The 487,587-nt window shown below is 36.2% G+C and overlaps 16 protein-coding genes and 1 long non-coding RNA gene across 51 annotated transcripts; 9 read left to right on the plus strand and 8 right to left on the minus strand.

Annotated features, from left to right (window-relative positions):
• The first annotated feature begins 94,817 nt into the window (after positions 1 to 94,817).
• LOC137251860 (uncharacterized) lies at positions 94,818 to 160,639 on the plus strand. 2 transcript variants are annotated; one of them, XM_067786758.1, is made up of 6 exons: positions 94,818 to 94,943; positions 154,711 to 156,127; positions 157,847 to 158,061; positions 158,187 to 158,374; positions 158,473 to 158,776; positions 160,439 to 160,639. In XM_067786758.1, the coding sequence occupies exons 1-6, from the start codon at positions 94,901 to 94,903 to the stop codon at positions 160,636 to 160,638; spliced, it is 2,367 nt and encodes a 788-aa protein (XP_067642859.1). In that variant the 5' UTR covers positions 94,818 to 94,900; the 3' UTR covers position 160,639. The 2 variants fall into 2 exon arrangements, with proteins under 2 accessions (XP_067642859.1, XP_067642860.1); XM_067786759.1 differs by lacking the exon at positions 94,818 to 94,943 and adding an exon at positions 127,851 to 128,197.
• Positions 160,640 to 222,258: 61,619 nt separating this feature from the next.
• Positions 222,259 to 232,872, minus strand: INPP5E (Inositol-3-phosphate synthase). Of its 3 annotated transcripts, none has more exons than XM_067790682.1 (6): positions 232,424 to 232,872; positions 230,801 to 231,932; positions 225,551 to 225,679; positions 224,837 to 225,494; positions 224,510 to 224,763; positions 222,259 to 222,367 (listed from the first exon to the last, which is right to left on the minus strand). In XM_067790682.1, exons 2-6 carry the CDS (start codon positions 231,727 to 231,729, stop codon positions 222,259 to 222,261), a joined length of 2,079 nt encoding a protein of 692 aa, XP_067646783.1. In that variant the 5' UTR covers positions 231,730 to 231,932; positions 232,424 to 232,872. The 3 variants fall into 3 exon arrangements, with proteins under 3 accessions (XP_067646783.1, XP_067646781.1, XP_067646782.1); XM_067790680.1 differs by having other exon boundaries at positions 230,801 to 232,238; XM_067790681.1 differs by having other exon boundaries at positions 230,801 to 231,363; positions 231,466 to 232,872.
• Positions 232,873 to 236,186: 3,314 nt separating this feature from the next.
• hay (ATP-dependent DNA helicase hay) lies at positions 236,187 to 238,994 on the plus strand. The gene is made up of 4 exons (XM_067790683.1): positions 236,187 to 236,342; positions 236,395 to 236,902; positions 236,968 to 238,294; positions 238,395 to 238,994. The coding sequence occupies exons 1-4, from the start codon at positions 236,291 to 236,293 to the stop codon at positions 238,935 to 238,937; spliced, it is 2,430 nt and encodes an 809-aa protein (XP_067646784.1). The 5' UTR covers positions 236,187 to 236,290; the 3' UTR covers positions 238,938 to 238,994.
• A 2,318-nt stretch (positions 238,995 to 241,312) lies between these two features.
• LOC137251861 (uncharacterized) lies at positions 241,313 to 242,109 on the minus strand. Of its 2 annotated transcripts, none has more exons than XR_010953376.1 (2): positions 241,815 to 242,109; positions 241,313 to 241,760 (listed from the first exon to the last, which is right to left on the minus strand). It is a non-coding gene; the product is annotated as an uncharacterized lncRNA (long non-coding RNA). The 2 variants fall into 2 exon arrangements; XR_010953377.1 differs by having other exon boundaries at positions 241,313 to 241,771.
• A 978-nt stretch (positions 242,110 to 243,087) lies between these two features.
• Positions 243,088 to 245,101, minus strand: Rcd5 (microspherule protein Rcd5). The gene is made up of 4 exons (XM_067790684.1): positions 244,832 to 245,101; positions 244,051 to 244,768; positions 243,349 to 243,984; positions 243,088 to 243,290 (listed from the first exon to the last, which is right to left on the minus strand). Exons 1-4 carry the CDS (start codon positions 244,990 to 244,992, stop codon positions 243,198 to 243,200), a joined length of 1,608 nt encoding a protein of 535 aa, XP_067646785.1. The 5' UTR covers positions 244,993 to 245,101; the 3' UTR covers positions 243,088 to 243,197.
• A 9,201-nt stretch (positions 245,102 to 254,302) lies between these two features.
• Positions 254,303 to 256,962, minus strand: LOC137253547 (uncharacterized). The gene is made up of 2 exons (XM_067790685.1): positions 255,630 to 256,962; positions 254,303 to 255,323 (listed from the first exon to the last, which is right to left on the minus strand). The coding sequence occupies exons 1-2, from the start codon at positions 255,655 to 255,657 to the stop codon at positions 254,830 to 254,832; spliced, it is 522 nt and encodes a 173-aa protein (XP_067646786.1). The 5' UTR covers positions 255,658 to 256,962; the 3' UTR covers positions 254,303 to 254,829.
• Positions 256,963 to 258,077: 1,115 nt separating this feature from the next.
• On the plus strand, positions 258,078 to 262,667 carry LOC137253549 (protein prune homolog 2). Of its 2 annotated transcripts, none has more exons than XM_067790689.1 (4): positions 258,078 to 258,272; positions 258,401 to 259,715; positions 259,781 to 259,891; positions 259,952 to 262,667. In XM_067790689.1, the coding sequence occupies exons 2-4, from the start codon at positions 258,424 to 258,426 to the stop codon at positions 260,070 to 260,072; spliced, it is 1,524 nt and encodes a 507-aa protein (XP_067646790.1). In that variant the 5' UTR covers positions 258,078 to 258,272; positions 258,401 to 258,423; the 3' UTR covers positions 260,073 to 262,667. The 2 variants fall into 2 exon arrangements, with proteins under 2 accessions (XP_067646790.1, XP_067646788.1); XM_067790687.1 differs by having other exon boundaries at positions 258,079 to 258,272; positions 258,417 to 259,715; positions 259,952 to 262,666.
• ZC3H3 (Zinc finger CCCH domain-containing protein 3) lies at positions 262,009 to 265,059 on the minus strand. The gene is made up of 3 exons (XM_067790686.1): positions 264,203 to 265,059; positions 263,526 to 264,113; positions 262,009 to 263,459 (listed from the first exon to the last, which is right to left on the minus strand). The coding sequence occupies exons 1-3, from the start codon at positions 264,949 to 264,951 to the stop codon at positions 262,889 to 262,891; spliced, it is 1,908 nt and encodes a 635-aa protein (XP_067646787.1). The 5' UTR covers positions 264,952 to 265,059; the 3' UTR covers positions 262,009 to 262,888.
• Positions 265,060 to 277,709: 12,650 nt separating this feature from the next.
• On the plus strand, positions 277,710 to 279,121 carry RpL14 (ribosomal protein L14). The gene is made up of 4 exons (XM_067790724.1): positions 277,710 to 277,736; positions 278,027 to 278,128; positions 278,467 to 278,661; positions 278,847 to 279,121. Exons 1-4 carry the CDS (start codon positions 277,734 to 277,736, stop codon positions 279,045 to 279,047), a joined length of 501 nt encoding a protein of 166 aa, XP_067646825.1. The 5' UTR covers positions 277,710 to 277,733; the 3' UTR covers positions 279,048 to 279,121.
• Positions 279,122 to 279,248: 127 nt separating this feature from the next.
• Positions 279,249 to 360,300, plus strand: LOC137253550 (cytosol aminopeptidase-like). Of its 29 annotated transcripts, none has more exons than XM_067790704.1 (9): positions 279,249 to 279,362; positions 279,650 to 280,116; positions 280,188 to 280,316; positions 311,561 to 311,992; positions 333,462 to 333,623; positions 356,977 to 357,054; positions 358,022 to 359,056; positions 359,141 to 359,605; positions 359,662 to 360,293. In XM_067790704.1, exons 4-9 carry the CDS (start codon positions 311,801 to 311,803, stop codon positions 359,806 to 359,808), a joined length of 2,079 nt encoding a protein of 692 aa, XP_067646805.1. In that variant the 5' UTR covers positions 279,249 to 279,362; positions 279,650 to 280,116; positions 280,188 to 280,316; positions 311,561 to 311,800; the 3' UTR covers positions 359,809 to 360,293. The 29 variants fall into 29 exon arrangements, with proteins under 29 accessions (XP_067646805.1, XP_067646802.1, XP_067646803.1 ...); XM_067790701.1 differs by having other exon boundaries at positions 279,270 to 279,866; positions 279,929 to 280,116; XM_067790697.1 differs by lacking the exons at positions 279,249 to 279,362; positions 279,650 to 280,116; positions 280,188 to 280,316 and adding exons at positions 288,619 to 288,763; positions 288,932 to 288,993; positions 289,113 to 289,140.
• On the minus strand, positions 280,268 to 282,005 carry LOC137253551 (LETM1 domain-containing protein 1). The gene is made up of 4 exons (XM_067790723.1): positions 281,717 to 282,005; positions 281,120 to 281,623; positions 280,738 to 281,026; positions 280,268 to 280,672 (listed from the first exon to the last, which is right to left on the minus strand). The coding sequence occupies exons 1-4, from the start codon at positions 281,830 to 281,832 to the stop codon at positions 280,340 to 280,342; spliced, it is 1,242 nt and encodes a 413-aa protein (XP_067646824.1). The 5' UTR covers positions 281,833 to 282,005; the 3' UTR covers positions 280,268 to 280,339.
• Positions 360,301 to 363,442: 3,142 nt separating the features above from the next.
• S-Lap2 (Sperm-Leucylaminopeptidase 2) lies at positions 363,443 to 365,423 on the plus strand. Its single transcript, XM_067786760.1, has 3 exons — positions 363,443 to 364,524; positions 364,580 to 365,044; positions 365,101 to 365,423. Exons 1-3 carry the CDS (start codon positions 363,457 to 363,459, stop codon positions 365,248 to 365,250), a joined length of 1,683 nt encoding a protein of 560 aa, XP_067642861.1. The 5' UTR covers positions 363,443 to 363,456; the 3' UTR covers positions 365,251 to 365,423.
• A 4,204-nt stretch (positions 365,424 to 369,627) lies between these two features.
• LOC137251865 (TBC1 domain family member 13) lies at positions 369,628 to 371,757 on the minus strand. The gene is made up of 7 exons (XM_067786761.1): positions 371,621 to 371,757; positions 371,467 to 371,540; positions 370,973 to 371,412; positions 370,546 to 370,744; positions 370,284 to 370,485; positions 370,084 to 370,206; positions 369,628 to 370,029 (listed from the first exon to the last, which is right to left on the minus strand). Exons 1-7 carry the CDS (start codon positions 371,638 to 371,640, stop codon positions 369,918 to 369,920), a joined length of 1,170 nt encoding a protein of 389 aa, XP_067642862.1. The 5' UTR covers positions 371,641 to 371,757; the 3' UTR covers positions 369,628 to 369,917.
• Positions 371,758 to 376,944: 5,187 nt separating this feature from the next.
• Positions 376,945 to 380,529, plus strand: Clbn (Nuclear export mediator factor NEMF homolog Clbn). The gene is made up of 5 exons (XM_067790726.1): positions 376,945 to 377,107; positions 377,159 to 377,894; positions 377,961 to 378,871; positions 378,946 to 380,166; positions 380,227 to 380,529. The coding sequence occupies exons 1-5, from the start codon at positions 377,052 to 377,054 to the stop codon at positions 380,423 to 380,425; spliced, it is 3,123 nt and encodes a 1,040-aa protein (XP_067646827.1). The 5' UTR covers positions 376,945 to 377,051; the 3' UTR covers positions 380,426 to 380,529.
• Positions 380,530 to 381,178: 649 nt separating this feature from the next.
• On the plus strand, positions 381,179 to 457,106 carry Zasp66 (PDZ_signaling and DUF4749 domain-containing protein Zasp66). The gene is given in 10 exon segments (XM_067790730.1): positions 381,179 to 381,323; positions 381,326 to 381,408; positions 416,328 to 416,587; positions 416,655 to 416,859; positions 447,323 to 447,523; positions 448,485 to 448,564; positions 449,826 to 449,894; positions 453,719 to 453,872; positions 454,811 to 454,849; positions 456,611 to 457,106. Coding segments are annotated over 10 exon segments (1,308 nt in total). The 5' UTR covers positions 381,179 to 381,193; the 3' UTR covers positions 456,698 to 457,106.
• On the minus strand, positions 443,330 to 445,827 carry Cdc6 (Cell division cycle 6). 2 transcript variants are annotated; one of them, XM_067790728.1, is made up of 3 exons: positions 445,729 to 445,827; positions 443,950 to 445,343; positions 443,330 to 443,895 (listed from the first exon to the last, which is right to left on the minus strand). In XM_067790728.1, the coding sequence occupies exons 2-3, from the start codon at positions 445,148 to 445,150 to the stop codon at positions 443,477 to 443,479; spliced, it is 1,620 nt and encodes a 539-aa protein (XP_067646829.1). In that variant the 5' UTR covers positions 445,151 to 445,343; positions 445,729 to 445,827; the 3' UTR covers positions 443,330 to 443,476. The 2 variants fall into 2 exon arrangements, with proteins under 2 accessions (XP_067646829.1, XP_067646828.1); XM_067790727.1 differs by lacking the exon at positions 445,729 to 445,827 and having other exon boundaries at positions 443,950 to 445,497.
• A 6,388-nt stretch (positions 457,107 to 463,494) lies between the features above and the next one.
• Positions 463,495 to 483,376, plus strand: Cpr66D (Cuticular protein 66D). Its single transcript, XM_067790731.1, has 3 exons — positions 463,495 to 465,191; positions 466,099 to 466,230; positions 482,702 to 483,376. The coding sequence occupies exons 1-3, from the start codon at positions 464,868 to 464,870 to the stop codon at positions 483,038 to 483,040; spliced, it is 795 nt and encodes a 264-aa protein (XP_067646832.1). The 5' UTR covers positions 463,495 to 464,867; the 3' UTR covers positions 483,041 to 483,376.
• Positions 483,377 to 487,587: the final 4,211 nt, after the last annotated feature.

Consider the following 487,587-nt stretch of genomic DNA (forward strand, 5'->3'; position numbering starts at 1 on the left):
ACAAGGCAAATTCAAGCATTCAACTGTTTTTCCCTTTTCCAACACTCAAACAAAAACTGCTGTCAATGGCGATAAGAATATACATATGCCACAAAAGAAAAACTCTTTAAGCTTAATTGGGAATGATGTTTGAATTTTAGACGTCTGTCATGTAAGTAGCTATACTACGTTAAGGGGGTTGCGGTTCTACATATTATTGCCGATACTATATAATACAAGAAAATCAAAATTAAAAACGACTCACAAAGATAAATTAACTGTCTGCCTGTTTTCGGGTTGACATTTTATGTGCATCTTCACGGAAGAAAAATGTAACGAATTCCCCACTGGGTTGCTTTAGCTCATGGGTCTCCAAAAATTTTAAGGATTGCCCTTTCGCACACACAATCAGAGTACAATTGTGCTTTGGAATGCATACTCCTGCTTTTGATGTATAGTACCTCTATACACGAAGGGATCGCTTTTATAAATAATGCGGTAGATAGGATGCTATGCGCCGCTGTAACTAGTCAGGCTGCTATCAAAGCGCTAAGCTCTACTACCAGGGGCTGTGAGGGATTGATTGACCTCACATGCGGTGGCATCTAACTACTTTTTAATAAAATTTATCTGGATAAGGATATCCCTAGAAACTGTGATATATACTGGAAACATTTTCTGTCATCCCTTGTCTGATTTGGTTTGGAGACAAACCAGTTTCAGCGTAACGCCATCATCAGTGTAATTTTTCGTTCTCTGAGAGCGCCAATATACATCAATTATCCACACTGTCGGAAAATCAATAAAATTATTAAGGTATAAATATCTTGGTCGGAACAAGTTCGGCTCTCTGGAGTGAATTTTATACAGAAGATAAAACCGATACCTGACTCCATGGCGTCGAAATATATATTGCGCTACTTGACTAAGTCGAAGTTACAGTGAAAATATCTCGCCTAACAAATAAAAAGCTGCCGGGAAAGAAGGACGATCAGCCAGCATGTTCAAACACAGAGACGAAGTGTTGACAAAGTACCAACTGCCAAGCAATATATTTTCGGATGAGGGCGTGGATGTGGATTAGAATTTAAATATGATTTTCCAAATTCACAAGAAAGGCGATCACACGAAACGTACTAATTATTGTAGGGCATTAGTTTAATATCGCGTATAAAGTTTATACGTAGCGTCCAGTGCAGATTCAGACATAATATTTGTACCACCGACCAGATCTTCATGATACACAGAACCATCAGGCTCTCCGAGTTCTTTGAAACCAAACGAGGCTTCAGACAAAGCGTCACTCCATCATGCGATTTCTATCTAATATTAGAACGTGCCATACTGGCGGATGGTGACGATATTGATATCACTGCCCTTCCCTAGCCGTTAAATATGGATCTTGCTGTGTCAGCATAAGGAATAGAACGGAGGAACACACCTCTCACTCACCGGAGTGATCCTTTGAACTGAATCGGCAACTGAAAAGAAAATATCTCCCTGGGGGGAACAAAAATTACACTCTATATGTCTCTAATGAATCTCGGCTTGGAAGCATATACGGTCTCAAGAGAAGATGGACTGGTCCTTGTAAATTTCGAACGAAAATTTTTTCACTGAAATAATTGTGATGGCAGTGGCGTGTATTGAAGGAGGCTTAATGATGAGCTCTTTGGCTTCGCGTAGATAGGAATTGCGTAAATGATTTAAGCTGTGAAAATTTTCTTTTCTTTTGTTTCATTAGCCATTCAGAGCGTTTGTAATTTTCAACTGGTTCCGAAAAGTATTCTTATCGACACCCGAATTCGGCAGGAAGTGGAGCCTCTATTTTTTAGGGTAAAACATATGCAGAACCAATTGATCCACCTTGGTATTTCGAAACCACATGGTTATTTAAAGCTTCTTGTTAAAAATTAGACCATTATTCCAAATCTGAATGATGTTTCCATGACAGGGCACTTTTAATCTAAGTGCAATTTTAAAGATATGCTCTTCTCATCAACGATGCATTATAAAATCATTGGTGATTTACTTGAAACGTTCTAATAACCCCATGCCGCTATAGATAAAATACGGACTAAGCTGGTCAAGAAACTGCTTATTTAGGCCAAAACGCAGCTAAAAAACAAATAACTAATGGCATTTTCTTTTCTGGACGAAATGTTACACTCAAGTTACACTCTTAAATTGTAACTTTTGAATTAAGTCACCTCGCGCTCTGCAAAGAGGCGTAATTTGTAGATATTGGTAACCCAGAAAAGCAGAGCTATTAGTAGTACTCAAAGGAGCTTAAATTAACTGAAACATGATTGTTGGCGTCATATCCAGGAAAAAATTGCGACCAAAAATATGTCTAGTTCAGCTACGTACTTATATTACGTGATGGTTCGTGGATAAAAAACCGATAACTTTTCGATTACAAATCGATAACTTAGCGATAAGGAAGGAACTCGTCGATAACATTTGTTGTCGGTGGTAAAATACGATATAAACTTCGATCTGCCTCTTCCTCCATATATCTCTAGGTGTAAGCTAATTAATCTTCACACATTAGAAAGTAGAAGAGTAATTACATCTATAATGTTTATTTATGATATTTCCAATGGCAATATTGATTGCCCGATACTGTTAGAGTCTTTGAACTTTTATGTTCCATCACGGACTTTGCGCCAATATACTATGTTTGTAATTCACCAGTTTAGATCTAATTACGCACTTAATAGCCCGATCACTCGCGCTCTAATTGCTATTAACTCAATCAATAATAATTATTGTATTGATTTTTCGATATCTCGTCGTAGTTTTAAAAATATGTTATTTTCCATTTTAAATTAACTTCACTGTAAATAAACCTTATATTTAATAATGTTTAATATAGTCTGTAAGATTCTTGTAAATCATAGACTGAATAAAGAAATATGAAATATGAAATTATAGTACCGTTTTTACACAGAAACTTAATCGAATCAGAATTCTGTTTAATGAAATAATTAAGTTTCCCTTTTCATACAGGGCCTTTTGCTTCATTAAGCGAACATCTGTCAGCAGTCCCAAAACAAATATTTCATTTTTACAAAAAAAAGTTAAAATGGAAAGTAACCGCTTTCTTCAAATACAATCAAAATAAAATGCATGCGAAACTACCCATAGATGCTGCACCTAACCAAATATGTGCCCATTTTCGAAAAAGCCACATTATCTTTTGCAGCAAACGCAGCGAAAATTAAATTTTGAATTTTTTCTTGTTTTTCTATTTTTCGTAAATTATTAAAAATAATTTATATTTGATTGTCATTTGTTACATTGACAATAAAATTCGAAGCAAGAAATCATGGCGGAACGATACAAGGTGGCGGCATGGCACAGCTGATTATAAACTTTTTTTATTTGATTTGATACATCAACTTCCGGCGCAGTACGAGTTTGACATTTGTCCATCGAATTTACAAAAACAAAGTACATGGAAATTTTATTTATATTTACAGGTATGTCACAATGCTGCCACCTTGTATTGTTCCGCCATGCAAGAAACAAAACCGACTGGATTTTTCCGTCGATTAGACATTCAATAAAGCAATAATGAGATAATTTACAATTTGTATTTTGTATGGAATATTGAGTTCAATTAGGGCTTTAATGTAGAAAACTTGACTAATTACTTCATTAAGCCTCTGTGTGAAATTGACATAACAGTTCCCCAACTCTTCCATAAAACACCGATAACAAAAGGTTACAAAGCCGATAAGTCATTAAAAAGAAATGGATAACTCGCCTATAACCCGTTTATAATAAGCCAATGCTTGATTGATAAGGCTTGCTATTGATAGCAACCTTTAACCCATCGATAACACGCCAATAAATTATCGATATAAATTGATGTCTTTGATAACGCTTCTTGTAGATAGCAAATTTGCAACGCTTCGATAACTCGCCGAAAACACGCCAACAACAAAACCGTTAACAAATGAATAATATACCGATAACTCGTCTAAAAGATATAATTAACTCGCTCATAACCCGTCGATAACAACTTCTATTTCTCGTAAGGATTAACGAAGGTTTTGAGGAGTTTTATTAATGTTAATGGCCTTTTGCCGTTTATAGATACGGCACTTTCCGGTAGCCAGCACCATTAATGTACTATCCCAACCATCCCGGGAATAACTTAGTATGACCACATTGCACGTTCTAGGCGCTATCCATAACAACCATTAAGATATCGATCACATATCATCCGGTTTTTCGTATTTCCTTTACTCTACCCTCATTTTCGTTTTTTTCCTTTCTACACATACATTCCTTACTCCCCCATTAACAAAATTTTTAAATATCGAATGTTATGCGAGCTTTTTTTAATTCTGCACACACCGCTTTGGGCACAGCCTTGTATTTTTTTGGTTCCCGTTTCGTCTTTTTTGGACTAGTTTGATCGCAGTCAGAATATTCATAGCATGGTTTATGCACTTTCACTTTTCTGTGAATGCATTTGTGTATTTGTAAAATAATTGACTTAGCCAAATGAGCAAACAGATGGTAAGCAATTTCTCATTTACGTAACTCACTCAATCTCGCTGGTCTTTTGTTGCTTGTCGAGTGTTGAAATATCAAAATCATGATATGTTGACATAAGACTCGCCAGAATTCCTTCGATTTTGATTCCTCCCAAAACCAAATAGCGGGAAATATTTGAAGAGTTAAGAGTTAAGTGTTTGTTGCCCACACAAACATACATATGTACCTATGTACGTACAAACAATAGCAACAGACGGACACACACAACAACATATAGTTTTTGTCTAATTTGTTGGCAATTCACTATATTTACAACAAGAACAACACACAAACAAAATGACATGCCACGAACATTTTAAACATCTGCGAAATTATTATTATACATTGCATGAGTAAATCTTTCAACAGGGCACATTCCAATTGTTTGTTGCCCCTTTTTGTGTAATATGTACCTATCTATCTACATATCTACGCTGAGCAGCAGCGACCGGGTGGGTACTCGGACTGTCGGGGTTCGATAAATTAGTCTACTCCACATTGTTCGCCTGCTGTGTGTGTATGCGCAGAGAAAATATGAAGTAATCATTCCGACGGCTTATTTAAACACTTGAAAGTTAGCAAAATATGCAACCACAACAACTGGAGCCCAATACACAAACCAAGAGAACAAAGGCTGGCGCTGGGAATCTCTTCTTCAACTCCTTTGACGTTTGCTTATCCCTTTGTCTTTTGTTGGATTTTGCTTTGCTGTAGAAAGGGATGATAGTCATTACTTCACTGTAGCCGATTAAATGATTTCGAAGACCTATTTAAGAACACTTAAAACTCAAAATTTCTTTTCTGCATTGTTTACGCACAAAAGTCCAATGTTGACAGATTTGTTTGCACGAAATGTTAAAAACACGAAGGTCCTAAAACCTCCCTCTAAAACTATTGAGGTATGTATATTCTACATTCAAAACAACAACATACACACATACATACAGAAAAAAATTTAATAAATGTGTGAAGAAAGGATCTCCCGCTGTTGTTGTTTAGCCACTTAAAAAAATTTGCAACCTCTGTCATGCCATACATTCGGGTTACATCGATTGTATGCCGGGCATCGAACGAGATATTGAATGAAAATACACAAAAAACAAAATGTAGTAAAAGAGTCGGCCTTTAGTCCTTCATGCGCGCAAGGTGGTCCTGGATGGGTATGCGGACAACCAAATCGAATAAAGAAAACGTGAAAATTAATTTTCTATTATCCAAACTCCATTCAGCCGTGCATGGTTTTGCGGTTGTGGATCTCATTTATTTATTATGTTTTGTTTACATTTTTATATGAATGCCTGTTTGTGGTATATACTCCAACAAATATGAGTTGTATTTTGTCATCATGCTTAACTGAAGTTTGGTGATCTGAACCATAAACAATCTTTTTCATTGGCTTCGTGATCAAAATATGCGTCGCTACTGCAGTATTTTGCATTGTTGTTTTTTTTTTCTTTTATTAAAAACACAAATATGTACTACATTTTACTGCCAGCATTTTCTATCGCTCAAGTCCCTAATTCGATACGACATATGTATCTGAAGAAATTATCGCCTGATATATCGCCTATTTTTTTAACTCTTATCAGCCTTCGGGAAGAACTGTGTCCTCAAAGCGGACATTTACACTGAAAGAAAAATACTGGTAAAATCAACCGAAATACGGGTCAATTCAACCGAAATTTCTGTCAATTTTTATCCATCGCAACAAGATGTTGAATCAACTGCGCACAAATCGTTGATTCGTAATTGACCGTTTTAGTAGTCAAATGAACAAAAAAAGTTGTTGCGAAAGCTTTGTATTAGAGATATACGCCGCCGATAAACGCTGCCGCTGCCGCCGAATGTCAAAAATATCTGCGCGGCGGCGGCGGCGGCGGCGTCCGGAGCGTTACTATATTTTCTACTCGTTTAAGACTGTTTAGGCCATTTATTGTTCATGTCGAAAATTGGTCGGATATGGTCGAAAGTGGTGTCAATGGATGCGCATCACTGCCAGTTATAAGAAACTAATTGCGAAATTTAACTCTTTCTAACTGTTCAAAAGTTATTTAAAAAAAAACAGCCGCTTTCGATGTCAGCTTAACACGGACTTTGCATCACCCAATTCACCAAGTTATTAAAACAAAATACTAATAGAAGAGTTATATATCTAATACATTTATATGCTCACTTTGCATATTTTTTTCAAAAAATTAATAATGAACAATGAATTCAGATAAAAATACCCAAGGCGAACATGTTTTCAAATTGTCCTCAAGTTGTTAAAATAAGCAAATTAACCAAAAAAGGTGCCGATTTAAAAAAAAGTTATATTGCGATATTCTGAAAGAATAAGCGAAATCAGTGACGCAAAGTCCTTTAGTAGGTTTTAGGGGCATACACACTACTTTGAAATGATTCTTACCTCATACTTAAGTTGAGGATATATGTACGTATGAGAGGGGTTTGAAAAATCACTTGGGCTTACATTCAAACATCTGCCGTTTATTTGCGAAATTATACAATAGGGTCTGAAATGTTAATTTTGATTTTCACACTTAATCCTTCAACACCCAAGTCTCCCGGTTTGAGATTTCCTAAAGTTGGCGGCCCTATCCAAAACTTGTCCCTTGGAGTGAATCACATTGATTATAGCCTATCAACCAAGTTTAAACACACGCCAAGTTTACACGTTACGGCTCCTTTTACAAATGTAAATATAGAGGCACATATATTTACCAGGTGAGGCTTTGTCCTTCGCAAGAACACTCAAAGTGGTGAAGGAAACGCTTTCCCAAGACAGTCGAACTAAGGACCGTGTGTTCTACTACCCTAACGTAGTGGACAGTCGAACTAGTCTGAAAACTGAAGCTACGCGGTCATCCATAATGAGCTCTTATATCATAAGGCCGGAAAACAGAAGTTAACATCTTTCAACTTAAAAACGGTCGACTTTCATTCTAAAACATTCTTTTGATTTAACGAAGACTATTGAAATCAATGTTGTGAACACAAACGTCTGCAAACTTTAGTCTACATTTTAAAAATTTTATCCAGGGTCCTTGTAAAATTTTAATTATGTAGATGCGCCGAAGATTATACGATTTTCACCCATTACGCAATGACATCCACTTAGACTGCTTATGATTTCGAGGGCGGCATCTTTGGCCGAATAGTTACTTCCTAACGTTTCAAGGTGTTTCTCTGGTGTAGCTCGGCAGCATAACGCGGCAAAAGCATCCGTTGGAAAATCTTTGGAGCTACACCTAGACCTTCTAGGAAAGTGACGTCAACGAAGGTATGAGTTCGAAGTCGCAGTCCTATAGCGTCTGTGCTGGTATATGGTGTGAGGGTCAGGAGGCGTGGTAGAGACTGGTGGTCGGGATTGCTACTGTTCGCACATCGGGAATAGCTCTTAAAAACAGCTGAAACAACGGGAGGCGCCCTGTACCACGAGAGTCATGAGTATTAAAAGACTATTAATAGCAACCGAAGTCGCCTTTTTGCGTGGCCGCCAAGGAGCCACAACTGATTTAAAGCAATTGTGTTCGCGACGATTATTAGGAGTTAACCCTAGGTGAAACTGCGCTTTGCACGAGATATACAGACAAAAGTGTGACTATTTTATGTATATCTATTTCTTTTCAGCAGACGCAGCAGTACCAATTCCAAAGACCGGGGTTAGGTTCGAAGCCTCTCTGGAGTAAGCGAACGAGGGACAATCCCTCAACAAGGAGCTACTCCTGAAAATTTTTGAACGGTCTGCGAGATCTTGAGGCAAAAACCCCGGATCTTTCCGAAATGGCCAGCACGTTGATTTCCTTAAATGCATACAAACAAAACCTTTCCTAAATATTATTTTTTGTAATTGATATTAGAGAAACATTGTAAGTTTACAAACGGCGATGAACGGCATGGACGAGAAGTTGCAAAATTGTACCCGATAGATAGGTGTCCCGGTATCTCTTATTTTTTTGCACAGTAAATTCAAAAAAGGGTTTTTTCGTTTTTTATTGATAACTGAAACCCTGGTTTTTTGTTGTTTTCCCATTTTTTGTGTTTTTTTGATTTGGTGGTTTTCTTATTTTGGTGTTTTTTTTAACAAGTGGCACCATCGTCATAAGTACAAAGTAGAGAGCGCAGTAAGCGTAAAATTCCCTTTGAAATTTGCTCATGTATTGACAGTTGATCGCCGTTGAAATGACCTGTAAGATGAGTTGTGTTAACAGAAAAATCAGTTAGATTGACTAGGAATCTCTCAATTTTACAAAATTTTGTTAACTTAAGAGCGACAATTTCTCTTCTGTTGAAATGACTAAACTAATTTCTTCGCTTGACAAAGAACTCGGTCGAACTAACCATAATTCGATCAATTTCACCGAATCTCCGTTAAGTCAAGAACAACAGAACCGATTTGTTGATTTAACTAGAACCATTTCTTTCAGTGATAGATACGAAATCGACACAGCATTTAGAAACTATTTCGAAAGGAATGAAAGTTACTAAAGCGATAAGGCAAAAAGTGTCGTGGAAGGTAGATTTTTTGCATTGCAAAATTATCTATTTCGATACAATATTTTTGGAAGTTCAAATTGGCGAAGAAGATTCTAACTGATGTGAGCAAATCTTTCGGCAGAAGTGGATATAACCCTAGGAAGCCTTTTATGAGACAAAGAGAGATACCTTCGCCATGACTTGTCAAAGCTGGGTTAACAGGAAGCGCTTCTGAAAGTGAGGTAATCCAAAAATGCGAATGAATAGATTAGAGAGGTTTTGGGTTTTCAATACTTGCAATAAGTGCAGGAATTGAAAAGCATTTAACTGAAAACAGATTTCTCAAAAATGATTGAAATAAAGGAAAATTCAAAACGTTAAAGTTAATCATCGCCTTAATATTTCCTTGGAGGAAAAAATTCCATTAAATAATTTTTTTTTGTGAGGTTAGGTTAGATTAGGTTAGGCTATAGGCGATAAGTCTATCAGAAAATTTGCTGGCAGGGATTTGTATCTTTATATATATATTTCTTTTGTGACTGAACTCCTTGTGTGTGCACGTTCGAGTGTATTTGAGGATGTTGTAGATTCACAATTTGTTCCATATTTATCTTTCCGGGAAGTGGACCAAGGACCGACTTATTCCAAAATTCTAATTTATGTTGCGATATGTTTAGGATTTGGTACGGGGTACCTCTTTGCCTAGCTTAATATCTGATAGCTTTTTCTTTTCGGGAAGTGGACAAGGGTACATATGTATATGGAATCTCTTTATAACCGATTATTGCATTCGGGGTAATATATTTGATTTGTATTTTGTTGTTTGGGTTGTTTGGTGGGTCGCAACTGTCATTTCCTAAAACATATAAAAAGTAGTCAGTTTATAAATTTTGAGACAGCCATAGACATCCTTGCACATAAGAACTGGAAGAATTACCAAGTTAAAATTATTGAGCTGAACACACATTGGCTAGAGTTATGCTCGAAATGGCACAAATTGGGTGGAGAAAGAAAGCTAAAGTGAATAAATGTTATAGTTTTTGTAAGCCATAATTCTAAAGCGCTTTTAGATATCATTTCAGATTTCACAGTGTTAACTACCCTCTTAAAGGTCATAGGTTAGGTTAGGTTAACAGGGCGTGCGTGAGTGTTACCCACACTTCCACTCGGAGACATTTTTGTCCACTGTGAGTGCCCTCAGTAAGTACAGGGTGGCGGCAAATTCGTTTAGCCCCATTACCTCCTAGTGGTCCTCAATGAACCACTTGCTTTCCCTTATGAACCCAAGAAGGAGCGAGACGTCCACCTTTCCAACCTCTGCCAGGCTGTCGAAGAAGCGTGAGCCTTCTTCTTTGAAGCGCCGGACATTGGCAGAGAAAGTGGTAGATCGACTCCTCTTCCTCCTCATGCTGACAGCTTCTGCAGAGGGAGCTTGTTGGTATTCGCCACCGTCGGAGCATTGGTGCCATAGCACAATGGCCTGTGATGACACCCGTAAGTACCCTCAACGCAGATTTGTTCAGTTTGAGAAGGAAGCTGGTGCCTTTCCTATCCAAGCATGGCCATAAGAACCTTGAGACTTCGCAGTCAACCCTATTGGTCCATAGCAAGTCCGTTGCCCTGTTCTCATAGTCGTATATTCTCCCTAGGAGATAACTCAGCGGCGGTCGGACGGAGCTGTCCACCTCACTTATGTCTAAGTCGGAACCTTTCCTAGCCATCTCATCCGCGAGTTCATTCCCTTCAATGCCGCTGTGCCCAGTGACCCAGCAAAGGGAGACATGGAGATGACTTATAGAAGCCAGAGAGGCTCTACACCTCCACACGATGTCCGATTTTATCATGTTGGACCCTAATGCCCTTAAGCCGCCTCAACAAAGATTGTTAAGTCGGTGTTGGAGACCGCACTATCTTGGAACAGCTTTGCCGCTATGGCTATAGCATAGACCTCGGCTTGGAATACACTGCATGCGTCAGGAAGTCGGAATGATTGGCTTAACTGTGGATGTGTTGAGTACATCCCAGCTCCAGTTCCCTTTTCCATTTTCGAGCCGTCGGTATATATTGTGATGCCCCTGCCGTGATCTAGGCCTACTTCCCATTCCTCCCTTGAAGGATATCGTATGTTCTGAACCTGGAAGTCCAAAACCCCTGTGATGTGGTCTGTTTTGGATGTTAGGTCGGTTATTATTCCGTTTATTTTCCCCTTCGTCGTATCGTCCAGAATCGTCGCGTGTCCGTGCTTAGCTGTTTTCCACTTTTCCTTTAGCGGTTATTCCCTGCACGAAGACTTGTAGAGACGTCAAATGAAAGATAACATTTAGCGCTTCCTGAGGTGCGCTGCTCACGGCGCCTAAAATTACCAGGCATGCCAGCCTTTGTATCTTCCTGATCCTCTGTTGATTACTCTAGCGTCTTCCACCAGACCAAAGCCTCCATATGTTAGTATCGGTCGAATGACTGTGATGTACATGCCGTGAATGATATGTGGTGCCAGTCCCCAGGTCCGCCCAAAAGCCCTTTTGCAGGCGTAGTATGCTGGTAGAGCTTTCTTTGGTCTCATTTCAACATTCCTTTTCCAGCTTAATTTGGAATCGAGTATAATTCCAAGATATTTGGCTTCCAAAGATAGGTTTAACGTTGTGCCGTTTAGCCTCGGTAAGTTAAAGGAGGGTATCTTTGTCTTTGTCGTGAACAGGACAAGTTCGGTTTTATTGTGTTTACCCCCAGCCCATTTTGCACTGCCCATCGCGAAATTTCGCAAAGTGCCATTTCCGTGAGTTCGTTGATAGTTGGCAAGGATTTTCCTGTGATCAAAACCACTTAGTCATTGGCGTACGCAACTACCTTTCTTCCTTTTCTCCTACAGATTTCAAGAATTTCGTTGACCCCCAGTATCCAGAGAAGAGGCGATAGCACCCCGCCTTGGGAGGTCCTTTGGTGGTTCTGAATGGTCATAGTAAAGCTACTTTCCCTCATAAATATTTCTAATTTGCTGATGAGACCAAGCTAGCGAAGCTTTGTACTTTTATTCGTTTCTCTATGTCCATATGTCCCTGTCTGGCCGCCGCGGGATGGTAGTTGCGTGCTTTGCCTACCACACCTAATATCCTGGGTTCAAGCCCCAAGCACAGTAACATCAAGAATTTAGAACAAAGTTTTTTCAATAAGAAAAAATTGTCCCTTAGCGGGGTCGCCCCTCGGCAGTGGTTTGACACACTGGCGCATATGCCTTCCTGCCGTATGAAGCCGGCGTAAAACATGTAGGTCCCATCCCGCCAATTTGTAGGAAAAGTAAAAACGAGCACGATGCAAATTGGAAGTGAAGCTAGGCTTGAATCTGCTAGGAGATAAATCCCGCCAAGTATTTATTTATTAGTATGTCCATATCAACACTCAAAGTTCATAAAGCTTACCACTAAATTTCCTCGAACACGTCGGTAGAAGACTCTTCTTTACAGCTGCCTACTCAGCCCAAAGTCTCACTTGTTGAGTTCTAGACTTATAAACATTGCTTTCGCTGTTACTGCTGTTTTCAGTTTGCCGAATCCCTTACAGGTTCAAATTCATATCTGTCAATCGGATGGCAGCGAGACCTTCGTCTTACCCTTGTTCATCACAAATCCAACTTTTTTCGTTATAGGAGGTCTAATGAGCAATGAGGTTTAGATCTGCTTCTAAAATTATTTCCTTCGCTCCGCCAACCGGCGCCAGTTGGTCACACCAAGGGAAATTAAAGTCTTGCAGACAAAATAGAATATTGGAAACTCGTTTTCGAGCAATTAGAAATCAACGGTAGAGATGTGCCGTATCGTTTGTCTTCGTATTTTCACAGCTTTGTCTGCAGTCAATCATCGGTTCTCCTTTCGTCATAATCGGGAAGCGGAACATATATTCGGTCGTCAGGAATTGGGGTACAGGGTTCGCCGTCTTCTATCTTGCAAAGAGGAGCAGTGTTCTCTCCATAAATTAAGGTTGCTCCGCAAATAAGTTGCCAGATCTCCATTATCGTTCCAAAAGACTTTGGCTGTTCAACCATCCACACCTTTCTTTTAGCTGGCGTCTCTTTTTCCTCTTCGTATATCGCCCACTTAAGACATACTTTTCGCGTGATTTCTTTGTCACGCAGAGAAGTTTGTGTGTCTTGTATGGCACAAGTAATTGTACGAGGCGATATTTGAACCTCGTATAGTTACGTCTGCTGTCTATAGAGACGTGATCGGTTTGCTGTTTTTTCATGCCTACTGTTTTATACGTTGCAAGACCCTATTGGAGTTGTGCATTAAATTGGGATGATGTCAGCCTTTGCCTTCACAAGACCTTCAACCAAGATTGCAAGATTCTGGATATTTCAGGTACATGTCATCAAACCGTAGTCTTTAAAACGTTGCCGTGGTCCGCTGGGGTTTCCAAGTGGCGGGTTACAATGTCCAGTGCACATCCCAGGTAGGGAATTTGGAATTTAGCTGCGTCTTACGATAAGCATGTCTCGGTTTGTTCTAAATCCCCTAAACCGCTGGGCAGTATACATAAACCCTTAATAGTAAAACTGTTTGATAGACTTATTTTGAAAACTCGGAATCCTGCCTAACAGAAGTATTGAACAACGATTTTATTTTCAAAAATTCTACGTGGTAGAATTTAAAAGATTTCGATTAAAAACTTCTATGGTTATATTAGCATTCGTATTTGAGATGCGAAGCACTAAGCCGCTGCATATTCTAAAACGTCCCCAGAACATAAGTGTGTGGCTTACGTAAGATATTGGTTCTACCCTCATCCCATTCATAAATTTTCCTGGGTAACTGTGAACAAATTTAACTTAAATTTTAAGGCCTAAGCCTAACTAACTCAAACCAACTTTGCTCATATGTGATTTCTAATATTTAAATAACTTATTTTTAGATAGCTTTTTGGCAAAAAATATCTCCCTAACCACGAACTCTAAATGCGAAATGCAATAGTTGACTCCAGTTCGCGCTTTTTCATTTCCATTGCACTCGTAAATATTCTGGCACCGACATCCGGCAGTGAGCGCCAGCTTAAACTTTGCCGAACAAGCAACTATTTTTTAACAGAAATTGAATTTGTTGTTGTTCAAAAGAACATCCACTATATATTTTCAAACATTTTTCAATTTCGTTTGTTTCTCTTTGCCTGAGTTTTAGTAAATTTTTTCGTTTTTGCATTTTTAATTTTTTGTGTGTTATGCACACAAAGTTGAATTCCTCGCTATATCCGCCACTGCCGCCATTTTGCGCATTCATCATCCGTTTTCTGCTCGGCTATTTTTCATTTGACGCTTTTGGCTGTCGACACTTTTCACATTGAATCCGCAGCTGGGGCATCGTGGTCATAAAACTACACTTACACGATCAATATCTCCGCGTAAAATGATTACTATTCTTATATGCATGTACATATGTATGTATGTATATTAGCATGGTTCTTATTAATCAAACAAATGATTTTTACTAGTCTCAGTCGTTCAGATTAGTACTTTTTTATACTCATTATTAAGAATTCATGAGCTTAACACCGGCTTATAATAATTGAATATTCAATTATTATGTTTTTCCAAGAGAAACTGGAAAGAAAGAAAGAAACATTTACTGGCATATTGCGATGGTACCATTTCGAAAACCGCCACGAATTCATCATCAGGCAATTTCGTAATGTTATCAAAGGTTTCACCGAGATTCGAACCGCGCATAGTTTATGTCATTTTAACACAAACGAACTTTTAGGTCTGGAAAAGACTATTTTCACTAATAAATTGACACACTTTTCTAGGATTTGTTTATTAGGCTATTTTGATCATTTGGCGTTTGATTCAAATAAAACAACTTATTTCATCTTTCAACCCGACGTTTCGCTAGTCTCTCTAGTTTTTTCAAGGGTAATCTGTGTATTTAATAATAACAACAAAAAACAATACGTTAATATGAGAAACATAACATTCAAACATTATTGATCACAATGTTACATACAAACAAATATCACAAAGAAGAGGCAAAAAACCCGGAATAATTGTATTTTACACACACTTTTCATTAACACGGTCAAATTGCACAATAGTCAATGCAATAAAATAACTGTAAAATTGTATAGACTCATTGGTCAAACCTCAAAGCAGAAAATTGTGCAACATCGCTTAACTATTTCTAATCAAGGCAAAAATTATGTGATAACGCTAACCATAGGATTATAGATTGTTGGTATAAGACATTCAGAAAAATCAATTTTAATATGTTTGTATGTTTGATTTGAATACGTTGTATTACATGTACAGCAGCGAATACGAAAATAGCATTGGCAATTCTTGACAAATTTCGTTTATTAAATTCTACTTTTTATTTTTCATAATTTTAGAAAAAACTTTCCTGAAGCTTAAAAATTCGAGAGCATTTAATAAAAGTTCATAACTTTATGTTTTAGTCTAACAAAAAAAAAGTTATAAGTCTCTCAAAATTGGCATTGTATTTTGTCAGACTAAGCCCCGTTTTCTTATGTGAACTTTAGAATGTATCTTCCCTATATAAAAAATGTTTTTATCTGACAGATAAACATTTAAAGTTACTTTCGAATATTTTCCAAAACTTGGATTTTAGTGCTGAAAGTATTGAAAATAACAAAGAAGAATTTTATTGACGAAATTTGATAACAGTTGCCATTGCTATTTTCGAGGCCGTTCCTGTATATTAACTTTAGGATAAGTTATAAAAGTCTTTTCTCTTTTGGTATAGTGCATGTCCAGTATATCCAAAAAAGATACCTTGTATAAATGTCAGTTTTTAATGTTAAGAGGTGCGTCATCGCAACTTTGGTTTTCCCATACAAATAATTGCGGAATATTCTAGTTAAAAAAAAGAAGTATACCCTCAGTGCCCAAATTACTAACTATACATGTTCTTATAGAAAATTGAACCACCAACAAAAACGGTCCACAAAGAATTCTAAGTTGGCTCGTTTAGTATTTACTCAAGGTTAAAGTTCAACTTAAAATTTTATTACGATTAACATAGACTGCATGTGTCTATAGTGTTACCAGAATTTAAAGAAAAAAAATTTTTGGGCTCACCTTAATCTACATGCAGATTAATCTACATAAAGAGAAGCTTCACACAGCGCAATATGACTGAGGGCAACTAAACACTGTATAGGTATTTCGTCTACAAAGTTTCTAATATTCATTCGTTCGAAAATGTTCAATGGTCGTTCATCTAGCTCATTGCATTCAATCGTTTGAACAATCTGAATTCATGTGTAAAAATTCTGCCCAAATGATTTTTGCGGTTAATAATTTTTAACTGATGGGCCAGCAGTCTGTGGGTTGCTAACTAAAATGATTGAATGAGCACAAGAGTCAAAGAAAAAAAAAAAACAAAAAACAAGGGGTACAACTTAATCCATTTATGTTTTGCAAACCAATCTAATCTGTATTTGTGGCATGAAAAGTTTCTCCGCGAAAATTCATCTATAAAACTTTGGAACCTGGTACATGTTTTATGCCCCGAATTTGTAGAAAAAATTGAAAAGGAGCACACATTGATTGAGAAGTATTTATTCATTTGTTTCATATTGAGTTTTTCTTTTAAAAAATATATCGCTTTTATGAATAGATGTGCCCCATAACTCGATCTAAAATAGGATGTGTTGAAAGTTCGAAATTTAGAAGTTTTGTATAATACAGCGTTTCACTTCACCCACCTGTACCTAAATCTATTTAAAACTAACTACACTAATCACAAAGAAAAATTAAAAAAAGGTTAAAATTTAATTTTTTAAGTTGATCGCTCATTATATCAAGGTTTTGAGTATTTCAAAGGGCTGTTTTTAATCCCTGTGACATATATTATGTACAAAGATGTCGCAGCCTAAATCAAAAAGATTTTTACAACTCAAAAAAATTTTATATCGATTTTTTAGCAAAAGTCGATCCATAAAAACATCGCTATATAAATCACACGTTTTGTTTTTTTTTTGTTCATCATCTCCAACTAAAAGACTGTCGTCGATCCTATTTTTGTGATAATTTAGTTATTTTTGAATTATACAGAAGCATTCAAAGCTTGTCTGATTTTGAGTTGTGACTCTTTTTGATTAAGGGTGCGATGTGTCCAAAATTTTAGTTTTTTTGCGAATAATTTTATAAAAAAAAACTTTTATTTGAACTTTTCAATATGAATGAAAGAAACTAGTCCTTTTGTGAGGAAGTCAGGGGCTACGCATTTTTTCCTATATTTACTATTAATTTTTTTAATTGCTTATACAAAGCAATTTTAGACTATTGATTTCCAGCAAGAATCATGAATATTCAATTTGAGTATGTCTCCTTGCATTTGAACATTCATTGGTCCTAAAACGTTTTTGGTTTATTAAACAACACATATCCCATTCATTTGTTCACTTGTATGAGCGTTTGGATATTCATATTAAATTGAAAGCAATACAATTCACATGAACTGAAACGTGATAGAAAATAAGCGCTCGAAAATAAAGGTCAATCATGCCTATTCTGTAATGATTTCCTCTGCTTTGGGCTATCTTCTATGTTATATTAAACAAAATATACAGTTTGTACAATATTTGCATATTCCTATACAAACTGCGAATACTACATACATATTTAAACAAAATTAAAACATTTTATTAATGTGGAAGTCCACACCAAAACGTGATATTTTAAAAATTTAATAACTTAACAGCAATGAAGCGTTCATTACGCCGACTTGAATCTACAATCTAGTACAATTGCTAACTAGTTTCAGGGTTCCACTCAAAAGTTACTACTTTTCATATAATTGTAAACTCCCAGCCGGAAAGACGGCTTTCTTCGAGCTAACTACAAGTAGGTTTCCAATAAACCAACGTGCACTATTTGGGGGTTATTTTCTTTGTAAACAGTTAACTAATTTAGTATGACATTGGCTGCAAAATAGTCAGAGGTATTTATGTCTGCATTGCTTGTCAACTAATTTTTGTTCAAATATAAATAAGGGTATTGACAATTGTTATACTAAAATGTTCCCTATCATTAAAACCCTGCTAAAGCCAACAACCGATGGCTTTTCCTCTGGATGAATAAAATCAGATCTGAACAAAGGATACCAAATATTTATTTATTTATTTTTTTTTTTTTTAGCAATTTTTAACAATATTGTAACGAATTTAGAGCAAATCCTCTTATTCGCAACCTTCTACTAACGTTTGAATCACTAAACTGTTGAATAAATTATTCCACTATTCAATGATGCAAAATGGCCTTTATTAAAGTACTTCACAATAACACTTCAACTGCTCAACAGATAGCGTGCTTAAATCAAACTGAAACATCGTGCCTCAGCTGCTGCTGCTTTTATACTTTTTGGTTTCCTCGTTGACATATTTCTAGACGTTTCTATTCCTAGAATTTGCTACCAGCTATAAAATTACCAGCTATAACATAACTACAGATGCACGTTATAGCTTCTCATATGAGTGTACTTCCACAGATAATTGCCTACTCATCTCAGATAAGATATATGCATGTGTTTGTGCGTCTCTCTCCGCTGCGTATGCGTACATATGTGTAGACATAATGATTGATTAGTTTATGTAGATACAAGTGACTGCCTGATTTATTGTTGTTGTGGCTTCATTTACTTAGCATCAGACTAGATCACTTAGTGTCACTAATATTCGTCACAATTTTGTTTAGCCCAAATTCGGGTTATAGTCAACAAAGTTACGAAGGCTCCAAAAGTACGAAAACCCGGTTTTCCCGTAACTCACGAGTTAGGAGGTGTCCGTGGAAAATCGTGTATGCATTCATTCTTAGAGATCTTTGAAATCTACTAGAAAAATGGTATGAATTCCCAGTTTTTTTTTTTTTTTTGTGGTTTTTTAGTTTATATATAACATTTCGATCTTACTTTTTCAATACCTCACTTACAGTAGTTGCCATGGCAACGCTGCATAACTTTACAACCAATTAATGGCTGACTTTTTGTGGTCATTTTCCGGAATCGCTTAAAATATAATTTTCAAAACTTAGCTTTTTTTCAGCAGGGAAGGAACCTACCTTTTCTTTTAATGGGTACTGAGGAAAACTAACCCCATACATATAATAATAATTTTCAAATGGAATCAATGGATTGTCAATTTACTCGAATTTAATCCAATCATCTAGCCAATTAGCTAAACAAAATTCTTCTAAGTTAGGGCATTTTCAGGTTAAATGAAACATTTTTCAAATAAATTGAAACTTTTTTATCAATTCAGTTGAAACTATTTTTTGGCATATGAGTAAATCCACATCAACTGAGTCAATTAGTTTTCGTAAATATGCTGCAAACTGAAGGTCATTGTGAACATCTGTAGACAATGATGTACCAAATATGTACTTTGAATAGTTCTTCAAAATTCTTCTTTTTTTGTTTGTATATTGAAAACACTGTAGTTTCTGAAAGAAAAATTTATAACTCCCGACTCGTTTGCTCAAATTCGATGAACATTTTTATGAGTGTTCATGTTTTCAGGCCAACGTTGCTCTTCTTTAAATTTTCGAAAACAAATTGCGGAAAAAAAAGTTAATAAACATTACCTTTGTATTTACTTTTGAATGCCACATAGAAAAAAGTGGTCTTTAACCCGAACGGGACAACAAAAAAAATGCGAAATCGTTTTGAGAAAGTTGTTCCTACCAAAAATACTCGCCAATATCACCGATTGAAGGTGTCAATACAAAAACGGTCAAGTGTGGACTTTTTTCGGAAATATATATGCGACACAAAGTATGGTGCCCCGGGCGATAAGCTTTTAACGCCACTGTACGTGACTTATATTTTCTATGATGTTATCAAATTCCAATATCCAATGCACAAAACTGTATTTGAAAAAATATGTTTCATTATGGTTCAGATGTTATTAAATACAACGTTGTGTTTAAACTAAACAGTTAGGTTAACGGCAACAGCGTCAATTGTCCTAAGGACCACTTCAAATGCCGGGGCTGTAAAGTATTGCAACCACATTTGATTGTAATCACATTTGATTGTAATCATATTAGCTTTTAATTATGTGTGATATTTTTGGTGATTGTTAAAATTTAAACCTACAATCACTTCTGAGTATTTGAATGCTACTATGTTTTGCTTACAATCGTTGCTTGTGCAATAATTGATTGTATAAAAATGGCAATCTACAATCATTTGTATTATTATGATTGCAAACAAGATTATGCTACAATCATTGATTGTGCAAAAATTTTTATTGCAACCAAGCACAAAAAATAACAATTTTGGTTTTTTTTTATTTATGTTAATAAATAAGGCACCATAATCGCACACCTTCTTTCAACCAGACATCGGTTTTCAGCATTAACACTTCCTCAAATTTTCTATTGGAAGAATTCAGCAAACTAGGAAATTAAAACAGACGCTCGACGGCAGCAAAAGACGGCAATGGGCGAGGCTTTCCAACAGAAGAATAGCCACTCATTACACTGAAAGAAAAAGACTAGTAAAATCAACCGAAATACGGGTCAATTCAACCGAAATTTCTGTCAATTTTTATCCATCGCAACAAGATGTTGAATCAACTGCGCACAAATCGTTGATTCGTAATTGAGCGTTTTAGTAGTCAAATAAACAAAAAAGTTTTTGCGACAGCTTTGTACGAAAAGAGATTTTAGGCCGAGCTTCTCTTCCAATTTGCGTCGTGCTCCTTTTTAATCTTTCCTACAAATTGGCGGTAAGTCCTCTACATGTTTTATGCCGACTCCGAACGGCACCTGCGAGGCAGATGAGTTTTCACTGAGAGCTTTTCATGGCAGAAATACACTCGGAGTGCTTGCCAAACAGTGCCGAGGGGCGACTTTGCTTAGAAAAACTGTCTTCTAATTGAAAAACCTTATTTCTAAAATTTGGATGTTGCTTTGCCCGGGGTGTGAACCCAGGGCATTCGGTGTGATAGGCGGAGCACACTACCATCACACCACGGTGGCACTTACTAACCGAACTTCAATTGGGCGCACATCAAATATGCTGGCACACATTAAACATTATACACTTTATTATTTTGTTTTATTAAACACACTTTCACCAAATTTTATATTTTATAATTTATATAATTTATAGTTTTGAACTTCGCTTTGCAAATAGAAATGAAAATAGTAGTCACAAAACTGTTTCTCAAATCTTTCAGTTGCAGCTCAGCTCATTCTCAATTTCTTCTCTCGCATGTAGTTACCACACTGGATTGTTTCGAACAAAACTTTTAGTATAAATGTTTGACATTACATTTTAAATAGAGAACTTGTAAGTTATAGAAAAGTAAAGAATCAAATCGCAGGAAGGTAATTCACCACTGGATAACTTTACATGTAATTCGGCAAGTTTAATTTTCGTAAAACTTTAAGTTGAAACGATTCCAAAACAAGTCAAACTTTTATGTTGTCGGAAACATCAACATTAAAAAAGGATTTTATTATCTTATTAGATACGTTCGCGTGAGTGAAAATTCGTAAAAACTGTAACAAAATGTTACTAACTTTAGAAAAATCCTGTTCGTTCAAACAAAACTTTTGCAACAAGAGGGCGCAATTTTGCATTTCGTTTGGAGGAGAAGTTGCAAAATTGTACCCGATAAATAGGTGTCCCGGTATCTCATAATTTTTTGCAAAGTAAATTCAAAAAAGGGTTTTTCGTTTTGTATTGATAACTGAAAAACGAGTTTTTTGTTGTTTTCCCATTTTGTGTGTTTTTTCTATTTGGTGGTTTTCTTATTTTGGTGATTTTTTTTTTAACAAGTGGCACCATCGTCATAAGTACAAAGTAAAAAGCGCAGTAAGCGTAAAATTCTCTTTGAAATTGGCTCATGTATTGACAGTTGATCGCCGTTGAAATGACCAGTGAGATCAGTTGTGTTAACAAAAAAATCAGTTAGATTGACTAGGAATCTGTCAATTTTACAAAATTTTGTTAACTTAAGAGCGACAATTTCTCTTCTGTTGAAATGACTAAACTAATTTCTTCGCTTGACAAAGAACTCGGTCGAACTAACCATAATTCGATCAATTTCACCGAATCTCCGTTAAGTCAAGGACAACAGAACATATTTGTTGATTTTACTAGCACCATTTCTTTCAGTGTAATAAATCGTAAATATCACCATTTAAATAATGTATGGTATTATTGCTTTGAAATATCAACAAGTAAAAGCTAAATTGCATTAAGGTAGCTCAGAATTTTGTGTGATTGATGTTGGAAACGTTGGAAGAGCAAATGAAAGCTACCGATCGTGAATAAAGTTTTTAATTTTAAATTTTTTCTTTAAATATTTTGTTTTGTTTTGACAGTTGCTGATTTGCTATTCCAAATTGCAAATATAAACTACGGCTTTGATTGTTGCGTATTTGTCATGACGTAGCAAATACATGGCCGAGTATTTTGCTAGTGCATTATAAAAAATATACTACATAAGTTTGCAATGGAATGATGCTAAAACATTTGCACAAAATCCTGGGCTCTAATTAGGTACGTATTCCGTGATCGAAACGGTAATCGTATGAACAAAAGTTACGTGACTAATCGTACGCTTAGAAAATTTGACAATTATGCCACTCCACCATTTCTTAGCCTAAAAATTAGAAGGGAGCCTGATTGGTTTTTAAAGACGCTACCCTTTTTATACTCAGTTGAGCAGAGCTCACAGAGTATATTAACTTTGATTGGATAACGGTTGGTTGTACAGGTATAAAGGAATCGAGATAGATATAGACTTCCATATATCAAAATCATCAGAATTTGATTGAGCCATGTCCGTCCGTCCGCCCGTTAACACGATAACTTGAGTAAATTTTGAGGTATCTTGATGAAATTTGGTATGTAGACTCCTGAGCACTCATCTCAGACCGCTAATTAAAATGAACAATATCGGACTATAACCACGCCCACTTTTTCGATATCGAAAATTTCGAAAAACCGAAAAAGTGCGATAATTCATTACCAAAGACGAATAAAGCGATGGAACTTGGTAGGTTAGTTGATCTTATGACGCAAAATAGAAAATTAGTAAAATTTTGGACAATGGGCGTGGCACCGCCCACTTTTAAAAGAAGGTAATTTAAAAGTTTTGGAAGCTGTAATTTGGCAGTCGTTGAAGATATCATGATGAAATTTGGCAGGAACGTTACTCCTATTACTATATGTATGCTTAATAAAAATTAGCAAAAAAAACGACCACGCCCACTTTTAAAAAAAATTTTTTTTTAAGTCAAATTTTAACAAAAATTTTAATATCTTTACAGTATATAAGTAAATTATGCCAACATTCAACTCCAGCAATGATATGGTGCAACAAAATGCAAAAATAAAAGAAAATTTCAAAATGGGCGTGGCTCCGCCCTTTTCATTTAATTTGTTTAGGATACTTTTAATGCCATAAATCGAACAAAAATTTACCAATCCTTGTGAAATTTGGTAGGGGCTTAGATTCTGGGACGATAACTTATTTCTGTGAAAAAGGGCGAAATCGGTTGAAGCCTCGCCCAGTTTTTATACACAGTCGATATTCTGTCCTTCCGCTCGGCCTTTAACACGATAACTTGAGCAAAAATCGATATATCTTTACTAAGCTCAGTTCACGTACTTATCGGAACTCACTTTGTATTGGTGCCGAAATCCGACTATGACCACGTCCACTTTTTCGATATCGAAAATTACGAAAAATGAAAAAACTGCCGTAATTCTATACCAAATACGAAAAAAGGGATGAAACATGGTATTTGGATTAGTTCATTGACGCAAAATATAACTTTAGAAAAAAACTTTGTAAAATGGGTGTGACAACTACCATATTAAGTAGAATGAAATGAAAAAAGTTCTGCAGGGCGAAATAAAAAACCATTGAAAAATTGGCAGGAATACTGTTCGTGGTATTATATATATAAATAAATTAGCGGTATCCAACAGATGATGTTCTGGGTCACCCTGGTCCACATTTTGGTCGATATCTGGAAAACGCCTTCACATATACAACTACCACCACTCCCTTTTAAAACCCTCATTAATACCTTTAATTTGATACCCATATCGTACAAACGCTTTCTAGAGTCACCCCTGGTCCACCTTTATGGCGATATCTCGAAAAGGCGTTCACCTATAGAACTAAGGCCCACTCCCTTTTAAAATGCTCATTAACCCCTTTCATTTGATACCCATATCGTACAAACAAATTCTAGGGTCAACCCTGATCCACCTTTATGGCGATATCCCTAAATGGCGTCCATCTATAGAACTATGGCCCACTCACTCTTAAAATACTCTTTAATACCTTTCATTTGATACACATGTCATACAAACAAATTCCAGGGTTACCCTCGGTTCATTTTCCTACATGGTTATTTTCCCTTATGTTGCCACCATAGCTCTCAACTGAGTATGTAATGTTCGGTTACACCCGAACTTAACCTTTCTTACTTGTTTACTATATTTTGCTATAAAACCCAAATCAAAGAATTGAGACTCAATGGATAAGGAAGAAATGTAACAAGCTTGTGGGTGTACTTGCGATCATTTATTTATGTATTTGTAAAGGCTTTTGCGTTTAGTCCATAAGCGAGGGCTGTGTTTAGACAACATTCACAAACGAATGAATGAACATGAAACAATTTGATATACATATCCTGCTTGTGTTTATACACGTTTGCGCTTATTTATGTGTGTCTGAGAATACATTTATCCATATCTGACAATTTTACTCACAAATGTATTGACTCACATATGTATGTATGTTTGAAAACATGAATGTATGCATATGTCTGTATGTCCACACCCTTGGCTTTCGTATCCGCTTAACTGTTGTTTTTATGTGCTGCAGACAAATATTTGCTTTCCTACAATAGTCATAAATACCAAAAGCTACATACCTAGTCCGCATATTTAGACCAGTTGCCCGTTCAGCTTTAACTTTGCACAGCTAAGCACTGTTGAACTGAATTTCGCAAATACAGGGCTGAAATCAAGGATGCCCCCAAACTACTCCTCCAAACGATTTGCCACATAGCACTGAATTGAACCGAAAAAAAAATAAGACGAAGACAAAAACAAAGAAACAAAATGGATGATAGTGAACATTCTGCGGAATATGAGCCATAATATTAAAAAAATTCGACGAGTGGACAAAAGTGTACCATTAGCGTCGAATAACATGAAGCAGCACAAAATGGGAGAAAGACAGACCCCAAATTGAAAGAAAAAATAACAAATATGAAAAAGTACTGCGCCATGGCAAACATAAATGGAAGTCACAAGGAGACGCCCAATGTAACCAACCAACGGTACATGATGGGCAAACTTACAACAAGGACGCATGAAAATACTTATGTTTGTATGGGTACATGTATGTATGTATGTATATCCACGTATGTGTCAGCCAAATAGAATGCGACAACCAATGGAGCAACTAGCGGTTAATAACGCGCGGTAAGGGCTAATATTTCTGGGTAGCGGGTTTTTGGTGGCTTTACGGATTACTCAACTGCAGTTACATATAAGGAACTTGTGAAATTCAATATTTTGAGTACATTTTCATATTTATAGTGAAATGCAAAAGCTTTGATATACATACATACATACATACATATCTGTCGCGGAGCTAAAGCAAAACATTATGCGATTTAAAATATTTATTTGCATTTTTATGACTGCGGCAGACAACGAAATATATAAACAAGAAAACGGTGCAGTGATTCCAAACCTAAATCGCAAATATTTACGTATGTAAAGCCGAAAGTTCAAAACGTTCTTTGGACGCCTGGTTGGTAGATTGATTCCTACGGCGAGTCTCCTCTAACTCCAATTAAACTCGCGATTCAAGCAACGAAAAATGATCGTATAAACAAAAATTGATGAATATTTCAAAGTAAGGTGGTTTTAAACCCCTACATCCATACCGATGAGTTTTACTATTTGAAAAGCTGTACAGGCTAAATATCCTTAAGTTGTTATGAGCCGTCTAAAGAGGATATACTAGAAACTTTGCTGGACTGGAATAACCGGACTATCCTAATATGGTTTCGCTAATACCGGCACTATCAGTTGACGTTAATGTCATGTATGTCTCCTGGATACCAAAGATCTTTGATTGACACCTATTTGAAACCGGGAGCAGCATTTATTTTAGAATGAATAATGAAAATAATAACTTGGCGTTATATACCCCCAGGAGTTTCATGCAGAGCTGCTCTTCAAATTTGCATCGTACTATTTTTAAATTTTTCCTAAAAATTGGTATATGCCGCATCCGAATGGCATCTACATGGCAGATGACTTTTTTTACTGAAGAGCTTTACATGGCAGAAATATACTCTGAGTGTTTGCCAAATCACTACCGCTGGGAATAACCTTTTCTAAAGTATTTTGATGTTACTTTTCCCGCGGTTGAACCCAGGATCTTCATACCGCAGCCGAGCACGCTATCTCCACACGAGGGCGGCCGCCAAACAAAAAGTTTTAAATATATATGCCATTAGTTTCATCTTGGAAAGTTCTATATTACTTTCTAATGTTCGTTTGAGCTCCGGAGTTGTTTTCACATAGTTTTGTTTACTAAACAGGTTTCTTCCTCACCCTTCGATCCTTTTTTAAAGGGGGATAAAATGATCTTCTTTTCCCTAGGCATTTTCAGTAAAGATGTTTTTGAGAAAGTTTTTTTACATCGTAGGCCAATAATTCCAATCGGCAAACAAACCAAAATTTTTGCATGTTTCATTTAACCGTGTCTGTGGAGTTTGCCTTTTGTTGTGTTTTGTTTTTGAGTAAGAAAATCCGTGGTGGAAGACTTCAGCAAAGAACTGGTTCTTTTACACGGGTTGATGACTGGCAGTAGTTATACTGGCATCCAACGTCTGAAATTTAACAATTCAAGCCACTAGCGATGTTTTAATTTCCCTTTCTTAAGCCTAGAAAAATATATACATACATAAGTATGACAAGCTATGGATAGACATAATCTTGAAATGCCTTTTTACAGAACAAAGAAAGATCGTGAATGTTTTGCAATTTGATGATTACACTGTGTAACAACAAGTTTGGGGAGTAAGAACACCAACTCTGAAAGAAAGACCCAGTCACTTATAAAAAAAATCTCCAAATTAATTTGTTTGTTTCGCTGCAAAATTTTGTCTATGGCCAATTTTAAAATAAATAAAATAAATTCTAGGATCGCAATATGTAGTTTGCAAAATTTAATGTCGTACAATTTTGTAAAATACTTAAATCCTCTATCACTCGCGAAAAGCTTTTTGGGGTTCTTTTTTAGAAAGTTCGCAAAAAATATTATTTTTGAGGTGTAAAAGTTCTAGAAAATTAAATTTCATAAAATTTTACTAGGTGTGTTTTTTTACAAATATTTTGCATAATCGAAGGCCAATATTTCCTTTTTACTCTCCCTTTCGAGAACCCATATGTGAAATTATCCGGCGAAGATTTTCTAGAACCTTCTTACCATGTGGTGACCTGCGAAACACAATTTTATTGTTACTTTCCAAATTAATGGAAGGGTCGGGCCTGCCGTTTACTGCCTCGATACAGAAGCAAGTAGATCCTACAGGCTTCCAGATTACCGTAACGGCTTTCAGGCGGAAATTATAGCCATAAAGAAAGCAGCAGAAATTCTGGCGGAAGCATGCATATGCTGGAGTCGCGTCAATATATACGTACATATATTGATGAATCAGGCGACGATAACGGCAATAATCTCAGCAATGGAAAAACTTCGCTTAGGCCGGCCATACAGCTATACTAGAAGGTAACGAAAAGGCCGATGAGCTGGCAAAGGAGGATGCAACACTCGCTGAAACTACAATAGACGCCCAATCCGTTTGGGAGAAATTAAACGAAGACAAAAGCTGCTTGTGATCCATCAAGCAGAAAAAGCGTAGACAAAAGCGTGGAGCTGCAAAATTTCTATGATCATGTGCAACGCCCACGATATTAGACTGACAAAGTGGCTGATATCTCTGAATAGCGAAGACTTAAGGCTCACGATGGGCATACTAACTGGACACTGCCTTCTGGCGTCACATTTTTATAAGTTAGGTCTCGTCAGTAGCAACAGGTGTAGGAAGTGCGCGCTGCAGGAGGAAACGGTTGAGCACGTTCTGTGTTCGTGTCCTGCTGTTCCGAGGTCCAGGCTCCAGCTACTAGGCGCGCCAGATCAGAGAGAGCTAAATGTTGACAATGTAAACATTCCTGGTGAAATTGAACTATAAGAACCTTAACTACGTATTCCACACAAAAGTTTATTTTAGCCTTGATTTTAAAATCATCTAAAGCAAAATATTGGTAATTTAAATGACCTGAAGAGAGACATTACAGAACGATTGTGAAATTTAACTATGCAGGTCTGAGGTCTTTTGTCTAGAGTAGGACAATTACCCTGAAACTGCTGCACAGTAAACAAAATAACAAAAATGAGTTAAAAGCGAAATATGTAACAACAATTATAAATTTCAAGTTGGATACACAACAGCGATTTTCCTTATTACACCTTCATGTAAATGAACCTAAATAAATAAAAGAAAAAAGTGAAATCACGATCTCTGAGTTGGTACATCACTTCAAAACCGTGTTCACGTGTCGATGTTGGATTAGCACGTTGCACAATAAAAATACCAGCCATATCAACAAACAATGACAGACGCTGTTATACACTCGCACACACACACACACACACACATACACATGCAAATAAAGGCATGATTTTTCAAAGAGCACTTCGATGCAGGAAGCGTACACTTGAAGTTGAAAAGTTGAGTAGTTGAGATCCATCAAAAATTATGCACAACGAGCATTTGTGTGTAGGGCGGGCGATGGCCGTTTCGTTGGTTACATGCCACACGCCTCATACCACTCACCAATCAATGCTTCACTTGTCGATCACATAACGACGACAACAACAAGGACGCCGTACGCCTTATTCACTTGAAAGCACACAACCGTATCGCTTTAGGCCAATTTTCCGCTTTTATGCATGCGAATCTCGCTTTTGCCGACCTTTTTTTTTGTTTTTTGCGATGCTAATCTACACAAAATGCTACAAAACATTTAACAATTAAGTTGCGCCACGCGTCGACATGTTGCCTTACGATAAATACGCAAATACGCCTTCACGGAAAGGAAAGACTGCTGGTCTCTGCTGGTGCTGCTGCTGCGGTGCAATGTGACAAACAATTTGAAGTATTTATCGGCTACTTTTGATCACATGTCATCATTTGTTTGTTTGCACTTAAGCGTGGACAACAACAACAAGAGTTAAACATCAAAAAAAAAAAAAATGAAAGAGATTGAAGAGATGATTTGATGATGATGATATTGATGCTTTTTCTCATAAAGCTTAACTTAGTCGTACAAGGGTTAATACGAATGAATGAATGCCTTTTCAATAGATGAATGGATGAATTTTGTTCTCACCTAAGTCAAAGAGCAAAGTGAGATCCTAATTGAATCACTTCTAAACAAAAGTAAAACGTGTCAGCGATTTGAATATTGATAGTGTCTGTGTATGTATGTATGTCCTCCCTTTGATTGGGAGCTTCGATATTGACTTTTTCGTTATTCTCTCTTATACATAGAAAATTAAAATTTAAATAACATTTTAATAAAATGTTACTGGTAAAATGATTTCAAAGTATAAAAGCTGTGTTATTCAAACTTTTATATGAAGAAAAGAATAAAAAAGCAGTAAATTAAATTTTCATTTTTGCTTTTGGATTTACAAGACATGAACGCAGTTCGAGTCTAATTTCGGGCTCTGAAAAGAGTTATGTACCACAATTACATGATAATGCATCCACGCCTACCACACTGAAGGTCTTGGGCTCAACTCCCGGGCAAAGTAACATCAAAGATCAATTTGTAGGAAAAACTAAAGGAGCGCGACTCAAATTGGAAGAGAAGGTTGGCCTAAATTCTCTTCGGAGTTATATCGCGCGTATTTTATGTCATAATTTTGATCGTGAGAAAGTCTATATTTCCTTCTAATGTCGAAGTAGATCTCTTAAGTCGCTTTTACTACAGCTAGCCAAACGGGTTACAGCTCCTTAAAGTATGCTTCTCCTTTCAGCAAGCTATGAAATCGACTTCGTGGGTCAAGTAGGCATTACAAGGAATTCAAATAAATAATTTCGACTGTATTTACAAGATTTAAAAAAAAGACGAAGAACAATTTTCTGAGACCCCCTTAACTAAGGTTTAAATTTAGGAACAGTATTTTCAGTTTTTTATGTTTTTACTGTGAATCCATCTAGTCAAAAGTACAAAAATGTGAATTAAGGCCAATATAAATGCTTCGTGGCGTGAAATTTAATGATTTTTTTCTCTATATTGTTCCATGTTCTTTGTATAAAAAATTCCTCCCCAAAGCTACAAATAGTTTGCCATTTTAATCGGCATCGATTGTTTTTACGATTTTCCTATGAAATTACCTATTTTTGTTGTGGTATCATAATACCAAATGAAAATGTCGCATTACAAATCGTTGGGGTTTTTATGCCAAACTGTCGCTGATCTTAATTCGCCTTTGTCAACGACGTTAATTTTCCCATTAATTCTCTTTCTGGTTGCGATTTAATGTCACTGACTTTTCAATTAATATTAATTGACATTAATTCCATTGATATTATTGCACGTCACACCTTCGCATAAGAGTTGGACGTAAGAATACAGGGAATTTACAAGTTTTACTTTAGAAGTCGGAGTTTTTTATGCTCATTCGGAATCATTCCGATGCCAGAAAATCGATTGCATATCCCTAATGTACAATTTTTTTTCTATTCCTTAAAACATGAAGACTGAAAAAAGTTTAAAGAATCAAGTGGCGCATGGAAAGCCTAAGTAAAACACAGCACAAGCATGTAAATATAAGACAATTTATTACTGACAGGCTGTAGCAGGAAAAGGAAGTGTTAAGTAAACTGGAGTGTAAGCCACAGCGGCGCACACAAGCACCCACGCAAGTATGTATGTGTGTGTACATATGAACAACAGAGGTGGCCAAACTAAAGCAGATATTTAATAAATATTCAACCTTAACGCGAAGTACACGCGGAAAAGTTTTCGCCTTCACTTTTTTTCAAGGCGAATCTATACCAGGTGGTGGCAAAGCGAATTTAACCAATTTGCCGTGCAGAAGAATGTCAGTGAAAAGAAAATGTTCATTGATTTCGATTAACTGACATATGGTTGTACAAGGCGTTGTATGGAAAATAATCAAGAAGAAGCAATCAGCTGTTGGGAAAACAACACCTGGTAATGAATTCGCCTTGAATTTTTTTGTTCGTGTAACTTTTTTCGCCTATCGGCAATTTCGGGCGAACAAAAGTTCCTTCGAAACAGCTGATGCTTTATTGTGAATTACAGTGAACAAATAATTTACTTGCAATTGTGTAAATTTTGTAAACAAGTATATATTTCCCTACAAAATAGCAAAAATAGAGATAAAAAATTTATAAATGTTTAGTATTGCACTTAGGTTGGTATTGATTGAGAGAGAGGAGAATATAAATGTGAAAGCGATAGTTCTAACCTTTCGGAGCTAAGTTATTCACTGTAAGTTAAAAATTACTATTTTCAGCACGTCTGAATAACAAGTCAAGTTTTTTTCAATTAGTTTTCGGCAATATTACAAACACGCCGGTTTTCAAATATTTGCTAGATATTTTTACCAACTCCTTGCCACCATTGATGCGAAAATTTGGAGTTCCACCAATTCTAAGGTTGAGCGCATGTCTTCGTTTTTTCGCAGAGGGAGGACATCAAAAAGGCGTTGGAAAGGACCACGAGGTGTGTTTTAGCCAATCTTGTTTCAGTGCGGTGCTGAACATTTTGGAACCGTTGCTTTGTCCATAATGGATAACTTGTGTGACTTTAGATGATCAACGTCAAACTGCACACGATTTTTATGGAAAGTTCGGGATACCAGTAGTTTTAGGATGTGTTGATGGAATACACGTTAACATAGCAACCCCTTAAAAGAACATTCACCACCTCCCCTTCGCATAAAGTGCATCTGTCATAAAAAATAGAATTTACATACTTAGCAATAAAGGAATTTTACTTTTTATCACTCAGCTTCACTCTCAGGTAGACCAAGGCTATTTAAATATAAAGTAAGCGGCTTCCAGAAGTCCGCCACTCTTTTTCCCGAATCTCTTGTAATGTCGGGATTTTGCATCATCTTGTCAAGCAGCATTTCTGATTGTGCATTATTTATTGATTTACTCATAATAATAATCTTAATATATAAAAATCACGTGTCACCTTGTTTGGCGCGAACATGCAATAAGGGATGCAGAAGAATGAGAAGAAATTGAGAGAAGAGAAAAGAGAGAAAGAGAAGAAGATTGGGAAAGAGATAGAATGAGGCGAAGATGGTGATATATGAAGTGAAAAAGACGGAGGGAGGAGTGAATAAAAGGATTAGGAAAAAGTGAGGAGGGGGGAGGGCAGAGTCAGACGGAAAAGCAGATAGGCAAAATTTAGGGCAGGACAACGTCTGCCGGGTTTTCTAGTAGTACATATAATTATAAAAATATCAATATTCAAATTAAAATTAAAATTACTTACATTTTGTTTTTCTTTCGTTCGCCTGTAAAATATAAGTGAATAAAAAAAATAAATAAATGTAAGGCGCGATAACCTCAGAAGAGATTTAAGGTCGAGCTTCTCTTCCAATTTGCGTCAGTGGCAGGGTGAACAAAAACTGTGAATATTTTCGGGTGAATATAAAACTCGCGATAAGGGTGATTAGTGTTGGCGCATCGATGTTGCTGCTCGGTTCTCTACCGCTCATTATCCTCACAGATTTACAGGCTTTGAAATTAGTGAACCAATGATTTGAGATTTTTGATGGGTAAACACCTGAACGGGACAGGGGTATCTAGAATGTAAACGTAAGGTAAGTGTAAGTGTAGTATTGTGAGTGAAATGTTAAATAGGAGAATACACCATGTAAGCGTAATTGTATTCACTACACTGTAACAGCATAATGTGGGACCAATGTAAGTGGAAGAGTTATTGCAGGCAAGGAAAGCAAACTCAAATGAATCAAAGGAAACGAAAAAAGATAAGCAAAAAAGGAAAGAAAGGGCAAGGAAAGAAATGGAAAAGAAAAACTTTTTATAGATGTTTTATCGGCGAATTTTAACGAGGAATATTTATTATCGGTGTTTAATCGATTTTTTAACGATTTTTATACGAAAAATTATCAATTTTTTAATGAAGAGTTTTCTACTGGTTATTAAAAACTCATAAATTTTTTATTGAACAGTTGTCGATTTGTTGTTAACAGGTAATCGATTTTTTATAGAAAGGATGCCGACTTATCATCGAAAACGTGTGTATCATTATCGAAAAGTTATCGATGTGTAATCATTTTTATATAGAAAAGTCCAGAGGACGTCACATAGACTGAATGAGTCCGCAACGTTACCAGAAGTTTATTTAACGACCAAACTGAAAACCCCTATCAAAAACCAGGACCCAATATATAAAATAACTTCTTCTTCTTGGCAAATACTTGAATCTTTCTAGGACCTATGCCATTTGCTGCTTCTAGATGTGACAGCTGTATCACTCCTAATAGCTTAAGTCTTAGCCTGGCAAGCGAAAGGCACGAGCACAACTCGTGCTCGATCGTTTCCTCCTCCAACCTGCACTTCCTTCTTCTGGTATCACTGACCAAGCCTAATTTAAAGGAATGTGACGCCAAAAGGCAGTATCCAGCCAGAATACCCGTCATGAGTCTACAGTCCTCCCTTTTTAATGATAGAAGCAACTTTGTTAGTCAAAGGCTGTAAGACCTACACATAATCTTCGACGCTTTACAGCCCAGCGCTTGGGCCTACGCCTTTCCCGCTTGATCGATCATGTGCACCTCTCACCTTGCCTTAATCTCACCCATTCTAAGATGATGTGCTATGCGAGATTATTGCCTTAATTTCTGCTTGGGTGTCAATATATAGGAGTTAACACGGCTGCAGTTCAAGATTTTATACGCTAGTATTTCTACAGCTTTGGTTTCGGCTAATATTTCCGCTTGGAAAAGGCTACAGTGATCTGGCAGCCTGTAGGATCTGTTTATTTCCGGATCAGCACAGTATACCGCAGACCCTACTCCTTCCACTACTTTGGAGCGATCTGTGTACACATATATCGCCACGTCCGCCATTTGAGCACCCTTGCGCCAAGCATCCACCTCTATTGATGAGATAAGAGCCCCCTCGAAGCGCAGATAGGGAATCAGGTTGTCTGTTCGTCCTGTAATTGATGACGCTATACTACTTTGGCCGTATGTGTGTGCGCTCAAGCTGCCCTGAGGCACTAAGCCTCGTTGTAGTTGTTTATATTGGTCTGATATTTATTAGCGAATTTTGATAGCACAATATGGCCACCACAGTTGTGTTTATTTGTATTAACCGCTATTTTTTTTTTAACTTCTGCATTCCCATTTGAATGTGCTGGCATACCAAGGTTCTTGCTTACATCTGAGTGCTTTGTCACATACTCAAACCCATTTTGTTGGATTATTTTTCTTGGCAAAGTTTTGCATAAAGAGAAACTTTTCAAAAAGGATGTTTGTCAAATGAGTCTTAAAAGTGATGCATGTTTACGCTAAACCACATCGTTTCCGTACTCAGAACAAAACGTAAGTTAAATTTGAATTGTAAACGTAAATATGTAGGTGCATATACTTACATACATAAATCTACTACGTGTACGAAGTACATATGCACATGTATGTTTATGTTCAACTGAAGTTATGTGGATGGTAAAAAAATATTCTCACGTCGAGCTAGCGAAATTACGATTTATCTTATTATTAACTAACCTTATTAACATGTTTTCTAATATAAATCTTAAATGTATTTGGGGCTTACCGATTCACTGAGCATATTGTCCATGATAGATTTTGCAGCAACTACGGCCTTTTGAAAAGGTGCTAACTTGAATCTGATACGGTATGTGACGACTTAAGAAATTGTAGCTCAACACTTCAAAACTGACCTTTGACTCGGATGCATTGCAACAACTTATTTGGGCTACAAAAGCAAAATTTTGTTTCCCGAAGTGTTTTTCCATATACTGAGAAAACCAAATATCAGTGGCTTACAAACTCAAATCTCGCAAAGTTCTGCGTTCAAAATTTATCTTCTCCAAAAGTTTAACTAACGGAGCTAAACAAAAAATGTGTGCATATCGACTGCCATTTCGAAAACGCCTTATTTCAGAAAACTTTTTAATAACACCCTATTTCACAACTTGTTTCATAAATGCCCCAACTGGACTGTTCAGTGTAATTAGCCGCCATGGCGAGGCCAAGGTAAACCAAAGCTTTCAGAGCTTAAACCTCTTTTTATGGGTTATAGAGAGCCATTAGGGACATTGTGTGCAACCTTTCTTTATATTTTGGCGACTGAAGGTAAATACTAAAACTTTGTTAGAATTTGCGCTCCTAGGTGACGAGGAGTCTTGTCCTTATTAGCAAATGAACACAGAACGTGTGTGTTGAGTGTTGCATTCTCCTTTGCCAACTCTGTTCTCTAAATATCGGGAACACAGTCTTGACGAAAGCTCCACCGTAAACGAATTATCTTTAATGTTCATTCCCAGTGCAATAAACTTCGAGATGTAGTTCTATGTGAGATTATTGCATAAATGGCGGTCTGGCTATCAATATACGAGTACCGCCTTCACTCAAGCTGCCCGAGGACCAATTCTTGTTGCTGTTGTTAACGGTATATTCTTGGCGACTAGGCAGGCCCTGCTATGGCTATCATTGAAAATTTGCATAACCCGCCTAGTTGTTTAGCATAAATAATTTTTGGAGTGGAATCCTTACTTATGTCAAAATTATCAACATCCGAAAGTGGGCTCACTTCATGAAGCAAAATAGAAATTTGGTAAAATTTTGTGAAATGGGCATAGCACCGCCCACATTTAAAAGAAGAAAATTTGGAAGCATAGCAAACCCAAATCGAAATTTAAGATATCACGTCGAAGTTTGCCACGGGGACTATCCTTCCACGCTAAATTTTCAAAATATTCACTTTCATATTTACCTCAGCAGTGATATGGTGTTCCGGATTTTCGGCATTTGAAATTTCAATCCGGGCAGAAATTTGGGATGTATAGGTTTGGTTATGGTTTTTGTCAAAAATCGTAAAACATTGACGAATTTGCCAAACTCAGTAGAAGATTTCTAGTTATGTAAGTAAGTAATAATCTTAAAAAAAATATTCTAGTAACGGCATTAACTAGTTAAAAGGTGTTTTTGCACTTTTAATTTCGAATATCACAAATACTTGAAGTGCCCCGGCTGCTTATACTCAGATTCAGGGTCATCACGTTGAAACCTTCCAGAAACACAACAACAGTTACAAAATTTATTTCGATTTTTGTCGGCTTGTGATAAATCAAAAAAAGGGGGTTTTCGCTATTTTAGAGACGAATATCTCAAAAATCTGAACCAATTTGGAAAATCTGACTTTTATTAAAGTCTCTGTTAAATAAAACCCTTAGAAAGCAATAACACAAATATTGCAACCGATTTTTTATATTTGTGGAAAAATTTTTAAATTATTTAAAAGGATTTTAAAATGCTATTTTAGACAATCCCGGGATTAAAGTTATCCCTAGGTGTAGAAAAGTATGGCTATTAAGAGAAACTTGATAATGGGCGTAACCCCGCCCCTTTATTATGTAATCTCTAAAACTCGTTTACGACCACACCCACTTTTTTTACAAAGTTTCCCAAAGTTTAAGTCATCACAAATTGTGCAATATATGTATTTATGGCACTTAAGTGTAAGAGATATACAAAATCAAGTGAGAAAATAAAAAAAAACAAGTAAGGAAGGCTAAGTTTGGGTGTAACCGAACATTACATACTCAGCTGAGAGCTTTGGAGACAAAATAAGGGAAAATCACCATTTAGCAAAATTAACCTAGGGTTACCCTGGAATGTGTTTGTATGACATGGGTTTCAAATGGAAGGTATTAAAGAGTATTTTAAAAGGGAGTGCTATAGGTGGACGCCATTTCGGGATATCGCCATAGAGGTGGACCAGGGCTGACTCTAGAATGTGTTTGTACGATATGGGTATCAAACTAAAGGTATTAATGATGGTTATAAAGGGAGTGACCCTTAGCTGTATATGTGAAGGCGTTTTCGAGATATCGACCAAAATGTAGATCAGGGTGACCCAGAACATCATCTGTCGGGTACTGCTAATTTATTTATATATGTCATACCGCGAACAGTATTCCTGCCAAGATTCCAAAGGCTTTTGATTTCGTCCGGCAGAACTTTTTCATTTTCTTCTACTTAATATGGTAGGTGTCACACCCATTTTACAAAATTTTTTCTAAAGTTATATTTTGCGTCAATAATCCAATCCAATTACCATCCCTTTTTTCGTATTTTCGTATTTGGTATAGAATTATGGCATTTTTTCATTTTTAGTAATTTTCGATATCGAAAAAGTGGGCGTGGTCAGTCGTATTTCGGATATTTTTTATATCATGATAAAGCGAGTTCAGATAAGTACGTGAACTGAGTTTAGTAAAGATATATCGATTTTTGCTCAAGTTATCGTGGGCCGAGCGGAAGGACAGACGGTCGACTGTATATAAAAACTGGGCGTGGCTTCAACCGATTTCGCCCATTTTCACAGAAAACAGTTATCGTTATAGAATCTTTGCACCTACCAAATTTCACAAGGATTGGTAAATTTGTGTTCGATTTATGGCCTTAAAAGTATTCTAGACGAATCAAATGAAAAAGGGCGGAGCCACGCCCATTTTGAAATTTTCTTTTATTTTTGCATTTTGTTGCGCCATATAATTAGTGGAGTTGAATGTTGACATAATTTACTTATATAGTGTAAGGATATTAAATTTTTTGTTAAAATTTGACTTAAAAAAAAATTTTTTTAAAGTGGGCGTGTTCGTCATCCGATTTTGCTAATTTTTATTTAGCACACATATAGCAATAGGAGTAACGTGCCTGCCAAATTTCATCACGATATCTTCAACCACTGCGAAATTACAGCTTGCAAAACTATTAAAATACCTTCTTTTAAAAGTGGGCGGTGCCCCGCCCATTGTTCAAAATTTTACTAGTTTTCTATTATGCGTCGTAAGGTCAACCCACTTACCAAGTTTCATCGCTTTATCCGTCTTTGGTAATGAATTATCGCACTTTATCGGTTTTTCGAAATTTTCGATATAGAAAAAGTGGGCGTTGTTGCAGTCCGATTTCGTTCATTTTAAATATGGATCTGAGATAGCGCCCAGGAACCTACGTACCACATTTCATCAAGATACCTCAAAATTTACTCAAGTTATCGTGTTTACGGATGGACGGACAGACGGACGGACGGACGGTCATGGGTAAATGAATTTCTTCTTTCGCCCAGATCATTTTGATATATAGAAGTCTATATCTATCTCGATTAGTATATGCCGTTGCTGATTACCGTTATGCGAACAAAGTTAATATACTCTGTGAGCTCTGCTCAGCTGAGTATAAATATTTAGTGGTTCTGGTGCGCTCCTTTTAGTTAAGCTATTAACAAAACTTCAAGTAAAACAAATGTAAGGCGCGATAACCTCCGAAGAGATCTAAGGCCGAGCTTCTCTTCCAATTTGCGTCGTGCTCCTCTTGATTTTCCCTACAAATTGGCCGGACGGGACCTACATGTTTTATGCCGACTCCGAACGGCATCTGCAAGGTAGATAAGTTTTTACTGAGAGCTTTTCATGGCAGAAATACACACGGAGCGCTTGCCAAACACTGCCGAGGGACGACCCCGCTTAGAAAAATTTTCTTCTAATTGAAAACCCTTATTTCTAAAATTTTGATGTTGCTTTGCCCGGGGTGTGAACCCAGGGCATAAGGTGTGGTAGGCGGAGCACGCTACCATCACACCACGGTGGCCGCCAAGTACCAAAGCAAAAAAAAAGCCGCAAATTTTAACGAATGAAGGACATTGTCTCTAAGGCAGTAGCCATTTTATAACTTTTTACGGAAGACGATATTTGCAAAACTTTAAGTCGTTTATTTCAGCTTACATATCATTTAATTGTCGTGACTTTTCTCTTCACTTTTTAATATAAATATATCTATGTGAGGACACACAGCTGGTTATATAAATGTTCGGTTTCGCCCGAACTTAGACCTCCTAAATTGGTGATTTACATTTGCACACCTGGCTCGTTTATTTCTTGTTGTTGTTGTTGATTAACGATAAAGACACTCCCCGAAGGCTGTGGGGAGTTTTATCCATGTTGATGATCCTTTGCCGGATATAGGTCCGGAACATTCCGGTAACAAAGCACTATTAAGGTACTAGCCCGACCATCTCGGGAACGATTTATATAACCACATTAAACCTTCTAGGCCAACACGCCCTCCACCACCCCCTAGTTCTATGAAGAACTTGGGGTCTGTAGAGCCTCGGCTGTTAATGAAACAGGAGTCGCCACGGGTAGGTGAGATTGACAATTGGGTTGGTGAAGCTATATATTGCGCTGGCAACCCCTTTGAGAGGATTGGGCTACACAACCTCTTTAATCAATTTGGTATTTTGGTCGCATCTTACTACAGGCATACCTACCGCGTGTATATCCTAAGCCCCCTAACACGCTGGGGGATCGTTTACTTCTTAGTCGCTAGTTCGGAAATCCACTTGTAAGCATGACCAAATATTGAGAAGCCGGTCATTTATACCTTCAAGTAAATCTAGTTTATGAAAGCATCAGGTCAGGTCAATTAACCTGATATTATCTTGACATGTATAGACTACAAATGTACACATGCATGTATGTAGGTATGTCTTCCATGTCTTAAACAAAGCTATATGCTATATGTATGAACGCCGTTACCTTTAATGAATTATTTCTCACCACAACGCAGCTATTAAATACTAAGTAACCACCAGCCCGGGAGAATTGTTAAATACCAAACGCCAGTTAGTCACGTGTCAAATAAAATGTCAACAAAGAAATTAAGTTATTTATGTGTCAGTCAGCCTCCGTCGTGTCATTAAGAAAATCTATTTGAAATAAATACTTTTAAACAAATTCAATGAACTGCACTAAGCACACTCGCACAAACATAACATCCAAATATGAATAAATACATAACAATTACAGAATTCCTTTTAAATGGAAACAAGAAAAAGGAAGCAAGCATACATATATGTATGTATGTAAATATGTATGTGTATATACATATTTGCCACTATATCTCTATATGACAAGACTTTTACTCAATCATATGGATTACTTTTTCATAAAAATTTGTTTTTTTGGTCAAACAATTTAGCCTTTGTCCGGATTCAGCTCAACAAGTTCATTGCGATACACAAACGTTTGATCGTTTCACCTTCAGATTTAACTTAAGCTGCCAGTAACTCCAGTTAACCACCCCTATTAAGAGCAACGTCACGCACACAACTAAACACACACACACACTACAATGCTCTGTGAGCATCTTATGTTGACGGAACTGTGTGTGAACTGTTTCTTGCGAGAGGGATATCCTTTCATGTCCCTCGGCTTGATAAACAAATGGCACGTGCGAACAATGTCCTTGCGGGATGCATGAAGGATTATTATTGCCTTTGTTGCTTTGGCAACTAGAAAATCATTTAGTGGCAGCAAAGTATCAGCAGCAGCCGTGTGGGATTAGCCCCTGGCAAACGCCTTAAAAGCCTGGAAAGCGCACGCCCTTCAACGTTCATTCAAGTCAGCCAACGAACAGCAAACAGCAAATAGCAAATATAAATAAGCTGGCAACAATAAATAAAGCAGAAAAATCCAACAAAATGAAATGAAAATGATATTTGCAGAGCGTTTGACTGAAAAGAAGACAAGACACATAAATACGCACACAGGCACACAAACTTGTATGGCCAACAAAAAAACGCGTGAGCATAAGATGCGTTTTACACTGAAACCTTAGCAAAAAACTTAACTTTGGGGAGATGAATTAAATGTGCGTTTTAGGCAAGGTCTTGAGTAATTCTATACGACAGAATTACACTTTTAGTATACGTTCAAAGACATCAAGAGGTGTATCGAGAGACGCGTTTTGGATCCAGCATCGAGCATCCGAAAACGGAGGTCAAAAATTTTGGGTGCTTTTTGTTAAATGCAAAAGAAGTTGAAAATTTTCATGTGGTTGTTGTAATTTTGATAATTTTGTCGTATGCACAAAAAAAGTGAACACAAGTGTTTTGCGTGGATGTAGTTTTGGTCTTCAAACCGGTGTTGGACCCACCCAGGGTAATTTTTTATAAGCATATTCAAAGGTCGCCATAAACGTAAATTTTTTGTCTTATGTTTTTGGATTCGCGATCCTGGATCCAAAACGCGTCTGTTGATACTCCTTTTGATATTTTTGGACGTGTATTAATAGTGTCATGCTTTCGTATAGGATTATCAGGTCTTGTTACATAGAGTTAATAAAAACTTATTACATATAAGGTAATTATAGTTCATTGGGGTCTTATTATAAGCCTCATAATAAGCATATTAAACCCCAAGACCAAAGACAAAGTGGCAACGGGGACCATTGCTATATAATAAGGACGTCAACATTATTTTTTACTCCAGACACACAGATTATTGAAGTTTCAGTGTAAGTCAGTATTTTCTTAATATTGAGTCATGTACGCACTGGAAGTCCTATCTCATTGTTCATACCTTCGATTGACAAAGCGCTCAAGTCGTTGCTTGCGAATGTCAATAAGAAATGGCAGCTCCTATTGTGACCTCCGAATAGAAAATGCGATTTTTTCAGATGATTAAAACTACTTTATTCAACTTTTCTCCTTAATGACTTATGCCAAATTGCTCTGGATCCTCCATTTATAGGAGAGGGTAATTTGAAAGTGGCGGCCACCGTGGTGTGATGGTAGCGTGCTCCGCCTATCACACCGTATGCCCTGGGTTCAACTCCCGGGCAAAGCAACATCAAAATTTTAGAAATAAGATTTTTCAATTAGAAGAAATTTTTTCTAAGCGGGGTCGCCCCTCGGCAGTGTCTGGCAAGCGCTCCGATTGTATTTCTGCCATGAAAAGCTCTCAGTGAAAACTCGTCTGCCTTGCAGATGCCGTTCGGAGTCGGCATAAAACATGTAGGTCCCGTCCGGCCAATTTGTAGGGAAAAATCAAGAGGAGCACGACGCAAATTGGAAGAGAAGCTCGGCCTTAGATCTCTTCGGAGGTTATCGCGCCTTACATTTATTTTTTTTTTTTTTTAATTTGAAAGTGTATACTGGGGATTCTATTTTACAAAATGCTTATATTATTAGCTTGTTTTAGATACACATACAATTAATAAGATGACAACGGGAAAGCTGCAGAAGAAAATATAAGAAAATAAAATACTATTTCTGCAGTGTTTGTGCAAGATTTTCAAAAGAGCTAAGTAGAAACTTTGTGCGATATTGACTTTGAGATTTTTCTTACCAAAAGTTTTGGTAAATGGTACGGCCAGGTAGATTCCCTTTCACAAATCCGTAATGCTTAACTTCGGGATCATATCAGAAGGCTTTATATAAGACTTGGGAACTGTATTTTCGCAAACAAGAAGCTTGCCTTCCTGTTTTTCACTTTTGAAGTTTAGCTCACTTATTGGCGATCAAGATTGTGCCAGAGTTTTGAGTCGTAGGTGAAGGTATGCAAATAGAGAATCTTTGAGAATGCTTTGAAAACCATATGCTCGTACTATCTGAGCGTTGAGTGTGCTGAGTTCCTAAGGGCGAGAGGATCGATATCGGACCATATAACTCATCTTGGTTAGCGGGATTTCGGCAGTGAAAGCACTCTGACCGGTTTCCCGATGTTAGGATGAAGATCAGGGGTTGATTCCTAATGTTCGTGATCGTTTTACTGGTCACATGAAAATATGATTTTCCGATTTAAACTTGCGTGGTCATACAAATTTTATTGTGTTCGTCATGATTACATTAAACATGAATGGAAAACTGAACGTAAACGTTGAACTGTGATTTAAAAAAAATATAGACAGTTTCATATCTACAATGACTTCAAAGTTCCAGCGTATTCATGAACCAAACAATAGTTATTCGCTCTAAATAAATTACGACAGGTTTGCTATCGTATGTTATAATCCCACTTACGATTGATATAACTCGTAATTCTCTTTTGTTTCGTTGTCTATCCATGATGGTGAGTTACGATTGGAGCCCAGTTTGTCTTGATGCATTTGACATTCTGCTAAGATAACCCACTTCCTCGAGAGCCGCATGTTTCAACATAATAACGGCTACTGCCCTATGTTGGCCCTGGCCAAATACCAAAGTTTTTAAGCCAGATTTTTTAAAATAATTTTTAAACCACAGCTGCACTCTCCCCTGAGCTTTACTGAACCCTTTCCAATTTCGAAAACTCATTTTGTAAGCCTTTGACCAATTAAAATAAGGTTTATATAAGCTGCACATTTTCTATTGGTCATCTATAAGTGATATATATGCGAATATAAACGTTTTCGAATAACGTCGAATCCCAATATATCCAGCGGCTTTATTGACTGGGCAGAACAAACAAAAATATTCGTAAAAGGAGTCTTAACGGCTGTGGTGGTTATTCATTCCATTGAATGATAAAATGTATTGATGACAACGAGGATAATGCGCGAAAAGCAAGCAGATACTTTGCGTGGGAATTACTTTCCATTGAATGTAGTGCACGCACATCCGCGCACACACATACATACATATATATGTGGTAGGAGTGTGAAGGCAAAAATCAAAATTCAAACCTGGATTTATAGAAGACCCCAAAATTTGCACAACAAATGATAATGAATTTTTGTGTTTCTGTTTTTTTTTTTTTTTTGTTTTTTGCTGCAATTTATTACAAAATCTGTACGATGGCGGAATAATTTAACATAGCAAACGAAAACATTTATAACTATGAAGAAAGACGAAAACGATACTTTAAAAGGAGAGTGTAAAAATAGGCAAATAATGTTTTTTTGATAACGGTAATATGTTCTGTGTTGATTACTAGGACAAGTTTCTGAATTTCACTTTTTCATCGTCTAGTTTTTCGGAGGCTGAGTATTGAACACGAAATGTCCAACATTCATACTTCTGCCTCTATCCACTCAGCCATATGAATGCCTCGCTGCACGCTTTGTAAATTGTCTCTTAGGATTTACTGAGGAAACCCATTTGCTTCCGGATATCATTTAACACTCTGACCTGTCCCTCGAATTGACGGTAACCAGTTTTATTTTCCAATTGTGTTGGTATAACAAGTTGGAAAAGAAACACATTTTTAAAAATGGGCGGGGTTTTGCCCACGAATATTCGTTATATCAAAAACTATTTCTAGTTAACCCTCTGTAACATACTGTAGACCACAGGCAACATCCCATTTAACCTTCGTAAATTCACGCAGCAATTATTTTTTCGTTTTGTTAAGCATTGTAGATTGTAGTTTACGTTTCATTCTTTCTACGGAACATGTATTTGCTCATAAAGTACCGTTAGCCTTTTCAAAGTAAGTGATATTGTCAGTGAAGTAGTGATGGACGATATGGCGATTTTGAGCTATCAGTGAAAATAGATATGGCTATTTTTGAATCGCGGCTATTTTTATAGCTATAGCGATCGCTTTATTTTAACAAGCGATTCTATACAGAAGATATGATGGGCGATACAGCCATTTTGAATCATCAGTGAATATGGGTATGTTTAAGTTTGTTTACCGGTGTAGATTGAATGTTATACATTAATTTAGTATACAGAATATATGGAGCAAAATTGGAATAAAAAGAAAAAAATATGTACCTTTTATTGTAAACTGATGTAATGTGAAATTCTAATTTTCTGAGATGTTATGATACAATATTATTAACTGGCTGACGACAATATGTTCAGACTCGTATTACACTCAATGAGATGAAACTAACGGAAATAGATGTCTATGCATCTTTGTTTTATAAATTTTGCTAATTGAAAATGCTTTGATTTTTAAATGTAAGATAAATCAACCCGAAATAAATCTGTATATGTAACACCATAAAAACATGATTTATTTGCTATATTATACTACACCGATGTTTTCAGAAATACTCCGCACGAATTTATTCTGAAAGTTGTATTTGGTTGCATAATGTTTGTATAGTGAAATGAATTAATATTTAATGAAAAATACAGAGGAAAAATATAGCAAATTCTTCAAACCATTATAAAAATATTCTTCAGCAGAAAATTAGTCACCCACTTCAGTGCCCTAGAAATTAGCCGGAGAATTCAACCATATGACAAAGCTTGAATTGCATTCACCCAAAAAACTTAACTTTTGAGTTGATCTGTTTACCATAAGACATGTGATATATGTTTCTTTAATTCTTTTATTTTTCCATTAAAAGCACAAATTTTATAAAACTGTTAACGGCTACAGCCTAGAAGTATTAACCAATGAATAACACATGCATTAGTTTCTGTAACGTTTTACAAGACGGTGTACCACCTAATTTTTATCGAAATTTATCAAAGGTGGTATCAAAAGACGCGTCTCCACCTCCGTTTTAAGAATCCGAAAGCGAAAATTAAATTTTTATTTCTGTCAAAAGATATAAGCAAAAAAATCGGTTTAAATTTCCATGTGGTTGCTGTTTTTGGCACATTCGATGTACACACACACACTAATGCAGAAAGGTGTTCTGTACGCATTTTTTTGGATCCCCAAACTGGTGTCGGATCCACCCAGGGTAATTTTTTATAAGCCAGAAAGGTGTTCTATGCAAAAAAATTGTTGATCCGGCCCCATATTTCGGACCGTCCCGGAGTCGTTTTACGGCCTTTTGTAAATAACTTTTGACTGAGATTTTCGCTTTCGGATTCTTAAAACGGAGGTCTAGACGCGTCTTTTGATACCACCTTTGAGAAATTTAGACAAAAATTAGGTGGTACACCGTCTTGTAAAACGTTACCTTAGCTTCATGTCCGAATCAGTTTTAGCAAGCTTAAAATATGCTATTGTTTTTTTGTTTAAGCCAACGTCCCATCTTATTTCTATACCCTCCTGTGTTTGCGATCCCTTTAAATTTTTATCGTATTCTGTTTCTAGGCGCACAAGTGGACCAACAACTTTCTCGTATTGATAACCATCTTCATAACGCAATAGCACTTGTGATGGTTCAGTATCTATACCTGGCTTCTCTAATTCCTGAAATATTGCATCAATATTTTCCTTCATAATTCCTTCAATTTTTTTATTTGTGCTGCTTATATTTGTCGTGCACGCAACTGCTCTTGCTCGGTAGGCACCTTAACCAACCACGGCAAAAACGAACGATCAGTTATAAGTGGCTTCCATTGTTCTTGATCCCAATTCATATCTTTCAAAGAGTTTTGCGCTGCATATGGTTGACTAAAATTTAAATTTATTCGTTTAAATAGATACACTTTTTAATATTTACTCCATTTTCAGCTTACCAGCATAGCAACAATACAACAGAATCAGCCTGTGCTGGAATGAATCCTAATACAAATACATTACGTACGCCACACGAGTAACATTTTAGTACTGTTTCTCCAAGTGGACCTTCAGAATGTAGACTGACTTCCCTATGTTTAGCCCTCACCGAATGATTAACAATTTGTGATCCAGATGTGCTTCCACGCCCATTGCAAAACCATTTTTTGCAATTATTGCACATCACTTCGTCGTCGAAATTGTTGTTGCACAAGCCTGCCTTGTTCCGTTTGCCGTTTCCTTAATTTATCTGCACAAAAAGCAGCCCTTATTTACCACTATCTGTGGACGAGAAATTTTTTTCGTTGTGTAGTTCTTACGACAACTATCCCGATTTTTCTATAATAGCTGGCAAAGTTTTCTAAAAGTTAATTTTTTCAAATTTTCGAGGAAATTATTTCTTTTCGAATTCAATAAACTTTTTTACTCAGTCGGAAAGTAAAGCACACAAATGAGTAGTGATGAACGATGTTTCACTATCGATGAATGCATCGGCGCTATCACTATAAGTAGCGAAATATCGTTCCATCACTACAGTGATCAAAAAAAATAGTTGTTGAGGATATTGTGGATATTTTTTGTAAAAATATATAAGGTAAAAGTTCAGTGCTTATTGTCAATAAATCAATCAATCAATCATTATGTGAAAAGAGAAAATATATAAAGAGAAGATGGCCTCGACTTCGATGATGATAGTTTGGCTGACCCTGATTTCGACCCAGATTTGATCTCGGATTTCGGAGAGCTGAATGAAGACTCTTTTGAAGGCGAATTTGATGTGGGTGAATTAGTAGAGTACTTGAACGATGACGGCCGTAACTTCATTCTTGAAGAAGCGGTAGAGGTCGCCCCATTTCGGTCAGAAATCACAAGTACTCCAGCTCCTCCATCAAAGCGAAAAAAACTGAAAATCTACCGTTACTTTGGAAGAAAATGAGTTTAGAGCTGAGCTCAGAGCAGCTGTCATTTACTGGAAACGATTCATTGACGTCTGATATCTTGGAGCTTGAGACTCACATTCAGTTCTTTCTCTACTTATTTCGACCAGAACTTATAAAAAATTTTGGTTGAGAAAACCCTCTATTTGGCACAGAAATATCTAAACAATAATTTTAGAGTTCGATAGAAATCCGACAGTTTATTGGTGTCGTATATCGTATGTCACTTGTCCAGCTACCCAGGGTAACCAACCATTGCAGTTACATCCTAGGCACAACTATAATTCCACAGTTTATGCCTTGTAACAAATTTGAAAAGATACGGCAAAATCTTCATTTCAATGGCAATAGCAAATGTCTTCCCAGGAGCCACCTTGACGTTGAAAGAATCTTTAAAATACGTCCCGTTGCGGACTCCTTGAACGAAGCAAAGCGAAATATCCAACAGAAAGAAAATTTCACCATTCCTAATCGCTAATAACTTTTCTGATAATTTTCCTTCCACCGTTGCTCATTGTTGCCTCTCGGCTACACTCCCCTTTTTATAATAGTATCCATACAAAATAAATAATTTAGAAATAAAAATTTAAAAAACCGACTTTTTATTCACGAATCTATCCAATTTAATTGAAATAAAATTATTTCGAGGTGTTGAATTATAGAGGGTTAAAATGGACGAACTCGGCTCAGGGTAAAAAAAATGTTGATACAAGCTCACAGGTGTATGTAATGTTTGGTTACAGCTAAGCTTGTACTCCCTTACAGAAAAAGCTGAAAATCGAGTATGCGGTTCGGTAAGTATTGAAGTCATAATACCGGAGGTACTCATAACTTCGAAATTTCAGGTTTTTGAGTTAGCTTCCTTTCAATACTAAGAGGAATATCGTCCTATCTCGTTTGCCAATTCGAACACACGTAGGTATAAACAGTGACCCAGATCATCAAAGTAAATTTTGAGACACCGTTTAAACCGTGAATATTAGATCGGATATGTTGTTAAATCGTGCCAGACAAAGCTAAGATTGTATAGTTACCAGTTATTTTCCCATCCTGCATTTGCAGTCGTGCCAAATTGCGTGGACTTTTTGAAATACACAGCAATTATTACTCAAAAATCCGATTACATTAAAGACTTCACACCTGATTCCTTCTTGAAAGGATAGTAATAACGCTGCCATCAAACTTCAGCTTGCGAGTCTAAAAGTCCTCTCCGGCATTGTGCCAGGACCCAGAATCTTTAGTCTCGGTGAGTTTTGTGCCGATGCACAGAGTATATGGAAGTCATTCGGAAGCAGGTTAGAAATGGAATCTAAAGTTATCGAGGAGCTGGTGCAGCAGGTTGCTGAAGCTGTAGTTCTTCCGAAGAGCTTTCCACCACAATATTGAAGCATACGTTAGCACTTGGTGCACCCTATCATATGCGTTATGAAAGCTCATTTAAGTCTTTCAAACACTCAAATGTCGACATTCAAGATGATAATCGTAGGTCTATAGTTGTTTCCGCTCCGACTATGGATGCCATCCCAAAGTTCCTCCACCTCCAGTTCTTCCAGTCCCAACTGTGGAATTAATAAATCTGTCCTCACCGAGTCCCTCAGTATCGATGGCTACTTCAACTGTTTCTAATGTACCCTCCATAAAAAGGAACCAGGCTCCCCCAAACCCTCTATGGAATCTGAACCGCCGGCTAATAGATTGGTTACTGTCTCCATTAAATAGTCGATTTTCGTCTCCATATTCGAGAGAGACACTACAGAAGAGGACCTGAAGTCGTACATTATAAATAAAATTAAATCCGAAAATGTGACTATTCGTAAATTTAATTTTAATTATCCTAGAGACATTTCGTCATTTAGGATTGACGTGTCCGCACAACACTTTGAAACCATTTTAAATAACTCATTTTGGCCTCCCGGTGCTTTTGTACGTGAATTTGAACATAGACGTAACGTTAATATTCCTAATCTTGCTCCCGTTCCTCATAACAATACTGCAGCAAAAAACTAAATATGAATTCTTTCGTTTATATATTTTATCAAAATGTAAGAGGTCTAAACACTAAACTAACTGACCTGTATTTGAAATCATTTAACTGCAATTACAATATCATTGCTTTTACTGAAACTTGGCTAAAGCCTCATATATTTAATTCAGAGGTGCTTTGCAATGATTACCAAGTATATAGAAATGACCGCTTGAACAGAGTTGGAGGTGGAGTATTGCTCGCGGTACATTCTTCTATAACTTCTGCGGAGGTTAATCTACCTGTTATAGAAGCGATGGAATTTAAGTGCATTAGAATCCAGCTGGGAATTGGTTTTACCTATATTGCCATCTGCTATATCCCACCATCTTCTGATCCCTCGGTGTACCTGAATCATATTTAGTTGCTGAAAGCTATCAATTCAATGTTGAAGCTCATTGATTCTATAATTGTATTGGGTGATTTTAATCTTCCTCATGTTTCATGGACCACATCTGACTATGATATTGTACCCGTTTCCTCCAAATTGTCCAGCAACGACATTTTAGCCGAAATAACTGAACTTTGCTTTAGACAGATAAACCTAGTTCCAAACATGTCTGGGAGGGTCCTTGATTTGGTATTTGTTGATGATGCATCAAAATTCACTCTTAGGAGGGGTGAACCTCTTGCTGTACCTGAAGACCCTTACCATCCTTCACTGAAAATAGTTTACGAATTGAAAAAAAGTTCTCGGAGTTGCATTACCACTCTATACGACTCTGGTTTTAGATTTGAATTCGCGAAGGCTATTTTTAATAAACTTAACCAAATTTTATCTACAGTAGTTGGGCCCAAATACGGTGCCGATATTGACAAAAACGTTTCGGACTTCAACACCATCATTCACGCTATTCTGGAAAGACACCTACCGAAGCGTAAACGTGTTTCCTCTGAACTAGTCCAAATATGGTTCACCAAAGAGCTGAAATCTTTGAAAAATAAAAAAACGCGTTCCTTCAAGCTATAAATACTCTATACTGCATCATAAATATTTTGAATTATACAAAAAGTGTTACAATACCTATCTCTGTACGACGAAAAAGAAAATAACTTGCAATCCGAAAGCTTTCTATGATTTCGTAAACTCTAAACGTAGGGTTAAAGGGTTTCCTTCTGGTATGAAATACCGTGATGATTTCTCTAGCGACGATCAAGATATTGCCAACTTCTTTGCACAATTTTCCAATTCCAACTATTCCGCTGAATCAATTTCGTTGTCTAATGAATACCCCTATCAACTTAAATCAGTTAACGCAATTAATATTCCAACAATATCTACTGAGGAGGTTTTTTCACATTTAACGTCTTTGAAGGAATCTTACATATACGGTCCTGACCTTATTCCCACTTGTTTTCTTAAAAAATGCGCTGAACATATTTATCAGCCCCTAACTGACTTATTCAATATGTCCCTAAAACAAGGTGTTTTTCCTGCTGCTTGGAAGGAATCTTTTCTTATACCCCTTCATAAAAACGGCAGTAGATCATGTGGAGAAAATTATCGAGGAATTGCAAAATTGTCTGCCATCCCAAAGGTATTTGAAGCCATTGTTACTAATCAGCTAACATTTTCCATTTCTACGTTGATTACAGATTCACAACACGGGTTCTGTAAAGGCAAATTTATCATTACTAATCCACTTGAATTCACAACTCATGTTTCTAATGGATTTAGAGAAAATCTTCACACCGATGTTATATAAGTTAAGCACTAATAACTGCTGGTCACCCACGTAAAAGGTTCTGCTCTCTGATGCCCTCCATCTAGTGAATATGACGAGCATACAACCATACAGCATTACCAAAACCTGTCAGACAAGTGAACACCGAACGCTGTGAGAGCGATCACTGTAGTTAACAGCGATAACGACATCATCTCATACTACTTTACATCCCAGTAGTTGTAAAGCAAGTGCGAACCAATTGCCGTGACAGCGATCAGTGGATAACAACAGCAAAGACATCATTCGCATAAACCTAATTGTTGGAGAACAGTGATTGCATACGACTTAACATAACCAATAGTTCGAAAACAAGCGTGGGCGAACTAATGTGAGAGCGATCAGTGCATTTAACAGCAAACGACTCCAATAATAGTTTGATTGAATAATTGAGAGAGCAAACAGAGCAGCCGGCAGCGAAATGTGACAGAGAGCGAGGTTCAGCTCTTTCCAATTAGAATTAACAGCAGTTCTGGTTGTTGCAAATAGATCAATGGGCAGATCACTCCGGTTGTATAAAGGAAACAATATTTTAAGAGCTTTTTGTAAAAACGCTTTAATTTAATAAAGTTTATAATTCAAGTAATAATTGTGTTGAATAAACTTATAATTTATGCACTGATTTCAGTAAAGCATTTGATAAAGTTTCCCACTCATTGCTTATCCACAAGCTTGATCGACTTGGCTTCCAACCTGGTCTCACCCAGTGGATCTCTTCGTATTTCGTATCTCTGCGGTAGAACGCAAAAAGTAATTTTTAAAAATTCAAATGTTATTAATGTTCCCTCTGGCGTCCCACAGGGTAGTCATCTCGGCCCAATTCTGTTCTTGCTATTTATTAATGATATATGTACCACAATAAAATATTCCAAAATTTTAATGTATGCCGATGATGTAAAACTTTTTAGGTCCTTTGCGTCTATTGATGAACGTCCCTTGCTTCAGGCGGATCTAAACTGCTTAGTTGCTTGGTGCGACGCAAACTCAATGCCGCTGAATCTCAATAAATGTAAATTCATGTGCCTCTCTCGAAGATTTTTTGCCAGCATCCTCTTACGTAATTCGTAATTTTTGTCTTGCATCAGTAAATTATTTTGTTGACTTAGGAGTCACCATGGATGCTAAACTTAGTTTCAACCTTCATATTATGACTACTGTCAATAAGGCTAGAGGTGTTCTATCATTCTTGAAACGATGATCTAAAGAATTTAGTGACCCTTATGTAACTAAAGCCCTTTTTACCACATTAGTTAGACCGATACTAGAATACGGATCAATAGTCTGGAATCCGCGATATCAAGTTCATGCAGATAGACTAGAGTCAATACAGAAGCAATTTTTACTTTTTTCTTTAAGGAATCTTCATTGGGGCTCTGGGTATAATCTTCCACCTTATACTAGTCGGTTAAAGCTTATCAATCTTCCAACTCTCGCAAGTCGTAGAGAAATGCTAGGCATATTATTCATGGCTAAACTACTGAATGGACTGATTTCTAGCCCCTTTCTTTCGAACGAAGTAAACTTCAATGTCCCGTCACGAGCGTCAAGACATTACAAACCTCTTCTTTTGAGGCAGTGCAGAACTAATTTCGAATTAATGAACCTTTTCGGTGTTTGTGTCATGATCTTAACTGTCATTCGAACTCGTTTGATATAACAGATTCACTTTTTACTATAAAGAAAACTGTCCTATCCTGTCTTAACTCGTAACAAAATAATATGAAAAAGAATAAAAATAAATCTTTATATAAAATGTTCACTTATTTAACTATGTAGTATATGTATTATTTCCAACTGTTATGTATAATAATCAGCTGATGATATTTATTCTGTAGCTGAGCAGTTTTAGATCTCAACGCTTAACAAACCTCCGCCTATCAACAACTCGGCAAAAAGAAAATCCGTGCGTCATGCGGATGCGCCCCTCGTGTCGGTTGGGCGGGCTTTGGAGGGTATTTATCCGTTGGGTTTATTATTATTAATTAGAAAAACTTACTAATGAGCTTACCTTTAGCATCATTTTTCTCCCAACGAAGCTGTTGGAAACATAGCATGAGGAAAAATATCATTACAAATACTAAGAGAAACATTGCCCAAACAATTCACAAATAAATATATAAATTAATATTTGTATTTCAGAAATGTGTCTAAATATAAGTGAAAGAGTTCAAAACGAAGTGTGACAAAACGGATTGTTCTTGCCCACCATTAAATTTGGATAAAGGACGCACGCATGAAATGGCCTCGCAGAGGCCATGGGTTTGTGCGTAGGCGTAATCCTCAAATTAGCTCAATTAGCACCTTTTACAATGTTTTTGCAGACATTTTTTAAATATTTTTGTTTATTACATATAAAAAGGGAATTCAAATAAAAAGTATGCAAGCGATCCCAGAACGAATTTGTTGGCGCGTTTGTTTGTATAAGGATATGTAGAAATATTTGTATATTTACTTGTGGCCATAGAAAGTTATTATTTTTTTTTTTTTTTTTTTTTTGAACTTAAACTTACAGAGAGACTTGCACAGGAAAACAAAACGTTACAAATTTTTCACAACACCCCGCTCTACCGACTGAGCCAAATTTAGCGCGTATCCTTTTTGCCTTTTTTTTTTTGAGTAATATCCTCACATGCTTCTATTTCAGAAAAGTAATTCCATACAACAAATAACAAATTAGTTCATTTGGCGATTTGGAATTATTTGGCATGTTTGAAACAATTTGAAATATTTCTGTTGGGGCACAATATGTTGCCACGCCATAAATAAGAGGACTTTCGTTCGGTTCATCTACTTGTGCAAGGATTTTTAGTGAGTAGGTGGCTTTAATTTAATTCTTTTTTGTTTTTGCACTGAAGTGCTACCTTTAAACACAAATGAACTAAATTTAAAATTTGCTTCGCCCAAGCACAAATCCAAATCCAATATCAACGATCAAATATTTATTCAATTGCGTTGGGATCCGTTTGGTGCGCGGCGCACAAACTTCACCAACTTCCCCAGTTACCATCAAATTTCTCAGCTTCACACAAGAAACTATCATAAAGCGGAGCATAAATTGTGGAATGTTACGTAATGAATAGTTGGCCTATGCACTCGCCGCACATTTTGGTGTCACCAGTCAGCGAACCGCATTTGGGCAACAGGCTGTATGGAGGCAACCATCGACCGCCAATTGATGGCGACTATGAAAACTTATCCATTGCCTTCTGACCTTTGTTGATGTGCTTCGTCCGATGTTATGGAGTGCATACTTTTACGTGCAAATATTTGGCCAAAAGAAGCCATCAAAAGGTTAGGTTATTTGCATAATTTATGCGACTAAATTCTTTAGTTACTTCCTCCTCTGTTGTTGTTACGAACTCATTCAGCTTTATGTAAAGGTTTGTGGTGTGAATATGTGCGTTAACGGTTAGTTGTGGTTTGTGTTGCCATTTGTTGGTAATTGCGTAAGGCTAAAATAGAATTGGTATTTGCTTGTATCATGAAACTCATAATAATAAAATGGCTAGTGGTAGGCCGAACTTCCGATTGGCATGATTTGCATATCCTAGAACTCTTTATAAATGTTAGAGGGATTATTCTTATCAGGCTAATCCAACTTCTGAGTAACTTAAATGTCATTACACTCGAGTCTTTAGCAAAAAAGTTATTTCTCTATTTTTCGAAGTTAGCCACCAAAACATAGCTACAAATTTATTTATAAATTATTTATTATTTAAAAATTAGAAACAAAAATCTTTAACACTTCTTTTATGAAATCATGATTTGGAATCAAAATAACAATTTTTTTTCTTAATGGAAAAAAATCTCAATTTAAATAGAAGAAGGAAAATGTCGATCCATTTTGATAGCTTTATACCGTTATATTTCTGTGTTTGATAAGATGTTAACAATAGCTATTATAAGAATTTCGGTTTCTGTGTCTGTGTTTAAGAACACCTTTCCTTAAAGGAAGTGCTTAAAATATGTTTATCTTATACTCAGAGTGCTTTGCACACAGAGTATATTAACTTTGATTGGGTAACGGTTGATTGTACAGGTATAAAGGAATCGAGATAGATATAGACTTCCATACATATATCAAAATCATCAGTATCGAAAAAAAAAATTGATTGAGCTATGTCTGTCCGTCCGTCCGTCTGTCCGTTAACACGATAACTTGAGTAAATATTGATATATCTTCACCAAATTTGTTACACGAGCTTATCTGGGCCCAGAATATATTGGTATTGAAAATGAGCGAAATCGGATGATAACCACGCCCACTTTTTACATATATAACATTTTGGAAAACACAAAAAACGTGATTATTTAGTAAATAATACACCTAGAATGTTGAAATTTGACGTGTGGACTGATATTGAAACTCTTGATAAAAATTTTAAAAAATTTTTTAAATGGGCGTGGCAGCGCCCACTTATGATAAAATCAATTTTACAAATATTATTAATCATAAATCAAAAATCGTTAAACCTATCATAACAAAATTCGGCAGAGGGGTTGCCTTTACTATAAGGAATGCTTTGAAGAAAAATTAACGAAATCGGTGAAGGACCACGCCCACTTTTATACAAAAGATTTTTAAAAGGGTCGTGGACGAATAAAATAACGTATATATCTTTGCAAAAAAGAGATTTATATCAATGGTATTTCATTTCCCAAGTGTATTTCTAACAGTAAACGGGAAAAATTTCACATTTTAAAAAAATGGGCGTAGCACCGCCCCTTTTATGACTAAGCAATTTTCTATGTTTCGGGAGCTATAACTCGAAGAAAAATTAATGGATCGTAATAAAATTTGGTACACAAATTTTCCCTATAGCAGGAAATATTTCTAGAAAAAATGGACGAGATCGGTTTAAGACCACGCCCACTTTTATATAAAAGATTTTTAAAAGGGCCGTAGACGAAAATAATATCTTAGCGAAAAAGAGCTTTGTATCAATAGAAGTTTACTTTCTAAATTGAATTATAACATTAAATTGGAAAACACTAAAACTTTTGTAAATGGGTGTGGCACCGCCCCTTTTACGACTAAGCAATTTTCTATGTTTCGGGAGCCATAACTCGAAGAAAAATTTACATATCGTATGAAATTGTGTACGCATATTTCCCTTATAGTAGAAAATATTTCTAGTAAAAATGGACGGGATCGGTTAAAGACCACGGAAACTTAGATACAAAACAAGTTTAAAAGGGTCGTACATTGGAATAATAAGCTATAACTTAGCAAAAAAATTGTTTTGAATTAATGATATTTCACTTATCAAGTTTTATTGTAAGAGGAAATGGGAGACATTTTTCTTTTAAACGGCCGGTGCCACGTGTTATGTAGAAAAGTAATTTATCTGAAATGAAATGTACAATTGAAGCTCACGCTGAGTATATAATGTTCGGTTACACCCGAACTTAGTCACCTTTACTTGTTTTTATTTTTCCGGTTTTTATTGCATTGTCTTGGTGTTGTGTCTATCCAAGTCCCAGACAAATTTTCTGATTATTTCGACCAGTGCGCCATATAGCCGAGCTTCCCCCCTTTGGGAATTGGCATTGTTTCGGCACTCTTAACTAGTTTTGGGTTTGTAGTTCAGTTGCAAGTCTCTTAAAAATTGATCGCATGTTTCCCTCTTTGAAATTAGTTAAAAATTTCAATCCTCTAGCTTTCCTGGCCATTGACTTTGAAATTGTAAGTTTAGAAATGTTTTTCTCATAAAAATTATAGGTAAGAGAAGTATACATTTCAAATCTCATCCTTAGAGAATCGGGGCCCGAATTAACATTGAAATCGATCGAAAAATTCCACTGAATAAAAAAATTAAATAAATGTAAGACGCGATAGCCTCCGAAGAGATTTTAGCAGAAGCTTCTCTTCCAATTCGCGTGCTCCTTTTAATTTTTCCTACAAATTGGCGGGACCACATATTTTATGCTGACTCCGAACGGCATCTGCAAGGCGTATGGGTTTTCACTGAGAGCTTTTCATGGCAGAAATACACTCGAAGTGCTTGCTAAACACTGCCGAGAGGCGACCCCGCTTAGAAACATTGTCTTCTAATTGAAAAAACTTCTTTCTAAAATTTTGATGTTACTTTGCCCGGGACGTGAAGCCAGGATCTTCGTTGTATTAGGCGGAGCACACTGCCATAAATTTTAATATTATCGCACTTCTTATGTCTTGGTCCTCAGACCTATGTCAATGAATTTTCTAATTATTTATACCCGTGCGCCACCTAGGGGACATTTTTTTCCTTTTCATGGCATTGTCACGATGTTCTGAACTATGTACAAGGTTTTAAGTGTCGCATGTAAAAGAAGTTCGCATCCTAAATATTACAGCTTGATAGGACCGTAAGCTCAAAGCTTGAGATCTCTTACTATTGGGAACTTACTTTAAAAAAATAAAATTTTCTAGCTTCCGACTTTTTTTTTAATATCACTTACTGCGCCGCCTACAGAAAAGTGTTTTCCCTCATGTTGCATTGCCATAAGGGTTTTTAAGTATGCTACAAGTCTCAAGGCTCTGATCCACGGAAAGTTAGGAAAATCGATGGCAAGATTCCCTTTTTGTACTATTTGCGGGCAGACTTCAAGCGGACCTTATATTAGGAAAGAAAAAGTATAGGCTTATCTGCATTATTTCACTATTTAAAGGTATACTTTTTTCTTTGCAAAACATAAAAGCCTTTTTTAGTACAAGAAACTCAATTGAATTATAGGACTTGTATTTTTTTGTGGAACGGACCACAGGTAGAAAAAATCGAAATAATGAACTTATAATTTTTTGAAAATCGTCAGCTACAGAAAGAAGGAATGTCACAATGGCCCAAATAGACTAGACAGTTAAACCCGGATTAATGATATCTTTTACAAAACATATGGAAGGTTTATACTCAGATTTCAATATTATAGCATTTGCTCCAACATCAATTGTATAAGAAATTAATAAAAGTACTGTTAGTAGATCACAGGCTTATTAAATTCGAAATGTGTATAATGGATAGGGTGTATCACTGCGAACTCAAGATCCATTTACACAAACTTAGAATCCTATCAATTAGGCGTTGTCAGTTTAATTACCTAAGGTCTAATTCCATTGAAAATAGAACCATCATCGTGGGCCTTGGTGAGATCGAAAAGGAGAGCAATCCTTAGTTTGATTTGTACTTTTTTGCTGGTATTCAAATTCTAGCCGTCTCTTCAATAAATATTTCTCCTTTATGGCTGTTGGTGTTGTTGTAGTAGGGTCATTGTTCCAGCTCAACGAAAGCTATGTTACATTTCTTCACGAAAGGTTAGTGGGGTGTTATAATCGATACACGGACGTTGCGTACCTTGCCCGACACCCATGGAAAAGGACGGTTGACATTATGAGCAGTGGTTATATCTTCCTGTTGTTCCCACTTCTCGTACTACTCATTTTAATAACTTCTTTACTATCGTTTCTTGTAAAGTCTTCAATAAGATACCTGCGACTATGCGTGTCATTAGGAATTTGCGAGAGTTTTTAAAAAATGTTAAATCATTTTTATTAGAGCTGTCACACGACGACTTCAGAACTTTGCTGAACCCAGTCAGTGAACTGAAACCAAAATTGTTATTTTTAATGTTTTATTAATTTCATTATTTAACTCATTGAACTTATGGATTATATCTACCTTCACCCCACAAGTATCGTACATGTTCATTAATCTTAATTTGTGACGGCATTCAACACTAAAATTGCATACCATTTTACTGAATGCCCTACTTTTCCTTAATTTATTACTAATTTTTTAAGTTAAGTTCCTATTTTATACATATATTTAAAAACTTATTGAAAGAAAATGAATAAATCTAATCTAATCTAATATAATCTAATCTTATAAAAAATACATGAATTGCATGCTATTTTCCTAGGAACAACTTCAATTTTAGTTTTTTCAAATATAAAAGCTAAACAGCACAAAACTTTTCAACTTTATGAAAGGGAATATAAAATCAGTACGAATGCTAAAAGTTTTGTTGTAAAAACTGAGAAATGTGCAGCTGAAAAATAAACTTTTGCTTTTGGTTCTTCTGTTGGGAAAACAGGAATGGGCATTAGGGTGGGTTAAATTAAAAAAAAGGGTTTTCCTCGTTAGTATAGTAAAAATATTGTAGAGAAGTTTGCATAGTCGTATTTAAGTATATGAAGACACGAACCTCAAAATGGTCCTAAGAATATCTCTCAAAACTGTCTTTTGCCCTTCCGAAAAACTATGTTTTTGCTGAGTTTATCGAGTACGAAGTACGGCGGCAGCCATGGTGTGGTGGTAGCGTGTTTCGCCTACCACACCAAAGATCCTGGGTTCGATTCCCGCAATACAAAAGATTTGGAAACAAGTTTTTTCAATTAGACAAAAGTCTTTCTAAGCGGTATCGCTCTTCGACAGTGATTTGGCACACACTCCGAGTGTATTTCTGCCATGAAAAGCGTCGCAATGAAACCTCATTTGAGATGTAGGTGCCGTTCGGAGTCGGCGGAAAACATGTATGTCCCGTCGCGCCAATTTGTAGGAAAAATTAAAAAGAGCACAATGCAAATTGGAAGAGAAGCTCGGCCTAAAATCTCTTCGGAGGTTCTCGCGCTTTGCGTTTATTTTTTTATGATCATATGTATTTAATTAGCGAGCTTTGCTCATATTGCTTTATACAATGGTTTTTGTATTTTTTTTTTTTATTTTTTTATTTTTTATCGAGTATGAGCCGACGATATTTGAAAAGTATGCCATTGCGTAGTTCTTATGATTGATTTAGTTTTTAGATAATCTACGTCCACGGCTTTCATTAAAATAATTTGATTTTTAAAAGTGATGGACGGAATATAATCTGTAAACTTTTGAGTTCGAACCTACATACGCTATACTTAACCTATTTTGTGCTTTGTTGTGATGTATTCAACATGATTTTTTAAGCTTTCCTATTATAATCTGAACTTATATTTTTAAGTTTTCACCGCAAGCGATTTTGAATATAACCCAAGATCAAAAAAAAAAAATAAAATAAAAAAATCAATGCTCAAACTACATAAACCAGTTAATTTAATTCAAGGCCCACCCTAATACATATGTATATACATGTATGTGCAAATAAATACATTTGTAAACATACACATGTATGTGCGCGAATGTTTAGAAGTCCCGCGTATTCTAGTAGCGGTTTTCAACTTTTGCGTTTTGCGGTTCACTTCATATTTCTCATTAAGTTTCAAACCTCAAAATGAAAATAAACGTCGTTCGGTTTATCGGCGGCGTTGGGTTCCTCGAAGTAAGCCGCCACTGTCAACCACGCCCCCGACGTATGTTGAGTCAATAAACCACAAACGTCAGAGTTTTAACACCTACCACCTACCTCGCCTGCTGTCCTCCCACCATACACGCGCACACACACTGCCTATATTACTTTGTATCCATCAGTGCCTCAGTTAACATCAAAAAGCCATAAAACATCAACGCGAATCCTTTTAACTTTAATGAGTGAGGAGCTGGCAGAGATATTCGTACGTAAAGTAGGTGATGGGATGGTGGGTTAAAGTGATGATGCTACACCCCAAACAAAACTAATTTATTCATGACATCATCATTAAAATGTCAGAAACGTGTGACTTTAGTAACATTTAATGTCTGAAATAGTGTTGCACAGTTATGTAATCATTATATATTCGAATATGTAAGATGGTACATTATATGTGAGTAGTCACGAGTATCGAAGCAATAATGTAGTTTTATTTTCGGGTATTTCAAAAAGATTTGCGGCTAAAAATTTTGAAGTGTTCCATCAGCGAACACTTTTCGCTTCAAATAAAGATTGTTTCAGTAGTTGCTGGGAATCTACCAAAGCTCACGTCAGGCTTTCAACACACCTGAAAAAGTAATCCCTCTGATTATGTAGAGCTAATCCCAAAAACTGCAGCACTGATTTCCACCTATTTTTCTTAACTTCACAACACTCTTCGCTCCTCAGTACACTTCAACTTCTTACGAGTCATAGCTAAAGAAATGAAAGCTTTGATATTCTTTGAGCAAACTTTTTCTGTGTTCGCTGTCTGTTATTGGTTTGTTTTTCGTTGCACTGCGTATTTTCAATTTTAGTTGCCAGTTTTATTTATGTTTATTTTACGCTTTGCCGCTTTACTGCCAATGGCTTTGAAGTTGAATGCGCATTTGGTTTGAGCGGGATTTGCAAGGCAGGATTAAGAGTACTTTGTGCCAGCCGCCTTTTACTCTAACACAGTACTCAATGTAGCTGTGGATGTTATGTTGGTCTTTAAGGCGTTTCTTAGGTTTTCCTTAACATTTGCATGCGTCAGGACAGTCATTTCGGTGGAATGCTTTGAATTTCAATGAGTTTGCTCAAATTTGATCAACACCGAGTACGAGAGAAACACCGAAACTCACAAACATGTATTCCCATAAAAGCGTATAAGTACATTCATAAATATACTCATAGCCATTAGGGATGTTAATATAAAATTTTATCAATATGCCTCACTACGACAATATGTTTAACTGCCTCTTGTTCCTCTTTTCAAACACGAAAATGCGTAATGATTGGGTTACACAACCTATCTCCAACATCTCGGTCTAAAGTTGGGTCGAAAATCAGAAAATTTAAAGTTATGCACACATCCAATGCCCAACGGTCTACATAATCCATTAACTAATACGCACACAAAAAAATCTTAAAAACTTAAATATAAATGCTTAACTATTTTTAATTAGATACTAAAATTTGCTCGAGCTCAAATTTTTTAAATCAATCTTCTGCTCGGCGAATTGGTTGAATTTGCTTTGTCGTCGCCTTATATAGATTCGCCTTGCTACTTGGTTAAGAAAACAGTACCTGGGCGACCGAGCTTTGCTCGGCAATCTTCGAGTATGCCGCATAACGTACTTTGTTCTACATGCCATGATTAATCAAACTCAACTTTTTTTATTTGTATATATATTATATACTTTTACTTACCAATATTTAATTTCCTTAAATATAGATTTCAAAATCATATCAAACACTAACCGCAAAATGAACTGGAATGAAAATTTTGAAATGGGTAATTCCAGCCTATAGTATAAGGCAGGCATGCTTAACCAACGAAACGATATCATTTCGTTACGATAATCAACGTTAATAAACGAAACGAAGTCATTTCGTTTCGTTTATTAACGTTAAGATCGTCAAATTAGCGAAATGATTTCGTTTCGTTTTCTGCCATATCAAAACGAAATCAAATCGTTTATGTTGATTATTAATTTCAAACTATGCTGGCAAAGCTGATTGATGGCGGAGTCATTAAAGGTGAAAGCATTATCCAAGCTGATTGCAACTTTTCTCATGAATTTTGACAGTACGAACATTTCTCAGAGTATTTTTGACATTACCACCAACGAATTACACAAACAAATTACATAGAGTTTGTGTGTGTATGTGTGCTCGTTGTTGCCACCTTACGGCTTCACCATGGCTATAGCATTGCCAGCACAATTCAAACATAAAGTATCACGTTTTCGTTAACGTTTTTAACGTTAACGAAAGCTTTTCGTTTCGGTTAAAAACGAGATACAATTTATCTTGATAATTTCTTTATCGATAATATTTCGAAGTGTTTCAACGGAAACGGTGGAAATTTTTTGATAAACGATTAGCTTAACGTTAAGGTGCATCCCTGGTATAAGGGATTATGACAATTAGTGAAATCGAGAACTAAGTTATTTAGGTCGAGTATCTTCATGCGCCGAATTATTAATTTCAAACATTTTTTTGTTATAAACTATGAAAGTCTCACAATTTTATTACATTCCAAAAACTTGTAAATTTCACGAATGACAACTATCAGTTAGTTTAATTAAATGTCAACTTACTTCCCTAAGCGCCATCTGTTGGTATGTCGTGTCGTTTTCAAATTGAACATATGCCTCTAGTGTCCAACGGTATCAAATTACCATGGTGAGATATCTTTTTGCTATGGAGATAAATCTTTCTAATAGTAATCTGTGAGAAATTGCAATTATTCATTTCATATTTGCCAAAAATATGCATTTAAATATATTTGCCACGGTGCCTTGATATGAAATTAAGAAAATTAAGTCGAATCATGTGTAAGATTTTTTAAGAAGATTTTTAACTTTAATATTCTCCTTTAAAGCTTTAATAGAATATGAGTAATTAGAATACTATTTCGTCTAACTACCCCAACCCTAAATATCAACCCTAGTCAAAAATGTCCCTATTGTAAAGCGGAGTGAAATACCTTTCGTTTAATACCCATATCGGCATATTTCATGGATTTTTTTTTAATTTCGAATAGGTGGCAACCCTAAATGGCAACCCTACTTGTGAAACATTCTGAGTGGCACCACCTAGGTATAAAGCCTTAGAAGATGTACATTATATCTGTGCCAAATTTCATTTAAATCGGTTGAGCCGTTCCCGAGATCGTTCGGCTATACAAACATACAAATATACGAATACACAAGAATTGCTCATTTAAAGTTATAAGATTTCAATTCAAATTCAAAGCAAACTAAGCGAGCAGAACTATTTTGTTTAATTTGTTTTTGCTTTTAAATTGCAATTTTTTTTCCAATTTAGAAGCTTATGAAAAAGAGGACTTAATATTTTACTCGGCAGAGAAGAACCCCCCGTTCATGAGAGAGTGAACTTTGATGCGGAGATAATTTTAAACAGTGTTATTTAGCTTGACTTGACAGGCCGGACGACACGAATTTTGTAATTGAAATTTAAGTAACTTTCCGATAAGCTACAAGCTTGAAACTTGGAATATAGTTCAGAACCCGATGACAATACAATAATAAGAAAAAAACTCCGATAGGTGGCGCATGGATCGAAATATTTCAAAAAATCGTATTTGTGGTCCGATTTGGTACATATTTGGAACAAATATTAGATTTACTTACGCAGCTGAGAGGTAAACAGCCGTATGTCCCAACAAGAACATATTGAGAAATGAGCAAAACAAGTACACTCAGAGAAAAACGCCGTTCCAAAATCCAGCACCACCGGACTCAACTCAAGCTTTTCATGTTCTTACTTTTTTGTTCTTGAAAAACGTACGACCTGTTCTTAAAACAACAACCTTGTTCTTGAACTAACACCATTTTCTTGAAAAAAGAACGGCCGGTCTTAAAATATGAACAAATGTTCTATTAATGAGAACGATGTTCTTAAATCAAGCCCAAGAAAAAAAAACGGTACAATTCGTGTGCACTACAATGTTAAATACACCATTTGGCACCAGCTATCAAGCAGTTGTAGTGGCCCAGCGGCTATGATGTTGCGCTTGCGATCGTGTTGCGCGAGTTCGATCACCGCCAAACTCTGAATTTTTTAAAACAATTTTTTTTTGTTCTATTTTTTTAACTCTTATTTTTCGTTCAGTTACATTCACATATCCACAGGTAATTCTCAAACTTGTTATGAAATGTTTTAAGTATATATGCAGATTACATCTTTAAATAAGAATAATTTCTCAATAAGAGAAATGTATGAGAAAATGCTTATTATGCATTTTTCTTAAACTTTTGAATTTTAATAACAATTTTTTTGTTGTAAATATTCTTTATTTATGACAAAAATATTATTATTAATAAAAATTAAATAAATATATTTAAAAAAATACTTTCCCTCCCACCAAAGATCAAGCACGAACCGTTCTTAAATTGAGACCGAAAAATGTTAAATCGGCCCCAAATCGTTCTCGAAGCGTGAGAACGAAAAATTTTAAATCAAGCCCAAGTAGTGCTTGAAATGAGCACAGAAGGTTCCTCATCAATACCAAAGTGATCATAAAATACGAACGGTGTGCTTGGAAAAACTGTTCTTAAAACAAGCCCATCGGTCACAAGTTAAGAAAAAACGTACTTAACAGACTTTTGCCAACGAATGTTCTTAATTTTGACCTTGTTTCGTTCGTTTTAGAACGATTTTCTCTCTGAGTGTAAACTCTTCGCCTCAATGATAAATGGATATACAACTATTTCAAAGTTCAAAGTTTAGGCAACCAACAATATCAGATTTACAATATTTTGCCAGAAGGTCAAGAAGACAGGGTAGGTAAAATGATATATGGGCCAATAGTGGCGTCACGACTGTTTACATCTCGGCTGCAAATATAAATTTTATTCAAAGCCAACAATTTATTCACGTCCAACTCGTTGACTGAATAAAAAAACTGAACAGTGCGCTTAGAAGTTACCACTCAACGATTGATCAATAGTTGTGATATCGATTTTTATTTATTTTAGTATCCATATTAATGGATGATCTAGCCACAGATTTCTCTCAGTGCATTTATATTTAATAGAACAGAAATTCAAGCAACATATTTCAATAAAACAAAGCTAATTAAATACTCATATATGTACATATATGTAAATATCTATGTAGCTCAATTTAACGCCTCATTCTCGTCACAAAATGTTTAAGACAAATAAATTGATGGAAAAAGGACTTTCACAAATTTTCAAAACGCATTTTTTTAAATAAATACATACTTCGAAATTTGTATATATAGAGATTTATTTATGCACCCATGTTGAGGGTTGTGTGTGTATGTGTGTCAATTGCAAAAATAATGCAATAGTTCCACAAAACAACTCTGCCGGTCACCGCAGCAACCACAAAGTGTAAAACCTAAAGAACGAACCCAACCCGCTCTCGGCAGTTGGGTGGCAAAATTTTGTTGCCACATACAGACACACCTACACGTATAGTGGAGCATTGCATCAAAAAAGAGTAATGTGAATCAAACGCTTTTTGTTTGTGTAGGATGTGGAATACAAAGAGAAGCATCGCTTATGTATGGAGTTGTATGAAGGATGTGTGCCTACATGGTTTTGGAGCAGCTATATTAAAAATCAACTCAACTCTTCAATGAAACGGATGAATGCGCCAGCTTACATACATACATACAAATAGACAACAACAACAGCAAACAATATCAGAAGATTTCAGGAAATCATGTCACCACAAGGTTGACACTCGATTTAAGCAGACCAACCAAAAGAGCAAAAGGGCGTCCAGCAAAACTCTGTGGATTCTGCGGTACAAGGTTGGGAATACTTAAAGGTGTGTCGATAAAACGAGTAGGTGCATGTTTGTTTGTATGTGCATGTAAATAATTTGATGTAGTTATCTATGTGTGTTTGATTCACAGTATATTCATGCTTTCACAGAAAACTCGCACCTACTAACATTAGGGATGTGTATTTTTTAGTTTTAAAATTGATTGCAACTTGTAAACTTTTCTACACAAAATTGGCTTCATTAAACCCAATAAAATTTCTGAATTTTTTCCCAAGTAATACCTAAATGGTTCCGGACACATCATCCAAACAGTTCCGAAGTAAAATCATGTTGCAGAGAGAGCATAAACTGAGCCGAAGCAAACATAAAAACAATTCCGAAAATTTAGAATCAAAAAACTGTACAGATGACAAACAGCTAAAGACAGTCTCCCCAAAATTTTTTTCGGCCCGCTTTAATGTATCATATGTTTAAGTGTATGCTTGTAGGTTATGCATTTATGACCGTACGTGTGGGCTAGAGTTCCCGAAACTTTGCAGCTATCACTGCATTTGAGTTGCTATTGCCAACCTCAAACATGATTTCCATTTCAAAGGACACACCGATGTAGATTTTGTGAATATTCAAGCTCGACAACACATTCGTTACTTAAGCTGGCCATTTTAGTTGTTTTAATTGCTCTGTGAGAAATTTAATACCAAAATTCAATTGCTGTAACGCATCTTTGAAGGAAATTAACGTCACCAACAGGGCTCTAGATAGAGGAACCAATTTTAAACGGTTCTGTGAAATAAAAATAATGAACTGCCGTATCTCTTCCTTCAATTCATCGACGCTTCGTGACTGCTTATTTGAAATAAAAATAAATGGAAGAGCTAAAACCATTATTCTATATGCTTTTATTCATAATACCATTTCTTACCGGAAAAAACATACTCAAAAAATCAAAACTGATGATGGCACAACTCCAAAACAGCTTTGTCTCGAAACCAAATTTGGCAAGGGATGGCGGAAATCGTTCCAATACACATCAATACTCAAAAGATTTATTTCCTCAAAATAATGCAATTTTTTTAAAAGCAACGAACGTGTAATATATGTGTGCATGAATATTTTCTTAATTTTTTAAATATTCATTTACTGCGTTTTGGAAAAATATGTCTATGGTACAAAATTAATCCCATTTTCCATATTTTGAGGAAGTTTTTTTTATTTAAACTCCCTTCATCGACAACGTTGTGCCCTACTCTTCTTACTATTTAGCTATTACAGCGCTGATTCGTTTGTCTTCATCTTCTACTTCTATTCTGTTTCTTACCAATTGATTTTTTCATTGTGCTGGCACATCTGTTAAAGAAACATTGTGAAAATTGGGCGTATTTTTTTTACCCCGTGCTCAGGGACATATTAACAATTTTGTTGTTTTTTTATCGGCCAATTGTAGGATCACGAGCTCACGGCCTTAACAATAAGCCTGAAAAATATCTGATAATTCGAAGTAGTCCTGAAATGATCGTTAAATAATCGCAAAATTATAACAAAATAAATATATTTATTTTAAAATAACCCCAAGTTAATTTGAAAATAATTCTAAATGGATCTTAAATTAAGTTATCCTAAAATAGTTTATACTTACAACCACACAGAGATGGTCTCAAAAAATCGCTAAAACAGTTCAGGAGCAGTTCCGAGTTTTTCAAAATTATTCCATAAAAAAAACCTGATTATTCCGAAGATCATCCTTAAAATAGTTCCAAAACGGTTCCGAAATAATACTGTTACGAAGTCAATGATCCCGAAGCTGTCCAAACTAGTTTCAGATTAATTCCTGCTCTACTGAATGTTCCGGAAAATTTCTGAAATTATCCGAACATAAATCTGAAATTGTCCGGAAATAGTTCGAAAGGATCCCGAAAACAGTTCTTTAGTGATAGCTCGGAAATAGTGACGAAAACTATCCCTACATTATCCCGAAATTACTCTTTATGACCCAGATACCAAATACTGTTGATCTAGGTCAAATACGCTCAGAGTTATAACGATTTAAAAAACTGTTCTGCGAATGTTTCCAAAAAGAGGGTTGAAGCCAGTTCAGTAGCATCGTTTCTATAATCCAAACGCCAGGTCGCCATCTACCATTGCATCAGATTTAACTGGCCATGGGCGTATACAGCTTTGGCTAAGCAGTTCAGCGGTGCATATGTCTTATTTATACGGTACTGAATGTTGTGTGCGAAGGACCGATAATTGCAACGAAAGCCATCCGTCGTATGCAACCTACACTTTCCTGTCGCTCACTCCTCCTGAAGCTTTCAAATCACTTATCTTTTATTATAGCTCTAAGATATTTAGACCCGTCACGGCTCTTGGATAAACAAGGAAGGAAGGCTAAGTTCGGGTGTAACCGAACATTACATACTGAGCTGAGCGCTTTAGAGACAAAATAAGGGATAATCACGATGTAGGAAAATGAACCTACGGTAACCCTGGAATGTGTTTGTATGACATGGGTATCAAATGGAAGGTATTAAAGCGTATTTTGAAAGGGAGTGGGCCATAGTTCTATAGGTGGACTCCTTTTCGATATATCGCCATAAAGGTGGACCAGGGGTGACTCTAGAATATGTTCGTATGATATGGATATCAAATTAAAGGTGTTAATGAGGGTTTTTTAAAGGGAGTGGCCCTTAGTTGTATATGTGAAGGCGTTTACGAGATATTGACCAAAATGTGGACCAGGGTGACCCAGACCATTATCTGTCGGGTAAAGCTAATTTATTTATATATGTAATACCACGAACAGTATTCCTGTCATGATTCCAAGGGCTTTTGATTTCGCCCTGCAGAACTTTTTCATTTTATTCTACTTAATATGGTAGGTGTCACACCCATTTTACAAAGTTTTTTCCAAAGTTATATTTTGCGTCAAAAAACCAATCCAATCACCATGTTTCATCCCGTTTTTCGTATTTGGTATAGAATTATGATGTTTTTTCATTTTTCGGAATTTTCGATATCGAAAAAGTGGGCGTGGTCATAGTCGGATGTCGCCCGTTTTTAATACCAAGATAAAGTGAGTTCAGGTAAGTACGTGAACTAAGTCTAGTAAAGATATATCGATTTTTGCGCAAGTTATCGTGTTAACGGCAAAGCGGAAGGACAGACGGTCGACTGTGTATAAAAACTGGGCGTGGCTTCAACCGATTTCGCCCATTTTCATAGAAAACAGTTATCGTCATACAAGCCCTTACCAAATTTCACAAGGATTGGTAAATTTGTGTTCGATTTATGGCATTAAATGTATTCTAGACAAATTAAATGAAAAAGGACGGAGCCACGCCCATTTTTATATTTTCTTTTATTTTATTTATTTATTTTATTTATTTTTGTACTTTGTTGCACGATATCATTACTGGAGTTGAATGTTGACATAATTTATTTATATACTGTAAAAATATAAAATTTTTTGTTATAATTTTACTTTAAAATTTTTTTTTTGGGTGTGTTCGCCATCCGATTTTGCTAATTTTTATTTATCGCACACATAGTAATAGGAGTAACGCTCCTACCAAATTTCATCATGATATCTTCGACTATTGCCAAATTACAGCTTGCAAAACTTTTAAATTACCTCCTTTTAAAAGCAGGCGGTGCCACGCCCATTGTACAAAATTTTACTAAAATTTCTATTTTGCGTCATAAGGTCAACCCACCTACCAAGTTTCATCGCTTTATCCGTCTTTGGTAATGAATTATCGCACTTTTTCGGTTTTTCGAAATTTTCGATATCGAAAAAGTGGGCGTGGTTGTAGTCCGATTTCGTTCCTTTTAAATAGTGATCTGAGATGAGTTCCCAGGAACTTACATACAAAATTTCATTAAGATACCTCAAAATTTACTCAAGTTATCGTGTTCACGGACCGGCAGACAGACAGACGGACGGACGGACGGACATGGCTAAATGAATTTCTTTTTTCCCCCAGATCATTTTGATATATAGGAGTCTATATCTATCTCGATTAGTTTATGCCGTTACGGGGTACCGTTATGCGAACAAAATTAATATACTCTGTGAGCTCTGCTCAGCTGAGTATAAAAAAATAGTCAATTAAAAGATGTAACAGGTATTCCGGGTAAAGTGATACATAAGGTTAATTGATCGGGCCTGGAAAGACCCGATACGATTTTGAAAAACGAAAACGAAAAAGCATTATTTTCATTTCATTACTTGTTTTAAACTTTTGATTTTTTATTTATAAATAAATATGGCAGCGACACAATCCTCATTATCACAATCAGTTCTGTCTCTGGAGCTTACAAGTTGTTTCATAAAAATTATTAAAGCACATCAGATTTGTCGAGGTTCGCATCACCGCTTTCAGTGGTGCCTAAGTAAACAGGCTTCCGTATATTTCCAATTCCGCATTTCTGCCGTATCGCTGTCATTCTTTCCCACCTGGGCTCATACAATTTGTCAATAGATACATATGTATGTGGATATGCAAGTATGAATGTTTATAGCCATGCTGCTATGTCAACACATATTAAATTTACAAATGCATATATACAAACATAAGCGTACATATGTATGTACATACTTACAGGATAAAACTGTTCGATTTCAGGATAAAGCACTTCATGTAGCCTGCAGGCGATTGAACTGCTTGCATGTACAAAGAAAGACAAGTCAAATATGTTTGGTGGCTTTTTCGAGAGACTCTTCGAAATCAATCACAACATCCGTATCGTCAACAAAATGCAAATTTACTTTGGTTTTCGTTACACAGCCTATAAATGTAAGCCGAATCCCAGAGCAGACAAATAAACTAAACTTAAATTAGTAAATTCGCACATGTACCTACATACATACATACAAATGTAAATGCTTATGTTGTATTGTAAATATGTGCAGTAAATGGAGAATGTAAGGTAGGCTTTGGTCTCAGTTTGGAGGATTGTTCTTGGCTGTTGCGCAGCGTCTAACGGCATGTTTCATCTAAATTACTCATTGGTCACAAAAAAGTTATTTCCGCCCATTAAGATAGAATTTTCGTTTAAAACCCTATCATTGATTTCAAAGGAAATTTGTTAGACTTCGAACTACTAAAAATAAAAGTATTAGGGTCCCAGCAAAAACTGGCATAAGCGGTTGTAAGCAATAACAAATGCTGGCAAGGCAAAATAGTACATCATACGCTTTATAATAACGCCTAATTAGGGTAAGACTTATTTGTAGCGTAAATAAGCTGACATCATAAATAAAGCCTAACTATAGTCGATAAATATTTTTAAGGAAATCGATTTGGAACTTCATTTTCGATATTTTGGTGGTTAACATCAACGTTGTAAAGTTGTTGAAAATCATAAGATAGTTCAATAAGACACTTGATCGTTATTTTCAAAGTTGCTTGCAAACAATTACAACTATATGTGTATATGTATATTTTTATTTATTGTACTCAATGTATTAAATATATACTTACTTAACGCCTTATGTAAACCTAATTTCGAGTTAGTTTCGAAATCTCATATAAAAGGGTGTCCTGCAAGTAGTGCCTTATAATAAGGCCTTATGTGAGTCTTTTGTTTTTTTTTTTTTTTGTTTGTTACATAAGCCTTTTTAAAAAGTTGTTATATTATTCCTAATGGCTTACAATAATTCCTCACGAAGCCTTATTTTATATGGGCTATAAGCCTTATACATGACCATGGTCAGATTCAGAGAAGCATTTTGGAGGGGAACTTCTCGAAAAATATCCGATTTTTTTCGGTAGCCACTATTAAATGCATTTTCTGTTCAAAAATTAATGTATTGTCGGGAGAAAAATGTACCTTAAATGTGATTATTCTTGAATAATCATTTATGATTCCTATTTCGAAACGCTTTTTATTCATATTTGATATCATTGTAAAATTGAGCTTTAATAGTTTTAGAGTAATAATTGACTACTTTTCACAGTCATTTTCTGATCATATTCGTGAATATATTTCAATCGTTTTGGTTGAGATTTTTGAATGCGATTATGATACATTTATTCGTCATATCTCATTCAAAATAAGATACAACATAATAATCGTATTTCATCAGGGGAAGAAAGCATGCGGAAGTGAGCTATTTGAACCACAGATCACTCGCAAACAAACTTGACCGATATACACCTGCGACCACAACATCCAATATCAGCTATTATCGTCTAAATCTTAAAATACGAATATTACACGGGATGGTGAAGCCGTATCCAGGTATGTCAAGATAGTTTCACTGTCCTGGGGTTAAAATAGCTCACAACCTTTGTATTGTCCAACTATTATGTATTTTCCGGGAATCCGAAGGTGGCGAAATGGTTGGGGAAATCTTCGGTCACGAGCAGCATTTACATTATTTCTTGTCTTGAAGAATATCTTTTGTATAAATAATAAAATTTGCATATATTGTCTTCATAAAAGTACATTTACACAGCAATTCCAGATATAACTTAATGGAGTGAGGACAATCGAATTCGCAGATTCCCGAAAAATAGGAAAAATTTAAGATGTTACCAAAAATATATTTGCAGTCATACATTGAACTTACCTGTCAGGGGAAGCAACGCAGCAAACCGTTCTATGTCAATCCGGCATTGAACATACATTTATGCAGAAAGGTGTTCTGTGGACAGCGTAGCTGGTGTTAGAACAACCAACGGTTCTTTTTTAAAGCGCGACGGCGGTTTAAAAGTGGTGTGGGCCTAATTATTTTTAAACCACCATTTACAATTTCGGAACAAAACGGTAGTGCGCTGTCTTTCAAATCGTTAGCCGTCATTCCTTTCAAATATTTTTCAAAAATATCATATCACAAAAGCTGGAATGTTTGCAAAACTGAATATGACAGTGCTGATAACGGCAAAGAACGTAGACATAATCTGTGCCAGAGTGTATTTACCAGATTGGTGAAACAATTCCATATGTTAAAATCGTTTATTTAATAAATAATAATCAAATTAATAAATTTGTAGATGAATCGTCTTTCAATGCATCTACCTTTTACCGAAACCTATTCAGTACTCGGTGCAAAAGACTACACATTTTCTTGGCATCTGATTAAAAGTATCGATACCTACTTGTACTGACTAATATCGTTTCATCCCTTGGCGAATATGCAGTCGCAATTGTATCTGCGGTACATAGTGGTAAGAAAATCCTCTCAAGTCCAACTCTTATAGCTACGCATCTCTGATATAGTCTCCGAGCTTTAAAGAAACGCACTAAAGGAACTTGCTGGTCTGCCAAAACATATCTCTCAGAACTGAAACGGGATATCATCTCATGTCGACAGAGCAGCATTTATACGGTGTGGTGGGAATACTCCCCATAAAGCAGAAACCCGAAATGCTGAACATACAGTTTCTGTTAAATACTTAGAAACCAGGGCGTCCTAACAGACCCTCAGCCGCGTCCACGAAGACTTGGCAAATCCCTATACGGATAAATGCCAAGCAAACCTTGTTTTCGGTGTCTAATACCCTTTCTAAGGGGGACACGCACAACTCTGGCATTACTTCGATCTGGATACTGCAGTAGGTTAAACTCTTACTTAAACAGAATTAACCCCAATATATGCAGTGTATGTATGTCCTTCATGAAATGTGTTTCCACATGACATTAACTATTTTTTCAATTGCAACGTCGAACTACCGTCTCCTCCATGGGTGCTATGTCTCTTTGAGCCAACCCTACCAAAAAGGGCAAGTTTCTCCCGACTTCCATTAGAAGATATTAATGAGAATTTGTGAGTGATCGGACCCATTAGACGGGGCGAAGCACTTTACTAATTTCCACTGAGAACACTCTTAAGTAAGTATGCATTGTTGGTGTTACTCCACTTTTAATAGCGGCTATTCATATTCGCTTCGGGTTCCCACTTTTTACATTTACATACTTAGTCTAGATATGCACCACAAACCGTCCTTACTCAAGTCAAGTGAATTTGTTACGTAAGCATGTCAATTTTGTCGTTAAGCAGACAAGTATTAATGACAAAACAAGCTAAGTTTATACATACATACATACATACTTACATAAGTATAAACTACAGAGCCCAAATAAAAATTCTATACACAAGCATTAACAACATTTTCAAACAAGACTTAAGCAAGTTGGCTTATGCAGAAAAAAAAATTCCGAACGCGCCCTTCATGTATGTATGTATGTATGTACGTAGGCCCACATTTATATAAACGTAAAGAATGCGCAAAAGCATTTTTACATCCAAACATAAAAAAGTTTGAGAAATCGTGCAAAAAAAATCGGAATAGTATCTAATGGCATGTCAGCACACAAAACAGAAAAATTGCCCACCCACTCGCCCTCGCACTGTAATGCAGCGCTGTTTGTACTCTTTGTACCGTTGGTTGTAGTTGAAGTGAAGGAAAAATTGCTCTGATGACGTTTGAGAAAATGTCGGGCATTTGATGAAAAGAATTTAAGAATGCTTTTCTAACATTTTCGTAGATCGTTGCTCTATTGAATTCGTTTCACTTTTTGTTTTGTTGTTTTCTAATGTTGCTCGTTATTCCGGAAATTATTACGCGAAAGATTCCAATACAAACGCATGGTTAGATTCTTTGCATTTCTTTTAACTTTTATGCGAGTTTCTTTGCCTTTCTTTATTTTCTGCTTTTTTACTCTCTTTAAATATTATAATATATATATGTATCTATGTAAGTCCATATCGTCCCCTCTCTGCATTAACCACGTAGCTTAGCTTGTATTTGAAGTAGGCTGGGTTTGTCAAACTAAAATTTAAATTGACAGTTGAAGGCTTTATTTCTTTGAAATGCGTCTACCCGTTCCGCTCGTGCAATTAATACCTAAAGAGAGTGATCTGCGATTGATCCCTTTTGTCTACAATGGTGTATAATTGATCCTCTCCAGTCCCTTATTTTTTTTTACGGTTGGGATTTGTCATTTTGAATTTTATGTAGCCAACTTTGTTAAAAAATGCGGAGCCCTATACCGAGCCTAAAATACTAGGACCACATGTTCCATTTTCGGAGCATTTGTTTTATTTTACAAAACGCCAATATAAAAAAAAACAAGTAAAGGTGTCTAAGTTCGGGTGTAACCGGACATTATATACTCAGCGTGAGCTTCAATTGTACATTTCATTTCAGATAAATTACTTTTCTACATAACACGTGGCACCGCCCGTTTAAAAGAAAAATTTCTCCCCATTTCCTCTTACAATAAAACTTGATAATTGAAATATCATTGATTCAAAACTATTTTGTGCTAAGTTATAGCTTTTTATTCTAGTCTGCGACCCTTTTAAAAATCTGTTATATAAAAGTGGACGTGGTTATCATCCGATTTCGCTCATTTTCAATAACAATCTATTCTGAGTCCAGGCAAGCCCGTGTACCAAATTTGGTGAAGATATCTCAATATTTACTAAAGTTATCGTGTTAATGGACAGACGGATGGACGGACGTACATGGCTCAATCAAATTTTTGTTCGATACTGATGATTTTTGATTTCTTTATACCTGTACAACCAACCGTTATCCAATAAAAGTTAATATACTCTGCGCGCAAAGCACGCTGAGTATAAAAAGTAATAAGATCTGTAAGAATTCTGATACCGGTAGATAAGACTTGTCTGACAGTGCCCGTAGATATACGAAGAGAATCTGTCCGGCAGCACCCGGAGGAGAAAAAGAAAAACCGACCGAGACTACTCATTCAGGCTTCAACAGGTATAGTTGGTGTTTCCATAGAACATGCCCAAACGATCATTCCAACCCATATAAAGAGATCAAGACTGGCTTAAGCCGCATATTTCTTTGCGACTCATCTCAGATTCATTGAATTTTTGGCAGGATCTCGCACAAAACAAACATGTGAGCATCCTAATTGTTTGTCATCGTAAAATCTCTTATTTTACCATCCAAATTTTCACTTTATTATCAATAAGATTCCAAAACAGATGAGAGTGCTCCCAGTTGTCCGTTTCGAGAATCAAGGTGTTCCTTTGAAATCGAAAGAGCAGGCGCTCAAAAACAGTTTCCGAAAGTATTTTTTGTTCCATTATTTTTCTACTACGCTAGTAAATATGTATGTATATATGTAATTTCCATAAGGCGTTAAAAATGTTAGTCAATTACTCAAATCTTCACAAAAGGTTAACTGGTCTTAAATAGATTGAGTTGCAGATGAAAATTTATGAAGCTATGAAAAATTAAATAATGATATGCCATTTATTAGCAAAATGCAAATTGTAAAAAAATGTTTTTTACAAAAAACTGTTCATCTAGTGGAATCTTAGCTTTAAAGTAAAATAGAGAACGTAGAAATTAATTATTAAACTTTGCTTCTAGAATATTGAAGAAGTTTTGTGGTGTTCGCTTATTTGAAGCGGCGGAAGTTTCAAAAAACTGTGGAGCCGGTAATATGTTACGAATTTTTAGCATTTGCACAATTATTTGACGAACTTGTTCGGGGTACCTTTTCAAATTTCTTTATAAATTTTTTGCAATATTTGTACACTTTTTTCTTACCTCAAGATAACACTGCACCACTGATCAATATAAGTCGAAAGGTTCCACCTCTGGGCAAAATTTGAGTAATTGATCTAAATACATCAGAATAGAAAACCCAAAAGCAGTCCGCTGACTCAAAACTCTCCGAGAGTGATTTTATGCGCAATAAAAATGTGTGTTCTTCCTCCTGCTTAAACGCTTCACCAGGAAAAGTTTCTTTCTAGCAAACTTTGATTAGCCCCCCACCTTTCACATAATAGATTGCTTAAGAAAAACATTTCTTTCAGGTAGAGCCTTCATCTCTACTTTTACATGACATAATATTCATAAAAAAATAAATGCAAGGCGAGATAACCACCGAAAAGGTCTTAGCCCGAGCTTCTCTTCCAATTTGTGACGGGCTCCTTTTTAATTATTCCCACAAATTGGCGGGATGGGACCTACATCTTTTATGCCGACTTTGAACGGCATCTGTAAGGCAAATGAGTTTTCACTTAGAAGCTTTTAATTGCAGGAATACACTCGGAATATTTGTATAATCACTGCCGAGGGGCGACCCTACTTAAAAAAACTGGACAAACTTCTAACTAAATAAGTAAGGAAGGCTAAGTTCGGGTGTAACCGAACATTACATACTCAGGTGCCAAATTACAGCTTGCAAAACTTTTAAATTACCTTCTTTTAAAAGTGGGCGGTGCCACGCCCATTGTCCAATATTGTTCATCGCTTTCTCCGTCTTTGGTAATAAATTATCGCAGTTTTCCGGTTTTTCGAAATTTTCAATATCGAAAAAGTGGGCGTGGTTATTGTCCGATTTCGTTCATTTTAAATAGCGATCTGAGATGAGTGCCCAGGAACTTACGTACCAAATTTCTTTAAGATGTCTCAAAATTTACTCAAGTTATCGTGTTTACGGACAGACAGACGGACGGACATGGCTAAATAAACTTCTTTTTTCACCCAGATCATTCCGATATATAGAAGTCTATGTCTATCTCGATTAGTTTATGCCGTTACGTGGTACCGTTATGCGAACAAAATTAATATATTCTGTGAGCTCTGCTCAGCTGAGTATAAAAAACTGGTTTCTTAAATTTTGATGTTGCTTTGTAAGGGGAGTGAACCCAACATCTTCGGTGTGGTAGGATGAGCACGCTACCCCCACACCCACCAAGACGCCCACCATAATATTCAAAGACTTTAGTAAATACACGTTACTACTACTTTTACCTTTTTAAATACGGCTAGAGGAAGGGGTGCTCTTTGGACAATTCTTTAACGCTTAATGTCTCAAGTTGTTCCTAAAATGAGCCTTCGCTTTATTGAGCTTCACATCATGTAAGAGCTTCGTTCTTGGGTCACGGCTTTTCACATGATCAATTAATACTATTTTTCATGCCATATCGGGAAGTTTCAACCTTTTTTAAAGGCCTAGCTTTTTCTTTCAAATTATCATCAACACTGTCTTAAAGCCAGAAGTAAAGAATTCAATTTTTTCTTGCACACTCCTTAATTCTATAATATTATTTCGGGATGAAAATTAAGAACCGGTTTCTCCTACTTAGAACACAATTTTTCATTTTCCCCAATTGTTTCTGAGCTCAATGCACTTTTTCGTGTCTGCTGTTTTGCGTCTGTAAAGTCAACAACACATTTATAAACAATTCAATACTACGCATACTCATAATAAGCAAATGTCCAAAGTTGGACAAAGAACTAAATGCAATTTCGCAAACGCAAATAAATTATCAAAATAAAAGTGATTGCAAAAGTCCAAAAAAAAGGGAATGAAAGGAGTCAATTCATCTACCACACTGCTGTTCCAAACCACAACAAATCGGCTGATCTTCAACTGGCATTTGTTTACAATTTCGCTCAAGCTGGGAATCTGGGAATGTTGTGTGATTCCACAGAACCTTTGTTATGTAAACCAAATGGATCAATTCAAATGGTTGGTCACTCAATGGATGAGCTTGTTTGTTTGTTGTTTATTTGGATGTGTGTGCTCATCAATGTCATAAATGCTTGTATACTTTTGTGTATGTGTGTATGTGTGTGAGTGGATGTTATTTTACATTAAAAACCGAGAATGACCATTCAGGCAGAAATGTTCAATATGTGGCCTGATACAGAAAACCAAACGCTCATTTATTACAACGGTATTTGCAAACATAAAAACCAAGCATACATACATAATCGTATATGTTTATATGGATGGATGTTAGTATCAATACGTGAACAAAATTTGCATTTACATTTGGACACACACAGCCACACAGAAACACATAAATGCACGTAACCTCCTAAATATAAACAAAAATATTCGCAGCATATTTGTACATTAAGAAAAAACAAAAGTGCATATGTAAATATATATCTACATATGTATGTATATACACATGTATGTAACATACAGTGAAACACTAACCTAGTCAGAAGTAGTACTAGTTTTTTAAACTGAACTATCTTGAGTATGAGCAAAACTGAAAGATAGCATGAACCAATAAACAGATCTCGCATTAAAAAATTAGAGAAAAAAAAATCATAGTTAGCTGTGAAATAAATTTTCTCGGCGTGACGTCACGCTTTTGACAACATGTTTCATTGCTGCCGCAGTGTTCAGACTTTATTCCAATCGGAGTTTTTTACTCCACTCTTACCTCCTACAACATTTTTTATCTCTAAGGTTTATTTGGGTCGAGTTGAAAACTTAATAGTATTACTACCTAATATCTTTTGGTTGAAGTTTTCATTGTATATGTATGAAAAGTGACGATTGGATGAAATGACGTGAATTCATTGTTCGTATCTTAAGACATGTTTGTTCACATTTTACTCACAATTTTGTACTTCTTTCGTACGGAATGAGAATAGAAGGAGTAAAATGTTAAATGTAAAAAATTTGTCCGGGCGCGATCTGTAAATCCTGCCAAAATTCAACATACAGCACTTCTTGAAGTTTTATATAAAAACTAGCAGACCCAGCAGACGTTGTTCTGCCCTAAATTTGGCCTATCTGCATACATTTTAATAAGCTTTTTCCGTCTAACTCTGCCCTAGCCCTCTACACTTTTTCCTAATCTCATTATTCACTCCTCCCTCCGTCTTTTTCGCTTCATCTCCATCTTCGTCTCATTCTATCTCTTTCTCTGTCTCCTTCTCTCTTTTCTCTTCTCTCAAGTTTTCTCCTTCTTCTTCATCTTTTAATGTTAGTCCCAGAGGTTGGTATGTATCTTGTTCCAGTCCCATTCCGATTCTCAGTCCCAGCCCCACTCCGAGTCTCAGTCTCAGTCCCAGTCCTAGCCCTAATCCCAGCCCCAGTCCGTCTTTATTATACTTCCCGGAAAAAATCATCGTTAATACTAATATAGGCAAATTTATATACGAAATTTCGGTCAAATCGAATAGGATGTATGCAAATAAGTATGTGGGTATTATTAATTCATGTCTTTGTTTCGGCTTCGCATGCATATTTATCAGTTTTGCCAGGTTGATGCGACGAAATCGAATATCACAATGAACTTCAGAGCTCTCAGCAACAGCTTTCATTTGATATCCATAATACACCCACATTCTAGCGGTATCCGGGTCCATGTTTTGGCCTATATTTCGAGACCCTAGTCACTCAGCGGTGTAAAACTTACTCTGTATTATAGCACACATCAACAGCTTCAATTTGATACCCATAATGTAAAAACACATTCTAGGTGTATCCCGGTCCACGTTTTGGGCTATATCTCGAGACCCTATCCTCCCAGTTGTATGAAAATTATCCTGTACTATAGCACTCATCAACAGCTTTCATTTGATATCCATATTGTATAAACACATTCTAGGGGTACCCGGGTCCACGTTTTGGGCTATATCTCGAGACCCTATCCTCCCAGTTGTATGAAAATTATCCTGTACTATAGCACTCATCAACAGCTTTCATTTGATATCCATATTGTATAAACACATTCTAGGGGTATCCAGGTCCACGTTTTGGCCCATATCTCGAGACCCTTGTCACCCAGGGGTATGAAAATTATCCTGTACTATAGCACTCATCAACAGCTTTCATTTGATATCCATATGGTATAAACACATTCTAGGGGTACCCGGGTCCACGTTTTGATCTCAAGACCCTAGGCACGTAGCGAAAAAAAGGTAGACGTTGGCCGATTCTCAGACCTACCTAATATGCTCCCAAAATTTTATGAGAATCGGTTCAGCCGTTTCGGAAAACGTTTGTATGGGAAATAGAAATATGCTGTTTTGAGTATTTTCCCGGCAAGTATTCGAATTTTTCTCACCTTTTAAACCTTCCCTAGACCTCCACGAATAATTCAAGACCAAGATAAGATAAATCCGTTCAGCCGTTCTCGAGTTTTAGCGAGACTAACGAACAGCAATTCATTTTTATATATATAGATGAAGTACATTGAGTCAGTGAGGTCAGCTAACCCTATTTTGCGATAACAGTCGCCAATTGGGAGCACCAAGCGAGGTCAAATCTTCCTCCAAGTGTCTCTCCCAACTCAGTGAAGGTCTTCCCTTTCCTCTGTTTACACACTGCCGGAGCGTATTTGTTCATCCGCATAACGTGACCTATCTAGCGAAGCTTTCTATTTTTATTCGCTGCACTATCGTAATATCTGCGAAAAGCTCATCATTATACCTCCTTCGATACCCGCCGTCGACATCACGGATAGGGCTATAAATCTTCCGGAGAACTTTTCTTTCGAATACTCCAAGAGCCAGCATCTTGTCTCGACACCTTCCCTGATTCCGAGCCATACATCAGGACAGGTATGATGAGTGACTTCTAGAGCGAGAATTTTGTTCGTCGAGAGAGGATTTTACTTTTCAATTGCCTAAAGAAACACTTGTCGACAAGAGTTATTCTCCGTTTGATTTCTAGGCCGACATTGTTTTTGCTTTTAACGCTGCTTCCCAAACAGACGAAATCCTTCACAATCATGAATTTATATCCGTCAACAGTGACGTGGCTACAAAGTCCACGATGACAGCAAATACCTCGTATTGTCCACATTTACTGCAAGACCCATTTTTATACTCAGTTGAGCAGAGCTCACAGAGTATATTAAGTTTGATTGGATAACGGTTGGTTGTACATGTATAAAGGAATCGAGATAGATATAGACTTCCATATATCAAAATAATCAGGATCGAAAAAAAATTTGATTGAGCCATGTCCGTCCGTCCGTCCGTCCGTTAACACGATAACTTGAGTAAATTTTGAGGTATCTTGATGAAATTTGGTATGTAGGTTCCTGAGCACTCATCTCAGATCGCTATTTAAAATGAACGATATCGGACTATAACCACGCCCACTTTTTCGATTTCGAAAACCCGAAAAAGTGCGATAACTCATTACAAAAGACAGATAAAGCGACGAAACTTGGTAGATGGGTTGACGTTATGACGCAGAATAGAAAATTAGTAAGATTTTGGACAATGGGCGTGGCACCGCCCACTTTTACAAGAAGGTAATTTAAAAGTTTTGCAAGCTGTAATTTGGCATTCGTTGAAGATATCATGATGAAATTTGGCAGGAACGTTACTACTATTACTCTATATGTGCTAAATAAAAATTAGCAAAATTGGATGAAGAACACGCCCACTTTTTAAAAAAAAATTTTTTTAAATTCAAATTTTAACAAAAAATTTAATATCTTTACTGTATATAAGTAAATTAAGTCAAAATTCAACTCCAGTAATGATATGATGCAACAAAATACAAAAATAAAAGAAAATTTCAAAATGGGCGTGGCTCCGCTCATTTTCATTTAGTTTGTCTAGAATACTTTTATTGACATAAGTCGAACGAAAATTTACCAATCCTTCTCAAATTTGGTAGGAGCATAGATTCTATGACGGTAACTGTTCTCTGTGAAAATGTGCGAAATCGGTGGAAGCCACGCCCAGTTTTTATACTAAGTCCACCGTCTGTCCTTCCGCTCGGCCATTAACACAATAACTTGAGCAAAATCCGATATATCTTTACTAAACTTAGCCCACGTACTTACCTGAGCTCACTTTTTCTTGGTATAAAAAATGGGCGAAATCTGACCATAACCACGCCCACTTTATCGATATCGAAAATTACGAAAAATGAAAAAAATGCCATAATTCTATACCAAATACGAAAAAAGGGAAGAAACATGGTAACTGGATTGGTTTATTGACGCAAAATATAACTTTGGAAAAAACTTTGTAAAATGGGTGTGACACCTACCATATTAAGTAGAAGAAAATGAAAAAGTTCTACAAGGCGAAATCAACAGCCCTTGGAATCTTGGCAGGAATACTGTTAGTGGTATTGCATATATAAATAAATTAGCAGTACCGACAGATGATTTTCTGGATCACCTGGTCCACATTTTGGTCGATATCGCGAGAACGCCTTCACATATACATCTAAGGGCCACTCGCTTTTAAAACCCTCATTAATACCTTTAATTTGAAATCCATATCGTACAAAAACATACCAGAGTCACCCCTGTCCCACCCTAATGGCGATATCTCGAAAAGGCGTCCACCTATAGACCTAATGCCCCCTCCCTCTTAAAATGCTCAGTAACACCTTTCGTTTGATACCCATATCGTACAAACATTCTAGAGTCACCCCTGGCCCACCCTAATGGCGATATCTCGAAAAGGCGTCCACCTATAGACCTAGTGTCCACTCCCTCTTAAAATGCTCAGTAACACCTTTCGTTTGATACCCATATCGTACAAACATTCTAGAGTCACCCCTGGCCCACCCTAATGGCGATATCTCGAAAAGGCGTCCACCTATAGACCTAATGCCCACTCCCTCTTAAAATGCTCAGTAACAGCTTTCGTTTGATACCCATATCGTACAAACATTCTAGAGTCACACCTGGCCCACCCTAATGGCGATATTTCGCAAAGACGTCCACCTATAGAACTAAGGATTACTCCCTTTTAAAATACTCATTACCACCTTTCATTTGATACCCATATCGTACAAACACATTCTAGAGTCACCCTGGCCCACCCTAATGGCGATATCTCGAAAAGGCGTCCACCTATAGACCTAATGTCCACTCCCTCTTAAAATGCTCAGTAACACCTTTCGTTTGATACCCATATCGTACAAACATTCTAGAGTCACCCCTGGCCCACCCTAATGGCGATATCTCGAAAAGGCGTCCACCTATAGACCTAATGTCCACTCCCTCTTAAAATGCTCAGTAACACCTTTCGTTTGATATCCATATCGTACAAACATTCTAGAGTTACCCCTGTCCCACCCTAATGGCGATATCTCGAAAAGGCGTCCACCTATAGACCTAATGCCCACTCCCTCTTAAAATGCTCAGTAACACCTTTCGTTTGATACCCATATCGTACAAACATTCTAGAGTCACACCTGGCCCACCCTAATGGCGATATCTCGAAAAGGCGTCCACCTATAGAACTAAGGATTAATCCCTTTTAAAATACTCATTACCACCTTTCATTTGATACCCATATCGTACAAACACATTCTAGAGTCACCCTGGCCCACCCTAATGGCGATATCTCTAAAAGGCGTCCACCTATAGACCTAATGCCCACTCCCTCTTAAAATGCTCAGTAACACCTTTCGTTTGATACCCATACCGTACAAACATTCTAGAGTCACCCTTGGTCCAGCTTTATGGCGATATCTCGATAAGGCGTCCACCTATAGAACTGAGGATTACTCCCTTTTAAAATACTCATTACCACCTTTCATTTGATACCCATATCGTACAAAAACATTCTAGAGTCACCCTGGCCCACCCTAATGGCGATATCTCGAAAAGGCGTCCACCTATAGACCTAATGCCCACTCCCTCTTAAAATGCTCAGTAACACCTTTCGTTTGATACCCATATCGTACAAACATTCTAGAGTCACACCTGGCCCACCCTAATGGCGATATCTCGAAAAGGCGTCCACCTATAGAACTAAGGATTACTCCCTTTTAAAATACTCCTTACCACCTTTGATTTGATACCCATATCGTACAAACACATTCTAGAGTCACCCCTGGCCCACCCTAATGGCGATATCTCGCAAAGGCGTCCACCTATAGACCTAATGCCCACTCCCTCTTAAAATGCTCAGTAACACCTTTCGTTTGATACCCATATCGTACAAACATTCTAGAGTCACCCCTGGCCCACCCTAATGGCGATATCTCGAAAGGGCGTCCACCTATAGACCTAATGCCCACTCCCTCTTAAAATGCTCAGTAACACCTTTCGTTTGATGCACATATCGTACAAACACATTCTAGAGTCACCCCTGGTCCACCCTAATGACGATATCTCGAAAAGGCGTCCACCTATAGACCTCATGCCCACTCCCTCTTAAAATGCTCAGTAACACCTTTCGTTTGATACCCATACCGTACAAACATTCTATAGTCACCCCTGGCCCACCCTAATGGCGATATCTCGAAAAGGCGTCCACCTATAGACCTAATGCCCACTCCCTCTTAAAATGCTCAGTAACACCTTTCATTTGATTCCCATATCGTACAAACACATTCTAGAGACACCCCTGGCCCACCTTTATGGCGATATCTCGAAACGGCGTCCACCTATGGAACTAAGGATCACTCCTTTTCAAAATACTCATTAACAGCTTTCATTTGATACCCATATCGTACAAACACATTCTAGAGTCACCCCTGGCCCACCCTAATGACGATATCTCGAAAAGGAGTCCACCTATAGACCTAGTGTCCACTCCCTCTTAAAATGCTCAGTAACACCTTTCGTTTGATACCCATATCGTACAAACATTCTAGAGTCACCCCTGGCCCACCCTAATGGCGATATCTCGAAAGGGCGTCCACCTATAGACCTAATGCCCACTCCCTCTTAAAATGCTCAGTAACACCTTTCGTTTGATACCCATATCGTACAAACATTCTAGAGTCACCCCTGGCCCACCCTAATGGCGATATCTCGAAAGGGCGTCCACCTATAGACCTAATGCCCACTCCCTCTTAAAATGCTCAGTAACACCTTTCGTTTGATGCACATATCGTACAAACACATTCTAGAGTCACCCCTGGCCCACCCTAATGACGATATCTCGAAAAGGCGTCCACCTATAGACCTCATGCCCACTCCCTCTTAAAATGCTTAGTAACACCTTTCATTTGATACCCATATCGTACAAACAAATTCTAGAGTCAGCCCTGGTCTACCTTTATGGCGATATCCCTAAATGGCGTTCATCCATAGAACTATGGCCTACTCTCTCTTAAAATACTCTTTAATACCTTTCATTTGATACACATGTTATACAACCACATTCCAGGGTTACCCCAGATTGATTTTCCTTATTTTGTCTCCATAGCTCTCAACTGAGTATGTTATGTTCGGTTACACCCGAACTTAGCCTTCCTTACTTGTTTTTTTTTTTTTTTTTTGCTTCTTTATCTTATACCAACTCTTCGCGTCCAGGTTTGAATAGTCCGGCGGGTATCCCGTCATTACTTGGCACCTTGTGATTTTTTAGCCGTGATATTGTCATTCTCACTTCACCATAGTTGGATGCCGGAGCATATTTTTCATCATCGGCGATCGGGATATCGGGTTCGTCTTCTCCCACACTCTGTACGTCAGTTATCGAGTATTTAAACCTTTTGTAATTAAAGGAGCATGAAATATGTATGGTAAACCGAAAATAATAATAATAATATTTTTTCGTGATAAATATCCGAGGAGATAGAGCCCAGTTTTCTTCAGAATATGGTGTGCTAGCATTAATTGGTCGTCCTACACGTTTTAGGCCGACTCCATGTGCATCTGATAAGGCAGATAACTTTTTTGCTGAGAAACATTTCATGGCAAAAGCACAATTGAAGGGTTTGCCAAGCCACCAAATCAATTTGATATTAGTTGTTAGGCCGCTTTCAAAAAGGAAGAAAATTTGTACTCCGAAAATTAAATTTTTACTCCGGCATAGTCGTTTACTCAGGTAAAAAGTTCTGTAAAATAACTTCAAATTTTTGTTTTTAAAAATCAATTACTTTTCTGTTTAGCTTTTCAAATAAAGTATAGCTTTTTTAGTTCAAGTTACAGCTCTAGCCCTCTAACAATAATTTTTGTGATATTTTTTGTAGTTGTTTTCGGACACATGTCATAGCTGTGCAGATAGATCAATTGTTGAGTCTTCATCGTCCGTACGCTTCAGCCCCACTGCTCTTTTTATATTTTGGAATGTCTTTAATTCTTGGACTCCCCAAACCACCGGGGAATGTTCTTACAATCACAAAAATCAGTAAATCTATACGACTAACTTATAAAATGCGACGTGGGGGACGAGCTTCATAAGCGTTCAGTGACTTTTTATCTGACTTCTTGGGCACAAAAGTGTTGAAGGGAATAAGTTTGCTAAGGATATGGACAGGTAAAGTCTAGAATTAGATATAAGCGTGAACGACCATCACTAGGAATGCTTCTATGGTGGAGTATATCCTCTGCAGGAGCTGTGAAAATGAGGAGACAGAAAACTTCATTCTATTGAATGCAGGACAGCAGAGAAGACGAGTTAGGTTAATAGGTTGACGGAAAAGGAAGGACGAAGCCAGCCTGTGAGTATTTATTATATTATTTTATTTTAATATTAAGAAGTCTCCCAGCTTTATTGACTTTACAAGCCGTATAAGGTTGAAAATTAACCTCAAACAACTGCTGAAGGTGTCAACTAAGCAAAATATTCCTCATGACTTTTTTGATGAATCTTCTATGTCCTATAAAATATATATAGCGATTTGGGTACAAGGGTTAGGGCTCTTTTTATACACTTGAAAATTTTCAATCCGATTTGTATGAAAAAACTAAAGTCGTGATGAGGCACATCTAAACATTGAAATAAAAACCTTAAATTTTTACAGGCTATCTTTTACATATCCTGAACAAATTTTTAAAAGTGGGTTCATACTTATATGTTTTTCTGGTGGCAATCTGAAAGTTATCGTTTCGTACGACATTCGTCTGGCCTTGCTTATATGGAAAAACAAAGTTGGCTAACTCGTTGTAATAGGATTTCCCACTAATTCTGAGATAGTTTTGCAACTAGTTGGTTTCACTTCAGGGTATATATACCGCGTATTGTGTATGTAAATGTGATTGTGAATAAATTGCACAGTTCCAGCCGCAAAACCACAGAAAGCATTTAAAACGCATTTTTTAATGGACTCGAAAATGTTGATGCGTTCGTTGTAAACAAACGATAAACTTCACATACGCGACTGAACACACATACACATACATATATGTTTACATTTAACGCATCGCCAAAGTCATAGCCATCATCGGTAGGGATTGAACCGACGCATTGCGCGTCGAAACGAGGCGACTGTCATTTCACACAAAAAAGCCAAACTTTTTCATTCGAGTATGTGCGATTGCAATGAGACGCAATTTTCAATTCATTTTAACCGCGTAAAATTAGTTCTTTGCTGATCTTTTTATCCTATAACGATGTATCAGCCGCACTCCGCTAAATACTTCATCCACCATGTCCGGCACAGCAATGGATTGCGTAAGTATGTAATGGCATTTGTGTGTGCATTCTTTGCATATTTATGGGCGTTTAAGCCAATGCTGACATGCGTGTGAGTGTGTATGTGCATATCATGTTCAATAATTATCTACAGCAAATAACGAACATAAATTTTTGATTATTCAATCTTTTCGCATGTATGTATGTAAATATTTGAAGATGTTTACTCAAATATTCGGAAGCTGCGAGTAAGCTAGCGATTCCTCTATTTTCATGACCGATTTTCGTTTCGAACGAACGGCTAAGCTCATCATATAGAATATACAAATTCAATCGTCTTTGAATGAGACAGAGGAAAGCTTCCTAATTTTCTAATAAGGGTACGGCAGAAAAAGAAAACCAAGAAGAACCATATAGCCTAATATCTCTCCTGGCACCAGTAGCCAACAAACTTGCGGATTGAACCAAGAACCTCGCCATAGATCAGTACTCGTAGCGCTAAAATTATCAAAAGCTTCTGACACAGTGAATAAAGCACGTTATTTCAAGACTTGGAAGAGTCAACTCTGGTCTCAAAAGATGGGCCACAAAAATTCTGCGTGGTCGGCAAGCATCGACCCAGTTCAGGAACCTAACATCAAAGCCGAGAATAATTAAACAGGAGCTGCGGAGAATTTAGTTTTACATATCGAAGCTCCCTTCCAAACCCGAAGAAGTTTCCGTTGTTTCCTACGCCGCTGACGGCATGATAATGGCAATAGGTCTTGCTCCTTTCATTAATGAGCAGCTATCCTTACTCTTTCCAGTTTTTTCGCCTCGCGTAACGTGGCTTTCTCGACCAAGTCTAAATTGACCATATTCTGACTGCTGACCGATACCCGAAAGTACTGATGTAGAAGCTCGATTATGACCTTCGTTTTAGCGAGCATGCCGCCGCTGGTGTACCTTAAGTTCAGAGCCGCAACAAAATGTTCAAGCACCTGGCAGGTTCATAATAAAGGAGAGAAATTAAATGCTGAAAATTCAGTTTCTGTTAAATATTCATAAACCTCTTAGGGGCATACGGTCATCATAAGTTATCCCTATGAAGACATCGGGCACAAACAAATTCAGCCCTTTGAGCCAGATGAGCATAAACACGCCCTCAGCCTAATTCACGATGAGTCAGTTTTATGCCGTTGAATGTCCGGCGAACCCCAGTCTTTCCTCCTGCTATCCACTTTTGGCCAGAAAGATCTTGCTACCCTGCAAGACGTGGTATCCGCCCAACGTTTGCTGAGCTGATTCGAGGCCCATCTATGGAGGAGCAATCCACAGGTGGCCAGCGGGATCCCGAAATCCCTACAGCCATCTTCATCCGGTTCAGTGATGAAGTACTGCCACAAAAATAAGAAGCGCCAGGTAACTCTGTTAACTTTTCTAAGTAGGGTTGCTGAAAGAAAAGCTCATAATTAATCTCTTCGGAGGGGCATAGTGCCTTTTATTTATTTATTTTATGTATCAATTTTACATATCTCGTCCTCGCCTATCCATTCCCCTTTAGACCTTATCTCTCTCCTTATCTTAAAATGCTCGTTTTCCTTCCCTTTTGTCATTCTCTTACCTTCGTTTCCTATGGCTATCTCCTTTTCTTATGTCTCTTCCGATCTCCTGCCGATTCGGCGTTTCTTTTTCTTTCCCTCCTTTTTTCCTATTTCCCTTTTTCTTCTAAATAATATTGTGGATCCTATTATTGTTCCTATTTCTATTGGGATTCCTGCTCCTATTCCTATTTTTGTTCATTTTTTGATTCCCAATGGAGAGTATTCTCTCCATCATAAGCCGCGCCAATTACCGTGGGATCAGCCTACCTTTTATCGCATATTAGGTTGTGTGCGAAAATCTAAAGCCCAAAATCAACCAACTGCTTGAACCTTATCAGTTCGGCTTCAGACCTGTCATATCTACCAGATCTTCTATATACGCCAGAGAATCGACAACACTGTCATTTTGTCGACTTTAAACCAGCTTTTGACAGCGCGGAATAAAATTGGTTAGATGCTGCTATGGTTGAACTTGAGTTACATGCAAAGCTCGGACGTCTGTGTCAAATTAAGTCGAAAAACACTGTCTGCTCCGTAAGGATCTTGCATCGTGGGATTTCTTTTATCTAAGAATATAGTGAATTTTTCCAGCAGCAGATCTAATCCGCAGTTGTACTGAGGACTTTGTAAGCCCATAAAGGATACACACACATATTAATTTTTATTGAAATGTTATTCGCTCTAACTCTCTAACATTTTGAAAAAACTCAAATCTAACCTTGAGTCGAAAACTGGCACATATTTAGTAAATGCATGATAGGATAGGATAGGTTAGGTAGTAGCTACCCTGATAAGGATAGCTCACTTGGACAACACGAAGGTCCGTTGTGATACCACATACACCAAAAATAACGGTGACTTAGATCTAGCTACTTAGAGAATCGTTGGATAGCAACGATAAAGCTCCGAATGATACCGATCCCAACTTTGGATATATCCTCGGGAGATCCTAGTGAGTCGCGACCGAAGTACTTTTGCCTAGTTCTGGCAAAAGCTGGACAATCAAGCATAAAGTGATTTGGTGATTCCACCTCATCATCCTCCATATAGCTGCAGCAGGATGGAGTTTCCAGTATATTGAGACGTACCGCATGGATACCCATGGGACAGTGCCCTGTCAAAACCCCAATGACCATTGATAGGTGAGCCTTAGTGAACCCAATTATTTCAGCAGACCTCCTGCCATCCACTTTTGGCCAGAAAGATCTTGCTACCCTGCAAGACGTGGTATCCGCCCAACGTTTGCTGAGCTGATTCGAGGCCCATATATGGAGGAGCAATCCACAGGTGGCCAGCGGGATCCCGAAATCCCTACAGCCATCTTCATCCGGTTCAGTTGCACCGATGCGGGCTAAGAGATCCGCTTGACAGTTACCCGGGATATCACTATGGCCCGGGACCCAGATAATCTTAATTGTAAAATAATTCGATGCAATCGCAAGCGAGGTCAGGCACTCCCAGACCGCCCTCGATCGCACTGTAGTTGAGCTCAAGGCCTTGATAGGCGCTTGGCTATTAGAGTAGATGTTAAATTCCCTAACCGTAGTAGCACTGGATAGCATTCCATCCACCGCATCCTTAATCGCAGCAATTTCCGCTTGGAATACATTGCAGTGATCAGCCAACTTAAACTTGTGGCTTGAATTTAGGTCTTGACAAAAGGCCTCACTGATACCGATCAGCGCCGTCCGTTGCACTGACACTAACATTTTGGAGGTGCTCGCTGTGTCCAATGCTTTCCACCAGACCAGCACTCCATATAGCAGAATCGGTTTGGCCACCATCTCATAAAGCCAGGGTACTACTCCTGGCGGGAGTCCCCATCTCTTTCCGATAGCCCCTCTGCAGCAGTACCTACAAGGCAATGGCGGCCTTCCTGGTCCAAACTTCCACCTGTGGCGTACCCCTGCACACCTTCCTCTTATTTATGGCCCCTCCCCACTCCGCTGCGACAATTCTGCCGCATATAAGTTTGCTAATAAATTCAACCAGAGCCGCCTCGACTCCTAAACCCACCAGAGCTCTTTCGATTGCCCCCGGTAAGACATTGTTAAAAGCCCCCTCGATGTGTAGAAAGGCACCCAGAGCATACTCATTGTGTTCTAGGGACCCCTCTATTTGCTTTACAATCGACTGGAGAGCCGTTTCCGTCGATCTGCCCTTGCAGTACGCATGCTGTGAAGCAGACAGTAACCCCCGAGGTATCCTTTCCCGTAGGTACAGGTCAATCAACCGCTCAAACGTCTTAAGAAGAAACGACGAGAGATTGATTGGCCTGAAATCCTTAGGTGATACATGAGAGCTTCTGCCGGCCTTCGGAATGAAAATAACCCTAACCGTGTGCCAACACTTCGGGATATAGTTAAGCCTGAGGCAGTTAGTATAGATGATGGCCAACCAGCGGCAGGAAATCCCCAAAGACTTTTGAAGTTGCGCAGGAATGATTCCATCCGGGCCCGGAGACTTATAGGGCTTGAACGACCCTATAGCCCAGGTTATTTGACTTTCCCGTATTGGAATGGCAGGCACTTCTGCATGGCCAACGAACGCCGACCATGCAGGCAAAGATTCCTGCGCAACTGGGACATCGGGAAAATGATTGTTCAGTAAAAGCTTTAGGGACTCCTCGCTACTCATCGACCAGTCCTCACCATCCTCTCTCAGATACCCCAGAGGAGCGGGATTCCTAGAGAGTATTTTTCTAAGCCTCGCGGATTCATTGCAGCCTTCTACGTTTTCGCAGAAGCTTCGCCATGCATCTCGCTTGGCTATCCTTATTTCATATTTATAAATCCCCAGACTCACCTTATAGACCTCCCAGTCCGAGGGTAATTTGCTCCTCCTGGCTCTATTGAAGAGCCGCCGACTGGACGCTCTTAGGTCGCCAAGAGAATCCGACCACCAGGCCGGCTTGCCCTTCCCCCTGTAAGTTTTCAATGGGCAGGACAGCTGAAAGGCGCTATTGCTTGCCGAAGTGAAGTTTTACACAAGAACGTTTATCTCAGATTCGGACAGGTCCGAACTAACGGTAGGCGCCGCAGGCAATAGCTCTCCCAGCTTCCTACAATACAAGTCCCAGTTAGTACTTTTAGGGTTCCTAAAAGATATTTTGCCGGGACGTTCTTCATTCACCGAGAACTTAATATATCTTCCAGTTCTCTACTAACCTGTGTGAGGTCCAGGACCTCCTCCCTTACCGCAGTAATAAAAGTCTGGTCATTCCCCCTATTGCATATACAAAGTCCCTCATCTACAATAAAAGTAAATAAAGACTCACCTCTAGTGTTGGTATCCGAGCTTCCCCAGATGCTATGATGGGCATTAGCATCGGCACCGATAATCACGCCAACACCTCTCCGCCTTGCTTCAGCGGTGATTTCGCCCAGTATCGCAGGTGGTGGTCCCGCTACATCCCCGTGGGGCATGTACGCTGAGACCACCCACATTTTATTACTTCCTCGCTCGAGGCAGACCGTGGTTACGTCAGCATTGCTGAACTTAGAGAGAATAAAAGCTTTAATCTCTTTTTTAACAAGCACACAGGATCTAGGCCTATTTGCCTCCCCATGCACCAAGGTGTTGAATTTTCCAGTCCTTAATCCAGAAATCTTACTGCCGTTACTACTCAGCCACGGCTCCTGGACAAGGACTATATCCACTCCGCCTTTTTCAAGGCAGAGCAACAAATTTGCGGAAGCCGCCTTAGAGTGCTGAAGATTGATTTGACGGATTTCCATCAAAACCGCTCTTCTTCCGCACCCCATCATTGGCGGATTCGTGTTAGTCGTGTCCATTCTAAAAAGTCCCCCCTCAAGGCCGCAATCCGGAGCCGATTGTGTAGTCGCCCTTCAACGGTCCCGTGGTTATCTATGCTATGCAGGGAGGCCACGCGAGGGTTGACGCATTACCTTATGAGTAATGCGTTCAGAGCCAGACCGGACGCGAAGCGGGAAAATTTTCAACCGCACCTACACCACTAACTTAACGGCGATGGAGCCGGAACGTACCTTGAGGCCCGCCACGGTTTTAACGGGACGTGGGCAGGTGCAGCATTAGCCTACCAGCCATTTCGGTAGGGTTCACCCCGACCTACTAAGGTGGCAGAATACCGCACCTACCATCCCAAAGTCATCAAGTCAAGATTGAGTGTCAATAATCAAAAGTTTTAAACAATCCAGTTCGTCACCGTTGTGTACCGATCTTGACTCTTAAAGAGTAATCCCTCCCCTGAGCTCGGCACAATGACTCAGGGGTTCGGGTTTTATCGAGTTGTCCTCTCTAGATCCGCCATTATCAGTAGAAGCAGGGGCACCTCGTGCAGGACGTGATAACTAATCACGCGTGACATTCGTCACTATGGCCGGTCTAAGACTGATAACAGTCCCTGATCCAGAGCCTGGAACCACTTATGATATCCAAGCCAAGTATCTTGAATATGAATTTCTTATTGAAATTTTAAAATTGCAAAATTTCACTCAATTTGTAGAGAATATTCCTATGAGGCTAATTTGCATGAAAATTGTGTTTATATGTAAATATAATTACGTCTTTTTAAAGCTTAGTTAGTAAAACTACTCTCTTTTTAGTTGATTAAGCAGTTGGCAATTGACAAACACAAATAACCATTGACTCCTCCGAGAAGCAACCATCACACACACGCATTTCTAATCTTTGAATTGTGCAAGATGTTACCAAATATCCAACATTCAAGTGAATCGTAACAAAAGCGTAAACGAAATAATGGCAACAACGTGAAAGAAATCGTAATAACATTTTGTACAACAGAGTGTAATAAAAATCTGAAAAACCTACCAATATACAAATGTGTGGTGCCGTTGGGCACGTTTCTGAACGTGGCGCAAAACTCCAACGTCCAAAGTCTTCTCATTGTCGCGCAGATCAGAAGAAAGCACAAAAAAAGCTAAATCAACCGCTGGCATGAGTGTGTGTAGCAAATTATGTCACAGAAGGCATGCAATTCTATCGAATATAGTATAACATGTGAGTATATGTTCACACACACACACTAACACATACAAATGCCTTTAAGAATAAGTACACCTTATTGAACATGACAAGTTACTGACTGTTGCTGCTGCTGCTGGGGTGCCAATTGTGAGCTGCGCAGTTATTGGCGGAATGATTGCCAAGGGTTTGAGACTATTAAGCTCGCATATAAATGTACTACTTTCCAGCCAGCTGACACCAAAGTGACGCACAAGGATATGACAGGCAGTTCTTTTTTAGTCCTGGCACGAAGTTTGTTAGTGGTTATTTTCTGACTTTCTTTTCATCAGTTACACACATACATACATATGTACATGTTGACCTTTGTCGTGAGTGTCCAGGCGATAAAACCAGTACAGCTCTGGTTAAAAATATATGGGGTATTCCATCCCATTTCGACCAATTTTGAACCCGACCCCTTTAGAATTAGCTGAAAGTTTTTCTTCTTTTTCTAGCTTACGAAAGACGTTTTTCAGAAGTTTTTCAGATTTTTTCATCCAAAATGCGATAACTTTTTCAAAAATTGACCGTTTGGGATCTTTTTTTTTAAATTTGTTTTTAAATGTACTTTTCGCAAAAAAATTCAAAAAAATGTTTAAAGTTTTTTTTTGTAATTTTTCAGTTTTTCGAGATTTTTCGAATTTCTCCATTTTTTTTTCTCATAAAAAACCACAATCAATTCGGCAATCATCCCCACTAATTCCGCAGTGGGCCGATTTTTTTTTTTTTTAATTGAAAAAAAAACTAAAATTTTTTTGTATTTTTTCCGAAAAGTATATTTAAAAACAAATTAAAAAAAAAAAAAAAAAGATCCCAAACGGTCAATTTTTGAAAAAGTTATAGCATTTTGAAAACAAAAACGGTGTTTTTTTAAAAATTCATAACTTTTTTTGAGTTGGATGAAAAAATTTGAAAAACTTCTGAAAAACGTCTTTCGTAAGCTAGAAAAAGAAGAAAAACTTTCAGCCAATTCTAAAGGGGTCGGGTTCAAAATTGGTCGAAATGGGATGGAATTCCCCATATACATACGTACACCGTGTATTACCAAATAAGCGTGGACTTTGAGCAGCGTCAGCTGAGCAAACTCTGAGCTGGCATCCCCTCTTGCCGAATATCGAGGTCTTTCTGGCACGTTGTTGACTGCAAACGTTCGACGGAGATATAAGGGTTTACCAAAGCTCATCTATCCATGGTTGTTGTAGTGTTAACAGCATATATCCCAAAGGGAGTCAGTGCGTGTCGCCTCAATGTGCCGGAAAGCCTCAGCTATGTTAGCTGTTTGGAGAACATCGAGGTGGAATTATCCACTCGATTCTCCGGAGGAAATTTCCAAGCAGCGGGGAGCGTAGTAACACAACAGACCAACATAAAAATGTCCGAGTGAGCTGCTCTTCAACTGCAGAGCTGCCAACTAACCTAACCCAACCCAGGGAAAAGTTAAACTAATGGAATTTGTAGGACTCGATACTGATATAAAGCAAATATCGCAAATCAGTGAACTACGCATGGAGCAATCTCCTCAGCGAAGGCAATGGAAACATTCCTCAAGTTTCGCAAAACTTCCTAATTTTTGTGTACAAGAAAGTTCTTTTTTAAATTTGTGTCTCTAAAATCAAGACAAACTCTTGCTTGAGTTGGTTAGCTGTTGGGGTATAAGGTTATCTTATTTTCTTTCGATTCTTAGTTCTGGTAACGTGGGTTTCATTAAAAACTCAGCTTAATAACATTGTTCCCAGAAGGAAATTATCTCAGTGTACAACGATTCGTACAAATATCTAATTTTTTTTTGTTTTATTTAAATTTAAAACGACTCATATAAGCGATTTCGCCTTCTCATTGCTTCAGGGTTGCCACATTTTATAGTTTTTAAATGAACTAAGCAAGGTAAAGTATTACATGATTGATATTAACTAATTAAGATTTACTTTTGAAGCTTATACCACGTTTACACAAATCTCTTAATCTACAAAAAATCGTCAATAGATAATCTACCCGTTTCATCCCTGCAAACTGGATTATTTTCTGTCAAACTTAAACTTAAACTCTCCACATTTCTCTTTTTTTTTGTGCTTGCAATTAGGGATTACACTCTAGAGACGGAAATTTTTCTATGAATAAACAATAGTTTAAAAAAAAAATAAAAAAACACGCTTTTATAGCAAACCGAACTAAAAAATAGAAAATAATTTTCAATTAAAAAGAGTTTATATAACAGTAGTAGAAGGTCAAACAATCGTTTATAGTTAATCACCTCAAAATAAAATTATAATAAAATTTAAGTTATTAACAGAATAATTTAATTCACAGTAAAAAGCGTGGGGTGCTTGATATTGAATGTCACAATCATTCTATTGGCAACTATCTGAGAGGAAAGATATGAAATGTAGTCAAATGCACCCCACGCTTTTTAATCTGAATTAAATTATTCTGTTAATAACTTAAATTTTATTATAATTTTATTTTGAGGTGATTAACTATAAACGATTGTTTGAACTTCTACTACTGTTATATAAACTCTTTTTAATTGAAAATTATTTTCTATTTTTTAGTTCGGTTTGCTATAAAAGCGTGTTTTTTAGTTCTTTTAAACTATTGTTTATTTTTAATTTTTTAGTTCAAGTAATTTTAAAAGTTTTAGTCGAGAGTGATGAAACCTCGAAACGCCAGCGGACCATGGATGAATCCAACCCCATGGCACCTAAAAGGGCCAAGACGCAGGGAGACTGGACGCGGCCTTTCGCCGAAATTGCCAAGGGTCGGCAGATCATTGGCGTTATAGACGAGAGCAGCGAAGATGGCAGGATCCCGTAAACAACAGTGGAAGTGGATCGAGGCCGCGCTCGCTACGGTGGCCGTTAAGGTAAAGAATGACAACCCTGGTCCACCGTCATCTTACACCGATGCAGGGTGGTTCCAGGGCAATGTCAAGCAATTGCCTGTGACGACGCCAGGTCGGTAAACCTCTATAGGGCCGCCGTCACGCTGATAGGGGTGGTATATCCGGGCGCGCGCCTCAAGGTAGTAGAGGCGCGTGATATCCCCTCACGACCAAGGGCTAGAGCCTGGGTTCCAGTGACGCCAACGGACCCAGCTGACACCCTGGAGCTACTCCAGGAGTACAACCCGCCACAGGTTTGGAAGTCAACCGGGATAAAACCGAGCTTGTCCTCTTCACGAGGAGGTACAAAGTACCAAATCTTACACCGCCAAGAATTGGGGGTACGTTCTTAGCATTTAGCGATCAAGTCAAGTATTTGTGAGTCATTCTGGATAGGAAGCTATTATGGAGTGGCCATATAGTGGCCATATAGTGGAGCGATCCAAGAAGGCAGCAGCAGAGCTGTTCACCTGCAAGAGGGCAATTGGCACCTCCTGGGGATTCTCCTCTAAGGTGATCTACTGGATTTACACAGCAATTGTGCGCCCGATTCTTCTTTATGGTGCCTTGGTCTGGTGGCCTGCACTAGCTAAATGTACCTATCTTAAAATCCTTCGAAAGGTGCAACGGAGATCGTAGTTCTGCATTACCGGGGCTCTCGGCTGCACTCCCGATTCCGTTACATACATACATAGATATATAGATACATAGATAGATACAGGCCAAGCTAATAAAAGCGTGTTAAAAAGGGCTCCAGTATGCTCTTTCGTAGATGTGCCATGCATCCACTTCTAGCATTAATAAATAAATGCCTTTTTCGCATTATGTGCAAGGTTTCAAATCTATGGTCATTGGGGGTGGTCATAAGTTCAATTGACCTTATGTCCGTTAACCTTATGTCATCCCACCATCACATTTTTGCATTATCATCGAGCCTTGATACGTGTGCAAAGTTTAAATCAAACTTATGGCCATTCAAAGTGAAAATAAGGCCAATTTACTTTATGGCCGTTGACCTTATGTCACCACACCATCACATTAATGCATTGTCATCGAGCCTTGATACGTGTGCAGAGTTTCAATCAAACTTATGGCCATTCAAAGTGGAAATAAGGCCAATTGACCTTATGGCCGTTGACCTTATGTCACCGCACCATCACATTAATGCATTGTCATCGAGCCTTGATACGTGTGCAGAGTTTCAATCAAACTTATGGCCTTTCAAAGTGGTAATAATGCCAATTGACCTTATGGCCGTTGACCTTATGTCACCGCACCATCACATTAATGCATTGTCATCGAGCCTTGATACGTGTGCAAAGTTTCAATCAAACTTATGGCCATTCAAAGTGGTAATAAGGCCAATTGACCTTATGGCCGTTGACCTTATGTCACCAAACCATCACATTAATGCATTGTCATCGATCCTTGATACGTGTGCAAAGTTTCAAATTAATCAGACTTCTAGAAACCGGTGAAAATTAAGCTCAAAAATTCCGTTACATACAGGCCAAGCTAATAAAAGCGTGTTAAAAAGAGTCCGCATCCCTAAAATTACTTCATAATTTCCAATTGTATAAGGGAAAAATGTATATGGGAAGTCTAGTTATAAAATTAACGATTAGGAGTTAAATACAAATATGAAGATAATCTCGTTCTATGTAAACTAGGTCTTAGGCTAAAAAATATTGAAAGGGCTTGCACTTTTTTCAACTAATAATGTGTTTTTTTTTATAAATATAGGGTTGCCATTGGCTTTCACCGCAAGATTAATATCTTATGACTCATTTTTGGTGCACAGTTAATATTAAATTTGCAAAATCTTTAAGTATTCCCCAAACAAAGGAAAAAATAGAGAAAACATGAAAGGAAAAGAAATCTTAAAATTTTCACGCTCTGATTGCAAATTTTGTTTTTATTTATTTCATACAAATATGAAGAGCCTTCTCCCCAAACTCCCCACAAAATGTGCTCATCATCCCCAGCCAAAAAAAATCTATCAGCAGGTGTGACTTCTGTTTTGGCTTTTACCAAAGAATAGTAAAAATGTTAGAGAATGAGGAAAAAAATTTATAAATTCAGCGCTTTTGTTGTTGGCAAAAGGAAAGAAAGAAATTAAAGCTTTGGTGGATAAAACTGAGAATAGAATCGAAGTGCTAAAGCGACTTGGCGTCACGTGGTCACAACATAAAGAACGTGATGAAATTTCATAAAAATAAAATTTTCCGCGCCATGGGTGTCATCCATCCAAGTACGAATTTTACGAGATTACTGCCTGGTGGCGTTTAGATGGTTGGGAGTCGCTTAGCTTAGCGGTCATAGTCCCAAATTGTCGTACGCAACGGTGCAAACATCTTTTTTACGAGACATGTAGTGTTTTACTGTGCATGTGTGTGACTTTGGGTGTGTTTGTGCCTTTTTTAAGGCGCAAATATTTAAGTAGTAAACATGTATGTATTTTACGTTTGATGTCATCAGTGGTAAACATTAAGAACATGGCTATATACATAAGTAAGTTAAATATATGCACATACATACATATTAAGCATAACAAATTGATGACCTTTAATGCAATGGGGTCAACATAATTTGTCCCGCAGTTTCAATTTGCACCGATTTATATAAAAGGCTTTGCAATAAATGGACATCCGCATATAAATGTGAGTAAATGCGTGGGTGCATACATTTATTCAGAAATTTATATATGTATGAATGTACAACAACAATACATATTCAATGTACGCTTTGATGAAGCTCAGCTGGAGTTTATTGTTTTAAGATGATCATACCGGAGCATTTGTTTAGTTCGCAAAATTATTTGAAATTGCTTATTTATTTTTAAGTACAGATATTATACGTAAGTATGTGTGTTGGCGGCCACCGTGGTGGGATGGTAGCGTGCTCCGCCTACCACACCGGATGCCCTGGGTTCAAACCCCGGGCAAAGCAACATCAAAAATTTTATAAATAAGGTTTTCAATTAGAAGAAAATTTTTCTAAGCGGTGTCGCCCCTCGGCAGTGTTTGGCAAGCGCTCCGGGTGTATTTCTGCCATGAAAAGCTCTCAGTGAAAACTCATCTGCCTTGCAGATGCCGTTCGGAGTCGGCATAAAATCATGTAGGTCCCGTCCGGCCAATTTGTAGGGAAAATCAAGAGGAGCACGACGCAAATTGGAAGAGAAGCTCGTCCTTAGATCTCTTCGGAGGTTATCGCGCCTTACATTTATTTATTTATGTGTGCATGCTTGTCTGCAAATATGTATGCTTACGTATATTATTATCATTGAGATTTTGCCATCAGAAATTAGTACCTAATGAACCAACAAACCGTCTCAAATCAAAAGTCAAGCAAGATGATGGAGCAATCCAGGAAAAATCGTTTGCAATAATGCAGACAATAAATACAAGGCGCGATAACCTCCGAAGCGATTTTAGGCCGATCTTCTTTTCCAATTTGCGTCGTGCTCATTTTAATTTGTTCTAAAAAATGGCGTGACGGGGCCTACATGTTTTACGCCGACCCCGAGCAGCAAATGCAAGGAAGATGAGTTTTCACTGAGAAGGTTTTTATGGCAGAAATACACTCGGAGTGTTTGCCAAATCACTGCCGAGGGGGAGCCTGCTTTTGAAAAACTTTTTTCTAATAGAAAAAAACTTGTTTTTAATTTTTTGATGTAGCCTTGAGCGGCATTGAACCCAGGATCTCCGGTGTGCTAGGCGGAGTACTCTTCCATCACACCATGGCGACCGTCGCATAATATGCATTTATAAAAAATTGTTGCTAGGAAACAAGTTTGGTCCTTATCAGATTTTTCAATTTTTTTCTGTGCCAATTTCGTTTTGCAAAATTGTGTTTTTTGCTTAAACCGGCACAAATTTGAAATTCTTCTTCCTTGTCACAATGCTGGTGAAGTGTGATGAATTTAAAATATATTAGCTGTCAAAATTAAAATCAACAATTCGAAAATCGGCAAAAACTTACGATTTTCCATGGAATGCTCGTAATATTTATTGGGGTGTTTCAAAACCCAATCAAATAATCTAAAAATTAATAAAATATTAAAAAGGTGGTAACCAAAAAAATACAATTATGATATTTAGTGTCACCTAAATTATGCTTATTACTGTTTTTTCTCATATGCGAATGGTTATATACCCTTTGAGCATCTTGGTTAAGTTTTTCGAAATTCTATTGTAGGTTTTTTATTAGCGAGACAGCTATATATAATTTTAATTTTATTTATTTTTTATTGCTTTATATAATTTTTTAACCTTTTTATTGATGTTAGAGAAATATTACAAAATTTGCACACGGCGATGGCTACAGCTGAAGCATTGCTAATAATGCAGTGCTGTAAATCCAATCTCATTGTAAAATTTTATAGAGCGCGCCGAAAAATATTCCACACAATTCCAGAATAAAAACATATATATATATATGTGTGTGTTTTTTACTCAACAATTAGTTTCTGGTAACATAATCATGATCAAAACAGTCATTCTGTATCTGATCTATCACTTTCTGACAAATAGAAATTATCAAACTCAGCATTACACTTTCATTAGCATTAGGCTATATTGGGAAAATTTGAATGCGCTCTGGTTTTTTCTCACTATAAGGATAGTGATGCCTTTCCACACTACGAACTGCAATGAACAATCATTTCATTTTTTCACAACCACTGAATGAAAACCAAAAAATGGCATTATTGGAAGTTTTTTATACCTCCACTCAAATGAGTGAGAAACATTTTTGTGCACTTAGCTGAAGCTGAAAATATTTTCACTACCAGCTTTTAAATTTTGATGAGAGTTACCACTCAACTGTGAGTGAAGACTAGTGCGCTCATGCACTACCCCCATCTCTGAAACCCAGGCACATGCTCGAAGCATGCATCGCTGTGTTTAAAATTTTGATTTTTTTAATTCGTGAACCTCCATGTAATAACGCCTGGAATTTAGAGCTACCCCGAACGCATTTTCTTCAAAAAATCAAATTTTGATTTAACTAAATTAATTTTTTTTATAAAGCATACATACATACATATATACTGAGGTTGGCAGCTAATAGCTTTTTAACTGTATCTGTATAGAGAGGAAATAAGTAGTTGTTGTAGTTCTTATCTTTATACTTGGGAGCATAGATATTGAATACTCCATGCCCCTCCAGCACCACCTCACTGTTCTGTGTTGAGTTTTTCTTAGTTTAAACCGCAGTTTATCCGGTCTTTTATGGGAAGCGTCTCCGGTAATGGCAATATAAATTATAAATTGTTAACCAGTGCACGCACTTTACCACTTTATTGGTAGATCTACAAACTTTTTAGCCCATTTTCATTTTCTAACAGTTCTACCACCAAAGCCCAAAAATCTACCAACATTTCAATATATTCGCATTGAAACCAAATACTGCGATCATTAGGTAAATGTATTTAATTGTCAAGCACACCCAAATAACATTAAGATGTGACACTAACCAAACTCACCGATTTTGAAAAATTTGTGCACAAATTCAAACAATAAATAAATGTAGTAAATGAGCAAGCAAATATTTTGAACGAAAATAAAAAAATTTTAAGTAGAGATAACATGCCGAAGTCGTTATTTTGTTGCAGAATTTTTGGTACATTGGAAAATTGTTGTTGTAATTAGAAGTTTCGTTAAATTTTCGTCAGTATTTCAAGCTCGAAATACATGAAAAAAGAAAGTATCATAAGGCATAACCTATGTATATACAAATTTACATGTATTGTTATGTTTACATGTTTTTTAAAGTGTTATTTCCATGAAATGTGCACAATAAATTATGAATTATTTTGTACAAATGTAAACTGTAACTTTGTTTTCTTGGAAAAAAAATCTACCAACCTTCTCCTTTTTAAAGGTCCGTGCACTGTTGTTAACCCAAATTTCCACAACAAACGTTATCTAAGTTCAACCATCTCTCGACAATTAGTCATAGATTACTTGAGAACGCGAGCAACATTTTTTGAAACGGCCTAATGCACAAATATGTAAGCACATAATCCTCAATAATATAAACGTAAAAATAATGGCTTCAATAAAGACTTAACTTAAACTTTTGCAAAATATTTTCATTTTTATAACCATCATCACAAACATAATCATCATCCATCGAAATAAGGAGTGAATGAGGCAAGTCGGTGCAAAGACACCAAAGCCATGTAGGAGTTGTGAACGGCCTTTAAGCATTTTGGCGCCTTCATATCTGCTCTGTCAGTGCTTATTGTGATTCGAAAGAATAAAAATATAAATAAAAACAACGCATTTATAGCCTTAATACGACATCATAAATATGTATGTTTTTATACTTATATATGAACGGGAATCTTTATCGAGATTCTAAACGTGGGAATTACGCATAAAGTGCTTATAGTGTAGATATATGTCTGAATAGTTATGTTTATACACTTTAAAAATAAATAAATGTAAGGCGTGATAACCTCTAACAAGATTTTAGGCCGATATTCTCTTCCAAATTGCCTCGTTTCTCCTACAAATTGACGTACGGGTTATATGACGACTTCCCACGGCATCTGCAAAGTTGATGAGTTTTCGCTGAGAAGCTTTTCATGACAAAAATACGCTCAGAGTGCTTGCCAAATCACAATAAATACACCATCATATGCATATATAAGGATTGTAAGGAAACTCTTCGAAACCTTCTGGGTACAACTAGGCTAATTCGATATGGTGCAATTTACTTAACATTGTAGAAGATAACTACGCAGGCAGTAGAACTAAACTCCCGAGAAACCATGTTATATAAAACTCGACACATCTAATGTATTGGTATTTTTTCTTGACAGCCTCACCATAAGTTCTGGTCTTTGGCCTCGATAAACAAATAAAAAAAATGGTGGGGCGATTACAAAACGAAGTAATTACATTCTCAATCAAAATGCTTCAAAACTACGTCGTTCCTGTTTTTGTGGTTACAGCAGTAAAAACATTCCCCTGCTACCAATGAGGCATTCCAAGGCAATATATGAGTATGAAGTACACGAAGAAGAGGTTGGTTAGTTGGTTGCTATGCTGCCCGGCTATGAAGCCGGGCCCAAGTAGCGCTCTAGGTGCCATTTTGATGCACTTTCTCCTGGAACCAATTATATGTTGGGTGATGTACCCTGCGTACACTCAAAAAATTTTATTGGTAAAACTAACCGAAAAACTATGTTAAAACGGCTCCAACCTATAAATATTGGTGAAACCAACCAATAGAAAATAGTTAAAAACCTTTACTGAAGTCGTGGTTAAAAATTGTTAATTTTACCAAAAAGAAACGGTTGATATTTAACCATGTGAAGTTGGTTGACCTAACCATAAAAGTAGGTTCGTATGGCTCCAACCTATAAAAATTGGTGAAATTAACTTACATTAATATTTATTTCCATCTAACCACAAAAGTTGGTAAAAAGTAGTGTAGAAATTGTAATATAACCACAAAATTTGTAGAATTAACTATTTTTACTGTTAAGTTACTATAAAAATTGTATTGTTACAAAAATTGTGGTACATAGTACTAAACGATAAAAATTTTCATAGTACTATTTATATTGTAGTCCTACAATATAAATTGTGTGATAACAATTTTAATAGTTTAGTACTACCACACCTTTAGATACATTAAAGTTTTTGTAGAATAGTTAAAATAAACATTTAAATTTTTGTGGTTACGTATCTACTTTAATTTAAATATCAACGTTGTAAAGATTAAAACATACAATTTATATTTTATTCACGAAAACTTATTTATTTCTTTTAAATATATAATAATAAAAATAATTCACAAAAAGTTACAATGTTCAAGCCTTTTCCGCTCTTCTTAAGTTAACCATAACAGTCTTTTAGATAACGTTTTAAACATAAATGAATATGTGTACGTTCAGTTAAAAAAAAAACCAAAAATAAGGTTAAACCAGAATCTATTCTAAACCTCTTCAAGCATTCTTTTTTTTAACATCGTTTTAATCACAAGTTTTCAGTGCCATACTTAAATTTTATTTATTCAGAAATCTCTTTCTCCGAGAACTTTATATTAATAAATAGGTTCATATAGTATGAATAAATATACATTAAATTTTCTCCAGAAAAAGTAAACATACTTAACTTCTAAAAAAAATATACAGCGTAGTAAAAGCTTTTAAAGCGTATTTTTAATTATCCATAAAAGTCTTTACGAAAATTACATACCGTTTGCATGAACATTTTTGCAAAACATATTTTAAAAAATTACTTGAATTTTGAGGATAGAATGTGTTTACAGCACCTATGCCTCAATTTTCCTTAAAGAGGTCATTAATTTTTCTTAGCCTAAACATGTTTTTTTACTAGAATATATATATATATATATGTGTACAAACATTTATTTGGTGTATTCACGAAAGCCTGCTTATCAGGTTATCTGTTTATGTGTTTATATTTTGAACACAGTTTAAAAAACCAAAATACACTGGAGAGAAATAATTTTTAAAACAGATAACTTTATATGCAGACTGTCGTGAATTGCCCAATTGTATTAATAGAATTTCGGTCTTATATATAAATTTCCATTTGGAGAACGATTTATATGTAAAGGTGACTTGTAAAATTCGGACGGCTGTAGAATTGTAAAATTACTTTCTTTCAGTGAAATCAAGTATGACTGGAAGTGTTCAGAAAAACATTCAATTTTGTGCTTGATGCACAGGGGGCTTTAGCCCCTCAAAATGGTGACTACAATGTACACAAAAGAAGGTGCTTGAAGATGTCAAATTATGTAAAACTTTAAAGTGAATTGCAAGAAAATCCACATTTTGAAAAACTTGTTCACACAAACTTGTTCACACAAAAAGCATACATATATGTACGCTTATTAACAAAGTTTTCTTATCATACTATTTAAGATCGTTAATTAAACACAGTACATTTGGAGATGCCTTGTCGTCTTCTAAATTTATCGAATAAAAATACTTTTGAACAAACAACCAAAATTCTAAGCTATCACTGGGGTATTTTAAATTCAGCACATGAAATGTCTTAAAACACGTATCAAACGCACTTACAAAACAAGGCATCTCATACTTGATTTCATCAAAGTAAACATAAAACTTAGCGTCACATAAATTATAGCCAACTGCAATAATTATTGGTTGTAAGGTCTCACCGCGATCAAAGAGAGAAGTCTTCAGCTTGTTTAAACAGTTTTCAACATCATTTGCCGTAACAACATGAAGAATAAATGACATTTGCGAATCTTTGATAGTGGACCGGTAAATCTTTCTTGTGGTATTTGCTTTTCGTTTTATTGTTGGACGTAGCAAAACATGTAGCAGTAGTGCAATGAGCTGTTCTGAACCTATGTATATGTTTAAAAACAGTATAGAAATACATATAAATAAATGTACAAATAAATGTTTGAGGAAATGCGCTGACAAACCTTTATCTTGTGATTTTATTGTTTCCAATTGTTGCAAGTGCGCCGGATCCGTCAACTTTGCATTTAGCAATGGGATAATCTTGAGATTAAAGGTTTTCCATTTATCGACGATAGATGTCGAATGTGGATGCAAATAACTAAAATCGATTTGAATCTAAAAATAGATAGTATTGATGCTGTTAATATATATTGTATTATTGTAATTCGTACAAGTATATAGTATTGACATGTTTTAGTATGTGATTTTCATTTTTTGGTTTTGGTTTGAAAAACACTAAATTTTTTTTTTCAAATATTTCAAATCAAAAACCCAAAATTATTTATGGCAGAAGTGGTTAAAGCATTTCAATACCAGGTGCCCTATAATTATGATAAGCACTATACTTACCAGATTATAACCCAATGAATGTGAAAAGAGCTTCCAATTTTGTAAGACGTTAATAGTGCTGCTTTGTGTACCGTTTGTGCTTAAAATTTCTTGTCTTCGTTTTTTGAAACACGTCCGCCAATTTTCCTGCACCTCATTCCACGGCTCCGTAAAAATTTTTAGCCAATCTTGAGCCTTGGCAATTTCTGATGAATAAATCAAAAAAGGTTTATAATAGTACACATAAAACGTAGAAAAATTCGACTTCAATATACCTGTTTCTTCTCCACAGTTTGAAATATCAGCTTTTGGGGATTCACCACCTATATTGTTTCTCTCATAAACAAGTTCACCCATTCTCTTTAAGCGTTTTGCATTATTATAATATTTGTCATACAATCTTCCTGAAGGCCGCGATCCAATTAAATTAAAGTATATTGCCTATGTAGAAAATATCCAAATAAAAATAAGCAAAACATTAAAAATATAGTTTTAAATAAAAGACAAACCTTGTCGTCATTGAATGTTCCTTCAATTTGAATAGATATATGCTCAAATTCTTTTCTGCCAATTTTTATTTTATGTTTTAAGTGCCAAGTTATTATAGAATCTATTAGAATTTTACGTGCTGCGTTGTTCAGTTTTCCAGTGGCTTTGTAAGTCTGATTGACATAGTATCCATTTGGATGACTTGCCAATACTGATTGAATATTCTAAATTTTGAAAATAAATTAAAATATTTTAACCAAGAGACACAATTTTTAGAACTCAACACACTGTTTCTCATCTACGTTATTTTTTTTACATATAATTGAATGTGTCTCTATTGTGGGTATTATACACTGAAGATATTTACATACTTACAATGGAGCCGCGGTACCCATGAGGATCGTTGATAACTTTTGAAGAAGTGCTTGTTGATTGGCTGCAGTTTATATATGGTGAATTTTCAATGTCTTCCAGGAAAGTCGTATCAACAGATATTGCATCGCAGGCTTTAACATCAGCATATCCCTTAAATAAAAAAAGTTTTACTTTGTTTACCAAATAAAATTCTAATTTTATGTTTGTACTTACATTTGCGATTTTCCATTGCTGAAGCTTGAAACGAAACTCCACTTTTTCTCCTAATTTACGTTCCCGGAATAAGTATGTCAAGTCCTGCTCTTCCAAATATCTTAGCCGTAATAGATTCATCTACAATTAGTGAAAATATTACACATTTAATAAGTTTTAATTATTTCTTTTACAAACTACAATCGATGCATGTAATTATTTCCACACTTTTTATGTGAGCAATAAAAGCAACAACACAACCAAAGCCAAATAACGGAATGCTTGCATGACGCAGTTTCAACAGCATATTTGTTAATTTACAAAACTAATTATTAATAAACTTACCTTGTCAATTTTGTAAAATGTCGCTGAATCCCCAAGTTTCTAATAAAGATTCTAGTCCGTCCTTTTCAGGAGGTTCTAAAATATTTTCCATTTTTGTAATTTTGCACACAATACTCACGCACGACCGGCTTCCTCAAAGTTTTCAACGAACTGATTGCAATGAGCGTCGGCTTCTATTATTGCTGTCGTTTACTTTTTAACTGCTGTATCAATGGTTACTTTAACACAAGGAATAGTAGTTACACAATTTTCCATTGTCCAAATAACCTATTAAAATAGTTAAAAAGCAACAACAATTTCAGGGAGAAATATTTTAACCGATTGGTACTGGTACAATTAACCAAAGTTTGTGGTTGGTTTAACGATTTTTTGAAATGAACAATTTCATAGTAAAATTAACCAAATAAGATCAGTTAAATCACACTAACAAAATAACATTAGAAAAAATACGATTTACGTCGGTTAGTTTTACAGACGAAATAGTAAGCGAAGAAAGCAACAATTTTTGAATTGGTTAATTCTACTATATTTATTGGTAAGAAAAAAACAACAACATATAAAGAAAAATTTAACTTTTTCTAATGTGTTAATATAACAACATAAAATTGTTTAAATTACAACAACAAATTATACAGAGTATGCACTAACCGAAAAAAAATTGTTAATTTGACCAACGTTTGCAGTTAGCTGAGCATTTTTGCAACAACAATTTCCATTGTAGTAAAATTAACCACGGAAATTGTTAGATTTAACCAATGTTATTTTTCTGTGTGTATTGCTTTACTCAAACCACTTGGTTAAAACTATAAACTTACTTATGTCCTTGATACTGCAGTTTGACACCGCCCTTAAGTCGGGAAACACATAATTGCCTAGAGTTCCGGACCGAAAGTTCGCTAGGGCTGGGCACTCGCAGAGGAAGTGGGTGGTAGAAGAGGGAGAAGAGGTATTACACGTTATTAAATTTATGACGCCGGCTATAAAGCGCCATCTGTCAAATCGTTTTTTTCGCCGCTACAAAGCAGCACGACCATCAATCAAACAATGAATCACAAATGCCGCTGTCGCAAGATTAAATCTTTTAAATTTTTGACAAGTGATAAAAAGAGTGGTTATTTATTTATTTATGTAAATAAAAAATAGAACAGGAGTAAATAGCCGATAACATAAATTAAAATCATTCTTTAGAAAGCTTTTTTTAACACAATTAATATTTTTGTAAAATCCCCCTTTACTGTTTCCTACAATTTATTTGTGTTGCTGACGCGTTCAATGTAATCAAGCAGTTAAGCTTTGCTTTATTGTCGTTGCGGTATGTCGCCGTCGTCTTCAATATAATCAGGTCTTTGGAAAGTAAATTGGGCAGGTCCCCGTGCGAAATATAAAGATTGCAAAGCCCAGCCTTTTTAATTTAAGATTATAATGACGTTCTGGAAAGAAAAACTTTAAAGTTTGGTTTTAAGGAGCAAAATTTTAAGGAATAAAGGGGCGGGCGATAGAGTAAAAGTGATTTAAACCGAAAATAAAAAAAAATAAAAAAATAAATAAAAATCAATAAACGAAAGAGTAGGCCGTTTGTTTTAAGTTTTCTGTGGATTTGCACGAATCGTTCACCTTATTATTTAAAAAGCAAGTCCGTTTTTAAAAAGTTAATCAATTCGTTCGGTCGTTAAGTTTCTTTGTTTTGTTCTTAATACTCTACGGTAATGGAATATACGTGCGAAGTTGTGCCACAATCGAAAGTTTTTGATAGTTTCAAAAAATGTTTGGTTGCTCACAGTTCTTTTAAATTCGTCTGTAAATTCAACCGACCGACAAAGCCTTGACAGATTAGCACGTTGGAAATTTTTTTGTAAAATTCGATTTCGTAATGTGGTAAATTAATGTGTTAATATTAAAGAGGACGGTGAATACTCTTATAACTTTAAAAATATACATAATTAAATAAATATACATATATAATATATTGATAATATCCAAAAAAAATCAACATCTCCTTTCAAATTTTATCGAAAATTTATTTGGGAATGGTTTGCATAATTTCAGTTACAAAATTCATAAACGTTTTTCTTATACCGTTTTCACACAGAAACTTAATCGATTCACAATTCTATTTAATGAAATAATTAAGTTTCCCTTTTCATACAGGGCCTTTTGCTGCATTAAGCGAACATCTGTCAGCAGCCCCAAAAATATTTCGTTTTTACAAAAAGTAGCAGCCGTTTCCTTCTTAACTATAAATACAATCAAAATAAAATGCATGCGCAACTACCCATAGATGCTGCACCTAACCAAATATGTGCCCATTTTCGAAAAAGCCATATTATCTCTTGCAGCAAATGCAGCGAAAATTAAATTTTGAATTTTTTCCTGTTTTCCTATTTTTCGTAAATTATTGAAAATAATTTATTTTTGATTGTCATTTGCTGACAATAAAATTCGAAGCACCAAATAATTCCGACTGGATTTTTCACTAGATTACGCATTCAATAAAGCAATAATGAGATAATTAAGAATTTGTATTTTGTATGGAAGATTGAGTTCAATTAAGGTTTTAATGTAGAAAACTTGATTAATTATTTCATTAAGCCTGTGAAATATGCATTAGATTGTCAAAACTTAAAAAATTTAGATTTAGTTGACGAAATATGATCAAAGTTTGCCACTTTTGTTTTTCTGTTTGCTGCTGAATCATAAGCGTCGAAAAGCGCAATATTAAAGGAGGCGGTTTCCGAAAAACTGCAATTTGACAAAGCTATATTCAAGAGATCCTTATGTTTGTGACTTTAATTAACAAAGATGCTGTGATATTTTCACGCTTTACTTTGTTGTTGTTGTGGGAAAAGCTTTAAACAATTAATCCCTCACCATCCTCACCACCAGCATTCATACAAACACTGGCAAGCTCCATTGTTGGTGTATCCATATCGAATTTAACAATCTGTTATCGATTTAAACTGCTTAAGCAAAACACTAAAACGTTTAAATGTCGATTTTCAAATTGAATGTAATTGCTGCTTAAATTGGCCATAAAAAATGTTCAACCCCGAATATATTCGAAGGACTAAGTTTTGCCTCGGCATTCGCACGTTTACTCTCATCGATACGAGCTGCAATGTGTTTCACTTGGATATTTTTGTGCAAACATCGATGTACGTGGATTTAGTTTTTGGGGTGGCTCAAATGTGCACTCTTACCTACCAAATCGGGATTATTCCCCCTTACCATAAATACCATAAACAAGACTGAATTGTATGTACGCGAAGAATTTGAAAAATTTCTCAACATGCGCATATTTTTATTCAAGTTCACCCTCTTTTCCAGTTTTTACATATCCTTCGAACAAAAAGTTTTGTGAATTCGTTTCATTGCACCATACAATCTGTTCATATCCCGTGCTTTATTTTTAAGTTAACACAATGTTGTAGAAATAAGTTACGACTACTTTCACACATACACGAACAAATGTGGATATGTAAGGATAACGTCAATGCCGGAATGGAGCAATAGAAAGCGAGCAATGGGGAATAACTTAGGTGGCTAATCGAACAGTTGCTGACCTTTTATATTGTTTGAAATGGGCAGCAATAAAGACTTTCCTCCGGAGGATGACTTTAACGTATCGTTAAGATTATTTAAGACATTGATACGTCGCATTTCTTGGGAGAAGTTGATGTGTGTCGATTATTTTTTTCACAGGTTCTTCCGAGATTTGACGCATTGTGAAAATTTGTTTGATGGTATATTACCAGATCTGAAGCTGCACGTAAGTAAAGTAAAGTTAAGAAGCTGCACCTATAAAGTCCAAACAAGCGGTCCACGGTGGGCTCAAATCTTTTGCATAATATGCTTGTACTGATCTTATATCGTCGGTACAATGCCAAAGTCACGAATGTGCCATTTTTGTTTTAACGAAATATTATATATGGGGAAATCCGCCAAACTTTGGTTTTTTTGGAGAAAAAAAATTTTTTTTGAAACATGGTATCACGCAAATATCTTTTTGTTAGGAACATTGGGGGGTAAATTGGAGCTATAGTGCATCGCCGTTACTCGTCTTACATAATGCCTCAAAAAGATATAGTCAAAAGATCGAGCAAAATATATATAAATTGAGGTCGCAATGTTAAATATACATTTATTTCAACACTTATCAACCAATTATATAGAAATTTTAACAAAATTTGGAGATATATGCAGCTGTTGGCTATGTACATTTTTTTTATACACGAGACCCGGTTTTGTAGATATCGGTAAAAATATAAAACCGAATAACCGCCAAATATTTTTTACTGCAAAGTTTGCAACACATTTATTTTAACACCTTTCAACCGATTCTTTTGAAACTTTATAGATATGTGAACGCAGTATGTTCAGGTAAAAAAGTTTTAATACCCGAGATCCGGTTTTGGAGATATTGATAAAAATATAAACCCGGAAAACCTTAATTTTGTTTACTTATTTAAAAACTTCTTAACCGAATGTGTCGAAATTGTATCATGATGTACATATCTATGTGGGATATATTTAGGTAAAATTTTGTTGATACCCGAAACCCGGTTTTAGAGATATCGAAAAAAATATGAAACCGGGTAACCGTCAATTATTTCATACCCGTTTGTTAATTTTTTCTCTACACCACAGTAGTATACTATCAATTGCCTCATCTTGAGGAAAGATATTGATGTTTGTACATGGGGCAAATATATGAAATTTTCGCCAAAAATTGGCAATCGTCAAAAAGTGTAAAAAATTTTTTGTTTTTTTTTTTTTTTTTTTTGTACGAAATTTGTGTTTCTTTGCATTTACTTTTGAATAAAACCTGGTTACAAAAAAATTTTTTTCTACCTTTTTGACGATTGCCAATTTTTGACGAAATTTTCGTATATTTGCCCCATGTACAAACATCAAGAACTTTCCTTGCGTGAATATTCCAAGTTGAGGTAATTGATGGTATACCACTGTGGTGTAGAGAAAAAATTAACAAAAGGGTATGAAGTGATAAAAGTAAAATTGTAGCTGTGCCCACAAAAAAACATGCTCCTGAAAAAAATTTACGGAACCAAGTGCTTCCACTTTTCTGCCTGTACCTTCAAAACTGAAAGGGCACATCGAATTTGAAGCCCCAGGTATTTTTAGTCCCTGATAGGCTATTATCGTGCATAATCCAAATTTCAATAGTCAGTTGCCTCAAAAAGCTATAAGCAAAAAACTGTCAATATTGAAAATGACAAAAAAAAAGTATCGCTACTTTGATTGATGATAGTTTTGAGTATTGGCGGGGCACATTAATTTTGCTCATACTTTTAGAATCTCCGTCTCAAAAACAACATTCAGTTTAAATTTCATAGCGTTTCAGCGATGCCTCAAAATTTTATCGAAAAAATTTAAAAAAAAAAAAAAAAAAATGAAGGGTATCGCTTAAAAAAGTGTAAAAATCGACGTTTTTTACGTTTCGACGTTCTGCAAAAACTTACTATCAACTTTCTTGATTTTTAAAATCATCAGATCGAATATTCAAAAGGTCAAACTTAATGTCTTTGTACTTTTTTCTGGCCTTAAGTTTTTTGCCCGTGTGTAAAACCCGAGTATCCAAACAAGCAAAAGTTTTTGGGATATGCCCTGATGTCAAATTTTGCAAAGCAAAAACAATAAATGTGCATTTTTTTGAAAAAAAAAAATTTAAAATAATTTTTCAATTAACATTACTTAGTGGTTTACAAAAGTAAACCTTCCAATAGTGGTTGAAAAATACAAAATTAAATCTCTATTTTTAACAATGTCTTACGCGTTTTTCTCAAAACAACAAATATGCACATTCGTGACTTTAGCACTGGACCGACGATATACGATATTACGAATGCTGATTCCGCGAAACTTGGCGCAGTTATCAGGATCTTCTTTGTTGTTGATTGGGCATAGAACACTTAGATAATTAAGTAACATAACATTATTATTCTTCTTGATCCGGTACATTATGGAAAACGGCACCATTAAAGTACTGGCCCTGCCATCTCGAGAGCGATTTGTTATGCCTACGTTGAATCTTCTATTTCGTCTTACCTTCTCCTGTCATGAGAAGCTTTGAGTCGCTAAGGGTAGGTAAAGTTGGCAATTGGGCTAGAGAAGTTATAAAATGCAGTGGCTACACCTTAAAAGGATTGCACTGCACAACCCCTTGAATCGCGTTCAGCGCATCTCTTGGATGACCGTGATGTCAGTTATAGCCTTCATGATCAACCAGCCCGACCGCAGCACCATTTTTATTAAAAGACCGGACATCTTACGACCTTCGAATTCCTTTGAACGTTTGCAAGGGCTGGTTTTCATCGGAATGTGGTTTTATGTGGCAACGCAGCTATCGTTAAAAGACGCTGCCGTTGGAGTCCCCGCCATTATGTCTAAGTGGTCTTGTCACTTGCCCACATCTGCTCGCCGTAAAACCAAGATGTAAAAACTCCAATCGCTCTAATGATTGATGGCACTATTTTCCTAGATACATGAATATAATCCGTGGTTTTACAGTTTTGCTCCCTGTATTTGTTGTGTTAACAGAGCTTTGCCCCATTTAATAGGCGCTAGCACTTACAAGTTGTAATAAAAGTTCTCTTGCGAGACTCCAAGGAATAATGAGGTTTAACAGGGTTGGACCATAGGGATGCTGCTGTTAGATGGGTTGGTTCTCCAATACAGTGAAAAATATGATTTTGCTAATCGTCAGAGTTTGGGAGTGGAATCAATCGTTCGTATTTATAGAATTGCACTTATCATACTTTCGGAATTTAACAACCAGGCGGTTATTTCTTTCCATAATGAGAGTAATACATACGTATATGCCGATGGTATAAATACATACATACGCATATCCCGATTGAATAAAAGCACGTTAAACCAATAATAATAATTAAATTTTGTTGACTCGCTGAAATTTTTTGTTTTTTGTGTCCTTAACCAACTCCGTTCATCTACCAAACATTAAAAAATTAAATCTGTCTACTGACAGTCGAATAATGAAAAACCAAATTTGAATTCATATTAACTGATTAGCATAATTAAAGAATTGATAATCTTCAAATCAGCGCACTTCATCACACAGCTCAATTATACTGCTAGAAAGGTAAAACACTTACCGCCTGCGGGCAGTGAAGGGCAGGGTATTCTTCAGGCATCGCACTGAGGTGTAGTTGTCAAAGATTCGGCTCGCCAGTATAAGTTGAGTGACAGCCGAAAGTTAGCCTAGGCCGATGACTTCGCACCACTAATCATGTGCAAGTTTATAGATGCGCGAGCTCATGTAGGCCGAAACATAATACTAAAATATTTCTTAAACCAAAAGCTTCAAAAATAAACCTAACAATTAAAAATCTATCTTTGCTTGAACTGTTTAAGACAATCCTAGAATAAACATCTCTAGATATGCTGAATAAGTGAAATGCAATGAAAAGCTTTACGCTATTGCGATGGTATTTTGCATAGAACAATTCAAAAGCTTAATATTTCGGTGGGGTCGTGCCACAGGACAAGAAGGATTAAGCGACATCAGCATCCCTCAAATTTATATGGGCGTAATTTTTTTGTTTGCTGAAATAACAGCAAAATGAGCATTTAAGCCGCACGAGCACCGAGTTAAGAAGGATTTAACAAACGCCACAGGAGGTGGCTTAGCCGCAACGACAATGACTACAACAATAACAACAGCAAATCTGACAACAAGAACGCCAATAACAACATCTGCATAGCACCTCCGTTCATTGGCAATGTGGATTTTGTCGTCGTCATCATCACTTTAGCAACAGTCAAAGCTATAAAATCTGAGCTTTCTTGTTTTTATACTCAGTTGAGCAGAGCTCACAGAGTATATTAACTTTGATTGGATAACTGTTGGTTGTACAGGTATAAAGGAATCGAGATAGATATAGACTTCCATATATCAAAATCATCAGGATCGAAAAAAAATTTGATTGAGCCATGTCCGTCCGTCCGTCCGTTAACACGATAACTTGAGTAAATTTTGAGGTATCTTGATAAAATTTGGTATGTAGTTTCCTGAGCACTCATCTCAGATCACTATTTAAAATGAACGATATCGGACTAAAACCACGCCCACTTTTTCGATATCGAAAAACCGATAAAGTGCCATAATTCATTACCAAAGACGGATAAAGCGATGAAACTTGGTAGGTGAGTTGTACTTATGACGCAGAGTAGAAAATAAGTAAAATTTTGGACAGTAGGCGTGGCACCGCCCACTTTTAAAAGAAGGTAATTTAAAAGTTTTGCAAGCTGTAATTTGGCAGCCGTTGAAGATATCATGATGAAATTTGGCAGGAACGTTACTCTTATTACTATATATGTGCTAAGGAAAAATTAGCAAAATCGGATTACGAACATGCCCACTTTTAAAAAAAAAAATGTTTAAAGTCATATTTTAACAAAAAATTTAATATCTTTACAGAACATAAGTAAATTATGTCAACATTCAACTTCAGTAATGATATGGTGCAACAAAACACAAAAATAAATGAAAATTTAAAAATGGGCGTGGCTCCGCCCTTTTTCATTTAATTTGTCTAGGATACTTTTAATGCCATAAGTCGAACAAAAATTTACCAATGCTTGTGAAATTTGGCAGGAGCTTAGATTCTGGGACGATAACTCATTTCTGTGAAAAAGAGTGAAATCGGTTGAAGCCACGCCCAGTTTTTATACACAGTCGACCGTCTGTCCTTCCGCTCGGCCCACGATAACTTGAGCAAAAATCGATATATCTTTACTAAACTCAGTTCACGTACTTATCTGAACTCACTTTGCATTGTTATAAAAAATGGCCGAAATCCGACTATAACCACGGCCACTTTTTCGATATTGAAAATTACGAAAAATGAAAAAAATGCCATAATTCTATACCAAATATGAAAAAAGGGATGAAACATGGTAATTGGATTGGTTTATTAACGTAAAATATAACTTAAAAAAAAACTTTGTAAAATGGGTGTGACACATACCATATTAAGTAGAAGAAAATGAAAAAGTTCTGCATGGCTAAATCAAAAGCCCTTGAAATCTTGGCAGGAATATTGTTCGTGATATTACATATATAAATAAATTAGCGATACCCGACAGATGATGTTCTGGGTCACCCTGGTCCACATTTTGGTCGATATCTGGAAAACGCCTTCATATATACAACTACCACCACTCCCTTTTAAAACCCTCATTAATACCTTTAATTTGATACCCATACCATACAAACACATTCCAGGGTTACCCTCGGTTCATTTTCCTACATGGTTATTTTCCCTTATGTTGCCACCATAGCTCTCAACTGAGTATGTAATGTTCGGTTACACCCGAACTTAACCTTCCTTACTTGTTTTTTGTGTAACATAGTTGTTGTTGGTGGACGTTTCTTTTGCTGCTGATTTGCTTTTCTTAGCTTTGACAATGTTTCAACTGATGCCGTTATTGCTTGGTAATATCAATAAAAAATCATCGCTACCCGCGCCCCGCGCTTTTTGACGAATAAACAGAAAATAAGAACTAAAGACGCCATTAATACAAGAAAGATTTCTTCTTGGCATTTCGGGATGTCTGCGTTTTATTTTATAGCAACAACAGTTTTTCGAGAGAATGGTCTTTAACGCTAAGCCCATATTATTTATTCCTTCTTCTGCTTTAATTGACGCTTAACAATGATGGATATCCTCCACCTGTCGAGCTCCTCCCTTTCTTTTACCAAAGCCGTTGAGTTTTTTTACGTCGATCTTTGTTCATATCTGGGAAAAGCGCTTAAAACTGCATAAATTCTCCGGAGATATTTTCTCTCAAATGTCTGAAGAACCATCTTATCGGATTTGGACATCGTTCGTTTGACCCCTATTAGTGAGCGTAATCTTTGTTCGTGAAGGGATTTCTTCATTTCTTAAATGGCTACTCAGCTTAAAGTAGCGCTTTTAGGCATTTTAGCCCATTTCTGTATATGGAGACTTTTAATGTATTAAAGTACCTCATCAAACCTTTTAATGCCACGAAAGGATTAGGGTTCGCGTCACCTAAATAGGATAGTCTCTGTCGTGTTAGAGCAACACTTTCCTAGAGAATGTCAACCGACGTTTCATTGTGCAGTTTACAAAAGCAAGAGGGTTGTATATTGGATAGAGTGATATCGTGTACTCCACGTCTTGTATTCTGCCAGTAGAGTATGTAGGCTCCCTCTTCAAAATTTAATGAGCTTAGCATATATTATTTTTAATGGAAGTACAAACAGTTTAGCCTGCCTAGGCAGTCGATCTCAAGTGTCTTTACCCGTTTTGTTCCCAATCCCTTATATGTAGTTTGGTGATCCAACGTAAATTATCTTGCAAGACTTCCCCATTCATTACCCTGATGTCCCTTAAACCGGGGGACCCATTCTAACAAAACCTTTTTTGTTCCCAAATCATTGAAAACTCTAACCCAACCTTATACTACATCGAAATAGTGATGTATGTATACAAGGTACGCACGGCTACCTAATTGTTTGACTTGTAGATACGCCTCGAGGATAAATCTCTTCGTATGCGTTCTTCCTGCAAACCCCTATTTCCTAAAAGATAGTGGGAAGCTAATACTTTTTACAGATTTCTTGAAGTTCGGCCTGATGTTACTAGCTCCAGTTTTACAAGAATAAAATTTTGATCCATCTATGAACTAAACCTGTGAATCAAATTCAATATATGGACCACACAGTCCACAATGGACACGTTTAATATAAGTGAACTTCTTAGCGGTTCTTAAGCATTATGCAATTGCAACATCTTATCCTGTACTATTTTCGATCTTTGGCGATTGGAGATAAGTTTGGCCTCGCTCTGTATAAGAATATGGAAGGAGATATTTCTACTAAGGCACTAACTGTATTATCAGGGGACTTTCTCAACGCATCTGTTATGCCTACACAAGAACACAGTCGCTGTAGTTTGTTTAATGTAGAGATTGCTGCTCTTTTATGGATCTTCGGCCATAAGACTTGGTGAAAGAACGGTGACTATTGACTTTGCAGCAGCATTAAATGAAAATTGGGAGATAGTCCTCATTTTTTGCTATAACGCCGAATGCAGCCGAAAAAGGCGTCGTGCTTTGTTCACGGTCGAATATGAATGAGTATTCAACCTGAAGATTCTGTCAAGTGTAACCCTCAGGTATCAATATTGGTAAGCACAACCGCTCTAGGGTCGGATGGAGGGCAAACAAACAAACTTAAGAGATCGATGGAGGCAGAAGTGATGTTAATAGTGAGATTGCAGGAAGCGATTCTCAGAATTTCATTGCATGTTCACAGAGTTACGGTAAGGATCTCCAGGGGAGGGTGGTAATGGATCTTACGGAATAGCGTGACGGTATATTATACCCACAGAGGAACGCGCTTACTGTAGCTCTCGAATCAGGATACGGTGGAACTCCTGCAGCTCACAATTGACGGGCCACGTAAATAAAGCCCTTGAATACAACTATCTACCGAAGGAGAATCTGACTTTACGGCTTCCCTCCGTTGAAGTTATTTTTAACATCTAATGTTTGTGCCGGAATACTCCAAGCACCTAATTTCTGCTTTTGATTTCGCATCACATCCCCACAACTTTTGTATAAATCAACATTGGTTTCAAACCGTCTCTGGACGACATAAACTCCCGACATCTCGGGATGAAAATTTAAGATTCGCACAAGTACATACGTATTTGTGTGCTTGTACAAACATAAATAAACGTAGAGCACATTTGGAGATGTGAAAACAAAATTGGGGGCGTTTGAGTCAAATGAATGAATGCTACAAATCCAACAACAAGTCCAACATATTTTCGTTGATGCCGGAGGTTGCGGCTATGGCAGGTGGCGTCAATGACAAAAGCATGATGATGATGGCAGATTCAGTGGTGGAGGTGGTGATGGTGGTGGAATTTCTGATGCCACGCTGAGCCAATGCATCACTTCCGAACCTGCTGCTGCTTCTCATAATCTTTAAGCTTTTCGCGTTGATGACTTGCTGAGTTTAACTGATGATATGTAAGCATATTTAGTGATGAAATGTACTACATATACACATATACATACATGCATACATATGTATATACGTTCCATATATATAGAGCATAAGCACAAATGGACATCTACACATAAGGATTTGAATGCGACTGTGTATATGAAAAGTATTTAGTAGAACGTACCACCAAGTGAATGTAGTCAGTCATCTGTGCATGTTGTTGTTGTTGCTGTGATCTCAGTGGGTTATTGAGTTCCAGAATGAGGTGAATGTGTGTTTGAAATTTGCTGAGTTTTGGCTTTTCGCTTGGACGGATTTTGTACATACAACTTAGATATTCGTTTATGCCACAAGAGAATGCAGCCGAGTGTGCAAAATGTGCAAAGCAACTTTTTATGTGAAGGATAGACTTTCGACAAACACTTAAGCTTGATATGAAAGTACCCCGCGCCCGAAATGGGCAACCTTTGACTTTTGTTGACTTTTCGTCCATATTTGGTGTACCATTCAGTTGTCAGCTTTTGGTTTGGTAGCTTTCATTTGGGTTTTTCAGATTGTCTCTATTATTTGTTTTAGCTGCGACTTTTGTGTTTGTATGTATGTATGTATGTAAGTATGATATATTTGCTTTGTCCTTGGAAATGATTTGCTATTGGTCGGTTGATCTGCGGTTAAGTTGCATAATTATTAGAATTTTTATTTGCCTTCTTTTCTTTGACTATCTCGGCAGTTGTGATAGTCAAATGGTTGACACAGCAGGCCAAAAACAACTCGAATGACCCCTCAAGAGTATCAGATCCTGATAATTTAAATTTAGAAAAACTTCTTCGTTACAATATCCTGATTTACACCTGGCTCGTAAGTTCTTGAATCGGTATTAAGTAGTTTTCTTAATGAATTAAGGACCCGAGTGTGAATTACTTTTATAATCACTTCAAAAAATTGTACTTAAGGCCTTAAGCTCTATTTTGAGTACACAATAGCCGTGTGTTTTTTTTACACGAGTATACGTTACGTTTGCGCGTGAAAAAAGCGCCTATTCTCGCTTAGATAATGCTTAGGAGACCCATCTAGCGGCTGTGGTTAAACAACTAGCTACAGCAACAGGGTGTACCGAAAAGCGGAGACACAACGCTCTGATGGCCATTGGGTATAACATATAGCAAAATCAGTTGCGATTAATTGTGGACACACATAGAATACATAGAATTAGTGTAGAGGGTGAAACAAAGACACATATATCAGTCACATCTGAGTATAACGCGTATTGAAATTTAGTAGGACAAAATTTATGCGCAGCAATTTCAGAGGTGCATTTAAAGTTTGTCACTTAGCAGTCCAAAAAACACGGCTAATATCGCACAATTATGCCGAAAAACAACAACAACTATCATTATTAGTTTGTTTCTTTACTCTTACTGCGAAGAAGCTTCACTTTCTTATTCACTTGTCTATTTAATCTCTGCTCTTATAACTTATTAAAGGGAATAGCAAATTCAGAGTGAATTTTCCAAGGCCGGACTTGGTAAAACAAGTTTTTGTACAATTTGATCAAATGATCCAACTCGGCTTCTAATAAGCCGCTGGAAATTTTCATAATTCTTGTGCTTTCAGAACGAGCACATAATATAACCAAGGCAGCTGTCTCTTTCCAATATAATTTGAGTAATATCTCAACACATGCGCCATCTAAGTTATTGGAAAGCACTTTTTTCTGCATCAATTCCTTCCTCCTTTTCCCAATAAATTATGTGGTAGTAAGACTTTAATCAAATAGTGTACAGCAAATATGCCCTCAAAATCTTGCGGTTGAGGATCAAAAAACCCATCTTCATTACTTACATAATTAGCGTTAACCATTTGTACGGGTTTGGCATCCCGAAAATTAGCGTCAGTCGCTTCTTCGTTGGGCTAACTGGCGCCAATTGATATCACCAAGGCAATATAAATCGTTTTTCACCTGGTCCCTCCATCGGCGTGGGAGGTCTTCCGCTGCTTTCTCATGCGGGTTCCGATAAACATACGTTCTCAGGCGGAGCATTGTCTTTCATTCGCATAACATGGCATAGCCAGCGTAGTCGCCAATTGTCATGAGCTGTCGCACATATTATTCTTATAACTTCATTCCCGTTCATTCAAAGAATTTATTTTTACGCTCCTGTCGGAGTAAAAGTTTTGTTTTATGGTTAGAAAGATTTGAGAAATAGTACGAAATGTACTGAAAATCTGAGTTTGTGTAAATATTTTTCGTTTTGAGTAGCAATTTTGTTGATTACTGTAAAGAGCATTTTCACGTCAAATAAAACATTTTCCAAATCGTCACGCAATTTGTCCAAAAGTAGCAAAATGAGCGTCACATAATCTACAGCTCGCCCTTTACTGTGACATTCGTTACATAAACTGCTCCCTATACAACCTTCACCACAGTCATTCCACCGAGAGAGGAGTGGGGAAGAGGAATTGTTTGGGGCATGGGACCGGTTAACTTGTTCACGGATGGGTCAAAGTTGGCCGGAAAGGTTGGTGGGGGGGTCTTTTGTTAGGAGCTAAATGTAAGCCGCAAGTTTAAGTTGGCTGATTACTGCAGTGTATTCCAAGCGTAAGTTGCTGTGATTAAGTATGCGGTGGATCCAATGCTATCCAGTGTTACTAGGGTTAAGGAATTTGACAACTACTCTGATAGCCAAGCGGCTATCAATGCCTTTAGCAAGGCCTGCTGCAGCTGTATGGAGGATGATGAGGTGGGATCACCAAATCATTTTATGCTTGATTGCCCAGCTTTTTCCAGAACTAGGCCAGAGTACTTCGGTCGCGACTCACTTAGATCTCCCGAGGATTTATCCAAGGTTGAGATCGGTATCATTCGGAGCTTTATCGTTGCTATCCAACGATTCTCTAAATAGCTATATCTACGTCACCTTTATTTTATTGCATGTGGTATCATAACGGACCTTCATGTTGTCCAAGGAGCTCCCCTTATTAGGGCAGCTACCACCTAACCTAACCTAACCTACATAAGCCGTGAGTGAAAAATAGAGACCCTGATTTGGAAAAAGAGGAGAAAGTTGAGTAGACTCTGCCATTTTATTTACTGAATTTTATTGGAACAGTCAAAGTATTAGAAGTAAAGTGTACTCAATTTAACTGCAGCTTAAACTCACAACAACTGGGCATTCGGTGAGAGGGTGTGACTGATTAACAAAAGCGAAAAAGCGACTGACGTGATTTGTTGGACCAACCAAACCTATTGAACGGACACACGTCAATTAAGAAAGTAATTCACGTGGCCCAAGTTAACAGCTTATATGTTTATGTAGTTATATTTTTACATAGTTAACAAAACCTAGCAAATCATCGGTGACCTTATTCACAACATGACGAAATGTCGACCATATTGAACATCCACGTCGATGGCACCACGCTACCCACTGTCTTACACCCTAAAATCTTGGATGTGACGTTCGATCAGGATACACATTTTGGAGAGCATGCAACCGCAATTGTACCGAAAATCCAAAGCCGTAATAAAATCCTCAAATCTCTTGCCGGCAGCACTTGGGGTAAGGACAAATAAACGCTCATTACTACTTCCAAAGCAATTCGCCGGCCGATTGCATGCTACGCGTCCCCGATATGGTCGCCAAGCCTGTCAGAAAATACAGTCTTGCCAAAATACTGCTCTCAGAACCGCTACGCGCTGTCTTCTTATGTCCCCAGAACACCACTTACACAATGAGGTGAGAGTACTCCCCATTAGAGAGAGAAATGAAATGCTAAACAAAGAGTTTCTGTTGAATACCCAGAAACCTGGGCATCCCAACTGATTGATCCCATCTGATTGATGAGGCTACACCACCTAGGGGCTTAAGGGGTCATCTACGTAAGCATTATGAGGCAATAAGGCACCTGAGAACACAGCTGTATGAAGCAAAAAAGCAAAGGCAGGTCCTCCGTGATATCCACAAACAGGCGTCGGACCTCTATGCCAGTAATTGCCCGGCGAATCCGGTACTTAAAGAAAAATACTCAGAACTAGCAGAGGAGGAACGCACTCTACCCGCGTCACTCATGTTCAACTTCGATCTGGGTAGTGTAACAGGTTAAACTCTTACCTATCCAGAATCAACCTCTATATACAAAATATTTGTCCTGCGTGCAATGTGATGTGTCCCCACATGACGCCAACCATATGTTCAATTGTAAAAGGCCTCTAACACCCCTCTCATTATGGTCCACCCCTATTGAAAAAGCAAGTTTCCTTGGACTCCCGTTAGAGGACATTGATGACAATTTGTGATTGGATAAGGCGAAGCACTGCTACAACAACAGCAACAAAATCGAAGGCAAATAATTCTTAAGCAGATAAGTTGATCATAAGGGAACGTGAATACCCAAATTTTGCATTCCAAAATATCTTTAATTAAATTATCTACAAAGTCTCTGCTATTTATATTTTTATAAAAAACAAAATTTTTATTAAAGTCAGCTGACAGAAGTTCTCTAATGAAGCAATTGGCTCTGTGTGAAAGGCATATTTTATTACTTATTAATTATTTCATAACAGTTTTATGTGAAATCAGAATAATCCTGTGTTATTTTATGTTGAAGGCCTACAATGCGAGTTTTAACCAAATTCGGGGAGCAATAGAAAAATGTCCGATATAAATACATATGTATGTATGTATGTGTTTACAAGAAATATTTATTAAATTTATGGGTACAAAAACAAATTGTAAAACAAACTGGCAAAGTGTGAAGTCAAGACTTTCACTCAATTATCACTTCGATTGTCTTAATCGCCCCCTACAAAAGCGCAATAACTTTAAACACGTGCACACGAACAAAAACACATACATATGTACATACATCTGGAAATGAAAGCAAGCACAAGAAACCTATTTCTGCACAAGAGTACCAACGTACATACATGCAAACGTAGATAGATATGTATGTTTGTGTTTTAAGCAGAAAATTTGAATGAACATAAAACTTATATAAGTTAGCACGCTAGCCCGCATATCTGGGCTGTTTGTGTGTATGTGTGTGATGTGTGTTTGTATATAAAGAAGCAAAACACCTATTGCATCTTCATCGCACGGTAGAGATATCCTTCGTAGTAGGCGATGCCCTTGCCAGCGCCCTACCAGCCCCTCATTTTGAACGCCGCGAAGAAGCACGCAAGGAATTTTACACAAAATGCTACCAGACTGGCGTTAGACGCCCGTCGTGGATCTAAGCGGGGCGCAGCGGACAAGTAAATACATAGATGAGCCGCCGGTAGTAGCCAGTCATTGGCACGTGGTCGTTTGGAGAATTAAATCGAAGAAGCATTTCAACTCGTCCGGAAGAGAGAACAAATCATGTGAATACTCATAAACTCATAAATACACGCCCATACAGACGAATATACTTACAAACATACATACATACATATGTATGTATGTACCTATTACAGATTTATAGTTGGTTTATAATACAAAAACATTTAGTATGAAATATGTAAGGTGAAAACTGGTGCAATAACTTTATGCATCGGCAACTGATCAACTTTGAGTGTTGGGCTAAAAGAATAACAAGACTAAGTCGCAACTCAGATGGAGGCTCGAGGATGCGAAGTCAAAGCTTTACTCCACTAAAAAACGCACACACAGATGATGAGTTCATTCATTAGCAACTCATCAGCTGTTTGATACAACAAAAACAATGTGAAATGGAAATCCTACATCCTCTGCGCTTCCTAATTGATGTCGGACAAGTTGGCTGGTTTTATATCTGTTTTTTGTGAATATTGTTTCGCGATTGCTTGATACCATCACTTGAAGCTATTAGCGTGGTAAGGAACATTTCTGATTTTCGCTTACTTCGTAGCTTTTTAAATCGACAATTTTCTTTACCTGCAGGCTTAAATTTGTGTCGTTGACTTCGTTAGTATTGAATGTGAAAAAGTATTAAAAGAAGCTTATAAATGGGCGTTTTTTGTATTCTTTTGTTGTCCTTTAAGCGCTGTCTTTAGTCGTTAAAGTCGCAAGATTTAAATCACAAAGAAAAAAATTTAAATAAAAATATTGTGTAAAGACAACTCAGTTAACGGATGTTGGGGGTGTATTAATACAAAACCAAAAACAACATTTATGTTTTGTGCTCCCTTATTTTGTGTTTTCATGTTTTTATTATTTTTGTCGAAAGGACACAACACAATAGCATCCCACATACTCACACAAACGCCAAAGCAGGGCTCCCATTTTCCTCCATTTGCCATTGCATCCAACGCATGCGCGCTTACCGCCCGGAGCTATGATTTGCAAAGCACATACAAACATACAAATACGAGGGAAATTTCGACATCGTTCTTACTCTGTACTATATTTGACTGGAAAAATGGCGCTCGTGTTGGATATTGGATGCTAAGCTGCGCATTGGATGCTTTGATGGCTGAAACAAGAAACGAAATATGGCGTGGCGTTTATGCGCTTTTCTTCAGCACATTTCTGGCAATGGCGACGCTCTCCCACAACACACATACACCAGTGTTAATATGTATGCGTACATACATATTTAAATATTAATTTTATTGCTATAGTTTTGGCTTTTTGTTTCCAAATGCATCACAGACGAAAAGCGCTCTTGCAACAATGAACTTCCCCTACATTTTGGCATAGAGAAAATATCCTCTGGCACTAAAAGGCCAAGTATCCAGCTAGCCAGCCTCGTTTTGGCTAATACAAAGAGCATTTTTTTTTTTCAGATTCCATCAATGTCAGAGGCGCGTAGTCATTCAAGCATATTCGTAACGTTTTGTTGGTCAACAAAATAACGGACGGCACTTGCATAGGAAATAAATTTTAATAGAAATTTCGAAAATTAGTCAATTTAACAAAAGAGTATATTTATACAAAAAATATGATTGCATGTGTGTGTGTGTGCATAAAAGTGAATATTTGTTTATATCTTGTTTTATTAATTAACTCCCAAGGCTAGAGTAAATAATTTCCCACATTTAAATAAAAAATATAGTAAAGTGCTAGTGAAATTAGTATTAAGTTAACAACAAACACGTAAAAAATTTAATTCTAAATGATTTCTTTATTGTTTGCAAGAAAGTTCTGCAATGATTGATGCGCAACATCCAATTCAAATTGCTACGAGTGAGTATTTAAAATGAAAAAAGTTGCATTTAAATATTGATTCCAGCATTCCATGTGTGTCGATGTGTGTAAGCGTGTGTATGTTTGTGTGGGTGTGTGAGTATTGTTGACGAATACGTAAATCGCAATATTCCGACGGTTCTTGCTCGATTTTTCGTAGTACCGCCGGCGAGGCATACCTTTGTTTAGTTATTTATTCTAAAAATATAAACTCAGTTTTCTTTAAAAAACAACAACACCTTGCTCCAGGGGCCTTATTCTGTAATCGATTCGAAAGAAAATGCAATTCGGAAGCTGCCAAATCTCATACATTTTTTTTCAAATGCGAAAGAAATTTCGAAAATTCGAATCGAGTTCCAGAGACTTTACTTGCAACATTCTTACTGAACGATCCCTAGCAGCAATTTGAGTGTAACCAACGAAAATAACATTTAACAAGAGAAGGTTTTCAAATAATACAAGAAAAAAGTTAAAATGAAATTGTTTAAATTGAAAAACTTACATTTGAATTCTGAATACAAATATAGTACAGATTGAAAAAGATTAGAAAGGTAACCGTTTTCGACAAACATATCAATTTCTAGATAATTAAAAGTTCTTCCTATTAGGGATACGAATTTCTAAGACATTTTACCGTATCGATACTTTTCACTTTCGATACCGATACGTTATGATCGATAATTTTGTGATACTTTTTGGCATCGAGTATTTTGACCGAAGTATCGCAACGAATTTGCAGTAAAAGAAGGAGGTATAGATGCAAGTAAAGAGGTAATCGGCTCCACTTGATTTGTTTGGCGAGTCCAAAGAAACTTTACGCTAAAGAATTTACAGCTAATTTATTTAGAAAACGCAAACAACTGCACAATCAAGGTTGCCATTGAGCATTCCTATGCCGGATTTTCTTAAACTCTTGCTGTGTTACTTCACTTTGACGCTTTGGCAACGCCATAAGCAAAAATATCTTAACTTTTTTTCTCGCTTTACAATTTTGTGTAGCAAGATACACACGAGGTCATACATTCAACTCATCAGTCAAACGAAGCAACGCAGCAATGCGTACTATGTTAATCCGGAATTAAATAGAATGCTTTGTCCAGTGCTTCTCCTTAACAGATGAGTTGATTGTATCATTTAAGTGCGGTCTTGCTACACGAAGTAAAAAGTTGAGTAGTCTTGGCAGAGCGTTCACTGTAAATCCGGCTTTACTGCATCATGCATTTTACACATCTCAAATATATTGATATCTCATTTTATGGTGCATTGATCTACACTGTCTTGTAAAGTCATAATCGATACTTTGAGCCTTTTTGCCTCTTTATTATCGGGTACCCAATACTTGTAGAGCGATACTTCATATGATTACCGTATCGATGCTTTGCATTCGATATCATGTTTCTACTTTCAACTACACTTTCTCTGAAAGAAGGAGACCAAATTGAAGTTTGTAAAATTAGTTAAGTCGCGACTTCATCAAGTCGCAATTTCAAATTTGAAAAATGTCTTAGGAGATAAATACAGATTTTCGATCACTTTTTATAATTTGGTACAAAATTAAATTTCGCCCAATAAAAATCAACAAATTCCATATATTTAAAAAAATAATACAAATTATTTGAAATGAGAGATAGCACACGCTGGCAACGATTTCTTGCTTACTGGTACGTACCTCCTTTATATTAAAGCTAAGGATACACCCAATGGTACTACCCTACACTACAAACTAATTTTTGCATGCATTCTTATGGAACAATTCACACCCAGCGGCAGCGGCACTACGCGAAGCGACAATGTAGAGTAGTACCTCTAGATGTGTCCTTAGCGGGACTTTGCGACCAATTTCTGAGAGATTTTCCATTTAACTACAACCATTAAACGTCAAAAATACATAACTCAGAGCAGCGAGCCAATACAACAAAAGTGTAAATAAAAAGAAGAAAAATAAAGTTTTAAACACTTCCTTTATATATTAATGGAACCAAACGCAGCAACGTCCTTAAACAGACATCGTGCTGATGAATTTTGATTTTGAAATTTTAATAAATCTATGGTAAACAGCTTATCAGAAATATAACTGTAAAGGTGAGCGCAAGATGTAAACGTTTTTTATTTTCTTTAGTGCAAAGTTTCCAACCTACAGGACTTTCAGTAATTGTTCACCTAATTTCAGTAACAAAACCATTTCAGTGTATTTACATACATGTAGAAAAAATGATGTATGTATGTGGTTATATATGCAGCTTATGGACTCCGAAACTACTCCGCCGATTTTGATCCAATTTTCAGTGTATTTTTTTCCGGAAGTGGACCAAGGTCGGCCTTTTCTACAAAATATCTTGGTACGATTTGCTTTAAATTTACACCAGGGGCCGACCTATTCTCAAAAATCATATGTATGACTAGGAACATACGGAAGAGAGAAATTCGGAGAAAGATGAAGAGAAGAGGGAAGGGAGAGGGATAGAGATTGCCGGAGGGAGAGTTAGAGAGCATGGGAGTGGGAGAATATTAAACAAGGGTTAAAATTTATTTAAACGAATTATCAAACAAAGACTGATCTAATAATTTAGGTTACCTAGACAGCAACGCACTGGGTAATATCATAAAAACATTACTTTCCAGTAAACTTTTGCGGTCTGCGCGTCGTCGATACAAATTTGATCACGACGATGGGTTACCTAATTTCAATCACCGTGAATAACTGTAAATTGAGTTCGCAACCTGTACAGAATACAGAACCAAAATCAGAGTTAAATCTGGAAGCAAACCCGCAACCGAATTCGGAAAAGAAAGTTTATCCTGGAGCTGGAGCAAAACAAGGACCGAAGCCTGAACACGGGTGATTCATCCAACTTCGCACAAATTGTTGATTCTGAGTTGACCGTTTCAATAGTCAAATCAAAAAAAAAATCGTCATCATACTTAACAATTATCACTGTTACCCCAAGAATATGAATGAAAACAATAAAAATAACAGATTTGCGCCAACATAAGAATAACAGTGAAGGCTGTTGATAGGACAGTTATTTCTGGGCACCATGGTCATAGGAGCAAGTTTCTCTTTAAAATTCCCGGATGTATTTACATAATATTAATAGTAGTTTGATGTTGAAATAACCGATCACTTGAGAATCTGCCATTTTTACAGAATATTGTTAAACTTGAGACCAACAGTTTCACTTCTGTTGAAATGACTAACCAAATGTGCTCTTTAAACAAAAAAAAAAAAAACTCGGTTGAACTAACCATAATTTAATTTTGCCGAATGTCTGTTAATTTAAGAACAACAAAACCGATTTATTGATTTTTCTATCGGTATTTCTATTGGTGTAATCCCAACTCATGATTCAATCACAAGAGGTTTGCTCGGCTGACCAATTTGCAGCCATTTTGCTCCCAAATCGAATTGACATCCGTTAACTGTGTTTTGAATAATATTAATAGTAGAAATAGGAGGCAATTAGTTTACAAATACCTGATAAGTACTGAGCTCCACAATTTCTTAGAACAATTTTTTTTAATTTCATGACGAATTTGGTAACTATGCCAAGATCTATTAGTGTGGCTGAACATAGGTTAGGTTAGGTTGAACTTAGCAGTCTATGAGGACGTCACATAGACTGAGTGAGTCCGTAGTGTTACCAGAAGTTTATTTAACGAATTTAAAGCTGAACATAGGCAATTTTATGAAAAGTACGGACACCTTTCACTTCCATGAATACTTAAACGGAAATGCGCTTTCTGAAATAAATAAAAAGGTGAATACTCCCTGTGTAGCCGGACAGCACATTCTCTTTTATAATTTTTTTTTTTTGCAGTTCATTGCGGCTGCTCAGATAGGCAGTTTTTGAAACATATTTTGAAATAGTGTATTATTGAACAAAATTCTGACGTACGACATCCTTCAAAGAAATTCTGAAAGAATTACCAAACCAACATAACTCTTTATCAATTCACGAAATATTTAGTAGAAACTGAATTATTTCGCCTAAAACCTGGCAGTTACAAATTTACTATGACTACTAATTTACTTCTAAAAATACTTTCCCAATACAATTGAATTATGCGCCGTTTGCCTTACTTCTTAAAAGCAACCCGGCCAGATTTTCCAATTTGGGAGTGTCAAAGCTCTTTCATCATTGGAGAACAAACTTCTAGTAATTGAATCATGATCCCAACTCTTACATAAACAGCGAATTAAATTTTCATTTTCCGCTATGATCACAGCCTATTGATTATTGATTTGCCAAATTTAATTATTTGTTTGCGCTTTTATTTTTGTTTTTTCGCGGTTCTTACATAAAAAAAAAACAATAAATGTAAGGCACGATAACCTCCGAAGAGATCTAAGGCATCTGCAAGGCAGATGAGTTTTCACTGAGAGCTTTTCATGGCAGAAATACACCCGGAGCGCTTGCCAAACACTGCCGAGGGGCGACCCCGCTTAGAAAATTTTTCTTCTAATTGAAAAACCTTATTTCTAAGATGTTGATGTTGCTTTGCTCGGGGTGCGAACCCAGGGCATAAGGTGTGGTAGGCGGAGCACGCTACCATCACACTACGGTGGCCGCCATTTCCATATGTTTTTGCATTGTTTGAGGCCACAAATCTTCTATTATTTATATTGTTGCGAAAATATATTCAACTATTTCATTGTTAAATATTACTAAGTTTTATTAAACTATCAATTGCAAATCAGCTTAAAGTAGTCTTACGTACCAATAAAATAATTTAAAAAAACGAGCGGGACCCGTGCGCATCTTGCGTAACCAATAAAAAAATCTCATATAAAATATCAATAGAAATCAGCTGTTCTTTCAATCAATTAAAACTTGCGTAGCAACTGCCGGTAATGCAGTGCATATATTCACAATAGTGCCATAGTACAAATAGATTTCTTTGTGTGCTCACAATCGTTTATTTTTAACGAATAATTTTAATAAAATAAGGCTAAACAAAAGCACTACGACCAGAATTGCCCAAAGCTCGCTAATAGCTCGAATCTCCATCTTTACAACCAAAACTTTATTTATAAAATAAGAGCGAAAAAGGGACCCGTACATAAAAACAGCAATTATAAGTAATATATATGATTATTTTTAAGTTAAACGGTTTTATTGAAAACAATACTTACATGAAGTAATAATAATACTAAAAGCTATAAAATAATTAGGTAGGTCCTAGGTACTAGTCATTACACTCCCCATCAATCTAGGACGTTGATCAGACAATTAAATAAAAATGTCGATGTAATCTCAATCGATTTTTAGATGTAGGAAAATTTAAAAACATGAAAATTTCAAAATGCGATAGCTCAGCGAAAAAACTTATATTTGAGCAAACTCAACGCCATTTGAAAGAAAAAGACTTGTATTTAAAGATGCCGTCCTTTAGTTTTGGTGAAAGAAAACATCTGCAAGGCTACATAACCTTAAATTTGGGCAAAAACGGTGTTTTTTGCACTTTTAGGTTAGGATATCTCGAAAACCAAATTTGGATTCAGCGCATCATAAATCTTCGTAAATATATAGTCTGCTTTCTGGGTCTGAAAATTTGTTAAATTTGGTCGGCCTGTGTAATTTTCGCAAAACCAAGAAAAAATGTTTTAAATATTGAGAATATCTTTGGGCTTAATTCAGTTACGAACCATCGTCCTCGCACTATTAATTGCATCATATTTATCTGACTGATTCAAATTTGAAACAAAATCGGTTTCCTTATTACCATGAGTTCTGAAGGTCAACAGAGTAGTTCGACTGCAATGTAATAAATGCATATCGTTTTCACTTCCTTCCAACGGGGTTAACTCGAAAATTGCAATGAAATATAATTTTCTTTTTGTTTCCGTAAAATCGGATTAAAGCAACAGCTTGCCATCATCAAACAACAACACCAACTACCTTACTGCATGCGTATGTTCGACCTTTTGAAACAGCGCAAATATCGAAACTCACATACCCACATGCATCTCAGAAAACATACATACATACATACAATTGAACCTGCTTAGCCTACAAAGCTCACAAAATTTAGAAATTGGGGTTGAAGGACTTTACAGATGCCCAACATTCATCTTTAAATGTCTTTCGTACCCACCCTCGCCAATTCTATTACACCAACCAACATACACACACACACACACACATTCATATATTTACGCTCATTTATTTCCTTTTGTTGACTCATTTACGTACAAATACGGCATATCCGACCGGCATTTAGCCCAAATGGAAGGGCGTTTGACTGAGTGACTTAAATTCTTTTATAATTTAATTATAATCATAAAGCGAAAAAAAAACAAAAAGCAAACGGAAGAGGGTGAAGGGAAGCTGGTGGTTTCCGAAAACCATATGCTAAGCATTTGTTTATACTTAGGCACACATACACATGTATAAAAACAAAACATAATAAAGGGCATAGAATTGTTTATGCCAAAACTTTTGGTTGATCTCTTCCGAACTAAGAAAAAAAAAACAAAAACAAGTGTAGCATTAATCCAGTTATTTCAAGCAGCGTCACGAATCAGAAATATGTCAGTATAAATATTTATATAATTTTTTTAGCAAATCTTCCGCTAAATACTTTGCGATATGAAATGTAAACATATGTGATTTCAATATCGACGTAAAACTAAGAAGTCACTTAATCGCCTTAAATTGTACAACAATACATTGGCATGGCTCATTTACCCTTCACATAAACAGCAGGTGACGGAGCTAACACCTCAATACTGCAGCTTAAACAAAAGCAACAATAGAAACAATTTATTCAATTAACGAAATTTTGTCTAAAATGTAATGGAAATATTTGGAGCGGCTCTAGTTGTGCGATATGCGCTTCGATCTTTGTAATTTTTTGTTGCCACTCAATACTTTAGAAAGAACCCTACAAGTTTTAACTGATAGAGATACAGAAGCTATAAGTTCGAATGGGAGTGTATCGATTATGGCATTGGCATTCCTTTAACGTAAGCACTAAATTCATCATTACTAATTGGTGCTAGCTGACTTCAACTAGGAGCACCAAGGGAGGTCAAGTTTCCTCCCACCTGCCTTTACAGATTCACTGAAGGTATCCCCCTTCCTCTACTTCCAAGCTGCGGTGTCAATTGTAGTATTTTCTTTCCCAGGGAGGAGCGTCTTAGTCCGCCAAGCACAAAATTGGTCCGATTTCAAATCCATCCTTGAGTTGATACTTGGTTTCTAAATTAGTTAAGTACACCTTTCGATTTTTCTGAATCGACGTTGTTGTTTTGGGAAGCCCTTTAATAACTTAAAAACTTGTTTGAATGAAATTTTATTCCTTGGTACTGAATTTTATGAATGTAGCTTAGTCCCCTTTTGATTTACTAATAATTTTGCATTGGAACCTTTGGAAAAAATTGTCAAAATCAATGCGAATTTTGAGAGACCTATGAATTGTAACTTTTTGAACGAAAATTGATTAGTTATAAAACTGCCAACATTTTTACAGCCAAAATTTCCTCGAATTCCAAAGGCGTATCATCATCTTTTACTCGCGTAAGATGGCTTAGCCAGCGTAGACGCAGTGTTTTAATTCGCTGAACTATTTTAATGTTAGCATAAAACTTGTACATAAAGCTCGTTTTGGATAAGTAATAGTTGAACCTTTTACGGTATCTTGTGGAGCATGATTTTCGTTTGTCGAAAGAAGACTTACCTTTTCAATGGCCTATCCAGTCCAAAGTATCATTTGTTGGCAAGTGTGATTCTTTGCTGTAATTCAGCGCAATCACACTGGCATATTTTTTAGTCCTCACGTATATTTTCCAGATGGAATAATCCATGGGTTTTGTATTTGGCGAAAGCGAAGTCCACTGTGAGTATAAAATCAAGTGACAAACATGGGTTTTTAACCTTCCTCTTTGCCAATAACTTTGCCAGTATTTTTCTTTGCGAAATTTTGAACGCAAATGCCTTTAAACAAAAACAACAATAGTGGCTTTGGCGTAGTTGGCAATATGCCGTTGCCAGAAATAGTGGGATGAAGTTGGTAACATTTCATTTGCTTCTCTGTTCAATTGGATATACATAATAAGTTGTTTATCATATCTGAAGAACTCCATATAAAAACGCAATAAGTGCACTACAATTTTTTTCGGATTCTGATAAATTCATATTCTCCTTTTCAATATCTTCAAGATAGCAAGTGAAAAGTATTAGGACAATGGCCTAATCTACTTAAAATTAACATAAAAAAATTGTATTTGTACTAAGACTTTACATTTTTTGATTATATTTGTTATCGAACTAGCTCGATTTTAATTATTGCGTTCTGATTCGGAGCTACTCATCTGTAGTCTAATTCAGTAACCACTTAAGCCGACATACGACCATTTTGGGTAACGATTAAAATCCAATCAGTATCTGGGCTCATTTCGAGAGTCGTGAAGATAATGCTACCTGGGAAATGTATTAAAATTATCATAATAAGAGTGTCAAATGGCCTATTTTTGCAACTCCTTACTCCTCTAAAGTATCTAATGAACAAGTTTTCTCATATTTTAGAGAGTCAATTGTAAGAGTCATTAGCCATATTAGCTCGGATATGCGCAGCTTGAAAAACTGTGCTCGAAATAGTCAAGCCTGTACGTAAACATTCATATTTGTAAGAGAAATCGGTTATTAGATCACAACGACTGTGAAGTGTTAAATCGGATTCATGACGTATGGGATCTAGTGCCCAAGCGTACTCATGGGCTTAATACTTTTTAAGCTATTGCATACATTTTATCGCGGGCTTGGCGACTAAATCAAAAAAACCGTAACGGATATCTGTCAAAAAAGGTTCGAAAAAGGTTCGGTGTTAGCAACAGGCCAAATACATAAAATTGGATCTCTATCATAAAGTTAAAGTTAAAGTTAAAAATAAAGTTAAAGTTAAAGTTATAGTGAAAGTTAAAGTTAAAGTTAAAGTTAAAGCTAAAGTTAAAGTTAAAGTTAAAGTTAAATTTAAATATTTAAAAAATTGGAATAAATATTATAGTTGCATAAGTTGATAATATGCAATAGCTTTACCGCGGCAGTCCCCGAGTGCCACAGTCCTTTTTTAATATTATCATAAGTGGATTGACTGTTTCATAGTTATCGTTTGACTGAAAATGGATTCGAGATCGTATGCATTTTTAGAAATTGTTTGGCCCAGCTGTTTTTATATAAAGCATTATTAATACAACAACAAAACAATTTTTTAACCAATCTTTGCCACTATGTTTTGAGTGCGGAAAGCGAGGAGTGTTGGGACGAATGCAGGGATCCGTTGAGGTTCAATAAACGTGAAATCAGGTCCAAAAAAGCTTAATGGAAACATTTCTCTGCGGACAAGAAATGCTCCAGCAAAGCGAGGCTGAGGAAAATCTTATTTAAGCGAGGTACAGTTCAGATACTGATAAGAAAGACGACGGGAAATGTCCTTGCAGTAGTGAAGAGTTGCTTAAAGCGCTACTTTACACACACTTCCTATCGGGAGACGATGCGGAAAAGTTGTGTAGCAACGTTTACACTCCAAATACAGTGCGAGCAGTACTAGAAATGGTGACAAATACCAAAATTTAATGGGCGATTAAACTATGACCAAGTTTAAGTCGGCAGATCCAGGTGAGATATTCCCTGCTATGTCGCAGATGGCAGGTGGAAAGATTATAAATTGCATTAAAGTGAACACGTCCCGTACTTTTGGAAGACGGCTCGATAAGTCCCCTTACCGAAATCAGAAATAACTAGTCATCTGGTCTCGAAAGACTAGAGGCGTATTACTTTGCCATAGATTTCTACTCAAACCTCTACAGAAATTAAAAGTGTATATAAAATCAAATATGAATGAAACTTTATTCTTTTCAGCGTAATATGCTTACACCAAAGGCAAGGCAGTCGATACTGCATTGCGTAGGGTAGTCATGAATATAGAGAAAGCCTGGAACACCGGGAGCGGAAGCCATAGAAACTACCCCGACAGCAAAGCTGAATTCTGCACATCCCGCATAAGGACCTAATGCCTAAGGATACAGCGTTAAAGACCGCAGCAAAGCTTAACATTTTGGGGCAGCTTGAGTGCAGTACGTTTGGCCATAGCAGAACAGCGCCATCTTACATATGGCGAACAGACACATCATCCCGGGCGCAATGGTGCGGAAATGGCAGAGCATATTTGTACAAGAATATCCATGCTTCCAAATTAACAGATCACTATAGTCTCTTTCGGGCGGAAATTATGGAGTAATATACAGATCCTACAGTTAAATAAATAAATGCACGGTGCAATAAACTCCGAAGATTATTTCAGACTGAAATTTTCACTGAACAGCTATTCATGGCAGAAATATACCCGTAGTGCTTGCAAAAGGTAAAGCTAAAAACAACAACAAATCATATCTGCTGATCAGCCAAACTCTGGTAAGTCAAGCGAACGGAATAACAACACCTTGCATGCGCATAAGATTCCGAGCCCTATTAATGATACACCAATTGACGAGTCGAACAAAAACAATGCTGAGAGCACTGAAATGCTTGTTGATAAAGTTATTCCTGCAAAAAGTGTTGTTTGTGCAATTAACACTACATCTGGTGCTACTGAATAAAAAGTGTACAAATAGTTGTTAAATAACAAATACAGACAGTGGTAGTTTAACAAATTCTGCTGTAGTAAGTGGTGAATGTGACCTACTAGAATTTTGTGAAGCTTGCTTCACACGATTTTTCGTCCCTGCAACATCTTTATTTTCGATAATCTTTGGCTTCAGTGACAAATGCCTCTGCGGAGAATGAAGTAAATGCACCCAGTGTGAATGCTGTCATAAATTCACTCAGAAATCTGAGCAAGCCTATAGTGGTTGGATCGAGTGATAACCTAGAACTTCAGGTTGCTCCTAAAATGATGTGGCTGCATCTGTCGTCTTTTTCTTCAAACGTGACGAATGCTGATATTATTGCCTATGTATCGAAGTACGCTGAAATCAACCCTAAGTTTTTGGTTTGTTATGCCCTCGTTAAGCGGAATGTTGATATTCATAAGTTGGTTAAAGTTAGTTTTAAACTTGGCGTGCCGCTCTGCTACTACGATAAGGTAGTTAACGCCAGCATCTGAGCTGCATCACGCTGGAACCCGCTTTGAAAAAATCCAAATTTTTTTTGTGATTTCTATAACTACAAACGATGCAATTGATTGTAGTGAAATTCATTTTTTTGTAGTTCTTATAGTTACTCCGAAAATATAATACATTGTGCGGAAACCAAGCAATTTAAGCAAATTTGGTTTTTTTCTTTTTGAAACACGTTTTAAATCGTTTGTAGTTTTTCATACGAAAAATAAATTTTTTTTTGGTCCACAGGTTTCGGAGATATCGGTAACGCATCTCAAAAAAACCAAGAACGCAGCAATTTGGAAGCACTAAAAGTACTTTTCCTATAACTACAAACGATGAAATTGATTGTAGTGAAATTCATTTTTTTGTAGTTTTTATAGTTACTCCGAAAATATAATACATTGTGCGGAAACCAAGCAATTTAAGGAAATTTGGGTTTTTTCTTTTTGAAATACGTTTTAAATCGTTTGTAGTTTTTCATACGAAAAAAAATTTTTTTTTTGGTCGACAGGTTTCGGAGATATCGCTAACGCATCTCAAAAAAACCAAGAACGCAGCAATTTGGAAGCACTAAAAGTACTTTTCCTATAACTACAAACGATGAAATTGATTGTAGTAAAATTAATTTTTTTGTAGTTCTTATAGTTACTCCGAAAATATAATACATTGTGCGGAAACCAAGCAATTTAAGTAAATTTGGTTTTTTTGTTTTTGAAATACGTTTTAAATCGTTTGTAGTTTTTCATAGGAAAAAAAATTTTTTTTTTGGTCCATAGGTTTCGGAGATATCGCTAACGCATCTCAAAAAAACCAAGAACGCAGTAATTTGGAAGCACTAAAAGTACTTTTCCTATAACTACAAACGATGAAATTGATTGTAGTGAAATTCATTTTTTTGTAGTTCTTATAGTTACTCCGAAAATATAATACATTGTGCGGAAACCAAGAAATTTAAGTAAATTTGGTTTTTTTGTTTTTGAAATACGTTTTAAATCGTTTGTAGTTTTTCATACGAAAAAAATTTTTTTTTTTTTGGTCCACAGGTTTCGGAGATATCGCTAACGCATCTCAAAAAAACCAAGAACGCAGCAAATTGGAAGCACTAAAAGTACTTTTCCTATAACTACAAACGATGAAATTGATTGTAGTGAAATTCATTTTTTTGTAGTTCTTATAGTTACTCCGAAAATATAATACATTGTGCGGAAACCAAGCAATTTAAGCAAATTTGGTTTTTTTCTTTTTGAAATACGTTTTAAATCGTTTGTAGTTTTTCATACGAAAAATAAATTTTTTTTTGGTCCACAGGTTTCGGAGATATCGCTAACCTATCTCAAAAAAACCAAGAACGCAGCAATTTGGAAGCACTAAAAGTACTTTTCCTATAACTACAAACGATTAAATTGATTGTAGTGAAATTCATTTTTTTGTAGTTTTTAAAGTTACTCCGAAAATATAATACATTGTGCGGAAACCAAGCAATTTAAGGAAATTTGGGTTTTTTCTTTTTGAAATACGTTTTAAATCGTTTGTAGTTTTTCATACGAAAAAAATTTTTTTTTTTGTCGACAGGTTTCGGAGATATCGCTAACGCATCTCAAAAAAACCAAGAACGCAGCAATTTGGAAGCACTAAAAGTACTTTTCCTATAACTACAAACGATGAAATTGATTGTAGTGAAATTAATTTTTTTGTCTTTCTTATAGTTACTCCGAAAATATAATACATTGTGCGGAAACCAAGCAATTTAAGTAAATTTGTTTTTTTTGTTTTTGAAATACGTTTTAAATCGTTTGTAGTTTTTCATAGGAAAAAAAATTTTTTTTTTGGTCCATAGGTTTCGGAGATATCGCTAACGCATCTCAAAAAAACCAAGAACGCAGCAATTTGGAAGCACTAAAAGTACTTTTCCTATAACTACAAACGATGAAATTGATTGTAGTGAAATTCATTTTTTTGTAGTTTTTATAGTTACTCCGAAAATATAATACATTGTGCGGAAACCAAGCAATTTAAGGAAATTTGGGTTTTTTCTTTTTGAAATACGTTTTAAATCGTTTGTAGTTTTTCATACGAAAAAAAATTTTTTTTTTGGTCCACAGGTTTCGGAGATATCGCTAACGCATCTCAAAAAAACCAAGAACGCAGCAATTTGGAAGCACTAAAAGTACTTTTCCTATAACTACAAACGATGAAATTGATTGTAGTAAAATTCATTTTTTTGTAGTTCTTATAGTTACTCCGAAAATATAATACATTGTGCGGAAACCAAGCAATTTAAGTAAATTTGGTTTTTTTGTTTTTGAAATACGTTTTAAATCGTTTGTAGTTTTTCATAGGAAAAAAATTTTTTTTTTGGTCCATAGGTTTCGGAGATATCGCTAACGCATCTCAAAAAAACCAAGAACGCAGCAATTTGGAAGCACTAAAAGTACTTTTCCTATAACTACAAACGATGAAATTGATTGCAGTGAAATTCATTTTTTTGTAGTTCTTATAGTTACTCCGAAAATATAATACATTGTGCGGAAACCAAGCAATTTAAGGAAATTTGTTTTTTTTGTTTTTGAAATACGTTTTAAATCGTTTGTAGTTTTTCATAGGAAAAAAAATTTTTTTTTTGGTCCATAGGTTTCGGAGATATCGCTAACGCATCTCAAAAAAACCAAGAACGCAGCAATTTGGAAGCACTAAAAGTACTTTTCCTATAACTACAAACGATGAAATTGATTGTAGTGAAATTAATTTTTTTGTAGTTCTTATAGTTACTCCGAAAATATAATACATTGTGCGGAAACCAAGCAATTTAAGTAAATTTGTTTTTTTTGTTTTTGAAATACGTTTTAAATCGTTTGTAGTTTTTCATAGGAAAAAAAATTTTTTTTTTGGTCCATAGGTTTCGGAGATATCGCTAACGCATCTCAAAAAAACCAAGAACGCAGCAATTTGGAAGCACTAAAAGTACTTTTCCTATAACTACAAACGATGAAATTGATTGTAGTGAAATTCATTTTTTTGTAGTTCTTATAGTTACTCCGAAAATATAATACATTGTGCGGAAACAAAGCAATTTAAGTAAATTTGGTTTTTTTGTTTTTGAAATACGTTTTAAATCGTTTGTAGTTTTTCATACGAAAAAAAATTTTTTTTTTGGTCCACAGGTTTCGGAGATATCGCTAACGCATCTCAAAAAAAACCAAGAACGCAGCAATTTGGAAGCACTAGAAGTACTTTTCCTATAACTACAAACGATGAAATTGATTGTAGTGAAATTCATTTTTTTATAGTTCTTATAGTTACTCCGAAAATATAATACATTGTGCGGAAACCAAGCAATTTAAGCAAATTTGGGTTTTTTCTTTCTGAAATACGTTTTAAATCGTTTGTAGTTTTTCATAGGTAAAAAAATTTTTTTTTTCGTCCATACGTTTCGGAGATATCGCTAACGCATCTCAAAAAAACCAAGAACGCAGCAATTTGGAAGCACTAAAAGTACTTTTCCTATAACTACAAACGATGAAATTGATTGTAGTGAAATTCATTTTTTTGTAGTTCTTATAGTTACTCCGAAAATATAATACATTGTGCGGAAACCAAGCAATTTAAGCAAATTTGGGTTTTTTCTTTCTGAAATACGTTTTAAATCGTTTGTAGTTTTTCATAGGTAAAAAAATTTTTTTTTGGTCCATACGTTTCGGAGATATCGCTAACGCATCTCAAAAAAACCAAGAACGCAGCAATTTGGAAGCACTAAAAGTACTTTTCCTATAACTACAAACGATGAAATTGATTGTAGTGAAATTCATTTTTTTGTAGTTCTTATAGTTACTCCGAAAATATAATACATTGTGCGGAAACCAAGCAATTTAAGCAAATTTGGGTTTTTTCTTTCTGAAATACGTTTTAAATCGTTTGTAGTTTTTCATAGGTAAAAAAATTTTTTTTTGGTCCATACGTTTCGGAGATATCGCTAACGCATCTCAAAAAAACCATGAACGCAGCAATTTGGAAGCACTAAAAGTACTTTTCCTATAACTACAAACGATGAAATTGATTGTAGTGAAATTCATTTTTTTGTAGTTCTTATAGTTACTCCGAAAATATAATACATTATGCGGAAACCAAGCAATTTAAGTAAATTTGGTTTTTTTGTTTTTGAAATACATTTTAAATCGTTTGTAGTTTTTCATACGAAAACAACTTTTTTTTTTGGTCCACAGGTTTCGGAGATATCGCTAACGCATCTCAAAAAAACCAAGAACGCAGCAATTTGGAAGCACTAAAAGTACTCTTCCTATAACTACAAACGATGGAATTGATTGTAGTGAAATTCATTTTTTTGTAGTTCTTATAGTTACTCCGAAAATATAATACATTGTGCGGAAACCAAGCAATTTAAGCAAATTTGGTTTTTTTGTTTTTGAAATACGTTTTAAATCGTTTGTAGTTTTTCATACGAAAAATACATTTTTTTTTGGTCCACGGGTTTCGGAGATATCGCTAACGCATCTCAAAAAAACCAAGAACGCAGCAATTTGGAAGCACTAAAAGTACTTTTCCTATAACTACAAACGATGAAATTGATTGTAGTGAAATTCATTTTTTTGTAGTTCTTATAGTTACTACGAAAATATAATACATTGCAAAATTGGGAAATTCGAATACACCCGGTTGGGTATTCCAAACAATGATTTTTGCACAGCAAATGGGTTCTTTGAATAATTCTCTCGATTTAAATTACAAGCATATTAAAGTTTTTGAATGTGCAAGTAAATATTGTTGCTTACAATTCATATGTTCAAAAATGAAACAAACTTCATTTCAGCATACCCCTTCTAACAAAAATTATTCTTACGCTCAAGCAAATGTACGTACATACATATGTATGTATGCTCATATGTAAGCTAAGAAATGTATGAACATGGTAATGTATCTGCTATGACGATCGTAGCGTATAAACAAACTTAGATATATATGCAAACACATACATATGTATATTCTTAAACTAAAGATCAACCAACACCCCACTTCACTCCACTTCACACCCACCTCATTGATACCAATATATCCAAGCATAAGCTAACATATGTATGTTTGTACATTCACATGTTCAAAAAAAAAAAAACTTCTATTCAACCAACCACTTCCAACAATAATTATTCTTACGCACAAGCATGTGTACATACATACATATGTATGTTCAAATGTAAATCACAAAATCCTGAAAACTAGCTTCCTCTTTTTCATTCATAATGCTTCTTCTTAAGTTGTCCAAATTGGTGATGCAATTTGGCAATATGGCATTTGATAAAATCGTCAAAAGAAAAATGTTTGTGATTTTATAAATACCAACTTCGATGCATATTGAGGGCTTTCATTATAACGCGCATAACTACTTTCATAACTACGCACTTTTCCTATGAAATAATACCAAACTATTTATATGCCCTAATCGAAGTAATAATATGGTAGTAAAAAATGCAAATAAATATGCGAGTATATTGCCCAATAAATGCCCAGTAACGTATTAGCAATATAATCTAAATATTTTCATGCATTGTTCATATACATTTTTGCAAATAATTTTCCAATATGCCGAATTGCCGAGTTGGTAGAGCTTATGGAAATTTTAATTTGCTATTTGAAAAACCTGATCTACCTGATGTATATGAACAATGCATGAAAATATTTAGATTATATTGCTAATACGTTACTGGGCATTTATTGGGCAATATACTCGCATATTTATTTGCATTTTTTACTACCATATTATTACTTCGATTAGGGCATATAAATAGTTTGGTATTATTTCATAGGAAAAGTGCGTAGTTATGAAAGTAGTTATGCGCGTTATAATGAAAGCCCTCAATATGCATCGAAGTTGGTATTTATAAAATCACAAACATTTTTCTTTTGACGATTTTATCAAATGCCATATTGCCAAATTGCATCACCAATTTGGACAACTTAAGAAGAAGCATTATGAATGAAAAAGAGGAAGCTAGTTTTCAGGATTTTGTGATTTACATTTGAACATACATATGTATGTATGTATGTACACATGCTTGTGCGTAAGAATAATTATTGTTGGAAGTGGTTGGTTGAATAGAAGTTTTTTTTTTTTTTTTTTGAACATGTGAATGTACAAACATACATATGTTAGCTTATGCTTGGATATATTGGTATCAATGAGGTGGGTGTGAAGTGGAGTGAAGTGGGGTGTTGGTTGATCTTTAGTTTAAGAATATACATATGTATGTGTTTGCATATATATCTAAGTTTGTTTATACGCTACGATCGTCATAGCAGATACATTACCATGTTCATACACTTCTTAGCTTACATATAAGCATACATACATATGTATGTACGTACATTTGCTTGAGCGTAAGAATAATTTTTGTTAGAAGGGGTATGCTGAAATGAAGTTTGTTTTATTTTTGAACATATGAATTGTAAGCAACAATATTTACTTGCACATTCAAAAACTTTAATATGCTTGTAATTTAAATCGAGAGAATTATTCAAAGAACCCATTTGCTGTGCAAAAATCATTGTTTGGAATACCCAACCGGGTGTATTCGAATTTCCCAATTTTGCAATGTATTATATTTTCGTAGTAACTATAAGAACTACAAAAAAATGAATTTCACTACAATCAATTTCATCGTTTGTAGTTATAGGAAAAGTACTTTTAGTGCTTCCAAATTGCTGCGTTCTTGGTTTTTCTGAGATGCGTTAGCGATATCTCCGAAACCTGTGGACCAAAAAAAAAATTTTTTTTCGTATGAAAAACTACAAACGATTTAAAACGTATTTCAAAAACAAAAAAACCAAATTTACTTAAATTGCTTGGTTTCCGCACAATGTATTATATTTTCGGAGTAACTATAAGAACTACAAAAAAATGAATTTCACTACAATCAATTTCATCGTTTGTAGTTATAGGAAAAGTACTTTTAGTGCTTCCAAATTGCTGCGTTCTTGGTTTTTTTGAGATACGTTAGCGATATCTCCGAAACGTATGGACCAAAAAAAAAATTTTTTTTCCTATGAAAAACTACAAACGATTTAAAACGTATTTCAGAAAGAAAAAACCCAAATTTGCTTAAATTGCTTGGTTTCCGCACAATGTTTTATATTTTCGGAATAACTATAAGAACTACAAAAAAATGAATTTCACTACAATCAATTTCATCGTTTGTAGTTATAGGAAAAGTACTTTTAGTGCTTCCAAGTTGCTGCGTTCTTGGTTTTTTTGAGATGCGTTAGCGATATCTCCGAAACCTGTGGACCAAAAAAAAAATTGTTTTTCGTATGAAAAACTACAAACGAATTAAAACGTATTTCAAAAACAAAAAAACCAAATTTACTTAAATTGCTTGGTTTCCGCACAATGTATTATATTTTCGGAGTAACTATAAGAACTACAAAAAAATGAATTTCACTACAATCAATTTCATCGTTTGTAGTTATAGGAAAAGTACTTTTAGTGCTTCCAAATTGCTGCGTTCTTGGTTTTTTTGAGATGCGTTAGCGATATCTCCGAAACCTGTCCACCAAAAAAAAAAATTTTTTTCGTATGAAAAACTACAAACGATTTAAAACGTATTTCAAAAAGAAAAAACCCAAATTTCCTTAAATTGCTTGGTTTCCGCACAATGTATTATATTTTCGGAGTAACTATAAAAACTACAAAAAAATGAATTTCACTACAATCAATTTCATCGTTTGTAGTTATAGGAAAAGTACTTTTAGTGCTTCCAAATTGCTGCGTTCTTGGTTTTTTTGAGATGCGTTAGCGATATCTCCGAAACCTGTGGACCAAAAAAAAATTTATTTTTCGTATGAAAAACTACAAACGATTTAAAACGTATTTCAAAAAGGAAAAAACCAAATTTGCTTAAATTGCTTGGTTTCCGCACAATGTATTATATTTTCGGAGTAACTATAAGAACTACAAAAAAATGAATTTCACTACAATCAATTTCATCGTTTGTAGTTATAGGAAAAGTACTTTTAGTGCTTCCAACTTGCTGCGTTCTTGGTTTTTTTGAGATGCGTTAGCGATATCTCCGAAACCTATGGACCAAAAAAAAAATTTTTTTTCCTATGAAAAACTACAAACGATTTAAAACGTATTTCAAAAACAAAAAAACCAAATTTACTTAAATTGCTTGGTTTCCGCACAATGTATTATATTTTCGGAGTAACTATAAGAACTACAAAAAAATGAATTTCACTACAATCAATTGCATCGTTTGTAGTTATAGAAATCACAAAAAAAATTTGGATTTTTTCAAAGCGGGTTCCAGCGTGATGCAGCTCAGCATCTGGCCTACAAATGTTCAAATACGGCCGTTTCGTTCTTTTCGCAACGACGGGCCACCTCAAAACGAGTTGTAGTAAATACACATTCTCACAAAGATATTAAAATTTACTTTCAAAATGTATCTCGCCTAAGAACCAAATCCGACTCACTCTTTACGATGAGTTCAAACCTGGATTATGATATATTTGTAATAGTTGAGACTTGGCTTAATGATACTTTTATGGATGGTGAGTTCTTCGATGAAAATTTATACTGCGTTTTTCGTAAAGATCGCGATGCATCAAAAACTGGTTTATCAAGAGGAGGAGGCATTTTAATTGCGGTTCGACGAAAATTTCGTGCGACTTTGGTGCCTTTGCCGAATGCTGATTCACTATTGGATATTCTCTGCATTTCTGTTCATGGAGTTTCTACACTTTTAATTTGTGCTTCGTATATACCTCCTTCTAGTAGCGATTTACTTTATTATAAAGAGCATGTTGATAATATTTCAGCCTTAGCATCTAGCCATGAAAATGTTTGCGTAATTGGAGACTTCAACCTCAGTAAATTAGAATGGTATACTTTTGAAAATAGTAGGGGGCTTCTTCCAAAGTCTTCAAATGCGTTTGCTGAAACATATGTGATTGACGGTTTTTCAAGATGTGACCTTAGTCAGATTAACAGTTTTAATAACAGTTTTCATAGAATATTGGATTTCATATTTTTTAGTGATAGCATGAACTTTTGCCTCCAGGAATGTCTGGACCCTTTGTCCAATCCTGGTCCATATCATGCTTCGCTGGTTCTTCATTTGGAATTTTATGAGTTTAATACTTACATAGAGGTAGAGAATACAATTTCCAAGTTTTGTTTTAAAAATTATGATGTTGATGTGGTTAATGCGGCAATTGACTTTATTGATTGGGATACGCTATTTACTGAGGTTGATGCGACCGGTTGTTTCAATATCTTTAAGAATAATCTAAATTGTATTTGTAGTGAGCACATTCCTAAAGTAAAGAAAATAGTTTACAAAATTCCTTGGTTCACGAAGGAGTTGAAAAAACTTAAGAATTTGAGAAACAAGTTTTTCAAAAAATTTAAAAATTCAAGGCTTCCTTTTTACAAAGAAATGTATATAAAATATTTGAACGAGTTTAAATCATTGAGCAAAGTCTTGAAGCATAACCATATAAGAAAATTCGAAGAGGATATTAAACTGAATCCGAAAGCTTTTTGGCGTTTTGTGAAGTTCAAAAAATCGTGTTCGAGTATTCCCTCTGTTGTATTTTACAAGGATACATAAGCTGATTCAGCATCAGTTGCTGCAAATCTTTTTGCGGATTTTTTCAGCTCGAATTTAGAGGCCGACTCTAATTTGAGTAGTAGCGCTAAACTTTGGGGCTCTTGAAATCTCTTTAGACGATGTTGAACTGGGGATTCGTGAAATCAAGTTGTCGTCCCAGACTTATGTTGATGGTTTGTCGTCTCACCTTTTTAAGAATTGTTCAGCTCTCGCCTACCCAATATGGCTGCTTTTTAATAAATTTCTTGGGCAAGGTGTTTTCATTGATGCATGGAAAATCTCCTGTATTACGCCAATTTTTAAATCTGGCAATAAAAATGATATCACCAATTATCGTCCTATTTCTAAAACTTCGACTATCTCAAAACTTTTTGAATGTGTAATAAAAAATAAAATTTTCTTTGCCATTAGTCGTCTCATCTCGGTAGACCAGCATGGTTTCATGTCGGGGAGATCAACTACCTCTAATTTAGCAGTTTTCTCCGAATACTGCATTGAAGCTTTTAGTAACCGGGCCCAAGTTGACACCGTGTATACTGATTTTCGAAAGCGTTTGATAAAGTTAATCATCGTATCTTATTATCGAAGTTACGATGGTTTGGTTTCCACTCAAGTTTTTTAAGCTGGATCAAATCGTATTTCTCAAATCGATCTTGTTCAGTTGTAGTTGACGGGGTGTCGTCGTACTCTTTCATTGCTTCTTCAGGCGTTCCTCAGGGAAGCATTTTAGGTCCAATTCTTTTTATGATTTTCATCAACGATATTACTAATTGTTTTAAATTTTCAAAATTTCTCTTGTATGCTGATGACATGAAGATTTTTAGTAATATTACGTGGCCCGCTGACTCGTTGAAACTTCAGAGTGATCTAGACAATGTTGTAGCTTGGTGCCAGAAAAATATGCTTCCCTTAAATATTAAAAAATGCTCCCATGACTCCTATTCCAAATCCCGCTCCCCTATCCCTACTTCATATTATATTGCAGGTTCACAACTAAGCATTGTTTCCAAAATCACTGATCTTGGGGTGGTCTTTGACTCGAAGTTCTCGTTTCAAAGCCATTTTAAATATATTATAGCTAAGTCTTACTCTATGCTGGCTTTTGTCAGACGTTTCAGCTCAGATTTCTCGGATCCCTATACCTTAAAAACTCTCTTTACCTCACTGGTGCCCTCGAGACTTAAATATGCTGTTTAAAATAAGAGATTAAAATATTCAAAAAAGCTTGTTTTCCCATGGAAAAATTAAGGCAAACACTCTGAGATAGAATATTAAATTCGCGCATAGATCTTGCAAGAGGAGCATTACTGGCAAATTTAGTTTTGACTTTTTTCCAATAAAATGATAGGTGACGAGAAGATTTCGCGTGGAAATGTTAAAAGTGATCCAGTCCAGAAGATAAAAACAATCTATGGTACCATGTGTGGAGTTATCTACTTTATTTAAATATACTTTATTTTAGTAAATTATTTTTTGAATTACTTTATTTTTGAATATTATTTCAAAACGAAAATTTTAGTGTCAGTATATTTATAAATTTTCAATGTTAATATTAATATTTTAAAATAAAATAAATAAAATTTTAAAAAATATATAGTTGTATTATCAACTATATAATGGCGATCCTGCCCATCGGACCATCAACAACAATAAACTTATCTAAAACCATTGCGAATCAATAAGAAGAAAATACAAAAATACTTAAAGGAATATCTTCAATCAAAATTTAAAAGATGAGCAAACAGTAATTTCACCAAAAAGAATTATAATTAACTATTGTAAGAAAGCTATTTAAAAATGCAATATTTTACCGAATTGAATTAACTAATAAAATTTAGAACGTCTTATAATGTACGTGATTAGTAATCTTTTTAAAAGCAAACAATTAAAATAGAACAAAATTTATAATGAAATTATAATTATTCAAACGTATAAACTTTAAACGGAATTCATACTACCAAATTAAAATAGTGAAAATTTTAGCAAAAAATTAAAAGACAATTTATTTCTCCTACAATTTAAAATAAATCCGATAGTACAACAAAATCTCTATATAAATTGCCAAATAAGACTAAATATAAAATATAGAAATACTAATTAAATCAAGAAATTGTGTCATTGTGCTTTCCATGAAGATTATTATAACCAATTTAAACAAAACTTTAAACGCAGAGAGAATACTTGATGCAAAATTTACCAGTAACATTTGGACTATTTTAAAATCATCAACTTACAACAACCAACATTTCTTTGATAACAAAAAGAATTTGGAACATCATACAATACAGTGATTATTATTACCAACAATCAAATTTTTGTTGACACATTTACAACAATCAATTTTTAAAAATTTGGAGTTCGCAGCAAGTGTTAAGCATTGTTTATTTATTTGTATTCATTCAGCTTTTCAGATTATATCTTTTATATTTTCAAATTAAATAAGTTACTTTTTAAAGATTTAATTTGCAACAATATTTTCATTCTTTAAACAATTCAAACAATTTATTGACTTTTTAATTGATTTTGTTTTAAATAATACTAATTTAAAATTACTATTAAATTAAATTAGTGTTTATATATTTAATATATTTTCAACATTTTAAACAATAATCAGTTTATTATTTATATTAATTATGTACACTCTTTCTCCAGTTTATATTGAAAAGTATATATTTATCATTTATAGAAATGAGAAATTTTGCAACAACAGACATATAAACTTCACAATACAAGTAAATTCATATTTAACCAACCTCATTTTCAATTCAAAAAAAAAAAAAAAAAACAATCAACAATCAATAATCAATTTTAAAAAATCTCCAAAGATTTCCTAAAATAATTTTTATTGACATATATCAATTCTTTCATATTGAAATTAAAATCATATGACAATTTCATATCAATCTCAAACGAATAATGGAATCAAATTTTACTTCCTTATCAACAACTTTGACATACATTATGCAGAGTACAATTATATATTGAATATATATTCTGCATAATACACGTTTTTAATTTTTGAGTAATTGTGCACACAAAGTTGCCATCTACTATTACTCAACCTAATTCTAGATTCTTTAATCACATCATGATAAATAACAATATTTCACAAACAACATTGCAGTAACACAACCAAATATTAATATACATAAAATATTAATACAATAAGTAAACAATAACAACAACTAAAAATAAGCTATCAAATACATCAAATCATCAAAAGATTGGGTACTTACATCAATACTAACATAAACCTTTAACGCAATTAACACATAATTCAAATGTTCTTCAAACTATAACACAAAAATCTTACAGTACTTTATATACACTGTAAATTAATATTCAAAAATAAATTTTTTTCGTTTCACTGGAGGGGGAGTAAATGTGGAGTTATCTACTTTATTTAAATATACTTTATTTTAGTAAATTATTTTTTGAATTACTTTATTTTTGAATATTATTTCAAAACGAAAATTTTAGTGTCAGTATATTTATAAATTTTCAATGTTAATATTAATATTTTAAAATAAAATAAATAAAATTTTAAAAAATATAGTTGTATTATCAACTATACCATGTATAACATTAAACATGAAAGTCAATGATAAGTTTGACCTACGGGTTTCGAGAGATTGTAAGTCAAGTAGCATAATACGGGATGCATAGGGTGGAATGGGAGTATCAAATTTGAGGGACCGTAAAGCGAAATTAATGAACACCTTTTGAATACGTTCTATTATTTTTATTGATACCTGGTTAAACGGCCTCCAGATAAAAACTGCATATTCAAGGTGTGAGCGAACAAAAGTTACATACAACATTTTAAGGGTATAAGTGTCTGGGTAAGTCAGACCCATCCTTATGTCCTCAGCAGAAAATGCAAGAAAATCAAAATTTAAGTAAGAGCTAAAGTTCGAAGAAAAAAGTTTGCAGGAATTTTCACTAGTAGAAAAGTTTGACTTAAAAAAAATCAGCAAACATATTAGCTACCTCTTTAGGCCCTTCAGCAAATTTAGACTCGAGAAAAACTGACTTGGGAATAAAAGAACGACACCGTTTGGATTTGATAAAGGTCCAGAAATATTTCGGATTACTTTAATGCAGCACTCAGCACAGCGAATGTAATTCTTGTATAGAAACTTATCTAACCGGTTAAATTTGCCAGCAAAGTACTTATATATATTATAAAAATAAATATTCCTTGTTGTATGAAATTTCTTGGGAAACTTATTTCTCTTATTTCTAATTTTAGTGTATCATGAAATTTTATGTGGCGGTTTTTTTTTTCAACTGCTATATATATTTTCGAAACAAAAGTCATGCAAACGATTTTTGAAATTAGAACAGCAGACTTTTGTAATAAATTATTTAAAACAGTAAAAGCACAATTATAATATTGGAAAGCGATCACATCACTAGTATTTTGACTAGTAGAAATGTATTCATAACAATCAACACTTATATTTAAAGGCACATGATGCTTGTCACATTGACTTACAGGCAGCAAGCATTCCGAAATATTGTAATCAATATTGTAACGAATTTAGGGAAACTCCGCTTATTTTCCACCTTCTGCAAACGTTCGAATCGTTAAATTGTCGAATAAATAACTCCAATATTCAGTAATGCAAAATGGTCTTTATTAGATTACTTTGGGAGTAGTACATTATACTTAACAATTATACTTCACTTCGCAACTGATAGCGTGTTTAAACCAAAACTGATTACTGACTATTCGGCTTGCGCTGCTTTTGTACTCTCTGTTGCCTTGTCCGCATATTTCTTCAAATGTCTAGGCGTTTCTCCTTCTAGAATCTCCTACTTGGTTACCAGCTATATGCGTGTGTATTTGTAGTTTATAGTCTCTCGCATAGCCATATGCGTGTGTATATGTGAGTACTACTTCGGCTGATGATTACATATGTTTATGAGTATCTCTCCGTTGCCTTGTGTGTATGTGTGTAGATGATGATTGATTTGTTTACGTACGTACGAGTGGCTGCTTAGTATCGGCTTAGTGATGCTAATATTCGTCACAATATTAATATAATATTAGCCGGCCAGTTCAACCTAATAAGTTATGAGTATATTTATTCCCCTCTACTTCCTGTTCATTAAATAAATAAATAAAAAGTTAAAACGCGTCTTAATTTAGACAAATAAATTGAGACAAAATATGTGATGCAGTGGGGTATCACTACATGTACACTATGTTAAAAAGCGTTTGAGTGTCATTCACCAAAGCAGCAAAAACTGTGCGATGTTTTCATATGACCAAAAATTTAGTTGAGTATTTTACATATTCGCATTTCAGTTATTTTCATAATTGCAAAACCACAAATTCACTCCATTTCAATTCCCCTTCCCCACAGGACAATTCGACTCGATTTTGTTGGTCAACTGGCGCGCAGACCCAATTTGTAAACAAGTTCATAACATAACCACAAAAGCTGGCTTAATACTCGATGGTTGGTCGGCTTTTGGCTGTTAGGTAGAAGAAGCACGTAATACATAAAATGGTGTCGCATCCGAATGCGAAATTTGTAATTGTGGTCATTCAATTGTGTTTTTGTTGTTGGTGGTGAGAGTTGTAGGGTAAATAGTATGACTGCCATTTACAATGGAATTTACGAGGCTCAAATAAAAATTGTTTAAATGTTTTTCTATATGTCGTTTATTCTATATAATCTTATTTTCCTCCTCTCTCCCCCTCTCTTTCTCATGTTCATGTGTAAATGCAAAACGCACACACAAAACGTACAACGCACGCACTCATTGTCTCGGCCACATAGTACCATTGGGCCTCAAGTGTCATACGCCAATACAAAAACAGCATCAACAACAACAGCAACAAACCTCAAACATGCTGATGAACGGAAGTCAAAGAATGTTAACAACATTGGCTACAACATTGAAAACAACAACTTCCGGCGCGACAACAAACGACAATGGCGCTGACAATTCAAATGAAATGACAACAACAACCACAACAACAAATGTAAACATGGCAGCATCAATGATGGCAGAAGCAGCACTGACGGCAGTCGCCGGCGCAGTAGGAGGATTGAGTGGAGCAGAAGGATTGGCTACATCGGCATCAATAGCCCGTTCAGTGCCGTCCAGAGAGATATTGTGCGGTGGCAGCGGAGTGTCTTGCGGTGAAATTAACGGAAATCCGACAGCACCAACCACATTGCCAACGACAACATTTTATGCAAATGTCATGGCAAATTGCAATAGTCACAAACACAAAAACAATAGCAACAACGCAACCACCAACAATGATAACAAATGTTATAACAACAACAACAATATCAATACCAAAGTCAATCATGTAAGTGCTGGTCAGAGGCAACAACAACTTGGACAACAACAACAAATGAATGTACCAGCAACTGGCATAGGACCTGGACGACCGCCGCCCAATAATTCTCCGCCACATTTAATGTCCACTCTATATGGCAACGATCGAACAGAATTGGACGATTTCAATATGAATATGAATGTTGACAACGAGTGTGGTGTAGTTGGTGCCAGTGCCGATTGTGCAAATGATACCAACACAATGGCTGCAATATATACCGCAAATGTCAACAATAACAACAACAACAATTGTATTGACCACAACAGCAATAGTAACCTTACTAATTGCCTGAATGGCAAAAATGAAATCAACACAAACCAATACAGCAACAACAATAACAACAACAACACCAGCATGTTTCTTGCACTCCACAATAGCGGCTCACTTGACCATAAACAACAGCAACAACAAGTTTTACAATTGCACTTTGGTACGCAACTGCATGCACAATTTCCAAATGAGCGTTGCTCACCTTGCCACACACCTCCCACAATACCAGCAACATCAACAACAACAGCAACGCTACGACACGGTAAATCACCAACACCCATCAAGATTGACTCTTTGTCTGGCAGTGGTGCTACACTTGGACTACCGGTGACATTACCGTTATCATTGTCACTGCATTTGCCATTGCCATCTGCATTGACTTGCCACACGGCCTCGACGCCGGATGCAACGCATTGTGCCTATTGTTGTCAGCCAATTTGTGATCGTTATATAATGCGTGTATTGGACACTTCATTTCACGAAGGATGCCTCAAGTGCGCCGCTTGTGCATTACATTTGGTGCACTCATGTTATGCCCGCAATGGGAAGCTCTATTGTCGCATTGACTATGAAAGGTAAATATTTATCTATGTGAGTTGAAGATGAATACTTACATATTGCATGTTCCATGAAACGCTGCTGTAAATCCTAAATTATATATTTTCGAGACTTTGTGATATATATAAATTATGCTGAGGGTTACCGAATTGTCGAAGGCGAAATTATGATAACGGTCTACTTTGCATACCAAAAAAATGACAGTGCGTATACGTAACTTTGTTCATATTCTCCATATGAAGTATAAAAATTGTTGGAAAAGGGGTTTACAGGCCATCCACATATGTATAAACATACAAGCCTAGTTTCACTAATCTCAGAACACAACTTATTAACTCGAAATAACTTAAGTTTAGATTAAAGATACTCGGATACATTTAGTTTAACGATTCACTAGGAAAGGGGACGATGTCACGCCCATTCATGGAAAATGTCCAAAATTGGTAAGCCTCGACAAATTCTGTAAGTGGGTATCCAATGCTTGGTAAAGTTATCCTATAAATGAGTGAGAGGCTGAGAGGAGTTGAGGGATTGGGAACTTTAAATGGAGTTGTTGAGAAGAAGAGGAATATATAGGGGAAGTATCTTGAAGATACTCTGGAGAAGTGAGTAGTGCCAAAAAAACCAAATTCGAGGACGGAAGGACAGAAAAATATAAAAATAAAAGTAGAGAACTTGAAAGGGAAAAGGGAAACATTTATAAAATATGGATATATGGAAAGGAAGAAGAAAGACAGGATAACGGGGAGAGAGGAAATTAGAGTTATAGCAGTGAGAAAGGAATTCCTTCCTTCTTAACAAGGTTAATGAAATAGGTAGGGAGGGGAAGACAAAAAATGGGCCGAGATGGGGAGACATAAAATGAAAGGATGCGCGACGGGTATGAGAGGCGATATTTATAAAGATAAAGAGGATGAGGAAAAATAATTAAATGGGGAAAGAAGTAGGAAAAAGCGGCTGGGGTAAGGGGATTGGGGTGATAGTTGAGCACAAGGTGGGAGGAGAGCGACTTGGAAGTTGAGAGGTAGATGTAGGGGAGGGAAAAATGCACAGTAACACAGAATAAGCACAATAGATTGAGAAAAGAGATGAAAATCAGAGAACGAGCGGAATACAAGTGAAAAAGGCAGGCAAAGAAGAAAGAGAAAGGGAGATGGAGAGGAACGGCAGAAATGGTGTGAGAGAAGGGTAAAAAAGAGGGAATAAAATGATAATGGCGGAGAAGAAAATTGATTGCAAATCTCCCTGGAACAGGCAGAGTAAAAGACCACGGTTAAGAGATATGAAACGAAATGGTTTTACATGCTTTTCAAATATTTTTATATATATAGCTTTTTAAAAAATCGCCCCAGTGATTTCGGTTTATTGCCACCAAGCGCCATTTGGAGGTCTAAGGAATGTTAGGTCATGGGGGCCTCCCTCCCCCTCCGCCTCTGTTGACGGCTTCCGAAAATACCCCACCTATTTTTAACTAAAACTGGACTCCACGCTGGTAGGAATTCCCTTTTTTAAACGCACAAGGCTGTCATATTTGTTGTTAAAATTATTATAAGTGGAAACTGTTTCCATGGTTTCCAAAATAAATATAAAATGTAATGCTCACTTTGCATGCATGTGAAATATATACATACATAGCTTTGTATCGCACTAATTCTAAACAAAATTTTCCACGGGGTTTTTTCTCATCTTTATACATTTTTCTTTCGATCATGTGATCTTGCTTTCATGTTCAACAGACAGTTTCTACGCAATCGATGCCTTGGCTGTGGTCACAGAATCGCCTCGGATGAGCTGGTGATGAGAACTTTCGATAATGTTTTTCACTTGAAGTGCTTCGCATGTGTCGTATGCGGTGGACTCTTGAAGAAGGGGGAACAATATGTAATAAAGCAGGGTCAACTCTTTTGCCGACTTGACTATGAGAAGGAAGTGGAAATGCTTCAAGGCTACGGTACGTACGCAAGTTTTTTAAAGTCCGAATCAATAATGTATGTTCATATTGAAAGTACACACTGAACTGCGTTGCTTTTAAATTTAAAGAGAGTCTCATATTTGTTTACTCTTCGCTAAACGCAGATTTTTATGGCGATGATTTATTCGCTCCGAAAATGGATGGACGTCGTGGACCTAAGCGACCCCGCACCATACTCAATACTCAGCAGCGAAGAGCATTTAAAGCATCATTTGAATTATCACCGAAACCCTGCCGCAAAGTGAGAGAAAATTTGGCCAAAGAGACTGGCTTAAGTTTAAGAATTGTGCAGGTATGAGCTCATGCATTCGAAATTTAAATATTATTTTAATTATTATTATAAATTAACTTTTTACAATACACTGCATACTTTGCCAATTCATTCATTAGGTTTGGTTTCAAAATCAGCGCGCCAAAGTGAAAAAAATTCAAAAGAAAGCGAAACAGGAACATTCCAAAGGAGCAAGCGACTCTCAAGATTCCCAAGAATCAGACAACAGTAATTTGGCGAAGATTAAAGATGAAGCGCACAGCGATAGTGAATCTTTGTTGGAATCTCCGTTTTCTGCATGTGCTGGAAGTGTTGGTGATGGTGGTGGCAGTGTGTCGTCTTGTGCGGATGGCGTTGTAAAAATGCGTTCCATCAAAGATGAAAACGAGAATACGTCATTTAATTGCATGGAAACCAATAAAGGTACGTTGCTAACCAATTCAAGAGAAATATAGAAAAGTGTTTTGTGCTCTTGCTTTTGTGACAACGCACCGACACTTAAGCGTGTATGCTCAACAAGTTAATGCAAGGATTTTTTCTTTTTGTATTTCCAACAACAAACAAAAAAAAATTTGTATTCTTATTTTTTCGTATATATATATATAAATCATTATAGACATACTGTTAGTTGAGAAAGATCTCGTTTTGATGATGCGCAATCTACTTTGTTGTTGTTGTAGCAGTGCTTCGCCTAATCCAATAGGTGCGATCGATCACAAATTGTCATCAATGTCCCCTAGCGGGAGTCCAAGGAAACTTGCTTGTTTCCACAGGGGTGGATCATAGTGAGAGTGGTGTTAGAAGCGTTGGTCTCACATCATAATTGAAGAAATTGTTGGTGTCATATGGGGACACATTGCAAGCAGGACATGCAATGCAGGACAAGATGAAGCTTTGCCAGAAACAAATAATTTCGGGCATGTTGAGAAAAGCTTCCCCGGCTTTTTATTGGTAGCAACCAATACAAGACAAATTATTGTTCATTCCCGATAGCGAATAATCATCGTCGAGTTGTTATCGCCGAGTTATAAGCTTCTTATTGGTTTTTTATCTGCTTGGTAAAGGACGTATTACAGATGAGTCATCAGTTTTATATTTCAGTTTTATCGGTATCAACAAATCGATAATACGCCGATTACGAACTGGTAACACTTCGGTGAGAAATCGATAACTTTTCGATATGAAAAGATAACTTTTCTATAATGTTGTTATTGAATATCGATAATTTTGTGGGAACATATCGATAAATTTTCCACAAATAATCGACCATTTGTCCTTAATAAATCAATAACTTTTCGGAAACATATCGGTCACTTTTTGGTAAAAATCGAAAGTTTTGATATCAAATCTATATCTTTTAGTAACAAAGCTATACATTTTCAGTAATTAACCGATAGCTTTTCGATAAATACTTGGGAACTTTTTGGTAGTACATTACAATAACAAACCGATAATTTGCCGACAAACATCGGTAACTTATTTATGACCTTTGCTATCGATATCAAACTTATATCACTTGGATAACAATTCGATAACGCCTCTACGCCTCGTCAATAACATGCCCATATTCCGTTGATAGCAAACCGCCAACACTTCGATAACAAATCGATAACACCTCTACTCCTCGCCAATAACATGCTCATAATCCGTTGGTAGCAAACCGCTAACACTTCGATAACAAATCGGTAACACCTCTACGCCTCGTCAATTACATGCCCATAATCCCTTGATAGCAAACCGCTAACACTTCGATAAAAAATCGATAACACGTCTAGCCTTGCCTTTATTTGCTGTCTGATTTCGCTTATATCGACCCTACCACGGACACTACAATGTAGTGACTACACTTACGTTCACATTCTATTTTCCCCATATAGCACCCTACTTCCAATTCTGGGTTCTCCCATACCGTGAGCAAAGATGTTTACACATCATAAATCTATGTCTAGCATCAAAAGGAAGTTTGTTGCTTTCACGAAGCGAACAATTTTTTTTACTATTGAAAAGAAGAAGAAAAGTTTCAAGAAGCGTTATATGAAATCAAATAATTACGAAAGGAAATCAATTTTTGTTATATATTTTCAGAGAACTGCAATAAGACAAACGAGCCATTTCTGAGTACTGTGCTGGGTTTAAGCTATTCCACATTCCAACAGTTGATGGGCCCACTGACGCAGTCCCCAATGGTCAATCCTATCGATCGACTGTACAGTATGCAAAACTCTTACTTTCGACCGGATGAGCTAAGCTACGGTGGTTGCTCTAAGGATTTGGTTCAGCCTTAAATATTTCTTAAATATACGGAAATTTAAAAATAAATTAATAATATAAATTTTAGTAATACAAATTGTGTAGTTTGTAAATAAATAAAACTGAATGTTCGAAACTTATACAAAATAAGCACAAACAAATATAAATACATATCGCTTATTTGCTGCAACTCAAAACTCATAACTCAAAAAACACAATTTTCCAAGGGAGCCATTCAAAGATTTTAACTGCAATATGTTGCGCATATAAAGGCATATTTTCATTTTTATAACACGTGCTAAATTTTTAACTGATCGCGAAGATTTTTTTATACAACATAAATCATGGTATTGGGTACGTTTATATGTTATTAACTCAAAAGTCATGTTTTTTGAGTTATGAGTGAGTTTTGAGTTTGAGTTATGCAGCAAATAAGCGATATGTATTTATATTATTTTATACGTATGTACATGTTTAGGTCCACCGTGGTGTGGTGGTAGTGGTAGGAGCACGACGCAAGTTGGAAGAGAAACTCGGCCTAAATTCTCTTCGGAAGTATATCGCGCCTTGCCTTTACTTATTTACATATTGTAACGAATTTAGGGAAACTCCGCTTATTTTACAACTTCTACTAATGTTCGTGTCGCTAAATTGTTGAGTAAATAACTCCAATATTCAATAATGCAAAATGGTCTTTATTAGACTACTTTGAAAGTACTTCACAATAACACTTATACTTCATAACCAATAGCGTGCTTAAATCAAACTAATTCCAGATTACTCAGCTTTCGCTGCTTTTATACTCTGTGCCCAAATGTATAGACGTTTCTTCTCCTAAAATTTTCTACTTGGTTACCAGCTATACGCTACCAGCTATAAGCTACTGCCTTGTATGTATGTGGGTAAATGATGATTAATGTGTTTATGTAGCTTGCTTAAGTTTAACGCTTAAGTTTTCACGATTTCTTTAAATCATTTGTGGCTCCTTGTTGGTTACGCACAAAGGCGACTTACGGTTGCTATTGATGGTCTATTAAAAGTCATGACTCTCGTGGCACAGTTTTAACGATTAGTATCAATGCTGGCTTATTGTTGATCGCACCAAAGGGCGCCTTCAGCTTTTTCGGCTGTTTCTAAGAGCTACAATTCCCGACGTGCGAACAGTAGCAATCCCGACCACCAGTATCTACCATGCATCCTGGCCCTTATACAATATGCCAGCACAGAAGCTATAGGACTGCGACTTCGAACTCATACCATCGTCGACGTCACTTTCCTAGAAGCTTTAGGTGTAGCTCCGAAGACTTTCTGACGGATGTTTTTGTCGCGCTATGCGTCCGAGCTACACCAAAAAAACACCTTGAAACATTAGGAAGTAACTATTCTGCCAAGGATGCCGGCCTCGACATCATAAGCAGTCAAAATGGATATCATTGCGTAACTCATGGGTGAAAATCGTATAATCCTTGGCGCATCTACATAATTTAAACTTGCAAGGACCGTGGATAAAAGTTTTAAAATGTAGACCAAAATTTGCATACGTTTTTGTTCGATAAATTTACTTCAATAGTCTTCGTTTCCGGCCTTATGATATAAGATCTCATTGTGGAATACCGCCTTCAGTTTTCAGGCTAGTTCGACTATCCTCTTCGTTAGGATAGTAGAACACCCGGTCATTGACTGTCTTGAGAAAGCTTTTGCTTCACCACTTTGAGTGTTCTTGCGAAGGAAAAAGCTTCACCTGGTAAATATATGTGCTTACGTATTTACATTTGTAACAGGAGCCGTAACGGGTGACATTTAAACACAGTTGATAGGCTATATGCAATGTGATTCACTCCAAGGTACTAGTTGGCGATAGGGCCACCAACTTTAGGAAATGTCAAACCGGGAGACTTGGGTGTCGAATGATGAAGTGTGAAAATCAAAATTAAGATTTCCGACGCTATTTTATAGTTAAGCAAATAAAGTGATTTTCCAACCTTTATCATACATGTTGAAGATACATAAGTATGAGCTGAAAGTCATTTCAAAGGAGAATTTAAACCACTGGAGCATACTAAAGGATTTTGTATCATTGATTTCCCTTAATCTTCCAGCCACTCGCGATATAAAATTCGGCATCTTTTTCGGGTAACTTGCTTTTTTAACAACTTGAGGACATTTTGAAAATGTGTTCTATATTTTGGGACATTTTATTTAAATTCATTGTTCTTTATTAATTTTTTTGAAAAAATTATGCGAAGTAAGCATTTGACTTTATTATACAACTTATCTTTAAGTGTTTTGTTTTAATAACTTTGATAATTCGGTAATGCGAAATCCGGCATTGAAAGCGCCTGTTTTCTCAGATAACTTTTGAACGGTTAGAAAGTATTAAATTTCGCAATAGGATTTTTATAACTGGCAGTGATGCGCATCCCTTTATACCCCTTTCGACCACATCGGACCACTTTTCGAGACGAACAATAAATGGCCTAGAAAGTCTCAAAAGAGTAGAAAATATAGTAAGGCGCCGGACGCCGCCGCCATCGCCGCCGCGGCGATTTTTTTGACATTCGGCGGCGGCGGCGGCTTTTATCGGCGGCGTATATCTCTATATACAAAAGCGAGGGACGGATAGAGGATTTAAAATATGGCCAATTTAGTCAGTGTCATATGAATTTGAAATTAGATTTTTTTAAAGTTGAGATTAAAATGTGTTTGCTCGATTTGTATGACTTTTCAAGCTGGTCACTGCATAATACCTTAAAAGCATACCCAGCAGTTAATCCATCTAGGCGAAAGCTACCGCTTAACTATGTATGTTTAAAAATTTCAAGGACAAATACAACTCTCCAAGCAAGAAACATATATAACCGTTACGATCTCTATGGATCTGAAAAATCAATCCAATGCATGAAAGTCGAGACGATATAAAGATAATACTACCCGAACTATCAAAGAACAAAACGGTCATCCAACGTCAACAATTTAATTAATTTCATTGTAGAAATTTGCATAGACTAGTAAAATAAGTAGTAAGCCAAGTAGAAGCCTTTGATGATGTCGAAGTATTGCTTCTCAAAAGAAAGTTTATCTGAGCCAAACAAGCAACCAAAATGTTAAAGAACTAGAATTGAAAAAATTCCCCTATTTTCGGAAAACAACTTAATATTTGATTGTGAATGTGCCTTAGAATAGCAAAATGGTCTTAGAAAATCACACTTCTCAATCGCGCTTTCCTATAATCGCACTCTCATACACAACCACAGTCGGCAGCGACAATATGAATTTACAATTTCTTGTATTTCTGCTGTACTTTTCTACTCATAGCCATCCACCAGCACTGTTCTTCTTGCTTCATGTTATTGGAGCTAATTTTTCGGATGACGAGAGCTGTGGTGGGGGTCTGTGATTGATTTTATTGGTAAGCGGTAGTGCGATCGATCGATTTCTGCGACGGCCTTGTTGTTGTTTTAACGATAAAGGTACTCCTCAAACGTTTAAAGGGTATTATCGGTTGCTGGATATATATTCGGCACACTCCGGTAACGAGTACCATCAACAATGTACCAGCCCGACCATCACTCCGTTATCACGATAGCTGGAGCAACTGCTAGCGAAATATGATTGTACTCAAAATAACCAAAATTGGGCTATAACCATGCCCTTTCTTCGATATTGCTAGGCGATTCCTGTAATCTCGTCAGGTTTACTCTCTACCATATCTACTTGTGTGCTGGACACCATATTTCATCAATTAATCATAATTTAACAAATGTTCGTTAAAATATGGGCACTGTCACATCCATTTTCCAAAGTTTCTGATTTAGATGGAAGGTGTTGGGCAAATCGCAAAGAAAAACTATTATTCATTTTTTTGATTGGTTGTTGTAGTTGCAAAACCATCCCACGAAGATTTTAAGCTGTTAGTCGCTACAGGTTTAGATTAATATCGCACTACTTTATTTGTTCCAAAAAGCTCTAGTTGCAAACTAGTATCTTGTGGACAAGTTTCATGTTTCACAACAGAGTGCTCACCCACCAACATTCATGCAAACACATTCACTAGCATATTAACAAACAAACGTACATAACTACACACGTTAAGTACACATGCAGATATCAATTGATAAAACTCCCTCAGATAATCACGCGTGTCATCCAATGTTCCAATTCGTTTGAGGCATTTTTACTTTGTTGTATTGATGCAGGTGCAGGTAAAGAATGTTTTCCGCATAGTTGACAAGAGCTCTATAACAACCACTCACATTCAAAATATCCTCTTACGTCGACATCCCCCTTGCTTGCTATGACATATGACGTACAAAATCGGCATCATCTACATAGAGCGATAAAGATACGCCAGAAGCAGCTCGTATTGAAATGAAAGTGCACAGTGACGCGAGCATGAAATTAGTCACATTTGACAATATCGAGAGTGTTCCTTTGGCATGCGCCATGTTGTGCTGACTGACGACTGAGAAGGTGCAAACGTACAAGCTGGATGGTGAGGTGTATGGACGGACGGATGAATGGTAGTAAAATGAATAAAATAACTAAAATGGATGAGATGGTTGAAATTGATTAAATACGCAGAAAATCAAAATTTGTCATGCATTGTTCGTAGGCGACAAAGGTTCTGTGTGCGAACGTGCAAGGATGTCTTTGATTACAATACTTGATATTGTGTGACGAGCCAAAATAGCTAAAAATTCTTCAGTTCATTGGAAATGTAACAATGGTAACACTTGTATTTGAATTGTAAAATACATATACATACATACATATGTGTTTGTGTACGTATGTATGTCTGTATGCGCCTTTGTATATGCTATGCGTTTTGTCGAGAATAGGTGGCGTGGGCATGTCAAGGACAACAACAATCATCGATCTGACACGCAAATACGCACTCAATCAAAAATTCAGATAGCACTGGTCAAAACTCAAATCTAGCCTCGTATTTAGTTGCCTTTTAAATTCGGTTTCAAATGATGCACACAAACATACATAGGCGAATATGAGTCTCCTCAACTAAGTTTTTACAGCTTTTATATAAATTTTTATTAAAGGAACCAAAGCTCATTTTAATGATCGGTGGTATTTTCAATAAGATTATATCATGAATCAGAAAACTACTTGCAGTCTCAGCAAAAAAGCTAAGGCTTAACTGTATGGCCTTATCCTAAGTTGAAATTAATCCGCACCCACATAAAGAGCCTAAAATTGGTACACAGTGGGTTGATAATCCCGGTCAGTGCAGACTGTATATCCTCCTTTTACAAAACTCAAGAAATTGGCAAAGAAACACGTTAATTTGATAGCTTTGAGCTTTATTTCCTAGCACATGCGCCCAAACTAGGAGACAATGATTCCCGGTTGGTGGATTGGATTTGTTACGGATTTGTTCTGTATTATTCGCTCTCTTGTCGGTGTGAAATGAAGAGTTCGAAATCAAAACGCAAATTTACGATACGTGATCGATGAACTGGTGATTCGGATTGAAGTAACATGTGAAATAGTTGTTCCGAGTAAATATTGGATCATAACGCATCATTTTTACGAATAGTTTGACAAATTCATATTTATCATTTGAGTGAAATTTGTTTTCGATAAGGGATCGTATAACACAATACGGGCCCAGGTTTGAGAAATTTTAGTCAAACACTGCAATGTCTTAGTACATATACAATTTTTTTTTTGTGTGTTTTAAGTTATTTAGACCAGTTATCCTTATACTTTTCAGTTGCTATCCTGGACATATTGTAAAGAGGAATATGAATTTATCAAAACAAAAAAAAAAAATGGATGTCCACTTTTTGCGTTTTGATATGGACCTCCTCAAATATGCTCCCAGACATTCTGTGCGAAGCATTGAGCCAACTGAACCAGAACAACTCGTACTCTTACTAACTTACTTAATAGGCGCTTAACCGTCTAAACGGTTATGGCCGTCCAAAAGGGCACGCCAGTCGCTCCTTCGCTCCACCAACCGGCGCCAATTGGTCACACAAAGTCCACCTGGGCCTTCCAACGGAGTGGGGGCCGCCCTCTACCTCTGCTTCCATAGGCGGGTTCCGATAGAAATACTTTTTTGGCCGGAGCATCATCTTTCATTCGCATAACATGGCCTAGCCAGCGCAGCCGCTGCGTTTTAATTCGCTGGACTATGTTGATGTCTGCGTATAGCTCGTACAGCTCATCATTAAATCTTCTTCGGCACTCGCCATCTCCAACGCGTAGAGGTCCATAAATCTTTCGAAGAACTTTTCTCTCGAACACTCGCAAAGCCGCTTCATCTGTTGTTGTCATGCTCCATGCTTCTGCCCCATATAGCAGGACGGGTACGATAAGTGACTTGTAGAGTATGATTTTCGTTCGCCGAGACAGGACTTTACTTTTCAATTGCCTACCTAGTCCAAAGTAGCTTTTATTGGCAAGATTGATTCTTCGCTGGATTTCAGTGCTGATGTTGTTGCTAGTGTTGATGCTCGTTCCCAAATAAACGAAGTCTTTTACTATTTCGAAATTATGGCTGCCAACAGTAGCGTGTTTGCTAAGGCGCCTATGCGCTCGTACTCTACATAGTTAAAACTAGAAGCTCGAGATGGTTTTTAGAAAACACATAATCTCAAACGATAAATGTTGCTTCAAATCGAGTTTGAAATTTAAATTGTTTCCAAATTTTTCTGTTATTTATTGAGAGCGTTTAGCATATCCCAGCAGCAACATAGAACAGCATTAACGGTATGTACGAACACATAATAAATATCCTTTAAATCTCCTTCGTCCCTTCCGATGCAAAATGTTCAACGCTCCCTGTCATTTGTCGCAATATGTGTCACATTAGCCACAGTAGATAATTGTTTGTATGGCATCTTTGCGTTGATTATTTAAGGACGGTAACAAGATTGTACCCAAATCTCAATCGCGCTTAACACAAACTCGCAAATATGAGGGAAGTTAGAGTCATAATGTCATTGTTAAAGACAACACAAATTTCTTTTCCTCTTCGTTTTAATGTGTCCCTCGTGCAAAGCGGTTTTCAGTGATTTAGCGATTACACGCCAATCTCCCTTTGAAATCGCCACCACCATTTTACGAGGGCAACGTCTTTGTGTAAACTCGCTTTAGTGGTTGGAATAAACAAAAACGTATGAAAAATATATAAAAAAAAAAAAACTAGGAAATATGGGTTGTCGTATGTATGTATGTATGTTGTTGTGAACAAGGCGTAACATCCTTTGCACAGATCATTAATCAATTTTGAACAGTGCAAACGATATTAAAACGAGAAAAAAATCGTCATAAAAATGCATACAAACCTCTACACAAACACACACACAAACTTACCCATGTGCACGTGATAGAGTTTGAAGCAAAAAGTGCAAATAGCAAGTGAATAATGCATGATGGGCATACACGAATAAAAAACTTTAAATAGAAAAGAAAGAACAAAGTTACGCAACCGCAAAAGCTTCGTTTTCATCCTGCCCTAAATCAACACTTGTTTTCGTAATCACATTTTTTTTTTTTGTAGTTTTTCGTTGAGCATTCGTTATTCGTATTCAATGTGTGGATACATCAAGTCATCACGTCCAGACCAGCTCTTGGTTGTCCTTGCGCAACTCGATTTTTCAACATTTTTTTAACGTTGATTCTTTTCAACCTACATTTCTTTTTGGTGCTGTTTGATCAACTCCGCCCACCTCACAGTGAGTGATATGATTTGGTGCCAATAGTCGACATATTCAGTTCCCCGTAAATGTGTAAATTACGCAATTAATTACCATTTTATGGGCGCATTTAAATGCATATCACGCTTTTGAACCGACATCATGGACGTACAACACCATGGAAAGCGACGCGAGATGAGCTACTACTTTGTGAATATTTGGTGTGCACATGTTTGCGATTTGGTACCCGGATACGGTAGGTAGGTAGGTTGAACTGGCCGGTCCATGAGGACCTCACATAGACTGATTGAGTCCGTAGTGTTACCAGAAGTTTGTTTTAACGACCAAACTGAAAAACCCTATCAAAAACCAGGACCTATGTTATAAAATAACTCCGTCTTCTTGGTAAATACTGGAAGCTTCCTAGGACTTAAGCCACTTGCTGCTTCTAGATCTGACAGCTGTATCACTCCTAATAGCTGGAGTCTTAGCCTGGCAAGTGCAGAGCACGAGCACAGAACGTGCTCGATCGTTTCCTTCTCCAACCCGCACTTCCTACATCTGCTATCACTGACCAAGCCTAATTTAAAGGCATGTGACACCAGAAGGCAGTGTCCAGTCAGAATACCCGTCATGAGTCTACAGTCCTCTCTTTTTAATGATAGAAGCAAATGTGTTAGTCTAAGGTTGTAAGACCTACACATAATCTTCGACACTTTACAGCCCCGCGCTTGAACCCACGCCTTTCCCGCTTGGTCGATCATGTGCACCTCTCGCATTCGCTTAATCTCGCCCAATCTAATTGGGACATCTACGGAGCAAGCTTCAAGGGATGCGCCCCTTTTAGCTAGTTCGTCCGCTTTTTCATTCCCATCTATATATGCCCTGGGACCCAATATAGATGTATGCTTCTCCTTGTCCCGATTCTCTCCAGAGACTGCTTACACTCTAACACGCATTTAGATGCTGTGCTATGCGAGATTATTGCCTTAATTGCTTCTTGACTGTCAATATAAAAGTTAACACGGTTGCAGCTTAAGCTATTCTCTTCCAGGGTTTCTACTGCTTTGGTTACGGCTAATATTTTCGCTCGGAAAACGCTACAGTAATCCGACAGCCTGTAGGATCTGCTTATTTCCGGATCAGCGCAGTATGCCGCAGACCCTACTCATTCCACTACTTTGGAACCATCGGTGTACACATGTATCGCCTCGTCCGCCATTTGCGCACCCTTGCGCCAACCGCTCACCTCTATTGTGGCCTTAATATCTCCATCGAAGCGCAGATAGGGAATCATGTAGTCTGTTCGTCTTGTGATTGATGACGCTATACTACTATGGCCATATGGTCGGCGCTCAAACTGCCCCGAAGCACCGAGCCTGGTTGCGGTCGTTAACGCTTTGTTCTTTACTACCAGGTCTACAGGTGGGATGCGCAGAATGGAATACAGTGCAGCCGACGAGGTTGTCTTCAGGGATCCCGTAATGCTAAGCATCGATAGTCTGCATACCCCCTCTAATTTTTTGAGGTATGTTGTTTTTTGTGTGGATTTCTACCAAACAAGAACTCCATAGTATAGAATAAGGCTTACAATCGCTGTAAAAACCCGGATACGGTAAGTAATATAAAAGTGTTTCCCAAAGTCATTGGAAAGTTGTCGAGTTAGTCTCTTATATTTTTAAAATAAAACCGTAATTGGGCACAGCGCCCACCACTCCCTCCATTCCCGGGCTGTCCACAACACGAGGGACCGGTGTACGTATTACCCCGTCTTCCGTCAGCACCTTCTATATAGCGTGCAAATGTGGAGTTGGAGGTAACCAGCAAGGGCGCCAACGCTAATGTCAGTCTTTGCAATACTATTTTTTATTTGATCACTTCGCCGAACGAGTATCTACCAGCGACCAACACTGGCAAGGGGACCGCTGCAAGAAAAGTAAAACCTAAATCTCCGTAGATATTTCACCATTATTGACACTCCCTTCTCCGTCGCTAACCAATTGGTGCGGTCAAAATAACGCCACCCTTTTAATATTACAAACCACAGCCCAGCTTTAACTCAGCTGTTACCATCACATTTGTTTCCACTCATCTTGGCCGCTTCAGTTGATCGACCACTCCAAAGATTGCTCGTTCAGCTGCCGATGACTGCAATTAGTCCCATCGTAAGAGAAATTTGCGACCGCCAGGCCTTAGCTAATTCGTTTGCCGATTACTGTTCAACCAAGCCACCACTTTCCGCTCCCTTGATACAGAAAGTGTACTGCCCTGCTCTAACACCTCAAGCCGTTTGAGTGTATTTTTGATCTAAGTAAATGGATACGGTGTTTTTACACAGGAGGGCTTTGTAGAACCCCTGCTTGACCCTAGGTTCACCAAGTGCTTTTTCAACCTTAAACAAAACCTCCCTAATATATACTTATAACCGTAACCGGTTACGAACTGACCGAATTTTATAAGCACCACTATTGCTCTGACATCCATTGCACTTTGAAAGGCCAAATAGCCTGTGTATTTACAGGAGCCACCTGCGGATGGAAAAGCAAAGTTGTGCAAGTAACGCACGTGTCATTCGCTTCATGCAAGTTCTTCTGTTTTCTCTTTTTTGTTTCTTTTTTTTTTTTTGACGCAACCACTATTTGATGGTAACTCATTCATGATTTATTTATATATGCGCCAGAGAACTGTGCGAGTATTTAATTTATGAGCAACATCGCATCTTTGCCATTTAGGACGGCCAACAGCTAGCAAGCGAATTAGAGAATGAACCGGATACCCTTATCGATGACGGCACACACGTTCCGGCGCCTGACTATGAGAAGCGTTGAACAATGTCCTGCCTGAGGCCATTCAAATTGGCCTGGATGGCTGGGGAGACGAGGGCTCTGGTTAAGTTCATTATCAAGCTTCTGCGCTACATAATTGTCGCAGCTGAGTGGGGAGGAGCCACAATCCAGGGACCTGGCAAGCATTGTCCGGGCTTAATTTCTGGACACCCTGTGCCATATATTGCAGGGTCATCTGGACTCGGCGACTTTCACAAAGGATAATAGAAGTGTTGGTCAAGCTAATCTTCTGTTTTCTGTCAGGAGCTCGATGTAAGCCGCAAATTAATGTTACCCGATCACTGTAGCGTCTTTCAAGTTAAAGTTTCGGCTATTAAGGATAATGGAAATGGGACACTGTTCAGTGCTACTACTGTAAGGGAGTTTTCCAACTACTTTGACATACGGTTAAAAGTTTGAGCCTAAATCTAAAACTTTTGTGGGCTAAATATATAACCAAACCAAATTTGAGTTCGCATTTCGATTATACCGGCTTTTCTAAAAATAGGTGCGCAGAGAGGGTTTTTAATTTTAAACTAGGGAAGTGTACACCTGAAGTTATTAAAAAGAAAAATCTAGTGAGCCTGGTTTCGAGCTTTCACAAAGAAAGAATGTCATAACACCTTATATGTATAACAAAATGTTTGGAAAGATTATAAGCTTGTTGTTCAAATAAGTTTTAAAATAAAATTTGAATAAAATTTAAAAACCCAGTAGTAAATTCAAAGTTTGCCAATTTAGTAGGAAAATGTTTTAAGAACTGCTTGAACCGATGAATGGTATAAAATATAGGCTCAGATTTCTAACCATGTCGCGAGGCGGCTATTAAAGTCTAAGTTCAACTGTGGTGCAACAAAGATGGTATGGGAATACCTAATCTGATCGAGTCTGGGTATAATTGAATCGGTTTTAGTTTGCTATAGGTAATCCGGAATACCTCTGTCCACCTGTCGTCTGCTCCCCTGTAGATGGCCCTCGAGTCAACTATGCCGGGCGGACTTTGCGCAGGGTAGCGTGATTATTCTGGCCGGAAAAGCATAGCAGGCGGTCTACTGAAATTATTGAGTTGCCTAAGACTCATCTTTGATTGGTGATAGGGGCTATGGCGGCACTATGTCACTGTCCAATGGGCGTCCAACACATTGCTGCAGCAGCATGGGATCATCGCGACAATTCATACTTGACTGTCCAACTTTTGCCAGAACTAGAAAATATTTTGTTTTAAGCTCAATAGCATCTCCGAAGAACCTAGTTAGGGTCGATATTCGTCTTAAGTAAGAAAGTACATTCTCTAAATATGTAGCTACGTCGAGTAATCTTATGTGATATCACACCGGACCTTCATTTTGAGCTTCTCTTGTCGAGATAGCTACCAATCAGCCCAACCTAATCCAAACAGCGTTTGGTGACTTTTTTGAGCATTTCAACTAAAAAATATATAAAGTCAATATTACCGAAATATCATTTATAAGCTGAAATGTAAATACAAAATATTATGATCTCATTATCGCCTGAATTCCCAATGCAAATTACATTTTAAGCACTTCCAAGTTTGCGTCATTAGCATTCAAATCTAAATAATATTAGGATAAAAAAACTCATTTTGAAATTGTGAAAAAGCAATACTTTACAACATTTAATTTAATTTAATTTATTTATTTACGATCTTGAAGATCTATATAATTTAATAAGGTACAAAGTATTTTTAATGTTTACATATTTGTTTCAATTCATTGAATTTCTTTGACTTCAACTATATAATAATCTATAAAATATTTACTAAATAAATTTAACTACTTTACAGGTAGCGCTTTACAGTAGCTGTATAATAACTTTCTGAATTTTTTGGTATTATTACAGTTTTTAATATCAATTGGCAGATCATTATATTCTCTAATTCCTTCGTAGTATATACTTTTTTTATCGAATTCAGATATCACTACCGGCAAGTAAAAGTTGTTATTGTGTCTTGTTTGATAGCTATGGACCTCTCTGTTTAGTCTGACACGTTCACTTAGGTAATTCGGCAAGTTTCTGTTCAATGTTCTGTTTTACACTAAGCCAGTTTAAGCTGTCTAGTAAATCCTTAATTGGGGTATCATACCGTTTTCTTAATATGAAACGCATAACTTTGTTTTGTTTAATTTGTAGCCTGGATTTTTGCGAATCAGCTAATGCGAATAGGATTGTAGGACAGTAAATAAAATGCGGCTCGATAATGGATCTATAGACCATTATTTTGTATTGCATACTAATATGCCTGCATGAACGAAACATGAACCCTATTTTTTTTGGAAATTTTCCCTTCGATGTATTTAAGATGTTCATCAAATTTTAATTTGTCATCTATAATTATTCCCAGGTATTTTATTCGGGTTACTCTTTCTATAGGGGTATTTGCTATTTTTAGCGATACATCATCTTGAGTCACTCTAGACCCCATTATCATCCATTTTGTCTTTTCTATGTTTATTTTAAGCATATTTTGGCACAACCACTTATATATTGCCTGTAGGTCCGATTGTATTTTTGAGGCTGCCTCATCAATTGTGTTACCGCTTATAGTCAAAAGTGCATCATCAGCGAATAATCTTATTTTGCAGTATTTGATACAGTTTTTGATATCATTTATGTAAATTATAAAAAGAATTGCTGCAAGCACCGATCCCTGTGGCAATCCTATTTCAATGTCCACTTCGGGGGAAATCTTATTTCTTATTACAGTTTTCTGTTTTCTTCCACTAAGGTAACTTTTGAACCAGTTAAGCGCTATGTTTCTTATGCCAATTTTATACAGTTTTCTTATAAGAATATCTCTGTCTACTGTTTCGAAAGCTCTTTTTAGGTCGAGGAAAACTGAAATTGTAAATTGTTTCTTCGTTCTACTTTCTTTCCATTCTGCAATTACCAGGTTAAGTGCAGTTTCACACGAGTGTTTTGATCTAAACCCCGACTGCTCCTTTATAATAATTTCGTTTTTATTTAAGTAATCCAGCAATTGGTTCTTAACTACAGTTTCTATTATTTTCTCATCGCTAGGTAAGGTATTTATGGGTCGTATCTCCTCTGGTTTAATTGTTCCCTTTACTTTTTCCACAGGTACAATTACTGAGGTCTTCCAGCAGTCTGGAAATACACCAAATTGGAAACTTTCATTAATTACACATGTGTAGGTATATCCTAAGTACTCCACGCTGTCTTTTAATACACCTTCCGTTACTAATTTTTTTCCTCCGTACTTGTTTTTTAATTTCGTTGTGACTCTCATAATTTCTTCAACATCTATTTCCTTCAATTTAAACACGCTTCTGCTTATCTCCATTTGATTTCCACCTGCTTCGAAGATTTCAATGCTATCTCTGATTCCGATTATGCTCTCATTAAAGTAACGGTTTAATTCAGTTGCTATTTCATAGTCATCTTCAATAAGAGCACCATTTATAGAAATTTTTTGAATTTGTGCTACCTCACTACTCAAATTTATGGCGTCTTTTAGACATTTCCACATTAACTTTTGGTTATTAGTATTTCTTGCGATTTTGTTTTCCATAAATGTTTTCTTTTTTATTTTAACTGCTTTTTTGTAATATCGTTTTATTGTAATATAGTTATCCCAAATATTGGTTCTCTCTGCTATTTTAAATTGTTCATACTTCAGCTTATTCAACTCTGTTAGTTCATGGTCGTACCATTTATTAATCAATTTAACTTGAACTCGCTTTTTATATGTTAAAGTGGCCATTACGTCATTAAGGATGTTGTTTATTCTTTGGACCTTTAGGCTCACTTCGCAGTTGTTTAGTTCAGCTAAGTTGTAAGTTCTAAGGAGATTTACTAAGTGGTCTTTTGCATAGTTATTCCAACACACGCGGTTTTCAAAGATTCTCATTTGGTACTTCTTTTGAATTGGTAGTTGCGAATCCAAATTCGATACTTCAACTTCAGCTTTGTTACTAAAGAGTAGATCTATTCTCGTTTGCGTTGTTTCTGTTATTCTTGTATTAAAATTAATTAATTGATACATTGCTAGTGATTCGAATGTCCTAATTAGCTGTCTCGAGTATGTTGTGTGTGTATTGACATTTATATTAAAGTCGCCAATAACGATATTGTTGCCGCTTTCAGAAAAGCAATCTTCCATCATCTCATTAATATGTCTTATGAATTCGGCATCACTGGTGTTTGGTGAGTGATATAACGCACAAACCCTCCACTTAGTTATACATCGTATTGTTTCAAACAAAATACACCATATATTATTACCTATGCTCCTATTGAATATAACTTTGAAATCAATTTTCTTATGAATATAGGTTAAGACACCACCGGTGTGACGACTATGCGAGTCGCATCTAATATGATTGAACCCAGCAATCTCCAGTTCCGAGTCATATACATCCTCCGTAGTATGTGTTTCTGCACAAAGTACAATATCTGGATTTTCTTCCTCGATCATTATTTCAACTTCATTTTTGTTAGCTGTGATACTATTTGTGTTAAGATATATACATTTTAGTTTATTTTTGGGTTTCTTGAATTTGTCATTATATATTTTTTGTGAGCTTTCTGCATCTTCATTTAGTTGCTAATATCCTAATTTTTGTTTTTTTATCTCTAGTTTATTATTGTAGCAGTGACAGTTCCTGTCAAATGTATCATGATTTATGTCTAAAGCTAGGTTTAAGTTTGTGTTCGCTTTTATGCAATTTAGACACTTGTTAATTGGATTTTCTTCACATGTTTTATCGTTGTGTTTTCCGTGGCATTTGTGGCAAGCTTCTTCGTTTTTACAGTCGGCTGATTTATGATTAAATCCTTTGCATTTGTAGCACATTAGTACACTAATAGCATCGAAGACTTTACATCTATCCCACCCGATATTTATTCGCTCTGCGGAAAGAACCTTTGTAAAATCCTCTTTATCTATTTCGATGATTGCATTATACACCTTTATGTTGCCTCGATTTCTTTCAAACTGCTTCAATACTTTTAATGAGCCTTGGATCAGGTTAATATTTTGCTTCTTTATTGATTCTATTAAATCGCTGTTTTCGTATTTAAAATTCATTCCTGTAATTAAAAAGCTTGGGCGAATTGAATTTGGCACTTTTATTTCATATTCCTTGCCAATGTTTTTTTCAATGGCATCTTTGATTTTTTTTGCGTTCATCATTATTTTGACTATGAATCACCATTACACCATTATTTTTTGATACAATTTTCGAAATATGCAAATCTTTGGGATCAACTTTGCTGTTCAGGTCTATTTTGGTTTTTTCAACCGCTTGCTTCACTTTGGGTTTCACAATTATTGCAACATCGTTTTTTAACTCTGGCAATGCCTTTTTCTTTATATTGTTTTTAATAGTTTCTGCATATGACATTTGTATTTCATTAGTGTTGTTGTTCAGCTTTTTAATTTCACTATGCACCTTTTCGTTGTCTTTGCCGATTGTTTCAGTTTTGTTTTTTACTTCTTCAACCATTTCATATAAGTTTTTTACTTCTCCAATTTTTTTTTCAAATAATTTCTGAGATTTTTCCATCATTGTAACACGCTGTGTATACCGCGTTTCAACTGCTTCCAATAATGACTTTATCTCATTTTGACTTTTTTTCATAGTTTCTTCGAATTCGCTCTTGTATTCATTTAATATAGAGTTATTTTTTTTTACACTCATCTGCATATCTTGTAGCACCAGGTCGACGTTTTGTATGTATGTTATACATTCGTCACACATAAATCGTATCATGTTGTTTTTTTCGCCAATAATTTTAGCGCTATATTTATCTACTCCTGAGCATTGTAGGCTTTCATGGTACACTTTCCCACACACTCCTTCACATGCTATTCCACTTTCCCCTCTTATTGTGGAATTGCATTTTGCACACACACCCATTATTGCCGTTTATTTATCCGTGTATATGATCTATGTTTATAGTTTGTATAAATGTGAAAAAATTTATTTTCAATATAAAATAGTTAATTATGGAGTTTTGTTCACTTTATTTGTGATTACTAGAACACAAATTCACTTATTGAGTCTCTACCTCGCATTTTTAACGATTTTTAACACTTACAAGAGGAAAATACCAAAATATAACACAGCACTTCACATTCGCCTTGTTGATAGGTTAACATCAAAAAAAATTCTGAAACAGCTTAAGTTCAAAACAATAATGCCAAGAATTAATGCAACAAGTGGCGGTGAAAATTTCCAAATTTCTTTTGTTCCATTATTCATTGAGTCTATCTTTGTGCGCTTGTAGGTATGTTTAGTTTTTAGAAAATTTAACGAAAAAACAATAGCACTTGACGAGGAGTACATCAAAATACAATACATTAATGAATTCATAGCCAGATCAAATTGTCATTCATACGTACTGAAGAGTATTTTATAACTGTATTGATAAATTTTCATTGATTTCATATCTACATTAAGTTGCATCCTTTTTTCTATTTCACGTTGTTAGAAAGGATAAAAAAAATAAAAAAACATGGGCACAAATATTTTATTCACGATGTCACTAGGATGATATTTTGATACAACTAAATTTTATATTTACAAAGAGAGTTTAGCGTTTTGTAGTAAAGCCGCATTGTATTTATTTATTTTGCATATCAGAACAATTCATTATATTTACTTCTATAGTACAAATTCAGCATAAGTTATTATTGTAATAACATGGACATATCAAAAATAAGAAAGGACGTATAACACCGTTTGAGGGCCCCGCCATGAAAAGTAAGAATAAACTACCTCTGAAAAAGAAAGTTTTTCAGAATTAATTCAGTGATATATCCGATAATGGAGCGCGAAAAGGGAATGGTAATATTGGTAGCAGCAAAATATAATGCACCCGGCCCTAAGGAAAAGATCATCAGTCGCCACCGGTAACTCCAGACAGTTCCAACAACTAATTTCGCTGGAATTGGGTACTTTCAGCCTATATTTACTGTTGCTGATCGGAATCACTTGCATTCCGACAGCATTAATATAAAAATAATATTATATGATGTGTAACGAAAATAAGGTCAAACAAAAGTTGGAGCAGGGGGGATTGGAAACACGTCCTTTTCAACCTCCCAATATATTTTGAGCTTTGCTGATCGGAATCGTCATGCATTCCGACAGCGTCTTTACTAAACAAAGTTGAGGGGTGATTGGGTACACGTTATTTTCAATTTCCAACATACAAAGACATGTTTAGCTGTGTTGATGGGAGACCAATACATTCCGACAGCTTAAAATACAAATATAATTGAAAAATATAAGTTCCAAATTTTGTTGCATTAAGCTGGGAGCACTGGAGGATTGGAAACGCGTCGTTTCCAACCTTACTTAAATGAGTGGCTCCCAGACTCGTCCGTTTGTCACGCCAGAAATAATGCTGATCGGAATCACATGGCATTCCAACAGCATATTCAATAGAAATAAGTGATTATAATAATGAATTGTACTTAGTAATTTAAGTTTTAGGCCTAAACAGCCCTAATAATAAATAAATTGAATTAAATTAAATAAATATCAGGCCTTAACTCCAAAAAAAAATTAATGAGTACCAAGTATTTGTGAAGTTCGTTCTGTAAACATATAAGTGTACTTATGTTTGTCGAAAAAACTCATATATGTAATACTCCTATGTATATTGCTAGTACACTATTCTCGCAATGAGTTTTGAATTCGAAATCAAAGGAAGACAGCGTACAAAATATGTGTGATTGCAGCAATATTAGTGTGACAAGAAAACTATTATAATTGTTACCAGCCTCCGATAACAAATCAATAACTTTTTAATACAATTTCGAAAAATAATGGATAACTATTCAATAGCAATCCGATAACTATTCGATACTACACTAACAACTTTCCGATATCTTTTTGATAACAAATCGATAGCATGCCGATATCAAATTGGTAACGCTTTGATAATTATAATTGGTTTCGGTTCCTACTACGGTTTTAACTTCTTATCTTACCTTTATAACCACTCCTTTTATTTTTCCGTTTTTCTATCCTTTCCTTTTCTTTGCTTTCCTTGCCTTTTTGTCATTTCACTTTCCTTCCTTTACTGCATACTATGTTAGGGTACCTGTAAGTGCTGATGCACAAAGAAATGTCTTATTTATTAAGCCAGACATGAATTCAATCCTGGTATTTCTGCCAAGTATCCTATAACAGATGTTTATGTGACTTCGATTTATATGTGGCTGCTGTGAGATATGTGAATTGCTTGCTTTTTATTCAAAAATTCAAGTTTTATAAAAGTCTGCAAACTGCATACATTTTAAATGTTTTAAGGTTGACAATGATTTTTTAAAAGTCTGTTTTGTAGTTTCATTATAATATTTATATTGACGTATAAGAACGCTTTTCGTAGGTTTTTTCGCATGCATTTACGCAACACATTTGAATCTGAACATCTCTGAAAAAATGTTCCGGGACCATTAACTGAATTGTTAATTAAAATGGAGATGCTATTCTATCTATAATTAAAGTAATCAGTTTTTACTTTTATACGATTCGCCGTATGTTAAAGTGAATCTATGGACAACTCCGTTCTTTAAAGCTGGCAATATGCTTAAACCAAAATCAATTCTAGTCAATGGCTCGGAACTTTCGCCATGATGTCCGCAACACACATTAGCACTCATGAATATGTGCACATGCAGTCCATGAATTCCTAAGTACATACAAAACTACAGTCGTCGACAAAACGAAAACACACTCGAGTTGAGTTTTTTTTTTTTTTTAATTGAAGCTCAACTTATTATTTTAAGAATTAATGAGCTTAACACCGGCTTATAATAAATGAATATTCAATTATTATGTTTTTCTAAGAGAAACTGAAAAGAACGAAAGAAACATTTACTGGAATATTGCGATGGTACCAATTCGAAAACCGTCACGAATTCATCATCACGAAATTGCCAGAAATGGTACCATCGCAATATGCCAGTAAATTTTTCTTTCTTTCTTTTCAGTTTCTCTTAGAAAAACATAATAATTGAATATTCAATTATTATAAGCCGGTGTTAAGCTCATGAATTCTTAAAATAAAAAGTATAAATTGAACACACCATTAAACAAACAAACATGAATTCAACTTATTTGACTGTCTTGATAACAGGAAAATTCTGTACTTAAATTTTTAAACTCTTTGTTGTTGTTTTTTTCCTATTTCTCTTCTTCCACTTCATATGTCCTGGCATGGTATAAGAAAGAAGTTAATTTCATTGTGATTATGAGATTGTCATTATTGATTAAAAACAGATTAGTGGAGTTTACTTTGATATCGAAACTTTGCAATGCATTGCCCAATCCAACATATCGTTGGGTTATATTCAATACCCTCAATCATCAATGTTAACAAAAATGAATGTTAGATGGCAAATTGATCTCTAACTCACATTGTTTATATGACATTAATTCCAGGCTCGAAACTTAGCTCAAAAGTTTTGATGCACAACAAGCATTTTCAGATTTTTGTATTTGCTCGGTAGTAAGCCTCAATTAAAAAAAATTTATGACGCAATAACCTCCGAAGAAATTTTAGACCGAGCTTCTCTTCCAATTTGCGTCGTGCTCCTTTTAGTTTTTCCTACAAATTGGCGAGACGGGAACTACACGTTTATGCCGACTCCGAACGGCATCTGCAAGGCAGATGAGTTTTCACTGAGAAGCTTTTCATGACAGAAATACGCTTGTAGTGCTTGCCAAACACTGCCGAGGGGCGACCCCGCTTAGAATAACTTTCTTCTAATTGAAAAAACCTGTGGCATCGCAAAACCTGAACCTTCTAGATATCCGATTTAACTCTCCAAGACCTCTTATATGAGGGGCAAAGGTGAGATAATTAGATCTCCGAACATAAATGTAAAATATATTACAAGAGCCGAGAGTTTCATTAGGAATACTTGTCTAAGAAGAGTTGGGCAGTCAATTACACCAGCGATAATGTCGACGATAAACATAAATTTTGTATCAAAGACTCTGACTTCGAGTGGCAAAATGTTGATAAGCATGCATCTATCAGTATAGGGAGACAAGGGGTTATCCAATCCAGTCGAGTAAATGGAGTTCCAAATGACATATCCATACTCTAACTTAGAATGCACTAAAGAACTATACAAAATTTTCCTAGTGGATGGGTCTTTAAAGCCCTTCGCGTACCGCCACAAAAATTCCTAATTAGCATAAGCCTTCGGTATGATATAGTTAACTAATAAGTTAATTAAAGTAAATAAAAATAATAAAAGTTAATGAAAAATCGAAAATTACACCAAGATCACGAAATTCGTTAACGGAAGCAAGAGCTAAACTTGAGAAATAGTATGATGCCAAAAAAGCACTCATAGATTGAGAAAACGTCATATGGAAACATTTACTAAGATTTAGGTGATTACTATTATGGAGAGCCCAGTCGTCATCTGATGCACACTTGATCCTTCTATATAGCTTTAAGTCAGCACCATAGGGTAAATATTTTGATTGCTTTAGATATAAACCAATGTTGTTGATGAAGATTAAAAAAGAAAAGCTATAGCATAGGTATTAAAGCTTCAATCGGATAACGTTGGAGCGTAATAGTGTAACGGGGTCGATATATGAAGACTAAAACTCCGAACATCAATATTATTAGTGTCGAAAAATATCTGCCTTGACAACTAACGTCATGCTCTTCGATGTGGAATCCTAGAACTTTGCCCACTATTACGAAGCGTCATGTTCGAAACATTACTCAACATAAACACTACATCCAAAAAACTAATATTTTCTTTGTTCCGGCAAAAACCTCTATCACCAATATTTTTTATAAAAATAATTTTCATTCGAATGGCAAAAAGTTGTTCTTCTGAAAAACTGGGGTTTTGCTGATAGAGGGAATTGAATATATGGCGATGATATGTAGGAGAGGGTAATGTCAGGGTATATTTTGTGAATTTTTTAAAAACTTGTCACAAAGCTCTTAAATTAAACTTCGATAACATGGCAGAAGTCCCAGGGATTGTGTTGTAATGCATAATGTTGGCCATATATGTATGTATGTAATACTCCTATATTGTTACTACAGGCCAGGTACACTCACTAACATCGGAGGGCCGATATACTGTTGTTTAAATGTTTTTGTTTTTGTATTCAATAATCGAATGTACCTAAATTTTAATTTTTTCTAGTCACACTTATGCAGCTACAATCACAAAAATTGTGTAAGCTGTCTTATTTGGTTTCGAATTCAAAACTTATTGCGAACATTTTTTATTCGCAATATAGGAGTACTACATATCTGGTGTTGGCAGACATGAAGCTTGTCAGCTGATCGCCTTATAGGTTGTTTCTGTAGTCTCCAACAACTGATGGTTATTACATTTATATCATCGGCTTGAACACCCGCGCCATAAGTTCTGCTTATTAAAAGAAATAAATGTAAGGCGCGATAACCTCCGAAGAGATCTAAGGCCGAGCTTCTCTTCCAATTTGCATCGTGCTCCTCTTGATTTTCCCTACGCAGAAATACATCCGGAGCGCTTGCCAAACACTCCCGAGGCGCGGCCCCGCTTAGAAAATATTTCTTCTAATTGAAAAACCTTATTTCTAAAATTTTGATGTTGCTTTGCCCGAAGTGTTAACCCAGGGCATACGGTGTGGTAGGCGGATCACGCTACCATTACACCACGGTGGCCACCGGTTCTGCTTACTACAAACTGGAAGAAGCGGAAAAGATGGGTTTGATGGTGAATGAGCACAAAATGACGTACCTGCTGTCATCGAGCAGAAGGCAAGTGCATTTGCGCCTTAGAATGAAATATTACGTTCCGGCTCAGTACATATTTTTATCGGAACCCGCCTATGGAAGCAGAGAAAGAGACCGGCCCTCTCTCCGCTGGAAATACCAGGTAGAAAACAAATTATACTCCCTTGATCTGACCAATTGGCGCCAATTGGCAGAGCGAAGAAGCGACTGGTGGTGCGCCTTGTTGCACGACCATAACAGGTATTTAATATGGCGACCGACAGCTAACAATGGAATTACTCTCTTATTTATACCATTTACCATTATTTAAAATTATTTAAAAATCAAATGAAGTATATTAATACGTAGCATTTCAATAAAAGCCGTTGCACAGGGCTGCCAAATTTAACTTAATTATTCGTTGGACAATAGAGTTTCTGAGAAAAAGTGGAACCGCGCCGAGGTCAACTCGATCGCCCACCCTGTAATGCAAATCTCCAGTTCGGAATTGGTATATTTCTAGAGCATTCGGAACCATTGCTAGTTCGCCCTAAATCTCTTTGTCTTCAGCTGCCAAATTTTACATTACCTTTTCTATAGTTCCGAACTAGTGAAAATCAAACTACAGGCGATCTAGTTCTTATTTATTACTTTAGGTCTAGCTCTGAACCAGACATTTTTCTCAATAATTAATGACAGGGGGCAGGTACTATGATAAAAGCCGATTTTTTTCTTCTTTTTAAAATTTAAAACTGTTATTTACTAATTCATACCTACAAATTATATAGTACATTCAGAAAGCTCTTTTGTTATTTAAATGTTTGTAAAAAAATCTTGCATTTTCCCCTGCAGCGGACCGCACTAGTTCCGAACTAACGCAGAGCTGTGGTATAAAGAAACGATACTAGTTCCAATCTGTTCCTACGCAGTGCTTTCATTGTGATATACCACGAAATACCAATTAGCCCATTTGCGGACCTTCAGCACGGATTCTTAACTAATTCAGTGTAAGGTGTTAGTTCTGCTTACTCCAAACTGGAAAAAGAAGCGGTAAAGATGGGTTTGATGGTGAATGAGGACAAAACGAAGTACCTGCTGTCATCGAGCAAAGAGTCAGCGCATATGCGCCTTGGCAACCACGCTACTGTTGGCAGCCATAATTTCGAAATAGTAAAAGACTTCGTTTATTTGGGAACCAGCATCAACACTAGCAACAACATCAGCACTGAAATCCAGCGAAGAATCAATCTTGCCAATAAATGCTACTTCAGACTAGCTAGGCAATTGAAAAGTAAAGTCCTCTCTCGGCGAACGAAAATCATACTCTACAAGTCACTTATCGTACACGTCCTGCTATATGGGGCAGAAGAATGGACCATGACAACAGCAGATGAAGCGGCTTTGGGAGTGTTCGAGAGAAAAGTTCTTCGAAAGATTTATGGACCTCTACGCGTTGGCGATGGCGAGTACCGAAGAAGATTTAATGATGAGCTGTACGAGCTATACGCAGACATCAACATAGTCCAGCAAATTAAAACACAGCGGCTGCGCTGGCTAGGCCATGTTATGCGAATGAAAGATGATGCTCCGGCCAAGAAAGTGTTTCTATCGGAACCCGCCTATGGAAGCAGAGGTAGAGGGCGGCCCCCACTCTGTTGGAAGGACCAGGTGGAAAACGATTAAACTCCCTTGGTGTGACCAATTGGCGCCGGTTGGCGGAGCGAAGGAGGGACTGGCGCGCCTTGTTGGACGGCCATAACCGTTTAGACGGTTAAGCGCCAATTAAGTAAGTAAGTAAGATTTTGAGATGGTCGGTGCCTTTCATTGACTCAATTAAATAGATATAACTAAGATTTAAGCAATTCTGGTACTAGTGTAGCTGCCAACTGTCTCGCTATGCATGCGATTGGCACCAGTTCGGAGGCCGTAATTAGACCAATAGTGCGAAACTGATGCTTTGATTGGCTTCAATCATAAGCTCATACAAAAGGAACACAGCGATTCAAAATTATTATTCCAGTTGCAGGGTGGTCTCACTTTATCGATAACTGTATGTACAGAAGTCAATCTAAAACTATGTATGCTTCCATGTTTTGGCTCTTGTACGGAAGGCACAGTGCAAACACCTCATTCTTAGTAGAAAGTGTTGAACTGAATTCAAAGCAATTCTGTTCGGCGCCAAAGTACTAAAGGATTCTATGCTAAATCTTTGATAGCTTCATTTGAAATTGTTTCAAGGATTTCGTGAATATATGAAGTGGGATCCTTTCATTGCCTTTTGAGATAAGTACAGCATACACACGCTGCCCGTATTTATTGCTCTGCAGCCCAACAGGAAATAGAAAATATTTTGTGTTTGTATTTTAACGCTTTCGGCCAAGTAAGAGTTTAAGCAATGTAGTTCGAATTGATTCTTTTCCATATGTTATTAATTTGGCGTGTACAAAAACTAGTTTCCCTGCCATGTTATCTCAATACCATCAACAACTTTCACGGCATTATTATTGAGGTATATTTACGAAAGAGCGCTCATTTCAAAGTGAACAATGCCGGAGAACCCAGTAACAATCTTAAAATTTCAAAAGACATAGCACAACAAAATAAAACCTTTTCATTGTAACAAGGTAACCGTGGTGTCCTTCGTAAAGTCCAGCATGTCTAGGCTATTATTTGTTAGGAGGTGACGAGTGGTATTTTGTCAAGCTGTAAGAAATCTGGAAGAGTTTGGTGTCTTAGAAAATATTTTACCCTGCACAGCGCTCATTTTATATTAACGATTTGGAACCAAAGCTTTAACTTTTCAGAGTTCTGTTCACATGACCAAAGGCACATTGCCACCAGGTTAACGTTTAAATACAGATAAAGAGTAAACTGGACGACCTGGATTATAAGTGTGTTTAGAAAAATTTATCTTTGCGATGTCACCTTCCATTCCATGGTTACTTTGTTGCAAAATTGCTGTTGTACATTGTTTTCTATAGAAAATAGTCGTAAAAATAATTAATAATTTAGGCAGCAAATAAAAAGATTTTTCTATACTTTGTCCCTGTAGGGTTCTTATTATTTTTATTTATCTTTGTGTTTAAGTTACTTTGAATTTTGTAATTTTAATATGTCTTATCAATATTTTAATTTTCAATATTGATTATTCAATTATCAAAAATTTTCATTCTTTGAAATTTGTAAAACAAAAAAGTTAAAAGATCAAAATAAAATATAATCAAAATACGTTCTTTAAAAAAAAGAATTTTTAATTATGACCTACAATATATGTATGTATATATTTTATTTTGATCTCTTAACTTTTTTGTTTTACAAATTTCAAAGAATGAAAATTTTTGATAATTGAAAAATCAATATTGAAAATTAAAATATTGATAGAACATATTAAAATTACAAAATTCAAAGTAACTTAAACACAAAGTTAAATAAAAATAATAAGAACCCTACAGTCCCGATTAGAAATTTTTTCTCGAACAGCCCGGCAGAATATGAGCTTCAAAAAGCTAACAAAAAGTAATATAAAAGCACATTTCCGTAAATAACTTAAAACAATTGCCTACTGGTGTTTTTGGCCCAAGATTGTAAACCTTTTGGGTTTACTTCGATGACGGCAGCATTGTCTTCGCTAAATTTAAACATACATGGTATATATATGGGGTATTCCATCCCATTTCGACCAATTTTGAACCCCTTTCGAATTGGCTGAAAGTTTTTCTTCTCTTTCTAGCTTACGAAAGACGTTTTTCAGAATTTTTTCAAATTTTTTCATCCAACTCAAAAAAAGTTATGAATTTTTAAAAAAACACCGTTTTTGTTTTCAAGATGCTATAACTTTTTCAATTGCCCGTTTGGGATCTTTTTTTTTTTAATTTGTTTTTAAATGTACTTTTCGGAAAAAATACAAAACAATTTTTAAAGTTTTTTTTTTTAATTTTTCAGTTTTTCGAGATTTTTCGAATTTCGCCATTTTTTTTTCTCATAAAAAACTTCAATCAATTCTGCAATCATTCCCACTAATCCCAGAGTGAGCCGATTTTTTTATATTTTTTTTATTTAATTGAAAAAAAATTTCAAAAATAAAAATTTTTTTTTATCAATTTTATTTATATAACAAAAAATGTAAGAAAATGATTTTTAAGTATTCTTTTCTTTATATATTATGGTAATCTACGATTAAAATAACCAGGATTAATGACTGACACAGTAAACATGTAAGTTTTCTAAAAATAATGTAACATATATAAAGAAGAGAAAAAAAAAATGGCAAAATTCGAAAGATCTCGAAAAACTTTAAAAAATTTTTTGTATTTTTTCAGAAAATTACATTTAAAAACAAATTTTTAAAAAAAAAAAGAGATCCCAAACGGTCAATTTTCGAAAAAGTTATAGTATTTTGAAAACAAAAACGGTGTTTTTTTTAAAATTCATAACTTTTTTTGAGTTGGATGAAAAAATTCTGAAAAACGTCTTTCGTAAGCTAGAAAAAGAAGAAAAATTTCAGCCAATTCTAAAGGGGTCGGGTTCAAAATTGGTCGAAATGGGATGGAATACCCCATATATGTATATGATATACCATTATTAGACTGTTTCATTTTCAGGCGAAATGTTTTTTATAGTTGTTCTATCTAAAAGTCTACTTTTTTGTAATAAAAACTATTATGATGTTTAAAAAAAGGTTCAGTCAATAATAAGCTTAAGAAAAGTACAAGACAAGCAAACAAAATTACGGAATATTAAATGTTGTGGCATTGTACTCGTATTGCAAGTTACACATACATACATGACGCTTCGCGAGAAAAACTTAAAAAAATCAAATATCTTCTTATGGCTTATTACAAAAGAAAATTCGTACTAGAAATTCGTAAAAACCGGAAGTTTTTTACTTTTTGAGTTATGATCAGACACAGTAGTAGTGCTAGCATACACGACCCATTATACTTGCCTGCCGTGTGAAATCAAATCGAAACATTCGAGTTAGGGGCCTTTTCTCGCGTGGCATCACATATTACTTATTAATAACTAAATGATTTTTCAACCTGACATAGTTTTTTGGGTATAAAAACATACATAGTAGGCATTGGGTCAGAAAATTTTCTTTTATTATAAATGACATTCGTAGACCTCTATCCAATCCACTTACAAAATAATTACCGGAACCGATACATAGCTACTATTTAGCGATCTCAATTTGCTGCTCCGACGTTCAGAAAACGTACCTCGTATTTCAGGTGACATATAATATTTTCTTAAAATTTATTGAAATTATTAATTCTGAATAAGAATGTTGTAGGAATAGTAAATAAATGAATGTATAAGGATTATTACTTTTGTCTATACAGCGATGTTTTTGTTGGTCAAAAATCGAATTGAGCCTATTCGGACGCTACAACATTTTTTCGTAGTTAGCCCGGACTATATAAATGCAAATAACAAATGACATGTTCATATTTTATTGTAAATGTGCAAAGTTATGCCGAAATCGTATTAAATTTTGCAAAATTAATTTTTCAACTTTACCACTCAGATATGAGAAAATCTGTTTCAAATAAATATATAAAGCAATAAGCGAAAATTTTTTTACATCCTCTCGCCTTGACTCTTGATGTTTTTCGAAGAGCAAATTATGGGACCACAAAGATACCTGAAAATGCCTTTAAGTGTTAAAACAAATTCACTTAGTTTGAAACATTTGAAGCTTCATTTCAAGCATTTTGGTGCGGTTTTTATTGTTAGTTTTACGGAGTGCGTTCGAAGCAAATTTGAGAATAATCCCATTATTTTACTTGCTTCATAATTATTTCTTTTCTATGGCAAATTAGGTAGAACAAATATCGAAAACTCGCTTCAAAATTTAATACCCCAATATTCTCACAAGCACATTTACATACAATTCCTAGCCGGTTTGTATCCGAGTGCACGTACTACATAGAATATATTGGCGTTTGTTGGTGCACGTTCCTAAATATTCATATTTGCAATAGTGTAACGTGTTGAAATTAGCATTTATGAATTCTCATCCGAATGTTGATGTACATAGATGCAGGCATCTTACTGCCACTCATATACTGTTATTATTGCTCCATATTGCCAATGTCTAAAGATGATATAATCAACCATCCATACGCACATAAATATGTGTACATATGCTTGAAATATTTAAATGATTATTGCAATATGGCAATAAAGCTGATTTGCATTTAAACTTAATTTTAATGCATAAATATGATCAAAATTGCATGCAAATTTTATATTTTTTATTTTAAACCTTTAAGGAACTGAGGCTTCTCATTGAATTTAATCGTAGTTTTTTCACTACCTTTAAATGAGCCAAAATGTTGCAGACCCAGGTTTATGTCAGGCCGAGCATAAATATCAATGTAACGTATACGCCCTGACCTGCTCACCCCTTGGCGTTGTTTTTTTTTTCCTTTTTTTTCAAAAATTGGCTGTGCAATCAAAACTTCAATATCGGTCTAATTTGTTCCGTTAAAATTTCGTAGCTCCTCAAATAAAAACAGATCATATGTATCAATTTCCCTCACAATCACATCTCCATAAATTTATATTGTGACGAATATTAGTAACACTAACTGATACTCACATCACTAATCTGATACTAAGTAAATAAAGCCACAACAACAATAAAGCAAGCTGCCACATTTGTATGTACGTAAACAAATTAATCATCATGTACACACATACATACAAGCAGCAGAGAGATACTCACAAACCCATGTCATCATCAGCTACTACTTCGCTCACATATACACACGCATATGGTTACACACTACAAATACACGTTCGTATGGCTGGTGAGCAGGTAGAGGATTCTAGAAGAGGAGACGTCTAAACATTTGGGCAGAGAGTATAAAAGCAGCAGAAGCTGAGTAGTCCGTAATCAGTTTGATTCAAGCACGCTATCAGTTGCGATGTGAGGTTCAATTGCGAAGTACTTTCAAAGTAGTCTAATAAAGACCATTTTGTAATACAGAATATTGGAGTGTTTTATTCAACAGTTTAGCGATACGAACGTAAGCAGAAGGTTGCCAATAAGCGGAATTTCCCTAAATTCGTTACAATATTATTAAATCGATGTATGTATATTGGAACGATTTTGCGACATCCCTTGTCAAATTTGGTTTGAAGATAAATCGGTTTTGACCTTACGCCACCATCAGTGTCGATTTTCGTTTTGATCTGTTGTTGTTGTTTGCCTCATGTATGTATATATATGTGTGTGTTATGCGTTCCTTCAGGCACGGGGGTGGTTTTTCACTGATCAACTTGTGTGGTTAGCTGAGGAAGGTAGAAATTAGTAAATCAACTCAAGAACTATAAATATAAGATAAAAGACAACAACAAATCAGGCCCGTATTAGGTGTTACGATCCGTGATCAAAACTCATTTTTTAAATCTCAATAACTCTGAAATGGTGTATCGGATTAATGGCATATGCGAACTAACGACAAATAGTATTCGGTAGATCCATAACTTATTGTAATTTTTAGAAATGGCTTAACAGTAGCATAGTTATCGCTTGAGTCACTGATTGTACCGCGTAATACGGGGCCGGAACGAAAACCGACTCTGATCATGACACAGAGTCGAAACCGGTTTGTCACCAAACCAAATTCGACATGCTATGACGGAAAATCGTTCCAATATGCACCATACAAACAAGAAAGAAAATAAGTTACTTAACTCACCTCTTATTAAAGGAAAAATTGGCAGTTGCCTTTTGGTCCATTTATGTATGTATGCAAACTTCGATTTATTAATTTATTTAATAATTTGGGAAAAATTTAAAGAACGTGACATGAGGACTTAGGATTTATTAATTTTTGTTTCCTTGCATTCCCGATTTGGTAAATCTACTATCGACAAGATGTTCAAACCGAATCCTAGAGAATGCTCACATAAGAGAATAGGCACACGCGAGAGTGACTTGCTTGTATGCCGTTACGTCTGAATTTGAGCGCCCTGCCTAGGCACAAGACCTGTTGGTAATTTTTAGACTATGTAAGCATCTGTCATTGGTATAAGTTAAGCTTAAGCTGCCTAAAGCCGTAGTATTATTCATTAACTTCTCTTAGAAAGTCCCCAAGGAGGATACTGCAAATGAACCAAATTGGTCTCTGAGTAGTCCCTAAATGATATGGAAAACAACCGTGAATTGATCCGTTCTAAAATGGTCACGTAATGGTCACGAAATAGTGCCTCCGCTCACGAGACAATTCCATTCCCTTTAAAACTTGATCAAAGTCCGTCAATCCGTTACGCATGCACAAAGATGACACTTAGCTCCATATTAGTTGATATACACACGCATTCTTCTTTAATTCAGTGTCTTCGTATGTCTCCTACTTATGTGAAGAAACAATAAGTCCACGTTTAATTATATAAACAGCCGAAATTGCAAACGTTATGAAAAACAATTATTCGTGCCATACCATAGGCACAACCATACCATAGACAATTGGTTTTTGATTTTTTTGCCATATCCATAACCAATAAGTACCTGAGTAGGTGAATTTATTCACTTTTTGGTTACTTTATTTTCGTTTTTAATAACTTTTGACTTTGTGACTAATTATTTTTGCAATTTGTTTTTATTTTTTGCACTTTCTAAATTTTTTATACCTTTCATGAACAAGAAATGGTATATTAACTTTGGTCCGATGATTGTAACGTTGAGAAATATAGAAGATAGACTCACCATTAAGTATACCGAATTGATCAGGGCGACGAACTGAGTTGATATAGCCATGTCCGCCTGTCCCTCCGTCTGTCCGTCCGTCTGTCTGTTTGAACGCAAACTAGTGCCTCAAATTTTGAGATATCTCAATGAAATTTGGCACAAGGATGTATCTTTGTATTATATTAGACATTTGTCGGATCCGGTAGGATCGGACTACTATAACATATATCTCCCATACAACCGATCGTTCAGATAAGACGATTTTGGTCATTCCTGCCGCAATTTAGAAATTATAAACGTGAAACTCGGTGATATAAATTCTAATATATCATAGAAGATATCCTGGAAAAATCACTATGATCGGAGCTATATATAGTATATATCCCATACAACCGATAGTTCAGATAGAAAGATTTTTGGCAATTTCTCCCTTAATTTCCAATATAAAAACGTGAATCTTGGTGATATATATTCCAATATATCATAGAAGATTTCCCGTAAAAATCGTGTCGATCGGAGCTATATATAATATATATCCCATACAACCGATCGTTCAGATAGAAAGATTTTTAGCCATCTCTCCCTTAATTTCCAATATAAAATACGTAAAGCTTGGTGATATATATTCAAATATATCATAGAAGATTTCCTGTAAAAATCATGTCGATCGGAGCTATATATAATATATATCCCATACAACGGATCGTTCAGATAAGGGGGTTTTTTGCCATTTTTTATTTTATATTTATCTTAAAAATCGTTTAGGTATGTTCACTATATATTTCTTATCTTATACATCCGATCATTTGGAGATTACGAACGGGATAAGATTATTGTTCAGCCCGCCCCATTCATGAAAGGTATGAAGTCTTCGGCACAGCCGAAGACAGTCCCGTCCTTACTTGTTTTTTTTTTTAATTAAGAAATTTTTTAGGTTAAGGCAGCAATAATCAATGCCAATAGATATGGTTAAGTAAGCATTTGCTTCTTCCTAAGGCGTTATGACTATGGCAAATATGCCAGAGCTGTAATATAAATCCATTCTTTACCACCGCCCGTTTATATATTTCATCGAAAGAAAGGCTTGTAAACTATTTCACCAAGTTTTAAACTCTAATCTCTTTTTCTCTGAATATAACAGAAACAAGCAGCTCTGCTGGCGTATTCCTTATTGATAATAACTACACACAATCTTTTTGTGGGTATTTGGTAACGTGCAATAAACATTTCTGACAGTTTCCTAGGCCTCCGTGCCAACTTAACAAATATCTTTACTGTGCAGAAATTTTTCTTGTATTTAATATTATTTAGAAAAAATTTGGCCAAAATCAAAACAGCGTTAAATTAAAATATTTTTCATTCCAGCGCGTACACCGCAGTTATAATAAAAACCGTTGAAAAAATGCACGCGAACAAAATAAAATGGCATTTCAGTTATCCTTTTCATATTCTTAAAAAATATTTTTTTCTTCTTTTATCTTTGTGATTACATATTAGATGTATTTCTGTATTTGCATTTTTTGTATGAATTTTGTTGTTCCTTCGTTGCAATAAACTTGGCGTGAAAATATATTCAAATGAACAAATCAAGGTATATAATTATATTACGTACTAACTTTAAATATTTTACTTAACAAAAAAAAGCATATAAAGAAAAAATGCAGCAAAATGAATAAAGAGGCGCAGATTGCTATACAAGTACTCCCTTCATGCGTAAGCCTAAACCACCGTCTCCTAGAGATCTGCCCATCCACATAACTGAAGCGTACAGAAGAAAGTAATGCGATAACCAAACAAAAAGGAACAACAAAAAAAAACATACAATCAAAAGAAAAACATTTAAGCAAAAAATTTCATAAAAATGTTTTTATTACATTTCACGCGCAGGCTTGAGTCGCGAAAAAACCTGCTTATGCGAGTGCAAGTACTCGTATTATTCGCACAATAGGAACGATTTAGCCGTGGTTGCTGGTGGAGGTCTTACGCTTCGCTGGCACTACAATGGATGACAGAGGAGGAGGCAAAGCAAGCAAATATATCAATATATGTGTGTTTGTGCATATGTACACTGAAAGAAATGGTGCTAGTAAAATCAACAAATCAGTTCTGTTGTTCTTGACTTAACGGAGATTCGGTGAAATCGATCGAATTATGGTTAATTCGACCGAGTTCTTTGTCAAGCGAACATATTAGTTTCGTAATTTCAACAGAAGAGAAATTGTCGCTATTAAGTTAACAATATTCTGTAAAATTAACAGATTCCTAATCAATCTAACTGATTTTTCTGTTAACACAACTGATCTTACCGGTCATTTCAACAGCGAACAACAGTCAATGCATGATCAAATTTCAAAAAGAATTTAACGCTCACTACGCTCTCTAATTTGTACTTATGACGATGAGCACCATTTGTTTAAAAAAAAAAACACCAATATAAGAAAACCACTAAATCGAAAAAACACACAAATTGGGAAAACAACAAAAAATTAGTTTTTCATTTATCAATACAAAACAAAAAACCCTTTTTTGAATTTATTGTGCATAATACTGAAAAAAATTATGAGATATCGGGACACCTATTTATCGGGTACAATTTTGCAACTTCTCCTCCAAGCGAAATGCAAAATTGCGCCCTCTTGTTGCAAAAGTTTTGTTTGAACGAACAGGATTTTTCCAAAATTAGTAACATTTTGTTCAAGTTTTTACGAATTTTCACTCACGCGAACGATTCTAATAAGATAATAAAAAAAACATTATTTTTTAATGTTGATGTTTCTGTCAGCATAAAAGTTTGAGTTGTTTTGGAATCGTTGCAAAATAAAGTGTTACCAGAACTAAACTTGCCGAATTACTTGTAAAGTTACTCCAGTGGTGAATTACCTTCCAGCGATTTCATTCTTTACTTTTCTATAACTTACAAGTTCTCTATTTAAAATGTTGTGTCAAACATTTACACTACAAGTTTTGTTCGAAAAAATCACGTGTGGCAACTCTACATGCGAGAGAAAAAATCGAGAATAAGCAGCAAAGTGACGCGCGGCGAAGTTCAAAACTATAAATTAAATAAAAAAAAATAAAATTTTGTGAAATTGCGTTTAATAAAACAAAGTAATAAAGTGTATAATGTTTAATTGTAAAGTTGAAATAAAGTTCTTGAAACCGACGCCAATGTGGTTTAACAAACGGTACATGCTCTTATTTTCGCTGGAGCATGTACTAACGCATGTGTGAATATGTATGTAGCAAGCATGCGTATTTATGTATTCACATATTTACGTATATATATGGCAACATACATACTTTCGTACAAAGCTTTCGATGGTGATTCAGAACAAGTTTTGTTTATTTAAATTCAGATTTAATTTATTATTATTTTAATTAATATTACTAAATATAGCAATAAAATCATTAGAAATGAAATGTAATTTATACAAATAAAAAAAAACTACGTAAGTGAAAAATATATTTATCCGGCTTTTATTTTTTCAATAGGTATGAACAGGAAACTCTGTTGATGTAAAAATTTACGCTATTAATCTAGAAAAAAACAGAAATATCTGTTATTTCAATAGATTTCACTGCCAGCGTCACTTCGGCAATAAACACTGTCAATTTAACAGTTTACGCTGGTTATTTTGAATGAACAGAAATCCCTTTCATATTAACAGTTTTTATTTGTATTCTTAGAGCGACAGTAATAATTGTTAATTTAACAAAACTATGGGCAAAGTATAATGAAACAACTTTTTTTGTTTATTTGACTACTAAAACGCTAATTTACGAATCAACGATTGTGCGCAGTTGATTCAACATCTTGTTGCGATGGATAAAAATTTACAGAAATTTCGGTTGATTTTACCAGTCTTTTTCTTTCGGTGTATGTATGTACACCCACACAATAAGATATAATACAAGGAAAAAACGAGTCTGTGTCACAGTCGCAGGACTCCCTGTTAGCTACATGCATAAAGACAAGCGGGATGGGGGATATCCTGAAGTACTTCAAAGCGAAATTCACAAGTGGTACTTTGCATTTTACTTACTTACTATAAGACCAAAAGAATATTGTCAACGTCTTACTTTTGACTTCTTGTCGCTTAGCGTTTACATTTTTTATTTTTATTTATTTGTATCTTGTTCCGCACAAAAAAAAATAAGTACAACTACTACATGTTGCCCAAGAAGCAGTTGTCTTGGAAACTGTTCAAGCAAATGCTTGATAATTTAAATATTTATTTTTTTATTTATTTTGGTGATAGCAACGTGTTTTGATATTGAGAAATAAATATGCGATACGTACATAGAAATTTGAGATGCGGGCGATCGCCTTCCGTCGTCTCAGTACTGACAAATGTTAAATATAAGTCGGCTTAAAGTAATGCTTATGCGTAATTTTACAATTTTTGAAGACTTGTGGGGAGAGTGAGGGTCACTAACGGTTGAATGGGGTCTATTCATTTGTGTCTGTTGCAGCTTTAGTAATAACCGCTGTTTACGCATAAAATGGTTTTATTAGGTTAAGATGAACTGGCCGGTCCATAAAGACCCCACATAGACTGAATTTGTTTGACGATTAAACGGAAGAGCCCCAATCAGAAGCCAGGACTTATGTTATGTAGAATACCTCCCTCCTGGTAAATACAAGAAGTTTTCTAAGACCTAGCTGAATTGCTGCTCGAGACCAGTGTCCCGTTAGTATGTCCATCGTGAGCCATAAGTATTTTCTATTCAGAGATATGAACCACTTTGTGAGGTTTATATCATAGGATTTCCACTTTATCTTAAAAATTTTGCAGCCCCAAGCGTTGTTGTTGTTGTTGTAGCGATAAGGTTGCTCCCCGAAGGCTTTGGGGAGTGTTATCGATGTGATGATCCTTTGCCGGATACAAATCCGGTACGCTCCGGTACCATAGCACCATTAAGGTGCTAGCCCGACCATCTCGGGAACGATTTATGTGGCCACATTAAACCTTCAGGCCATTCCCTCCCTCCCTACCCCCAAGTTCCATGAGGAGCTTGGGGTCGCCAGAGCCTCGTCTGTTAATGAAACAGGATTCGCCGCGGATAGGTGAGGTTGACAATTGGGTTTGGAGAAGCTATATATTGCGCTGGCAACCTGAAAGGTTGCGCTACACAGCCCCTTGAATCTAGTATTTTAGTCGCCTCTTACGACAGGCATACCTACCGCGGGTATATTCTGATCCCCTTCCCCGCCTTTCCTGCTTGACGGATCATATGCAACTCCAGTCTCCTTTTGATTTTTCCCAAATGGATTGGGCATCTACCGTCGATTCAGCAGCTTTGCCAACTCATCGGCCTTTTCGTTACTTTCAATCCCTTTATGAGCGGGAACCCAGTATGAATGTATAGACCGGCCTGGGCGAAGTTTTCCCAATGCTTCTCTGATTTCCAGAACACTTCTTGAGGTAGTACTGTAGGAGGCATATGTATATATGTATGTATGAAATGTCGCATCGTTTCAACATTACCAGCTAACTTTATTAAATAAAAATTTGCAGTACACCCAAACTTGAAAGTTTCAAAATGTATAGGAAATGTATGGAGTTAGCCGCTTTTAGGAGTTTTTTGCAAAATGTAACTAGAGGTGGACTCTACTCAAAGCATTCGCAGGTAAATCGTACCGACTTTCTGACATATGCAGTGTCTTCCAGGCGGAGGGGTATGCAATAGCGAGAACAGCCAGATTGCTTCAGGACAGTATGGTCTTAGACAGCAGTGTAAAGACCTTTTTCGGCACCCAGGCCACTTCAAAGACATTAGAACAAACATGATAAAGTCGAATATCGTGCGCAGGTGTCAAGACTCACTGGCGTCTAAAAGGCATCTCAAAATCTCCCTTTGTTGGGTCCCTGGGCACAGCGGTTTTGAAGGGGATGAATTTGTAAATGAGATGGCCAGAAAACGTGTCGAAATGGACGTAAGCGAGGCGGACAGCATCGTACTACCGCTGCTGTGTTATAAGATTAGAGCAACGGACTTGTTGTGGACCTACCGGGTTGACTGCGAGGTCTCAAGGTCCTTATGGCCATGTTTGGATAGGAAATAGATAAGCTTCCTTCTCAAATGAAACTAAAAGCTGCCTTTGCAGAAGGATGAGGAGAAAGAGGAGTCGACTAATTACTTTCTTTGCCGATGTCCCGAACTACAAACGGGAGTTTGGCAGAGGTTGGAAAGATGGAACTTTCGCTCCTACTTAAGTTCTGGTTGTACGAATGTTGCGCCACATTTCGGCATTCGCTGGTTAAAAATATATTCGAGTGGAAGTTTGAGCAGTTCCCATGCACACCCTCCTAACCTAACCTTACCTATTTATCTGGAACATTACATATTTCTTTATCGATGGGTAGAAATATGTAGCTACCCCCTCCTAATCTGACACCGGGTCATAAGGTACTTTTGACAGAGAGATGGTAGGTTTTATCTCGGAAGTGGTGATAAAATGTGTCAAAGTAAGATTCTTGAAATAGATAGGAAACAGTTTATGAGCTCAGCGGATACAATCCCTCGCCGTCACGAGGCACGCCGATTTCCACTGACAGCACGTACGTGGCCTAAAGTGAGACCCATGTGACGTAATGTATCTGCTTAAGCCATAAGGCCGCCGAAGTCTCCCAAAAACCAATTATCTTTCTTCAGCTGCTTCCAAAACTACAGAAATATTCTTAATTGTTGTCATAATAGCATTTTCACTTTGTCGGCGAAATTTTTAACAAAATGTTACGGTGGCAATCCTGCATTTATGGCATTATCACAGAGAAAAGATGGCGACTGTGAGTGCAGAGAAGACTACCTGGAAGAGCTTTACGCAAACAACGCTATGGTGGAATTTGAAAAAACTTAGTTTTGCTTAATGATCAGTGCAGGTTTCCTGGCTGATAAAACGACATCTACGATTTGTTGCGCTCGGCCCATGGAGGAACCATACAAGTTGGCAGCACGGTGACATACCTACAAACATAAATAAAAGTTCCATGTACTTTGTTTTTGTAAATCGATGGACTAATGTAAAAATTGTACTGCGCCGGAAGTTGATTTATCAATTAAAGTAATCGCAAGCAAGCTTCGCTTATACATACATATCGCTCATTTGCTGCAATGTCGTCATAACTCAAAAAACTTGACTTTTGAGTTAATAACACATAAACGTACCCAATATCATGATCTATGTTGTATAAAAAAATCTTCGTGATCAGTTAAAAATTTAGCACGTGGTATAAAAATGAAAATATGTCTTTATATGCGCAACATATATGTACATATCTTTGAATGGCTCTCCTGGAAAATTGTGTTTTTTGAGTTAAGACGACGTTGCAGCAAATGTGCGATATGTACATTCTTCGAAACCCTGGATGCGAAAATACACATACATATATATGTACATAAGACTGTCCTTTCTTTTCGAAAGCGTTCCGATTCTCGATCTCTCCCCCAGAAATATTGGATAGACTTAATTTAGCAAAATTTTAGGCCAATCAAAAAAGATTTAGAGGTTGCGCAAGGAGCTTGAAATGGTAAAAAGGGCTAATTTTTACATTTCTTTGGTCAACCCTAATTCATTTATTGTCTTTCATTTGTTATCAATAACCTCTACAGATTTTTCTTTCAGACGTATTTAAACCTACAAAAATTGATCAAATAATAAAAAAGTTATAAAATAGAAGAGATGCCAAGATTTCAATTGCACGCAAAATTTTCAACTTTTTATTATAAATCTTTAGAAATTTTTCGAGAACGCAGGTTTGTAGCTCATTAAATTTGACTTTAACGACGTGCAAGTTTCAAAACGCTATCGACTTCTGTTTAATTTTGAGAATTTTTTTCATAACGGGTGAGGGTTATTTGTAATGAATGAAGAAAAATTGTTTTCATTTACATATATTATATTTTAGTCTGTAGCTCTGTCATTAATGGACTGATTTCTAAGATTGTACAGTGAACACGTTTTAAAAAAGGAAGGGATTAAAGACATAAAAATTGCTTTGAAAAAAAAGTAAAAGTTTCCACGATAAAGGAATATGAACACTTGAAATGTTTAAAACTCGTTCTTTTTCCTTGCGCAACATAAAAATCTTTTTATATTGGCATAAGACTTTGAAGTTCCCTAACGGTTGGTTCGACAATGGTTGGGCTTTCCATGCCAAGGTCGGCATAGTACTGATGAGCATCCTGTTGCCTATGAGTTCATGTATTTACACTTACAATTTGAGATTCTATTGGACCGGTCAGCTCAGCTGCACGGCGGTTAATCAATAATTTTTCAACTATAACAAATTAAAAAACAATAATTATCATAAAACCTATTGTTATTGACCTATTTTAGAGAACTAAAAATTGCCCAGCCAGCATTTTTAGAAAATTTTGATCAAAAAATATTCAAATATCATACCCCAAGATGATTAAAAACGTTGAAATTCAAAAGCATTTTCTGTTCGAAAATTAACGTATCGTCGGGAGAAAAATGTACCATAAATGTGATTATTCTTGAATAATAATTTGTGATTCATATTTCGACACGCTTTTTATTCATATTTGATATCATTGTAAAATTTAGCTTTAATTGTTTTAGAGTAATATTTGAATACTACTCAGAGTAATTTTCTGATCATATTCGTGAACATATTTCAATCGTTTTGGTTGAGATTTTTGAATCATTTTTGAATGCGATTATGATGCATTTATTCTTCATATCTCATTCCAAATAGATACTACATAATACTTTTATTTCATCAGGGGAAGAAATCATGCGGAAGTGAGCTATTTGAACCACATGTCACTCGCAAACAAACTTGACTACAACATCCAGCATCAGGTATGATCGTCAATATCTTAAAATATGATACGGCACGGGATGTTGAAGACATCGAGGTACATATGTCAAGAGTTTCACTTACCTGGTCAAATAGCTCACAACTTTTGTATTGTCCAGCTATTGTCTATTTTCTGGGAAGCCGAAGGTGGAGAAATGGTTGGGGAAATCTTCCGGCACGAGCAGCATTTGCATTACATTGTCTTGAAGAATGTCTTAATAATAAAAATTTTATATACATATTTTTTCTGAACTTCATGATTGAAAAAATGTGTGTATGTGAAAAAATTAGATTTTCAATGAAAAGTAAAGTTTTAGCAAGTACAAAACTCATTATTCAGTCAACAAATATAGTCAGAAAACATTCAGAAAGCTGATTGAAAAATTAATATAAATTTTTGATCACCTAAAGTAAACACATTTGATTCAAATATGATTCCAAAATGTGATTGAAAAACTATATTCAGTTTTTGATCATCAAAGGTAAGCACATTTGATTATTTTTTTGTTGGTTTTTATGAAATATTAAAATTTAATCATAAAACGACTTCAAAAATGATTCCAAAAAGTGGTCGAAAAATGCTTTTCAGTTTTTGATCATCAAAAGTATTAATATTTGATTATTTCTTTTGTTCAATTGTATGATAACTCATTATTTAGTCAAAAAGAATAATCAAATTGTATTTATATGTAGGGAAATTGAAAATTTAATCATCTAAATGCTGAGTGGGTATATTTGTGGAAAGTGCTGAAAGTCATAGCGTCTTTTTCGTTAATGCTCAGTGGTATTACCCAGGTAGCTCAGTGGGAAAGGTTATATCCTATTGGCAATATCGAGTTGAGATCGGCGTCAGCCAAATCTAGTTAAAACAAGTAAGGAAGGTTAAGTTCGGGTGTAACCGAACATTACATACTCAGTTGAGATCTATGGTGACAACATAAGGGAAAATAACCATGTATGAAAATGAACCGAGGGAAACCCTGGAATGTGTTTGTATGACATGTGTATGAAATGAAAGGTATTAAAGAGTATTTTATGAGGTAGTGGGCCATAGTTCTATAGGTGGACGCCATTTAGGGATATCGCCGTAAAGGTGGATCAGGGTTGACTCTAGAATTTGTTTGTACAATATGGTATCAAAAGAAAGGTGTTAATGAGTATCTTAAAAGGGAGTAATCCTTAGTTCCATAGATGGAAGCCGTTTCGAGATATCTCCATAAAGGTGGACCAGGGGTGACCCTAGAATTTGTTTGTACAATATGGGTATCAAAAGAAAGGTGTTAATGAGTATCTTAAAAGGGAGTGATCCTTAGTTCCATAGGTGGACGCCGTTTCGAAATATCGCCATAAAGATGGAATAGTGGTGACTCTAGAATGTGTTTGTACGATATTGGTATCAAATTAAAGGTATTAATGAGAGTTTTAAAAGAGAGTGGTGGTAGTTGTATAGGTGGTCGCCTTTTCGAGATATCGCCATAAAGGTGGACCAGGGGTGACTCTAGAATATATTTGTACGATATGGGTATCAAATGAAAGGTAATAATGACAGTTTTAAAAGGGAGTGGTGGTAGTTGTATATGTGAAGGCGTTTTCCAGATATCGACCAAAATGTGGACCAGGGTGACCCAGAACATCATCTGTTGGATACCGCTAATTTATTTATATATGTAGTACCTGCCAAGATTTCAAGGGATTTTATTTCGCCCTGCAGAACTTTTTCATTTTCTTCTACTTAATATGGTAGGTGTCACAACCATTTTACAAAGATTTTCTAAAGTTATATTTCGCGTCAATAAACAAATTCAGTTACCATGCTTCATCCCTTTTTTCGTATTTGGTATAGAATTACTGCATTTTTTTTCATTTTTCGTAATTTTCGATATCGAAAAAGTGGGCGTGGTCATAGTCGGATTTCGTTCATTTTTTTTACCAAGATAAAGTGAGTTCAGATAAGTACGTGAACTAAGTTCAGTAAAGATATGTCGATTTTTGCTCAAGTTATCGTGTTAACGGCCATGCGGAAGGACAGACGGACGACTGTGTATAAAAACTGGGCGTAGCTTCAACCGATTTCGCCCATTTTCACAGAAAACAGTTAACGTCATAAAATCTATGCCCCTACCAAATTTCAAAAGGATTGGTAAATTTTTGTTCGACTTATGGCATTAAAAGTATCCTAGACAAATTAAATGAAAAAGGGCGGAGCCATGCCCATTTTGAAATTTTCTTTTATTTTTGTATTTTGTTGCACCATATCATTACTGGAGTTGAATGTTGACATAATTTACTTATATACTGTAAAGATATTAAATTTTTTGTTAAAATTTTACTTTAAAAAATTTTTTCTTTAAAAGTGGGCGTGGTCGTTCTCCGATTTTGCTAATTTTTATTAAGCATACATATAGTAATAGGAGATGGCTCAATCAAATTTTTTTTCGATCCTGATGATTTTGATATATGGAAGTCTATATCTATCTCGATTCCTTTATACCTGTACAACCAACCGTTATTCAATCAAACTTAATATACTCTGTGAGCTCTGCTGAGTATAAAAAAATTAAATAAGTATACACTTGGCGCGAATTGCCTCCGAGGAGATTTAGGCTGAGCGTCGTGCTCATTTTTAGTTCGAACGAGGCCTACATATTTTATGCCGACTCAGAACGCACGGCTTCTGAGTGTTCACTGAAAAGCTTTTCATGGCACTAGGAGTGTTTGCCAAATCACTGCCGATTTGCAACCCCGCTTAGAAAAACTGTTTTCGTTTTGAAGAAACTTTTTTCTTCATTTTTGATGTTGCTTTGGTCGGGACTTCAACCCTGGACCTTGGGTGGTGTAGGCGGAGCTCGCTACCATCACATCACGGCGACCATCAAACAAGGATTAGACTTAACCGAAAAAAGCCAACCTTTTTATTAGCTGCTTTGGAGCTCAATATTTCAATTCAAAATAGTTCATTCCTAAGGCAGTTCAGTCCGAATTACATGCAACACGTGCAGTTCCTTCAGCACCAGAATTGAACTAGTTCCATACGCACACATATAGCTTTTTTGACTATAGGGATTATGTATAAGTAAATCTGTATTTTCATCTACGATAAATTCGCATCATGACTGCAAGCCAAACAAATAAATATTTCAAGTGGTTGTTGCCAAAAGTGTTGCCTTTGTAAAGGAGCAATAAAAACAATTGTTACACAAAAAATGAGCAAACTTCAATTGTTTGCCACTGAATGGCTAACGGTAATGTGGAGATACTCATATTCACACTCACCAGCCCAACGTTCACATGAAAACGGAACCGAAGCACACAAATAAGTAAAGTTCGCATACCAATCAACTGAGCAGTTGGTCGAAAATATGTGGTTGGTGGCCAACCAATGTGGAACAGAAAGTGGCAACAATAACAACAACACTACTCACATCATATGTTAGCACAAGCAGCATAAGTGGACGTACTTAAATAGGAAAAGGCTAATATACGGCCCTTGCCACCATTAAACTTATTGTTTACTACCTACGAATAAAGCCACGACTTCATAACAGTCCGTTCATATATATGAGGTGTTATTGGATTTCCTCTCTCTTGGCTGTTCTGTAGATAAATGAAATGGTGAAATTCGACAACGTCTGCAATGGATATTCATCTTGTTATGAAGTTCTGGACTAAGAGTTCTTTAAACTTTCCTATTTAATTACGTACAAATGCATGGGCATTTGACTGGGTCTCGGAACAAAATGATGATTTATTGATCCGTCTGAATACCGAGCTTGGTTATTTAACATCGAGTTTTTAAAATTGTGTCAGAAGTGTCAGACCCAGTTTATTTAATCGAAAGTTCTAAATTTTAGGGATATTTTCATACCCATACATATTAAGAATATATTTTGAATTATTATCTTTATATCGTCTTAGAGACCCAGATTTTCTCTATTAAGTTCCTCAATTCTGTGCATCTCTTATGCATAACTAAATATTGCACATGTGTAGGTAACCTGCATCGAATCGCAACAGTTTTGAGCCAGCGTAGAACTATCGCATTAAGACCTTATACTAGTTTCAATTCTGTTGTCGCAGTGCTTTCAACTGACACTTTAAACATTTTGATGTCCTGCAAAATGGCAGTTACCCCCTTTGCAGATCTTTAGAACTCGTTCTTGCCTATTTCAGTTGCTGGTGGTTCTGAGATATGCGATGTCTTTAATCGATTAAATACAAGCAGCTCAGTTGTAAGAGCGCTTGGTATAAATGTGACTATCAACTGTGCCGCTGTTCGTGCGATTACCAAATGTTCAGAAGTAATCATTACGTAAACCTTTAGTGCGAAACTGTCACTTTGCGTCACTTTCTCCCATTTTTTCTGCCGGGTAACGTGTACAGCATGCAAAGAGGGAGTGGGTAGATATTTTAAACTTTTGACCAATTTCAACTTTGACTTAGCGTGGCTTGGCTCGGAGCATCCGATGGCGATTGCATGGAGGCTTCCGCCTGCATCATTTGCCTCCTTCACAATTTATTACTATGGCAATCTGCCACCACTCATACTTTTTATTACGGACTATTCAACATTCATACACACATAAGTACATAGATACAAATTTCATACATAGAGACATATCATTTTCATATTCACCTATTGAACATGTTTTTATTGCACTTATGGCTCCAGTCCATTTATAATTGTTGCTGAACGGTATCAACCATAGATAAGTGTGGGAGGAGATGCCCTGCAGGAAATTTTAAATACCTACGGCCAGGTTTTTCAGTGCTTTAACTGAGATGCGCAGTAGAATTTTATGCAAGCAACTAAAATTGAAAGGTGAAACTCTAGTCAACTTAAACTGTGGTTTAAACTCGCACTGTAACTTCACCTTTGGTTCAATAATAGAACTTTCTATTATAGAACTTTGACAGAAAATAACAAACAAAAAATAATCGGAACATTTCCGGAAGCTTTTGCATTGCAATTTCCAGATTTTGAATTTTTGCTTTTATTCTTATTTTTATATTTCATTTCTGTTTTTTTTTTCGTTGTTACGGATGGAAAAAAAATTTTTCCGAAGGAATAGCCACTTCGAAAATATTAACTCTTTCAGTGACGGTGGCTAATAAACAATGGCCCCCTTTTCTTATTTATAGTACTGAATATGACTTTTGAGCTAAAAGTATATCATAAGAATAAATATATAAAGGGAGGCTCCACCAGAAAGTGAACCAAGGTGCGTAAATAATTTTTCTTATAAATCTGGAGATAGTGTGAATACAAATGTTGTATAAACTTTCAGTCAACCTAACAATTATTAAATTTAATCTTAAAGTTAATTTTCAGCACCTTTTTTTACACTTCAATTGAAGTGCTGACGTGACGATTTCCATTAGGAAGAAGCAGCTTGTTTTGAAAAAGCTGTCGAGCAATTTTTGATTTACGACTTAAGTGATTAATAACAAAAATAACTACGTAACTCATCTTTATTTTATGAAACTCATTTAAATACCAATTTATAAAAGCCCTATATTTGTATTATTAGATGTATCGAACAATATTAGCGCTATCCCACACGCAGAGCTGGGTACAGTGGGGGATTTACGGGGAGCGGTTTGGTTTCGGGTTCTAACCCCCCGTGGAGATGTTTTAGAAAGTACCAAAGTTAAAATAGCGGTGTTACCGGTAAAACTTAAATAAATTAACATCTGCACTTTTATTAAGAATATCAGCACTGACCGATTTTGGCTACTAACCAATTTTCATGTCGTAAAAAATGTACGAAAAATACTTTAAATTTGCTTCAGCTTGTAAAATGGGCATCTCAACCTTGATAATTACAAAATTGAAGAAGATGGTGTAGATGTGAGGTATTTTTCGTATCTTTTTTATGATATGAAAATTGGTTCGTAGCCAAACTCGGTCAGTAAAATATGGCTGTATATTCAAGTTTTAAACACATACAGCATAAAGAAACAAATTTTTCCCATAACTATTTCCCAACAATCGCCTAGGGTTTTTGAAAAACTCTTCTAGTACTTCGTTTACAGAAAGCGGTGTATCAATATGGATATTCAATATGAATTTCAAGGAACAATTCACAACACTTTCATAAAACTCATGCAGTTTATTGCATTTTTCAGCGTTGTATTCATTTTTGGGGGACAAAACACCGAAATTTTCGAAAATTACTTGCTGTTTCATATAACGGCTCTTGATATGAGTTATGAATGCAATGGAATGGAATATAGAATGCGATTCTATAATAATCTTCGACGCTCTCAGTATCAACGTTGCATCTATTTAATTGATGTTTACTGATGCGTGGTTTCTTGTATAGCGTAACTCTTTCAAGGGGTTGCCAACGCATTATATAGCTTATCCAACCTGATTGTCAACCTCACCTACCCGTAGCGAATCCTGTTTCATTAACAGCCGAGGCTCTAACGACCCCGAACTTCTGATGGATCAAGGGGGTGGGAGGGCGGTATGGTCTAGATGGTTTCATGTGGTCATAACAAATCGTTTCCCGAGATGGTCGGGCTGGTACTTTTATTGTGCTTGTTACCGGAACGTACGGGATCTACATCCGGCAAAGGACCATCGAACATCGATAACACTCCCCAAGGCCTTCGGGGCTATTTTCGCCACAACAACAACAGCAAAACACAGCTTAAGTTTTGTCGTTTTTCCCTTCTGCTATCTCTTCAAAGGCTTCGAATATTGCTGGCTGAAGTTCAATGTAAGTGGATACCGCTTCATGACATTGGCCCATCTTTTTGGGCAGACGCTTTGCAATTTTTGTCTTCGACTTTCTTTTTATACCCAGCTGTACTTGTACACAGGGTATTATAACTTTGATTGGATAACAGTTGGTTGTACAGGTATGAAGGAATCGAGATAGATAAAGACTTCCATATATCAAAATCATCAGTATCGAAACAAAATTGATTGAGAAACAAATTGATTGATAAATTCACCCTGCCTACATCATGTTACAATCAAATATACGACATAAAATAATGAAGCAAAGTATTATGACTAAGCATTACTTCATTATTTTATGTCGGCCAAAAAGTTCTCCAGAAAAAAATTTCGATTATGCAACAGGTAAGGAAGTCTAAGTTCGGCTGAAACCGATCATTACATACATAGCTGTACACTTGAAATGCTGTTGTTTGTTTTGTGTGCTTAATAGTGTTACAAGGCTGCGCAATAATACCCATACATACATATGGTTCTATTCTGAACTAATTTTTCTTTGAGTTATGACTCCCGAAACATCGAAAATTGCTTAGTCATAATACTTATGAAGTAGTCATAATTCCTCCACAGCAAAAGAATTGATTACATTTCAATTCCTCAAAAAAAATACCAAAATTAATTTCGTTTTTTGAAGCTCAAGTACAAAAAATTTTTTGTTTGTAATTGAAAAAAGAATACTTTGTTCAAATGTAATTTCCGCTCAAGTACTTTCGAAAAAAATTACAAATGTAATTTAAAATTCTGCAATTACGTTACAAGGAATGGAAAAAGTACTTTCGAATTTCCCATTCCTCAAAGGAATTACAAAAGTAATTGAAAAATTCTTAGCATAAAAAATATTTTTGCGATTCAAGCGGGGCTTTATGAGGCCATAGTAACTTTTTGGACCATAAGAAAATGTTTTTAAAACACAAGCACTGCCTTCAATGACTTGTAATTCACTTCTTCTCGCCATATATGAGGAAGGTTATGGTAAGGTTATATCATAGTAGTTTAGATTTGCTGTTAAGTGGCCAGCCAATTGCTTTGTACGTGGCTAGCAACGTTTCTTCATCTTTTCCCCAAGTGCTACTGGCAAGCGACTTGAGGATTTTGTTGCGGATTTGTACTTTAGATACAACTTCGATGGCATACGTCTTGAAGGTGAGAGTGTGACCGAATGCTACTCCTGAAATATTTTAATGGCTGACAATCGGTAGCGCAACACCATCGACGTGAACGTCCAATATTCCACGTCACAAAACAGTGACCGTGGATTTGGCCGGCTAAGTTCAGATAATTTGCAGTTTATCTTTATTTTATACAAAGGGGAAAGGTTGAATCTTCTATATCTTGGAGTATAGTACCGTGGTTGACTGTGTCAAAAGCTTTTGACAGTGCTGGTAGTGCTATGTATTTTGCGGAAGCCATGCTGAACAGAGGAATATGAACACAAAAAAGGTAAACAAACAAAAGGAAACACCGCTATGGTAAACCATAGCGGAACGATACAAGGTGGCAGCATGGTGACATACCTACAAACATAAATAAAAATCCCATGTACTTTGTTTTTGTAAATTCGATGTAAAAATGTCAAAATCGTGATGCGCCGGAAGTTGATGTATCAAATCAAATAAAAAAGCAGGCATGCTTAACCAACGAAACGATATCATTTCGTTACGATAATCAACGTTAATAAACGAAACGAAGTCATTTCGTTTCGTTTATTAACGTTAAGATCGTCAAATTAACGAAATGATTTCGTTTCGTTTTCTGCCATATCAAAACGAAATCAAATCGTTTATGTTGATTATTAATTTCAAACTATGCTGGCAAAGCTGATTGATGGCGGAGTCATTAAAGGTGAGAGCATTATCCAAGCTGATTGCAACTTTTCTCATGAATTTTGACAGTACGAACATTTCTCAGAGTATTTTTGACATTACCACCAACGAATTACACAAACAAATTACATAGAGTTTGTGTGTGTATGTGCACTCGTTGTTGCCACCTTACGGCTTCACCATGGCTATAGCATTGCCAGCACAATTCAAACATAAAGTATCACGTTTTCGTTAACGTTTTTAACGTTAACGAAAGCTTTTCGTTTCGGTTAAAAACGAGATACAATTTATTTTGATAATTTCTTTATCGATAATATTTCGAAGTGTTTCAACGGAAACGGTGGAAATTTTTTGATAAACGATTAGCTTAACGTTAAGGTGCATCCCTGTAAAAAAGTTTATAATCAGCTGTTCCATGCTGCCACCTTGTATCGTTCCGCCATGTGGTAAACAAAATTTGATACAAACAACAATACATACATGAAATGATAAAATGCATATGTCATATACATATATGTATAAGAGAATCTTCCATATAAATAAGTATAATACAAGACGAAGATGAGGATAAAAACGAATTGATGGCACTCTCAGCATTTCTGGTTACCGTTCTGCGTTATCAGCTGTCTGTATGCGTGGGCAACTCCACCGTCAGTGTCGGACTTGTAATTCATGCGATTTTCGTTGTGAGTACCGATAATATACAACATCTCTAAAATGTAGCGTTTATTGTAATGTGATTCTTGTTGTAAAATTTTTACATCATCAAAATCTGGACAGTGTCACAAAGTTTTACAATGCTGGGAAAGAGCTGTTTGGTTGTCATTATAGTGAACGCGATTTTTAATATTAGATTTCTGCGCGGAAATCCTCGTTTTTAGTCTGGATTTAGTGGTCCCAATATATACCTTAGGGCAAGGTACCTGGGATTCGTCACCGTTGCATTTAATTTTGTATATAACGTCGGATTTATCGTATTTCCCGATCTTACTCTTCGTGTTCCTATATATTTGTTGCAAAGTGTTGTGATATTTGAAGGCAATTTGAAATTTTTCCCTGTCGAATAGATTTGAATATTTGATTCTGTTAGATAGGCCATGTACGAAAATTGCCGATTTATATATCCTTTCGTGCGTAATTGTTTTGTTTAGTCGGTTCGAAATGATCGCGTATGTACCGATTAATTAGATGAGTGGGAAATTCATTATTTTCTAGGATATGTCTTATTATTTATTTTTCGCGTGGTACATCTCATCACTGATTGAGAGGACTCTTCTTATACAATTTCTTGCCGTGTCAACTATTGTTGCTTTGTCATGTTTGGAATAAAAATTCAATAATCTCCCGGAGGCTGTGGGTTTTTTATACCAATCAAATGTAAGGATGTTATCTTTTCTTACAACGATTGTGTCCAAAAATGGTAACTGTCCATTACTCTCAACTTCTACTCTAAATTTTATGGACTTGTTGTAGGCATTTAGTTCGGCATTGCCTCTATCGCGTCAGTTCGCCCAATAGTAAAAATATCGTCTACATATTTAATGGGAAGGCGTGGTTTATGGGGTGATTTTTCTTCAAATTTGCATAGTAATTCTTCCATTACGATGTCTGCTATAACCGGCGATGCGGGCGACCCCATAGGCATTACCGCACGTTGTTCGTAAACCTTGTTATTAAACTTAAAATATCTATTTTCTTTGATACAAAACCGTACCACTTCTAGAAAAAGTTCTTTGGTTAAATTTGTGTGCATTTTGATAATATTCCATTTTGACGCAATGATTTCTAAAGCATGATCTACCGGGATGCTGGAGAATAATGAGACCACATCAAACGATACCAGGCTCTCGTCGTCAAATATATATGTATGAGTTCTGAATTTTATTTTTGAAGTCAATCGCATCTTTAACATAATATTTTGAGGTTTTTGTTATATTCTTTAAAATATTTACAACACATTTGCATAAATTGTACGAAGGTGAATTAATAGACGAACATATCGGTCTCAGGAGAATAGCTTCTTTATGAACCTTCGGGAGGCCATACAATCTCGTTGCATTAGTTGTCCTACTCAAAAGACGATAATTTTCTTTCATATCTATCATTTTTTTTTAAATAGTTTATCAACAATTTCATTATTTTTGTTTTGTAGTTTGTTAGTAGGGTCCCGTTTTAGTACTCGATACGCTGAAATGTCAAGGACTTTACAGAATCTTTTAATTAATTTTTAAACATATATCAGGTGAGCTCGAATCATAGCACTGAGCCTGGTGATATTGCAGCACAATGGAAATCAATGTATAGATCCCAATGTCCAATCCTGTGTCGGTATATTCGGATTCTGATTCTGCAGAAGTCGCAGTGTATCCTTCGACTTCATCACGCATTGTAGCCATACTTAAACTTTTTGTACCGTGGGGATTTGCGCTTTTTCCACCACCTCGAACTTCGCGTTCGTGCCTTGGCTTTGGAGGTTGGAACCACTTCCTCCAACCACAACAAGCTCGCGGACGCTATCTTCATACCAGGGCCTTACGTGGTTGTTCCTGTATCATCTTAAGCATTAAGTAAATAAGTTCCCTTTCTACAGATCTCCACCTTTCAGTAGTAATCTGTTCGAAAGGATTCCTACGATCAACCAGCGCCAAAGTCAGTGACTACCTTGCCACATCATTGATCTTCTCGGGGAAAAGCCGGAGTCTTAACTTTTTCTCCCTTTTGCTTATCTCCTAGTTCCCTAGTTGGCACTTCGCCACTTTTTATGTCCTTCCTCTGACTTGCAGCTTTCGAGGTAGTTGCTATCTCGCTATTGGGGCCACCGGTCCTACAGCTTTGGGCCTACTTATCTTGTCTATGCGGCTGCCCTGCCTCGCGGCTCTGGGACTGGGTCCTTTCAGACTCTTGAAAGCAGACTTTTCACCTTCCGCCGAACGTTGCCTCTTCATTCTGCCATTCGACACTTCTTCCTACTCGTACCGGTTGCAGAGCCGAGAGTTTCTCGCAGCAAACCTTTTGAACTGCCTTCGACCTACTTCTACTGCCTCATGAGCCCATTCCAAGCGCTCGATCTCCGCTTCTGCTCCCAGGCGTTGAACAATTCTTGGTGCCGATCGGTAATGCGATAGGACTCTCTTACTTCCTCAGCCCAGTACCCTTCTCCACTCTTCTACTCCGTTTTCATTTGAATGCTTTTCCAACACGGAGTTCATTCAATCAGCACTACTCTCGCTCCCCGAGTCCGACGCATCGCTTAATGCGTTTTTGTCGTTTTTGGCTTGTGACTCAGTCCGCCCATTATCACCGTCCTTATTAGAATTAGATAATGAGTCGTTCATCTTTGTCGTATGACCACCTGCCCGACGGGGCGGGCTCAGCGGTTCAGTATTATGTACGGAGAAAGAACCGTCCTCCACAGCAGCGCCCCTTACTGTGGTAAGGCCATCAATACTTCCCGAGTGGTCCAGTATCCGGAAGGCTTCGTTCGAATTTACCCCCTGGCTGCAAATCGTACAATAGGTACGGTTCGAATACCGCCGTGAATTAGGGGGTTGGCAGTTCTTGGTCACCGACATTCCGCCGCCCTCCTATGAAGCGAAACGGCGTAGATGCCAGTCCTAAACCGCTGCGCCTCATAGTCGGGCGCTATGATGTTCGGCTAAGCCCTCACACAAACGACAAGGTGCCTACCTTAGTGAGGGATATTAGAAGCATACTTCCAAACCCTTTTCCCATATAAAGCCAGGTAATTCATGTGAAAAATTTACAATTTCATCAACACAAATTGTTTTTTATTGGAATGCATTTTACATCTATGCCGGAATATTGTTTTCTATATTGCATTTGTGAAATATGTAACAACAAAGGAAAACGCATTTTAAGTAAATAATGGTGTTTACTTATGCCAGCTGAATGTATGAACTCTAAGAGGATAATGATTTTATATTCATTGGTGTTTCCAAATGCTTTCAGTTACCACTCACAAGAAAAATCTGATGAAATAATGAAAAGTGTGACCCGAAAAGTCACCCACATCAACCGGAGTAAGTTCCTATACACAAACTAACTTGTAGGTTTTCAATTACTTGCGCAATGCCTTTGAGGAATGGAATGGGAAATTCGAAAGTACTGGGGCAGAAATTACATTTGAGCAAAGCATTTTTTTTTTTTTTTCAATTACAAACAAAAAATTGTTTGTACTTGGGCCTCAAAAAAAGGAATTACTTTTGGTATTTTTTTTTTTTTTGAGGAATTGAAATGTAATCAATTCTTTTGCTGTGGAGAAAATTACTTAGGAATGTAATGGGTGATGTAATGGAATTGAATTTACCCAGCTCTGATGCTTAAGACGTCTTACTAACAATGGTCGCGATTCCAGATCTTTAGAAAGAACTTTAGAAGGCCTGTATGTACATATACGTAAGTAACTACTCTTTTGTTTTGTCTTTGTAAGTATAACATTAAATAAAAAACGAAGCATATTCAAGACTTAAATTTATTAAAGCGTTTTAAATGAGCGTAAAAATCACAATTGTAAACATATTTAAATAAATATCAACAAAATTTAAAATAATTACTAAATAATTTAATCTTTTAAGTGAGTGTAAATCGATTGGAGAGTGAAATATCACCCTATTTGGGCGGCCGTTTCAAAAATGCCCTATCTCAGAAAACTTTTAATTAATGCCCTATTTCAGAATTTGTTTTAAAAATGCCCTTTCTCAAATTTTTCTTTAAAAAAACCCTATCTTAGTTGAGGTCGTTCTTAAACCGAATTCTGAGAAAGGGCTTTTTTAAAAAATATTCACAGATAGGGCGTTTTCGAACTGGCAGCCCAGCGTTTTATATTTTCTAACGACAGTTGCGATCAAAATATAGCACCAGAATTCAAAAGGTTCATATACCATATGCAGAAGGTACATCCTTACAAAGGACACAATTTAATTGTATAGTAGTCGACTTGACAATGCACGCTACCAAACACAAAATAATAAAACGATTGGCGAAGCTCGAATTGTTTTTGTGTATTGTGTTCGTGCAGCACAATGTTACACAAATCTTTTAGAGTGCATTGAAATACAAGAGACAGGCAACTTAGTGTGCAAGGCACGCACAGTTCGAAGGAGTATTATGCTTCACTACGCAGGCAGTCAGGGCAAGGATTTTAGTTTAGATGGCGAAGGCCTACTTGTTTAGCGGTTTGGTTGAAATTTAGTACATGGGTAGCTCATGGTTTGGAAGCTTGTTTTCCGAGAAGTGGACCAGGGATCGACCTTTCCCAAAAAAAAATTATTAATTAACCGATTTGCTTTCGCCTATTTTAATATTTTTATTAATTATAGTTTTCCTGGAGTGTTTTGGTACAACACAAGGAATCGTTTCATTTAAAAATATTTTTCAAATACCGAAATATCTTATTACAAGAGAAATCCAGATTTCCCTATTTAGCTTGAAAGGGAATATCAATATGGAATCAGATTTTTAGATTGAAGAAAGAAAAAATTGTATCTGTAACTGCGACACCGGCGCGGTATTTTCTAGCTAAAAATCGATTTCGACAAAAATGATGAAAATCCTCTTACCTGGACAGTCGGTTGTATGGGATATATATTATAAATATGTCCGATCTTGACGATTTTTTCAGACAATCATCTATGCCCAATACGTAAGCTTGTGGTAAAATTTGATGTTGCTAGCTGTTAAAATGAGGCAGAAATGGGGCAGATATGGCGAAAACCCTCTTATTGAACAATCGGTTGTATGGGAGGTATATGCTATAGTGGTCCGATCCGGTCGATTCCGACAAATGTCAAATCCCCCATCAAAATATGCTTGCTTACTAAATTTCATCAAGAAATCTCTAAAATTGAGGGACCAGTTTGCGTTCAAACAAACGGACAGACGGACAGACGGACATGGCTAAATCAACTCAGCTCGTCCTCTGATAATTTTGGTATACTTATTGGTGGGTCTAACGGAAACATATACATAAAAAATGATTTGGAGCCTTGAAAATAAAAAAAATCGATTTCGACCAAAACAAGTTCCAAAAAACAAAAAACAAAAAATTTTTTTAAACTGTTAATGCCAACGTTTTTATCGCATAATTTTAAGTGGGATAGGAACTATGAGACCAATTTCATGTTCATCGGCAACACTTTTGCACGTTGCTGAAGAAATCCTTAAAAAAAAAAATCCTTAAAAAACTGTTATCGCCAAAGTTTTTAGCAGACAATTTTGAGTCGGACAGGGTATATATGAAAATTTTACAATCAAATGAAAATTTTTTAAGTAGGTCATGAAAAAAACCTTAAAAATCAAAGAAAAAAAGTCAAAAAACTCAAATTCGATGGCGTGATATGGGTTAACTTTCGTCCATGCAAATCAGCCCAGCTTAATGTATGTACCTGTTAACCGGTTCATGTTTCCTAAATACAACCCAGCCAACATTAGGAAGGTCAAAGAATATATGCAAGGAAGGCAATTGGAGGAAGTTGCACAACAACAAATGCATGGCTTTGGCTGAAAGTGTTCAATCATCGCAAAAGTTCGGATTCGAGTCCCACTCCCGGGATAAATCTTTTGAAGAGATTTCCATGGTATAAACGAAACAGCTGTCGCCTTGCCTGTCCTTGCCATTTAAAACGCACTTACCAAATTTTTTCGCCTTTTTTTCGACATTTTGATGAGATTTTTTTCGTATTTGATAAAATTTTGTGAATTTGACATGCTTAATATGCTTTGTATTAAAAATGATGAACGAAAATGTCTGTAAATGGATAAATGAACATAATAATAAAAAATATATAATACATGTTTGAATTGCCTTGCTGTTTTTTAATCACAACTGTTCCTACATATATGTGAGTATTTTTAACACCAACACATACAGGCATGTCTTGAAAATAACGGTCTTTGAGATTATACTCGAAATAGCAGCCCGCACGATTTCTTTTTACCCTTTTTACTGAAGCTTGCAGTACATGCTTACCATATTTTACTTTACATATACCATACAAACTAAAATAAATTACATTTACAAATTTGTTTAATTGTTTACATGAAGGCAATATTTTCAACAATTTCTTAGCATGACTATATATTAAAGCGTATCATGTATGAAGAAAAAATGTTGAAAACTGCCTTGTGAGGAGCTTAAAAAATAATATAATAACATGTTTCTGGAAGTGAGTGTTCTACCCTGGGAGCACATTTCAACTTTTCTCTAGTGATACGCTTTACTATACATACATACATACATTCATTATTTATCTATGGAGGTCCACATACATTATTCATCTAAGCGAAACATATGGAACTCAGCATCTAATACTTAACTACAAATTTGTGCTTCATCTATTTTTTTTACACATACACACATATGTACGTATTTATGTATATAGCCAATTCCTTAAACTACCATTCACAACAGTTAAAAAGTTTACATATAGAAGTATTATGTTAACTTAGAAAATAGGGTATTTTCAAAGTAAATAAATAAATTGACTAGAACATTGATTTACATTTATATTTATTAAAGCTAAAACTTCAATGCGAATGTGAGGATATATTAGAGTGATTATCTAAGTATTAAGTATTATAACTCTTTTATATTAGTACGTATTCAAATATATACTCATAACATCTATGCTTTTGCAAAACCGCCTATCGACCAAATGCAAATCGCCTATTTGAGGGCGTTCTATTTTACAGGAGAGTAAAAAAAGTTATTTTGCACCTATTTTTCTTTAGGACTTTTTTCCATGATAAATGTATGAAAATGATAAGTAATATGCTTTCTTAATACGTGTGAACATTTAATTTGTATATACTTAAAAATGCTCCGGTTTGTCCCCCGTTAGGCGCTTAATATAACTGAAAGAGTTTTGGTTTTTATCGGCCTATTGATAAATGATTCAAGGTTCGATTCGAGCTCAAGGCCAGTACAATAATTTTGTTCTAATGATAAGTATTGCTTTTTTTTTTTAATTTTTCTAAATTACGTTGTGGGCACGCTGCGCTAACCATTTAGCTATACAGCGGTGGTTTGTTTGACTGACAATTTGCTACTTCTATTCCTTCTTACCAACTATATTTAAATATAGCTTACTGATGATGAAGGCTTAGCAGCCTTCGAAATGGATCTATCTGCGCAGCTATGGCAGATTGTCTGAAAAATTGTCTACTTAATATTCCAAAAACAAAATACAATTTTTCAAATTTAGAAAAATTAAAAATAGCAATAATTATCATTAGAAAAAAATTATTGTTCTGGCTTTGAGCTCGAATCGAACCTTGAATCATAACTGAAAGAGTTTAAATGGAATTTGGAGTCCAAATTTAATTTAAATGTTATTTTACAAAATATATATCAAATATGCCTACTTCTGGATGGAGCTGTATGTGCAGAGCACAAGTCGAAGAAGTCTCAAGTTTGCCACATGGGTTGTTTTGCAATTTGTCGATAAACGGTTTTGCAAAAGCATATACGATATATTTATGTGTAACTCGACTTTGGTAAATTTACTCATGGCAAACTCCACAAACCACTAAAAGTTACAAGAATCTACCTAATTTGTTAAATGATGAGCGGAATTTTCACTTTTTCTTAAGGCGACTAAATCTACATAATTTAACAGATTCTCACACATATCCTTGCCTTAGCTCACAAATGCTCTAACCAAAAAATAATTCAAATTTTACAGGAGGCAAAAAAAAAACATTTAATCTTTACTTTCCCACACCAAAAGCTGTGAAAAACACAGTTTCGAAAATATTGTTGGTCAGTGCATTTGTGAATAAAGGTAATATGTTTATTATACGCTAGCAATTTTTAAAGTATGTATGTACATTAGACTGGGTCGATTTACTAACCGATATCGTGCCATCGATTTTTCGATAGGATTTGGGCTCAGAAAAAAAAGTTCCACTACGCATACCCAAAAAAATAATTTTCGAGCCTGCGAAATTTAATTTTTTTTTTACTTTTTTCGACTTTTGTTTTTACGGTTTTTTTCATAACCTACCTTCATTTGATTTTAAAATTTTCATGTCCGACCCAAAAATGTCCGCTAAAAAAATATATAATATATATATATATATATTTTTTTTTTTTCAAAAAACTGTTATTGCCAACGTTTTTAGCGGATATTTTTGGGTCGGACAGGGTAGACATATGAAAATTTGTTTAGTAAGTCATGAAAACAACCTTAAACCTTAAAAATCAAAGTCGAGAAAAAGTCAAAAAAATTAAATTTCGCAGGCTCGAACTTTTTTTCCTGAGCCCAAATCCTATCGAAAAATCGATGGCACGATATCGGTTAACCTTTAACTACTGAGGTGGTGGTAAATTTTACCCCTCGTAGTTTTTTGTCTCTCTTACTCTCTTCAGTTGAGATTAAGCGAAGGCGAGAGGTGCACATGATCGACCAAGCGGGAAAGACGTGGGTTCAAGTGCGGGGCTGTAAAGTGTCGAAGATTATGTGTAGGTCTTACAACCTTAGACTAACAAAGTTGCTTCTATCATTAAAAAGAGAGGACTGTAGACTCATGACGGGTATTCTGACTGGACACTGCCTTCTGGCGTCACATGCCTTTAAATTAGGCTTGGTCAGTAATAGCAGATGTAGGAAGTGCGGGTTGGAGGAGAAAATGATCGAGCACGTTCTGTGCTCGTGCCCTGCACTTGCCAGGCTAAGACTCCAGCTATTAGGAGTGATACAGTTGTCGAATCTAGAAGCAGCAAGTGGCTCAAGTCCTAGGAAGCTTCTAGTATTTGCCAAGAGGACGGAGTTATTTTATAACATAGGTCCTGGTTTTTGATAGGGTTTTTTTCAATTTGGTCGTTAAAACAAACTTCTGGTAACACTACGGACTCAATCAGTCTATGTGAGGTCCTCATGGACCGGCCAGTTCAACCTAACCTAACCTCTTCAGTTGAGAGCTATCAATTTCATTCTCTTGGTATCTTCTCTTTATCCTATTAGTTGTTGTTGTTGTTGTTGTTGTTGTAGCGATAAGGTTGCTCCCCGAAGGCTTTGGGGAGTGTTATCGATGTGATGGTCCTTTGCCGGATACAGATCCGGTACGCTCCGGTAACACAGCATCATTAAAGTGCTAGCCCGACCATCTTGGGAACGATTTATGTGGCCACGTTAAACCTTCAGGCCATCCCTCCCTCCCCACCCCAAGTTCCTTGAGGAGCTTGGGGTCGCCAGAGCCTCGTCTGTTAGTGAAACAGGATTCGCCGTGGATAGGTGAGGTTGACAATTGGGTTTGGAGAAGCTATATATTGCGCTGGCAACCTGAAGGGTTGCGCTACACAGCCCCTTGAATCTGGCATTTTAGTCGCCTCTTACGACAGGCATACCTACCGCGGGTATATTCTGACCCCCTAACCCGCTGGGGGGTTATCCTATTAGTATTATTCAGTGTTTGGACAGTCGTGGGTATTGTATAAGCGGACATATACCAGTGCTGGTGTCAAAATTACCAATCGTCCGGGGTTACGTTTTACATAATTATATATATAACATACGGCCACCGTGGTGTGATGGTAGCGTGCTCCGCCTACCACACCGTATGCCCTGGCTTCGCACCACGGGCAAAGCAACATCAAAATTTTAGAAATAAGGTTTTTAAATTAGAAGAAAATTTTTCTAAGCGGGGTCGCCCCTCGGCAGTGTTTGGCAAGCGATCCGGGTGTATTTCTGCCATGAAAAGCTTTCAGTGAATACTCATCTGCCTTGCAGATGCCGTTCTGAGTCGGCATAAAACATTTAAGTCCCGTCCGGCCAATTTGTAGGGAAAATCAAGAGGAGCACGACGCAAATTGGAAGAGAAGCTCGGCCTTAGATCTCTTCGGAGGTTATCGCGCCTTACATTTATTTTTTATTTTTTACATATAACATAACAAAATTTTTGTTTGTTTTCTTTTGTGTTTTTGATTTTTTTTTTACAATTTTTTTTTAAGTTATGTTTGTGCTGTTTTTTTAGTTTTAAGAAAAATTTAAGAAAAAGAAATAAAGTCCTTGTTTTGTTAAACCAGAAGTTAGATTTCTTTAAATTTATTATTTTATTCATTTAAAAATGTGTTTTACTATTCCAATTAAAAACAAATAATTAAAAAAAATTTTTTTCGTTAACAAAAATTATGTATAGATTATAAAGAGGTAAAATTTACCGCCACCACAATAACTACGCCCTAATATTTCAGCTCAGTAGTTAAAGGTTAACTTTCGTCCATACAAATCGACCCACCATAATGTACATATCTATATTTTCTTATATGGACTATATGAATTTGAGTATGTAACGTTTCCAGAGGTACATATATTTTTTTATATATTTGCAAGCATCATGAACTTTACTTTTTCCCTTTCTGCAATTATTTTTTTTAGCCTGAGTAAAAAAATATAACCGCATATAGAGGTAACCCGATAAACAGGCCTGAAAAATTATAAACAAATTTACTGTCTTCATCTGGTAGTCAGAACTTGACGCTTGTGCCACGTGCCCTAACCGTACCCAATGGAAGTCAATAACACCGTGAAACTGGGTTTTGGACCAAGGAAAGGAGTTACCCATAAGCAAAAAACGTACTTACCAATGTTTCGGAGTTAGTCTCCAAAACATAGATACTGCCTTTCTAAATTCGAAATTATAGCCATAAAAAAACTAAAAAGTAAAATAGTAGGATTTGTGCTTTTTTCTTAACTGTACTGTATAATCTTTTTACCCTTTAAAGCTTATATAACAGGTTGTTGTTTTTGTTCTAACGATGAGGACATTCCCCGAAAGAATATGTTCGCACCTGGTAATGCGACAGATATATTCTCATGCGTTTTAATGCACTTATTCAAAATTCTCTATCAGGATTAGCCTTGCGGGTCCCAGCTCAGACCTAACCTCAAAAAACGTATAAGCTCCAGTGATTTTTTCCGTATTGTTGTTGCTGTAGCGATAAAAAAGTCTAAGCTTCAGTGAATCCGTGTTGTTGTTGTTGTTGTAGCGATAAAAACGAAAAAAAAAACATTTTTTTGCGTGTTTTGAGGTTAGGTGCAAACCAAACACGTCCAAGCTCCAGTGATTTTTTTCCGTGCTGTTGTTGTAGCGATAAGAAAACAACAAAAAAAAAACATTTTTTCCGTATTTGGAGGTTGGGAGCAAACCACAATACGCTAGAACAATTCCAATGATATTAATTTCTTCTGTGATCTGTCAGGTTCAAACTTTTGTATAAGTTTGGGAAGAAAAAATACACATTTCAAATAAAGAAACAATTTTTTAAACACAATAAATAAAATGAAGGAAGTGGCTATTCGTACGAAAAAATGTTTTTTACCGTCAAAAATTAAGTAAAATGAAGAAAATACAAAGATAGGAAAAAAGAAGAGAATAAATTTCCGAAATTCGTTAACTGAATTTTCCGGATGAATAGGTTCCGCCTAAAAAAATATATATAAGGGTGTGTCCAATTTCGACCTTCGAGAGCTAATATATATGTGTAGTCTAACTTCGCAAAGCAAAAAAAAAAAATCATTTTTCGTTATTGGATAGATAAAAAATTACTTCGGTCCAACCCCCAGAAAAAAATTCTTTTGTCGTGAAGTGTTCAATATATGATATCTTATAAATCGTCCATTTGATGTTTAGGCGCCCCTTTTATGTACATGTTAAGAAATTACTTCTGCTATTCGATTCGTATGTCAATAAACGTAAACACCTTAATTTTTACTTATTATTTTTCGAAATTTAGCATTGTCTAAAATGAATGTAATTATAAGCTAATGTTTAAATGTAATTACGTTTTAAATGTCTTTGTTATTTCTTTTTTTAATTACTTAAAGAATAATATGTAGATCGGGTTACTGTGGAGGCCCAATCATCACATGGTCACAAGCGAAATTAAAATTTTTGAGTGAATATACTGTCTTTGTTAAATAAAGCATTTAATGTTAACAGTCTGATAAAATACAGACAATGTCGCTTGAGTCGTTTTTGCGGTTAAGACACGACATATGTATATGTGACCCGGTCTATGAAAACGTGGCTTATGACTCAAAAAAGAAATTACGAGAAACAGCTGTTAACAGCTGTTTTTTTTTTTTTTTTGTGAGCAACAGCTGTTAACAGTTGTTTTTTTGAGTCATAAGCCACCTTTTCATAGCCGGGTCACATATACATATGCTTACTGTATTTTTTCATAATTTATATGACTTATAAAAAGAAATTACTAAAAACCACATACTCGTATTACATTAACTGTTTAAACTTTAGATACATTGTTCAATGTACGTATTTATGCAAATTACTATTCTATTCACATGTTAAAGCATCATTATTGTATAGCACATACCGCAGATGAACCAGAATATTGATTATTTAAGCGTCTCTTCATTCCTTCCAAATAAATGTCACGATTGAACAATCCAGCTGCTAGGGGAATCCTTTAAATAAAAATTTTATAATTTTATTAAATCAATATGTATATACCAGAGTTGTTAAGGAATGCATTCCATTTGGATAATTATTCCTTTGATTAAAACCCCAGAGGATTACAATACTTTTTTGTTAGTCCGGAATAATGAATAAAAATTTTAATCATTATTCCCTTTCTTTATTCCTCGTTATTTTTATTTCATTGATTGTATTCATCGCACTGCAATACTGCGAGGAATGCATTCCACAATCCTTTGCATTCTCTTCTATGATTTACACTACACTTATGTTTGTCTTGTTTAATTAAGGAACTGTTTTTATTATTTCAGTATATAAAATTTGATGAGAGCAATACTTGAAACTTATATACTTGCTTTTTTGCAACATCAAATAGATTTCAAAATGAACCAATTATAAGTTGGCGCATTCTAAAATTCTTTCCATACAACGCTGAACACAAACATCGAATTTTACTGCAATTGCAGTAAATTTATTGCCAACAAGTGCAGTCGAATCCGCTTTTTGTGAGATTTTTTTACTATTTGCTTTTTTTATAATGAAGTAACAAAATATAAAATAAATCGCGTAAACAAACCCGCAAACTCCTAGTTTAATATTTTAGAGAATTTAACTGTTCATATTAGTTTAACGGTCAAACTGACAGAGTAAAACTAACTTTTCCTTTAAACCGTTGTTTAAATTCGCACTGAAAGCTTGGGCCTTATAATTCAATAATTTCCTCTTTTGTTTGTATTAGGTCACTTTATATAAAAATATATATGATTATTGTAATATCATTCTTCACTAGAGGAATGCTTTTAAATTTTATTATTCCACATGAGAAATACAAAAAAGAATTGTTAGTCCGTACTATCAAAAATGAATGAGTAAAAAAAATTATTCGTTATTCCAAAAAAAGAAATGAAAGCTACCATTCAAAAGTGTTAGGCCATGAATGGGAATGCATGGATTGCATTCCGGGGTGATTGCATTCCTTAACAACTTTGGTATATACAAACAATGCAAAGAGTTAGAATCTCGAAATCTCTAGATACATTATCAGGATCCTGACATATTTAGTAAACTTATTGAACCTTTTTGTGCAAGCCTTCTGTAAAAACCAAAAATCGTAGTTTTTATTCTGTAACTCGATCGGAATTAGATATGCGGGAATGTTCGAACACAAAATACTTTTTTATAAAACTAAAATTGCCAAAATCAATACCTCCATTAGGGTGGGTCGATTTGTATGAACGAAAGTTAACCGATATCGCGCCATTGATTTTTCGATAGGATTTGGCCTCAGGAAAAAAGTTCCACTACGCATACTCGAAAAAATAATTTTCGAGCTTGCGAAATTTCATGTTTTTGACATTTTTTTGTCTTTGATTTTTAAAGTTTTTTTCATGACCTACTAAAAAAAATTCATATGTATACCCCTTCCGACCCAAAAATGTTCGCTAAAAACGCTGTCGAGAACAGTTTTTTGAAAAAAAAAAAAATATTTTAACGGATATTTTTGGGTCGGACAGGATATACATGCAAATTTTACAATCAAATGAAAAAAATGAAATTTCGTAGTGGAACTTTTATTTCCTGAGCCCCAATCCTATCGAAAAATCAATGGCGTGATATTGGTTAATAAATCGACCCAGTCTAATCTCCATCCAAGAGTTTTACAAAATGCTAACATAAATTTGTATTGGTGCCATTAATGATAGTGACGTGCAACTGGACGGCTGATCTACGGACATGTGTCACTTCTCACTAACAATATTATACACTCCTTTTCGATATGTGGAACTGCAGCAGATAACCAAGTTGAGCTGACCTAAATATTCAAGGGGTCGCTCAGCAGTCTGGCGAGTATTGGGGAAATTATTTTATTATTATTTTTAACGAGTTGGCCAGTTTCACCGTTTCGACATCGTATGAGACGAAAATGTAGTTTTCAAATCGATTTGAAGAATAATACCGCTGGTGGACTTTGGAAGCACGTGTAAAATGTTGACCACCTTAGTATTTTTAGTATAATTAAAATGTCATAAAGAAGCCTACTGAGCGTGGTTCCGAAGAAAGAGCAAGAAAAAATGTATAAACGTCCTAATGTATACACATATAACTAAATATATATTAATGTAAGTACATACGAGTCTGTTCCTGCACGAATTTTCGTCTTAAATAACGCCCACACTGGTTTATGATCCGAGGTAGTTATAGAAGGAACTGAATCATATAGTAAACATTGCACATATGGTTGTGCTAAAGTGGTATTGGACGGCATTGTACTATTCCTTCTTATACTTAAACCTTGTGATTGTCGATACTTATATAGAATACGATCAGTGTAGGCAGGCGCACGTTGTTTTGACGATGTATCGAAATGTTGAGTTCCAGGATCATACTTAAAGCAAAAACAGAAATATACGTTTCGCTTAGGCAACGACAATATATTTAAGCATATAGTTTGTATATACCTTATAAGTTGGCGGAAAAGTAATATTAGCTTCCATAAAGCCTCGAAAAGCAGCACCGTCTGCCAAGACTGACGATAATTGATCCGTATGCATATAACCATGTGGTAAATGGGATGGTAATGGAAACTTTGTATTTTGAATCCATTCCAAAAGCTTTTCACGTGGTTCACTCAAGCGAAAATTAAGATCACCGCACCAAAAAACATTATCGAAATTCTGTGTGACATCCTTATTCTTGTGTCTTAAGTTTAAATTTTTTGGCAAGTCCAATGCATGAATAATGCGCTTAACATCTGAAACTCGTTCTTTTACCTTTTGTTGATGTGCTGTTAAATGTGATGTAACAAATAGCATTGACGTTCCAAATACACAAAATGATATTGCGATCGCTCCCTTCGTTCGAAACGCAGATCCTGTGCGAACTGAGAAAGAAGCATCCTCCGGAGCGGAACAATACCAAATTAGATCCCTTCGCATATAAATAGCTAAGTGAAGAGTACCCAAATTCGTTGAATGGAACAGAACATGCGTTGGACCAAGTGTCTCTTGTATCGTCACTTCCCATTCAAAACGATCAGGACTTGATTCTTGCGTTCCCATAGCAACAACATCGGGAACGTGTTCAACAGTGATTGGCAAGACGAAGTCATTCATTTGCCTGAAATTTCAAGAGCAGGTTAAAAACAGTTAAAATTACATTTTATTTGATTTTACTTTGGCGGATTTTGACCGTTCATATTCCATGTTCCAACAAAAATAGTAATTTCTTTATTTGGCAATACGCGGTCCAGCTCTGCAGGGCCAAGTAAGGCTGATGATCCCATGTGTCCGTCCAAAAAACTCCTGTTAATTATATGTTATGAGTTTTATAATTTTTCAGTGTATTACCTTTGAAAATGTAATAATTTGAAAAGAGGATATTGCACCCGTCCTTCTTTTTTTATTTAAACGGTTTTATTTAGCTTGAATTGACAGGCCGGACAGCCGGCACGAATTTTGTAATTAAAATTTAAGTAACTTCCTGTTAAGCTACAAGCTTCAATTGGAATAGAGTTCAGAACCCGATGACAATGCAATAATTAAAAAACCTCCGATAGGTGGCGCATGGATCGAAATATTTTAAAAAATCGTATTTGTGGTCCGATTTGGCTCATATTTGGAACACGTAATACATACAGGAATAGAAAGCGACCTATGAAAAAATCACCCCTAGGTGGCGCAACGATCGAGATATTCAAAAATATCGTATTTGTGGTCCGATTAGGCTCATACATCAACACATATTACATACAGAAATAGAAATCGCGGCCAGGCTCGATATATGGATGGGCAAATCCCAAAAACTTTTACTTTTTTGGATACTCGGGTTTTACACACGGGGAAACAACTTAAGGCCAGAAAAAAGTACAAGGACATTAAGTTTGACCTTTTGACTATCCGATCTGATGATTTTAAAAATCAAGAAAGTTGATAGTAAGCTTTTGCAGAACTTCGAAACGTAAAAAACGGCGATTTTTACACTTTTTCAAGCGATACCCTTGATTTTTTTTAAATTTTTTTGATAAAATTTTGAGGCATCGCTGAAACGCTATGAAATTTAAATTGAATGTTGTTTTTGAGACGGAGATTCTAAAAGTATGAGCAAAATTAATGTGCCCCTCCAATACTCAAAACTATCATCAATCAAAGTAGCGATACTTTTTTTTGTCATTTTCAATATCGACAGTTTTTTGCTTATAGCTTTTTGAGGCAACTGAGTATTGAAATTTGGATTATGCACGATAATAGCCTATCAGGGACTAAATATACCTGGGGCTTCAAATCCGATGTGCCCTTTCAGTTTTGAAGGTAGAGGCAGAAAAGTGGAAGCACTTGGTTGCGTAAATTTTTTTCAGGAGCATGTTTTTTTGTGGGCACAGCTACAATTTTACTTTTATCACTTCATACCCGTTTGTTAATTTTTTCTCTACACCACAGTGGTATACCATCAATTACCTCAACTTGGAATATTCACGCAAGGAAAGTTATTGATGTTTGTACATGGGGCAAATATACGAAATTTCCGACAAAAATTGGCAATCGTCAAAAAGTGTAGAAAAAAATTTTTTTTTTTTTAAACCAGGTTTTATTTAAAAGTAAATGAAAAGGAACACAAATTTGGTACAAAAATTAAAAAAAAATTTTTTTTCTACACTTTTTGACGATTGCCAATTTTGGCGAAAATATCGTATATTTGCCCCATGTACAAACATCAATAACCTTCCTTGCGTTAATATTCCCAGATGAGGTCATTGATGGTATACTACTGTGGTGTAGAGAAAAAATTAACAAACGGGTATGAAATATTTGACGGTTACCCGGTTTCATATTTTTGCCGATATCTCTAAAACCGGGTTTCGGGTATCATCAAAATTTTACCTAAATATACCCCACATAGATATGTAAATCCTGATAAGATTTCAACACAATCGGTTAAGAAGTGTTTAAATAAGTAAAAAAATTTAAGGTTTTCCGGGTTAATATTTTTATCAATATCTCGAAAACCGGATCTCGGGTATTAAAACTTTTTTACCTAAACATACTTCGTTCACATATCTATATGTTTTTAAAGTTTCAAAAGAATCGGTAGAAAGGTGTTAAAATAAATGTGTTGCAAACTTTGCAGTAAAATATATTTGGCGGTTATTCGGTTTTATATTTTTACCGATATCTACAAAACCGGGTCTCGTGTATAAAAAAAATTTTACATAGCTAACAGCTGCATATATCTCCATATTTTGTTAAAATTTCGATATAATCGGTACAGCAGTGTTGAAATAACCTCAATTTATATATGTTTTGCTCGATCTTTTGACTATATCTTTTTAAGGCATTATGTAAGACTAGTAACGGCGATGCACTACAGCTCCAATTTACCCCTCAATGTTCCTAAGAAAAAGGTATTTACGTGATACCATGTTTCAAAAAAAAAAATGTTTTTCCAAAAAACCAAAGTTTGGCGGATTTCCCCATATGTATTTAAAATACCCATATCTGTGGTCCGATATTGGCTCATATTTGGAACAAATATTACATACAGTCCGCTAGAAATCACATCAAAATATTTCGGAGTTCGAGGAGACAAATTGTTAGGAAAGAGTCCTTGTAATAATGAGTCATTAAATGAACTAAATAGAATTAGAAATAATAGGCAATTAAGACTAAAAACCAGTGGGCCCAGGCGGCATAGCCATGCCGATGCTTAAAAGCCTAGGGAAAGAGGGTTTCAAATATTTAGCACATGTCTTCAACCTGCCTCTTTCCACCTTTGTCATACCCGAAAAAGGACAAATTGCCAAGGTGGTCCCGCTACTAAAGCCTGGGAAAGCAGCTAACATAGGAGTCATATCGCCCGATATCTCTCCTATCGCCAGTAGCCAAGACGCTTGAAGTCATTTTGCTCCCCTACTTCAAAGCAAATTTGCAGCTAGCCTGTCATCAGCATGGCTTCAGAAAACTCTATAGCACCACCACCGCGCTAAATGCCATCAGCACCCAGATAAATTGCGGTATAAATCAAAACCCCCACCATAGAACAGTACTCGTTGCGCTAAACCTATCAAAAACTTCTGATACGGTTAACCATGGCACGTTACTGCAAGACATGAAAGGGTCTACCATTCCCCCATGTCTGAAAAGGTGGACCGCAAGTTATCTGGGTGGTCGGCAGGCATCGGTGCAATTTAGAAACGAAACATCAAAACCAAGAGTGCCACAGGGTGGTGTCCTATCCCCACTTTTGTTTAATTTCTTCATATTTTTATATTTTTTATATTTTATATTTATATTTTATTTAATTGTCTGATCAACGCCCTAGATTGATGAGGAGTGTGAGGACTAGTACCTAGGATTTTCCTAATTATTTTCTAGCTTTTAGTATTATTATTACTTCATGTAAGTATTGTTCTCAATAAAACCGTTTAACATAATTTTTTTTAATTTTCCTTCACAAACCTACGGGTTTTATTCCGACTCCGAAAGGCAGAAACGTTGCTGAATATTCGTCAAGAAGCCATTTCACTTCTTGAAAATCTTTTTATTTATGTCATATAACAATCGCTTAATACCGACACATAACTACCCCAGCGGGTTAGGGGATCAGAATATACCCGCGGTAGGTATGCCTGTCGTAAGAGGTGACTAAAATACCAGATTCAAAGGGCTGTGTAGCGCAACCTTTTAGGTTGCCAGCGCAATATATAGCTTCTCCAAACCCAATTGTCAACCTAACCTATCCGCGGCGAATCCTGTTTCACTAACAGACGAGGCTCTGGCGACCCCAAGCTCCTCATGGAACTTGGTGGTAGGGAGGGAGGGAATGGCCTGAAGGTTTAATGTGGCCACATAAATCGTTCCCGAGATGGTCGGGCTAGCACCTTAATGGTGCTTTGGTACCGGAGCGTACCGGATTTGTATCCGGCAAAGGACCATCACATCGATAACACTCCCCAAAGCCTTCGGGGAGCAACCTTATCGCTACAACAACAACAACAACAACCGACACATAACATATTACACAGACCATCTTAACTTTAACTAAAACAAGTAAGGAAATCTACGTTCAGGTGAAACCGAACATTACATACCCAATTGTACACTTGAAATGCTGGTGTTGTTTGTCTTGTGTGCTTAATAGTGTTACAAGGCTGCGCTATAATACATATACATATGGTTATATTCTGAAGTAGTTTTTCTTCGAGTTATGACTCCCGAAACATAGAAAATTTCTTAGTCATAAAAGGGGCGGTGCCACACCCAGTTTTTTAAATTTGAAGTTTAAGTGTATTATTTCCTAAATAATCAGGTTTTTTGTGTTTTCAAAAATGTTATATATATAAAAAGTGGGCGTGGTTATCATCCGATTTCGCTCATTTTCAATACCAATCTATTCTGGGCCCAGGTAACCTCGTGTACCAAATTTGGTGCAGATATCTTAATATTTACTCACGTTATCGTGTTAACGGGCATACTGTAGCATTATGCGTCATGCCCACCTATGGAATACATTTGCGGCATTATCATGAACTTCTATGCCAATGCATTTTTATGAACCGACCACACGCAGTCATAGCATAATCATATTACAATATTATGCGACATAAATTACATTGACCCGACACAGCGGGAAGCCAACAATAATTGAATGCCGAATACGAAACCCTTGTCATTTCACACCTTAACATTTTTGCTGTCACTAACCCCGGTCAATACACTTGCCGATCGTCAGTGTTAGTTTGTCACCAAAATATTCACATACAACTAATTTACATTGGTTACTTTGTTAATGTGAATCACCCAAATATTCACACACAAACATTTTACATGGTTTACATATATAGCAATCTGCTGACTTTGCATACTATTATTACAAATGTACATATTTTTAGTTTGTTAGTATTAGAATAATTATGAATGTGTAGGTTAAGAAATTATGTATAGAAGAGAATTTCTTTAATAAAATTTATTATTGTCAGACATTGAAGCTGAAACATTCCTCTTATTAATTTTAATATTTCAAGACGGACGGACATGGCTCAATCAAATTTGTTTTCGATGCTGATGATTTTGATATATGCAAGTCTATATCTATATCGATTCCTTTATACCCGTACAAACAACCGTTATCCAATCAAAGTTATAATACCCTGTGTGTAAGTACAGCTGGGTATAAAAAATTATATAATTAAATTATATAATTACATTATTACAGAATAAGTAGTTTTTCAATTTTAAATTAGAGTCGAATTTTTAGTCTAAAAAATTAATACCTAAGAAATTTGAGAAATAGCTGATCTCAGATAAGATTCTCCTGATAAGGGCTTTAGAACTACGACAGTTCTACTCAACCCAACGAAAAACATTCATAACGACGAAGTTTCTGTTTACCTTATTTTAATCCTTTTAAATTAAACTTAAAACAATTACCTTTCACGTGCTTTATCAGTTGGTATTAAACTTAGTACTTGAGCGCTAAGCAATGCACGCCGTGCAAGACCTACTTGAGTAGATTGTAAGCGTGTAATTTGTATATTTTCATGTGAACTAAAACGTATATCGTCAGTATCATCCGCTTCTACTCCTTTGGCTATTTCAGGTTGTATTGCAATATTTGGTGAGGACATGTGTTGCGGTGTTGTTGCTCTTTTCAGATCCTCGTCATTGGTCGTAGTCTCTAACGACGGTAACTCCTTTCCAGGAGGATACAATTTCAACCGAAGACGAGAGCGACAGGCAGATACTGCCAAAGGCCTTATTGGGCCTGCACAATTCGCTTCAATTTTATTTACTATCGGCACTTGTTCCTTTTGTCTACTTTTAAGAGATACGCTTGATGGGCTACTATGCGATGATGTAAACATCAACTTTGCAATAATAGGAGATTCTGGGGCACTTGAACATTCAATAAAATTCGTTCTTTCCAAGTCCTTCAGATTTTTTAAATATTCGTCAGCTCTTGGTATTTGTGTAGAAGAATTTCCATCGGATGACTGAAGCGAAACCGAGGCATTATCTATAAAACTCCAACATAAATTTTGACTATTATGTTTAAATATTGTATTGGCTTGATCGACTACAGAATTGTATCGTACCGTTACTGGTGGTGTCATCGGTTTCTTTTCGGCCTTGCAACATAAACTAAATTGGTGACTGAATCGGTTATGATTTGGTGAACGATATTTAGCTGTCTTACGCAGCACAACTTCTGCTGCACCTCCATCGCTTTGAGAGCCATCAGTACTTCGACGACGAACGTATAAATTAGACTTGTTTCCATTACCGCCGCTGGCATTGCTTATGTAATTGCTTTTTAATTTAGAGCTGGGAAGTGTTTTACTAGCTGATAGGTTATTCATATCGATATTTAAGCCATTGTGCTTTGCTGGAGAATGTGGGGACCGTTGACGTTCCGCTGAGCACTTAGCAAAGGACACATCAAAACTATTGGTACCGAAGTAACCTCCACATGCTGATGAGGGACGATCATATTTATGCTGTTTCTTCGAATCCTTATGACGAGGATGTGGTTCAATTTTACTAGATCGCTTTGTTAGAAACCCTAATAATGACAGATGTTTATGAGGTAATCGCGGACTTGAGTTCGCGTCAGCAATGCGCTCTTCGCTGCTACATTTTTGCATTGTTAAGGTATTCCGTCCTCTTCTATGCTAGGCGACGTAATTAGACTTTGTATATATTTATATGACATAGTAATGCATATTTCCTACACATATTTCCAAATGCTTTAATTTATTTAAAGTACTTCTATGCGCATTCACATGGTATTGCATATCAACTTAAATACGTACATATTTATTACTTGTGCTACAGCTGTTCCCGTAAATCAAACAGGCAAATTTAATGGCTTATTTACATTACAATCAAGTCAATGCCAGATCAAATTTAGCGAAAAACGAGTTTAGAAGAGAAGAATAGATATATTATGGGTACGTTCGGCAAATACTTTCGTTGACCCCATCCCCATATTTTATGGGGAATAAACAGATCTTTACTGTATTTATTTATTTAACAAATTTATTTATATTTTACCTATGTGCGTCGTCTTTTCTACATGTAATTACTATGTACCCGTACATGGAAACATTTATACAATTTTTGGAACAAAGTTGGAGGATATAACATACCAATGCAATACACTCCGCACTTTACCAAATATTTTAAAACATCAGCATTCCATTTATACTTTGCTGGATGGCTATGTGCTGCTTAAAAATCAATAAAGTTATTGAAAACAATGTTTCGGAATACACAATGGCATAATTGTCCAATGTCGATGCGATAAAAATTCTTTGATATGCATGAATATATGTTATCCTCTCATTCCTCCAGCTTTTTGTCACCAAACATTATTTTCTATTGCAACGTCTGGGCTCTATTTTGAAACGCCTTGGACTTTCTTTGTATAATCAGAATTCCTATATTTTTTCTTATGTTGTTTTTATCATTTTTATGTAAGGGGACAACAACAATACATAACAAATATACTAGAGATGTGAAAATTGTCTGCTACTCTGTCGAATATCGGTCGGTTTTTTAAAATATTCATCGAATTTGAGTAATCAGTGTCATTTCATTTATAAGAATGCATGCAAATAATAGTTTGTCGTTAAGTTTAATACCGCACGTTTTAAAACCACGTTTACACGTGTACTAATCCACAAAAATTTATTTAGCCGTTCATATATATTCCAACTCTAGGACTATATTAGCCGTGTTTTTTAACACGCGTATATCCGTTTACGCTTAAACTTTATATTGACTGCTAAGGGACAAACTATAAACACACCTCTGAAATTGCTGCGCATAAATTTTGTCCTACTAAATTTCAATACGCATTATACTCAGATGTAACTGAAATATGTGTCTTTGTTTCACCCTCTACACTAATTCTATGTATTCCAGGATGCACCTTAACGTTAAGCTAATCGTTTATCAAAAAATTTCCACCGTTTCCGTTGAAACACTTCGAAATACTATCGATAAAGAAATTATCAAGATAAATTGTATCTCGTTTTTAACCGAAACGAAAAGCTTTCGTTAACGTTAAAAACGTTAACAAAAACGTGATACTTTATGTTTGAATTGTGCTGGCAATGCTATAGCCATGGTGAAGCCGTAAGGTGGTAACAACGAGCGCACATACACACACAAACTCCATATAATTTGTTTGTGTAATTCGTTGGTGGTAATGTCAAAAACACTCTGAGAAATGTTCGTACTGTCAAAATTCATGAGAAAAGTTGCAATCAGCTTGGCTATTGCTTTCACCTTTAATGACTCCGCCATCAATCAGCTTTGCCAGCATAGTTTGAAATTAATAATGAACATAAACGATTTGATTCGGTTTTGATATGGCAGAAAACGAAACGAAATCATTTCGTTAATTTGACGTTTTTAACGTTAATAAACGAAACGAAATGACTTTGTTTCGTTTATTAACGTTAATAATCGTAACGAAATGATATCGGTTCGTTGGTTAAGCATGCCTGATGTATTCTATGTGTGTCCACAATTCATCGCAACTGATTCAACTATATGTTATACCCTATGGCCATCAGAGTGTTGCGTCTCCGCTTTTCGGTACACCCTGTTAGATAGATAGATAGATAGTTATTTGAGGATCGCACTGCGACCATTGGTCTATTGTGCCCTCATCTGCTTCACAACACCTCATCCAAGCCGACATCTCTGATGAACCCTAGCAGTTCACCTGGCTTGAGGGATTTGATGTGAGTATGCTCTGGCCATGGTGAGCCCATAAACTTAGCTCTACGTCTTGAGATTGCATCGCACTCCAGGAGGACATGGTCCGCCGTCTCCGCTGATCTGTCACAAAATCGGCATGTGTTGTTTGATATTATACCCAGCTTTTGCATGTGGCTGTTCAGTCTGCAGTGTCCTGTAAGAATTGCTGTTAGAGTTCTTAGGTTGTTTTTCGAGAGGCCTATAAATGCCCTGTATCGAGTTGTGCAATAACCCCCTAACAGTAGCTTAGATTGTCTTAGGCCTGGCATATTACGCCAGTGTTCTTCCCTCTTTTCCTTTTCTTCTGCCAATAGATGCCCCCTAATTTCCTGCGGGCCCACTGGCAGGAACGGCTCAGGACCAATAGGTCGTACCGTTGCTGCCTCTCTGGCCAGGCTGTCCGCCTGCTCGTTTCCCTCGACTCCCCTGTGGCCTGGAACCCAGGCCAACAGTAATTCATTGTGTGCTCCTAGTTGGTTCAGCTTTTCCACACACTCAAGGACTAGCGCTGATTTTATTTCAAATGGTACACCCTGTTGCTGTAGCTAGTAGTTTAACCACAGCCGCTAGATGGGTCTCCTAAGCATTATCTAAACGAAGATAGGCGTTTTTTTAACACGCGCAAACGAAACGTATACGCGCGTGTTAAAAAACACGGCTCTTATTAGCTGTCAAATTTTTACGTTTCTCTTTTATTATGCCTTGGTGCCTCCGTTTAGAGATAGTTTTAAAAATAGGAAAAAAATCGTCATCTCTAAAATTTATCCATAATTACCGATTATTAAAGCGACTAATGGGAACCCTTTAAAAATTATTGGATTACCCTTCAAAAACGCGAGTACTCTATTAATAATGTAAGGAATACTCCTTTGGGAGTATAGGACTGCTCCAAATCTAATCTGTATTCATACAAAAAATGTGCTCCAATTAACATTGCGATGTCCTAGGAGAGGAGTAGGTGATCCCACTCTCGCTTTGTTTGTGAGTATTCCATAGAGTACATACGTGAGGTACTTTCCAAAGTACTTTCACTGTAGTACTCAATAGAGCACCCACAGAGGATCATATGCAAAGTACTAAAGAGGAATTGTGTCGGAAAGAATTATCGAAGTCAATTTAATTTAAAATGAAAGTAAATGACGAGGGGCAATACAACTTTTATATTTTATACTACGAATATTCTTATGTTATTTAGCATTTGCGTGAATAAAGAAACTAATATTTCTCTATACATACTTTAGTATGTATACATAAAACCAGTGCGCTGTTGCATTTTATCAGAGTTTCCAAAGTAAAATTTTATTATCAGTTATTTGGCGCAATATTTTGCTTTTGGCAACTCTGTTCGATCGTCATCGTGTCGTGATAACTGTCACTGGTTTTATGGTATAGCACTGGTTTTATGTATACATACTATAGTATGTATAGAGAAATATTAGTTTCTTTATTCACGCAAATGCTAAATAACATAAGAATATTCGTAGTATAAAATATAAAACTGGCAAACACCACCATACACGACAAAAAAGGTCGCAGAAACATGACATAACGGGAATGTTCGTGTCGTGTATTTGGCGCTTTAGCAATATAGGAGTATTACATATATGTAACGAGTATGTTTCGAGTACTTCCCCTTGATACTATTTTGGTATGGATCACTTAATCCTTTTATATGAGTACAGGTATCGAGTACAAGGCACCAATCACCAAACCAGATTCCGCATTCACGAGTTCAAAATTGCATCGTTCTGAACAAATTGATCCATATGGTTCACATTGTTGTTGCATTGGCACGTTAAAATTCTATCAGTATCGGGATCGCGCTCCATTGGAACGTCACAGAAGTTTCATTTCCATCACAAATCACTTACCCAGATTGCGCATTCACGAGTTAAAAATTGCTTCGCTGATCTAATGTCTACATGCGCAATGCGCAATCCTCCCGTGTGATTTGTGCTGAATTGTGCATTTCCTTGTTAAATTTTTATCGGGATCTGTTTGGAAAGCGAGGACTGTAAGTTATCGGCTTGGCGGAACCTTCCGCCATGGTTATCGATACTCTTATCGTCAGTGTTTCACCTCTACTGACTGAAATTTCTTTTTCTTGCCATTACACAGATTTAATTTTTCTGTCGTAAAATAAATCATAACATGGGTCCACCGAAGAAATCAAAGAAGGATCGGATCGCAGGAGAGAAATTTGGTAACTAATCATAATCTTGGGTTTACGTATAACTATTAACATTTTTTTTCAGGAAAGAAACGTCGTGGAGAAGATGAAGCTTTTACTCAGCTAGTCGAAGATGGAGATTCATTGACCTCAGACGGAGCTACTGAATTAGATGGCGTACCTGTAGCTGCTTCAAAAAATGTTGAAACTAATGATGATGGCATCATGACAGACGAGTATGGAGCAAAGGATTATCGTGGGCAAATGGAACTGAAGCAAGATCATGAGAACCGCCCCTTATGGGTTGCCCCAAATGGCCATATATTCCTAGAATCGTTCTCGCCAGTTTATAAGCATGCCCATGACTTTTTAATAGCTATCTCAGAACCGGTATGCCGACCAGAACATATACATGAATACAAACTAACTGCCTACAGTCTTTATGCTGCAGTTTCTGTGGGATTACAAACTCACGATATTATTGAGTATTTAAAACGGCTAAGCAAAACCTCCATACCTGAGGGGATTATTGAATTTATAAAGCTATGCACATTATCCTATGGAAAAGTTAAATTAGTTCTAAAACACAACAAGTAAGTTGACGATTTTATTTCAAGTGAACTACCACGCGATAAATGTTAATTATTATTTAATAAAGATATTTCATTGAATCGCCGCATCCAGAAATACTGCAGAAACTTCTTAAAGACCCTGTAATTCAGCAATGCCGTTTGAAACGCGAAGAAGGCGAAGGCTTTATTCAAGGAACTGTAGAAGGTAAAGCCATCACTCAATTTGGAACTAAAATACCTCCTGGCAGTGATAAAACTGCGCCGAGTTCGAGTAACAACAGCGAATCGGTTACTGCTGCAACTGCAACTCCAAACTCTGATGGTAGCACAGCTGTACCAGAGGATATAACAAACTTTTATGATAAAATAGACAACGAAGAAGAGGATGAAGATGAAGTCAATTTAAAGACAGTGTCATTCGAGGTGAACCAGGAAAAAATTGAAGTAATACAAAAACGTTGCATTGAAATTGAGCATCCCTTGTTAGCTGAATATGACTTCCGTAACGATACTCACAATCCTGACATAAATATAGATTTGAAACCGGCTGCAGTGTTACGCCCATATCAAGAAAAAAGTTTACGTAAGATGTTCGGAAACGGACGCGCTCGCTCGGGTGTAATTGTGCTGCCATGTGGTGCTGGTAAATCGCTTGTAGGTGTAACAGCTTGTTGCACAGTTCGAAAGCGCGCTTTAGTTCTTTGCAACAGTGGTGTTTCCGTGGAACAATGGAAACAACAATTTAAAATGTGGTCCACAGCTGATGACAGCATGATTTGTCGTTTTACATCAGAAGCTAAAGATAAACCCATGGGTTGTGGCATATTAGTAACAACTTATTCCATGATAACACATACTCAAAAGCGATCTTGGGAAGCGGAACAAACTATGCGTTGGCTACAGGAGCAGGAATGGGGTATTATGGTGCTCGACGAGGTACATACAATTCCTGCAAAAATGTTCAGACGTGTACTAACTATTGTACAGTCCCACTGTAAATTGGGTCTGACTGCAACCCTGTTGCGAGAGGATGATAAAATTGCTGATCTTAATTTTCTCATTGGACCCAAACTATATGAAGCCAATTGGTTGGAATTACAAAAAAAGGGGTTTATTGCAAGAGTTCAATGTGCCGAAGTATGGTGCCCCATGTCACCTGAATTCTATCGTGAATATTTGACTACAAAAACATCAAAGAAAATGCTTTTATATGTTATGAATCCCTCCAAATTTCGTAGTTGCCAATTTCTTATAAAATATCACGAGAAACGCGGAGATAAAACTATTGTATTCTCAGATAACGTATTCGCTTTGAAACACTATGCAATAAAAATGAATAAGCCTTTCATCTATGGACCAACTTCACAAAATGAAAGAATTCAAATCCTTCAAAACTTTAAATTCAATCAAAAGGTATTCTTTAAAAACAAAAGGGCATATTAAAACTTTGTTTACTAGATAACTTAATAATAGATTTGACGAGAATACATATTTTTGTATATTTTCATTGCAGGTGAACACCATATTTGTATCCAAAGTTGCAGATACCAGTTTTGACTTGCCTGAGGCAAACGTTCTTATTCAAATATCTTCCCATGGTGGTTCTCGGCGTCAGGAGGCTCAGCGCCTTGGTCGCATTTTACGAGCTAAAAAGGGTGCAATCGCCGAAGAATATAATGCATTCTTTTATACACTAGTTTCACAAGACACATTGGAAATGAGCTATTCACGCAAACGCCAACGTTTTTTGGTCAACCAAGGATACAGCTATAAAGTAATTACACACTTGAGTGGAATGGATACAGATCCGGATTTGATGTATAAAACGCGTGAAGAGCAATCGCAGCTTTTGCAACAAGTTTTATCGGCCTCAGACTTAGATTGCGAAGATGAAAAAGTGCCTGGCGAGCCAGGTTACAGGCCCAGTGGTCCCTCGGCATCGAAACGTTCGGGTGGTCTTAGCTCAATGTCCGGTGGCGATGATGCTATATACTATGAACAGCGAAGGCGAAATGCTGGCATAATACACCCACTGTTTAAGAAATTTAGAGGTTAATTCATGTTATTTAAAAGAATAAATTATAGGTATTGCATTCTATAATCGTGCCAATAAGCGTTATTTCGTAGAATTTGGAATTGGATATTAGGGGCAACGTTTCACTACAAAACGAAAAAGGGTTTTACTTTTAAGGTCTGTTAAAATGAGTACGACTAACTATTTTAAATCCATTATTATGTTAAAAGTACGTCCCTCACTTTCATTCATTTCATTTATTTATTACTAGCCTTTACCCGCGGCCCCGTCCGCGGGTCAGGGGGTTAGAATATACCCGCGGTAGGTATGCCTGTCGTAAGAGGCGACTAAAATACCGGATTGGCCTGAAGGTTTAATGTGGCCATATAAATCGTTCCCGAGATGGTCGGGCCAGCACCTTAATGATGCTGTGTTACCGGAGCGTACCGGATCTGTAAACGGCAAAGGACCATCACATCGATCACTCCCTAAACCTTCGGGGAGCAACCGTATCGCTACAACAACAACAACAACAGGAGAAATTTAAATATATGGGCTATTCGCGTTAGCCTGCTTATCAAGTTATCTGTTTAAAATTTTGTTTTCTAATGCATTTTTTTTTTGTAATTGAGTAAAAAAAAAGAACTAAATGAGCTGATAACCTGATAGGATCCCAAATGATCCCGAAATTATCCAGAAAAAGCTACGAAATGACCCCCACGCTATCGTGGACGGATCCCGAAAACCATCCAGAAATGCCCCGAAAGCTCCCGGAATAGTCCCAAAAAAACCCGAAATGACAACGACACGATTCTAGACGTATCCAGAGAACCACACAGAAATGATTCCTGAAGGTGTTCCAATATGATCCCGAAAAGGTTCCGAAATGATCCTGACGGGCTCCCGGGCGGATCTCAAAAACCATCCAGAAAATATCCAGGAAGGGTCCCAAAATAATCCCGACATAGTCCAGAAAAAGTTCCGAAATGGCTCCGAGGGGATCCACGACGGATCGCGAAAACCATACAGAAATGATTCCGGAAGGATCCCAAAATGATTCCGAAATAATACAGAAAAAGTCACGAAACGACCCCTAGAGGATCCCCAAATGATCCCGTATTAGCCCCGAAATAACCCCGACGGTATCCCGGAAAAATCCCGAAAACCATCCAGAAATGATGCCGGAAGGGATCCCAAATGATCCCGGAAACCATCAAGAATTTATCTCGAAGGTACGCAAATGATCCCGAAAGAACCCCGACGGGATCCCGGACGGATCCCGAAAACCATCCAGAAATGATGCCGGAAGGGTCCCCAAATGATCGCGAAATAGTCCCGAAATGATTCCGGAATAGTCCCGAAAATGTCCCAAAATATGCCCCTATTACCGTTTACAACTCAACTCTGGTTGGGTTGAAGTTTCGCAATTTGGTATTACAGATTACAACTCAACCTGTCAAAAAAAATTTCGGTTGAGTTGTCTAGCCTTACAACTTTTTGTGGCATTGCCGTTTACAACCTTGTGTTGGTGTAGTTGTCAAAGACGTCAAAATCTTACAACTGCTTACTAGCAGTTGTCTCATACAATTTTGTAGTTGTTTTGAAAAAATGTTACGTTTTAGAAGACGGTTCACCACCTAATTTTTAACAAAAATGTTCAAAGTTGGTATCAAAAGACACGTTTCGACCTCCGATTTAAGAATCCGAAAATTAAAATTGTAATTCTTTACGACAGCATGACACTGCTAAAACGCGTCCAAAAATATCGAGAGAGGTGCCAAAAGACGCTATTAATCTCGAGAACAATAATCCGAAAGCGGAAAATAAACATTTTATCTCTGTCCGGAGATATTTTCAGTTGAAGTTGGCGATTTTCATGTGGTTGTTGCAATGTTGTTGTCTTTTTTCGGTTTGTGTTTAATATCTTTTGAACGAGTTAAAATTTGTATTTTCCGCCTTCGGATTATTAATACTGATGTCAAGACGCGTCGTTTAATACCTCTCTCGATATTTTTGGACACGTATTAGCAGTATCATGCTGTTGTAAAGAATTACCACAAAAATTAATTCTAATAAAATCTAATTTCATGTGGTTGTTGTATTTTGCCAGATTTTTTGTATACAGCAATGCAGAAAGGTGTTGGACCCAACCAGGATTATTTTTACGAATGGCGGCCAAAGGCCGCCAACGCAGAAAGATGTTCTGTGCAAAAAAACTGTGGACCGGGCCTCATATTTCGGACCCTCTCGGGCCATTTTGTGGGTCTTTGTAAATATCTTTCGAAAGAAATAAAATTTTTAATTTTCGCTTTCGAATCCTAAAAACAGAGATGGAAACCCGTCTTTTGATACCACCTTTGATAAGAGTTAGATGGTGCACGGGCTTATAAAACGTTACCAAAAAAAAAAACAAAAAATTTAAAGCCGGTAGTTAAACCTTTTTTAATCAAACAATAATCAACAATTTTGTACACATTTCTAGAAAAACCAACGTTTAAACGAATTACATTGAATAACTTTTTGACTTTATGTAGTGACATTCCATAGTTGGACGAGGCTGGTCGCAGTTTGGATGCAGCCAAAATAGGTGAAATTATGCGAGTCCCATTGATACTAATCACTACTCCTGGGAATCCTATTTGAGTAAAATACAGTTTTTTATGTTAGGGTTTTAATCTACTTCGCACAAATACGCTCCTCAATTATATCTAATACCAGTCCAACACCAAAATCATTTCCATAGCATATTTGATAGCTGCCGTCAGCAAGGAACCGGAGTGTGGCGCATAATTTTAAAATACGAACGCGTATGCGGAAATGGTTCTTAATTTTGTTTAGTACTGAGTAAAATGCTTCCTTTCCAATCTGCAAAATAACTTCATATGAAGCTCATTATTTGTCACTTAAACATTTTCTTACTTGGTGCTTGGTAGTTCCAAGGGATTGGAATGATCACGCGAATGTTTCCGTAATCGCGACATGTCAATCACCAACATTTTCGCCATTATAAAATAGATTTCATATAACATTAATAAAAAAATCACATTTGAAAATGCTTAAATTTCTGCCACAAATTGATCAGCTGTTCATTTATCTGTCAAATCATCACTTTCTTAGCTTGGCAGCACCAATTCAACTTCAACTGAAATAAGTTGTAATTCGTAATACCAAACAGGAGTTGAGTTGTCTGAAAGTTGAGTTGTTTTAATTACAACCCAACCGAGTTGTGTACCGTAATAGGCCCTATAACCCCGACGGGATCCCGAAAACTATACAGAAATGATCCCGGAAGGGTCCCAAAATGATCCCGAAAAAGTCCCGAAATTACCCCGGCGGGATCCCGGAGCGATCCCGAAAACCATCCAGAAATGATCCCGGAAGGGTCTCGATATGACCCTTACGGGATTACAAATAAGGTGAAGCTAATTATAAACTGTATGTGCCAGATACCAAAAACTATTGATTTAGGAGAAAATTTATATTGAGTTATAACAATTTATAGATTTTACACCAGAGGGGGAGATAAAGGGGGCGGAGGGCGTCACTGCTTACTTTGTAAGTCCTCGACTTATTTGACCCCTTGAGTCTCTGATATTGGTGAAGACCAGTATACGTAAAGTTATAATGTGTAAAAATTATTAAAAAGTAATTGCTGGAAGGGGTCGTGGGATCCCCACCCCTCTTTCCATGTCCGAAAAAAATTTCGCTAGTAGACTACTGTCCGTGTCCCACATTTCATCAAAATCCATGTAGCCGTTCTGGCGTGATTCAGTCGCAAAAACGAAAAAATATAATAATTAAATTATAACTGTTCCTAGGGGGCGGAGACCACGCCGCTTTTGAAAAATATATAGCTAGTAGATCCTTCTAGACTATTGGCTATATGTGTGCAAAATTTCATCCATATCGGTCCAGCCGTTCTTGCGTGATTGAGTCACAAAGACAAACGTCTGGACAAACATCCAAACTTTGCCATTTATAATATATATATTAGATTCAAAGACTTAGAGGTTGACAAGTATCATAAGTTCATAACCCGCGAAGGTGATGGAGCTTGTCTGCGGGTAGATCGATTAATTATTACATATATTCTTGTTTAAAGTGATAGCTTAATTCATTGTGCCAAATATCTTAAAAACTAAGCGATAACGGGACTGTTAAATTATGGGATTTGATGATTCGTACAATAAGCTTTTTAAATGATTTTTGTATTGGATGTGTAGAAATTTATTATAGTATTTCCGTGCGTTTCTGCAGACTTTATAATTTATAATAAAAGTCTTACAATTTTTACGGCAACTCCTAGTTTAAAGCTGCTGTTGTCTTCGCGCTTTCATGTCGGATAGCATTTATTAGTTCATAATTTACCAGAAAAACGAATCGTAAACTGCAAATCTGAAAACAATTTTTTTTGTTTAATATACATGTTACTTAGTTGTATGAAAAATATTACCTCAACAACACAATTGTTGGCGAGTCGAGCCTTATTCCCACTTAGTAAAGGTGCACCATCAATGAATATAGGTCTTTTACCTTCGTTTGCTATAAAGAAATCTCCATTACTTCGAAGTTTAATTGTACCCTGGCGTCTTGATATCTTGCAGGCTGGCCCTTCTAGTGATAGGTCTACATCGACATGAGAATCTTCAACATAACGGCCAAAGGTTATTTCTTTGGATCGCATTAAGTAACGAACTAGCCGCCCACGAAGTACAGCTAGCGTTTGTCCATCGAATTCAGGTGGCGAAACACCTGTCACCGAATCAACTAAGACATTCCACCGACTTAACTCGTTCTCTAAAATACGAATTTCACGCTTATTTTGACGATCAGTTAAAGCAAGTTCGATCTCCAATGCCTCATCACGTTGATCATTAAGTTCTGCATCGAGTATAAGATCTTCAGCATCAGAAAAACTTAATGGTTGATCACTCATATGAAGTGGCTTAACAACTTGATCTGTCAATAATTGATATTGCTTCATCATTTGCCAATGATTTTGTAAAGATTTGGCTGTACGTGCAACATAAAATACAGAGGCATTTTTGTCCAGTAACTCTTGGAACTGTTCAAGTTTAGGGCTATCAGACTAAAAAACCAAAATACATAAAGTATCTTAAGCTGCAAAAGAAATTTTTTTTTAACGAATACGTACACTTTTAAAAGTTCCTAAAAGTTCTTCTTCTTGAACACTAAAAAGAGCTTTGCTTTGAACCGATTCTACCAACTCTGGATGTAGATTTCGCATGGCAGCTACAGCAATACGTGATATTGCCGGTTCGTACAACAGAGAGAACCAACGCGATTGTAGCTCCTGTAAAGTAAATTTGCATGAGAACTTAACACCACGATGCACCATTCGCAAATCGTTTGTCTGTTGTATTCCTATTATTAAAGCTAGGTCATCAATTGGTTTCCAACGACCCAAGTCTTTTGTTGTAATTTGACTGGGTGGGCGACCAGATTTCTTTGATTTTTTATTATTAGACCGAGGTGGACGTCTTTTATCTGCTGCATGCGAAGTTGATGGACGCTCCATTGATGGTGAAGTCTGCGTTACTATTGTTGGATGGGCGGGTGGTAACGTCAGAGGAGTAGGAGCAAACGTAGTATTTACGTTACTAGTGTTCGGTAAAGACACTATTGAAGGTTCTGCTTCTCTAGCTAATACCGAAGTATTTTCTAAATTGTTACTTGCAGTGGGTATACTTGGTTGTAGTATTGCTGATGGTAGCGATTGAGTTTGAGCGGATGTTGTTTGCGATATAGTGCGCTGTCGGCCAGATTTTGCTTCACCTCGGGATTGTGGAAATCCAATGCTATATTCCACAATTTCGTCGTCAAATCGCTTTCGTTTTATTGAACGAGAAGAACTGTATGAATAGATTTAAAAATGTTAAAATTATTTATTTAGTTCGAATTCACTTTTTGAATACCTTCTACGCTTTTGATCGTTCTGTAATTCTATTGGCAAATTGTGCAATGGCGTCACGGGAGCCGTTCCAGAACTAGTTGTAATTGCTGTAGTATTCGAAAAATCTGACTTCTCTTGTGAACTTTGAATATGTGGACCAGTAAGCGGTGCATTTGTCTCCATGGTGACGAATGATTTGAAAACGATAGCCTTTTAAGTTTTTTACGGATATCAATTATGGTATTTCAGTGCAAAAATATGTTTGTATCATCTCCAGCAGTCTAAAAAAACGCTGAAAAGACCAATCACAAAATTGAATGTCAAAGAAGAGTGATGCCACTTCTTGAGACCAACTTAAAAATACCCTACAAGAACACTTGCGGTTAGAAAGCATGAGGAAACGCATTAATCTACCCCAGTATTCAATTAAAATTTTGAAGCAGTCAATTAAAGTTTCTGAGCTCCTAATACCTATATGACTTCTTTATTTTCTCTGTATTTTCTTTAATATTTTGTGTTGCCCTCCCTCCTAAAGAGCGGTACGCAGATCATAAGTAATTGCGCAAGAAAAATTTAGCCCATAGTAGAATTACCAGGTAGAAGCAGAAGTGAAAATGCAACCCTCCTGTGTATTTTGTTGTTGCTGCGCGTACATAAAGTGTCAGTCGTTCTTTAAATTTCTTCTGTCAAAAGTGATGGAAGAAGAAAAATGTCACATGTAATTTTCGTCAACAAAGCCAAAACAAAAAAAGGAAATAGTTGGTTTGCTGATGAAGCTGGAGGAAAAAGGCATTTTTAACGGAAAATAGAGGTAATTAGCTGATTTTTAAATGATATATATTTAATTTATTGTAATTATTTATTTACATATAGCAGTTGAATCATTTCTTCAACGTTTCCAGCGCATCAACTCTTGGTAATTCTATACGACAGCATGAAACTGATAATACGCGTTCCCCAATATCGAGAGAGGTGTTAAAAGACGCGCATTAACCTCGACAACAATAATCCGAAGGCGGAGGTAAAATATTTTGTGTTGGTCAAGAGATATTTGCAAAAGAAGTTAAAATTTTCATGTGGGCGTTGTAATGTTGATGATATTTGGTACCCACAAAAAAAAATGTGGACATAAGTGTTTTGCGCAGATATAGTTTTGGTCTCCAAACCGGTGTTGGACCCATGCAGATTAATTTTGTATAAGCGCGGCCAAAGGCCGCCAGCGCAAAAATACTATGGATCCCACGCCGGTTGCGAAGCACTCCAGGATCATTTTTCGGTGTTTTGGGAATATCTTTTGGAACGAGCTGAAATTTTTCTTTTCCGCCTTCGGATTATTGTTATTGGATTTAGTGCTGCATGTGATCTTGAACTCAAAGAAATGGAATATGATAAGAAATTATAGATTTTATTTCCAAACGTTTATATGATAGCATCACTTCAAGATTATATTGGTATATGTAATGGCGATCCAGAGCAAAGCTATAGTGGTTTATTAAATTTATCATTTCTGATGGCCTTAAAAGATGTAGCGTTGTCTAGTGCCTCAGCATGTACTTCTGCATCACAGGAACCTTTGTACGTACTACGTGCGATTGAAACTGATGAGGATTTGGCACATAGTTCAATAAGGTATACGAGTTTACCGTACTGAATTGTGTAGTTAATTTGAAAGTAATTTATTGTTAAATTTTTATAGGTTTGGTATTGGTCGTTTTACCACCATTGAAGAGGTTGATTATATTACAAATACATGCATCAAACATGTCGAACGTTTTCGTGAAATATCTCCATTATGGGAGATGGTGCTAGAACCAATTGATTTGAAAAATATCCAATGGTCACAACACTAATTTTGTTTATGATATATAAATAAGGGTGCGTTTTGTATTGTATGCATCTTTTAATGTATGTATTTATATTCCATAGCAGTTTAATATAAAGTGAGATAGAACTTTTTAGGAAGTATTGGAGTAGGGCAGGATTGAGAACACGTCCTTCCAACCTTCCAGTGATATGACTCCAAGACTCGCCCGTTGGGGCCACCAGTTCCCGTGCTGATCGGAATCTAATGCATTCCGACACCCCAAACGCTATAAATCCTATTATTATTAAAATGTATTTATAATTTGTAATAATCTAAGTTTTAGGCTTAAAACGCCGTAATAATAAATAAATAATAATAACATTAATAGTTCCTACTTTATCTGTCTAAGGTCGTTATTTTGTAGTATTAAACAATTATATTGGGAAATGCTATTGCTATTGCTAAATGTTTTTTGTAGTGGACCTTATTTTCAATACATGTATGTATGAGTGCTAACGTTGCTGTCTTCAAGAGATGTTGAAAATTTAGGATGACATTGTATATAAAATGCCTAATTAATAGTATGTTCATGAATAAGTACTGATTTATTTTAAAATTTCATGTATTATGTAAAGTAAAAATTAAGTAATTTAGTAACCTAATAAATATCGAAGATACATATATAATTAATAATATTTAACGTTGTCGGTATTTGTGGTGCGGATTTCTTTGAAGGATATGTACTTCATGTCTTGAGATGTAATCTTTTTTAATTAAAAAAAAGGCACGGGTGTGTTGAAAATTTCAAATTGATTCGCCATGCCACAGAACTTTCGGGTTCAGCTCCACAGCATAGTTGTTTTGATCCAATTTTTCTTCTGGCTCCTCTGTTCGGAACCGATTTTGCTTTCGGTTTAATTTATGGATAGTCAGTTCGGTTGTAGTACTGACTTCAATTACGGTTCCGGGTTTTCCTTCTGGCTCTAGCCAGGAGGCTTTTGTAGCAATTTCGGCTTTAGGCTGTATCTGGTATCGGTACCTGCTATGGCAAAAGTTCGGCTTGGAATATTTCCGTTTTCAACTCCAGTATCGGTTATACTCCAGTTTTTTTCTTGTCATCATACGGATGATATAAATAATCCAAAAGTAAATCTATAGCATGTAAAACATAATTGTCTAGCAATGTTTTCTCTTCGTAAACTGTTTGTGGCCCTGATAAGGGCCGCTTTTCGTAGGTATAATTGTTTAGAAATTTTTTCTCTTTGTTGACTAGTGGTGGGTTTCACAGCTTATTCGTGGTACATCATGCATATCCGTTTGTGTGCTGCAGCTGTTCCGTGCCAAGTATTGGCCTTTCGCTCCAACGGTGTCACTTAAAAAAGCGAACATGTAGAAGGGACTTTATTATTTATCCTTCGTCCTTCCTTCACGTTGTAGCGGCGAAACTAATTTCCGATATTTTGGTAGATAATTGTAGGAATTGCCGTTGGGGACGTTTTTTACAAACTCTTGATTAGCACTGCTAAGTCATACATAAAATTATATTACATTTTTTATCTTGCAACATTCGGGAAACTGAATATTTACATTAAAGATGGTAAATATAGCGATGGAGTGGAGTTGCGCATAAGATCTACTATCTGAGCTCCCACAATAAGGACACAGGCCTGAAAATGGAACGAAAAAATTAAGCCATTTTAGGCAAGCTAACTTCGCAAACTGTTTCCCAATATTTCCTCTTCCTTGATCTTGCGGGGTAATTCTTTACTTTAGCTCACAACTGCAAAAACTCGTGCAAGAATATCAGGAGAGGTGTCAAAAAATGCGTTTTGGACTAGGACGAAGAATCCGAAATCGAAAACTAAAAATTTTATCTCTGTCAAAAAATATTCTCAAAAAAACTGGAAAATGGCACCGGAGAACGGCGGCGGAATCCATAGTATTTTTGTGCAGATCACCTTTCTGCATTGGCGGCCTTCGGCCGCGCTTTTAAAAAATTACCATGAGAGCCCAAATCTATATACGCGCAAAACCCTTTTTATCTATTTATTTATTTATTTATTTATTTGTTAGTCTACAAATTTTACTATCAATCAGACTAAATATGAATTAATGAATGAACATAAATGCGGATTACAGTGTAAAATTAACAAGTAAACATAGTGAGCAAAATTATATTATAAAATATATATATGTATATACATATATTATTGAATCAGTTGTCGGGATGGACTGTGATGCCGAGCAACGGAATTGATTATCAGTGCTGTCGGAATGAACGTGATTTCGAGCAGCTGATGTATGTTTAACACACAATAGAAGGGCTGCGATGTGTGGGAGGTTGGAAAGGACGTGATTTCAAGCCACCCGCCCAAAGTAACTATTGATTATTAGTGCTGTCGGAATGGACGTGATTTCCAGCAGCTGATGTATATTAACAAACAATGAGTAGGGCAGTGATGTGTGGGAGGTTGGAAAGGACGTGATTCCAAGCCACCCGCCCAAAGTAACTATTGATTATTAGTGCTGTCGGAATGGACGTGATTTCGAGCAGCTGATGTATATTTAACACACAATGAGTAGGGCTGCGATGTGTGGGAAGTTGGAAAGGACGTGATTCCAAGCCACCCGCCCAAAGTAACTGGAGCAGATAACCGATTTAGTTTAACATGTGATTTTGAAACAGTTATGAGTTCAAGGCAGTGAGTATATATTTTTTTATACTGTAAAGTGTGTCGCAAGTATCAATACTATTGCAGTGATTATTGAAATCTTGACACAGACAACGAAGAGGTTCATGCATTTGAAAATTCGATCTACATGTATTTAAATATAGCGGTTGGAAATACCGAGAGGGCCTGAAAGGGACATTAAACATCACCTCGCCAAGCAGAAATGGACTGTTTATCATCCCCCTTAATAGTTTTACCATAAATAAAACGCCAAGCATCTCCCTACGGCTCTGTAGTGAAGGCAGCTGTAAAAGTTTTAACCGGCTGCAATAGGGCGGTATGTTCCTTGATGGATCCCAGGGCAAATGATTTAAAGCAAAGAGCAAAAACTGCTTCTGGACCGACTCCAATTTGTCGCTATGAACCTGATAACGCGGGTTCCAGATAATGGAAGCATATTCCAATATAGGTCTTACTAACGATAAAAAAAGAGTTTTAGTGACATAGGGGTCATTGAATTCCTTTGACCACCTTTTTACGAAAGCCAAAGTGCCTCTAGCCCTATTCACACACGATTCGATATGTAATTTGAAGTCCAGTTTAGGGTCCATTATAACGCCAAGATCAGTAAAGTTTGTGACTTGCTTAATGATATAATCGCCTATCATGTACTGATAGGTTTTAAAAGATTTCCTCGTAAAACACATAAACTTGCACTTCGGTAAATTTAGTGACATGACGTTCACGTCACACCACTCAACCAGATTATTCAGATCCAATTGAAGAAGTGCCCTATCTTCAGGTGAGCGAATGGGCATAACCAGTTTGACGTCGTCAGCGTACATCAGCGGTATGCAGCGCTTCAAAACATTTGGGAGGTCATTAATGAAGAACAGAAACAACACTGGACCAAGGTGACTGCCCTGTGGAACTCCAGAAGATACATTGATGAATTCAGACAAACAATTGTTAAACACAACGGTTTGCTTTCTACCTACCAAGTATGAAGAGACCCAAGAGAGAAGCCGTGATGGAAAACCCAATCGATCGAGTTTTAGTAGGAGTAAGGAATGGGAAACTTTGTCAAACGCCTTACTGAAATCAGTGTAAATGACATCAACTTCGCAGTTCGTCCTTAAGTTATTGGATACGAGGGTTGTGAACTCCAGCAAGTTAGACACAATGGACTTACCCCTGCAAAAGCCATGTTGAGACAGGTCCACTGCCGAAGATACTGCAAAAGCCAGTTGATTTGTGACAACTGATTCAAATAGTTTTGGAATAGCACAAAGTTTGGCTATTCCTCTATAGTTTGTGACACAAGATCTACTCCCACTTTTATAAAGTGGTATTATAAACGACTCCTTCCACTTCTTAGGGAATATCCCTTGCCTCAAAGAGGCATTAAATAAGCAGGTAAGGGGTTGACAAAGAAATTGAGCGCAAATTCTGAGCACAACAGTTGGTATTTCATCAGGTCCACTGGAGTAGGAAATTTTCAGACTTTCCAGATGCCTTAGTACCTCATCTGTATGAATATATGGGATACCTACTGAGTTAAGCGAAGGTAACATGTATTGATAATCCACCGGAGGGGAGTCAGGGATAGTCGAGTAATTAGATTTAAAAAAGTTAGCAAACATATTTGCAATCTCAGAATCAATACTGGAAATCCGATCGTTATACTTCATTACAGAAGGAAACCCTTTAATTTTTCTTTTGGAGTTGACGAAGGAATAAAATGTTTTTGGATTGGAAGAGATCCGATGCTTAATCTTCATCAGATAATTCTTATAGCATCTTATCTGTAGCCTGTTGTACTTAAGGCGCAAGATGGAGTATGCAGCATAGTCACTATTAGAGCCAGATAATTTGAAACGCTTGAAGAAGCGTGTTTTTTTGTTTTTTAGATAATTAAGTTCTCTAGAGCTCCAAGCAGTAGCTGGAGATGCTGAGGAGGTTTTGGAAAAAGGCACACATTTGAGGAATATCGCATGTAAAACGTTGGTGAAATGGACGGAGCTCGCTTCAATATCTCCGTCGTACTCAGGCCACTTTATTTTAGAGACTTCGTTGATTAGTAAAGACCAATTGGCCTTTCTAAACAGAAACCGGCGGGAAGACGCATTCGGATCGGCAGTATACCGCACGGGTAAGCTAAGACAATCCAGGTAAATTAAAAGTGCTGGATGGTAAACATCCTCAGGCAATACCACTGGATCACATCTAGTAACAGAACAATTCGATGTGTCGTCTGAAAAAATCAAATCAAGATATTTGCCAAATTTATTATGAATTCTGTTAAGTTGATAAAGACCAATGTCTGCAAGGTCATTTAGAAACTCGTAGAATACAACATTACAAGCAGTGGGAACTAGCATTCCGTCAATAAAATTCCAAGACACAAAGGGCAGATTAAAGTCGCCAGCCACTAAGACAGAATCAACAGACCTTGACATAGCAAATATAAATTTCAATAGGGAAGAATGTTTTAAGTATATAGAAATATCTGACTGGGGCGGAATATAAGACGCAACAAAATATTTATAAGTAGATAAAAGTTTAACTCGCACGCAGAGGATTTCAACATCAGAAGAATCATCGAAGTACACTTCCTCGGCAGAGAACCTGGTGTGTACGGCGATTAACACGCCTCCACCAACTCTGTTTCGTCGGTCATTCCTAAAGATCTCATAAGAATCAGCTAATATCTCAGAGTTAAACACAGTTGGTTTCAACCATGTCTCAGTAAAAACCAAAACGTCATAACAGAGTTCATGACTACGGAGAAAAAGATCAACTAGTTTAGTATTTAGACCCCTAACATTCTGATAATAGACGTTGAGGCCATTATGAAAGGTGTCAGACAAATCTATGACTCCGCGGGAATTTCTACATCTTTTCGAAAAAAACGGAAGGGCTTAATGTAAACATTACTGGGCCAAAGAGAAGCATTGAAAAGTTTGCTATATTCACTTTCAATCACTCGAACTTTAAAAGCGACTCTCACTAAAGTGTTAATGTCGACATCTCTCTTTACTAACTTAAAACAAGCGACATTAGAAGCAGCAATGCCAAAGTGATCAGAGATGTATTTAGCAATACTCTCCTCAGTGACCGATGGCTTAAATGAGGACAAATGAATCCATTTATACCGCACAAATACATCCAACTCAGCATTGTCATTGCTACCACCAGGCATGCTTAACCAACGAAACGATATCATTTCGTTACGATAATCAACGTTAATAAACGAAACGAAGTCATTTCGTTTCGTTTATTAACGTTAAGATCGTCAAATTAACGAAATGATTTCGTTTCGTTTTCTGCCATATCCAAACGAAATCAAATCGTTTATGTTGATTATTAATTTCAAACTATGCTGGCAAAGCTGATTGATGGCGGGGTCATTAAAGGTGAAAGCATTATCCAAGCTGATTGCAACTTTTCTCATGAATTTTGACAGTACGAACATTTCTCAGAGTATTTTTGACATTACCACCAACGAATTACACAAACAAATTACATAGAGTTTGTGTGTGTATGTGCGCTCGTTGTTGCCACCTTACGGCTTCACCATGGCTATAGCATTGCCAGCACAATTCAAACATAAAGTATCACGTTTTCGTTAACGTTTTTAACGTTAACGAAAGCTTTTCGTTTCGGTTAAAAACGAGATACAATTTATCTTGATAATTTCTTTATCGATAATATTTCGAAGTGTTTCAACGGAAACGGTGGAAATTTTTTGATAAACGATTAGCTTAACGTTAAGGTGCATCCCTGGCTACCACTAACAACACGCGATTTTTGCGTAATTTCTTTTGATGCACTCTTTCGTTGTCTGTCAGAAACATCAACAGATGGCACATTTGCATTAACTGCGCTAGCTGCAGCATCTGCATACGATACAGTGTCAGCAGAGCGCGACACTGCACTAGTATTTGTCACATTGTTGACAACCATTTGAGCATCAGACTTATTGGAATTATCAGAAGGCACAATTGAATTATTTTTATGATTGTTAGCTTTAGTTGATTTAGATGTGGATGTAGTAGATTTATTTTTAGATGTAGAATTGGAACTAATTGATGTTGATGTATTTCCAGATGTAGATGTAGTTTTAGACGAAATAGAGACTTTAGAAGATGAGGCGTTTTTAGATGTAGTTGTAGATGTAGATGCAGGCGAAGTAGAAGTTGTCTTTGTAGTAGCACTAGTAGAGAGAATATTCGATGTTTGCGGCTGAGTAATAATAGCAGCAGGTATAGATGTAGGAGTAGTAGTAGGTGCAGGTGATGAAGCATTAGCTCTCAGATTATCGATAGGGGAATTAGAGAACTCCGTGCCAAGCGGGGTAGCGGGAAAATCCATTAGATTGCTTTGTATTAAGTTGTTGTTATTGGATGCCGTGGGGAGAGCAGAAATAAATAGCGCACTATTTCTGACATTCGGACAACCATATGACTCAGCAACATTTAAATTGTTGTTGGATGACTTCAAAGAGTCCATTATATGATTTTTTAAATCATCGAACTTTTTAGACACAGCATTAGAAATTATATCGAAACCTTGTTTTTGAGCCACAAGAATAGCGTTCAAAATATTAGATAGCTTGTCCGGCATGTTCACACACTTTTCACACAAGTAAAGCAAATGAGGGTTAGCCTTGATTAGCTTTACTTCATAGTCCGATATACCCTCACTACAGGCTCTGTGGAAAATCCTCTTGCAGAACCCATTACACGGCACTAGACTGTTGTCACCAGTTCTAGAAAATTGTTTATTACACTTTCCACAAAATTCATCCATTTTGGCAATTTAAAGTAAAGGAAAATATAAGAATACGTGAAAATATGAGAGCGAATAAAAACACGACCGTACGCAGCGAGAGAATGAATACGAAAATTAAGCTTCACTAGCCAATCTATTGTGCCTACGGAGGGCAACTTACTGGCTGGGTTGGCTACTTACGCCTTTTTATCACCTTTCACTAAATAATCAACGCGGCACACGATTTTCAATAATAAAAAGGTTTATAATATTTATTTAATATTAATCCGTTCACAAATTAACTTTATTTAGAAGAATACCTTTCTTGGGTTAAACTTCAAAATGCACAAATCGAATTAACAAGAGTTTAGGGAGTAGAAAAAGAAACATATAGCTTTCACCGCGCGCTCAACGATAACTGCCCTCACTCCGTTTTGCTGCTGACGGTTGAGCCTTTGGTTTTTTACTTCTTTACGTATGTATATGTACATATGTATACTTAGGGTACGTACATGACAGAGAAGCGGTATTCTTCCAATTTAATTTAATAGATTTTACATTAGGGCGTTCGAATTTATGATATAAAAATTTTTAGGTGAGTATAAATTTACAGGTGAGTATGAGTTTAAGGTAAGTATATGTATATATGTATTTTATTTCATAAAATTAGTTCATTGGCTATCTATACATACCTATATGAATAGTTAATTTTATAGAATTCAGGTAAGTATAAGAGTATATGTATATATAAAAATTCGAAAATGATCATATTTAAAATTCGATTAAATTTTCTTCCTCCATGTCTTCAACATGGCGCCGGGCCTGCGAAGTGGACGAATGCAGGAGTTCTTTAAGCTGATCGAGCGTACTCTTCGCTTGGTTGACTAACTTCCTCAGATTACGTTGGTTGGCGCTGCGGCTCTGTAAGCGCGCCGCTGGTCGTTCAATTGCACGCTGCCTGGTTCTTCCACGTCGATCATCACGCCTATGGCGTGTGGGTGGTGGTGTCGGACGTCGATTGCGTGTTGCTGTTGCAATATTAGGCCGATGCAACAGCGTGTGATGAGCTCTGCCACAGTGGCGGCAACTGCCGGTGGAAGTGCACGTCCCTGTGGTGTGAGATGTGGCTAAGCAGTTTATGCAGTAGCGATGGACGCGTGCAGACTCATATCGCTCTGCTGGAGTCATGGCCAAAAACGCATGGCAATGGCGCAAAGAGTGGGGGCGACAACACAGCCTGCATTTTCCGCGCTCCATTATGCGCTCTGTGGAGAAATTTGAGAGAAAAGAGAAAAAAAAGAAAACGAAAACAGAGGAATTAGCTGTGATATTAAAAGAGAAGGGTGGCAAGGGGATTTGGAGGGATAGGGCACAGGACGTGTGTGAGAGGGGGGCTATGCCATGGGTAATAAACATATTTTTGTAATGTTGCGCCTAATTGTGCCGTTCTGGGTGTGAATGTCGACGACGCGAACATTCTCGTCAGGGCCTACGTGTAGGTTTGAAATTCGACCTAGTCGCCATTCGTTGGGAGGCAGAAGGTCGTCTTTGATAACGACTAGGTCACCTACCTTGACGTTGGGTTCTCGTGCCTTCCATTTTTGACGCTTATGCAATTCCTTTAAATATTCATTTTTCCAGCGATTGCTGAATTGATGGTGAAGGACTTTCAGTTTTTGCCATCGGTGGAGGAGGCTAAGATTGTCGGGATTGGGTTCTGGGAGAGATAGCAGGGGGGCTCCCCGCAAAAAGTGGCCTGGGGTCAAGACGAGTAAATCATGGGGGTCTTCGGACATTGGAGAGAGCGGTCTAGAATTGAGGACCGCTTCAATGCGAACTAGAAGTGTCGAGAACTCTTCAAACGAGAATTTATGGTTTCCGGCAACTTTGTGGAAGTGTATTTTGAAGCTCTTCACTGCTGCTTCCCAGAGACCACCCATGTGAGGAGCGTAAGGGGGGATGAACTACCAAGAGAGGCCATGCAGAGCGTATTTGTCGGCTATGTCCGAGGCGGCTTCACTTAGAAAAGACGATAGTTCTTTCTGAATTGCTCGTTGAGCCCCGACGAACGTTTTTCCATTATCTGACATCATCTTATGAGGCAGGCCGCGGCGACCGGCAAAGCGAGCAAAAGCGGCTCTAAATGCTTCCGTGGTTAGGTCCGAACAAGCTTCTAGGTGAATAGCCTTGGTAGAGAAGCAGACAAACACACAGACGTAAGCCTTTGTGTGGGAGGCTCGACGTAGTGGGGATGTTTTGACGAGAAACGGGCCGGCAAAATCGACACCGGTTGTGTGAAAGGGTAAGGTATATGTCGTCCTTTCCGCTGGTAGAGCAGCCATTATCTGCGACTTCATCTTTTGCTTGTACACCGTACATGGTTTGCAATTAGAAATACAGGATTTTATTTTGAGCTTTAATCTAGGGATGTAGTATTCTTGTTGTACCATTCGGACCATGAGTTGTTTTTCTGCATGGAGAAGCCTTGAGTGTAAGAAATTGAGAAACAGTATGCAGAACCTGGAAGTTTCCGGAATTATTATAGGGTAACGCTCGTTGTCGCTCATAGGGGCCTTACTGAGCCGCCCATTCACGCGTAGGAGGCCCTTGGCGTCGAGCATAGGATTCAGGGATAAGAGAGAGCTTTTTTTACTTATGGGTTTAGATGCTTTTAATAGTGAAATCGTGTCTCCATAATGCATTTGTTGCGCTTGGAGGATAAGCCGTTCCTTTGTGTGTGTGATTTCCGCGTGAGAAACCGAGCTTGTCGGGGGGATTGGGAGTCCTTTTGCCTTATGAATGAAGCGGTAGACGAATGACATTACGCGCAGCGCACGAGCATAGGAGGAGAAGCGTTCCAGCAAATCGATGCTTTCAGTGGTGTGAAGAGTGACGATTGGTTTCTGTTCTAGGGGGGCTGTCGGCTTAGGCGTGGTGTTTGGCCAGAACTGAGAGGGTTTGGCTAACCATTCGGGTCCGTTCCACCATAGTGGGCAGTCGACTAAGTCTTGGGGCCGAAATCCTCGAGTTCCTAGATCAGCTGGGTTGTCCTTGCTGGCTACATGCTTCCAAGTCGCGTTGTTTACATTTTTGATGACCTGAGAGGTGCGGTTTGCAACGTAGGTTTTCCACATATGGGGTGGCTTTTCTAGCCATGCTAACACTATCCAAGAATCCGTCCATAATGTTAGTTCGTGAGGTGGTAGTTTTAGCTGAAGTCGAACTTGTTTTATTAATTTAGAGAGAAGAACTGCTCCGCAAAGTTCCAGTCGAGGGAGACTGACCGTTTGTAAGGGAGCGACTTTACTTTTCGCCACAAGCAGGTGACAAGCGTATACGTTTGGAGATTGCTGTGTTCTTATGTATACACAGGCGCAGAAAGCTTTTTCAGAGGCGTCTGAGAAACCGTGTAATTGAGTGGGTATGTCGGGGGAGAGTTGAACCCAACGGGGAATTTTTATGTCGCTTATTGCCGTGAGGTTTTCGTGAAAAACCGTCCATTTTTGAAGAGCGCCGGCTTTTACTTCTTCATCCCAGTCAGTTCCCTCCATCCATAGTTGCTGCAGTAGGATTTTTGCTGTGATCATAATTGGCGATAGCCATCCTGCCGGGTCGAAAAGTTTCGCTACCGCTGACAGAATTTGCCTTTTCGTTCGCGAATTATTCGACGGACTGGGGTCGTAGGAGTACGTGAAGGAATCTGTAAGGGCATTCCATCTTATTCCAAGCGTTTACCCACAGTTTTTTTTTACTCCCTATATTTTTGAAGCAGGTTTTAGTAGTTGTGAGCTAAAGTAAAGAATTACTTATAAATTTTCACATAAAAAGTAAATAAACAAAAAATGTAAACATAAACAAAGTTTGACATTTTATAACTAGCTTCGAAAGAAAAAACTGGTAAAATGCAACTCTGATACTTTTACCTGGTTATTGTACCATGATTGTATCATGATAGGTACACTATGTGTGTGTGATTTGTGGGCAAAGAGAATCTATAGAGATAGGCAGTTATCGGTAATTTGATACTCGTATCGATAGTTCTGTAATTTTTTGGTGTACACCTCTCGATTACCGAGATATATAAATGCTTTATTTATTTGTATTGTTCGTGCAAATCGTGAAATCTGAAGATCATTCTGAATTAAATTTGATCTCAGCACATTGGCAGCTGATTTTCCAGCGTTTGGTTAACAAACTTAATATAACGAAATGAGGTGAGCATATAGTAGAACAATCTTGTAATATATCTGTGTGCCCGGATTAACTCAATAATACCTGATTAATCGATTCAGAACGTGAAACTGTTTTGTAATTGAATTAATTGTTAATAAATACTTTCGAGTTAACTTAATTTTTAGTTTACAAATGGAAAGTCCACTGACGGACAACAAAATGGACATATCCGACACTACAACTTCGCAAGCTTCATCTAGCGTTTCTCCATTGGGTGAAGATGATCATGAAGTCATTAAATCGCCAACACACAACAATCATACAGTACATCAAGCAATCATAAAAGAATCTGATTTGATATCCAATAACACAATTAAGGACAAAGGTGCGAAAGCAGTTAATTTAGATAACAGATTTGCTGGGTCAAAAGCTTTATCGTTGGAGCTCATGCCACAACGACAGACCATAGAACGTACACTTACTGATAGCCATCCGTTAATGTCTCCCACTGGATCTGAAAACGATCAAAGTTCTGGAAGTTCCATCACGACGAATAACGATTTGAAACGTCATAATTTTCCCGATGTAGTACCGCAGTATGAACATGTGCAGCCCCCCATACCGTCGAGTACAGTATCAGAACGCAATACATTAAACAATATACCTGGCACAACAGTTTTGGCATCTGCTCCAGCGCACAATAAACTATCTTTTTTACGCACGCATAGTCCTGACCTATTGAGTAGTGAATCTGAAGCAGATATATCCCAATATCATGCCTCTGTTGAGCCTAATTTGCAAACAGTGGCTCTTATACCAACTGTTAATAATAATACTCAAAAACTTGCCCGTCGTTTGGGAAAAACTACGAAAACCGGCGCTGACGATATCTCTTCACTAGACTCAATTTCAAATCACAGTTTTGACGATGATGAAGATATTGAACATAATTTAGCCTCACTAAGCCCGTCAAGCTCATTAATTGATGGACTAGATGACGAAGAAAGTGAAGATGGCGACGATCATGGCGATATTGGTTGCATTGACGATGATGAGGATTATCCAGAAGCTGTAACCCCAACTCCACATACCCTTTCATTGACGTTAAAAATTAATATAGAAGAGGAATCTGGGCAATTGCCTCAGTATTCTGCTGCTGAAGAAAGACGTGACTCACGCAACTGGCAAAAGATAACATTGCCTGATGGTCGTACCCGAGAAATCGATATGCGCGTTATTGAGCCTTACAAACGTGTCCTTTCCCACGGTGGTTATTTACAGGCGGGCGGTCACAATGCTATTGTCATTTTTTGTGCATGTCATCTGCCAGATCGTTCGCGCGCTGATTACAGCTATGTTATGGATAATTTGTTTCTCTATGTTATCAAGACCCTGGAACAATTAGTCACAGAGGATTACGTGCTTATATACCTGCATGGTGGTACTAGTCGACGGAATGTTCCTCCATTCCCATGGTTAAAAAGGTACTAACTGTAATTTGATTTGATTTAATTATTTAGTTAAAATATATATTTTTCATTTTCCTTAGGTGCTACCAACTATTGGATAGGCGCTTAAGAAAAAGTCTGAAGAATATGTATTTAGTACATCCCACATTTTGGATTAAATCTATTGTATGGATGACCCGACCATTTGTTAGGTAAATACAAATATAATTGTGTCGATATATTTTGCTTTGTATTACATAATATGATTATAGTGCAAAATTCTGGAGGAAATTGGTATATGTGAAATCATTGGAAGAGCTCGCCAAACATGTTGTTGTGGAGAAAGCTGCTATTCCTGAAAAAGTGAAACAATATGATGCGCGACATAACTAAAAACAATGAGGAGTGCAATAACCAAAAGTACAGCGAAATTTGTATGCACCTATTAAAAGAATGCGCACTTTATAAAATTCATCTTTTACATTGCATTCCTAAATCATTTAATATTTTGCAATAGTTTTAGCTATTGTATGGTAAAAGGTAAATCAGTTAAATTTTTATAAATGCATAAAATGAGAACATATTTAATAATATTCTAAATTGCATAACACGTATGTATATTTTAAGTTAGCTTTTATAACTAATATTTTTATCGCACACATTTCGCATCACTGGTGCCTCTTTACATCAAACTAAAAATATTGTATCACTTGATACCTTGCACCAATATCATTTTTTAACTCTTCTCGCGATCTCAAATTTCATTCTTATTTTATTGTGATTTGTGCATTTAACCCATTATATTATGTATGTCCTTTAAAAGCAATAAGTATAATAACAATAGGATTGGTTTAAACAAGTGAATACTGTCTCAGCGAATGCTAAAATTATTTTCCCATAATTGTTTTGCTGTGTAAGATAGTAAAAATTTAGATATACGTATAATTAAAAAAGTGTACATCGAATATTTTGTAGACTATATACATATGTAACTGAACATATATATGATGTAACTGTATTGAACTAAAAAGCTCCCAACCCAACAAAATTAAACATCGCAAAGAAGTAACTTTCACTTTCGACTTGGGTTTCTGTAAAATAACATATTAAACAATATTAAACTGATACATAAATAACGCATATTTGCAATATATTCAATAGAATATGTTTTACATGCTGTTGTCATTCATTTATTTGGAGAAATACATATCACACAAGCACACGCAGCGATATCTAAGAACATCCGCGATAATTAGTGTAACGCCAGATTAAAAAAATGGGATATTTCGCTCTTACCCCGTTTGGTCTACTACTGAGCTTATAATAATATACTCAATAATTATTCTTTTGGTGACATCTATTTGATGGATTCCAATAGTTAGCTTACCCCACCATTGAACTCAAATTTTATATTGCGTTAACTGAATAGGGAATTGACACGTTAAGACCCGCCCGGATGCAAAGACTTTGTCAATCCTGAATAAACCGTTTACGTTAAATTCCCAGAAACCTAAGCGTCCTAAAAGACAATTGGTTGATGGGAGTCCAGGAATATAAGGTGACATCTCCGTAAACGCACTACGAGATGGGGAACACAAGAATTCAGCTATACTTACTTACTTATCCAAAATGAACCACGCCTTACACGGCTGCCATGTTGTCGTGGTAGCGTGGTCGCCTACCACACCTAAGGAGCAGCGCTTGGAAAAACTCCCGAGTGTATTTCTGCAATGTATATATATCCTGCATGTAATGAGTCGCCAAATGACATTCACCATGAGGATAGCTTCCGCCGTGGTGTAATGTACTGGCCTAACTTACTAAAGGTCTCTGGCTCGAGTGACGGGTAAAAACACAAAAAATATTGTTTACAATTTTTCTGAAAGGGGGTCGGCCGTCCGCAGCATTCTGCAAGGGTATCTCTGACATGAAACGTTTTTTAGTAAAATTTTGTTCGGGTCCGCATAACAAATGTATAAGCGTCAAATCGTAGGAAAAAATGAAGAAGCAGTACACCACAAGTTAGAAGTGGAGCTGAGAGATGTATACCGCGCCAAAACATTGTTATTCATGAATATATAAAATGTATTTGCTAACAAACTTAGGAAGCACCTTGTTGACTCCAAGAAGATGCGTTGCCGTTTTATTACTAGAGATGTAAATATCCTCGCCAACATACATATTGTTACCTTCCTTCAGAAAAGCACTTAACACCGATTATTTCCAGACTGCATTCAAAGATTAAAGTGTGATATAATAGCATACAAATGTGTCAATAACAACGGAACCATGCCACTTCAAAAGCTATATCTGACATGGAATGGGGGAATTTTTTTAGTTTCTGTTAAATTTTTAATTTGTTGGTTAGAGCATTTATGTATCAAGGTTAACCGATATATTTGGTGCAATGAAATAACGCCCGCCGGCCTTACTTCCTTTTTAAAAATGAAATAAAGCCCGCTGACTTTATTTTATTTAGATACATATGTATTAGAAGAATAAAATCAACTTTAATCATTGCAACTTCATACCACCAACTTTGCAACATAAAATTTCTACTTGTTACCTAAACCCACGTATTCTATAGTTCTTAAGAAAAATTTTAAGCAAGTTACCAATTTAAAACAAAATAGTATATGGAGATACCTATATAAATGTCTATAGATTACCAAATTTAGCTTATTTGATATACAAACACTCTAAGTATGTACTAAAATAATAGATATAAAAACAGGATACATAGCAACATATAAAATGATTTAAATAAAACTATGGACACCATATTGATATTATGATACGTACACAATATTGAAATATAACAAAATGTGTACAATATGCATGAAAACTATTTTCTTAATATCCCCCCCCAAGTAAATTGAACCTAAATATTCGATAGGTGGGTATCAGTACTGGGATGATCCTTATTCTCATCCGCAGCACCCCTGAAAACAACATATTATAATATATATTTGTACATGCATAATTAATATGACGTCTTTATTTAAATGTTTTTTATGTTCAATTTCATGTCGCAAATGTCTTATAAACGTGATATAAAATTTTACTCAGAAATCGGTGGCAACAAGCCATAACAACTTAATCATATGAGAAACCTTGCTTTTTCTCTTCTTTTTTATTTTATTTTATTAAAAGCAATTGAAAATTTTAATCACGTCAAATTGTATGTACAAGTATTCTTTGTTAAAGTTTTATGATAGTGGTATAAATGCAGGTAAAGCTCCTACTTTGGGACGAACTGAAGGCATATCATCATCCGAATCACATACTTCAATAAGAGCGGTCATACCATCATCCTGGGTAATGTCTGGTATTTGCGCTTTATTAGCGTTTGTAGAATCGGTTTCATTACCAATGAAATAGCGAGGCAGCGGCGTATTTTTCACTTGATTTGATTCAACTAGAACTTCTTTACCTGTACTTTTCTTCAAAGCTTTGGCTTGCTGTTGTTTTGGTTTTTCGCTTAAGCATTTCCTTTTTCGACTTTTGCAGTACAGACAATTGAATAATTCGCACTTCCCATTGCGTTCATATTCTGGGCATAAGAACTCGTGACGCTTGTTGCACGACTCTGCCAACTGACAATAGCCTCGTAAAAAATTTGGACATATATCCGCATTCACGCTGAGCTTTTTGTGTAGGTATGGACAGTCGGTACGTACGCACACACCTTGTAGATAGAATCTACATACTGGCATTTTTGCAAGCGACACATTATGTGAAAGTAAGCATTTGGAATTGTGGCATACGCCTCGCAAAAATCTGTTAAGAATGAAATAAAAATAAATGTTATTACGATAGGTTTTGTTTGGAATTAGCGTTACCTACCTGGGACATATTGTGACTTGCTGTCTATCATGCACTTTATTGCATTTTCCTCGGTCATGTGCTCTACATTTACCTATACGTTGAAATATAGCACACGGTATATTTGTTTTAACAAAACGACGTGTCAAAAATTGTAGGCTTCGGTTTTTCGCCATATTCAAATGCGCCAAGGCCAGATGGTTACGTGTTCGCACAAAGACATCCTGAGTCGTAGATGCGATATAAGTCAAACCACCTATATCTAAACGTCGTCGCTGCCTCACTGGTGGCATATTGTTTTGATGACTGCTTGTGCTACTCTGGTAACTACTTGTCATACGAGTCAATTTGTAGCCACTCTTATCCAATACAAACTTTGTTCCATGAACAAACAAAACACGCCCATTTGGAGTTGTTTTACTTTCAAGGTTTGAGTTTTTGTTGGATATTGATTGATTCAATGTTGAAATTATTGTTGACCTTGATTGATTTGGATGGCTGTTAGCATCTTTTCTCTGCAACTTTCTACCAGTTGACCTGTACAAAACTCCATTGATATTAAGCATTTGTATTTTTTTGTTGTTCGACACCGATTGACGTCCAATAGATCTAACATGTACAATTAAAAAAAATTTCGGTGTCGTATTCGTTGTAAAGCCTTAGGTTTTTAGTTGCTTCCATGATTTATATTAACTTACCTCGGAAAAGTTACAGATTTTGAATTAGATCGCTGCAGCGCATAACGTGCAACGAAGGGTTTGCGTTTAAATTTAAGTCCTGGTGATAAATATTTCTTCTTAGCTGTTACCAATGGCACACTCAGTCTACGATCCAATTTATATTTTCCCACCGTATTCACTAATTTGGCGGGTGCAAATTTATTAGATAAGGGGCGGGCAGCCATTATCGGTGATAAATGAGTTCGTCTAACCAACTTTCTACTATTTATCCGAATTAGTGGTGCTGAAGTTTGTGGCATTATTCCGATGGTGTTAACTTTAGGCATCGCTACCGGTTCGCGAACAATTTTTGTTCGAGATTTGCTAATGATTTTTTGTGTCGTGTCTTTCGGTGTTAAGGATTCCTCTTTTTTCGCGTTTACAATTAAATTGTCTAGAAATTTGGGTGGATTTATGATTGTTGGTGGAAAGGGAGTTCGCTGAGCAATCTGTGCTAAAACATCTGTGTTTGCTTTTCCACTGTTGATGGTATGTTGTATTTGTTGTTGAAGTAATTTGGTTTTTAAAAAGTTTGGATTCATATGTATAGCTGGAGAACGACTGTTACTCAAAAACAAAGGATTGATGTGTGCACCAGCTGCTATAATTTTGGGATTAACAATATTTTCTGTTCCATTTGTCATTTCCGGTTGTGGTTTTTTGTAAAATGGGTTTATGAAAATTTTTCTTGGAGGTGCGTCACTACTTTTTTGTTTATTTACGGACATAATGCACTTCTCTATATTACTTTCTTTTATTTAATAATGAACCATAACTTTTATTAATCAGACAAAAGTCAAAATATGTATAGAATAAGATTAGGGAAAACAAAGTGGACAACGATAAAAGTAAACAATTGATCGTTATCGCTTTCAGTGTTGCTGTGATGGCAGCATGGATGGGAAACTATATGGTTCATGATTTCATCAAGATTTAAGGGCCTATTACGGTACACAACTCAACTTGGTTGGGTTGTAATTAAAACAACTCAACTTTCAGACAACTCAACTCCTGTTTGGTATTACGAATTACAACTTATTTCAGTTGAAGTTGAATTGGTGCTGCCAAGCTAAGAAAGTGATGATTTGACAGAAAAATGAACAGCTGATCAATTTGTGGAAAAAATTTAAGCATTTTCAAATGTGATTTTTTTATTAATGTTATATGAAATCTATTTTATAATGGCGAAAATGTTGGTTATTGACATGTTGCGAATACGGAAAACATTCGCGTGATCATTCCAATCCCTTGGAACTACCAAGCACCAAGTAAGAAAATGTTTAAGTGGCAAATAATGAGCTTCATATGAAGTTATTTTGCAGATTGGAAAGGAAGCATTTTACTCAGTGCTAAACAAAATTAAGGACCATTTCCGCATACGCGTTCGTATGTTAAAATTATGCGCCACACTCCGATTCCTTGCTGACGGCAGCTATCAAATATGCTGTGGAAATGATTTTGGTGTTGGACTGGTTTTAGATATAATTGAGGAGCGTATTTGTGCGAAGTAGATTAAAACCCTAACAGAAAAAACTGTATTTTACTCAAATAGGATTCCCAGGAGTAGGGATTAGTATCAATGGTACTCGCATAATTTCACCTATTTTGGCTGCATCCGAACTGCGACCAGCCTCGTCCAACTATGGAATGTCGCTACATAAAGTCAAAAAGTTATTCAATGTAATTCGTTTAAACGTTGGTTTTTCTAGAAATGTGTACAAAATTGTTGATTATTGTTTGATTAAAAAAGGTTTAACTAGCGGCTTTAAATTTTTTGTTTTTTTTTTTTGGTAACGTTTTATAAGCCCGTGCACCATCTAACTCTTATCAAAGGTGGTATCAAAAGACGGGTTTCCATCTCCGTTTTTAGGATTCGAAAGCGAAAATTTTATTTCTTTCGAAAAATATTTACAAAGACCCACAAAATGGCCCGAGAGGGTCCGAAATATGAGGCCCGGTCCACAGTTTTATTGTACAGAACATCTTCCTGCGTTGGCGGCCTTTGGCCGCGATTCGTAAAAATAATCCTGGTTGGGTCCACCACCTTTCTGCATTGCTGCGTACAAAAAATCTGGCAAAACACAACAACCACATGAAATTAGATTTTATTAGAATTAATTTTTGTGGTAATTCTTTACGACAGCATGACACTGCTAATACGTGTCCAAAAATATCGAGAGACGTATTAAACGACGCGTCTTGACATCAGTATTAATAATCCGAAGGCGGAATATACAAATTTTAACTCGTTCAAAAGATATTAAACACAAACCGAAAAAAGACAACAACATTACAACAACCACATGAAAATCGCCAACTTCAACTGAAAATATCTCCGGACAGAGATAAAATGTTTATTTTCCGCCTTCGGTTCTCGAGATTAATACGCGTCTTTTGGAACCTCTCGATATTTTTGGACGCGTATTAGCAGTGTCATGCTGTCGTAAAGAATTACAATTTTTGTTTTCGGATTCTTAAATCGGAGGTCGAAACGTGTATTTTGACCTTGAAAATTTTTGTTAAAAATTAGGTGGTGAACCGTCTTCTAAAACGTAACATTTTTTTCAAAACAACTGGAAAATTGTATGAGACAACTGCTAGTAAGCAGTTGTAAGATTTTGACGTCTTTGACAACTACACCAACACAAGGTTGTAAACGGCAATGCCACAAAAAGTTGTAAGGCTAGACAACTCAACCGAAATATTTTTTGACAGGTTGAGTTGTAATCTGTAATACCAAATTGCGAAATTTCAACCCAGCCAGAGTTGAGTTGTAAACGGTAATAGGGGCATTATTTCTTTTCATTGCACGGGCTTAAGGGCGAATTAATGGTGACTTATAACCATAAAGCCATAACCAGATAAAACAGCTGATCGAACCTACCTTATGGAAATCAATGTAATCGATTAATGGTGCCATACCATAACGCTAACTCGCTTACATTGATTTCCTTAATGAAGGTTCGATCAGCTGGTTTATCTGTTTATGGCTTTATGGTTATAAGTCACCATTAATTCGCCCTTTACCGCGGTGGCACAATGACATTTTTCATATAGTTGCGTTTAACACAAGCCTATGCATTCCAATAATATCGCCACAATCAACCAAGATGTTGCGTTTGTAAATATGAAGGAACTTCAGACTTGGCAATTGAAGTTTATTACGCCTTGTCCATTCACATACAAAATTTCGCGAAGCACTGTTGTAAATATTCTCCCTATTAATAAAATAGTAAAATTATAAAACTAATTGGTTTTTAATTTAAAAATTCGTTCATCAAGTTTTACAATTAATTCGAAACTGAAAATTTATATCAAATATTTCAAAGCTTGCTTATTTTTCTTTGCCAAGAGCTCTAGATCAATTTACAGTAGATCAGTTTACAGTTGATTTGTTTACAGTCGGCCTTTCCTGATTAATTGATACGACCTCGTATCAGTTTACATCTTCTCCTTCGGATTCATCTTCTGCACAACATATATCATCGATTTCTGTTGGTTCACAGTAACGCTTTAATTTATCTGAAGCATAAACAGATTTATATGGTCGCTGTTTACGTTATGATATGTTGCATTATATGGATGAGTATGTCATCCATATAATGCAACATATCACCCTTTTGCGTTTGTTCTTGAATTCGTGCCATTAAACGTTGAAAGACGGTTGGCGCATTCTTTAACCCAAATGGCATTCGCTTGAATTCATACAGACCTTCTGTCGTAATAAAAGCTGTATATTTCCGACTATTGGATTCGATTGGAATTTGATAGTACCCGCTATTTAAATCGAGTACGGAGAAATATTTATACTGCATGGCTTCATGCAGTCGTTCCTCTATATTTGGCATTGGATATACTTCTTTTTTTGTATGTTGATTTAATCGCCTGTAATCCACGCACATACGATCAGTTCCATCTTTTTTGACTTATCTTGTTTGGTTGATTTTCCGACAGGGTGGATAAATGATGTATATTGGAACGATTTTCCGTCATCCCTTGTCAAATTTGGTTTTGAGACAAACCGGTTTCGGCGTTGTGCCATCATCAGTGTCGATTTTCGTTCTGATCTGTTGTTGTCATTTGTCCTGTATTTATAGTTCGTAGGTATATGAGCAGGTATTGTCAAATTGATGCTTGTGTATATTTAGTTATGTGTATGTGCTGTGGGTTCGTTCAGAACCGAGGGTGGTTTACTAATCGATTTGTGTGGCTGACTGGGGTAGGTAGAAATCTGTGATTTTAGTCGTTTGACCTTCTTTGTCGGTTTTTGTTTTGGTGTGTTAATTGTTTTGTGTTTATTTGTTGTTGTGCGTTTGTCTGTTGTACCTGTGTGATTAAGTTGTTTCCTGTAAACAAGTTTTAAAGGCTCGAATATTGTGTCAGAAATGGTGTTTATCTGTTCGTTTATTATTCTACCGTCGAATGTTTTCTGTTTGTAGATTTCCATGTTTTCGAGTACGTTGAGACGTCGGCCCTTTTCTTGTATGTGAAGAACCCTAACTGTTTTATTGATGTTTGCTGGGGAACATTCATTCTCGACCATGTGATTCGCGAAGTTAGACTCGGGTATAATGTTTGGATTCCGTATTTTTTTGTTGTAATCTCTAATATGTTCTCTGAACCTCGTTCTTATTTGCCGTCCTGTTTGTCCTATGTAACTATGCTGGCATCCGCAGGTAAGCTTGTATACGCCGTGGCTGCTAAACGGATCCTCTGAGTTAATGTTAGTTCTTAGTTTTCGCCCTAGATTGTTCGATGTTTTGAATGCTGTGTTAATGTTGTATTTTTTAAAGAAATTTGCCAATTTATATGTTGCTTTTCCAGTATATGTCATAGTCGTCCAGCTATTATTTTCTTTTTCATTATTTCTTTTTGGTTCTCCATTTGTCCTTCTGAGCTTATCTACTAGTGCTTTTTTATATCCGTTGTTTGCAGCGATATTATATATGACCTCAAGTTCTCTCTTATATGCCTCTTGTGTAAGAGGTGTTCTTTCAAGTCTATGTACCAAGTGCCTTAATGCTGCATTTTTATGATGTTGAGGGTGATTTGAGGTATTGTGTATTATTGTGTCGGTGGCCGTTGACTTTCTATATATGTCATAGTTAAATCTTTTGGCTTCTTTATCAATATTTATCGTGAGGTCTAGATAGTTGATTCCTCTGTCTTTTTCGGTTTCCATTGTAAATTTTATATTGCCGTGCTGTTTGTTGAGGTACTCCAGTACGAGCTCTTCGTTATTAGTAGTTAAAACGCATATTATGTCATCCACGTATCTAGCATAAAATGACACGCCTAATTTGGACTTCAGCTCCTGTATGTACTTTTCTTCCAGATTTTGCATGAACACTTCCATAAGAATTGCTGATGTGGGGCTTCCCATTCCAAGACCGTTTGTTTGTCTATATATTTTATTGTTGAATTTAAAATAGTTTTGACGTAAAGTGGTTCTTAGCGTATTTGTGATTTGCATACTTTTTACTTTGTTTTTTGTGTTATGAACTATTGTTGAGCTAACTATGTCCAAAGTCTCCGATAGTGGTATAGATGGGTATAGATCTTTTATGTCAACAGATACCAATTTGCTGTTTCTTGTTAGCTCTACGGTCTCGAGTCTCTCTATTAGTTCTGTTGTGTTAGCTATTGCATATTCGTTCCTTAGCTCCAGAGTGTCTATCAATATCGTTTTTAAATATTTGGACAGTTTGTAACATGGTGCCGTTTTAAAATTAATGATGGGCCTCATTGGCGTGTCCGGCTTGTGGATTTTTGGTAGCGCAACCAGTGGAGGAGCCGAAGGGTTCATTTGGACCAATCTATGTGCCATGTTAGAATCTACTATATTTGTTGCATTTTTTATAGCAACTTTGATTTGTTTTTGGTATTCATCTGTGGGATCCTCTCTCATTCTACGACATTTCATTTCCTCTATGAGATCCTCGGTTTTGGATATATATTTCTCTTTTTCGATTAGCACAGTGGTGTTTCCTTTGTCCGCTTTCGTTGTGACAATATTGTTTTTCCTTAGTTTATGCCGTAGATTCTTTATTGTTTTCTCCTCTGTATTCGCTTTTTCTCCTTCCTGTGCTTTCACCTCCTTTCTTATGATTTCTCTGCACATGTGTCTTGCGTGCTCCTGTTCCTCCTGTGGTATCATCTTTTTTCTTTACCATTATTACAGGGCTAGCAAATTCAGACTGAGATTCACAAATAATATCATTATCTAACAAATCTTTTATCATATTCGAAACCAAAATTTTTTTTGGTTCGGGAACTCTATATGGACGTTGACAGATGGGCTCGCCACAATCGACCTCAATTTTCATTTCAATGAGACTAGTTTTACCAATTTCACTTAAATTTTCAGCAAAAACATCTCGATACTCTGCTAAAAGCTTCGTTAGTTGCAATTTTCTGTTATCGTACGTTGTGTTATTTTCCGATTTTATTTTATAAATTTTAGAATTGTGATTAAAATTCAACTTACCGTTATTAATAGTTACAATAAAATCATTTATGAAAATTTCGTGCCCTAAAAGCACATCAGTTGACAAAAAATCATCTTGAACAACATACATGTCAAGTTGCAAATTTACTGTATCAACTTGCATACTAACGTTAATTTTATTTTTAGAAATTTTCGTACCACCACATATACCTTTCATCCTCATTATACAGGGCATAATTTTACAACTTATTTTTTTGGCTATCGACTCACGTACCATGTGACAATCACTGCCACTATCAATAAATGCAATTAATCGTTCACCATTAATGTATATTTCTTTTTCAAACATTTTACTAGTTTCGCATGCTCTCGCATTCACGTTTTTACCACAATTTACAGGATCATTTCGCGGATGCACTCTTTGACAGTCTTTGCATCGTGGACGATTTTGAGGTTTGGAGCAATTACTAGACAAATGCCCCTTTTCGGAACAATTATAACAAGTTAACTTTTCACTGGATTTTTCAAATTTTTCATTAGGAGCTGTTTTTGTTTCTGTTTTTTTCGATGTATTGTCATATGTATTCCGCGACGTTGTAGGCAAATTTTTTAAATATTCGTCAAGAGTTTCACGCATCTCTTTCATTGTATTAAATTTCAAAACAGCGATTGCAGATTGTAAATCATGATATTTTAAACCTTCACGAGTATATTTTATAATTGCTGATTCACTTAATCCGTACCGTTTTCCCGTTGCGCTCATACGAAAACAATATTCAATAACTTTTTCACCTTGTTTTCGTGTCGTACTACTCATAATATAGTTTATATCAGCCTCGTCCATCTTCGTACCGAATTCTTCAATTAATGCATTTGAAAAATCACGCCACGTTGCAAACAAACTTTGTTGACCGTCTAACCATAAACGTGCTACACCCTTCATTCGACTATACACAGCCAACAGTACGCACTTTTCTTCCCAAACATACGCATTCATAGCACTATTTACACGCTCAATAAATTGTTCGGCAGTTAACGCAAGATAATTAGTAGGATCAAAATCAGGAATAGTTTCTGCGATTTCTTTCACTGAATACCTATTATGAACACTTGTCATACTAGACATCTCATTCACATTTCCAACCACTGGAATGCTAATCACCGACCTTGGCTGAGACACAGATGTCGCATTCATTTGCGTCAGAGCATTTACCACACCCGATAACATTTCTTTTAATTCATTAATTTGTTCTTGAAGAGAACCATTTTGACTCTGTGTCGTTTCGAGTTCTTCGTCTACTATATTTTGACTACACATTTCAATATCATCCGAACTTCAACATTACCGGTACGAAAGCCGAATTAATATTGCGATTGTCGGAAGTGTTAAGATCGGATGAGATTGAAATGTGTAGTCAAAATATAGTAGACGAAGAACTCGAAATGACACAGAGTCAAAATGGTTCTCTTCAAGAACAAATTAATGAATTAAAAGAAATGTTATCGGGTGTGGTAAATGCTCTGACGCAAATGAATGCGACATCTGTGTCTCAGCCAAGGTCGGTGATTAGCATTCCAGTGGTTGGAAATGTGAATGAGATGTCTAGTATGACAAGTGTTCATAATAGGTATTCAGTTTCACAAAATCGCAATATTTATAGCTGATGTCCCAGAGATACGAGGTTCGGATGCAAATTAGGTATGCATATTGCACAGAGGCAAATTTCACAAAATTAAATTGCAAATCGATTAAAAACACATTTATTTTCGTTTATGTTTATTTCACGACGCGAATTCATCCCACTTCTGAACTAATAAAATAGTAAAATTATAAAACTAATTGGTTTTTAATTTAAAAATTCGTTCATCAAGTTTTACAATTAATTCGAAACTGAAAATTTATATCAAATATTTCAAAGCTTGCTTATTTTTCTTTGCCAAGAGCTCTAGATCAATTTACAGTAGATCAGTTTACAGTTGATTTGTTTACACTATACAACAAAAATACTTGCTAACATATTTTGTGTCGTATTCGATTGTTATATTGCAGTTTTTAATCGTGAAAAATGGTAGAAAATTTACCAACCAGTGGGAAAAATAATTTCACCCAACACCCTTAGCCAAAGCAAATGTCAAATTCTTCTTCTTATGATTTGCTTGGAACAAAATTGGGGAGTTGGTTACTTTTCAATATCAGATGGCGCTAGTGTCGCTCATTCTACCATTCTCCATAAAAATACATGCAATCTACTCATAATGCATAAGCATGTGTTAAACTCATCTATATGAAAAACTGCGTATGTGTCGGAGCTGTTAGGGATTGTCGAAGGGAGTTGGCAAACGCAAAATGTAATTAGTACTTTGAAAATTATTTACTGCGTTGCTGGTAAATTTTTTATTAAAAACTAGATTCACATCGCTTCACTTTGACACGTTCACTTATCCACAATAAATCCATAATCATTAATCTAGGCGTTCCATCCCTGGGAACTAGAGTATTAGCTATCAAATGTTCACGATTCTCTTTTATTTCGTGATTCAATTTCGAGATAACACCCTTTTTTATTATTATTATTTTATTTATTACAGCCAAAAAAGCCTAATTCATTGTATAGTACAATTTATAAAATTCATAATTGTTTCTTAAAATTATTTCATTAAAAAGAAATGAGTAAATTCATTGTTTAACTTGTATTACATATTTAAATTTTTACAATATAGAAATAGTTTTTCTTTAAACTTAACAACGTTTTCACAGTCTTTTATATCTACTGGTAGTTCATTATACATTTTATAGCCTACGTATTCTAAGGTCGTTTCTTACTTTGGGCAGTCTTAAATTTCTGCTACTTTTAGTTCCATAGTTATGGATCTCATGATTGTACTGTATCCTATCACTCAGATAATTTGGTAGCATTCCCTGTGTTATGAAATGTATACACTTCAAAGAGTAATAACAGATTAATTGTTTAATACTAAGCCAATTTAACATAGGAAGCATAATACTTTTTGATGTTCTATAAGAGCATTTTAATATCAAACGCATTGCTTTGTTTTGCTGTATTTGGAGCTTATTCATTAACGTATCATTTGTTACTAGTAGTATTGTTGGGCAGTAAATAAAATGTGGTTCTACAATTGATCTATATACTAATATTTTGTGATGTAGCTAATATGCTTACATGTTCGATACATAAATCTTATTTTCTGTGCAATTTGTGCCATTTTCTTCTCTAAATGATTCATATGTTCTGTGAAACTTAGTTTCTCATCAATTATTGCACCTAGGTAGTTCATTTGATCTACTCTTTCAATTGCATTGGCTTTTATTTTTATTTATTATGGTTCTTGTTAAATATCATATACTTAGTTTTATCAATATTAAGTTTTAGCTTTCTACTGCACAGCCACTTATATAAATTATTTAAGTCTTCTTGTATTTTCATGACAGCGCAATTTACATTTTTGTCACTAATGCTAACTAATGCATCATCCGCAAAAAGACTTATTTTGCAATTTCTCAAGCAAGTTTTTATATCATTGATGTAAATTATAAACAATATCGCAGCAAGTACTGAGCCTTGTGGCAGCCCAATGTTAACATCAACAACCAATGAAACTGCGTCTCCAATTACAGTCCTCTGCTTTCTGTTACTCAGGTGACTACGAAACCATTCAAAAGCTTTCCCTTGATCCCAATTTTATCCATTAACTTCAGCAATTCATTTAGATCGATTGTTTCAAACGCCCTCTTTAAGTCTAAGAAGCAAGATACTACTACCTTTTTATCAGCAACAGCCTCTTTCCACTCTGAAATTACCATGTTCAATGCTATTTTGCAGGAGTGGCCTTTCTTGAAGCCTGATTGCTCTGGTATGATTATAATATGATCGTCTAGGTATGCTACTAGTTGCTTTTTCACCACTGTTTCCATAATTTCATAATTTTTTCATCAATACGTAGGGTATTAATCGGACGCAGCTCGTCAGGTTTCATTGTATTTTCTACTTTGGCACTGGTATTATTGTGGATATCTTCCAGCAGCTGGGAACAATGCCACTTCCAAACGATTCGTTTATAATGTCCTTATATAAGTGTGCAATATACACCATAGATTCCTTGATGACACCCTCTGACAATAGGTTTTTACCGCCATATTTATTTTTAAATGATTTTGTTATGTTCATTATATCTTCTAACTCGACACAGGTGAGCTCAAATGTTGCTACCGATTTGGTTGTTTCACTTTCATCAACAAGTTCAATTGTTTCAATACTATCATTGATTTGGATTATGCTCTGAACAAAGTAACAATTCAAGACATTAGCTATATCGTTGCTATTTTCTAGACATTCACCGTTAAATACTACTTTTTTAATATGCTCTTTATTGTCTGAAAGTTCCACAGCATCTTTCAAACATTTCCACATGGATTTCATATTTCCTTTATTAATATTCACTTGATCTTTCATGTATTTCTTCTTTTTAAGTATTATAGTTTTTTTATATATTGTTTTAATTGCATTATAATCATCCCAATGACCTGTGCTAATCGCAATTTTATATAACTCAAATTTTCTTTTATGTAGCACTGTTAGTTCACGGTCGTACTACTTATTTCGCAATTGTATATAGATCCTCTTCTCGTATGTCAACGTTTGCATGGCTTCAGACAAGATATCATTCAAAGCCTGAACCCTATTTTCTAACGCTATATTAGATATAGAACTTATATCACATATCCGCAGCAGATTTATCAGGTTCTCCGCGCTGTAGTTTTCCCAAAAGACGCCATTGGCATATTTTCTCATTTTTGAAGTAGGTATTTGAAAGCAGATTGTCTCATGATCAGATATTTTATATTCGCTGTTACATTCAATTTTGATCTGGTCATTATTGGCAAATAGTAGGTCAATTTTTGTAGCTGAGTGCTCCGTTACTCTCGTATTAAAATCAATTTTTTGTACCATGGCCATTTGTGCAAACTTACTTGTAAGCTGGTTACCTTTCCTTTAGGGTATTATTTTCCCACAGCACACAGAAAACGCACAGCTTTGTGCTTTCTCCCTTTCCTTTCGCCCAACAATAACTGTGTTCTTTTATACATCTATAGACGTTTGCGCCTAAACTTTATATGGACTACTAAGCGTCAAACTTTATCTACTCTTCTGAAATTGCCGCGCATAAAATTAAGCTAAGGCCACATTAGGCTGCACTGCGCAGCACTGCACTGCACTACAAAATATTCTTTGCTTGTATTCTTATGAGGCAATTCACACCTAGCGTCAGCAGCACTGCGCGACCCAGCACAGCGCGGGAAATTTGATCAACTAGGCAAAAAAGCCGCGTTGGGAAGTGTCGCGCAGTGCTGCTGCCGCTAGGTGTGAATTGCCTCATAAGAATACGTGCAAAGAATTTTGCACCATCTTTTTTTCAATTTTGGCAAAAGGGTGTGGAACTCTCGTTGCTCATATCTTGAGGATGAGATGTCGCGCACCCATAGCCGCGACCTTTTTCTTTTCCTTTCCTCTTCTTCGCAAAAAAAAAAATGAAATAATTACAGCTTCAAAAACTGTGTCGTCCATTTTGCAAACAAAATTAAACACAAACTTTTGCCGAAATATGTCGCTCGATTGCCGCTTAATGTGAATTGACAAAATATGTCGTACTGTGAGGCGCCGCTGACGCTTCGTGTCGCGTAGCGTAATGTGGGCGTACCTTTAGTACTAAATTTCAATACGCATTATACTCAGATTCAAATGAAATATGTGTCTATATTTCAGCTCTACACTAAAGGCTCCATTACTGATACTTAGCACAGACTTGACTAGGCTTGCGAACTGTCACTTACAGTTCTGTTAAATGAACATTGCATGTTACTTATTACTCATGTAATATGCGGCTTCGCTAGCCGCACGAAAACTCACCCTCGGTTGCCTCCACACTATTCTGGGAGGGCGCCGCCTCCAAGTAAACGTTTCCTTTATAATGCCCGGAATGGTTGTGTTGAGGGTACTTACTGAATTATAGCCCGAATCGCAAGTAAAATGAAACTATTGAATTTATATTTAAATTTTAATAAGTGATACACTTTTTATTTTATAATAAAATAACTTCCAAATTTGCTGCCGATCGCTTGTGTGTCAAAATTTATAATGATGGCGGTGAAACATGAAAATGTCGATGTCACTCTTGCATGTTGTTTTTCATGTTTCCCCCACATATATCTTATTCTCTCTTACATACTATATTACAATGGATTATGCCATAATGTGTTGTGATGTATTCATTTTATGTGTAACATTCACAATTAATTATTATTGTGAGCAACACTGTTGAGATGTTGCCAGATGATTATTAAAAAGTTAATTTGGGGGATTTTATCCTCACACTCAAAACTTAACTTGACTTAGAAGTCTGTTGAGTTTTGATTTTCTATGTAAGTTCTAAGTGACGTTTACATTTTGAGATGCCACTTGTTTGTTTCCATTTCATTTTGACATTTTGTCATACAAATTGACATTTATTTAAAAATAAATTTCAACGCTGATTATGATGCCAGATTTTATGCGCCAAGTGGAGTATAATCGTGGCTAAGTTGCCAAGTTTACGTCAAGTCAAGTCAAGTCTATACTAAGTATCAGTAATGGGGGCTTTAGTATGATTGCGAGTAATATTTGCCGTCTTCCAGTGAGTTTAATTTTCGCACACGTGAAATGTGATAGGCGCATGTCGCCGCTGTTTTTCATTTAACTCATACGGCGAAAGGCTAAGCAGCGACATCTATTTTTGAAAAAGTAGATTCATTAAAGGCCGCGTTGCCAACCTAAAAAGAAGTAATTAACAAATTATCTGGCTCACAAATTGAACCAGACTTCTATCTGGATTTATCTGGCTCAAAAAGTTGTTGCATTTACATGCAAAATTATTTATCTGGCTCAGGATTTTGCCTCCGGATGACAGCAAATGTAATGGGGGGTGGCAACGTTGCAATGGTGAAACTACTTTTTTGTGGCTGTCAAATTTGCAACCACAGCCAAATTTCTTTCTTTCCGGTTAATCATGGTAAGGAATATATCATAAGTTCTGCGTGTATAATATATTGAAAAAGTATAAATTTAGATTTAACCGAGTAAAAATTAGCTTATTTTTAGAGGGTGGCGCCTCGTAAGTTGGTAAAGCATAATTTCTAAATTATCAAATTATAGCAGTGTTCAGTTTGCTAAACAATTTCACTTGTTGGTAGCGATGTCTACTTCGGTAGCTCGTCATTTGGAAACGTGGTGTTTGAAGCTCTTATAGATTTCAGTTTTGGCTATAAACTTAAACTAATTTTAATTTATTTTTAATTTCAGCCTTTCCAGAGGTTTGTACAGACTGGTCGCATAGCTAAATGTTCAGCAGGCCCCTTAAAGGGACGCCTAGTTGCCATTGTTGACGTTATTGATCAGACACGGGTAAGTTATTCAAATTGAGGGCCATATTATATATGACGTCGTACACTTCCCGTCGCAGTAACAGTCACTACTATATAATACCAAATATTTCATAATGGCATTCAGGTTTACTGTCGCTCACTGGATTTAATGCTCATGGCGTTATACATAATTTGGCCTCTAAACGTAATTTATCCAAGGGTGTGATAATGATGAAATGGTTCACGATAGGAAGTGCCAACTGATACACAACTGAAGCTATTTGCAACCACAACTGATAATGCGTCCTAAGATTTATTACAATGAGAACTATGTTGGATTGGGTAGACAAATATTTGAATATTTTTCTTAAATTTTAGGTACTTGTTGATGGTCCATTGACTGGTGTACCACGTCAGGAATACAGATTAAATAATTTGCATTTGACTAAATATCGCATTAAATTTCCTTTCACTGCTCCAACACGCATTGTGCGCAAAGCTTGGAAAGATAGCGACTTAAAAGCCCAATGGAAGACGAGTCAGTGGTCGGCGAAGTCACAAAATATTTGTAAGGTACAGCAACTGAATTTTATATGCAAACATCTTATTTTTCGTTTTTGTGATGATAATTTAAGTTCTTGATAGGAATTGCCGGCTGATACATATATGAAGCCAATATACATAAACTGATATTATTTTAAGCTAATATTTTAGTCTGTGATGTTATTTCACTAACCGGATTTTTCTTTTAATTACAGCGTTCACATTTGAACGATTATGATCGTTTCAAGCTGCGGTATGCTAAACGTCAACGAAACAAGTTGCTTACTATCGCCTTCAATACGCTAAAGAAACGCACCAAATCCGATGGTACAGAGCGAAAACTTAAAAAGGATAAACGTGAACGCATTCGTGAACTGAAAGCGAAAGGAGTGAAGAAGGGTGCTGCAAAAAAATAAAATACCATTTCAACTCTCAGTTTCAACTTGAATAATTTTTCGAAGGAAAATAAAGTTATTTTGTAGGAACAAAATTTTAATTTATTTCGTAACTTTCAGATTGGGGGCTTGTTTTCAGCAGTAGTCGAACTAAAAATTACAATGCAGTTCATCTTTTACCGCATGTAGGTCACAGACCTCCGATTTCAGTTCCGAAAGCTTGAAAACGGATATATAACGGAATCCGATAAGTAGGAAGGTTTAGTGCAAGCATAGGCTCGCGCAAGTTTGTATTTTTGGCTAACGGAGAAGTTACATTGGCGCACAAACTTAAATGTAAAATAAATGAAGAAATTTAATAAAAAATGTAAAGCCTTAGTGCAAATACAATTTTTAAGTGTTAATTTTAAGTTGGCTAGACCACAATTGTTTTTATACTTTTCAGTTGCTTAAAGATATTCCTTACAATATGAAATTATCAAAATCCGAAAAAAGTTGTATGTGCACTTATTAAGTTTTGATATCAAACTTCAATTGAGTATATCTAATTTTATATTATTTTATTTATATTCCACCCTCCAACTCTAAATACTGGATATCTTGTACCCTGCTTACACTTTCAGTTTCGGCTCTGATTCCGATTATATGCTCCGTTCCTGTAAAATAACTTCCGCTAAATCCGTAGTAAAAAATATCCCAAACCGTGAAGCTGAGATTCACAATATCTATTCACAGAAGCAAAATTTTTGATGTCCGTCGCGATCCTGGGTCCAAAATGGGTATCCGCGAATCAGTTCGCGCTCCCCCGCAAAGCATACTGGGGATACAGTAATAATCATGGTAAATTGGTTCGCAATTGAGCTAATGTTATTTGACATAATTTCCCGTTGTTGTTCTTGTAGTAATAAAGAAACTCCCCAAAGGTTTGGTGAGTGTGTGTGTTATCGATGTTTATGGTCCTTTGCCGGATTTTGACAATTGGGTTGCGGAAGCTTTGTTTTGCGCTTAACAACTCTTGAATCCTATGAACCTGTCAAAAAGCTGCAGCCAAATTTAGAACTTTTTATTTCGACTGTGATTGTACGCAATGGTATATATCGTACGCATAATTGACACCAATTTTTTTAAAGATGAAGAAAGTATTTTCGAAATTTGTTTCAGTTTCCGAAGCCCATGAACTACCTTCTAGCCATCGAGATAAGCGATTGAATAAGACACGGCAATACACTTGTACACATAAGTTTTTTTAAAGTTGATTTTTTAATAGTTTGAAACTGATTTGAAATTAAGGTAATTTATTTATCATTTACTACCTACTTACTATCATAAATTAATTTCCAATTATTTGGGTGATTGTATCCTAATAGAACTGGTAGATACAGAAACATACTTATATGTTGTTCTTCGAGCGCAGTAGATATTCGAATCCAATTACGAAGCCATGATATCATTTCGTCATGGCTAAGGTTAACCGGATTTAAACCACGAATATAACATGATCGTGGTATAACTTCCGGGTGCATATTATGAACATGTCCCTCTCGTACAATAGCCAAATCCATATGATGCACCAAAAATGCATGTTCCGATAAACGAAAACGTTTAAATAAGAGAGTCGGAACCCCATGTAGCTGACACAATGTATTCTATAAACAATTTTCATGTATTACTAATGACTGCATTAAATTGTAAAAATATTAAATTTACTTACAATATGATTTCTATTAAGGGATAGCAAATCATATGGTGAACTTGCAAAAATGTCTTTGACTTTCAGCAATGATTCAACAGTGGGATGAAAACCACTGCCCAACATGCCCAAAATTTCTTTAAGTTCGGTATGATTTCCGTGTTTCTCGGCAGATTTAAGTTTTGATTGTAATATTCTTAAAACTGGTTTATTGTTTTTGAGACGCTTGCATAGAGCAGCTTGTTGGAACTCGGTGCGCTGCTGTATCGTCCAAAAATGCGAACAAAGACATTGCTGTGGAAACGCGAAACTAAATCCAAAGAATTTTTAAAATCGGTTAAATATATGTATAACACATTTTTGAAACATCGTAAATGTAAATAATGTAAGTGTATGCACTTACATTAAGGGCATAACTACATAGCCGACTATAGGCAAAGTAGCTCCAATTAAAGCTGGTGCTACTTTCATCATATCTCGAGGCATTTGCATATAAAGTTCAAGTTCTTTACGGTTTAAAGCTTTTAACCCCAACGGGGAACTATTTACAATGCGTAGTACTTTAAGATAAGCTTTCATGTCATTATAAAAATCCATTACACCATCAACAAATGTGCGATACACCTTCATGGCCGATGGAAAGTTTTTCTCCAATAATTTTTCATAGTTTGTGATGTAATCAAAGAAATGCTTAAACATATAGCTCTCGACATTTGCACGCGACAATCTTTGTGTGGACGTTTTTTTGTCGTCCTTTGTTGAAGGTGGCCATTTAGACCAACTCGGTACATCTATGGAATATTTAATTTGGCTAGGCCCAGATTTTGGTTCATTGGTGCAATCCTTTGGTGGCATTTCACTTGAGGGTTCTGGCTTTCTATCCTTGGGCCTGCTTGCCGTCGCAGCACTAAATTTTGTTTGTGTAAATTTACGGTGTGATTGAAATATGTATGAATGTTACAGATAAATTCTATTAAGTTGAATAACTTCAAAAACTTACCTTCCTTGGCGTATGGGATTTGAAATGGAAGGTGTATACTCTTGTCGCAGGAAAATAAATGCACCATTGTTGCAGAGGTGAGCCGGGCGGCGTAGTATTCGTAACACCGGGGTCATTCCTTTGGTTTTTAATGTTTCCTGTGACTATTCATTGGTTTCATTCGGCGAGTTCTTACTGTGGCCTCGCCACTGTAATTAAATCTTTTAGTTTAATATATTTCTGCATGCAAGCCGTTTTCTTCCAAATATAATCAGTAGCCTTATTATTATGAAATGAGAAAAATTCCAAAACAAAAGTGGAAATTGATAACAATAACAGTCAAGGCGAATAAATTGAGCTTGCGTCAGCTACAGTAGACGCTCGATATGAAAGGACTAAATGGTTCAGTATTTTAATTATAAAGGCCTGTGTACATTCGACTTTTGCATCGTTTTGGCGTAGACGTTTGAACGCGAAACAACCACGAATTTATTTCAATGGTCGCGGAAGGAGGGGGAGGGGAGGGGCAGGGTATGTTCACTTAATTATTTTATGTCGCATATTTGATTGTAACATAATGTAGGCAGGGTGCATTTATTTTGATTTTTACCAATGGCCAAAAAGGCAAAACGTTTCCCAGAAAAAAATTTCGATTATGCAACAAGTAAGGAAGTCTAATTTGGGGTGAAACCGAACATTACATACCCAGCTGTACACTTGAAATGCTGTTGTTAAACAATAATAGTGTTACAAGGCTGCGCAATAATACATATACATATGGTTCTATTCTGAACTAATTTTTCTTCGAGTTATGGCTCCCGAAACATAGAAAATTGCCTAGTCATAAAAGGGGCGGTGCCAGGCCCATTTTTTTATATTTGAAGTTTTTCCTATTTATTGGTATAAATCAACTTAGGAAAAGAAATACCATTAATATAAAGCTCTTTTTTGCAAAGATATGGCTTATTTTATTCTCCCATGACCCTTTTAAAAATCTCTGAATTTTGTTACGATAGGTTTAACAATTTTTGATTTATGATTAATAATATTTATTTATTTTATTTATTTATTTATTTATTACGGTCTTTAGGACCTAGTTGATGTTAAGTAAACATTTGTTTCATTAAATATTAAGTGTTTTACAATATAAAAATAATTTTACTTTAAACTTATTAATATTTTCACAATCTTTTATCGCAGTAGGTAGTTCATTGTACATTTTGTATCCTGTGTATTCTAAAGTCTTCTTTGCGAACTAGGTTCTTACTCTAGGCAGTCTTATATTATTGCAGTATCTAGTTCCATACCTATGGATCTCGTGATTAATAGTATTTTATTGCTCAGGTAACTCGGTAGCATTCCTAATCTTACATGATGTATAAATTTCAAAGTGAAGAAACTTATTGACTGTTTTATACTAAGCCAGTTTAACCGATATTTGTAAAATTGATTTTATCACAAGTGGGCGATGCCACGCTCATTTAAAAAATGTTTTTCAAATTTTTATCAAGAGTCTCAATATCAGTCCACACGTCAAATTTCAACATTCTTGGTGTATTACTTACTTACTTAATTGGCGCTTAACCGTCTAAACGGTTATGGCCGTCTAGCAAGGCGCGCCAGTCGCTCCTTCGCTCCGCCAACCGGCGCCAATTGGTCACACCAAGGGAGTTTAAATCGTTTTCCACCTGGTCCTTCCAACGGAGTGGGGGCCGCCCTCTATCTCTGCTTCCATAGGCGGGTTCCAATAGAAACACTTTCTTGTCCGGAGCATCACCTTTCATTCGCATAACATGGGCTAGCCAGCGCGGCCGCTGCGTTTTAATTCGCTGGACTATGTTGATGTCTGCGTATAGCTCGTACAGCTCATCATTAAATCTTCTTCGGTACTCGCCATCGCCAATACGTAGAGGTCCATAAATCTTTCGAAGAACTTTTCTCTCGAACACTCCCAAAGCCGCTTCATCTGCTGTTGTCATGGTCCATGCTTCTGCCCCATATAGCAGGACAGGTACGATAAGTGACTAGTAGAGTAAGATTTTTGTTCGCCGAGAGAGGACTTTACTTTTAAATTGCCTACCTAGTCCAAAGTAGCATTTATTGGCAAGATTGATTCTTCGCTGGATTTCAGTGCTGATGTTGTTGCTAGTGTTGATGCTGGTTCCCAAATAAACGAAGTCTTTTACTATTTCGAAATTATGGCTGCCAATAGTAGCGTGGTTGCCAAGGCGCGTATGCGCTGACTCTTTGCTGGATGACAGCAGGTACTTCGTTTTGTCCTCATTCACCATCAAACACATCTTTACCGCTTCTTTTTCCAGTTTGGAGTAAGCAGAACTAACAGCGCGGGTGTTTAGGCCGATGATATCAATGTCATCAGCATATGCCAGTAATTGCACGCTTTTATAGTATACAGTTCCAGTGCGGTTAAGTTCTGCAGCTAGTATAATTTTCTCCAGCTTCAAATTAAAGAAATCGCACGATAGGGGGTCACCCTGTCTGAAACCTCGTTTAGTTTCGAACGGGACGGAGAGGTCCTTCCCAATTCTGACTGAGCTGATGGTGTTGCTCAACGTCATTTTGCACAGCCGTATAAGTTTTGCGGGAAACCAAATTCAGACATAGCGGCATATAGGCAGCTCCTTTTCGTGCTGTCGAAGGCGGCTTTAAAGTCGACGAAGAGGTGGTGTGTGTCGATTCTCTTTCACGGGTTTTTTCCAAGATTTGGCGCACTGTGAAACGTCAAATCAGCCGGTTCACGGTGGGCTTCAATCTTTCGCACAATACACTTGAAAGGACCTTATATGCGATATTAAGAAGGCTGATTCCACGATAGTTGGTGCATTTTGCAGTATCCCCCTTCTTGTGGACTGGGCAAAGAACACTTAGATTCCAACCGTCGGTGTATTATCTTGGTGTATTATTTACTAAATAATCAGGTTTTTGTGTTCTCCAAAATGTTATATTTATAAAAAGTGGGCGTGGTTATCATCGGATTTCGCTCATTTTCAATACCAATATATTCTGGGTCCAGAAAATCTCGTATACCAAATATGGTGAAGATATCTCATTAGTTACTCAAGTTATCGTGCGGACGGACGTACGGACGGACGGACATGGCTCAATCAAATTTTTTTACGATACTGATGATTTTGATATATGGAAGTCTATATCTATCTCGATTCCTTGATACCTGTACAACCAACCGTTATCCAATCAAAGTTAAAATACCCTGTGTACAAGTACAGCTGGGTATAAAAAGAAAGTGGAAGACAAAAATTGCAAAGCGTCTGCCCAACAAGATGGGCCAATGTCATGAAGCGGTATCCACTTACATTGAACTTCAGTCAGCAATATTCGAAGCCTTTGAAAAGATAGCAGAAGGGAAAAACGACAAAACTTCAGCACAAGCTTCTCAGTTTCAATCTGCTATTTCGAGCGTGCAATTCCAAACGTTGCTGTTGTTGTTGCAGTGAAAGGGCACTCCCGGAAGGCTTTGGGGAGTGTTATCGATGGTCCTTTGCCGGATGTAGATCCGGTACGTTCCGGTAACAAGCACATTAAAGCTACCAGCCCGACCATCTCGGGAAACGATTTGTTATGACCACATGAAACCTTCTAGGCCATACCGCCCTCCCAACCCCTTGATCCATCAGGAGTTCGGGGTCGCCAGAGCCTCGGCTATTAATGAAACAAGATTTGCCACGGGTAGGTGAGGCCATAACCGTTTAGACGGTTAAGCGCCAATTAAGTAAGTAAGTAAGGTGATGTTGACAATTGGGTTGGATAAGCTATATAGTGCGTTGGCAAACCCTTGAGAGAATTGCGCTACACAAGAAGCCACGCATCAGTAAACATCAATTAAATAGACGCAACGTTGATACTAAGAGCGTCGAAGATTATTATAGAATCGCATTCTATATTCCATTCCTTGATGCATTCATAACTCATATCAAGAGCCGTTACATAAAACACCAACTAATTTTCGAAAATTTCGGTGTTTTGTTCCCCAAAAATGAATACAACGCTGAAAAATGCAATAAACTGCATGAATTTTATGAAAGTGTTGTGATTGTTCCAAAACTGAGTTTGCAATGGAAGTCAAAATGTGGAGAATGCGAGTCGATGCTCAGAATTTTAAAAACGTGTTTGATGCACTTGAAGTGGGTAAAATTTTGATGATTACCTACAAAACTTGTATGCTATATTTCCCATTTATCTTATTTTTCCAGTTGGTGAATCCAAATGCTTTTGAACATGTAAATAAGATATTGCGCATATCAGCCGTTCGACCAGTTTCGACAGCAACAGCAGAAAGCACATTTTCTGCCCTCAAAAGTTTAAAATCATATTTGCGGAGTACAATCAGTCAAGAACATTTGAATGGACTCGCTTCATTGAATATCCATATTGGTATACCACTTTCTGTAAACGAAGTATTAGAAGAGTTTTTCAAAAGACCTAGGCGATTGTTGGGAAACAGTTATGCGAAAAATTAATTTATTTATGCTGTATGTGTTTAAAGCTTGAATATACAGCCATATTTGAATGGCCGATTTTGGCTACGAACCAATTTTCATGTCATAAAAAAGGTAGGAAAAATACCTCACATCTCCACCATCTTCTTCAATTTTGTAATTATCAAGCTCGAGATGCCCATTTTACAAGCTGAAGCAACTTTAAAGTATTTTTCGTAGCCAAAATCGGTCAGTGTTGATACCCTTAATAAAAGTGCATATGTTAATTTATTTAAGTTTTACCGGTAACACCGTCATTTTAACTTTGGTACTTTCTATCAACGTCTCCACCAGGGGAGGGGGAGGGTGGTTTGAACCCGAAACTATTAGAATTTCTAATTTAGAAACTATTTCGATAGGAATTGAATGGGAAGTCAGGTAATCCAAAAATGAGAATGAATTCGTACTCCATAAACAAGAATGCGATGTACGTTCTTGCCATATAATATACTAGCCTTTACCCGCGGCCCGTCCGCAAGGAGAAAATGAAATATATGGGCTATTCACGTTAGCCTGCTTATCAAGTTATCTGTTTAAAAATTTGTTTCTGTCTAATGCATTTTATTTTTGTAATTGAGTAAAAAAAAGAACTAAATGAGCTGATAACCTGATAGGATCCCCAAATGATCCCGAAATTATCCAGAAGAAGCCACAAAATGACCCCGACGCTATCGCGGACGGATCCCGAAAACCATCCAGAAATACCCCGGAAGGGTCTCCAAAAGTTCCCGGAATAGTCCCAAAAAACCCAAAATGACTACGACACGATTCTAGACTTATCCAGAGAACCACACAGAAATGATCCCGGAAGGGTCTCAATATGACCCTAAGGGGATTACAAAAAAGGTGAATCTAACTATAAAACCATGTTAATAAGCAGCAGGCGCGTTGGAGCGAATGAAAAGTTACAAATAAACATACAGGTAAAGCTAATAAAAGCGTGCTAATAAAAACAATTGAAGGAGGGCGGAAAGCGGGAGGAGACGGAGAGCACCACCGATCGTTTTTCCAAAATTGTTTAGATCTCGATCTGTATGAGCCGGATACCAAAAATTATTGATTTAGGAGAACATTTATATTGAGTTATAACAATTTATAGATTTTACACCAGAGAGGCGGAGGGTGTCACTGCTCATTTTGTAAGCCCTCGAATTAATTGGCCTATTGAGTTGTAATTTTGGTGAAGGTCAGTAAAGGTAAAGTTATAATGTTTAAAAATTATTAAAAAGTAGTTTTTCGAAGGGGTCGTGGGACCCCCACCCCCTTTCCATGTTCGAAAAAAATTTCGCTAGTAGACTATTGTCTGTATCCCAAATTCCATCAAAATCCGTGTAGCCATTCTGGCGTGATTCAGTCACAAAGACGAAAAAATATAATAATTAAATTATAACTGTTTCTAGGGGGCGGGGAAAAATATATAGCTAGTAGATCCTTCAAGACTATTGGCTATATGTGTGCCAAATTTCATGCAAATCTGTTCAGCCGTTCTTGCGTGATTGAGGCACAAACGTCCAAACGTCCTAACTTTGCCATTTATAATATATATTAGATTAGATTAGATATTAGATTAGATTAGAGAAAACTAATGGCATTTGCTCAGCTTTTTAATAACAACAACGTCTTCAGGAAATATGAAACGTTTAATTGAAAAGAGAGTTCTCAAAAATTATTGAAATAAAAGGAAATTCAAAACTTTACAGTTATTTATCGCCTTAGTAACTGCTTTGAGGTAAAAAATTCGTTAAAGTATTTTTTTGTTTGTGGAATGAATTTATATCGCCTTGATAAGTAACTACCAAACGTATCGTATTAATTACTTTCTGACGATAGACAATAAAATTTTCATAAAATTGCTGGCATGGATTTTGCTGTGTGCCTGCTACGCTTATAAAGCAAAATTATAAGCTAACCCATGACAGTTAGCATCACCATTAATTTCCGCTTTTTACAGCAACAAGCTCCAACTCCTTGATGTCGTGCCATAAAAATATTACTCATACGCCATGACAAACTTTTAATATGAACCAAAGCAAACACCGAAAGCGAGCTATTGTATTGACAATTAGACTTTTTTTCTTTTTTAGTAAATTTTGCGACGAATTATCTTTAAGTGCGTTTTTAAATGACTAATTAACATACACTCATGTTATTTTACATTGTGGATGTTTATGATATGAAATTAGGAAGTTTACTAAGAAAGAGCGTGGCTAAACTCCAGTTAATAGCATTGAAAAGCTAATACAGGTACCATTTTTCTTCGCAACACTGTAATACATTTAGCCGGTGAGAGAAAATTGAAAAGCTTTTGAAAGCTCTGAAAAACTCTTGCAGGAATCGGTGCTTTTCAACCAATCAACCAATTGAACCTATGCGCCACAGGCCAACAAGTCAGTTTTCTCCAAGACGTTCGCAGCTTCAGTACACGAAAAAAAATATTCCCTGGGAAATGTAACGGGTGCATCCTTGCGAATATTAAATGTGGACCGTCAGCTGCTAAAATTATTTATATTTAACAAATTTTGTTAAGCTGTTAGATTTCGGGCATTTTATTGTAGGTACAAATTAATATAAAAAAAATAAGTGCGTACTCGTTTCGATAGTAGAGACACAGTTAAAGGGGCGGAAATCTTGGTGAAAATGTGAAGTTTGTGATATTTGTTAAATATGATTTTAGCTGTTGTTTTTTTTTTCAACGTAATTTTTCTATTACTTACGTTAGTGCAAATGTGCTCATGTAGTTAGATGCGTGTCAACACAAGTGCATATTTGAGTATGAAATTTGTAAGTACATAAGCACGTATGCATACATAGAAATGTACATATATTCACCTTGAATATGCAAAGTGTTACATAGATGATTTTTTTTTGAAAGTAAAAGTGGAAATTTTAATTCCTTTCAGAGAGTATGTATCCTTGAAAACGTGAGAAGTAAGGACCTGCACATTGGTACATACATACGTACATACTAACGTGTATATGAACATACATACATATATAAATATTTATACATATGGTCGATGCACTAACAAAATGCATGCGTTAATATAAATAAAAGGTACAACAATATTGTGTGTATATGACTCGGAGAGTGCACACATATGTACAAACAAACGCGTATTGGCGGCAGCAAGTGAGAGTATAAGCAAAAACAACGTTTGGGTCAAAAACTTAACAAATGCGTGGGAATGAGTGAACTGTTGAACGCTGAGTTTTTCTGTATTACATTTCTTAGATTATAGGGAGGGTCGGAGGTATTGTGTAATCCACGTATTTTCCCTGCTAGATGGACATATACTGACATATATATGTATGTACTTTATATATGCCTATGTATTGGGCCATATCAATAACTAAATTTATCTTAAAGAAATGGCTGAGTTGTTCGTTCAAATGATAAAGATAAAAGGGCACCTCACGGCTTACTTTCACTTAGGTATTCATTTTGTATTTGACAACTCATGTATTTATGCATCGATATACGTATGTATGTATATTAGACTGGATCGATTTATTAACCGATATCGCGCCATCGATTTTTCGATAGGATTTGGGCTCAGGAAAAAAAGTTCCACTACGTATACCCAAAAAACTGTTATCGCCAGTGTTTTTACAACAATTTAAAAAAAAAATATATATTTTTTGGGTTTTGGGAAGTGTTTTGGTTGAAAAATTGACTGTTTCGCCATTTTTTTTCGCAGGCTCGAAAATTATTTTTTTGGGTATGCGTAGTCGAACTTTTTTTCCTGAGCCCAAATCCTATCGCAAAATCGATGGCGCGATATCGGTTAACTTTCGTCCATACAAATCGACCCAACCCAATATATATACATAAGTATGTAGGTTTTATCGCGAACGTGTATATATATACAAATTGTTTAGTATTTATTTTTAATTTTCGTCCTGCATTGTCTCCTTTACATAAACGTCATTGATTTAAATAGGTTTTTACAACCTGAAACTCCACGTTGAACTACACATAATATAGACCCAAACGTCTTTTAGTTTTTGGAAATATTCGAAATAAGCTGCTGGCCGGTACAGTGAAATAACTTCCAAATGAAATGATAATAATAATATGAAATAAGTCAGGATAAAAGTGAATTAATTTACAACTAAAGAAAATGAAATAGCTCCATATATATAAAAAAAGAGGTGTACATTTTGATTGTCACTCCATAACTCGAGAACGGATAGAAAGATTGCCATGAAATTTCGAGGAAAGATACAGGAAGGAGAGATGATGGTTAGCTGATTTTGAAATCTCAAATCGGTTCAGCCATTCTTGAGTTATGATTGGGTGACTTGGGTCCCGAGATATAGACCAAAACGTGGACCCGGGTACCCCTACAATATGTTTATAGAATATGTATAACAAATGAAAGCTATTGATGAGTACTTTAGTAGAGGGTAATTTTCATACCTCTGGGTGACTAGGGTCTCGAGATATAGGCCAAAACGTGGACCCGTGAACGCCTAGATAGTGTCTTACATTATGGGTATCAAATTGAAGCTGTTGATGAGTGCTTTAGTACAGGGTAGTTTTCATACCTATTGGTGACTAGGGTCTCGAAATATAGGCCAAAACGTGGATCAGGGTAACACTAGGATGCGTTTTTAAATTATGGATATCAAATTGAAGCTGTTGATGTGTGCTTTAGTACAGAGTAAGTTTTACACCGCTGGGTGTTGCTGAGAGCTTTAAAGTGATTTTCATTGTGATATTCGATTTAGTCGCATCAACCTGGCAAAACTGATAAATATGCATGCGAAGCCGAAATAAAGACATGAATTAATAATATCCACATGCGTATTTACATACGTCCTATTCGATTTGCTTGAAATTTGGTATATAAATTTGCCTATATTAGTATTTACGATGCTTTTTTCCGGGAAGTAGACCAGAGACGGACTGGGACTGTGATTAGGACTGGGACTGAGACTGAGACTCCGAATGGGACTGGAACAAAATACATACCACCAAGAATGAGAAAAACTTGAGAGAAGAGAAAAGAGAGAAGGAAAAGACTGAGAAAGAGATAGAATGAGACGAAGATGCTGATAGATGAAGCGAAAAATACGGAGGGAGGAGTGAATACAAAGATTAGGAAAAAGTGTAGAGGGGCGAGGGCAGAGTTACACGGAAAAAACTTATTAAAATGTATGCAGATAGACCAAAAATTTAGGGCAGAACAACGTCTGCCGGTTCTGCTAGTTTATTATAAAAACTATTTTATAAATCTTTATATTCATTAATTTTTAATGTTTATTGAACAAAATTTATTTGTTTATATAATTTTCTTTTTTTCATTTAAAAAAGGTAACTTAATTATTTAAAAAAAAAATTGAAATATCACAAGTAAGAAACAAGTAAAAATACTAGCATAAATAAAATAAATAACTAAATATGGACCCTACATTTACTCCCCCTCCAGTGAAACGATCAATAAAATTAAATATTAATTAATGTTAAATGGAATTTTTTGTGGAGTGTAGTGTATTTCTGTTTTTATACTCAGCTGAGCAGAGCTCACAGAGTATATTAACTTTGTTCGCATAACGGTAATCCGTAACGGCATAAACTAATTGAGATAGATATAGACTTCTATATATCAAAATGATCTGGGCGAAAAAAGAAATTGATTTAGCCATGTCATTCGTCCGTCCGTCCGTAAACACGATAACTTGAGTAGATTTTGAGGTGTCTTGATGAAATTTGGTATGTAAGTTCCTGGGCGCTCATCTCAGATCACTATTTAAAATGAACGAAATCGGAGTACAACCACGCCAACTTTTTCGATATCGAATATTTCGAAAAACAGAAAAAGTGCGATAATTCATTACCAAAGATGGAAAAGCGATGAAACTTGGTAGGTGCGTTGACCTTATGACGCAAAATTGAAAATTAGTAAAATTTTGGGCAATGGACGTGGCACCACCCACTTTTAAAAGAAGGTAATTTAAAAGTTTTGCAAGCTGTAATTTGGCAGTCGTTGAAGATATCATGATGAAATTTGGCAGGCACATTACTCCTATTACTATATGTGTGCTAAATAAAAATTAGCAAAATCGGATGACGAACACGCTCACTTTAAAAAATTTTTTTTTTAAGTCAAATTTTAACAAAAAATTTAATATCTTTACAGTATATAAGTAAATTATGCCAACATTCAACTCCAGTAATGATATGGTGCAACAAAATACAAAAATAAAAGAAAATTTCAAAATGGGCGTGGCTCCGCCCTTTTTCATTTAATTCGTCTAGAATACTTTTAATGCTATGAGTCGAACAAAAATTCACCAATCCTTTTGAAATTTGGTAGGGGCATAGATTTTATGACGATAACTGTTTTCTGTGAAAATGGGCGAAATCGGTTGAAGCCACGCCCAGTTTTTATACACAGTCGACCGCTCGGCCGTTAACATGATAACTTGAGCAAAAATCGATATAACTTTACTAAACTTAGCTCACGTACTTATCTGAACTTATCTGAACTCTATGACCACGCCCACTTTTTCGATATCGAAAATTACGAAAAATGAAAAAATTGCCATAATTCTATACCAAATATGAAAAAAGAGATGAAACATGGTAATTGGATTGGTTTATTGACTCAAAATATAACTTTAGAAAAAACTTTGTAAAATGGGTGTGATACCTACCATATTAAGTAGAAGAAAATGAAAAAGTTCTGCAGGGCGAAATCAAAAGCGCTTGGAATTTTGGCAGGAATACTGTTCGGGGTATTACATATATAAATAAATTAGCGTTACCCGACAGATGATGTTCTCGGTCACTCTGGTCCACATTTTGGTCGATATCTCGAAAACGCCTTCACATATACAACTAAGGGCCACTCCCTTTTAAAACCCTCATTAATACCTTCCATTTGAAACCCATGTCATACAAACACATTTCAGGGTTACCCTAGCTTCATTTTGCTAAATGGTTATTTTCCCTTATTTTGTCTCCAAAGCACTCAGCTGAGTATGTAATGTTCGGTTACACCCGAACTTAGCCTTCCTTACTTGTTTGTATTAGTCATTATTGTATATGCGGGTTTAAGTAAATCTATGGAAACAGTTTTTATAGTATTACCATGATGAATTTTGAATGTTTTATTTTGTCTGGAAATAACTTAAATGGTCCCTCGTAAGGTGGTTGTAAGTTAGACTTATGAATAGCTTTAAGAAAGACGCATTCACAAGTGTCTAAATTTTTTGGAACAAAATCATTTTCTTTGATATTATGAGTTATTTTTGATCGAACAATTGAGAAATGTTTTCTAAGTTTAGTAAGAGTTTCATTTGTGTTATCAATTTCATTATTATTATTAGAAACAACTAATTCACCAGGTAGTCTTCTTTAATAGAAGTTCGTAAACCTAAAATATCCAAGGTAAAATCTCTGACCAATGTGTGGAGTCGTCCGAAGCTGTAATTACCGTTTTTAAAGTTCTATGAAATCTTTCAATCATTCCATTTGACTGTGGGTGGTATGGAGAAGTGTGAATTTTATGAACCCCTAATAAAACAGTTAATTCAGTGAATAATTTAGATGTAAATTGTGAACCTTGATCTACTGTAATTTTGAGTGGAATACCGAAACGAGAAACATAATTTTGGATATGCTTCTGGTCAACGTGTATGTCTATCGGTAATAGTCAGTATATACCGAGTTTCTTTGGATATAGGCAGTGGACCAACTAGATTTATATGTATATGTTCAAATCGTCCTGAAGAAATATCAATTTTTTGAATACGACTTTTCCTATATTTAGAAATTTTACATTTTTGACAGTTAATACCACTAATTGCCCAATTATTAATTTCCTTACGCATTTCTGGCCAAAAGTATTTAGATTGAATGAGACGTCTAGTTGTACCAACACTTGAGTGAGATAAATAATGAATTTTGTCAAATATAATTTTTGTCATCGAATTAGGAACATATGGTCTAAAAGGTGTTTGATTAATGTCACACCAAATATTAAGATTGAGAAGAGGAATATTAATTTCTTTTAAATTATTTTTGGAACTAAGATCAGAAATTAAATTTTTGAGAATTTCATCTTTTTGTTGTTCATCATATAATATTTGAAAATTAATATCTTTTGTTAAAATTGTATTATTTTTGCCAGAAATGTATTGAATGTCATTTGTGAATTGTGCAATATATTCAAGATGACGAGTTTGACGAGGTGATCTGTCTGTTTTTATACTCAGTTGAGCAGAGCTCACAGAGTATATTAAGTTTGATTGGATAACGGTTGGTTGTACATATATAAAGGAATCGAGATAGATATAGACTTCCATATATCAAAATAATCAGGATCGAAAAAAAATTTGATTGAGCCATGTCCGTCCGTCCGTCCGTCCGTTAACACGATAACTTGAGTAAATTTTGAGGTATCTGGATGAAATTTGGTATGTAGGTTCCTGAGCACTCATCTCAGATCGCTATTTAAAATGAATGATATCGGACTATAACCACGCCCACTTTTTCGATATCGAAAATTTCGAAAAACCGAAAAAGTGCGATAATTCATTACAAAAGACCGATAAAGCGCCGAAACTTGGTAGATGAGTTGAACTTATGACACAGAATTGAAAATTAGTAAAATTTTGGACAATGGGCGTGGCACCGCCCACTTTTAAAAGAAGGTAATTTAAAACTTTTGCAAGCTGTAATTTGGCAGTCGTTGAAGATATCATGATGAAATTGGGCAGGAACGTTACTCTTATTACTATATGTACGCTTAATAAAAATTAGCAAAATCGGAGAAGGACCACGCCCACTTTAAAAAAAAAAATTTTTTTAAAGTAAAATTTTAACAAAAAATTTAATATCTTTACAGTATATAAGTAAATTATGTCAAGATTCAACTCCAGTAATGATATGGTGCAACCAAATACAAAAATAAAAGAAAATTTAAAAATGGGCGTGGCTCCGCCCTTTTTCATTTAATTTGTCTAGGATACTTTTAATCCCATAAGTCGAACAAAAATTAACCAATCCTTTTGAAATTTGGTAGGGGCATAGATTTTATGGCGTTAACTGTTTCCTGTGAAAATGGGCGAAACCGGTTGATGTCACGCCCAGTTTTTATACACAGTCGTCCGTCTGTCCTTCCGCATGGCCGTTAACACGATAACTTGAGCAAAAATCGATATATCTTTACTAAACTCAGTTCACGTACTTATCTGAACTCACTTTATCTTGGTGTGAAAAATGAACGAAATCCGACTATGACCACGCCCACTTTTTCGATATCGAAAATTACGAAAAATGAAAAAAATGCCATAATTCTATACCAAATACGAAAAAAGGGATGAAATATGGTAAGGTAATTGGATTCTTTTATTGACGCGAAATATAACTTTAGAAAAGACTTTATAAAATGGGTGTGACAACTACCATATTAAGTATAAGAAAATGAAAAAGTTCTGCAGTGCGAAATAAAAAACCCTTAAAATCTTGGCAGGTATTACATATATAAATAAATTAGCGGTATCCAACAGATGATGTTCTGGGTCACCCTGGTCCACATTTTGGTCGATATCTGGAAAACGCCTTCACATATACAACTACCACCACTCCCTTTCAAAACTCTCATTAATACCTTTAATTTGATACCAATATCGTGCAAACACATTCTAGAGTCACCCCTGGTCCACCTTTATGGCGATATCTTGAAAAAGCATCCACCTATAGAACTAAGCCCCACGCCCTTTTAAAATACTCATTAACACCTTTCATTTGATACCCTTATCGTACAAACATAGTCTAGAGTCACCCCTGGTCCAGAAAGGCCCACTCCCTTTTAAAATACTCATTAACACCTTTCATTTGATACCCATATCGTACAAACGCATTCTAGAGTCACACCTGGTCCATCTTTATGGCGATATCTCGAAAAGGCGTCCACCTATAGAACTAAGGCCCACTCCCTCTTAAAATACTCATTAACTCCTTTCGTTTGATACCCATATTGCACAAACGAATTCTAGAGTCACCCCTGGTCCACCTTTATGGCGATATCTCGAAAAGGGTTCCACCTATAGAACTAAGCCACACGCCCTTTTAAAATAATCATTAACACCTTTCATTTGATACCCATATCATACAAACAAATTCTAAAGTCACCCCTGGTCCACCTTTATTGCGATATCTCGAAAAGGCGAACACCTATAAAACGAAGGCCCACTCCCTTTTAAAAATATTCATTAACACCTTTCATTTGATACCCATATCGTACAAACGCATTCTAGAGTCACCCCTGGTCCATCTTTACGGCGATATCTGGAAAAGGCGTCCATCTATAGAACTTAGGTCCACGCCCTTTTAAAATACTCATTAATACATTTCATTTGATACCCATATCGTACAAACGCATTCTAGAGTCAACCCTGATCCACCTTTATGGCTATATCCCTAAAAGGCGTCCACCTATAGAAATATGGCCCACTCCCTCATAAAATACTCTTTAATGCCTTTCATTTGATACACATGTCATACAAACACATTCCAGGGTTTCCCTCGGTTCATTTTCCTACATGGTTATTTTCCCTTATGTTGTCACCATAGCTCTCAACTGAGTATGTAATGTTCGGTTACACCCGAACTTAACCTTCCTTACTTGTTGAATTTAAAACATGTGTTAAAGGTTCAGGATCAGTGTATATAGTAAATGTTCTTCCTTCAAGAAAATGTCTAAAGTGTTTAATAGAGTTATATATTGCTAGAAGTTCTCTATCAAACATAGAGTAATTTATTATACCTTTCATGAAAATGAAATGGTATATTAATTTCGTCACGAAACCGAAAATTGTAAGTCCTTAAAGGAAAATAGATAGACCCACCATTAAGTATACCGAAATAATCAGGTTGAAGAGCTGAGTTGATTTAGCCATGTCCGTCTGTCCGTCTGTCCGTCTGTCCGTCTGTCCGTCTGTCTGTTTGTATGCAAACTAGTCCCTCAATTTTTAAGATATCTTGATAAAATTTGGTGAGCGGGTGTATTTGGGTGTCCGATTAGACATTTGTCGGAACCGACCGGATCGGACCACTATAGCATATATCCTCCATACAAACGATTTTTCAGAAAAAGAGGATTTTTGTAATATCTTACCCAATTTAACAGATTGAAGCTTCAAACTTCACCATATACTTTCGTATATTGCACATATTGTTGCCTGAAAAAATTGATGAGATCGGTCGTATATATAGTATATATCCCCGACAACCGATTGTTCAGATAAGGAACTTTTCGTAATTACTGCCCCATTTTAAGAGCTAGAGGCTTCAAATTTCAACGAATGCTTAGGTATATAGCATATATTGTTGTCTGAAAAAATCATAAAGATCGGTGGTATATATAGTATATATATATAGTATATATATATATATTTTCGCAAATTTTAGCCCCATTTTAACAGCTAGAAGCTTCAAATTTCACCGAATACTTACGTATATAGCATATATTGTTGTCTGAAAAAATCATAGAGATCGGTTGTATATATAGTATATATCTCATACAACCGATTGTTCAGATAAGAAACTTTTCGCAATTTCTACCCCATTTTAACAGCTATAAGCTTCAAATTTCACCGATTGCTTACGTATATAGCATATATTGTTGTCTGAAAAAATCATAGAGATCGGTTGTATATATAGTATATATCTCTTACAACTGATTGTTCAGATAAGAAACTTTTCGCAATTTATACCCATTTTAACAGCTATAAGCTTCAAATTTCACCGATTGCTTACGTATATAGCATATATTGTTGTCTGAAAAAATCATAGAGATCGGTTGTATATATAGTATATATCTCATACAACCGATTGTTCAGATAAGAAACTTTTCGCAATTTCTACCCCATTTTAACAGCTATAAGCTTCAAATTTCACCGATTGCTTACGTATATAGCATATATTGTTGTCTGAAAAAATCATAGAGATCGGTTGTATATATAGTATATATCTCATACAACCGATTGGTCAGATAAGAAACTTTTCGCAATTTCTACCCCATTTTAACAGCTAGAAGCTTCAAATTTCACCAAATGCTTAAGTATATAGCATATATTGTTGTCTGAAAAAATCATAGAGATCGGTTGTATATATAGTATATATCTCATACAACCGATTGTTCAGATAAGAAACTTTGCGCAATTTCTGCCCCGTTTTAACAGCTAGAAGCTTCAAATTTCACAAAATGCTTACGTATATAGCGTATATTGTTGTCTGAAAAATCATAGAGATCGGTGGTATATATATTATATACTTCATATAAACTCTCATTTTTGCCCCTTTTTTACGGCTAGAAGCTTCAAAATTCATCAAATTTCATCAAATAGTTACGTTTACGTCATATATTTTTGAAATACGTGATTCGTAGTCATAGTTTTTACATGCAGACCACAAAAAACGTGAAGCTTTGCATCCTCACACAGATTACCTACCTATTTTTATACCTTTCATGAAAATGAAATGGTATATTAATTTCGTCACGAAACCGAAAATTGTAAGTCCTTAAAGGAAAATAGATAGACCCACCATTAGTATACCGAAATAATCAGGTTGAAGAGCTGAGTTGATTTAGCCATGTCCGTCTGTCCGTCCGTCCGTCTGTCCGTCTGTCTGTTTGTATGCAAACTAGTCCCTCAATTTTTGAGATATCTTGATAAAATTTGGTGAGCGGGTGTATTTGGGTGTCCGATTAGACATTTTTCGGAACCGACCGGATCGGACCACTATAGCATATATCCTCCATACAACCGATTTTTCAGAAAAAGAGGATTTTTGTAATATCTTACCCAATTTAACAGATTGAAGCTTCACACTTCACCATATACTTTCGTATATTGCGCATATTGTTGCCTGAAAAAATTGATGAGATCGGTCGTATATATAGTATATATCCCCCACAACCGATTGTTCAGATAAGGAACTTTTCGTAATTACTGCCCCATTTTAAGAGCTAGAGGCTTCAAATTTCAACGAATGCTTAGGTATATAGCATATATTGTTGTCTGAAAAAATCATAAAGATCGGTGGTATATATAGTATATATATGGTGGTATATATAGTATATATATATAGTATATATATATATATTTTCGCAAATTTTAGCCCCATTTTAACAGCTAGAAGCTTCAAATTTCACCGAATACTTACGTATATAGCATATATTGTTGTCTGAAAAAATCATAGAGATCGGTTGTATATATAGTATATATCTCATACAACCGATTGGTCAGATAAGAAACTTTTCGCAATTTATACCCATTTTAACAGCTATAAGCTTCAAATTTCACCGATTGCTTACGTATATAGCATATATTGTTGTCTGAAAAAATCATAGAGATCGGTTGTATATATAGTATATATCTCATACAACCGATTGGTCAGATAAGAAACTTTGCGCAATTTCTGCCCCGTTTTAACAGCTAGAAGCTTCAAATTTCACAAAATGCTTACGTATATAGCGTATATTGTTGTCTGAAAAAATCATAGAGATCGGTGGTATATATATTATATACTTCATATAAACTCTCATTTTTGCCCCTTTTTTACGGCTAGAAGCTTCAAAATTCATCAAATTTCATCAAACAGTTACGTTTACGTCATATATTTTTGAAATACGTGATTCGTAGTCATAGTTTTTACATGCAGACCACAAAAAACGTGAAGCTTTGCATCCTCACACAGATTACCTACCTATTTTTAATTTTATATTTATCTTAAAAATTGTTTAGATATGTTCAAATTTCACTAAATGCTTACGTGTATAGCATATATTGTTGTCTGAGAAAATCATAGATACCGGTGGTATATATAGTATATATCCCATACAACCGATTGTTCAGATAAGAAACTTTGCGCAATTTCTTCCCCATTTTAACAGCTAGAAGCTTCAAATTTCACCAAATGCTTACGTGTATAGCATATATTGTTGTCTGAAAAAATCGTAGAGATCGGTGGTATATATATTATATACCTCATATAAACTCAATTTTTGCCCCCTTTTTACGGCTAGAAGCTTCAAAATTCATCAAATTTCATCAAATAGTTACGTTTACGTCATATATTGTTGAAATACGTGATTCGCAGTCATAGTTTTTACACGCAGACCACAAAAAACCAGAAACTTTGCATCCTCACACAAAGTACCTACCTGTTTTTTATTTTATATTTATCTTAAAAATCGTTAAGGTATGCAGATCTGTTCACTATATATTTCTTATCTTATACATTCGATTATTCGGAGATTACGAACGAGATAAGATTATTGTTCAGCCCCATTCATGAAAGGTATGAAGTCTTCGGCACAGCCGAAGACAGTCCCGTTCTTACTTGTTTCAGTTTGAGTTAATTTTCTTGAAAAATATGCAAGTGGTTGTAATGAGTTATTAGCTGTTTGTTGTAGAACTGCTCCAATTGCAACATTTGATGCATCTACAGCAAGTGATATTTGACCATTTTTATCAAAGTGAGTGAGTAGTGTTTTTTGTGTAAAAAGTTTCTTAACATTTTCAAATGCTGAAGTAGTTTCTTCTGTCCAATTTAATCCTTTAAGTTTATTTTTGATTGCAAAATTTAACATTTCATATAATGGACTAAGTTCTTTTGCCAACATTTTAATATATCTATGGTAATAATTCACCAAACCTAAACATTTTTGTAATTTATTAATTGAGAGATGTTTTTCAAAATTAGAAATTATTTCAACTCGTTCAAAAGAAGGTCTGATCCCTTCACTCGAAATTTCGTAACTTAGAAAGTCCAAATTTTCAACTCCGAAAATACATCTTGTAGGTTTAATATTTAAATTATATTTCTCAAGTCTTTTACAAACTGTTTTTAAATGTTTTATATGTTCTTCCTCATTGTTACTAGCTACTAATATGTCGTCAATATAGACAAAAACAAAATATAAACCTGAAAATACTTCGCTTATGAAACGTTGAAATGTTTGAGCACTGTTTCGTAATCCAAATGGCATTCGTACGAATTCAAACATTCCAAATGGAGTTGTTATAGCTGTTTTGTGAATATCTTCTTCTGCCATTGGTATTTGGTGATATGCACGAATGAGGTCAATATTTGAAAATATCTTTTTATTTTTTAAATCTATGTTAAGATCATGAATATGATGTAAAGGATACTTATCTGGTATTGTTATAAAATTAAGTCATCTGTAATCTCCATAAAGTCTCCAGTGATTTCGATCTTTCTTAGGGACCATATGGAGTGGAGAAGCGATGTGAGAGTTAGAAGGTCTACATATACCAGTTTTGACTAAAAATTCAAATTCAGTTTTTGCTATTTTTATAGGATCTAGACGACGAGGTTTAGAAAAAGGAGATACTCATTTTATTTCTATTCGATGAACCGTTTTGTGTTGTACTTTTTCAGTATAATTAGGTTCACACATAATAAGAGGAAATTCATTTAAAATATTTGAAAATTTATTTTCTGAAATAGGAATCTTAAGAGAAAATATATCGCAAAAACCAGAAGATCCAGAAACTTTTAATTTTGTTTTCAGATCTGTAATTTCCTTTTTTTTAATATCTACCAAAATACCAAATTTTTCTAAAAAATTTGGACCAATAATGGGAGTAGAAATATCTGCAAGAATGAAAGAGAATTCAAAATCTCTTCCAAAACCTAAATAAATTTTTAAAAGTTTTGTTCCAAAAGTTTCTATGTTACATCCATTAGCTGCTGAAAGTTTAAGGTCAGAAAAATGTTTATAGGTTTTAAATTTTGAAGAAGGAATAACTGAAAATATAGCACCTGTATCAATTAAAAAATTTAATTTATTAAATTTATCAAATATGAATATACGGTGGGAAGATTGATTCTTTACTCTATTATTACCCACAGTCATAACGGATTTGTTTAATTTAAAGAATTAGAGTTTGAATTTAGATTATTTTTATTTGAATTAAAATTACAGGGTTTAATACATTTGAAAGCATTATGTTTAAATTTTCGATGATACCAACATATATTATTATCATTATAAAAACTTCTATTTCTAGAAAAATTTCTCAAGTTAGATCGATTTCTTTCTCTAGATCCGGATCGAATTTTTAATTCATTAATATCGGTAGTAATTTGTTTTATATTTTGGAAAATTGTGGTAGTTAAATTTTTTATATATTGTGTAAGAACATTATTTTCAATACTAGCTATTGAAGAAATTTTAGAGGAATTTGGTTTATTATTTAAATCAAAAAGTTTGTCTGTAAGTGAAATTATATCAGTAATATTTTGAATATTACTTTAAGTTAAATGTATTTGAATATCTTGTGGTAATTTTCTGATCCATAATTTAAAAAGTAACTCCTGATTAACAATAGATGAGGAACTTGTTAGTGACTTCATGTATCTAAAAAGTTCAGATGGAGATCGATCTTCAATTCATTTTTTTTAATTAAGCGGGAAATTGGCCAAAGTGAACTATAGCAAGTCCACTGAATTCAGTGGCAGTAATTACTTTGCTATGTAAGCCCTCGTTGTGGAGAAAGTTACCAAACTTTCGTCCTTGATGACTTTAAAAGGTCTTACTTCAGTATGGGTATGATACGCAAGGAACAATCAAGATTCATCCCATTTCGTTTGTATGCAACTAGACGTTGGGGAGATTACATAAACATTTTTTTAGTGCGAAAATTTTAATTTTTAAATCTTTGATCCTTCCTGGTTACTGCGAACTAATTTTTTAAATCGTAATTTATTTGACTACATTTCTAACTTCTTAAAGTCCACTTGGAAATAATAATTTAATCGTTACTTTTAACAGTTTGATTTAAAATTATGAAGGTTTTGCACAAAAGTGTCTCCATCGTAACAATGGGAACTCCCGTATGCATCTGTTACCATATTTCTACGAACAGGTACATACTTTAATACACTGATTTCGAATCATTTAAAGACTCATTTATAAACGAATTTTCAAACTGCCTTCGAATTTTTTTTGATTTGAATCAAACTCAAAACGTTTTCAAATAAATACTTTGAGTGCTATTGTCGTATAAACATATTACGTAAGATTTTAGTAATTTCTTTAATTTTTATTAAGCTTCCTTTCAAGTTATAAACCCACAAAAAAAAGCTGTCCGACCGATATTTTTGAATGCTCCACACAACTGGTCACGTTTACGCCCCGTACGCCATATCATTGCACGCGATAGTTCACTGAAGTTAAATAAGTTAAATTTATATGTTAAAAGCTTCGTCATAACTGCATTCAATTGCATTGCATCATTGCAGGCAACAAACTGCGGTTTCAATGGTATCTATTCCAGGCCAAAAGTTAAGTAAAAGTTTGTTTGTTAAAAGAAAAACCATGCATTTTGGAATGATTTTAAGTGATCCCTTGTCAAATTTGGTTTCGAAATAAACCGGTTTTGGGCGTTGTGCCTTCATCAATGAACGAAAATCGACACCGATGATGGCACAACGCCGAAAGCTGTTTGTCTTGAGACCAAATATGGCAAAGGATGACGGGAACAAAAATTAACAAAATTAGTGTTAAACAACATGTTTTAGATAACACCATGTTTAAAAAAAAAATACTATTCGCACGACCCTGCAAATCTGAAACTAAGCTTTCCTTAATGAACTGTGCTAGTCTTCCACTCGATAGGCTGATATGTCTTCCACGCGAACAACGAATCATGCTAGTCTTCCATAGGAATTGAAATGTGTGAGTCGTCCGTGGGACCGACCGACGATATAAGGTATCCAGAGAAATAAAGTAAGGTCTCACATAGATACGACTTCACCTAAAATTATCTAGTTGGAAGGGGAAGATTATTTAGTCGGCGGATAGTTTCAAACATTTTTGTATGGAGATTGAATCTTCAGAGTATTTTGTGATGCTCTCTATATATGAAAAATTATACTCGCCGTACTTTGACAACTTTCAATTATAAAAAAAAGGTACCATTATAAGAGGTCATTTTTCATCCAATTGTATGAAGCCAATGTATATATAATACCATAACAGGCCTAAATGAAATCATGAAAACCATTCGAGATTTTCCCCAGTCCTTCGACGAAAAGAAAATGATATTTTTATTGGTATTGCAACAGCTAAGTTTTGATTTCTGGAAAAGGGTATCTTAAGTTGATGGTGACCAGTTTAATTCAATGAATTCAATCCCGTACAATACACTCTATACCGTCCTTTCGTGGGAGACAAGCCATGCAAATAAATTGGTATTATGGACTCAGGATCATTGACCCTGACGAAAAGTTAGAAGCGTCTCGTTAACTCAATTAGGGATCGGTGCGAAGCAGTTTATAAAAATAAAATCCTCATAACAAAATACCTTGAATGACAATGAAATGTAAGGTGGATTATAATACTTATTGCTTCTGTAGATAAATATTTTTGATTTAGGCTTACAGTTACCACTTAGCTTATCAACTCGTCCATAGTGTTCAACCAACTATATTTGGAAAAGGAATAAATTACATGAGCTGTCGTTGATCTAAGTTAACTTTAATAATTTTAATACAAATCGTAGATATTTCATTTTCCTAGTTACTAATTCAATAAAAGGCGCATTACAAAACTTTCGATGTAGCTACCTTAGATTTTCCTACAGGCAATGTTTGCACCCTGTTATTCGATTACTACAATGTTGCTGCAATGAAAAGTCGCTTGTCGCTCGCCCTTGTTTTTTTCTTTTCTAGCTATTAAAACAAACAAAAACAAGTAAGGAAGGCTAAGTTCGGGTATAACCGAACGTTACATACTCAGCTGAGAGCTTTGGAGACAAAATAAGGGAAAATAACCATTTAGCAAAATGAACCTAGGGTAACCCTGGAATGTGTTTGTATAACATGGGTTTCAAATGGAAGGTATTAAAGGGTATTTTAAAAGGAAGTGGGCCATAGTTCTATAGGTGGACGCCATTTCGGGATATTGCCATTAAGGTGGACCAGGGGTGACTCTTGAATGTGTTTGTACGATATGGGTATCAAATTAAAGGTATTAATAAGTGTTTTAAAAGAGAGTGGCCCTTAGTTGTATATGTGAAGGCGTTTTCGAGATATCGAACAAAATGTGGACCAGGGTGACCCAGAACATCATCTGTCGGGTACTGCTAATTTATTTATATATGTAATACCACGAACAGTATTCCTGCCAAGATACCAAGGGCTTTTGATTTCGCCCTGCAGAACTTTTTCATTTTCTTCTACTTAATATGGTAGGTGTCACACCCATTTTACAAAGTTTTTTCTAAAGTTATATTTTGCGTCAATAAACCAATCCAATTACCATGTTTCATCCCTTTTTTCGTATTTGGTATAGAATTATGGCATTTTTTTCATTTTTCGATATCGAAAAAGTGGGCGTGGTCATAGTCGGATTGCGGCAATTTTTTATAACAAGATAAAGTGAGTTCAGTTAAATAATGTATATTGGACCGATTTTCCGTCATCCTTTGTCAAATTTGGTTTCGAGACGAACCGGTTTCGGCGTTGTGCCATCATCAGTGTCAATTTTCGTTCTGATTGTATGTTTAGTTATGTGTATGTGCTGTGTATATTTAGTTATGTGTATGTGCTGTGTGTTCATTCAGACCCGAGGGTTGTTTACTAATCGATTTGTGTGGCTGACTGGAGTACATAAAAATCCGTGATTTTAGTCGTTTGACCTTCTTTGTAGGTTTGTTGTTTTGGTGTGTTCATTGTTGTATGTTTGTCTATTGTACCTGTGTGATTACTTTGTTTCTTTTTAACAAGTTTTAAAGGCTCGAATATTGTGTCAGAAATTGTGTTTATCTGTTCGTTTATTATTCTACCGTTGAATGTTTTCTGATTGTAGATTTCCATGTTTTCGAGTACGTTGAGACGTCGGCCTTTTGCTTGTATGTGAAGAACCCTAACTGTTTTATTGATGTTTGCTGGGAGCATTCATTCTCGACCATGTGATTCGCGAAGTTAGACTCGGGTATAATGTTTGGGTTCCGTATTTTTTTGTTGTAATCTCTAATATGTTCTCCGAACCTCGTTCTTATTTGCCGTCCTGTTTGTCCTATGTAACTATGCTGACATCTGCAGGTAAGCTTGTATACGCCGTGGCTGGTAAACGGATCCTCTGAGTTAGTGTTAGTTCTTAGTTTTCGCCCTAGAGTGTTCTATGTTTTGAATGCTTTGTTAATGTTGTATTTTTAAAGAAGTTTACCAATTTATATGTGCTTTTCCAGTATATGTCATAGTCGTCCAGCTATTATTTTCGTTTTCATTATTTCTTTTTGATTCTCCATTTGTCCTTCTGAGCTTATCTACTAGTGCTTTTTTATATCCGTTGTTTGCAGCGATATTATATATGACCTCAAGTTATCTCTTATATGCCTCTTGTGTAAGAGGTGTTCTTTCAAGCCTATGTACCAAGTGCCTTAATGCTGCATTTTTATGCTGTTGGGGGTGATTTGAGGTATTGTGTATTATTGTGTGGGTGGGTGTTGGCTTTCTATATATATCATAGTTAAATCTTTTGGCTTTTTTATCAATATTAATCGTGAGGTCTAGATAGTTGATTCCTCCGTCTTTTTCGGTTTCCATTGTAAATTTTATATTTCCATGCTGCTTGTTGTGGTACTCCAGTACAAGCTCTTCGTTATTTGTAGTTAAAACGCATATTATGTCATCCACGTATCTAGCATAAAATGACACGCCCAATTTGGACTTCAGCTCCTGTATGTACTTTTCTTCCAGATTTTGCATGAACACTTCCATAAGAATTGCTGATGTGGGGCTTCCCATTCGAAGACCCTTTGATTGTCTATATATTTTATTGTTGAATTGAAAATAGTTTCGACGTAAAGTGGTTCTTAGCGTATTTGTGATTTGTATACTTTTCACTTTGTTTTTGCATTATGAACTATTGTTGAGCTAACTATGTCCAAAGTCTCCGATAGTGGTATAGATGAGTATAAATCTTTTATGTCAAAAGATGACAATTTGCTGTTCCTTGTTAGTTCTACGGTCTCAAGTCTCTCTATTAGTTCTGTAGTGTTAGCTATTGCATATTCGTTCCTTAGCTCCAGAGTATCTTTCAATATCGTTTTTGAATATTTGGACAGGTTGTACCATGATGCCCATTTAAAATTAATGATAGGCCTCATTGGCGTGTCCGCCTTGTGGATTTTTGGTAGCGCCAATCAGTGGACGAGCCGAAGGGTTCATTTGGACCAATATATGTGCCATGTTAGAAGCTACTATATTTGTTGCATTTTTTATAGCAACTTTGATTTGTTTTTGGTATTCATCTGTTGGATCCTCTCTCATTCTACGACATTTCATTTCCTCTATGAGATCTTCGGGTTTGTATATATATAGCTCTTTTTCGATTAGCACAGTCCGCGTTCGTTGTGACAATATTGTTTTTCCTTAGTTTATGCCGTAGATCCTTTATTGTTTTCTCCTCTGTATTCGATGTTTGTCCTTCCTGTGCTTTCACCTCCTTTTATATGATTTCCCTGCACATGTGTCTTGCGCGCTCCTGTTCTTCCTGTGGTATCAATGATATTGCGATCTCCGCATCTACAATTGCTTGCTTTTTCTTACTGTATATTGGTCCATGATATTGTGTTGCAGGCCCTTTTCGAGAAGTTGTGCCTCTTTCTTGGTAATGGCCACTGTTGTGAGGTTAAAGAACTTGTCAGTTTTTTGGTGAGTTTTTTGGTTTTGGTTACCCTCTCGTCGTCCTGCCAGTTTGTCCACTTTTCGGTTCAGCGACCTGTATTTTTGTTGTAGTTCCTGATCGACCTCTGTCTTAATGCGGTCGAAACATTCCATTAATGCAGTCGTGGGTAGTTGTTCTGCCAATCTTAAATGGATAGATAATAACTCGGCATTTATCTCATCCTTCCTCGAGTATAAGCTTTCCAACTCATATTTTAAAAAATCCTTTTCCGCTTTTCTAACTATTTTCTTGCTAGATTTGGTATTTGCCTTTATTGTTATGTTAGCGAATTTTGGAGTAACATTCAATTCCAAGTATTGTTTGTTGAACCAAATGCTCGCCTTTGCTTTATATATTTTCAATAGGCGTCGCTTGTAAATTGTTAGTAGATAAGAACGTGAACTAAGTTTAGTAAAGATATATCGTTTTTGCTCAAGTTATGGTGTTAAGGGCCGAGCGGAAGGACAGACGGTCGACTGTGTATAAAAACTGGACATGGCTTCAACCAATTTCGTCTATTTTCACTGAAAACAGTTATCATCATATAGTCTATGCCCTACCAAATTTCATAAGGATTGGTAAACTTTTGTTCGACTTATGGCATTAAAAGTATTTTAGACAAATTAAATGAAAAAGGGCGGAGTCACGCCCATTTTGAAATTTTCTTAAATTTTTGTATTTTGTTGCGCTATATCATTACTGGAGTTGAATGTTGACATAATCTACTTATATACTGTAAAGATTTTTTGTTAAAATTTGACTTAAAAAAATTTTTTTTTAAAAAGTGGGCGTGTACGTCATCCGATTTTGCTAATTTTTATTTAGCGCACATATAGTAATAGGAGTAACGTTCCTGCCAAATTTCATCATGATATCTTCAACGGCTGCCAAATTACAGCTTGCAAAACTTTTAAATTACCTGCTTTTAAAAGAGGGCGGTGCCACGCCTATTGTCCAAAATTTTACTAATTTTCTATTCTGCGTCATAAGCTCAACTCACCTACCAAGTTTCATCGCTTTATCCGTCTTTGGTAATGAATTATCGCACTTTTTGTGTTTTTCGAAATTTTTGATATTGAAAAAGTGGGCGTGGTTATAGTCCGATATCGTTCATTTTAAATAGCGATCTGAGATGAGTGCCCAGGAACCTACATACCAAATTTCATCAAGATACCTCAAAATTTACTCAAGTTATCGTGTTAACGGACAGACGGACGGACGGACATCGCTCAATCAAATTTTTGTTCGATACTGATGATTTTGATATATGGAAGTCTATATCTATCTCGATTCCTTTATACCTGTACAACCAACCGTTATCCAATCAAAGCTAATATACTCTGTGTGCAAAGCATGCTGAGTATAAAAAATACTATAAATAGCGCACAAATAAGCTAACTAAGTACAAAGCTATGTGGGAAAACAATGCAATATGAAAACCATGATACATTTAAATGATGTGCTTTTGATTCTTTAAATTTTCAATATCAAGCTAATAAAGCTATGTCATGCATTTCCGGATTTCTCTTTGACGATTGTAGAACAATCGACGGATGCCGTATACTTGCATTCAAGCTTTAATATACATCTGTATGTGTGTATATAAGTTTCGAAGCAAGATAGAACCTCGTCAGAGTATTAAATTAATTGTTCGTGTCTAGTATATTTTGTTTTTGTAATAAAATAAAAATATAACAGCATAAACAAATAACCTTGCAAGCACATTTACTTGAATACCTAATTCCCTTATTCATAAAAAATAGTTTTATATTTGGAATAACTCGTATACTTCATTAGAAATTCGTATGGAAATGCAATTTTAAAAACCTACGTAAACCTTTTTATGCATATGACCACTTTTACACATGCGGATTAACCGCAATAAGTCCACAAGACATAATTCAGGCGTTCACATAATAAATAAATGCAAGGCGCAATATATTTCCGAAGAGAATTTAGGCCGAGCTTATCTACGAATATGCGTCATGTCCTTTTTAATTCTTTCTTCCAAATTGTCGGGACGGGACCTACATATTTTAAGCCAACTCCGGACGGCAGATGAGCTTTAACTGAGAAGCGTTTCATGGCACAAATACACACGGAGTGGCCCGAAAGTTGAGCCAAAGAATTTCAATGTGGCAGGCGGATCACGCTACCTCAATACCACGGCAGCTGCCATCCCTAGGTAGTCGATTATCAGCTGTAAAATTGTATAGTTTCATATTTAATTCGTGCTTCCACCTAGATCTAGGAAGAAAATCGACATCTCCAAAATTTTTTCTTAATAAGCGATTATCGAAGGGAAATGTAGTTATTTAATTACCGATTAGGAGTTAAGTACCAAAATGAAGATAGTCTTTTTGTATGTAAACTAGGTCTATCGGGTAAATATTAATTCATAAAAAGCTTACTTAAAATTTGCTTGAATCAACTATCGAGACGTTTTTGAAAGATCAAACAAAATTTTAATTTGTTTTTTATTGATTTCTAATCTCATAAAAGCCGCTTAAAAATTACGTTGAACTTTTAGAATATTTTTTTTTATTCTATTTTGTAGGGAAGGCTGTAGTGTTTTTGAACGTTTTTTTGCGGTTCTTGAAAACTCTCTGAATTATTGTGCAGAGTTGATAGATAAAACAATTGTTACAAAAATGTTAGTCAAAAACGTTTATTTATTAATAAAGCTGAAATTATACATGAAGGAATAAAATCGAATGAAAAACTGCGATGAAAATTTTTCCCAATATTTTTCGTTGCAAACTGTGTAGAAATAATGTCCGACTACATTTTAATTTAAATCAGACGGTATTTTCTTCAACGTATTTCTTGATTAGCGTGCTCCGCTTACCACACCGTAGGTTATGGGTTCAAGTTCCGGGCAAAGCAACAATAAAAACTTAGAACAAAGTTTCCTAAAGCCCAGCTTTTCAGTGCGAGTTGCAGTTAACTAGAGTTTAAACCTGTCCTTTTGGCATCTTTAACTGTGATGGGACAAGGTGGCACGGTTAGATCGAGATTCACTTTAACGAGAACTTAAATACGCACTGTATAATTAGACTAAGCATCAAAAATGGCCAGGTTATATTCCATTAAAGTTTTACTATAGTTTAAACTCGCACTGAAAAATCGGGCCTAAGCGAGGTCGCCCCTCAGCAGTGATTTGGCAAACACTCCGAGTGTTTTTCTGCCATGTAAAGCTTCTCAGTGATTCAAATTCATCTGCTTTCCAGCTGCCGTTCGGAGGCGGCTTAGAATAGGTAGGTCCCGACCCGCCTATTTGTAGGAAAGATTAAAAGGAGCCACTATGCAAGCTCGACGTAAATTTCCTTTGAGGTAAACCGTATGTTTTTTTTCACAAAAATATATGTAAATCCTTTTTAAAAATGCTATCGAAAAATTAACACATATGCATTTACTAGAAACAGCCGAATTTGGTTTATTATTTTTGAAGTAAAATAAATATTGGATGATTAATTTAACCCAAAATAAAACAATAATAATAATGTTCTCGACAAAATTAACAGTTCCAAAAAGAGTTCTAGCTATGAGATTTAAAGCCATTGAATAATCATAGCAGCATGAGCTATGTATGTACATTTGTGTGTGTTTAAATTTAATTATTTTTACAGTAACCTGCAGCCACGTTACACAAATTTAATATTTAACTAATGTTATTAAAATAATAAAAAAAAAGTAATATAAATGCAAATCAATAATTACAATCGTACAAAAATGAAAATCGTACCTGATTATTTACGCAAATGAAGTTTGAGTGAAATTAGAAGCATAGCAAAAAGAAGGACGAGGCGGCATTGCTGCTATGCAAGAATTAGTGTTTAATTTGTTAATGAAACTTTATTATCGAAAATATGCCCATCAATATATTGGATTATGACCATTACGCAATCAGCGCGATTGTAACGGTCAGCATGCAGATCTTATTTTTCCTGATTAACTCCATATTGCAAATGGATAAGCTGACGGATTTTGCTGGCGGTGTTAATTTTATTATAATCTCGTTGCTTACTTTCTTTTTGGGACAAATTGATCGACCATCGAAGGTAAGTAAAATTTTATTGACATTGCGTACATTTATTACACTGCACATTTCACAGAATTTTGATTGGATTTTGAGCTTCAATGAATTTCTCCCCAATTCGTTTTTTTTTTTTAGAAAATCAGTTGCACTACAAAAAGGCTTAAGAGTATAGAAAACATGGAATATTGTCCATATAACTTTCAACAGTTTTCTACAATAAAAAACAAAATACAAATATTCTATATGGTTTCTTAATTTTCTATATTTAAACCATGTAAATACAACTGCGTGGAATATCACCCTTTCGGCAGTCGGCCTGTACGAATTCGCCCTATGTTAGAACTTGTTTCAAAAACCCCTTATCTGACATTAGCTGGGGTGTTTAGGATATGTAATAGTTAGTTCCATACTGACATTAACCCTGTTGTTCTAGCAGTGGCAAGATACCCCAGCGGGTTAGGGGGTCAGAATATACCCGCGGTAGGTATGACTGTCGTAAGAGGCGACTAAAATACCACATTCAAGGGGTTGTGTAGCGCAACCCATTCAGTTTGCCATCGCAATATATAGCTTCTCCAAACCCAATTTTCAACCTCACCTATCCGTGGCGAATCCTGTTTCATTAACAGCCGAGGCTCTAACTCCTCATGGATGGAGGGTGTGGGAGGGCGGGATGGCAAAGAAGGTCGCATGTGGTCATAACAAATCGTTCCGGAGATGGTCGGGCTTGGTACAGTAACGTACCGGAACGGACCGGATTTGCATCCGGCAAAGGACCATCAATATCGATAACACTCCCAAGGCCTTCGGGGAGTAAAAAAAAATGTATGTCGCGATAGCCTCCGAAGAGATCTAAGGCTGAGCTTCTCTTCCAATTTGCGTCGTGCTCCTCTTGATTTTCCCTACAAATTGGCCGGACGGGACCTAAATGTTTTATGCCGACTCCGAACGGCATCTGCAAGGCAGATGAGTTTTCACTGAGAGCTTTGCATGGCAGAAATACACCCGGAGCGCTTGCCAAACACTGCGGAGGGGCGACCCCGCTTAGAAAAATTTTCTTCTAATTGAAAAATTTTCTTTCTAAAATTTTTTAATGTTGCTTTGCCCGGGTTGTGAACCCAGGGCATATGGTGTGGTAGGCGGAGACCGCTACCATCACACCACGGTGGCCGCCAATTCAACTTACATATACCAATTATTATTGAAATATGCAGTAATTTTCCGAGTCCTTCTATTATGCTCCCCAGTACAAACCGTCCATGTAGTGAATATACGAACCATGGACTCATTTTACTTGGTTGGTGTGAAACTCAAATCCCGCTAGCTAAAAGTGCTTATGAAATTTAAAGCTAGACTAATGATTATGAAAAAAATATTCGTGAAATATTTCATGGGCGGGATTATTAAATTCCTCACCACTCTGTATACTTTTAATAACGTAATTTTAATAATGTTTTCATAACAAATTTGAAAATACTTGAGAAATATTTCTATTGTTGAAATATCCAAAAGTAATGCAAAAAGCGGACATTTTAATATTGGTGAAATATTTCCACAGTATGTAAAAAAGATTAGTTGTAATATTGCAATACTCTATAGTATTTTGCCTAAATATTCTAGCGACATTTTGACAATATTGTGGTGAATATTACAATATTGTTTGAGTGGCTAAAAGGAAAAATAATTTTAGAATACAAGTGAGTCTTTGTTAAAAAAATTTTGTAAATTTCTTCAAAGTTACTTATGATTGCAGCTTACGATTTCTCGCGAGTCTCGCGAGATTCTCGAATCTCGAATTACTCGTAAGGCTCGCGAGATTCTCGAAACTCGAATTACACGTCAGGCTCAGCCGTCAGGCGCGAAGCCGTGTTCTTGATGTCTCGTTGAAAAATAAAATATTGCGAACAAAATTATATGTATAATAAATATGTTTTGAGTTAAATGTCATTGAAGCAATATAATCAACAAAAAAGTCACAAGTAAACAAGTAAGGAAGGCTAAGTTCGGGTGTAACCGAACATTACATACTCAGCTGAGAGCTTTGGAGACAAAATATGGGAAAATCACCATGTAGGAAAATGACCTGGAATATGTTTGTATGACATGGGTATCAAATGGAAGGTATTAAAGAGTATTTTAAAAGGGACTTGGCCATAGTTCTATAGGTGAACGCCATTTCGGGATATCGCCATAGAGGTGGACCAGGGGTGACTCTAGAATTTGTTTGTACGATATGGGTATCAAATTAAAGATACTAATTAGGGTTTTAAAAGGGAGTGGCCCTTAGTTGTATATGTGAAGGCGTTTTCGAGATATCGACCAAAATGTGGACAGAGTGACCAAGAACATCATCTGTGGGGCACCGCTAATTTATTTATATATGTAATACCACGAAAAGTATTCCTACCAAGATTCCAAGGGCTTTTGATTTCGCCCTACAGGAATTTTTCATTTTCTTCTACTTAATATGGTAGGTGTCACACCCAGTTTACAAAGTTTTTTCTAAAGTTATATTTTGCGTCAATAAACCAATCCAATTACCATGTTTCATCCCTTTTTTCGTGGTTGGTATAGAATTATGGCATTTGTTTAATTTTTCGTAATCGATATCGAAAAAGTGGGCGTGGTCAAAGTCGGATTTCGGCCATTTCTTATACCAAGATAAAGTGAGTTCAGGTAAGTACGTGAACTAAGTTCAGAGAAGATATATCGATTTTTGCTCAAGTTATCGTGTCAAGGGCCGAGCGGAAGGACAGACGGTCGACTGTGTATAAAAACTGGGCGTAGTTTCAACCCATTTCGCCCATTTTCACAGAAAACAATTATCGTCATAGAATCTATGCCCCTACCAAGTTTCACAAGGATTGGTAAATTTTTGTTCGACTTATGGGATTAAAAGTATTCTAGACAAATTAAATGAAAAAGGGCGGAGCCACGCCCATTTTGGAATTTTCTTTTATTTTTGTATTTTGTTGTACCATATCATTACTGGAGTTGAATGTTGACATAATTTACTTATATACTGTAAAGATATAAAATTTTTTGTTAAAATGTGACTTAAAAATTGTTTAAGTGAGTTGTGCTCACTTAAATAGCAAATGATATTCCTATCCTTAATTGACCTTTTGTCACCTAATCCCACCTGTGACTTGCGATCACTTCTCCAAGTGACTTGCGCCCACTTCACTAGTTATGACTGGCGTTCATACAACCCTGGCGGTAGAGTAGACTGGAGTTCCCATCCAGTGCTTCCAGTCAACAGTGTTGGAATTACTTTCCATCGATAATCTATGCTATAAATACAAGTGCAATGCATTAGCTCTTTCTCTTGTTTCGTGGAACACTGAACATCTACCAGCAACCAACATCATCTACCTTTTGAGAAAATTTGCATCGGATCATCAACTCCGGAGAGAGAAGAAAAACATCATCACCTACGCCACATCCAACTCCAGGAGAAAAGCAAAGGAAGTATTATCCCAAAATCGTAAGTTATATCTTTCAATATAAAAGCAACCGAAGTAGCACTTGCGCTGCGGTACTCCTCTAACTTAATCTAACCCTTGCGCGGTCATCACCACCCTTGCGTGAGATTGGTTCTCGAACCCCACCTAGCCCTTGCGCGGCCGAAAGACGGATCAAAATCCCGAATTATATCCTTCAAATTCACTATTCAAATTCATTTCATAAAATTTTCGTTCCATTGTGGAATTAGTTATCTTTACATCCTCATATTTGCTGTGTGAAGTATCAGCCTTGAATTTCCAATTGTTAGTTTTAAGTACTAAATTCAATAAAATAATTAGAATTGAATTAAAATCCATTTGCATCATTGCGTTAAACAACAATTTTTTTTCTTAAAAAGTGGGCGTGTTCTTCATCCGATTTTGCAAATTTTTATTTAGCACATATGCAGTAATAGTAGTAACGTGCCTACCATATTTCATCATGATATCTTCAACGACTGTCAAATTACAGCTTGAAAAAATTATGAATTACCTTCTTTTAAAAGTTGGCGGTGCCACATCCATTGTCCAAAATTTTACTAATTTTCTAATCTGCGTCATAAGGTCAACCCACCTACCAAGTTTCATCGCTTTATCCGTCTTTGGTAATGATTTATCGCATTTTTTCGGTTTTTCGAAATTTTCGATATCGAAAAAGTGGGCGTGGTTATGGTCCGATATCGTTCATTGAGATGAGTGCTCAGAAACCTACATACCAAATTTCATCAAGATACCTCAAAATTTACTAAAGTTATCGTGTTAACGGACAGACGGACGGACAGACATGGCTCAATCAAATTTTTTTTCGATACTCATGATTTTGATATATGGAAGTCTATATCTATCTCGATTCCTTTGTACATGTACAACCAACCATTATCCAATCAAAGTTAATATACTCTGTGTGCAAAGCACGCTGGATATAAAAAAACAAGTGTACAAATACTGTCCATACAGCGATTAAGTAAGAATGTTGAGAAGCTTGCGAGATTTACGAGGATTTCGAGACACGAGAATCTCGCGAGAAGTCGAGTTCTCGATTTCTCGGGTCTCGAAAATCTCGCTTGTGTTCGAGAAGAGATCGCAAGCTCTACTTATGATGTAAATCTTCATGTTGTTGTGGTCCATGGGGGAACCAGGAGCAGGGGATTGGTACATTTTTAAGATGATTTGACACTTCAACTTCCGACGCAGAACGATCTTGACATTAGCCCATCGATTTACAAAAACAAAGTTCAATACAAAAACAAACAGCGTGCTGTCACCTTTACAGTGTACTTGTCGACCCCTAACAACACCCACCCCAGTGTACCTACACATGTGCGTGCATACATACAAATTAGATATACTCGTTAAAAGTGCTCTTCGCTGACGAGATAATATATTGTAATATGATACGTTAACAGTAGATAATGTATTTTAAGAGTTGACGTTAACTGATAGATTTTCAGTGTCAAAACTTAAAGTATATAAAATCAAAAGAATCAGCAGCAAATCTAAAATCGAGCACAATAGGTACAACACTTATAAGCATAGATACTTGTAAATGTGGGTACAATAAAAAGGTGATATTCGCAAGCATAGTGTACCATATTTATCCACAATGCCCACAAGTGAGTCGCCTCCCTCCTTAAATGCATATGTATATATGGATAAGCGTACCCAGTTTTTATCTGCGCTCTAAGTAAACACATTCACAGGATTTGTAATACATGCATTTTATTTATGAAAACCCTGTAGGCACAAATTGTCACCAACTAATTATGAAGGCTTTTCTATATATAATATATTTGTCCTGCGTTCGTTCTTTTAGTGGGGATACACCTTGTAAGTGGTCTACTTCGGAAATATCCTTTTATGCAATACAAGATGCGATAACCTCCGAAGAGAATTTAAGCCGAGCTTCTCTTGCAATTTGCGTCGGGTTCCTTTTAAATTTTTCCTACAAAATAGCTGGACGGGACCTACACGTTTTACGCCGACTCCGAACGGCATCTGCAGTACAGATGAGTTTTCGCTGAGAAGCTTTTCATGGCAGTAATACTCTCGGAGTTTTTGCCAAATCATTGCCTAGGTACGATCCCGCTTAGAAAAACTTTTTTCCAAATGAAAAAAACTTGTTTCTAAATTTTTGATGATACTTCGCCGGAGACTTGAAACAAGGATCTTCGGTGTGGTAGGCAAAGCACGCTACCACCACACCACGGCGACCGCCATATCCTTGTATTCATTGCTTAGTAATTACGTACCATCGCGCAAGTGAAGAAAATTAAATCTGTGAGGTAGGGCAAGATGTACACAGGTTTGATATGTTTCAGAGAACAAAAAGTACATTCGCATATGAGTCTTCTATGCATACCTATGATGCAAATATGCATCGCCTACATACACTCATGTGCACGTATGAAAATGGACATATGTATATACATATAAATGCATGCTCACGCCCCCAATGTTAGTTGATACGTAGCTGAATAAACAGGTTTGTCTTTGACCCTCAGAATAAAAACATGGTGTGCACAACAAGTGAATTAATTTAAATTAAGCCTTTACAAATAATCGATAAAAATATCGTAGGTACACATTCGTAGTGAACGCCCCGGAAATTTCAAATTAATTTATCTGTAAGCATCCGCCAGTTTAGAATAAAACTCTGAGGCATGATGCATAAGACGCGTATAAGATATGTACATATGTCGTGTAGTGTTGATTCCTCCACGCCTCAAGATCTGTACACTTTCAAGCGTTGCCATTAAAGCAAAACCTTGTAAAAAAAAAAATAAAATAAATTAAATTATTTAAGCCATATTCGTTATGGAAACAAAAGGATAGTAGATAGAAAAAAGTTGAGTGGATGCCCGTGTCAGTAAAGATTGTGAAAAGCAACTTAACACCACGGATTAGTGGATAACGAATTTCTAGTTTGGAGCACTTTTCAGCTAGAAAATAGTTTCGGCAATGATTTAAAAGCATTTCTTCGTCTTAAATACTTTTTCCCATTTTCGTGATATAAATTTCACACATTTTTCATTACTAAAATAACATTTTCAACTATGTATGTAATTACACGAAATGAGCATACAAAAAATTTTAACAAACGTCTTGTTCTTCCTTTTTTTCAAACGATCATACACCTAGCGGCCAATATCGCTGTACCCTCAGCTACATGAAGCTTTAATGCTTTGTCGATTTCTTGCCGCTGACGCTTTGTGTGCAGCTCTCTATACAAATACATGTGTTCGACATCAAAGCGTACAGTGCTACCTCGTCTAATACCCATCTTGCATACTAGCCGACCCAATAAAAAAACAAAAACTGATTCAACCAACCTTATGGAAATCAATGTAATTGGTTAATGGTGCCATTCCATACCACAGCAAACCAATTGGTTTTTAAGTTTTCGCCATATTGGATTTTTTGTTTTGTTTTGGATACGTTTTAACCAAGTGGCTTATTAATTGTGAAATTTGTTAGTAACTTTAGCAATTATTACATTTGCCAAGTTAAGACACAAATAACTGATGTCAATAGATATGGTTAAGTAAAAATATATATCACTAAGGTGTTATGACTATGTCAAGTATGCCAGGGCCTTTACTTGTCGTTATAAAAGAACAAGTAAGGAAGGCTAAGTTCGGGTGTAACCGAACATTACATACTCAGCTGAGAGCCTTGGAGACAAAATAAGGGAAAATCACCATTTAGCAAAATGAACCTAGGGTAACCCTGGAATGTGTTTGTATAACATGGGTTTCAAATGAAAGGTATTAAAGAGTGTTTTAAAAGGAAGTGGGCCATAGTTCTATAGGTGGACGCCATTTCGGGATATCACCATGAAGGTGGACCAGAGGTCACCCTAGAATGTGTACGATTTGGGTATCAAATGAAAGGTGCTAATGATTATTTAAAACGTAGTGGGCCTTAGTTCTATAGGTAGACGCCTTTTCGAGATAGAGCCATATGGGTGGACCGGGGTGACTCTGGAATGTGTTTGTACGATATGGGTATAAAATTAAGGGTATTAATGAGGGTTTTAAAAGGGAGTGACCCTTAGTTGTATATGTGAAGGCGTTTTCGAGATATCGATGAAAATGTGGACCGGGGTGACCCAGAACATCATCTGTCGGGTACCGCTAATTTATTTATGTGTGTAATACCACGAACAGCATTCCTGCATTCCATGTTTCATCTCTTTTTTCATATTTGGTATAGAATTATGGAATTTTTTTCATTTTTCGTAATTTTCGATATCGGAAAAATGGGCGTGGTCATAGTCGGATTTCGGCCATTTTTTATACCAAGATAAAGTGAGTTCAGATAAGTACGTGAACTAAGTTTAGTAAAGATATATCGATTTTTGCTCAAGTTATCGTGTTAATGGCCGAGCGGAAGGACAGAAGGTCGACTGTGTATATAAACTGGGTGTGGCTTCAACCGATTTCGCCCATTTTTACAGAAACAGTTATCATCATAGAATCTATGGTAAATTTTTGTTCGACTTATGGTGTGGTATTACGGCAATACAAGATATTTATACTTATATAAATACCAGAATAGGTATAGCTTGAAATGCATAAGCAATTGAATTTCAGCGCTGAACATAAGCGCTTCCAGTAATTCACGTTGCTTTTATTTCTCCATAAACCTTTTTGCATTTTACCTTTTTACATGGCGATCCTGCCATCATCATAAATCCTTTTTAGAATGGCATTAAAAGTATTCTAGACGAATTAAATGAAAAAGGGCGGAGCAACGCCCATTTTGAAATTTTCTTTTATTTTTGTATTTTGTTGCACCATATCATTACTGGAGTTGAATCTTGACATAATTTACTTATATACTGTAAAGATATTAAATTTTTTGTTAAAATTTGACTTTAAACAAATTTTTTTTAAAGTGGGCGTGTTCGTCATCCGATTTTGCTATTAGGCATACATATAGTAATAGGAGTAACGTTCCTGCCAAATTTCATTATGATATCTTCAACGACTTCGAAATTACAACTTGCAAAACTTTTAAATTACCTTCTTTTAAAAGTGGGCGGTGCCCCGTCCATTGCCCAAAATTTTACTAATTTTCAATTTTGCGTCATAAGGTTAACGCACTTACCAAGTTTTATTGCTTTACCCGTCTTTAATTCATTAATTATCGCACTTTTTCGGTTTTTCGAAATTTTCGATATCGAAAAAGTGGGCGTGGCTGTAGTCCGATTTCGTTCATTTTAAATAGTGATCTGAGATGAGCGCCTAGGAACCTACATACCAAATTTCATGAAGATAACTCAAAATTTTCTCATGTTATCGTGTTTATTGACGGACGGACGGATGGACATGGCTAAATGAATTTCTTTTTTCGCCCAGATCATTTTGATATATAGAAGTCTATATCCATCTCGATTAGTTTATGCCGTTACGGATTACCGTTATGCGAACAAAGTTAATATACTCTGTGAGCTCTGCTCAGCTGAGTATAAAAATTATAAACAATTGCCGTAGCCGTACTTTAGGGCCTAGAGAGCTTTACCAGGCTTCCTAAAAGAATGAATTAATTTATTTTTTATTTTTATGTGAAACAATCAGAGTGCTCAAGTTATCAAAAAACTGCATCTACTGAGAAATTGTTACTCAAAAATGAAGCATAAGCTCTATCAGCAACATCAGTGTCGCGATGTTGACATTTTAATTACCTTTGCTTGGAAGCTAGACTATAAGTCATGTGAATAATTTAGCAATTTTTGATCTGGGTCGTATATGGGGATTTCCATGCCAAATTATCCTTAAGCGCAATATCCAGATCACATGAAAACGGTTTCGTTTTGTTAGCCAAACTTGAAAATTTTTTATTTAAAAATACATGTGTATATACTATTTTCATTTTTATACTCAGTTGAGCAGAGCTCAAAGAGTATATTAACTTTGATTGGATAACGGTTGGTTGTACAGGAATAAAGAAATCGAGATAGATATAGACTTCCATATATCAAAATCATCAGTATCGAAAAAAAATTCTATTGAGCCATGTGCGTCCGCCCGTCCGTCCGCCCGTCCGTCCGTCCGTCCGTCTGTCCGTTAACACGATAACTTGAGTAAATTTTGAGGTATCTTGATGAAATTTGGTATGTAGGTTCCTGGGCACTCATCTCAGATCGCTATTTAAAATGAACGATATCGGACAATAACCACGCCCACTTTTTCGATATCGAAAATTTCGAAAAATCGAAAAAGTGCGATAATTCCTTACCAAATACGGATAAAGCGATGAAACTTGGTAGGTGAGTTGAACTTATGACGCAGAATAGAAAACTAGTAAAATTTTGGACAATGCGCGTGGCACCGCCCACTTTTAAAAGAAGGTAATTTAGTAATAGAAGTTTTGCAAGCTGTAATTTGGCAGTCGTTGAAGATATCATGATGAAATTTGGCGGGAACGTTACACTTATTACTATATGCCTGTTTAATAAAAATTAGCAAAATCGGAGAACGACCACGCCCACTTTTAAAATTTTTTTTTTTTAAATTCAAATTTTAAAAGAAAAGTTAATATCTTTACAGTATATAAGTAAATTAAGTCAACATTCAACTCCAGTAATGATATGGTGCAACAAAATACAAAAATAAAAGAAAATTTCAAAATGGGCGTGGCTCCGCCCTTTTTCATTTAATTTGTTTAGGATACTTTTAATGCCATAAGTCGAACAAAAAAATTTGGTAGAGGCTTAGATTCTAGGACGATAACTGTTTTCTGTTAAAAAGGGCGAAATCGGTTGAAGCCACACCCATGAAAAAAATGCCATAGTTATATACCAAATACGAAAAAAATGCCATAATTATATACCAAATACGAAAAAAGGGATGAAACATGGTAATTGTATTGGTCTATTGACGCAAAATATAACTTTAGAAAAAAACTTGGTAAAATGGGTGTGACACCTGCCATATTAAGTAGAAGAAAATGAAAAAGTTTTGCAGGGCGAAATCAAAAGCCCTTGGAATCTTGGAAGGAATACTGTTCGTGGTATTACATATATAAATAAATCAGCGGTACCCGACAGATGATATTCTGCATCACCCTGGCCCACATTTTGGTCGATATCTCGAAAACGCCTTCACATATACAACTAAGGGACTGTCCCTTTTAAAACCCTCATTAATACCTTTAATTTGATACCCATATCGTACAAACACATTCTAGAGTCACCCCTGGTCCACGTTTATGGCGATATCTCGAAAAGGCATCCACCTATAGAACTAAGGCCCACGCCCTTTTAAAATACTCATTAACACCTTTCATTTGATACCCATATAGTACAAACAAATTCTAGAGTCACCCCTGGTCCACGTTTATGGCGATATATCGAAAAGGCGTCCACGTATAGAACTAAGGCCCACTCCTTTTTAAAATACTCATTAACACCTTTCATTTGATACCCATATCGTACAAACAAATTCTAGAGTCACCCCTGGTCCACCTTTATGGCGATATCTCGAAAAGGCGTCCACCTATAGAACTAAGGCCCACGCCCTTTTAAAATACTCATTAACAGCTTTCGTTTGATACCCATATTATACAAACGCATTCTATAGTCACCCCTGGTCCACTTTTATAACGATATTCCGAAAAGGCGTCCACCTGTAGAACTAAGGCCCACTCCCTTTTAAAACACTTATTAACACCTTTCGTTTGATACCCATATTGTACAAACGCATTCTAGAGTCAACCCTGGTCCACTTTTATAACGATATTCCGAAAAGGCGTCCACCTATAGAACTAAGGCCCACTCCCTTTCAAAATACTCATTAACACCTTTCATTTGATACCCATATAGTACAAACAATTTCTAGATTCACCCCTGGTCCACCTTTATGGCGATCTTTCGAAAAGGCGTCCACCTATAGAACTAAAAACCACGCCCTTTTAAAATACTCATTAACACCTTTCATTTGATACCCATATAGTACAAACAAATTCTTGAGTCACCCCTGGTCCACCTTTATGGCGATATCTCGAAAAGGCGTCCACCTATAGAACTAAGGCCCGCGCCCTTTTAAAATACACATTAACACCTTTCATTTGATACAACGCATTCCAGAGTCACCCCTGGTCCACTTTTATAACGATATTCCGATAAGGCGTCCACCTATAGAACTAAGGCCCACTCCCTTTCAAAATACTCATTAATACCTTTCTTTTGATACCCATATCGTACAAAATAAATTCTAGAGTCACCCCTGGTCCACCTTTATGGCGATATCTCGAAACGGCGTCCATCTATAGAACTTAGGCCCACGCCCTTTTAAAATACTCATTAATATCTTTCATTTGATACCCATATCGTACAAAATAAATTCTAGAGTCACCCCTGGTCCACCTTTATGGCGATATCTCGAAAAGGCGTCCACCTATAGAACTTAGGCCCACTCCCTTTTAAAATTATCATTAACACATTTCATTTGATACCCATATCGTACAAACAAATTCTAGAGTCAGGCCTGGTCCACCTTTATGGCGATATCCCTAAATGGCGTCCATCTATAGAACTATGGTCCACTTCCTTTTAAAATACCCTTTAATACCTTCCATTTGATACGCATGTCATACAAACACATTCCAGGGTTGCCCTAGGTTCTTTTTACAACATGGTGATTTTCCCTTACTTTGTCTCCACAGCTCTCAACTGAGTACGTAATGTTCGGTTACACCCGAACTTAGCCTTCCTTACTTGTTTAATATTAATTTTCTTTGTTAAATTTCCTTTCGAGATGAGTGCTGCAACCTGAAATTTAAGCCTGGAAATATTTCTGCAAATATCCGAAAAATGCTTAAGAAATTTCTAAAAAAATCCTTGCACGTTTCAATTGAAGGCGAAATTTTGTTAAGAAAATTAATAATAACAAGTAAGGACGGGACTGTCTTCGGCTGTGCCGCACACTTCATACCTTTCATGAATGGGGCTGAACAATAATCTTATCCCGTTCGTAATCTCCGAATAATCGGATGTATAAGATAAGAAATATATAGTGAACAGATCTACATACCTAAACTATTTTTAAGATAAATATAAAATAAAAAATAGGTAGGTACTTTGTGTGAGGATGCAAAAATTCAGGTTTTTTGTGGTCTGCGTGTAAAAACTAAGGCTACGAATGGCGTATTTCAACAATATATGACGTAAACGTAACTATTTGATGAACTTTTATGAATTTTGGAGTTTCTAGCCGTAAAAAAGGGGCAAAAAAATACAGTTTATATGGGGTACATAATATATATACCACCGATCTGTATGATTTTTTCAGACAAAAATATATGCTATATACGTAAACATTTGGTGAAATTTGAACATATCTAAACGATTTTTAAGATAAGTATAAAATAAAAAATAGGTAGGTACTTTGTGTGAGGATGCAAAGCTTCACGTTTTTTGTAGTCTGAATGTAAAAACTATGACTACGAATAACGTATTTCAAAAATAAATGACATAAACGTAACTATTTGATGAAATTTGATGAATTTTGAAGGTTTTAGCCGTAAAAAAGGGGCAAAAAAATACAGTTTATATAGGGTACATAATATATATACCACCGATCTGTATGATTTTTTCAGACAAAAATATATGCTATATACGTAAGCATTCATTGAAATTTGAAGCCTCTAGCTCTTAAAATAGGGCAGTAATTACGAAAAGTTTCTTATCTGAACAATCGGTTGTGAGGGATATATACTATATATACGACCGATCTCATCAATTTTTTCAGGCAACAATATGTGCAATATACGAAAGTATATGGTGAAGTTTGAAGCTTCAATCTGTTAAATTGAGTAAGATATTACAAAAATCCTATTTTTCTTAAAAATCGGTTGTATGGAGGATATATGATATAGTGGTCCGATCCGGCCGGTTCCGACAAATGTCTAATCGGACACCCAAATACACTCGCTCACCAAATTTTATCAAGATATCTCAAAAATTGAGGGACTAGTTTGCATACAAACAGACAGACGGACAGACGGACATGGCTAAATCAACTCAGCTCTTCAACCTGATTATTTCGGTCTATCTATTTTCCTTTAAGGACTTACAATTTTGGGTTTCGTGACGAAATTAATATACCATTTCATTTTCATGAAAGGTATAAAAAGGGAAAATACATATTTTTAAATAAAATAAATATAGCTTTTGCGCTTTCTTATGAACTGGATATCGCGCTTTTTAATGAATAAAAATATGTCAAATTTCAGCGAAGTGGCTAGTGCAAAGTCCTATCGGTAGGACGAGTTGGCATGGAAAACCCCATATTCTTGCTCAGTGTGCAGACACACTCTATTTGAAGGAAATTTAGAGGCAAAAGGAGGAGGTGAACGCAAGCTTCATTTTTAGATATTGAACATTTGTGAAGCCACTAAATTTATACGTATAGACATACTTTTATGTATGTAGATACATAAACACCCAAATGGTAGTAAGTACCCAGCAAAAAATTGTGTAAAGAAGTGTAGGAAATTAAAAATACGTCTGCAGTGTTGTTGGTTCACATAAAAAAATATAGATAAACTGAACTAAAGTAGCTCACTTTACCATTTTTACAGTCCATTGGATATTATCTCAACTAACGGCGACACTGATTTTTTTTAACATCGATCCTCAAAATTGCCTTCGGGTTTTATATACATCTTATCGCCTTGCCTTGTCAATGCGAAAAATGGGCAGTTAAGCATGAAGTGATTCGATTACTCCATATCGCCATCATCTATGCAAATAGCACGGTTAAGGGTTTTCAGAAAACTAAGCCGCACCGCATGGATTTCGATTAACCCTTCTATGTGGGTGGGTGGCGGTATACTTAACAACTCCATGTCGCCTCCATGTCGCATGTAGCCGTCTAGCTAAGCCCTGTCTTTCTAATAATATTTTTTCAAAAGTAGCTCACTGCGACCACACAGTTTTGCAGCTTAGCGCTTTGAAGGCCACATGACTGCCCGAGTAGGTGTTAAACTCATTAAGAATTGACGTACTGTATAGTACCTCGCCCACCGCATCCCTGCTAGTGGCGACATCCCCTCGGATGGTATGTATATAAATATAAATTCATTGCTGAAGTGGCCATTGTCAGTTAGTCTTAATCACGCGTCTCGAAATCTGATTACAACCCAGGTTGTGGCCGACCTTCTTTAACATATTATTCAAAGCTAGAGTTAATGTTGTGTGAGGGGCCTCTTTAAGTCTAATGAGGACCACCCACCCATGATGATGTTGTCGACTGGCTGCTAACTCGACTTTTCGCTCAAAACAAATTTATTAAACTGATTGAATAGAGGAGTGGCGAAAATTACTAAAAACAAAGCTTCCTTACTTCAAAAAAATTATGAAAAACTGCTAATTCCATATATTTCAAAGCGAACAACAGCTGATTGCTTCTTCTTTATTATTTTCCATACAACGCCCTTGTACAACAATATGTCAGTTAACCGAAATCCAAGGCGAATTCATTACAGGTGGTGTTATCCCATCAGCTGATTGCTTCTTCTTGGTAACTTTCCATACAGCGCCTTGTACTACAACATGTCAGTTAATCGAAATCAAAGAAAATTTTCTTTTCCGCACAGCGAATTGGTTGAATTCGCTTTGCCACCACCTAGTATAGATTCGCCTTGCTGAAGTCAATGCCAATTTTCTTTGGATTCGACATTCTTCCGCACGGCGAATCGGTTGAATTCGCTTTGCCACGCCTTGTATAAATTCGCGGTGATATATTTTCAATATGTTTTGAAATTTGAACTATTTCATTAAACTGAGTTTTTTCGTAAAAACTGTCAAATTTTTTGGATGGAGTAAGCAGCGTTAACCGCGTCGTCGATGATATTAATATCGATAATAGTCTATTCGATTGGATCCAAGGCGAATTCAGTAGCAGGTGTTGTTATCACAACAGCTGATTGCTTCTTCTTGATTATTTTCCATACAACGCGTTGTACTACAACATGTCAGTTAATCGGAATCCATTAACAATTTTCTTTTGACTTGGTATATATTCGCCTTGCTTGGATCCCACTTTTTATGTTGGGGATCAACTTGGGAGCTAGAGGTTTCTCAAAGGTTGGAGAAATATACTTTCAAAGTTTGTGGGGCTGAATTTTTCATAGAACTGAATTTCTTACAAATTTCTGATAGCTGTATTATTCTTTTGATTCAAACAAAACCTTATATAAGATGTAAATTTTTGGCGGGTAACTACATACGCATTACACTACATAAAAATATGCATTTGACAGAAGTGCATTCATTGTTATTTTTGCACTCGGAGCAAAGGAAATGGGCAAGTTTTGATGTTCCTAACAATGCAAAATTGTAACGATTTACAACGTTGACTCAACTAACAATTAAACACTCGTTCAAAGTTCTTTTAGTGCCACAGTTTCCTTCGTCAATGTCAGGGTCACAGCCTTTACAAATCTAGAGAGAGAGTGACAAATATGCAAAAAAGATTATCAAATTGCTTAGTTGCTTTGATGTGTTTACAAGCATAAGTTTGATTTTGATTTGAGGCGATTTTCTTGAATTATCTTTGAATAGAAACACAACCTGAACATGATCCTGCGAAAGTATGTCACATAAAATTTTATTAAACTTCATATCCGTTTGAAGCTGTTTAAAACTATGCTCACGAGTTTTCTTTGTATAGCCGGATAGCCAGCCTCGAAACTTTGAAAGAGTTTCAGAAATGCGAATTTTTTTCATATTAGGTTGCACTTTAGTTATTCAAAAGAGTCAGAACTTGCAGTACTGAGACGCCACCGAAGTTGCAAAATTAGCGGCAGGGCACAACCAGAGGAAACATAATATTAATACATATATCAAAATTACTAGTCAAGTTTGGGACTACAATGAAATCAGAGACAGTTTAGGAAAAAACGTTATTGTTGTGGCTTAGGGGGTGTTGTTTGTTTGGTTTTTTGCTATCTAAATATGCACGAGAACGGTGTTCATTAGACCGACCAGATTAAAACGAAATGTTTTTTCAAATTTTAGAAAATTATTTTAAGATTGCGGAAGTGCTGGGAGAAAAATTTTTATAGCCTGTGCTTATATTCAGGGATATATGCAAACTAAAATCGTGGAGGTCCCCACAAAAAAGCAACATTTACATAATTTGAAAAAATTTACCTTTTAATGCAGATCCATTCCGCTTGCAGATATCTATAAAAATTTCAAATGGCGAAGCTAAAAAATTGCAACCAAGTTTTCATTAAGTTGACTTGAAACCATCATTTAGGACTGTTGTTGTTCTTGTTGTAGCGATAAGGTTGCTCCCCGAAGGCTTTGGGGAGTGTTATCGATGTGATGGTCCCTTGCCGGATACAGATCCGGTACCCTCCGGTACCATAGCACCATTAAGGTGCTAGCCCGACCATTTCGGGAACGATTTATGTGGCCACATTAAACCTTCAGGCCATCCTCTTCCTCCCCACCCCCAAGTTCCATGAGGAGCTTGGGGTCGCCAGAGCCTCGTCTGTTAGTGAAACAGGATTCACCACGGATAGGTGAGGTTGACAATTGGGTTTGGAGAAGCTGTATATTGCGCTGGCAACCTGAAGGGTTCCGCTACACAGCCCCTTGCATCTGGTATTTTAGTCGCCTCTTACGACAGGCATACCTACCGCGGGTATATTCTGACCCCCTAACCCGCTGGGGTATCATTTAGGCATATTTCTCATTAGTTATTACTTAATGTATAGAATTATACAATTTTTTTACTTAGATATTAATTACCTAAATTAACTACAGTCCAAGGTCGCTAATGTGAAGCCTATATAATTTTTGCAACAATTTGATTTTTTCCTATTTGTATGGAGATTCATGTCAAAACATACATTTTTGAATAGCTAATAATGGCTAAAGGGACATATACAATTAAAATACAAGTAACCCGTTCGTTTGATGCTTATTAAGGCAAACTTACTTCATATAAAAAAATAGAACTTTTTTTTGTATCAATGGTAAAATAAACTTTATAAATTTTCTCGAAACTACATATGATGTAAATGTTTCATTTCCGGGTGGACCTCCACAATTTATAAAGACATTTTTTTAACCACAAATGCAATAACAAAAAACCTTTTCGGCTTTTACACATAAACCATAAAACACTTTTGTTGTTCGCACCAGGCTGGTTTCCAAGTTGTCTGCTTACAAATTACTATTTTCTCTACAGTATTTTGTTTCCGCAACTGAGAAAAAAACAGAATGATATAACCAAATAAGGTGATAAATAGATACCTAAATAGTATTTTCTCGGAAAATCTTAGTCGTGTTTGGAAATGTTTTTAAACCGTTTCAATTCACGTTATGTCTTCTTGGAATTCACCGACATCTTGAGAAGTACTGAAGACAATTTTCTATGCGATTAGAAATATATGGCTTAAAATCTTAGCCAAACTATCGCGTTTTTTTTTTAATTGTAGTTTATAGCCTTTTCACATATCCCAATATAAAGTAAATAAACCGAAAACCTAACGTAATAAAAGAAATGGACCTATCTCGGCCGTTATTTCAAAAACGACCTATTTTTACAATATACTTATGACCTGTGTATTGATAAGTTATCATGAGATAAGATGTTTTCGAACTGAATTTTTTGCCGAATTAGACTCAATCAAATTATGACGCAAGTTCGTTAACGCTTGACAGAAGTCGAAGTATTTTGAGACACTGACGGTGATGTTAACAGCAGGACACAAGATCCTCTACACTTTACTGTTTTTATACTCAGCGTGCTTTGCACACAGAGTATATTAAATTTAATTGGATAACGGTTGGTTGTACAGGTATAAAGGAATCGAGATAAATATAGACTTCCATATATCAAAATCATCAGTATCGAAAAAAAATTTGATCGAGCCATGTCCATGTCCATGATGGATGGACGTCCGTCCGTTAACACGATAACATGAGTAAATATTGAGATATCTTCACTAAATTTGGAACACGAGCTGCGATGATAACCACGCCCACTTTATATATATATAACATTTTGGAAAACACAAAAAACCTGATTATTTAGTAAATAATACACCTAGAATGTTGAAATTTGATATGTTGACTTATATTGATTGGATAAAAAATTAAAATTTTTTTTAAATGTGCGTGGCACCACCCACTTACGATAAAATCAATTTTACAAATATTATTAATCATAAATCAAAAATCGTTAAACCTATCGTAACAAAATTCGACGAGCCTAAAAGCAAGACAAATTACTTTTTTACTTGACCGGTCCAGTGTACTTTGTATGAATAAGCAAATCAGTTTCAAATTCTTCCATTTCCAATTCCATAGCCAACATTCTTTCTTTTGTGTTAAAATAGTACAATTGCTTTTGCATTTTTTTTTAAACAGGGTGCAAGTGTTTGCGGAACAAATGAAGCTTGGGTTCGTTTCTGGGGTGGCATTAGTTAATTTTTCCCAGTCAATATTTCTTTTTTGTTTTCGATGTATGGAGTTACATATATAGATATTCCCGCTTTATTTTGTATGTATTATTTACTTGTAAGCACGTTGAAAGTTTTACCTTTAATATTCATTAGATAACAACCATATTTATTATTAATTTATTTATGTATCACTGCCTCTGTGTTGTGGTGGTAGCGTGCTCTGCCTATAACAAACAAAGATCCCGTGTTCAGGTTCCAGGCAAATCAACATCAAAATTTAGAAACAAGTTTTTTCAATTAGAAAAAAGTCTTCTAAGCGTGGTCGACCCTAGGCAGACGAATGTATTTCTGCCATGAAAAGTTTCTCAGTGGAAACTCACCTGCCTTGCAGATGCCGTTAGGAGTTTGTAGGCAAAAATGAAAAGGAGAACAACGCATAACTGGAATACAAGCTCGGCCCAGGTATATCGTGCCTCTTATTTATTTTATATATGTATACATATTTTTATTTTATCACTTAACAGGTTAAGTTTGATTGCTGAAAAGTGCATCGGTAATTTTTTGTAAATACCATTTAAGTAAATAAAAAAATTCTTGTCACTTTAGGCAATGAGCCATCACCCGGTACATTTATCGTCGATAATATTAATTAAATATGAGAAAATTTGTCGGGTAAAAGCTTGCAGCCCTCTTTAGCAAAGCAAAAACCATAATATTTACGTCAATAACTGTAATTTTGTTGCACGAAAATTGCGGAATAAGCCCCATTTAGCGTGCTTCTAAGTATAATTGGCATGCAATTGGATAAAGTTCCTTGCGGGAAAATTAAAAGGAAGTTATTTGAATAGAACTAATATTTGTCCTTTAGGGGTGCTGCTTCACTAATAGGGTTGGAAATAAATTCACAAGCACCAAATATTTCTGTGCTACAGAACTTTTTAATGCTGATTTAAAATAACTTTTGATAAGGATAAGGTGCTGCTACTATAGTTTTAACTATTGATTTTGACCTCCGAAAATCCTTTGCCGATGTTATGACATGAAGGATACTTATTGCCATAATGGGTAGAGTTATAAAGAACCTCTTATTAAGACCTAAATGATGGCTTTAATTCACGGCCGACATTTCTATGCATATAATCTCTTAACTTTGAGTTAAAGGTCAATTTCGTCACTTATTAAATTTAAAGATCGTAAACCGGCCAAATTTTTTTTGATCTAACAACTAAGTATTTCTAGTTGGAGTACACCTTACATGATAAAACTGTTTTCAAGTGGCCTTAAATAGTCAAAATATTTAGCTTAATGCAAATTGCTCATTTAGGATTTATCAAAAGTATTTGTCTGCCTCTCTAGTTAAGCCTGTTTGTGGTCCGATTGGTATGCCTTTTATGAAAATTAAATGGTATATTAAGTTGGTAACGAATTTTAAATTTGTAAGTCCTTAGAGAAGAGCGAGACCCACCATCAAGTACACCGAATTGATCAGGATGACGATTTAGCCATGCCCGTCTGTCTGTTTTAACGCAAACTAGTCCCTCAATTTTTGAGATATCTTGGTGAAATTTTGTCAACGGGTATGTTTTGGCGTCGTATTAGACATTCGTCGGAATCGACCGAAGCGGACCACTACATTGTATATCAAGTACAACCGATTTTTCAGAAAAAACGTTTTTTTATAATATCTTCCTCAATTTATCAGTTAGAGGCTTCAAATTTCACAAAATGCTTTGGTATCAGGCACATATGGTTGCCTGAAAAAATCATGCAGATCAGCCGTATATATAGCAACCGATTGTTCAGATAAGAATCTTTTCGTAATTCCTACCCCATTTTAACAGCTAGAAATTTAAAATTTAACCAAATCCTTACGTATAGGGCAAACATTTTCTTATGAAAAAATTGTATAGATCGGTTGTATATATTGTTTATACCCCATGCAACCCGATTGTTCAAATAAGGAGTTTTTCGTGATTTCTGCCCCATTTTAACAGCTAGAAGCTTCAAATTTTCATCATATACTTACGTTTACGTCATATATTTTTCAGATAAGTGATTCAGGCCATAGCTTTGATGTAAGTACGTACATCTGCACTATATATTATATATTTAATATATATATATATATATATATATATATTATAAAGCTGATTATTAGGATATTACGAATGGGATAAGTTTATTGTTCAGCTCCATTCATGAAACGTATGCAGTCTAATTTTAATGAAGTCCCGTCCTTTCTTGCTTGAATTTAAAAAACCAAAAATTCTTATATTATAATGCAAACAAAAAGAGTTTTATTGTTTCTCCTATGCATTTTCTATTATGCATCTTCTTCAGGGAGTCTGGTATATTTGACAAAAAACCTTGAGCCTATGATCCTTCGCAGCCGATAAGTCAGGCATTTCAAGTTCCACCATTGTAAGGATATATCCATAGCGTAGCAAAATAAATGCAGGGCTGATGTGGAATCATGTACATTTGATATATATAAATATAGGGCTTCTGATTTGAATAAATATGTTTCGCTTTTATATAAATACTTTTAAATACTTTCAGGCCTATGACAGCCGTCAGCTAATGGTTACTTTATTTGTCTGTTTATGGGGAGCACGTCTCTCCGGATACCTGCTGTATCGGATAATTAAATTGGGACGCGATAAGCAGTTTGAGGACACGCGGCGCAACATCATCAGATATGCTGTTTTCTGGACATTTCAGGTGAGAACTCTAAAAGCTTTAAACTAAACATACGTACTATGCACTTATATGCAAAAACTATAAAACTTTGCGTGCGTGCACACCGTTATTGCTGTTTTTCTTATTTAACCTTCACCAAACTTAAGTTTCCGCATTCGATTTAAAGTTTCATGCGCAAGTTAATTTTAACTAAATAAAATGTTAGGCAAATTGTAAGTTTGATTGAAAAGCGGTTTCCAGGCTACATTTAAATGCGATTATATGGAAGTTGAGCACACAAACATGGGTATACGATATTGAGTGTATGTACATTTCAGAAACGATCAAAAATTAACTAGATTGACAGTTATCGATAGGAAATAAAGGTTAATACGCCCCTTTTGCACCTTTTTGTATAGCTACCCCATAATAGTGTTCGTTTACCAAACCGAATGTCCTGCTTTCAAATCCCGGGAAAAGCAAGATCAAACTCTTTAGAAAAAGTTTATCTAAATACCCTAAGGGTATTTTTGCCATGAAAAACTTATCAAAATTTTAAGGTGAGTTAAGCCTCAATAGTCTGCTATGAGACTTCAATGACCGTCTGATTTAGTAATTTTTGCATATCTTTTGCCAAGTTCGAGACACATAAGAGACCGCAAAACTGTACTTGTAACCTAGGGAAAATTATAAACTCACTTCAGATTTAATTAGTAGTTTTTTGTATTAAGGACAGTAATCTGATGCCTAGATTTTATGAATGCGTATATGGGTTAATTTGCTTTATAGACGCCGTTCGAAGTCGTCGTACAAAATTTCCCAGATCCCTTTGCGCCAATTTGTAATAAAATATAAACAAATTAGTGCAAATTGGAAGGGAAGCTCGGACTCAATCTCCTCGGAGGTATTTCCTGCCCTGCATTTCCATTTTTGTCTAATGGGAGAATTATTATTGTTTAAATGTAAAAAAGAAAGCAAAGCGTTTTTAGAGATATATCGTCATATCTGCTTTAAAATGCTTTAAGTCCACACTAGAGACTCTCTAAGTAACTTTAGTTACGTGACCGTTATTTCATCTCATGAGGCATCACAACGGACCTTCACGTTGTCCAAGTGAGCTTCCCCTAGCAGGGCAACTACCACCTTACATTATAAAACGTTGGGAGGAAGATTTTCGCAAATCATGGTGGAAGAAAAGCAAGTATTTAACTGACAATATCTCTGAAAGCTACTGAAAAAAACTTCTTAGCCTAAAAATATATCGCGGTGAGTCCAAAAAATATTCCTTTATATGATGGAAAATTTAAAGAGAAAGTGCCTTCCAACGTTTGTTTAGCTCTTTGATGGGCATATAATATCGGGTTGACAGCCAATGCAGAGAATACGGACATAGTTTGTTTACTAAGACTATAAGGTCCCAAATCAGATCAGGCCCAAGTTAGGAGGGATGAACCTGCAGGTGAAACCTTGCAGAAAATATCTACGAATCATTCTAGACAGAAAGTTGTCTTGGAAGCTCAACGTGGAGGAGAGAGTGGAGAAGGCCTCGATGGAACTTTATGCATGTAAAAGTACGCTGGGGTGTACGTGGGGGTTATCGCCCCTGTTTCTCATTGGGTATTTACAGCAAAAAAAGAATCTTTCTCAAAAAATTAGAGGAGGTATGCAAGCTATCGATGCTTAGCGTTACGGAAGCCCTGAAAACAACCCAGACGGCTGCACTGTATACCGTTTTCCACATTCCACCTGTAGACCTGGAGGCAAAGAACATAGCCTTAACAACTGCAACGAGGCTCAGTGCCTCGGGGCAGCTTGAGCGCAGACCATACGCCATAGTAGTATCGCGTAATCAATTACAGGACGAACAGACTACCAGGTTACGTATCTATCATTTGAAGGGGCTCTTAAACAAACAATGGTTATGGATGGTTGGCGCAAAGTTGTCCAAATGGCGGGCTAGCCATTATTGAAAGAAAATAGCCGCGTCAACTTTTATATTGACAGCCAATCAGCAATAAAGGCAATTAGATCGCATAGCACAGCATCTGAAAGTATGTTTGAGTGTAAGCGATTCCTGGAAAGAATCGGGACAGGGAAAATCATACATATATATTGGGTCCCAGGGCATATGGGAATAGATGGGAATAAAACATCGGATGAACTAGATAAAAAGGGAGCATCCCTTGAAGCTTGCTCTATAGACGTACCAATTGGATTGGGCGAGATTAAGAGAAGGCGAGAGGTGCACACGATCGACAAAGCGGGGAACGCGTGGAGCCACGCTATGGGTAGGTCTTACAACCTTGCATTAACAAAGTTACTGCAATCTTTAAAATGAGAAGACTGTAGACTCATAACGCGTATTCTGACTGGACACTGCCTTCTGGCGTCACATGCCTTTAAAATATGCTTGGTCAGTGATAGCAGATGTGGAAAGTGCAGGTTGGAGGAGGAAACGATCGAGCTCGTTTTGTTCTCATGCGCTGCGCTTGCCAGGCTAAGACCCCTTTTAGCAATGATACAGCTGTCAGATGCAGAAAAAGCACGTGGCATAAGTTTTAGAAAGCTTCTAGTCCTTGTCAAGAGAACGGAATTATTTTATAACCTTGGTCCTGGTTTTTGATGGAATTTTTCAACTTGGTCGTTAAACAAACTTCTAGTAAGACTACGGACTCATTCAGTTTATGTGAGTTCCTCATGGACCGACCAGCTCAACTTAACCTAACCTCATGGAAAATTGGTGGTTCCCTATTTTTCCCGCCGACTCCGAAACAGATGAGTTTTCACGGAGCACTTTTTCTAATTGAAAAACTGTTTTCTAAATTTTTGATATTGCTCTGTACGTCACTTGAACCCAGGACGTTCGGCATGGTAGGCGGAGCACGCTGCCACCCCACAACGGTGGCCGCCGTCAGATCACAAAGAACAGTATTTATAATTTTGTTCATATTTATTTAAAAAAGTTACTTATACGACGTGGCGTCTGATAACATATAACATAACTCATCCAACTGTGGTAATATCTAAGGCAACGCTTACATTGCCACCGACAGGCCCAAAAAACTTAATCGGCCGATATTACCGTCCCAGCTCATGCTGAAAATGAATCCTATTTTAGGCTACCTTTCTTTTCTCCTCAGCAGTTGATCAAATATAATTTTCCGGAATTAGTTGTTAAATTGCATTTATTATTACGGTGGACAGCATTCGGCACTCGCTTGAAATGCACACATGCTCATTTGAATACATGTGTAAAATTTTGTCCGCCCAGCACGGCCGGTATCGGCCAAACAAAATCGATGGCAATATAATTGCAGCCCCAGGCTGACGGTAAAGTGCTCTCCAAAAGCTTTGCTAGGCGAGAAGCAATTTTTATACTCAGTTGAGCAGAGCTCACAGAGTATATTAACTTTGATTGGATAACGGTTGGTTGTACAGGTATAAAGGAATCGAGATAAATATAGACTTCCATATATCAAAATCATCAGTATCGAACAAAAATTTGATTGAGCGATGTCCGTCCGTCCGTCCGTCCGTCTGTCCGTTAACACGATAACTTGAGTAAATTTCGAGATATCTTGGTGAAATTTGGTATGTAGGTTCCTGGGCACTCATCTCAGATCGCTATTTAAAATGAACGATATCGGACTATAACCACGCCCACTTTTCACTTTTTCGATATCGAAAATTTCGAAAAATCGAAAAAATGCGATAATTCATTGCCAAAGACAGATAAGGCGATGAAACTTGGTAGGTGGGTTGACCTTATGACGCAGAATAGAAAATTAGTAATTTTGGACAATGGGCGTGGCACCGCCTACTTTTAAAAGAAGGTAATTTAAAAGTTTTGCAAGCTGTAATTTGGCAGTTGTTGTTGTTGTTGTAGCAATGCTCGCCCCACCTAATAGCCGCGACCGATCACAAATTGTCATCAATATCCTCTAACGGGAGTCCAAGGAAACTTGCCGTTTCAACACGGGTGGACCATAAGGAAAGGGGTGTTAGAGGCGTAGTTTCCACATTACAATTAAAGAGATGGTTGGTGTCATGTGGGGACACATTGCAAGCAGGGCATACATTTGGTATGTCGGGGTTGATTCTGGATAGGTAAGAGTTTAACCTGTTACAGTATCCAGAACGAAGTTGAGCAAGAGTGACACGCGTTTCCCTGGGGAGTATGCGTTCCTCTTCTGCGAATTCTGGATATTTTTCTTCAAGTACTGGATTCACCGGGCAATTCCCGACATAAAGGTCCGACGCCTGTCTATGGAGTTCACCAAGGACCTGCTTGTGTTTTTCCGCTTCATACGGCTGGGTTCTCAGGTGCCGTATTTCCTCAAAATGCTTACGGAGATGACTCCTTAGGCCCCTAGGCGGTGCTGGTTCGTCAATCAGATGTCTGTTGGGATGCCCAGGTTTCTGGGTATTCAACAGAAACTGTTTGGTCAGCATCTCATTTCTCTCCCTGATGGGGAGTATTCTCGCCTCATTATGCATATGCTGTTCTGGGGACATAAGAAGACAGCCCGTGGCGATTCTGAGAGCAGTATTTTGGCAGGCCTCTAGTTTCTTCCAGTGGGTGGTTTTTAGGCTTGGCGATCATATGGGTGACGCGTAGCACGTAATCGGCTGGCTAATTGCTTTGTATGTGGTCAAGAGCGTTTCTTTATCTTTTCCCCAGGTACTGCCAGCAAGGGATTTGAGGATTTTATTACGGCTCTGAATTCTTGGAACAATAGCGGTTGCGTGCGCACCAAAATGTAGATCCTGATCAAACGCCACACCCAAGATTTTGGGGTGTAGGACAGTCGGTAGCGTAGTGCCATCGACGTGGATGTTCAATATGGTCGACATTTGGGGCGTCCATGTTGTAAATAAGGTCGCGGAAGATTTAGTCGGTGACAATGCCAGGTTTCGCGAGGCGAAAAAACTGGAGAGATCAGGGAGATAGCCGTTTATTTTATTGCATAGCTCATCGATCTTTGGGCCTGGGCCTGTGGCCATTATTGTGCAGTCATCGGCGTAGGAAACGATTGTGAATCCTTCCGGTGGTGAAGGTAGCTTAGATATGTAGAAATTAAACAAAAGCGGGGATAGGACACCACCCTGTGGCACCTCTTGTTTAATTCTCCTTTGTTTTGATGTTTCGTTTCTGAATTGCACCGATGCCTGCCGACCACCCAGATAATTTGCGGTCCACCTTTTAAGACATGGGGAAAGGGTAGACCCTTCCAGGTCTTGCAGTAGCGAGACATGGTTGACCGTATCAAAAGCTTTTGATAGGTGTAACGCTACGAGTACTGTTCTATGGTGGGGATATTGATTCAAACCGCAATTTATCTGGGTGCTAATGACATTTAGCGCGGAGGTAGTGCTATGGAGTTTTCTGAAGCCATGCTGATGAGGGGCTAGCTGCAAATGTGCTTGGAAATAAGGGAGCAAAATGGCTTCAAGCGTCTTTGCCACTGGCGATAGGAGAGATATCGGACGATGTGACTCACCTGCGTTAGCTGGTTTCCCAGGCTTTAGTAGCGGGACCACCTTGGCCATTTCCCATTTCTCGGGTATGACAAAGGTGGAAAGAGACAGGTTGAAGACATGCGCTAAATATTTGAAACCCTCTTTCCCTAGGTTTTTAAGCAACGGCATGGCTATGCCGTCTAGGCCCACTGCTTTGGATGGTTTAGCGCGACCAATGGCGTCCTCAATCTCTCTAGCGGTGATGGTAATTGGTGACGCGCTGAGTTTGTGTTTATGTGCGTGTCTATTGGCTCTCCGTCTATCTTTGTCGACCGTAGGATGCATTATATATTGTCGGCAGAAAGCGCTCGCGCATTTTTTCGCATCCGACAGCACCTTATCACCAAAGGCGATGGAAACTTTGTCTTTGTGCTTAGTCGGATTCGATAGGGACTTTACGGTGGACCAAAGTTTACCTACACCGGTAGAGAGGTTACAACCTCTTAGGTGCTCTTCCCATTTCGCCCGCTTGTGTTCGTCCACAAGCAATCTGATGCGTTGGTTTATATCCCTTATTTGGGGGTCGCCTGGATCAAGCTGTCTTATAAGGTCGCGTTCCCTCGCTAAGCTCGCGGCCTCCGCCGGGAAGTGGGGCCGGATTTCGGGAATTCTCCCGGCGGGAATGAAATATGCAGAGGCGGATTCAATGACCTTACGGAAGGCACGCTCCCCTTGGCGGGCATCAGTCGGGATAGGGAGGGCAGCAAAGCTGCTGTCTGTTGCAGATTTATATTCTTCCCACTTTCCTTTTTTGAAGTTTATGAAAGTGCGTTTTTCGGTGACGATGAAGTCGGCGGTACGCTCGAACGAAATAAGTATGGGCAGGTGGTCGGATGCCAATGTTACCATCGGCTGCCAGTTGACGCAGTTTACGAGTTCTGCGCTCACGATTGAGATATCTGGCGAGCTATGACAGCTTCCTACCATACGTGTGGGGGCGTCTCCGTTTATTGTGTAGAACGTCGTTTCGTCTATTTGATCCGCCAACATCTCACCCCTACTGTCCGCCCGCAAGTTTGAATGCCATAGGTCGTGATGAGCATTGGAATCGCCTAAGATAATGCGATTGTTGCCAGTGAGTAAGGCCTCGATATTAGGCCGGTATCCACTGGGGCAACAGGTGACAGGAGGGATGTAGATGTTGATGATTTCTAGATTTGCATCGCCTGACCGGACAGATAGGCCTTGATGTTCTAAGACATTGTCACTGCGGTCGATGCCAGGATCAAATATATGATATTGCACAGAGTGGTGTATAATAAACGCGAGGCCGCCTCCATTTCCGCTCTCGCGGTCTTTCCTGTGGACATTATAACCAGAGCAGGTCTGCAATGCAGATCTTGCTGTGAGTTTAGTCTCTTGAATCCCAGCAATGCGGATGTTGTGCCGCTTCATGAAATCGACTATCTCCGTAATCTTCCCAGTTAGTCCATTACAGTTGAACTGCAGAATTCTGAAGTGCATGAGGGGTGACGCCGCCACTCTAGGGGTAAGTGAGGGGTGACTACGCCTAGGTTGTGGAAGGCCAGGACGCAATTGCTGTTGTGGCCTTGGGACTGGGCGCCCTTGGGCAAGCATTGGGGTACCCGGATGATTTGGGTTTGCGACCTGGCAACATGGCGCGATGAAACCCGTCGAGGGGTTGCCGTCGCGGAGACCAGAACATCTAGGAAAGTGGCACCACCCAAGGCAGGAGCTGCATTGAGCGGATGTCGCAAACCTATATATTCTGTGCTGGCAGACGGTGCAAACGGAGGCAGGGACTAAGAGTCTGTTTCCCTGACCTGCACGATTGCTGCCAGAAAAGAGGGGGGGGGGGGAGAAGAAGACGGGGGCAGGGGCTGATGCTCAGCATTGCTACCAGCTCTACTACGAAGGTAGTAGTTATGAGTGGTATCAGCTGTTGTGGCTTGCTGAGCAGCGAAGCTGCTGGAAGGTAGTGGGGGTACGCTTAGGCGTAGACTACGGGACGCCCTTGGACGTGAGCAGCAAGGAGCCACAAAAGATTTATAAAAGTTACGTGGACGTCGGGTTTTGGGATCAAGCCCAGAACAACCTGTCCGATGCAACCATCCCTTCCACGAGACACACTGAACAGAGTATGACCGTCCTAAAAAGATTCTTTTCTGGCAAATGCAGCAAAACCATTTCTCAGGACCGGGGTCAGGAGACGGACACGGATTGGGTTCGATACCTTCCCGGAGTAAGAGAATATGTAGCAGTCCTGCTGCAAGGAGCTGCTGGGAGGATGACAATTTGTGGGAGGGACGAAACAAATTAAATGGGGTCACACTGAAATGACAGTCCTTGGTCGGGAAAAATCCCGAGTCGCTCCGGTACATAGAACCGACTGCCTTGGGAAGCGGTAATTTGGCAGTCGTTGAAGATATCATGATGAAATTTGGCAGAAACGTTACTCCTATTACTATATGTTTGCTTAATAAAAATTAGCAAAATCGGAGAACGACCACGCCCACTTAAAAATTTTTTTTTTGTTTTAAGTCAAAATTTAACAAAAAATTCAATATCTTTACAGTATATAAGTAAATTATGTCAACATTCGACTCCAGTAATGATATTGTGCAAAAAAATACAAAAATAAAAGAAAATTTCAAAATGGGCGTGGCTCCGCCCTTTTTCATTTAATTTGTCTAGAATACTTTTAATGCCATAAGTCGAACAAAAATTTACCAATCCTTGTGAAATTTGGTAGGGGCTTAGATTCTAGGACGATAACTGTTTTCTGTGAAAAAGGGCGAAATCGCCCATATGATACCCATATCGTACAAACAAATTCTAGAGTCGCCCCTGGTCCACCTTTATGGCGATATCTCGACAAGGCGTCCACCTAAAAAACTAAGGCCCACGCGCTTTTAAAATACTCATTAACACCTTTCATTTGATACCCATATCGTACAAACAAATTCTAGATTCCGCCCTGGTCCACCTTTATGACGATATCCCTAAATGGCGTCCACCCATAGATCTATGGCCTACTACCTCTTAAAATACTCTTTAATACCTTCCATTTGAAACACATATGTCATACAAACACATTCCAGGGTTACCCTAGGTTCATTTTCCTACATTGTGATTTTCCCTTATTTTGTCTCCATAGCTCTCAGCTGAGTATGTAATGTTCGGTTACACCCGAACTTAGCCTTCCTTACTTGTTTTATATATACTTTACAATTTATATAGGTAACATTTGCCTTAGCTTTCTGTATTTATATTTAAGAAACGATTTTCGCTTCCACTTTGTCGTCGCCTGATAAGGACTGCGTCGGATAGAACTTCATACTTTAACTTTAACAATTCCATAGTAAACTCATAGCCTCAACGATTTTGTCTCCAATGTTTTTCGATATATTATAGGCATCGGTTAGTCCTACTTAATAATGGTCAAAAAAAGTTCTTGATGACGCCATCTTCCCGATATAGTTTAGCTGCCCCTTTATTTTTATTTTTCAGTATTTTGGTTATTGGTATTTTTATACTCAGTTGAGCAGAGCTCACAGAGTATATTAAGTTTGATTGGATAACGGTTGGTTGTACATATATAAAGGAATCGAGATAGATATAGACTTCCATATATCAAAATAATCAGGATTGAAAAAAAATTTGATTGAGCCATGTCCGTCCGTCCGTCCGTCCGTCCGTCTGTCCGTTAACACGATAACTTGAGTAAATTTTGAGGTATCTTGATGAAATTTGGTATGTAGATTCCTGAGCACTCATCTCAGATCGCTGTATAAAATGAACGATATCGGACTATAACGAAAATTACGAAAAATGAAAAAAATGACATAATTCTATACCAAATACGAAAAAAGGGATGAAACATGGTAAGGTAATTGGATTGTTTTATTGACGCGAAATATAACTTTAGAAAAAACTTTATAAAATGGTTGTGACACCTACCATATTAAGTAGAAGAAAATGAAAAGTTCTGCAGGGCGAAATAAAAAACCCTTAAAATCTTGGCAGGTACTACATATATAATTAAATTAGCGGTATCCAAAAGATGATGTTCTGGGTCACCCTGGTCCACATTTTGGTCGATATCTCGAAAACGCCTTCACATATACAACTACCACCACTCCCTTTTAAAACCCTCATTAATAACTTTAATTTGATACCCATATCGTACAAACACATTCTAGAGTCACCCCTGGTCCACCTTTATGGCGATATTTCGAAACGGCATCCACATATAGAACTAAGGATTACTCCCTTTTAAAATACTCATTAACACCTTTCATTTGATACCCATATCGTACAAACGCATTCTAGAGTCAACCCTGATCCACCTTTATGGCTATATCCCTAAATGGCGTCCACCTATGGAACTATGGCCCACTCCCTCATAAAATACTCTTTTATGCCTTTCATTTGATACACATGTCACACAAACACATTCCAGGGTTCATTTTCCTACATGGTTATTTTCCCTTACGTTGTCACCATAGCTCTCAACTGAGTATGTAATGTTCGGTTACACCCGAACTTAACCTTCCTTACTTGTTTGTCATACATTTTAGAAAATCAATTTCACGCATTTTTGCAGTCATATCATGGGAAGTTGCCGCGGTACCGAGAGCCTCTAAACGTACTCTCCTCTCTACTACTGAAATACAACCAAAGGTGAAAGAAAGAGCTTTTCGGTAAAGTTTTTCACATTTACAATATAGCCTCTTGGCCAATTCCGTTACTCAGCAATCTGTTCAAACTTTTGTCATATTTTCTCGGGTTGTGGGAATGCTCAACTTTTTTGAAACAGTTTGTCCCCGTACGGAGAGCGTTTTTTTTTTTTTTGGGAAAGCCTTAAATTTGTAATGCAGACTCCATCGAAGACGCGATAAAAGCTGATCACTTTGCTTTTCACACAAAACTAATGCTGCTCATAGTTGTACAAGATAAATTTGTGTTTAATGTTCAAAATAACTAAAAACTAGCTTAAATGAAAGCTGACAACTCCAACAAATTTATGAAGTGCTTGCGAACTCCACACATTTGCAATACATTTTGAAACTTTTTGAGTAAAGTTTCCATTAATGAGTTTTTTTCGTTCTCTCGACCTCTGTCGTGTTATACGATCCCTGATCTAAATCCATTTTTGAAATAGCAATAGCTCTGAAAAGGTGAATTGAATAAATAAGATATGCAAGCCAGTGATCCATAATCTATTGTGCAATTAAGAAGAGTGTCATATTTATGTAAAATTTTAAGATTGTAGTTGTTTCCACGGTTTCCAATACAAAATGTGATTAAGGCATAGCACATATGATGAATAGGAGACCTTGTGAATTGTCTACATAATTTTTACATATAAATATTTTCAGATCGCGGGATCGAATCGAAAAAATAAATATTTTCATGTATTCATACTTTTCGTTTGAGTGAAAGTGGGTCTCATTGTGAATTCATACAAGTAAAAAATCTTTCTATTTCTCCAATGCATGTCAAGTAATTGCTGACAGGGAGAACGGATGTCGCGAATGGCCAGAGAATGGAAGAAAGGTTTGTTTTTTGCTCGCGGTTAATAAATTAAAGTGCCATGAATTGTCCATTCTTGTTTCAAGCGAACTTTTATTTTAAATGAGTCTACAGAAGATGAGACTACAAATTAATATTGATTTTTAAAATCTAGTTAGTAGAGAAAATATTAGCAGCATATTAAGCAAAGATTTTAAAATATGTAAATAATGCAATATATGTACCAGCCTTCTACAAAAATGTTTGAAAAACACTATTGAGTAAATGATTTAAACAATCGAACATCGATTGAACAGGTGATCAAGGCTGCTTACTATTGTGAACGTTTTTTTCAAACATTCGCCACTTGTATGAATTCACAATGGCTAAAACAAAGACTCGAAAAATATTTAAAAAAACTTGAATATTTCGTTTTAAAAATTTTGGTAGCTGCTGGTTCTCTCACTATTTTGAGTGTTGGCGATATAACTCTTTTAAGCGAATGACAATAATTATTCACATACAAATTACGCTCAAATAACAAAATTAGGCCCAGTTGCAGAACGGCAAGTTATCTTTTTAACTCAGAGTTAATTTGAAAAATTTGTGATGTCATGTTAACTCTGAGTTATATATATAACTTTCCGTTCTACAAGTGGGCCTTAGAAAATTTTTAGCAATTGAAACCTTTTTGTAGCATTCCACGTTCTTTAACCAAACAATTTAACAAAGAGTACATCTTACGCAGTTATTCAATGACACTTTATTCAGAATATTTTCGTCTTCTAGCGAGCTCAAATATGTATGCAATCCTATTTGATTTCCAGATAACCAACCTGGAATTGTTGCACGGAATTATTTGTAATTAACTCTTTTTCTAGGCCGTTTGGGTCTATCTGGTTTCCTTGCCCGTGATAATTATCAATTCGCCACGCCATTCACAGCCACACGCTCCAAAAACAATGACAACATTGGACTCTACTGGTACAGGAATGTTCATTGTGGGATTGTTGGCAGAAACGTATGCGGATCTGCAAAAGTTTTCGTTTCGGCAGGATCCAGGAAACCAAGGGAAGTTTTGCAACGATGGTGAGTATGTTGAATGGTTTTATAATTGAATTAGACGGCTTTGTCCAAATAAATACATTTTATAAACACAAGTCAGGACATGAGCATAGAATTTACGTTTTTTTGTAATTTTTTGATTAGGTCTGTGGAGACTGTCGCGTCATCCAAATTATTTTGGAGAAGTTGTCATTTGGTGGGGCATCTTTGCCATTTCTTTAAATGTCATCTCTGGCCATGAATGGGTCGCTATTGCTTCCCCCATCTTTACCACCCTTATAATACTCTTCCTCTCGGGCATACCCTTGCGTGAACGCTCAGCCGATGAAAAATACAGAGAGTGAGTACACTTTTAAACAATACAATTTGTTTATTACCTTTTTTCAATAAATTTTGTATTGCTTCTATGAAATATAGCCAACTGGAATATCGCAAATATAAAGCTTCAACATCACCACTAATACCAATACCACCATCCGTATATGTCGAAGTACCATGCGCTTTGAAGTTCATATTATGCTGTGAATTTCCAATTTATGATACGATGCGCATTCAAAAGGACATTAGCCCGTACTCATTGTCTATTGCACGTTCACACTCTCACATATAGCAATCAGTTGCCTACTCTGGTAGTGGGCAACAAGGTGCTGTAGGACATTCATTACAGCGGCATGGTACAGATTTGAACTCTGGGCATCGTGGTCAGTGCTATGGGGCAAATGGGGGCGATGCGGAAAGTCATCACAACTGTGGTGGAACTTGTAGAACTACACATATTAAATCCAATCCATATCAAAGTGAGTCCGGATATGGTGGATACACTGGTTATAATGCAAATAGTGCCGCAACTCAACAACGGCATGCCAACGTCCCTGCCCATAATACCATCGATGACGATGATGATACTGATGATGGTATTATTTATATGCCAGGATCGTCTTCGTCCGTAAAGCAACCACATTATTTTCATGCGCCTATGGTGAATGCAGCAGAAAGTAAGCAACGTATTGGACAATCGGATGGCGAGGAGCAAATAGAGCAGGAGCATGAAGAAGACTATGATGAGGATATACCGCCAATTGATTTAAATAAAGCGCCGAGCATTGAAAGCTTTGTGACGAAAGTCCAAACCGAAAAGGGCGTTGATGCTGATGGTGCGCCCTTTACCGTAACAACAATACTGTGATCTATCAGCGATCGGGGTTATAATCGGAGTGTGGATATTCATGTTAGTAGATTTATTATGTAATTCTGTTATTCAAGAGTTATTTCATATTTCGCATATATGTTTATTGGTGATATTCAAAATTATTTTGATATGCTGTGCAATGATGTGCCAAAAGGTTAAATTTTGTTTTAAAGGACATGCCTTTAAGGGTGCACTGAAATATATTTTCATAATTATTAAATCAAAAATTACTAATGGCCCATTCCATTTCAAAACACCCGGTCCGCGCAGGACATGATTTTTGATTTCGATGAAATTTTATTATGTTGTTCTTTGGTCAAAATAATGAAACACGTGCATTTTTTTTTTTTGCCTAAAAAAATTTTTTTTCGGATTTATCGGTAATTGAATTCCATAAAATGCAATCGGTATTTTATTTGCCTATTTTTTCAACTGTCAATAACTTTGTCATGCTTTTTTCTTTGAAATGTTCGTTATTATATTTACTTTAATATAACTTTATAAACAATAGCATATAGTTTAAAAAAATTTTTGTTTAGTATTTAGTAAAAATTTTTGACTTTTCAAAAATTTATTTCTCAAAAAAGGTTATTTTTTTGTTGTTTAAACTTTTTCTATATTGAGGCATATTTCAACTTGGCTAAATGCTATTCGCCAAAGCTTGTTGTTTTTGAGATATGAATTTTTGAATATTAAAAAATAACAACAAATGAATATTTTCAATAATAAATGTGATATTTTAATTAATTTTAAGCATTTGGCATTGATCCTTTTGTATGCTGATATGTAATTCATCAATATATGGCTAAAAAAAGATTAATATTCAAAAATTCATATTTCGAAAACAACGAGCGTTGGCCAATGGATATTTAGCCAAGTTGAAACATAAACTGCTCACTCGATATAGAAAAATTTTAAACAAAAAACAATAACCGCATTTTGAATTATTAATTTTTGAAAAAAAAAGTCATACATTTTTAATGACTACTAAAAAAATAATTTTTTTTTTAACTATATGCAGTTGTTTATAAATTTATATTAAATTAAAAGTAATAGCGAACATAGCGGGCACCGTGGTGTGATGGTAGCGTGCTCCGCCTACTACACCGTATGCCCTGGGTTCACACCCCGGGCAAAGCAACATCAAAATTTTAGAAATAAGGTTTTTCAATTAGAAGAAAATTTTTCTAAGCGGGGTCGCCCATCGGCAGTGTTTGGCAAGCGCTCCGGGTGTATTTCTGCCATGAAAAGCTCTCAGTGAAAACTCATCTGCCTTGCAGATGCCGTTCGGAGTCGGCATAAAACATGTAGGTCCCGTCTGGCCAATTTGTAGGGAAAATCAAGAGAAGCACGACGCAAATTGGAAGAGAAGCTCGGCCTTAGATCTCTTCGGAGGTTATCGCGCCTTACATTTATTTTATTTCTTAATAGCGAACATTTCGAAGAAAAAAGCATGGGAATCGGTTACTTTTTGACAAAGTTATTGACAGTTGAAAAAATAGGCAAATAAAATACCGATTGCATTTTATGGAATTCAATTGCCGATTAATCCGAAAAAAAAAATTTTTTAGGCAAAAAAAAAAAAAATACACGTGTTTTTCAAATATTGTTGGTCTGTGTTATTCGTACTGCGAAATGAACTAAAGAATGTCAATAATTATTGAACTTAGAACTTTGAGATGTACACTACGCTATGCTTGGATGCAAAATCGATTTGGGCTCTCATAACTGTCACATAACACAGTGTTACAAAAAGACAAAATTGAAAATATCTAGAAAGTGTGCCATTTTTCTTGTAGATCTTGAAGATCTGAGGATGGTAAGGTTAGATTGAACTGACCGGCCCATGACGACCTCACGTAGACTGAATGAGTCCGTAGTCTTACCAGAAGTTTATTTAACGACCAACTGAAAACCCCTATCAAAAACCAGGACCTATGTTATAAAATAACTCCGTCCTCTTGGCCAATATTAGAAGCTTCCTAGGACCTATTCCACTTGCTGCTTCTAATCTGGCAGATGCATTACTCCTAATAGCTGTAATCTTAGCCTGGCAAGTGCAGGGCACGAGCACTAAACGTGCTCGATCGATATCTCCTCCAACCCACACTTCCCACATATGCTATCACTGGCCAATACTAATATAAAGGCATGTGACGCCAGAAGGCAGTGTCCAGTCAGAATACCCGTCATGAGTTTACAGTCCTCTATTTTTAACGATAGAAGCAACTTTATTAGTCTAGGGCAGTAAGACCTACACATAATCTTCGATACTTTACAGCCCTGCGCTTGGAGCCACGCCTTTTCCGCTTGGTCGATCATGTGCGCCTCTCGCATTCCCTTAATCTAAGCCAATTGAGACATCTATATAGCAAGTTTCAAGGGATACGCCCTTTTTAGCTAGTTCATCCGCTTTTCATTCCCATCTATTCCCGTATGCCCTGGGACCCAATATAGATGTATGCTTTTCCGTGTCCCGATTCTTTCCAGGGATTGCTTTTGGATGCTGTGGTATTCGAGATATGTGCCTTTATTGCTGATTGGCTGTCAATATAAAGGTTAACACGGCTGCAGTTTAAGCTATTCTCTCCCAGTATTTCTACTACTTTGGTTACGGCTAATACTTCCGTTTGCAAAACGCTACAGTGATCTGGCGGCTTGTAGGATCTGTTTATTTCCGGATCAGCATAGTATACCGCAGAGCCTATTCCTTCCACTACTTTGGAATCATCGCCTCGTCCGCCATTTGAACACCCTTGCGCCAAAAATCCAAGAATGACTGCACATAAGATTTTAAATGACACCGAAGTTGAGAAATTCCGAAAATACATGAAAAAAATCAGTTCATTGGAAAAGTTTTCACAGTTATATTCTGTTTTCCTAGTTAATATATATATTGTTGGAAAGGTCTTCTTATAAGATCCGGAAATGCGGAACGGTTTATAACCAGCAAAGTTATAGCCTCGTAAGGGTTCAAAAGTACGAAAAGTCGGGTTTTTACCCGTAACTAACGGCTTTGGAGGTGTCCAGGGAAAATCCTGTTTGCAGTCATTCTTAGATCTTCAAGGTATCTTAGAAAAATGATATCATTTCCCAGGTATTTTTCTGGTGTCACACAGTGTAATTGGAGTGAGTTTTGTAGCGTAAGCAGTGACGCCAGATTGTGGGAAATTGCCTTTTTCCATATAACAAACATTGTGGCAAACCTGCCTACGTATGGAAAGCTCATCATATTGTAACTAAAAAATAATCAGCACTCTTACTTAACAATGCTGTATAATGATTCGGTGATTTTCATTCGTACTGTACTGCCCTCCATAGAAAAAAGGCAAAAGTATCAAAAGTGGAATAAGAGAAATATGGAGTGCGAGTTTAGTTTGTTTTAACTAAATAAATAGTTTTAGTTGGTACCTACACAACGTAAATTAAAGAATATGACCTATTAATTGAATTTATGGACAACATAATAATATAATTCTGGTACATAATTCTTCTCGGAGCCAGAAATTATAAGCGAACTGCCTTGTCTTGTAGATGTAAAATCAATAAAATGAAAAGAAATTTACTGACTTTTATTCCTTTTTTCATTGAATAGTTAGACTGAAACTGCTTTTATGCTTCGAAATCATTCTTACAGTAAAATTTTATTATTATGTTAAAGTATAATATTTATTTTATACTGCTTTATTGCCTTGGAAAACTGATTAAGTGCTTTTTGGTAAGGAAATTTAAGATATTAGAAATATAAAACAAATATTGTTTGTCTTGAAATTTGATTTTTTTATGATTAATTTTTAAGTTAATGAGTAAATTGGTCTCGCAGAAATATATTACCATCGAAATTCCTTAGGGGCAGCAAGTGAGCTTTACTGCCTTTTTGCTATGGGCGACAGTGTACTTTTTTATTTATTTATTTTTATTTTTATTTACACAATTTCACTAGATTAAGATGTTGGAAATTAGGAAATTTTTTTTATTTCTGTGGGTAATTTCACAGAGTTTGTCTGGTGGCACTGAGCATTAGTGTAGTCGTGCCATACGAACATGTCCTCGCGCCTCATTTGCAATGCCAATTGTGTTTGACAGATTTTGGTTTGAGGGGTGCGTGCAAGCTCAGTCCAATCGTTTGATCGTCATCAGAGCACATTTGGTGTATCTCTTTTAGATAAGTAAGCTTGTAAATATACATATGTATGATTGCATGAATGTATGTATGTATATGTATGCGTTATTTGTGTAAACTATAATTTTTAGAAATATGTTGCATTTTTAGAAAGCGTGTTGAAAATGCATAAATTTATATGTTTCGTAAATTTATACGATTAAATGAATACCCACATTAATAAAAACAAAATATTATAAATATGTAAATAACAGTATACTAATTATTTAACTGTAACAATATACTCTACAAATGTGCCTGTCATTTGTTGCACTCTTTCAAAGTCTATAAATTGTTATAAAATTAAAAATTATAATTAAAATTTTCCAGAAAATCTGAATATAAATACATATTTATTAACTAGATGTGTACATAAATATATATATTATATCTTTATATAAATGTATTCCTTGTGGAAAAAAAATCGGTTCTGTTTTTAACGCAATTGACCAATTTATTGTGTTTGGAGTTTTCCGGTAAAATTTAAGACCCCCATGAGATTAAAAGAAAAAGAAACGCGACATCAATATCAATATCATTATTGATGAAATAGTTTCTCAACTTTTTTTAATATTGGTATGAGACCTCCAAAGTTTTAGAGCTTCTAAAATCCAATAAGTTTTTGTTAAATTTATTTTTCGAAAGTGATTTTCTTTACGGAATAACGAAGTTAAGATAGTTTTAATCTTAGTTAATCTCTCACTGTTTTCGAAATATCCTAGCAAAACTCTTAAAATGCAATAAATATTATAATTCCAAACCGAATTTTTGGCAATAGAGATCTAGGCATATTTTTAACTAATTCATGTACTTTAGAATTTATTTTGGACTTTCCAACACATTTTGGGTGTTTACACCATGACAACATATCAAAAGAACCGACGAAAATGGGAATGTTTACTCCATCCAAATGCAATTTTATATGGAGCATTCCATGGTAGATACGGGAAAAATCATATGAATTTTTGTAGTTTTCGTTCCTTACTAAAGCCAAACCATAACATATTCAAACAAAGTAGGTACTCAGTTCATTAATATTATGTTGCTCATGCCAGCCTTTGAAAATATTCGTAAAATATGTGGAATATCCAAAATAAAAATGCATTTCACGGGACAGCTCTAGTCCACCGTGATTCTTGGCCAGATAACATTTCACTGAAATTATTAATGAAGTGAACAAAAAATGAAGGACGCACTTGTATCAAAGTTTATTGAAAAAAACCAAGTTGTTTGTAAGGATATAACCTATTTGTTTAACCTTTAATTTGTTTTAATACATCAATGTATGTAAATAGATAATCTGTCAAAGTTTGACTACTTTCCATGGAATGATCGATATATATTTGTAATTTCAGCAATCAGTTAACACAAATATTATCGCAAAAGCCCACCATCATAGCAAACACTTCAAACATATCTAATACCAAGCCCAATAACAGTTATAGCTTTGAACTTAAAGTACAACTAATCACATTTTCTTAAAGATAAAATCTATTTATACATATACGGTTAAACTAAACCATCTTTTATGCCATAAATAAAAGCCGATTGTTTATAATTTTAAAAAGCCTTTTTTCTGACTACAGCGTACGATTTCTTCTCGAACACAATCGAGAATTTCAAGACTCCAGAAATCATAAGCTCTAATTTTGACTAAACTATATTTGACTGGGTTCAACTGATATGAACTGCTGGCAGCAAAAATTAAAGTCAGAACTAACCAAGTAATATTGTCTTTTCATTTTTTAACGTCAAGAAAATTAAAAAAAAATCATGATTCTTCATGAGATGGGGACCGCTGAGACCTAAAAGAGTTTAAGAATTTGACTTTTTCAATTAAAACAGAAATTACTGTTGGTCCCGGTGGGCATTGTTAAAACTGCCTTGTGGTGGCCTAGTCCAAGCCGTATTATCTGAACACCACTTTCAACATAACTTGCATTGCAAATCCTTAAGATCAAAGTCGAAGCTTGAAAGAGTACCTGGACCTATGCCCACCTAGATTTTTTGATCGGGGCCCACCTAGGAAGTACTCTACAGTACCATCTAAATAAAATTAGCTAGGATCATCCGTAAAAGGTATTAAAAAACTGGAAGGCGCTTAATATTAAAAGGGAAGCCCTTGCTAGGTCCTTGGAAGGTGCATACATACATTAGACTACTTTAAAAAAATATCGACGTTAATTTTTAAATTGCACATTGCGGAGGGCCGCTATAAACAAATTCCGTTAAACTTTCAGTTGTTAATGCTCAGTTGAGTTGTACCTCATTTTGTTATTCCCTAAATATATGTGGGATAAAACAAATGTCTCCATAGAAAAAGTAACTATAAAATATTTATATAAATAATAAATAAAAAATAACTATGTAGATAAAAATGATAAAAATGATTAAATGTTGCTCGTAAAAAGTACCTAAGTACATTCTTAAGATAATGTCAAAACAACCTTAAAGAACTTAGTATTTTTTAAACTAAATTACTAATAAGTAATGCCATTTACTCGTACAGTATTTATTAGAATATTAGACAAAACACGACACATATTCTCACATACAGAAATAAAATACCGTAGATGTCACACAAACAAAATATAAATATTTAAATATTTATCTTATTATTATTAAGTAGATACCATTTTTGAAATTAAAATTGTATTCAGTCTCAATTTCGAATGCTGTGGAAACTTAATAAATATGTAAGTAAACAAATACTTGTCGGATGTGAAAGCTTTTTTTTTTTGATAAAAACATTATCAACAATTATTTATAAAATATTCTTAATAAAAATATTGCAAAAAGTAGTTTCAAATGTAATTATGAGCGTAAAAGCTTACCATCATCTGTATTTTAGTAAAATACAACATTAAGAATGAAATATACATACAAAGCTACCAAATTGTTATTAACTAATTACTTTCGTTTGTGTTTTATTTGTCTATTCGTTTTTACATAATGTTTTGAAAGATTTCATGAGCTCAAGCCCAGCTGCCAATTATTCTTAATCAGTTATTATTTTTTTAGTATAAACAAATCAGTTTTAGTCCGGCCCGTAATTTGGTTTCCCTACATTCAAGAAGCGGTCCCAACTTCCTTTTTTCACTTTCTATCCCATTCTGTTCTACTTAATCTTCCATTTTTGTTCTTATTAGTCTGTATACCTTAATGCACTTCCCACTCCCACTCTCACTCCTACTCCCAATGTCACTCCGACTTTCAGTGGATTTTTACTCGCTATCCCATTCCCTTCTATTTTATCCTCAATTTCCTTATAATATATAGAATATCTATACAAATTGTTGTATACCAGTTTAATACCGATTTCACACAGAAACTTAATCGAATCAAAATTTTGTTTAATAAAATAATTAAGTTTTCCTTTTCACATAGGGCCCTTGCTTCATTAAGCGAACATCTTTCAGCAGCCTCAAAAAAGAAATTACACTGTTACAAAAAATGGTTGAAATGGATAGCAGGCGTTTCCTCCTTAACTATGAAAACAATCAAACAAAAAATGTATGCCCAAATACTTATAGATGTAGCACCTAATCAAATATGTGCCTACTTTTGAAAAAGCCATATTATCTCTTGCTGCAAATGCAACGGAAATAAAATTTTGAATTTTTTGGTGTTTTTTTATTTTTCGTAAATTATTGACAATAATTAATTTTTGATTGTCATTTGTTACATTGACAATAAAATTCGGCAAAATATACTACATAGAGTTTTGACTCCATTAGGCATTCAATAAATCAATAATGAGCTAATTAGAAATTTGTATTTTGTATGTGTCTAAGCTTTGGTGATTCGACGGGCGAATAGTTTTTTTTTTGTTATTATATTATTTGTTATTTAAGTGGGCTGTATATTATTTTATTTATAGAGAGGTCGCTATGCGCCTTTTACACCTTGTATGTATTCATTGGGGGCGAGTACTGGGGGCTCCAAGGTATTGGCTGCGGGTTGAGCCACCTTGTTTTGCTTTAAAAACCCCGCTTTGGGATAAAAAATTTAAACTATGTCTTTAAAATATTTCACTAACCAGTTGAGAATTACAAGCAGAATCAATGGTTAATGAAACAAACGAAGGAAAAATGTTCATAGTTTAAGTCACTTAAACAGTATGGAAGATTGAGTTCAATAAGGGTTTCAATGTAGAAAACTTGACTAATTATTTAATTAATCCTCTGTGTGAAATAGGTATAAAGTATTATTGGCACCGTTCAGTTTTCCAAAATTTGTTACAGATAATATATAAAAAGATACATATATTCAAATATCAATAGTTTGTAGCCTAGCAGGCTCGGGCTTTTGTCAAATTAAATTAATATTGCCTGGGGGCGTGGCCGCGCTAACTTTTCCAAACTTCTTGTTCTTAACCATCCTTGAACGATAAAGAGGGAAGCAAAAAAATAATTATAGAAATCGGTGAAACTGTTTGTGATTATTAGTGAGACTGATACATAGAAATTCATTGTTATACATATGGGGTATTCCATCCCATTTCGACCAATTTTGAACCCGACCCCTTTAGAATTGGCTGAAAGTTTTTCTTCTTTTTCTAGCTTACGAAAGACGTTTTTCAGAATTTTTTCATCCAACTCAAAAAATGTTATAAATTTTTAAAAAAACACCGTTTTTGTTTTCAAAATGCTATAAATTTTTCAAAAATTGACCGTTTGGGATCTTTTTTTTTTAAATTTGTTTTTAAATGTACTTTTCGGAAAAAATACAATAAAATTTTTAAAGTTTTTTTTTAATTGATATTAGAGAAAAATTGTTAGTTTACAAACGGCGATGGTTACTAGGACATGTTTCTGAATTTCACTTCTTCATCAGCTAGCTTTTCGGGAGCTGAGCGTTGAACTCGAATCTCCAACATTCATATCAGTGCAAGCCTTTAGCTGCTAAGCCATATGAATGTTCCGTTGTTCGCTGTACAATTTTTTTTTTTTAATTTTTCAGTTTTTCGAAATTTTTCGAATTTCGCCATTTTTTTTTTTCTCATAAAAAACTTCAATCAATTCTGCAATCATCCCCACTAATCCCGGAGTGGGCCGATTTTTTTTATACTTTTTTTATTTAATTGAAAAAAAAAATACCGAAAATAAATTTTTTTTTTATCAATTTTATTTATATAACAAAAAAATGTAAGAAAATGATTTTTAAGTATTCTTTTCTTATTATGGTAATCTACGATTAAAATAACCAGGATTAATGACTGACACAGTAAACATGTAAGTTTTCTAAAAATAATACCATAATATATAAAGAAAAGAATACTTAAAAATCATTTTCTAACTTTTTTGTTATATAAATAAAATTGATAAAAAAATTTTTTTTTTTGAATTTTTTTTCAATAAAATAAAAAAAAAAAATATAAAAAAAATCGGCCCACTCCGGCATTAGTGGGGATGATTGCAGAATTGATTGAAGTTTTTTATGAGAAAATCGAAATTCGAAAAATCTCGAAAAACTGAAAAATTAAAAAAAAAAAACTTTAAAAATTTTTTCGTATTTTTTCCGAAAAGTACATTTAAACACAAATTTAAAAAAAAACGATCCCAAACGGTCAATTTTTGAAAAAGTTATAGCATTTTGAAAACAAAAACGGTGTTTTTTTTTAAATTCATTACTTTTTTTGAGTTGGATGAAAAAATTTGAAAAAATCTGAAAAACATCTTTCGTAAGCTAGAAAAAGAAGAAAAACTTTCAGCCAATTCTAAAGGGTCGGGTTCAAAATTGGTCGAAATGGGATGGAATACCCCATATGTATATAAATAAAGACTCGGAAGCAAAACGGTCAACAGGGCTATAGTTGACTTGCCTTTACTCGAGTTGTTATTATATTCACAGTACATCGCCCCGTCCAATAAACGCGACCCCTCGAAAGTGAGGAAACAAACTTTGAAATAGGGTTGGATGGTATTTGATTTAAAGTTGCATTTAGTCGAGTCGATATTTTAACTTTCTCCCTATTTCTGCAGGTAAATCCACTTGGTGATAGAGAAAGCTCCGTCCAAGTATACTCTGGGTACCTACAATGTTTCACTACCAATAAAGTGGTAAGTAATGGCGAAAAGTTATTTCTATTAAAATCTATAAAGAATATGAAAAACAGAATTTTTGTGGATATATTATATATAACTTTTGACCACCAGTAATTTTTTTACTCCGGGTAAAATGTAAAACAGGTGTCGACTGCTAATACGCTACCAAAAATATCGAGCGAGGTGTCAAACGACGCGTCTTTGCATCAGTATTAAGAAGACGGAAATTAAAAATTTTAACTCGTTTAAAAGATATTAACGAAAAACCGAAAAACGACCCACGGATCCCTCCAAAACCGGGTGTGGGATCCAAAGTATTTTTGCGCAGAACACTTTTCCGCATTGGCGGTCTTTGGCCGCGCTTATAAAAAATTACACTGGGTGGGTCCAACACCGGTTTGGAGACCAAAACTATATCCGCGCAAAACACTTATGTTCACAATTTTTTTTTGTGGTTACAACAACATTACAACAACCACATGCTAATCGCCAACTTAAACTGCAAATATCTTCGGACAGAGATACAACTTTTCTTTTCCGCCTTCGCATTATTGTTGTCGAGGCCAATGCGCGTCTTTTGACACCTCTCTCGATATTTTTGGTAGCGTATTAGCAGTCGACCCCTCAACTAGACTTTTCCCTTAGTCGGTAGTGAAACATTTTTCCACCACCATTAAAATTTAAGTGGTTGTGGTTCACTATGTCCAACTTTGGTCTCATGATGTTATGTAAAACTTTACTAGTCAGTAATCCGAAATATTTCCAATCGACTATACATGGAGAAAATTTAGAATATTTCAAACGTAAAATTTTCCAGCTCAAAATATAAATCAATCGAAAAATAAAAATAAATCGCGGCTATATTTAATAAGAACTAGTATTTTGTACAAACAGTAATAAGCGACATTTACTATATATATTATAGATACATTTTATTTTAATTTTTTTATAAGTAGTGCAGTAAAATATGTTTGCTCTAAAGCATACCAAGTCATTTGGCAACATTGTTAAAGTGACTCAGCGCAGTTTGCCGCCAGTTCGCACAGCTATATCGCCGGCTATAAATCAAATGTTACAGATCCAGCAAACTGAAATATGTGCCGATCCACCAACAAGAGGACTCATTTTGGGAGTATATTCTGACGAAGAGGATAGAAGTGATACCGGCATTTTAACACCATCCGGTTGGCGTTACAATGTTCAAAAGACCGCTGGGCGTATGTTGGAAGTATTACGTCTATCGGGGCCTATGCCAAAGCGAGGTGAAGTACGTCTTTTGTTTGCTATAGAACCAGAAAAGATTCCCTATTACTCTGCTGTGGCTTGCGTGGGCTTGGGCAAAGAATGTTTAGGATATAATTCGTATGAGGTGGTTGATGAGCAAAAGGAAGGTATACGGCGATCTGTGGCAAAAGCTTGCATGGAGTTGGCTCATCTTGATACCGACAGAATTGAAGTGGAAAGTTGTGGACACGCTGAATCTGCAGCAGAAGGTGCTGCACTGGGCATATGGGCTTATCAAGAACTAAGGGAGCCCAAAAATCGTATTCCTGTTCCCTCCATTAATTTGTACACACACAAAGATGAGGTATGTGACATTGAAGGCTGGCGTATAGGTTTGCAGAAAGCTGCTGCTCAAAATCTTACAAGACAACTACAGGAAATGGCCTCTAACTTGCTTACACCCACCGCATTCGCTCAAATTGTAGTTGAAGTCTTATGTAAGTCAGGCGTAAATGTAGAAGTGAAAGTTGAGGGTTGGGCAGAGTCTCAATCAATGCACTCGTTCTTGTCAGTGGGAAAAGCATCTTGTGAACCACCAATATTTTTAGAGCTGAGCTACTACGGTACTACATCTGAAGAACGACCTATAGTTTTAGTGGGTCAGGGCGTCACCTTTGACAGTGGTGGTCTTTGTGTTAAGGAATTGGAAGAGTTGTATCATATGCGTGGAGATATGACTGGGGCGGCGGTGGTAGTGGCTACATGTAGAGCTATAGCTGCTTTACGCCTACCGGTAAGTAGTAGTTGCATCTGTTGAATATATGTTATCATATTAGGCAACTTGATCTACATAAAACATATCCATGACAATTATTAGGTGAATATTCGAGGACTTATTCCACTTTGCGAAAACGCAATCGGTTGTAATTCGTTTCGTCCCGGGGACATAACAAAAGCCATGAATGGCAAGACAGTCAAAGTTCAAGGCACTGATCACGAGGATGTTCTGGTATTGGCGGATGCTCTATTATACGCACAAAATTTCTGTCCTAAATTTATTGTGGATATTGGAACCACTTCAGGAATGATGCGTAACGCTCTAGATGAAGCCGCTTGTGGTGTCTTCACAAACTCTGAGATTCTATGGCAGCAAATCAAGCACGCCAGTATGCATACCGGAGATCGAGTGTGGCGTTTTCCATTATGGGAATATTATACGAAAAACGTTACAAGTGGCGGTTCCACTGATGTGCAAAACTATGGAGCAGGACGAGGGGGACGTCCGTGCAAGGCCGCAGCTTTCCTGCGGGAGTTCGTTCCATGTGGTCAATGGATACATATCGTAAGTAAAAAATATCACTCAATGCAACTCTGAATAAATGTGTGCTAAATATTAAGGATGCTACAAACGTCATGGTCACAAATGGTAAGACCTTCGAGTATATTCGTAGAGGCATGGCTGGCAGACCAACACGAACAATAATTGAATTTATCGCACAAACCATCTGCAAGGATACAGGCCCGAAATTGCACCCCAAGAAGTAAAGGACAACTATCCCACATTTTGTGTTAAATTGGGTAGGGTCGAGATAACGTTTAAATGTTCCAAGATATTTAAACCGTTCTTTTTGAGGGGCACTTTTTGTGATACTTAGAAATTTGATAGATAGAAGTGGTTTGTAAGCTGTAATGCCGTACTGTCTTCATCCGGGGAGTGTGATTACTGCGACTGTCATAGACTTCAAAGATAATCATCAAGTTTTTGATATTTTAACCGTACAGCATTTCGCGAAATACAACAATCGGTAGTTGGACCACTATGTGGACTACTCATTCTACATATTTAATACGTAAGAATTTTCATTACAATTGCTATCGATCCCGCAAATATGAATTAAAAGTTTTATAAAACTCCGACCTCGGTTTAGAGAAATGCACTCTCTCTGTATGCCGACGTTCAAAAGCTCAAACAAGCACAAAATCTTTTGTGCTCGGCAGTTGTGAATATCAATATAAATATTCGTGATGTTTTAATTGTTTTATTGCTAATTATCTGACGCTTGTCCAATCAAGATCTAATGTAGCTTCATATAAAAATAAATAAAATCGTGTACCTAACCGCAAACATTTCCTTAGTTGCATATTCAATTTATCTATGGGTGGTATATACGACAATCCTGTCCACACATAATCATGAAATGACAAAAAACGGACCCAAAATCTCGACAAAAACTCGTTGTTATGACAGTACTTTGGCCAGTCGTTATTTCAACAACCGTTATATCAACCTATGTAAGTACTTATTATAGTATTTGTTAATTTAAGATGAGATGATGTTTCTTTTAGCAATAAGTCATGTTCCCTCATTTTCTTTTTGCATGACTTTTGTGTTGGTCTAAATTCAAACGCATTAATTATGCAAATTCTCACAGTTCCTTCAAGTTTTTTTTAACATAAGTGATAATTTTGAAAAATAATAACCCGAAAAATGGTTAAAAAAGTGTTAATTCAACTTTAAAATCCTACTGGGAGCTTACTATGTATCGACTGCGGGGCGAGTTATAACCATATCCGAGTTGCCGTTTCAAACACATCCATCTGAAAAAACTTCGTATTTCATAATTTATTTTAAGAACGCCCTGCCTCAAAATTTTATTCAAAAACGTAGTAACGCAGCATTTGTCTCAAAAACGGGCCAAGTTATTATTTGTATTGTAAGTTTCGGACATATGTAGCTGCTTATAAGTATGTCCTTTTCGTGTTAACAAAGGTGGTTTCAAAATTGATGAAAGAGGACGTGTGTTAATTATTTTTTCACGCGTTCTTCGAACCTTTGCACATAGTGAGATCTAGGCGATGGCGTAATTGTCAGGTCTGTAGCCGCACTGTTCGAGTCGAATCATTCTCTACAACCAATGGCCTTTAATCTTTCGAAAGATACGCATGACAGGACCATATATACGATATTAAGAAGGCTGTTTCCACGATAATTGACTTAATTATAGATAGAAGTTGATGCTTTTTATTTTTTTAACTGGTATGTGGGGTATTCCATCCCATTTCGACCAATTTTGAACCCGACCCCTTTAGAATTAGCTGAAAGTTTTTCTTCTTTTTCTAGCTCACGAAAGACGTTTTTCAGAATTTTTTCGAATTTTTTCATCCAACTCAAAAAAAGTTATGAATTTAAAAAAAAACGGTGTTTTTTCAAAATGCTATAACTTTTTCAAAAATTGACCGTTTGGGATCTTTTTTTTTTAAATTTGTTTTTAAATGTACTTTTCGGAAAAAATACAAGAAAATGTTTAGTTTTCTTTTCAATTAAATAAAAAAAAAATTATCGGCCCACTCCGGGATTAGTGGGGATGATTGCAGAATTGATTGAAGTTTTTTGTGAGAAAAAAAAAATGGCGAAATTCGAAAAATCTCCAAAAACTGAAAAATTTTTTGTATTTTTTCCGAAAATTACATTTAAAAACAAATTAAAAAAAAAGATCCCAAACGGTCAATTTTTGAAAAAGTTATAGCATTTTGAAAACAAAAACGGTGTTTTTTTTTTAAATTCATAACTTTTTTGAGTTGGATGAAAAAATTCTGAAAAACTTTCAGCCAATTCTATAGGGGTCGGGTTCAAAATTGGCCGAAATGGGATGGAATACCCCATATACAACCTTCTGTTATTACTTTTTTTATCATTGCTATTCATCTCTTTGTTGTACTATAAAAGATCTTAGATCTTATTGTACTAACACTCTTTTTGCAATAAATGAATTGAAATGAAAGTATTCCTATTCGTGCGCTGTTATAGTCTGGTGGGGGACATTATTTTGATCGTGTGTTCGAGTTCTTAATCTTCCTGGAGTGCTCATCGCTGCCTATGTTTAATAGGACGAATAAGTGCTCTCTTCACAATCTAAACATTTTTACAGGAACTCCACCGGGCTTGCAGCCTTTTGTCCGCACATTTGTGGGCGCTTTTTCTCTTCAACTGACTAACTGTTACCACCACATCTTCCCGCCGCTAATATTTATTTTCTGCTCTTGCTGTAATTTGATTTAAATGAGGACCTGTCCTGTGGGCAACCTTTCTTTCAGCTACAAAGCGGACATTTTTTTTCGTGATCTCCGATGCTTAATTTCAACCAACGAGTCGACTTTTGCTTGTAGGAAGCAGGTGTGATGACCGATTTTGGTAGTCATTTGTTTTAAATGTTTAAGAAGTCCTTTTAACCGAACCAATTAAGTGAATAAAAAAGATAAACGCACAAAAGAAAACACGTTTAATTAACAGTTGAACAATTCGCTTTTATGGAAAGAAAATTTTATTGCAGTGCTTCTTCTATAAACGTCACATTTCAACTGTAGTTAACGAAGGTAAAAATAGTAAAATAGAATACAGAATAAAAGGGTTGCCATCTTTGTTTCGACAATGGATAATTCCAATAATTTGCGGCCTGTTGTAATTTTATTTTTTATTAAGTCTTGATTTTATATTTTTTTGTAACGGCCCTGGTACCGTATTTCTGTCGGGATACAGCCATGTGGCTTGGTGAAACTCTTTATGTTTAAACCTGGTGCTGGATATAACCAAATCTCGGGCGTCGGCGAAGTTCATCAGCCATTGGCGAAGTTGCTTTCCGACTATGAAGACAAAGACACCCCCCAGCTATTCCTTAAACGGATTATGTCGGAGGGGTCATGTTGACTTCCTGTAACTCACCACCAATAGAATATTCAATGGCTACTTGAGCGCACGCACCCGAAATTAGTGAGCTGTTTGAACTGCATGCAAAATATTCCCTCTAGCCATTCTCAGGTGAATGTCGATCCGGATGGTACTCTTTGTACCGACTTATACACACGGCTCCACCCATCCAATGCAATTTTATAGCGCATATAAGTTGTATCTAGCATCTTACGAGTATTTAAAGATAGACACTAAACCTACTGAGCTACTTTGTGGTTTATAAATCTGTTTCATCCTCAAACGGTCTTTATACCACTTCATGAGCCAATGTAAAACTTTACTAGCCAGTAACCCGAAAAATTTTTGATCAACTATACATAGAGAAAATTTATTTGTAGAATTATTTTTTAGCATAAAATTTTCCTGCTCAAAATATAAATCAATTGAAATAAAAATAATTCGCGGTTATATTTAGTAAGAGTTTTTTTTTTTTTTGTACTATTTTTATGCTTGAGCCGATCAAAATGTTTGGTATTTTGCGCTCCAAATCGTTCGGAAATCTTTTCAAAACGGTAAATCGCATCTTACCTCAGCTCCGCACTTATGTCTCGCCGGCACTAAATCAAATGTTGCAACTCCAGCAAACTGAGATTTGTGCGGATCCCCCATCGAGAGGATTAGTTTTAGGCGTTTACACAGATGAGGACGATAAAGTTGATCCTGGTATATTAACGCCATCTGCTTGGCGCTACAATGTTCAGAAAACGGCTGGACGTATGTTGGAAGTTTTGCGTATGTCTGGACCCATGCCTAAAAGAGGTGAAGCTCGAATCCTATTCGCCGTTGAGCCCGAAAAAATACCTTACTATTCGGCTGTGGCCATTGTGGGCTTAGGTAAGGAATGTTTGGGTTATAATTCGTATGAGGTACTTGATGAGCAGAAAGAGGCTATACGGCGGTCCGTCGCAAGAGCTTGCATGGATCTGGCTTATTTAAATACCGACAAAATTGAGGTCGAAAATTGTGGACACGCTGAGTCTGCAGCAGAGGGTGCTGCACTAGGTATATGGGCTTATCAAGAACTAAAGGAAACTAAGCGCCGCATAACTGTACCCAGCATTGACTTGTATACACACCGAGATGAGCCGTGTGATATTGAAGGCTGGCGTATAGGATTACAGAAAGCTGCTGCACAAAATCTAACTCGTCAACTACAGGAAATGCCCTCTAATCTGCTTACACCCACAGCGTTTGCTCAAACTGTCGTTGAGGTTTTATGTAAATCCGGTGTGAATGTAGAAGTGAAGGTTGAGGGTTGGGCTGAAGCCCAGTCTATGCATTCATTCTTATCGGTGGGTAAAGCTTCTTGTGAGCAGCCGATATTTTTAGAACTCAGCTACTACGGAACTTCAGCTGAAGATCGACCAATAGTTTTAGTAGGCCAAGGTGTTACCTACGATGCTGGTGGTCTTTGCTTAAAGGAATTACAAGAACTTGTCCACATGCGTGGAGATATGACTGGGGCGGCGGTGGTGGTTGCTGCCTGTAGAGCTATTGCTGGACTACGTTTACCGGTATGTTTGGCAGTTGGATGATAGAATAATTTTTAAGCAATCTAAAATTTTCTAGGTAAATATTCGTGGCCTGATTCCACTTTGTGAAAACGTAATCGGCTGTAATTCCTTCCGCCCTGGCGACGTTACAAAAGCGATGAATGGCAAGTCAATCAAAGTTGAAGGCACTGACCATGAAGATGTGCTGGTATTAGCGGATGCTCTATTGTACGCGCAAAATTTTTGTCCCAAATTTATTGTGGATATTGGAACCACTTCAGGAATGATGCGTAACGCTCTGGATGAAGCTGCTTGTGGTGTTTTCACAAACTCTGAGATTCTATGGCAGCAAATCAAGCACGCCAGCATGCATACCGGAGATCGAGTTTGGCGTTTTCCATTATGGAAATATTATACGAAAAATGTCACTCGCGGCGGTTCTTCTGATGTACAAAACTATGGAGTGGGACGAGGAGGACGCCCATGCAAGGCAGCGGCTTTCCTGCGGGAGTTCGTTCCATGTGGTCAATGGATGCATATCGTAAGTGGACAATAAGTCGCTCATTGCAAGTCATAATTGTTTCTTCGTATATTTAGGACGCTACAAATGTTATGGTGACCGATGGCAAGAACTTTGAATATATTCGCAAGGGCATGGCTGGAAGACCCACTCGTACATTGGTTGAATTTATCGCACAAACCATCTGCAAAGACACTGCGCCTAAATTGAATCCTAAGAGTAGTTGAGTATAAAAAATGTTGTATTGAGCTGGGGAAGGACTGGATAACGTTTGGGTGTTCTCTAAAAATTTTATTTGTGAATTCCTCGTGTGTTCGTACTTTTTTAATAATTGGAAATTCCTTGTATGTTAACGTATATATTTGTTAACCCTTTTTGAATAAAGACGGGGTGCAGTCTCGGTTGTTCAGCTCAGAATATATATCTCATTATGGGTATGAAGGTCATGATGGTCTGATATTATGTATGCAGATCGGAAGCACATATTGGTGACTAGTAACACAGGATAAATCGGCCAATTGCTTTATACATCGTTGTCTTTTCGATCTTTTTTTTTTTGTTTTTTTTGAGGCAATTGCGGATGTGCATATGTAAGCAAAGTGCACGATTAAAAGTGGCATCCAGAAGTGTTGGGTTCATGCCAGGCTCACGTAGTGAACAATACGCACGTCGGAACAGTGCTCATCAATTAAAGACCGCAGGTCGATGGTATAGCTCCTGCCGGCCTTCGGAATGAAGATGACCCTAACCGTGTGACACGACTTAGGGATATAGTTAAGCCTGAGGCAGTTAGTGTAGATGATGGCCAACCAGCGGCAGGAAATCCCTAAAGACTTTTGAAGTTGCGCAGGAATGATGCAATCTGGGCCGGGTGACTTATAGGGCTTGAGCGAATTTATAGCCCAGGATATTTGACTTTCTCGTAGTGGAATGGCAGGCATTTCTGCATGGCCAGCAACCGCCGACCACGCAAGCGAAGATCCCTTTGCAACTGGGACATCGGGAAAATGAGTGTCCGGTAAAAGTCTCAGGGACTCCTTGCTACTCATCGACCAGTCCCCACATCTCTCAGATACCCCTGAGGGGCGGGATTCCTAGAGAGTATTTTTCTAAGCCTCGCGGATTCATTGCAGCCCTCTACGTTTTCGCAGAAGCTTCGCCACGAATCTCGCTTGGTTATCCTTACTTCATATTTATAAATCCCCAGACTCACCTTATAGAGCTCCCAGTCCGAGGGTAGTTTACTCCTCCTGGCTCTGTTAAAGAGCCGCCTACTGGACGCTCTTGGGTCGTCAAGGGAATCAGACCACCAGGGCGGCTTTCCCTTCCCCCTGTAAGTTTTCAGTAGGCAGGACTGTTGAAAGGCGCTATTGCTTGCCGAGGTGAAGTTTTCCACCAGACCGTCTATTTCAGATTCGGACAGGTCCGAACCAACGATAGGCGCTTCAGGCAATAGCTCTCCTAACTTCTTACAATACAAGTCCCAGTTGGTACTTTTAGGGTTCCTAAAAGATATTTTACCGGGACGTTGTTCGTTCACCGAGAACTGATCGGTGATCAGAGAAGGAGTGCTCGTTGAGAACCCTCCAGCCAGATATCCGATCTTCCAGTTCTCTGCTAACCAGGGTGAGGTCCAGGACCTCCCTTACCGCAGTAATAAATGTCGGGTCATTCCCCCTATTACATATACAAAGTCCCTCATCTACAATAAAAGTAAATAAAGACTCACCTCTGGTGTTCGTATCCGAGCTCCCCCATATGCTATGGTGTGCATTAGCAGCGGCACCTATGATTACGCCAACACCTCTCCGCCTTGCTTCAGCGGTGATTTCGCCCAGTATCACAGGTGGTGGTCCCGTTACGTCCACATGGGGCATATACGCTGAGACCACCCACAATTCGTTACTGCCTCGCTCGAGGCAGACCGTGGTTACGTCAGCATTGCTGAAAGGAGCTTTCCCGGCTGCAAGCGACCTGCTTCGGAGCGCTCTCCGCACCTGTCGCGTCCCTCGCACCATGACGACCTTCGCCGTCACTCCTACCCTCCTTTTTGTTAGTTTTCGTGTCCATTCTAAGAAGTCCCCCCTCAAGGCCGCTTTCCGGAGCCGATTGTGTAGTCGCCCTTCAACGGTCCCGTGGTTATCTATGCTGCGCAGGGAGGCCACGCGAGGGTTGACGCATTACCTTATGCCGGCCGGACGCAAAGCGGGAAAATCTTCAACCGCACCTACACCACCAACTTAACGGCGACGGAGCCAGAACGTACCTTGAGGCCGGCCACGGTTTTAACGGAACGTGGGCAGGTGCAGCATTAGCCGACCAGCCATTTCGATAGGGTTTCACCCCGACCTACTAAGGTGACAGAATACCGCACCTACCAGCCCAAAGTCATCAATTCCTAAACATAGTCAAAATCAAAGTCCCTAACAATCCAGTTCGTCACTGTTGAGTACCGATCTTGACCCTTAACAGGGTCCTCCCTCCCCTGAGCTCGGCACAATGACTCAGGGGTGCGGGTTTTTTCGAGTTGTCCTCTCTAGATCCGCCATTATCAGTAGAAGCAGGGACACCTCGTGCAGGACGTGATAATCAATCACGTGTGACAATTCGTCACTATGGCCGGTCTAAGACTGATACCAGTCCCTGATCCAGAGCCTGGAACCACGTATGATATCCAAGCCAAGTATCTTAACCCCCCCCCCCCCCCCCCCCCCCCCCCCCACACACACACACACACATTACAATTAAAGAGATGGTTGGTGTCATGTGGGGACACATTGCAAGCGGGGCATACATTTTGTATGTCGGGGTTGATTCTGGATAGGTAAGAGTTTAACCTGTTACAGTATCCAGAACGAAGTTGAGCAAGAGTGACACGCGTTTCCCTGCGGAGTATGCGTTCCTCTTCCACTAGTTTTGGGTACTTTTCTTTGAGTACTGGATTCACCGGGCAATTCCCGGCATAAAGGTCCGACGCCTGTTTGTGGAGTTCACCAAGGACCTGCTTGTGTTTTTCTCATTTAATTTGTTGCCTCCCCCTCTCACCCCATCGGTGTCCTCTTCCTCTTTCATTCAGTGCCAAGTTTCTCATGGAGCAGGAGCTATTTTGTTAGCAGATCTAGATAAAGCAAATAGAAAAACCCCCGTATTTGCGAGTGTTATAAAAACCATGCTCATTAAGCCTTTGTTTGTATACACTTTCTTTTGCAAATATTAGTACTAAGATCTACTTCTTCAATATATGCACGAATATCTCCTAAGATATTTGTCTGATTGAAAAACACTATAAGGTGGGCTGATAGGGCGACAGAAGATATTGGATGGGTTGAAACCCGTTTTTTGCATAGTACGATAATGGTGCGTTCTTATTTTTTGAAAGTCTATAACTTCGCAAAAACTCAGGCCCAATAGAATTTTTCTTATTTTTACCTAGGCCTAATCGACCTAGCCAAGCTGTCCAGCATAATCGGCTCGTAAGCGCCTAAAGCTATTTATAGCTAGGGTGGATCAGCTATGACGAGGCCAGATAAAATTTAGGTGGTGCACCGTCTTGTAAAACGTTACCGGATTTAGCATGGTGTGAGTTTTGAAACGCACAGTTTTCTTTCACACAAATTATGTGGGGAAAAAGTGGTCAAGTGGAATCTACCCCCTGATTATTAGCAAAAGAAATACTCGCGGTATAGTAGTGGAGAAGAAATGCAGCAAGTTTCTTCGCTTCTGGCGACAGGAGAGATCTCAGTCGATGGGAGTCTCCCTGGTTAGCTTGTTACTTAGTATGGCTTCATGGACTACTGTGGTCGTGATGGTAATGGGTGTCATGGGTTTCCTGTATTTGTGCGCCCGTTTTAACGACAAAACGTTGTGTCTAAGAGCGATCGATATTTTGTAGTTCGGAGGAATATTGTTACATATACATATGAAACATATTTAGCAGGAGAGGCTCTGGCTGGGATGGCCCAGAAGGTTCAATGTGGTCATATAATATCGTTTCCAATATGGTTACGCTAGTAATTTAATAGAGCTTGTAACTGGAGCGCCCAGATCTAAACATATGCGGCAAAGGACTGCCAACATCGGTAACACTCCCAAAAACTTTTCAGAGATTCAAGGGGTTGATAAGCGCAATACAAAACTCAATAGCTTCCGCAACCCAATTGTCAACCTCACCTTCGCTAGGGGAATCCTGTTACAAATATGAATGTGTCATACACATGTTTAGCAGGCGAGGCTCTGGCGACCCCAAGTTCCTCATGGAACTAGGGGGTGGGGGCGGTATGGCCTGCAAGGTTTAATGTGGTCATATTAATCGTTCCCGAGATGGTCGGGCTAGTACCTTTATGGTGCTTTCTTACTGGAACGTACCGGACCTATATCCGGCAAAGGACCATCAACATCGATAACATTGCCCAAAACCTTCTGGTAGTGTCGTTATCGCTAATACAACAACAACAACAACAACAAAACCTTTGGGGAGTTTCTTTATCGCTACATCAACATTATAACATTAATCGCAATGCCAGCTTTTGTAAAATCACAATTTCAAATTCATTATTAATGAAATTAAAAAAAGTTTAAATTGCCATAAGGTATAATGCAAGATGTAGTCCAAAGTATACAAAATAATTTATTAGCAAATATAATAAGGAATATTTCGACAAAAATATATTAATTTGTTTGGACATAGTAAAGAAATTACGCTAAGTATAAAAATAACTAATGTGTACTTAAGAGTTAATAATATAGATATCATCTTATCAAAATATTCTTGTTCGTGTTTAACTACAATTGTACATACATATGTAGGTTACTGTCTCCTGGAGAGAGTATTAAAATTGGCCTGGGGTGTGTTCATTGCTTATTTGTTGCATAGGGAGGTTGGCTATGTATATTCTTATAATGATACGGCATGTGATAACACTACATTAATATCGATTGGCGGATAGTTTTGCAATAATTTCACATTTGATGCAAAATCATTTTGAAGAATAACGTCACGTTGAATTCTGAAATTAATAGGAAATAATTAAATGCACATATTTCGTACATGCGAAGCTTACAAAATCATTGCACAACATATTCGTATCAAAAACTCAAATCGGTGTTCATCGGAGAAAATTGAATCCCAAATCCGAACTACATCTGGAAGTGGAAATTCCTGTGACAGTAACAGCGTTATCCATCTAAAATATTTAAAATAATAAACGCCTTTAGCGAATTTGTTCAACTTAAATTGTTTGTATGCACTTATCATATATACCTAAAGCTGTAATATTGTGGATGCAGCTCTTGCTCTTTCAATTTATCATAAACTTCTGAATCCTTTTCCTTCAACATTTTCGCCAACTTTGCCATCATAAATTTAATACCACCTTCGGAATCATCAAGAGTTTTTATAAAAAAATCTCGTATTTCACTCATCAATGCCGTGAAGCAGAAAAAACAGTCAGCCTCTGCGTGTTCTAAATACATAGATAACTATTATTGAAAAAAGTAAACATTAGGCAACATTAATCTGGTACTTCTATATTCAAGGTCCGGATCAGAGGCCATAATGTAATATATTGGACCCACAATTTCATTCATTCCTTGAACGTAACCTTGTCCAGGATTCAATTTTGCATAAAGAAAAAGTATACGTTCCACGACTTCCCAATGCGCCTCTTGTCCTTCATCCATTGCGGCATAATTTTCATTCGAGCGCTTTGTAATGAGATTTATCTGTGGATGCAATAATTAATGCAAACATTTATAGCCTTTTAGCTAATTTGACCTTCATACGTAATTAGCATTTACAATCAAAGCAGTTTACCTGCTGCTTGGCACATTGTGATAGACATGTGGTACAGATTAAAATAACATCTTATATTGTAAATATTTTTAACATTCAAACAAGTATATTTACTTTTATGAATATGTATTTTTCCAACAATTTAATGTATAGCTTACTTTTGTCATTCCTAAGCCTTTGCGTTCCACAATTGCCGAGCTCAGGACAGTAGGTACAACACGTTGATGCAATCTTCGTTCTCCTTTGCTATGTACCACAATATCGCTAGGGTATTCTGTTGCTTGTTGAAAGAATGATATATCTGGGCATAAACGTCGAACATCTTTGTCTATTTGTAGTAAAAACTCGTTGTCCTGGAAGAATATATTCCAAGCACTTTCAGGGCCTTCACTTAGGGGATGATCACTAAGCCCGGCATTTATATTATCCCGCTCATCATCACCATTCAAGCCTGGTGGTAATACTAGTTCTTCTATGAATTGGCGATAAAGTGCACGTTTTTGATTAAGGGTTTCAGTCCATGTACACCGTTTTGGTCCCAAATAGCCGAGAAGAAACTTCCAGCATATTGCTCGAAAACTCGCCACGTCCGGAATGCCTTGGAGAGAAAAAATATGTAAACACATTTGGTTAGCTTTTGCACGTTTCATACCATGAAAACAAAGGTTTCGAAGGGTACTTATGTCGATTTCATTACTTTCCAGCGCTTCTTCAAATTCTTTAACACTGTGAAAATGTTAATTTTTTTTTAGTAGCTCAGTAGTTATATTATAATAGTGCAGTATTATCTGAAATAATATATATACCGTGCTTTGAAAATAGACATTGAATTTATCCTACGGAATTGATAAACAAACTTTTTCTACCACTTATAACTTAATTCCTATTGGGGGAGGCGTTGTTTACCAATAATTTCTGGTATTTTACATTTCGCCAAGTTGACATATGAAAAATAATTAAAAATATTGCCATATTAAAAAAAAATTGTTTGTGTTTAATCACAGGAATACAAAATACAAAAAAAATAATACCCATTTTCAACACATTCCCTGCATGCATGTATGGAGTACTCGCTATGGATCAATCGAGTGTTCTAAAATTAACCACAACTCATACTAAAAATACGGTCCAATTAACATTGCAATTTCCCAGGACTGTACCATATACTCCAGGTCTTCATTTCATCAGAGTAATCCATGGATTACCCACAGTCCAATAACATCCCTGCAAAAATCGTTGGATCATGTGGTCCACTGGAGTACTTACCATTATACTCCACTGTAATGCAGCAATGGACCACCTCATGTTTCTACACGAACATATTGTAAGCCGATCATTGCTCGTTTTTAACGATTGTAATCACTACACGATGTTTATTGGACTGTGGGTACTCCATGGATTACTCTGATGTAATGCTGAGCTGGAGTATATGGTCCAGTCTTAGGACATCGCAATGTTAATTGGACCATATTTTTTGTTTGAATTGTGGTTAATTTTGGAGCACTCGCTTGGTCCATAGCGAGTACTCCATACATGCATGCATGGAGTACTCGAGATTTTGGCAGGGAATGTGTTGAAAATGGATATTATTTTTTTGTATTTAGTATCCCTGTGATTAAACACAAACAATTTTCTTTTAATATGGCAATATTTTTAATTATTTTTCATATGTCAACTTGGCGAAATGTAAAATACCAGAAATTATTGGTAAACAACGCCTCCCCCAATAGGCCCCTAGGCGGTGCTGGTTCGTCAATCAGATGTCTGTTGGGATGCCTAGGTTTCTGGGTATTCAACAGAAACTGTTTGGTCAGCATCTCATTTCTCTCCCTGATGGGGAGTATTCTCGCCTCATTATGCAGATGGTGTTCTGGGGACATAAGAAGACAGCCCGTGGCGATTCTGAGAGCAGTATTTTGGCAGGCCTGTAGTTTCTTCCAGTGGGTAGTTTTTAGGCTTGGCGACCATATGGGTGACGCGTAGCACGTAATCGGCTGGCTAATTGCTTTGTATGTGGTCATGAGCGTTTCTTTATCTTTTCCCCAGGTACTGCCAGCAAGGGATTTGAGGATTTTATTACGGCTCTGAATTCTCAGAACAATTGCAGTTGCGTGCGCACCAAAATGTAGATCCTGATCAAACGTCACACCCAAGATCTTGGGGTGTAGGACAGTCGGTAGCGTAGTGCCATCGACGTGGATGTTCAAAATGGTCGACATTTGGGGCGTCCATGTTGTAAATAAGGTCGCGGAAGATTTAGTCGGTGACAATGCCAGGTTTCGCGAGGCGAAAAAACTGGAGAGATCAGGGAGATAGCCGTTTATTTTATTGCATAGCTCATCGATCTCTGGGCCTAGGCCTGTGGCCATTATTGTGCAGTCATCGGCGCAGCGCGGAGGTAGTGCTATAGAGTTTTCTGAAGCCATGCTGATGAGGGGCTAGCTGCAAATATGCTTGGAAATAAGGGAGCAAAATGGCTTCAAGCGTCTTTGCCACTGGCGATAGGAGAGATATCGGACGATATGACTCACCTACGTTAGCTGGTTTCCCAGGCTTTAGTAGCGGGACCACCTTGGCCATTTTCCATTTCTCGGGTATGGCAAAGGTGGAGAGAGACAGGTTGAAGACATGCGCTAAATATTTGAAACACTCTTTCCCTAGGTTTTTAAGCATCGGCATGGCTATGCCGTCTGGGCCCACTGCTTTGGATGGTTTAGCGCGACCAATGGCGTCCTCAGCCTCTCTAGCGGTGATAGTGATTGGTGACGCGCTGAATTTGTGTTTATGTGCGTGTCTATTGGCTCTTCGTCTATCTTTGTCGACCGTAGGATGCATTATATATTGTCGGCAGAAAGCGCTCACGCATTTTTCCGCATCCGACAGCACCTTATCGCCAAAGGCGATGGAAACATTGTCTATTTGCTTAGTCGGATTCGATAGGGACTTTACGGTGGACCAAAGTTTACCTACACCGGTAGAGAGGTTACAACCTCTTAGGTGCTCTTCCCATTTCGCCCGCTTGTGTTCGTCCAAAAGCAATCTGATGCGTTGGTTTATATCCCTTATTTGGGGGTCGCCTGGATCAAGCTGTCTTATAAGGTCGCGTTCCCTCGCTAAGCGTGCGGCCTCCGCCGGGAAGTGGGCCGGATTTCGGGAATTCTCCCTGCGGGAATGAAATGTGCCCAGGCGGATTCAATGACCTTACGGAAGGCACGCTCCCCTTGGCGGGCATCAGCATCAGTCGTTGCAGATTTATATTCTTCCCACTTTCCTTTTTTGAAGTTTATGAAAGTGCGTTTTTCGGTGACGATGAAGTCGGCGGTACGCTCGAACGAAATAAGTATGGGCAGGTGGTCGGATGCCAATGTTACCATCGGCTTCCAGTTGACGCAGTTTACGAGTTCTGCGCTCACGATTGAGATATCTGGCGAGCTATGACAGCTTCCTACCATACGTGTGGGGGCGTCTCCGTTTATTGTGCAGAACGTCGTTTCTTCTATTTGATCCGCCAACATCTCACCCCTACTGTCCGCCCGCAAGTTTTAATGCCATAGGTCGTGATGGGCATTGAAATCGCCTAAGATAATGCGATTGTTGCCAGTGAGTAAGGCCTCGATTTTAGGGCGGTATCCACTGGGGCAACAGGTGACAGGAGGGATGTAGATGTTGATGATTTCTAGATTTGCATCACCTGACCGGACAGATAGGCCTTGACGTTCTAAGACATTGTCCCTGCGGTCGATGCCAGGATCAAATATATGATATTGCACAGAGTGGTGTATAATAAACGCGAGGCCGCCTCCATTTCCGCTCTCGCGGTCCTTCTTGTGGACATTATACCCAGAGCAGGTCTGCAATGCAGATCTTGCTGTGAGTTTAGTCTCTTGAATCGCAGCAATGCGGATGTTGTGCCGCTTCATGAAATCGACTATCTCCGTAATCTTCCCAGTTAGTCCATTACAGTTTAACTGCAGAATTCTGAAGTGCATGAGGGGTGACGCCGCCACTCTAGGGCGGGTGACTACGCCTAGGTTGTGGAAGGCCAGGACGCAATTGCTGTTGTGGCCTTGGGACTGGGCGCCCTTGTGCAAGCATTGGGGTACCCGGATGATTTGGGTTTGCGACCTGGTGTAGGGTTCTTATTATCTTTATTTAACTTTGTATTTTAGTTACTTTGAACTTTAATTTTTAAATGTATTATCAATATTTTAAGTTTCAATATTGATTTTCAATTTTTCAAAAAATTTTCTTGATGGTGAAAAATAAAAAATATTGACGCATACATTTAGGCGTATTAAAAAAAGTTTTTGTTGTAAAATAAAATCGTAGTTTTAATTACTATATTGGCGATCAACCAGTCTGTGAAACAAAAACATTGCAGTGCAGTTAAATTTTTGCATTTTAACAAATCACAATAAGATAATGTAATGTAGGGTTCTTATTATCTTTATTTAACTTTGCATTTTAGTTACTTTGAACTTTTTTAATTTTTAAATGTATTATCAATATTTTAAGTTTCAATATTGATTTTCAATTTTTCAAAAAATTTTCTTGATGGTGAAAAATAAAAAATATTGACGCATACATTTAGGCGTATTAAAAAAAAGTTTTTGTTGTAAAATAAAATCGTAGTTTCAATTACTATACCTGGCAACATGGCGCGATGAAACCCGTCGAGGGGTTGCCGTCGCGGAGACCAGAACATCTAGGAAAGTGGCACCACTCAAGGCAGGAGCTGCATTGAGCGGATGTCGCAAACCTATATATTCTGTGCTGGCAGACGGTGCAAACGGAGGGAGGGACTAAGAGTCTGTTTCCCTGACCTGCACGATTGCTGCCAGAAAAGAGGGGGGGGGGGGGGAGAAGAAGACGGGGGCAGGGGCTGATGCTCAGCATTGCTACCAGCTCTACTACGAAGGTAGTAGTTATGAGTGGTATCAGCTGTTTGAGTTGTTGGCGCCGTGGGGCGCGAGCAGCAGCGGGTACTTGTTGTGGCTTGCTGAGCAGCGAGGCTGGTGGAAGGTAGTGGAGGGGCACTTAGGCGTAGACTACGGGACGCCCTTGGGCGTGAGCAGCAAGGAGCCACAAAAGATTTATAAAAGTTACGTGGACGTCGGGTTTTGGGATCAAGCCCAGAACAACCTGTCCGATGCAACCATCCCTTGCACGAGACACACTGAACAGAGTATGACCGTCCTAAAAAGATTGTTTTCTGGCAAATGCAGCAAAACCATTTCTCAGGACCGGGGTCAGGAGACAGACCCGGATTGGGTTCGATACCTTCCCGGAGTATGAGAATATGTAGCAGTCCTGCTGCAAGCAGCTGCTGGGAGGATGACAATTTGTGGGAGGGACGAAACAAATTAAATGGGGTCACACTGAAATGACAGTCCTTGGTGGGAAAAATCCCGAGTCGCTCCGGTACATAGAACCGACTGCCTTGGGAAGCGTCGGTTCACCTACTCCTCTCCTAGGATATCGCAATATTAATTGGAGCACATTTTTTGTATGAATACAGATTAGATTTGGAGCAGTCCTATACTCCCAAAGGAGTATTCCTTACATTATTTATAGAGTACTCGCGTTTTTTGAAGGGAGTAACTCGCTGGAATTTAAAAAAATTGATGCCTAATGTTTTCTATGAGGGACATTTTTAATTGTCTCGCATTTATTCATGCCTTTTGCAAATGTGATTTTTGGAAAGAGAATTAATTAATTAATTATATACTGTCCGAAAAAATAAACACAAATACCCCACGAAAATGTATAAAGACATTTATGCACATATCGCCCAAAAAAAACCTTGCGAGTACCTTAATGAATAACATTATGCAAAGTAACGAGTAACGTCTGTTATTATATCTATCCTCTTTGGTGCTGCTTCATATCCTACTTGTAGACCTGTACTATGGTCAAGTATATTCTAAGTATCAGTAATGGGCCCTTATATTTTCTAATACTCAACTGACGGAAACATGGTTGCTGCGTATAACCAAAAATGTAGATCAAGTGGGCAGACGTGTGTACGCTCTTTTAAGCCAGCCGATAATGAGTAGAAATCAAAACATTATTTGGCAGCATTGTCACTTTTCTGTTGAAGCTGGCATCTTTATTGTAGCAGCTGATTGATTTGTCATCTAGTGTGTCATCTATGTGCGTGTCACAATTGTTAAGTTTTATTTTTAGTAATTTAGCGCAGAAATCTTTACTTCTACGTAAAAGGTAGGAATTGCGAATATGAAAACACGATTTAACACTTATGACATCGTTTGTGGTGTTGCGGAGTTGCAGCGGTAAGTTTATAATAAAGTAATTTAAATGTTTAAACTATTTCATTATTTTAGTTTGGTTGGTCAACGCGTTAATCAAATCTATGATATCGATAACAAAACCTATTTGATTCGTTTCCAAGGCGGAGAAACGAAGACAGTGCTTCTACTTGAGTCAGGTATACGTTTCCATACAACAATTTTCGAATGGCCCAAAAATGTTGCACCTTCTGGCTTCAGCATGAAGCTGAGGAAACATCTCAAAAACAAACGTCTGGAAAAGTTTGAACAACTTGGTATGGATCGAATAATTGATTTGCAATTTGGTATTGGCGAAGCTGCTTATCACGTTATCGTTGAACTGTACGATCGTGGAAATATTTTATTAACTGATCATGAACTTACTATCCTCTATATACTGCGTCCGCACCATGAAGGCGAAGAAGTGCGATTTGCTGTTCGCGAAAAGTATCCTTCAAATCGTGCAAAAGAACAGGCCGGCGAGTTAACAGAAAATGATATTGAGACTCTAATTGATAAGGTGACAGGCTGGGACAATTTACGACGACTGTTGATGCCCAAAGTGGATTATGGGCCAGCAATAATTGATCACGTTCTACATAAATACAAATTGGATAATTGTGTGATTGAAAAGAAAGCAGACCCAGACTCTGCTGAAAATAAAAATCAGCCGGTTGAAGATAACATAGGCAAAAAATCTAGAAAACAAAAGAAAAAAGAAGGAAAATCAACAAATATGCGACATTTCGATAAAGTGGCAGACATGGGCACACTTATGCAGGCCTTACAAGTAATTTTTGGGGAAGAAATAAATTGTTGAGAGGTTAAATTCACTTTTATATAAAATTTTTTTCAGGAAGCAGCCATTATTTTTGCACAAGGTCGTACATCCGTACCGAAAGGTTATATTATACAAAAGCGGGAAGAGAAGCCAACTCCGGAAGGTCGTGAATCCAAAGAGGCGTTTTACCAAAACGTCGAATATCATCCTTATTTGTTCTCTCAGTTTGAAGGACAACCAGTATCTGAATTTGCCACATTTATGTTAGCAGTTGATGAATTTTATTCTAAAATGGAGGCACAGAAAATCGATTTAAAAACGTTGCAACAAGAGCGTGACGCGTTGAAAAAACTTTCAAATGTTAAAAAGGACCATGCTCAACGTTTGGAAAATTTAACAAAATCGCAAGAGGTTGATAAGCAAAAAGCCGAATTGATAACATGCAATCAGGAGTTAGTTGACCATGCAATAACAGCTGTGCAAACACTTATTGCTAGTCAAATGTCATGGCCAGACATTGATCAGGTCGTTAAAGAAGCTCAAGCCGATAATGACCCAATAGCAAGTGCTATCAAACAATTAAAATTGGAAATTAATCATATTACCCTTCGGCTGTCTGATCCATATAAAGACCTAGAGGAGGATTCTGATGATTCGGAAAGTAAGAACGATGATCATGAGGGGTTGCCAACAATGATTGTAGATGTGGATTTGTCACTATCAGCTTGGGCAAATGCAAGAAAATATTACGATTTGAAGCGCTATGCTGCAAAAAAAGAACAAAAAACTATAGATGCATCTCAAAAAGCTCTTAAATCAGCTGAACGAAAAACCCAGCAAACATTAAAAGAAGTTCGTATTATATCAACAATAACTAAAGCGCGAAAAGTTTATTGGTTTGAAAAATTCTATTGGTTCATTAGTTCCGAAAATTATTTAGTTATTGGCGGTAGAGATGCACAACAAAACGAACTAATCGTTAAACGGTAAATAAATATTTTTTCAATGTAAAACTGAATAATTTCTATGTAGAAAATCTGATTATCCACTTAATTTTTAGTTATATGCGACCATCGGATATATATGTGCATGCTGAGATACAAGGTGCATCGAGTGTTGTTATACGGAATCCATCTGGAGAAGAGGTGCCACCAAAGACATTGTTAGAGGCAGGTACGATGGCAATATCATACAGCGTAGCATGGGATGCCAAAGTTGTGACAAACGCATATTGGGTGCGCAGTGATCAAGTCACTAAGACAGCGCCTTCTGGCGAATACCTTGGCACGGGTAGCTTCATGATACGTGGAAAGAAAAACTTTTTGCCATCTTGTCATTTAATAATGGGCCTTAGCGTACTATTTAAACTGGAAGATAGTTTTGTTGAACGCCATCGTGGTGAGCGTAAACTCCGAACATACGAGGAGGAACAAGAGGATATGGCAGAACAGGAGCAGCGCATGAAGAAGTTGGGCTTAGAAGATGTAGAAATAGACTTGGAATCTGCAGATCATCCTGATGAGGATTTGGAAGAGATAGACAAATTTGCAAAGGAATCGAGTTCTAATCAATTAGAAAAAATAGAGGAAGCTTATGAAGATACCGATGCACAAGAAAATGAATCCAACTTCCCAGATACTCAAGTAAAAATTGAACACGATACTGGCCGTGTTACAGTACGCACTAATTCCATTGTAGAAAGTTCTGCCAACGTTGACGAGTCGCAACAGGAAACTAAAAGCAAAGATGACAAGCCAAAAGCAGACGAAGAGGAAGAAGCTACTATTATACCTGCAGCTCCATCGCGCAAGAAACAGCAACAAAATGCAAAAAAGAGGAAAGAGGAAAAAGAGCGCAAAACACAACAGGAATTGCGACAACAACAACAAAATGCAGCGGAGAAAGAAACAAAAAATGCTTCGCACATGAAACGAGGGCAACGTGGTAAACTAAAGAAGATGAAAACAAAATACAAAGATCAAGATGATGAGGAACGTGAACTGCGAATGATGATACTTAACTCAGCGGGTAAAGATAAAATAAATGTAGCAGACAAAAAAATTGAGGAAGAGGAAAAAATGCAGGCATCAATCAAAGAAAAGAGAAAAAATGAACGTAAGGATGAACACGTCGCTGGAGCTGAAATCGATGACGGTGATGAATTGCCTTATGGCGCTGACGTTGCCATGTTAGACTCACTTACTGGACAACCGCTTGAAGACGATGAATTATTATTTGTTATTCCTGTGGTTGCGCCTTATCAGGCGCTTCAAAATTACAAGTAAGGAAACACAAATTAACAAAAAAATTCTAAATTCTTATATGTATACGATTGATTTAGGTTTCGCGTTAAACTGACACCGGGTACGGGTAAGCGTGGACGAGCAGCTAAAATGGCTTTAACTATGTTTTCGAAAGACAAATGTGGCACATCACGCGAGAAAGATTTGTTTAAGAGCATCAAAGAAGAAGCGTTGGCTAGAAATATACCTGGAAAAGTGAAATTATCTGCTCCACAATTACAAAAGTTTAAGAAGTAGCCCAACTTCGGTGTTTGTAAATAATGTTACCTTTTATTTTTGCTACATTTAAAAATATACATACGTATGTGCGCTATGCAATAAAAGAATATTTAAATAGCGTCGGTGGTGGTAAATATTTTTGGAGTATATAATAGGCAAATAAGTGATCAACGCAAATTTAGGAGAGTTTTCCTATCTTTGTTTTTTTAAATTAAATTACAGTCGTTTTTTTGTACTGCGTTTACCCAGTTCTGTATCCAACTTAGTAATATTTATGTACATTGGGTCAATTAAAAATTATTGAGTACCTCAAAGCTATCTACAAAACCAAGAAAGTCTGACTGGGGAAAATATAATTTTTAATTTAAAAATACAAATATATCTGAAGAGATATATGCTCTCAAGCCTCAAGCCGCCACTTGAAAAATTAAAAGGCAATAACAAAAAAAAAAAGATATAAATATAGAGGTCACGGCAATGTTTTAATGCGGAATGTAAAGTCACTTGTAACGATGATGGCTATACTGTAGCGGATGATTTATGATTTTGTTTTAGTTTGAACAGAATACGCAAATCATTAATATTTTCTTTTTTCCATTTCTTAAATTCCATACACATAAAATTTGCATTTACATATTTATGCAGTAGTGTACTGACTTTGCGAGATGTTTTCCTCTTTCTCAATTATAAAAATTCTCCCACTCGTGAGTAAATGATACAACGAAATTTTTTTTGCTTTTGTGAAGGTGATTCGTCTAGTTAGTTTTTTGACCAGTAGTTGGCGAAATGAGCACATCATATCAACGTCCAGCATTTTGGCGCGTGCCAGACTACGTAAAAGATGAGGAATATTTCGATCATTATGCGAGTGGCCGAAGAAAGAGCTCGCTTATCTCCGGATCCAGCCGTCGAAGTAGTATAAAAAACGTGTACATTTTAAAGATGATCCACCACAAGATAATTCGTCATTACCAGCATCCTCATTAATATTATCACCTGAGGTGAGTTAAAGAAATCTAAAAAGACAATAAGTATAATTTAAAATGTGTGTCGGAGTGATTGCAAGTGTGAGTATATTTACTCAGCTCGCGTATATGTAAGTACGTCATGTCTACAGGTTTTCCAAGAAAATTTTTGAGTGACGAAACGAACATCGCATAGAACAACGTAAGTATGCATGTGTTAATTAGACTATTTCAGTATTTGTTTGTTTTTTGTCATTAGGAAATATCCGGTATCATATTTTTCGGGGTTTAAATCGTACGGTTAAACATAATGGCGCATAGTCATAATCTTCTACAAGAATATGCTCTTTTTCGCTACTTGGGGTAGTGATCTGTAATCACCTATTAAGACTCATGGAGTTGCAGGGACATAATGTGATTGTTACGGGTGCGATATTTATGCAGGACGAATTCCCACAAACTCTCTCACCTGACGGCATTATCAACATTATGCAAGTGGACAAAAACTCAGATCTCGGGGTTAAGATGGAAAAAACTGAACTAGTCCTCTTCAAAAGAAAGTGCAGAATACCAAATCCTTGTCTAGCAAACAAGAAAGAGCTTTAAATAAAGTGACGTAGGTCTGCGTCTTTCAGAAAGGAAACTAATTTGGAGTGAGAAGGTAGCGCGAACAGTGAAAGCAACAATCTCGTTACTCTCATGCAAGAGAGCAGTCGGGGTATCGTGGAGGTTTTCTCCTAAAGTAGTTGTTGTTTTTTTTTTTATTCTGTGCTGTCAAACGGTGCAAAAGGTGGTAGGGACTTAGGGTCTGTTTCCCTGACTTACACGATTGCTGCCGGAAAAGACGAGGCGGGGCTGATTCTCGGCATTGCTACCGACTCTACTACGGAGATTGTAGTTATGAGGGGGAGCGGCCGTGTGAGCTGGTGGCGCCGTAGGGTAAAACTATGCTGCACCAACCACATCTGGACTTGGCGGAAAGCTGTTATCTCATCGTAGCGAATTATAGAAACCGGCAGTTTAAGACATGGTGAAAATGAGCATATACGCAGCGATATCGGAGCATGGGTTAGAAACTGTTTTGGGGTATCACAATAGGTCTGTGGTCTAAGTTGAGGGTTGAAAAAGAAAAATGTGTATGTATCTAGTAACATTCTCCTTGTGAAAGTTATAGAAGTGTACAAAAATTTCCCTAATCATACATTTGTTTCAACTTGAATTTTTCTTATACGGCCTAATGTACACTTGCACATACATACCTACATGCTGTGTATATCAACATAAATTTGACAAAAGTAGAAGACGACTCATTAAAATGAAATAAGTATCTGGAACCCGTTGGAATCTAGTTAAATTACTTATTTAAAAAATCATTACAACTACCTATAGTGACGATTGAAAATATACCAAGAAAACACACACATAGGAGTTAAAAAACTAAACAACACTGTAAAAACAACGAATTTCGTTTCCCCCTATAACTTCTCTGCTTGAACCTTGAGTTGTTGTTCTAGCGATACGGATACTCCCCGCAGGTTTTGTTATCGATGTTGATGATCCTTTGCCGGATATAGATACCGTACGTTTCGTCAACCATTAAGGTACTGGCCCGCCCATCTATGGAACGATTCAAAATGACGACATTGAACCTTCTAGACCTTCTAAGTCGCATGTGGAGTTTGGGGTTGCCAGAGCCTCGCCTACAATATATATGTGTATGATAACTGCATATTTGTAATAGGCGAGGGAGGTTGACAATTTTGTTGCGCTTATGAGCCCCTTGGATCCCTGAACTTTGAAGTGATATAAGGCTCTAAAGATATTCACTCAGAGCACAATTCGCTGCTCTCTTCGCTAAGTTATTTGGATAAATTCATGCCTTATCTAAAACCAACCATTTTTTTCGAGCCACATTTAAAAAAAAATAATTAAGAAATTATGAATATAGAAAGCATAAAAGAAAAATCATCTTTGCTTCTTTTACAGGGTGCGGAAAATTTGGTTTTTTTGTTGAAAGCAACGAAAATATTAAAACCAATAGACATTTTTTTAGTTAAGAAGTCAAAAAAATGATCACTTCAGATGTTAGAACAGAGCTTTGTACACAAATATTTTAAAAATTTATCATAAGGTTTTTGACGATTTCAGATGACAGCTGAGTATTTAAAAATAATTGATCGCTGAAAAAGTTAATAACTCATCTCACTACCACATTTCTACGTCAATTAAAGAAAGATACGTTTTTGGAAAAAATCAAAAATTGCTTTTATCTACAAAAACCCGATTTTTGGAGCTATTTTCAAAAATGTCAATTTCACGTAAATCTGAATATTTTTGTGAAATATTATGACAGTTATCTTGAAACATATTAAATACCAAAAAAAAAAAAAAAAAAATAGAAAATACTTGGCGCGATTCGACTCCGAGGAGATTAAGGCACGATGAATGTTTACTGAGAAAAAATTAAAAGCGGAAAAACTACTACCGGAGGCCGATCCTGCTTAAAAAAACTCTTATAAATTTTTTGTTTCTTTGTCGAAGATCTCCAGTGTGGTAGTCGGAGCAAGATTTCACAACACTATGGCGGGCACCTCAAAACATATTACACTTTATAATTTTGAGGCAAAAAAAGAATTTGTCGTGATGAAGTACGTATGTACACCAGTGAGTATAAAAATAGTTGCGAAATATTGCATATTTTCTTCCAGTTAACTTTTGTTAATTAAATATAAAACTTGAATGACTTGTACAACAAAACTGCTTTGAAAAGTTTCTAAAAATTATTTTAATTATTTAGAACTTTAAAAGGCCCTCTGAATACTCTTCAGCAAAAAATATATCAGAAATTAATGCGAATCGCACTTTGTTAGACTAATACCAATTTCACACAGAAGCTTAATGAAATAATTAATAGTTTTCTACATTAAAGCCTTTATTCAATTTAATCTTCCATACAAAATACAAACTCCTAATTATCTCATTATTGCTTTATTGAATGCCTAATGGAGTCAAAAATCTAGTACGTTTTGCTTGTTTGTAACAAATGACAATAAAAAATAAATTATTTTATATAATTTACAAAATATGTAATAGCACCAAAAAAATTAAACGTTTTATTTTCATTGCAAGTGCAGGAAACTATAATATAGCTCTTCAAAAATAGGCACATATTTGGTTAGGTGCAACTTGTGAAAAGTTGCGCATGCATTTAATTTTGATTATCTCAATAGTTAAAGGGGAAGCGGCTGCAATTCATTTAAAATATTTTTTGTAAAAGTGTAATGTTTTTTTGGGGCTGCTGACTTGCTTAATGAAGCAAGTGTCCGTGTGTGAAAAGGAAAACTTAATTAATTCATTAAAGAAAATTGTGATCCGATTAAGTTTCTGTGTGAAATTGGTTAAGCTAAGCTTAAACTAAGTTTGGTTAAAGTCTAGTCAAATTTAAACTCCAGTTAAACTACTGAGCAGTTTTTCAGTCACAGTTTAAGGCCGCCTTTGGGGTTAGCTATTTTGTGCGGCAACATTGGTTTTTTCTATTATCTAGATAATTTGTAGATACCAAAACAGCTGGGTTTCTCCAGCGAAATATATATCTAGTTCCGGAAGTGATATCTAACATTAATTATTCTTAAACCAGATAGTTCTTGAGTTGATATCCAAATTCATTCTCTAATCACTACAAACCTTTGAGAAATTTTGTAAAACTAAGAGTTTTCAAGTTGATGTCCAACGTCATTAATATTATTTTATTAATTTTTAGCTGTGTTTTTTACATCTATGTACGTTTACGCTTAAACTTTATATGGACTGCTAAGCGTTAAACTTTATCTACTCTTCTGAAATTGCTGCGCATAAAATTAGTACTACTAAATTTCAAGACGCATTATACTCAGATGCAATTGAAATATGTCTCTATGTTTCACCTCTACACTAATTCTATGTATCACCTCTAAAAGTGGTGTGTGTCCACTATTCATCGCAGAAGATTCAGCTGCAGCCTTCCTCACGTACTGACGTAGATGGAATATCTGCAGTGTTATTAAGGAATTGTCCAGCTTTGATTTTCTTACTATTTTTTAACAGATCGTTATCCACGGGTGTCTTTATAGATGCTTGGAAATTGGCATCCATAACCCCGGGTTTTAAAAGTGGTAGCAAAAACAATGTAAGCAATTATAGACCAATTTCCAAACTATCTACTGTTTCAAAGCTACTTGAATGTATTATTAAGGACAAAATGTATTTTTCAGTCAAAAGCTTAATTGTTCCAAACCAGCATGGTTTTATTCCGGGGCGCTCTACTGTTTCAAATTTGGCAGTGTTTAGTGAGTATTGTCTATCGGCTTTTTCTGGCAGATGTCAGGTAGACTGTGTCTACACGGATTTTTCGAAAGCCTTTGACAAAGTGTCTCAAAGGATTCTGATTGCGAAGCTTGAGTGTCTTGGCTTTCATTCTGGATTTTTGAATTGGCTTAAGTCGTATTTACGTCATAGACCAAGCGTGGTTATGGTTGATAATGCCTCCTCTTATTCGTATGTTGCGACATCGGGTGTCCCTCAGGGTAGCATTCTTGGTCCATTGCTCTTTGTGTTGTTTATAAATGATATTTTCTCATGCTTTAAGTTCAGTTACTTTTTGCTATATGCCGATGACTTGAAGATATTTTCGAGAGTTACCAATCTAACTGACGTGGCTAAAATTCAATTAGACCTTAATAATTTATACTTGTGGTGCCTGAATTCGCACCTTTCGCTTAATATAAGCAAATGTTTACATGTTTCTTTTTCAAAATCTAATAATCTTTTAGCATCATCTTACAATATTTCAGGTTATACTCTGCAGATATCCAGTGAAATAAAGGATCTTGGTGTTATTTTTGATGCCAAGCTCTCTTTCAACAGCCACATTGATTTTATAGTATCGAAGTCATATGCTATGCTAGGTTTTCTTAGAAGAAATAGTTCTGATTTTTCAAATCCATATACATTAAAGTTGCTTTACACCACTTTTGTACGTCCCCATCTGGAGTATGCAGCCTTTATATGGCGTCCATTTCATCAATTTAGAATAGACAGGATAGAACGTGTCCAAAAAGTGTTTTAAATACGCTTTGCTTTGCCTTCGCTTCACGGAACCAGTTCCCTCCTACAGGTCTCGATCATTGTTAATAAATCTTAAATCTTTAGAAAAAAGAAGGTCTGTCCTCTCTTTAACTTTTGTTTTTGGCATTATACAAGGAACTGTTGACTGTACTTACCTTCTGGAGCACATTTATCTTAATGTCCCGCAAAGGACATTGCAATTTTCAAATATTTTTTATTGCGAAACCTTTAAGACAAACTATCTTCGGAACGCCCCTTTTTCAAGGGCTGTTAATGAATTCAATATAATCTCTGATTCTATCGATATTGATTTTTCGGTCTCGAAATCATATTTTCTTTATACTTTAAATTTAATATAATCTATTAATTTCCTAAATTTTATTTACTCATAGTCTGTAAGAATGTTTTCCATGTTCGTAGACTAATTCAAATAAATAAATAAAATAAATATATGTTCTGCACATATGGAGGTTTGTGTCTGCGCTTTTCGATACAACATGTTCTGTAGCTAGTTATTTAACAACTGCCGCTAGGTGGGTATCCTAACGGTTATCTAAGCTAGGATAAGCGTTTTTTTACGGCTGTTATCCAACTTACGAGAGATTTTGAAAAAAGGAAAGTTCTCAAATAAATATTCAACACATTTCTCCAGTTGATATCCTACACTGGACATCGAGTTGCGGTGGAGTTGAAGAAAAATCTCCAAGATGGTACCCCCAAAATCAACAGCTGTCCATTGTGAGAAATAAACACTTGGTTGTTAGCAGTCATGAAGCATAATTAAGCAAAAATGAATTACACATATTTTGTTTTATTTTCGTGAAAATACTGTAGTATGGAATCTTACGAATGAGTTCAGTTAGAAAACCAGAATTTGGGAATTAAATTTTTTCAAATTAAGTAGTTAATATCATTTTTTGTTTTATAAAAAAATCCCCCTTTTGTGAGTACGCTATGATTCTCGAGTTCAGCCACTGTTTCGAAACAATTTTTGAGATTTTAGAAGTAAGCCTAGTTATCAACATGAGTTCTCAACTCAAGCCTAAATGCTACTCTTAAATAAACATACTTACGTATGATAATTTTAAAGCATTCTAGATTTTAAAAATTTCCGAAAACGTTTTAAGCTTAAAGTTTTTTCTAAATAAAAGAAAATAAAAGAGCAGACCCTAAGTGATGTAATTTTTTATGCTATTTTTTCTCGCAACTGTATGTTAATTGTACAGTGCAAAATCACTCATCGTCAACTCAAACACTTAAGCGCTGAAATTTGGAGTTCTTCGCTGTGGTTATTTACATAGGAAGAACTGTTGTAGTTATAACAAGGATTAAACTTCCTTAACACACTGCGGACATAATAAAGAACAAAAAGAAAGCGACAACATTCAAATGTGTACACTATTTTTTAGATCGCTCTAATGTACATACATGCACACGCGTAATTAAGCATTGGATAAGCAAGCAATTTATATTTACACGTTGTATTTGAAACATAAAAAATAGGCTATTAGTCAGCTGTTGGTCTGCGGATTCGAGAAGATTTAGGCCAAAGTATTGGCATGTAAATAGTAATTTGGGAAAGGAGTAAATAAATTAATTACGACATTACCCATGATCACACAGATTCACTTACATACATACGTACATACATATGTATATATTGAGAATGCATTTAACGATGCCATTGAATGAATATTTTTGGCGATTGACGTTTTTATCGCATTCTTTCGCACTTGATTTCTTGCTTTTTAATATTTTATTTACTTAAGGTAGCGTATTTTTAGTATTTTTTGCTGTTTTGTGTGGACTTTTTCGCAGCCATTAGCTTAATTGTAGTTGGTCCAGTGCCACAAAAATAGAAATAAATTTAATTGAAATGCAATACAGATTTTGTTGTTGTTGGTTTTACGTACATACATATGTATATCTGTATGTATGTATGTTTGTACATACATACATATATATGTATGCATACACTGCATTTACTTATTTTGAACTCATTACAAATTTCAAGATTTTTTTATATATTTTTATACTCAGCTGAGCAGAGCTCACAGAGTATATTAACTTTGTTCGCATAACGGCAATCCGTAACGGCATAAACTAATCGAGATAGATATAGACTTCTATATATAAAAATGATCTGGGTGAAAAAAGAAATTCATTTAGCCATGTCCGTCCGTCTGTCCGTCTTCCGTCTGTCCGTATCTTGATGAAATTTGGTATGTAGATTCCTGGGCGCTCATCTCAGATCGCTATTTAAAATGAACGAAATCGGACTACAGCCACGCCCACTTTTTCGATATCGAAAATTTCGAAAAACCGAAAAAGTGCGATAATTCATTACCAAAGACGGGTAAAGCGATGAAATTTGGTAGGTGCGTTGACCTTATGACGCAAAATAGAAAATTAGAAAAATTTTGGACAACGGGCGTGGCACCGCCCACTTTTAAAAGAAGGTAATTTAAAAGTTTTGCAAGCTGTAATTTTGCAGTCGTTGAAGATATCATGATGAAATTTGGTAGGCGCGTTACTCCTATTACTATATATGTTCTAAATAAAAATTAGCGAAATCGGATGACGAACACGCCCACCTTGAAAAAATTTGTTTAAAGTCAAATTTTAACAAAAAATTTAATATCTTTACAGTATATAAATAAATTATGTCAACATTCGACTCCAGTAATGATGTGGTGCAACAAAATACAAAGATAAAAGGAAATTTCAAAGTGGGCGTAGCTCCGCCCTTTTTCATTTAATTCGTCCAGAATACCTTTAATGCCATAAGTCGAACAAAAGTTGACCAATCCTTGTGAAATTTGGTAGGGACATAGATTCTATGACGATAACTGTTTTCTGTGAAAATGGGCGAAATCGGTTGAAGCCACGCCCAGTTTTTATACACAGTCGGCCGTCTGTCCTTCCGCTCGGCCGTTAGCACGATAACTTGCGCAAAAAACGATATATATTAACTAAACTTAGCTCACGTACTTATGTGAAGTCACTTTATCTTGGTATAAAATATGGCCGAAATCTGACTATGACCACGCCCACTTTTCCGATATCGAAAATTACGAAAAATGAAAAAAATGCCATAATTCTGTACAAAATATGAAAAAAGAGATAAAACATTGTAATTGGATTGGTTTTTTGACGCAAAATATAACTTTAGAAAAAACTTTGTAAAATGGGTGTGACACCTACCATATTAAGTAGAAGAAAATGAAAAATTTCCGCAGGGCGAAATCAAAAGCCCTTGGAATCTTGGCAGGAATACTGTTCGTGGTATTGCATATATAAATAAATTAACAGTACCCGACAGATGATTTTCTGGATCACCCTGGTCCACATTTTGGTCGAAATCGCGAAAACCTCTTCAGATATACAACTAAGGGCTACTCCCTTTTAAAACCCTCATTAATACTTTTAATTTGATACCCATATCGTACAAACACATTCTAGAGTCACCCCTGGTCCACCCTTATTGCGATATCTCGAAAAGGCGTCCACCTATAGAACTAAAGGCTCCATTACTGATACTTAGCATAGACTTGACTTGACTTGAGAACTGTCACTTTCAGTTCTGTTAAATGAACAGTGCATGTTACTGATTACTCAAAACTTGGCAACACTTAACTTGACTTAGAAGTCTGTTGAATTTTGATTTTCTATGTAAGTTCTAACATTCCGTTCTAGTCGTTCAGTCAAAGTGGTCGCGCGGGTCATCCTCGGCTCAACTGTAATTTGTCGGGCTTGTTAGTTGAGCCGAAAATTTTTTAGGCCTTAAGGTTGGCTTAAAAAATTTTATAACCTGGCGCGGGTCATATAACACCAAATCGTATTACAAATAATTTAATGTGAAAAATGGCGTGGTGCCAACAAAAAACCTAACTGTAAAGTTAATATACATAAACTAACGGAATATCTGGCGTGATGCCTTAAATACATATGACAGAATGGCGTGGTGCCAATAAAAACCTAACCTTAAATTCGTTTAAAAACACAAGAATAACCTGGCGTCTAGAGTGCATTACTACTCTGCCATTATTAGCTGGTAAAACAGCTTATAGCTTGAAAAAAAAAAAAAAATGTAAGTTCTAAGTGACGCTTACATTTTGAGATGCCATTTGTTTGTTTCCATGTCATTTTGACATTTTGTCATACAAATTGACATTTATTTAAAAGTAAATTTCAAACATGATTATGATGCCAGATTGTATGCGCTAAGTGGAGTATAATCGTGGCTAAGTTGCCAAGTTTACGCCAAGTCAAGTCAAGTCTATGCTAAGTATCAGTAATGGATCCTTAAAGCCCACTACGTTTTAAATAATCATTAACACCTTTCATTTGATACACAACATGTCATACAAACACATTCCAGGGTTACCATAGGTTCATTTTGCTAAATGGTGATTTTCCCTTATTTTGTCTCCAAAGCTCTCAGCTGAGTATGTAATGTTCGGTTACACCCGAACTTAGCCTTCCTTACTTGTTTTTATATAAATTTCAGCATATTTGAACTGACTTTTTTTGTTTTGTTGATTTTCCGACAGAGTGGTTAAATGATGTATATTGGACCGATTTTCCGTTTCGGCGTTGTGCCATCATCAGTGTCGATTTTCGTTCTGATCTGTTGTTGTCGTTTGTCTTGTATCTATAGTTCGTAGGTAAATGAGCAGGTATTGTCAAAATGAATGTTTGAGTATATTTATGTGTATGTGATGTGTGTTCATTCAGAACCGAGGGTGGTTTTTACCTATCGATTTGTGTGGCTGACTGAGGCAGGTAAAAGTCAGTAATTCTAGTCGTTTGACCTTCTTTGTGGGTTTGTTACTTAGGTGCGTTTATTGTTTTGTATTTATTTGTTGTGTGTTTGTCTGTTGTACCTGTGTGATTACTTTGTTTCTTGTAAACAAGTTTTAAAGGCTCAAATATTGTATCAGATATTATGTTTATCTGTTCGTTTATTATTCTACCGTCGAATGTTTTCTGTTTGTAGATTTCCTTGTTTTCGAGTACGGTCAGACGTCGGCCTTTTGCGTGTATGTGAGGGACCCTAACTGTTTTATTAATGTTTGCTTGTTTCTTTTTCGGCCATGTGATTCATGAAGTTGGACTCTGGTATAATGTTTGGATTCCATGTTTTTTTGTTGTAATCTCTAATGTGAATCTCGTTCTTATTTGCCGTCCTGTTTGTCCTACGTAACTGTGTTGGCATCCGCAGGTAAGCTTGTATACGCCGTGGCTGCTAAATGGATCCTCTGAGTTGGTGTTAGTTCTTAGTTTATATATTGTTCGACGTTTTGAACTCTGTGTTAATGTTGCATTTTTTTATAAAATTTTGCCAATTTATATGTTGCTTTTCCAGTATATGTCATAGTCGTCCAGATGTTATTATTTTGCTTTTATTTTGGTTCTTCATGCATCCTTCTGAGCTTATCTACTAGTGCTTTTTTAACACGCTTATAATAGCTTCACTTGTATGTATGCTTGTTTGTAACTTTCTAGGCCCGCCGCACAAAGGAGAGTTAGACCCATCTAGTGGCAATTAGCGGCAGTGGTTAAATAACTTGCTACAAAATGAGTTGTGCTTAATAGGTCCGGCTTGTGGATTTTTGGTAGAGCAATGAGTGGAAGAGCCGAAGGGTTAATTTGTACCAATCTATATGCCATGTTACAATCTAATGTATTTGTTGCATTTTTAATAGTAACTTTAATTTCTTTCTGGTATTCATCCGTGGGATTCTCTTATTTTACGACATTTCATTTCCTCTGTGAGTTCTTCGATTTTAGTTATATATTCCTCTTTTTTGATTAGTGGTGTTTCCTTTGCCCGCTTTTGACTACATTGCTTGTTTTTCTAAGTTTATACTGTAGATTATTTACTGTTTTCCCTTTTGCAATACCTTTTTGTCCTTCCTGTGCTTTCACCTCGTTTTTTATTATTTCCCTGCACATGTGTCTTACGTGCTCCTTTTCATGAGACTGGTGAGTTTGTTGGTTTTGGTTATACTCTCGTCGTCCTGCCAGCTTATTCAATTTCCGGTTCAGCGACCTGAAAACCATGGCTCAATTATATGGTTGGCTCATCTCACAAGCTGATTTTATTTCTTTCATTTTACTGGCATAGGGATTGTCAAAAGGAAATGGGAAAAATGTAACCAACACATTGACAATTATTTACTGCCGTGGTAGTAAATTTTTGATTAAAAAATAGTTTCGCATCACTTTAAGTTGTTTTCTTTAGTAAATTCATCTAATTTAGCGCATTATTTTCCGACAGCACACAAGAATTGAAAAGTTGTATGGTTTCTCTCCATTTCATTGGCCTAACAATGAAGAAATGAGCCAACCATACATGCATGTAGTTGAACCATGGTCATAACTTAAAAATTTTTAATGAATATTCATTGAATTTCACGAATGCGCAGACTTATTCAGGAAAGTTTACATGTATGTAGTTTTTCTATTGGGTAATCTAAGAATGTTAAGTATACGCCCTGTTGTACATCCTTTGAACGGTAAAAATATGTATGCAAATTATTAGGCCCTGTACTACTTAGACCTAGTTTACATATGTATAACCAGATTATCTTCATTTTCGTACTTAAATCCTAATCGTTAATTATATAACTAGATTTGCCATATAAACTTTCCCCTTCGATAATCGGTAATTATGAACAAATTTTAGAGATGCGGATTTTTTTCTTAGAAAAAGTTCCACCTCTAGAGTGTAATCTCTAATTGTAGGCAGAACATAAAAGAGAAACGTGAAAATTTGACAGAAAATAAGGCTAAGTTTTTGAGCGTAATAGCAACACGCGATGCGACAAGAAACGGTCCATCGCTTGTTACATTTTAGTTAGCGTTATCGCTGGCGATTGAGTGTTTATAGTAGAGCGAAATCGCAAGCGATGGAATGCTCAACAATAAAACTTAAAATCTTTTTATTCACGTTGTGGCAGTGCAGAGAAAGCAACATAATAATAACATAACATAATAATAACAAAATAACAATAAACAAATAAACAATTAAAAAATATTATTAAATATATTTACTCACTTTCTACATCCTCCCAAGCTTTTTTATTTATACTGCGATTGTGGTAATCTGCATGACACAAATTCCACAAACACTGCTTGTCACATGCCTTTTCAATAAACACATACATATTGTTTCGCTAGTTTGGCTGAACTGAATCAAAATATTTTGATTACAAATTTTCGTCGCTTTTGTCGCTTGTAATCGCTCAATTCGCTTTACGCTGAATCGCTTTGTCATAAACATCTCCATATGCACTAATATAATTTATCGCTAGATCATAAACTTAGCCAAATCTAGTTCTCAGCGATGGGACATGTGTCAACGCGTAGATTATCTATTGACGATTTTTTGTAGATTAAAGCGCCAAAAGTAAAATGGACAATAACAAATTTCTGAGTGAATTTATTGAAATGTATAAATCTTTGCCATCATTGTGGCAAGTAAAAAGCAAAGATTATTGTAATAGAATTAAAAAGAATAATGATTATGCGACTTTAATCGAAAAATTAAAAGAAGTAGATCCTGATGCCACAAAGGATACAGTTATAAAAAAAATAAGTAGGTTGCGGGCGAATTGCTGTCAAAAATTTTAAGTCTTCAAAGCTATTGCCACTAGCTAGAAAGCGCAAAGTTAAAGCAAGGCGGTGATGAGGGGGAATCGCTTCTCTCATTATTATATCCCGTTTAGTTATGAGTGGCAACATTTTTTGTAAAAGTTGGTCAAATGTTGCCTTGCTCGTACGAACGTAATTTTTAAAATCATTTTGTGACGTGAATTCCAGTTCTTTAATAAGCTCACTTTGTCCAAGAACTGCTCCTTTTTTAAACCATTCTTTGCACCAAATTCTTTTTTTGCGATCTTCTCTCTTTTTTTACGCTTAACTGCCACAGCGAGCAATATTGCTGCAGCACAATTGTTGTCCATATTCATCGCTGTCTGAAAGAGAACTAATGTTCGGCCAAAAGTTCGTATGGTGTATGGCCAAAGCTGCGAACAAGATTGCGGAATGTTCGCGGAAATGTTCGTGTCGTGTATTTGGCGCTTAAGGCATGTGTAAACGTGGTCTTTCTAACTTTACCTGTTATGATTGGTTAGGAAATTATGATAAGTAGGAAAATTCGATGGTACCTGTGACAAATTTTGGAATTTTTTTTAAGTTTTACCAAAAATTTGTACATTTTCGAAAGAAACACAAAAGTACATATGGGTGCTCCCGTCGTTACTGACGGTCTCCCTTGCACAGAAAATTATCATATCTTACCCACGACATTATTGTTGTAGCGATAAAGACACTTTCCGAGGATTTTCGGGAGTGATATCGATGTTAGTGGTCCTTTGCCGAATATAGATCCGGCACGTTGCGGTAAAAAGCACTATTAAGTACAAGACCGACCATGTCGGGAACGGTTTAATATGACATTAACCCTTTCAGGCCATACCGCTCTCCAACCCTTAGTTCCTTGGTGCATTGCCACCTCAACCAAATTATGTTTTGGTAATTTTTAATTTTTTATGGGTAATTTAGTTCAACTATCAATATTAGAAGGATACATATTTACAGATCTGTTGAAATGTGAACTGATTAGTTGCAACTAAAATGCAACTACGTTGCATCTTTATCCTGCATATAGGAAAGTTTTGCTTCTTGAACTTTGATCTCACTACTGGGAAACTATCCTGCAAACCACTGCTGAAAAGTTTATGCAAAAATACCAATGGAATCGAAAATATTTGTTTAAATAACTGCACCAATATATTTAAGAAAATTTCCACAAACCTTTTCTTCAGATCAGATCCACGGCTTGTATATTAGAACCACACCCAACTCTCATCAACAGTAAAAATGTGTTTCTCGATGCCACTTTATTATGTTAGAGTATATATGAAGCACCTTTCAATCCCTTGTCGGTATACTACAGTTCTGATGCCGCAACAGGTTTGTCGCGTCCAACTTTACCACAATGGAATTCAGCCCTTGCCTTTGAAAGTTTGGAAAAACTGCCTTTAACTATTTCGGAGTCCTAATATTGTTCAGTCTAATCAACTTAACTCCTTTGTACCTGCTGAATCGAAGAGTGGCAGCGTTTTATTTGACTCGTCCCGAAACATTCTATTTTTCTTTAGACTTCCAAGTTCTGATAGATATCTCCCCACAGAAATACCTGTGATATGTTAGTGACACGGTCAGGAGCTGAGGAGCTGCTTGGTTGCTTGATTCATCTTGTTGGTACAACCCGAGTTGCAGCGGTTGCTCCCTTTAGAATCTATGCGTAACTGGAGTCTTTTTGTTACCTCCCCTTATCTTATCTATCACTTAGTGTCAGTAGCGCCTCCTGCTGCCACAAGGCCATCGTTACTGTGCATTAAAGTCTCTCCGTTTTCTTCTTGTAGCAATAAATATTATTCTCGAAGGTTTTTGAGGGTATTATCGATAACAATGGTCCTTTGTCGGATATTGATCCGGTACGTTCCAGGAATCAGCATCCTCAAGGTACTAGCCCGCCAGTCTCGGGAACGATTTGATGTAATCATGGCGAACCTTCTAGGTCTGTGCATTTTAGTCGCAGGAATATTCTAAACCCCGTAACCTGCATGGAAGTCTCTCTTCAAATACCGTGCAAACAAATCAGGGCGCCATGGCGGCATTCACAGGCGCTATGGAGTTCGGCTAGGACCTCACACCAGTGACAATCTTACCGCCATTGAATGGCTTAAGATCGAACAATGGAAAAGAAACTAGGATACACGTTTGCGGTGGGATCAAGTTCGGAGCAACGGTTATGTTGTACCGAGTACAAACGGTGAATATACATATTTTCCGGCAGATGCAGATCGTGTATGTTCGTGCTGCCACAAAAGGCTTCTAGAGCGCCAAAAAATAGACGATAAAATCGACTCGTGTAAAAAGGCCCCACAGGCTTGGTTTTCTCCAAAAACAGTGCCGCTATATTACGACCGTGGTAATAGTTCACAACCGGGGTCGACTACTAATGTGCATTCAAAAATATCGGGATAGCTGTCAAATTATGCGTCTTGACCCCGGCAACAATAATCCGTAGGCGAAAATAAAGATAAGATAGAATTTGTTGTACATATGAAAAAATAAAATAAATCATAATAAATCAAAAAAAAAAAAAAAAAAATTTGTACAAAGTGATCTTACACGGATTTAATTTTGATCTTACAACATTGGTGGATCGGACAAGAAATTTTTTACAAGTGTAGCTGAATCCCGCCAATGCAGAAAACTGTTCTGCACAAAAATACTATTCATCCCACCTCCGGTTTCGAAGAGTCCCGGTGTATTTTTTCAGGTTTTCGGGAAAATCTTTTGGACGGTTGAAGAGGCCTTGTCTCCAATCCGTGTTTAAGTAGGGACTATCCATGGAGGTAATAATCGTTTGCTCAAATGCTAATATTTGGAGAGTTGGAAAGGCCTAGTCTCCAATCCGTACCTCAACCTGAAATATATATGTAGGTTCTATGATTTTTACGTTCTGCTTTGTTGATTAGTTGCAGATTTTGATGGATTTACCCATTAATGGATGAGTAAAAGACTTAAACCGTAGGTATGTTTCTAATGGATGGTCTTGGTAGTATAAAGAAAATATTTTTTTCGAAATACTCACCAAGTTTGGATGAAGAATTCCGAAAAAATAGCTAAAAATTAAGCAAGCATATATCTTTTCTAATCGTAATCTTTACCCGTACTCAGTTGGAGCAAATTGAAAAGAATTCAAAGGTAGCTACTCATACTCCACGTGTCATGAATTTCATTACCTTTGATATTTGATGAAAATTTAATAAGAAACAAACATTTGAAGGTTTTTTTCACGAAGCGCATCATGAAATCATCGCCAGGCAATTTAGTAATAATAATGACTATGGGGTTCACCGGGGGTCGATAAAGCATATCTTCAAACTTTTTTCACATCTTCTCTCTCTCAGGGTAGTAACATGTTTTCTAATTTTATTCGGGCTAAATTTTAAACTTAAATGAACTAGCTGAGCGGGTTGTGCGCTGGGCTTGGGACCCGCCACGTAAAACCATACTCCAATGAAATATAACAACAAGCCTCGGATAAATACACTCTCTATTGATGACGACCATGGCAAACGTTTGAAGGACAATGAATTGAGGGCATGCACCTGGAACGTCCGCTCCCTGAATGGGATTGGTGCAGATGCCCGGCTGGTTGATGTCCTCGTCAAAGCAAAATCTGACATCACCGCCATCCAAGAAATGCGTTGGACGAAGCAAGGAAGAAAGAAGATCAAAAATTGTGACATATATTGGAGTGGCCATGCGAATAAGCGCAGTTTCGGCGTCGGATTCGTGGTGGGAGAGAGACTTTGTCGCCAAGTGCTGGCGTTCACGCCTGTGGACGAGCGTCTCGCCGCTATTCGAATAAAAGCAAAATTTTTTAATATATCATTCATCTGCGCCCATGCGCCGACAGAGGAGAAAGACGATGAGGTGAAAGACACTTTTTATGAACAATTAGAACGCACATACGAGCGCTGCCCCCGTCATGATATAAAAGTCGTGCTTGGCGACTTTAACGCCAGGGTGGGCAAAGAAGGTGTTTTTGGCCCTACAGTCGGAAAGTTCAGCCTACACAATGAAACTTCTCCTAACGGACTGAGGCTGACTGACTTTGCCGGTGCTCGAAACATGGTCATATCAAGCACGAGGTTCAAGCATAAAAAGATACATCAAGCTACATGGCTGTCTCCTGATCGAAATACTCGCAATCAGATCGATCACGTTGTGATAGACGGACGGCATGCCTCCAGTGTTTTAGATGTGCGAACGATCCGAGGACCTAACATCGATTCGGACCATTATCTCGTTGCGGCCAAAATACGCACCCGCCTCAACACAGCTAAAAACAAGGAACAAAAAACACAAGGAAAGCTAGACGTCGGAAAGCTTCAATCACAACAGACTGCCAATGATTTCGCAACTCGACTCTCACACCTGCTCTCTGAGGGCACAACTCATCCTGAAGGAATGCAGGAGCAGTGGGAGCATATCTCCAAAGCACTTCATACTGCCGCCGAGGAAAAAATTGGTTACCGGCGGCCACGAAAAAACAACTGGTATGATGAAGAATGCCGCGTTGCAACCGAAAGAAAAGACGCTGCTTACAGGGCTACGTTAAAAGCGAGCGCGACAAGAGGAGTGTGTGAACGCTATCGTGAGTTGAAAAGGGAAGCGAGACGCCTTTTCAGGAAGAAAAAAGCAGAAGCAGAAAGGCGTGAGTGCGAGGAGCTTGAGCTGCTAGCCACCAGGAATAACGCCCGAAAATTCTACCAAAAAATACGGCGACAGACGGAAGGTTTTAAGACCGGGGCAAACTCCTGTAGGAATGAAAACGGCGACCTTGTAACTGATGTCCAGAGAGTGCTTAGATTATGGAGGGAACACTTCTCTGCTCTCCTAAATGGAGGCAGCAATTCACCGCGCCGAGATGAAGAACCCGATCCCGCAATCGATGATGATGGAATATATGTCCCCCCGCCCGATTATGACGAAGTTAGAATAGCAATAACCAGATTGAAAAACAACAAGGCCGTGGGCGCTGATGGATTGCCTGCGGAGCTATTCAAGTTCGGCGGCGAGGAGTTGGTAAGGCGCATGCAGCAGCTTCTTAGCAAAATATGGGCGGACGAAAGCATGCCCGACGGTTGGAATCTAAGTGTTCTTTGCCCAGTCCACAAGAAGGGGGATACTGCAAAATGCACCAACTATCGTGGAATCAGCCTTCTTAATATCGCATATAAGGTCCTTTCAAGTGTATTGTGCGAAAGATTGAAGCCCACCGTGAACCGGCTGATTGGACCTTATCAGTGCGGCTTCAGACCTGGTAAATCTACCATCGACCAGATTTTCACAATGCGCCAAATCTTGGAAAAAACCCGTGAAAAGAGAATCGACACACATCACCTCTTCGTCGACTTTAAAGCCGCCTTCGACAGCACGAAAAGGAGCTGCCTATATGCCGCTATGTCTGAATTTGGTTTCCCCGCAAAACTTATACGGCTGTGCAAAATGACGTTGAGCAACACCATCAGCTCAGTCAGAATTGGGAAGGACCTCTCCGAGCCGTTCGAAACTAAACGAGGTTTCAGACAGGGTGACCCCCTATCGTGCGATTTCTTTAATTTGATGCTGGAGAAAATTATACTAGCTGCAGAACTTAACCGCACTGGAACAATATACTATAAAAGCGTGCAATTACTGGCATATGCTGATGACATTGATATCATCGGCCTAAACACCCGCGCTGTTAGTTCTGCTTACTCCAAGCTGGAAAAAGAAGCGGTAAAGATGGGTTTGATGGTGAATGAGGACAAAACGAAGTACCTGCTGTCATCGAGCAAAGAGTCAGCGCATATGCGCCTTGGCAACCACGCTACTGTTGGCAGCCATAATTTCGAAATAGTAAAAGACTTCGTTTATTTGGGAACCAGACATAAAAGAAATCTTTTCTAACGGTGTCGCCCCTCGGCAGTGTTTGGCAAGCACTCCGAGTGTACGTCTGCCATGAAAAGCTCTCAGTGAAAACTCATTTGCCTTTCAAGTGCCGTTCGGAGTCGGCATAAAACAAGTAGGTTCCGTCCCACCAATTTGTAAGAAAAATTAAAAGTAGCACTACGAAAATTAGAAGAGAAGCTCGGCCTAAAATCTCTTCGGAGGTTATCGCGTCTTGCATTTTTTTTTGATTGGTCAGTAGGTATAGTCGGTAACGCTTGAAACCTGTCGATGGTCTGCACAACCTTTCATTTGATACCCATATAGTACAAACACATTCTAGAGTCACCCCCGGTCCACCTTTATGGCGATATCTCGAAAAGGCATCCACCTATAGAGCTATGGCCCACTCCCTTTTAAAATACTCTTTAATACCTGATACCCATGTCATACAAACACACTCCAGGGTTACCCTAGGTTCATTTTCCTAAATGGTGATTTTCCCTTACTTTGTCTCCAAAGCTCTCAGCTGAGTATGTAGTGTTCGGTTACACCCGAACTTAGCCTTCCTTACTTGTTTTTTTTTATTTAAATACTAATGGATACTTTGCTGGTTTAAAATTAAAACTAACCCCGGCCCTCGTTTTCACGAGAACCGGTATAAACTAAATTTTAAATCAAATTTGGGTTGGTCATATGCCTAGTACGAAAAAGGTTCAGCTTACACTTTTATCAGTGTAGACTACAATAAGCCCATTTTAAATCAACCAACAGAAGCTCAAACTTTATCTTAGAAGAGATATGAAATTATATTATAGTTTACCGATTTAAGATTTATATTTATTATAAAAAGGGATTAAAGCTTTATTACACTCTTGTAAAAAAATTAGTTTTTCCAGCTACATTTTTTTAACCGGCTTTTTGACATACGACTTTATTAATAATTTCGCTCAGATGCGAAATTTTTAACAAAACTTTTGATTTCTCTTTATGCGGTTAATGACGAGTTTTTCAGTGCGTGTTTAAACTACAGTTAAAGTTAACTAGAGTTTAACCTTGCCCTTTTGTTCGATAACACATAATTTTGTGCTCGTCTCAGCTTAAGCGGCTGAAGTTACAGGGTTAAACTCTAGTCAACTTTAACTGTAGTTTAAACACGCACTGAAAAACCAGGCATTAGTCTTAAATAGTGAATCCTCCATTAATATTATGAGGAACTCATTTTAATGTGGGTAACGGGAAAGGTCTTAAAAAGATACTTTTGCTGACAGAATCCCAATTTCTGACTTAATTTTTTCGTATTCCAAAGATCTGACTTGGTTTAAATGATTTGTAAAGTTACTCCCTTTCTATTAGGATAGATCGATTTCCAAAGTACTGTATTCATATAAAACCAATGCCCTGTATTAAATTTTGCACAATGAGTTTCGTTTATTTTAGGCAGCTATTTATGACCTTGAATTATATCTCTTTATGTCTCAGTTATTTTAGTCCAGACATCGCCGTCAACAAAAACACTTGATTTCCAAACAAATTTTGGGTTTTGTGATACTTTCCTTGAGTGTTTACCATTTGATACATACATAGATATTTTCGTAAATACAAACATATATGTAAATAAAAATTTAACGATCTCTCATTTAATAGTTTGTGTTTCTGCTTTTTTTTGTGTTTTTGCTTACTATGCAGTAAAATTAGCCAACTTGAGTTTTACAGGAGCATGATCAAAATCGAGGGGATCGGACAGCATTGTTATTAGATTGTGATATATTGTTCTTTGGTTGTTGTTCCCTAATACTCAAATAAGTGCATACATACCAATAAGCATCTCAACTTTAAAAATTTTGATAAATTCATACACATGTGCATAGAAAAAATTTTGTTTTTTGCGGCGTGCGTCTAAAATTTTGTAAGTCTCGTGTGGTTAACTCAACCACGCTTCATTGCGCGCCCTCTTTGATTCACACAAAATCAAATGAAATGCTGTAAGTGATGTGTTGATGTGTATCTATACAAGAATGGATAGCAAAAAATCATAAAGTGTTCTACGTGCGCGATTCATGAATTTTTCCTGGTATTTTGACTGAAAACCATATCTTGTAAGCCAAAGATAAAAACCAAAAAAAAAAAAAAGATAATTTCTTTATTATTAATCCCCAGAACTAACATTTTTATAAACTATTTCTTGTATTATTCAATTAACTTTTTTATTTACTTAGAAATGTTTTGAAAAATCGGTCTTTACAACAACAGTTCAAGTATTTGAGATGATGTTAATATTCACTTGAGAGCTTGAGTTTTTTTTTGGATTTTAGACTGAAATTGGTTTACTTTGAAAACCCTTCCACAGTTATTTGAGATAACGTTCAAGGTTTTAAAATAAGGCTTCTGAAATCAAGATGTAGTAATAAAGATCATTGGAAAACGTCGCCGCATAGAATTAATTAATTCTCCTTGACGCATCAATCAAATAAACTAAAGGAAAGCAACAGAAAGAAAATGAAACGCTTCTCGTTAAATGAAAGATCTGATGAACGAGTTATCGTTTCAAATCATGAATGAAAATGAATTTGAAATTAATTTATTTTTCACGGCTTTTTAGATTATAGCCATAGATTTTGTTTGTGTAACAATGTAGAATATATTTAACTCGCATTAAGGATATCTGGGCCTGTATCGTGGCATACGATCTGTGATCGAAATCAATTTTTATACTCAGCGTGCTTTGAACTCAGAGTATATTAAAAAATTTAATTGAGCCATGGCCGTCCGTCCGTTAACACGATAACTTGAGTAAATATTGAGATATCTTCACCAAATTTGGCTTATCTGGACCCAGAATAGATTGGTATTGAAAATGAGCGAAATCCGATGATAACCACGCCCACTTTATATATATATAACATTTTGGAAAACACAAAAAACCTGATTATTCAGTAAATAATACACCTAGAATGTTGAAATTTGACACTTGGACTGATATTGAGACTCTTGATAAAAATTTGAAATTTTTTTTTCAAAATGGACGTGGCGCCGCCCACTTCTGATAAAATCAATTTTACAGATATTATTAATCATAAATCAAAACTCGTTAAACCTTAACAAAACTCGACAGAGAGGTTGTCTTAACTATAAGGAATGCTTTGAAGAAAAATTAACGAAATCGGTTAAGGACCACACCCACTTTTATGTAAACGATTTTTAAAAGGGTCGTGGACGAATAAAATAAACTATATTTTTGAAAAAAAGAGCTTCATATCAATGGTATTTCATTTCCCAGGCGGATTTATAACAATAAACAGGAAAAACTTCAAAATTTAAAAAACTGGTCGTGATACCGCCCCTTTTATGACTAAGCAATTTTCTATGTTTCGGGAGTCATAACTCGAAGAAAAATGAGCCGATCGTAATGAAGTTGTGTACACATATTTTTCTTATAGCAGAAAATATTTCAAGTAAAAATGGACGGGATCGGTTAAAGACCATGGCCAGTTAGATATAAAACAAATTTAAAAGGGTCGTAGACTTGAATAATAAGCTATAGCTTAGCAAAAAATAGATTTGAATCTATGATATTTCACTTATCAAGTTTTATTGTAAGGGGAAATGGGGAGACATTTATTTTTTGTAAACGGGCGGTGCCACGTGTTATGTAGAAAATTAATTTATCTGAAATGAAATGTACAATTGAAGCGTACGCTGAGTATATAATGTTCGGTTACACCCGAACTTAGACACCTTTACTTGTTTTAATTGTAATAGCTCTAAATTGGTGCATCGGACTAAGAAAATATCTTAAATAGCATTTACGAGTTTTATAATTCATTCATTCATTCAGATCCATATTTCATTATCATTTTTAAAAATATTTTGAAAAATTCATATTTATCGTTTGAGTGGAAGCGTTTTTCGATACGTGGCCGTATAACACGAGAGAGGTCCTGTGTCATCAGCAGTTTACAACTGGAATACCAGTTACGAAAAATGGATGCCGATACGAATCGTAACACACGATATGGACCCTGTTTACGTTCAATAATTAATTAATTCATGCAGCGATCTTATACATACATTCATATGCGTATAAAGTTTTAATAAAAAAAAAAATCGCAGTCCAAGTCCTATCATCAAAGACCGTAAGGGATATGCTATTCCTCTATTCCTCAAGATCTCGCCGCTAACAACAAAATTTTTGTAAAAATTTATAAATGCCATTTTCACTACAGACGAAGAGGAATGCTCTCCTGCAGAAAAAAATATCAGTTGCTAAAAAATTAAACTAATAGCTGACTAGTTTACGGGATTGCAGAAAGTAGTTCCCTCCTTTTTAACTAAAAAAAGTCAGATTTTAACTAATTGGAAAGTCATGCAGCATTTCGTGGCAACCACTGTTACTGGGAACTCGAAAAAACAATCGGAAATAATTATAAGTCAAGAATTTATTTGCCAAACAAGTTTTCAAATATATCTTTTGCATTTCTACGCCGTTCTACAAGTTATTTTTTCAACCTTGGAATTTTTTGAAAATTTCTGATCTGATTGTAGGCTTTTTTTAATTGGATTTGATGCAAATCGGGTTTTTACATATAAAAGTTGGGAATAGCCTAACTTACATATATTTCGACAAAAACTAGTTGGCTAATGGTTAGTTAGCAATTAATGCAGCAATAACCATCTCTGACTTTTTTTCGGCCATTGCCATACAAAGGTAGGTAGCTTTTTTTTCAAAGAAAATAAGCCCAGGTGGTACGGATATGTTTGAGAGTAAGGGGTAGTTGCAAAGAGGAAATATTGGGAAAATACGTCAGTTCGCTACTTTGCGTAATTCCTCGATGTTTTCTATGAGATGATTATTTGTGAGATACATGCATAAAAATGCCTTCTGTATATAATCGTGACGCATTTGTGTTTATTTAAACGATTGTATTTAATTAATTTATTTTCTCTAGAAAATCCACAACCCGCAAGGTAACTATGTATACCGCTTATATATTTACCAAAACTCCTTGAAACATTCTGCATGAATTACTCGCCACTAGCAGCAAATTGCTTCTTATTTAAATCTTATTTCTTTGGTAATTGGTTGGCTTTTAATGAAACAACGTGCTTATTAAAGTTTACGTACGCGCAGCGACGACCAAAATCGCTAAGCGATTTGAAGCTTCATTAAAATAGATCTATTCGACATAAACGCTTACAGATTGTGAATGTAGCGACTAAGACGACACGCAATCGGCCTTAAGCTGCAGACATTGGTGCTTTATCGGTAACCGTATCGGTAACCTTATAACAGCTGATTCGACCAACCTTATGGAAATCAATGCAATCGATTATTGGTTCCGCTAAGGTCGTAACCGTATCGTAGTCAACCAATTGGTTTTTGGTTTACCGTCGTAACGATAAACAGCTGATTACGTTAGGGATACGACTACAGCGATACGACATACGGCACCAATGACTCCCGCTTTATATTATCGAGCCCTTGCCGCAATTTAAGTGTAACCAACAAAAAGTAAATTTTACAGTAGAAGGTTTTTTGTAATTATCTTCTGCCAAAAAATAGCTACTATCATGAAATTTGGTATGTGTATAAAATATTTCTTGAGCCTACAATTTAGACTTCGGTTGTTGACCACACTGTACCGAAAGTCCTGTTATCTGTACTTACGTTTTTTTGCTGTCATGTTGGCTCACTTTCCAAATACTATTTTGTTGGTTACCTTAAATTTTAAGTTATTCAATTATATTTTTCAAATTACATAGGGCCACATTAAAGGCGTATTTATTGTAATTTTTTAGTACATACATATATTTGAAATTAAAGGAAACTTATACAATTCCAAATTTGAACACAATATATTAAACAGTATTGTTGTAAACAAAATAATTCAGTCATCTTCGTCTGTCTCAGGTAATGTATTTATTATCTTTCCAGTATGGGATAAGCTAATATATTCATAGTGAAATTGTTTTGGTATGATATTCTTTTCGCAAAGAGCTTTTAGGCCGTTATATTTTGAAGATGAGATGTGTAAGAAGTGATCATACAAGGTAACAGGACCCTTACTAAGTATGAGAGAATTTCGTCTTGCCGCACAATTGTACTGAGATCGTTTACCTTTTTTTCGCTATCGTCAAAATAACCATAGTGTAGTTTAACCAATGGAGAATTTTTTTCGAAGATAGCGCAACGCAAAGACGTAAATGATATTTTAACTGAAGCTGGAAGCAAAGCTTGAGAAAAGGTTTTCCAATCTTTAAAATCCGAATTATGAATTGAAATGCATGTATAATTTTCTGGTATAGTTTTTGCGTTCGAAATAATTGTATACCATTCACTTGGAGCCCAAACATTTCTATGGCGAATAAAAGACTCAATAGTGCTATGTATGGAGTGCACGGGCATCATGGTATGCCCAGGCAACAGGTAAGTTAATTTAATGTGTTTTATGTTAGCAGCCTTCTCTAAGAAATATATTATCATTGCTTGCATAGCTCTGTTCCTGTTCTCTAGACTTAAATCAGAATGAGTCCCCCTTTCATCCACGATATTTAAGTATTGGAAAATTGCACTGGAAATTTCGTTACATCCACGTTTTCCATCCGATTCACCCCATAAAAAGCAATAGCCGTTCCTTGTGCCGTTTTCGTAAACGCCTTCATTATAAAAAGCTTATTTTCTTGAATAGAAAAGGTTTACGCTTTTTCCGTGTGGTGTATTCAATACTTTCTGAAGGTCGAAGCTGGCGCAGATATACGTCCAATTCTCATTGCTTTTTCTTTGGTCCTCTAAGAAAAAATCTTTTGATTTATCTCTGTCCCGTATGTGCATTTTATGTTCCGCAGTTTGTTGTAACAGGTTTTGTGCTTCCCTGTCCGAATTCTTATACTTTTCACAAATAATGCATTTGTCCTTTTTTGGCAAATGGAAGCCTATATGGTATTCATTTTTGAAAATGGTACGAAAAACTCCTAGGGATAACATAGCTTGCTCCTGATTTGTATTTATCAAGTGCTGCGTGTAACACCTATACAAAGTTGGCACGTTTCGAAAGTACTGTGGAAGATATAACTTAGTACTTTTGTTCCTGCAATGGTGGGAAGGAACTGCTCGTAGGTGTTCAATAAATGATTTCAAAAGAGCCATATTTATTTCGTCAGACTTATTATGGGGAGGAGGTCTTTTTTGGTCAGGCAAGAGGTATTTAAAGAGTTATGTTTTTTTCGAACACATATTAACGTGTTTTGGGAAATATTAAGTGTTTTCAGTAAAAACTGCTGACAAACTTTAAAACGCTTTTCGTTATTGGCAATGAAATATGCATAGCTCCACTGTTTTTTAAGGCTATCTGATGTTCTCCTTTGACCGCATTTCCGGGTCATGCACGATAGAAGCCAATCTCTTTGTCGTATCTTGTTGCTTAAGCTCCAAAAGTGTTCATTTAGCACCAACCGATCTTCCCACTAAGCTTTTCACAACACTTGTTTAAACACTTTTTACCTACGCAGGGATTTGGTTTAACTTCATACAGCTTTCGTTTTTTACCCCGAAGTCTTTTAGGAAGTTTTCGTTTCTTCTTGTACCCTCTTGTTCCAACGCATATCTCGTTTTCTAATTCCCCAGCATATGTCTTTTCAGACTCAGTATCGCTATATGGCACCAGTGAATTATTCTTGATCGTTCTTTGGTATAAAAACACAGATAAAGATAATGTAAAATAATTAATCACCTTATTTTGTAAAAGCTCCATATTAAAATAATAAAACGATTTTATTGGATTTCACGAACTTAAGCAGAAATGATGATATTTTCGTTTTCAGCCATATTTTTTTCGTTTTGCAAAATGGTTGCTTAAATCATGCATTTTCAGTATAATTGCAACAAGTGCTTTTGCGAACAATATAAATATATACGATAAAAGTGAAAATAAACATTACTCGTAAGATACTACAGAGAAGCACTTTTGAGGTAAGTAGCAATTTGCGGTCACGAAAAAAGTAAACAAACCTCAAATTTCACTTACTTTAAAATTTGTTTTTGATTTAGCTAGATAACGGTACTATTCTCTATCATAAAAATTTGTGAGATGATTGAAATCATGCAAAGCTATCGGTTTTCAGCAAAAAACTAATATCTGTATTTTTGTTGGTTACACTTAAATTGCGGGAAGCGCTCGTTATGATGAAACCTAAACACTCATGTGCCTCATAAAAAGACGATTTTTTTGTCAGTGTAGTATGTATATATGTTACTATTTTTCGGTATCAAGCATTTTTCTGTTTTCCAATTTATTTATTTTATTTTTATTTTTTTAATTAATATTCGTTTTAACTATAGGTTGAGCGTCTAAATTATGTTTTTTTTTTAATAAAAATTTCATTGAAATTAACTTTTTTATGGCTGAATTGTATATACAAAGGAAAATCGAAATGAAAATTGCTATAAAATAAAAACAAGTAAAACTCGATTAAAGAACACGTCTTCTTGAAAACAAAAATTAAAAGGAAAATACGTCAGCTAAGAAGGCGAATAAAGGCAAAAAGGGGTGGTGTCGTACTATATACAAATGATTGCAAAATAAGCATTTCGGTTTCCGCCGTGAATTCGTTTCAATGCTTGCCGCATTTAAAATTAGTGCCTGAGCAACTTTCAGTGCGATCAATTCGTCTGCGAAAATTCAGTGTAATCATAATCTTATTGCAAAGCAACCAGATTGCCACTGAGCAAAATAGTAAAACCATTACCGACCGTAAGTCGCGCGCGCCACCTAAATTAAAAAATTGCCTTGTGGTCGCTGAACTGTCTATATTTGCGCGTCGTGAGCTTAGTTTCCTTTCTGTACTTAAGTGATTGGCTTTTATTGCTGGAGCTGCTGCAATTTGTAGCAGAAAAATGAGCCCGAAATTGCATGAATTCACCGTTGTTTTGCAACGAGATGGACCCAACACACCGTGGGGTATACGTCTTGTCGGCGGCAGCGATTTGGAAACTCCACTTATCATAACAAGGGTAATAATAAATCAAGGCATGAAGCATCTCTTCTTATATTTTACAAATTTCTCTCATGCGAGAGTTATGTAATATGATCTTAAAGGTGCCACAAGAGGACGTTTGGGTTCTTGTAGGTTGTTATGCGATTCACCAAAAAAAAAAAGTAAATCATGAAGAGGCAAAAGATATGCATAAAATAAAGAATGTCGGACTGTGTTGGCTGCCAATTGCCAGGTGTGTTTGTGTTCGTGTTGTTTATCATTGCCAATGCAATAAACGGATGGTGGCGCACAGTGGACTAGTACGAAAACTTATGTGACAAAAATGTTATTGTAAACTGAAACTGCATATTTGAGAACTTTACATCTTTATTGTATTATAATAATTAGGAAAGTCTAAAAGGAAGCACGACACAAGTTGGAAGAGAATATCGGTTTAAGCGCCAATTATTATTTTCTTTTCTAACAATATATGTATGTGAACATTTATATAAAACGCATTTTTGACTTGCTTCTTCGCTAAATAAAGAAAAACGCTTAAGAGTGTATTCAAACATGTAAAGTTGTGTTGCTGGGTCTCGTTGTTTCACTGTGGTTGTGGGGAGAAAAGCGACGCGCTCCGGTCTTCTTTTGCTGGGCAACTTGCTTTGTGCTCTCTTTCTCCGGTTTTTTTTTTTTAAGGTATAACATTTTTTCTTTTAATTTTGAATGCAGATTTTTATAATTGATATTATAATGTCAACTTGTTGCAAGAATAGAGCTGACGTGTGCCGATAATGGGCGACCAAACTTTTTGGGTATAAACACGGAAAGAGCCGAAATAGGGCAAGACAAGATGATTTTGGAAGAATTTTCCCAATTCGTTTTGAAGCTGTGATGTAGTGCGTTACTGTTGAAAATCGGTAGAATTGTCGATTATAGTGACGGCGAACCGGACAAATTCTAAATCTTGTATGTGGAATATGACCTCATTCTGCCATTAATGAACTATTTTAATCGAGAAATAGACAAAGACGATTTTCTTCAAATCGAATACCTTTTTTCGTTTTACAAGTACCCTTATACAAATCAATTGAATGCAATTCCAAAATTCTAATAAAGTTCCCATAAGAGCAAAAAAAAAAAAGGAACATTCAAAAAATGCCAACTTCGGAGTATGCTACTTTAATTTATCGCGCAATTTTTGGAAATCACCCATTGTGTTGCGGTACGCTCAAACAAACAAAGAATCGAGCGATCAAAACATGCTGCAGGCACAAAAAAAAACTCAAACAAAAACAAAAAAAAAAAAAAAATACAATGCTATTGAAATTTCAAGAATCTAACATTTTGAAAATGCAGCGAAAGTGAAACAAATATTGCGATTTGAAAAATGATCGCAAGTTCAAAACACAAATGTTTTTATTATTTTTGCTTTTGGCTATTTTACGAGTTTGTATATTTTTTTGCTTCCTTGCGTTAAATATATTTGGCACAGTTGATCAATTCCGAAGTAAATTGCGCGCATCGTTACTATGCAATGCAATTTTTTTTTACTGATTTAAACATTTCTTTTTTATATATTTGGCAAATCTTTTTCGTACAGTTAGTAAACATGTAATTTTTTTTTTACCATTTGTTATTCTGTATATGAACTCATTAGACCGTGGGAATGAATTGGACAAATTACTTTCACTTAAATCGTTTTCGCAGGATTTCACGAATTGTTAAAGGCTAAAGTTGAAGTACTCTAGAATTGTACTTGAAACATGATTTGATTTATGAGAATAACCCTCTACATATATGTAAATATTTGATATTATAATTGGAAATTTGTTTAATCGCAATGATCGCAACCCACTGCTATTGTAATAATTTTACTGCGCTTTTGCAGGAAAATATAAAACCCGACAGCACAAATGCAAAAATGTTTCATCTGTTTGGTTTTCGAGGTGACAGTGATTTTGTAGTAATAAAAATATTAGGCGCCATATAACTCCATTGAGCTTAAGGTTGAGCTTCTTTTCCAACTTGTGTTATCCCACATGGCAAACAATATTGTCGAAATGTTGCTAAAATATTTAGGCACAATATTATAGGGTGTTGCAATATTACAACTAATATTCTTAAAATACTCTGGAAATATTTCAGCAATATTAAAATGTCTGTTTTTGTATTTTATATATTACAACTAAAAGTACTAAAAATATTTCTGAAGTATTTTCGAGTTCATTATGAAAATATTATTAAAATTAAACAATGTTATGTTTTCAAGACCAAGTTTGTTATTTTTGTAAAATGTATATTTCTTATTAAATTATTATACATAGAAAAAGAGTAAATTAAAAAAAAAAAAAAACAAAACCCACGACGGTTTATCATCAGCGATCCACCCATTGAAGGCTTGACGTTTTAGGGCATCAAGCCATCAATGTACTTTGCAAGTTTCTATTTATAACCCGTTTTCTATCGTATTTTGTTTTTATTCTTTACCACCGACAATTGAGTGCGCCAATCAGGTTGTCTCATTAGACGAGGATTTTAATAGTATTGGTAATAGTATTTGTTTAGTAAAAATATTTCATTAATATGTGAGAAACATGTCGAAAACATATTGAAAGTCAAATATTCCCGCAATAAATGTAAGAATTTCTGAAACATTTGATGCCATGTGGGGTGGTCCTGTATAATTTTTCCTACAAATTAGCGGATATAAATGTTATATGCCTTCTCGAAATGGCAAATGCTAAGGCAAATGCATATATGCTGAGAAAGTAATTCATAGCAGAAATATCTTCACCCGCAGGGCTCGTCAATGTCAAGGCGTCCCTTTCGATAAGAAAAACTTTCTAAAACAATTTTGATGTTACTTGTGTCGTGACTTGATGAGATAAACAGAGATAGATATGTCAAAATTATCAGTGTCGAAAAAGTTTTTGTTTGAGCCATGAAATATAACTAAACTTGAGCAAAAATTAAAATAATTTTACCAAATGCGGTACACGGGCTTATCTGGGCACAGAATAGATTGGTATTGAAACTGTAACCATGCAATGTGGGCATCGGTATCGAAAAATGGAAAATCTGATTGTTCAGTAACTTTGCTCTGAAAAAAGGCAAAATTGGTTGTGTGTGAGAACACGCAGCTGGGCATATAATGTTCGGTTTCGCCCGAACATAGAATTCCTTACTTTATTTTGATTGGAGCTATATTTTGTTATATTTAGCGGCCGCCGTGGTGGTGTGATGGTAGTGTGCTCCGCTATCCCCACCGAAGATCCTGGGTTCACGCCCCGGGAAAAGCAACATCAAAATTTTAGAAAAAAGTTTTTCAGTTAGAAGAAAATTTTTCTAAACGGGGTCGTCCCTCGGCAAGTACTACGAATGTATTTCTGCCATGAAAAGCTCTAAGTGAAAACTCATCTGCCTTGCAGATGCCGTTCGGAGTCGGCATAAAACAAGTAAGTCCTGTCCCGCCAATTCGTAGAAAAAATTAAAGAGAGCACGACGCAAATTGGAAGATAAGATCGGCCCAAAATCTCTTCGGAGGTTATCGCGCCTTTCATTTTTATTTTTTTTTATTTTTTTATATAAAAGTTTTTCAACTTTCTCGAAACTTCGATTGTAAATATTGCGTTATGATATGACGCTTCTCATATTATGTATGTACCTACATTATACTATTGCATACCATCAACTATAAATCAATTATAATTATGTTTGCGCAAATCGCATTTCTATTTTCAGTTAATAAAAAAAATCATTAATTGAAGGCTGCGTCCTCGTCATAATTAATTAGCACAAAAGTGTCAGCAGTGCAAGCGCCAATGAGAGCGGATTGTGTGCAACATTTTATATTTGATTTATCATAGAATCTGTCGAGCAACTTTCGCTGATTTATCTTAATTCGTGTCACGAAAGCATGTAAACAAAATTTTTGTTTATGAATTGCAGTTGATGTGCGTATGCGCATTATGTGCACATATTATTATTATATACATACTGACGAGATTGTGTGTCCATTTGTAAATTTGTTACGAGTATTAGACACTTTCTCATGCTTATTAAATTTTTTATTTTATTGTTGATTGCTACTGGCGGCCGCCGTATGTGTGCTGACCTAACTGACCCAAACCGACTCAAGTGACGACAACTAACACGAAAACGATTTACTAAAGGAAAGGAAAGTTATGGAATAGATCACAACTTTGATTTTTTTTCAGCTTATCTTAAACTATGATATTAGGCGGAAAATATGATTTTGCTCGAGCAAAGAAAGAGGGAAATAATAACGGATCTACAAGCAGACATTTTTGTTGAAACGTTGAAATGTTCCGCCAGTTGAAATGAAAAAATTATCCTTACATTTAATGGAAAATTAATTCTTAAATCATTTTTTACACTTTACCAAAATATTAAGAGAACATTTTTTATTGACAATGCAACGAAACAAATTTCTGCGCAGATTTTTGACGCAAAATTCCAGCCGTTGTGTGGATCACTAAAATACTGGTCAACATTTGTGTTTGCTGAAATTGACGCTTGAGACGTCCATTCGTGATTAATCGTGATATGTGTAGGAAGTATGAAAAAAATTCTAGATAGACTCTTTTGTGGTAACCATTTTGAATGTTTCACCATATTGAAATATAATATTGGGGCAAAGATACAATTTAAATTTTAATAAAATTTAAGTATTCTATTTTAAAGAAGTGTAACAGAAACTTATTTTACCGGTATTAGGGGTTTTCACAAAAACGAGACATCAGTGACAATCATTTGACGCCAACGTATACGTATAAAAAAGCAAATAAAAGTTCCTTATGAACAACATATTTTTGATGGATGTAACAAATGGCGGCCATCGTGGTGTGATGGTAGCGTGCTCCGCCTAACACACCGTATGCCTTGAGTTCGCACCCCGGGCAAAGCAATATCATAATTTTGGAAATAAGATTTTTCAATTAGAAGAAAGTTTTTCTAAGCGGGGTCGCCCCTCGGCAGTGAAAAGCACTCAGTGAAAACTCATCTGCCTTGCAGATGCCGTTCGGAGTCGGCATAAAACATGTAGATCCCGTCCGGCCAATTTGTAGGGAAAATCAAGAGGATCACGACGCAAATTGGAAGAAAAGCTCGGCCTTAGATCTCTTCGGAGGTTATCGCGCCTTACATTTTTTTTTTTTTAACAAATGGTCACATACCGGAGTCATCTGTGGCTTAAGTCGGAATAAGTTGTTTTGTTAATTTAGTTAATAAAATTGAAGGAAATTTCAAATAAAATATGGAAATTCAGCCATGGAGCCGTCTGTGCATTCTCATTTATGTCGTCATTTCCAACTTAGGCTGCTTTAACTTGTGATCACGGATTAGGAATGCCAGTACCGATATCCCGGGATTCGGAATAAGTAAAAAAAATAATTTTTCAAGAAATTAAAGGAAAGGAACCTACATGTTTAATGCCGACGGCACCTGCAATTTTCACTCACGATGTGTTATGAAACAAGTACTTATTTCCATATTACACTCAATGTTTCGCTAATTTGAATTAGCATTTCGGTGTATTGTTTAACTGTTTATTTTTCTGTTCCAACAAAAAATGCAGAAAAACAATTAAAAAATGTGTTAGTTTGACTTGCAGTTGTTCTTCCAAATGAAATTAAACGAAGCAGCAATTTGTGACTTGTATGCACATCAATAAATCAATCATTATGTCTATACATATGTACATACAAGCAGCGGAGAGCAACGCACAAACACATGCATATATCTGAGATACTCCCAAAAGTAGGCAATAATTTGTGCAAGTATCACTCACATATACACGCGGATATGAGAAGCTATAAACGTAGTTATAGCTGGTAATTTTATAGCTGATAACTAGCTAGTAAATTCTAGAAATAGAAGTGCCTAGAAATATGTGAACGAGGAAACCAAACAGTATAAAAAGCAGTAACAGTTGAGGCACGACAATCAGTTTGATTTAGGCAAGCTATCAGTTGCGAAGTATAAGTGTTATTGTGAAGTATTCTAATAAAGACATTTTGCATTATTGAATAGTGGAGTTATTTATTCAACAGTTTAGTGATTCGAACTTTCGTAGAAGGTTGCAAATAAGAGAAATTGCACTAAATTCTTTACAATTGGTGTCAGAAGAGGAATTGTTGAATAAATTCCGAAGATTTTGAATGCAACAAGGATATGGCAAATTGGAGTGAATTGAAGATCCAGCAACTGAAGAAGAAGTTGGAGAGCCGTGGATTGAAAACAACCGGCAATAAACTCGAACTTCAGGCACGACTACGTGAGGCTATGGAATTGGAAGGAATTAATGTGGGCGAGTATGTCTTTTATCCTGATGTGGAAGAATAAACAACAAAAATTGAAGAGAAAAACGAAACATCGCAGACAGTTACCAACACAGACTTGAACATGATATTGGCTGCAATATCTGCACAAACATCGACAGTAACAGAAATGGCGTCGCAAGTGTCATCTCAATCGGCAGAACAAAAGACAAATATAACATCACAATTGGGAGAACAGAAGACATATTTGGCATCTCAACTGGAAGTGCAAGGGACACGTATATCCGAAATGTCCGCACGAATTTCAGCGGAGATATCATCTCAGATCTCTACACAACTTGAACAGCAGGAAGTCCGTATATTATCAAAGCTGGAAGCACAGGATACAAAAAATATTGAAAACAATACTTACATACATGAAGTAATAAAAATACTAAAAGCTAGAAAATAATTAGATAGGTCCTAGGTACTAGTCATCACACTCCTCATCAATCTAAGGCGTTGATCAGTCAATTAAATAAAAGCGTTGAGCGCGTGAAATTTCTAAAAATGTGAGGCGTAGCATAACCTGATTAAGGTTCATTTGGTCTTATATATGACTATCAATAGAAACGTGACGAGTCCAACGCTTTTATTTAATTGTCTGATCAACGCCTTAGATTGATGGGGAGTGTGATGACTAGTACCTAGGACCTACCTTACATAAATTTCAATTACAAAATTCGTTCACAACAGCCGTGCGACCGGCCTGTCAAGTCAAGCTAAATAAAACCGTTTAATAAAATAAACATAAAGATATCATTCCTTTTTTACATACATATATACACATACTTGTACATGTATAATTAACTTAGGAACATAATTGAACGAATTCTCAACGACTAAATATTTTGTTACCCCCAACCCGAGGTAAGGAACATATATTTAGCTACAGCCGTCCTTACCTCCTTGCTCTGGCTTATGGCTTAAAATTTTACCGAAACTTTGTACTTTTTTCAGTTCTTATTTACTTTTTGTCACTCGCATTTTTTTAATTAATTAGTTTGCTTGCAGGTTCAAATGGGAAGTCCCGCATATGGGGAAGTCCTACGGGGTGACATAATAGCGAAAATACGTGACTATGATGCCCGTGATATCAGCCATGGCGATGCTGAGAAACTTTTTCGTACTGCAGGCAATGAAATAAAAATCGTCGTGCATCGAGACAGTAAAATCGCTTACACACAAGGACTTGGCGCAGATCCATACAAAAGTGGCCCATCGCCGGTTAATAGCAATAGTCCAGATTTATCTAATGCCAATGTTCCACACAGGTTAATTAATTTATATATTTTTATTAATTGCAATATTTATTTAAATATATCTTTTTTTTTGTTACAGAGGTCCATCTCCATTTTTACCAGGCCCTGGGCATTATGAGCGCGCTCTACAACTGCCAGTTGACTCGTTGCCACAAACAGTATTTCCAAAACTGAACGCTTCCGGTGGTTATGTTGCACAGAATTCTGGCGGCTATTTTAGTCCAATGCCAACTCGCGATCATCAACAAGACGTAGCTGAGGAGCAAGCGGCTATTGTGAACCAAGTGAGTGATTATTGAGAGAACTACCGCTACATAATAAACATTATTAACGACAATGCTTTATTCTCTTGTAAATTACGATGATATATTTGCTTTTTTGATATACCCTAACATTAAATTTATCGTTAAATGCTTGATAAATAAAGCAAAGGAAGGAAACCGGGCGATTCATGCAAACTCTCAGATGCCTTCTAGCCATGGAAACCTCGCACATAAGAAAATTTTTCATGTATCGTCGCCGTCTTATCAGAAATATAAATGTGCCCTTTTTCGATTTTGAGTTAACTTTGACTAGTCAATATTACATTGAAATTTCGAATAACAAGTTCAAAAGGAAACCACACTTTTACGGTCTAAATAAGGTGAATGTGTATTGACTTTCGAAAAACAATGCACTAAAACTTTTATTTTCCGAAATTTTGATTTTACATATATATTTACTGTTCTGGCAAAAGCACCAGTGCCGAGGCTTAGACGATTTACAAGGCATTTGCGATTTTGAATGTATAACCTTTATGTTTTAAATTTGAAATTTGAAACTGTGGTATGTGCAAATAAACAATTTTTTTTTTTTGGTAATATGACCCCTTCAAACTTTAATAAAAAAAAAAAATAAATGTAAGGCGTGATAACCTCCGAAGAGATCTAAGGCCGAGCTTCTCTTCAAATTTGCGTAGTGCTCCTCTGGATTTTCCCTACAAATTGGCCGGACGAGACCTACATGTTTTATGCCGACTCCGAACGGCATCTGCAAGGCAGATGAGTTTTCACTGAGAGCTTTTCATGGCAGAAATACACCCGGAATGCTTGCCAAACACTGCCGAGGGGCGACCCCGCTTAGAAAAATTTTCTTCTAATTTAAAAACCTCATTTATAAAATTTTGATGTTGCTTTGCCCAGGGTGCGAACCCAGGGCATACGGCGTGGTAGGCGGAGCACGCTACCATCACACCACGGTGGCCGCCAAACTTTAATACCGCTGTCAAAAATCATTATAATTAATTTGCGCTTAGTCCCCTAAGAGATGTTGGCCTCTTCCAACTCAGTGGGGGTCTCCTCCTCCCCTTTTTCCAAACATTCTCGGTTTTCGCCAATCCACATAATATGACCTAGCCAGCGAAGCCTATGTGCTTTTATTGATTGCACTATCTTTATTCATTCTTATTACAATTAGGCCTCGAAGCACTGCGACCTTTATATAGATCTATTTTTTTAACCGTTCAGCCTATTACTGTATGTAGAGCCTTTTAATATATTTAAATCCCTCTTCAGGCTTTTTACTCCATATCTCGAAGGAATTAAGAGTTGCGCCGCCTAGATGGGGAGGATGTGCCTGGTCAGTGCGATGCATTTGCAGAGAATTTGAAACAACGTTTCGTCCTCCAGCTCACAAAAGCTTAACCGCAAGAAAAACATTTTTCCCCTTCATCCAATCCAAAATTACGGCGCCTTTGTTTTGGCTAATGATATCAATATCATCAGCATGCGCCAGAAATGTTGGTCACGATTGAAGAGGGCTTAGGCGTTTGCGACAGGGGTCGAAACTTAGACTATCCTAAAAATATACTCCTGGAATCTGGGCCAAAATATATGTGTTGCACTTTTGACCGTGGTACATACATTTTACCTTTTGAAAGAATTTGACCAAGAAAGAACGTTCATTTGATTTTATATGGCCACTTTGATGTGCAAAAAAATAACAGTGGCAATTTTTATCAAATTTCTTCAATTAATTTTTTTGTAGTTTCCAAATTTTAAGAAAAACTTCTTTGAATTCTGTAACCAAAACGATGTAAACTAATCGCAAAACATTTTCGAAAAAATTCCAAAATTTCAGAAAATTTTACGAAAGTTTTGAACTTTTTACTTTTAGTTCTTTGAATGGTTTTGAGTGTGCCCAATTAATTTTGGTCTAACAAAGTACAATCTGTGCCGAACGGCATCTGCAAGGCAAATGAGACTTCGCAGAGAAGCTTTCATGCCAGAAATACACTAGGCGACCACGTTAAGAAACATTTTTTTTTAAAGCATTTTAAGCTATTTATCTCGGGACTTAAACCCAGGAACTCGGAGTGATCAGCGCGCACGCTACCCTCTCACCACGTTGGCCTTCACTGTTGATTGATTTTTCTATGACAATTTCGAAAAGCGTGTTCTATAACTCTACAGAAATTGTCCCATTCAAGGTCTCTATACTAATTGTAATACACAGTTTCACACTCACGGAGTCTGTTGCTAGGTAAAATTAAAAAGCAGCACCTCACAAATTGTATGAAAAGCTTATGGACCCAAATTATTATTATTGTTAGTTATCCGATTTAATAATTTGTATTTATGTACGGCTAGTAAAATATTGTAGGGCTTATGAAAACTTCATATTAAAAAAGATAGCTAGCTTAGGAGCAATTCATGACGATGTTTTGTGTTAAACATTATTATTATTAATATTAGGCTCCTAACCGCCTACTCGAGTTTGACCGCTGCATAACAAATTACGCGAGTTATCTGCTCTTCTTGATGACTGACGCCAATTGAGATCATCAAGTGGTTTTTTACTAAGAATTTTATTTAGAACAACCATATGCTAAAAATGTCGTAGAAAAAAATTGACCCGCCCTAATGTATATAAGCATTTTACGATCCTATATTCGATTGTAAACAGTAAACAGCAATACGCCTAGAAGTATGCAATAGAGTTCGTAGTCAAATATTTATTATATAAAATCATATACATACCTACATATCGCGACTAAATGTAACTGCAGTCACAAAAGCAAATTCATACATTGAAATGCTTATCGGCGAAACAAAACTAAATTAATTATAATGGAAAGTCATAGCCAGAGCTCGCATTTCTATGCAGATTGAAATAGAAATGTAAAATACATATAGATATGCAAGAAATATGTCCATCAGAAAAGGACAAAAGGACATATGGACAAAGGGGCAATTTCGTAATTATTTCGGAATCATCTGGGAACTGCTTCGGGACTTTTTGAAAAGAGTTTCATCTAATTGCTATCGATAACAAACGATATCGACGAGTAATCCGAACTTTTTTCGAAAAAAATCCACAAATAAAAGTAAAGTTCGGGCTTTTATTTTATAAGTCCGAAAATAAATCTTAAACCGGGACTTTTATTTTTTAAGGACAAATAAAAGCCAGGCCCTAGAAAAGGAAACCTATATCATGAATCCTATTTCAACATAAATTTGATACGTTTTGAGCGACAATAGGGTGTTTAAAATCAACTCAAAGGCACGATGTTCTTCTGCCGATTTCTGAGATAGTGTGTCCGAGCTTGCGTCGTTAATAATACAACTAATGAATTTTGTTTTTTAGACAAAAATACAATTTTATATTTATCACTATTACGTTGCTGTCGGTGGGGTCTCCAGCCACGCATAGTCCATTGGATCTATACGGCAGTGGTGAGACCCATACTCTTCTACGCCGTCACCGTATGGTGGACGGCACTCGATATCGAATCTAACAAGAGTAAAGTAACGAGAGTGCAGAGGATGGCGGCAATGCTCACCAGCGGTGCCCTTCCCTCCACTCCCACCAAAGCTCTTGAAACCATATTATTCCTTCTCCCAACTGATCTTTATGGTAGATACTGCGCCTCCTGCAACGCGGCAAGGCTCAACGCTATCGAACCATGGAGGGACTGCAGGTTTGGTCACACCCGAATCCAGAAGCAAGTCCCCGAAACTTTCTTGAAATTGGACCATACAATATCGACCCCTTGCTGGGACAACACATTTTCCACAAGAATCCCAGAGAGGAACGAGTGGGCAAACGGCGTGGAGCCGGGATCACACGAAATCTCCGTTTTTACAGATGGCTCTAAACTAAACAACAGAGTCGGCAGCGGAATATTCTCGGAGAAGCTCAATCTAAGCGAGAGCTTTCGCCTACCCGATCACTGCAGTGTTTTTTCAGGCTGAACTTATAGCTATCTGGGAAGCAGCCCGCTATCTTGCTAACCTGCAGGTAACCAATTCTATTTAAATTTTCTCTGACAGCCAAGCTGCCATAAAATCCCTGCAATGCAGTAACACCTCGTCACTAGTGGCATTGAAGTGCAGAGAAACCCTCAAAAAACTAGCTGAAGATTGCACCCTAAGCACAATATGGGTTCCTGGCCACTGTGACATCACAGGAAACTGCGCCGCGGATGAGCTAGCTAGGGAAGGCACCCACTTGCAAACAATAACCTCCGCTGGTTGGGCCAGCCCTCCTCTAAACACTTGCAAATACCACCTGCGATCTCTTTTCACGGATCAGGCAAACGCCAGGTGGGCGAGGGAACCTACATGTAGTATATCCAGGCAAATCTGGCCTAAGCTGGATGAAAAGAGATCGCGATCGGTGATATTGTTAAACCGTATCTCTATAAGCCCACTAGTGGGCCTTCTTACAGGTCACTGTTTCATGGGCACTCACGGTGCCTATATGGGCCTGCAGACAAATGACTTCTGCCGCAGCTGTAGGGACGAGGAGGAGATAGAAAGCGTTGAGCACTATCTGTGCCACTGTCCCGCACTGTCAAAAACCAGGTACCAATGCCTCCACAGACACTCTTTTTGGTGCCTTGCGGAGCTTGAATCTATAAACCCAAACGACATCTTGCGTTTCATTAGGCAAACGCGCTGGTTTAGCCTCACTGGGGTCTAAACTTTCTTCTTCTTCGAAAGTAGGGTAACAGGAAATAGGGGCCCCCGCGTGGTAGCACAACGGGCCACAACGGCCTACGTGAGTCTCCGCTCGGACAGCGGAGGCAGCCACTCTAACCTAACCTAACCTACGTTGCTGTCGAAATACTGTTCTAATTTTTGAAAATATATCGAATTTTACATAATAGAAGTATTTCAATACGGATACTAGAACAGCGAAAGTAAAAACATACGATGTTAATTTAAAATCGGATCTAAATGGTTTTTGAAATAGGCCTGGGGCCCTATTCAGTAACTATGAGTTTTCAAATGTACATTTTTCTTTCATACAAATTATATGAAGAAAGAGTGTACATTTTAAAACTCACGGTTACTGAATAGGGCCACTGATTATTGAAAATACTACATAGAACATTTTCTAAAAAAATATCATTGGGCGCTTTCAGAGAACACAATTTTTGCTGATACGTTGCAAACATGTTTCCGTTAGTTAAATGATAGAAGTTTTGTTTTATGAACGGCGAGTTGAGCAAATTGTCAATTGAAATAACTATCCTTAAGTTTTAAGCAAAAGGACCTCTCAAATTATTTTTTAGACTTCACCAGAATATATAGAGAGGAAACATTTTGTTCATAACAAACACTTTAAAATGTCAAAGAACCGTCAAAATATTGTCAAATTGAAATAACTATCCTTAAATTTTAAGGAAAAGGACTTCTCAAATTATTTTTTAGACTTCACCAGAATATATAGAGAGGAAACACTTTGTTCATAACAAACACTTTAAAATGTCAAAGAACTGTCAAAATATTCCTGCTCACTAATTTAACGTAAAATTTCAAGCGTTGAGTGGATCGTAACTATTCAACGGTGCGTTCAGAGAGTAATCACTCAACGACTACTCAACATTTGAATGTTATAGTTCAATGGGTAGAGGCACCAGCCCCGCCGCGTAGAACCACGGCAGAAAAACTGCTAATTAAAGCTGCAGTTACCCACGAACGTACGTACAAAAAAAGTGTCAGCTGACCTGACCTATCTTATGAATGTGCAATGTAAACGAAAACTCACCGACGTTCATCAACGCACGCACGTACGTAGCCCGGAACGTAGAAATCAAAACAATTTTGATTTTTTGCGTAAGAACGTGTCAGCTGGTCGTTCTCTCACTAGACAGAGTTGCCTAGTAAACTTTTGCGCCCTAATTTTTGACCGTTTGCAGTTTTAATGCAAAACACCTAATTAAAGTTTGAAAAAATGTGGAAAAATTCGAAACGATTATGTAAAAGTTTCAGATTATAAATATGTAATATATTTATACTTATTTAATATTAATTCCAGCCTTATACAACATCAAAAATTAAAATAGAAAAAGTTGATGTTTCCATAAGCATGCATTCAAATAGGTCAATGGCAACAATTTTTTTTTTGCCACTACGGGCATAAATTTCGCTCAAATGTGTGTACGTACTGCATACGTATACGTACGTCACACACGCCGATGGGTAACTGCTGCTTAAACATTTAACACGGTTTGATACTTTGTAATAAAGATCATGTTTTATCTGTATTTAATTAGCGAGAGTTGCTCATATTGCTATATACAATTGTTTTGGTTATTGATATTAGAGAAAATTGCAAAGTTTACAAACGGCGATGGTTACTAGGACATGTTCCTGAATATCTATTCTTCATCAGGTAGCTTCTCGGGAGCTGAGTATGGAACTCGAAATCTCCAACATCCATACTTTATACTAGTGTCTTGATGCCTTCAACCATTCAGCCATATGAATGCCCCGCTGCTCGCTTTGCAATTGGTCTTGGAATTTTCTCTAATATCAATAACAAAAACAATTGTATCCCTGCAAAAATCGTTGGATCATGTGGTCCACTGGAGTACTTACCATTATACTCCACTGTAATGCAGCAATGGACCAACTCATGTTTCTACATGAACATATTGTAAACCGATCATTGCTCGTTTTTAACGATTGTAATCACTACACGATGTTTATTGGACTGTGGGTACTCCATGGATTACTCTGATGTAATGCGGAGCTGGAGTATATGGTCCAGTCCTAGGACATCGCAATGTTAATTGGACCATATTTTTTGTATGAATTGTGGTTAATTTTGGAGCAATCGCTTGGTCCATAGCGAGTACTCCACACATGCATGCATGGAATACTCGCGATTTTTGCAGGGATAAAGCAATATGAGCATGTCTCGCTAATTAAACACAGATAATAATATTGATATATTTAATAGTAAGCAGCGGAAATACTGCTAATAAAAGCACTACTATAAAAATCCAATGTTACCAAGCTCGTAAGCGCGGCTATAAATATTTCACACAATTAGGATTAAAAAGCATATGTACCTAAAATGGTGAATAAAGGAATAGCAACAAAAAGGCAATACTTAGAGACCAATTGCAAAGCGAGCAGCGGGGCATTCATATGACTGAGTGATTAAAGGCATCAAGACACTAGTATAAGGTATGGATGTTGGAGATTTTGAGTTCAATACTCAGCTCCCAAGAAGCTAGCTGATGAAGAAGTGAAATTCAGAAACATGTTCATATTTTATGTAAACGATTAGCTGCCAATTTCAATATAGAACATAATTTTTTGACTTTTAAAGAAGTTCAATGCCAAGCGCACATTTTTATGTTTATTCAACATATTTCCATAGACGTCCTTCACACATGGGCATACATATGTACATATCGCGCGTTTTGTCGAAACAGATGTAATCCATAATTTTAGTTTTCCGCCATTTTAAGATACCTCGCAATAATCGACTGGTGAGATTATGTTCACATGCATAGAATACTCTTAGGGGCAAAGATGGCCGGGCCAGAGGTCTTTGAATTTAATTTTTGTAATGAAGTTGTATGAAAAAATGCAACTTTCTTTGCATTTTCCTAGCAAGTTAAAATTTTGAATTACATTTGTTGACAATAGGATGGTCAATATATTCCATGTTGGGTGTTTTTCATTGCGCTTAAAGCTACTCAATCAAAAAGGCTTCTAATTGTACATTACAAACAACTCACATACTCATTACAAAATTTCATGCCATTTTTTTTTTTTATTTTATATTTAATATTTTTTTTGCGGCTATGTGGAAAGGGATCGTTTTCGATTGTTTTTCAGAAACACCTTTCGGAAATCTGCATTTCAGTCAGCGTGAAAATACAAGATCAGAAAAATTTTTATGGAAATATGCAAATACACACCCGAATGTTCAAAAAATTACACTTATCCGCAACTGTACATGCATACTTATATATCTAAGTATATAGCAGATTTTAGTTTTAGTTTTCGTCGAAGGTAAATGAATTTGTATATTTAATGTCAAAAGCGAGAGCATGAACTTTTTGAGGAAAAGGTGTATGTGAAGGACAAGCAAATGGAATATTGTTTAAAAAACGCAATTTCGACATTCGAACATTTACAGTTACAAAAAATATATACGAGCAAGCTTACAGAAATAGAATAGGACGGACGAGCATGACGCACACGAAATGATAATTGAATTCAGGCAAACAAACAACCAACAAAAATAAAGATAATTATGCACTCGGACCGCGCCCGTCCACCTGACATTCCTTTCTGCCATTGACATTCATTAATACGTAGATTTTGATGGCTATAAACAAAATAATAAGAGAAATCACGAAGATGATAATAATATTCATTGAAAATATGCCCCAAAGTAAGGGAAATAGCTACGTATGTGTGTATGTATATGCACACATATATGTAGGTAAATGGCTGTTCTATGGTCACCATCGAATATATTTTTAGAGAAATTTTTACTTTAAAGTTGAGAACAAGACTAATACGATTAATAACAATAATAACACAGCATGATTTTTTTCCAATGTCGGGTGTGCGGCTTCTTAATTTTTGTACAAATTAAAGGACTTGTGTATTTAATTTTTATATTTAATTAAAAAAGTTCTTGCGAAAAAATTTTTCTAAGCGAAGTCGCCACTCGATAATAGTTTGGCAAACACTCCGAATGTATTTCTGCTATGAAAAGGTTTTTAGCGAAAACTCAATTTTTAGGACAAAATTATAATGTAGCAGGAAGCAAATTCGAAGAGAATATAGGCCTAAATCTCTTCGGAGGTATATTGTGAAAAGTATTTATGTTTTTTTGTTACTTTTTTAAAGTGATTACTTCTTTGCAAGTCTTTTGTTATTTTTTTTATTAAGACTAAACTTATAGCATAGTGTGTGTGTGATTTTTTTCATTTTCCAACCTTGATTAGCGGTACACGCGTTAGTTTTAAACTTTTTTTCATTTAAACGGTCAGCATTTCAGTTGTGTTTTGTAGGGCTGGTTTATTTTTGTTGGTTTGCTATGGTGATTTACTAAGGTCGCTCACGAGCCGGTGCATTTTCATACAATTGCACAATTTTGTCACCAAATTTGCAATTAATCCTGAATCGCTTTAATGTTCAAGTCGATGGCTGATCTAAGGATGCAAAAACTTTTATCTCTCGTTATCAATCTCCTGCTTTTGAGTCACGTTAGCTCTTAACATATTTTTGGATAACAGACAAAACATTTGAGACGACCTAGAAGCTTCGAACTGGTGGAATCGCTTGTCTCTGCATTTTCGGCGGGTGCTTTTGCTATTAAAACAACAACCACCAATACTTAGAGTTTTTATTTGTTAAGAGCCGTCACTCAATACTTCGGTGTAGTAAAAACTGTTGGCTTAATTCACAAAATGCCTTTTTAAAGCTTATGGTCACACCATATTTATAATATTCTAATAATCAACTGTTTATCCATACACACCTACATACATACATGCATACTTAAACGTTTAATTTAATATTAGACTGGCAGCTGGCAGTGAGTACCACACGTCGTATGAGTGATCCGACATTCGCCATCGAGTAAGTTGTCGAGCTATGACCAGTAGTGCACAAAACCTAGTTCATTTGCACGATGCTGCAGTCGACTATCCAACCAGAATATATTATAGCGATGATTGTTGTTGATTCTGATGGTTATGATGCTGGTAATGATGAATCAAAATATTCAAGGACAGTTCAAGTGACGATGTAAATTTAGCATTTCAAGGTGTTTATAGCATCGCTTACGCTTTCTTAAATAATTTCTCTCTTATATATTTTTTAAATTTATTTTATTGGTTAAATGTGGGAGGGGGCCCACACACTTTTGAGCATACATATGTATGTATGTGTGTAAGTAAATTCATAAATTTGTAAATATGTATATGCACAAGCTTGTTTATTCGAATGTAGTAAATATCTACATACATACATATGTTTAATGACTTTAGCATTGAAATTTGGTAACAATAAACTTGTTGGAAATTTCGTGTGAAATTAACATATGTATGGAAGTTATGTATTTAAAAAAAAATTTACTTCATTTTTATCCTAATCTGGCTTTTACAAAATTTTAATAGGTACATTTTTGGCGAATTTTAAAAGAAATTGAAACTTTCAAATTGCATCCATTAATCACTCAATCACTTCTATCAATTCACAGTACATCATTTAAGCGGATTGAGTCTGCTTTATAAATCCCCAACAGAGTTGAATATTATCCTAACTCAGCAGCCCATTTTTCCTAGGAACCCAACACTGACAAAGGTTTTCCTTAATAAAATTCTGAGATGGTATTTACTTGAAAACCTCTTAAGTTCTGGTTTCTACAAATAAAATCAAAAGTTTGCTAAGATAGGCTGTTTTCAAACTGGTACCAAATTGAGGTGATCTGCATTTAGCCGACGAAATGCAAGAAACAGAAATTCTATAGAAAATATATGTCTCAGTCACAGTACATCGTGCTGCACTCTAATAATTTTTTTTTGCAATTTTTTAACTTGAAAGTCATGACGATCCACAGTACCCGAAAGAATTGGGCTATCTAGATTTACAGACGTGCAAGCCATTCAATATGATAATCATAAGATATGGGAAAAAATATCAAAAATATTTTTTTTTGAAATGGGCCATGGAAAAATTTGGCGCTTGGTAGCTCCGGAGTATAATCATTGAATATAAGCTTTTAATATTAATGTATTAAGGGTTTTGGTCATTTGTAGTATTAAAGAAAATTGCCAACACCCCGGATAAAAAAATCTAATTCGGCGGTAGCTTTATCCCTTGATAACTTTGGTAAACTAAAATTAAATCACAGCGTACTCGGAAAAATTCCAAAATTCATTAAAATTTTCACTTTTTTTACTAAGGAAATTTGCCCCTAATTGTTTTTTTTTAATTTTCAACTTTCACCTTAAATATCTTTTAAGTGTTTTGGTAATTGTGAAAAATATGCCGGCTCGTTTTTGAAAAAAAAAAAATTAAGGAATAAATTGGATGAGTAAATTTTTTAATTATAACAACCAAATTCAGCTGCGTCGTTTGCGTGGAACAACATATATATACATATATACATATAGTTTTGTTGACAATAAGTGTTTTTATGGGGCAGATAAACCTTGAAGAAAACAGCCCTAAGCACACCAATTAGTTACTCATACGTCCCGGACGCCTTATAAAATCTCCAATACAAAAATTGATCAGCTTATCAGCTTTGTGGTTTATTTAAATAGTAAAATTTTTGTGGAAATAGAATTTCTCTACTATTACTTTTGTAAACACCTTATGATTCTGTTTATTGAGCTGGGGGTCGATTCCGGTTGTGCGTTATCGTAAAGTGAAAAGTATTAACACCAATTCACCACGATTATTGTTCTCGTTTTTGCGTTAGAACTTCGAATTGAAGTGAAGTGAAAACAACGTTAACGCCGATACAAATTTTGTGTTAACGTTTGAATTTAAAAAAATTGTCAAACAAACAACATCAAACAAAAAGAAAACAGGAACAAAAGAAATCTGTCATAATTTATCATTCAGCACAGAAAACTTCACACATCGTAAATTCAAAAGTTATTCAGCTAACAGTTTTCACAGCAGTTATAAGAATCGCATTTTCGAACTCAGTGAAGTGAAAAAATTAAAACATTAAGTGATAACCAAAGTGATAAATTTTTTTTCACTTCACTATAACGCTCAACCGGAATCGGCCCCCTGCTCTAGCTTGCGCCAAATTGAAATATTTCACATAATTGTGTAATGACAAACTTTCTTGCTCTGAGTTGCTGAAATTTTTGTTTCATAAGTCTGCTCAAAACTGGACTAGAGCAATCTAGATCACAAATTTCTACATCAGCTTTTTTGTTAGAACAAAAAACAAATCGCCAGATGTCAATACTTAAATAGTTCATATGAAAAATAAATCAAATATAAAATTTTAAAAATAAACAATTAATTAAAGTCAAATCTAACAATGCAATTAACCACCATTCGATTGTTCTGAAATTTTTTCCTGAAAAGTGTTTTATGCGTTTGCTCTACGTTACACCAGCGTGATCTATTTGCTTTTGACATGTGCCTTACTCTGCTCTGCCCTGACCTGTTCTGCACTTCTTTTGGGTTCGATAAACAGACCTTTGCGTAAGCTTCCTGCCACGGGGAGAAGTTTTAAAATAAATCAAAACATTTACACTTAATTGAGAAGCTAACTTTGAGTTAAAAAGATAATTTGGTTTCTGCAAGTCATATTTAGAAAACGGAAACATATGCATATGTAAAATTTGAAAAAAGTCTAGACCTAGAAATGAGCTTTTCCTTTTCGATAGGTCTTCGGTATGCTAAATCTGAATACTGAATCAGATTTTTTATTTTGTTTCTTGTTTCCGAGATATGCTAACTTCGTACCTTTAAGTAAGCATATCATGTTTTTCGGCTAATTCAATGCGTAATTCTGCCGAAAAAGCCAATTTTTATTGAAATTCTACATGTGCCGTTTGAAAGCGCAATCATTTCCCTCCCAAAACTTCTTTAATTTTTTCCGATATTTAATTGTGATATATTGATATTTTTATGACGCTCCGCGAAAAAGAGCCCATAGCTCGAATGCCGTTGATTTCACATGGCGAGGGTTATAGTTGATCGTGTGCGCTAGATTTCGCATTCTGCCCATTTACGTCACAATTATTGTCGGCTTTGGCTGCTCATAACTCAAAAAGTAATAAAAATCGATCCACGTTTTTTTTATCAATTTCTTGAATGCACTTTCATTTGTAATGAGTCGAGTTGAGGGTCTTTTTTTCTCGCCGATCGTCACATATATACATATGTTTCTCTTCCCTAGCCCACTTTCAAACATACTTTCTTATATTGAGATTGTAGTTGTGTAGCAGAAAGGGTGGCTGATGTAGTTTCTTATATCTTAAATGTTTTGTTTCATTATCTTATTATAATTTTATTTCGAATATTAATGGTTTGCTGAACCAGCCTACATCCAGTTAAGCTAAGAGTAGACTTAAAATTTATGAAAAAATTTTGTATGGAGAAAATATCGCAAACTTAGTACAATTTAAAGAACAATGCCGCAAATCGCAAAAGAAAGCCTTCTTAAAAATAAAACGCATATTCCAGGAAAATAGTTACACTGGCCTTCTGTTATGTATCTTCTTATGTATAAGGCAATTAAGCCACAATAATTAGCGGTTGCCATTATTTTATATACTGCTGTTACGCCTTATTTCGGACGAAAAACATTTTTTATGGATAAATTGCTGCTACAAAGAAAAATTTTCGTAATCTTTGAACATATTTTATTCGTTAAAATTACTTCGCACCTTCGATAGTTCAGCGTCTTTTATCTAATTTTAGGTAAGGTTTTAGAATAAGATTATTTTGTTTGTATTAAAACCTAAAAATTCTTCAATACTACCAATCACAATCTATTTTTTCGACGTCCCCCCTTCTCCTTAATATTGAATGCATTTTTGTGCTCACTGCCATGTCATTGGCCACTGCTCCATATCGCACAGCTCAGCCATGGGCCGAAATCGCGTGGGCGATGCTAAATATGCCGTTATACACAAGTCCAAGTTTATTGCTTTTCGCTTATTTTCGCCAAATGTAAAATGTTAATATGAAAAATATTTTTTAGAAATAGAAAAATAAACAAAATACTGGCTCTCTTGCAAAATTTGCACTTGGCTCTGTCACGACAAATTTGTACAATAAATGATATTTTCCTGCTGGTACATTCATAGATTAGTGTGTAGAAACATTAGAGCGTATCAAAAAATGGTTGCAAATATGTTCTCCTTCTTTGAAGATTAGCATGTGAGGATTGGTAAAATGTTTCCACAAAATTTTCTTCGCCAGTCTTCAAGAACGATAATATAAAGGCCCAAACACATTCGACATTTGCATCGTTTCGGCGCTTCCCTTGCATTTGACAGCTGACTTTGAACACGCTGCTATATTCGTAGACCGCAGGAAACTCAACGGCAACGCCAAAGTAGCGCAAAAAAATTAAAAACTTACGTTTGGCTGGGAGTGTCAAGTACTCCTTGAAATTAAAAAATCATTGAAATTCCATCGCCATTCAAAGTTATTTGAAGCAAAACCCTGCATTCCACTTAAAAAAAATTTGCCTCATTTTTCATCAGGATAAAAAAATCAAATTGTGACTTTTTCTTTTGCGTTCTTTGTGGCATGGAAACTTTCTGTGTGAGTTATTTCATAGTGACGCCGGCGCCAAAACAACGCAGCGCCCCCTTTTGACCTTAAGTTTTTGAGTGAGTCATGGCAGATTAAATTACTTTTTCCATAGCTTCGTTATATTTTAAATGTATCTTATTTGTCCAGAAAATTCAGTACAAACATTTCTTGGTTTTTTGTTTTATAAATTTTTTTGTTTTGTTTTTTTTTCGTTATTTTTTTTATATATTATATATATTTTTTTCATTTGTTTATTTAATGGTGTGTTCAATTTATACTTAATATTTAAGAATTCATGATTATTATTATTATATAAATTGAACACACCATTAAACAAACAAACATAAATATGTAAAACTGAGCCCGAGTTTGCCAAAAAGCTTCTTTTCGCAAAGAAAAAAGAACTTTACAAAAGCAAATCTACAAAACACACAAATTAATATAGAGACAGAATGTCTCTATTGTGTTGTTACTGTAAAAATTAGATAAACTGAATAAGCAAGAACACAAATACAAGCAGGATAGCCTAGTGGTTAAGGCAACTGCAGTCTTACCGTATGATTCGCGGCTCGAAATACGCCAGTAAATGTTTCTTGCTCTTCAGTTTCTCCTAAAACAAACAATTATTATATGCCGGGTTAAGCTCATAAATTCTTAAATATTAAGAAAATGTTTTCCCTACAAAATCGTAACCCGCCCTAATGTGCACATGTACATGCCATTTAAATGGCCGTCTACATTAGCCAATGGAAAGTACGAGACAAGGTTTTTGTGATTGTGCACAATTCTATTCGGGCCACAAAGGCCATTTGCGCTCTTCTCCTTACAAAAATCATTCTTGTGCATGCCAATATTAAAAATCAAATATTTCTGAATGTTTTACTGGTATTATTTTTGTTATTGTTAACATATGTACATACGTATCCACGCACATACACCAATACATGCACATATATATATATATATATATATATATATACAGCACATACATTAATAAAAGTGATTGTATATAGTTCATGCAGATTCGGGGGCTAAATTTTTGAATATTTAGGCAGATGTGGAAAAATCGGTAATTTGTGAAAAATTTAAATTCAGTTGCTTACGGAATATTGAAAAAAACAGATCAAATCCGTGGAAGTAGTGAAAAAAATTCCAAACGATCTCCAAACAACGAGTACGAATTAACAAACAATTTTAGAGTTTCAACGAAAAAGTTGGTCTATTTTTTTTTTTTTGAATTTAAATACTTCTTGGCTTCTAATTTTCTATATTGCATAGACCAATTAAAATTAAAAAAAAAAGTTTTTGTTATTAATAAAGTGACTTTGAATTTAAATAGTGTTAATTTATTATGCAATAGTCAAAAGGATATCTGCTTAATATTTTTTACTTGTTTTGGTTTTTTTTTTCAAAAAGGGCGTTGTCTAATAAAATTTTGAATTCCACATATACAAAACACACAAAAACCACAGAGAAAAATGGAATACGTTCAATTCAAAAACGGATCCCCACACTATTATAGGGCCCAACCGGACCTCAATGAATGCATTCAATATCAAGTAAGAAACAGTTATATGTAATCAACGAAAGTAACTCACTTTTAAAATGTATATGTATGTATGTGCGTGTGTGTTTATATAATATAAAAATATCAGTAAATTTTAAGGGACTCATACATATGTATGTTCATATGTACATATATGTGAACGTGTACGTGCATATCAAAATTAACTAACGTAAATGACTTCCATAACAATTTGTGCGTACAATAAACATTTTTCAGTTGTGTAATAAAAGACAAATAACAGTTTTGGAGGAAAGTGATTCAAAGCGTGTACTATGAATTGAACCGGAGGTTTAACCAGGATAAGAAGAGGTTTCGTGGAAAGTTTCTGCAGTTTAAAAAAAGTAAAAAATTCTGAAAAATATTAAATGGTATTTTCAATACTGTTCGGAAAAACGGAAACTGGCATCAATGTGCTGAACTTCAAGAAATCGATACCAGTGGATGCTATCCCACTATTTTTCAGGCAGAAATCCATGTAATAGAAGTTTGCGGTAGAGTGTGTCTACGAAGAGGCTAGTCCTCAAAAAGTTTCGTCTTTAGGTCAGAGAGCCTTACGTGCCTTTCAGGCTAACACATTTACTTCTAACCTGGTTGATGAATGCATTAGAGTCCTAAACGGTTTGTTAGCATGCGCTCCCGGATATCAAGGACATGAAGGTAATGAACAGGCGGACTACCTAGCCAAGCAGGGTGCTTTAGCAGCATTCTATGGACAACACTGGACTGAGTGCCCTTGGAAAAACCAAGCCAAATTGTTAAACTCTCAGCAATGAGAGTTCAAGCCAAACGCATTAATCGAAGCAGAGAGGACACACTGGGTACCATACAGGACACTGTAGTATACGATATCACCTAAGTAAGTTAAATCTATCTAATGCACAAATCGGTCGGTTTTGTGAGTTTAAAGATGAAACGCCGCTTCACATTATCTGCCAATGCTTCGCTCTGGCAAGGCAGAGACTTCCATCTAGGTGACGGAACTCCTTTGCTTGGTTTTTCAATGCAAGTCTAAATTCCAGTTAAAATTTACTAGAGTTTAACGCTGCCACTTTGGGCGCTTAAGCTGAGATGAGCAGCAAAATTTTATGTTATCGAACAAAGTGGCAAGGTTAAACACTCGTCAACTTTAACTGGACTTTAAACTCGCACTGAAAACCCGGCCATTAATCCCATCGTGATGTATAGTAAAAAGCCTGAAGAGGTACTTAAATACATTAAAATCCACCAAATACAGAAATAGGGTCAAATGTCAAGCACAAAAGATATAGATTCAGTTCGCAACGCATCGAGGCCTAATAATAATAATAATGATGGAATGATTGGTTTAAAATTTTTACCTATCTATTAAACCAAAAAAATATCAATTTTTATAGAAAACTGAAAAAAATCGAATAAATTTTTGCACATTTTTTCTATTTTATTTTCCCTAAGAAATTGTTATTCCCCCTCCTTGCAAAATCCTAGATACGCTATTGAATTAAACAATGACACGTACACATACATACATATGTACATATATACATATATATATTTTAATAATTTTTCTTCATAAATACATATACATATATGTCTAATGTCCACTGTTTTCTGAATTGTATTTGTTTTTGTTTATTTCAAAACATTTTGCGCATTTCAATAAAACTGATGCCCACCACATACTTACATACATATGTATATGTGTATGTATGTTTGCATTAGTATGCTCTAGAATAATCTTCTAAATTTCCCTCATAAAATACATTCAATTATCGTCGCCTCTGCAGGAAAAACTATTAACTCGACTTTTCACAAGATTTACTTTTTGCTACCGACGAAAGAGGAGAATATTTCTGTATATGGACTGCTGAGGGGATTGTCGCGCTATCTCGATTACCGTTGCGGGAACGTCTCATGGGCGTTTATGAACAAAATTCTGAGATAGGGGTTTCTTCAAAAAAGAGTTTTTAGAAGGTGCGTTTACAAACTGGCCGCCGAGATCGGGTGATATTCCACAAAGGCGTTGATAAATTTCAACATACTTTCAACTTTTGATGAGACGCGGTTGTGATTTCGTTCCATTATAAAATTGTTTTGAATTCAGTTAGCTCCTTTTACCGCAATGGCAACAATACACACACTTGCTTGTGTATTTGTTATAGTATACCCACCGACAATAAAATAAAGATACGAAAATTTCAACGGTTTTGCCAAAGTATTGAAAAATTAGTACATCGAAAATTCGCCTTTGAAATATGTATTCTAAATTATTTTTAGAAAGCTATCGAAGTATCAACAACTGGTTAGCTGTCTGGCGGATATATAGAACTAAATAAATATCTTTATCAATGTAGGCATATACAAACATACATACATAGTATATGCCAAATATGTATTTAAAATACACACATATATGTAGATGAGTCTAAAAGGAAAACCACACAATGGGGTTTTCAAATTCCGGAATCACCAACCTAAAAAACAAATTTATTTTTGATTTGAAAATAATACCAGTTAAAAAATAATTTTTTTGTGATTTGATTGGGGGTTCGAGATCAAATAAAAAATGCATAAAAATCAAATCTCAAATCAAGCGAATTTCTTGTTTCGAAGGATCGTTTTTAATCAAAACATGTAATCATGATGTAAAAATAAAATCGTCGTATGTGTATGTTGTTCATAGTTAGGCAGGGTGTTCTAAATTTCTAATTCCACTAACACAAAAAGAAGTTATTCCACTAATTCATGCTGCCACTAAAATTAAGTGAAGACTATGAAAAAAAAAAAATGTTTAGTGGAAATAACTTTCTTCACGTATTAGTGTTTGTGAAATATTTTTCCACCATCATAAAATTTTTTTAGTGAAACATTCAGTGATTTTCACCAAAATTCAGTGCACTCTGACAACTTTTGGATTAACTGAAATCGAAATTAAACATAGCTTAACTGTCATTATTCGTATACTGACGGTTTCAAGTATAATTTTTTTTTTTCATTAAAAAACAAAGTTTTAAAATTTATAAATTCAGAAAAAAGAGTACAAAATATGTGATCTGAAGATTACTTAAAAAAGGTTTTGTAATAGTAGAATCTGTCATTAATCGAATGCAAACAACTAATCGTTAGTGGTAATTGATTTGTCAATTATCAAGAGCTCTACCTAGTTAGCTCTAATTCACCAAGTCTATACATATGTACATATGTATTTTTATTGGATAATTTTCTTTTTGCCGAAAATTTATTAATATTTTTTGAACTCCTCAAAAGGTAAGCGTTCTCGCCCGGGCGACAGATTTTCATCTTTTGTTTACTCCAGACATCGTGATTCATTTTATAGTACATTCATATGTGAATGTGTGTACACTTCACCATTTCTCCATTTTTTTTTAAACGGCTTGAACGGTTTTGTTTTTATTCGAAACCCATAGTCGGTCTGTATGACATGATCGATTTTTCCACTTTTAATGAGTGTTATGCTTAAGGTGTTGTTGTTGTTGTAGCGATAAGGACACTCCCCGAAGGCCTTGGGGAGTATTATACAGTTGATGGTCCTTTGCCGGATGCAGATCCGGTACGTTCCGGTACCAAGCCCGACCATCTCGGGAACGATTTATTATGACCACTTGCGACCTTCTAGGCCATACCGCCCTACCACCCGCTAGATCCATGAGGAGTTCGGAGTCACCAGAGAATCGGCTCTTAATGAAACAGGATTCGCCACGGATAGGTGAGGTTGATAATTGGGTTTGGAGAAGCTACAACCTGAAAGGGCTGCGCTACACAAACCCCTTGAATCCGATATTTTAGTCGCCTCTTACGACAGGCATACCTACCGCGGGTATATTCCAACCCCCTAACCCGCTGGGGGATAGAAGTTAAGATCAGGGGGTTTATTCTTAAGCGGTGTGTTTTTAATTTGATTTTGAAAATTTTGTGTTGCTGTATGGTAAAGCGGACCCGTAAGGACGATTACTAACTTTTAATACCATGACTCTAAATGCATTCTTGAAAGCCCAAAAATGTTCATTCAATAAGTAGGCGGTGCCACGCATACACATTTTATTAAAGCCCTATTACTTCTTTGCCGGTAACCAAGTGCCAATTTGGGGGGAACAAGTTTTTCAAATACTAAAATATTGCAGGTTCTGTGCTCTAAACAAAATTTTCCTCATATACGTTGTCAATATCTCTTATTGCAACAGAAAGCAGAGTGTTGGATTCTCCTAAAGTATTTTCAATTAAACGCAATTTTTAAAAAATTTTCATTCAGTTAAAAAGGAGTTGCGAATTATTGGACCAAGGGACCTACATGATTTATGCCGACTCGAAACGGCAGATAAATTTTCCCTTAGAAGCTTTTCATGGCAGAAACACACTCGGAGTGTTTGCCAAATCACTTCCGAGGGGCGACTCCGATTATAATTTATTTTCTAGTTGAAAAACTTGTTTCAAAATTTTTGATATCTTTCCCCGGGAGTTGAACCTAAGAGCCCCGGTATGGGAGACGGAGCACGCTACCACCACAGCACGGCGGTCGCCACAAAATTCAAAGCAAATTAACTTGAAATTTGGTCATACATGTTCAAAGAAAGTCACACTTGGAGTAAAAAATTAAATTTTTACCCAAGAAGTGTTATATATTGTTAGCATAATTAACAAAGGCTCTAACTAGCGAATTTCTCGAAACTGCGTATTTTGAAGATTTGGATGATATGTATATTAAAATACACCGACATTAAAAATTTAAAGTGTTAAAACCAATAACAATAGCCTTGTTTGAAGTGAATGTGAAAATAAAATGTTTTTCGATTCTGTTGTAAAATTTTAAATTTGTTGGTTAGGCCCTTTGTGAATTAAGCTAACGATGTGTATCTCGAAAATATTTCTTATTTTTTCCAAGTGTTTTCTTTGAAATTTTTTTTACTTTGACTAATACAATAAAAATGGTGAAAAAAAAAACAAAAAAAGGAAAATTTGGGACTATAGACACCTTAAAATGTCACGAACTTTAAAATTGTACAAGTAAAACTGATTAGACTAATTGTTTCAAACATTGTTGTTGTTGTAGCAATGCTTCGCCCCACCTAATAGCTGCGACCGATCACAAATTTTCATCAATATCCTCTAACGGGAGTCCAAGGAAACTTGCTGTTTCAACAGGGGTGGACCATAATGAAAGGGGCATTAGAGGCGTTGGTTCCACATTACAATTAAAGAGATGGTTGTGTCATGTGGTGACACATTGCAAGCGGGGTATACATTTTGTATGTCGGGGTTGATTCTGGATATGTAAGAGTTTAACCTGTTACAGTATCCAGAACGAAGCTGAGCCAGAGTGACTCGCGTTTCCCTAGGGAGTACGCGTTCCTCTTCCGCAAGTTTTTGGTACTGTTTTTTAATTACTGGATTCACGGGGCAATTCCTGGCATAAAGGTTCGACGCCTGTTTGTGGAGTTCACCAAGGACCTGCTTGTGTTTTTTTGCTCCATACGGCTGAGTTTTCAGGTGCCGTATTTCCTCAAAATGCTTACGGAGATGACTCCTTAAGTCCCTAGGCGGTGTTGGCTCATCAATCAGATATCTGTTGGGATGCCCATGTTTCTGGGTATTCAACACTGTTTGGTTAGCATCTCATTTCTTTCCCTGATGGGGAGTATTCTCGCCTCATTATGTAGATGGTGTTCTGGGAACATAAGAAGACAGCCGGTGGCGGTTCGGAGAGCAGTATTTTGGCAGGCCTCTAGCTTATTCCAGTTGGTAATTTTTAGGCTTGTCAACCATATAGGGGACGCGTAGCATGCAATCGGCTGGCCAATTCCTTTGTATGTGGTAATGAGCGTTTCTTTGTCTTTTCCCCAAGTACTGCCAGCAAGGGATTTGAGGATTTTATTACGGCTCTGGATTTTCGGTACAATTGCGGCTGCGTGCTCACCAAAATGTAGATCCTGATCAAACGTCACACCCAAGATTTTGGGGTGTAGGACAGTCGGTAGCATAGTGCCATCGACGTGGATGTTGAAAATGGTCGACATTTGGGACGTCCATGTTGTAATAAGGTCGCGGAGGATTTAGTCGGTGATAATGCCAGGTTTCGCGAGGCGAAAAAACTGGAGAGATCAGGGAGGTAGCCGTTTATTCTGTTGCAAAGCTCATCGATCTTTGGGCCTGGGCCTGTGGCCATTATTGTGCAGTCATCGGCGTAGGAAACGATAGTAACTCCTTTTGGTGGCGAAGGTAGCTTAGATATGAAGAAATTAAACAAAAGTGGGGATAGGACACCACCCTGTGGCACCCCCTGTTTAATTCTTCTTGGTTTTGATGTTTCATTTCTAAATTGCACCGATGCCTGCCGAACACCCAGATAATTTGCGGTACACCTTTTAAGATATGGGGAAGGGTAGATCCTTCCAGGTCTTGCAGAAACGTGACATGGTTGACCGTATCGAAAGCTTTTGATAGGTCTAACGCAACGAGTACTGTTCTATGGTGAGGGTTTTGATTTAAACCGCGATTTATCTGGGTGCTGATGGCATTTAGCGTGGTGGTGGTGCTATGGAGTTTTCTGAAGCCATGCTGATGGCAAGCCAGCTGCAAATTTGCCTTGAAGTAGGGGAGCAAAATGGCTTCAAGCGTCTTGGCTACTGGCGATAAGAGAGATATCGGGCGATATGACTCTCCTATGTTAGCTCGTTTCCCAGGCTTTAGTAGCGGGACCACCTTGGCCATTTTCCATTTTTCGGGTATGACAAAGGTGGAAAGAGACAGGTTGAAGACATGTGCTAAATATTTGCAACCCTCTTTTCCTAGGCTTTTAAGCATCGGCATGGCTATGCCGTCTGGGCCACCTGCTTTGGATGGTTTGGCATGACCGATGGCATCCTCAACCTCTTTGGCGGTGATGGTAATTGGTGACGCGCTGAATTTATGTTTATGTGCGTGTCTGTTGGCCCTCCGTCTATCTTTGTCGACCGTAGGTTAGGTTAGGTTGAACTGGCCGGTCCATGAGGACCTCACATAGACTGATTGTGTCCGTAGTGTTACCAGAAGTTTGTAACACTACGGACTCAATCGATTTCGATGCCTATCACGATCTATGGCATTCAAACTTGCGGGTGGACAGTAGGGGTGAGATGTTAGCGGATCAAATAGAAGAAACGAAGTTCGGCACTATAAACGGAGACGCCCCCACACGAATGGTAGGAAGCTGTCACAGTTTGCCAGATATTTCAATCGTGAGCGCCGAACTCGTAAACTGCGTCAACTGGCAGCCGATGGTAACATTGGCATCCGACCACCTATACCTATTTCGCTAGAGCGTCCCGCCGACTTTATCGTAGCAGAAAAACGCACTTTCATTAACTTTAAAAAAGGAAAGTGGTACGAATACAAATCCTTTACAGACAACCGCTTTGCTGACCTCCACCTCGGCTCGTTTCATTCCCGCCGGTAGAATTCCCGAAATTCGGCCCCACTTCCCGGCAGAGGCCGCAAGTTTAGCGAGAGAACGTGACCTTATAAGACAGCTCGATCCCGGCGACCCCCAAATAAGGGATATAAACCAACGCATCAGATTGCTTGTGGATAAACACTAGCGGGCGAAATGGGAGGAGCACCTAAGCGGTTGTAACCTCTCTGCCGGTGTAGATAAATTTTGGTCCACTGTAAGGTCCCTATCGAATCCGTCTAGGCACAATGACAAAGTTTCCATCGCCTTTGGCGACAAAGTGCTGTCGGATGCGAAAAAATGCGCGAGCGCTTTCATAATGCATTCTACAGTCGACAAAAATAGACGGAGGGCCAACAGACACTCACGTAAACATAAGTTCATCGCGTCACCAATTACCATCACTGCCAAAGAAGTTGAGGATGCCATCGGTCATGCTATACCATCCAAAGCAGTGGGCCCAGACGGCATAGCCATGCCGATGCTTAAAAGCCTAGGGAAAGAGGGTTTCAAATATTTAGCACATGTCTTCAACCTGTCTCTTTCCACCTTTGTCATACCCGAAAAATGGAAAATGGCCAAGGTGGTCCCGCTACTAAATCCTGGGAAACCAGCTAACATAGGAGAGTCATATCGCCCGATATCTCTCCTATCGCCAGTAGCCAAGACGCTTGAGCCATTTTGCTCCCCCACTACAAAGCAAATTTGCAGCTAGCCTGTCATCAGCATGGCTTTAGAAAACTCCATAGCACCACCACCGCGCTAAATGCCATCAGCACCCAGATAAATTGTGGTTTGAATCAGAAGCCCCACCATAGAACAGTACTCGTAGCGCTAGACTTATCAAAAGCTTTTGATACGGTCAACCATGACACGTTGCTGCAAGACTAGGAAGGGTCTACCTTTCCCCCATGTCTTAAAAGGTGGACCGCAAATTATCTGGGTGTTCGGCAGGCATCGGTGCAATTCAGAAACGAAATATCAAAGCCAAGAAGAATTAAACAAGGGGTGCCTCAGGGTGGTATCATATCCCCACTTTTGTTTAATTTTTACATATCAAAACTACCTTCGCCACCAGAAGAAGTTACTATCGTTTCTTACGCCGATGACTGCACAATAATGGCCACAGGCCCGGGCCCAAAGATCGATGAGCTTTGCAACAGAATAAGCGGCTACCTCCTTGATCTCTCCAGTTTTTTCGCCTCGCGAAACCTGGCATTATCACCGACTAAATCATCCGCGACCCTATTTACAACTTGGACGTCCCAAATGTCGACCATTTTGAACATCCACGTCGATGGCACTACACTACCGACTGTCCCACACCCCAAAATCTTGGGTGTGACATTTGGTCGGGATCTACAGTTTGGTGAGCACGCAGCCGCAACTGTCCAGAACCGTAATAAAATCCTCAAATCCCTTGCTGGCAGTACTTGGGGAAAAGACAAAGAAACGCTCATTACCACATACAAAGCAATTGGCCAGCCGTTTGCGTGCTACGCGTCCCCTATATGGTCGCCAAGCCTAAAAACTACCCACTGGAAGAAGCTACAGGCCTGCCAAAATACTGCGCTCAGAACCGCCACGGGCTGTCTTCTAATGTCCCCAGAACACCATCTACACAATGAGGCGAGAATACTCCCCATCAGGAAGAGAAATGAGATGCTAACCAAACAGTTCCTGTTGAATACCCAGAAACCTGGGCATCCCAACAGACATCTGATTGATGAGCCAGCACCGCCTAGGGACTTAAGAAGTCATCTCCGTAAGCATTTTGAGGAAATAAGGCACCTGAGAACTCAGCCGTATGAAGCAAAAAAACACAAGCAGGTCCTTGGTGAACTCCAGAAACAGGCGTCGGAACTTTATGCCGGAAATTGCCCGGTGAATCCAGTACTCGGGGAACAGTACCCGAAACTTGCGGAAGAGGAACGCATACTCCCCAGATAAACGCGAGTCAGTCTGGCTCAACTTGTTCTGGATACTGTAACAGGTTAAACTCTTACATATCCAGAATCAACCCCGACATAGAAAATGTATGCCCCGCTTGCAATATGTCCCCACATGATACCAACCATCTCTTTAATTGTAATGTGGAACCAACGCCTCTAACACCCCTTTCATTGTGGTCCATCCCTGTCGAAATCGCAAGTTTCCTTGGCCTCCCATTAGAGGATACTGATGACAATTTGTGATCGGTCGCAGCTATTAGGTGGGGCGAAACATTGCTACAACAACAACAAAACCCGTCGGGGTTGCCGTCGCGTAGACCAGAACATCTAGAAAACTGGCACCGTCCATGGCAGGATCTGCATTGGGCGGATGTGGCAAACATATATATATTCTGGCTAAGGCGCAGACTACGGGACGTCCTAAGGCGTGAACAGCAAGGAGCCACAAAAGATGTATAGAAGTTACGTGGACGTCTGGTTTTGGGATCTAGCCCAGAACAACCTGTCCGATGCAACCATCCCTTACATTAGACACACTGACAAGAGTATGACCGTCCAGGATTCAAGGGGTTGTGTAGCGCAATATATAGCTTCTCTAACCCAATTGTCAACCTCACCTTCGAGCGGCGAATCCCGTTTCACTAACAGACGAGGCTCTGGCGACCCCAAGCTCCTCATGGAACTTGGGGGTGGGGAGGGAGGGATGGCCTGAAGGTTTAATGTGGCCATATAAATCGTTCCCGAGATGGTCGGGCCAGCACCTTAATGGTGTTGTGTTACCGGGGCGTATCGAATCTGTATCCGACAAAGGACCATCACATCGATAACACTCCCCAAAGCCTTCGGGGAGTAACTAATCGCTACAACAACAACAACAAGTATGACCGTCCTAAAAAGATTATTTTCCGGCAGATGCAGCAAAACCATTTCTCAGGACCGGGGTCAGGAGACGGACTCGATACCTTCCCGGAGCAAGAAAAGATAACAATTTGAAGAAAAGGGAAGATAACAATTTGTGGCAGGGACGTAACAAATTAAATGGGGTTACACTGAAATGGCAGTCCTTGGTCGGGAAAAATACCGAGTCGCTCCGGTACATCGAACCGACGGCCTTGGGAAGCGTGTTTCAACCGTAAAATATAAAAGCGTCCGAACGTTTGCAACAAATCATGAATTTAAAAAAAATTTAATATGGTTTTAAATAAAAACTATGCAAATTCTTATAATCCCAACACAAGTATGCACAAGCAAATGTATTATTATATAAACAATTGCGACTTTAATTATCTTTTCAATAATAACTTAGTAACTTTATTAATAATTTATTTGAAATTGTAAAAATATTAAATTTACATGAATTTTAGTTTTTTGATTTCATAGTATAACATACATAAATAGTTAAAAATTAATGTCATATTATCATTTCCCAAGACAGGTGGTGTCGTCTAATATAGATGAAATTAATTGTTTATCTTTCAGTGCACCATTTACTTCTTCTTCATCCCATTGTAGCAATACTTTGCTTAAACGTGGCTCTTTTTTCCGCATAATACGCAATATCCCACGGGTTTCTACCAAACCTACTAATCCTGCAAACTCAGCTTGATCCAGTACATGAATATTTCGCTTAACACAAACTCGCCGATACACTTCATGTAATCGTCCAATAGTTATATCTTTATTACGTTCTTTACGTATCATAAGCATTAAAGTGCATAACACAATCTTCTGTTGCAATGGAAATGAGTCCTCTATATCTTCTTGTAAATTTTGAGATACGCCGTACACTTTATTAAGGACCGCTGCAACTTGCGTCACTTGCACGGGTTTTAAAATAACTGCAATCAACTAAAGTAATTATGAGCTCTATCAAATAACAAAACGTGTTTTACCTTCTTCCGTATTGTCAACTGCATTTTCTCCTAAAGCTAAGTTTTTCAAGTCAATCTCACGTCGTCCCGTTTTCATTTGTTGTTCTGCAATTTCCACTACTCGTCTGCCAATATCCAGTGCACGGCGTACATCACCACTTACAGCACTCACTTTAGCTGCTAATAGTTGAAGCGTGACTGGTGGGAAAACCTCTAGAACACCGGCCTCTTCCAGTCTTGAACGGAATATTTCCACGATTTGTTGCTTTGTATAGGGTGCAAAGTGCATGTGTTGGGGCTTCAGTTCGCATCGTGCATTCAAACGCATTAATGTACGCTCTGTCAGATCAAGACTATTAGCAATACCCACCAAAAGCAGTTGCGCATTTGGTAGTGATGGCCATTCGAAAATTGTATATAGAACTGATTGTTTAGAGCTACAAAGTTGATCGATTTCATCCAACACTATAAGTAACATACGTCGAGATGAACGCAAATGTTGCTGCACAGATGCGAGATAATCACGTTCGGTGCGTCCAGATGGATGAAGTTTCAGTTCAGTACATATTTTCTTGTACACGCCATTTATGCTGGCAATGGACGTACAATTAATATAAACACATTGCAAACATTTCGATAACTCAGGTGATCTTAAAAGTAAAGAGAGGCAAGCTGTTTTACCAGTACCTGGTTGTCCTGATACATAAAGACTACCGGAACGCTTTTGTTCTATATGCTTTTGGAAGAAATTCCTTAGCTCCTGTAATTCCTGCTCACGTCCTGGCAAGAATTGTGTTTCTGCGCTATTTAGCACACGCCGTGCATTCTGATACTTGTTCCGTGTAGGTGTTGCCTGCTGCTTATGGATTTCTTTTTCTTTGTCGGTACCGGCGTCTTCTTCATAGTCATCCGTTTCTAAATCTTTGCAGTCGTCTATACTAAGTCTATCAATTAATCTGGATGGACTTATGAGTTCAGTTTTATTTTTCCACCGGCCCTGTTTTGGTGGTGATACATTAAGTGGGTCATTTTGAAATTCGCTGTCTTCGTCACTTGAACAATTGCCTTTGCTCTGCGTCGCTGCTTTACGTTTTGTATTCAACGAGTGTTTCTTGCTCGCGCTTGGTTTGCCGCGCCGTGGAGTCTTCGGTTCCTGAATATCCTCACTATTTTCTGCAGCTCGATTAGTTTTACCTTGTTGTTTACCTTTGGTTTTGTGCATCACGTTAAGAGTTTTTGAATTTTCTTTATCTATTTCTGCACACGTTGGAGGTTTTCGGCATATTTCAGCTTCTTCCTCACCGCTTTCGTCATTGCTTGTAACACAAGGTTTTGATTGCCGTCGACGCCAAAACTCTGAGCGCCGTGAAGGTGTTTGATGTGTACTTACTGGCGAATTTGTCGGTTTACCAATACTGCTAAGGCGAGTTGAGCGACGTACCGAGGTCATAATGAATTTATTAAATAATATAAAACTGTTAAAACATACAAATTTCAGACTTTTCTCTCAACAATTAAGAAAAATAAAGTTACAAAGATGTTATGGCGCGAAAACCACTGACACTTGATTTCTCAGCTGTTCTTAGCTGAGAAGGTTGCCACTGAATTTTCACAGGGTGTATCATAATTAGAAACATCAAATTATAGAAGCTCATAGTAAAAATTAAATAGGATTCAGTTGCAACTTTTTTGACAGATGGGTTATAGAAAAGTGTGTCAAAAAAAACACAGGAACTAAATTTAAAACCTATTTTATTTTGACTATGACTATGCGCCATTATGTACAGTCACTAAATTTACATTTTACCACTATTTTCCGTATATTTCCTGGTCTTTTTATGTTAAGGTTCTATTGTATTTGAAATTGACTCTCGTCATTACTGTATTCATACTGAAACATTTAATGCCAACAACTACATTGTATTGCCAACATTACGTAAGCTACTATTAATATGTATGAAAGCAACGAATGGGCGGGGAGCCGTTTTATGAGAGCGCAAACATTTTTTCGTTTAGAGAGAAAACATACCTTAGAGGACGAATTTAAAAATGAAATTGAAATCAATTTTGAGAAAAGTATATTTATGTATATACACATCTATATAGATATATGTATAAAATATACGAAAATGTACTAGAAGCATTTGTTTCCCACTCATGTATACATAGGTATATGCAAAATAATGTGTATGAATTTGCATAAATATATAAAAATATTTCCTTCGTTTTATTTCTTTGTATGTGTTATATAAATTGCTCCCATATACAATACTTCGATTTATTAGATATTTTCTACAATAAAGTGGTAAACGCCACAGACGTTTATTTGTACTAAAAATGCCATTTATTACGTTGTTGTCGTATTGATGTTTCAAATTATTGGTATATACAACAGCAATGAAAAAATATTTGGCCGGCCGCCAAAGTTTTTTAGCACTGTTCTTGTCATTTCCGAAGGAATACTATAAAGTAAAAGCAACAATTTTTGCATCTATAGCAAACGAATATGAGAATTTCCCAAATGGCTTTTGGGATACGAATGTTGTCGGTTATAACCTACAGAGTCCCACGGGATGTGAGTTGTTCTTGGTTTCCATTAGACCTAAATGACTGACATAAATAACTGCCTCAAGCTGACCAGGTGGTCAGTTGGTGCCAAAGACGTTTCCACTATATTAAATTACTGATTCGAAGTCTATAACGAAATTGTTGGTCTAATGCCATGCTAAAATTTTGTGTTCATTTATTTCACAGCCCGTTTTAATATATCCCGTTGTTTCACGCAATGTGACATTATAGATTGACGTCACATCAGTTGACAAACGAAAAAGAAGGCGATCATATAAGCAAATGAAGTTTAAAAGTCAAAAGGTTCGGCAATTGCCGTTTTCACTTAGTAGCCAATTTAATTGTCACTTTGTAGTCAAAACGGACGGTAAACGAATTTGACGTCGTATGACAAGCCGCTTGATATGCCCAAGTTTGTTGTCAAGCATAAGCTAAGATTTTAATATTTATTTGAGTTGAAATCTAAAGTATAACATAAATTCAGTTTTAGTATTTTAGTATTATTATCGGCAGTGTATATGGCAGATAACACATTATTTTTGTGTATGAAATGACGGTCAGCATTAAACTTAGATGGTGCAAACACCCTCAACATATAAGTTTTTAACTATTTAATTTTAAGATAATATAATTGGGCGTACTCATAACCGAAACTAACTAGGTACTCATAGTTAGCTACAGATAAACCGTAACAAATTATACCAAAAAGCTGCTGTTAATTTTAAGTACCTACTTAACTTTGGCTATGATTACGCCTGAATTATTTTAATGCAAAACAAAATTAGATCATTTTTCAATAATAACAATCATATCTTTTTTAATCTAGCCATACCGAACAACTCCATTGGTGCTTCCAGGTGCTAAGGTCAAGAAGGATGCACCAACCACAGAATCATACTTGAGATATCATCCAAATCCGGCTGTGCGCGCTCACCCCGGCCATGATTTCCATGACAGTGTGATGAAGCAACGCGTCGCCGATACCATGTTGCACAAGGTTGTTGGTACGGATGCCGATACTGGCAAGGTACGTAAAATAAAAAGCTTGTGTGATTTCGTTTTTGGCGTTCTGAAAATCGTTCCATTTTTTATTTTAACTAATAAGTTTGTTAAATAATTTTTTTATTTATTATAATCATTCAATTTTGTAATTATCATTATTTTTAACTTTTTACCCTGTCTTAATAAGATCATTTCGTAAATTTTTTTTTTAAACCTTTGCATCGAAGGTTTAGGCTTAACTTTAAGTTTCCGATATCAAAAAGGAATGTTTAAACGATTCCGATTTCCAGAACAGGTAGAAAGTCGGATCTGCCCATTTTCGAAGACAAAAAAGGGTACGATTTTCCGATCGATTAAAAACGGAAATCCAGGAAATATCAACCAAAAAAGATTTGTGGAACACGCCTGATAAAATCACATTATATTGAAAATTTTAAAAAATCTTTATTAAAAGTAATACATTTCTTATCAAATTCGTTTTTCATAAATGGTTTCATGGGTAATAAAAAAGAAATAAAAAAATCATGGGTTATAATTCTTGTATTTACCTATAAGTTGATGTACTATAAAAGACTATGTCTTAACGATAGAGCCATTCTTCACTATATAAATAAATAAATAAATAAAAATAACAAAGAAATAAAAAAAAAATAAAATAAATAAATCTTTTTCTTCCCTTGAAAACCATCACTAGCTTTAAGTATCAACTTAATTTCGACTGTGAATAGCCTTTTGGTGAAATATTTTATAAAACAAAAATTTTCTGTACATCAAAATATATACTGAAAAAGCAAACTCATAGTTGCGTAAGCACCATATGTTTTTTCAGTAAATCAGTAAACGTTTCTACTGATCCGTTGGAAATCTGTAGCAACCGAAATCGGAATCCACAGCAGAATCGAAGCTTTCTTTCATTTCTAAGATTCATATAAAAAAAATGTTTATAAAAATTGTTCATTACCTAATTTCTTCAATTTATTTTCTAGGTCTTCCACAAACAATTCAACTCCCCCATCGGCCTGTACTCTGACAGCAACATTGAAAACACCATCAGACAAACAGTTCCGTAAGTTTCAATTATTTTTTACTCTCTACTTACTATTTTACATACCACAATGGATATTAGATTCATATACATTTTTGAAAATAAAATAGCTTTATTAAATATATAAAACGCCTATTGTGACACATTGGCTTATTAAACAAACAAAAAAAAAACTAAAATAAATATTACGTTATAATAGCAAGTTGTCATATTAATATAAAAAATCTCTAACTCATATTTTGCTAAGCAGATTTTCGACTGACTTTGGTGTGCATTTTTTATAAATCTGATAAAAATTTAATATATTATTACCTTCTAAAAATGGAATTCACCATTACATTTATTCTGTAAGGCAGCATAAATGTGTTTTGGGGATATTTTATATTAAGACAATGTTATAAACATTTAACACAATTTATTTGGATGCTATGAAAACTGGATAGACTACTTACATATTCAGAAAAATAACCGAATTTCATTTTGCGCGATTTTTGGTATTTTGCAGATTTTAAGTGAATTTACATTAATATTAACTTTTGTAGATATAAATATGTAACTTCAAGAAAATTCATTATCTGGGTATGTTTATCTGGGTTTAACACTATCGTGGGACTGCTCAGCTAATGCTTTAGCGTTTGCCAAATGATAAATTAATTAAGTACTATTACGTGTTTGGAAATTATTTATTATATTCGTAATGTGTCATTGGCATACTCACATATGCTTGGTTTTCACTAGGTCAAATTTGACCATAAACTAGGTAATGAAAACGGTAAATGCGTTTGCCGTCTGTTTTGACTACAAAGTGGCAATTAAATTGAGCAATAAGTGAAAGCGGCGATGACCCATGACTATAAATGTAAATATTTCTGAGACAGTGTTCACATTTGTTTCAATTAACATAACTGTGCTGATTCACATGCTTACTGAGATGCTTTTTTAAATTAATTTACACGCCAACCAACTGAAAGAACCATGGACATGTTTTTAGCAATAGGTTTTTGGAATTAGAATCTATTTTCCTTTCTCTATGTAGGTATGTTATATTTATGCGTGTGTGTTCCCAGCTAATCATTGTTGTATATTAAAAAATAGATTTACTGACATTTACTGCATAAATATTTTATAAACTATTTTAGTAAAATTTGTTAATGCCTTCACTTTTTTGTTATGCTTTCTTCCCTATATCTTTACTATGTGTGTGTGTATGTATGAACTTTTGAAAAATAGATATTAATTTCGTGAATTACAAATGTATTTTTAACTATTGTTATTGTTGTAGCGCCAGTCTCAAAAGTACGCACATAAGGAGTAGTCCTTTGCATCGTCCTATGCCGACAAAACTTGACCGGTAAAAGTAAATCGTAAAACACTCAGATAGTTAAATCAATCGAACGACCAAACAATTCAATCGATAGATCACAAAATTCACAGAGCCATGAAATATAGCATTATCATAAAATCATAATTAGTAATTCATTGGTTAATTCAAAAACCAACCTATGTACCTTGAAACGAAACTACATAAAGGCCAATCAAAAAACATTACATCGCTTTAATATTTCAATTCATCCTTGTACATATGCTCTATTTAGTTTATTTTCTTATTTCTTCAGTAATTTTTAGTCTTTGCATTATTTTCAAGCTGATTTATGATGCCTTATTTAGAAAAGTATCCTAACATCCTCTTTCTGTAAATACAAATTAATAAGTTAGTCGGTTCAACTTCAATTGACTGCTTATGTCTTTTTGAATTATTGTTGTTTGTCAAATCTGGTTTCTTCATTAATTGTATACGATCAACTTTCTTGAAGGTGTAACTTTTTTATTATAAATAAAATTTCAGTTGTGATGGAGACTTTTTGAGAAAAATTCTGAGACATGGCGCTTTTAAAACAAAATGTGAAATGCAACATTATTTTTGAAATTTCCAATATAGAGGAATTTAAACTTATAACCAAGTTGAGTGTTTTTGTGAGCCGATTTTCTGATAGCTTTTTAGATGCTGACCCATCAATTGGCTTTTCATTTTGGTTGAATTTAAATTAATCGATCTTTAAAAGTTCCCTAAGGGTGATGCGGGTTTTCATAAAAGTAAGAAACCCGTTGAGTTCCATAGCCCCCCGTCCGACTTATACTCCACATTACAACGATGCGTGATCGAAATAAAAGTTTAAATCACAATAGCCCTGAAACAGGCAATCGGATTAGGTCAATATGTGAAATGGTGGCTACCAGTTCTCATTAGATCCATAACTTATTATCATTTCTACGAATCTTTTGACAGTTTCTGACTTATCGTTGGAGTGAAATTGCTTTTCGATACGTGATCGTTTAACACGATACGGGCCCATGTTTCACTTTTCATCAAGCAACATATGAATATCTTTACCCGTAGGCTTGTTTCGTTTGATATATTAGCTGTGTTTTTTTACATTTATGTATATATATATGGTGTCTCCACCATTTCTCCTCACACTACTACTATGTATAACTGTCGGTGAGCGTTTTAGTTTAATCCTAAATGTACATGTATGTATATACATGTAAAAAGAAAAAAACATGGATATTACTAGGACACATCTAATGTATGAGATTCGAAATGGGTGAACTATCTCACGTGATGCGTGGTTAGTGCCAAATGATATATATACTCTAAACCTCAGTGGTTTCCAAAACTCCATTTATCCGTATCCGTCCATATCCATCCATATCAATCCCATCTATCCTACTTGTAAATGTGACGTTCTTTTGCGTTCGAAAATATTTTTTTTTAGGTTGCGAAAAACTTAAGTTATGAAATTATCAAATAACCAACACAATTAATTTAATTAATAAAATCTTTAATTTGACAAAAAACATTTACAACAACAAAAACAATAATATATTAAAAATGAACAATAATTTACGTCCAAATAATATTAAACAAATCGTTGTTTATTTTACTATCAACATACATATGTAGTAAGTATTTAGCTAGTAGATATCAAATATATTGGTCTTAAATCACTTTTTTGATAAGTAGGGCTTATTTTGATTACAAGAAAAGACGTATACAAATTTTTTGAAAAAGGACAAAGCTGCACAATTAATATTAGAATTTTCATCGATCTATCTTTCCTGGAACATAAACGAAAAATTTTGGAGCAGCAAAAACTCAGAGAACAGAAAGAGCAGCAAGAGCGACAACAACGTCAAGAAAAAACCCAACAAAAATAATTTACAAACACACAAATCTTTAAAAACATGGAAATAAGAACAAGGAAATAAATAAATAAATTTTATAAATTTAAATAAAATGAAACCTCTAACTCCATACAAACATAATAACAAAATCAGGAAAAGGTCTAAGTTCGAACTTTTTAAAGGAACTAAATGATATAAATTGTAAGAAACATCAAAATGACATTAATTTTTTTTAGCTAATTAATTATTTAGAGAGAGAGGAGCTTTAGACTCTGAGTACGGTTAATTGAAGTTGACTTAAAGATGATGTAATTATATAGAACTGAATATTTTATATATTTTTTCTTTTTTAATTGGTCTGTGTTACATAATTATTTTACTTTAATATATTTTTGAATATTATTTCGTCTATGTTTTGGTTTTTTTTAATATAATTTGTTTAATATTCAGTTCTAATTAGGTGCATAGAGTTAGTCATAGTTTTTGACATATCTGTCAAAAAGCCGTAACTAACTTTGAGTACAGTTTTATTTTTCCCTACTACTCGCTTCCTTGAGCGTTACTTAATTACTCTATTTAACTTCAAAACACCTAGAATCCCGCCAGTAATTACCTCACCCCTCTCTCCTGGTATTAATTAAAGTGTGCTTTTCCAATGGAAATATGCTTTGTATAACGAAAAGAAAAGCTTGAGCCATAATAACAATTAGCATTGTGTAGATATATCGCTGAATTTTAAAGCAAACTAGTGTTAAATTACTTATATCTCATCAATAAATTTGTCCTCTCTTTAATATAAGCTGCTCATTAAAGTGGCCTGGGAAAAATGAAATTAACGATTTTTTGAGCCTCACCCTTTCATATGGTAATACATTTACCAGGGATATAATATATTCCCTTTTCAATTGGAGACGGTTAAGGCGTGTCGAAAATAGGTACCTATGAAGATACACCTTATATCCTTCACCGTTGTATTAAAGGTCACTAAAAATCGTTAATATGATTTTTAAGGACAATTATAGTGCTCATACATCGCATACACATCAGTTCCAATAGTGGTCCCTGGGCCTTGTGTACTTGAATATACATACATAAAAAATTAATTCCCTCTCATACTAGTCCACATCTACATATGTTTATATAAAAATTAAATATCGCAGATACATACATTTAGCGCCACTATTAAAATATAACAGTAGGGTGGTCCAAAAAGTGTAGAGTGTTTGAAAGAGTATTAATATTTTTTAAAATCAGCATTGCTTACTTATTTGAACCACCCTGACATACAATCTAAAATAAATATGAGCACATTTGCATATACTAACAGACATACACATTTATACAAGCATTCATTAGCTAACAGCACAATTAAACAAAAAAATATTAAAAGAAACAAATAAATATTAATCTGTTTGCCAAATTATAATGATAATTAATTCTAACGTATTGTGCACATCCTATTTTTTCTTTCTCTCTCTCTCTCACACACATACAAAAAAAAAAAAATAAAAAATAAAATTCTGCAACTGTAATAACAAAAAACAATTTAAAATCATCGTACATATCAAAAATTGCGTAACAATTTTCTTAAAAACGTACTCGTGTTGCTTTCGGATTGATTGGAACTGCACTTAAAATACCCAACAATAAATAATCATTTTAACCATTATAAATGACAACTTAAAATAAAAAAAAAACATTGAACCACTGAATTTATAATAAAAAAATAATTGTAACCATTTTGAAATCATCGTAATAATGCGATCAACCGAACGTACGCCATCATGCCATTGTACCGTCCACGGCCTCCACTTGGGCTGACAATTTGTGAACATCGATTTTGTAAAAATAATCTTAAATAACAACAAATAAATATGCATATTGAATTCATAATTCACCACAACATCGTACCGTTATTGACAAATTACAATAAATTCCAAAAAATAAAAACAATGAAATAAAATTCGTTGAATATCAACAACAAAATAGTTATAAGAAGACTCTTCAATTCGACCCATCGAAAAGCGAGACCTATAAAGTCATACAGGAAGAGGGCTATGTCAACAACAATTATGCACCGCAAGAAGTCACTGTGCCTGTACAGCCAAAGGTTTTCCAACCGAATCGATCGGTTCCAGGAAAGGTAAGGTCGAAACGACTGGATGCTTAAGATCATCGATCTCATCGACCATTGACACATCGTCATCATTCTTGCACTTTATCATGAACGTGTTCGTCAAAAATATATAAAAACAAAACAAAAACTTGCATATTTTTCCTGTAATCATAAAATAATAAAAATGTAGTTCTGGACTCAAAATCGGTTATAATGCTATTCGAGACAAAATAAAAAAACAAATTGAATTCATGATCATAAAAATTCGTTCATTTTGCATATGTATTTGTAATAATATATGTATGTATAATGGTTTTGATGTTGCATTGCATGCCACTTGCATTTCATATTCTTGACCACTTCCTTTTAACTCCGATCGCAGCACTTTTACCTTTTTTTAAATTTTAGAGTTTTCTTGGTATTATTTGATCAAATACGAAAGTTATATTAGACTTATCAAATTACCTACCAGGATTTAGTTCAATTTGCTCTGAGCTCGTCGTGCCTTTTAATTAACTGCGTTAGTAATTATTCAATTCGAGCCATAACCGCCAAATTAAAATACAGTGACAAATTACTGATAGGATTTATTGCGAAGGGCGCAAAAGTCTTACTTGACTTAAATTTGTGATCCTTACCAAGTTTTAGAAACAACAAAATTGACTCAAGAAAAGAATAATAATAATAATTATTGCCAATTTGAACGTTATCGAATTTTTTCCAAAGTAAAATTATTTGAAAAATTGCGATTATGGCACGAATAATTGGTGTAAATCTTCAAAATGTTCAGTTCACAATTACCATTTTTATGTATTTTTAAATAACAATTTGTAAATCAACAGTTTTTTGCTGTGCTTTTTCATCACTCTAGCTTCTTTTCATACTATTCATTATGTATTCAAATTAGTGTTAGAACTGTGAGTTTGATGAGGTAATCTAATAATTTTATTGATCATATTTTGCAGAAATCAAACCCAACGTCCGTTTCCCACACGACGTACAATGTAAGTATAATAAAAAATTCTAGTATTCCTCTATTTACGCAAAATTGCAAGCAATCAAAAAATACTCATGACGACCCATAACATATGAATTTTTAGGCGCGAAAAACGTTGTAAGCGCTAGTTTTCCAAAAAACTAGTTTTTTATCAGGCTAAATCGCAATGAGCTGGGATAAGGATATTAACCGTTTATCCATTATTATCATCATTGTAAAGCTAGCTTTTATTTAAAAGTGAAAAATCAATGTATAAATGTGTGTTGAATACTCCCACACCCAAATATCAAAAAAATGTATTAAATTTCTTTAGGGAGTTTTCACAAAATCAGACCCCTCTGAGCTAATAAATAAATTGCATTTTGCACTATCCAAAAATTTTACATTACTTTTACATAAGGCTACTCCATTACTATGTAAAATTTTTTTGCAACCTCGGTTTAAAGTTTTGTTATCAACTAATTTAAATAATTTTTAAAATCATAATCGTACTGGCAAATATTTTTTTACGAAGCTGCCCTTCTTTTACAAACAACAAATTAAGTTGCGCTAAATTTGAAAAACTTCTTTCTTAATTCGAAACAAATGACAAGATCATTGCAAATATGTACAGCACATAGTGAATGTCTTAAAGTTAAGTTAAAGTTCTTTAAAAGAAATGCCGCGACCGTGGCAGCAAAAGGGGACAAATTTTAATAACATGAGAACTCGAGTTTCGCAAATTAAATTTTTTGCATACGTGTCACACCACAACTAAATATTACAATACCAAAATTTCAGTAAGAAATGTGAGACTGTTAGTTTTTTTTCTAACTTTATATACTTGTCGCGACCGTAAAATTTGGTACACTTTTCTTGACAGTTAAGACACAATTTTTAAACCGCATTTTCCTTAATCAAACGGGAAACCGGGCACATACAACTATTTCAAGTCTACTGAATTCAGTGATATTTATCATTTTTCTATGTTAGTCCTCGTTTTCGAGTTATGGACCAAATGACCTTTAAATATTTTACCTCAAAATGTGTATCACACAAAAGGAGCTTTTCAGATTATGAAGATAGTATGCATTTCGTTTGTATACGACAACCGGTTATAGAGATATTACCCTATATAAACCAAAAATCGAATCATGCCGCGACCGTAACACCGACATGTCGCGATCGTTAAAACTCTAATAAATCAGAAAGGGTTGAGAAGTTTTTTTTCTTTGATTGCAGTATCAATAGATACAATTTCAAATATAGATATGATAAGATGGTTTTAGTGAGTTTAGTAGGAAAATTTTACAATGTATGGTATGGAAATGAGTTCCACACAATTTATGAACTTTAAAATGTCGCTATATCTTTCTTATTTTTTGCAGTATTTTTTGCGTAGTCATTACTTTATATGCGTCATTAAAAGTGGGTTTCCCTTCCTTGAAACTTAAAATTTTTTCGCTTACAATGTTCTTCGCGTCACCCCTTCATATGGTTGTACTATCCTTAAAAAAAACTATTGACTACCTATTATTCTTGCCTATTATCTTTATACATATGTTTATACTGGGAGACGATCCTAATCGAGTTTTATGAAACTCTTAACACAAGTAACCCAAACTCGTCGTAGTTAAATTAATTCAAATTAAAATGTCTATAACAATAAAGAGTTGGGAGAATCAATTACCCAAGTTAATTAAAAATGTCAGATTGAAAGAATACATCGATAAAAAATATTTTGCATATGATTTGAGTAATTAAAAACTTAATTTTTCTTTATAATTAGGTGGTAAATACAGAAGATGACAACATCCGTCAGAGTTCATCGTTCAATCGCTTGATGTACAGCGTCTTGGGTGCGTCGGAATATTAAGTTTAACAACAATTTCAAGCTAGACAGAAAACCCATCGATGTATATGGAAAAGAAAACAATATTAACAGTAGAATTAAACAGCAAAAAAATATATATATAATTGCATATATGCACATATAAAGATATATTGAGCAATTTTTCTCATAGATACAGAAGTACACTCAAGCAAATAAATAAATATTAATACAATTAATATTTTAACTCATTTTAATCATACAAAAATCAATAAAATAACATTAACAAAATTAAAAAAAAAATTGCAAAGTTATATTAAATTCATATTGTAATTTTTATTAGACTCGATATGCAAACACAAATTGTGCACAGCTTAAAAAATAAATAAAAAAAGCTGTTATAAATGTATTAGGCGATTAAATTTTTTTAAATAAAATAACAAAAAACCCAAAAGCCAGTGAGCCAGTTTTTTATGTCCGAAATATAAATACTAATTTTACGAAAAGTACATTTTATTATACATAAATATGTAAGAAAATAGTAAATTTTATTTAAAAATTAGTGTTTCTAGTCAAAAGAAGTGGAAAATCACGATTTTGAGTCGAAGTGGTAACAAATTTTATATTTTTTGACTCCAGCGTAAATTTTCTATTTTACCACGATTTGCATACAAAATAAGAACTCGCAAAAAATTTAGCTTACGCATAATTAAATAAAATTAAATCATTGGACTGGAAATACTCCGTTATGGTGTTTTGTTGAACGCCGTTTTGAGTAAAGAAATATTTATTAGGGAATTTGATGTTACCTTTAATTCTGTTTGGGATTTTGAAAAGCGTCATTCAAGTCGGAAAAGATTTTAAATTTCGACGCTTCTAACGGAACATTTCTCTGCAGACAAAAATCTGTTTTTGTACTAGTGAATTCACCAATCGTTCCCGCCCTGTAAGAAACTACTGCTTCAATATGGAGTAGTTATTGAAGGTGTCGATTCATTACTTCAAGTTCTACTTAGGTACTCGTGTTACTATGTGGGACTTTACAATTATTTTTTATATACAAAAAACAATTACACCATTTTTTTTAATTGTAAGTAAATAAGTATTTGTTTTATGAAGCACCAGCCTTTATACAAAAACAGTAAATAAATAAAGTAGAGTGGTATTTTCTTAAAGCAGACATCACACATTTAAATTTGTGTGAATATATTTATAGTCCAGCACGCATAGCTTACCTTTAATTTTCATTTAAATTTTAAACTGGTCACAACATGTTCCTTAGCTACGTGTGCAAGATCTTGAGGAGTTCAGGACTTTGTATCTAAGGAATATCGATCTAAAACAAAAAGTTATAGTTCATACCAACATTTGGACATTTTACGATTTCTCCTTTTGACCACTTTTTCACATATTTCCGGAATGCATCAGGGGTTTGCTTGGTGTTGATGCAACATGTTGCTAAATATTTACTGTGCATTTTCACTTCTGAGACCAAAAAAACATGGAAGGGCTAATCGTGGAAAACTGAAGTATTGGTATGCAATGTACAAGGGAAAATACTTTCTAGCCCAGCGAAATTTCAAAAATCCCTTTCCCACCCCCTAATCTTTAAGTGAAAATAAAAAATAACTCAGACGCGCTGGACTATAAGTATGTCAAAGAAAGAAATCTGGACCAAGTCCATTTTCTGAAAAATATCATAAAGCTTACTTTTTATTGAGTTAAGTATTTCAGCAGAGAAATCTTTTTTATTGCTTAGTAAAAAGACTTCTTTAATAAAACAATTTAAAGAGCTACGGTAATTTTTATATTCAATATACAATTTGAAAGTCAAATGTACACATACTATAAACTATTTTCCGAACTAGTGAAATTAATCTAACTACAGAACTATGGACTTCTAGGAACCAGCTTTCGATTTTACTGCAAGTTTATCTAATTTCCTATCAATTTCAATATTTTTCTCATTTTATCGCCATTTACCAATCATTTACCTATTATGTGGCATGTGTTTTGAAACTGTTCAGTTATCTCACATAGTTCCTACTGGGATTGTTTCATCTTTATACGACTGAAACTTTTACAATTATCATATAAAACATGGGTGTCCATTTTTAAACCAATATCGCGCCATCGATTTTTCGATAGGATTTGGGCTCAGGAAAAAAAGTTCCACTGCGCATACCCAAACATATAATTTCCGAGCCTGCGAAATTAATTTTTTTTTACTTTTTTCGACTTTGATTTTTAAGGTTTTTTTCATGACCTACGAAAAAAAGTAAAAAAAAATGAAATTTCGTAGGCTCGAAAATAATTTTTTTTTCGGTATGCGTAGTGGAACTTTTTTTCCTAAGCCCAAATCCTTTCGAAAAATCGATGGCGCGATGTCGGTTACCTTTCGTCCATACAAATCGACCCACCCTAGTATACATAAGTAAACGATTGGCAAGTATTGAAAAAGTACTGTGAAATTTAATTGGAGAATAGCACGAACAATCAAAAAATGTAACGAAAGCGAAAACCAGCTTAAATGAAATAATTAAAACTATTATTTCTTAGTGAAGTTCAAATAAAGAGAATGGGCAGTGCATTAATTGTTAAGTAAATAAGTATACCACCCTGTAGGGAAAGTTGGTAAAATTTATTTACTAACATAAATACTCAAATAATTAATATTTTGAAGTTTAATTTATGATTTTTTTAAAGAAAGTAGAATTTGAGTTTCCGAAGGGCAGTAAATGTTCAAATAATATCAAATATACTTAACTTTGCTGAATCCTGCACAAAATTTGTGGCGCAAACAAATTATTAGGTATTTTTTGTCAATTCCTCTTTGGCCTTCTGATATTTCATTACCAGAGATACCGCTTTCTCTCAACTTGAATAAATACTTAACAAGTGTTCGTACACCTGAGTTAACCGAGTTCTCAATCGGTAATGCGGGCGATTATTGACTAAGATATAAAAATTTCGACGGCTTAAGTTAGTGAATCTAGCTACAGAGCTGGTGCTCTTCTAGTGTATTCGAAACACTCATTAGTTCGTCATCAATTTCCTTTGAGGGCTGTTTTCACCATCTTCTTTTTACGCTATCTATTCGATAAAGCTCCAGTCAGCGTTAAATGGCTTAATAGGCGCCTCGCTGCATTACTAGTTACTGTTAGCTTTATTCACATAGGCTCTAAACAAAAGATTTTAAACTTTACAGGAAAAGCAAAAGACATCTCATCATGCAGCTACAGTTTAAACTAGATGCAGTTAAAATCTAATTGGTTTATAGGTACAAAGTTAGTTCCGAACCAGATCAAAATTCTGCTAATTGATGCCGGTACTATTTGAATCCGTTATTCCATAGTTTTACCCATACCAAAACTTTGTACATTAGAACTAGTCAATTGCAACTTTTTCTTCATCCGAACCAGGAAAAACTGTATGGCTTTATTAGCTTTAATTGCCAATTCAGGACAAATATAAAAGTCCAAATTAAAAGCACTTCATCCTATCCTAAAAGGTTGTAACTTAAAGGTTTTGTCGTAACTGAAAAAATAATATTTTTGTCACAAAAGCTATAAATTTATCTTAATTTATTTACTTTTCACATTTCGCAAAACACTTAGGCTGCTAAACCAGAATATAGACTCATATGCCTTCTATTGTATAGCTTGGCGCTTTAAGTTTACGAAATGTGAAAAGGAATTATACTCAATTTAATTCATATCTATTAAATTAATTTTTTCAGTTAAAACCTTTTTAACCGGTCTCCTGAGTAACGACTTTATTAACGACTTGGCTGAGATATGGCCTTATTAAGAGAATGTCTGAGATTCATCCTTTTTAACAAAGTTTTTAAGTTACGATCTTCTATAAGGATAGGACGATTTGTATTTGTTGAGAAAATTCTCAAATTTATGAGTAATTATCTTAACTTTTGACATCCCAGCAGGAAAAGAAGCTAGCTACAATCTGACTAGAAGTTGGTTTCCAATAAATTGACGTGCACCATAATCTTTTTATTTTCTTTGGAAAAAAGCTTAATACTTTTGTACGGTAATGACCAAAAAAAGTAAGAAATTATTTTCTGATTTAGAATTATTTCGGTTTTTAAAATTTCACAGTTACAATGGTTGCCATGGCTACCTTGAATGGTCCCCAACCAAATAATTGCTGACATTTTGAAGTTAACAATAAGTTGGTTACTTTCCGATATCCCTCAAAATAGTCAACTAATATTAGTTTGCTTTACATACCAATTGATAATTTTAATTTAGTGATTGAAAAGGTCTAAATTTTATACTAGAAAACAACATTTCTGAATACCTTTTTGGATATTATTTCAGACAAACTCAAAAGTTCTTCGACATTGATTTTTCCTATGAATACAATTTTTGTGAAGTGTGAGTAATAATTTAAAAGTTTTTTGCCTAAAATTAAAGAATTATTTCAAATGCAAAAAAAATTCCACACTGTAATGTTCGTATGTATTTTTATACGGCGTTTGTATATATTTACTTAATTTCTTATTAGAAGGCAATTGTAAAGTAAAATGACCTTATTCTTGAAGTTTATAATAAGATACTCATGGGAGCTACAAAGCAATGTTGCCGCAGAGGTCTTATTCTTGATGTTCAGTTGCACGATCTTGTTTCTGGCTAAAACGCAGTATTCACATCATAAGGAAAATATTAGTTAAATAAATAAATGTAAGGCGCGTTAAACTCCGAAGAGATTTAAGGCCGAGCTTCTCTTCCAATTTGCGTCGTGCTCATCTTAAATTTTCCTAAATTTTCCTTGTTTAATGCCAACTCCCAAGGCTATCTGCACGGCAGATGAGTTTTCTTGAGAGTTGAATACTACTTGACGAGCGAAAATTTTCTTAAGCATTTCTTATGCGTGTTTTTGTATGGAACTTTTCATTTCTTGCGACGTGTGGATACTGCGTTTAGGTATATAAGTTAAACAAGGTAAGCATGAATGCAGACCAGTGGTAGAACTTTTCTAGCAATCGTATATATAATGACTGTTTAAAAGTACTTAGTATTGCTATTTCGGAATCGGAGCGGAATTTGGAAACGGAATCAGGATATAAGAGACTACTGTATAGTAAAATAATATTAAACTTTTCTTTAATAAGTGGTTAAAGAACGGTATCCTGTTCATACGAAGAAGAACTATTTTTGTACTCTTCTTCTAAGACAAACCTGGGGTAGATTCAGTAAGCTTGAATTTTGAGATGTCCATTTTTCTTCCATAAAATTTATATGAAAGAAAATTGTACATTTCAAAACTCACACCTACTGAATTCAGCCTCTGGTTTTTAATTTGAAAACAAGTATTGTCGTTTCCTCAAACATTTCCTTTAAAAAAATTTTATTTGACATGCGTCAAACCCGACATATATCAACAATTATGACATCACAAGCAATAGCAGTCTTATATATATATCTATTTACAAAAGGCCTTAAGTCAACGTAAACCATTTAAGTAATGCAGATATGACGTATTAAAGAAATGTAAACTAAATGTGTTAGTCTTTGATGTTAATTCCGTATTCTGGGCAAACGATATCTAATCCCTTAATAATCCATATTTGAACTGCAATCTCAAGTTTTTTGATTTTTTTGCATGTTAATCGTCAACACCATCAGTTTTGGACTTTTTAACCCATTAATAAATTTGTTGTTAATCAACCACATCCGGACACCTACCAGGCATTTTAGATGTTCACACCATAAAAAGTAATTACATAAACCGAGGGATCCTGCATTGATGAACTGCCATTTTAATTCTGGTTTTGCTACTTAATTGTTAATAATGGAATGAAAACAGCAAGGTGTTTTAAACTAATGTAATGTATGATATGTATTGCTAATAATGAATTGAAAATTCAATTCTGTGGATTATTGGTTTATTGGTTATATGGTTTACAGCTCGGTATTTGGGTTACAATGATACTCTTCGAAATTCATTGTGCACTACTTACCTCAATGAGATATTTGTTGTTGCCAGCAACAGTAAGATCTACTTATGTATAAATACCCAAGTACATATATGTATATTTGTGTGTGTAAGTATGTATGTGATCAAATCAAAACGCGAATGTACTTAACAAGTACAGACATACATATATAGTTATTACCTTTGAATTTTAAGTAATGAAAAATGCGATTTCTTTTTTGTTGTTGCTATTTGAATGTGTCTGTGATTAACGCCCTTGCTCCCATTACTATCATTGTTGTGGAAACAAGACGGCGATCGATTGCCTACCCCTCCTCTTTGCTGATAATTTTATTTATTGTATGTGGCACCTTTGGCATTTGAAGTACCAATGACATGCAAACAAACAAACAAAAGCTTAAAAAAGACTGCCTTTGAATAGAAGGCAGAAAGGTGGGGTAAGAAATTCTAAAGACGCTTACATCATACCATTTTTATTTAATTAGCAGGCAAGAGGGTTCAAAGAAGAGAAAAGGGTAAGCCACGGGTTAGTTCAATATGGGGCTCACTTCTTCATCTAAAAACGGAATACAGTCCTTTAACCCATTGAAAACAATAAACACTAGCCTGTCAAAACCCAGTAGTTTTATATCTATAAACCCCCAGACCCAAGCTCCTGAGTTGCAATTATAAACAACTGCCTATCGGCAGTGGTTTGGCAAACAGTCCGAGCGTATTTCGGCCATGAAAAGCTTTTCAGTGAAGATTCATCTGCCTTGTTGTTGTCTTGACAGTGCTTCATGCTGGTATTAGAGGCGTAGGCTTCACATTACAGATGATTTGTGTCATGTGAGGACACGTCGCATGCAGGACATACATTACCTGTGTCGGGGTTTATTCTGGGCAAATAAGAGTGTAACCTGTTACATAATCCAAAACGAAGTTGGAACAGTGTGACTCGTGTCTTCCTTGGTAGTGTGCTTTCTTCTTCTGCAAGGGGTTATCCGGGTGTGTCCTGATGTGTCGATTTTCCCTATGGCCTCCTCATGTTTGTCTGGATCAAACGGCTGTATAGGCAAGTGCCGGGTCTCATCATGGTGTTTAAGAAGATGTTCCCTTAACCCTCTTGGAGGCGTCATTAATAAAGTTGGGGCTAGATCTAGCAGTTTTTTGCTAGGATATCCAAGTTTCTGACAATTAAGCAAAAACTGTCTGTTCAGTATTTCGTTGTACCCTTTACGGATTCCTTGAGAGAATTTTCTTGAGTCGTGCAAATACATCGCAGCCGTCCATGTGCTCACTAACTTTTCACTTTTTAGTTGAGTCATTGAAGTGTATACTTTGGAAGACAATAGATTTTAATAACACCTATAACTTTCGAATTCAAATAAACGTGTGAAAATCAAAACGATATAATGAATTCGGAAATGAACAGTTGTACCATTAAATCATTGGTAACAGACGTTACAGAAGCAGCATAGTCCGCGATTAGCTTTTCGCAGTCGCACGTTTGAGCTTCGCATACTTACACCAATTCGATGTGAGTATCCATAAAGAAGAAGCACATATTTCGCGTTTAAAAAAAGCCAACTTAAACTCAATATGTATTACCACAAACAACCACTCCAACCGCAATCGTAACATATATGTACATCATACTGGCATATGAAGTAGATGCTCAGTGATGTTCGTAAGTGGAGCGCGAGAGTACGTTTGCTGACAAAAAAAGCGTCTCTTATCCAATAGGTATAACCATAAACAAGATTGAGAGCCATGAAATCTTACACGAATGACGTCACTTTCGGTGGGGTTTTCATTGGTGTCCCCTAAATGAAAGTGAAAACCAAATGAAGGCTGCTAAGCAAAGCAAATGCTGGTGGAATACGACGGCCTCGTGGGCCGGTTCTCCATATCGCTAACACAAAAGACCTCGTCGTCGCAAAATATTCGTGCTAGTCTACTACGCGCGACGACAGCAACAACCGCAATAAAAAGCGAACAAGAAAATAAGCAAAGCTAAACAAAAGTTGCTGCTGCTTGTTGGGCGCATTTAAAAGACGCTTTGGGTAATCGGCGGCTTGCAGATGCTTTTTTGGTACCTTTGAGGACGAATGAGAACGGATTGTTAGTGTTTGATGTAACGTGAAATTGAATCGAAAGAGGAGTTTTTGTGATTTGTTTTGCTGTGCCATCATATTTCTTGTTGGGAGTGGGGAATAAAAACTTAAAAAAAAATTGTAAAATAAGAAAACGAAAAAACTCTCGAATAAGAAAAAACGCAATGCATTCGGCAATGCATTTTACCTCCCTTTTGGGGCTTATTAGCTGTGTATTTGTGTTAGTGAATGCTCAACAACAGAATGTTGACCCCGCGTATCTACGTCAATACTATCAACAGTTACAGCAACAGCAACAACAACAGCAAAACCCGGACGGCACCCCAATTTACGAACAAAATTCCGAACAATCGCAACAATACGTGGCGCAGGGACAGCAATTTCGTGTAAAGGATACAGTGCGTGAGCAAATACAACAACAACAACAGCAACAGGGTGGTTATTTGGCGCCTGCAGTACGCGACTATGCGCAACATCAACCACAACAGGTAAGATTACTGTAAAAAGATGTCGAGCTGAAAACCCCAACAACTACATACACATATACTTAAGGGCATAAATATGTAGTTGCATTTCGACTTACCCTAATGAAAAGATCGAAGCTTAAAAGTTTTGTTAAAAAGGCCATATATCAACAAACTCATCAAAAAATAATCGTATTTCAGGAAATCGATTGGAAAGGTTTTAACTGAAAATAAGATAAGATTGACAGGAGGGACATACAAATTTAATTCCTTTTTACAATCCTAAAGGATTTAAATGTGGCGGCCACCATAGTATGGTGGTAGCGTGCTCCGCATACCACAACGAGGGTCCTAGGTTCAACTTCCGGGCAAAGTTGTACAAAATTTAGAAACAAGTTCTTCTAATCGGTGTCGCCCCTCGATGATTTGGGAAACATTCCTAGTGATTTCTGCCATAAAAAGCATCTCAGTGAAAATTCATCTGCCTTTTAGATGCTGTCCGGAGTCGGCAAAACACATATACCTAGGTCCCATCCCGGAGAACTAAAGGGAACACGACGCAAATTGAAATCGGCCTAAATCTCCTCGGAGGTAAAGCGCGCCAATTATTAACTTTTTATATTGAAGGATTTAAATATGTGGACTCTATTAAACAAGAGATATGAAAATATAATAAAATCGACAGATTCGAGTCCTTTATTAATTGTGAAAAGTAAATGAAACTTCATATCTCTCGGTCTTCTTTCAGTTACAACCTCTGGTTTGTGATACACGACCATTTTAATATTTTTCCTTTTCTACAAAGTTCATGGGCTACGATTTTCTATTGAGATCGGTCCAGTTCTACATACGTACATATGTTGTACATAAATAAATCACAAAAACTACAGCTCCATTAATTTGTGTTTGATCTGCTTCAATTTAATTTCAGGTGCAATATCAACCGCAGCAGTATCGTCCACAACCGCAGCCCGCTAGTCCACCACGTCCACAATATCAGTCGCAAAAGGCCAAATTGCAACAACAGCGCCCACAACCAAATGAAGAGGAGGAATACGATGATGTAAGTTGATATCGGAGAAAAAAGCACTTAAATTTAATTTTAATTGCAACAACAGAACAAAAAAGAAAAGATTGATATCTGCATATATATATATTTATATATATGTATATAAGTGCGGTCCGCCCAAATTTTTAGATCCATTTTTGGGCATTTTGTATAAAATATCTACAAATTTGTAGATAATGCAGATCTTCAGAGCATAGGGGTAATTCGGTATAAAAGGGGCGTGACATGTGATATATATAAAAAACGAAATATCTAAAGTAGTCATACTAGGAGGAATATGGACAACGTCGAGTAGTGATGAATTGGAGAAATCGGAAGAGGGATGTGGCTGGTCCTAGACACATTTTGATTTCCATACCGCATGTCACCAATTAAGTCATTTTACTGAAACTTGGCACAGGTGCCAACATTGTTAATGTCAAAGTTATAATGAAAATTGGGGTATATTTGAAAGAGAAGTGTGGCAGCTCCCATACAAATTCAAACACTGCATCTACATCGCTAGTATTCGCTGGATATTGCTAACATGGAAAGTTTTATAAACAGAAGTGCAGAAGTATGTTTACACAGAGCATGAGATTCAATGCAAATATACGATTCTTTTTACTGCTAATCCTAATGAATTTAAACAAATGGGTTTCAAAAAATAAGAAATAGTCATTGATTGACAGGTCAGCTATTTATAAAACATTCACGAACTAAAAGCAGTTGCAAGTAAGCACAAAACCAAAAGTGTGCAAAAGTGTTTGCAGTTCTGTTTGAATAGTCCGATGAGGGTTTCAAGGGGATTTAAGGCATTTTACTGGGTCAACGAATAATAGGCGATGGGCCTATTAATTTCTAGATGATAGTTCATTAATTTTGAGTATGATTTTGGGTCGTTGTTTTACTAAACAATTCTTCTATGCTCAATATTGCACGGCGCCAGCAAGTTTATTTTGGTTTAGAACTTATTTTTATAAAAAAATTGTAGATTGATTTGCTGTTTTTAATAATCATATTAGCTATGTAACAGTTTGTTGGAGTTGAAAAAAAATTTTAAAAAAGGTAATTTTCAAATACCCTTAACCAATTAGGCCAATATTTTGGGTTATAGGAGATTAGGCCATTGATTGACTATAATAAAAATTTTCTAAATAGAGGTTTTTTTGTTTGAAAGTTTTTAAAAAACTCCCACATGTACTCATAACAAACATAAAAAGGTTAAAATCCTTTTTTTTTATATCACATCTAATTTATGGCATTTGCCATCCGCAGCTCTGCCAACTTTAATGAAAAAATCATTTATTTGCTCTATAATAATTTATTATAACTATAAAATTTGAGTTATTTTGGAAGGATTATTTGTTGTACTTTGTCAATTTTAGTTTGGAAACAAATCGGCTTCATTGTTGTGGCATCTTGAATGCCCGTTTTCGATTTGTTTATGAAAATTCAGACTTGTGTTTTTGAGAAATTGTATTCCAAATTCCAACCGAAATTCCCAAAAGGTCATTAAAAGAAATTAATTCATTACAACTTTTAACGTAAAACTATTTAAAAACCTGTATGCATGAAAAACGTACAAATTTCTCGCTTATTCAAGCCAAAAGAAAAGCAACTTAAAGGCTGTGTTAATTATATAGAATTGCGCTACTGATAATCATTATTATCTACCGTGATCTATGTAATATTGAAAATGGAGAACTTTCAAAATAAAAATGAAGTTTAGTGGTTGTTTGAAAGATGTTTTTGTTGAGTTGGGAGTTACAATGAATTGCAAACTTAGTTTCAACCCTCATATTAATGCCACAGTCAATAAAGCGAGAGGAGTTTTAGCATTTGTGAAAAGATGGGCAAAGGAGTTTAGTGATCCTTACTTTACAAAAACCCTTTTTACATCATTGGTGAGGCCGATATTAGAATATGGATCGATAATTTGGAATCCGCGTTTTCAAGTTCATGTGGATAGACTAGAATCAATTCAAAAACAGTTTTTACTTTTCGCCTTTAGAAATCTTCAATGGGACTCTCCGTATAATCTTTCTCCTTACACTAATCGATTAAAACTAATAAATCTTCCTACCCTTGCAAGTCGTAGAGAAATGCTAGGTGTACTATTTATGGCTAGACTTTTAAATGGATCGATTTCAAGCCCATTTCTATTGAACGAAGTAAAATTGAATGTTCCATGCCGAGTTTCAAAGCATTATAAACCTATAATTCTTAAACAATGCAGAAGCAATTTCCAACTACACGAACCTTTTCTATGTTTGTGTGAAGATTATAACTCTCACTCGGGAATAATTGATGTTTCGGACTCGCTCTTTGCCATAAAAAAGACGGTTCTATCTTCTCTTAAAAATTAAAAAAATATATTTATACTTTTAGTCTATTGTATTTTGTGAATCTATATTTCTCAGCTGATGAGTTTCTCTGTAGCTGAGCGGTTTTAGATCTCGGCGCTTAAGAAGCCACTGCCTCTCAAAGACTCGGTAACAAAAAAATTATAAGTAACACATCAATACGAATTAGGATACAAAAAAAAAAAATAAAATATGTATAATTAAAAAACAACAAAAAAAAAAAAACAGTATTAGCCTGGTTTCATCGGGCCACTTGAGGGCAGTGCGCTGCCACAACGTCCGAGAAAAAAAAAACCTTCCTAGCTGCATATTTATATATATAGGAAAATTAAATTTATTTTCGGTCCCTGGAGAAAACTAAATCAAACGTGCAAAATATCCGCACTGTTAAACAACCGCACATACATACATACATGATTGGTGTTAAGAAATGTCATAGCAATATAAAATGTATTTAGTTGCATAATATTAAAGACTCGCATAATAGTGGCGCAACAACAACAAAGCCAATGTGATTAAAATTGCAAAAACGCTTAGCAATAAGCATGTATATTAGGGTGGGTCGATTTATATGGACGAAAGTTAACCGATATGGCGCCATCGATTGTTCGATAGGATTTGGCAGACCTGTAAAGAAAAAGTACCAGTACAAGTACAAGTATCAGTACCTCAGTACTTCGAAAAATGAGTAGAAGTATAAGTATCGAGGTACTTGTACTTGAATTGTTGAAGTACAAGTAAAGTACTTGTTAGTACTTTCGAAGTACTTTGATAAGTATTGAACGGTTTTGAAGCGGATCAACCAGCACCCTTACGATCACCTAACGTTCACAAAATGGTTGAAGTGGAGTTTTACAGGTATTTTAATGATACATCAACAGATTTCAATATGCTTCAGAGTCATCCTCTTATGAAAGACCTGTCACTCAAAATGTATACGCCCTCAGCTTCCTCCGACCCAGTAAAGCGTTTATTTTCCTTAGCAGGCATTGTTTATAAACCTAGAAGGCAATCAATCACGGACTTCTCGTTTGAAACGCTAGTACTAATCAAGGCAAACACAAAACTACTTTCATATCGTTAGCTGTTGTAGAATTTATACTTATATGATATGTTGTTTTACTTCTTGTTGCTTTCTAATATAAATTTTACTCATATTTTTATTTTCCATTTATAAATAAACTGACATATTTTATCAGAAAAAGTACTTTCATGTACTTGCAAGTATTTCGTAAGTATATCTACTTGTACTTTCGGATTCGAAGTACAAGTACTGTAGTACTAATACTTTGTACTTAGATTTGAAGTACTTGAGTACTTGTACTTATTTGGTACTAGTACAAGTACGTACTCAGTACTTTACACGATTGGGATTTGGGCTCAGGAAAAAAAGTTCCACTACGCATACCCAAAAAAATAATTTTGGAGCCTGCGAAATTTAATTTTTTTGATTTTTTTCGACTTTGATTTTTAAGGTTTTTTTCATGACCTACTAAAAAAAATTTCATATGTATACTCTGTCCGACCCAAAAATGTCCACTAAAAACGTTGGCGATAACAGTTATTTTGAAAAAAAAAAAATTTTTTACAATCAAATGAACATTTTTTAGTAGGTCATGAAAAAAAGCTTCAAAAATCAAAGTCGAAAAAAATCAAAAAAATTAAATTTCGCAGGCTCCAAAATTATTTTTTTGGGTATGCGTAGTGGAACTTTTTTCCTGAGCCCAAATCCTATCGAAAAATCGATGGCGCGATATCGGTTAATAAATCGACCCAGTCTAATTTACATATATGTACATTATATATGCTTGTGTGGTTTTGCAGTTACCGGAGAAATTATAGTAATTATTGGGTTTTGTTGATATTAGTATCCAGTTTTTTATTAACAAGACGATGACAAATGTCACGTGGCAATTACTGTACAGCAATCGAGTAAAAATGACGAGTTGTTTTCCCTAAACGTTTACAATATTTCATAATAATAAAATAGCTCTGGCGCTTCGGTTTGTTTTTATGGTAGACATAAACGCTTTGCAGTTTTTTTTTTGAAGAGATTACATCTCAAAACTCCAAGCTTATAGTGCTGCTTTACCCATATCTTCCTTAACTTCGCGTTGTTGTTGTTGTATTAACGATAAAGACCCCCCGAAGATTTTGGGGAGTGTTATCGATGTTGATGGTCTTTTCCCGGATATAGATCCGGTACGTTCCGGTAACAAGCAGCATTACGGTACTAGCAGACTATTTCGGGAACGATTAATATGACCACATTAAAACTTCTACATCTTGCTTCTATTACGATTTTATCCACTTTTTCGGTAGTTCCCAACCAAGATGAAGGGCTTTAAAGCGCCCGGAAAGAAGGCATACTCACAGACGAACGTCCTTAAAGTTGGTTGCTGTTTTTTTGTAGATAGCTTTTTATCTTATATACATATGTTAAATAAGAAATATAAAAACCCGAATTGTTGATTTAGGTCTACTTCTGAACAGAAATTTTTATCACTATTTATTGTCTTCCCGTCACGTGGATAGCACTAGCCTCATTATCCTACTAATATTTTATGTCAATAAATTTAAGATTTGGTTTCCACTTTGTACATTAGTGGCGGTAGTGGCAGAAAGTGTCGGGAAGAATCCAAAATTTTGAGAGTGTTATCCACACTCTTGTTGTTACTCGCTGTACTGAAAATTTTCAATTCCCAGTTCAGGACTCAAATGCCTCTTCTTTCACAAATTTGTATTGATATGTACTTATATTTTTTAAGTCATTTAAGTAATTTACTTAATCGCTTACTAAATATAACGTCGATGTTTCGGCAAATGCGGTAAATTCATTTTGTAATGTATTTTTAATTTGACTCTTAAACAAAGTCATACTGAAAGTACTGCATTTCGGGGAAAGAAATCTGGCCACCATAGTTGTTACAGTCATAAAAATGGATATTACTCTGGGGTCTTACTTTGGGATAATCTCCCAAATATCCAAACATTCAAAGAAAGTTTTTCACTGAGCCTTGACCAAGTTCACATACTTATCCTCCATGTCTAGACTATAAAGTTTGATAAAATTTTTCGGCTTCTTCAAATTGCCACCTGTCAATTATCCAGGTAAAGTTGATTAAAACTAATATACTAATACTAATATGCTAATATAGAAACTTGCTCTTTATTATCTATGCTGACAATTTTTCGACAGCTGCAAGTTCACACATCGCCTTGATCTCTTCTGCCGTCAGATCAAAGTTTTCACCTTCTTTACCATATAACAGAGCAAACTTGAATAATGGATGCCTATATACTCGAATTTTGTAAATCATAGATCAATACTTGTTGTTTCCTTAGCTTTCATTGATTTGCACTTTGAAAATTTGATTCGTAGATGCAACTGATTGTACGCACGCAGAGGCCACTTGAGTTGTTGCAGTATTGGCCAATGACCGTCATGGACAATTGCCCAAACGAGTAGCTGCTTCGTTAACTGTGCATTAATTCAATTTGTAGCAGTTTTCCATCATTTAACATTTTCTAGCTCCGGGGCAGATGTTGAATGATATTCCCAAGCTAAATTCAGATACACACGAATGCTACGTTTGGGTATGTGTATGTGATCGTATGCATGCTTGGCCGATTGTTATAATGATAACGCACAGGTACCACGAATGTTGTTTGTGTATGTACATTTGTATAGGAATTGAATAAAAGTGTTAGTAAATATTTATGAATAATTTACCAAAGATATGGAAAGTATTATTTGACGCCAGTTCATTTGCTAAAAGCACAGCATATCATTTAAGGTCATTAACTTACTTCCCCAGTACTCGAGCTGGTACGAAACTTGTTGTTGTACCGTTAGATATGAGTCGTTTGACTAGCATGTTTATATGAACCGTGGAATTGGTGGCAGGAGCACCTTCTCTTGTTGCATCAAAGTCGGTTTTGCGGTTTTCTTTTTGTTTGTTTTCAGCAACGCATTTCTTCGCTTCCAATGCGGAAATCGTCAATTCCTATGCAGACATATACCAGACATAGTTACATACATAAGTCAACATGTAAAAACGTTTTAATGAATGATTAATTATTTATGTAAATTTTGTACACGTATCTTAACTTTTCTGTGATATTCAGTATGAGGAGCGGCGTGAAGCTTATCCAAGAGAAAATAGGAAACAATTTATATGTGCGTCGTCTCATTTTCGGGAAGCAATCGATGACTTTGGCATCACTTATGCCCTTCTTAAAGCTGTCGCCGGTAACAGTAGTATCCGGAAATGTGTTTCATATCTGTGATTGTTAGTAACAATGTTGCTACGTACCAGGCTTGAATATAGGCGTTAATGAGCGTTTTTTACGAGTTCAAAACCTTTCGCTATGGGCTCAAGATGAGGCCCCTAAGACTTAACCGAAAACGCATAACTGTTTCGTTCAGAGCGATATATTTATTTTGATTTATAAAGGCTTTTTACTACTTACTAATACATTTTGCTTTGTTGATTTCGTCAAATTTTGTTTGAAAAGAAACCGCTCCCGGCGTTGTTCCATCTTCAGAGTCATTTTTTGTGCGGATCTATCTTTATAGTTTGCCTTATATTTAAAGTTTATAGCTACATGGGCAGGTCTTGTCAAAAATTGGTGCGTATTAGAACAAGCGTCAAATTTTAATTTTCTTCGCTCCTCAAACAAAATTTAGCTTATGTAATTCAATATTTTACGAGTACTCTTTAGGACCACTAATCAAAATTTGGAAAATTATTTTTTACCTATAAAAAATCAATTGAAAGGAAAACCCGTGGGCGAAATATTTATTTGGAGGAGTTATTCTTACTTTCTTTCTACACAAACTTACTGTATAGAATCTATACTATATATGTTTGTTCCTAATTTACTTTTTTCGATAATATTATTCATATAGGGCCCAGTTTTTCAGTGCAAGTTTTAATTACAGTTAAAGTTTACTCGAGTTTATCCACTGTGGTCGATAACATAAAACTGTACTGCCCATCTACGATCAAGCGGTCAAAGTGGCAAGTTTAAACTATAGAGCGCTTCAACTGTAAAAAATATCCACCATTTTTGATGCATCTTCAGGCTTTAGGTCAAATACACATGGCACTTTTTCACTACAGATGTCAGAATTCTTTTGGATCTTTTTGTTTTTATACCCAATCTCTGAGAAACAGATCGTATTTGAGAGCTAAGTTCTGATGCCAACGGCGAGTATCGATGAACTTTACGAGCTTTACGCAGATATGATGATAATGCAGCCAATAGGGCATACTATTTGCACTGAAGAAGACGTTTCGGCCAAGAAAGTAGTTCAATTTATATATGGAAGCAGAAGAAGGTGGGACCTTCACTGAGTTGATCTACATTGGTGCTTCCAATTAGTAACGAATGATGATGGAGATGGTTTTTATTTACATTCAGAAATGGCGGTTGTTTTTTGTTTGTTCTATTTTGTGTATTTGTTGCTATCGTTCAAGACGTCGGTATTTTGCTTGTAAACGAAGGTCCTTGACTGTTTTAATGCTGTTTGCTGGCGAACAGCGATTAGAACTAAAAAAAAAAGTTGTACAAGATTAGTTGTTTTCAGTGCCACGATATTGTTCAAAGTGGCGTAACTCCAAGGAAAAAAGTTTACATTGTTTAACAATACAAAGGGTGAAATAATCCCAATTTCTTTCTTGGAGTTTTGGTCTTGGAAACATAGGGCGAAAAACTTCTCTTGTAAAGTTTTATTTTTGTTGGTTACACTAAATGTGCTGTTAGGGCTCGATATGCCATTTTCGCCGTCTTCTTAAGATTTGGTAAGAATATTTATTTTCTTTTTTCCTTGTTAAATAAATCCGTTGTTCGAACAGGCTCGATTTTAAAATTTTGCTACGGTTCGGTTTGAGAACGAAAATTTGGTTTAGGCCAAAGAGAAAATTGTCCGTTCGCGTATTATACTAGATGGGGCAGAATTACGATAAAAACTTCACTTCTAGCAAATAAATGTGGATGCATATTTGTTATTTTTTTAGGGCCCGTTGCTACAGCAATACCTTTGCAAATATTTTATAATAAAATAATGTAAAGACTATCTTCAATAAATGAACCAAAGCAGAAAAGCATTTGACCTGAAAAAGAGCAAGACTGAATTAATTTCGATTCTGCAGTTTTGACAGTACACATAGCATTTTTCGCCCGCTTTTTTACAGGGCCTATAATGGCAATCCGATTTTTCACAGCAGCAAAGAAGGTCATGTTGGGGCGTCCCAAAATTAAAGCCCAGGTGTCGTTCGGATTCGAAAAATAAAAAAGCAGAAAAGCGCAAATTATTAATCTAAGGATTATTTTAAGTATAGTCCCTTAAATCATGTTCTTTATTTTTCCATGCCCAGTTTTCATTTAATAAGTAAGTTCAATGCAACAACAACAACAAATTTGAAATTTTAGAATTATCATAAGCAATCAAAAGACACGCGCCATTCGCTACAGCAACAACAGCTAATACAACATTAAATCACAATTAGCCTCCTTTTACTTGCCAAAAGTACAAATAAAAGACAGTCACATAAAGTTTTTTTTTCATAGTTTCTACCTTTGTCTATCATTTGTGTGTACCAAATGTACAAATTTATGTATACCAAATTATTTTCTGGTCGGCAAACCGTAACTTGTTTGACAACATAACGAATATTTTTGCTCACGTACATAGCACATTTGACATTCTAAATCCGTTTGTTCTGCTTTTAAAGTTCCATTCCCTCGAATTCCTTCAGTTATGCAGACACTCAAGTTGACTTAAGCTTTTGAATTTTGTTGCCCATTCAAGAAAGACATTCTCCGACCAAACCCAAGACAGATAGCTTAAAGAAAAAAAAAAATTACAAAATCAGTCAGCGTCCTCTGCAGTGGGCAATCACCAAGAATTATTTAGTCGGGCATAGCAACTACCTTAACCCACTTTTGATCCAATGAAATGTTGTATCAGTTAACACAGTGAGGTCGATCTCTTCGCGGTTGCATTATCTTGGTTTACATGCCTTTGTTTTTGTACTTACATACATACTTATATTTGTAGGTATGTATGTAATTGCATCTTGCGTTGGCGTTAAATGATTTTAGTTGCTTTTTGTTGTTGCAATTTGACCTTTATTTATAGCCTTTTTGTTATTGACTGTTGGCCATCTCAAAGACATCGCTGTTCTTGCAACAACATGTATGTATGTATGTATGTATGTATGTACATCTCTATATACATATGTCACTAGAATCAAAAATTGTGGGTGTGTACAGCCGTCGCAGCATCTCAAGCTTTCAACGTTTACCGAGATTTATGTGCATTTTTTGCTCATCGCTTGCATCAAATCGCAACGTACCGCTCGCTGTACAATATCTTCACTCGTGCCATTTATCTATGCAAGTTCATATGCACACATATGTACTTAAAACTATTAAATTACTTTTTTCAATTTGTGTACGTTTTTCAACAATAATCCGACAAGAGAATACATTTTTTTTTAGTTTCCAAGTACTCACATTTCAATTATCACAAAGGGGTACATAACAACAAAAGAGTAAGATAGTATAGGTTCGGGTTATGCCGACTTTTGTATATCTAACGGAGTGTTTTATAAGCAAAGTGGTAGTAACTTATTCCGATTTTTATACTCAGCTGAGCGGAGCTCACAGAGTATATTAACTTTTTTCGCATAACGGTAATCAGTAACGGCATAAACTAATCGAGATAGATATATACTTCTATATATCAAAATGATCTGGGTGAAAAAAGAAATTCATTTAGCCATGTCCGTCCGTCTGTCTGTAAACACGATAACTTGAGTAAATGTTGAGGTATCTTGATGAAATTTGGTACGTAGGTTCCTGGCGCTCATCTCAAATCGCTGTTTAAAATGAACGAAATCGGACTATAACCACGCCCACTTTTCCGATATCGAAATTTTCGAAAAACCGAAAAAATGCGATAATTCATTACCAAAGACGCATAAAGCGATGAAACTTGGTAGGTGCGTTTACCTTATGACGCAAAATAGAAAATTAGAAAAATTTTGGACAATGGGCGTGGCACCGCCCACTTTTAAAAGTAGGTAATTTAAAAGTTTTGCAAGCTGTAATTTGGCAGTCGTTAAAGATATCATGATGAAATTTGGTAGGCACGTTACTACTATTACTATATGTGTGCCAAATAAAAATTAGCGAAATCGGATGACGAACACGCCGACATTTAAAAAAAATTTTTTTTTAAGTCAAATTTTAACAAAAAATTTAATATCTTTACAGTATAAAAGTAAATTATGTCAACATTCGACTCCAGTAATGATATGAAACAACAAAATACAAAGATAAAAGAAAATTTCAAAATGGGCGTAACTCCGCCCTTTTTCATTTAATTCGTCTAGAATACTTTTAATGCCATAAGTCGAACAAAAATTCACCAATCCTTGTGGAATTCGGTAGGGACATATATTCTATGACGATAACTGTTTTCTGTGAAAAAGGGCGAAATTGGTTGAAGCCACGCCCAGTTTTTATACACAGTCGACCGTCTGTCCTTCCGCTCGGCCGTTAACACGATAACTTGAGCAAAAATCGATATATCTTTACTAAACTCAGTTCGCGTACTTATCTGAACTCACTTTATATTGGTGTAAAAAATGGCCGAAATCCGACTATGACCACGCCCACTTTTTCGATATCGAAAATTACTAAAAATGAAAAAAATGCCATAATAATATACCAAATTCGATAAAAGGGAGGAAACATGGTAATTAGATTGGTCTATTGACGCAAAATATAACTTTAGAAAAAAACTTGGTAAAATGGGTGTGACACCTACCATATTAAGTAGAAGAAAATGAAAAAGTTTTGCAGGGCGAAATCAAAAGCCCTTGGAAGGAATACGGTTCGTGGTATTACATATATAAATAAATTAGCGGTACCCGACAGATGATGTTCTGGATCACCCTGGTCCACATTTTGGTCGATATCTCGAAAACGCCTTCACATATACAACTACCACCACTCCCTTTTAAAACCCTCATTAATAATTTTAACTTGATACCCATATCGTACAAAAAAATTCTAGAGTCACCCCTGGCCTACCTTTATGGCGATATCTCGAAAAGGCATCCACCTATAGAACTAAGGACCACTCCCTTTTCAAATAATCATTAACACCTTTCATTTGATACACATGTCATACAAACACATTCCAGGGTTACCCTAGGTTCATTTTGCTAAATGGTGATTTTCCCTCCAAAGCTCTCAGCTGAGTATGTAATGTTCGGTTACACCCGAACTTAGCTTTCCTTACTTGTTGATACTAAATTTTTAAGGCGACATACCTTAATTGGAGGCTATGGTTTAAATTATAAGATTTTTAATTTTTTACTTGATGTGGAAACTCCAGTTTGATACTCCCTAGTCGGATGTTGATAATCCGAATCAGTTAACATTTGGCGAAAATAAGCTGTTTTTTTATGTTTTTCACACTGATAAATGGTCGCTGCCACACCTGCATTCAAAAATATTTATATTTAGCACCACTCCTTGTATTCTAAATAAAATTTCTTGTGACTTTTTTGACTTCTCCCTTTCCTCTTATTCTGAAAAATAGGTATTATGAATTTTATTGAAAGGGAGATTTCTCTGCCATTTTTAAGGAATTTTTTCACTTTTTAAATTAAAAGGAACGCACAAAATTACTAGAGTAAATTGTTTCTTTTACGAAAAAACCCTTATTTGTACAAATTTTTCTAAAATACATTCATAATCTACCATAACCCTGCCAGAAATTTTCTGAAATTTTTATCTAATTCAATACGTTTTGTAGTTGCTAAGGCAATATAAACTCATTCCACAAACAAACAAAATTTATTTAAATAATTTTTGAAAACTCTTTTTTCAATTATACATACACATGTTTTTCATTTCCTGAAGACGTTGTTATGGTGCATGGCCCCAACAAAGACTTTTTTGAAAATATTAAAAAGATTTTTTCTACTCTGTTATCTTGTTACCTTCTGTTAACATTCGTATCGCTGAACTGTCGAATAAATAACTCCAATATTCAGCATTGCAAAATGGTCTTTATTAGACTTTGGGAGTAGTAAAATTAAACTTCACAATTATACTTTACTTCACAAGAGCGTGTTTAAATCAAACTGATTACTGTTTCCTCAGCTTGCGCTGTTCTTATGCTCCCGGTTTTCTCGTTCACCCATTTCTCCTAAGGTCTAGTCATTTCGCGAAAATGTGTTCGAAAACAATTGTATCTCGTGCTTGGTTACCAGTTATATACATGTATATTCGTAGTTTATGCTTTTCTACCTGCATATGCGTGTGTATATGGGAGTATCAACTTCTGCTCTTGGCTGATGACTACATATGTATGTGTATGTGAGATATTCTTCATCGCCTTCGGTGTGTAAATGTACATAAGTGTGGTTTGCTTTGTTATTGTGATTATTTACTAACAGCATAGTGATGCCAATATTCGCCACAATATGTTTTCTAAAACATATGGAAAAGGTGATGTATTTTCTCCAGATGACGGAGAAGCAAGGGCGTAGTTTGCAAGTTCATTTCATCAATTTATAACGACCTCTTATAATTAGTTAAGAAATTAAAAAAAAAATGCTTCAATGTAGCTTTTACAATAAACAAACATACATAAATGAAAGAAATTTAGCATTTTTTTAATTTTTCAAATTAATAAAAACAATTCCATCATAGAACAAGACACATGTATATAAGTGTAGTTTAAGTCATACAAAGAAATGTAAAAAATTGCGGAATGCATCAATTGATTGAAAGTTCCATCCTTAACCCTTCAATGAAAAAATCAGAACTTATCGGTACACAAATGACCCAGAACAAATCTTGCGCTGAATCCCTTGAACCAAGAAAGATTTTCTAAATTTTCTTTATGAACTAGATGGGGATCCCGTTTTGGCGCCATTCACAATTTGATTTAATATTCTATCTATAACGGTTCAATTTCTGCATCATACTGATGGGTCAACCCATCAGTGCTAACTAAAAATTGATTAGTGCGCATATCTTTTGAACCAAGCTTGATGGAATCGATTTGGTTTTGCAATTGGTAGGTACCCATGTGTAGATTAATTCACAAGGTTCAAGGTAATATAAGTAACGGTTCAGGCGCTACGAGGGTTAATCGGACTGGAATAAAAAAGGAATAATGATAAAAAAAATTTTATTATCGAGACTAGCAGAAAGTATTACAATCCTCTGGGGCTGCAATCAAAGGAATAATTATTCCAAATGGAATGCATTCCTTAACAACTCTGGTATATTCCTAATGGCTTGCTAATATTTTTCCGAAGTTTCGGTATGATACGAGAAACTGTTTTTATAAATCTGTTTACTTAAGTTTAGACGGTGCCCACCCATTCGGCAAAGTTAGCAGTGCCTATGTGAAAAGCACAGTTGAATATATAAGTAAATGCATATTTACGTACTCATTATGCATGTAACTAAGTGCGTAAGTATGTATTAGAGATATACGCCGCCGATTTGGGTCGTTTTTCGCACGCCGCCGCCGAATGACAAAAATATCGGCGCGGCGGCGGCGTCCGGCGCGTTACTATATTTTCTACTCGTTTAAGACTGTTTTATTGTTCATGTCGAAAATTTGTCAGATATGGTCGAAAATGGTATCAAGGGATGCGCATCACTGCCAGTTATAAGAAACTAATTGCGAAATTTAACTCTTTCTAACTGTTCAAAAGTTATTTAAAAAAACAGGTGTTTTCGATGTCAGCTTAACACCGCCTTTGCATCACCCAATTCACCAAGTTATTAAAACAAAACACCAAAGAACAGTTATATAATAAATTTATATGCTCACTTTGCATATTTTTTTTTTTCAAAAAATTATTAATGAACAATGAATTCAAATAAAATGACGTAAGGCGAACAAATTATTCTCAAGTTGTTAAAAAAAAGCAAGTTACCCAAAACAGGTGCCGATTTTTTAAAGAATTTTATATTCCGATTGGCTGAAAGAATAAGCTAAATCAGTGAGGCAAAATACCTATCCAAAACTAATCCCTTGGAGTGAATCACATTGATTATAGCCTATCAACCAATTTTAAGTATAACATACACGTTACGGCTCCTTTTACAAATGTCAATACGTAGGCACATACATATATTAACCAGGTGAGGCTTTGTCCTTCGCAAGAACACTTAAAGGGGTGAAACAAAAGCTTTCCCAAGACAGTCGAACTAATGCCCTAACGTAGTGAACAGTCGAACTAGTCTAAAAACTGAAACTACGCGGTCATCTATAATGAGCTCTTATATCATAAGGCCCGGAAAACAGCAGTTAACATCTTTCAACTTAAAATCGGTCGACTTTCATTCTTAAATATCGTTTTGATTTAACGAAGACTATCGAAATTAATGTTGTGAACACAAACGTCTGCAAACTTTAGTCTACATTTTAAAACTTGTATCCAGGGTCCTTGTAAAATTTTAATTATGTAAATGCGCCGAGGATTATACGATTTTCACCCATGAGCGGGACAAAAACATCCATTAGAAAGTCTTCGGAGCTACACCTAGAGCTTCTAGGAAAGTGACGTCGACGAAGGTATGTGTTCGAAGTCGCAGTCCTATAGCTTCTGTGTTGGCATATGGCGTGGGGCAGGAGGCGTGGTAGCGACTGGTGGTCGGGATTGCTACTGTTCGCACATCGGGAATTGTGGAGGCGCCCTGTGCCACGAGAGTCATGAGTATTAATAGACCATTAATAGCAACCGTAAGTTGCCTTTGTGCGTGACCGCCAAGGAGCCGCAAATGATTTGAAGAAATTGTCTTTGCGACGATTATTAGGAGTTAACCCCAAGTGAAACTACGCTTTGTATCAGATATACAGACAAAAGTGTGACCATTTTATGTATCTCTATTTCTCTTCAGCAGACGAAGCAGTACCAATTCCAAAGACCGGGGTTAGGTTCGAAGCCTCTCTGAAGTAAATGAACGAGGGACAATCCCTCCGCAAAGAGCTACTCCTGAAAATTTTTGAACGATCTGCGAGATTTTGTGGCAAAAACCCAGGATCTTTCCGAAATGGCCAAAACGTTGATTTCCTTAAATACATACAAACAAAACCTTTCCTAAATATAATTTTTTTAAATAGAAAACTCAAGAAAAGTAAGAACACCGGCGAACGTCGGCGCCGCTCACGCCGCCGCCGGTATATAATAAAGCGTACGCCGCCGCCGCTGATAAAGTGATCGGCGTAAACCTCTAGTATGTATGCATTGGACAATGGAGCTTACCTATTTCATTATTTGCAGTTTATTTGTATGCAGGCAGTTGTGGTTATTTTAACGTGGAGTTAATAAAATTTAATCCACTTGCATAAGTCGTATGAAAAGTGTTGCTCAAAATTATATGTGCCTGCTGATTTTATGTGCGCCGCATCTCGATTTCGTTACCGTTTGCTTCACTTTCACTAGTGATTGTAAAAACTGAGCATTGCGCTTTGAAATAATAATATCTACCAACAAAGACCTGTTAATACACACAAATTGAACGAGTATCCGCAGCACTCTGGCTGGCAGTCGGAATGGGGCGAGAAGAGGCAGTTCATATGCCAGCGACTCTTGTCAATGGCACTCGACCAGCCGGTGGCCATAGTAGCTTAGCCCGTCTAGGCAGTTTCGGTGAATACTGCAAGGTACCACCGTTAGCTCAGACACGCACGCAAAAAATGTAATGGCCAAGCAAGTAGCGCATGCGCTCTGTGTCTAATGATGCAATCAATGTTGGGTGGACAGTCATAAGTCGATTTCTTAACTTGAGTTGTCTGAGAGGCACTTTAAAGCAGTTCACGCATGTCAAAACAAAAACAAAAATATTTATTATGCGCCAACGTGAAACGCATTTGAATGGCAAATTGAGAAGGGGCGCCGCTGAACGTTTGATACATTTATAAGTAATCAATATCTGTTGCGAATTGATTGCTACACTTTTTATAATAATACTTTAAGTTTAATGTATTGATATGATTTTTCAAAGTTTGCATGTTTCTACATACATATGTATGTACATAAATTTTTATTGTTTATTTTTGTTTACAGCAAAATTCCTCTTACCAATTCGGCTTCGATGTTAAGGATGACGAATTCACCAACTATCAAAATCGTAAAGAGGTACGCGATGGCGATGTGATTAAGGGCAGCTATTCAGTTGTCGACTCAGATGGTTTCATACGTACCGTTAAATACACAGCAGACCCGAAGGAGGGCTTTAAGGCCGAAGTGATTCGGGAACCCACCGACATTGTTGTAAAAATACCAACGCCAGCGCCCCAACAATTGGTACGTCAAACTCACAAATCCCAAGATTATGCGCTGAAGCCTTCACAGCCATATCACCAACCTCCGCAGTACCATCATCCTCAGCAATATCAACAGTAGGCTTGTGTTCTCAGGGTGTCGCGTCTTAACGCGTGTGAGAAGACAAAAACTGTTAATGACAGTTCTGAATAGAGTCGATTTTGATAGTCTGTTGGACTATATCGAGACTTCGATCTAGATGTGACCTTAATAGGTTGCATTTTGTACGATAGACCATATTGTAACATTTATTTTCATATTTCATCATAGGTTATACATAAATACATACAACTTATATTTAGATCATCCCTTGCTCCAAAATTTATAAAATGTACGAAATCTAAATTTAAGCGCTTGTTTATGTATTATAATTTTTTAATATAAATATAAAATAAATTCAAACTATTTAAAAGAAAACATTTCTCAGTATCAAAAAGGGCACTCTGCGATACTTTTATTGGCTATAAAATTGCAAACCGATTTCTTGATCCCAAATATTGCCTAAAAATTAATTAACATCCATCTATTTCAAATTAAGTTCGATTGGTATCATAGACCTGCAGAATAAGAAATCTGACGAATCGCGGTCGAATCTCAATTTGGGAAGTATATAATTTCTAATTTAAAAACATAAAAATTCCTGAAGAGATCTTTGGTGGGATCGAAATAGCTATAATATTAGTCAGCATACTCAATTTCTTCCAGTTTTTATTATCGTAATAAAAATAGTTAGTTATGGTACCTTGCATACCTGCTTAACGGCTTGTGTGTTTATATTATTACTCTTTTACAACAAAAGAAATGCATTTTCAAACAAATAAATTGAAAATCTTGGTGAAGTAAAGTTCTTTTACTAAAAAATTATTTTGAAAGACGTCTGAAGCTCAAAAATTTTAAGAATTTTTATTTATTTAGCACAATAAACTTTTCAAGGACTTTCAAACATTGCAATAAAATTATAAACCCATAATTGAGGAGTTCCATATCAAAACGCAACCGAAAATTTCAAGAATATCGAAGAATGTAATAAAAAATGTAGTGTCTTAGTACAAATACAAATTATTACTGTCAATTGTTAGTATGTTAGGCCAATTTTATTTAAACTTTTCACTTGCTACCTAGAAGATGTTGAAAAGGAATATATGATTATATCAAAATCCAAGAAAATAGTATGTGCAGTTATTGCGGTTTGATATGTAAGTATAAACTTAATTTGTACAAATTTAAGAATAAATGCTGTTGATGAAGTATATCGATAACTTAAATATAATTTGCAGATTCCTCGACTACTTAATTTCAATCAGACAGTTGTGGAATAACCCTTCAGGCAAATAATGACAGCGGACCACCAATTGGACATCCTCTTGTGACGCAGAAAGTATTAATCATTTGGGATGAATATTAGCAGCTATACAAACTAGTGAAATATTACATATTTTTGATTTTATTTATAATTATCATTCAGAGTAATTTTTATATTAAACAATTTTTAAATTTATTTTTATTATTAAACTTATTGCCGCATAGTCATAGTCAAAATAAAAGAGGTTTTATATTTATTTGCAGCTTTTTGATATAATTTCCTAAAAGCTATCTGTCAAAAAAGCTAAAACTTAATTTAAAATATTTTATTTTTACTATGACTATGCGCCGTTATTTCTAGGCGGATTAATGGGGGTCATTGGATTTTTACCAAAATGATTAAAAACTGAATTTTTATACCCAGCTGTATTTGTACACAGGGTATTATAACTTTGATTGGATAACGGTGGGTTGTACATGTATAAAGGAATCGAGATAGATATAAACTTTCATATATCAAAATCATCAGTATCGAATAAAAATTTGATTGAGCCATGTCCGTCCGTCCATCCGTCCCTCTGCCCGTTAACACGATAACTTGAGCAAATATTGAGATATCTTCACCAAATTTGATACAAGAGCTTATCTGGACACAGAATAGATTGGTATTGGAAATGAGCGAAATCGGAAGATACATATATATGAAACATTTTGGAAAACACAAAAACCTGATTATTTAGTAAATAATACACCTAGAATGTTGGAATTTGACATGTGGGCTGATATTGAGACTCTTGATAAAAATTTGAAAAAAAAATTTTTAATGGGCGTGGTAGCGCCCACTTGTGATAAAATCGATTTTACAAATATTATTAATCATAAATCAAAAATCGTTAAACCAATTGTAACAAAATTCGGCAGAGAGGTTGTCTTAACTATAAGGAATGCTTTGAAGAAAAATTAACGAAATCGGTTAAGGACCACACCCACTTTTATATAAAAGATTTTTAAAGGGGTTGTGGATGAATAAAATAAGCTATATCTTTGCAAAAAAGAGCTTTATATCAATGGCATTTCATTTCCCAAGTGGATTTATAATAATAAATAGGAAAAACTTCAAATTTTAAAAATTAGCCGTGGCACCTCCGCTTTTATGACTAAGCAATTTTCTATGTTTCGGGAGCCATAACTCGAAGAAAAATTAGTTCAGAATAGAACCATATGTATATGTATTATTGCGCAGCCTTGTAACACTATTAAGCACACAAAACAAACAACAACAGCATTTCAAGTATACAGCTGGGTATGTAATGTTCGGTTTCACCCGCACTTAGACTTCCTTACTTGTTAATCATATTTTTTTGAGTAAATTTGCATCACTAAGAGTTGTCTACCGAAGAAATCCTGAAATAGTTTCAAAATGATCACGAACCAGTTTATTGTAAAAATGTGAAAACCGCATAAAGTGGCGACACGCCCAAATAAGTGGTTTGCACAATTCACCAGATCCACCTAGCCACATCTGTTTTTGTGTTCAGATCCCAAAACTAAGCTCCTTTTAACCCCTACACCATGAAATTTCGAGCAAGTTGCGAAAAACCGTGATGAACCGAAACATTGTTATCTGGTTTGAGCAATTTAGTCGAAATTTCGAGGATGTTCGCGCTAAACGGATCTGGAAATCAATTCAATACTGCAAGTATAAATATGTTGACAAACAAAATTAACTACATATTTACCCAAATGTGATATTTATATTAAGGTGCAGGTAGAAATTCAGTATTTTCGGTATATTCAGCTGCTGCCAGGGCTGACAATCTCCAAGATTAATTACAATTTAGAGAAAAATTGAAAGAAACCGTTAAAATTTCATGACATGCAGTACTTCGACCACAGCCTGGACAAATCGAGCTTCGGACTTTTGCGAATTTAAGTTTATATTTATGTATGTATGTAATAACGAACATGTGGGTCCCGTTTCCTCAATTTCTAGGAAAAACTGGGACCACACAAATTGGAAGGAAAGCTAAGCCTAGATCATCGGAGGTGTATCGCGCCAAGTACTTATTTTCTTATACTTATTAAGAGAAAAAATCAATTCCGGTGGCCCGTTGCACGACATGTATAAGCCCTGGAAGACAAGTGAAATTGTACTGAAACATTTTTGTATTCATAAGAAGACTTCTTGCACGTATGGATTACAAGACTTGTACATTCTGTGAAACGGGCCTTAGGTATCTAAATTTTGTCGAAAAATGTGTTATGTAGTGGGGTTTAAGATTATTAGTTGTGTGTTTGTAGGTATGTGACCCAATTAGCAAATGCCGCAAAGCACAAACCAATTCCAAAAACGCAAGTACATATGCATAGCCTAATTGTGAAGGACGCGGAAAAGTTCTCACACTTCATTTGATAAAGGACATTATTTAAGATAAGAATTCACATATGCAAATTACAAAATCAACCGATCAAGCAATTTTCACAAACACGGCAAAGATACAAAATATTCCCAAGCGATCAACATGGTCACCAATAACAGCTGGACCGGTCAAACCGGTTCCAACTAGACAAGACAGGCATTACACGCAATTCCTTAGCGCATAAATTAAGTCCGAGTACAATCCAAGAATAATCAACAAACAAATGCGTACAATAACAATGTCATACGTAACACACCAATGTTCACAAACATACATACGTATATACGTAAATGTATACAATATCTCACACGAAGTCCATGGCACGCAAAGAAGGAAGCATTGCCAATAAAAGGGGTTTCATCAAACTGTCTTATCATCACTACCCGCCAAGGGTCATTTGAGCAAAGGCTTCACTGCTGGAAACCGGTTCTGGCCAAAGGCTACTGTTGTTCGTAGCGGTGGCAAAGCAAAGAACCCACACTAATGAATCGCAAAGGTTACAGAAGCAACCCCACCACCAAGGCGAGCAGAGAATCAATTACTTAGAGGGAGATATGACAGAACATATGACATGTATGGAGATCACCTCAATTACGTACGGCTACTCAAATATTATCGATTCCGATAGAAGACAGTCAAATACATACATAAGTATATATTATGCTAGAAAATTGTTTATGAATATTTTACTCGGACAATGTCCTTTGGTTGGATTAAAAAAAGAGTCACACACAGCTGGACAAAATATGAAATTAGAAAATGCATACTGTGTGTGTGTGGTATGTCGCTTATTTAGATACTGTTGTTGTACTATGCAAATTTTGATCGGACAGCGCATCGATCGAAAGCACAATAACCCTTGTGGCAAAATAAGAAATTATCAAAACAGAAACACTTTCAACACAT

The sequence above is a fragment of the Eurosta solidaginis genome, chromosome 5 (genome assembly GCF_040869045.1).
Source record: "Eurosta solidaginis isolate ZX-2024a chromosome 5, ASM4086904v1, whole genome shotgun sequence".
In the NCBI taxonomy this organism is placed as follows: domain Eukaryota; kingdom Metazoa; phylum Arthropoda; class Insecta; order Diptera; family Tephritidae; genus Eurosta; species Eurosta solidaginis.

Bases quoted from the DNA above. Each gene is read 5' to 3' on its own strand.
- LOC137253550 (XM_067790704.1), top strand. From the start codon at position 311,801: ATGCCCATCAATATATTGGATTATGACCATTACGCAATCAGCGCGATT. The intron at 357,055-358,021 runs GTAAGTAATGGC...TTTGCTCTAAAG, and splicing joins GTTTCACTACCAATAAAGTG to CATACCAAGTCATTTGGCAA. The intron at 359,606-359,661 runs GTAAGTAAAAAA...CTAAATATTAAG, and splicing joins GTGGTCAATGGATACATATC to GATGCTACAAACGTCATGGT.
- LOC137253547 (XM_067790685.1), bottom strand. From the start codon at position 255,657: ATGGAAGGCACGAGAACCCAACGTCAAG. The intron at 255,324-255,629 runs GTAGGTGACCTA...ATTTCTCCACAG, and splicing joins CACGAGAACCCAACGTCAAG to AGCGCATAATGGAGCGCGGA.
- Rcd5 (XM_067790684.1), bottom strand. From the start codon at position 244,992: ATGGAGACAAATGCACCGCTTACTGGTCCACATATTCAAAGTTCACAA. The intron at 243,985-244,050 runs GTACGTATTCGT...TTGGTTTTTTAG, and splicing joins TTTTAGGAACTTTTAAAAGT to TCTGATAGCCCTAAACTTGA. The intron at 243,291-243,348 runs GTAATATTTTTC...AATTGTTTTCAG, and splicing joins CCAACAATTGTGTTGTTGAG to ATTTGCAGTTTACGATTCGT.
- LOC137253549 (XM_067790687.1), top strand. The intron at 259,716-259,780 runs GTACTAACTGTA...CATTTTCCTTAG, and splicing joins CCATTCCCATGGTTAAAAAG to GTGCTACCAACTATTGGATA. The intron at 259,892-259,951 runs GTAAATACAAAT...ATATGATTATAG, and splicing joins ATGACCCGACCATTTGTTAG to TGCAAAATTCTGGAGGAAAT.
- S-Lap2 (XM_067786760.1), top strand. From the start codon at position 363,457: ATGCTTGAGCCGATCAAAATGTTTGGTATTTTGCGCTCCAAATCGTTC. The intron at 364,525-364,579 runs GTATGTTTGGCA...AAAATTTTCTAG, and splicing joins TTGCTGGACTACGTTTACCG to GTAAATATTCGTGGCCTGAT. The intron at 365,045-365,100 runs GTAAGTGGACAA...TCGTATATTTAG, and splicing joins GTGGTCAATGGATGCATATC to GACGCTACAAATGTTATGGT.
- Clbn (XM_067790726.1), top strand. From the start codon at position 377,052: ATGAAAACACGATTTAACACTTATGACATCGTTTGTGGTGTTGCGGAG. The intron at 377,108-377,158 runs GTAAGTTTATAA...TCATTATTTTAG, and splicing joins GGTGTTGCGGAGTTGCAGCG to TTTGGTTGGTCAACGCGTTA. The intron at 380,167-380,226 runs GTAAGGAAACAC...CGATTGATTTAG, and splicing joins CAGGCGCTTCAAAATTACAA to GTTTCGCGTTAAACTGACAC.
- RpL14 (XM_067790724.1), top strand. The intron at 278,129-278,466 runs GTAAGTTATTCA...CTTAAATTTTAG, and splicing joins ACGTTATTGATCAGACACGG to GTACTTGTTGATGGTCCATT. The intron at 278,662-278,846 runs GTACAGCAACTG...TTTTAATTACAG, and splicing joins AGTCACAAAATATTTGTAAG to CGTTCACATTTGAACGATTA.
- LOC137251865 (XM_067786761.1), bottom strand. From the start codon at position 371,640: ATGTCTATTTTCAAAGCACG. The intron at 371,413-371,466 runs GTATGAAACGTG...TTTCTCTCCAAG, and splicing joins TCGAAACCTTTGTTTTCATG to GCATTCCGGACGTGGCGAGT. The intron at 370,486-370,545 runs GTACCAGATTAA...CTATGTATTTAG, and splicing joins TCCGGACCTTGAATATAGAA to AACACGCAGAGGCTGACTGT.
- ZC3H3 (XM_067790686.1), bottom strand. From the start codon at position 264,951: ATGTCCGTAAATAAACAAAAAAGTAGTGACGCACCTCCAAGAAAAATT. The intron at 264,114-264,202 runs GTAAGTTAATAT...TGTACATGTTAG, and splicing joins AAATCTGTAACTTTTCCGAG to ATCTATTGGACGTCAATCGG. The intron at 263,460-263,525 runs GTAGGTAACGCT...CATTCTTAACAG, and splicing joins CAAGTCACAATATGTCCCAG to ATTTTTGCGAGGCGTATGCC.
- LOC137251860 (XM_067786758.1), top strand. From the start codon at position 94,901: ATGTCACAGAAGGCATGCAATTCTATCGAATATAGTATAACAT. The intron at 158,375-158,472 runs GTATGAGCTCAT...TTCATTCATTAG, and splicing joins TAAGTTTAAGAATTGTGCAG to GTTTGGTTTCAAAATCAGCG. The intron at 158,777-160,438 runs GTACGTTGCTAA...ATATATTTTCAG, and splicing joins TTGCATGGAAACCAATAAAG to AGAACTGCAATAAGACAAAC.
- LOC137253551 (XM_067790723.1), bottom strand. From the start codon at position 281,832: ATGACCCCGGTGTTACGAATACTACGCCGCCCGGCTCACCTCTGCAAC. The intron at 281,624-281,716 runs GTAAGTTTTTGA...AACAAAATTTAG, and splicing joins AATCCCATACGCCAAGGAAG to TGCTGCGACGGCAAGCAGGC. The intron at 281,027-281,119 runs GTAAGTGCATAC...CTTTGGATTTAG, and splicing joins TATGTAGTTATGCCCTTAAT to TTTCGCGTTTCCACAGCAAT.
- Cdc6 (XM_067790727.1), bottom strand. From the start codon at position 445,378: ATGACCTCGGTACGTCGCTCAACTCGCCTTAGCAGTATTGGTAAACCG. The intron at 443,896-443,949 runs GTAAAACACGTT...AGTTGATTGCAG, and splicing joins AGTTGACAATACGGAAGAAG to TTATTTTAAAACCCGTGCAA.
- Cpr66D (XM_067790731.1), top strand. From the start codon at position 464,868: ATGCATTCGGCAATGCATTTTACCTCCCTTTTGGGGCTTATTAGCTGT. The intron at 465,192-466,098 runs GTAAGATTACTG...ATTTAATTTCAG, and splicing joins CGCAACATCAACCACAACAG to GTGCAATATCAACCGCAGCA. The intron at 466,231-482,701 runs GTAAGTTGATAT...TTTTGTTTACAG, and splicing joins AAGAGGAGGAATACGATGAT to CAAAATTCCTCTTACCAATT.
- INPP5E (XM_067790680.1), bottom strand. From the start codon at position 232,014: ATGCAAAAATGTAGCAGCGAAGAGCGCATTGCTGACGCGAACTCAAGT. The intron at 225,495-225,550 runs GTAAAATCAAAT...TTGAAATTTCAG, and splicing joins AACGGTCAAAATCCGCCAAA to GCAAATGAATGACTTCGTCT. The intron at 222,368-224,509 runs GTATGTACTTAC...TTTTATTTAAAG, and splicing joins ATTCGTGCAGGAACAGACTC to GATTCCCCTAGCAGCTGGAT.
- hay (XM_067790683.1), top strand. From the start codon at position 236,291: ATGGGTCCACCGAAGAAATCAAAGAAGGATCGGATCGCAGGAGAGAAA. The intron at 236,343-236,394 runs GTAACTAATCAT...ATTTTTTTTCAG, and splicing joins GATCGCAGGAGAGAAATTTG to GAAAGAAACGTCGTGGAGAA. The intron at 236,903-236,967 runs GTAAGTTGACGA...TATTTAATAAAG, and splicing joins TTAGTTCTAAAACACAACAA to ATATTTCATTGAATCGCCGC.